Source organism: Eleutherodactylus coqui, chromosome 3 (genome assembly GCF_035609145.1).
Source record: "Eleutherodactylus coqui strain aEleCoq1 chromosome 3, aEleCoq1.hap1, whole genome shotgun sequence".
Taxonomy (NCBI): domain Eukaryota; kingdom Metazoa; phylum Chordata; class Amphibia; order Anura; family Eleutherodactylidae; genus Eleutherodactylus; species Eleutherodactylus coqui.
Window position 1 is genome coordinate 312,427,684 of NC_089839.1, and position 576,716 is coordinate 313,004,399.

At 47.6% G+C, this 576,716-nt stretch overlaps 1 protein-coding gene and 2 long non-coding RNA genes across 3 annotated transcripts; 1 reads left to right on the forward strand and 2 right to left on the reverse strand.

The window, feature by feature from the left end:
- Positions 1 to 6,049: 6,049 nt before the first annotated feature.
- LOC136620063 (uncharacterized) lies at positions 6,050 to 396,710 on the forward strand. The gene is made up of 4 exons (XR_010791127.1): positions 6,050 to 6,171; positions 160,783 to 160,895; positions 257,135 to 257,195; positions 396,641 to 396,710. It is a non-coding gene; the product is annotated as an uncharacterized lncRNA (long non-coding RNA).
- LOC136620062 (uncharacterized) lies at positions 351,114 to 352,998 on the reverse strand. The gene is made up of 3 exons (XR_010791126.1): positions 352,791 to 352,998; positions 351,439 to 351,532; positions 351,114 to 351,301 (listed from the first exon to the last, which is right to left on the reverse strand). It is a non-coding gene; the product is annotated as an uncharacterized lncRNA (long non-coding RNA).
- On the reverse strand, positions 369,055 to 372,672 carry LOC136621996 (uncharacterized). The gene is made up of 2 exons (XM_066597930.1): positions 370,386 to 372,672; positions 369,055 to 369,407 (listed from the first exon to the last, which is right to left on the reverse strand). The coding sequence occupies exons 1-2, from the start codon at positions 372,051 to 372,053 to the stop codon at positions 369,390 to 369,392; spliced, it is 1,686 nt and encodes a 561-aa protein (XP_066454027.1). The 5' UTR covers positions 372,054 to 372,672; the 3' UTR covers positions 369,055 to 369,389.
- Positions 396,711 to 576,716: the final 180,006 nt, after the last annotated feature.

Below are 576,716 nucleotides of genomic sequence, written 5' to 3' on the forward strand. Positions count from 1 at the left end.
GTAGAATAGCGCCAGATTACAGAAGGACAGTAGTGGCAGAATAGCACCAGGTCACAAAAGGATGGTAGTGGTAGAATAGCGCCAGGTCACTGAAGGACGGTAGTGGTAGAATAGCGCCAGGTCACAGAAGGATGGTAGTGGTAGAATAGCGCCAGGGTACAGAAGGATGGTAGTGGTAGAATAGCGCTAGGTCACAGAAGGATGGTAGTGGTAGAATAGCGCCAGATTAGAGAAGGACGGTAATGGTAGAATAGTGCCAGGTCACAGAAGGACAGTAGTGGTAGAATAGCGCCAGGTCACAGAAGGACAGTAGTGGTAGAATAGCGCCAGGTCACAGAAGGACAGTAGTGGTAGGATAGCGCCAGGTCACAGAAGGACAGTAGTGGTAGAATAGCGCCAGGTCACAGAAGGACAGTAGTGGTAGAATAGCGCCAGGTTACAGAAGGACAGTAGTGGTAGAATAGTGCCAGGTCACAGAAGGACAGTAGTGGTGGAATAGCGCCAGGTTACAGAAGGACCGTAGTGGTAGAATAGCGCCAGATTAGAGAAGGACAGTAGTGGCAGAATAGCACCAGGTCACAAAATGATGGTAGTGGTAAAATAGCGCCAGGTCACTGAAGGACGGTAGTGGTAGAATAGCGACAGGTCACAGAAGGACAGTAACGTAGAATAGCGCCAGGTCACAGAAGGACAGTAACGTAGAATAGCGCCAGGTCACAGAAGGACAGTAACGTAGAATAGCGCTAGGACACAGAAGGATGGTAGTGGTAGAATAGCGCCAGGTCACAGAAGGATGGTAGTGGTAGAATAGCGCCAGGGTACAGAAGGACAGTAACGTAGAATAGCGCTAGGACACAGAAGGATGGTAGTGGTAGAATAGCGCCAGGTCACAGAAGGACAGTAACGTAGAATAGCGCTAGGACACAGAAGGATGGTAGTGGTAGAATAGCGCCAGGGTACAGAAGGACAGTAACGTAGAATAGCGCTAGGTCACAGAAGGATGGTAGTGGTAGAAAAGCGCAAGGGCACAGAAGGACAGTAACGTAGAATAGCGCTAGGACACAGAAGGATGGTAGTGGTAGAATAACGCCAGGGTACAGAAGGACGGTAGTGGTAGAATAGCGCCAGATTACAGAAGGATGGTAGTGGTAGAATAGCGCTAGGTCACAGAAGGATGGTAGTGGTAGAATAACGCCAGGGTACAGAAGGATGGTAGTGGTAGAATAGCGCTAGGTCACAGAAGGATGGTAGTGGTAGAATAGCGCCAGATTAGAGAAGGACGGTAATGGTAGAATAGTGCCAGGTCACAGAAGGACAGTAGTGGTAGAATAGCGCCAGGTCACAGAAGGACAGTAGTGGTAGAATAGCGCCAGGTCACAGAAGGACAGTAGTGGTAGGATAGCGCCAGGTCACAGAAGGACAGTAGTGGTAGAATAGCGCCAGGTTACAGAAGGACCGTAATGGTAGAATAGCGCCAGGTCACAGAAGGACAGTAGTGGTAGAATAGCGCCAGGTCACAGAAGGACAGTAGTGGTAGAATAGCGCCAGGTTACAGAAGGACAGTAGTGGTAGAATAGTGCCAGGTCACAGAAGGACAGTAGTGGTAGAATAGCGCCAGGTTACAGAAGGACCGTAATGGTAGAATAGCGCCAGGTCACAGAAGGACAGTAGTGGTAGAATAGCGCCAGGTCACAGAAGGATGGTAGTGGTAGGATAGCGCCAGGTTACAGAAGGACAGTAGTGGTAGAATAGCGCCAGGTCACAGAAGGACAGTAGTGGTAGAATAGCGCCAGGTCACAGAAGGACAGTAGTGGTAGAATAGCGCCAGGTTACAGAAGGACAGTAGTGGTAGAATAGTGCCAGGTCACAGAAGGACAGTAACGTAGAATAGCGCTAGGTCACTGAAGGACAGTAGTGGTAGAATAGCGCCAGATTACAGAAGGACAGTAGTGGTAGAATAGCGCTAGGTCACAGAAGGACAGTAGTGGTAGAATAGCGCCAGGTTACAGAAGGACCGTAATGGTAGAATAGCGCCAGGTCACAGAAGGACAGTAGTGGTAGAATAGCGCCAGGTCACAGAAGGATGGTAGTGGTAGGATAGCGCCAGGTCACAGAAGGACAGTAGTGGTAGAATAGCGCCAGGTCACAGAAGGACCGTAATGGTAGAATAGCGCCAGGTCACAGAAGGACAGTAGTGGTAGAATAGCGCCAGGTCACAGAAGGATGGTAGTGGTAGAATAGCGCCAGGTTACAGAAGGACAGTAGTGGTAGGATAGCGCCAGGTCACAGAAGGACAGTAGTGGTAGAATAGCGCCAGGTCACAGAAGGACAGTAGTGGTAGAATAGCGCCAGGTCACAGAAGGATGGTAGTGGTAGGATAGCGCCAGGTCACAGAAGGACAGTAGTGGTAGAATAGCGCCAGGTTACAGAAGGACAGTAGTGGTAGGATAGCGCCAGGTCACAGAAGGACAGTAGTGGTAGAATAGCGCCAGGTCACAGAAGGACAGTAGTGGTAGGATAGCGCCAGGTCACAGAAGGACAGTAGTGGTAGAATAGCGCCAGGTTACAGAAGGACCGTAATGGTAGAATAGCGCCAGGTCACAGAAGGACAGTAGTGGTAGGATAGCGCCAGGTCACAGAAGGACAGTAGTGGTAGAATAGCGCCAGGTTACAGAAGGACAGTAGTGGTAGGATAGCGCCAGGTCACAGAAGGACAGTAGTGGTAGGATAGCGCCAGGTCACAGAAGGACAGTAGTGGTAGGATAGCGCCAGGTCACAGAAGGACAGTAGTGGTAGAATAGCGCCAGGTTACAGATGGACGGTAGTGGTAGAATAGCGCCAGGTTACAGATGGACGGTAGTGGTAGAATAGCGCCAGGTTACAGAAGGACCGTAATGGTAGAATAGCGCCAGGTCACAGAAGGACAGTAGTGGTAGAATAGCGCCAGGTTACAGATGGACGGTAGTGGTAGAATAGCGCCAGGTTACAGATGGACGGTAGTGGTAGAATCGTGCCAGGTTACAGATGGACGGTAGTGGTAGAATAGCGCCAGGTTACAGAAGGACCGTAATGGTAGGATAGCGCCAGGTCACAGAAGGACAGTAGTGGTAGAATAGCGCCAGGTTACAGATGGACGGTAGTGGTAGAATAGCGCCAGGTTACAGATGGACGGTAGTGGTAGAATCGTGCCAGGTTACAGATGGACGGTAGTGGTAGAATAGCGCCAAATCACAGATGGAGGGTAGTGGTAGAATAGCGCCAGGTTACAGAAGGACAGTAGTGGTAGAATAGTGCCAGGTCACAGAAGGACAGTAGTGGTAGAATAGCGCCAGGTTACAGAAGGACCGTAATGGTAGAATAGCGCCAGGTCACAGAAGGACAGTAGTGGTAGAATAGCGCCAGGTCACAGAAGGATGGTAGTGGTAGGATAGCGCCAGGTAACAGAAGGACAGTAGTGGTAGAATAGCGCCAGGTCACAGAAGGACAGTAGTGGTAGAATAGCGCCAGGTCACAGAAGGACAGTAGTGGTAGAATAGCGCCAGGTTACAGAAGGACAGTAGTGGTAGAATAGTGCCAGGTCACAGAAGGACAGTAACGTAGAATAGCGCTAGGTCACTGAAGGACAGTAGTGGTAGAATAGCGCCAGATTACAGAAGGACAGTAGTGGTAGAATAGCGCCAGGTCACAGAAGGACAGTAGTGGTAGAATAGCGCCAGGTCACAGAAGGACAGTAGTGGTAGAATAGCGCCAGGTCACAGAAGGACAGTAGTGGTAGAATAGCACCAGGTTACAGAAGGACAGTAGTGGTAGAATAGTGCCAGGTCACAGAAGGACAGTAACGTAGAATAGCGCTAGGTCACTGAAGGACAGTAGTGGTAGAATAGCGCCAGATTACAGAAGGACAGTAGTGGTAGAATAGCGCTAGGTCACAGAAGGACAGTAGTGGTAGAATAGCGCCAGGTTACAGAAGGACCGTAATGGTAGAATAGCGCCAGGTCACAGAAGGACAGTAGTGGTAGAATAGCGCCAGGTCACAGAAGGATGGTAGTGGTAGGATAGCGCCAGGTCACAGAAGGACAGTAGTGGTAGAATAGCGCCAGGTTACAGAAGGACCGTAATGGTAGAATAGCGCCAGGTCACAGAAGGACAGTAGTGGTAGAATAGCGCCAGGTCACAGAAGGATGGTAGTGGTAGAATAGCGCCAGGTTACAGAAGGACAGTAGTGGTAGGATAGCGCCAGGTCACAGAAGGACAGTAGTGGTAGAATAGCGCCAGGTCACAGAAGGACAGTAGTGGTAGAATAGCGCCAGGTCACAGAAGGATGGTAGTGGTAGGATAGCGCCAGGTCACAGAAGGACAGTAGTGGTAGAATAGCGCCAGGTTACAGAAGGACAGTAGTGGTAGGATAGCGCCAGGTCACAGAAGGACAGTAGTGGTAGAATAGCGCCAGGTCACAGAAGGACAGTAGTGGTAGAATAGCGCCAGGTTATAGAAGGATGGTAGTGGTAGAATAGCGCCAGGTCACAGAAGGACAGTAGTGGTAGGATAGCGCCAGGTCACAGAAGGACAGTAGTGGTAGGATAGCGCCAGGTCACAGAAGGACAGTAGTGGTAGGATAGCGCCAGGTCACAGAAGGACAGTAGTGGTAGGATAGCGCCAGATTACAGAAGGACAGTAGTGGTAGAATAGCGCCAGGTCACAGAAGGACAGTAGTGGTAGGATAGCGCCAGGTCACAGAAGGACAGTAGTGGTAGGATAGCGCCAGGTCACAGAAGGACAGTAGTGGTAGAATAGCGCCAGGTTACAGATGGACGGTAGTGGTAGAATAGCGCCAGGTTACAGATGGACGGTAGTGGTAGAATCGTGCCAGGTTACAGATGGACGGTAGTGGTAGAATAGCGCCAAATCACAGATGGAGGGTAGTGGTAGAATAGCGCCAGGTCACAGAAGGACAGTAGTGGTAGAATAGCGCCAGGTTAGAGAAGGACGGTAGTGGTAGAATAGCGCCAGGTTACAGAAGGATGGTAGTGGTAGAATAGTGCCAGATTACAGAAGGACAGTAGTGGTAGAATAGCGCCAGGTTACAGAAGGATAGTAGTGGTAGAATAGCGCCAGGTCACAGAAGGACGGTAGTGGTAGAATAGCGCCAGGTTACAGAAGGATGGTAGTGGTAGAATAGCGCCAGGTCATAGAAGGACGGTAGTGGTAGAATAGCGCCAGATCACAGATGGAGGGTAGTAGTAGAATAGCGCCAGTTTACCAAAGTACAGTCATGTAGAATAGCGCCAGGTGACAGGAGGATGGTAGTGGTAGAATAGCGCCAGGTTAGAGAAGGACGGTAGTGGTAGAATAGCGCCAGGTAATAGAAGGATGGTAGTGGTAGAATACCGCCAGTTCACAGAAGGACATTAGTGGTAGAATAGCACCAGGTGACAGAATTACAGTAGTTATAGAATAGCGCCAGGTTATAGAAGGACCGTAGTGGTAGGATAGCGCCAGGTCACAGGAGGGAAGTGGTCGTATAGCGCTGGGTTACATAATAGGATCCTTCGGTAAAGTATATTTTGCATGAATTGCGCGCTCACGGTCGGCTCCCTCCATGTTTTTTGCCCTCGTATTTCCGCGTTCGCTCCAGACGTATCGCAGGTTTCTTCTCCTCTTTTACTACTTCGAACTTGGAGCAAACGCAATAAACAATGGCGCTGCTGTCCACAGACGGCACATCCCTGCGCAAAGGATGCAACCTACAGATGACAACTTGCTGCCTTCTTCTGGCACTGCAGAAAGCCCCTGAGCCGTCGGCTGTCGGAGAGCCCTCCGTTATATAATCGCCTTCCTCGCAGCCCTGGAGGACTGGTGGCCATTGAAGGCTGCTACGGAATAGCCCTAAACTGTGTGCGGCGCGCGGGTCACCCCGCGGCACGGAAGGGGTTACAGCCGGCCGCTGCCATCAGACGGGCGAGCAGCTTCTCTCGTGAACGAGCCGGCGCCGGGACGCGCGTGCAGCTCGGGGGCGCGCTGCGCGGTCCCGCCTCTCGGAGTGAGAGTGTGAAGGGAGCGGAACGGAGCGGCAGCCGGAGCTGTGGAAGGAGCTAATATATATATATATCACACGGGGAGCCCCCCAGAAGATTGTAGCAGCACCCCGAGACCGGCGGTACCCACCTAAGGGTAAGTGCACCCCTCTGGAAGAATCACCCCGCGATGTAGAAGCATTCCGGCTGGAGGAGCCCCTCACATCACCCACCTATATGGGGTGCTGCCACACAAGTGCCACCCACTTATTACCAACACAGTGCCACCCAGTACTTACCCCACAGTGTTCCCCAATATTGCCCAGTACCTTCCAAACTAGCCAGTGCCTCCTAATACTACCCAGTGCACCCCAATAATAATCCTATGAGCCAGTGTACCCCAATAGTATGCAATGCACAAGTACTACTCAGTGCACCCCAATAATATATAGTGTACTATTACCTGGTGCACCCCAGAAATATGCAGTGCACCATTACTCAGTGCTCCCCATTAATATACAGCGCCCTAATATTACTAAGTGCACCCCATTAATATGCAGTGCATAATTGTGACCTAGAGCATCACAATATTATGCAGTCCTGAAATACCTAGTGCACCCCAATAATGTGCAGTGCATTGATACTGCCCACTGCCCCCAGTACAAGGCAGCGCACCCATTCCTAAGCCATTCTCTCCTAATATCACCCAGTCTACCAGTGCTATCAACTGCTCCCTAATACTCCCCAATCCCCTCCTCCCCCTAATTTTAACCTGCTTATACCATTTCGATCCCCCATGCCAGCCTGGTGCCCCCCTGCTCTTTTGCATCTTCTCTCTAACCAGCTAATTAGTTTTCATCCAGATTTACAGCCAGCTCATCCACACTACATTTAGCTGCTGGCTGAATAATTACCAACCTGGTGCCCAGTTACTTCCATCGCCCTCCTGCTTCCCAACACATGCTTGGAATTAATCCCTACAGAATGCCAGTCAGCTGGGCAGTAGCCCACTGTCAAGGGCTGGTGGCCAGCATGTCTCCTGCCGCTGTGCAAGGAATGCCTCCCTTCCCTATAGAGCATACCAGTCCACATGCCCATTTAATTCTGTGCCCGTAAGATCTGTAGAGCTGTGTTGGATGCACAGTTATCATGCTATGCCTTCTACATATGGATGATGCCCCCCAGATGTTATTACAGAAAGTCGCTGCAACCTTTACTTTGTCATGTATATCTGCAGCTCATTGCCTGTAATGGTTTAATACAGCGGCTATTTAGATGGGCGGCATGTCATGGGTTAACGGCTTGCACATAGGTATAGTCCTATATTGTACATCGCATATCAATGGGGACTTTATTTTTGCAATCTCTCATTTAACCCTTCAGCGTTCACTTTCATCATGGAAGTCTCTCCTCAGGCTGCGATTGTTAAAGATCCCACCATGCAGATGTGTATTTGGATTTTAGGGTTGTCTGTAGGCAGAGGATCGACCCTCTAAATGCACAGCGTCCTCTATGGAGAAAGGTTGCAACCCGTATTAGCTGTGCACATCCATCCTCTAGGTAGTCATTATACCTGGCAGTGTGTCATTTTAGATGTTCGGGATTATTGGTGTGTTCACCCCTCGCCCCCTCCCCCTCCCATCCTCCCCATTGATTGCTCTGGTCGATACATCCTCATTAATTGCAATGATTCTGATGTAAGTTATTAAGATCCTACTATAGGAGTGTTAGAGGAGCCCATTGTGGGAGCATTCGTCTTGTCAGTGGAAGTTGGACATGCTTCTTCTCTCTGCCTGTTGGGATACATTGTGACCAGCGGCTCCTTACGCCGACACACAGTTGCGGTGAGGCTGGATGGAGATCATTGCTGCCCAGGAAATAATTGTTTGTAATCAAAACATTGATGCATCAACAAACATTGAGTCTTTTCATGTTGTTTGCTTCTTTTGCTTGCTGCCTTTAATGTAAAGTTGCTTGTGGCAGCTGCATGGTGATGCAGACGATGCCTTGTGATGTGCCCACAGTAGCCACACTTGGTGACAGCTAAGTGACCGGGAATCACTGGGGTTTGCAAAATGTGCTGCTCAATGGTGGCTTAACAGTTGTAATCAACAGGTAGGTCATCCTGTTCATTCAACAGGGTCACTCGGTTGTGAAGCTGCCACCTGTGCAAGAGGGAGCGTGAAGTCGCCGCACGCTGGAGCGCAATTCAGCGCATTTTGTCTTTTCCCTTCAGTTTGTGATTATAGCGTGGAGTTGCAGCAATGACTACAAGATCCCATGACATCATCCTGGTGTGCAGCCCACCTCCGCTCAGTAGTATCCTGGCAGTCAACAGGCAGGTCATCCTGTTCACTCAGCAGGGCCACGTGGTCCATGAAGCTGCCACCTCTGCAGCAGTATCACTGCAAAAGGCAAAGGCACCCAAACCTCCCTGCCAGCGGCCGTATGTACCTGTGTACTAACATAAAGCTACATGTGGGCAGGTACAGACTCCACGTCCCAGCAGATTGCTATATGGAGGAGCGTTGCACAAGTGCAAGATACTGATGAACGACCAATCGCACCCCAACCCCATATTGGGGGGCAATAAATACTGCTGATTACAAGGTATTAGTTAATATTTTGGCCAAAATACGTAAACTTGCAAGCTCACGACAAGAGTCTTTGTAAGTCTTATCTATGTGCAAGTCTAATACTAAGCAGCCCCCAATATGTGGTTGGTGTGCGAGTGGTCATTCATCAGTAACTTGTACGACGCTCCTTCGTATAGCAGTCTGCTGGGACCTGGAGTCTGGACCTGCCCGCGTGTCGCTTCCTACTGCTCACCTCCCAACTTTTGAACCACAAAAAGAGGGACAACTGTAGCCTTCTGCGTAGTGGCACGTTTTTATGACAGGCCACACCCCTTTTATGGAAGGCCATGCCCTCTTTTTCCATAAGTGTCCCTCAGCGACCCCCTTCGCAGTAATAGTGACCCCTGTAATGACTCAGTACTAATAGTTCCCTTATTAGTTGCCCCAGTAGTAACGGTGACCCCATGTGTGTGGCCCCCATAGTAATAGTGTCCCCCATAGTGGACCTCCAACCATACAACAAGGGTTTAACGCGCATGTAGTCCCAGTCCAGTGGTGCTGTAATCAGTGTGACCTCTGACCTCTCTGCCAGCTCCTGGGTCGTACTGATTGCAGCAGCATCTGCTGCCGCCAGACCTGGACTACAAGTGAGTTAAATGCTTGTTGGGGTGGCGGGACGTGCCTCCTGCTGCCCAGAACTGCAGGACAGCGTTCTAAATCCGGGACAGTCCAGCAGAATCCGAGATGGTCGGGAGGCATGGCATTGGTATATGGGGGACTATGGCCGCTGGCAATGATATTTGAGTCACCTGGGCAACATGTTGAGTCGCCGAGCTCTGTAGCCAAGTTCAGCGCTCTTTTCCAGTCTTGTGTCGTGAGATGATGGCGTGGAGTTGCAGCAATGACTGGAAGATCTCCTGGCCCCCCTCTGTCGCACTGCTGGCCCAATTTTCAATTCAGAAGCCTTTTTAACAAATTGTGCCGAGAATTCTAAACGTTTCCTATTAGTGAAGGCGGAATAATCTGTTAGTCTATAATGTAAAGTCCTAGAGGTCGGCTCGCTACTTGCTTTTGCCGGAGGTGCTGAAGGGTTAAAACAAGTGGCTCAAAACTGAGACCTTCATGTACGGAAATATAAAATGACCCGTCCGTGTGAGGACGCTCGGGTGTGAATGGAGATGTAGGACGCTACTCCTAACCGGATCGTTCCTCCCGCAGCACAGAAGAGATGAGGATGCAAACCGCCATCACTAAGGATGAGGTCTTCAGTGGAGGTCACTTCTCTGGAGTTGGAGGCAGATCAGACTGTTCTGCAATATACAGATGTGAGGGGGGGGGGGTCTTAAAGTGCAGTGTTAACCCTTTGTACTATTGATCCTGTTCTCTTCTCTTGCAAGGATGTTAAGCATGGCACTAATGGAGATCCCTCATCTACAATTCTGTATACGGTCAGCGCTGATAACTGGCAGTCCGTCATTTTATTCCAAACAAAGGTTGAGCCCGCAGCCGGTGCGCAGCGCAGACCCCAATCGCGTTCAATTCGCCAGATGCAAATGATATTTCTCTGCCTCCTGCTCTGGAGCATTTTGCAATATTTCTGCCTTTGTCAAGAATCTGCTGTGGCGGCCTGGAGCTTGTTAGTGGAGCGTCTTCTGCACAAGCAGTCGCCAAACTGTTTAATGTGTTAAGACTGTATTATCGGCGCACATCTCATTATAATGAGCCGGTAATGCACATCTGTATTCCAACAGCAAGAAATATTGCGTCCCGTGCTTAAAATGCAGCAATGGAAAGAATGGCGGCTCCTCAGCATCAGCCTGTTGATTTGACATTGAGCCCATCGGAATCTGCACTGCAATGTCTGGTCAGGAGGGTCACCTGAAGCCGCGTTTGATGCCTCCAAGAATTATCAATAGATCCGTCCTTGATTGATTTCTTCCCTTGAAGAGGTTACTGAGCGGCGTTCTCTGCGCTCGGGTTATGTTGTGTTGGTCGGGTTGGAGATTTTGCGCAGCATTTTCTCCCCTAAAATAATAAAATCCGAGACAAAATGCGCCGCAGAATCCGCAGGTAAGGCTTGTTCAGGTGTGCGCTGAAGGTGATTGTTGTTGTCAAATCAACAGACACCTGGACGGACCCCATGATAAGTCCGTGCAATCCATAGGAATACTAGCTAATGACCTTCCAAAAATACCCATTGCCTGTACAACCATTACCATTTGTACCACCACCCCAATATGCTCCGCCATAAACCATTCAAGGGGTTGTCCCGTTGTAAACTATTATTGGGACAGGCCTTCAATAGTAGATCAGCAGGATTATACCACTTGGAAACTGGTCAACTGCACTTGTGCACTCAGCTGATTTCTGCAGGAAGCAGACAGCTCCGTTCCTACTGCAGTGGCCAGGTTTGGTATTACACGCAAAGTGAAGTGAATGGCCTGTAATACCAAACTTGCCCACTGCAGTGCGAACGGGGCTGTATGCACAGTGGCCCAGAAAATGGCTGATGAGCAGGGTTCTCTGGCAATGAATTCCTAACTATCTACTATTGATAGTCTACCTTAAATAAAGACCATCAGTAGTTTACAACTGGACAACCCCTTTAAGTAAACTCTGTCACCATCTTTTTGCAGCCCTCCCTGAACTCTCCATAAGGTAGTGCCTGTCACACTGACTGCAGTGATATGTCTGCTGTGTGGCTCTGTGCAGAAGTTTTGGAGAAATTTGCATATTTATTAGTAGCAGCCAGACACAGAAATAGTCCTGCAGGCTAGCCACACCCACCCCGCCCTCCAGCCAATGATTGGCACTATGCACAGTAATAAGCAGCAATCATTGGCTGGAGGGCAGGGTGGGTGGAGCTAGGCTGCACTTATGAATATCCAGGACTACTTCCTGCATTCTTCTATGTAGGTGCTGCTACTGATAGAAGGCAGGTTTCTTCCAAACTCCTGTACAAATCTCCACAGCAGACATATCGCTATGACTGTCACTACCTTGTACCATCCCAAGAGGGGTGAAAAAAGATGGCGATGGCGTCCCTTTAAGTAAACCTACTACAACAGAGGTCGGGTGAAGTGGGGTCGGCTGCAGCTTTAATGAACATAATATACATAACGCTTCTCCCATAACGCACTTCTGTGCCAAAAATCATCTTCTTTCTTCTATCTAAATTAACCATCTGTCCAAGCAAACCGCTAGTGTGCAGCGAGCTCGCAGACCAACGGAAGGCTTCTCACGCCTGGCGCCGACCGCCGGTTACAATGTCTGCGAGAAAGCAAAGCGGAACCAACAACCCCTACAACTGGCGCAACTGCCTGGAAGAAGGTGCGCCAAACCCACACCCCGCGTTATCTCCTCTGGCTCCTCCCAACGACCTCTTATGGTTCCCCCAGACTTTGCCCTTCAGATGCAGATTTTGACACGTTTTCGGACGCGGAGATGCTGTGGATTTTGACGCTAAATGTTCCTCTGCAGCATTTCTGCCAAGTCTGAATGTACGCTTACCCATCCATACTAATGCCCAGTATACATCGGGTACCCGAGAAGCGGTGCAGCCATCCCGGGTGGTCCAAGGCCAGGCGGTCGCTTTAACATTCACAGATTAACCAGCATTGATATTGATAATGCAGCTGATTGCAAAACCAACCTGCGGCGCTGCACTCCGGTCAGCGCCATCTGCTTCCTGCTCTGTCCCTAGTGACAGCGGCGCCACGAACCAGCTGACGAGCGGGGATCCCAAGCGGCAGCCCCCTGATGGTCCTCTATTGATTTTGCCCTATTAACTAATTGTGATTGATTAAACCTTAGGCTTCAGGTTTGTAGCGATTCCATCAGCCGTACTATCTTACTTCACCTGCCGGTTGCTGTATGGAGGTTCTTCCCTCCAGCGGGGGCAGTGCTGCTCGCTCTAAGCTGAAGGTAGTCGAATGTATGAGACTAGAAGGAAAGGCTGCCTGCAGGAGGAGCGGCACATCGCTACAATCATGGAATAATGTTACCATCTTTATTAGAGCCGATACATAAAACACACAAATACCCACAAAGGAGGATGTGAAAACAATGAAAAAGCCCCAAAATGAGAAACAAACAAGGCGCTGAAAGAAACAAGCAGCGCTACAAAGCAACGGAAAACAATAAGAAGCTGCAGCCGTGTAAACACAACATGAGACAATAGAGCGAAACATCCGGATGGAAACATGCGGCAGGAGAATAGCAGCAAGTGAAGTAAAAGGCCTACAAGCTTCTCTGTGATTTGCTGCTATTCTCCTGCCGCATGTTTCCATCCGGATGTTTCGCTCTATTGTCTCATGTTGTGTTTACACGACTGCAGCTTCTTACTGTTTTCCGTTGCTTTGTAGCGCTGCTTGTTCCTTTCAGCGCCTTCTTTGTGTACAGTGTCTTATTTTTGCGACCTCTTTATTGTTTTTGAATCTTCTTTTTTTGGCTGTTTTTATGTATTTTTTCTAATAAAGACTCTAACTTTAGTCCATGGTTGCGTATTGATTTTTGAGCCCCTCGTCATACTTTCCAGCAGGAGATATCGGGAGATGTGGAGTTGTGGCACCATTTATCAGTGCGGCCATATTGTTTGTGCACATTGTCTCATTTTTGGGACCTCTTTATTTTTAAAGCTGACCTGAGTTTTCTGCAAGTTTACTAAAATCCCCCGGATTCCTTTTTACCCTCATTTGCTGTTTGCATCCTGTTTCATGCAGTTGTAAGTTCTAATTTTCAGGTGGTCTTTCCCATGTTTCTGCTGTTTCCAATCCACTTTCAGGAAGGGGTGTGTAACAAACCTACTAATCTGCAGTAGTTCCCTGTCCTGATGTCCTTGCCCTTCCCATGCTGCACTGCATGCTCTCTGATCCAGGAAGGGATTATCTGAACGTCACTTCCCTTCTGCTTTCTCAGGTATTTAGAGACATTCTGACCAAATGGTTAGTAAACGCACACCATGTAACAGCAGGAGAAGCAGAGACTGTGGGGATCCTTATCACAGTGTCTGCTGATCTGTCAGCCTGCAGCCTATGAGTGCAGGGAAGCTGCTTGTGAAGATAGCTCCTCCCCCTGTTGCTATGGAAACATCATTGATACTATGGAAGATTTGCACCTAACAGAGTGAATTGCAGAGAAGCTGGAAGGGAGACCCCTAGTGGCAGCCACTTCAAGTGTGATTTACAGGGGGTAAAGTAACAACATTTTTAGTGCAAGTATGTTACAGAAATGATGAGAGTAACACAAGCTGTCAGATGAGCAGACGTCTGAAATATTAGCGCATCCTTAAATATTGTTTTGTGTAGTAAAGACTGTAACGTTTCCTCCATGACTGCGTGTAGATGTGCCGCTGCACTGTGCAGTCTCTTCCTCGTCTGCTCTTAATTCTGCTCTGCATATGGATTCCTGTCTGTCTGGCCCTGCGGAGCTTCTATATATGCTGTTAACGTTTACTGCATTGGGGCACTTTGGGTGATTCTGTGCTCTTCTTGAACCCCTCCCCCCCTGCAGTATATTATATATGGTGTTCTTTTGCTATAGGCTGCTCAGCATCTTTATCCACAACGCATTGTTACATTTCATAGAATTGTTTCCAGTTTTTTGGGGCCAGACAAAAAAAACAACACAAGTAGTATGTCTATAGGGTATAACTTGCTGATTGATGGGGGGTCTCAAGATCAGGGGTCCGGTGTCCCCCATTCTCCTCACTGCAGAGTTAGTGCAACCCCCACAGTAAGGAGGACACAATAGTGATGCATTCGTTGGGACTGTGAAGCTGCCGGGCGACACCTGTTCAGGTACTTCCGTCAGCCCCATTGAAGCGATGGGAGCGCTGACTGCACGTGCTCCACCAGCGCCCCCTTCATGCTGATGTTGCTGCAGGGAAAGAAGCAATCCAGTAGATTGGGGCACACGAGTCCCATTCTGCAGACCAGGGAGACCCGCGCCAATCAACAAGCTATCCCCTATGCTGTGGACGTAGAATAATTAGTAATGTTTTTACAACCCCTTTTAAATCCTACCAATATAGTGTGCAGCAGGGAGCCCGGAAAGGTCTGCAGCCGTTTTGCCAGACTGAAGAAGGACTCTGAGAACTGGCAGACCTGAAAGGAAGTGCCAGGTAATATTACCCCACCACCCCCTCCGGGGCACATTATGTTTGGGTCCAGAGGATTGCTTTAAGGGATTTGGCAGCCGAATAATACAATCTATTAGGAAATAATAGCCATAGATGGCAGAGAGGTGAGCCGTCCGGGAGTTCGAGACCCCTCTGCATCCCCCACAGTTCATTACAGCAGATCATACGGTATAGACTGGGGTGGCGAAGATTGGGGTGCTGTAAACGTTCTGATGTAGAGGAAATATCCGCCGCAGGCAAAGCCGCTGTTATGTGCCGATTTTTGATGCAGATTTGCCATAGATCCTCTGCAACGTCTGTCTGTCCGTCTATCATGCAGATTTTGAGAATTGCTGTGGATTTGCAAAGGGCAAAATTTGCACCAATTTGCAACAAAATTGGCCTGTAAGACACATGGATTTCATCCTGCAGGATTTTGCTTGTGTAAGAGGCTCCGTGCCCCTCAAAAGTCTGACGAAGAACCCCAAGTAGGTTGGAAGGCTCGCTGGAGCGGCATCTCCTTCCTGTCCTTTAAAAGGTCTCATATCTGTTTCTCTCACTGAGAACAATCACACTTTGTTCTGCAGACGGCCGCCCCCGCGGACGGCCGCCCCCGCGGACGGCCGCCCCCGCGGACGGCCGCCCCCGCGGACGGCCGCCCCCGCGGACGGCCGCCCCCGCGGACGGCCGCCCCCGCGGACGGCCGCCCCCGCGGACGGCCGCCCCCGCGGACGGCCGCCCCCGCGGACGGCCGCCCCCGCGGACGGCCGCCCCCGCGGACGGCCGCCCCCGCGGACGGCCGCCCCGCTATGATTTCTGTGCATATACAGTAGCGATAGCCCTTAAGTGAATGGAGGTGGAATGACCGGGGATCGTACCGGCCGCCCGTCTGCATGCACAGGCAGTCGCTCAGACATTGATCTGCTCCTGTTTACACACCTGAATGTCGCTGGGTTTCTAGTTCTTCTGACAGGTGAGTGATTTCTCGCTGGGCGCCCTGTCGGCGGGACGGTTATCACCCGAATTCTGTTTCCAGCTATAATTATGGCGGTAATTGCACCTTGTAAAGTACCTTTAGGCCGGCTGCACACGACCGGGTCGGACCCGGCATGCCGGAGCCCAGCGGCGCATACCTGTCGTCTTCTTCTTTTCTGTACTGCGGATGGTCCGGCCGGCGAGCCGTCATATGCATAGTACAGATTTGTATTTTTTTTTAACCCCTGCTTTTCCCACGTCATTGTTAGGAAATTGTCCTCAATAAGTGAAAAGTCGCAATTTTGGTTCCACAATGCAGATCTGCCCGTGTGCAGCCGGACTTAGACGGTACCAACGTTTTTCTCTGTGCGCCCTGCTGGCGCGAGGCCTTCTAAGCCCCCCCACACAAGTACAGCAAAATGTTCCCGAAATCGTCAGGTTAAACCCGTTTTCGTAGGAAAGTATTTTGCGACTCGCGGAATTGCCGTCACTTTCCCTCTTTCATTTTAATTACATATTCGCTGTCACATCAGCGAGCAGCTTCCAATTCCAGAGAAATATTGATGTTGAATTGTTTATTTGTGGCACTTCCTAAGTGCGGCTGCCAGCGCGACTCTTCAAGAGAAATGACTTACACAAAGTCATTGGCGTCTGATTGGGTGACGACGCTCTCCGGATCGGCACAACAATCCTCATGGGGACAAATCTCCAGACGGATGGCTGAAGGTTTGGCGCTAAGGATACTGCAGCGCTTCCCAACCTCCAATCCTCATGGCCCTCCTGGACAGGGCTGGAGATGGGGAAGCTCTGGGCTACGGCTTTCATCTGCGGCCGCCGTTGCCCCATTTGAAGTGCTGCTCTACGTGGAAGAAATACACTAAAGATAAAGGTCGGCGGCCCTGGGCAGTAGGATCGCCGGTGTATGAAGACGTCTTGAGTCTCTTCAGGCAGATGTTGGGGAAAAGAAGGATGTCTGGAGATAAGCCGCTGCCAGAGGTGCCTGAGAGCTGCTTATCCTCCTCCATGAAGAACACATTCACGCTCACCATGTATTTGGGGGAGTCAGGAAGCGCACGAGTCCTGCTATCACACTATGGTGGCCTCTGGATTGGGACACTTGTATATAGCGCTCCCTTCAGTTCTGGAGGGCTTTAGTTGGTGCAGTTGCCCTTCCGTGTTTACCTTTATTAGTGCATTCAGCCTTGTGTAAATCTAATCTATTGGAGCGGCGATGGCCGCAGGTTAGATGGCGCCATGTGAACCGCTCCTCCCACCGTCGTAAGAAAGAAACCATTTTATACTGCGCTGATGGGCAATAGTTCACCTGTGTTCTGCAGAAAGCAGCATACCCGCACTAGAACAACTCAGTGGATTAATGCGGCGCCGGAGCCGGGCTCCTGGCGTAGATGTGGCACCGGAGCCAGGCTCCTGGCGTAGATGTGGCACCGGAGCCGGGCTCCTGACGTAGGTGTGGCACCGGAGCCGGGCTCCTGGCATAGATGTGGCACCGGAGCCAGGCTCCTGGCGTAGATGTGGCACCGGAGCCGGGCTCCTGACGTAGGTGTGGCGCCGGAGCCGGGCTCCTGACGTAGGTGTGGCGCCGGAGCCGGGCTCCTGACGTAGGTGTGGCGCCGGAGCCGGGCTCCTGACGTAGGTGTGGCGCCGGAGCCGGGCTCCTGACGTAGGTGTGGCGCCGGAGCCGGGCTCCTGACGTAGGTGTGGCGCCGGAGCCGGGCTCCTGACGTAGGTGTGGCGCCGGAGCCGGGCTCCTGGCGTAGGTGTGGCGCCGGAGCCGGGCTCCTGACGTAGGTGTGGCGCCGGAGCCGGGCTCCTGACGTAGGTGCGGCACTGGAGCCGGGCTCCTGACGTAGGTGCGGCGCCGGAGCCAGGCTCCTGACTGTACTGGCTTCCCTCTGGTTCCCTCTATTCTTTCTGGCATTTATCGAGTGAGCTGATGGAAATATGAAGAGCCTGAGGATGCATTTATACGGGCGCTACGAGGCATGGAAAGCTTTGTACAGAAGTGCAGCCCGTTATTTTCAATGATTCCATCTGCATAAGCTTTCTTTTCCCCCTCTTGCAGCGATGCAGAATATCCGATCTTTACCCAACTCTGTTCATTCTTCCCTATGGGAATACGAAAAAAAAAAAATTGCACATGTAAGCTACATGCGAGCCTGATTTTCCGCCGCTGTGTGCCGTGAGCCGGGCCCCGCCGCTGTATGCCGTGAGCCGGGCCCCGCCGCTGTATGCCGTGAGCCGGGCCCCGCCGCTGTATGTCGTGAGCCGGGTTCTGGTACAGTATTTATTCAGGGTGCGGGGATGCTTGCACAATGCATCACAATTGCATAAAAATTGCAGGTTTGCAAATGAAATATTGGTCCGAGAGGAGAGCGGAGGGACGTGAAGTGTCCGGCGTCTTCCACTGTCATGTCTTCTGCATTATTCGGGCCCTGCACCTTGGATTGGTTGATCGCTCCTCGCTTCCCCAAATATTTAGTCTCTTGACGCGGTTACTGTATTTGCATGTTTCCAGTTGGCAGTAATCCGTCTGCGGCGCGCGGCACGCTGCAGGTCATGTGGGAGCCGCACCTGATCGGCTCGCTGTAATTGCTTTGCGCACTTAAAAATCCCTTGAAGCAAAGCATCGTAAAGCGTTTGGTGCCTTGTTCGCACCCGCCATGCCGGCTGTTGGTGCACCTTGTCCTATTGATTTTAGTGCTATTTCTGACTCTGCGCTGATGACGGCCCCGGGATGTTATTCCATGTGATCAGCCAGCGGAGGGTAATGAAAGCGAAACGCAATAATGTGCTTCCTGCTGCTTCCCAAAATTCATCTCATTTACTAAACTGAACGCAAGGAGGGGAAACGGCAGCAGGGCGGTGGGCCAGGAGCCCCTACTAACATGTTATAGGCCGCAAGGAGGGGAAACGGCAGGGCGGTCGGCTAGGAGCCCCTACTAACATGTTATAGGCTGCAAGGAGGGGAAACGGCAGGGCGGTCGGCCAGGAGCCCCTACTAACATGTTATAGGCTGCAAGGAGGGGAAACGGCAGGGCGGTCGGCTAGGAGCCCCTACTAACATGTTATAGGCTGCAAGGAGGGGAAACGGCAGGGCGGTCGGCTAGGAGCCCCTACTAACATGTTATAGGCTGCAAGGAGGGGAAACGGCAGGGCGGTCGGCCAGGAGCCCCTACTAACATGTTATAGGCTGCAAGGAGGGGAAACGGCAGCAGGGCGGTCGGCTAGGAGCCCCTACTAACATGTTATAGGCTGCAAGGAGGGGAAACGGCAGGGCGGTCGGCTAGGAGCCCCTACTAACATGTTATAGGCTGCAAGGAGGGGAAACGGCAGCAGGGCGGTCGGCTAGGAGCCCCTACTAACATGTTATAGGCTGCAAGGAGGGGAAACGGCAGGGCGGTCGGCCAGGAGCCCCTACTAACATGTTATAGGCTGCAAGGAGGGGAAACGGCAGGGCGGTCGGCTAGGAGCCCCTACTAACATGTTATAGGCTGCAAGGAGGGGAAACGGCAGGGCGGTCGGCCAGGAGCCCCTACTAACATGTTATAGGCTGCAAGGAGGGGAAACGGCAGGGCGGTCGGCTAGGAGCCCCTACTAACATGTTATAGGCTGCAAGGAGGGGAAACGGCAGGGCGGTCAGCTAGGAGCCCCTACTAACATGTTATAGGCTGCAAGGAGGGGAAACGGCAGGGCGGTCGGCCAGGAGCCCCTACTAACATGTAATAGGCTGCAAGGAGGGGAAACGGCAGGGCAGTCGGCTAGGAGCCCCTACTAACATGTTATAGGCTGCAAGGAGAGGAAACGGCAGGGCGGTCGGCCAGGAGCCCCTACTAACATGTTATAGGCTGCAAGGAGGGGAAACGGCAGCAGGGCGGTCGGCTAGGAGCCCCTACTAACATGTTATAGGCTGCAAGGAGGGGAAACGGCAGGGCGGTCAGCTAGGAGCCCCTACTAACATGTTATAGGCTGCAAGGAGGGGAAACGGCAGGGCGGTCGGCTAGGAGCCCCTACTAACATGTTATAGGCTGCAAGGAGGGGAAACGGCAGGGCGGTCGGCTAGGAGCCCCTACTAACATGTTATAGGCTGCAAGGACTGAGAGCGGCAGGGCGGTCGGCTAGGAGCCCCTACTAACATGTAATAGGCTGCAAGGAGGGGAAACGGCAGGGCGGTCGGCTAGGAGCCCCTACTAACATGTTATAGGCTGCAAGGAGGGGAAACGGCAGGGCGGTCGGCTAGGAGCCCCTACTAACATGTTATAGGCTGCAAGGAGAGGAAACGGCAGCAGGGCGGTCGGCCAGGAGCCCCTACTAACATGTTATAGGCTGCAAGGAGGGGAAACGGCAGGGCAGTCGGCCAGGAGCCCCTACTAACATGTTATAGGCTGCAAGGAGGGGAAACGGCAGGGCGGTCGGCTAGGAGCCCCTACTAACATGTTATAGGCTGCAAGGAGGGGAAACGGCAGGGCGGTCGGCCAGGAGCCCCTACTAACATGTTATAGGCTGCAAGGAGGGGAAACGGCAGGGCGGTCGGCCAGGAGCCCCTACTAACATGTTATAGGCTGCAAGGAGGGGAAACGGCAGGGCGGTCGGCTAGGAGCCCCTACTAACATGTTATAGGCTGCAAGGAGGGGAAACGGCAGGGCGGTCGGCTAGGAGCCCCTACTAACATGTTATAGGCTGCAAGGAGGGGAAACGGCAGGGCGGTCGGCTAGGAGCCCCTACTAACATGTTATAGGCTGCAAGGAGGGGAAACGGCAGCAGGGCGGTCGGCTAGGAGCCCCTACTAACATTTTATAGGCTGCAAGGAGGGGAAACGGCAGGGCGGTCGGCTAGGAGCCCCTACTAACATGTTATAGGCTGCAAGGAGGGGAAACGGCAGGGCGGTCGGCCAGGAGCCCCTACTAACATGTTATAGGCTGCAAGGAGGGGAAACGGCAGCAGGGCGGTCGGCTAGGAGCCCCTACTAACATGTTATAGGCTGCAAGGAGGGGAAACGGCAGCAGGACGGTCGGCCAGGAGCCCCTACTAACATGTTATAGGCTGCAAGGAGGGGAAACGGCAGGGCGGTCAGCTAGGAGCCCCTACTAACATGTTATAGGCTGCAAGGAGGGGAAACGGCAGGGCGGTCGGCTAGGAGCCCCTACTAACATGTTATAGGCTGCAAGGAGGGGAAACGGCAGGGCGGTCGGCTAGGAGCCCCTACTAACATGTTATAGGCTGCAAGGAGGGGAAACGGCAGGGCAGTCGGCCAGGAGCCCCTACTAACATGTTATAGGCTGCAAGGACTGAGAGCGGCAGGGCGGTCGGCTAGGAGCCCCTACTAACATGTTATAGGCTGCAAGGAGGGGAAACGGCAGGGCGGTCGGCCAGGAGCCCCTACTAACATGTAATAGGCTGCAAGGAGGGGAAACGGCAGGGCAGTCGGCTAGGAGCCCCTACTAACATGTTATAGGCTGCAAGGAGAGGAAACGGCAGGGCGGTCGGCCAGGAGCCCCTACTAACATGTTATAGGCTGCAAGGAGGGGAAACGGCAGCAGGGCGGTCGGCTAGGAGCCCCTACTAACATGTTATAGGCTGCAAGGAGGGGAAACGGCAGGGCGGTCAGCTAGGAGCCCCTACTAACATGTTATAGGCTGCAAGGAGGGGAAACGGCAGGGCGGTCGGCCAGGAGCCCCTACTAACATGTTATAGGCTGCAAGGAGGGGAAACGGCAGCAGGGCGGTCGGCTAGGAGCCCCTACTAACATGTTATAGGCTGCAAGGAGGGGAAACGGCAGGGCGGTCAGCTAGGAGCCCCTACTAACATGTTATAGGCTGCAAGGAGGGGAAACGGCAGGGCGGTCGGCTAGGAGCCCCTACTAACATGTTATAGGCTGCAAGGAGGGGAAACGGCAGGGCGGTCGGCTAGGAGCCCCTACTAACATGTTATAGGCTGCAAGGACTGAGAGCGGCAGGGCGGTCGGCTAGGAGCCCCTACTAACATGTAATAGGCTGCAAGGAGGGGAAACGGCAGGGCGGTCGGCTAGGAGCCCCTACTAACATGTTATAGGCTGCAAGGAGGGGAAACGGCAGGGCGGTCGGCTAGGAGCCCCTACTAACATGTTATAGGCTGCAAGGAGAGGAAACGGCAGCAGGGCGGTCGGCCAGGAGCCCCTACTAACATGTTATAGGCTGCAAGGAGGGGAAACGGCAGGGCAGTCGGCCAGGAGCCCCTACTAACATGTTATAGGCTGCAAGGAGGGGAAACGGCAGGGCGGTCGGCTAGGAGCCCCTACTAACATGTTATAGGCTGCAAGGAGGGGAAACGGCAGGGCGGTCGGCCAGGAGCCCCTACTAACATGTTATAGGCTGCAAGGAGGGGAAACGGCAGGGCGGTCGGCCAGGAGCCCCTACTAACATGTTATAGGCTGCAAGGAGGGGAAACGGCAGGGCGGTCGGCTAGGAGCCCCTACTAACATGTTATAGGCTGCAAGGAGGGGAAACGGCAGGGCGGTCGGCTAGGAGCCCCTACTAACATGTTATAGGCTGCAAGGAGGGGAAACGGCAGGGCGGTCGGCCAGGAGCCCCTACTAACATGTTATAGGCTGCAAGGAGGGGAAACGGCAGGGCGGTCGGCCAGGAGCCCCTACTAACATGTTATAGGCTGCAAGGAGGGGAAACGGCAGCAGGGCGGTCGGCTAGGAGCCCCTACTAACATGTTATAGGCTGCAAGGAGGGGAAACGGCAGGGCGGTCGGCTAGGAGCCCCTACTAACATGTTATAGGCTGCAAGGAGGGGAAACGGCAGCAGGGCGGTCGGCTAGGAGCCCCTACTAACATGTTATAGGCTGCAAGGAGGGGAAACGGCAGGGCGGTCGGCTAGGAGCCCCTACTAACATGTTATAGGCTGCAAGGAGGGGAAACGGCAGGGCGGTCGGCCAGGAGCCCCTACTAACATGTTATAGGCTGCAAGGAGGGGAAACGGCAGCAGGGCGGTCGGCTAGGAGCCCCTACTAACATGTTATAGGCTGCAAGGAGGGGAAACGGCAGGGCGGTCAGCTAGGAGCCCCTACTAACATGTTATAGGCTGCAAGGAGGGGAAACGGCAGGGCGGTCGGCTAGGAGCCCCTACTAACATGTTATAGGCTGCAAGGAGGGGAAACGGCAGGGCGGTCGGCTAGGAGCCCCTACTAACATGTTATAGGCTGCAAGGAGGGGAAACGGCAGGGCAGTCGGCCAGGAGCCCCTACTAACATGTTATAGGCTGCAAGGACTGAGAGCGGCAGGGCGGTCGGCTAGGAGCCCCTACTAACATGTAATAGGCTGCAAGGAGGGGAAACGGCAGGGCGGTCGGCTAGGAGCCCCTACTAACATGTTATAGGCTGCAAGGAGGGGAAACGGCAGGGCGGTCGGCTAGGAGCCCCTACTAACATGTTATAGGCTGCAAGGAGAGGAAATGGCAGGGCGGTCGGCTAGGAGCCCCTACTAACATGTTATAGGCTGCAAGGAGGGGAAACGGCAGGGCAGTCGGCCAGGAGCCCCTACTAACATGTTATAGGCTGCAAGGAGGGGAAACGGCAGGGCGGTCGGCTAGGAGCCCCTACTAACATGTTATAGGCTGCAAGGAGGGGAAACGGCAGGGCGGTCGGCCAGGAGCCCCTACTAACATGTTATAGGCTGCAAGGACTGAGAGCGGCAGGGCGGTCGGCTAGGAGCCCCTACTAACATGTTATAGGCTGCAAGGAGGGGAAACGGCAGGGCGGTCGGCCAGGAGCCCCTACTAACATGTAATAGGCTGCAAGGAGGGGAAACGGCAGGGCAGTCGGCCAGGAGCCCCTACTAACATGTTATAGGCTGCAAGGAGGGGAAACGGCAGCAGGGCGGTCGGCTAGGAGCCCCTACTAACATGTTATAGGCTGCAAGGAGGGGAAACGGCAGGGCGGTCAGCTAGGAGCCCCTACTAACATGTTATAGGCTGCAAGGAGGGGAAACGGCAGGGCGGTCGGCCAGGAGCCCCTACTAACATGTTATAGGCTGCAAGGAGGGGAAACGGCAGCAGGGCGGTCGGCTAGGAGCCCCTACTAACATGTTATAGGCTGCAAGGAGGGGAAACGGCAGGGCGGTCAGCTAGGAGCCCCTACTAACATGTTATAGGCTGCAAGGAGGGGAAACGGCAGGGCGGTCGGCTAGGAGCCCCTACTAACATGTTATAGGCTGCAAGGAGGGGAAACGGCAGGGCGGTCGGCTAGGAGCCCCTACTAACATGTTATAGGCTGCAAGGACTGAGAGCGGCAGGGCGGTCAGCTAGGAGCCCCTACTAACATGTTATAGGCTGCAAGGAGGGGAAACGGCAGGGCAGTCGGCCAGGAGCCCCTACTAACATGTTATAGGCTGCAAGGACTGAGAGCGGCAGGGCGGTCGGCTAGGAGCCCCTACTAACATGTTATAGGCTGCAAGGAGGGGAAACGGCAGGGCAGTCGGCCAGGAGCCCCTACTAACATGTTATAGGCTGCAAGGAGGGGAAACGGCAGGGCGGTCGGCCAGGAGCCCCTACTAACATGTAATAGGCTGCAAGGAGGGGAAACGGCAGGGCAGTCGGCTAGGAGCCCCTACTAACATGTTATAGGCTGCAAGGAGAGGAAACGGCAGGGCGGTCGGCCAGGAGCCCCTACTAACATGTTATAGGCTGCAAGGAGAGGAAACGGCAGGGCGGTCGGCTAGGAGCCCCTACTAACATGTTGTAGGCTGCAAAGAGGGGAAACGGCAGCAGGGCGGTCGGCTAGGAGCACCTACTAACATGTTATAGGCTGCAAGGAGGGGAAACGGCAGGGCGGTCGGCTAGGAGCCCCTACTAACATGTTGTAGGCTGCAAAGAGGGGAAACGGCAGCAGGGCGGTCGGCTAGGAGCCCCTACTAACATGTAGGCTGCAAGGAGGGGAAACGGCAGGGCGGTCGGCTAGGAGCCCCTACTAACATGTTGTAGGCTGCAAGGAGGGGAAACGGCAGGGCGGTCGGCTAGGAGCCCCTACTAACATGTTATAGGCTGCAAGGAGGGGAAACGGCAGGGCAGTCGGCCAGGAGCCCCTACTAACATGTTATAGGCTGCAAGGAGGGGAAACGGCAGGGCGGTCGGCTAGGAGCCCCTACTAACATGTTATAGGCTGCAAGGAGGGGAAACGGCAGCAGGGCGGTCGGCTAGGAGCCCCTACTAACATGTTGTAGGCTGCAAAGAGGGGAAACGGCAGCAGGGCGGTCGGCCAGGAGCCCCTACTAACATGTAGGCTGCAAGGACTGAGAGCGGCAGGGCGGTCGGCTAGGAGCCCCTACTAACATGTTATAGGCTGCAAGGAGGGGAAACGGCAGGGCGGTCGGCTAGGAGCCCCTACTAACATGTTATAGGCTGCAAGGAGGGGAAACGGCAGGGCGGTCGGCCAGGAGCCCCTACTAACATGTTATAGGCTGCAAGGACTGAGAGCGGCAGGGCGGTCGGCTAGGAGCCCCTACTAACATGTTGTAGGCTGCAAAGAGGGGAAACGGCAGCAGGGCGGTCGGCTAGGAGCCCCTACTAACATGTTATAGGCTGCAAGGAGGGGAAACGGCAGGGCGGTCGGCCAGGAGCCCCTAGTAACATGTTATAGGCTGCAAGGACTGAGAGCGGCAGGGCGGTCGGCCAGGAGCCCCTACTAACATGTTATAGGCTGCAAGGAGGGGAAACGGCAGCAGGGCGGTCGGCCAGGAGCCCCTACTAACATGTTATAGGCTGCAAGAAGGGGAAACGGCAGGGCGGTCGGCCAGGAGCCCCTACTAACATGTTATAGGCTGCAAGGAGGGGAAACGGCAGGGCGGTCGGCCAGGAGCCCCTACTAACATGTTATAGGCTGCAAGGAGGGGAAACGGCAGGGCGGTCGGCCAGGAGCCCCTACTAACATGTTATAGGCTGCAAGGAGAGGAAACGGCAGGGCGGTCGGCCAGGAGCCCCTACTAACATGTTATAGGCTGCAAGGAGGGGAAACGGCAGGGCGGTCGGCTAGGAGCCCCTACTAACATGTTATAGGCTGCAAGGAGGGGAAACGGCAGGGCGGTCGGCTAGGAGCCTCTACTAACATGTTATAGGCTGCAAGGAGAGGAAACGGCAGGGCGGTCGGCCAGGAGCCCCTACTAACATGTTATAGGCTGCAAGGAGGGGAAACGGCAGGGCGGTCGGCTAGGAGCCCCTACTAACATGTTATAGGCTGCAAGGAGGGGAAACGGCAGCAGGGCGGTCGGCTAGGAGCCCCTACTAACATGTTATAGGCTGCAAGGAGGGGAAACGGCAGGGCGGTCGGCTAGGAGCCCCTACTAACATGTTATAGGCTGCAAGGAGGGGAAACGGCAGGGCGGTCGGCTAGGAGCCCCTACTAACATGTTATAGGCTGCAAGGAGGGGAAACGGCAGGGCGGGTGGGCTAGGAGCCCCTACTAACATGTGGTAGGCTGCAAGGAGGGGAAACGGCAGGGCGGTCCGCTAGGAGCCCCTACTAACATGTTATAGGCTGCAAGGAGGGGAAACGGCAGGGCGGTCGGCTAGGAGCCCCTACTAACATGTTATAGGCTGCAAGGAGGGGAAACGGCAGGGCGGTCAGCTAGGAGCCCCTACTAACATGTAGGCTGCAAGGACTGAGAGCGGCAGGGCGGTCGGCTAGGAGCCCCTACTAACATGTTATAGGCTGCAAGGAGGGGAAACGGCAGGGCGGTCGGCTAGGAGCCCCTACTAACATGTTATAGGCTGCAAGGAGGGGAAACGGCAGGGCGGTCGGCTAGGAGCCCCTACTAACATGTTATAGGCTGCAAGGAGGGGAAACGGCAGGGCGGTCAGCTAGGAGCCCCTACTAACATGTTATAGGCTGCAAGGAGGGGAAACGGCAGGGCGGTCGGCTAGGAGCCCCTACTAACATGTGGTAGGCTGCAAGGAGGGGAAACGGCAGGGCGGTCCGCTAGGAGCCCCTACTAACATGTTATAGGCTGCAAGGAGGGGAAACGGCAGGGCGGTCCGCTAGGAGCCCCTACTAACATGTTATAGGCTGCAAGGAGGGGAAACGGCAGGGCGGTCGGCTAGGAGCCCCTACTAACATGTTGTAGGCTACAAGAAGGGGAAGCGGCAGCAGGGCGGTCGGCTAGGAGCCCCTACTAACATGTTGTAGGCTACAAGAAGGGGAAGCGGCAGCAGGGCGGTCGGCTAGGAGCCCCTACTAACATGTTGTAGGCTGCAAGGAGGGGAAGCGGCAGCAGGGCGGTCGGCTAGGAGCCTCTACTAACATGTTGTAGGCTGCAAGGAGGGGAAGCGGCAGCAGGGCGGTCAGCTAGGAGCCTCTGCTAACATGTTGTAGGCTGCAAGGAGGGGAAGCGGCAGCAGGGCGGTCAGCTAGGAGCCTCTGCTAACATGTTATAGGCTGCAAGGAGGGGAAACGGCAGGGCGGTCCGCTAGGAGCCCCTACTAACATGTTGTAGGCAGCAGGGAAGGGGTGCGGCAGCAGGGCGGTCAGCTAGGAGCCTCTGCTAACATGTTATAGGCTGCAAGGAGGGGAAACGGCAGGGCGGTCCGCTAGGAGCCCCTACTAACATGTTGTAGGCAGCAGGGAAGGGGTGCGGCAGCAGGGCGGTCAGCTAGGAGCCCCTACTAACATGTAGGCTGCAAGGAGGGAGAGCAGCAGCAGGGCGGTCGGCTAGGAGCCCCTACTAACATATTGTAGGCTACAAGAAGGGGAAGCGGCAGCAGGGCGGTCGGCTAGGAGCCCCTACTAACATGTTGTAGGCTGCAAGGACTGGGAGCGGCAGGGCGGTCGGCTAGGAGCCTCTACTAACATGTTGTAGGCTGCAAGGAGGGGAAGCGGCAGCAGGGCGGTCAGCTAGGAGCCTCTGCTAACATGTTGTAGGCTGCAAGGAGGCGAAGCGGCAGCAGGGCGGTCGGCTAGGAGCCTCTACTAACATGTTGTAGGCTGCAAGGAGGGGAAGCGGCAGCAGGGCGGTCGGCTAGGAGCCTCTACTAACATGTTGTAGGCTGCAAGGAGGGGAAGCGGCAGCAGGGCGGTCGGCTAGGAGCCTCTACTAACATGTTGTAGGCTGCAAGGAGGGGAAGCGGCAGCAGGGCGGTCAGCTAGGAGCCTCTGCTAACATGTTGTAGGCTGCAAGGAGGGGAAGCGGCAGCAGGGCGGTCGGCTAGGAGCCTCTACTAGCATAGTAGGCTGCAAGGACGGAGCCCCTAATAACGTGTTGTAGGCTGCAGGGAGGGGGAGCGGCAGCAGGGCAGTTGGCTAGGAACCCCTACTAACGTGTGGTAGGCTGCAAGGACGGGGAGCGGTGAGGAGCAGCAAGGTGGTCGGCTAGGAGGCCTTAGGCCGCCTGCAGACAGCCAGGTCGGATCCCGCTGTGAGAATTCTTGCAGCGGGATGTGAACCCATGCCCCTGCACAGACCTGCAGCTCACTCGCTCCCGGCGTCTTCCCTCTGCGTAGAGCGGAGCTGGCCCGTCACTACTAACGTTTCTGTGCGGGCCTCTGCGAGACCCGCACAGAAATAGAACGTGTCGCAATTTCGTTTTCAGCGCATGTTTTTCACGTGGACACATTGTGGCTGTGTGCAAAGGATTGCATCATCTAATGCAATCTTATGGCAGCGGGCACGGGCGGAAATTCAGCAAGAAATCATGCCCCATGTGCAGGGGCCTTTAACTAATATGTGGTAGGCTGCAAGGACTGGGAGGAGCGGCAGGGCGGTCAGCTAGGAGCCCCTACTAACGTGTCGTAGGCTGCAAGGATTGGGGGTGGCAGGGCGGTCAGCTAGGAGCCCCTACTAACATATGGTAGGCTGTAAGGACTGGGAGCGTCGAGGAGCAGCAGGGCGGTCAGCTAGGAGCCCCTACTAACATATGGTAGGCTGTAAGGACTGGGAGCGTCGAGGAGCAGCAGGGCGGTCAGCTAGGAGCCCCTACTAACATATGGTAGGCTGTAAGGACTGGGAGCGTCGAGGAGCAGCAGGGCGGTCAGCTAGGAGCCCCTACTAACATATGGTAGGCAGCTAGTGAACAGTCAGCTCTTCAGGTTGGTGTGTGAGGAGCAGGGAAAATGAGCAAGTAGTAAGTGACGAGGGCCGACCTGTGATGGCTAGCATTGGTCACATATAACACTTTGATCACATCTACTGGAGGCTCCAGGACACGTCTGCCACAATCTCTGACTGAATGGTGCAGCATGCTGTGCTATGTTGCCCATAAAGATGCCAGGCAAAATTCCAGAAGCCCGGTAGACCCCCATTATCGTCAGTAGGTCCGTCGGGCACTGTTTCTTTAATGGGATGCCCCCAGCTGACATTCTGCTTTTCAGTTCCCTAGACTCAATAGAAAAACGGAATGTGCAAATATGTGAACGCGGCCTAATCCGCTCCTCGCTGGGACTCCGGTACCTGAGCAGCGTTCTGCTCCGCAGTGTTTCTGAGAATGCGCAGTGATGCTGTAGACGCACTGCTGAGCAAGTGTGGACGATTTCTTATTTAGATTTGTCCCTCGCCTGAATATCGGATTTTGGGTACATCAGGTTTTGGCTGCATTTAAAGGGGTTGTTCGATTAGCGGACGGCCCCACTTCAGTGGGTCTGCCTGCATTCACCCTCATTATCTGCCACAAACAGCCGCGATCTGCTACCTAAGTTCAAAAAATAGTGACGTTTCCAACCACACAGGCTGGCGGCAAGTAAGAAGCTGCTAGCCGGCCCGGACTTTACTATTATTTCAAGCAGATGAAATAAAGTTTTTGTCTTATTTTCACTGGAAAGCCTGGATTTCACCCACAGAATTACTGCTAAATGCCGAATGTGAGCCAAGAATCACAGAAACGCACAGTACCATGTAAGTGAATGGAGACATAGAGGGGTTTGGTTATAAAGAAAAAAAAAAAATCAAAACCCAATACTTGCCTATTCCTCCTCCAGGCAGCCTTCTTACCGCATCTTCTCCTCTCCGATCTTCTCCAGTCCCCCGAGTCCTCACCTCCAGCCGGACGGATCCTCTTCTTATGATGCATCCATTCTCTGCATTCTTCTTCCGGCAGGTCCGTGTATCTGGTCACTTGTGACGTAACGTTTACTGCCTAGGAAGGAATGCCGATCTATTGCCAAGACTGCGCATGCGCACTGTCTCACCGCGAGAGTTCATATGCTATTGCAGAGAGACAGCATGCACACAGTCTCTGCAATAACTCAGCACTCCCTGCTAGACGGTGAACGCTACGTCACTAGTGACCCGGTACACCGACCTGCATGAAGGAGAATGCCGGCAATGGACGCTTTGTCACCAGAAGACGAAGAATTGGATGGCTGGAGGTGAGGTGAACCGGGGGACTGCAGAAGACAGGAGAAGATGTGGTAAGAACAGGGGCATAGCTATAGGGGATGCGGTTGCCCATAAGGCCTCTCTTCTCCTTATAGGCAGCCCAGTACTATGAATAAAGCATTATATTTGGGGGCCCCGTTACAGGTTTTGCTTTGGGGCCCAGAAGCTTTAAGTTGTGTCTCTGGGTAGGAAGGCTGCTGCATTCCAGACCCTCCATAACGGCGGCTCAGGACCTCTGCTCTAGTGATTGGTGGTCCCAGCAATAGACCCCTGCCCTGCGCATCATACATTATCACCTATTCTGTGGATATGTGGCAAATGTTATTTATAGGATAATCCCTTTAGGGTAGTTTAATAAACAGGTTTTTGTGGCAGTTCCTTGTGTAGTTTTTTTGAGGCAACGCAAAAAAAGGATTCAACAGATGGGCAGTAAAATAGAAGTCCCTCCCTGCCGGCCCCGCTGCTGGGCCCCTGCGTGTCCCTCCCTGCCGGCCCCGCTGCTGGGCCCCTGCGTGTCCCTCCCTGCCGGCCCCGCTGCTGGGCCCCTGCGTGTCCCTCCCTGCCGGCCCCGCTGCTGGGCCCCTGCGTGTCCCTCCCTGCCGGCCCCGCTGCTGGGCCCCTGCGTGTCCCTCCCTGCCGGCCCCGCTGCTGGGCCCCTGCGTGTCCCTCCCTGCCGGCCCCGCTGCTGGGCCCCTGCGTGTCCCTCCCTGCCGGCCCCGCTGCTGGGCCCCTGCGTGTCCCTCCCTGCCGGCCCCGCTGCTGGGCCCCTGCGTGTCCCTCCCTGCCGGCCCCGCTGCTGGGCCCCTGCGTGTCCCTCCCCGCCGAATCCATTTCCATTTAAAAAACCGCCTCCTAAGCGGCCGCAGAAGCCGGTGTGTGGAAACCCCCTTAATACCGGTTTCCCTGTTACAGAACAATATAAAAATATGTTTAAGCTACTTGGGTATAAAAAGGGGACTGAATTCTCCGTAACACAAGTCATCGCGTGTTGTGCCTTATCTTGCATGAATTGACCCCACTGCACCCACATCATCGCACCAATCACCGAGCGGCACGTTTATGCCCAGCTGTTTGCTATAGACTTATTAATGGCTACACATCCTGTTTTGCATTATTATGAAAGATGCCTTTTTTGGTCAAATTGACCCTTAAAACCGGTAACCGCCGGATAGGTAAGTGGAGTCGGCTCTTTTTTTTTCTAGCCTGTTGATGAACAGGATCCTAACCAATCCTGATGTTTGTGCAGTGGCGCTCGTGCCTGCGCCCGCACCCCGTCCCCATCCGGCTGGACCTCAGTTTAAATGTACCTTTTCTTTGCACTCTTGAAAACGCATCCGCTACTTCCAATAGGAGGCAAAAGTCTAATACAGCCTGGCTCTTCGAAGGCTTTAGGCAGGAGCGCCCCTCCCATGAGGCAACCGGATACTGCTGCCTCAGGCGGTGATCTGCAGGACCTCAGAGGGGCCGAGGATTGGCACCCAGCGGGTTAATATTTTTTACCAGCCAGTAAGAAATAATTGCCAGCTACCACGAGCAGGGCAGCAACCCGACCAGTATTTCACACACCCAGAGTGCAGCTCTGGTCTGCCGGCAGCCACTGCTGCTGTGACCCCAGACCTCTTCCCTTGGTGTCTGTGTGCAGACGCTGGGGGAGAGGTCAGGGGTCACAGCAGTGGCAGCTGCCAGCTGGGTGAGTGACATGCTTGTCGGCTTGCTGCCTGGCTGGAGGCCAATAGGGGAACATTATAACTACTAGGGCCACTAATGGGGTTCACTATTACTACTGGGGCTGCTAATGGGGTTCACTATTACTACTGGGGCTGCTGCGGGATGTCACTATTACTACTGGGGCTGATAGTGGGGTTCACTATTACTACTGGGGCTGCTAGTGGGGTTCACTGGTACTATTGGGGCCGCTAGTGGGGTTCACTGGTACTATTGGGGCCGCTAATGGGGTTCACTGGTACTATTGGGGCCGCTAGTGGGGTTCACTGGTACTATTGGGGCCGCTAGTGGGGTTCACTGGTACTACTCTGGCCGCTAATGGGGTTCACTGGTACTACTAGGGGACCACTTTAGGGGTCACTATTACTGGGACCACTAACTAGGGGAGCTACTACTTGGGTCACTATGGGGGACACTACTACTACTGGGGCCATTTAGGGGGCTTACTGTTACTATCGGAGCCATTTACGGGATTTACTAGTGTGGTTACTAAGGCGGATACTTACTATTGGGGTGAGATATGTGTTGGGTATGTTGTGTATTGGCACTTTCAATACCTGTAAAATGTTTTTTTTTTTTTGCTTTTATGGGGGGCGCCATTTCACACTTTCCCTCAGGGAGCCCAAACGCTGTGGGAATATACAGTATATGGGGCTGGCGATGACAGTATGGCACATGTATGCCCATGCGTTAGATGCTGCTCCTGCACCGCCGGGCTTTGTGCCGCGGCTGCAGAGATAACTTTGTGCATCACTGAATCCTTTTAGACTGCTAAATGAAAATAGCTGAGATAGAAGCCTAATTCATGTGTAATGGGGGAGCGAGTTCACAGCGCCGACGATTATATATGAAAGCCGAAATGGTGACAGTGGAAGAACATGGAAATGTATGGATGAGACGCTTCATGTATGAATTCAGTGGTAACAGGAGCCGACGTTCGGCTTGATGACTGCTAAAATTGCTCAGGCACAAAAGTCTCGGGTGCGACGGCTGCTGTGTCTCCAATCAGATGCAGAGAATAAACGGCGAGAAAGAGGAGAGAAAGAAAGCTGCTCTTTAAGGGACGTCTAATGCAGAATCCTCCAAACTGGAACACTGTGACCAATAATTACAGCGAAAATGAAATGTAAAGTAGCAAATAGCATTGTGGATTAATATGCACAATACGGGGTGTAGAGAACATTGGAGAGGATAGGGTTCACGTAAGTTATGTAAAGCTGGTTGCTGCAAAGGCCATGATAACCAGTCACTCACCTGCTGCAGAGGCTGTTACCAAACTCACATTGATGACATCATCCAGTCACCTGCTGCAGAGGCTGTTACAACACTGACATTGATGACATCATCACCCAGTCATCTGCTGCAGAGGCTGTTACTGCACTCACATTGATGACATCATCACCCAGTCACCTGCTGCAGAGGCTGTTACAACACTGACATTGATGACATCATCACCCAGTCACCTGCTGAAGACTGTTACCACACTGACATTGATGACCTCATCATCCAGTCACCTGCTGCAGAGGCTGTTACCACACTGACATTGATGACCTCATCATCCAGTCACCTGCTGCAGAGGCTGTTACCACACTGACATTGATGACCTCATCATCCAGTCACCTGCTGCAGAGGCTGTTACCACACTGACATTGATGACCTCATCACCCAGTCACCTGCTGCAGAGGCTGTTACCACACTGACATTGATGACCTCATCACCCAGTCACCTGTTGCAGAGGCTGTTACCACACTGACATTGATGACATCACCACCAGTCACCTGCTGCAGAGGCTGTTACCACACTGACATTGATGACCTCATCATCCAGTCACCGGCTGTAACCACACTGCACTTACTGTGAGACATCCTCATCCAATCACAGACTAAGCTTCAAAATAAACACACTGTGCCCTCACTTCTCCCACTGTGACATCATCCAATTACAGGCAGAACCTTCCGCATGGACTGTGACACCTCACTGCGTTTACTGTGACATCCTTGTCCAATTGGTGGTCTCCTGCATAGATTGTGTGACCTCACTTCACTCACTTTGTGACATCACTATCCAGTCGCAGACTAACCTGCAATATGGACTGTGATATCGCAGTGACATCACCACCACGGCCGCACCGAGATAAGAATGTTCACTTCTTGATAATGTTGGTCTAAGTGTCTATTTCTTGGGATACGATCTCCCAGCCTTCCAGCCGTGTAACAATCAGAGCCCATTCAGCATAAGTGACAGGTATGTAACACGTTACCGCCGGCACATCTGGACTGGATTGTTACATTGAGGGGCCTGCTGCAGAGATCCCCATCCCGCCATTTACTGAAGGTGCGGCTTTCTGTGTTACATTTTAATCATACATTGTTGCTGGCGCCTTCTTACAATAAGGTTCTGTGTTGCCAAGATGTACTCGGGGCGTCTCCGTAAATAAGCGGCACTATTTCTGCTAAATGATAGATTTGCCTCCTGTTAGATAATATCCGTTTGATAGATGTACCCTAAGTGTCACTTTGCAGGAGGAAATTGCATTGTAATTACTAGCTTAATTCATTTACATAGCATTTCTTGCTTTCTCGTCTCTTCGCCTTTTGTCTTTTGGGATTGCGCCTTCTTGTATCCGACCGTAATTTGAGAAAAGTACCTTGGAAAAAAATGAAAAACTAGAGACTGTGATGGTTGGATAAGTGTCATGCTGAGCCTGCGCGGCGAACCCTGGAAAATGGGAGCGCTGAATGTCATGGGAGCCCCGCCATGTAACGGGCGACATAAATGCTGGATCGGGCTCATGTCTGGGGGCCCTGCGGCCGCACCAGTCATAGAATACTCCTCCAAACTGGACCTACTGGCACGGAGCATTATCCTGCTGAAGTATCCCATCCTTCTGTGGGGACATGAAGTCCATTAAGAGCTGCAAATGGTCACCATAGCAGGCGCTGGTCAAGAACGTGTTTAGGCGGATCAATAGATCCAACCCATGCCACGAGAACACCCCACACCAGTATGGAGCCACCAGCCTGCACAGTGCCTTATTGACCACTGAGGTCCACGGCTTCTTGAAATTTACACCACACATGAACCTACCGTCAGCCTGAAGCGACTGGTATCGTGACCTATCGGACCGCACCGCATGTTACTAGTCCTCTAGGGTTCAGGTGAGGCGCTGTGTCCGGTGTCATGGTGATAATGGGGGCGCTCTGGTGTAAATTTTCTGCTGCTATATTCCATTTAAGCTATAGAATGCTGCACTAGCCTGCGGGGTCTACATGTGGGGCCCCCTGTACTGACTTGCGGGGTCTACATGTGGGGCCCCCTGCAGTAACCTGCGGGGTCTACATGTGGGGCCCCCTGCACTGAATAATTTTTGCCAGAGTCGTCCCTATGTTCACATGGACCGTTCCAGGCAGACTTTCTTGGTTGCGATCATTAACGACCCGTGGAAACTGTGGGTAATGCCTTGTATGACCGATTCCTGGTAAACGTAACACTGCGGATCTGGGAATGTTAAATGCCCGCACAACTTCAGAAATGGAACGTCCCGTCCGTCTGGCGCCCACTATCATGCTTCATTCTGATAATTCGCCTCGCCATGAGCTCGCTGCTTTGTATTCAACCTCACTCAGAAGAGAACACCGCACAACTTGAAATATAAGCTCTACCCTGAAAATAAGCCCTAGCTACACTACATTACATAGCAGATGCGGTCCGGGTCCCTTATGACTCTCTGGGGGTCCGCGCTATTCCTGCAGTCCTCAGAGCCCTATATGATCACTTCCTGGTGGCAGGATTCCCATGCAGCTAGCCAATTCATAAATCCCACCTCCACAACCCGATGGCTGTGATTGGTTCATTGAGTACTGAACAGCGCTCAATGAACCAATCACAGCCATTGCTTCCTGGAGGTGGGATTTATGAATCCCTTTAACCAGGAAGTGGGGATGAGCAACTAGGACTGAAGAAGAGTGCGGACCGCCGGAGAGCGGCGTGATGGATGTGGACCGAACACCTCTTTTGGGGCAAAAATTAATAGTCGGGGTCGTATTTTCAGGGAAACGCAGTAGTTTTATAACTTGTCATCTTGTTAAAATTCCTGTCCCGCCGTTTTGTACCTCCGAGGCCGAATGAGGAGTTGTCCCGTCCGTCTGACCTCACGCGTCCGCTGATTGCGCTCTTAGATTATTGCGCAGCCTTATCCAGTAAAGCGGCCGTCTGGCCGGCCATAATGAAGGCTGTAGCAATGATCAGTATTAGTCGGTGACTAATATTTCTGTGTGATGTAGCTGCATAAATGATCATAATAGGTAAATGCCTGAAACCGAGTCTGAAAATAGCGATTTATATAATATTGAAGGAAAGGCCTTAATCTGTAGTGACAGATGCATCTCCACTTACCTCGGGCGGCAGTGGTGAAGCTGGATGAGTAGAGCGCGCCGATGTCATTATTGTACTTTATCTATTTAGATCCCATTTGTACACTAGAAAATATTACTGTATAGCGATAGAGGCCGGCCGTAGGGGGCCGCGCGTGTGTACCGCCGGCCGTAGGGGGCCGCGCGTGTGTACCGCCGGCCGTAGGGGGCCGCGCGTGTGTACCGCCGGCCGTAGGGGGCCGCGCGTGTGTACCGCCGGCCGTAGGGGGCCGCGCGTGTGTACCGCCGGCCGTAGTTTTCTCCCAGGGTCCTGGGGTCTTGTATTCAGGGGACCTCAGTAGCGCATCCCCTCATAAGCCTTAGGGCCCTTTACACGGGCAACAGGATATCGCATTGTTGGTCTGTGCGATATTGTTGCGGTTTCTCGCGGTGATACTGCGATTTTGTAGCACCACATGCAAGGACTTTTGGGGGGAGGGGGAAGCTTGAAATATAAACTCTACCCTGAAAATAAGCCCGAGTTGTAGAAATGTATTTTTAAAAGTGTACATTACCTTAGAACAGGGGCGTAACTATAGGGAATGTAGGGGATGCGGTTGCACCCGGGCCCAGGAGCCTTAGGGGGCCCATAAGGCCTCTCTTCTCCATATAGGGAACCCAGTACTATAAGTAAAGCATTATAGTTGGGGGCCCTGTTACAGGTTTTGCATCGGGGCCCAGAAGCTTCAAGTTACGCCTCTGCCTTAGAAGCTCTGTCCAGCCCCACTACATCGTCTCCCTGCTCCCCTGCACCATTCTTCTTCATCTCTTTTGGCCGGGGCTTAAAAAATCCCTGCCTCCTGGAAGCGCTGCCTCTGATTAGTGGTCGCTTAGCCAATCACAGCCAGTGCTCGATGAATAGCTGTGATTGGTTCATCAAGTACTGGCGTAATTGGTTAAGCAGCAGCCAATCGGAGACAGCGCTTCCAGGAGATGGGAATTTTTCAATTCCCTAGCCAGAAGAGATGAAGGATAATAGTTCCGGGCACCCTGGGAGGAGATGCGGCCAGACTGACTGTGCTTCTAAGGTGATGTATACTCTTTCGTCTGCAGCTAGGGCTTAGATTATAGCTTTGATAGTTGTATTTCCTGCTGTCAAAGTTGCATCGCATGAAAATTGCGTTTTCGTGCAATCCGATTCAGGAAGGCTCCATAGGAAAGCATGGGCTACAAAACCTCACGTTGCGGGCACATCGCCGGACCTGTGAGGTCTTTGTGTTGCGTTGTTGCATGCTACAAAAACATCGCATGTGTGAATTAACCAATAGGAAAGCATGGGCTTACCATACATGCAATCTGTAACATTGTAGCAACATTACTTTGCCGCCCGTGTGAACAAGGCCTTAAGCTTGGCACTTCAAGGACACTCGCTGCCCACTTCCTGACCCAAATCATAGACTTCTCATCCAGCCAAGCCAGCAGCCTACTACACACTGATGAGGAGCAAACACCCCGAAACGGCTGCCTGTGAATGGTTGTCCTTTTGTCTGTTCCTTCTGGAGAAGACTCACGCTTTGGCTCCTATTCCCGATCATTGTTGCAAGGCCTGACATTGACTTGCAGGAATGCTGCCTTCCAATAGGTGGCGCTGTAGAGACATTGTTCCATCTTTCCATTTGCATATTTCCCAGAGGAGCATGGGTGGCCTTATAAGTCTGACTAGGTGCTCTCCCTAAGGAGAATGCATACCTGACCTTATTCATACCAGAACTGGTAACATGAGGAGTTAGTATTTGGTAGTCTGTATAGAAGGTAGGCACAGATGTGCAGTAAGGCGAGGGCTTGTCTTCTGACTGTTTTGTCTTTCAAGGAAAGCTCCACCTGACAACCACTCCTTTCTTACAAGCCTACATTAGGTTGGTTAGCACTAGCGCACATTAGTCAGCGCTCGTTTCATTCTCCTTCCTGGCTTATAGGAGACAGATTGTAAGTGCAGTTAGCCTCGTGCAGGTTATGTGAGGGGCAATCGGCCAGGTAAAATACTTGAAGGGGTTAATTGGGATTAATGACCACTGCAGCATCACTGTTCTGAACTGCTGGCATCATGGTGCTGATGCCAGAAGAACAGGCAGTGACGCTGCAGCCTCTGATTGGCTGAAGCGGTCACCTGACTTCCACTGTGAGTTCAGACCGGGAGCGCCTTGGGACCCATTGCCACGCTTCCCAGGAAGAGAAGAGGGGTAAGTATTGCTTGTTTTGTTGTTTTAAGACTGGACAGCAGTTTTTGTTTTCCAAAGTCTGACAACCCCTTTAACATGTTGGCGCATGGAGCCAGTAGAGCGGCACACCGACTCCTTACTGGCTTGTAGTCTTGGCATTGTGTAGCATGCCACAGTATTTTTTTCAAAGATTTAATAAACCTTTTTGCCAGGTGTAGGCGCCAGCTCCAAAAGAGCCGATGACACACTGTAAGGCCGGGTCCAGGAGAGGCGGTGTCTTGTAGACTGAGTGACCGGGACCGGCTGCAGCGGCACCATATCTGTAACCGGACGGCAATGATAACTCTGGTTAGGGAATTGGTAGAAGGAGCTGCTGATGAAGTGATCAACAAGGAGACGGCGTTACTGCAGAGAAGCAACACTGATCAGCTGTGTCCATCTTAGAACATTACTGAGGTGGAGCCAACACAGGCTCATCAATTCAAAGAGCAGGTGGCGCTATTCTAACCTCAGTCCTGGAATATCTGGGGGTATAAATAGCAGGTGGCGCTATTCTAACCTCAGTCCTGGAATATCTGGGGGTATAAATAGCAGGTGGCACTATTCTAACCTCAGTCCTGGAATATCTGGGGGTATAAATAGCAGGTGACGCTATTCTAACCTCAGTCCTGGAATATCTGGGGGTATAAATAGCAGGTGGCGCTATTCTAACCTCAGTCCTGGAATATCTGGGGGTATAAATAGCAGGTGGCGCTATTCTAACCTCAGTCCTGGAATATCTGGGGGTATAAATAGCAGGTGGCGCTATTCTAACCTCAGTCCTGGAATATCTGGGGGTATAAATAGCAGGTGGCGCTAGTCTAACCTCAGTCCTGGAATATCTTGGGGTATAAATAACAGGTGGCGCTATTCTAACCTCAGTCCTGGAATATCTTGAGGTAGAAACATCTTTTTAATAAGTGTAAGTACAAAAATTGTTTATAATTCTGGGCTGGATTTATCAATGATGAATATACGGCATTCGATGTATTTCGTATACACAAGAGAACATCTGTAATCCATAATACTCTGTAGTCCGTCTGATTGCGGCCGTCGTTACACGCAGGAAGCGACAGATAACACTGACAGGATGGCGGTCCCGGCGCCCGCGTGCCGCTTACATCTTCTTCCAGCTTTATGTATTTTGCATATCCTTTAGATCACTGTCAGTTTTGCCAAGTATTAAAGAGTCGAAGCGGACGTATGGGCGCCGGAGATGGCGGGCTCGTTACCGGGACATCTTCATCAATCAGCACAGATCTTTGTCTAAGCAGTCCTCATTACCGCCTCTGTATGCGGGCCTGGCGTCGTATCGGCCCAACACCTTCCAGCGTTTATTACCTGCAGACTTCTGCATTCAGAGAAGACTCCCGTTAATTCTTGACCCGACGGACGGTCGGCTTCTTATTTGTAACTTCTCTGTTTTAGCTTTGCAGCGTTTTGATGGCTTTGACGTTTGGCGGATGCGCCAAAGGTGATTTATGAGTCGTTGGGATACATCTGTGTTCGATGCGATGCGATGAGGACGGCAGCATATTTACATGCAGGGGGGCAAGCAAGACGGGCAGCTTGTCGGTATCTAGACCTTACTGCCATGATGGGACAATAGATATAGTGTAGCATTCATAATAGTATTCCTGGTTGTTGGTCTGCTGTGGGGAACCGCTAGTTAAAGGGGATGTACCTAATCAGCTTTTATCACCTAGTTATTATAGGTCTGATGGTCGGGGGTCTCTCCCTATCAATACTGAGAACAGAAGGGCCATGTCCCCCTCTTCTCGCTGCACACTCCTGCAGGGAGGAGGAGACTGAACGGAGCGGCGGTCACATGTGCAGTTCCGCTCCATTTATTTCAATGGGGCTAATGGGAATATAGATGTACAAGCGCTCGGCTATCTTTAGAAGTCCCATTGAAGATGAGTGGAATGGCGCAGCACGTGCACAACCGCTTCTCCATTCAGTTTCCTCCTCACCTCGGAGTTTGCAGTGAGTGGGATACACGGGACCCCCATTCTTGGGGTGAGTGGGCGTCTCCACAGTCCCAGCAAACAGACTTATCACTTATCCTATGAATAGGTGATACAAGCTGATTTCGGTGTAAGCCCTCTAATGGGCAGTGTACTTTAATGCCCAGCCCCTATTTGCATAGCTCTTTCCCAGGGAGCTTTGCACATGCTTTATAAGACTCCCTGCGCCAACTTGGTTCTCGCCACAAGGAGAACGGTTGTTCCCCCAAACCCTAAATTATAGTATGATGCCCTCACAGTGCCGAGGGGCTTCACAGGCCAACGGTTTACAAACCGAAGGGTAGATTTACACTGAAGATTGTTCCCTCCGATTATTTGATGGCAGTAAAGCTTAGTTTTTGTAAATGGTTTAATTCCCACTGTGAGCAGTCCGAGCGAGGAGAGAAAACCGCAGCCGGTCCTATTTTATTGTTTTGGCCAGACATCAGGCGTTCAAGTGTAGCGGTCCAATCTAAAGGAACGGCTCGCACTTGTGTAACGCGATCGGGATCCATTCTTATTGCCTTAAACCAATGACAACCAGAAGTGCAGAAACCTCAGTCACAGGATTTGACCCATCGTGGTTTTTTTTTTTATTTTTTATTTTTTTTTGCATGGATGAAAATCATGTTAAAAAAAATAAAAATCATAGAAAACCAAAAAAAAAACTGTGAAAATGGCACAAAAAATTGGTCAGATTTTTCAGGGCTGAAAAAAACACGCCAACGTGGATATCGCCTTAAAGTGAAAGTTACCTCGTGCCTCGATGTCGGACGTAAAGCGCAGTATAACTCCGCCTGGCCTCCGTATTCGGCTGCGTGTCGGTTTTTTATCCTTATTCCCGTATGACATCTGTTTTTCTCATCTGTGATGAAGAGCCGGAGCGTGTAATCTGCGTGTGCGCAAAATGGATGAACGACAAAACGATGCGGCGGCAGAACAACGATGAGTTTACGGTCTGCATGAATGAGCCAATCGGCTTCTCTCATCATGCCTTCACACCGCACCATTATCGTCCAAACCGCTCGCTATAACCAGCGCTTCACAGGGTAATTGTGCAGCAGGAGAAGTCGCTGTAGGGCAAATCCAGACTGGAATTTCAGCTGAAAATATGACAGATTTATTCCGAGGCGCATTCTTTTTAACCCCTCATGCACCAGACCCTTTTTTTCCCCCCCCATATTTTACCCTAGTGGTGGTTTTACTGCCCTATGGTTTTTTCTTTAAGCTACCATATTTTTTTTTCCCCACGCCATATAGGTTTATTTTTTTACATCTTTTTTTTCAGTTTTTTTTTAATTTAAATTTGTGTGTGTGTATATATATATATATATATATATATATATATATATATATATATATATATATATATATATATATAGAATAGTCTAAAATAAAGTATATATATTCTGGGCCCCGGTTACAGGGGAAAACTTCCCCCTAGTGTGACATCAGTCACTAAGAGAGCTGACCATTGAGGGCTATGTACCTGAGAAGGCAGAAGGTAGGAACCATTAAACTGCTCTTCCCTTCTCCTCTGGGTCCTCAGTTGTGTCTGACAGCCGAGGACCCGACCTGCTCCTGTTTGATTGCAGGATCAGAGGCTTTAACCCTGCGCCGTATTTCTACTATGGGAAGTGATTACAGCCAGTCTCTGTAAATGTACCGCGCTTGGTCCTGAGGGGTTAATACACTTGGCGCGCTGTTCTCCCGCACACCATATAGTTTCTTTAATTGTGTAAATGTGTCGTCTCGTTCCTGAGCCGGTTGTAAGTCGTCCCAGAAGACCCCCATGACTTCTATTATAACACATTCCGTTGTGAGGGAGCGTTCGCAGTTCGCGTTGCCGTCTCCCGGGGGTTTGTGGTTGTCACTCAGCAGGAAGAGTTCTAGAAATTGCACTTCTCTGTGTGTCGCCTCGACAGATGGGGCTTCAACACCAGCAGAACGATCTGAAAACCCGACTGTACTTATCCCAGTTATTTATACTAAAGATCAGGCCGACCTGTAGAGTTTCTAATATCCCTTAACGCTTCTACATTATTACTAACCTTTTACTAAAAGTGCGGGTTTACTGACTGGGAGGGGATGGCGGTTGTATTCTATCCCCGTAACTATAGTGGATGCAGGGGATGCGGTTGCACCCGGGCCCAGGAGCCTTAGGAGGACCATAAGGCTCTCTTCTCCATGTAGTGAATCCAGTACTATGGATAAAGCATTATAGTTGGGGGCCCTGTTACAGACTTTGCATTGGGGACGCCTCTGTCCCCGACTACTACCCAAACCCATTAGAATGAGATGACGTTGTAACGCCACCTCACACCTCCGTCAGGACTTTTACCTCTGATTTCATCTTGGTTCTGCCGTCCTACAGAAGAATAACTGAATTGAAGCAATCTGAGGGGTTTCCGTTTTTTGCTTTTTTTTTTTTTTTTTTTTAAAACTCCTGTGAAATCTATATGGAAAAAACCCCTGATGTTTATTTCAGTTTTAATTCCCCCTTTTTTTTTTTTTTTTTCTCCAAAAACTGAACAAGGAGACTGAATTAAAACCCTGGTGTGAACGCTCCCTAAATCCAGTTAGATTAATGGCCTATCCTTAGGAATGGTCTTCAATAGTGGGTTGGTGATTATCCTGAGCACAGAGCCCCCACCAATCAGCTATTTGCCAGACCAGTGCCCTTTAGCTGATTTCTGCAGGAAGCAGACCGCTCTAAATGTAGTGGCCAGACTTGGTATTACACCCATTCATTTCAGTTTGCACTTGGCCTGCAATACCAGGCCTGGCCACTACATTAAGAACGGAGTTTGCTTCCTGCAGAAACTAGCTCAGTGCATGAGTTTACTGGCTTTGGCTAACTGCTGATTAACAGGGATCCTTGGCAACCGAACCCACCCCTCTACTATTGATGTCCTATCCTAGGGATAGTCCATCAATAGTTCATAACTAGACAACCAATTTCACCTGATTAGGACCAAGTGCTCAATCAGTGCCATGTAGCGAATGGAGAAAGCAAAAGGGCCACACTGTTTGACTGTGTGATCATGTGACCACCGGGTGCCCCTTGCCTCGGCAGAGCTGCAGGATCCAGATCAGCTCTGTTAGTGTCTATTGTCACTACGTGGGGGGGGGGGGGGGGGGAGGGGGAGGGGATGTTTTCCCCTGTAACTGGGGCTCCTATGGATGCTATGAATGACCCCCCCCCCCAGAGATCTATATGACGTCAAGGGGGGGACATAGATGTTAGAAGAAAAAAATTGTTCCAAAGAGAAGTTTAAAAAAATTGCAGAATGACATGAAAAAAAAAATCAAATGACCCGACGCCAACCGAGACCGTCGCCGCGAGCACCCTGTAATCCGAGACCAGACACATTTATATAGAAGGTCCGAAAATTAGGAGCCAATGAGGTACTTTATTTTAGCGTAAATATACTAAGGTTTTAACAATAAATACCTTTATGTTTAAACAAAAACTTTTTGGACTTTTTACCCCTAATAATAAAAACTAAAAAAAAAAAAATTAATAATAATAATTAGCCCTTCATGTCAATGAAGAAAAAAAACGCAACAAATTCATTTTGGTGGCTGAAGAAAAAATAGGGCAGTAAAATCTCCACAGGGGTAAAATCCTTAAAGTGCCTGATCCTTAAAGGGTTAAGGGGAACCTGTCACCAGCATTTAACCCTATAAATCCTGGAGCCCCAGAGCCAGTATTGGCCAGGGGCCACACGGGTGAACGCTTAGCCAATCACTGTCCTCTGTGACCGTCGCCATGAATCACCAGTGGAAACAAGTGAAACGGACAGCGTCTTGGAGGAAAAAACAAGAAGGCCTCGCCTGGTAGACGGCTGCGCCCTGTCACACCTGTAGTACCTGGAAGCCAACACATATGCCAAGAAGGCATCATCCCCAAACCGGGAGAGCGTCAAGGAGGGTCCAGAGGTCTCAATGGAGTTTCAGAAAACAAGGTATACTGTGAAAGAAAATCCGGCGCTAATAGGGATACAGAATAATAATGGCGAATAAAATGTCAGAAGCCCCTGCTGAAGAAGGGGGGGTCTGATTAATCAATGCCCCCCCCCCCCCCCCCCCCCCTCTATTAATGGGTCCAGGGGATAGGTGAACCGAGCAGCTGATTAAAACCCAACTGCAGATGATCAGGAGAAGCTTCATAAACCCGATGGACACAGACCAGGTGATGCACCGCGGTTCGGTCTTGTAGAGTCGGTCAGTATGTTTGATTTAGGGGTTCGTGCCCTGAAACGCGTTGCATCACTTTTGCTTATATTGTTTTTATGTTTCTGCCGTCACGGTCGTGTAAGGCTTGTTTTCAGCGGGATGAGTTGTATCCTTAAACTCCCTGAGGATGCGGCGATTTGGGGGGAATTTCATCTTCACTTAACGTACCTTTTTTCATTCTTCGGCGGCCACGAGGGCCGTTTATTTGTATCGGACATCTAATGTATAACTTTATTATTTATATTTTTTGGAGGGCAGAGAGAAAAAACAAATTCTGCCACGATTCTTTCTTAACAGCATTAATCCCGCAGCATAAATGATAGTTTTGCTCTGTAGGTAAAAATATGACACCAGAATTGCAATTTTCTTCAGTTTTTACACGAAAGCCCTTTTTTGGGATTTTTTTTTTTTTTTTTGCAATCCTTTCATTTAAAGTTGCATAACCCTTTTTAAAATTCTTTTCCCACTGACTGAGGACTTGTTTTCATTCTAACATTTTATCGTTGCCCTTTTGGGCTGCACACAGCTTCTCTGATCACTTCTAGGCCAGGACAATGGTGTGAGATTTGTACGTTTTCTGTCTCCTTACATCGGACGCCTGTCCTATTTTGGGACGCACCGTAATGCCTGTTGTTTTCAGTGGTCTGGCGGAGCGTCACACGGCATGCGAGGTTTACCCATAGAGAGCAATGTCACCCATCTTTGACCACCAACATCCACCTGCGACGTCTACAGTCGGAGATACCAGCAATTGCAGCTATTAGCGCTTCAAATTAGTGTCTCGATACGAACTCTGATGTCCCAAACGGCCCCCTGTGATGAGAATGTGGGGCTCTGAGTGTCATGGTAGACTCCATGCCTATTAAGTGGCACATTTGAATCAGATGCCAGTAGAAATACTGTATTGTACAGTATTATGGTATTACTCTGTATGAGTAATCAGATGATCGCAGGTTCGAGGCCCCTGCGGGAACTTAAGAAAAAACTAAGATTTTTTAAATTAAAAAAAATATAAGTTAAGAAAACACCTTTTCCCAGTTGTTGTCGCATCAAAAATACAAACTATAAAAATTGGTATAACTGCATCAATGAAAGTCCAGATGATTAAAATATTAACTGTATGCGATTAATAATGTTATACTGTCAGAAAAAAACTAAATCTGCAACGGCACAATTGTGCTTTTTGTGGTCACCCCATCGCCAAGAAAAAAAGGAATAAAAAGCGATGAAAATGTTGTACATAACTCAAAATAGTAGCGATAAAAACTGCCGGTCACCTCCCAAATAAATGAGCCCGTACCCATCGCCATCAATGGAGAAATATCATTATATGACCGGAGGCGGCGCCAGAAAGCAATACGCTAAGAGGTACAACATAACACAACTATCTGCTATTGTGGTCATTGTACCGACTCCCAGAATAAAGGCAGCCTGGCATTGTTACTGCACCGTTAATGTAAATCAACCCTCACCCCCCCCCCTCCCCCCCCAGCCCCTGCCCTCCCTCAAAAAAAAAGATATGATTGCATTTTTGTTCCACTTCACTGCAAAATGTTTTAACAGATCTCCAATACTTTATATGGTACCGCTGACCAATACAAGTCATCCCTCAATACAAAAGCCCTCCTGCAGCGGCGTCACCGGAGAAATTAAAAAAGTTATGATTTTTTGAAATTGGGGAGTTAAGATGAAAGTGAAGGGGAAAAAAAAGCGACGGCAGGAAGGGGTTAAAAGGAAGCCTGCTCTTCTGACCTCACTTCTCAGGGTTTTCCTTTATGATGTTTGTGGGTCGGTACGATTACAATGTTACATTGTTTAGTATATCTTACTACTCTTGCAGCCGTATATAACTCTGATGCTGGCGGTTACTGCTGGAGCCCCGCGGACAGCTGACTGCCGCGCTACCTGCCACGGGACGCACTGGTTAGCGGCCTCTATATGCAGCGTGCGGCCGGCGCTCACGGTTACACGGGGATTAGGGTTCTCAGTGTAAAATGATGTAATTTCATTAATAGAGTTTTGTGAAATGATCCTTTCTTCTCCGCGTCCGTCTCCATCGTTTTATGTCAGCGATGGCGGCGGTAAGTGATGCAGATTAAGCGTAATAGACTTTCCCCCGTTGTTTGCGCTCCTCATGCACAATTATCATTCTTAATGGCCCAATAAAGGTTATTACAGCTCTGCAATCCCGGCTGATCCAGGATTCCTGCGGATGCTCATAGGCCCGTCCCGGGAACCAGTAACGGTATGGAGTGCGGCGGGACTAGAAAAGTCCTAATTCTATCTCCGTCCATCATGTAGATGAGGAAATTGCTGGCTAGGCTTCCTGCGGAGATGGCAGCGGCTTCAGAGTCTGTGGAGAAGAAAGCAGAGCGGATTGTTCAGGCATTTGGATGCGGCGTGTAATATACAAGACTTATTATACCCCGCGCAGGACTTCCCTACATACTAGTAGCAAGCCATTCACTATGGGCCAATCCTCTGGTTATAAACCTCCTACCACCCGGAAGAGCGAGAGAAAGATATAAATATATGGGGAGAGAGGAGGGCAAGAAATGGAGAGCGACAGTGAAGAGAGAGAACGCTAAACCTGAAACAGAGGGAGAAGAGAGAAATAAAGAGGGGTGAGGATGAAATGGAGAGCGAAGGGAGGAAAAAGGAAAAGTGAGAACTCCGTCTAGAAGAGAGAAATGGATAGAGAAGTGACAGCAAAAATAGAGGAGAGATATAATTATGAGTGATAAAGTAGATCAAAACAGATAGCGATAGAAGAGAAAACAGTTTACTTGGAGGAAAGCGAGAAATGGAGAGAGAAAACTCTCCACCTGGAATAGAGGGAAAGGAAAGAGCAATAGAGCGCCCTCCACCTGGAATAGAGGGGAAAGAGAGCAATAGAGCGCTCTCCACCTGGAATAGAGGGGAAAGAGAGCAATAGAGCGCTCTCCACCTGGAATAGAGGGGAAAGAGAGCAATAGAGCGCTCTCCACCTGGAATAGAGGGGAAAGAGAGCAATAGAGAGCTCTCCACCTGGAATAGAGGGGAAAGAAAAAAGAGAGCAATAGAGCGTTCTCCACCTGGAATAGAGGGGAAAGAGCAATAGAGAGCTCTCCACCTGGAATAGTGGGGAAAGAAAGAGAGCAATAGAGCGCTCTCCACCTGGAATAGAGGGGAAAGAGAGCAATAGAGAGCTCTCCACCTGGAATAGAGGGGAAAGAAAAAGAGCAATAGAGCGCTCTCCACCTGGAATAGAGGGGAAAGAGAGCAATAGAGCGCTCTCCACCTGGAATAGAGGGGAAAGAGAGCAATAGAGCGCTCTCCACCTGGAATAGAGGGGAAAGAGAGCAATAGAGCGCTCTCCACCTGGAATAGAGGGGAAAGAGAGCAATAGAGCGCTCTCCACCTGGAATAGAGGGGAAAGAGAGCAATAGAGCGCTCTCCACCTGGAATAGAGGGGAAAGAGAGCAATAGAGCGCTCTCCACCTGGAATAGAGGGGAAAGAGAGCAATAGAGCGCTCTCCACCTGGAATAGAGGGGAAAGAGAGCAATAGAGCTCTCCACCTGGAATAGTGGGGAAAGAAAGGGCAATAGAGCGCTCTCCACCTGGAATAGAGGGGAAAGAGAGAAATAGAGAGCTCTCCACCTGGAATAGAGAGGAAAGAAAAAAGAGAGCAATACAGCGCTCTCCACCTGGAATAGAGGGGAAAGAAAGAGAGCAATAGAGCGCTCTCCACCTGGAATAGAGGGGAAAGAGCAATAGAGCGCTCTCCACCTGGAATAGAGGGGAAAGAGCAATAGAGAGCTCTCCACCTGGAATAGAGGGGAAAGAAAAAGAGCAATAGAGCGCTCTCCACCTGGAATAGAGGGGAAAGAGAGCAATAGAGCGCTCTCCACCTGGAATAGAGGGGAAAGAGAGCAATAGAGCGCTCTCCACCTGGAATAGAGGGGAAAGAGAGCAATAGAGCGCTCTCCACCTGGAATAGAGGGGAAAGAGAGCAATAGAGCGCTTTCCACCTGGAATAGAGGGGAAAGAGCAATAGAGAGCTCTCCACCTGGAATAGTGGGGAAAGAAAGAGCAATAGAGCGCTCTTCACCTGGAATAGAGGGGAAAGAGAGCAATAGAGAGCTCTCCACCTGGAATAGAGGGGAAAGAAAAAGAGCAATAGAGCGCTCTCCACCTGGAATAGAGGGGAAAGAGCAATAGAGAGCTCTCCACCTGGAATAGTGGGGAAAGAAACAGCAATAGAGCGCTCTCCACCTGGAATAGAGGGGAAAGAGCAATAGAGCGCTCTCCACCTGGAATAGAGGGGAAAGAGCAATAGAGCGCTCTCCACCTGGAATAGAGGGGAAAGAGCAATAGAGCGCTCTCCACCTGGAATAGAGGGGAAAGAGCAATAGAGAGCTCTCCACCTGGAATAGAGGGGAAAGAAAAAGAGCAATAGAGCGCTCTCCACCTGGAATAGAGGGGAAAGAGAGAAATAGAGAGCTCTCCACCTGGAATAGAGAGGAAAGAAAAAAGAGAGCAATAGAGCGCTCTCCACCTGGAATAGAGGGGAAAGAGAGCAATAGAGCGCTCTCCACCTGGAATAGAGGGGAAAGAGAGCAATAGAGCGCTCTCCACCTGGAATAGAGGGGAAAGAGAGCAATAGAGCGCTTTCCACCTGGAATAGAGGGGAAAGAGCAATAGAGAGCTCTCCACCTGGAATAGTGGGGAAAGAAAGAGCAATAGAGCGCTCTTCACCTGGAATAGAGGGGAAAGAGAGCAATAGAGAGCTCTCCACCTGGAATAGAGGGGAAAGAAAAAGAGCAATAGAGCGCTCTCCACCTGGAATAGAGGGGAAAGAGCAATAGAGAGCTCTCCACCTGGAATAGTGGGGAAAGAAAGACCAATAGAGCGCTCTCCACCTGGAATAGAGGAGAAAGAAAGAGAGCAATAGAGCGCTCTCCACATGGGTTAGAGGGGAAAGAACAATAGAGCGCTCTCCACCTGGAATAGGGGGGAAAGGGGGAGCAATGAGATTGCTCTCCACCTGAAAGATATCTTTCTGCCTCAGGAAACTGATGCAGGGAGACATACTTAGTAACGTGTAGTAATTCTGCGCTCAGATATCTTCTACTACTAATCGCCTCTTCCTGCTGTTTATAATGGCCGGCTTCTGAAGATTCTTTTGTTGAATTGATAACAAATTTTTCGGAGTCCTCAGCGCCCCGCAGAAACCGTTTATAGGTTCTGGCTTATAACGACCGCTCCTTTGTAAATGGAACCCCGAAGTCAGCTGACCGGCGGGGGTGCGGCGTACCGACCCGGGACATCAAGGATATGTTCACATGGCAGATTCTCCCGTGGAAGTTTCAGCACGGAATCTGCTTGTAAAACCGCGGCACAAATTCCCGGCTGTACTCCTTTGGTTTTCGCTATGGATCCGCACAGGGATTTAGTCTTGTCATTGGGCTTAATCGGAGTGTGGATCTGCGCAAAAACGGCAGCAGAATAGCCGTGAATTTCTGTTTTGTGGTGAAAATCCCGCTGTGGATTCCGCCCGTGAGCGTACTTACAGGAGCGTCGGCCCTGCTACTACTTGGACAGACAATAGGAGGGCTCCTGTCTGGGAAGTCTTCCTGCTGCGGCTCAGACTGATCCCCGTCCGCCTACATCCCAGTAAACGATAAAGGAAGGTCGTCTTCACGTCGGCGCTGTTGTTGTCGGTTTGGCATTTCCACTGCAAAGTGGAAAAAATGGTTCCTTTTTTTACATTCTGTTTTTTGGTGGGATTTTCTGAGTTTCTGTTCGGCTCAGTTTGGTTTCCTTTCGTTTTCTTTCCATTTTTTAAAATGGGAATAATAACTTCTGCGCTTTTTGCTTCTACCTTTTTAGATTGGAAACCATGCAGAATAATCCGTGTCGGGTTCCCCTTCGTCAGCTCCCCCTCGGGGCGCGTTCGCATAGAGCCGATCTGCTGCAGACTTCATACCTTCAACTTGAATTCAATTGATAGAATGAAATCCGCTGCTGATCTGCAACCAAATCCGTACACAAACTCCACAGCGGTCAGCGACCCGTGAAGGCGCTTTAGGCGATGTCCAGACGGTGACAGGTCGGTCACCCGGGGATTTTATGCAGATTGTCAGCTTGGAAAATCTGCAGCATTTCCGTGCAAACATTCAGCTTTCCGACTCCAGCGCCGGTGTCGGATTTGCTGCTTGTTTACCGGCGTTTTCTTTCTTGCAGTGGAAGTGTTTAGGATTACTGCAGACTTCTCCATTCAAGTTTACGCATTGAAATCCGCAGCGCATCCGCTATAATGCCCGGGTGATGTTCACGCAGGGGCAGATTTGCTCCCTGCAAAATCTGTGGTGTTTAGGCTCATTTCACATAGGTGAGTGCGATATCAAGACATGAAACCCGGCCCGATTATCGCTCTTGGGAATGTGGCTATAATATCTTGTGTTGGCGCCGCTGGGGTCATCTATAGGTGGTTACATAATATCTTGTATCGGCACCACTGGGGGTCATCTATAGGTGGTTACATAATATCATCTTGTATCGGGGCTGCTGGGGGTCATTTGTAGGTGGTTACATAATATCATCTTGTATCGGCGCCGCTGGGGTCATCTATAGGTGGTTACATAATATCATCTTGTATCGGTGCCGCTGGGGGTCATCTATAGGTGGTTACATAATATTATCTTGTATCGGCGCCGCTGGGGTCATCTATAGGTGGTTACATAATATTATCTTGTATCGGCGCCGCTGGGGTCATCTATAGGTGGTTACATAATATTATCTTGTATCGGCGCCGCTGGGGTCATCTATAGGTGGTTACATAATATCATCTTGTATCGGCGCCGCTGAGGGTCATCTATAGGTGGTTACATAATATCATCTTGGTTCGGCGCTGCTGGGGGTCATCTATATGTGGTTACATAATATCATCTTCTATCGGCACCGCTGGGGGTCATCTGTAGGTGGTTACATAATATCTTGTATCGGCGCCGCTGGGGGTCATCTGTAGGTGGTTACACAATATCATCTTGTATCGGCGCCGCTGGGGGTCATCTGTAGGTGGTTACATAATATCATCTTGTATCGGTGCCGCTGGGGGTCATCTATAGGTGGTTACATAATATCATCTTGTATCGGCGCCGCTGGGGGTCATCTGTAGGTGGTTACATAATATCATCTTGCATCGGCACCACTGGGGTCATCTATAGGTGGTTACATAATATCATCTTGCATCAGCGCTGCTGGGGGTCATTTACAGGAGGTTACATAATAATCTTGTATCGGCGCAGCTGGGGGTCATCTATAGGTGGTTACATAATATCATCTTGTATCTGCGCTGCTGGGGGTCATCTATAGGTGGTTACACAATATCATCTTGTATCGACGCCGCTGGGCTCATCTATAGGTGGTTACACAATATCATCTTGTATCAGCGCTGCTGGGGTCATCTATAGGTGGTTACACAATATCATCTTGCATCGGCGCCGCTGGGGTCATCTATAGGTGGTTACATAATATCATCTTGCATCGGCGCCGCTGGGGTCATCTATAGGTGGTTACATAATATCATCTTGCATCGGCGCTGCTTGGGGTCATTTACAGGAGGTTACATAATATCTTGTATCGGCGCCGCTGGGGGTCATTTACAGGGGGTTACAGAATATCATCTTGTGTCCGCACCACTCGGGGTCATCTATAGGTGGTTACATAATATTATCTTGTATCGGCGCCGCTGCGGGTCATTTACAGGTGGCTACATAATATCATCTTGTTGCCGCGCCGCTGGGGGTCATCTATAGGTGGTTACATAATATCATCTTGTATCGGCACCGCTGGGGGGTCCTCTATAGGTGGTTACATAATATCATCTTGTATCGGCGCCGCTGGGGTCATCTATAGGTGGTTACATAATATCATCTTGTATTGGCGCCGCTGGGGGTCATCTATAGGTGGTTACATAATATCATTTTGTATCGGCACCGCTGGGGTCATCTATAGGTGGCTATATAATATCATCTTGTATCGGCACCGCTGGGGGTCATTTACAGGTGGTTACATAATATCTTGTATCGGCACCGCTCGTGGTCATCTATAGGTGGTTACATAATATCATCTTGTATCGGCCCCTCTGTGGATCATCTATAGGTGTTTACATAATATCTTGTATCGGTGCCGCTGGGGGTCATCTATAGGTGGTTACATAATATCATCTTGTATCGGCGCTGCTGGGGGTCATCTATAGGTGGTTACATAATATCATCTTGTATCAGCGCTGCTGGGGGTCATTTATAGGTGGTTACATAATATTATCTTGTATCGGCCCCGCTGGGGGTCATCTATAGGTGGTTACATAATATTATCTTGTATCGGCGCCGCTGGGGTCACCTATAGGTGGTTACATAATATCATCTTGTATCGGTGCCGCTGGGGGTCATCTATAGGTGGTTACATAATATCATCTTGTATCGGCCCCACTGCGGGTCATCTATAGGTGGTTACATAATAATCTTGTTTCAGCGCCGCTGGGGGTCATCTATAGGTATCTTGTATTGGCCCCGCTGGGGTCATCTATAGGTGGTTACCTAATATCATCTTGTATCGGCCCCGCTGGGGGTCATCTATAGGGGGTTACATAATATCATCTTGTATCGGCCCCGCTGGGGGTCATCTATAGGTGGTTACATAATATTATCTTGTATCGGCGCCGCTGGGGTCATCTATAGGTGGTTACATAATATTATCTTGTATCGGCGCCGCTGGGGTCATCTATAGGTGGTTACATAATATTATCTTGTATCGGCGCCGCTGGGGGGTCATCTATAGGTGGTTACATAATATCATCTTGTATCGGCCCCGCTGGGGGTCATCTATAGGTGGTTACATAATATCATCTTGTATCGGCCCCGCTGGGGGTCATCTATAGGTGGTTACATAATATCATCTTGTATCGGCCCCGCTGGGGGTCATCTATAGGTGGTTACATAATATCATCTTGTATCGGCCCCGCTGGGGTCATCTATAGGTGGTTACATAATATCCTCTTGTATCGGCGCCGCTGGGGGTCATTTATAGGTGGTTACATAATATTATCTTGTATCGGCGCCGCTGGGGTCATCTATAGGTGGTTACATAATATCTTGTATCAGCGCCGCTGGGGTCATCTATAGGTGGTTACATAATATCATCTTGTATCGGTGCAGCTTACTTTTTAGAGTTCTTATTGCCTAGATGGAAGTCGCTTCTCCCTGGACGCAGTTCCGTGCCGGCGGGTCGCTTGTTTGCGCCCGGAGCCCACGCACTCCGTAGTGCCGAGTATTTGGGCTGCCGTCCAAGGTTTCCTGGGCAGAGCGCCACATGAGACTGACCTTTGCTTAGCTTAAACCAATGTTTAAACCTTTTAGCCTTTTATCCGGTACTTGGATGCGCCGTCTTTTCCTGGACAGAAGTACCTGTGTAATCGAGCTCTAATCGCTTCGCCTCCCGGACTCCGTTATTACGGGGATCGCGGTCAGCTGCGCTTATATCTCAGATCAGATGGCTGCCTACGAGGCTGCAGTAACGCAGCGAGGAAATCGGGAGTTTAGTGCGTTGCTAGATGCACGGAAATACAAGCCGTTACCGGCAGCGGGTATATGTACAGGGCTGATATTTCTGTTGAAGCGAAGCCGCGAGCCGGAAAATTGCGGCATTTTCTACTTTCGTGCTTTTTCTATATTCGTCTGACATGAGAATAGGACGGGGTAAAGCTTTCCCGCTGCGCGGTGTGCGTACACTTGTCCCCCATAGGAGAGAAGCAAAAACAATTACTGACGACACCCGAGACTTTGGGATCCGCTAGATCTCCTCAATATCTGGGATCACTCTACAAAGACTCGCCAGGAAGGTATTGGGGAGATTTTCTTGGGGACTTCATTCCACAGATGTAGTAATATACGTGGAGATGCGAGATGTGAGCTGCTGAGCCTCCGACGCTAAAGGATAGGACCCCGTATATCGTGAGCATGGCGGTGCTCGCTGATTGGCGTGTACTCGCCCAAAGAAGATGGCCGCCGTCTTTAGGCCGCATCAACCGGCGTTCGGAGAAAGGTGGCTGCCATTTCACGATAAGTGGCAGTGGACCAAACGAAGATGGCCGCTGCCAGTGATCTAGCAGGAGCCCAGGTAGCAGTCAGAGGTCAGAAGGATAAGGCGCCTCTTGCTGTGCATGTCACAACGGACAGGATGCAAGTGAAGTCGGGGGAACACAATAGAGTTTTACCTTTGCCTCCTGCTTGGCATGTGAACGCAGGCGCGCGGATACACCGGCGTATAGAAAACCCCATTGGCCAATTAAAACTGTACAGTCTGTCAGCCGGGGGAAGGGAAAACTAAAATGGGCCCAAATAAAATGTTAGAATTGACTAAGATAGAAAGTGGCCAGAGGTAGGAGAGAATACATGTGAGACGGCACAATGGTGAGGATGCGGAGAACATGGGAGGCGGCACAATGGTGAGGATGCGGAGAACATGGGAGGCGGCACAATGGTGAGGATGCGGAGAACATGGGAGGCGGCACAATGGTGAGGATGCGGAGAACATGGGAGGCGGCACAATGGTGAGGATGCGGAGAACATGCGAGGCGGCACAATGGTGAGGATGCGGAGAACATGGGAGGCGGCACAATGGTGAGGATGCGGAGAACATGGGAGGCGGCACAATGGGGAGGATGCGGAGAACATGGGAGGCGGCACAATGGTGAGGATGCGGAGAACATGGGAGGCGGCACAATGGTGAGGATGCGGAGAACATGCGAGGCGGCACAATGGTGAGGATGCGGAGAACATGGGAGGCGGCACAATGGTGAGGATGCGGAGAACATGGGAGGCGGCACAATGGTGAGGATGCGGAGAACATGGGAGGTGGCACAATGGGGAGGATGCGGAGAACATGCGAGGCGGCACAATGGTGAGGATGCGGAGAACATGCGAGGCGGCACAATGGGGAGGATGCGGAGAACATGGGAGGCGGCACAATGGGGAGGATGCGGAGAACATGCGAGGCGGCACAATGGTGAGGATGCGGAGAACATGCGAGGCGGCACAATGGGGAGGATGCGGAGAACATGCGAGGCGGCACAATGGGGAGGATGCGGAGAACATGGGAGGCGGCACAATGGGGAGGATGCGGAGAACATGGGAGGCGGCACAATGGGGAGGATGCGGAGAACATGGGAGGCGGCACAATGGGGAGGATGCGGAGAACATGGGAGGCGGCACAATGGTGAGGATGCGGAGAACACATCTACCCATCCCGATATTAATGAACACAAAGCAAGATGTATCCACTGACAGTCATCGTCTGCTGGAACATCACAACAATCCAAACATGGGATTTCCTGCTGAATTTCTTGTGACTCCGTTTCTTTCAGAGTCATCGGCCCAAGTCTCCCATGTCTAGCGATGGCCCTGTCCTTACATGAGGACTTCTTGTCTTGCCTGACTCACACACAGGGTCACAAAAAATAAGGGCTGTAAAGCTCCCTCACACTGTCTGGAGACTGTAACGGTCACCCACAGCAGTTCCTGGACCACTTGTACAGCAGGAACGGTACTGCAGCTTCCGGCCACCAGGGGGAGCTCATCACAGCAGACTCACACAGCAGGGACAGCTAGGTCTTACTTTCAGGGGAGGGAATTTTTTTCTATCGGGGTCAAGCGCATAAAGAATGCATCTCTAGTGATGAGTGTAGAATGATGAGAAACCCTGCGACAATGTTGGAGGCCGCTCATAGTATATGAACCATGTTTGTTAACCTTAATTCGTAGTGCATGAATTCTGTGAAGCCCCCCAGTTTATCTCCCGGGGTGGCCATGTGTCCTCATCCACAATTAGGAAGGTCTTCTATCACGTAGTTCTTGTTCTCCTCCAAATTTTCTGCTGTGACAAATATTAGAGCCGCATTTGCAGCTTTTCTCACATTTGAAACCCCACGGATGCGTTGGCCCCATCCATCCCGCGATTCCTGGAGTCTCCTGGCCCTGAGGGGGCTAATGTATTACTGAGAGTTTTGTTGCCCCTGAAAGCCAACCGTGGCAACAACTTGCCTTGTATGTCGCCCCAGTGTTTGGATAAAGTATTTGTTTAGAGGAGTATGTTGTGTATTGAGTCGGGTTACAGTTACAGGGCGTTTGCCACGGTCTTTGGTGGCATGGGGGTTTGGGTTCAGTTGGTAACTTTCCAAGTTGTGTTGAAGTCACCAAAGTTTCGGGTCCCTTTTTTCTTTAAAATACCAGATTGCTCAATGAAATCTGAGTCTCTGGGATAATTTCTCCTAAGCATGTAAAATTATCCATTGGGGACGTTCACTTTACATGTTTTCGCATCTTCTGACATCCAAATAACTATTAGCATCAACTGATTCACAATGGGTGTTGGTATGGATTGGCTTTAAGGTAAAAAGCGCTAAATTTAAAGAGGCCATCTGGTTATTGCTATGTAGAACATAACGACTATTTGGGGGTAATTGATAAAGGATTCCTCGAATGCTCCTATATGCAGGTTGGCATTAGTGGGGCGGGTTCTGTCCCCATGGCGGTGCCCTAAATTTACAAATAAAAGCTTATTGTAAGTAAAATAAGAGTTTAAAATAAATTTGATTACATCAAGAATAAAACTTGTGGGGCTTTTTGGGCATTAAGTGATCCTGGTCAAGAAAACGCCGGACAGCCGGGATCCCCTTATGAGGTGAGGAATATTTGTGTACAGGAATTTTACAACTGGGGATGCCCAGAGATGTGACTCATCCCCTGCACAGGACCGGGTCGGATTCCGCATGCCCATGTGAACTGATACCAAGGATGCCAGCCCTAGATAAGTGCACCACACCATACAGGAATACAACCTCTACTGGAAAAGCAGTAGAATGCCCTGTATCGCCACAGGGGGCCACACTTGCAGGGCATCCTGGGCTCCCCACCATCTATAGCACACTGCATGCAAAAAAACGCTGATAAATTCGGGTGTTAGTTTGCATTCTGTCTAAAACACGTAAGCTGACGGGCCGCAGCATCAGAACCTGCGCTATCTCACTAATGGCTAAATAAACTCACAAAGGTGAGAGAAAAAATGTGCAAAGACATAACTGACAGAAAAGGAAGCCGAATATGCATCACCTGATACTGCAGGGCGGCTCAATCCCCATATTGCATAGTGGCATGCAGAAAGCCAGGGTGCAATATGAGGGAGCTAAATGTTCATTGCCGACGAATGTGCAGCCGCTCACCTCAACCCAAAATTAGGGGAGGGCTGACTGCAGTCAACATAGTCCACACATGTGAACTGATGCAGAAAAGGCAATCGTTATCTGCTCGTGTGAGGGGACATGCGAATGTTCTAGTTTTCTCAGTGGGTGTCGAATACCGTGGATCGTGCGCGCGGATTACGCAATTGAAATCCAGTCGTGTGTAGCCGGCCTCAGGCTGGTAAATACAACACAAGGTGGTGGTCAACATATTCTGATAGATTGCTAGTGATCGATTGCTTTTTCCTGCGCTGTTGCTAGGCGATGATGCGGAACCTGCGACCTGTCCGCACAAAAATAGAGCATGCTGCAGTTTTTCGTCCTCGAGCAGAAACCGCAATTGATTTCCCTTAGCATGCTATGGGATGGTATTTGCTGCGGATCCGTGGTGCGGATGCCTGCCGCGGATTCCGCAGCAAAAATGCGCTTGTGTGCAGCCGGCCTTTGTGCAATGTTTTAGCTTCAGTCATACCAATCATTACCCATTATGATAACTTCACCCATCCGGCATTTTAGTTTTTTTCTCCCATAACTTGTTGAGGTCGGTGTTTCTCCCTCGTTGGGCGCCGCTGTAAAAGGTATCACGATATCGCGCTCGCCTGTGTGAATCCAGTTTTACTCTTTATGCTTTGTTCGATTTCCCCTTGCGGAACTCTTTACTGTAAAAGCGTTATTTTTGAACATAATGCCTTTTCCGCTTGTGTTCTAGTAAGATTTGAGAACCTTTAATTGTTTAACTAATACATGACAACCTCGTTAGTTTTACCTCACCTCTGATCTCCTGTTAGGCTGACGATTCTATGTATTCCATGCATCCTTTAGGAAGAAATTGCAACTAAGCCAGTAAAGCATCTGACACATTTGTGGTGTATCCCTGTTTTGCGCCCCTCATTTTTGAGGAAAAGGCCCCATAAAGTTCAGTGGATACACTTCTCTATAGTCACAACCAGCCAACTGTTGAAAAGTTTGCTTTTGCCAGTTCACCGAAATGTTTGCAAAAAGTCCAGTCCAAATGAGTTCACCAAAGCCCTTAACCCGGCAACTGTTACGTAAAACTTGGACCCCCTCCTGAAAATGTCCGTTTATTGTAGATTTTAAATTTGTTTCACATCTATTTGGCGCAGAATTCGCTTTCAGAAACGCACATCGGGGGTCTAGTCCCACGCACTATGGCGGACCCCTGGGGAGCATGGCAGGGGTCTAGTCCCCCGCTTTATGGTGGGTCTCTGGGGAGTGCAAGCAGGGGTCTAGTCCCCACACTACAGCGGACCCCTGGGGAGCGCGGCAGGGGTCTAGTCCCCCGCACTATGGCGGACTTCTGGGGAGGGCGGCAGGGGTCTAGTCCCCACACTGCGGCGGACCTCTGGGGAGCGCGGCCGGGGTCTAGTCCCCACACTATGGTGGACATTTGGGGAGCGCGGCAGGGGTTTAGTCCCCCGCACTATGGCAGACTTCTGGGGAGGGCGGCAGGGGTCTAGTCCCCACACTATGGTGGACATTTGGGGAGCGCGGCAGGGGTCTAGTCCCCACACTATGGTGGACATTTGGGGAGGGCGGCAGGGGTCTAGTCCCCCGCACTATGGCGGACCTTTGGGGAGCGCGGCAGGGGTCTAGTCCCCCGCACTGCGGCGGACCTCTGGGGAGCGTGTCGGGGGTCTAGTCCCCCCACACTATGGCCGATCTCTGGGGAGCGTGGCAGGGGTCTAGTCCCCCTCACTACGGCGGACCTCTGGGGAGCGCGGCAGTGGTCTAGTCCCCCACACTATGGCCGATCTCTGGGGAGCGTGGCAGGGGTCTTGTCCCCCGTACTATGATGGACCTCTGGGGAGCGCGGCAGTGGTCTAGTCCCCCGCACTACGGCGGACCTCTGGGGAGCGCGGCAGTGGTCTAGTCCCCCACACTATGGCCGATCTCTGGGGAGTGTGGCAGGGGTCTTGTCCCCCATACTATGGCGGACCTCTGGAGAGCGCGGCAGGGGTCTAGTCCCCGCACTCTGGCGGACCTCTGGGGAGTGCGGCAGTGGTGTAGTCCCCCACACTATGGCCGATCTCTGGGGAGCGTGGCAGGGGTCTAGTCCCCGCACTCTGGCGGACCTCTGGGGAGTCTCATACCATTAATAGGTATTTAAAATGTTTAGTATTACCGGTGACGTGCGCTGTGCTCTTCCCTCCTGGATGGGGGTTATACTGGAGATGCATTGCTGTTGCCCTGATATATCTAGTATATACATCTTTAGGAATCCGTATCCGGCTGATTTAATGTGTTTTCATACTTTCTATGACCTTTCTATATTTAATAAATACATTATTATAAGCCTCTGCGTGGGTCGGGCGGCAGGTCATCGCTGTGGAGCCTCCGGGGCCCGGCCCTATCGATGCATCATTGCACCGCACACGACAGCGTATCTCACACATGCGGTCCTGCACAACCCACCTGGTATGGTTTTGTGTAAATCTTTCCTGCGACGTTGCCTCGCAGCTACGCATCTACACGCCGCCCTATGCAGGATCATTGTGTATGAGCAGCGTTGATAACCATGGGCTCTCTTGCGTGCAATATGTGGCTAAATAGAACCTGTTGCTTCCTTTTTTGCGCTCCCATATTACGCAATTCCTACTCTCGGATTTGAGTGGAACTGCGCCATGTATTTGATTGCCTGCGGATTACCGTGTACCACATACATATACAACGCACGCTACAAACAAATATTTACGTCGTCCATGAAATGAGTCCTGTGTGGAAAGCTTATGCCAAGGGGCAGATCATGTATGTAAATCCGTCTCGCAGCTGTATGCAGTATGGTTTAGGTATGGGTACCGGTACAGGTGTCAGAGGGCGAGCTGAACTCTTGCACCTGGGCCCCTGAGCCTCTAGTTACGCCCCCTCTGTGCTCCATGTGCAAGAGGAAGGTGAGTGAGAGATCAGCCTTCGGCCATCGCACCCCGGGGAGCACCTGAACGTGACCAACCAGAACACAGCTGAGCACAATAACATTAGCCTCCAAGAGGTTGTTCCTTTGTAGTTCTCCTCCCCATCTGCTTGTGAAGAACGACTGGAATGGATGGAATTGCTACACAGACATTACAAGCAGATCGACCAGCATTAAAACACAAGAATAAGGGTAATTTGGAGAAAATGGTGTTTGGAGGGGTTGAAAACCTGTAGACTCCATCAGCCGCTCCCACGCAGCCATTGGAAGTTTGTAATGCAGGTTATGAAAAAGCAGATTTTATGCAAAACCTGTGACATTCCTCCAGGATTAGCGGGAACTAAATGAACAATTGCTATTCTGCTTGTCAGAGCCGCTTTGTGTTCTCATACTGGGTTACATAGCGGCGCATTAACGCCTGCAAATTCACTCTATTCAATCCCGAGTTCAATTTTGACACAAGATTGGAAAATGCAGCCGCTGAATAACAAAATGTGAATGTAGATGAGGGGGGGGGGGGACATGATAAAACATCAGCGCAACTTTTTCTGCTGCTTCTAAGATCTGCAAATCTTGTTACAAAAAAAAAAAAAAGTTTAAAAAATCGCTCCGCGGCGGCGGCGTTGGTGGCTGCGGTGATTTAACTAAAGCTTGTCACAAACTTAAAACGGCAGATGTGTTATTTTCAGATAAAACGACTGGATGATCGGATTGATATCTCAATTGAAAAGACAGCTTTCGCTTTGTAGATTGATGCTTCCAACCAGCCAGCCCTTTATTGGATTTTTTTTTTCTTAGCTTTTTTTCGGTAAAACGTTAACTTGTCTTTTTCAAGGAGACTTTAAGCATCGAGGAGGAAAATGTAATTATGTAACCGGAGAATAAATGGCGGATGCGTCGTCTCGCTGCGGCACGTTATGAGACGCCGAGATGGGAATTAGCCGGAGTATGTGTCTGCGAAGTGTGATGTCATCGCGTGCTTGTTTACTGATCCCGCTCGGGACGCCGTCAGACGGGTTTTTGTTCCGGGTCCGGACCGCGGAGCTGATGGGGATCTGTAGGGCGGCTCACATAGATTTCTATTAGAACGGTTTTTGCGTATTTGGGTTCTTCACTATTGGGCAGATACTGATGGTTGTTGGCAGAGACCTCCGTATGTCATCAGTTGTCACGCAGGCTGTAATACGGATCCGTGTACCCAAATGATTTTAGATGCGCCTTTGGAACCAGCCTAATAATACAGAAGTAGACCGGATAGATGTAACGTTGATCAGCCGCTCTGCTGGGTAATCTGTCACATGTCAGTGCGCTCTGGCTTTATACCACCTATCCACTTGCTAAGTTTTCTCCATCTTTTGGTGTATGGTGTCGCATTTAGGCCACGCCCCTTTCCAACCAAGTATGCAATATTGTCTAAAAGTACCTTTAACATGGGCGGTTATCACACAAATAATCTCTGGAAACTGTGAATTTGGGTGATAATCGCCCGGTGTGCATGCAGCCGCCTACCGGAGTTTCTTGGGTTTTTGGTAGAACTTGAAACCAAGTGACTGTCGGCCGTGTAAATGGGAGTCGTCCGATGTTTAAGTGACTGTCTGTTTGCAGTCAGTGCAGGCGGATGGCCGCAGCGAGCTTCACCTTCAACCACAGAACGACGATCACACCTGGATGAAGGCACAGGAGCGTCGGTCACTCGGCCGCATGGAGGGAGCGTAAGTGTGGTGCCAGAAATCGGTTACACCTTCAATAGTAAATGAGCGCCAATCACATTGATGGGCCTCCATAGTAATAACTTAAATTTGCCCCCCCAATCTGGTGTCTGGTTTTGCACCCTGGGGGGGGGGGGCTGATGTGTATTTTTTTCTGTTCCATGTTCTTTAAGAAGAGTCTTTGGTCAGTTCTTCATATTTTTGTTTTCTCTTTGGAGGAAAGGCCTATATAGTCTCACTTCAAAAGGGCTGGGGCCACCCGAGCTGCGGCCCCTCTCTCTGAGGGCCCCATGCTCTGTCTCTATGGCGCTACACCTTCCCCCTTGTTGTATCTTGACAATCCAAGCCCTAATTTAATGACTTCTCTCCACTTCTTTATAGGATGCTCCAAACATCTGGGTGTTTCCAATACTCCTTATCATATACAGTATTTTTACATGGGAGGCCGAACACTCTTGAGTTCATCTATCTGAGCCTATCATGTGATATGAAATCTTAAAGTGGTTTTTCAGGGACTTTGGGGATATTTACTATGGATGACCTATCATCAGCTGATCGGCGGGGGGTTCCTATACTCGGCATCCCCACCGATGAGCTAATTTCCAGCACCGCTGTCCATTCGGTCAGCATTGGAAGCAGATAGCGCTGTCTGCATTGCAGCGGCCTAGGGTTAGTATTGCATTGAACTCAATGGGAGCCGTGCCTGCAGTACCAACGCAGGCCACTGTACTATGGACACTGATCTGCTCCCTGTGCTGGCTGTACTGGCAGCGGGCCTGGAGATCAGCTGGTTGGCGAGGATCCTGAACGGTGAACCCCCAACTGATCAACTATTGATAACATACAGCATCCTAAGGATAGGTCATCAATCGCCAAAGTCATGTAAGCCGCTTAAAGGGTATTCTGAGATTTTTTGATTGACCTAACCCCTGACTGCACTCAAGACCCCCATCCTTCAGCTGATCATCCAGCCCGCTGTCAGTGCAGCGAGCTAGGCGTCGCCATCGGGGGTCAGAAGGGGAAGTTGGCCTCGACCTCCTGACCATGAACCCGAGGAAGTGTAAAACTGGAGTTCCCTAAGGACTTCAATGGGAAGTAAAACCAGCACTCTGACTGCCTCCTCCGACCACTGATGATATCTGGTCTGTTCCAATGAGAGCGGGTCGGACCATCAGCTGATGGATGGGGGTCCCGAGTGGTAAAGTAGTGTCCATTTACTGATTATCTAGGGAATAGGTCATAATTTAGAAAAGCCCCTTTAATACCTGCTGTTTTAGTTTATATAAACTTGTGATTCCTAAGGCCACATTCATGAATTGAATGTGGTTGCAAGAGGATCTGGATAGGTTTGGGGCAGAAAAGTGGTAGCTGAGGGGTAACACTGATAAATGTGCAGTTCTGCACATGGGCAGGAAATGCATGTCACCATTACACACTACATGGGGAACCACTGGGGAACACTGAGATGGAGAAGGACTTGGGGGTTTTAGTTAGCTGGAGCAACCAGTATCGGGCAGCTGCTGCCAAGGCAGATAGGATCATGGGGGCATCAGAAGACGTCTAGCAGCAACCAATCACAGCTGGCGCTCGATTAGCCAATCACAGCGCTCACTTTGCTGGAGGCGGGGTATTTAAAGCCCCGTCCCAGCAAAGCTGAGATGACAGACAGGGAGGACTCTGCAGTTTGCCGCATCGCCGCTGGAGACCATCGGGACGCCGCGGACCAGGTGAGTATTGATTTTTTTTGGGGGGGGGAAGGGGGGGGGGAGGCTTATATTTCAAGCCTCCCCAGAAAACCCGGTAGGTCTTACTATTGGGGTAGGACCTACTTTCAGGGAAGCATGGTATAATCTGGTTAGTACAGAGATCTCTCCCATCATCTATTATCCCCAGGACTTTGTAACAAAAGGGCGCCCTCTGTGTCTGGAGGAAAGAAGGTTTCTATACAACATAGAAGGGGGTTCTTTACTGTAAGAGCAGTGAGACTGTGGAACTCTCTGCCTGAGGACATGGTGAATTTAGTGAGAGAACAAAAGGGGCCTGGATGATAATAATGCCATACATAGTTCAGGTATTTTTGCATCCAGCAATGCTAATTCAGCTTTTTTTGTACAAGTTTTTTCGGGGAAAAAGGTTTTTTTATTCATATTTTTTAATATTTTTAAATTTTAAAATATTTGACTTAATATAACATCTTTTTTATTCTGCTTGACCTTGCAAACACTTAATCACTTCCACGGTATATTGCAGTATATTGTATTTTACATCTTCACATATATCTATCACAAGCAGGATTTGATAGGTTAACTACATGGCAGTACCAAGAGCCCCCACTAGCCCAAGGACTGCTGTAGCAACCATCAGCATCAACCCTGCCATTACATCATTTGGGGGCCGATAGAGTCTGGAGGGAACACCCCCTCCAGCTGATGCTGTTTCTATGCTGTGCTTAGGATTGACTGCACATGTAAGAAACATGACAGGTATGTAGGGGGCTTGGCTCACGAGCCCACTTCATATCCGCCCCACAACTCTGTGATGTAGGTATACACCACAGAGGGAGAAGTGGTTAAAGTCTGCTCATTCTGTGCTTCGAGGTCCAGTGGGTGGTCCTATCCGCTATCTGTGCATATATGCACGGCCAAATGTCTGACCATTGTCTATGTGTATAACATCGCTCACTCCACCCCGCCATACCATACACATCTCCAGCCCGCCATACCCTGCACATCTCCACCTCGCTGTACCCTGCACATCTCCACCTCGCCATACCGTGCACATCTCCACCTCGCCATACCGTGCACATCTCCACCTCGCCATACCGTGCACATCTCCACCTCGCCATACCGTGCACATCTCCACCTCGCCATACAGTGCACATCTCCAGCCCTTTACCTTCTGTATCCCCCCATTACCTGTAGTATGTAAGCTCGTTGGAGCAGGACCCTCACCCCTACTGTTTCCATCAGCTGATTACTATGTAACCGTGGTTCTGTAATGTTTGTACTTTTGTGTTTCTGTATCCCCCCATTACCTGTAGTATGTAAGCTCGTTGGAGCAGGACCCTCACCCCTACTGTTTCCATCAGCTGATTACTATGTAACCGTGGTTCTGTAATGTTTGTACTTTTGTGTTTCTGTATCCCCCCATTACTTGTAGTATGTAAGCTCGTTGGAGCAGGACCTGCACCCCTACTGTTTCCATCAGCTGATTACTATGTAACCGTGGTTCTGTAATGTTTGTACTTTTGTGTTTCTGTATCCCCCCATTACCTGTAGTATGTAAGCTCGTTGGAGCAGGACCCGCACCCCTACTGTTTCCATCAGCTGATTACTATGTAACTGTGGTTCTGTAATGTTTGTACTTTTGTGTTTCTGTATCCCCTGTCTATGTATGCGCTGCGGAATATGTTGGCGCTATACAAATAAAGATTATTATTATTATTATTATTATATATAGAAATCGCTGGCAATCACTGATGGGACCACCCACTGGACCTCTAAGCTCAAAGACATGTAAGGCTTACAGATATCAAAAAGTGTTTGCTTTGTAGGACTGCTACTGATGAGGAGGACCGTTGACCCATATCTCCCAGTGCTGCTCTGAATATGAGGTGACCCTGCGGTGTATTACTTTGTGTCGATGTGTAGCCTCTCTCCTCTCATTACTTGTGTCGATGTGTAGCCTCTCTCTCCTCTCGTTACTTGTGTCGATGTGTAGCCTCTCTCTCCTCTCGTTACTTGTGTCGATGTGTAGCCTCTCTCTCCTCTCGTTACTTTGTGTCGATGTGTAGCCTCTCTCCTCTCATTACTTTGTGTCGGTGTGTAGCCTCTCTCCTCTCATTACTTTGTGTCGGTGTGTAGCCTCTCTCCTCTCATTACTTGTGTCGATGTGTAGCCTCTCTCTCCTCTCGTTACTTGTGTCGATGTGTAGCCTCTCTCCTCTCGTTACTTTGTGTCGGTGTGTAGCCTCTCTCCTCTCGTTACTTTGTGTCGGTGTGTAGCCTCTCTCCTCTCGTTACTTGTGTCGGTGTGTAGCCTCTCTCCTCTCGTTACTTGTGTCGGTGTGTAGCCTCTCTCCTCTCGTTACTTGTGTCGGTGTGTAGCCTCTCTCCTCTCGTTACTTGTGTCGGTGTGTAGCCTCTCTCCTCTCGTTACTTGTGTCGGTGTGTAGCCTCTCTCCTCTCGTTACTCGTGTCGGTGTGTAGCCTCTCTCCTCTCGTTACTCGTGTCGGTGTGTAGCCTCTCTCCTCTCGTTACTCGTGTCGGTGTGTAGCCTCTCTCCTCTCGTTACTCGTGTCGGTGTGTAGCCTCTCTCCTCTCGTTACTCGTGTCGGTGTGTAGCCTCTCTCCTCTCGTTACTCGTGTCGGTGTGTAGCCTCTCTCCTCTCGTTACTCGTGTCGGTGTGTAGCCTCTCTCCTCTCGTTACTTTGTGTCGGTGTGTAGCCTCTCTCTCCTCTCGTTACTTTGTGTCGGTGTGTAGCCTCTCTCTCCTCTCGTTACTTTGTGTCGGTGTGTAGCCTCTCTCTCCTCTCGTTACTTTGTGTCGGTGTGTAGCCTCTCTCTCCTCTCGTTACTTTGTGTCGGTGTGTAGCCTCTCTCTCCTCTCGTTACTTTGTGTCGGTGTAGCCTCTCTCTCCTCTCGTTACTTTGTGTCGGTGTGTAGCCTCTCTCTCCTCTCGTTACTTTGTGTCGATGTGTAGCCTCTCTCTCCTCTCGTTACTTTGTGTCGATGTGTAGCCTCTCTCTCCTCTCGTTACTTTGTGTCGGTGTGTAGCCTCTCTCTCCTCTCGTTACTTTGTGTCGATGTGTAGCCTCTCTCTCCTCTCGTTACTTTGTGTCGATGTGTAGCCTCTCTCTCCTCTCGTTACTTTGTGTCGGTGTGTAGCCTCTCTCTCCTCTCGTTACTTTGTGTCGATGTGTAGCCTCTCTCTCCTCTCGTTACTTTGTGTCGATGTGTAGCCTCTCTCTCCTCTCGTTACTTTGTGTCGATGTGTAGCCTCTCTCTCCTCTCGTTACTTTGTGTCGGTGTAGCCTCTCTCTCCTCTCGTTACTTTGCGTCGATGTGTAGCCTCTCTCTCCTCTCGTTACTTTGCGTCGATGTGTAGCCTCTCTCTCCTCTCGTTACTTTGCGTCGATGTGTAGCCTCCCTCTCCTCTCGTTACTTTGCGTCGATGTGTAGCCTCCCTCTCCTCTCGTTACTTTGCGCCGCTGTGTAGCCTCCCTCTCCTCTCGTTACTTTGCGCCGCTGTGTAGCCTCTCTCTCCTCTCGTTACTTTGCGTCGATGTGTAGCCTCTCTCTCCTCTCGTTACTTTGCGCCGCTGTGTAGCCTCTCTCTCCTCTCGTTACTTTGCGCCGCTGTGTAGCCTCTCTCTCCTCTCGTTACTTTGCGCCGCTTTGTAGCCTCTCTCTCCTCTCGTTACTTTGCGCCGCTGTGTAGCCTCTCTCTCCTCTCGTTACTTTGCGCCGCTGTGTAGCCTCTCTCTCCTCTCGTTACTTTGCGCCGCTGTGTAGCCTCTCTCTCCTCTCGTTACTTTGCGCCGCTGTGTAGCCTCTCTCTCCTCTCGTTACTTTGCGCCGCTGTGTAGCCTCTCTCTCCTCTCGTTACTTTGCGCCGCTGTGTAGCCTCTCTCTCCTCTCGTTACTTTGCGCCGCTGTGTAGCCTCTCTCTCCTCTCGTTACTTTGCGCCGCTGTGTAGCCTCTCTCTCCTCTCGTTACTTTGTGTCGATGTGTAGCCTCTCTCTCCTCTCGTTACTTTGTGTCGATGTGTAGCCTCTCTCTCCTCTCGTTACTTTGCGCCGGTGTGTAGCCTCTCTCTCCTCTCGTTACTTTGCGCCGGTGTGTAGCCTCTCTCTCCTCTCGTTACTTTGTGTCGATGTGTCATCCCTTGTGGTGTCACTGCCTGTATCGTTGGATCACTTCTCATCATGTCATTATGGCGGGTAAATTTGCTGTGCGGCAGGGAGATGTAAAGCTGTATAGCAATGACTACCTACCAGGGACAGGAACCCGTTCCAGGTATTCCTCAGTGACTACACTATATCACAAAGGACAATGGGAGATCTACATTTGTCACCCGATGCGTGAAGAGATTGTTGCTATGCAGCGGCCGAGGCAAATTACTGTAGATGGCTTATTATGCAGAAAGGCAGAGGAAGGAGTTCTGGCATCAGACATGATATCAGGTAATAACATATGGGGGCCTCTTAGGTTTTCACAGATTTTTCTCATTAACAAAACAGGTGTATCTACTTTTTGTTTTTTAAGCCCTTGGTGCCCCATGACATACTGAACATTTACATCATGGGAAGGGGTAGTTAAAGGGGTATTCCAGGACCTAAAAAGGAAAACTAGCTTAAAATGAAGAAAAATGGAATACTCTTCTACCCCAGCAGCTCCCCATCCTGTGCTGCAGCCCCGATGCCCGCCGCATGGAGCCTGGAAGAAGCGGTGGGCAGTCATATGCCGAATATTGTCCATGTGATACCTCAGCCATGAAAGACTGAGCGCTGAAGCCTGTGAGTGGCTGAGTGGCCATGTGCACAATGCTGTACATTACGCTTGTGATCGCCCACCTCTTCTTCCGGGCTCCATGCGGTGGGCACCGGGGCTGCAGTGCGGTAGGTGAGTATTCAATTTTATTTAATTTTAAACCCTTTTACATTTTTTTTCTATGTATTGAAAAGCTCCTGACCCTGGTATGCTAGACTCACCTCAGGCTTACCACCTTCCCATGTCAACGTCAATTAATAGACTAAGGCTCAAACTTTTGTTGGATATTTTGGCCACCGCAGCCATTGTATTTATTTACCAAAACAACATTACATATTTACCATAAGGAGAGGAGACCCTTGGGGAGACAACCAAAAAATTAAGGGTCTGGTGCTTTGCTCATAAAACCGAACCTTGCCTCCAACCGTACACCCAGCTAGAGGCTAGAATATCAAAAATTGATCAAGGCCACACGGGATCACTTCCCTGGCCTTTCCCCACACACCAGACCCAACAGGGTGGGAAGTGTCACAGGTGAGGATGTACCCACCAAAACTTACTTCCACCCAATAGAACATACCCTCCACAAAGGACCCCCCCCACCCCACCCCACCGGCCACAGCCAGCATGACTTACCATTTAAGTCTGCACAGCCCCCTATAACTGCAGCGCCCTTTCTATCCCTTCTTGTATTGGCAGTGTCCACATGTCGGTCCCCACTGCGTTCAAATAAACCCCATCCCTCATCCAAAAGCCCTCATAACCCTCTTCCAAACTAGTATGAAAAACTTTTACCCCCCCGCCCCTTTTCGCGCCACGAATCCTGAAATATGCCAGCTAATCTTGATTTGAGCTTTGTTAATTTTTTAACAGACCTAGCCATTCTTCATGACTTTCTGGGAAGTATTTCTGGCCGTACAATGATCATTTCGGGAAACAGTCTGCGCAGTCTTAGGAAATCATGCTGTATATCCCTGTGCCCCTCTCTCGCAGGTCGTCCACCCAAATCGTTGCCCCCAGTAAGCAGCACTAAGATGTCCGGAGCTCTATCCAACGCTGCATATGATGTCACTTCAGGCTACACTCTGCCCCACATCGTTCCCCTGATACCCATCCAACGAACTATTGCCTTCTAGAAAAACCCAACTGATGGCCCTCCGGTCTGATATTTGCAAGCTCCACCGTCCGGAAGATGAATGAATGTTCAAGGATCTATATTAATGCCGGGCCTTGACCTGTTAAAACAAAACCAAAACACTAATGTTTTCTAACCCTAATAACCCCACCCACTCCATATTGTCACAATCCCCTTAATAAAACTTGACTCCAGTTGATTGAACCCCCCCCCCCCCTCCCGGCCTCACATAAATCTGATATCTATTTGATTTCCAACAACCAATTTTTTGAACCACCGCAGAGTTCAAACCCCATTCAGTAGCGGCCGTTGCCGCCCAAATACTAAAGGAATGGAAAGAATACCCAGCATATTCCAAACCCAAAACAACCAAAGTTTTCTTCAAAACAGTCCGAAATTGAAATTTGGATGAAAAAGACCCATCACCATGTTTCAACAATGTTCCTCCCCCCCCCCCCCCCCCCATCAATGAAAAACACGCTTTCAACCTACTCATACATTTTACCGGACACATCGTTGCCCCTGGCACTGCTCCCAAAATAATCGTCTCTCCACTCCCCAATTGATCTGTCCTAGGCCGCTTCAACCAAATTTCTAATTTATTACCCAATACCGTTACATCTGCTTCCATGCACCCACCCCCCACTTTCATACTTGGGGACACCATTTCACTAACGCGAAAAGCCGCCAAAAATGATAATGAAAAAGCCAATTAAAATGGACCGGTTCATCACCCAAGGAGCCAGCCGTTTCTTGTGCCTGCCTCCTGTCATCAGGCTCAGCTAGCCCCGCCCCCGAGGAGAGCGAGACTTGCAGGTAGCCGTTGGACCCAACCATTGCACAGGATTCCTCCCGAATGGCCTGTCCCCGCTCCTCTAGCTCTGGGAAGAGGGCGACCGTCCGGAGGGTCCACAGAGAGCTCCTCATCCTACGTCGGGTTCGTGGCTCCGCCTCATTAGCTATCAATCTGGCTGGAGGACGGACCCTGTGCGCACCCCGCGCTCTCCTTCCCGCTCCTGTCACAGCCGCCGACACCGCGATCAACATGCTGGCTACCTTCTGCTGCAACCACCCTGGAGGGTGACAATCCGCTGCTGCCCGTAACTGCTCCAGGACTTTCTCCATAGACGCCATAAGGTAAATCTCACCCCGCTGCTGTACAGCCCTCTCTCTCTCACTTCCGCTGCTTATCACCGCTGCACCGCTTGTGACTATTATCTCTAACTCGTAGCTTACCTAAACCCCGCTTCAGCACTCACCGACTGTCACTCTGTACTCTAATCTTTTTGACAATGGCGCTCCCGTCTAAATCCACTTTTTAAACCTCCCTAAACTCCACCCCCTCTTTCTATCCCCACCAATCAGCTCCTACCTCCCCCACTACCACACGCTCCCCCTTTTTCCTACTGCTCTCACACCAGCAACCATTTAACCCTCTCCTTGCCTTACTCTGGTTCCCTAGCAACCCTGTTATGCAGGGCCTCCTCTTATGGGCCCCGATGGGGCCCCGTGCTCTAAGGTTACGTGTCATTTATTAACAGCATGTAGATGGCTCCGGCTTAGAAACCGATTCAGCTGTCACTGATAACTGGGGTCCAGCTGCAATGGCAGGCATCGGTGAGAACACCGATCCACACTATTACCCCCTTACCTACCATGATTAATGTTGATTGCGGCATATAAGAGGTTAAAAGGAGAGTGCTTCCTCTGACATTGTTGGCCCTTCGCCATAAAATTGTAGATGGCCAATGGGTTGTCATGGCAACTGGATCCCAGTCAATTACGCTGGGTATGCTATGGCTTTCCTCTAGACCGTTAGAGTAATAATACACTGCAGTAAAGAAGTCCTGCATTGTATTCTCTAAATGATCATGAGATCGCAGGTTCACGTCCCCTACAAGAACATAGAGTTTAAAAAAGAATAGAAGTAGTCACAAAAAGACAGGAAAAAGGAAAATTCTGCACATTTTTCCCTTATTTTTAAAAAAAAAACTAAATTAAAGAAAGCCATGTTTGATATTGTTGCATTTGTAACAATCCGTACAATGTATCAGCCACTCTTTATCCAGAACAGCAAACACTATAAAAAAGTCAACCTCAACACTGATGGCGACATATAAGATGGTAATAGTGGAAATGGGTGTTGTCACTAATCCCTGCCATTGCAGTGACAGATCCGGGCCTCTGCCTTGGCATTGTGGATGGCTGATGGGTTGCTGTGGCTTGTCTAAGTCAGTTATAGTGATACAGAAATACTGCGTTGTATAATCTGAACGATCAGGAGGTCGCAGGTTCAAGTCCCTACAGGGACATAAAGTGTAACAAAAACCCTTTTCTGTACATTTTTTCCTGTTTTGTTTAAAAAAAAAAATAGCAAAAAAAAAGCATGTGAAGTTGTAACAACCTGTGCGATAAACGTAAACACACTCTTTACCTTGCATGGCGGACTCTATTAAAAAAAACTGTATATGATTTGGGCATCATCCTAATCCTACCGACCTGCAGAAAAAGTTTGCCGCTTATACCGCATAATGAATGGTGTAAAAAAAGGCAAAATAAATGGGGGGTTTTTTCACCCCTCCCAAATGACTAAAAGTCCTATGTACCTAAACGGCTCGCCTCCAAACGGACAACCCTCATACAGCCATGTCAATGGCTGATGATACATCTCCGAAAACAGTCGTGCCCTGTGGGGCTTAGTCATAGGGATGTATGCATGTGTCCGTCTGTGGAGCTTACTGCACGTGTTTGTGTATTGTGGGTCTTCTTAAACCCTGGAGGGTCCATTTAATATCCCTATTTTTTAAACCACGGTCTCCACAATGAATAGGCGCATTTTTACGTAATCCAATAGAATTTAATGGGTGATTTCAGTCGGGTCAAATATGGACCAACGTGCGGCATGCTGTGTGTGTTTTGTGTAAACCTCATGCCTCCAGTGGTGGCCCAATAGTAATAGTGACCCCAGTAATAAGTGTTCCCAATAGTAATAGTGACCCCAGTAATAAGTGTTCCCAATAGTAATAGTGCACCTAGAAGCTGCTCCAATGGTAATAGTGACCCCAGTAATAAGTGTTCCCAATAGTAATAGTGACCCCAGTAATAAGTATCCCCAATAGTAATAGTGCACCTAGAAGCCGCTCCAATGGTAATAGTGACCCCAGTAATAAGTGTTCCCAATAGTAATAGTGACCCCAGTAATAAGTGTTCCCAATGGTAATAGTGCACCTAGAAGCTGCTCCAATGGTAATAGTGACCCCAGTAATAAGTGTTCCCAATAGTAATAGTGACCCCAGTAATAAGTGTTCCCAATGGTAATAGTGACCCCAGTAATAAGTGTTCCCAATAGTAATAGTGACCCCAGTAATAAGTATCCCCAATGGTAATAGTGCCTCCAGTAGTGGCCCCAATAGTAATAGGGCCCTGTCCTCATTCCCTACCCACTCAGAATCTACAGACGGGCAGCAGCACTGCACCATCCAGTATGTCGCTGTCTAGTTCCGATCCAGCCACTGCTGTTGTAATCGGAGGCTGTGACCCCTGACCTCTGCTCCCATTGTCTGCACTGCGTACAAGACGTAGATGCTGGGAGGAGAGGTCAGGGGTCACAGCGCCTGTTTTACAATAGCGGTGGCAGTGTATAATCTAGACCCAGTGAGTGACCTACCTGACTGCCCGGGGTAGCTGCGCGGCCGCAGGCGCCCTAAGCTGACACTTAGTTCTATCTGCCTCTTAACACGGCAGGTTAAAAATAAATAGCGGCACCGTCCTTTGGACTTGATTACCGTCCGGGAAGTCACTAGGTGTGTGGCAGCCATAGGTGAGCCCCCCACGGATCAGCAAGTTACCCCCATACTGTGGAGGCCCCGTGAATAGGCATTGGCTTACAATTCTGGTAGAGCCCCCTTACAGAGTGCTGGCCGTCTGCTGCGGCAGTGCTGCGGGTGTGCAGCCGGTCTATACGCCCCTCTGTCACTGCCGCCTCGTTTATCAGAAGCTATGGCTCCTCTTTAAATGATTTGCAAGCGAATGTCTCTGGATTAAAAGCCTGTTTTTCGGCGGTTCCTCCGGCTCGCCCGTTACCTGAACAGCTGGACTCGATTTCCCTGTAAGCCTTATAATGAGTGTTTCTTCTCCTCCGCCGGTAACATAACGAGTTCCTGCGCGGTTTCTTCTTTGCATGCTCCACGTTGGGAGGCAGGTGGGCTCTTCAATCAATAATTCTCTCATAACTGCTGTTCCTATTTACATAATTATATGGGCACTTGTATTGAGCCAATCTCCCCGAGGAATTCGCAGACCGAACCGCCACCGGAGAAGGAGCCGCACTCAGAAAACGCTGCGAGAGACTGAAAACCAGAGCGTGCCGAGAGAGAAGCACTTGGAGGGAATTAGATATCATTATCCCCAAGATGTAACTATTAGCCGTGTTACTGAAGGACAGCGTTGGCAAACACCGGCCACTTCACACCGCGGGCAGAGCCGGGCACAAAGCGGCAGCAGGAGGGGCGGACTTGTTTGAACAAACTTTTCTGGATTTATGTAACTGTATGCGAATAAAAGCAATAAGGCAGCGTGAACAAGATGCCCAAACTGCAAACACCATGCTGCAGAGCGGGAGGAGCTGAGCAGAGGGATATATATATTTATGGGGGAAGATTCAGTGTAACCTGCTATTTATTCATTTAAACCTCTGTACATTTCGAGCTAAGGAGTCCAGTGGGCGGAGCTATCAATGACTGTAAATGACTCTACACAGGAGCACAGTCCTTCTCAGCAAACTCTAATGTCGCCGTCAGTCTGATCTGGATAACAGTGTTATCCAGTAAGCCATGCTGCCCAATAACAGTAGTTACATAGGAGGCAGTATTATAGTAGTTATACTCTTATACATAGGGGGCAGTATTATAGTAGTGATATTCTTGTACATAGGGGCAGTATTATAGTAGTTATATTCTTGTACATAGGGGGCAGTATTATAGTAGTTATATTCTTGTACATAGGGGGCAGTATTATAGTAGTTATATTCTTGTACATAGGAGGTTGTATTATAGTAGTTATATTCTTGTACATAGGGGGCAGTATTATAGTAGTTATATTCTTGTACATAGAGGGCAGTATTATAGTAGTTATATTCTTGTACATAGAGGGCAGTTTTATAGTAGTTTTATTCTTGTACATAGGGGGCAGTATTATAGTAGTTATATTCTTGTACATAGGAGGCAGTATTATAGTAGTTATATTCTTGTACATAGGAGGCAGTATTATAGTAGTTATATTCTTGTACATAGGAGCAGTATTATAGTAGTTATATTCTTGTACATAGGGGGCAGTATTATAGTAGTTATATTCTTGTACATAGGAGGCAGTATTATAGTAGTTATATTCTTGTACATAGGAGCAGTATTATAGTAGTTATATTCTTGTACATGGGGGGCAGTATTATAGTGGTTATATTCTTGTACATAGGAGGCAGTATTATAGTAGTTATATTCTAGTACATAGGGGGCAGTATTATAGTAGTTATATTCTTGTACATAGGAGGCAGTATTATAGTAGTTATATTCCTGTACATAGGAGCAGTATTATAGTAGTTATATTCTTGTACATGGGGGGCAGTATTATAGTAGTTATATTCTAGTACATAGGGGACAGTATTATAGTAGTTATATTCTTGTACATAGGGGGCAGTATTATAGTAGTTATATTCTAGTACATAGGGGACAGTATTATAGTAGTTATATTCTTGTACATAGGGGGCAGTATTATAGTAGTTATATTCTTGTACATTGGGGGCAGTATTATAGTAGTTATATTCTTGTACATACGGGGCAGTATTATAGTAGTTATATTCCTGTACATAGGAGCAGTATTATAGTAGTTATATTCTTGTACATGGGGGGCAGTATTATAGTAGTTATATAACTGTACATAGGAGCAGTATTATAGTAGTTATATTCTTGTACATAGGGGCAGTATTATAGTAGTTATATTCTTGTACATAGGAGGCAGTATTATAGTAGTTATATTCTTCTACATAGGGGGCAGTAATATAGTAGTTATATTCTTGTACATCGGGGGCAGTATTATAGTAGTTCTATTCTTGTTCATAGGGGGCAGTATTATAGTAGTTATATTCTTGTACATAGGGGGCAGTATTATAGTAGTTATATTCTTGTACATAGGGGGCAGTATAATAGTAGTTATATTCTTGCACATAGGGGGCAGTATTATAGTAGTTATATTCTTGTACATAAGAGCAGTATTATAGTAGTTATATTCTAGTACATAGGGGGCAGTATTATAGTAGTTATATTCTTGCACATAGGGGGGTAGTATTATAGTAGTTATATTCTTGTACATAGGGGCAGTATTATAGTAGCTATATTCTTGTACATAGGAGGCAGTATTATAGTAGTTATATTCTTGTACATAGGGGGCAGTATTATAGTAGTTATATTCTTGTACATAGGGGGCAGTATTATAGTAGTTATATTCTTGTACATAGGGGGCAGTATTATAGTAGTTATATTCTTGTACATAGGGGGCAGTATTATAGTAGTTATATTCTTGCACATAGGGGGCAGTATTATAGTAGTTATATTCTTGTACATAGGAGGCAGTATTATAGTAGTTATATTCCTGTACATAAGGGGCAGTATTATAGTAGTTATATTCTTCTACATAGGGGGCAGTAATATAGTAGTTATATTCTTGTACATCGGGGGCAGTATTATAGTAGTTCTATTCTTGTTCATAGGGGGCAGTATTATAGTAGTTATATTCTTGTTCATAGGGAGCAGTATTATAGTAGTTATAGTCTTGTACATAGGGGCAGTATTATAGTAGTTATATTCTTGTACATAGGGAGCAGTATTATAGTAGTTATGTTCTTGTACATAGGGGGCAGTATTATAATAGTTATCTTCTTGAACATAGGGGTCAGTATTATAATAGTTATCTTCTTGTACATAGGGGGCAGTATTATAGTAGTTATATTCTTGTACATAGGGGCAGTATTATAGTAGTTATATTCTTGTACATAGGGAGCAGTATTATAGTAGTTATGTTCTTTTACATAGGGAGCAGTATTATAGTAGTTATAGTCTTGTACATAGGGGGCAGTATTATAGTAGTTATATTCTTGTACATAGGGAGCAGTATTATAGTAGTTATAGTCTTGTACATAGGGGGCAGTATTATAGTAGTTATATTCTTGTACATAGGGAGCAGTATTATAGTAGTTATGTTCTTGTACATAGGGGGCAGTATTATAATAGTTATCTTCTTGTACATAGGGAGCAGTATTATAATAGTTATCTTCTTGTACATAGGGGGCATTATTATAGTAGTTATATTCTTGTACATAGAGGGCAGTATTATAGTAGTTATATTCTTGTACATAGAGGGCAGTATTATAGTAGTTATATTCTTGTACATAGGGGCAGTATTATAGTAGTTATATTCTTGTACATAGGGGCAGTATTATAGTAGTTATATTCTTGTACATAGGGGGCAGTATTATAGTAGTAATATTCTTGTACATAGGGAGCAGTATTATAATAGTTATCTTCTTGTACATAGGGGGCACTATTATAGTAGTTATATTCTTGTACATAGAGGGCAGTATTATAGTAGTTATATTCTTGTACAGAGGGGGCAGTATTATAGTAGTTATATTCTTGTACATAGGGGCAGTATTATAGTAGTTATATTCTTGTACATAGGGGCAGTATTATAGTAGTTATATTCTTGTACATAGGGGGCAGTATTATAGTAGTTATATTCTTGTACATAGAGGGCAGTATTATAGTAGTTATATTCTTGTACATAGGGGGCATTATTATAGTAGTTATATTCTTGTACATAGGGGGCAGTATTATAGTAGTTATATTCTTGTACATAGAGGGCAGTATTATAGTAGTTATATTCTTGTACATAGGGGGCAGTATTATAGTAGTTATATTCTTGTACATAGGGAGCAGTATTATAGTAGTTATATTCCTGTACATAGGGGGCAGTATTATAGTAGTTATATTCTTGTACATAGGACGCAGTATTATAGTAGTTATATTCTTGTACATAGAGGGCAGTATTATAGTAGTTATATTCTTGTACATAGGGGACAATATTCTAGTAGTTATATTATTGTACATAGGGGGGCAGTATTAGAGTAGTTATATTCTTGTACATAGGGGGGCCGTATTATAGTGGGTATATTCTTGTACATAGAGGTAGTATTCTAGTAGTTATATTCTTGTACATAGGGGGGCAGTATTATAGTAGTCATATTCTTGCACATAGGAGGCAGTATTATAGTAGTTATATTCTTGTACATAGGGGCAGTATTATAGTAGTTATATTCTTGTACATAGGGGCAGTATTATAGTAGTTATATTCTTGTACATAGGGGGCAGTATTATAGTAGTTATATTCTTGTACATAGGGGGCAGTATTATATTAGTTATATTCTTGTACATAGGGGGCAGTAGTATAGTAGTTATATTCTTGTACATAGGAGGCAGTATTATAGTAGTTATATTCTTGTACATAGGGGGGCAGTATTATAGTAGTTATATTCTTGTACAGAGGGGGCAGTATTATAGTAGTTATATTCTTGTACATAGGGGCAGTATTATAGTAGTTATATTCTTGTACATAGGGGCAGTATTATAGTAGTTATATTCTTGTACATAGGGGGCAGTATTATAGTAGTTATATTCTTGTACATAGAGGGCAGTATTATAGTAGTTATATTCTTGTACATAGGGGGCATTATTATAGTAGTTATATTCTTGTACATAGGGGGCAGTATTATAGTAGTTATATTCTTGTACATAGAGGGCAGTATTATAGTAGTTATATTCTTGTACATAGGGGGCAGTATTATAGTAGTTATATTCTTGTACATAGGGAGCAGTATTATAGTAGTTATATTCCTGTACATAGGGGGCAGTATTATAGTAGTTATATTCTTGTACATAGGACGCAGTATTATAGTAGTTATATTCTTGTACATAGAGGGCAGTATTATAGTAGTTATATTCTTGTACATAGGGGACAATATTCTAGTAGTTATATTATTGTACATAGGGGGGCAGTATTAGAGTAGTTATATTCTTGTACATAGGGGGGCCGTATTATAGTGGGTATATTCTTGTACATAGAGGTAGTATTCTAGTAGTTATATTCTTGTACATAGGGGGGCAGTATTATAGTAGTCATATTCTTGCACATAGGAGGCAGTATTATAGTAGTTATATTCTTGTACATAGGGGCAGTATTATAGTAGTTATATTCTTGTACATAGGGGCAGTATTATAGTAGTTATATTCTTGTACATAGGGGGCAGTATTATAGTAGTTATATTCTTGTACATAGGGGGCAGTATTATATTAGTTATATTCTTGTACATAGGGGGCAGTAGTATAGTAGTTATATTCTTGTACATAGGAGGCAGTATTATAGTAGTTATATTCTTGTACATAGGGGGGCAGTATTATAGTAGTCATATTCTTGCACATAGGAGGCAGTATTATAGTAGTTATATTCTTGTACATAGGGGCAGTATTATAGTAGTTATATTCTTGTACATAGGGAGCAGTATTATAGTAGTTATATTCTTGTACATAGGGGGGCCGTATTATAGTAGTTGTGTTACCAACGCTATGTACAAGAATAAGTTAGTTATATTTTTGTCCAAAAGGGGGCAGTATTATGGCAGTTAGTTCTGTATTGTTGAGCTATTCAGTTTAGTCTTCCATGCCAACAGCTGAGCGTCTTGACAAGTGAAAACCACCTGTGAAGAAGGAATATGTTCAGTAGTTGTCACTGTCACTTGCCTTGGCAGCTCATAAAAGATGTATTATGGGGGGGGGGGGGGCAGTGAATGTCGGGGCGCCTTCAGTGTAAGAAAATAAATTTTAAAATAAAGAAAAATTATGGAAATTTGGTCTGATGTGTGATTATCTTGATATCCGTTTTGGGTGCAGGCAATGTTGATGCATAAAGGATAAGTTCTGCGTCTTCCTGAGAGGACCCTGCAGGCTTCGGTGTGCGGCTTCACGCTGACCTGTATAGCGGGTTTGTTTCCAGGCACAATTACTGGATCTCTGAGCTTAAATGTGTAAATCCCAGCGCGCCCCTGAACACGAGACCGCGGTGCCAGGTGCAGAGAATTGTGTTTGTTCAAAATTGTGATTAAACTAATGACATTATTAGAACATCGGTGTCATGACAAAAATGAATCCCGTTATTTGTGTTGACAGCCGTGTCACAACATGAGAAACGTCAGCAGCGGCGTGCTCCAGCGATCGTGGCAGCGCCTCTGCCGTCTGCATCCGTGTAGAGACGAGCGGAAAGAGCAAAAGCAGACCGTCCGGATGAAGAGCCTTCCTACCAATCCTATTGGTTGCTGTGGACGGAGCGACGGGATCGCTGCTGCGGAGGGCGCTGAGTAGGAAGCTCACAGTGTCTTCAGGTCTTTCCTTCAGCTTTAGTACGCAGATACATTGTATCACATTGTAGCCACCCTGCCCAAGGGCGTAACTATAGGGAATGCAGGGGATGCGGTTGCACCCAGGCCCAGGAACCTTAGGGGACCCATAAGGCCTCTCTTCTCCATATAGGGAGCCCAGTACTATGAATAAACCATTAGATTAAGGGGCCCTGTTACAGGTTTTGCATGGGGGCCCGGGAGCTTCAAGTTACGCCCCTGACCCTGCCTCTCTACTAACAGTAATTGGTCCTTTGGCTATAGAGAAAAGCTTGGTCTGCTCCGCTCTAAAACAGGAACTCGCACTGATGGCTCACCTATATACGTTAAACGGGCTATGGGGGTTTAAAATATGCAGTAAATACCCGTTCTTTGTGAATTTAACTGTGTACTGCTTTTTTACACTTAATACACAGCCCACATACAGCCCTAAAAAACATGTTAAAGGGGTTTTCTGCACAAAATTATTGAAGACCTATCCTCAGGTTAGGCCATCAATAGTTAATGGCCGAGGACCCACTATGTGGCAATCGCCCGTCTTGCTTTCAGTGCAGTAGTAGTATCCTGGCTGGATTCACTGAATCCAATTCGCTGAAATCAGTGATGGCTCAAGCCGCTATTACTCTTCTGGCACTTCAACCTCGGACACCGGGGATGGCACTAGAAGTGTAATAGCTGGCTCAAGCCTCGTCACTGGTGCAGTGATGCCAGCCAGGCCTCTTCCTTCCCCGTTTGCTATGATGCACATCCTGCCATGTGATCGGCGGGTCCCAGTCATTAACTATTGTTGACCTATCCTGAGGATTGGTCAAAAATGTTTTTTTCCCATAAAAATCCTTTAAGAAAGGGACATTTTTCTTTTTTAAGGATGAGTAGGTAGGCAAAAATCTGTTGGTATGATGCAACCTTCCAGAAGATAAAGTAGAAGCAATAAGCCTGTGAATTGCCGACTGACGTCTCCTTTAGTAAGTTTAAGACTAACATGCATTTCAAGGCGCAAAACTTCTTCATCGGTAAAGCTGGGGTTAAAGACAGCGCAACGGGAGCTGGGCTGTGAAGGGTGGAGGGATGCCACGCTGAAGCCACGGACAGTCTGGATGCGATTTGGCAGGATGGGTTGGCACAGTCTTTAACCCCAGCTTTACTGATTAAGAGGCTTTATGCCACAAAACAATATGTGGATGGTCACCGATTACAAACTTAGTGCTTCTAGTTTATCTTGTGGAAGGGGGCGCCATTCCACCAGTTTTTTGCCTATCCACTCAGTTATACCACGCCTCTTTTTAGCATCTGGCGTTATCTGGTCAGGCATCACCTCTGCACCTTCCCACCAATAGATGTACATTTATGTCCTGTGAATAGTGCGGGCTCAAAAGTCGAGCCCACTGCAGTCGGAGCTAGCGATGACTAACAGTCAGCCTCCCAGGGGAACAGCGAGAACACCGATCCCTGAGGTTAACTGTAGAATAAAGCTTTCTGACAGTTAGGGGTTCAATGAGTGGCCAGGTTGCCATGGGAGGTGGTGAGCGCCCCCCCCCTCCCTCCCCCATGCTCAATGGAAGTCTTCAGAGGCCGGACAGACATCTGTCTGGGATGATTTAGTAATTCTGCATTGAGCAGAGGGTTGGGCCTGATGACCCCGGAGGACCCGATGACCCTGGAGGACCCTTACAACTCTACCATTCTAGGATTCTAACCCCTTGCATGCCCCATTCAATGTTGCACACGACATGTAAAAGATTCAGAGGAAGGGTGCTCCCTCTGTGACGTCAACAGTCCTCCAGTCATGGAGCACTAATGGGTTACCATGGCAATGGGCGCTAGTCGCTGGTGTCCGGGACTGCCATGGCCTGTGCTCACTAATATAAGCAATATTTCATTGCAATACAGAGTTGTATTATCAGAGCCCTCATAGCAGTGCAGGTTGGAGACTCCTACAGGGACGTAAAGTGTACTGAGAAAACACGTCAAACATTTTGCATACCTCCTCCTTGCTTAAAAAAAATTAAAACCTAAAAAACCCCACGTTTGGTATCCTCGCGTCCGTAATGAGGCGTACAATATATTAGCCAATGCTATAAAAAAAAAAAAAACTGAGCGAAAATACCCCCCCGCCCAAAAAATAAACATTAAGTGATCAAAAAAGACCTATGTACCCCAAAATGGTGCCAATAAGAATGACAGCTTGTCACTCAAAAAGCAAGACCTCCGTGAGCTCCGTCCAGGGAGAAGTAAAGAAGTGAAGGAACTTTGAAACGTGGAGATGAAAATCTCAAAAAATCATTTCATAATTAGGATCAAAATAAGTTGCGTCACAAAGGGGTCTAAAACCTACTAAAAAGGTACATTTGCTGGACTTGAGTTGGAAAAGGACCTAAAAGACGGCCCCCATGGACGTACGTTAAATGTACAGAGAGCGACCTGTGCTGCGCCTGGCGGCCAACAAGCATCTCGCTTCTATGAAGAACCGGACGGCAACAGCGTCTGTCTGCACCCCCTCCGACCTGCCAGGAGCGCCACTCCCCGACGATGGAAGAATTAGGGCTTTCATCTCTCTATCTATAGGTACTTAAATGGTTTCTGTCTTATGGAATCGGATCGATGGGACCCATAAATTTACCCGAGAACAAAGCCCTTTTATTGGGGAGCTGGTGGAAAATTACACTGCGCTGCCGCTGATGGGAAGATGAGAATGACTGTATGGAATGAGCGAGGACGAGGGTTGGCAGCCGCACAGACAGGAGAGATTGAGGGCCGGCATTAGCTTCACGCTCATAGGGAAGCGGAGAAATGCCTTCTATTTCAGGTACATTGTGGAGCAAGGAGTGGACAGATTTACGGCCGGAATAAAGCAAACACTCATGTACGGCGCCCAAACTGTGCCGCTGATGAATGCAATACTGAAGACTTATTGACCAGTTATACCCAAGAAGATTGGACTTGATTTGGATGGCACTATGAGGAGCGCCGACATTGACTTACTGGTTCTCAGATTGCCTGGCTGCGAGTCCTTGTGTGATGGATCGCTTGTGAGATGTGTATATAGTAGAACCACAGAGGGAACACAAAGCATTAAAGGGGTATTCTAGCGCCGGGGCCTTTTCTTCAGTTCTCCCCCATCCACTGTATAGATAGATATTATTAAGCAACATTAAGTATCTGAACCCTCCTATGGATCAACTTGTAAATCTATGCTGCCTCCGCCTGTCTGTCATCACATGACCTGCCGCTCAGGTACATCCCACCGACTCCTGTCTGTCATCACATGACCTGCCGCTCAGGTACATGCCACCGACTGTTACAGATATACAGGCAGTTTTTATGTAGAAAAAAAAAAATTAAATCCCTCCCCTAGAAGTTGTCGTTTTGCTGTACAACTCTGCAAGTGGTTCTATCTTGGGTAGATCTGTAAATGGTGAGAGTTGTGGTGATTAGATGGACGGTCACCGGAGGCCCTAAAAGTGGTTCCCCCCTTGGCCTATAAGAGGCTCTTGGAGGCTCCTTGTGTGTAGTGACCTCTTCTTCCGCTTGTGTAGCGCTTGTTGACCACTAGACGCCTCTACGACGCAGAGAAGAGATTTCACTCTGTTACCAGAGGGGGGCGCATTAGTGGGATGTGAGAAGCTGGATAGTCGTATCAATGAATTGTCCCCCACCAGCTGTTCTGACCAGACTGTTAGATATTGGGATCAGTGGATGGGGGCACACAAGCTAACTGGGCTCAGGATGCCCCCTACAGACTACCAGTAGAGAGGAGCGTCTGACCAGACTGTTAGGAGGTGTTGGGACCAGTGGATGGGGGCACACAAGGTGACCGGGCTCAGGACGCCCCCTACAGACCACTAGTAGAGAGGAGCATCTGACCAGACTGTTAGGAGGTGTTGGGACCAGTGGATGGGGGCACACAAGGTGACCGGGCTCAGGACGCCCCCTACAGACCACCAGTAGAGAGGAGCATCTGACCAGACTGTTAGGAGGTGTTGGGACCAGTGGATGAGGGCACACAAGGTGACCGGGCTCAGGATGCCCCCTACAGACCACCAGTAGAGAGGGCATCTGACCAGACTGTTAGGGGGTGTTGGGACCAGTGGATGAGGGCACACAAGGTGACCGGGCTCAGGATGCCCCCTACAGACCACCAGCAGAGAGGAGCATCTGACCAGACTGTTAGGGGGTGTTGGGACCAGTGGATGAGGGCACACAAGGTGACCGGGCTCAGGACGCCCCCTACAGACCACCAGTAGAGAGGACCATCTGACCATACTGTTAGGAGGTGTTGGGACCAGTGGATGAGGGCACACAAGGTGACCGGGCTCAGGACCCCCTACAGACCACCAGCAGAGAGGAGCATCTGATTGTCTGACAAGCACCAGCAGCCCCAACTGTTTCATTGTCTGCCATCTAGAAACGGGCCCACAATTGTTACACCCCTGTGTCTGCTAGAACCTTTTCCAGGCCCTTGGCAGAAGGACATTTGGTCTCAGTCCTCATTACATGTACGGCCTCTGACCCCCACCGTTGCCTCCGTTTGCAGTGTTGTCGTGAACGATGAAGCTGGATGCTACGGAGTGGAACCGGGTTGTCTTCAGTTATGAATCCAGGTTTACTTGAGGTGCTGACTGCAGCCGTGTTCCTGTCTAGAGACCTCTGGGTGATCTCCTCAGTCGAGCCTGAGCTGCTAGTGTGATGGTCTGGGGGGGGGGCCATCGCATATGACAGTCCCTCCCCCCCCCCCCCCCCCCCCCCTAGTAAGTGGTACGAGGGCCAATGACAGCTCAGCGATACGTTCAGTGTAAAAAACACAATGAAGATGGAAATCGCACGCGTATTCACTGCTGGTTTTGTGCAAGTTGCTAAAAAATTGACATTGTCGAATTTTTTTTTTTTTTCCCCACACATGAAAATGCAGTGAATACGGATGTAAAACCGTACATATGCACCAATTATGCATAGATTTGCAGACGCCCGTGTGGGAGGGGCTTAAGGCTTCTTTCATGTATTTTGGTGGCATTTTTTTCTAGTTTTCTTTTCTCTGGCGTTTATCTCTTTTTTTCCTGTTAAGAAATCTATTGGGAAAAACCTGAAAAGAACCTCGTGGAGGCGAAAAACTGCTTGTAGTGCATTTCAAGACTCCCTATTGACCTACAGATAACAGCTGCCACATAGGCTTCTCTATAGGTAACAGAGGCAAAGAAAGAACAGAAGCTCAAATGCCGGCATCATCAGAAAGTGGCGCCAACAGGTCAGACAATAACTGCGAGAGAGAAGATTCGTCAAGACAACCTGAGGCTTCATTCACATGAGGTTTTTCAGGTCCAGCGCTAGTTCAGGCCTGGATTCCATCCTTCATGCAGAAAACTAAATAAAGGGGGGAAAAAACCAGGATGGAATCTGGACGGCAACGTAGGGGAGAATACATTATGCTGACAGAGGTTTGGGCACACATATTTTATTCACATATTTCCATCTGGTGTTGGGCCGCCTTTGGCCTCAGTGACAGCAGTCCCCCTCCGCGGTCGCTTTCTACCAAATTCCCATAGATGTGTGGAGGGATTTGCTTCCATTCCTCTAGGAGCTTCAGATAGTGATGTGGGGAAGGATGGGTGTGTTGGGCGTGCACGGATATGGCATTCTAGTTCAACCTGATCGATGGGATTTGGATCTGGACTATAGGCGGGCCAATGAAGTCTACAGATGTTCTGCTCCTCCACACTGCATGCCATATGACATGGCGCTCGGTCATGTTGGTGGAGACATGAAGCTGTACCAGAGTATTAGCACAGGGGAGGTGATGCAACATTTTCTGGGATGTCTCTGAACCCATTGGCGTTAAGGGTCAAGTTTATTATAGCCAATGCTCCTGGTCCTTCCCACCAGAACATGCCCTCCCTCCCACTATGACAGAACCTCCTCCAAACTTCACACAGCAGGTGGATTCAATCTCCCAATAACATGGCCAACAGTGGACTCTGGAAGGTCCAGAAGCTGCGAGGTCTCGTACTGATTGGTTGGTGACATCCCCCCACCAGATCACGTTGTCAGCTCTACACTTGGTGACATCCCCCCGACAGACCCCGTTGTCAGCTCTACACCTGGTGACATCCCCCCCCCCTGACAGACCCCATTGTCAGCTCTACTCCTGGTGACATCCCACCACCAGACCCCGTTGTCAGCCCTACACCTGGTGACATCCCCCCACCAGACCCCGTTGTCAGCTCTACATCTGGTGACATCCCACCACCAGAACCCATTGTCAGCTCTACATCTGGTGACATCCCCCCCCCCCCGACAGACCCCGTTGTCAGCTCTACACCTGGTGACATCCCACCACCAGACCCCGTTATCAGCTCTACATCTGGTGACATCCCCCCACCAGACCCCGTTGTCAGCTCTACATCTGGTGACATCCCCCCCCCCCCGACAGACCCCGTTGTCAGCTCTACACCTGGTGACATCCCACCACCAGACCCCGTTATCAGCTCTACACCTGGTGACATCCCACCACCAGACCCCGTTATCAGCTCTACACCTGGTGACATCCCACCACCAGACCCCGTTGTCAGCTCTACACCTGGTGACATCCCACCACCAGAGCCCGTTGTCAGCCCTACACCTGGTGACATCCCCCCACCAGACCCCGTTATCAGCTCTACACCTGGGGGCATCTGATGGTTTCTGTACTGGGATCTCCTGTGTGATCCTGTCCTTTATATCTAATGCTCACACATCACCTGACCGCATCGGACTGCTGGGGGGCACATACTTCTGTCAACATAGTGTATGTAAGATGAAGACTTCTTTGGTCTTGGTATCCTATAGTTTGCAGCCATCTCATTCTTCTACGCTGGATATAAGCTCAGAGGACGGGGCCAGCGCTGGATTTACGTAAGGTAATCTAAGACCAGCCGTAGCGGTTGGTGTTTTTCCCCGTGTAGCGGGGGGTTCCTCTACCCCAGTGTTTGCTGTTATTAGTTGCTATTCATTGAAGCCAGCTGCAATTTACATATTTCTGACTACTAATATTTAGCTCAGAGCCTCTAGTTTTCATTAAGTCGGAAGAATGATTTCCACGCCTAATGAGTTTGGAAGCGAGCACCGTTTGGGAAATTTTTATTTAAATTTTATTAGATACTTAACAGTCCAGTGGCAAAGAGATAAGGGGGGGGGGGGGGGGCTCAGGACTCAACAACAATGCGCCTAATTCACATGGAAAACTGCAAAATATGCAAGCGCAGTCACTTTGCTAATATGATTTGTGTGAATGAAAAACGGGGATCTGCTTATTTTTTAATAGGATTGTAAAAAGTAGAGATCCATCAAGGATGTGATGGCTCAGCTGAATGAAGCCGTACAGCTGGAGATTTCCCATTAGTGATTTTGGAAATGGCCGGCTCCACCGTATAAGATATTAGTCTGTTCTTCTTAATGTCGCTTAGCTCCACATTTAAAGCTCCATTTACATCCCCAACGTACCTGGAGTGTAACCTTATTAGGCGTTTTCTGTACTTATTTCACATAAGTGTTGATTTACAGCAATCATTCTCACGGCTTTTGTTGGAATTTCATGCTCTAAGGCCGCCTTCACAGTATTTCCATCAGTATTTGTAAACTAGAACCAGAAATGGAACCTACAAAGTATCATGGAAAGATTTCTACTTCTGTGTTTTGGACCCAGTCCTGGCTTTAGCTTACAAATACTGATACAAAATACTCTGAAAGTAACCTAAAACTCACACTTCTTCGCTGCCTCGTGTGGCCTCAGCCTTTTCCGAGCGTGCTCAGCCAGGATCCAAGAAGTAAAAAATACTTAAGGTTTGTCCTATCATTAAAGGGGTTTTGTCACTTTAAAAAAAATCTATACTTACCTATTCCTTCCCTGTCCGTTTCCTTAGCACATCTTCTCTTAGCTGAGCTTTTGCAGTGTCCCGGGGTCACCTCACTGCAGGCTGGGCCCAGCTTGTTATGAAGGCTGCATTCCTCAAATTCCTTCCGGCCCGGGTCAGTGAAGGTCAGGTCCCTGTGCTGTAGCTTCACTGCCTAGGAAGGAATTGTAATCTATTTCAGAGACAGCTCGCGTGAGCAATCTCTGAAGAAGATATGCAGTCCTCCAGCTGGCCTGTGCGCTGTGACATAACGTACATTGGTTGGCAGGCTGAAGACTGCCAACCAATGTACATAACCTCATAGGAAGGAGAAGAATCAGGCAGATGAAGGTGAAGTGACCCTCTTGGACTGCAGGAGACAGGAGAAGATAAGGGAAGTGAAGATCTGGTATGTAGACTGACGGGGGAAGGATAGAGAAGTATAGAATTTTTCTTTTTTAGTGACAGAACCCCTTTAGGTCAGGAATGGTCTGGTTTTTCCTTAGGGAGAACAGCTACAAGGGAGACTTATAGGGCCATGCATGCTCCTGTGCGGAATTTATGCAAATGCTATGATGGACAATACCTCTATAGCGCCTTCCTGAGACAACTGTCTGTACATGGTTATCTTTTCATTCTGAAGAAGTCTCTGGCTTTGTCTTATATTCCCAGTCATGGTTACAAGGCTTAAGGTCCCTTTACCCAGCATGCCCGGTGCCTGACTAGTTCTCCTGTGCTTAAACAGGAGTGATAGTCGAGCAAGTGAATGGATGTGGACAGGATCGTTGTGGCCCACCCGCCTCCAGTCACGGTACGCAGGAGTCACCCCAACATTGAGCAGCTCCTGTTTTCACGGTCTGATAGTCATTGGCTTTTAGTTTTGCTACATATCAGGCTGCTTTGTACCCCTTTATCCCTCTGTTTCCCTGGTAGTATCGCTGGTATCATGGCATTCATTGTGCCCGGTCAAAACAAATCTAAACACCTTCTCTCTACATCTTGCAGTCCAAACAGGTTTATTGCACGCTCGCACAGGCTGGAGCTAGTCAGTTATTGGCAGGCGGCCCAGTTGTGACAGCAGGGAGCGTAGCTGGATATACTTTTCTCGATACTCCCGGCAACACCGCACCAGAATTTACAATGAACCAGGCTTGTAGCCCTCGGTGAACATTTTTTTTCTCTGTTGCACCCTCTATACATCTGGAGAAAGACCTGCTATAATAGCGTCCTGCCCTATCTGCCACCAAGATGGCGCCACGACTATTTCCACCTCCCAATCTCATGGGGCCTTCCACTGCAAAACAGAGAAGTAGTAACACATTAACTCTAAAACATTTGAACCTGCCAACAGGAGCTTCCCTCATACAGTCTGCACCACAGCCATTGACTACCATATGGCAGTCTACTACTATCAGACTCTGGAATGAATGCGGGTGGATGGCGGGGAGCTGGAAACGATGGTTCTACAAGGAGCCCCAATACAAGGGCCCCTGGTGCACTCCGGACCCATAAAGGCTTCATGTTCCCCCCTGCTGGCGCCATGCTTGCTGTAATTCCGTCCCCTTGGACCCTTATATTGGCGTCTTCTGGCTATTTACAGTGGCATCGTGTTTATTTAGTGATGTTGTTCAGGTGTGAACGTTACTATTTGCTACTAATTGCTGCGTAATGCGTCTTACTGCATGATTTGTGCGCTGGTCGCCGGTTTCCATAGTGAGACTAAGAAAATAAAACAAAGATATTTCTTGTGAACAGCTTGAGTTCAGCCTTGCAGAGCGCATTGTGGAACTGTAAATGGAGCCACTTTACCAGGAAATTGTATATTTAGGGATGGAAGCCGCACACATTCCTAGAGAGGAAATAACAGGCAACATGTATATATTTATATACGTTTGTATTCTGCTCAATGGGCAATTAAACACCCTGGAAACCACAAGCTGGGAGTAGTATATCAATGCAGCGGCACCGATCCTCCGGAGAGAAGGCGGAAGGAACTTTCCGTCCTGAGGAGTTCGGCTTGTTGGGTAATATGGATTATATATTCGGCTTTGCTTCTTCTGCAAATAAAACGTGAAATAGTTCAGCATTTTCATTAATATCCAAAGTAGAAAAAAGTTATAACTACCCAATAAAAACCAATTCCCACATGGGGATGACATTGTGACGCAGAAATATCCGCGTAGACTAATTACGTCCCATGTGATAAGTCCCTAAAGGGGTTTAGAATCACTTCTGTCTTGTCTTTTCTAGTCAATGAGCACCGTGTATTGAATATAGGAAATAACAGTGTTGTTTCCCGTGTTGGATCCGGCGATCACATGATCAGCGGAGACCCCCGGTACCCCCAGTGGCTAAAAAAAAAAAACAACTTGCATGCTGCAATGAACCAGGCACTGAGTAAGGGGGCTAGACCAGATGACCCTGGAGGACCCTTCCGACTCTACCATTCTAGGCTTTCACAGACGCTGACCTGGATGCAACTGCAGGGGTTCACTTACTTCTAGTCACTCAATTCTGCCCTTGTTGGAATATGGAGCATAAATCACTCTTTTGTGACCCTGCGCACCACATAAAAAAACTTTGCTCCCACCACTGACCACATAACTGTAATGGTGGTCAGCCTACCCAAACTTTGGTAACATACCGGGGTGAAGCACTTGCTGCACTACAGAAGTTCGTTCCATTCTTCTCATGGCCTAGTAACAAGGACTGAACTCAATAAAGCTTAGGACTGTAAAAGATTGATATGGATGGAAGCCATGTGAGAAGGAGACCAAAGAGGTCTTCGCCTCTGTATATTTATCCCTATGGTGCCATCCAGGCTTTGTCCTGGTTTTAGTCCCTATCATGAACCAGGCCTTCACCCTACTGGATGAGGAAGTGACCACATGTAGCCACCACTTACCAAAGCTTAGGTGTCTGACTGGTAACACATCGGGGGAAGGGCGCTCCCCGCATTCCAGCAGTAACATTGCACCTTGATTGGGGTCTATAGTTTTTTTGGGTTTTTTTAATAGAGTGACAAGGACTGAACTTAAAAGTTTATTACGCAATGCAGCATGCTTATAAAAGTACAGAAGAGGCAAGCTGATTGGATGGAAACTGCAGGCTGAATATACAATTCAATGTGTTAGCCATATCACCCCACGAGGCTCCCCTAGGAGGAAGCTATGACAGCCCCATGCCATAACATGATGTTCTCTATCTACAGACCCCAAGCATGGTGTTGGAGAGTTTATGGAGACTGGAGGTACATCACCTAACCGTCTCGCTCCCTTATGTAATTATGACAAGGACTAATACTTCTGGGGGGTAAACGTGGGGCAGCCCACAGCTTTATTAACAAACTTTTTAAAACATTTTAAAACTTTTAAAACTATTAACCCTTCCTATGCTAAGATACATCCCAATTTCTTGAAACCGTAAAAACACCACGGGCGTTTGTAAGCCCCGATCTCCTCAAGCTTGCCAACCCTCCTCATCCTAGACCGCAGCTCGCATGGAAAGTTCTTCGCTTCTAACCCGGCTGTGACCATCCATATGTCCGCGTAACAACTGTCAGTTACCCTCTCTCTGTCTTCCAAATCCTTCTCCTCCGTCTTCACGCTGTGCTCCTTTCACTGCTGTCCTCTTCTCCTCCTCCTCCTTCTTGCCTGACTCTCCTCCCACTTCCTTTTCTAGCTCCACCCGTTCCCCACTACATTTCCTCTCACTTAACCCTTCTGTTACCTTGCTCTCCAGTCCCTGGCAGCTGCATTAGGCATTCTGCTGCCTGCAACTCAGTTGGTATCCATTCCGGTCTGATCCTGAGGCAGCACAAAGATGGAAGTAGATGTGTTTGAGGTGGACAGGATGTGTGAATGCAAGAATATCCTACTCCATCACATGACAACACCGTCATAAAGCCAAAATGTGACAAGTCAGAAAATTCTTTAGTTAGACAACCCCATTTTGGATTCTGCGTGTGTGCATAGTTCTGGATGCCGTCGTGAGATGACCTTAGCGGAACGTCCCACGTCTCTAATATCTGCACATTGCCCCTGTAATTGAAGAAGATGCGTTCTCACTTATCAGCACTTTTCCACGCCTGCTGGCCTCCTTTATATTAGAGGTGGCTTTATCCGTCCGCTACATGGGAAATTTTGTTCACAAATTGAAACTTCATTTCAATTGTCCAGAACAGACACTTCTTTTGTTCAGCCGCTGCTTTTTCTGATTGCATTCAGCCCAAACCTTTTGTCTTGCACGACCGCACTCTGTTGCTCTTGCGTTAGAAAATGATTTTTTTCTGTGCTGATGTCCCAAACTCCTCTTGTACCTTCTTTTATTTGCAATTATGGCGTTGTAGTGTGCAAACAATAACGGCGAGTCACCAGAGATATTTATTTGTGTTTCTCTTAGGCTCCATCGATTTGAGTTTTTTGTCTATCATGAATATATCCTTCGCTGGTAGAACAAGCTGAACTTGTTTTTGCTTTGGGTTTGCAGCAGTAGACGGGCCCAGTGTGGATTACTGCTGCTCCAATATACAGGCATGGTCAAAAACAATCCCCTACAAGGAGTATATATATATACACGGCCGGTAACATCCCTCCCCTGGAAGTTGTCGGATGGAATGAAACTTTCTCTGTGATTGCAACATTAAGTGATTACAATATCAGAGCAAAAGGAAAATTTATTTTGCAGAACCGACACCTTTTAGGGGGGCTCTAGTACCCTGTTGTACCGCCTGTAGCTTGGATACATGATGTGATACGGGTGGGCATGGAGGCTCTAGTACCCTGTTGTACCGCCTGTAGCTTGGATACATGATGTGATATGGGTGGTCATGGAGGTTCTAGTACCCTGTTGTACTGCCACTAGCTTGGATACAAGATGTGATACGGGTGGGCATGGAGGCTCTAGTACCCTGTTGTACCGCCTGTAGCTTGGATACATGATGTGATATGGGTGGTCATGGAGGTTCTAGTACCCTGTTGTACCGCCTCTAGCTTGGATACAAGATGTGATACGGGCAGGCATGGAGGCTCTAGTACCCTGTTGTACCGCCTGTAGCTTGGATACAAGATGTGATACGGGTGGTCATGGAGGCTCTAGTACCCTGTTGTACCGCCTGTAGCTTGGATACATGATGTGATACGGGTGGTCATGGAGGCTCTAGTACCCTGTTGTACCACCTCTAGCTTGGATACAAGATGTGTCCCAGATGGTCCCATACATGTTCTATTGGCTATATATCTGATGGCTGGGCAGCCACGGACTCATCTGGCTTGGTTTTTCTGGGTCCATGAGTAGTTGAAGAAAGAAAAGAGGAACGGTGAAGCAAAGCCAAAATGTGCCAAAGGCCTGGTTTCAAGGTGTGAACCCCGGGTCAAGGACTTAAGGAAGTTACTCAGGTCAAATAGTGGAGGTGCTGCTAACCACGTAGACCCACGAAAGGGTGAGCGGACTAAATCGATGATCTGAAAGTATTGGTATGTTGGTGCAACAGAAACGAGATTAAATATCCTGCTTCTCCCTTATTTAGTCAATTAAAACTTGTTGGATACTGTATCACATTGCCGCATGGCTTTGTGCTGGAGAGTTGCACTGACATACCAGTACTTTCAGCTCATCTCTAGGTGAATGGAGCTGGCGCTCTCTCTTGGCAGCACCACAGTATGTGGAAACTGCATTCATGGCTGTGAAGGACGTGGCGCCGACCTTCGGTAATACGGAGTACCAAGATATTTAACCTGCATGTTGCGTGATACGGAGACGGAGAAATCAGTTAATTATGCAACATTTAATATATCAGCCCCCCCCCCCCTCCATGGAGGGACGCATCATTCCAGTTTGTGTACTAAAGTTTGTTTCTTTATAAAATGTAGCGCCTTCGTCTGTCATCGCCAAACACAACGCCACCATCTGCTACATATGTGTTCTCCCTGGAAGACTGGGGTATTGCTTAGTATGTGATCTTTATGGAATGATGCCACAATCGTTCGCTTATGTGTTTCATATAAAACCAGAGACTCCTGAAGGTGCTGGTAAAACTGTGCAGAAGGGATTCCCAAGTGGGCGGACGTAAAAAAAAAGTAAAGTTGACTTAGGTTGGTTTCACATTCCGTCTTTATGCATCTTATGCTGGTTCCATCCGGGATTCTGTCCTCCATGCACAACTGAACTTCCTGGGAAAAGAAACCATGACGAAACCTAGAAGGCACCATAAGGGCGCCCACCCACTGGCGTTCTTTTTTCCCTGCGAAATTCGCAGCATTTTTTTTTCTGCAGGGGTCTATGGGACTTGTAATGTTAAAATCGCGATCGCGCAAAATCGCAATTTACCGCGAAATCGCGATTTTAACATTACAAGTCCCATAGACCCCTGCAGAAAAAAAAATACTGCGAATTTCGCAGGGAAAAAAAAAACGCCAGTGGGTGGGCGCCCTAAGGGTGAATATGTGAGACCGAGAACTCTTTGGTCTCCATCTTAGCTTCTGTCCCTATCAGTTCTTGGCGCTTTTTTATCCAGAAACTGTGAGATGGAGACCAAAGAGCTCTCTGACATCTCTACACCTAGAGTTCCATCTGGTGTAAGGAGAGCTCGGTCTAGTTTGTTTAATGTTGTCTGAAGTATTGAGGTAGACATTGTTGATGATGCCGCAGTGCTTCTGTGACTTTATACAGGAGCAGGTCTTACCTGGATGCAACAGGCTCCCGTCTCGTGACCTCTGACCTATGGACAGTCTCGTGACCTTTGACTGAAGGAAGGTCTCGTGACCTCTGACCGAAGGACGGCAGTCAGAGCTTAGGTGGTGAGCTGGACAGTAAGCTGAGGAGAAGCTCCTGAATAAGGTGAGTCCGATTCTAAGCCCTACGGACATATTGAGTGTTGGACTGAGCCAGTGGCCCCACGGATTATTGTCCGTGAATCCTACCCCCATATCGCCCTCGCCATTCATGTGAACACCACCTCGCATCACTTTGGGCAAGTAGCGATCCCCCGCCGTGGCTGAGAGGCTCGCGGAGTTTCAACCATTGTTTTCAACGGCAGATCTTGCATCGCATTGGGTGCACCGAGCATGTGGGGCGCTGCTGCCATCGGCCATGTTGAAAACAACGGGCGCTGCGATGAGAGAGTACGCAAATACAATGTGGCAGGACTTGATTCCCGCATCACGGTGCCATGAAGGAAAGCCTCGCTCGTGTGTATGACCCCATGGAAAAGAGTGGAGTTCGTATTTGTGTGTCTTGCGATGCACAAAGCTGGCGCGATTTTCTCGCCCGTGTGAAGCCGCCCTCAGGGAGAGGGACCGCATCATCATCACCATCACCACGCCTCTCCCCACGCCTTCAGTTGTTGAAGTCGACCTTCGTAGTAACTAAGGAGAAGTTCTGTTTAAACGTGATGGAGCGAAGTAAGCCGTCAGACGAGGCGTTACCGCTGCCATGGCAACCGCCCGGCGCTGGAGACCTCTCCTCCATGAGCGCTCCGCAGGAGAAGCTTCCGCTGTCATGCAGTTGCTTTAGCAACGCTGCTGCCAAATCTGCCAGCCGCCTCTCTGTCCGCTACCTGTGGTCGGAGGAGTATTTATATCCTCGGTGCCGGATTATAGAATTAACCACTTAATGACGCCGCCATTTAAAAAAAAAAAATGTTTATTTTCATAACTCTCTTATTTATCCAGCGTCGCCGTCGGAGGGCTGCATCGTCTTGTTGTCGGCAGGACAAGTTGTATTTTTCAATAGTTTTATTTAAAGTACCATAAAATGTACTGAAAAACTTTTTAAAAAACTTCTAAGTGGAAGTGTTGTGTAATTTAGTTTTCTGCTGGCGCTCACCGTGCCGGATAAACAATGTGTTACTGTGATGGATCGGACTTTTACAGCTGCAGCGATACAAAATAGTTGGGGGGGGGGGGGGCGGTTAGTTTTTATTATAAGACTTTTTTTTGTTTTCAATTCATTTTAAATTTTTTTTTTTTTTTTGCTTACAATGGTTTGATTGCTCATAGAGTATAATGTAATACCGTAGTATTGCATTATACCGCTTCCTGATAGGCAGGCTATCAAGACATTCCACAGGCAGTCGGTTGTGGCAGCCCTAGCGAAGTTCAGAAAGCCCCGTGACAATTGAACGACTCCTCGCAATCTCATCATGAGGCGGCCGTTCCGGACTCTGGAATGCCAAGTGGGGCATTGAAGGGGTCAACAGCGATGGTCAGCTGCTGTGGGCAGGCGTCATCTCTCAAAGACAGCCATGTATGGAGCGGGATGAACCCCCCTCCCCACCACCACTATGTACAAACTCCAATGACCTATATGTCCTTGGAAGGGAAGGGGTTAAATCCGTGACGTCAGTGCGATTCCTCCTGCATAGACCCTCCGTGTGTTTATTAAAGCCAGCACCGGTTTGTGAGGCGTAAGGTCGTACCTGACCTCAGAAGTTAATGAGTGTGTCGCCCTCTGCGCTCCGCACCGGCCTGACAACCTGCTGATCCTAATTACATAATTATCATTAGCGCTCTCATGTTAATCATGGATACGTTTCGCCTTGGGCTGACATCCAGAATTAGAGTCTTTTAGTTTTTTATTCATACAAGGGTTATATATTTTTCATTCTACAATCCATTATCAAAGTCTTCGCCGCGTCGAGTCGCTCTGGTTAACATTTAATCAGACCACTTCTGAAGGAGTCATCCAGCGCCGCAGTCATCAGAGCTCCTCTGTAGAGGCGCTTTACACCGAGCGAGCTAATGAATGATTTGTATACAATCTTCTGCTACTTCTAATCGAGGGCCTGGAAAGTTCTCTGCTTGAGCAAGAGGCAGAAAACCTTAATGCTAGTCAACACTATCGGGCAAAAGTAACTGAACCCCTGAGCAAGAAGCACAAGCAATTATGTCCATGTGTTAATACTCCTTCTTTGGCCCTAATTACATTGGATACTCTCCATGGTATACTTTCTACTAACGTCTGATACACTTCAGCTGGTATTTCCCTCCATTCATCCTGCAAATGCCTGGCAAGTTCTGTCAAAGAAGATGAACACTGGTCTTATTTTGTGACCTGACGTTTCAGTTCATCAGTAGGTTCAGGTGCAGCCAGTCCAATTGTGGAACATCCATATCCGCAAATCACCGTAACACAGCGTTAGATTTCTGACAAGATGCGTAGTCTGGTTGGAAGTATGGCCGACCATTTCCAGAGTATTACCACACTACTGGCAGCACATTGTCTAGAATGTCAGGGTCACCTCAGTGTTCATGGTTCTTGTCACAAAAACCAACGGACTAAGACCATGCCACGTAACACCCCCCGACCATAACAGAACCTCCACCGTACATAACTGTGGGCACAACACACTCGGGCAGAAGGCGTCCCCAGGATCCTCACCAACAGGAAGAGCAGCGTGATTCGTAACTTTATAGAAGGCACTCTTTGCGCTATTGTAAATGGGCCGATGCATCTTCTTTGAGAGAACTCACCAGATGTTTGCAGGATGAATGGAGGGAAATTCCAGCTTAAGTGTATCAGATGTTAGTAGAAGGTATGCCATGTCATTAGGCCTCACTAACTATTAACATATGGAAGTAAATACTACTTTTGATTTTTGCTCAGCTGTCCAATTACTTTCGGTAGGACAGTATACTCACCCTGAAGTTCAGCCCGCTTGATGTTCAAACACTGCTATGTCGCTGCTGTCTGTGAATCATCCACAAATTTGCGTCCCTTCAAGATGTTTTACTTTTTCCTAAAGGTTTGGAAATAGGTGATAGTGTGACTGAGCGCGACCTAGTGAGTAGGTTGGCCGGTCTATACGTTATATCTACAGATCCGTTGTCCCGGCAGTCATGTGTGCCGCAGCGTCCTGAAGAAGGAGCACACGTTGTTGCAGCTTTCTTTTTACTGTAAGTTTTGCCTTTAACCCCTTAAGGTCACGCTACCCCCCCCCCCCCTCCCCCCTTTTTTTTTTCATTTTCATTTCTCCCTCAACTCTTAAAAAAAAAAAAAGAGTAGTGGTTATATCCTCCTCATCATCATTGGTACCAGTTTATATAATTAACCCCTTAGTGACAAGGCCCTTTTCTTTCAGTTTTGTGCTTTACTCCCCACTTTCAAAAGAAATCGCACTCTTTTCTTTATCCATCAAGGTCGTTGTCGGGGGGAAGGGGGGGGTTGCGGGACGAGTTGTATTTTCAATGTAATGTACTGAAAACCTTTAAAAAATTCCAATTAGAGTGAAATGGGAAAAAAATGCCACCTTTGTGAGGGATGCCTTGTTTCTACGGCGCACACATTGTGGCAGACATGCCGCCGTTCTTCCGTGGGTCGGTACAAATACTGTGATGCCATTTATATACATTTATATCGTTTGGTTTTTTTTGCTCTACTACTTTTAAAATCTTAAATATCTTTGGAGAAAAATTAATTTTTTTCCCATCGGATTTTATAGCAACACATGGATGATGCTTACGACGCCATCCACATCGGAGGAGGCTCGCGAAGCGCGGCGTTCAGTTTACATGCAGCTAGTGGCGGTCCAGTTCGGCCACCGGGACGCCCTCCTTGATTTACAGGACTAATTCAAAGCTCAAATCCTCAGGTTGAAGTTTATGTTGCCGACCCTGACCTGGACTGCCTACTGAACCTGACCCTGTTCTGTCAGCCCTGACCTGTTGCCATTCTCCCGGACTGAAGTTTATGCTGCCGGCCCAGACCTGGACTACCTACTGAACCCGACCCTGTTCTGTCAGCCCTGACCTGTTGCCGGTCTCCCGGACTGAAGTTTATGCTGCCGGCCCTAACCCCGGCTAGTATCACGGCTATGTCTCTGTCCACACCCGCGCCTCGGTCTATGGTAGCACCAGCCACCACTTCACTGCATGTAATGGCTTGGGGTCCCTGCAGAAAAGACCAGATCCCACGTGGAGGGGTAAAGGGGGAACCCTGGGATACCCCAGCTGCTGCCTCCACATCTAGCGCTAAGGCAGACCCACATCCAGTTTCTTATATCCCCATGTACTAAAGCGTTATGTAATGTTTGTTGAAAATTCTGTGATGATTTAATAAAAATGGCGTTTCTGATACTTTTCCACTCTTTCATAAAACAGCTGATGATGCGAGTGGATTCGTCTTGCTGGCGCTGATACTACAGGCATCCGCATTGCATATCTCTGCTGCTATAACGCTGGCACAGCTGCCCGTCAATTATTCAGGCCGGGTACCAGCTTATAAACAACTGTAAACAGAGAACAATTAACGCGAGAGTCGTGCCATCCCATGCATTGCCACTCTGCAGAGCGCTCGCGGATTCCATGCACTCAGCGGCGGCGGCGAACGTCCCCCTCCGTCTGCGCATATTGTTGTCAGTGAATTACTGTAATAATTATAATTATTGCTGTTGAGTTACAATGGCCGCATTGAGGGATTTAATTCCTGCAGATGACTCTTGAGAAAATGATTTCTTCCATTGAGATAACTTTATGAACCCAGTAATGCCCTGATATCAGTGATGTGCCCGCGTGCTGCCGTGACCCGTGCCACACCGGATACACGCTGCGCAAAAGTGGAGCGGATTTCTTCAGACTGTCTATAAACTGACGAGCAGCAGCCTGAATGACCTGAGAAGCCAGAAGAACTCTGACCCTTATAGATGTTGGCGCCGACACGGCGGCGGTCGGGTCCGTAGTCTCTGGTGTGAAGACGCGGTTCTCTCTCAGTCGGCGTTTTGTGAATATTTAGTTGGAGAATCTTTTTACTAAGATTCCAGCGTCATTCAGAAATAAGCGATATATTAATATACTGTTTGACAGAAGTATGGACACACGTAGGAGGGGATGAAATTGGATTTTATTCCCATGTTCCCATCCGATGTTGGGCCGCCCATGTCCCCCATGACTGCAGTCACCCTCCAGCCGCTTCCCACTAGATTCCCACAGATGTGCGCAGGGATTTGTCTCCATTCCTTGAGGAGCTTCAGACAGTTGTGTGGAGGGTGACGGGCGTGTTGGGCGTACGGATGTAGCATTCTACTTCATCCCAAAGATGCTTGATGGAATTGAGATCCAGACTTTGGGCGACAAATGAAGTCTGCAGATGTTCTGCTCCTCCACACTGAGTGCCATATGACATGGTGGTCGGTCATGTTGGTGGAGACACGGAGCTGTATCAGAGTATTACCGCAGGGTAGGTGATGCCACATAGTCCGGGATGTCTGTACCTATTGGTGGTGAGGGGGAACTTGACTATAACCAATGGGCCCAGTCCTTCCCAGCAGAACCATACTGGCCCCACACCACAGCAGAACCTCCTCCAAACCTCACTGTTGGGATGATGCAGTCATGTAAAAACCGCTCTCCAGACAACCGCCAAACCCAAGTGCCACCATCCGATCAGAAGATGGTGTCTTGTGATTCATCCACAACACTTGCTTCCACTCACTTACAGTCCGTCGCTACAAGCCCCATTGTAGGTGCTGCTGTGCATTCACTGCTGTGATGTTGTGTGCAGCTGCTTCTCCATGGTAATCCATCGCATGCGGTTCCCTACGGAGGGCTCTGGTGCTAATGGATATCCAATGACTGGTGAGACCTCCTGAGCGAGGGCAGACGATGTGTGTGATGTCTTCACAGCTCCTACAAGGCTTCGTTGTCCATGTTCTGTCTGTTTACGAGGTCTCCCTGAACGTGGCGGCACCGCACAGAATGGATGGACTCACTCTCTCAATAACATGGCCAACAGTGGACTCTGGAGGGTCCAGAAGCTGCAATGTACCGTACTGATTGGCTGATGACATCCCACCACCAGACTCCGTTGTCAGCTCTACACCTGGTGACATCCCTCCCGCCAGACCCCGTTGTCAGCTCTACACCTGGTGACATCCCACCACCAGACCCCGTTGTCAGCTCTACACCTGGTGACATGCCTCCCACCAGACCCCGTTGTCAGCTTAACACCCGATGACACTCCCCCCCCCCCCCCCCTCCAGACCCCATTGTCAGCTCTACACCTGGTGACATCCCACCACCAGACCCCGTTGTCAGCTCTACACCTGGTGACCTTCCCCCACCAGACCCCGTTGTCGGCTCTATACCTGGTGACATCCTCCCACCAGACCCCATTGTCAGCTCTACACCTGGTGACATCCTCCCACCAGACCCCGTTGTCGGCTCTATACCTGGTGACATCCCCCCACCAGACCCCGTTGTCAGCTCTACACCTGGTGACATCCCGCCACCAGACCCAGTTGTCAGCTCTACACCTGGTGACATCCCACCACCAGACCCCGTTGTCAGCTCTACACCTGGTGACATCCCCCCACAAGACCCCGTTGTCAGCTCTACACCTGGTGACATCCCGCCACCAGACCCAGTTGTCAGCTCTACACCTGGTGACATCCCACCACCAGACCCCGTTGTCAGCTGTACCCCTGGTGACATCCCACCGCCAGACCCCATTGTCAGCTCTACACCTGGTGACATTCCCCCACCAGACCCCATTGTCAGCTCTACACCTGGTGACATCCCCCCACCAGACCCCGTTGTCAGCTCTACACCTGGTGACATCCCTCCCGCCAGACCCCGTTGTCAGCTCTACACCTGGTGACATCCCACCACCAGACCCCGTTGTCAGCTCTACACCTGGTGACATGCCTCCCACCAGACCCCGTTGTCAGCTTAACACCCGATGACACTCCCCCCCCCCCCCCCCTCCAGACCCCATTGTCAGCTCTACACCTGGTGACATCCCACCACCAGACCCCGTTGTCAGCTCTACACCTGGTGACCTTCCCCCACCAGACCCCGTTGTCGGCTCTATACCTGGTGACATCCTCCCACCAGACCCCATTGTCAGCTCTACACCTGGTGACATCCTCCCACCAGACCCCGTTGTCGGCTCTATACCTGGTGACATCCCCCCACCAGACCCCGTTGTCAGCTCTACACCTGGTGACATCCCGCCACCAGACCCAGTTGTCAGCTCTACACCTGGTGACATCCCACCACCAGACCCCGTTGTCAGCTCTACACCTGGTGACATCCCCCCACAAGACCCCGTTGTCAGCTCTACACCTGGTGACATCCCGCCACCAGACCCAGTTGTCAGCTCTACACCTGGTGACATCCCACCACCAGACCCCGTTGTCAGCTGTACCCCTGGTGACATCCCACCGCCAGACCCCATTGTCAGCTCTACACCTGGTGACATTCCCCCACCAGACCCCATTGTCAGCTCTACACCTGGTGACATCCCCCCACCAGACCCCGTTGTCGGCTCTACACCTGGTGACATCTGATGGTTTCTGTACTGGGGTCTCCTGTGTGATCCTCTCCTTTATACCTGACGCTCACACATCACCTGACCGCGTCGGACTGCTGGGGGGCACATACTTTTGTCATCATAGTGTATATTATAGTGCTGTCTATGTTGCCGGCCCGGCCTGTCACACGCGCCGTCAGTCCGCGATCTTCTACGTGGTTTTTCTCATTAATTCGGCTATGTAGTAATCTTTAAGCTCCCGGTTTCCGTCTTTCGCCTCCTTACTGGTGATGATTACGACGCAGTAAAGTGTGAGCTTCATAATTCAATTACGGCGGCTGCGCGCGGGTGTTCTGTCATTACGGGGATGGTAATAAACGTCTCTTCATTGTGCTACACAAAGTTGATTTAATGCCTGGCAGAACTTTGTCGCGCAGCAAGAACTGAAACCCGCGAACGGTTCGCCGCTTGTTGGGTTAGCGGTTCAGCTGTGAGTGATGAGATGTCCAGCGCTCACGTTTGATGGATGTCGGCGCGGCGCTCCTGGCGAGGGGAGGATAAATCCGGATATAGATACTACGACTGAGTACGACGGGGTCTCTAGAACTTGGCGATTCTGCCTAAAATTAACATTTACGCTTTTTATTAAATCCTAAGTCATGTGATTTGTGTGCGACTCTCATGCGAGTGCGATGCGTTTTTAATGCAGGTTACTATGGAAAGGGGATGAAAAAACGAGGAAGAGTGTGATTCATGGCTCGATGTCGCCCTCGCTCGTGTGAAGTTAGTCTAAGGGTGCGAACACATGTTTTTCGTGTGCATATAATTTGCGCCAATAATGCACAGCGTGTTCTGTTGTCATGCGTGTTGCACACGGACAGGCGCGCATATTGAACTAATTTAACTTAACTGCCCATTGAAATCAGTGCGAGCACAAAAAATACAGTAAAACACGCACAGGCGCGCACATAATTGCAAAGCCCATCGTGCGAATGCGCAGGTAGTTGCACTCTCCCCGCGTGAAGTCGGTCTGACACATCAGAGAATCGCGCAATTCATTACTTTATACTGATTAACAGAATTAAATTCGGGTCCGGGGGCGTCCGTACCACAGAGGCAGACGACTCCGACAGGGTCCTTGGAGAGAGCAGTCGTGGATCGCGCCATCCGTTTTTCTTCTGGATTGTGAGAACGTGCAGGAACTTCCTCCAAGGAGGTGAAGAATTTCTTTAGGGGTCATTTTAAGGGGCACGATAAGGGGAAACAAACATCAAAGTCATGGGTGATAGAACTGGATGCCATAATGGGGAGCATTTAAGTTTTTGCCTTTTGCCCTATTAGGTCAGTGATTACTCCCCCCCCCCCCCCCCCAGTCATCACTGACCCAATATACTACCCCCCAGCCATTACTGCCTTCATATACTAATCCCTCACTCATTATCGCCACCATAATACTGCCCCCTAGTCATCACAGCCCTCCTATACAGCCCCCCCCAGTGATCACAGCTTCAATATACTGCCCCACCAGCCATGACAGCCCCCCATTATTGCCCCCCTAGTCATCACTGACCCAATATACTGCCCACAGCCATTATTGCCTTTATATACTAATCCCCCACTCATCACCGCCACCATAATACTGCCCCCCAGTCATCCCAGCCCTCATATACAGCCCCACCCAGTGATCACAATCCCAATATACTGCCCCGCCAGCAATGACAGCACCTATTACTGCCCCCCTAGTCATCACCGCTCCAATATACAGTTCCCCCAGTCAACACAGCTCCAATATACTGCCCTCCAGTCATCACCACCAAAATATACTACCCCCCAGCTATCACAGCCCCAATATACTGCCCCCCCAGCCATCACAGCCCCCATATACTGCCCCCCAGTCATCACAGCCCCAATATAATGCCCTCCAGTCAATACCACCCCAATATTCCCCCCCCGTCATCACCACCTTAATATTTACTGCTCCACAGTCATCACCGCCCCAATATAATGCCCTCCAGTGATTACCGCCCCAATATACTGCACACCCCCAAGCATCACAGCCCCCCTGCACATTCCTTCCCCCCCCCCCCCCAATCATCGCAGCCCTCGTGTACCTTCTTCCACAGTCCTCGGCCACCAGCGTTCTCCTCTATGGTGCTCTTCTGTACGGGGCGCTGATGAGGCAGAAGACATTGCAGGACTCGAGCACAGCGCTGCCTTGCCGAGGGTCCACCATTTATACTTGTTTCCTGCATTGTCTCCCAGGACACTGATAAACCACCTGGCGTCCTGCACGCCCCGCCTCCTCTGGATGCCCCGCCCTGATTTCCGGGAGTAATTCCATATAGCGCTAAACATTCCAATAGAACAGAGCCGTATACCCGCACCTACTAAGGGAATGTTCACACGGAGTGGAAGCGCTGCCGGATGTCCGCTGCTGAGCATGCCATAGCGTATTCATATAAGATCCGCGACACCATCCGTACGTACGGCGACCAGGAATCAACCGCACATCCGCAGCTGATGTTAGTACCCTCACCTCGGAATACATGGAGCTGTCAGTGCACCCCGGCAACCTCTAGTGAACGCCGAGCTGCTGGTCAAGTCCTGCGCAAATACGCGGCGTGGAGCCGGCCTGAGAACGGCATGTATATTTGAAGACACGAGTAGTCTGTGATAGACTTACCTACTGGCCATTTCCAGGGGCGTCAATATAATGGATGCCGAAGGTGTGGTTGCACCCGGGCTCTGGAGGTTAGGGGGCCCATGAGGTCTCTCTTCCCCCTAGAGGCCAGGACTATGAATGGCGCGTTACGTTATCTCATTCCTCAGCTTTATATCTGCTGTCGTCGTGTTCTTTAGTGCTTCGCTTAATCCATGCCAGTCGGATGTAACTTTATCCCAAGTGTCACTTGTCTCCCAAACCAAAAGCAGGTCCATTTGGATTACAGCTAGCGCGTGTTTGACCCGCTTTCATTGGTTTCTTCCATCCCCTCCTACAGGTAATGGCAGGAAGTTCATTAAAGGGATTCCGTCACACGATTCACGAAGTTTAACTTGGAGCTGAGTTCCGAGTCATGGAGGTGGGCCGCATCGGGTTCTGCCCGCCCACATCATGCATGGTGACAGCTCTGTACACAAAAGGGGAGAAAGCTGTCAGTCGGCATGATGCGGGCGGGGAGAGAAGCCGGCACGGCCCATCTTTGTGACTCAGAGCTCAGCTCCAAGTTAAACTTCATGATTCGGGTGATGAAATCCCTTTAAATGGAATTGCAAGTTCAGCAGTTCTGTGATATTGCCTGCAAAATATCACTTCACTTAATAACCTTCTATGTATAGCACATAGATAGGATTGCTCATAAGTCTGATCGGTGGGGGTCTTACTGCTGAGACCCCCACCCTTCCTGAGAATGGGGTCCCGTGTTCCCTTCTCATATTACCTGCACACCAGTCAGTACGGAGGAGACTGAATAAAGTGAATGTCACACATGTGCGGTGCCACTCCATTCATTTTTACTGGGCCTGCCAGAGATAGCCAAACACTTGTACTCCGCTATTTCCATCTGCCCCATTGAAATGAATGGAGTGCCGCTCCGCATGTGTGACCTCTGCTTCATTCAATCTCCTCGTCATTGTGGTTGGATGCAGCGAGCCCACCAGATAAGAAGAGGGCGACACAAGACCCTGTCTCAGAGGTGGACCCCACCGATCAAACGATTATCACCTATTCTATGAATGGATGATGGTAGCGCAAATCACGCTCTTAGATATACTATGGGTGCCATATTGGGTGCAGTTGGTACCAGCTTGAAGAAGCCAATGAATAACACGCAGTATAGTGTGTAAAACCAAAGGGCATCTGATTTATTAACGGCGTCAAAAAAGTTTATATTGTAACTCAGACAAGAGAAGGTGTGACATTCAGATACATTACAACATAGGTGTGCTGATAGGTCATTCTTCTGGGGAGTGTTCATGAGGTAATCAAAAGGGAAAGAAACTAGCAGACATGCTCAGTAGGGTCTTGTTACATGACAGAGTCAAAAAAACGCTACATCATTCATTTGGTTCAAAACTGGTTTTCCTTTGAAGTGTAAAGAATGATCACGTTCTGTTGACTCGTCTCTCTGCTAATTTCCTGTTCTTAATAAGAATCCATTTTTTTCCTGTTTATGTAGAAACGTCTCTAGATAAGAAACAATAGAAGTCTAACTCTGTGTATTGGGAATTCTTGCTGACATAAGCAGATTCAGACTGAAACACAAAACCAATGCTAGATGAATGAGTGTGAGAGAAATGATATTCTTCTAAGGCCCTTCATAGCGGAATATATGAAAATATACCTACAAAATAAAGAACTTTTCTGTCATCTCCCACAATGTCAATTGGGGTACAACCCCTTTAATACTGATACATCATACATGTTACACGCCCGGGCCTTCTCCAGTGAAGAGTGCTTCACATTCATCAGCTACGCACATATGAGTATTCTTGGCGTGACTCCGAAGCCCTGGTCCGCTACAGCTCCGCCTACTGGTGACTTTGTTCCTAACTCTTCTTTTCATGAATGGCAAGTGCATCATCTAAAGTGGCCATTGTCTAAATTGCATGTTATTTGGTGCAGAGCGCCCTCCAGAGGCCTCTGCTGAAGTTTAATGTCTCTAATACTGTATTTATATGAGAACATGGCTATAAATGTATTGAAGGATCTGCCCCTAAACCCTGAAGCCCAACACTAGAGGCTCTTTGACCGCCGCACTGTTACATCTGCCATGCTGTGGGAGTTCTGGACTTTTCAGACCATAATTGGCGGCTGCAGGAAGGTTGACTCTCTCATTAGGTGGAGTGTTCCTGTATTACAGTTAATCAGAGTTCAGCGCTCTGCATTTGATTAGCACTAAGTCTCCAAAATTCTAATTTTACACCAAACTTCCCGCATTAAGTTCTGGACTAATATTACTTCTCGTCATAAATTATACAAAGAGAATTATAAGTGTTTAGCATTTCCAATGCGCGGCTCTGAGTGTAATCCTGGACCTCATCCATATTCTGAGCAGGATCCTCCTGCCGGATCCCACAATTCACATTGTAATAAAACGCTTCTATATTTGTAAGTGACGGCTGCTCAGCGGGAATCTAGCAGCTCTGCCGCAGCACTCGGGGTTTACTACCGCTGCCGGAACGCTCCAATCACCCCTCTACTGTTTTTCTTTTGCAGGGTGACATCTTAGAAAGATTCTCTTTACTGCAGATTCTATGTCATAGTTAATCTCAAGCACATGGCTGGCATTACCAGTGTGCCACCGAGGGCGCCGGCCACCATCTTGGAGGAGGAGGGACAGACAGATGTAAGCTGGTAGTGATAGCCCCCCCCCCCCTTAGGTCTGCCCAGCGAGATGACCATCTTTCTCTGTGTGACAGCATCTTGTGAAGCTACATGAATCCTCCTCCTCCTTGGCAGCCCACAAGACAGTTGCTTAGTTCTGCTGCTGTACTTATGTATTCAGCTTGGTTTTGGGGGCTGAATCTATGTACTGAGTTTGGTTCTGGTGCTGTATTTATGTTATGAGCTTGGTTCTGGAGCTGTATCTATGTACAGAGCATGGTTCTGAGGCTGTATTTATGTATTAAGCTTGGTTCATGTGCTGTATGTATGTACTGAGCTTGATTCTAATGCTGTATTTATATATTGAGCTTGGATCTGATGCTGCATTCATGTACTGAGGTTGATTCTGGTGCTATATTTATGTACTAAGCTTGGTTTTGGTGATTTGTTTGTTATGAGCTTGGTTCTGCCGCTGTATTTATTTTATGACCTTGGTTCTGGGGCTGTATTTATCTACTGAGCTTGGTTCTTGTGCTGTATGTATGTATTAAACTTGGTTGTAATGCTGTATTTATGTACTAAGGTTGATTTTGGTGATTTGTTTGCCATGAGCTTGGTTCTGGGGCTGTATTTGTTATTGGCTTGGTACTGGTACCACAATTCTTTACTGAGCTGTTCTAGTGTTTCTGCAGTCAGGCTGCCTATCAGTGTAATATACCGTGTCATTTAAAAAAAAAATGTTGGTGTAGGGGTTACAAAAACCCCATTCCTCACAGGGTGCCATTATCACCCCGAAGCCCAGGCTGAAGTGGCAGTTCTCATGCACGATGTAGGCGGACAGCGGCAGCTACAGGCTATTCCATTTGCCGCTAGTAAGCCTGCACTTTGCTGTCTAGAGTTAGAATCTCCTACTTGCTTCCATTTCCCCTCCTTGCACCCCGTGTTTGTGATGTTGGCAATCTAATAGCTGCAGGCTGAGAAAATCCCGATAGCATCCAACGCACGACTCCCTAATCTCTGTAATTGCTCAGCCAGCGGGGTGAAGTCGCCGACCCCTTCAGGAGTTGGACGGTTTGTGCAACTTGCTGTTAGACAAATCTTGCCTAAATGCAGCTTGCTGCTCTAACTGGGTTACACTCGTGACTTCGCGTCCCCCTCAATACATGCAGAATGCTAAACAAATGCGCTGAGTTGTTGTTGACGAGGACCAATATGTTCCATGAATGTGGCAACTGGGAGTAGGGATCACGGAAATTGGCTGGAGCCCAGGTCACTTGTGCCCTCATGGTGGCCGTTCGCAGTGTCCCTCCAATATCCAGTCAGTCACACAACAATATATATAAGTGGGATGATGGCAGGGCTGGCACTAGGGGAGCAGACTGGGTAATTGCCCAGACCCCCACATCATCCTTGGCTGTAGCTACTAATAATACTGCACCAATCAGAGAGCGCCAGAAGGTACAGGCAGCAGCGCGGTGGCGGATGGCGGCAGGCGCAGACAGGGAACTGAATCTGCAGAGGACGGGGTGAGGAGAGCGACGTCATGCACATGCATGCAGTGACTCACTGGCTCCCCCCGCAGGCTGCATCTGTGTGTATGTTGCGGGGGGGGGGGGGGGGGGGGCCGGGTCTCCCTTGTCCTCCTTCCAGGAAGGCTCCAATAAGTAAGAAGAATCAAATCCAGCTCACCTCCTCCTCCGCGCTGCATGGACAAGGCACGGATACACTTGGAGAAACGCCGTGTAGAGGCACGCAGAGAAAGACCCAGCCCCACCGACAGCTGGAAAAAGTTATAGAAAAACTAAAACTTTTATTTGTAGATCCTTAGCTTTTTTTCTATGAGACCACAACATGCAGTGCTGACCATATTCCCGCTGACGCGTCTCCAGCGCCGCCCGGCAGTCGTGGCAAATGACTTTTAAAAAAAATACAGAGTTTTTAAGAGCACAAAAAAAGCTGATGCTGCTAATTGGCGCTCAAAAGATCAAACAAGAAGCGCATGATGAACGTGACAACTAAATGTGCGCAAATATTTAGGACGACGCTTCATTGCACCACATAATAACGCTGCAACAGTGTGGGGATCACAAGAAACGCGCCGCAACGGAACACGAGAGGTTAAAACGTGAGATTAAATGTATCACCACAACTAAAGGACATACAGGAGCGCATCGGTGTGTGTCCGCACAACATCCCCCTATAAACACCCCAAGACCGCGGCTGCAGCCGCAAGATATCATGAGACGTGGCAAACCAAAATAGTCACCCGGAGAATCTATTATGGATGCAAGAAGCGACGTTGCTTACGGCAGTCGAACCGCATGATGACGACTAGATCTGGGTATCTATCGCACGCAGAAGGGCTCGGCCGTCAGCTCAGCGCTATCATAGCTAGAAGGCAGCGTGTGCGTCCAGATCAGGAGGACAGCGCTGTGGAAGAAAGTGGGTGCATGCGCAGATAAGGGAGGTCTGAGCTGCATTGTGCGTCTACGACTGAACGGAGGCGCAAGCAGACGCCAGCAATCCCTACAAGTCATACAGATATCACAATCTATGGATGAGCTACACGGACAGCGGTGGGAAATAAGGAGCATGAGGACGCAACAATTTTTGGGGGTGATTTTCAGCCCGCTGTTCGGAAGCGGTAACCTGTTTATTATTCAACTATTGTTTTTTTAGGTTTTACCAGGTTTACACTATAAAAGCCTCTTTTTTGTAGGATATATATTTTTACATTGTTGCATTCAAAGTCCCACAGCTTTATTTATTTTTTCCAAATCGGAAACAAATAGGCGTTTTGTCGTCATTTTTTGGGTTTTTTTTCACAATTTTGCCGTGCAGGATAAATAGAGTATTTCATTTCTTATACAGATCGTTATGCATATGATGATACCAAATACCTGGTACTTTTTAAATGTTTATTTTTTTATAACGGGAAAGTGCGCAATTTTTTTTTCTTCTCCTTTTTTTACATTTTTATGTCCCTTGGGGTCTTGAACCATCGCAGGACTAAAATGCTTTATTGCTTACAATATCGATCCCAGGCCATGGCCGGCCGAGACACTAGTATCTGGTGACCGGTTGCCATGGTTACCTATTGGCCCTCTGCCATAACATTGCGAAGGGCCGATGATGTGCTGCAATGTACATCGATCACGGCATGCAGGGGCTTAACAGCAGGGATCACTTTTTTATCGCTGTTGCGGCTGGAGGCCGACTCCTGTGGTGGGATTGTGCAAGGACCCTTCTAAGCTTACATTGTGTTAAGTATCTCGCCCGAGGTGCCTCCCGCCAGGTCCCTGCGCATGCAGAAATGTCAGCCTTCACAAGGTGATTCTAGAACAACGGGTCACAGCAAAATGGGAGGGGTCCTTCCAAGAGATGAGGCTAAATATATGCAGACCCCCTATGTTAATCAGACCCCTAAATGAATTTCAGACCCCCCATATGCATTCAGACTCCCTAAATATATTCAAACCACTTATATTAAAATCATACCCCAAAACAGACCCTTTAAATGTCTTCAGCACCCCTACATTTATATCAGACCCCCAAATAAATTACAATCCCATAAATGCAATCTCAGACCTGAGACCAGACCCTACCTGTATCCAGCCCCAGAAGGTAGAATGACCCTCCTCACTGCCAGCTCTTGTTCACCCCTCTGCAGCGGGTCCTGATGGCACCCAGAATCAGGATGTTCTTTGGACCTCCTCTCGCTGAGTCTTCATACTGCATGATGCCCGCGTATCAGTGACGGTGGCGGAACTAGAACGGAGGGTGAGGAGGGTCAATATACAGAACGGGACAAGAGTCCGGGGCAATGTACGGAGCGCTGGTGATTAATATACTGGATAGCGTCTGAGTCTGTTTCTTGAGGCATTTGCACTCTGTTTTTGGCCCCTCTACCCAGCAGGGGGGTGAAAACTATGTATCACTGGGAGACTGAATGATGGAGGTTGGAAATAGGGGGACTCCCGAAAAACTCGGTGGTTGACATTCTTGAAGTTATCTGTACAAGTTTCTTTTCCTTCTCTCTAGCTCCTCCCCTTTGTCTCGTTCTGATTGACTAAGTACATGTGGGAACACAAAATGGCTGATTTGGGCTCATACAGCTGTAAGCGGAATTCACACACAGATCAAACGCTCGTGGAATCCGCAATTCACATCCGGTGCTGTGAGAGCGACCCAACTCCTCTTGTGCCATTTACCAAGGATCGGCCGCCACCTGTACATACAACACGCAGTCAGCACACGCATGAGACATTGTAACACTGCTCTAACGGAGACGCATTGTTGGGGCGTCGGACACCTTTTTCGGACACCATAAAACCAAGTGTTGCATTTTTGAAAACTGGAGGACTAATAAAGCCGCAGTGACACTTGGCAGCCTGTATATCTCTTTAAATCTGGGTATATATTGCCTGCTGTGATTGGTGCATCAAGCGCTGTCTCTGATTGGCTAAGCACTGCACTCGAGAGCCAATGAGAGCAATCTCTTGCTGGAGGCGGGGTTTTTAATCCTCTTACCTGCAAGAGATGTTTCCTTTGGCATTGACAACTGCAAGCAAGCCTGCCCGGGCTCCGAAGAGCAGCAGGAGGGACTCAGACGGCGCCTGCTAGGTAAGTATAAGACACCCCTGAAAATAGGACCCTGTGCCTCTTTTGCCTGGGGCAAAAATTAATATAAGACAGGGTGGAAACACGGTTGATTAGGATATCAAAATCAAGCTTAGATGCAGTACCAGACCTAAGCTTACTATATCAGTATGGTCCTAGAACTGAGCTCACAGCAGAGATACGGTACCAGAACTGAGCTTGATGCATAGATACTTTCCAAGTGTCTGAAGAAAGGTTGTGTAATTTGGAATTTGCTGTCCTCATATAAAAGATGGTGAGCGGAGTGCAGCAATAGCCGAGCTACCGCCACATTCATCAAACATTGCGTGTTCCACTGCTGGCTACTGTGAATGCTACATTAGTTCCAGAGTCGGGTCCCTTCTGTGACACATTTTTATGTAAGCTTTTGAAAACATATATTTTCACCTTAGCGGAGTATTCCGAAGTCCCCGTTATGTTCCCGTATAACAGAAGGCGACATAAAAGGAGGAGATTTTCACTTTCATTGTAAAAAAATTAAAAAAGGTTAAATAAAAGAGGTGAAAACTGCAGCAAAAACCGCCAACAGATGAGTCTGAGCAGAACGTGCCGCACGTGGCCGGGCCTCTACTTGGGGTTTACAAAGGACACATCCGTACACTTGTACCGCTTACACCTGGAACAGGGAGATCGCACACAATGGCGGGCTGTAAATAACCGCACAGCTGAACGCTTTACAGACATAAACCCGACATCACCCTTCACATATACACCCACAGCGGTACACGTAGCGGTACACTTATAGCTGTAGGCACACGTAGCGGTACACTTACAGCTGTAGGCACACGTAGCGGTACACTTATAGCTGTATGCACACGTAGCGGTACACTTCTAACTGTAGGCACACGTAGCGGTACACTTATAGCTGTAGGCACACGTAGCGGTACACTTCTAACTGTAGGCACACGTAGCGGTACACTTATAGCTGTAGGCACACGTAGCGGTACACTTCTAACTGTAGGCACACGTAGCGGTACACTTCTAACTGTAGGCACACGTAGCGGTACACTTGTAACTGTAGGCACACGTAGCGGTACACTTGTAACTGTAGGCACACGTAGCGGTACACTTGTAACTGTAGGCACACGTAGCGGTACACTTATAGCTGCAGGCACACGTAGCGGTACACTTATAGCTGTAGGCACACGTAGCGGTACACTTATAGCTGTAGGCACGCGTAGCGGTACACTTATAGCTGTAGGCACGCGTAGCGGTACGCTTATAGCTGTAGGCACGCGTAGCGGTACGCTTATAGCTGTAGGCACGCGTAGCGGTACGCTTACAGCTGTAGGCACGCGTAGCGGTACGCTTACAGCTGTAGGCACGCGTAGCGGTACGCTTACAGCTGTAGGCACGCGTAGCGGTACGCTTACAGCTGTAGGCACGCGTAGCGGTACGCTTACAGCTGTAGGCACGCGTAGCGGTACGCTTACAGCTGTAGGCACGCGTAGCGGTACGCTTACAGCTGTAGGCACGCGTAGCGGTACGCTTACAGCTGTAGGCACGCGTAGCGGTACGCTTACAGCTGTAGGCACGCGTAGCGGTACGCTTATAGCTGCAGGCACACGTAGCGGTACACTTATAACTGAGATGAAGAGGTAGAATACATTTTAGTGTGTTGAGCTAAAACGACTATTTCGGTTTCCTCAACACTAATCCCTACATTGTATGTGGTTCCTCTGTCAGATGTATCGGTCCGGTCTGCAGCAGCATTAAGCTGGCGGTCTTTTGCCTTGTGATATAGTCTCCCAAGACCATTGATGAGATGTAGCGATGGGGTCTCCAGCGGCCCCCGGTCATGTGCAGTAGGAACAGCGCTCTGAGCCGTGCAAACAGCCGCTGCCCCCCATCACTGATTGTAGCAGGTGCAGAATATGAGGCCATGATGGAGAGGCTCCACACCAGGACAACGCAACAAGAAATGCTTTCCTTTAGAGTAATATGGCCATAACATTCAGCGGTATTATGTGGGCACAATGCAGGCACTAATGTGCGCTTACCACTAGGACCCCTCCGTACCTCACCAGCAGGATGTCCTTAAAACTGTGCATGCAATCTAGAATTATCAGTCAATGAATGGAGTATTCTGGCCGGGATAAAAGGCTCCACAGATGCTGGTTGAAAGTCGGAGTCTCTTCTGAAGTAACTTACCCCGAGTGACAGACTATTAGTACAGGACGTCTGGGGAGGCCGTATAGTGAAGTCAAAGCAGAGCCTGCAAGACGGTCCTCAAGTTCTGCAATGTCTAATCCTGAATATCCGGGTACTGGTTGATGGTTTCTGCTCTCGCTGGTGGCTTGGCACTTCTGGTTGGTTACTGCAACTAATATTTCCTTAGGATAATCGGCCGATCTCCCTCTGGTACTTGCTTTGCAGCAGCCAGGTAGTACCACTGCAGTAATCTGAGTTATGTTTTTCTCTCTTTGACACAGGAAAGCCCAGGGCTTAAGTAGCATCGGGGCAGCTCACTCCTCACAAGGCTCTGTGCAAAAATACTGTTTCACCATGGCTGCAGAATCTCACAAGTCCAGGTGCATGGCAGCTCTGTTGCAGCTCTCACTAGCAGAGTCTCTCTTCTCTGCACTCTCTGAGACTGCTTAGTCACACCAGAACCTGCCCTTTATAACTAGTCCATTAGCCAATCAGCAGGCAGCTCAGGTCCTGTTAATATACAGCAGCAAAGAGTACAAAAACAATCATGTGACCTCTCTCAAGGTCCTGCTAGGAACGACAATAATGCCCGTTGCTCCTCTCACTACAGTTGCTGCTTCAGTGTACCGACCTCTAGCATTTCCCTGACTACACTACCCACCCGTATCAGTTACAACTGGGGACTCAGAACCCGGACCACTCATACTGTTTCACTGAACCACTACTGCAAGTGGAAGTTACCTACACATATGTGACGCTGCAGAGGCATTTTTTCAACTTCCATTTGCATACCATATTTCTCTGAGGAGCATTACATGACCCGTAACCTCCTCACACCAAGTGAATACGGGCACACCGCAGAGACAATCCACTCCCTTACCTCCAGTAATAATTGGGAAGAGGCTCAAAACATGTCTGATGGTTACAGAAATAAAAAAGCAGTCAGGTTTAGCCATTGTTTCTTTGAGGATGTTATCTCTGGCTACTTGGGCCGTGCACCGCCTTTTCTGTTCTACTCCATTTACATCATGCCTACTATCTGCAGATTGGCGTTGTCCAGTCGGCAGCAGCTTCCATTATTTCTACATCCTATCCCCTGGGATGCTGGTATCCTGAAACCCTTTGGCCTACCACCATGAAAAATGTATAGGATTCCTCCACCTATTTTATCCAAGTTGGCGGTCTCCATGAGAAATCATACTTCCTCACACTGAACTGTTGCATATCCCCCTGTCTCTCTTTACCCATGTACTCTACACCCATCTCATGTACTCTACACCCATCTCATGTACTCTGCACCCATCTCATGTACTCTGCACCCAACTGATGGACTCTACACCCATCTCGTGGACCCTGCACCCATCTCGTGGACCCTGCACCCATCTCGTGGACCCTGCACCCATCTCGTGGACCCTGCACCCATCTCGTGGACCCTGCACCCATCTCGTGGACTCTACACTCATCTCATGGACCCTGCACCCATCTCGTGGACCCTGCACCCATCTCGTGGACTCTACACTCATCTCGTGGACCCTGCACCCATCTCGTGGACCCTGCACCCATCTCGTGGACTCTACACTCATCTCATGTACTCTGCACCCAACTGATGGACTCTACACCCATCTCGTGGACTCTACACCCATCTCGTGGACTCTGCACCCATCTCGTGGACCCTGCACCCATCTCGTGGACCCTGCACCCATCTCGTGGACCCTGCAGTCATCTCGTGGACTCTGCACCCAACCGATGGACTGTACACCAATCTCATGTACTCAAAGTCTCACGTGTTCCCATGCACTACATACCGCCCTAACAACATCCTTGTTTATGTAGCATTTCCTCAGTAAGTTCCTCTGATATGGAATGTGACAGCTGCCAGACAAAGACCGCTTAGGTCGAAATGGCGCATGTCTAACAGTTTTATGGAGCCAGAATAAAAGCCTTTTTTGCTATTTTCTACCTAACCTGGATTCTGCTATGTGTTCCCACATAAGGAGTTGTTGGAGCTGCCAGTCATCTGTCATTAAGCCGGCTAATAGATTTTGGAGGGATACATTAAGGTTATATTTTTCCTGGTATTTATATAACTAAAGACTTTATGCAGTTGTGACCCTATTTAGGGGGGATGGACGCTGACCCTCCCACAGCAGACCTTGACCCTAACCTGTATGGGACAAGGAGACCTAGAGCCTTCCCTGAATGGGAGGATGTGTGATGGAGTTGTATCTCCAGGATAAAACCTCCGTAATTAAGGGAGGGTCTCCTGCTGAGAAATAACTATGAATTACAACAAACCGATAGACCAAGACCCTCCGGTCAGATTACACGGCGCCCGAAAGGGTTCGAAAATACCAAGTCAGGTTATAGCAATTACTTCATAGGAATAGAAATGGCAACTGAACATACATGTAACATACTGGAAGTAACATCAGTAAGTGTACGAGTCACAGGAAGCTATACCCGGGTATATGTGTGTATATATAATATATAGATATGACGCCGGGGCCCCTGTGGACGACCGTAGATACAGGATTCCTCCAGGAGACGACCAGATCTGGAGATGATGACGGGGAATTCCTCCAACTCGCACTCAGCAGGCGGGAATACCTGATCCCTAAAAACCAACTAATGTAGCCTTCTAACTCCCTATTGGCCATTGGATGCCTCACCCATTTCTATTCTACACACTGGTCCCTAACTAAAGCTACTAATACTATCACACCGAATACGCTATATACCATCAGTAGGGAGCTGCAAAAGGGGATTTATCATGACTATAAAGACTTTTGCAGCAACTGGGCCCATTATAAACTAAAAAAATAGATAACTCTCCTCGCACCCCCGATAACAGCTTAAAGGGGTTGTCCCGCGCCAAAACGTTTTTTGTTGTTTTTTTTTTGCATAGGCCCCCCGTTCAGCGCAGGACAAACCCAAGGGATGTGTTGAAATAAAAAAAAAAATTTTACTTACCCGAATCCCCTCTCTGCATCTTCTTCTTTCTTTTCCTCCAAGATGGCCGCCGGGATCTTCACCCACAATGCACCGTGGGTCTTCTCCCATGGTGCACCGTGGGCTCTGTGCGGTCCATTGCCGATTCCAGCCTCCTGATTGGCTGGATTCGGCACACGTGATGGGGCGGAGCTACGCGGTGACGCGTAGAAGGGGGCGGGGCCAGAATGCAGCTCGTGCCCGGACCGCCCAGAAGGGAGAAGACCCTTCTGCGCAAGTGCGTCTAATCGGGCGATTAGACGCTGAAATTAGACGGCACCATGGCGACGGGGACGCCAGCGCAGGGAAGGTAAGTGAATAACTTCTATATGGCTCATATTTAATGCACGATGTATATTACAAAGTGCATTAATATGGCCATACAGAAGTGCTTAACCCCACTTGCTTTCGCGGGACAACCCCTTTAAGTTGCTCCCGCGCCGGCTCCCAGGTAGATACCCAGGTAGAAGCATGTGACTGCTGCGACCAATCAGACACCGCAGCTTCACGTCCACAAACGCCCGGCCTCATGGCACCCAAGATGTGAGCGCTGATTCGAAGAACGCCAATGGTGACAGTTCAGCTACTGATTGGCTGCAGTGGTCATGTACCTCCGCTCAGCTGTCTACCCGTAAACCGGCGCAATGTGAGCCGCTCAGCTCCACTTCGGGGGTCCGAGGAGAGGTATCCGTTATCTTCTTTATTCTGTAACGGGCCCAGCTGCTGGAAAAGTTTTTAGAGTTATGATAAAACTCCGTTAAAGTTAGAAGTTTAGTAACGGGTCGTGTCTGCGTCGTATACAGGAGGTATCACAAGGCGTGTGCATAACAAAGTGGGATCTACCAGCTCTGTGTAGAAAAGCCGAGGAGAGATGAGCAGTGATACCTCCGCTACACCGATAGGCCTCATGTCCAGGAAGCGATGGCTCTGATTGGTTCTTGAGCGCTGCACTGATTGGCTGAGCAGTGGTCAAAGAACCAATCACAGCCATCTTGTTGTGGAAGCAGTATTTATGAATTGTCTGAGTCGCAGCATTGATTCGCCAAATCATAAATCCCATCTCCGCAACACGATGGCTGCGATTGGTTCTTCGACCGCTGCTCAGCCAATCAATGCAGCAGTTGAAGAACCAATCACAGCCGGCGCGTTGGTTAAGTGAGTGCTGCATTGATTGGTTCTCGAGCGCTGCTCAGCCAATCAGAGCCAATGCTTCCTGGAGGCGGGATTAATGAATCCCATAACCAGGAAGTGTTCTTCTGTCAGCAGCCAAAGACTGCAAGAAGTGCATCAGAACTCCGGAGAGCAGCGGGAGAACCTGGAGCGAGGCTGCTTAGTAAGTAAGATAAAACCTGGCGCCTCTTTTGGGGCAAAAATTAGTGACAGGGTACTATTTCTGGGGAAACACGGTAGCAGCTCCCTACGCAGTTTTGCTGTGTTCATTGAGTATAGAGTAGCAGTAATTGTTGCCCGGCCTTTACTTCGGTGCTGAGGTCTGGACCCTTCCCAATTCTACTAGTGCAAAGACATAAAATAGATGGAGACACCCCAGCATGGAGCCGGATACTTTTATTGTGGTTAAACTAGCAAATATTCAGCTTTTGAAGCAAAGGCGGTGTCCCAGACTAAACTTTAGGCTGTTTCAGGCCGCGTGCATAAAGTCAGGTTAGTCTCCAATCAAGGCCTTTCCAGCTGTATCCACGTGGCCCCTAGGGGCCAGGCCGTAGCGCCCTCACTAGCCGACCGCTCAACTGACCGGAGAGCTCAGGTGGGAATAGCGCCCACTGACAGCCGCCCCCCCTACACCCACTGGTGTTCCTGAAGTCCTATCCTACATAGATTACCTGCTTATCCCCCCCCCCCCCCCATCACATCCAGCCGGTGGTTAACCTGCTCCTTCTCAGTTATAATCCATCTTTCTGGAAACCTCGTGCTGGAAGTCCCATTTAGCGGACTCTTCTGCATGCCATCCATTCCTCCTCTGCGTGTCTTAAAAGCTTTAAACTTTCTGCACAGATCAAAGGCAGAAGGAATTGTGTTTGGAAGTAAAAATCCTTCAAAGAACTTATTTATCTTCGTCTTATTGCTTCATTTTTGTTAATTAGTCTACGCTAGATAAAACATTCCTTCAGGTTCTGCGCAGAGACGCTGCAAACCTCTCCACCATCTCGCAGATCTGCATCTCCTTTATGTGCGCTGAAGTGACTGCCATATATATTTAATTAAAGGTAGAAGAACGGCCTTGTTACGTGTCTGGCGCTGCGCACCGCCCGCCTTCCGTACACCGCCGCGTCAAGTGCGACAACTCGTCTCAAAGAAACCTTAAAGGGAAACTAATCGCTTCCATGTGACTGCCAAAATGTTCGGTTTGTTTAGGTCTCATAGACGCAGCGAGGGCCGTACGCTGTATGCAGAGTCGCGTTTTACTCCGTGCCGTATATACTGCGCCATTTTTTCCAAAAGGCGGTGCGTGCAACCCTATGGACGCCCTGTTACAGCTCTGTGCAAAATGGACCCATTGTACGACCATGTGCTCAGGGCCAAAGGTTGTACCAAAGGTGTGTTATATGGCTGAAGGGACCGGTCGCCTCCCAACGGGTGACTGCAATACACAGAGATGGGACCGGCAAACAGGTGAGGGGGCGGGGCGGAAAAATATATTTTAACGAGAGCCGCCCTTTTAAAGATCAAAAATTGCTTCGTATTCCGAGACCCAGAACTTTTTAATTTTTTTCATTGATTGTACTTGTGGGCTGATTTTTTGCAAGGCGAGCTATAGTTTTTATTAGTACCATATTTGGAAGCAAATATCAGTTTTTTGGGCGCCCGAGTAACAAAAATGCATTTTTGTCCTTCTGGGCTTTTTTACGAGGTTAGAAAAGTTTTTATTTAACTTTTAGTATAATATTTTTTTCTATGTAAATGCTTTTATTTGACCCTTTTCTGCATTTTTTCTTGGTCCCCTCGGGGGACTTAAACTTGTGGTCATGTGATCGCTTGTTCTACCTACTGCAATGCTTCAGTATATTGTGATTTTTAATGTTGCCTATTCCACCCCCCTTTGGCCATTTAGGTGTGCGGTCACCCTTGACCAGAGCATCTAAACAGTTAACTGCCGCAATCGGAGCTTGCACCAGTCACGGTCATTGCTGACTGCTATCGGCTATCAAAAACAGTCCTAGTCAACGGTTATGGAGTGGACTTGGCACCCGAGCCTATTCATACGTGTTTCATGATGTATATTGTCTTGAAGGGGTTAAAGTTGCTGGCATTGTATTCGGTAGGTTAACCCACGACCTGGTGAGGAGCAGGAAAGACTACAGAATAGATGGTCTGTCTGAAGGCGGAGGAAGAAAGATAAATAATGGTTGCTGTGTAGTTGGTCTCTGGCAAACCTTGCGCTGAATGTAAATGACTCCACCGGCCCGCCCGCCCCGCCGCGGCGTTAATATTATGTAAGAACATGCCACGCTTTCCCTCAGCGACTTGTTGGGAAAAGGTCAGTCTGTATCGAAAGAAAGCTTCGGCTTCAATGTAATTTATTTAGGATGAAAGGTTACGGCAGGGATGTGTTCCACTGATTAGATCATCGGAGAGTTGCAGCCTTTCGGCGGCGGTCCTTTGTGTAACCTTGGGACGGTATTGTGTCTCCAGGCGGAGCAAAAATAACAACATTCAGACTGTTTACTGGGAGAACGCGAACCCATCTGTGAAACAACATGGAAGAAGCCCATTCTGCACCTTGTAAGGGAGATGGTTCCACCCATAGTAGGACGAATATTAAGACAACCCGTCTCTTGGGTGGTGGGATGAGGAATTCACTTTTGATCAACAAGGCAGCCCAATAGTTTATTGGCTACCAGCATGATGAGACGGCTAGCTAGCCATGAACAGTGACTAGATCATTTCTGTTGCCTTAGGGCTACCATACACATTAGTGTTTAGTCTGCAGAACCCGCTAATAATGACCGGGTCGGAGACTCTCTACTGTATGTGGGGCCGCTCAACTCCCCAAAGAAGGATCGGGATGTTGCATTTTAATGTTTGGTGCTTTAGTTCCCCCAAGAGATAAGCTGGTGTCAGTCTTCAGCCATTGGACCCCAGTTGACGCAAAGAATGCCGCATTATCAATGTCGAAATGTTGTCTAATCTTCCCGCTAATATACGGCATGGGCATTTGGGCCATTGTGGTATGTAGTTACTGAGATACCAGGTGTGCCTCCTGACGCTCGCCTCTTGGATCAACACCACATGGCCTTCTGTTGGATGTATCCCTATCGTTCAACCCGTCTTGGAATACTCTTGATACTGCGGTTCAGTTGCAGCCAACAAGTGAGACTGTTTCAGAAATACTGGCATCACACCTCCGGGCACCAACAATCGGGCTGCAGTCAGTCACTCAAGTCACCATGTTTACCCATGACTGCCAAATGTTGTCTTCTCCTGCACAGAGAGGTCGGCACATTGCCTGAGAGCAGATCGTGGTGCGGCCATCGCGTGGCACAATGTTACTGATGACGAAGTCACATACCAGCTGTTCCAAATGTAGAGATTGTTCAGTGTATATATAATAATAATCTTTATATGGCGCCAACATATTCCGCAGCGCTTACAAAACAGGGGAGAACAGATACAAAAAACAAAGATACAAAAACCCCGGTTGCATGTAGTAATCAACTGATGGAGACTGTAGGGGTGCTGGGCTCCAACGAGCTTACATGATACAGATAATGGGGGGATACAGAAGGTAAAGGGGCTGGAGAGTGTGGGGTGCTATACACGTAGACAAGGGTCAGACTGTATAGTGGTTGCATCGGTATGCCTGCAGGGGCGGTTGATGGCAGCTGGCAGGGATTGCAGACGGTAGGACAGGGAGCATGTTATCAGGGGGTACAGAGGGGTTTGGTTTAGGGGATATGGTATGTCTCCCTGAAGAGGTGCACTTTTAGAGCACGCCTGAAGTTTTGAGTGTCGGAGATTGCACGTATAGTTTTGGGTAGCGCGATCCAGAGGACCGGTGCTGCTCTAGGGAAGTCTTGGAGGCGGGAATGAGAGGTTCAAATTAAAGGGGCATTTAATCTGATTTCATTAGCAGAGGGGAGAGCCCGGGCTGGGTGATGGACTGAGATGAGGGAGGCGATATAGGGGGGCGCTGCGCTGTGGACGAGGGATACAATATAGGGGGGCGCTGCGCTGTGGAGGGCTTTGTGGATGAAGGTAATGAGTTTGAATTGTATTCTGTATTTGACGGGCAGCCAGTGCAGTGACTGGCACAGGGCAGAGGCGTCCGAGTAGTGGCCGGACAGGAAGATGAGCCTGGCTGCCACATTCAGGATGGATTGGAGGGGGTAGAGTCTGGTGCAGGGGAGGCCGATCAGCAACGAGTTGCAATAATCGAGCCGGGAGTGGATGAGGGCAACAGTGAGCATTTTTAGCGAGTCCACAGTGAGAAAAGAGCGGATTCTTGCGATGTTCTTGAGGTGCGGCTGACATGTTTGGGACAGAGATTGGATGTAGGGGGTAAAAGAGAGATTGGGGGCGAATATAACCCCAAGGCAGCGGGCATGCTGGGAGTTATGGTGCCACACACTGAGCTGGAGATGTCAGGATATAGTGGTATAATTCTGGTGGGAGTCTCTGCTGACCTGGCGATTTTAAGGCTGGCTTCACATAAATGTCTTACAGGTGAAGTTAATCATCCATAAGTACGATGTCCCGGCTTTACTGTGTCTGTTCTGACCTGAACTTAGAATTCGGATCAGTTCCTTCAAGCCAAAGTCAGACTATTTATACAAGCCTTGTTATAATAATGGTGTGACTGCAGGGGGGCAGTTGATGGTAGACCCGCAGAAGGCCAGGAAACCCATCCGTATTACACATCAATACACTGATGAGCATCCGGCCTCGCGCTCATCAGGGTGCGGATTTCCCACTGAAATGCTGTGGATTCTACTCATCGTAAAGAGCGGAGGCCGCGGCCGTGCCATGACGAATCGGCACAAGAGCCTACCTGAATACCCACACGGAGGACTGCAGATTGTGCGGTGGATTTCTTAGTGCTTTGTTTGCCTTCTGTGGAACTCTTGTTATTTTAAGGGTAGATTGATTTTACATTTGTAGCCATTTCCTTTTCATCGTGAACCATAAAACCGCCTCTCTGCTAAGTAGTTCTGCGCACGGTTACAGCCGGGTCGTCGGGTCATTCCTGACACGCTCAGGCTCATTTGTTGCGAATGGTTGTTGTGTTTGATTACCGGTCGCTTGTTTGTTTCTGCTGGCCTAAAGCTGAATGTTTTAATAATTGAAGGCCTCTTGATTGAAATGACACATTAGCGCGGTAACGTATTATTGCGGTCATATCCAGACCTCAGTGGAGGTTTTTACTGCCTCGGAATCGGCATCATGAAGAGCGGTGACAAGGTAGAGGCGGGTCTGATCGCTCGCAGTTGTCTCTTTTGTCATTACTATTAGCACTTCTTACGAACCCCTGAAGAATATATTCCTGGCTGCTGCTATATCGCCATCATTAGTTTTTGCTTGTTTTTATAGTTTTTTATCCTTTCCATTAAAAATTTAATATTTTTTTTCCCCTCTCACTTTTTGTGTAGATTCACAGGTGCATAAATGAAAGGCGCATCTAATTGCTTACATTTGCATTAATGAAGAGGTTCTGCTGAAATGGAGAGCTTTGGGTAACATGGATAGCAGAGAATAACTGTCAATTCTGGCGCTTACGCATTCTGCGCAGATGGAGATGGAGGCAGCCGCTGAGGAAAAGGAATCCCAGAGCAAGAATCCTTATGTAGACCTCCTCTTGGTGCTTATTTATTCCACCAAAACCCTCTTTTCGGAGGTCAAGGACCATAGAAGAAAGATTTAAAGGGAAGCTGTCATCACTTTTGCATCCATATGTAAGGGGAGTGAGCGGCACCCCACATTCCTACTATAGATGCAGCGGCTTACAGCCGCTCTGACATGAGGTACCATATGTGAGATACTGCAGTGAGCATGGCTGCACTAAGCTGTTGGAGAGAGATAGTGAGAGCAGGGACAGGACTGGTTGAGGGCGCTGCACTAAGCTGTTGGAGAGAGATAGTGAGAGCAGAGACAGGACTGTGTGACGGCGCTGCACTAAGCTGTTGGAGAGAGATAGTGAGAGCAGAGACAGGACTGTGTGACGGCGCTGCACTAAGCTGTTGGAGAGAGATAGTGAGAGCAGAGACAGGACTGGTTGAGGGCGCTGCACTAAGCTGTTGGAGAGACATAGTGAGAGCAGAGACAGGACTGTGTGACGGCGCTGCACTAAGCTGTTGGAGAGAGATAATGAGAGCAGAGACAGGACTGTGTGACGGCGCTGCACTAAGCTGTTGGAGAGAGATAGTGAGAGCAGAGACAGGACTGGTTGAGGGCGTTGCACTAAGCTGTTGGAGAGAGATAGTGAGAGCAGAGACAGGACTGGTTGAGGGCGCTGCACTAAGCTGTTGGAGAGAGATAGTGAGAGCAGAGACAGGACTGTGTGACGGCGCTGCACTAAGCTGTTGGAGAGAGATAGTGAGAGCAGAGACAGGACTGTGTGACGGCGCTGCACTAAGCTGTTGGAGAGAGATAGTGAGAGCAGAGACAGGACTGGTTGAGGGCGCTGCACTAAGCTGTTGGAGAGACATAGTGAGAGCAGAGACAGGACTGTGTGACGGCGCTGCACTAAGCTGTTGGAGAGAGATAATGAGAGCAGAGACAGGACTGTGTGACGGCGCTGCACTAAGCTGTTGGAGAGAGATAGTGAGAGCAGAGACAGGACTGGTTGAGGGCGTTGCACTAAGCTGTTGGAGAGAGATAGTGAGAGCAGAGACAGGACTGGTTGAGGGCGCTGCACTAAGCTGTTGGAGAGAGATAGTGAGAGCAGAGACAGGACTGTGTGACGGCGCTGCACTAAACTGCTGGAGAGAGATAGTGAGAGCAGAGACAGGACTGTGTGACAGCGCTGCACTAAGCTGTTGGAGAGAGATAGTGAGAGCAGAGACAGGACTGGTTGAGGGTGCTGCACTAAGCTGTTAGAGAGAGATAGTGAGAGCAGAGACAGGGCTAAGTAAGTGCGCTGCACTAAGCTGTTGGAGAGAGATAGCGAGAGCAGAATCAGGACTAAGTGAGTGCGCTGCACTAAGCTGTTAGAGAGAAATAGTGAGAGCAGAGACAGGACTGAGGGAGGGCGCTGCACTAAGCTGTTAGAGAGAGATAGCGAGAGCAGAGACAGGACTAAGTGAGTGCGCTGCACTAAGCTGTTAGAGAGAGATAGCAAGAGCAGAGACAGGACTGAGGGAGGGCGCTACACTAAGCTGCTGTAGTGGAAGTGGGGGATTTGAGGCGCATGCACAATTTAGTCTAGTAAATTTACCCACAGAAGGACCAGATGAACCTCAAATGTGCTTTTTCAGGATCTCCCAGGGCGTGTGCAGTCTCCTACTTGATCCATGGTACAACGCCGGAGACGGGCAGCATGAAGGTGAACCAGGTGATCAAGGGATCGGTACCTCTCTGATGGCCTAGACATCATGCACCTCTGGGTAGATGGGTCATCAGTGGAATAGAACATCACAGGTCACTAGTGAAGGCAGTCTGGTATCTGCTGGGATATTTGGGACCTCACTTTCTTGAAAGCACCACACAATCACATCTTGATACGGAGTCAAACTTTTACTGGCAACGGTCAACTTGACCTTGTAATACAGGCTGAAGATGAACTGATCTGAGTGATGTGGGACATCTCATTTCTCTAGAGGTCTTGCTTCCAGGACTAGCTCAGGCAATGCTCCCACTTTGGATATGGGGCCTTTCCTTATGGCGTTTGCACAGACCCTCAGTAGTGGTACTTGTTAAGCTTCTTAACCCCGACTTTACTTCATTATACAAGACGTTGCTTCATAGATTCCACGAACGACTATTCATGCATGCAAACTTTTGACTCTTAATAACTGGGGGGTGGACTAGAATACAAACCGCATTCCACCCCCACCCCGTACCTTCATGACTCGGGGCTTTTCATGTTCTGTATGCAGTGTTGTGTGGTTTAAAGAAATACACCATCACTAGCTCGTTACCTGCGACTTCGTCCACGTGCGATTTGTATTTTTTTAATCTAATCTGTGTTTTGCTGTATATTGAAATGTAAAAAGCTGAACTAGTGAAAGGAAGGAATGAAACGGTGATCTGCTGTCCGCAGTTCTTCACGTTGTTGATCTTGTCATCTCTTGCTGGGATATAAAGGTTTTGTGGGCTGTATACACGGGAGCCGCCACAGGCAGTTGGCCATGACAAAAACATGTTTTTTTCTAAATGTACACCTGCTACCTTCAGTGTTTGCCCTTTTAAAATCCCAATCCATGTTAATGTGTCTTTCGTTCAAGTTTTAATCCTGGGCAACAGCAGATATCCCTGGTAGCTTAACATACGTGTGGCAACGACGTCTGCCCTCATGTGTCTGCCTGTTTGGGGAGGCATAGCTTACGATGTGCACCTCCTTCCCCTCCGCCTCACCATGCGGCGGTGGAGCAGAGGTTTGCCTGCGCATCACCAAATAAATCCGTCTTGTGGCGCTCCCTACAGAACTCGGGATAAATGAAGCCGATGTCCTTCCTCCAGATACAAGCTATCTCCCTGCCAAATTTCATCAAAATTGCCTCAGTGGTTTAGCCATGAAAAGGTAACAAACAGACAGAGTTACTTTGACATTTATAACATTAGTACGGGTTTACACAAGTGACAACTGTCTCCATAAAATATATATAGTACAAAGGTAACAAGGCAATCAGGGTTACTTCACCCCTCGTCCGGCCATAAGATGGTCTGGCCCGCCCACTGGACCACTCGCAGGGAATTAACACGCAAAGTTTATACCTTCTTTTTAACCCTTTCCAATACACTGTCTGACCTCTGAAGACATTATGATTTAAGGCTGTACAGCTCCGATGTTGGAAGACATCCGTCGGGGTTCTCTTACTGTATATTGCCAGCCTCTCTGCTGTCGGAGCCTATCCAATGTGTCACCTCATGCAGTACTGGCTTTAGCCAGCAGATAGCGCCGTTGAATAAAGTAAGCCCCCTAGGAAAACCAGGATACAAATTGGATTCGAAAGGGTTAAAGGTATGAATTGATTGAAAAGTCTAACGATGCATCGCTACATTGTGTTACTGGTGGAGGCTGTTACATGGATACAAAGTGATCACAGGGTCCCTTTAGGTGAAGGGGGCCAGCGTGAGCTGAGGCTTCTGTCTCCATGACCCCAAGCACCCCATTTAGTGTCCCAGAGCAGCATTGGCATATTTTCATTCGGCTTGGTATCTGTCTGTTCTTGGGTTAACTCTTTCATGCCCAACGTCCCCTGATGCTGCTGTGTCCACTTCTGGTATTCCCACTTTCAAACAAAGGAATAACTTTTGTATTCTTCCGTCGACCTATCAATACAAGGGCTTGTTTTTGGCATTTTTCCGATGGCAAGAAAAACTTTTTACTGTGCAAGATTAATAATGTGATATTTTAACAAATTGCCTTTACAGACGCAACGAGACCAATTTTTACTTTTGTTTTTGTTTTTTTGATGCGACAACAAAATTACAAAAGATGTCATTTTTTTAGTTTTAATATTTTTTATCTCGCTATAGGACATCAAGAATGGGATGTAACGCTGGATCCGGATTTTTGACTACACCCTGCATAGCTGTATGACTGACAGGAAGGAGTTAACCCCTTCCCATCACAGCATGTAAGTTTACGTCCTGGCAGGGAAGGGGCTCCTACAAATGGACGTACACTTACATCCTATCTATGGAGAGGGCTCAGAAGCTGAGCTGGCTGTGACTGACATCTAGCCTATGGCCGCAACACTGGGGATTGGTGAGACACTGATCCCCACTGTTAACTCCTTACATGCTGCAGTTGATGTTGACCGCAGCATGTAAAGAGCTCAAAGAGGAAATGGGATCCTCTGTAACGTTATCAGCTGCTGCGATGTAGTCGTAGAGGGTTGAAGAGACACCAGACAATAGTGTCTAGGTCTGCCATGGCCTATGAACACAATAATACATTGCAATACAGAAGTACTGCAATGTATTATCATAGTGACCATAGAATCGCAGGTTCAAGTGCCCTAGAGGGACTTAGGAAAAAATAATTAAAAATGGTTAAAAAGCATGAAAAATACAATTTTGCGTACTTTCCTGTATTTGTTAATATAAAAAAAGGAAAGACCCGTCCATAATGACCCGTCCAATACGTTTGACGCATTTTCTATACTGCATGGCAAAGGCTATAAAAAAAATTAAAACTGAGCGCAAATCCTATTTTTTGTTCATTTTGCCTTCCAAAAAAAAAAAACACAAGAGAAGTAATCAAAAACCCAAATGTAACCCAAAATGATAGCAATAAAAATTACAGCTCGTCGTGCCAAAAAAACAACGTCTCACGAACTGCTGTCCAAGGAAAAGGAAAAATACTTTAAAAAAAAAGATTTTTTTATAGTGGAAATAACAAAAAACCCCAAACATTTTGCTATTGTTGGAATCGTACCAATCCCCGCTTGGTTCAGGTAGCCGGCCGGCTCAAGGTTGACTCGGCCTTCTGATCCCCCGAAGTCGGTAAGATGAGCACCCAGCTGCTGGGCGATAAAAGCTGACTGGGGAAGGCAAAAACAATCTGCCAAGAAAACGTCCCCCTCGGAGTCCGTCATGACTCGGTGCTCGCACCACGGGGACTTTACCTTCACCTACCCTTCAAAAAAAAAGGTGCCACTAAAAAAAGTTAAGCTCGCCACACAAAAAAAAACAAGCCTCATACCCCACTGAGAGGGTAAAGGAAAAAAATCGACCTATAAAGTGGACGGTTTTGGAAACCTTTGGCAGCCATCTTTGTACATCAGACCCCTTACCATTGCAGTCTACCTAATGATTCCCGCAGTCGTTTCTTCTCTCCTGTTTTGGCGCAGTAGGCGGGTACAGACACTTCTGGCCCTAACATGCATTTACTGTTGGCTTGCAGGATTGTCTTTTATCCGCGTCCTGGCTCTCTACAAACGAGCATCGAAGCCTCCGCGTACGGATAGTTTGCGCACGTGTTAATGCACCGTTCCAGCATTCAGGCGCCAATTCACTTGCACCATATATGAAGGCACGGCGCCGCGCTAAGTGCATGCAAGACGCGTGTCCTGTGTCCCGTAGAGCCACACAGGGCGTTGGGTCCCGGAAGCTTTCACTTGCCGTACAGCGCTCCGCTGTCGACAGGAATCTATTGGCGGTGACGGCGACTCTCGGAGCATCAATCTAGTTGAAAGGTCCGGAGATTTGTTAGAGCTGTCTTCAGGGGGAAGCAAATGAAACGGTCCGCTTTGTAGTGTGCAAGCAAGCGTAAGGACACACGTGGCTGGCCGCTCGTACTTAATGCCACCATGAACCGCTACGATGAACAGAGATGGATTCGGCTTACTGTAAATTATCCATCTATATCGCCTGCTGTACTCCCTCCATCCAAGTCACTTACTCTACGAGCCGCATATTAGTCATTGACAGGAAGGCAGGGAGAATGTCATACGCTAAATCATATCCTTGGCTGTTTAACATCCTGGAATATCCCCCTTTGATCCGGCTGTCAGCGCTTATTAGAAGGTTAATCATTCCGGGGATTTATCATTTAGAATATGCGCACGCGGACAGGTACGAGGCGGTTGGCGCTACCTATATTTATTCTAAATGATAGTCCCGTCGCTCATCAGCATGCAGCGCAGATGCCGTACCCTCCATATCCTGGGACCACCTCTCCATTGTTTTCAGTAATACCCGTTTAAGGAGCTTTTATGAAGGTTGCGCTAAAGAAACTGACAACTGCTTTTTTCACGTTTCTGGTTTAAAAAAGAAAACCTGGTTGTCAGACATCATTGTGGAACGTCTGTCGGTGTTATCAAGCTAAGATGAATTCCGCACCGGACGCGGTCTGTATCTTTTTGCACCCCAATCTAAGGGCAGCACAAGGGAATGACAGTCACATTGATTACAGCCATACGTCTGCTGCATGGGTCTGCGGCAGCGGAGGAACTGGCAGCACATACATAAAGTGGTCCTGGATATTCATCAGCTGCAGTCTGTCAACACCCACCTTACCCTTCAGCCAATGATTGTCTACGCATAGTAATACGCAGATAGCAGAGAGCCGATCATTGGCTGGAGGGCAGGGAAGATGTGGCTAGGCTTGCACGACTAATTGTGTTTCTGGCTGCTACTAATAAAATACAATTTGCTCCAAAACTACTGCACAAATCCACATAGCAGACAAATCACTGCAATCAGTGTGACACACATTAACTTATGGAGCGGTTTGTGAGGACTGGAAAGACACGGCGACAGATGCCCTTTAATATATCCAACAATCCAACAACTACTATAATACTGCCCCCTATGTACAAGAATATAACTACTATAATACTGCCCCCTAGGTACAAGAATATAACTACTATAATACTGCCCCCTATGTACAAGAATATAACTACTATAATACTGCCCACTATGTACAAGAATATAACTACTATAATACTGCCCCCTAGGTACAAGAATATAACTACTATAATACTGCCCCCTATGTACAAGAATATAACTACTATAATACTGCCCCCTATGTACAAGAATATAACTACTATAATACTGCCCCCTATGTACAAGAATATAACTACTATAATACTGTCCCCTATGTACAAGAATATAACTACTATTATACTGCTCCATATGTACAAGAATATAACTACTATAATACTGCCTCCTATGTACAAGAATATAACTACTATAATACTGCCCCCTATGTACAATAATATAACTACTATAATACTGCCCCCTATGTACAAGAATATAACTACTATAATACTGCCCCCTATGTACAAGAATATAACTACTATAATACTGCCTCCTATGTACAAGAATATAACTACTATAATACTGCCCCCTATGTACAAGAATATAACTACTATAATACTGCTCCCTATGTACAAGAATATAACTGCTATAATACTGGCCCCTATGTACAAGAATATAACTACTATAATACTGCCTCCCATGTACAATAATATAACTACTATAATACTGCCTCCTATGTAGAAGAATATAACTACTATAATACTGCCCCCTATGTACAATAATATAACTACTATAATAGTGCCCTCTATGTACAAGAATATAACTACTATAATACTGCCCCCTATGTACAATAATATAACTACTATAATAATGCCCCCAATGTACAAGAATATAACTACTATAATACTGCCCCCTTATGTACAAGAATATAACTACTATAATACTGTCTCCTATGTACAAGAATATAACTACTATAATACTGCCCCCCTATGTACAAGAATATAACTACTCTAATACTGCCTCCTATGTACAAGAATATAACTACTACAATACTGCCCCCCTACGTACAAGAATATAACTACTATAATACTGCCCCTATGTACAAGAATATAGCTACTATAATACTGCTCCCTATGTACAAGAATATAACTACTATAATACTGCCCCCTATGTACAAGAATACAACTACTATAATACTGCCCCTATGTACCGGAATATAGCTACTACAATACTGCCCCCTATGTACAAGAATATAACTACTATAATACTGCCCCTATGTACAAGAATATAACTACTATAATACTGCTCCCAATGTACAAGAATATAACTACTATAATACTGCCCCCTATGTACAAGAATATAGCTATTATAACACTGCCCCCTATGTACAAGAATATAACTACTATAATACTGCTCCTATGTACAAGAATATAACTACTATAATACTGCCCCCTATGTACAAGAATATAGCTATTATAACACTGCCCCCTATGTACAAGAATATAACTACTATAATACTGCTCCTATGTACAAGAATATAACTACTATAATACTGCCCCCTACGTACAAGAATATAACTACTATAATATTGCCCCTATGTACAAGAATATAGCTACTATAATACTGCCCCCTATGTACAAGAATATAACTACTATAATACTGCTCCTATGTACAAGAATATAACTACTATAATACTGCCTCCTTTGTACAAGAATATAACTACTATAATACTGCCCCCTACGTACAAGAATATAACTAATATAATATTGCCTCCTTTGTACAAGAATATAACTACTATAATACTGCCCCCTATGTACAAGAATATAACTACTATAACACTGTCTCCTATGTACAAGAATATAACTACTATAATACTGCCCCCCTATGTACACGAATATAACTACTATAATACTGCCCCTATGTACAAGAATATAGCTACTATAATACTGCTCCCTATGTACAAGAATATAACTACTATAATACTGCCCCCTATGTACAAGAATATAACTACTATAATACTGCCTCCTATGTACAAGAATATAGCTATTATAATACTGCCCCCCTATGTACAAGAATATACTATAATACTGCCCCCTATGTACAAGAATATAACTACTATAATACTGCTCTCTATGTACAAGAATATAACTACTGTAATACTGCCCCCTATGTACAAGAATATAACAACTATAATACTGCCTCCTATGTACAAGAATATAACTACTATAATACTGCCCCCTATGTACTAGAATATAACTACTATAATACTGGCCCTATGTACAAGAATATAACTACTATAATACTGCCTCCTATGTACAAGAATGTAACTACTGTAATACTGCCCCCTATGTACAAGAATATAACTACTATAATACTGCTCCTATGTACAAGAATATAACTACTATAATACTGCTCCTATGTACAAGAATATAACTACTATAATACTGCTCCTATGTACAAGAATATAACTATTATAATACTGCCTCCTATGTACAAGAATATAACTACTGTAATACTGCCCCCTATGTACAAGAATATAACTACTATAATACTGCTCCTATGTACAAGAATATAACTACTATAATACTGCTCCTATGTACAAGAATATAACTACTATAATACTGCTCCTATGTACAAGAATATAACTACTATAATACTGCCCCCTACGTACAAGAATATAACTACTATAATATTGCCCCTATGTACAAGAATATAGCTACTATAATACTGCCCCCTATGTACAAGAATATAACTACTATAATACTGCTCCTATGTACAAGAATATAACTACTATAATACTGCCCCCTATGTACAAGAATATAACTACTATAGTACTGCCTCCTATGTACAAGAATATAACTACTATAATACTGCCCCCTACGTACAAGAATATAACTACTATAATATTGCCTCCTTTGTACAAGAATATAACTACTATAATACTGCCCCCTATGTACAAGAATATAACTACTATAATACTGCCCCCTATGTACAAGAATATAACTAATATAATACTGCCCCCTATGTGCAAGAATATAACTACTCTAATACTGCCCCCTATGTACAAGAATATAACTACTATAACACTGTCTCCTATGTACAAGAATATAACTACTATAATACTGCCCCCCTATGTACACGAATATAACTACTATAATACTGCCCCTATGTACAAGAATATAGCTACTATAATACTGCTCCCTATGTACAAGAATATAACTACTATAATACTGCCCCCTATGTACAAGAATATAACTACTATAATACTGCCTCCTATGTACAAGAATATAGCTATTATAATACTGCCCCCCTATGTACAAGAATATACTATAATACTACCCCCTATGTACAAGAATATAACTACTATAATACTGCTCTCTATGTACAAGAATATAACTACTGTAATACTGCCCCCTATGTACAAGAATATAACAACTATAATACTGCCTCCTATGTACAAGAATATAACTACTATAATACTGCCCCCTATGTACTAGAATATAACTACTATAATACTGGCCCTATGTACAAGAATATAACTACTATAATACTGCCTCCTATGTACAAGAATATAACTACTGTAATACTGCCCCCTATGTACAAGAATATAACTACTATAATACTGCTCCTATGTACAAGAATATAACTACTATAATACTGCTCCTATGTACAAGAATATAACTACTATAATACTGCTCCTATGTACAAGAATATAACTATTATAATACTGCCTCCTATGTACAAGAATATAACTACTGTAATACTGCCCCCTATGTACAAGAATATAACTACTATAATACTGCTCCTATGTACAAGAATATAACTACTATAATACTGCTCCTATGTACAAGAATATAACTACCGTACTATAATACTGCTCCCTATGTACAAGAATATAAGTACTATAATACTCCCCTCTATGTACAAGAATAGAAGTCCCATTATACTGCCCTGTATGTACAAGGCTGGAGATACCCATGAAGTTTCTGGTGCAGGTCTTTTGTTTTTTGTTTCTTTTACATAAGTCGTTGCATGGTTCTTAGTCTTTGACTATCTTATAGCACTGCATGTGGTGCTGCTTGTCTTGTCAAAACGATGAGCACTTAAGTGGATCCCAACAAACCCCATTATCGGTCAGTGGTGTGGTATCTGGTGCGTGATGGGTCGGCACAGCATTGTTGCTTCCTTGGTAGTAGGCCAATGTTAGCAGAGCCTTACACATCTCTCTTTAGTATCCACTGCCGTGTTCATCTCAAAAACATAACTAAAAACTGTATCTAAAGCTGCACGGTCCAACTTCACTAGACTGGTGAGATTTATGTCTGCTGCTTGTTAAGCCACATGGCCGCTGTGTGGAGTCATTGTGGTCATGGCTGGGGAAAGCAAAGTCTTCCGACTCTAACTCCAACTCCACTTTTCTTTCACTCTATGACTTCATGCTCGATTTCGTAAATGGCTGACGTAGTGTATAATGCCCCGACATTTAGGTCTTGGGATAGTATATACATTGATGATGAAGCGGTGTTACCTCAGGGGACGGATTAGGAGCGCCCCCACCTGTATAAGGTGTGCGGTGATTATCTTGTGAGTGAAGATGAATACTGGCAGTGTGCAGAATCAATTCCAAGTTGACCTTGCCGGGCTAGAGGGGTCCTACAGGATATTAGTTTCTGTCACATGAGTTTTGGCACGTCCGTGCAATTAGTAATAACGAATGTACTGTAGTATGATGGCAGCGTCAGGCTTCATAGATTATATAGCATTAGGTAATATTTTTTTTTTAAGCCAGAATTGTAGTCTGGGCATTTCCACAGACTGACTCCGGCTGCACCAGAAATCGACTCTAACTCCCTCGCTCTGGCTCCAGTGTACTGAGTTTGGGGCGCCTTAGAGAGTTGTACATAGTAATTCATACTGTAGCTGCTCATTTCACTACTTCTTGGCTTTTTAGCATTTCGGTGAAGTTCTTCACACTCCTTCCCATTCAGCATTCATCAGGCATCTTCTCTTAAATCTCAGCTAAAATTGCACTTCTCCATCGAAAAAGTCAGCTTTTAGACTCATGGACTCGACTCCAAGAGTCTGCAATTATTTATCAATGTGTACGGAGTTCAGTGTAATACTTGATGCTGCTCACTTCACAATTACACAATGAATGAGGATTGATTGTTAAACCGTGCGCCAGGATCGGCGGCTGTGAACCCGCTGTGCACTAGTTTGACTTTCGGCCAAGTCCAGAAGTGACACCTGAGGAACCCGGTCTTCACACTTTCATCCCACCAGTTGGGATCTTGGGTTTGCTGCGGGGCCAACAGGCCTTTAAAGTGGAAGAGGCACCAATAATGTGGCAGCTGAGGCTACAGTTGACCAAGGCGCAGTACCTGAGGGTGTGAACAGAGGGGTAGTCAGAGGCGGCCACGATCAGGCAGGTGGCGTAACTTCAATACTTGGGACAAGGTCAGGGCACACCGAGCTGGTTCAGTATTTAATGGAAATACAGTGCTGACAACATTATCCTCCAGTACCGGTTAATGGTCTGTCTTGTTGGATTGTTACATGACCTTGGCATGTAGATTAATCCAAGGACCAGTTTCACACAAGTCTAAAGTGGGTCCTTTATTAAGGTTGACCATTCACTGACCCAAACTGACAATAATATGGAGCCCTATGATACTGTCAGTTCGAAGCATTGGAGCCGCAGTTTGGTCGAGAGTTGCGGCCAAAAGATGGCCAAATTGTTGTCATGTGAATCTGGCCTAATGGTTTATAGTCACGCCACAGTCATGTGAAGAACCTACGACAGTGATACATGCAGTCACCATGCATCCATAATACGGACCTGTAAGCCCTCTGCGTACAGCTCTGTCATTCACCAGGTTGAAACGGGGGTATTACGGCAGAGCTCTCTGCCCCTGGATCGGGATCGGCTGTTGTAGTCTCTGAGAGGCCTACCTGGCCGGCATGCAGAGTCCCCAACGAGGAGCCTGGTATCCATGTGATCCGTTCAGTTTACAAACTTTCTCAGCCACCGTCTTGTTTCTCGCTCCTCATCACTGCGAGAAGCAACCGAGCCAACATTGTCAACTTTAATGAACTTTATTGCGGATTCTGCCATACGTTGTTTCCCTCTGGGCGTTGGGGGGGGGCTCATGTAGTGGAGACCGGTTAATAATCCCCGCCTCGCTTACCGCTAGGCCGTAGTGCGAGTCTACAGAGTGTGCCAAGCCTATCTCGGGACTGGCTCAATCTCTTACCGCCAGGGGGCAGGCACCAGTCTACCATTTATGCCACACCCTAGTTACCAGGATAACGGGGACTTTTTGGCATGTTGCACCAGAAAAGGTGTTCCGCCAGTGCCCCCCAGTTGTATAGCACCAACATATTCCGCAGAGGGAATACAGAAAGACAAAATACAAAAATTACAGAACCGCAGTTACATATAGTAATCAGTTGATTGATAGAATAGGGGTGAGGGTCCGGCTCCAACGAGCTTACATACTACGAATAGTGGGGTGATACAGAAGATAAAGGCACTGGAGATGTACACGGTATGGCGGGCTGGAGATGTGCACAGTATGGCGAAGTGGAAGAGTGAGCCATGTTATACACATAGACAATGGTCAGACATTTAGCTGTGTGATGGCAGAATACTTATGACTGCAGGAGCGGTTTATGATGGCTAGCAGGGATTGCAGTCAGTAGGTCAGGGAGCATGTTATCAGGCGGAGTACAGAGAGGTTTGTTTAGGGAATGCAGTATGCCTCCCTGAAGAGGTATGATTTTAGAGCACGCCTGAAGTTCTGCGAGTCCTGGATTGCCCGGATAGCCTTTGGTAGTGCGTTCCAGAGGACCGGTGCTGCTCTGGAGAAGTCTTGGAGGCGGGAATGAGAAGTTCGAATTAAAGGGGCACTAAGTCTGGTTTCATTAGCAGAGCGGAGTGCCCGGGCTGGGTGATGGATTGAGATGAGGGAAGCAATATAGGGGGCGCTGCGCTGTGGAGGGCTTTGTGGATGAAGGTAGCGAGTTTAAATTGATACAATACAAGCATTGTGGTGTGTGGCACCCTCTTACAAGATGACCCTGTGGCATGCAACGGAGCACACAATGGTTATTTTCCTTGCAGAGTACATATGAACGAACTCTGTGTAATCTGTACAATATGGGCCTGTAGCAGCTTATGGGTATCGACTTTTGGATTCTACAGCAAGGATCCATAATACAGCCATGTGCATTAGGCCTACAGACATTTGGGCTTCAGCAGCTGCTGATTGACATTGTGATTTATCAATACTTTTACTTCCTCCCCCCAAAAAACTTTTTTCAATTAGGGCTTCAGTGAAAAGTTCCGTAAGTAGCGCTCTGTTCCTGACATCCTCAATCAGTAACGTAACAATCGCTGGAGTTTCGCCTCATTTGGTGGACAAATCCCTTATTTTATTTGAAGCTGAAGGGTGAAAATCCCGTTCCTCTGTAATAATTATTCTTCATCATTTTTCTTCTTCAGTAAAGCGTGAGATAGCGTCAGAGCGTTCGCCGCGCCATCGTCAAGGTCATTAATAAACAAATTAAACAATTACTGTTTCAAAGCAACTCGGAATCATTCAGCGATTCAGGAGACGAATCTCAATTATGTTTACGCATAAAAGGGAAGCTTTAAAAATATCTCATTGTTGGAAGCGGATCGGCGTGTTGTTCATTTCATAGAGACCACCCAGAAAGGCTGAACGTCCAGGAGAGTCTTCTGTATCTGCAGCGCAAAGTATCAGCAGCGGAGATATCACTGCGAGAGAGGAGGCAACTTCTAGGGTAAGAGTGAGGAGCGCAGCAGCTTGGATAACAGTACTGGTATTAGTGTATCTTGACTCCACCAGGAGTCTGATTGGCTGCAGAGTTGTCTGCAAAAGTATACTCGGCCCTCTGCGCATGACGTAATGCCGCCTGGCATGCATGCGCAGATGCTGGCTTAAGGTCCTGGAGGACAACGCGGAGGATGGGGGTGAGTATCCTCAGCTCTCCTTATAGATCCGATCCGTAAGGGAAGCTGAAGTCAATATAAAGTTAAAAAAAGTTAGTTTCAGCTCCCCTTACAGATCAGATCCGTAAGAGGAGCTGAGGATACTCAAGTCATTGGGGGGAGGTGGCTTTCCATGACCCCCAATGACAGGTTCAGGATGGAGCTGTCGCATTGACAGCCTGCAAGGCTTTAATACCAGAGTGAGCGTGTTTTTACGGCCTTGGGGATTAAAGCCCAGTAAAGCAGGACGTAAAAAGTCTATGGTGTGGTCACTAAGGGGTTAATGTGCATAAGTATTCACCTGCTAAAATTCAATACTTCTTGGAGCCACCTTTTGCTGCAATCACAGATGCATGTCTCTCCGGGTCTGGGTCTATGCGGGTGCGTTCACGCGGGCGAGAAAATTGGGCAAGTTTTGTGCATTGCCAAACACCTCCTAACAGTCTGGTCAGATTCTCCTCTCTACTGGTGGTCTGTAGGGGGTCCTGAGCCCGGTCACCTTGTGTGCCCCCATCCACTGGTCCCAACACCTCCTAACAGTCTGGTCAGACGCTCCTCTTTACTGGTGGTCTGTAGGGGGCATCCTGAGCCCAGTCGCCTTGTGTGCCCCCATCCACTGGTCCCAACACCTCCTAACAGTCTGGTCAGATGCTCCTCTCTACTGGTGGCCTGTCGGAGCGTCCTGAGCCCGGTCACCTTGTGTGCTCCCATCCACTGGTTCCAACACCTCCTAATAGTCTGGTCAGATGCTCCTCTCTACTGATGGTCTGTCGGAGGGTCCTGAGCCCGGTCACCTTGTGTGCCCCCATCCACTGGTCCAACACCTTCTAACAGTCTGGTCAGACGCTCCTCTCCACTAGTAGTCTGTAGGGTGTTCTGAGCCCAGTTACCTTGTGTGCCCTCACACATCCACTGGTCCCAACACCTCCTAACAGTCTGGTCAGATGCTCCTCTCTACTGGTGGTCTGTAGGGGGTCCTGAGCCCCCCATCCACTGGTCCCAACACCTCCTAACAGTCTGGGCAGACTGTCCTCTCTACTGGTGGTCTGTCGGGGGTTCTGAGCCCGGTCACCTTGTGTGCCCTCACACATCCACTGGTCCCAACACCTCCTAACAGTCAGGTCAGAACGGCCCGGTTGGGGACAATTCATCGATACGACCATCTAGCTTCTCACACCCCAATAATGCGCCCCTCTTAGACTCTGGTAATGAGATGAAATCTCTTCTCGGCGTTGTAGAGGCGTCTAGTGGCCAACAAGCTCTACAAGCGGAAGAAGAGGTCACTACACAAAAGGAGTCTCCGAGATCCTCTTATAGGCCAAGGAGGGAAACCACTTTTAGGGCCTCCGGTGACAAGACCGTCCATCTACAAAGTAAACGAATGTAGTGGCAGCATAAGCAGAGAGTCATTTCTTTTTTATATAAGAAAATTGCAAAAAAGCTTTATTAATTCATGGTCTCAGGGTACACACATCGCACACACACAACTCTGCTACATCCATCCTGATCCCCACACATCGCACACACACAGCTCTGCTACATCCATCCTGTCGCACATCCCTACAAGCTGTGTCGGGATCAGGAAGGATGTAGCAGAGCTGTGTGTGTGATGTGTGGGGATCAGGATGGATGTAGCAGAGCTGTGTGTGTGCGATGTGTGGGGATCAGGATGGATGTAGCAGAGCTGTGTGTGCAATGTGTGGGGATCAGGATGGATGTAGCAGAACTGTGTGTGTGCGATGTGTGGGGATCAGGATGGATGTAGCAGAGCTGTGTGTGCGATGTGTGGGGATCAGGATGGATGTAGCAGAGCTGTGTGTGCAATGTGTGGGGATCAGGATGGATGTAGCAGAACTGTGTGTGTGTGCGATGTGTGGGGATCAGGATGGATGTAGCAGAGCTGTGTGTGTGCGATGTGTGGGGATCAGGATGGATGTAGCAGAGCTGTGTGTGTGCGATGTGTGGGGATCAGGATTGATGTAGCAGAACTGTGTGTGTGAGATGTGTGGGGATCAGGATGGATGTAGCAGAACTGTGTGTGTGTGAGATGTGTGGGGATCAGGATGGATGTAGCAGAGCTGTGTGTGTGCGATGTGTGGGGATTAGGATGTATGTAGCACAGCTGTGTGTGTGCGATGTGTGGGGATCAGGATGGATGTAGCAGAGCTGTGTGTGTGCGATGTGTGGGGATCAGGATGGATGTAGCAGAGCTGTGTGTGTGCAATGTGTGGGGATCAGGATGGATGTAGCAGAACTGTGTGTGTGCGATGTGTGGGGATCAGGATGGATGTAGCAGAGCTGTGTGTGTGCAATGTGTGGGGATCAGGATGGATGTAGCAGAACTGTGTGTGTGCGATGTGTGGGGATCAGGATGGATGTAGCAGAGCTGTGTGTGTCCGATGTGTGGGGATCAGGATGGATGTAGCAGAGCTGTGTGTGTGCGATGTGTGGGGATCAGGATGGATGTAGCAGAACTGTGTGTGTGAGATGTGTGGGGATCAGGATGGATGTAGCAGAACTGTGTGTGTGTGAGATGTGTGGGGATCAGGATGGATGTAGCAGAGCTGTGTGTGTGCGATGTGTGGGGATTAGGATGTATGTAGCAGAGCTGTGTGTGCGATGTGTGGGGATCAGGATGGATGTAGCAGAGCTGTGTGTGTGCGATGTGTGGGGATTAGGATGTATGTAGCAGAGCTGTGTGTGCGATGTGTGGGGATCAGGATGGATGTAGCAGAGCTGTGTGTGTGCGGATCAGGATGGATGTAGCAGAGCTATGTGTGTGCAATGTGTGGGGATCAGGATGAATGTAGCGGAGCTGTGTGGGTGATGTGTGCGGAGGTCAGTATGAATGTAGTAGAGCTGTGTGTGATGTCTGAGGGGCAGGATGGATGTAGTAGACCCACATTGTAATAGGGCTGATAAAAAAAAAATACCGGCACCGGCCTGACAGAAAAAATACCGGCCAGGCTGTCGGATTACCGGCCGAGTGGCAACCCTATCCCTGGTAGATTACATGGTGGGAGATGAAAGGTTTCAGCAATGTAGGGCTACACTGACGATAGGTTGTTATACACATATATCCTCTTCCGACAACGTGCAGGAGGCTGACAAGGAATAGCTGAAGCGAGTTCAGGAGTTTGAGTGAAGTAGATATTCCATCGCTGTAGAACAGGGAAATTACTGTTAAAGAAAAGTGGTGGAAACAACTCCATCATGTTATGAGCTTGATTCTGTGCCTGTATTTATGTTATGAGCTTGGTTCCGGTGCTGTATTTATGTACTGAGGTTGGTTCTTGTACTGTATTTATGTTATGAGCTCGGTTCTGTGCCTGTATTTATATTATGAGCTTGGTTCTGCACAAAAGATTCACAGTTAGTTGCAGCACACCAGAAAAAATAGGAGATATACTCACTAGAGCCAAAATAGAGATTTGTTGATGCAGCGCTGAAATTGGACGCAGACCCTTCGTCCAAATGGTATCCAAATCACCATTCAATGTGTCAGCAGCATCGGGGTTTTTTTTTCAAGTCGATAGATCAGATGATGCATTGGCTTGACAAAGGCTGTCAGGAGTACAGCCGAAACGTTGCTGTTATTTTATGCGAACCAAAATAAAGGTGAAGTTTTAAAGCTTATCATCTGATCTATCGACTTGAAAAAAAACCCCGATGCTGCTGACACACTGACTGGTGATGAGCTTGGTTCTGTGCCTGTATTTATATTATGAGCTTGGTTCTGGTGCTGTATTTATGTACTGAGATTGGTTGTTGTACAGTATTTGTTATGAGGCTGGTTATGTGCCGGTGTTTATATAGCTTGGTTTATGTAATGTTTTTATGTTATGAGCCTGGCTCTGGTACTGCATTTATTCACTGAGCTGTTCTGGTGTGGGCATGCTGCTATCGTGCTGCTATGGCACAAGGAAAATACAGGCAGGCTGTCTAACAGTGCAATATGCATTTTTTTCCCCTATAGCGAATGGGTGCCAAAAGAATTCCACAAGGGGCGCCATCTAATCTGCGGCCAGCACTGCATGTGACATGGAAAGAATGGGTTTTTTAAAAAATATTTTTTTCTGTGTCATTTTTTTTTTATTTTCTAGAAGCCGCTATATACGTAAACCGTGTTGGCCAAGCGAGCCTCATGACAAGAGATGGATACTAGGCATCAAGCTTTCTCCTATACTTGCATGATATATGTATACCGTATATGAAGCCGTCGGGCGGCCATGCGATATCCGCAGACCGCCAGCTATCAGAGGATGCGCCGGCGCACTCAGCACAGTAATTGCTGCCGCGATCTAGAAGTAATGCTTTTCTTGCACTGTAGACTCCACCAAGATCCCATCTGTCGAGGCGAACGCTCGCTGCTCATAATGAACTTTTGACCAAGGAATTTCCATCCGACTTTGCGGAAATCAATTCAGCATCATTAAATAAACCTTTCAACAAATTAGTAACTACATAATTTACATGACATTAATTTTTACTGGCTTTTAGGCCTAAATTGGACAAACAAAGGCAATGGGGCGTATTTAGAGAGGGGCTGCCTGCTAATGACGTTCCTACTGCATCTGGAGAGAACCGCGGTGTCGGCGCAGGGGAACCGGCGACTCCGCACGAACCTAAAGGAGTCGAGCAGCTGAAGTCCTCTCCCCCTGCAGTGCAGGAGCGGCATTACGCCATGGAAGTCATTAGCACTTTTTACGATGCCCTTTGTATTTCCTGTATAATAAAGTTCACACCTCAGTAGTTCTGAGACTCCCAGCTACCCCGTAAAAATGACAGATGACGCCGCGCTTTATGAGACTTTTCAGCAGCGAGGAGAAGAACTCCTTTGGCGCTGGTTCAGCTTCTAAGTCCTCCGGTCAGTGATGCAAGTAAATTCCGGCTTTGGTCCATGTGAGCGTATCGTCACAAGTCCGTGATATAGATGCACCATACAGACCTGAGCAATGACCTTGCGTCCGCGTGGCGGTGGGATCCGCGGTTGGTCTGTATTCGCTGTCATTGGTTTTATATTCTACCGGCTGTTTACCCAACAGATAGAATACAACCAACAGATGCAAACAGAGCGACAGAAAGTGCACAGAAGTAGCACCTGCTGCATACATGGATGTGAGAAACAATGGAGATTGTGGCATGTAAAGGGTTCACAGAGGGAGGGGGTGTTAGTGTATCTTGACACCACCAGGAATTCCTGGTGGAGCCAAGATTGGCAGGAGGTGATGCCTCCTGATGCTGATTGGCTGCACAGTGTCTTGGCCTGTAGGTCCTGCAAGGCCACAAAAGAGGGATACAAAAGGCATAGAGCAGCCGGCACACCCCCCGGACCGAGTGCCTTACCCGGCGGCCAATGACGCGGAACACCGTATGGAAGTCACAGTGGTTTCCCCGCGAGCGCCCGTCATCGACTATGCGGCCGGCGGAACCTAGATGACAGGCGCCGGCCGTGACAGAGGCGTGAAGCGGCGGCTGGGATGGAGAGGTCAGTGGGCGCTAGGCAGGCATGCCACAAATGCCGTCCGGGATGGAGAGGTGAGCCGACCCGCCCGCATAAGCAAGCATGGCACTAATGGCGGGCAGGATGGAGCACACAGGCTGCAGCGTCTGCATAGATTTGTCCCAGCGTTGCAGCCTCAGCCTGAGGGTTACTATACATAATGACCTGCTGGAATGTTACTGCGCAGCATTTACAGCTTTTCATGGAAGCCTGAGAAGTACAAGCTTGACAAAGGTCTAATTTGGCCAAAACTTATTATTCGGACCGCGGATTAATAAAGCTTTTTGCAATTTTTTTTTATCAATCGATTTTCTGCTCATGCTGCCACTACAGTGCCCACGTTCTGGGTGCCATGATGCCAGGAGTTCCAACTGGTGACGCTGCGGCTTCAGCGGGGCTCGATCGCTGCGGACGGGTGAGTACTGCGGGATTTGGTAATTAGGGTTTCTGCACCTGACATTTAAATTCAAGACCTAACCGGACCGTCTTTAGGGGCTTTGTATAGTTTTTGTCATTTGTTTCGCATCTCCTTTTTTAGAGCATGTTTCCCTTAAAGTGACCCCCCTGTACCGGGTCAGGAAGGGGTGTATTACCTGCAGGTCTTCTTTGCTGTCTCTCTGACCTGCCGGTTATCGGTCACGCTTTCGACAACCCAAGATGGCCGCCACAATTTCCTGATGGGGTCCAGATGTCTTCTCTTCCCTGTGGAATTACTCAGTCTTCTAACGTATTGGGCACCTATTTGCGCCCCCATTAAACTCTATAAGTTCTTTTGGTGCGCAAATGCGCAGGAAAATAAAGCATGCTGCGTTTTTTTGGGGGTTTTTTGCGCAACTGAAATGCGCAGGTAAAATATGCGCATGTGAACAAATCCGTTTAAATCACTGGGTTACATTCAATGCGTGTTGCGTGTGCCAATACCCCCGTGTGGCGCCGGCCTTAAACAGCAGACTTGATTGGAAGTCTTGCAAGGTTTACACAATGGAGGGCGGACTCCACAGCGCTTCCCCTCCCGAGACTCGCCGTCTCCTACCTGTCACCCTCCGCTCGCTCCACTCTCCGCTCGCTCCACTCTCCGCTGGTTGTGTTTGAGCTCACGTTTTAGGCAGGTGTGGAAAAAATGCTGCAAAGTAAGAATTATTTCATAATAGAAGGCGTCCGATTGGCTCCACGTTTCTGCAGCGGACAACAACCCCCAACATCCAGCTAGGGTCACTAAGAAGTATCTTCAGTGTAAAGAAGAACAAGGAGTCATGGAAGTGCTGATTTGGCCCCACAGAGTCTGGATCTCACATCATCCAGTCTGTCTGGGATTACATAAAGAGACAGAAGGATCGGAGCGAGCCGGCATCCACAGAAGATCTGCGCTTAGTCCTCCAAGATGTCTGGAACAACCTCAGTGCCGAGTTCCTTCAAAAACTGTGTGCAAGTGTGCCTAGAAGAATTGATGAAGGTGAAGGGCGTCGCACCGGATATTGATGGGATTAGATTTCTCTTTTGTTCAATCAGTTTGCATTTTGTTAATTGGCAAAAATAAAACTATTAACCCTTCTATTTCTGGAAGTATTCTTTCTCTGCAGCATTTTCCCATATCTGCCTAAAACTTTTGCGCAGTTCTGTATCAGCGATGTTTTCTTGGGCTGTATAATCTTTTTCGGATCTTTTGACAGAAGCTGCTGGTTCCAAAAAGTCTGGTGTAAAATCCGACCTGACATGTGAAAAAACATGACTGATTATTCACTGGGCCGGTCGCTGATTGTTGCCTAGCAGCCGAGATATATACAATGTATCCAATATATCTCATTTGTATCAGCTGGGAAAGTGCCAGTGTGACAGGAGCAGAAAGTATCTCTGGTGAGACTGTGGTACGTGGCAGCTGGCACAGGAATCCGGGTACAATGCAGACACCAGTAGGGGGCGTGCAGTAGTAGGGGCAGGCGGCACAGGAATTCGGGTACAATGCAGACACCAGTAGGGGCAGGGGGCACAGGAATCCGGGTACAACGCAGACACCAGTAGGGGGCGTGCAGCAGTAGGGGCAGGCAGCACAGGAATCCGGGTACAATGCAGACACCAGTAGAGGGCGTGCAGCCGTAGGGGCAGGCGGCACAGGAATAGGGGCGTGCAGCAATAGGGGCAGGCGGCACAGGAATCTGGGTACAATGCAGACACCAGTAGGGGGCGTGCAGCAGTAGGGGCAGGCGGCACAGGAATCCGGGTACAACGCAGACACCAGTAGGGGGCGTGCAGCAATAGGGGCAGGCGGCACAGGAATCCGGGTACAATGCAGACACCAGTAGGGGGCGTGCAGTAGTAGGGGCAGGGGGCACAGGAATTCGGGTACAATGCAGGCACCAGTAGGGGGCGTGCAGTAGTAGGGGCAGGCGGCACAGGAATCTGGGTACAATGCAGACACCAGTAGGGGCGTGCAGTAGTAGGGGCAGGGGGCACAGGAATTCGGGTACAATGCAGACACCAGTAGGGGGCGTGCAGCAGTAGGGGCAGGCGGCACAGGAATCCGGGTACAATGCAGACAGCAGTAGGGGGCGTGCAGCAGTAGGGGCAGGCGGCACAGGAATCCGGGTACAATGCAGACACCAGTAGGGGGCGTGCAGTAGTAGGGGCAGGGGGCACAGGAATTCGGGTACAATGCAGGCACCAGTAGGGGGCGTGCAGTAGTAGGGGCAGGCGGCACAGGAATCTGGGTACAATGCAGACACCAGTAGGGGGTGTGCAGTAGTAGGGGCAGGGGGCACAGGAATTCGGGTACAATGCAGACACCAGTAGGGGGCGTGCAGCAGTAGGGGCAGGCGGCACAGGAATCCGGGTACAATGCAGACACCAGTAGGGGGCATGCAGCAGTAGGGGCAGGCGGCACAGCAATCCGGGTACAATGCAGACACCAGTAGGGGGCATGCAGCAGTAGGGGCAGGCGGCACAGGCATCCGGGTACAATGCAGACACCAGTAGGGGGCATGCAGCAGTAGGGGCAGGGGGCACAGGAATTCGGGTACAATGCGGACACCATTGGGGGGGGGTGTAGCGTAGGGGCAGGCGGCACAAAAATGGGGGTACAGCGCGGACACCGGGCTTGCAAAAATATGTTTGTTTTTATTTTAGCACAATCTTGGAGATGAAGCTGCCATAGAAGCTTCTGGTAATAGATAATATGTGATTATTCAGCAATGTTAGACAACCTGACTGACTGTAACTAAGGGTCCGCCGAACCCTAACATGGGGGGTGGTAACAATCTGTTATGCATCACAGGGATACTTCACTTGTAGAACTCGGGGTAGCACCACCCAACTTTCAACCCAGCAAAGGCGATCGCCCTCAAGCAGTCCGAAATTAACGCCAGTGTTGTCGGATAACTTGTCCGCAACGTATAAATGTGTTCTTCTGTAGTTGACTCGAGCTTAATATTTTAACCGGCAGTCCTGCGTTAAAGTCACTACCCGTGTGCACACGAGGGGCCTTTTCCCGAGGCCCTACCTCACTTACATAGCTCCAGCATGTTCAGTACCGTAATGTGGGTGATGCATCCTTGGACAGCTGTTAAAGGTACCCCAAATCATGGAGCTGCAGGGGGATGTGAATCCTTTGTAGCAGCCTCTCTAGCTGTACTCCCTGCTGCTTGTTCTCTCAGCGACGTCGGTCCTGGTGCGTTATGGAGCTGCACTTCTAAAGCACCAACTGCCTCCTTACTTGTGCCACAGCCCCTCTCTAACAGGCACAGATTCTCCAGGACACGTCCTTCTCAGCTCCGCAAGCCGTCTCCTCACTCCTTTTGCCAGCTCTCCCTCCCTGCAGTGCAGTCTCTCTTAAGGTTCAGGACCACTGCACTCCATCTTGCAGCTCTCTATGATATCAAGCTCTCCAAATCTCCCACCTGACCTCTGCAGCCAATGAGAAGTTGCATACCCCACTCCATAGAGAAATACACAAAGGGCAGTAATGTATGATGGCCAGTAGAGGTCACCCTCATACTATCTAAATTATATAGCTACAGGAACCATAACCGAGCACAAACTGGAACCTGGACTCCCTCCTTATAGGCGCCATGCGGACAACACAGGAGTTTGTCACCACTCATCCATAATGCTGATGTCCAACAATAATAAGAATTACAAACCTTTTAATACAAACTGCAACAAAAATGGATAAAAACACATTGCAAAAAACAGCTGTTCCCAAAGAAATGTACTTCCTGATTTATGGAAAATACCACCAAGTTCAACGCTACCTGGAAGAAAACCAAATGCATTGTGTAATGCGAGGTCAGACCATCCTGTCACACAACACATTTTTGGGGGGGGATGTTCTACATCGGGACGCTGACTTTCTGCAGTGGAGTAAATGATCCGGGCGCTTCTGGGATCTGTAGTTTCACAGTTAGAAACAGTAACATAGTATGCTAGACTGAAAGGGTTTATTGTCAAACACCAATCCCCTCCCCCAGGAAGGAGCAAATTGACAGCTTCTAGGTGCGCAATTGTTTTTTTCCCCAAAGCGTGTGTATATCATATGTCTGGTATTTCTAGAATCTTCCGTCTTCTTCTCGCTGTTATAGTTACCATTTCTCTGATTGTCTCCATGATGCATCTTCTTGTTGTCATCTTCTTCTTCCTCTTCTTCACTTCACTCTTTCAAGAATAATTGTCTTTTCGTGAAAAGCGCGGGATACGTTAAAGCTCCAGCCCGCCGCTCGTGGTCGCAGTATAACGCTCAGATGATTTGTCAACGATCCGGTTGTTTGTTTTTTGTCGCTATATTCCTAAAAAATCGTTGCCAACTGCCAAGTTGTAAGGCGCCGATCCCTTCGCACTTCCAAGCCTCGGGGAGAATGTTTCCTGCATGCGCTGTGTTGATCCGTCCTCCATTGTGATGTTCAGTAGAGCCTGACTGCTCCGGGCCGCAGATATAACCTGCTTATGTGGCCGAACGCCGCGACGGAAAATGTATAAAATGTGTAAAATGAGGAGTAAGAATGGCGTGACCGCCTCCCGCAGCGTCCAGGAGCAGGAGCTGAATTTCCTCTTCCTTTATGTTTGCACATAACAGCCTTTAAGTGGAATATTATTAAAATTTGCGCAGCACCACGTCAGCGGTAATTGCTTACTGGTTCCCAATAGCCATGCTGATACATTGTTGCGTTTCCTTAAAGTTAACAGCGTCGCTTCCCGCCGTCCTGTAATTGAAACTTGCGCCGTGCATTGGAGGGAGCGTTTGTAAGTAACGTATATCGGCGGCGGCGCCGATCCGGTATGTATTACATAATTAGCGGCTCTGTTTGCATTAATGTCTAATTGCAGCCGTGACCTCGGGCCCCTCGTGTGGGCCGGCCTTATCTGCCTCTCCGTTAGTTTTCTCGTTTCATACGGTTTTTAAACGTTTCTGAGTAAGCAGTTCGGCATTCTTCATTTCTCTTTTTTTCTTCGCTTTCCTTATTTTCGAGCGAATGCTAATGTCAGCTTTGATGCCCTATGAAAGGGAGCTGTCATGGACTGCCAGCTTTTAAGCAGGAGATCGTGCTAGGCGAGGTATTCCGAAGGCTGTTACTTGGAAAACAGAGATTCCTCCTTCTGTTGTTTTTGCTTTCAACTCTTTAAAGCTGTAAATTCATTAAGGAAACGTGATTCTGTAGAACGCCGCCGCGCTCGCTGCTTCTACCGCCGCTCATAACTGCTGCTGCCCAATATTGAGCAGAGCTGAAATTTTAAAGGGGCTCTCCAGGGATTTTGAAAAAACTCCCCGAAACTCGTTGAGTTGGAACAGCCACTGCCAGCCGAGTCCCAAGGACCCATTGTAGAGGGGGGGGGGGGGGGGGGGGTACCTTTTGCGCAGTTACCCTCAATGTGTTTTGTAATGTTTGCCACTGTTATTGTAAATGGTGTTACTGCCCCCTTAAGGCATCGGGCACGGAGACGAGGCAGCAGGGTCTGACGTGAGAGGAGAACTCCCCCGGCTTTCTGTAGCCACGAAGGAGTAGCCTAAATCCTAGAGAAGTGCTGTAGAGAGAAAAGACGTTGAGACTGGCGCTCTATAAGCAGGTGGTGGATGGCAAAGTACGGCGCGGCGGTAACAGACGGAGGCGGCACATATAAAAACTGAACTTTACTGAAAGATGCCAGTTAGTTCTGCCGCTCTGTAGGAGGGTGATGATTACTGAACGTTACACTGAGGATCTAACAGTATGTGACGGAGCGTTTAACCCTTGGCAGCAGCGAGTCACCTTCACTGTACATGCCGGCCATTGGCCGATGCCGTCTCATCTAAATACCCATAGCCCGACCCAAACTGCCCCCTAGGGGCTGCGTCCTCACACTAGGAGCGCTGGACGTGATCAATGCCATAATTTACCTTAAGGTCCTTTCTGCTATGACACTTCTTAAACTACACGGGTCAGGTGCCCTGCTGCGCCATGACATCCCACCCGTATACCCACAGACTCATTAGCACCTAAACTCTATATGCAACATGTTACACGAACGAACCCAGAACCCCGCGAACTACTGCAGACCTACAAACCCTTCAAACACAGTCTTTACTGGTGTGTTCACCGATTCATGGAGGCCACACTTACTACTCGATGGCGGTAGATTCACCAATTGGTATCTCTTGGCCCTCGGTATCTCTTGGCCCTCGGTATCTCTTGGCCCTCGGTATCTCTTGGCCCTCGGTATCTCTTGGCCCTCGGTATCTCTTGGCCCTCGGTATCTCTTGGCCCTCGGTATCTCTTGGCCCTCGGTATCTCTTGGCCCTCCGTATCTCTTGGCCCTCCGTATCTCTTGGCCCTCCGTATCTCTTGGCCCTCCGTATCTCTTGGCCCTCCGTATCTCTTGGCCCTCCGTATCTCTTGGCCCTCCGTATCTCTTGGCCCTCCGTATCTCTTGGCCCTCCGTATCTCTTGGCCCTCCGTATCTCTTGGCCCTCAGTATCTCTTGGCCCTCAGTATCACAGCTCCTTACATCATGCTTCCCTTCCACTGAAACCCTCACTCGAGGGACAAATCACTCCCGTAAGCTGTAATTTCATGGGTCGTTGACAGTATACTCCTTGCTCCAACTGGGGAGTGCTGGTACAAAGCTCCTCCGGCTGCAGTCTCTCATAGTTCTGAGGTATCCCTGTTATCTCTAAATGCTGCATCTTCCGCAGCCATAGACATTTCCGGTGCTGCTCTCTGGCTTCACCTTAGAGCCCCATATCAGAGCTCAGCTTAGGGACTACAGCTGGCAACCGCCTCCATCATTTCCCATGTTGTACTTAGCTTGTCCCCTTCTCGGTCAGAAGTGGCTTCTCCGACTCAACAGTTGCGAATGAGTTTTTTAAATCCCTAGACAGACCCTTTAATCTATTGAGGCAAATGAGCGTATTGTATGGCCGGGGCCCGGAGCCCGCACCATATACAGCAGCCAAGATCAGAGGTATTGACCATCTAACTATAATTTAGGATCTCCCTTTATCTCCCAAATGACTGCTCTGTATGACATTGTGGGGTGACATTCAGGTGTCTTGGTAGCTTGGGACCTTGTTAAGGGCCCCCAGAGCTGACATGTGTTTCTGCCTATTAAGCCTTGCCTTTGGTCTCAATGTCTGCAAAAGTACTATATTAGGACCTCCGGTGATGAGACCGTTCATCTAATCACATCACAACTCTAATCATTTGTATATCCGCCTGAGATGAACTTGCATGCCGCGTTTTGCAGCAAAACGACCACTTCTTCTAGCGTCTTGATTTACTGCTGTCTGTTATAGAGCAGACAGCCACGGAGCGTCGCTGAGGATTAGAGGAGGGGGCTGAGTGTCCTCTAGTGGGATACATGCAGAGCCGAGATGTAGGGTTACAGGACGCTGCGGATTAGCATTGTTGGAGGGTACAGAGCTTAATTATGAAAGATATCAGTGCTGGGAGGACTTGGCGCGCTTCCACTGTTTGTGGATGTATAAAGCCGCAGTTTGTATTCAGGATTAGTTTGTAAATAAACATTCAGTAATAATGAGCGGGAATACGGCGGACGCGGCGCACGCGGAACTCAGTGTGTTCACAGACAGTGAATAACGCCAAGCACTGTCTATAGAGTCTGTGGAGGGGCTCTTCACATCTCGGTATGGGCCATGGCCACCACTTTAATATCGCAAAAACAGCCCCGGGATGGAACCTGCAGCTGACTGTGAACTGCAGACTCGGAGGCCTCAGTATCTGCAGGTTCCTGTTAATTTCCAGCATTGTGCGCCAGAAAGAACAGCGTGCCCAACCGCTTCCGGGTTCCCATAATGCATCATATTTGTCTTATGTTCCACATGTACTTATTAGGCCTCACTCACATCTGCGGTGGCGACTGCTTGGAGCCTCCATTGAAGAGTCTCTTAAAAAAAGAAGTTTAGCATGCTGTACTGTTATTAACGGACACCAAAACCGTTTAACTCAGCAGACTTCAATATAGTCAGTGGAGCCTGCCCAGCGCCGTCGGCGTCCATCATTAGTTATGAGCGAACTTAAAAAAGTTCAGTTTTGTCAGTTCACCCAATTTGGGCTAAAAAGTTTGTATTGGTCTGAATAAGTTTGAATCAAACCAACTTCACCAAATTGGTGTATAAGAGTGTGTAAGAGCCATGAAAGTCCTATAGAAGAGTCTGAGGTCACCTAGGAGGGTATCTAAGGACAGCGGAGCTGTTTGTAAGTCAATGAAGAAAGAAGGAAAAATAGGGAGTAAAATGTTTTTCCCTTTCCTTCTTCATAGAATTCTAGAATGGTAGAGTTGGAAGGGACCTCCATGGTAATCGGGTCCTCTGGGGTCATCGGGTCCTCTGGGGTCATCAGGTCCAACCCCCTGCTCCGTGCAGGATCACTAAATCATCCCAGACAGATGTCTGTCCAGCCTTTGTTTGAACACTTCTATTGAAGGAGAACTCACCACCTCCCATGGTAACCTGTTCCACTCATTGATCCCCTCACTGTCTAATATCTAATCTGTGTCTCCTCCCTTTCAGTTTCATCCCATTGCTTCTAGTCTTTCCTTGTACAGATGAGAATAGGGCTGATCCCTCTGCACTGTGACAGCCCTTCAGATATTTGTAGACCACTATTAAGTCTCCTCTCAGCCTTCTCTTCTGCTAATCATTCCCAGATTGCAGTATTCCAGATGAGGTCTGTCTAAGGAAGAGTAGAAGGGGATAATGGCCTCACGTGATCTAGACTCTATGCTTCTCTTAATACATCCCAGGATTGTGTTTGCCTTTTTGGCTGCTGCATCACATTGTTGACTCATGTTCAGTCTATGATCTATTAGTATACACAAGTCTTTTTCACATGTGCTGCTGCTTAGCCTAATTCCTCCCATTCTGTATGCGCTTTCTTCATTTTTCTTGCCCAGATGTAGGACTTTGCATTTCTCCTTGTTTAATACCATTCTGTTAGTCGCTGCCCACTGCTCAAGCTTTTTACTAGATCTTTTTGAATCCTCTCTCTCTTCCCTAGTGTTAGCTATCCCTCCTAGCCTTGTGTCATCAGCAAATTTAATCGGTTTCCCGTCATTTCCCTCCTCCAGATCATTTATAACAATGTTGAACAGCTCCGGGCCTAGGACAGGGCCTTGTGTTCCCCACTTGGCACATTCTTCCACTTGGATGTGCAGCCACTTATGACCACTCTTTGAGTACGATCACTCAGCCAGTTGTGAATCCACCTAACAGTTGCCTTGCCAATCCCAGATTTGGTCATTTTTTCAATAAGGATGGCATGAGATACTTTGTCAAATGCTTTACTAAAGTCAAGATATACTATATCTACCGCATTTCCTTGATCAGCCCAGTCGGTGATTCTGTCATAGAAGGAAATTAGATTAGTCTGGCATGACTTGTTTGTTACAAACCCATGCTGGCTCTGGTTAATTACTCCATTCTCATCCAAGTACTTGCATACATGCCGTTTAATAATTATTTCAAAGATCGTTCCTGGTATAGAAGTCAGGCTCACAGGCCTGTAGTTTCCTGGACCCACCTTCTTCCCTTTCTTGAAGATAGACATTTCCCCTTTTCCAATGTTCTGGGACTTCTCCAGGAGTTTTCACAGATTATGGCGAGTGGTTCAGCAATTACCTCTGCTGCTTCCTTTAGTATCCTAGGATGCAATTCATCTGGACCTTGACACTTGAATTCATGTAAGTTAGCTAAGTGTTCCCTCACCATCTCTCTGCTTACAGATAGCCTGCATTCTTTTATTCCTCCATAGCACAGGGAAGATGATGTTCCATCTACTTTCTGAGAGAAAACAGAAAACAGATCTTCTTCTTTGGCCAAGCCAAATGGCCAGAGGTTCCTGTTCGCAGAGTTTGACCTGAACACTGGTTCTATTTCAAATTCTAGTTTCCATCTTCAATGCAGAAGGCCACCCAAGGATCTCGACACAGCTATAGTGTTTAATGTGTGAGAAGAGACCTCTGTGGTCTTCAGTTCTGCCCCGTGAGTCTTTCTTTGCACTGGATAGAAGCGTTTCGTCCTCCACGCTTTCCTGTCCTGCTGACTTCACACATTAAGGTGATCCTCTGATTTAAGGGAAAAGTTGTGTCTGGGGACCCGAGGCGGAGGGGTTATATTACCTGCAGTTGTTCCCCCCCTGCCATCCCAACTGTCCGCTGGTTCCACGACCCGTTTTTGGCCATCCAAGATGTCCCATACCATCTTCAGATTACCTAATCCCCACAGTACATTGATAGCATTAGACTACTGATCCGCTATACCTGCTCTCTGATTGGTCAGTACTACCTATGTGATCAACACTGGCTAATCAGTGCGTATTAAGGCAGCTTTCACATGGCTGAGAAAATCATGCAAGATTTGTGTGTTGCGAGATGCTGAAACCTCGCACGTGTTTAAACCCCATTCTTCTTAATGGGGTTATACACATGACATATTGTTTTGTGCGGTAAAAACTTGCAGCATGTCCTATCTTTTGGCGTTCCCTCGGAATGCATCGCCCATTGTTTTCAATGGGGCCGGCAAAGCATTGCACGGTGTGCGATGCGAGTTTCACAGTCCAATATCACACTCGCCCATGTAAAATTAGCCTAAGGCCAGGCTTACATGAATGGGTCAGATTCTGCATGCTCGAGGCTCCATTAACTGTACTGTGGATGACTGCGGAGGCTCGCAGGCGGTCATACGCAGTACAGTTTTATGTTTTCTTTGTTTGCATTCTTTGCGCCGTAGCTTAGCGATTACGTTGGTATCTGCAGCCCATACGCAATGTTAATTGTGCATGGGCTGCGGGTCGGACGCCTCCATTGACTTCTATGTGGATTCCGCCGCAAAATGGAGCAGGCTGGGATTTTTCTTCCACTCGTGGAATACACAATTCGTATCTGCAAATGCGAAGGAGTAATCAAAAGTTCATGCCATTCAATGCCCGCGTTTTACCCCGACTCGTCTGTGCAGACGGCGATCACGGAATCTGCAATACAAATCTGGTCATGTGAGATCGGCCTAACAGTAGATGAGATTTTCAAAATCCACGTTCAAATCCAGATTTCACACGCTGTGGAGGGTTACATGCGGTGCAGAATGTACATCCGCAGCATGCAGATATTGTACCGGATCCCAGCGGGCTGGACAGTGCGGACACTCTGGAGCAAGTTCCACCTCGTCTAAAAAAAAATCCCAAACCTGATCTAGTAATCACTCAAAGTTACTGGGGTTTGTTCACACAGCGGACTTGGCTTGGGTTTGCCGCATGGAGAATCGGTAGTATTTGTGGCGGGTCTAACAAATCTCCGACTGCGGCCGCAGATTATCTGCAGATTATCCTCGTGAAAATCTGCTACACAAATCCGCATCAAATCCGCCCAACATCCGGCGCTGTCATTGGCATTCAGCAGATCCCGAATCCGGGCTGCAGGGCCATTGCCAAAAGTGTTTGGAACGGATTTGTTCTACAGTGTTTCGCTTATATTTGTAAAATCTCATTCCCTTTGCTTCTGCTTTAAGGCCGGATTTGAATTGTGGGTTCTCCGATCGCTGCCTGCGCAGACCATCCGCGGTAATACGCGGCATTGGAAGGCATGTATTGTCAAAGTTTCCTTCACACTTGTGAGTACGAATTGCGTATTCCGTGATTGGAAAAACAAATCGCAACATTCTCTATTTTCACGCGGATTCCACACAGATGGGCTCCATTGATGTCTATGGATGCATACGACCCACAGCGCATGCGCAATAAACATTGCTTATGGGTGCCGGAAACGCACGCAACTTGCTAGAAGACCATGTCGGCTGAGAGCGAGAGAATATTTTTGCCTGGTTGGTTGACTGTGTGACGTTCTCATGTCGTTCCCTGCTTGCGAGTTTTCTTTGGCGCAGACGATACGCTGTTCATACGTGTTCATCTGCACGCATACATCCGCATGCATTGCGGAAGGGTCGCGGATTCTGCATCATTGATGGTGCAGCACTTTCTGTACTGGCGTTCCGTCCGGCACATCCGCAATACAGAAGAGACGACTGCGGACAGGTACACAGGGGTCACCGGCCGGGCACAGGGTTGGGTTCCGCTGCAAGATCTGACCCTGCCGTGTGCATTCGGCCTTACCGGCCCCCCCCCCCCCCCCCCCCCCCCCCCCCCCGGGCTCTGTCTGCAGCATCTGCAGCATCGCTCAGCTTGTTCCAGGCTGCAGTGCTACAATGTAACAACTTCCCATCCCGCCACAAGGTTACATTTTCCTGTGTTTGTAAATGACGCTTATTGCTTCTTGTAAATCTCCAGTATTTTCTTAGCATGGTGACCTTTTAACTACATCTCCTTCTTTAACAATTTCCTAAAGATGCTAATTGCTGCTCTCGCAGACTCCCCTTCAGCACCTCAAGACATTTCTAACGTTATTTGCAATTCAGCAGGCCGGGAATAAATCCAGTAATAAGGACACCTCGCACTCGGCGTTCTCTTTACACGACTTTATTACATTCTCTTATTAATAACATGTTCAGCGAGGACGATAAAATGTAACGCTGATACAGAAGAGCCGCCAGAGCTTCATTATGGAGCCGAAGAGCCTGGATTGCTCCCTGGTAGAGGGAGAGCTTGTGGGGATCGCGGCGTGCGCCGCTCACGGACAGACGGATGGTGTTAGAGGACAGACAGATTGCTTTGTTTGTTCTTGCTCTCCGTCCTTCGGCTGATGACTTGTAGAAATACAGCGGTCCCATGAACCCCATTAAACTGCGCGTTCTAAAGCTCTGATATTCCAAGAAAGCCCTGACTGTGCGCACTGCAAATAAAAGCAAAGAAAGGTTCATAAAAGGCACGCAGCAAGCGGAGACGCTTCCCGCCACCTTCCCCAGTGTGTAATGCCACCGTTACTGCACTACATCTTCGCTTTACCATCTGCAACAGCGTGGAATCGGGGTCAGACCATTTAACTTCATTTACGGTCCCCTGGGCAGGCAGTCTGGGTAATGACGCAACTAGTCTCCCCATACAGAACTAGTTAGTGTTACCAGTGTAGTAGGCACCCTGACTTGTTGGTTTTTGCACCCCATTCCCCCTACCCAGTAGGAGAGGACAGCTTAGCTGAATGATGGACTTAAAGAGGTTTTCTGGGACTTAAAAGCAAGTTAGAAGGGCTTAAAATTAAAAAAGATTGTATACTCCTATATCCTACTGTCTCCCCGTCCAGCGCTGCAGTCCTCATGCCCGCCGCACGGAACGCAGAAGAAGCGGCGGGCGATCATATGCCGTTCATGGGGCATGTGACCGCTCGGCCACTCACAGGCTTCAGCGGTGATTTTTCTATGGCCAGTGAAGCCTGTGATTGGCTGAGTGGTTACATGCTTGATGTACGGGACGTGACTCCCCGCTGGTTCTTCCGGGTTTCATATGGTGGGCATCGGGGCTGCAGTGATTTGCCAGGATAGTTGAGTATTACATTTTTTATTCATTTTAAGCCCTTTTAAATTATATTTTTTTAAGTCCCACGTCAGCGTTGAAAATTCCATTCAGAACCCCCATTGCTAATTTCTGCTGAAAAGAACAGGATGAAATTGCGCAGCATGCTCTGCTAGCATAGATGGATGTCTGGAAAGCGCATGGACCACATTATAGTCAATGGGTCAGTTTGGCGCCATTCAGTTCCATCGTAAAGCGGAGTAGTAGTTTTCTTCTCCAGCCCCCGTGTAGTGGCCGCTGCTTTTAATGGTGAGCAGGGGTCTCACTGATTCCAATGACGGCTGTGCCTGCAGTTACAAGCGCCGGCCACTACACATAGGTCAGAGCAACGGCTTCCGTTCTGACCCCCGTGTATCTCTGCGCTGACTGCAGGCTTCCCGAGCGGCAGACCCCGGCCGATCAACTGCTGATGGCCTATCATGAGGATACGTCATTAATAGTATTTCTATGGAAAACCCCTTAATAGTGACATTTCTGGTCTTCGTGGGACCAATACCAGAACCCGATATTACTTGGAGCTTCTAGCGGCAGGACCCGTGTTTTTGCGGATCGGTCACTGAGGTAGAACAGGTTAACTTTGACTTGCAGCGTTTCGCTGCGGCTGGTGAAGTTGGGAGAAGCTGATCGGGGCTGCAGAGTTACGGGAAATTTTAATTACTTTCAAGTGACAGTTCACATTCATTTCACCAGATTTTCTTCTCTTTATGTTCTTCTACAAATTAATTTCCCAAACCCCTCCTCACGCTCGCAGCGGCTCGCTGGTATTCACCGTATTTCAGAGCAGTCCCTGTAAAAAATCTTAATTAAATTGTGTCTCTGAAACTTTTTGTGCGGAAACAAACGTGCCCCGGCCTCCGCACACCGCGCCGGAGCGAGGAAGACGCATCCATTCTGAAGGCCCCCTGGTGTGTGATTGATTCATAGCGGGATGACATCCTGATCGGCTGCATTGTCTGACCGCTGTCACGCCAAACTACTTAAAGGGGTATCACGGTCTTTTTTAACTGATGACCTAGTTTGAGGCTCCAGGGGGCGGCCCATGGCCACCCATATTACCCCCATTGATAATCTGCCGGTCCTGGGGCCGGTGGAGGGGAGAACATTTTTGGTCTGCGAAAAAAAGTTATACCCACCTGTGCTGCTCCTCCGACTCTTGGCCTCTGCAGTCCATGCTGCCCGCACTAGTTGCCCGCTGAGTTCCTGGTAGAGCAATCATATGACATGCACATGTGAACACTGCTGCCGGGAACCGACCTAAGCAATCACTTGATTGCCCTACCCGGACTGGGCTGTTCGGACAGCTTGGATTGCAGAGACCGGGAGGAGGAGGAGGAGGAGGAGGAGGAGCAGCACATGAATATAACTTTTTTTTCTACTATACACAAATAGCAACCCGGCTGAGTGGGAATGGGGGGGCCGAGGCCTATGAGCCGCACCGCCACTGAGCTCGGACTGGGACCTATGAGGGACATTATCACTGAGAGATGGGGTGGGGGGGGGACTGGGGCCTATATGGGGCATTATCATTGAGGGGTGGGGAGGGACTGGGGCCTATATGGGGCATTATCATTGAGGGGTGGGGAGGGGCTGGGGCCTATATGGGGCATTATCATTGAGGGGTGGGGAGGGACTGGTGCCTATATGGGGCATTATCATTGAGGGGTGGGGAGGGACTGGTGCCTATATGGGGCATTATCATTGAGGGGTGGGGAGGGACTGGTGCCTATATGGGGCATTATCACTGAGTGGGGGCCTGTGAGGGAGATTATTTCTTAGTGGCTGTCTATGTAGAGCATAACTACTGCGTGGGGGACTATTTGGGGCATTATTACTGAGTGGGGACACTTTTAACGTCTGCAGGATTTGAAAAGTGGCACTTACTATGTGGGGCCTACAGGGAGCACAAGAAGCAGGGTACTATTACTGTGTGGGTCACCTCCAGTAGCATTACTACTATTCGGGCACTATGGATGGGGAGATTATGCGGAGTTTGTAAAATGCAGCCAGGTCCTTGGAAATTGAGGAGTTAAAGATGTCTGTGTATCAAATTCTGCAGAGACAAGTTATGACCAGGAGAAGTCATCATGATGGTCTGGGTCGGATGAAGAAAAAGGGAAAGTGAATAACTACAGTCAGAGGAGATGTCACCTGTGATCACTGGATTTAACGGTACTGTAATCACTTATACGGTCTGTAAAGTGTCTGCGTAGATCTAGTATATATTGCTATAAGGTCACTGATTGAAGGGGGGGGGTATTTGGTCTTTGTACAGTGTTGTTTTCTGTAACACAATGATGACATCATGTGGTCACACTCTGGGGGTGTTACGTGTCCCTCATATAGTAGTGATCTTTGTAGTGGTAATATGTGATCATGGTGTGGCGGGATTATTTGGCCTTTGGTATTATGGTGATGTTGGTATATTGGGTTTTGTTGCGTGACTGTTTGGTGGTAATGCTCCGGGCCATGATGGTTACAGCGATACTGTGCGGTTTACCGTTAGCCCGTTACCAGGGTTATGTGCGTGTTCATGCAGAGTAGCCACGGATTTATGCTGCCTTTCTTCAGGCAGATTTAGCGCAGAAAATTTGCTTTAGGATCCACCATGTGGACATTTCCCTGGGGTACGTTCACACAAAGCTGATTTTGGGGTGATTCCGCACCAAAAACTGTCAATCTGCATTATTAGTACAGATTTTGACACTAACCTCATGGGAGTGAATCCAGAGCTCCCACTTTCTCCCCTGCCGGCGGATGACAACATCCGTCCCGCTGTACTGAAGAGGGGGCCAGACGGTGAGCTGATGGACGGGGGTCCCGAGCGGCGGACTCCAATCCATCAACTACTGATAACCATATAAGGACTCGCAGCTCACAATGCATATCAGAGCCAAAACCAAGCTTTATCGTTGCTACCTATTCCACTTCCTTATGGTGACACCGCTGCACCACTGATTTGCTATTTTCTTTATTTTTGGCGCACAAGAAGCTTCGTGTCACGTTTCTGAGTGCGGTTCCGGTTCCGTGTGGGGGCAGGGTTTACCAGAGCCGTCTTGAAAACTGTGGCAAATTGCTTTAAAACTTTATGCTTTTCCAGATGTGGTTTTATGGTGGATTTTGCCCAGTTTTGCAGCGAGATACAATGTATCGGGTTTCCATAGAAATCATTGTGTTCTGTTTCTTGCTCTGCAGCCGGGACGCAGCGTCTCGTAAACAAAGTTAATAAAATCTAGCGAGGGGTCAGGTACAATTTTCAGGCTGCCGTTGTCTCCTTTTGTACCTCCATGTTCTACAAGTCTGTGAAACCGAACGGCTGAAATGTAATTCTGAAAGGTAAGGACGGATTTCCCAGGCAGATTGTAAGCGCTCATCTTGGCTTCTCTCGCCTGTATTTCATTGTGACCGTTCATATAACTTTCAGGACTTATCAAAAGTCATGTGACAGTAACCAATATCATGCAGGACCCCCTCTAGTGCAGATACTTGAGGTGGCATCAGTTCCACAAGTGAACAGAAGACGTCTGGATGCCCCCTCAGCTCTGCGGTATCTGTAGGTCTAGGATCTTGGAGGTGAATGGATATCTCCACCACATCCCATAAATGCTCAGGGGAACGTGTAGGCCGCGCCATTCAGGTCAACCTGAATATCCCATCATTGTGGGTGGAACATGAAGGTCATGAGGGGCTGCAGATGATCACCAAGCAGTAAAATGTAGCAATCATTGGTCAATGACATATTTAGGCACACCAGTAGACCTGATCCATGCCATGAGAACACCCCACACCAGTAGGGAGCCACCAGCCGTCACAGTGCCTTGTTGACAACTTGGGGTCCATGGCTTCATTGGATCTTCGCCACACATGAACGTACCACCAGCCTGTTGCCAGTTCTATGGGGTCCAGTTAGCAACCTAATGAGGTCAAATGAGGCGTTGTCAGTTGTGATGGTAACAGAGGCGATCTGGTGGTTCCTCTGCCCCCATATCCCATGGAATGTAAAGAATGCTGCACTGACCTCTGGGGTCTACATGTGTGGCCCTCTGCACTGACCTGTGGGGTCTACATGTGGGGCCCTCTGCACTGACCTGCGGCGTCTACATGTTGGGCCCTCTGCACTGACCTGCGGGGTCTACATGTGGGGCCTCCTGCACTGACCTGCGGGGTCTACATGTGGGGCCTCCTGCACTGACTTGCGGGGTCTGCATGTGGGGCCTCCTGCACTGACCTGCGGGGTCTGCATGTGGGGCCTCCTGCACTGACCGGCGGGGTCTGCATGTGGGGCCTCCTGCACTGACCTGCGGGGTCTACATGTGGGGCCCCCTGCACTGAGCTGCGGGGTCTACATATGGGGCCTCCTGCACTGACCTGCGGGGTCTACATATGGGGCCTCCTGCACTGACCTGCGGGGTCTACATATGGGGCCTCCTGCACTGACCTGCGGGGTCTACATATGGGGCCTGCTGCACTGACCTGCGGGGTCTACATATGGGGCCTCCTGCACTGACCTGTGGGGTCTACATATGGGGCCTCCTGCACTGACCTGTGGGGTCTACATATGGGGCCTCCGGCACTGACCTGTGGGGTCTACATGTCGGGCCTCCTGCACTGACCTGCGGGGTCTACATGTGGGGCCTCCGGCACTGACCTGTGGGGTCTACATGTAGGGCCTCCTGCACTGACCTGCGGGGTCTACATGTGGGGCCTCCGGCACTGACCTGTGGGGTCTACATGTAGGGCCTCCTGCACTGACCTGCGGGGTCTACATGTGGGGCCTCCGGCACTGACCTGTGGGGTCTACATGTAGGGCCTCCTGCACTGACCTGCGGGGTCTACATATGGGGCCTCCGGCACTGAATGTGGATGTGATTTCTGCCGGAGTTGCTTGTCTTTTTGCACGGCCAATTCTGGTCAGACGCCGCCGGTCCTGATGATGATGATGATGATGATGATGATGGTAACGCCTTCTATTCCCCATATACACGTAACACTGTGGATCAAGGAATTCTAAAAGCCCGCACACCTTCTAATATGGCAGTTCCCATCCGTCCGGCACCGACTATCACGCCTCATTCCAATAATTCACGTTGCCTCGCCATGAGCGCGTTGTGTTCAGCCTCACCGCTTATACAGGAGGGGGCGCTCCTTAGCCGACCCTGGGGTAACGCCACTTCATCACCCTTTTACATACCGCTATCCCAGGACTTGCGGCACGGCAGTGGATGTAGCCTGAATAGCAGGAATCGAACATTAGGGCAGATTTTTTAAGGCTTGAAGCCTTTTTGTCGAACATTTTATTTGGGTTCTTTTTTTTATGGGAGCAAAAGCTGAAGTATTAAAGAGAAAGGCGAGAAGAGAGAAGAGATGGCGGCGCGGCGGGATGCGTCCCTGGCCTCTCCCAGCTCGGATACACAGTGATTAACCTCCTGCTCAGGGATTCAAGCTGAAAAACAAAGATAAACTGCATTCAGGTGAGCCATGATGTGCGGCGGTGGCAGGCCAGCAATCTTCGCTGACAAGATTTATGAGTCGGTGCGGCCGCTATTGCGCTGGGATGATCGTCCGCTGCAAGCAAAAAATACATTTAGCATGGATTCCGTGCGGATTTGTGCACCTGAGCCAGCAGGGTCGGAAACAGGGCAGCTACATAGGAACAGAACGACGGGCTGCGACACGAGCAGAATGAGAATAAGACGAGACCCAGTAACGCTTCCAGCTGCCAGCGACGGACACCATCTAATTACATGCAAATCTGCGAGCGAATGAAGAAAACAAAACTCATCCCGGAGTTACAATCAGACTAATAGCAGCGTTACGTCCTGCCCGCCGGCGGGCGACACGGAGTCAGCGGGGACCAGAGTCAGCGGGGACCGGAGTCAGCGGGGACCGGAGTCAGCGGGGACCGGAGTCAGGGGAGACCGGAGTCAGCGGGCGACACGGAGTCAGGGGAGAGCGGAGTCAGGGGAGACCGGAGTCAGCGGGCGACACGGAGACAGCGGAGACCGGAGTCAGCGGGGACCTCGCCTGTCCTGGTTTATGTACCTTTAACAGATATTGGGACATACAAATACCAAAGCCTCCTCGTGCCGACGGTGAAGGGTTAATGGAGCTTTAAAGGAACTTTTATTGGGGGGAGCTTGCCATGGCTTTTGCCCCCATAAAACCTCCGACACGAGCGGAACAACGAAACGGCTGAAATAGGATTTTGTTAAACTTTTTGATTCATTTATATCTTTAAGTAGAAGGTATAAACTTTTCCTGCACCGCCTGGTACTTCCTGGTGAGCCGTCCGGTGGGGACGCCTCTCCTTGGCCGGACCACATGCCCGACACCCCTCTCTGGTGACACTGCACCACGGATGACCTAGTGGACCTTCACATGCGCCGGGAAGTCCCAGACTAGTGCATGTGAGTCCATCTGGTCATAGTGTGGACTGAAAACACACTGCTGACCCAACAGCAGATTTAGGGGATGTCCAGCCGGGAGAGACGGTCCGGACAGCCCACCAGTCACACCGGACAGCCCACCAGTCACACCAGACAGCCCACCAGTCACACCGGACAGCCCACCAGTCACACCGGACAGCCCACCAGTCACACCGGACAGCCCACCAGTCACACCGGACAGCCCACCAGCCACACCGGACAGCCCACCAGCCACACCGGACAGCCCACCAGCCACACCGGACAGCCCACCAGCCACACCGGACAGCCCACCAGCCACACCGGACAGCCCACCAGTCACACCGGACAGCCCACCAGTCACACCGGACAGCCCACCAGTCACACCGGACAGCCCACCAGCCACACCGGACCGCTCAGCAAAAATTACCACGCGCCGCTGGGAAACGTTCCTATCTTTTTTTCAAAAGGTATGAAATGATCAAAAAGTTTAGCAAATTACATTTTGAATTCTATGGTAGTGATGGGCAGTCTGCCAGCAGGATAGCAGCATACCCACACTAGTAGAGCTCAATGAGTAATTACGGTGCCACAACCAACATCATTACATAAATACAGCACCAGAACCAAGCTTAGTGCAGAAATAAAGCTCCAGACCCAAGCTCATAACATAAATGTAGCACAGACCAGCCTCCGTACATAGATACGGCACCAGAACCAAACTTCTAACTTACATACAGCACCAGCAAGATAATAACATAAATACAACCCCAGAACCAAGCTCAGTACATAAATACAGCAGCAGACCTGAGTGGTTGTCTTGTAGGGATGCTGATGGGCTGACATCAGTGGTGAGGAGACCGAGCCGGGAGGAGGCTGATTCATGTAGCTCCACGAGATCATCCCCAATCCACATCCACCCGTTGCCCTCCCTACAAGCACTAAGGCCGACCATGCGAGTTACCAGATGCTGTCACTTATTAGATGGATATGGAAAAGTGGAAAAAACTAAATTGAGGGAGTAAAGCTTCCCGAAAATCAGCCTACAATGTAATTCTTTGCCCAAATGTATCCCTGCCGGTTTATTTCCCCCAGAAGTCTCATCATTGTTTGCCTCCGCTTCGTCTTTTTTGTAAGGCCCCAGATCCTGTTGCCATTCCCACCGGTGGACCATCAGGACTTTGTGACTCTTAGCTCAGGGATTGTACATATAAACCTGTGCCACAGATTTAGGGAGTCATCTGATGGCGGCGGCCCCTCTCCTCGGCCGTAGTTAAGGTAAGGAAATGTACTTAGCACCGGGGAGGCTGACTTTCATCTCTCCGCTGAGCCCTGCAGTTGCTATGGTGACCCGAGGCTATAGGCTTGAGATCTGTCAACTATCCAAACGGTGTCAGTGAATGACGTCTCCGCCGCTCAGACCTGCGAACTGTGAAAGCTTTAGATCTTTTTTCGAGACTTTTCATTATTTGTCTTCCCACGCTATTTTTGTGCTTGGCACCTCGGATGGGTGATGATACATGCTACTCCAAAAATGAGCAACTGCTGTCAACACGTAAATATTGCACGTGCGCCCGCGTCCTTGTAGGGTGATTGGCGGTCATTGAAAAGGCGGATTGTGTTTTTATATTAAAAACTTGACTTGTAGATTGCGCCGTATTGGCGGCGGGGTGTCAGCGGCTCTTCATCTCCATCTGTATCACCTTCTAAGGAGCGGGAGGCAGGAGCGTCGGGTTCCAGTCGCGGTCCTTTATTTCACTTTGTACCAAACGTTCTTTAAAAGGTTACGCTATGCTGGGGCTTACGGTACAGTATGGTCGGCGTAACACTTCCAGTGGTCTCACCAAACATAATGCCCAAACCCGGTCTGAACCTGCCATCACCTGTCTGCACACCGTTAAAAATGTACTATTAGAAATGCCGCGGTAGAGGGTCGGGACGCAGGTATGGGCATGTACTATCAGAAGTGCCGCGGTAGAGGGTCGGGCCGCAGGTATGGGCATGTACTATTAGAAGTGTCGTGGTAAAGGGTCAGCATCACAGGTATTGGCATGTACTATTAGAAGTGTCGCGGTAGAGGATCGGGCGGCAGGTATGGGCATGTACTATTAGAAGTGTTGCGGTAGAGAGTCAGCGCCATGGTAGGGGGTCAGCGCCGCAGGTATCGGCATGTACTATTAGAAGTGTCGCATAGACGGTCAGCGCCGCAGTAGAGGGTTAGCGCCGCAGTAAAGGGTCAGCGCCGAAGGTATCGGCATGTACTATTAGAAGTGTTGCGCTAGAGGGTCAGCGCCGCGGTAGAGGGTCAGCGCCGCAGTAGAGGGTCAGCGCCGCAGTAGAGGGTCAGCGCCGCAGGTATCGGCATGTACTATTAGAAGTGTCGCATAGACGGTCAGCGCCGCAGTAGAGGGTTAGCGCCGCAGTAAAGGGTCAGCGCCGAAGGTATCGGCATGTACTATTAGAAGTGTTGCGGTAGAGGGTCAGCATCGCGGTAGAGGGTCAGCGCCGCAGGTATCGGCATGTACTATTAGAAGTGTTGCGGTAGAGGGTCAGCGCCGCGGTAGAGGGTCAGCGCCACAGTAGAGGGCCAGCGCCGCGGTAGAGGGCCAGCGCCGCGGTAGAGGGCCCGCGCCGCGGTAGAGGGCCCGCGCCGCGGTAGAGGGTCCGCGCCGCGGTAGAGGGTCCGCGCCGCGGTAGAGGGTCCGCGCCGCAGTAGAGGGTCCGCGCCGCAGTAGAGGGTCAGCACCGCAGTAGAGGGTCAGCGCCGCTGGTATCGGCATGCTACTTGCTCACCAGGGTGACAAAAAAGATGGACTTTTATCACAACAAATAATTGCAGACGTATAAGGGTTATTCCGGTTGTGGCATCTTGGATGCTGAAAATGGGACCCAGAAATTCGGATGGACATTGGCACAGAAAACCAAAAGGTAATAACCGCCTCCTTTTGTGCCAGGACAAGATTTTGTCCAAAAACAGTTGCTTTAAAATGATGTTTAAGGGCTTATGTCCATGACTGTGTTTGCACAGCGTATTGCGCATGCGTTGCACGGCCACGTGATACAAGGTGAATGGAGTCAATGGACTTTCATTGCTCCATGCACAGATTCTCTGCTCTGGTGACACCAAGTTGGAACTTCTTGGCCTCTAAGCGTTCTGTCTGAAGTAAACCAGGCTCCGCTCATCACCTGCCCAATACCATCCCTACAGTGAAGCCTGGTGGTGCCACATCATGCTGGGCGAGGGGAGACCGGTCAGAGGGGACGGAAACCAGGCACCGCTCATCACCTGCCCAATACCATCCCTACAGTGAAGCCCGGTGGTGGAGCATCATGCTGGGCGAGGGGAGACCGGTCAGAGGGGACGGAAACCAGGCACCGCTCATCACCTGCCCAATACCATCCCTATGGTGAAGCCTGGTGGTGCCACATCATGCTGGGCGAGGGGAGACCGGTCAGAGGGGACGGAAACCAGGCACCGCTCATCACCTGCCCAATACCATCCCTACAGTGAAGCCTGGTGGTGCCACATCATGCTGGGCGAGGGGAGACCGGTCAGAGGGGACGGAAACCAGGCACCGCTCATCACCTGCCCAATACCATCCCTACAGTGAAGCCTGGTGGTGGAGCATCATGATAGGGGAAGGGGAGACCAGTCAGGGGGGATGGAAAGCTGAATGGAGCGAAGTACAGAGATCATAACAACCTGATCCAGAGCACAAGGGACCTCAGACCGGGTCACCTTCCAACAAAACAATGACCGTAAGACCCCAGCCAAGACCACCCAGGAGGGGAGACAACTCTGTGAATGTCGTTGAGGGACCCTGAACACAATGGGACATCTCTGGAGAGACCCAACAATGGCTGTCCGCAGACGGCCCCCATCAAATCCAATTTGAAAAAATGTACAAAGATTTCTTCCGCTTTGTCATTCTGGGGTTCTGAGTGCAGAATGATGGGGGCCACAAGGCCACAACATGTAAGAGCAGAGTGGAAGGGTCTGAGGAGTTTCCGACCGCAGTGTATGTTCTATCACAGTTATGTCTTCTATATACTTCTATTTCCATCCTTGTCATTTCTTCCATAATCATTAGGGGGCAGCGCTCCCGCCACTGAAGTGTGAGTCATTTGGCGTCCTCCAGTGTTCCCATTCCCTGTGATATCTTATGTAATGCGTCCTGATGACACAGCGTGCCGCACAGCGCAGCCTTCTCCGGAGTTCTTCGCATAGAGGGTCAGGCTCTTCTAAATGGATTTCCTGAATTCTTGGCTGGATTCATTAGATGCAGGATGTCATAACAAAACCAGGTCAAGAATAACTAATTCCATCTTAATGTCCTACTTCTTCTAGACTCCTTCTACTTCTGAAGGAAAATATCACAGAATGATTTCCCTCCGGATCCAGAATGATGCCGCTCTGCTGGTACGGTGGGGTTCAGCCATGGCCGGCCTTAGCTATGTCCGACTCATGGGGTCCCGACAGCTTCTGGGGGCACCAGGCTGATGCAGGCTGGAGGCGATTGTCCACCCAGCAGATGACCTTCCTCTGTACAGCAGTGTCTTGTTGAGCTGCTTGACTCTGCCTCCTCTCTTCTGATGTTCCCGAGGGGCTGCTGTCTGCCCAGCGTCACCCCTGCAACACAACCACTTAGTTATGCCACTGTGTTTATGTTAGGAACTGTATTCTCATGCTGTATTTATGCTATGAGCTTGGTTCTAGTATTGTATCTATGTATTGTTGTTGGTTTGTACTCTGCTAATGTTAGGAGCTTGGTTTTGGTGCTGTATTTGTGTTTTGAGCTTGGTTCTGGTGTTATGTTTATGTTCTGGTACAGTATTTATGTACTGAGAATGGCTTGTGCTGTGTTTCTGAGCTTGGTTCTGGTACTGTATTTATATAAGATTGGTTCTGGGGTTGTATTTATGTACTGAGCATGCATCTGCTGCTGTATTTGTGTTCTGAGCTGGGTTCTGAAGTTATATATAGCTGCTGAGAGTGGTTCTGGAGCTGTATGTTATAAGCTTGATTCTGGTACTGTATTTACTGAACTTGGTTCTGAGGTTGTATTTATGTATTGAGCTTGGCTCCGGTGCTGTACTTATGTCATGAGCTTGGTTCTGGTACAGTAATTCTTCACTGAGCTGTTCTGGTGTGGGTATGTTGCTTTCCTGCTGCTTTCTGCAGAAGCAAAATAAAAGCAGACCGCCTATCAGTGCAATATATATATATATATATATATATATATATATATATATATATATATATATATATATATATATATACACTAGCTGATATACCCGACTTCGCCCGAGTTAATTAGGTACTGGTGTTTATCTTGTGTTCACACGGAAAATCTTCTGAAGTCGTGGTTACTTTAGAGATACTGAGGAAAAACATATGTTCACCATTTTGCATAGTTCTCTGCGTTACCCAAGAAACACCACGTGGAGGCAACCATGCGACGTATCCTTTATATAAAATGACATCAGGAAGTGAGAGAATTAGATTTCATACGTAAAATTTGGACGCTAATTCTTTTGCGCTTAGAATTGAATAATCGAGTTGGGACCCATTAGCTTTTCCTATTTATGACATAATCTATGCTCCTGCCAAATTTCACGTTTCTATGACACCGGAAAGTGAGAAAATTAGATTCCGTACGTAAAATTTCGACGCCAATTCTTTTGCGCATAGAATTGAATAATCGAGTTGGGACCCATTAGCTTTTCTTATTTATAACATAATCAATGCTCGTGCCAAATTTCACATTTCTATGACACCGGAAAGTGAGAAAAATGCATTCCGTACGTAAAATTTGGACGCTAATTCTTTTGCGCTAGAATTGAATAATAGAGTTGGGACCCATTCGCTTTTCCTATTTATGACATAATCTATGCTTGTGCCAAATTTCACGTTTCTATGACACCGGAAAGTGAGAAAATTAGATTCCGTACGTAAAATTTGGACGCTAATTCTTTTGCGCATAGAATTGAATAATGGAGTTGGGACCCATTCGCTTTTCCTATTTATGACATAATCAATGCTCGTGCCAAATTTCACGTTTCTATGACACCGGAAAGTGAAAAAATTACATTCCGCATATAAAATTTCGACACCAATTCTTTTGCGCTAGTATTGAATAATCGAGTTAGGACCCATTAACTTTTCCTATTTGTGACATAATCAATGCCCGTGCCAAATTTTAAGTTTCTATGACATTGGAAAGTGACAGATTTAGATTACGTACGTAAAATTTCGATGCCAATTCTTTTGCGCTAGAATTGAATAATCGAGTTGGGACCCAATTACTTTTCCTATTTTGGAGATAATCTATGTTTGTGCCAAAATTCATGTTTCTACGACATCGGGAAGTTGGAGAACTTTTGGCAAGTCAGTCAGTGAGTCAGTGAGTCAGTGAGGGCTTTCGTCTTTATATATATAGTCTTTGTCTCATGATCACATTCTATATAATTTCTGTCCCAACCTAGAGAAAGTAATGAAAGCACAGGAACACTGAATGTAACTACAACAGAGTTTCAACACCGCCCCCACCCCCCCCCCCCCCATTGTAGTTCTCACTTGACCCTCAGATTAGGAGCCTCCCACCCCACCCCCACCCCGGTGCCATTGTTTCCTGTGCTTTCTCTCCCATGAATTCCAGCTGACTTCTAATGACCCTTCTTAAGGAAACGGTGCGCCTGGATTCTGAAACTCTTGTATGTTATCAGGATAGATAGCTCCACCCCTGCTTGATAAATCCCCGCCTCTGCTTAAGGCTTGGATTTCCGTATCATGCCTGCTGACACACTGTATCTTAACCTGTGATACGTGATCATGCCTGCTGACATACTGTATCACAGGATTAGATACAGTGTGTCAGCAGGCATGATTACGTATCACAGGATTTGATACAGTGTGTCAGCACACCCTTTGTTTGATTTTATGGACTGCTGCCGTACACCGGTCTTTATTTACAGACTTGGACTTGTAATAACATCCCAGTATCCGGACATTTTACACTTCTGCTGCGGCCGAGTCGGCCTGTTATGCTTCCCTCACAGAGGCATTTGCAGAAACGCGTTTTTTAACGCTGCGTTTACTGCGGTTTCAGCAGCGCTGGCGTGCATTTTGCCAGCATTTTGGCTGCTTTTTTAGCGCAAGAAGCTGAAAACAAAAAAAAAAACAATACTCGCCAAGCTGGCACCGTCCGGGTCCCTGCCGCTGCTCTCCGGAGCTCCGGGCAGGCTTCTGGGCACTTGTCAGTGCCGACGGAGCATCTTTTCCTAGTGATGGGGTTTGAAGACCCTGCCTCCAGCAAGAGATTGTTCTGATTGGCTTGGCATGCGATAGATGGCTACGATTGGTTCATTAAGCGCTGGCATTGATTGGCTCAGCCAGCACTCGAGGAACCAATCAGATCAATCTTTTTCTGGAGGCAAGGTCTTCAAACCCTATCACTAGCAAAAGATGCTCCATCCGTGATAACAGGCTGCCCGGAGCTCCGGAGAGCAGCGGCAGGGACCTGGACGGCGCCTGCTAGTTGAGTATTGATTTTTTTTTTCGGTAGTGCAGCTAGCGCTTGCGTTTAGTGCTGCCAGAGATGTGGTACCAAGTTGTGCCACACTTTTAGCAAAGCTGAAACCGCTGCCCATTCATTTCAGTGGGCGATGCAGGGCTGAAAACAGCCAAAGATAGAATATGCATTGCTGTCAAAGCGCAGCGTTTTGATGCTTGTGTGAACAGCCCTATTGAAATGAATGGAGCTGTTCACACAAGCGCAGCGCTGAAAAGCAGAGCTAAACGCTGTACAAAACGTCTGTGTGATGGAGGCCTTACTCCTAACGTTACCTGCTTATGGAAGCTTTCTAAAACCAAACTGTCTTAGTTTCCCATAGCAGCCAATCACAGAGCAGCTTTCATTTTGTATTCTCGTCTGGTAAAATGAAAGCTGAGCTCCGATTGGTTGCTGGGGCGACAAAGACAGTTGTCAGAATGTAATAAAACTTTCTATGTGTGATGATAATGCTGAATCATAAAATCCTAGAAAGATAGAGTTGGAAGGGACCTCCAGGGTCATCAGGTCCGACCCCCTGCTCAGTGCAGGATTCACTAAATCATCCCAGACTGATGTCTGTCCGGCCTCTAAAGACTTTCATTGAAAGAGAACTCCCCACCTCCTGTGGCAACCTGTTCCACTCATTGATCCCCTCACTGTCTAATATCTAATCTGTGTCTCCTCCCTTTCAGTTTCCTCCCATTGCTTCTAGTCTTTCCTTGTGCAGATGAGAATAGGGCTGATCCCTCTGCACTGTGACAGCCCTTCAGATATTTGTAGGCAGCTATTAAGTCTCCTCTCAGCCTTCTCTTCTGCTAAACATACCCAGATCCTTTACCTGTTCCTAATAGGACATGATTTGCAGACTGTTCACCATCTTGGTAACTCTTCTCTGAACTTGCTCCAGTTTGTCTATGTCTTTTTTTAAAGTGGGGTGCCCAGAACTGGACCCAGTATTCCAGGTGAGGTCTGACTAAGGAATAGTAGAGGGGGATAATGACTTCATGTGATCTAGACTCTGTGCTTCTCTTAATATATCCCAGAATTGTGTTTGCCTTTTTGGCTGCTGCATCACATTGTTGACTCATGTTCAGTCTATGATCTATTAGTATACCCAAGTCTTTTTCACATGTGCTGCTGCTTAGCCCAATTCCTCCCATTCTGTATGTGCTTTTTTCATTTTTCTTGCCCAGATGTAGCACTGTGCAAGCTTTTCTAGATCTTTTTGAATACTCTCTCTCTCCCATAGTGTTATCTATCCCTCCAAGCTTTGTGTCGTCGGCAAATTTGATCAGTTTCCCATCAATTCCCTCCTCCAGATCATTTATAACAATGTTGACCAACACTGGGCCCAGGACAAAACCTTGTGGTTCCACTTGATACCTTCTTCCACTTGGATGTGCAGCCATTTATGACCACTCTTTGAGTACGATCACTCAGCCAGTTGTGAATCCACCTAACAGTTGTCTTGTCAATCCCAGATTTGGTCGTTTTTTCAATAAGTATGGTATGAGATACTTTATCAAATGCTTTACTAAGGTCAAGATATACTATATCTACTGATTAACCCAGTCGATGATTCTGTTATAGAAGGAAATTAGATTCGTCTGGCATGACTTGCTTGTTACAAACCCATACTGGCTCTAGTTAATTACTCCATTGCATTCCGAGTACTTGCATGCATGCTGTTTAATAATGTGTTCACAGATCTTCCCCTGTATAGAGGTCAGGCTCACTGGCCTGTAGTTGCTTGGATCCACCCTCTTCCATTTATTGAAGATAGGGACAACATTTGCCCTTTTCCAATCTTCTGGGACTTCTGTTCTCCAGGAATTTTTAAAGATTTCTGCTAGTGGTTTCAGCAATTACCTCCGCTGTTTCCTTTAGTATCCTAGGATGTAATTCATCTGGACCTTGAGACTTGAATTCATGCAAGTTAGCTAAGTGTTTCCTCACCATCTCTCTGATGTAAGTAAGTGATTACAATATCAGACCTAAAAGATAATTTTTTGTGGAAAGCTGACCCTTGTAGTGAGGCTCTAGTATCCTGTTGTACCACCTCTAGCTTGGATACAAGATGTGATACAGGAGGCATGGAGGCTCTAGTACCCTGTTGTACCATCTCTATCTTGGATACAAGATGTGAAACAGGCAGGCATGGGGGCTCTAGTACCCTGTTGTACCGCCTTCAGCTTGGATTCAAGATGTGATATGGGCAGGCATGGAGGCTCTAGTACCCTGTTGGACCGCCTCCAGTTTGAATACGAGATGTGATACGGGGGGCATGGAGGCTCTAGTACCTGGTTGTACTGCCTCTAGCTTGGATACAAGATGTGATACGGGGGGCATGGATGCTCTAGTACCCGGTTGTACTGCCTCTAGCTCGGATACAAGATGTGATACGGGGGGCATGGATGCTCTAGTACCCGGTTGTACTGCCTCTAGCTCGGATACAAGATGTGATACGGGTGGGCATGGAGGCTCTAGTACCCTGTTGTACCATCTCTAGCTTGGATACAAGATGTTATACCAGTGGGCGTGGAGGCACTGGTACCCTGTTTGGCCACCCCTAGCTTGGATGCAAGATGTGTGCTGCTTCACAGCAAAGGCCGGATAGAGGCGCTCACCCCTAGTTCTCCAAACACAAATATGTCTGTTGTCGGTGCCCTATTTAAGCATGAATTTGTCCCTGAAGTCACCCAGTTCCACTTTGTAGCAGTCCAATATCATCATTCATGACACGACTGCAAACGGAGGCAACGGTGGATGTCAGAGACAGTGCATATAATGGACACCGTGAGACCAAATGTCTTTCAGCCAAGCGCCTGGAAACTAGTCTGACAGACCCCGGGTGTAACGATGGCGCCGCTGCTAGTACTTGTTGGACGATTAGAGGATCCTGGTCAACAAGCTCTACAAGCGGAAGAAGAGGTCACTACACACAAGGAGCCTCCGAGAGCCTCTTATAGGTCAAGGGGGAACCACTTTTAGGGCCTCCGGTGATGAGACCGTCCATCTAATCACCACAACTCTCATCATTTACAGATCTGCCTGGGATGGAGCGCAGGACGGGTTTTGCAGGAGAACAACAACTTCTTGTGGGGCCATGATTGTTTTTGACCGTCTGTTGCAGTACACAGACCCCCACCTGTTCGCCCCAGGGAGAGTTCCCAAGGGCGCTCCATTAAAGTGTCAGCCATGATAGGCTTAGATTCCCTGGTTGAGCAGACAGTGTCACATATGATTGGATTAGATACAGTATCACATGTTATAGGCTCAGATACACAAATGATAGGCTTAGATACACTGGCTGAGCAAACCATATCCCACCTTATAAGATTGGATACATCACCCCTGGAAGTTACTTTTGTATCGTTACTTTGCAGGACGGTGATGATGAATGGCGCGCGTCTTGCCTTGGCCTTGCTTTATCACTTATTATGTATGTACTATATTCAGGTGCAGCATATCTGATGCGGAGGACATTTTTTACTGCACCCCTACAACCCGGCTCACAAGGCGAGAGCGCCGCCCGCGACGCCGCTGTCAACTCCACATTACAGTATTTAATGCTCCTTTTATTTTGAAGGATCATCTCCTGTGCGGCTCTAATAAGACTATTTCCTGCAGTCCATTACAAGCGCTGTTTATGCAGGAGAGGGGAATAAAATTAGTTAATAGCGCGGATGACATGCTGTATTTTGGGGAATGAGGTTCAGGCATCACCAGCCGAGACCAAATACGCTTTGAATGAGCGCGAGCGTCACGAGCGGCGGAGAGATTTATAATGAAAGGGCATCCAGGAGAAGGAAGTGATCCTAACCGCTGCTGGCCGTCACACATGTGCTGACCGCTTACCTTCATATATACATATGAGGGGGTGTCCGGGATCTTCTACTGGTGGGTGTTACTAGTACTGTTTTCTCTTCTAGGTGAATGTCTGTGACCCCTTCTGAGGCGGGTCGCCAGCTGATGCTGTTGCGGAAGTTGCGTTCGACTCCATTGATTTTTTTTTTCTCTTCAAGCAGTTATTCAGTTTTCACCATTTTGTGATGGCGGATTCATATGAAGAACATGCGGCTGTGAAACGTTGTTTCCCTTTTATACTGCTTAAACTCTGTACCCCTCTCCCTAGCACACTGCAGGACATCCTCACTCCTCTCCCTGGCGCACCGCAGGACATCCTCACTCCTCTCCCTAGCGCACTGCAGGACATCCTCACTCCTCTCCCTGGTGCACTGCAGGACATCCTCACTCCTCTCCCTGGCGCACCGCAGGACATCCTCACTCCTCTCCCTGGCGCACCGCAGGACATCCTCACTCCTCTCCCTGGCGCACCGCAGGACATCCTCACTCCTCTCCCTAGCGCACTGCAGGACATCCTCACTCCTCTCCCTGGTGCACTGCAGGACATCCTCACTCCTCTCCCTGGCGCACTGCAGGACATGCTCACTCCTCTCCCTGGCGCACCGTAGGACATGCTCACTCCTCTCCCTGGCGCACCGCAGGACATCCTCACTCCTCTCCCTGGCGCACCACAGGACATCCTCACTCCTCTCCCTGGCGCACCGGAGGACATCCTTACTCCTCTCCCTCCCCGATGCACCACAGGACCTCCTCACATCTGAGGCGGTCACCCCAATTGTAATGCACTATTAGATTCAAAATAGGCAAAAAAACTAAACAGCTTGTTAAAAAAAAAATCACTGGAGCCGAACACAACCTTCCCCAGCAGAGTTGCCTCAGAAGGGGTCCGCAGACATTCACCTAGCAACAGAAGCAGCAGCCTCTCTCCATCACACATACCTACTGCCTCTAACCCCCATCACACATACCTGCAGCCTCTCGCCCCATCACACATATCTACAGCCTCTCTCCATCACACATACCTACAGCCTCTCTCCATTACACATACCTACAGTCTCTCTCCATCACACATACCTACTGCTTCTCACCCCATCACACATACTTGCAGCCTCTCAACCCCATCACACATACCTACAGCCTCTCTCCCCATCACACATATCTACAAACTCTCTCCATCACACATACCTACAGCCTCTAACCCCCATCACACATACCTACAGCCTCTCACCTCCATCACACATATCTACAGCCTCTCTCCATCACACATATCTACAGCCTCTCTCCATCACACATATCTACAGCCTCTCTCCATCACACATATCTACAGCCTCTCTCCATCACACATATCTACAGCCTCTCTCCATCACACATACCTACACCCTCTCCCCATCACACATACCTACAGCCTCTCACATAACTGCAGCCTCTCTTCATCACGCTTACCTACAGCCTCTCTCCATCACACATATCTACAGCCTCTCTCCATCACACATATCTACAGCCTCTCACCTCCATCATACATATCCACAGCCTCTCTCCATTACACATACCTACAGCCTCTCTCCATTACACATAATTACAGCCTCTCTCCATCACACATACCTACAGCCTCTCTCCATCACACATACCTACAGCCTCTCTCCATCACACATACCTACAGCCTCTCTCCATCACACATACCTACAGCCTCTCTCCATCACACATACCTACAGTCTCTCTCCATCACACATACCTACTGCTTCTCACCCCATCACACATACTTGCAGCCTCTCAACCCCATCACACATACCTACAGCCTCTCTCCCCATCACACATATCTACAACCTCTCTCCATCACACATACCTACAGCCTCTAACCCCCATCACACATACCTACAGCCTCTCACCTCCATCACACATATCCACAGCCTCTCTCCATCACACATATCCACAGCCTCTCTCCATCACACATATCCACAGCCTCTCTCCATCACACATATCTACAGCCTCTCTCCATCACACTTACCTACAACCTCTCTCCATCACACATAACTACAACCTCTCCCCATCACACATACATACAACCTCTCCCCATCACACATACCTACAGCCTTTCACATAACTGCAGCCTCTCTTCATCACGCATACCTACAGCCTCTCTCCATCACACATACCTACAGCCTCTCTCCATTACACATAATTACAGCCTCTCTCCATCACACATACCTACATCCTCTCTCCATCACACATATCTACAGCCTCTCTCCATCACACATATCTACAGCCTCTCACCTCCATCACACATATCCACAGCCTCTCTCCATCACACATACCTACAGCCTCTCTCCATTACACATACCTACAGCCTCTCTCCATTACACATAATTACAGCCTCTCTCCATCACACATACCTACATCCTCTCTGCATCACACATACCTACAGCCTCTCTCCATCACACATACCTACAGCCTCTCTCCATCACACATACCTACTGCTTCTCACCCCATCACACATACTTGCAGCCTCTCAACCCCATCACACATACCTACAGCCTCTCTCCCCATCACACATATCTACAACCTCTCTCCATCACACATACCTACAGCCTCTAACCCCCATCACACATACCTACAGCCTCTCACCTCCATCACACATACCTACAGCCTCTCACCTCCATCACACATATCCACAGCCTCTCTCCATCACACATATCCACAGCCTCTCTCCATCACACATATCCACAGCCTCTCTCCATCATACATATCTACAGCCTCTCTCCATCACACATACCTACAACCTCTCCCCATCACACATACATACAACCTCTCCCCATCACACATACCTACAGCCTCTCACATAACTGCAGCCTCTCTTCATCACGCATACCTACAGCCTCTCTCCATCACACATACCTACAGCCTCTCTCCATTACACATAATTACAGCCTCTCTCCATCACACATACCTACATCCTCTCTTCATCACACATATCTACAGCCTCTCTCCATCACACATATCTACAGCCTCTCTCCATCACACATACCTACATCCTCTCTCCATCACACATACCTACAGCCTCTCTCCATCACACATACCTACAGCCTCTCTCCATCACACATACCTACAGCCTCTCTCCATCACACATACCTACAGTCTCTCTCCATCACACATACCTACTGCTTCTCACCCCATCACACATACTTGCAGCCTCTCAACCCCATCACACATACCTACAGCCTCTCTCCCCATCACACATATCTACAACCTCTCTCCATCACACATACCTACAGCCTCTAACCCCCATCACACATACCTACAGCCTCTCACCTCCATCACACATATCCACAGCCTCTCTCCATCACACATACCTACAGCCTCTCTCCATCACACATACCTACAGCCTCTCTCCATTACACATACCTACAGTCTCTCTCCATCACACATACCTACTGCTTCTCACCCCATCACACATACCTACAGCCTCTAACCCCCATCACACATACCTACAGCCTCTCACCTCCATCACACATATCCACAGCCTCTCTCCATCACACATATCCACAGCCTCTCTCCATCACACATATCCACAGCCTCTCTCCATCACACATATCCACAGCCTCTCTCCATCACACATATCTACAGCCTCTCTCCATCACACTTACTTACAACCTCTCTCCATCACACATACCTACAGCCTCTCACCTCCATCACACATATCCACAGCCTCTCTCCATCACACATATCTACAGCCTCTCTCCATCACACATATCTACAGCCTCTCTCCATCACACATACCTACAGCCTCTCACCTCCATCACACATATCCACAGCCTCTCTCCATCACACATACCTACAGCTTCTCTCTATCACACATACCTACAGCCTCTCTCCATTACACATACCTACAGCCTCTCCCCATTACACATAATTACCTCCTCTCCCCATCACACATACCTACAGCCTCTCTCCATCACACATACCTACAGCCTCTCTCCATCACACATATCTACAGCCTCTCTCCATCACACATATCTACAGCCTCTCTCCATCACACATATCTACAGCCTCTCTCCATCACACATATCTACAGCCTCTCTCCATCACACATATCTACAGCCTCTCTCCATCACACTTACCTACAGCTTCTCTCCATCACACATACCTACAACCTCTCTCCATCACACATACCTACAGCCTCTCCCCATCACACATACCTGTAGCCTCTCTTTATCACGCATACCTACAGCCTCTCTCCATCACGCATACCTACAGCCTCTCTCCATCACACATATCTACAGCCTCTCCCCATCACACATACCTACAGCCTCTCACCTCCATCACACATACCTACAGCCTCTCACCCCCATCACACATACCTACAGCCTCTCACCCCCATCACACATACCTACAGCCTCTCTCCATCACACATATCTACAGCCTCTCCCCATCACACATACCTACAGCCTCTCACCTCCATCACACATACCTACAGCCTCTCACCCCCATCACACATACCTACAGCCTCTCACCTCCATCACACATACCTACAGCCTCTCCCCATCACACATATCTACAGCCTCTCCCCATCACACATATCTACAGCCTCTCCCCATCATCACACATACCTACAGCCTCTCACCCCCATCACACATACCTACAGCCTCTCACCCCCATCACACATACCTACAGCCTCTCACACCCATCACACATACCTACAGCCTCTCACCCCCATCACACATACCTACAGCCTCTCACCCCCATCACACTTACCTATATCCGTCATCCTGCAGCCTTCTTGGATTGCAGTTTAGTTGCTTGTCTTGATTTGTGTAAGCTTTATAGCCGGCTGCCGGAGGTTACTGCGCCTTCCTAGGAAAAAAAGCCATTTTATTGGATTTCAGATACATTTCATGTTGCACTTTCCGTCTTACTGACCAAATGTTGTGAGATCTGCAGCCCCCTGACATTTTCAGAACTGTAAAATGTTGGCTGGCAGCGGCGGTGACGTAAAGTGCCGAGCGGCTCCTCATACCCATAAATGAGCCCAGTGCTGGGAGCCGCAGATAGCAGGATAACTTGCTGAATCTCTGCTGATATCAGGAACTACAACTCCCATTATCTGTAGGGCTCTGATGGGTAACGGCATCATTCCTGGATCCGAGAACTTCAAAGCCTTCAAATATAATGAGCTTATAGAGAAGAAAAGGCATTAGAAAGATTTCAATTAGAGGTCACAGAATGAGGAGGATGTATTGGCTATAACCTGAATGTGAAGTGTTTAGCCTATAGAAGTAGGCACCGGCCGCGGTGGAGCACTCAGGGGGCTGTACAAGTCATTTTATCTGCTAAGGACTTTGCTAGGAGTTTTCGCCCCTGTCAGACCCAATACTTTTTTCCTGTGTATTAACTGCAGTTTACCTTCATCTGTAACCTTCCGAGTCTGACTCTTCCAGGCTGTTATACATAATCTTTATATCCTTCTATGTTATATATGGAAAAACCAAGAGAATTCTGCAAGGTGGGCTAGAGCAGGACCAGTTGATTTGGCACCCTCGGTAGATTAGGCAAATTGTGCTCCCCCACCACAACCCACAGAACCAATTAAAACCTCCTTACTCTGTAATGAAAGAGATTTAAAGACATTTTAAAAGAAACAGATCCTGGCAGAATATATATTTACTCTGCTGCCTCACATTACTTTTCTTCTCCATCTGGCCCAGACCATCCTGACAATTCCTCACGAAGACTGCAGATTTTGCTGCCAAAACATCTGTGGTCCGGGGCATAGCTATAGTGGGTGCAGAAGGAGCATCCTACCTGGGCTATGGAGCCTGATGGGGCCCAAAGGCCCCTCTGTCATAAAAGAAGACACAGGTGTTATAAATGACACATGGTCGTTGAGCGGCCCCATTGCAGATTTTGCACTGACCCCCACATCAGACTCCATAATAGATGCAGATTCCCAGATCAAACCAGATAATTTTTATAAATGATCTGGAGGAGGGAATTGGTGGGAAACTGATCAAATTTGCCGACGACACAAAGCTAGGAGGGTTAGCTAACACTAGGGAAGAGAGAGTATTCAAAAAGATCTAGAAAAGCTTACAGTGGTCGGCGACTAACAGAATGGTATTTAACAAGGAGAAATGCAAAGTCCTACATCTGGGCAAGAAGAATGAAAAAAACACATACAGAATGGGAGGAATTGGGCTAAGCAGCAGCACATGTGAAAAAGACTTGGGTATACTAATAGATCATAGACTGAACATGAGTCAACAATGTGATGCAGCAGCCAAAAAGGCAAACACAATTCTGGGATGTATTAAGAGAAGCATAGAGTCTAGATCACGTGAGGTCATTATCCCTTCTACTCTTCCTTAGTCAGACCTCATCTGGAATACTGTGTCCAGCTCTGGGCCCCCCACTTTATAAAAGACATCGACAAACTGGAGCAAGTTCAGAGAAGAGTTACCAAGATGGTGAGCGGTCTGCAAATCATGTCCTATTAGGAACTGTTAAAGGATCTGGGAATGTTTAGCAGAAGAGAAGGCTGAGAGGAGACTTAATAGCTGCCTACAAATATCTGAAGGGCTGTCACAGTGCAGAGGGATCAGCCCTATTCTCATCTGTACAAGGAAAGACGAGAAACAATGGGATGAAACTGAAAGGGAGGAGACACAGATTAGATTAGACAGTGAGGGGGATCAATGAGTGGAACAGGTTACCACAGGAGCTGGAGAGTTCTCCTTCAATGGAAGTGTTCAAACAAAGGCCGGGCAGACATCTGTCTGGGATGATTTAGTAAATCCTGCACTGAGCAGGGGGTTGGACCTGATGACCCCGGAGGACCCGATGACCGTGCTCCCCTCTCCCAGGACTGATAGAAGTGTTCCTTTCACTGCGCACCAAATACTAACTTTCTGGTCGGTCAGTGGTGTTTTGTGTGTCAGGTGGGCCAGTAGACCAGTACTTCACACTTGTGCTACACGGACAACGGCGCATGCGCGTTTTATCAGTCCGGCGTAAGAAGGCGTCACAGCGTATGTGCCCGTTGCAAGCACAATGCAAGTGGATTGAATGATGTCTCCACCGGGCAGAACTGTAGGCACCACTCAGCAAGAGAGGGACAGTTTACTTCAAGAGTCAGGGAGAGAGCCCGGAACGCTGGCAGATGTAGACTGCCCATTGGACGGTTCAGCGCTAATTAGGATATGGCACACAGATTATCTTCAGATGGGAATAAGTTAGGGTTGCCACCTGGCTGGTACTCCGTCCTGAAAGCCAGTGCCGCTATGTATTATTACTGGCCCCATTACAGGTCAGTAAAAAATAATGACCTGCATTCAGCAGCTCTGACCGGGCAGAAACCGGCGTATTTGCCTAATCTTCCGGCATTACCTGCTGGCGTATATCTATATTACACTCAAGTTCGGCACTATGGAGCAATTCCAGCAACCTCATTGGTTGTTTGGAGTCAATCTGATTGGTTGTTAGTGCCGAACTTGAGTGTAATATAGATATATGCCACCTGCTGTACTCACAAAGCACCTTGGACTTCGCCTCCTGGCGTTTGTGTTCTGGATGCATAGTAGCCTCTTACTCCCGCCTTCTACACGAGCCAACCTAAACAACCAATCACCGTGAACCAGGCAACCCAAAAAATCAATCACCGGGAATGAGTAAATCCAAACAACCAATCAGGTTGCAAATGGTGTGCATTTGGGGAGTAATATAGATATATGCGTTCTGGATGCCGCCCGTTCAGACAGGGTCCTGGACTCCATGCCCCGAACGTGGGCATCGGAGGAAAAGCTCTATGAGTTTACAGTGGGTGGCATCCGCAACTGAACTTCACATAAGTGAATGCACGCGCTGGTCTGACTACTTCCGGACTGGGCCTTAGACTATGGAGGGTGACTATTACTCCTGGGGCCACTGTGGGGGTTATTATTACTCCTGGGCCACTCTAGGGGTTATTATTACTCCTGGGGTCACTGTGGGGGTTATTATTACTCCTGGGGCCACTGTGGGGGTTATTATTACTCCTGGGGCCACTGTGGGGGTTATTATTACTCCTGGGGCCACTGTAGGGGTTATTATTACTCCTGGGGCCACTGTAGGGGTTATTATTACTCCTGGGGTCACTGTGGGGGTTATTATTACTCCTGGGGTCACTGTATGGGTTATTATTACTCCTGGCCCACTGTGGGGGTTATTATTACTCCTGGGGCCACTGTAGGGGTTACTATTACTCCTGGGGTCACTGTGGGGGTTATTATTACTCCTGGGGCCACTGTGGGGGTTATTATTACTCCTGGGGTCACTGTAGGGGTTATTATTACTCCTGGGCCACTGTGGGGGTTATTATTACTCCTGGGGCCACTGTGGGGGTTATTATTACTCCTGGGTCACTGTGGGGGTTATTATTACTCCTGGGGTCACTGTGGGGGTTATTATTACTCCTGGGCCACTCTAGGGGTTATTTTTACTCCTGGGGTCACTGTGGGGGTTATTATTACTCCTGGGGCCACTGTGGGTGTTTTTATTACTCCTGGGGCCACTGTGGGTGTTTTTATTACTCCTGGGGCCACTGTGGGGGTTATTATTACTCCTGGGGCCACTGTAGGGGTTATTACTCCTGGGGCCACTGTAGGGGTTATTATTACTCCTGGGGTCACTGTGGGGGTTATTATTACTCCTGGGGTCACTGTAGGGGTTATTATTACTCCTGGGCCACTGTGGGGGTTATTATTACTCCTGGGGCCACTGTAGGGGTTACTATTACTCCTGGGGTCACTGTGGGGGTTATTATTACTCCTGGGGCCACTGTGGGGGTTATTATTACTCCTGGGGTCACTGTAGGGGTTATTATTACTCCTGGGCCACTGTGGGGGTTATTATTACTCCTGGGGCCACTGTGGGTGTTTTTATTACTCCTGGGTCACTGTGGGGGTTATTATTACTCCTGGGGTCACTGTGGGGGTTATTATTGCTCCTGGGGTCACTGTAGGGGTTATTATTACTCCTGGGGTCACTGTGGGGGTTACTATTACTCCTGGGGTAACTGTGGGGGTTATTATTATTCCTGGGGCCACTGGGGGGGGTTACTATTATGCCTGGGGTCACTGTGGGGTTATTATTACTCCTGGGGTCACTGTGGGGTTATTATTACTCCTGGGGTCTCTGTGGGGGTTATTATTACTCCTGGGGTCTCTGTGGGGGTTATTATTACTCCTGGGGTCTCTGTGGGGGTTATTATTACTCCTGGGGTCTCTGTGGGGGTTATCATTACTCCTGGGGTCTCTGTGGGGGTTATTATTACTCCCGGGGTCTCTGTGGGGGTTATTATTACTCCCGGGGTCACTGTGGGGGTTATCATTACTCATGGGGTCATTGTGGGGGTTATTATTACTCCTGGGGTCACTGTGGGGGTTATTATTACTCCTGGGGTCACTGTGGGGGTTATTATTACTCCTGGGGCCACTGTGGGGGTTATTATTACTATTGGGGCCATTGAGTGGGACACAATAACTAGTTGCGGCCACTAGAATAAGTGTTTCTGACTCCCCCTTACTGTTGCCGGTATGGTTTTTGTGACCAAGGTGGCGACCCTACAGCAAGTTTGGAAGAACCTAAAGGCACAGCTGGAGTCCTCGGGGTGTTGCACATATAAAAGTACTTTACTAGTCAGCAGTGAAGGTGGCAGATTCCGTGCACACTGCGGGTATGAGACGAAGAAGAGCGTGTTGTCAGGCGGCGCTGGCCGAGCGGCATGCAGACCGCTCATGAATGGATTATCTTTGGCTCTCCAGCTGACACGACGGAGCGGCTTATTAGCGCGGTACAGACGAGTGATTTAGACGCGATGATTATGGATTTACGGATCTTGTGATATTTTTATAGGACACGCATCATTTTGTAGGATTCTTGCTCCCCTGCCAGCTGTCAGATGGCGCTGACAAACACCAGCCTGCGCGCCATGCTATGTGACTAAATCGAATTGTATCAGCATATGGTTTGGTCAATCAAATTATGCTAAATAAGACAATATTTCTGTTTGAAGAACAATCTGCCGGCGCGGTTCTGCCGCTCTGAAGTGCGCGAACACCAGAGAGGCATCCATCTTGGGTTTGACATGTAATGAATGTAAAAGAATTATCTCTGGTGACGTGAGGGAAGACGCCAACAACGGCGCTGAATCAGAAGTAACCGGACTGACTACAAGAATGCTCGCGGCGGTATAATGTGCCGGTTAGTAAGCGGTTATGGGGCGGTTATTAACAAGTTTGCATGAAATCGATTCGCCATTCCTACACAAAACCACATAGTCGTCGACTAAAAAAAATCAGATTTTATGAAAACTACTCTACCAACAAAAATAAGTGACCCCGCGATGGAATTGGGTCTCTGTCGCTAATATCTGCAGCCCTCAGACACCAGCCGACAGATTCCGTGGTGGAAACTCTTCTCCGTATGTGCTGCGGTTCCTTCCGGCACTCGCCAATGATGCCACTCACTTCTTAGGCTGGATTTGAATTATGGATTCTGAGATCGGCGCACGATCCGCAGTAAAACGCGGGCATTCATTTTCGAATTTTCCTTCACACTCGCGGATACGAATTGCGGATTCCGCGAGTGGAAGAAAAATCACGGCATGCTCTATTTTACCCCAGAATCTGCATAGACGGCTTCCATTGATGTCAATGGAGGCGTCCGACCCGCAGCCCATGCACAATTAACATTGCATATGGGTTGCATTTACCCGGATCATCGCTAAGTGACGGCACAGGAAGGGAAAAACAAACTGTACTGTGCATGACCGCCCGCGGGCCTCCACGGTCATCCGCAGTGCAGGTGGTGGACGTACGCAGGGGCACCGGCCAGGTACATAGCTGGAATGCGCTGTGGGCCTCCCGACCCGCTGGTGTGAGCCCGGCCTCACTCCTCTAACTCTCAGCTCATGTCTACATCAGAGCATCCGGCACAGAGCAGCGGTAAAATGTTGCATCTGGGATAAATGATAGGATGAGGATGTTGCTGGATCGGAGCGGCGATGGTCAACGGGTCGGTCAGGTGACATTCGTATTTGTCATAGAATGGACTCAGCGGTCCAGTTCCCTGCTTACATGATGAATGCAAACCAAATATAAGTGTGAACCATGGCCAGCATTAGCTATGTGTGACCCATGCAGTCACAGAGGGTTCAGGTCACCAGCTTGTAGAGCGGACACCAGGCCAATGTAGCCCCTTTAGATCTACCTGGTCTACCTTCCTCAGTTCAGCAGCATCTTCTGCAGCTACATGAATCATCCTGCCTCCTCCCCTCAGATGTCCTAAGGCACTTGTATCAGCACTTGACACAGGTTCTGGTGCTGTATCTATGTTATAAGCTTGGCTCTGGTGCTGTATCTTTGTTATAAGCTTGGTTCTGGTGCTGTATCTTTGTTATAAGCTTGGTTCTGGTGCTGTATCTATGTATGGAGTTACATTTTGGGGCTGTATTTATGCACTGAACTTGGTTGTCGTGCTGTATTCATGGACTGAGAGTAGCTTTGGTACTGTCCTTGTTATAAGCTTGGTTCTTGATCTGTATCTATTTCCTGAGCTGTTCTGGTGTGGGTACGCTGCTATCTTGCTGCTTTTTGCACAAGCAGAATACAGACAGGCTGCCTATCAGTGCAATATATACTGAATATAATTTTTCTTATTATTTTTTTGTGCAACGTGTGACAATCAAGAAGAGGCCTGCACACTCAGCGGTTTCTAAGGGGTAGCTGAGAAGCTGTGTCATGATGGCGAGTACTGCATTGTCCTCTATATAATCTTGTGCACAGATGAAGGTAGACAACAGGATATGGATGACTAATGGAATTAGGTGAACGTGACGCTAGTGCCTGACTTAAAAGATCATGATAGAGAAATAAGACTAACACACGTATTTGAGTAAATGCAGCCACACCATTTACTATTAAAGGTGGCAGTCTGCAAGAATATTAAACAGTAGAACCTGCATATGCATAGTTTAAACCCTGATACATAAACAAACAAGCCCTGGGGAGGCAGCACCTGAGATAAGGGAAAGCTATAGAGAGACTGAGGAGGACTGAAAACCCCTATCAACCAAACTAACAGTAAATTGCCAACCTGAAACATGAGATACGATTCTCCAGTACTATCTCTGTGTGTTGGCTGTTTGGTGGCAGCAGGAATGGAAGGCATGGCTTGGAAGGATTTCAGATCTTGAAGACAAGCCCAGGCTTCTCTCAGCGTAGTGGGTGATTGATCAGCTGCCCACAGGGTTTCTGGAGAGTTGGAAGTAGGCTTCTCTAGTTACAGGACAGGGGAAGAGAAGCCAGTAACAGGGCTTCACCTGGCTGCCAACATTCTCCCCCCCCCCCCCCTACTTCTCCCTCTCTATCTCCACACTGACCTGTTCCCCGTCTCTCAACACTTTTATAATTACCTAGTGTGACACAGATCTGGGGAAAGGGAAAAACTCCACTTTCCTGAAACTCAGGGCTCTTTTTTCAGCTTGGTTATGGTTGGCTCCCTCAGGGAACTTCTTCCTTCTGCTGCATCACATGATCTATGACAATAGAAAGTCTTTCAGCAATTGCAGTAAAGTAAAAATGACTAGGCTAAATTAACTATTTAGTTAATGTGATAATAAGGCTCCCTGGGGAGGAATAGGGAAGTGTACATTCTTTTATGTTTTTTTTATGACAGAACCCCTTCAAAGCCTCAATTTATCTATCTATCTATCTATCTATCTATCTATCTATCTATCTCCTATCTATCTATCTCCTATCTATCTATCTCCTATCTATCTCATATCTATCTATCTCATATCTATCTATCTATCTATCTCATATCTATCTCTCTATCTATCTTTCTTCTATCTATCTCCTATCTATCTCTCTATCTATCTTTCTTCTATCTCCTATCTATCTCTCTATCTATCTTTCTTCTATCTATCTCCTATCTATCTATTAGAGATGAGCGAGCATACTTGCTAAGGGCAATTACTCGATCGAGCATTACTCGAACTGCCCTCTCGGGAGCAAAGATTCGGCTGCCGGCGGAGGGCGGGAAGCGGTGGGGGAGAGCGGGGAGGAACGGAGGGGAGATCTCTCTCTCCAGCCCACTCCCCCGTGCTCATAGCTGTAGATCATCTGTCACCCGCGCCGGCAGCCGAACCTTTTCTTCCGAGCGGGGAAATACTCGCTAAGGACAATGCTCTATTGAGCAATTATCCTTAGCGAGTATGCTCGCTCAGCTCTACTATATATCTATTTATCTATCTATATATTTCATATCTATCTATCTAGCTATCTATCCATCTCATATCTATCTCATATCTATCTATCTCCTATCTATCTAATTATCTATCTCATATCTATCTATCTATATATTTCATATCTATCTATCTATCTCCTATCTATCTCATACCTATCTATCTCATATTTATCTATTTATCTCATATCTATCTATCTTCTATCCATCTATCTCCTATCTATCTATCTATTTATCTATCTCATATCCATCTATCAAGTATCTATCTATCTATCCATCTCTTATCTATCTCTATCTCCTATCTATCTCTATCTCATATCTATCTCTATCTCATATCGATCTCTCTATCTCATATCCATCTATCGATCTATCTATCTAACTATTTCATATCTATCTATCTTCTATCCATCTATCTCACATCTATCGATCTATCTAATATCTATCTATCTCCTATCTATCTCATATCTATCTATCTATCTTCTATCCTTCTATCTCCTATCTATCTATCTATTTATCTATCTCATATCCATCTATCAAATATCTATCTATCTATCCATCTCTTATCTATCTCTATCTCCTATCTATCTCTATCTCATATCTATCTCTATCTCATATCGATCTCTCTCTATCTCATATCTATCCTATCTATCTCATATCCATCTATCGATCTATCTATCTAACTATTTCATATCTATTTATCTGTCTCCTATCTATTTATCTGTTTCTATCACAGATAGAAGATAGATAGATATATCTCCTATCTATCTATCTCTATCTCTTATCTATCTATCTCTATCTCCTATCTATCTCTATCTCATATCTATCTCTCTCTGTCTCATATCTATCCTATCTATCTATCTCATATCTATCTATCTCATATCAATCTCTCTCTATCTATCTCATATCAATCTCTCTCTATCTCATATCTATCTCTCTATCTCATATCTATCTCATATCTATCTATCTCATATCAATCTCTCTCTATCTATCTCATATCAATCTCTCTCTATCTCATATCTATCTATCTATCTCCAATCTATCTATCTCATCTCATATCTATCTTCTATCTATCTCCTATCTATCTCCTATCTATCTATCTTCTATCTATCTCCTATCTATCTCATATCCATCTCCTATCTATTTACCTCATATCTCTCTATTTATCTATCTGCTATCTATCTATCTTTCTATCTCATATCTATCTCTCTCTATCTCATATCTCTCTCTCTCTCTCTATCTCATAACTATCTCTCTCTATCTCATATCTATCCTATCTATGTATCTTCTATCTATCTCCAATCTATCTCATATCTCTATCTTCTATCTATCTCATATCATATCAATCTCTCTCTATATCCTATCTATCTCATATCTATCTGTCTATCTATCTCATATCTATCTATCTATCTATCTCCTATCTATCTATCTCCTATCTATTTATCTCATATCTATCTATTTATCTATCTCCTATCTATCTCATATCTATCTATCTATCTCATATATATCTATCTAATTCATATCTATCTATCTTCTATCAATCTTCTATCTATCTCTATCTCTCTCTCATATCTATCTCTCTCTATTTAATATCTATCTACCTCATATCTACCAATCTCATATCTATCTATATATTTCATATCTATCTCATATCTATCTATCTTCTATCAATCTATCAATCTCATATCTATCTATCTATCTCTATCTCATATCTATCTATCTCTATCTCATATCTATCTATCTCTATCTCATATCTATCTATCTCTATCTCATATCTATCTATCTCTATCTCATATCTGTCTCTCTTTATCTCATATCTATCTCTCTCTATCTCATATCTATCTATGTATCTATCTGCAATCTATCTATCTCCTATCTATCTATCTCATATCTATCTATCTATCTATCTCATATCTATCTATATATCTATTTTTTATATCTATCTCTATCTAATATCTCTCTATCTATTTCATATCTATCTATCTCATATCTATCTATCTATCTCATATCTATCTATATATCTATTTTTTATATCTATCTCTATCTAATATCTCTCTATCTATTTCATATCTATCTATCTCATATCTATCTATCTATCTCATATCTATCTATCTTCTATCAATCTCCTATCTATCTATCTATCTATCTCATATCTATCTATCTCCTATCTATCTCATATCTATCTATCTCCTATCTATCTCATATCTATCTATCTCATATCTATCTATCTATCTATCAATCTATCTATCTCATATCTATCTCTCTATCTATCTTTCTTCTATCTATCTCCTATCTATTAGAGATGAGCGAGCATACTTGCTAAGGGCAATTACTCGATCGAGCATTACTCGAACTGCCCTCTCGGGAGCAAAGATTCGGCTGCCGGCGGAGGGCGGGAAGCGGTGGGGGAGAGCGGGGAGGAACGGAGGGGAGATCTCTCTCTCCAGCCCACTCCCCCCTGCTCATAGCTGTAGATCATCTGTCACCCGCGCCGGCAGCCGAACCTTTTCTTCCGAGCGGGGAAATACTCGCTAAGGACAATGCTCTATTGAGCAATTGTCCTTAGCGAGTATGCTCGCTCAGCTCTACTATATATCTATTTATCTATCTATATATTTCATATCTATCTATCTAGCTATCTATCCATCTCCTATCTATCTAATTATCTATCTCATATCTATCTATCTATATATTTCATATCTATCTATCTATCTCCTATCTATCTCCTATCTATCTCATACCTATCTATCTCATATTTATCTATTTATCTCATATCTATCTATCTTCTATCCATCTATCTCACGTCTCTATCGATCTATCTATCTAATATCTATCTATCTCCTATCTATTTATCTATCTCATATCCATCTATCAAGTATCTATCTCCTATCTCCTATCTATCTCTATCTCATATCTATCTCTATCTCATATCTATCTCTATCTCATATCTCTCTCTATCTCATATCGATCTCTCTATCTCATATCTATCCTATCTATCTAACTATTTCATATCTATCTATCTTCTATCCATCTATCTCACATCTATCGATCTATCTATCTAATATCTATCTATCTCCTATCTATCTCATATCTATCTATTTATCTATCTCATATCCATCTATCAAGTATCTATCTATCCATCTCTTATCTATCTCTATCTCTATCTCATATCGATCTCTCTCTATCTCATATTTATCCTATCTATCTCATATCCATCTATCGATCTATCTATCTAACTATTTCATATCTATTTATCTGTCTCCTATCTATTTATCTGTCTCTATCACAGATAGAAGATAGATAGATATATCTCCTATCTATCTATCTATCTATCTATCTATCTATCTCTATCTCCTATCTATCTCTATCTCATATCAATCTCTCTCTGTCTCATATCTATCCTATCTATCTATCTCATATCTATCTATCTCATATCAATCTCTCTCTATCTCATATCTATCTCTCTATCTCATATATATCTATCTATCTCCAATCTATCTATCTCATCTCATATCTATCTTCTATCTATCTCCTATCTATCTATCTTCTATCTATCTCCTATCTATCTCATATCCATCTCCTATCTATTTACCTCATATCTCTCTATTTATCTATCTGCTATCTATCTATCTTTCTATCTCATATCTATCTATCTTTCTATCTCATATCTATCTATCTCTATCTCATATCTCTCTCTCTCTCTATCTCATAACTATCTCTCTCTATCTCATATCTATCCTATCTATGTATCTTCTATCTATCTCCAATCTATCTCATATCTCTATCTTCTATCTATCTCATATCATATCAATCTCTCTCTATATCCTATCTATCTCCTATCTATCTATCTATCTATCTATCTATCTATCTATCTATCTATCTATCTATCTATCTATCTCATATCTATCTCCTATCTATTTATCTCATATCTATCTATTTATCTATCTCATATCTATCTATCTATCTATCTATCTCATATATATATATCTAATTCATATCTATCTATCTTCTATCAATCTTCTATCTATCTATCTCTATCTCTCTCTCATATCTATCTCTCTCTATTTAATATCTATCTACCTCATATCTACCAATCTCATATCTATCTATATATTTCATATCTATCTATCTCATATCTATCTATCTTCTATCAATCTATCTATCAATCTCATATCTATCTATCTCTATCTCATATCTATCTATCTCTATCTCATATCTATCTATCTCTATCTCATATCTATCTATCTCTATCTCATATCTGTCTCTCTTTATCTCATATCTATCTCTCTCTATCTCATATCTATCTCATATCTATCTATGTATCTATCTGCAATCTATCTATCTCCTATCTATCTATCTCCTATCTATCTATCTCATATCTATCTATCTATCTCATATCTATCTATCTATCTCATATCTATCTATCTATCTCATATCTATCTATATATCTATTTCATATCTATCTCTATCTAATATCTCTCTATCTATTTCATATCTATCTATCTCATATCTATCTATCTCATATCTATCTATCTATCTATCTATCTATCTATCTATCTATCTATCTATCTATCTCTATCTCTCTATCTCATATCTATCTATCTCATATCTACCAATCTCATATCTATCTATATATCTATCAATCTCATATCTGTCTCTCTTTATCTCATATCTATCACTCTCTATCTCATATCTATCTTCTATCTATCTCTCTCTATCTCATACCCATCTATCTTCTATCTATCTCCTATCTATCTATCTCCTATCTATCTGTCTATCTCATATCTATCTATCTCCTATCTATCTATCTATCTATCTCATATCTATCTATCTCCTATCTATCTCATATCTATCTATCTCCTATCTATCTCATATCTATCTATCTCCTATCTATCTCATATCTATCTATCTCCTATCTGTCTCATATCTATCTATCTATCTCATATCTATCTATCTAATATCTATTTATCTATCTATCTTCTATCTATCTCCTATCTATCTATTAGAGATGAGCGAGCATACTTGCTAAGGGCAATTACTCGATCGAGCATTACTCGAACTGCCCTCTCGGGAGCAAAGATTCGGCGGAGGGCGGGAAGCGGTGGGGGAGAGCGGGGAGGAACGGAGGGGAGATCTCTCTCTCCAGCCCACTCCCCCCTGCTCATAGCTGTAGATCATCTGTCACCCGCGCCGGCAGCCGAACCTTTTCTTCCGAGCGGGGAAATACTCGCTAAGGACAATGCTCTATTGAGCAATTGTCCTTAGCGAGTATGTTCGCTCAGCTCTACTATATATCTATTTATCTATCTATATATTTCATATCCATCTATCTAGCTATCTATCCATCTCATATCTATCTATATATCTATCTCATATCTATCTATCTCCTATCTATCTAATATCTATCTATCTATATATTTCATATCTATCTATCTATCTCCTATCTATCTCCTATCTATCTCCTATCTATCTCATACCTATCTATCTCATATTTATCTATTTATCTCATATCTATCTATCTTCTATCCATCTATCTCACGTCTCTATCGATCTATCTATCTAATATCTATCTATCTCCTATCTATCTATCTATTTATCTATCTCATATCCATCTATCAAGTATCTATCTCCTATCTCCTATCTATCTCTATCTCATATCTATCTCTATCTCATATCTATCTCTATCTCATATCTCTCTCTATCTCATATCGATCTCTCTATCTCATATCTATCCTATCTATCTAACTATTTCATATCTATCTATCTTCTATCCATCTATCTCACATCTATCGATCTATCTATCTAATATCTATCTATCTCCTATCTATCTCATATCTATCTATTTATCTATCTCATATCCATCTATCAAGTATCTATCTATCCATCTCTTATCTATCTCTACCTCTATCTCATATCGATCTCTCTCTATCTCATATTTATCCTATCTATCTCATATCCATCTATCGATCTATCTATCTAACTATTTCATATCTATTTATCTGTCTCCTATCTATTTATCTGTCTCTATCACAGATAGAAGATAGATAGATATATCTCCTATCTATCTATCTATCTATCTATCTATCTCATATCTATCTCTATCTCATATCAATCTCTCTCTGTCTCATATCTATCCTATCTATCTATCTCATATCTATCTATCTCATATCAATCTCTCTCTATCTATCTCATATCAATCTCTCTCTATCTCATATCTATCTCTCTATCTCATATATATCTATCTATCTCCAATCTATCTATCTCATCTCATATCTATCTTCTATCTATCTCCTATCTATCTCCTATCTATCTATCTTCTATCTATCTCCTATCTATCTCATATCCATCTCCTATCTATTTACCTCATATCTCTCTATTTATCTATCTGCTATCTATCTATCTTTCTATCTCATATCTATCTATCTTTCTATCTCATATCTATCTATCTCTATCTCATATCTCTCTCTCTCTATCTCATAACTATCTCTCTCTATCTCATATCTATCCTATCTATGTATCTTCTATCTATCTCCAATCTATCTCATATCTCTATCTTCTATCTATCTCATATCATATCAATCTCTCTCTATCCTATCTATCTCATATCTATCTATCTCCTATCTATCTATCTCCTATCTATCTATCTATCTCATATCTATCTCATATCTATTTATCTCATATCTATCTATTTATCTATCTCATATCTATCTATCTATCTATCTATCTATCTCATATATATATATCTAATTCATATCTATCTATCTTCTATCAATCTTCTATCTATCTATCTCTATCTCTCTCTCATATCTATCTCTCTCTATTTAATATCTATCTACCTCATATCTACCAATCTCATATCTATCTATATATTTCATATCTATCTATCTCATATCTATCTATCTTCTATCAATCTATCTATCAATCTCATATCTATCTATCTCTATCTCATATCTATCTATCTCTATCTCATATCTATCTATCTCTATCTCATATCTGTCTCTCTTTATCTCATATCTATCTCTCTCTATCTCATATCTATCTCATATCTATCTATGTATCTATCTGCAATCTATCTATCTCCTATCTATCTATCTCATATCTATCTATCTATCTCATATCTATCTATCTATCTATTTCATATCTATCTCTATCTCATATCTCTCTATCTATTTCATATCTATCTATCTCATATCTATCTATCTCATATCTATCTATCTATCTCATATCTATCTCATATCTATCTATCTTCTATCAATCAATCTATCTATCTATCTATCTATCTCTATCTCTCTATCTCATATCTATCTATCTCATATCTACCAATCTCATATCTATCTATATATCTATCAATCTCATATCTGTCTCTCTTTATCTCATATCTATCACTCTCTATCTCATATCTATCTTCTATCTATCTCTCTCTATCTCATACCCATCTATCTTCTATCTATCTCCTATCTATCTCCTATCTATCTGTCTATCTCATATCTATCTATCTCCTATCTATCTATCTCATATCTATCTATCTCCTATCTATCTCATATCTATCTATCTCATATCTATCTATCTCCTATCTATCTCATATCTATCTATCTCCTATCTGTCTCATATCTATCTATCTATCTCATATCTATCTATCTAATATCTATTTATCTATCTATCTCATATCTATCTCTCTATCTATCTTCTATCTATCTCCTATCTATCTATTAGAGATGAGCGAGCATACTTGCTAAGGGCAATTACTCGATCGAGCATTACTCGAACTGCCCTCTCGGGAGCAAAGATTCGGCGGAGGGCGGGAAGCGGTGGGGGAGAGCGGGGAGGAACGGAGGGGAGATCTCTCTCTCCAGCCCACTCCCCCCTGCTCATAGCTGTAGATCATCTGTCACCCGCGCCGGCAGCCGAACCTTTTCTTCCGAGCGGGGAAATACTCGCTAAGGACAATGCTCTATTGAGCAATTGTCCTTAGCGAGTATGTTCGCTCAGCTCTACTATATATCTATTTATCTATCTATATATTTTTCATATCCATCTATCTAGCTATCTATCCATCTCATATCTATCTATATATCTATCTCATATCTATCTATCTCCTATCTATCTAATATCTATCTATATATTTCATATCTATCTATCTATCTCCTATCTATCTCCTATCTATCTTCTATCTATCTCATACCTATCTATCTCATATTTATCTATTTATCTCATATCTATCTATCTTCTATCCATCTATCTCACATCTATCGATCTATCTATCTAATATCTATCTATCTCCTATCTATCTATTTATCTATCTCATATCCATCTATCAAGTATCTATCTATCTATCCATCTCTTATCTATCTCTATCTCCTATCTATCTCCTATCTATCTCTATCTCATATCTATCTCTATCTCCTATCTATCTCTATCTCATATCTATCTCTATCTCATATCGATCTCTCTCTATCTCATATCTATCCTATCTATCTCATATCCATCTATCTCCTATCTATCTATCTATCTATCTCATATCTATCTATCTATATATTTCATATCTATCTATCTATCTATCTCCTATCTATCTCCTATCTATCTTCTATCTATCTCATACCTATCTATCTCATATTTATCTATTTATCTCATATCTATCTATCTTCTATCCATCTATCTCACATCTATCGATCTATCTATCTAATATCTATCTATCTCCTATCTATCTCATATCTATCTATTTATCTATCTCATATCCATCTATCAAGTATCTATCTATCTATCCATCTCTTATCTATCTCTATCTCCTATCTATCTCTATCTCATATCTATCTCTATCTCATATCGATCTCTCTCTATCTCATATCTATCCTATCTATCTCATATCAATCTATCGATCTATCTATCTAACTATTTCATATCTATTTATCTGTCTCCTATCTATTTATCTGTCTCTATCACAGATAGAAGATAGATAGATATATATCCTATCTATCTATCTCTATCTCTTATCTATCTATCTATCTCTATCTCCTATCTATCTCTATCTCATATCAATCTCTCTCTGTCTCATATCTATCCTATCTATCTATCTCATATCTATCTATCTCATATCAATCTCTCTCTATCTATCTCATATCAATCTCTCTCTATCTCATATCTATCTCTCTATCTCATATATATCTATCTATCTCCAATCTATCTATCTCATCTCCTATCTATCTCCTATCTATCTTCTATCTATCTCCTATCTATCTCATATCCATCTCCTATCTATTTACCTCATATCTCTCTATTTATCTATCTGCTATCTATCTATCTTTCTATCTCATATCTATCTATCTCTATCTCATATCTATCTCTCTCTATCTCATAACTATCTCTCTCTATCTCATATCTATCCTATCTATGTATCTTCTATCTATCTCCAATCTATCTCATATCTCTATCTTCTATCTATCTCATATCATATCAATCTCTCTCTATATCCTATCTATCTCATATCTATCTATCTATCTATCTATCTATCTCCTATCTATCTATCTATCTATCTATCTATCTATCTATCTATCTATCTCATATCTATCTCCTATCTATTTATCTCATATCTATCTATTTATCTATCTCCTATCTATCTCATATCTATCTATCTATATATCTATCTAATTCATATCTATCAATCTTCTATCTATCTATCTCTATCTCTCTCTCATATCTATCTCTCTCTATTTAATATCTATCTACCTCATATCTCCCAATCTCATATCTATCTATATATTTCATATCTATCTCATATCTATCTATCTTCTATCAATCTATCTATCTTCTATCAATCTATCTATCAATCTATCTATCTATCTATCTCTATCTCATATCTATCTCTCTCTATCTCATATCCATCTATCTTCTATCTATCTATCTCCTATCTATCTGTCTCATATCTCTCTCTATCTCCTATCTATCTCATATTTATCTATCTATTTATCTCATATCTATCTATCCATCTATCTCCTATCTATCTATCTATCTATCTATCTATCTATCTATCTATCTATCTATCTCCTATCTATCCATCTACCTCATATCTATCTATCTATCTTTCTCATATCTATCTATCTATCTATCTCCTATCTATCTATCTATCTATCTATCTATCTATCTATCTATCTATCTATCTATCTATCTATCTCCTATGTATCTATCTGTCTATCTATCTCCTATCTATCTATCCCATATATCTATCTATCTCATATTTATCTATCTATTTCATATCTATCTATCTAGCTATCTAGCTATCCATCTATCTCATGTCTATCTATCTATCTCCTATCTATCTATCTCATATTTATCTATCTATCTATTTCATATCTATCTATCTATCTCCTATCTATCTATCTATCTATCCCATATCTATCTATCTATCCATCTATCTCCTATCTATCTATCTCCTATCTATCCATCTATCTCATATCTATCTATCTCCTATCTATCTATCTATCTCCTATCTATCTATCTATTTCATATCTATCTATCTATCTATCTCCTATCTATCCATCAATCTCCTATCTATCTCCTATCTATCTCTTATCTATCTATCTATCTATCTATCTATCTATCTATCTATCTATCTCCTATCTATCTCCTATCTATCTATCTCCTATCTATCTATCTTATATCTATCTATATATCTATCTATCTCATATCTATCTATCATCTATCTCTCTCTATCTCATATCCATCTATCTTATATCTATCTCTCTCTATCTCATATCCATCTATCTTATATCTATCTCTCTCTATCTCATATCCATCTATCTTCTATCTATCTATCTCCAATCTATCTATCTCATATCTCTCTCTATCTCCTATCTATCTATCTATCTATTTCATATCTATCTATCTCCTATCTATCTATCTCATATCTATCTATGTATCTTCTATCTATCTATCTATTTCATATCTATCTATCTATGTATCTCATATCTATCTATCTATCCCCTATCTATCTATCTATCTATCTATCTATCTATCTATCCATCTATCTCCTATCTATTTCCTATCTACCTCCTAGCTACCTCCTAGCTACCTCCTATCAATCTCCTATCAATCTCCTATCTATCTCCTATCTATCTCTTATCTATCTCTTATCTATCTCCTTTCTATCTCCTATCTATCTCCTATCAATCTCCTATCATTCTCCTATATCTATCTATCCCATATCTATCTATCCTATATCTATCTATCTATCGATCACATATCTATCTATCTCATATCTATCTATCTGCGATCTATCTCCTATCTATCTATCCCATATCTATCTATCTATCTATCTATCTATCTATCTATCTATCCCATATCTATCTATCTATCTATCTATCCCATATCTATCTATCTATCTATCCCATATCTATCTATCCCATATCTATCTATCCCATATCTATCTATCTATCTATCTATCGATCACATATCTATCTATCTATCTATCTATCCCATATCTATCTATCCCATATCTATCTATCCCATATCTATCTATCTATCTATCGATCACATATCTATCTATCTATCTATCCCATATCTATCTATCTATCTATCTATCCCATATCTATCTATCTATCTATCTATCGATCACATATCTATCTATCTATCGATCACATATCTATCTATCTATCTATCGATCACATATCTATCTATCTATCTATCTATATCATATCTATCTATCTATCTATCTATCTATCTATATCATATCTATCTCCTATCTATCTATCTATCTATCTATCTATATCATATCTATCTCCTATCTATCTATCGATCACATATCTATCTATCTATCTATCGATCACATATCTATCTATCTATCGATCACATATCTATCTATCTATCGATCACATATCTATCTATCTATCTATCGATCACATATCTATCTATCTATCTATCTATCGATCACATATCTATCTATCTATCTATCTATCTATATCATATCTATCTCCTATCTATCTATCTATCTATCTATATCATATCTATCTCCTATCTATCTATCGATCACATATCTATCTATCTATCGATCACATATCTATCTATCTATCTATCGATCACATATCTATCTATCTATCGATCACATATCTATCTATCTATCGATCACATATCTATCTATCTATCGATCACATATCTATCTATCTATCGATCACATATCTATCTATCTATCACATATCTATCTATCTCCTATCTATCTATCGATCACATATCTATCTATCTATCTATCTATCTCCTATCTATCTATCGATCACATATCTATCTATCTATCTCCTATCTATCTATCGATCACATATCTATCTATCTATCGATCACATATCTATCTATCTATCGATCACATATCTATCTATCTATCGATCACATATCTATCTATCTATCGATCACATATCTATCTATCTATCTATCTATCGATCACATATCTATCTATCTATCACATATCTATCTATCTCCTATCTATCTATCGATCACATATCTATCTATCTATCTATCTCCTATCTATCTATCGATCACATATCTATCTATCTATCGATAACATATCTATCTATCTATCTATCTATCTATCTATCAATCACATATCTATCTATCTATCTATCTATCTCCTATCTATCTATCGATCACATATCTATCTATCTATCTATCTATCTATCTATCGATCACATATCTATCTATCTATCTATCTATCTATCGATCACATATCTATCTATCTATCTATCTATCTATCTATCGATCACATATCTATCTATCTATCTATCTATCTATCTATCGATCACATATCTATCTATCTATCGATCACATATCTATCTATCTATCTATCGATCACATATCTATCTATCTATCTATCTATCGATCACATATCTATCTATCTATCTATCTATCGATCACATATCTATCTATCTATCTATCGATCACATATCTATCTATCTATCTATCTATCTATCTATCTATCTATCTCCTGTCTCCTGTCTTTCTTGCTCTTTTAATTATTCCTGGCTACCCATATAATTAGTATATTGTCTAATCCTCGAGCTGCAGCAGATCCATAAATCAATTAATTTGCTGCAGTTTCGGGCTCGGACCATCTGGGCGAGCTACATGAACGGGTTTAGCGGGGTCAGTGAGTAGATGTGGAAGTGACTTCCCGGCGGTGTTGCAGAGACATTTATACCACAGATCGACTCCAGCGCACAAGCATTCTCAGCCGGAGTTCAGCTCTGCAGGTGAATCATGCCCTCTCCGGCTTTATTACAGCAGGACGTGCTTTGTGCATCTTCCTCGGTCCATTACAGAAGGCTCTTTATTTGCTGGCCTGCTGGGTCAATGTAAATGTGTTCTCTGTGCGCCTCTATCATCAGACGTGGAGCATGCTTGTAGACATGCCGTATGTCTGCCAAGGTGCAAATAGTGCTCAGATGTATCAACGGGCGGAGATGCAACACCCCGGGCATTATCCTCACTCACCTGTCTGGCAGTGCATTATGGGGGAGCGCCTGCTGCTGCGGCCGTCCTCCTAAATGCGACTGATTGTCCGCGATGCAGATGTCTTGGCACAGAGGAGCCTTCCTCGCCCTCCAGCTGCTCTCCCTGCTCGCAGCATCTCAGTAGGGCTACGTTCACACCTTGGGGGCCCCGGACCCCCGCCCCGCATGTGAGTGAAATCTGCTGTGAAAATCTGCCCCATAAATCGCCACGCTGCAGATGACAAATGTGCGATCCAAGATCCGCTGCAGATTTTCTCTGCAACATGTAGATGCGATTTCTTAAAATCCCGCCAACGACGCTCATGCCATAAACGCTGCAGATAGTCTAATGCCACCGCTGAGACCCCACAGCCCTCCCGCCCCCTGAGCGCACTCTGAGGTGCGATGCTCTGCACACTTGGGGTAGATCCGCAATAATCCGATCATTTTGGTGCAAATCTGCAGCAGATTTAATCTTTTAAATGCAGCTGTGAAGTCGGTTGTGGATCCGCATCAAAATCCGAAGTAATGCAGATTTTCTGCTGCGTGTGAATGCACCCTAAACACAGAATACCCTCCGACCTCTACAAACACCCGCAGCTACGGGCGGCTTCACACGGGCAGATTTGTACACGTAAAAATTGTGTGTGCAATACGCAGAGAATGGAACCCGTTCAAATCAGTGGGTTCACTTACATCTCCTTTTTTGCACGCACATTCCTCATGGGCACAAGAAAGCAGTACCCGCTCTGTTTTGGGCACATTTACGCACCAACAGTCCTCATGGAAGTCTATGGGGAATGTGTAAATGCGGAACTGGATGCAAGAAGCACTGTGCAATTCTGCTGTGAAACGTGCACACATGGGGCTGATTAGGCTGCATCGCCATTAACATCAGGCCGGGGGGGGGGGAGGGGTTCCCGCATCCATGTGAACATGTCCTGTGTGCGCAAAAAAGTACAGCAAATGTGCAAACACCTGCATAAAGCGCCTCATTCACGGTGCAAACGTGCTGCACTGAGGTGCATGCAAAAACGCATGAATTCTCATGTGAAGCCGCTGTAAGCCGTGTATTTCTGCCACATACTTTGTTGCCCCTCTCTGGATGCAGAATTTCCAGCCCGGATTTGTGTTAAAAAGTGACTTATCCTCAAGTCCGAGGCAGAAAAATCCATATTGTGAACACGGCGACGTTCACCCCCATTCAAATGATTGGGGTGTAGAACTTGCATGGATTTTGGTGTGGAATCTGTGCCAAACTCCTCCATGTGAACAGTCAAGATGCTCAGAAAGCCCCGCAGCTCCCAAAATGTCTTCTGTGTAATACAGTAAGTAGCGGATGAGGAGGGGGATGCAGCTGCAGATTTTCCCTTCTTGTTGGTGGATGAAGGAGGAGCAGCAGGTAGGAGACACCTGGTTGGTGCAGGAAGCAAAGCATAGCTAGGACCTCACACTGGGTACAGCATCCCGCAGGGAGAAGGGAGGAGCCCCCCAATCTGCAGGCTGCGCCCACCTTTCTGGCCGCTCTCCATCTAGGATTCTCTCCCAGGAAGGGCTGCGGTGCTGTTTTGCAGTGATTAGTCCTTTACAAATGGACACAAGTCTTCTTTGAAATGTATCAGAGCCGCATATTCTCCGGATTTACCTCCTAGATTGTATTCTTTAATTAACGTCCTTTTTAATAAGGCGACGCATCGCCGTTCAGCTTCTTTCACCTCGGATCCAGCAGGAACGCTGATAGGGCAGCTTTACAGGGTAATGAATACCGAGATATGAAGGGAGAGCAACTAATTGTCTAATTATCCGTACGATGCAGGAATCCTCCAGACACTGTTTGTTGGAAGTGCAGAAGAAGTGAGCTGTCGCCCCTGGGCTGAGACAATTCTCCAAAAAATCACAGAGGTGAGGAAAAAGAAAAAAACAAACACATTCACTGAAAAAGCCAAAAATACCTGAAGGTCTGCAAAGCAGACACGGTCGCCATAGGCACGATCGCCATAAGGCAGGCACAATCGCCACCGGCACAATCGCCGTAGGGCAGGCGCAATGGCCTTAAGCCCTGAGGATATGTAGTCAGCCAGACAATAATGTGTGGAGGAGCAACTTGTTCCTGGCAAGCTAATATGCAGTCACCCACTCAACCCAGCCCAAAATGGGGAGGAGTGACTGCATATACTAAAAGCCTGCACATGTGAACGATACCAAAGATGTCAGCCATAGATAGGTGGTGACCCACCATACAGGATATCAACCCTGGCTGATATGACAGCGGGTTGCCCTGTATCTCTAAGGTGGGCCACACTGGCTGACATCTTGGGCTCCCCCACCAACTAGCAAACTACATACAAAAGTACTAATGCATACTGATAAAATGCGGGTGTTAGTACTGCATTTTGGCCAAAACGCATAGGCTGACGGACCGCGTCGAGGTCACACCGCTTCCGTCAGTACCTACGCTAACTCACGATAAATTACATAAAATCACAGAGGTGAGGAAAAAGAAAAAAACAAACACATTCACTGAAAAAGCCAAAAATACCTGAAGGTCTGCAAAGCAGACACGGTCGCCATAGGCACGATCGCCATAAGGCAGGCACAATCGCCACCGGCACAATCGCCGTAGGGCAGGCGCAATGGCCTTAAGCCCTGAGGATATGTAGTCAGCCAGACAATAATGTGTGGAGGAGCAACTTGTTCCTGGCAAGCTAATATGCAGTCACCCACTCAACCCAGCCCAAAATGGGGAGGAGTGACTGCATATACTAAAAGCCTGCACATGTGAACGATACCAAAGATGTCAGCCATAGATAGGTGGTGACCCACCATACAGGATATCAACCCTGGCTGATATGACAGCGGGTTGCCCTGTATCTCTAAGGTGGGCCACACTGGCTGACATCTTGGGCTCCCCCACCAACTAGCAAACTACATACAAAAGTACTAATGCATACTGATAAAATGCGGGTGTTAGTACTGCATTTTGGCCAAAACGCATAGGCTGACGGACCGCGTCGAGGTCACACCGCTTCCGTCAGTACCTACGCTAACTCACGATAAATTACATAAAATCACAGAGGTGAGGAAAAAGAAAAAAACAAACACATTCACTGAAAAAGCCAAAAATACCTGAAGGTCTGCAAAGCAGACACGGTCGCCATAGGCACGATCGCCATAAGGCAGGCACAATCGCCACCGGCACAATCGCCGTAGGGCAGGCGCAATGGCCTTAAGCCCTGAGGATATGTAGTCAGCCAGACAATAATGTGTGGAGGAGCAACTTGTTCCTGGCAAGCTAATATGCAGTCACCCACTCAACCCAGCCCAAAATGGGGAGGAGTGACTGCATATACTAAAAGCCTGCACATGTGAACGATACCAAAGATGTCAGCCATAGATAGGTGGTGACCCACCATACAGGATATCAACCCTGGCTGATATGACAGCGGGTTGCCCTGTATCTCTAAGGTGGGCCACACTGGCTGACATCTTGGGCTCCCCCACCAACTAGCAAACTACATACAAAAGTACTAATGCATACTGATAAAATGCGGGTGTTAGTACTGCATTTTGGCCAAAACGCATAGGCTGACGGACCGCGTCGAGGTCACACCGCTTCCGTCAGTACCTACGCTAACTCACGATAAATTACATAAAATCACAGAGGTGAGGAAAAAGAAAAAAACAAACACATTCACTGAAAAAGCCAAAAATACCTGAAGGTCTGCAAAGCAGACACGGTCGCCATAGGCACGATCGCCATAAGGCAGGCACAATCGCCACCGGCACAATCGCCGTAGGGCAGGCGCAATGGCCTTAAGCCCTGAGGATATGTAGTCAGCCAGACAATAATGTGTGGAGGAGCAACTTGTTCCTGGCAAGCTAATATGCAGTCACCCACTCAACCCAGCCCAAAATGGGGAGGAGTGACTGCATATACTAAAAGCCTGCACATGTGAACGATACCAAAGATGTCAGCCATAGATAGGTGGTGACCCACCATACAGGATATCAACCCTGGCTGATATGACAGCGGGTTGCCCTGTATCTCTAAGGTGGGCCACACTGGCTGACATCTTGGGCTCCCCCACCAACTAGCAAACTACATACAAAAGTACTAATGCATACTGATAAAATGCGGGTGTTAGTACTGCATTTTGGCCAAAACGCATAGGCTGACGGACCGCGTCGAGGTCACACCGCTTCCGTCAGTACCTACGCTAACTCACGATAAATTACATAAAATCACAGAGGTGAGGAAAAAGAAAAAAACAAACACATTCACTGAAAAAGCCAAAAATACCTGAAGGTCTGCAAAGCAGACACGGTCGCCATAGGCACGATCGCCATAAGGCAGGCACAATCGCCACCGGCACAATCGCCGTAGGGCAGGCGCAATGGCCTTAAGCCCTGAGGATATGTAGTCAGCCAGACAATAATGTGTGGAGGAGCAACTTGTTCCTGGCAGGCTAATATGCAGTCACCCACTCAACCCAGCCCAAAATGGGGAGGAGTGACTGCATATACTAAAAGCCTGCACATGTGAACGATACCAAAGATGTCAGCCATAGATAGGTGGTGACCCACCATACAGGATATCAACCCTGGCTGATATGACAGCGGGTTGCCCTGTATCTCTAAGGTGGGCCACACTGGCTGACATCTTGGGCTCCCCCACCAACTAGCAAACTACATACAAAAGTACTAATGCATACTGATAAAATGCGGGTGTTAGTACTGCATTTTGGCCAAAACGCATAGGCTGACGGACCGCGTCGAGGTCACACCGCTTCCGTCAGTACCTACGCTAACTCACGATAAATTACATAAAATCACAGAGGTGAGGAAAAAGAAAAAAACAAACACATTCACTGAAAAAGCCAAAAATACCTGAAGGTCTGCAAAGCAGACACGGTCGCCATAGGCACGATCGCCATAAGGCAGGCACAATCGCCACCGGCACAATCGCCGTAGGGCAGGCGCAATGGCCTTAAGCCCTGAGGATATGTAGTCAGCCAGACAATAATGTGTGGAGGAGCAACTTGTTCCTGGCAAGCTAATATGCAGTCACCCACTCAACCCAGCCCAAAATGGGGAGGAGTGACTGCATATACTAAAAGCCTGCACATGTGAACGATACCAAAGATGTCAGCCATAGATAGGTGGTGACCCACCATACAGGATATCAACCCTGGCTGATATGACAGCGGGTTGCCCTGTATCTCTAAGGTGGGCCACACTGGCTGACATCTTGGGCTCCCCCACCAACTAGCAAACTACATACAAAAGTACTAATGCATACTGATAAAATGCGGGTGTTAGTACTGCATTTTGGCCAAAACGCATAGGCTGACGGACCGCGTCGAGGTCACACCGCTTCCGTCAGTACCTACGCTAACTCACGATAAATTACATAAAATCACAGAGGTGAGGAAAAAGAAAAAAACAAACACATTCACTGAAAAAGCCAAAAATACCTGAAGGTCTGCAAAGCAGACACGGTCGCCATAGGCACGATCGCCATAAGGCAGGCACAATCGCCACCGGCACAATCGCCGTAGGGCAGGCGCAATGGCCTTAAGCCCTGAGGATATGTAGTCAGCCAGACAATAATGTGTGGAGGAGCAACTTGTTCCTGGCAAGCTAATATGCAGTCACCCACTCAACCCAGCCCAAAATGGGGAGGAGTGACTGCATATACTAAAAGCCTGCACATGTGAACGATACCAAAGATGTCAGCCATAGATAGGTGGTGACCCACCATACAGGATATCAACCCTGGCTGATATGACAGCGGGTTGCCCTGTATCTCTAAGGTGGGCCACACTGGCTGACATCTTGGGCTCCCCCACCAACTAGCAAACTACATACAAAAGTACTAATGCATACTGATAAAATGCGGGTGTTAGTACTGCATTTTGGCCAAAACGCATAGGCTGACGGACCGCGTCGAGGTCACACCGCTTCCGTCAGTACCTACGCTAACTCACGATAAATTACATAAAATCACAGAGGTGAGGAAAAAGAAAAAAACAAACACATTCACTGAAAAAGCCAAAAATACCTGAAGGTCTGCAAAGCAGACACGGTCGCCATAGGCACGATCGCCATAAGGCAGGCACAATCGCCACCGGCACAATCGCCGTAGGGCAGGCGCAATGGCCTTAAGCCCTGAGGATATGTAGTCAGCCAGACAATAATGTGTGGAGGAGCAACTTGTTCCTGGCAAGCTAATATGCAGTCACCCACTCAACCCAGCCCAAAATGGGGAGGAGTGACTGCATATACTAAAAGCCTGCACATGTGAACGATACCAAATTCTCCAAGACCGTCCACGTTTAACCCTGTGAAGGTGGAGGTGGAGGAAGACATGATTGCTGGAGGTTACGGCCAACCTTAGGAATAGACCTCGTTTGACCGGGGAGAGCCGCGTACTCTGAGCCAGACTCGGCTTGCAGATAATGAGCTCTTCGGTACAAAGAGGTTCCGTCTAGTTACCTGCCCTCGGCGCTTTCTACAATCCGTTCTATATTCGGCATACCCCACGGGACAGACAGGCGCACTATTCTGTAGGATGAAATTATCAGATATGAGAGTTAAGAGTAGTGCAATGTGTGCTGTGGGGTTATATAGCAGTTCCCCTGATGGAGCGCGCGGAGTTCTGTATTCCAACACCTTCAACTCATTTGTTATTGATTTTCTAATCACATCGGCTTGTTCCAAGCTTCAACGACCCTTTAGAAAAAAATATTTGCTGCCATTGCTCCTTATTTTTCCCCCAACTAATCTCAGATTTGCCCCTTTGTTCTATTGTTTAGCTCCCTAATAACATTTCCCTCCTGAACCTTATTTATGCTGCACCTATTTAAACCTTTCAATCATACCCCCCCCCACCCCTTCTGTTCTATAGACTTTACAAATTAAGTTATTTAGGTCTTCCCTGAAAAGGCCTAGGCTCAGTACAGAGATACAGCGCCAGATCCAGGCTGTGTACATAAATACAGCAGTAAATGCAGAATCAAGCTTACAGGTCCTGGACAAACCAACCTCAGTACATAAATATAGCATCAGAACCAAGCTCATAACATAATAAAGCATCAGAACCAAGCTCATAACATAATAAAGCCCAAGAACCAAGCTCATAACATAATAAAGCCCAAGAACCAAGCTCATAACATAATAAAGCCCAAGAACCAAGCTCATAACATAATACAGCCTCAAAATGAAGCTTATAAAATAATGCACCACTAAAACCAAGCACATACAACAATGGAGCCCCAGAACCAAGTCTATACTATAATACAGCCCCAGAACCAAGCTCATAACATAATACACCAGAATCAAGCTTTTAACATAAATGCCGCACTAGAGCCAAGCTCATAACATAATGCAGCACCAGAGCCAAGCCTTGTACATAAATACATTGTTAAATACAGAACCAAGCTTATAGGCACTGGACAAATCAACCTCAGTACATAAATATAGCATCAGAATCAAGCTCATAACATTAATACTGCATCAGAACCAAGCTTATAAATACAGCACCCAAACCAAGCTCATAACCTAATACAGCACCCGATCCAAGCTCATAACATAATAAAGCCCAAGAACCAAGCTCATAACATAATACACCAGAATCAAGCATTTAACATAAATACAGCACTAGAGCCAAGCTCATAACAAAATGCAGCACCAGAACCAAGCCTTGTACATAAATACATCGTTAAATACAGAACCAAGCTTATAGGCACTGGAGAAACCAACTTCAGTACATAAATATAGTATCAGAATGAAGCTCATAACATAAATAAGAGTAGCAGAACTAAGCTCATAATATAATAAAGCCCAAGAACTATGCTCCTAACATAAATACTGCATCAGAACCAAGCTATAAATATAGGCCCAAAACCAAGCTTACTATAATGCAGCCCCAGAACCAAGCATATACTATTATACAGTCCCAGAACCAAGCTCATAACATAATACACCAGAATCAAGCTTTTAACATAAATACAGCACCAGAACCAAGCTCAGAACATAAATACAGTAGCAGAACCAGGCTCATACCATAATAAGGCCCCGTAACCAAGCACATAACATTACACCACACTAGAGCCACGCTCATACCATAATACAGCCCTAGAACTGAGCTTATAGCATGAGTACATCACCAGAACCAATCTCAGAACATAACACAACCCTAGTACTAAAACCAAGCTCATAATGTAAATACTGCCCCAGAACCAAGCTCAGTACATAAATACAGTAGCAGAACCAAGCTCGTAATACAAATACAGCACAAACCAACCATGGTACATAGTTAAACCAGAGCATAAATACAGTAGCAAAAATAAGTGACTGTGCTGTGGGGGCGCCATTGGGCTGACAGCGGCGCCTCAGAACATAAGAGGGGAGGAGACAAAACCAGAAGGAGGATTCATGTAGCTCCACAAGATGCTGCCGCATTGAGGAAAAATATCATTCATCTGACTGGGCAGATTTAAGGAGGCTGATGCCCTTCCCCGGCCTACATCCGCCTGATGCCCCCTACAGGCTGGTGACCGGCACGCTTTGCTACCCCATGGGTCGCACGTAGTTAGGTCTGGCCATGCATCTCATACATTGTCATTGGTGCAGTATATATAGTCTGTTAGACAGCTGCGCTGCATCCAGTGTTGTTCGTCTGCCACTTTCCTTACTTTTCCACTAGGCCGATGCACTTCAGCCTGTCAGCCGGGTAGCTCTGAGCTGTCAGCTATTCCGAGGGGCTCTCCCTGGGGCGATGTGGTACAACATGCATTCTAAGATGCGGCAGGTCTCTCTCTTCTGCGCTGCGTGGCATATAGCGGCACTGTAATTTGCTGGGAAACATTCGCGCCTGTCATGCTTGCTGGAATATTTGACACGTTTGCATGTTACTGCTGCCCTTTATTGCAGCCCACCGCGCCGTATACCTCAGTGCAAGACGTGGGGGTATACAGAGATGCATTATGCATACACTGCAGTGCAACCATACAGACATACACGGCTCACAAAATAAGGGGAACCTGTCACCACAATCTAGTTCTGATGCTGGCAGGGCAGGTTGCCAAGAGTCTCGGGGGGGGATTTTTGTAGTTGCCTACTCCTCGTTCCCACTGAGTCACCCATGGAAGTTGGTGTGCGGACCGCGCGGCTCTGTGGGCCGTCTGCCTGCATACAACCTGCAGGGATGAGGCGCTGCACCATATTATGGAGCAGAAATTAAAGTTCCCCGTGATTGGTTGTTACAGGCAAGAGAAGCACTCCGTTACCCTGTGCAGGGTCTCTTGGCCCCGCTCGTGGCCCGCCTGACGCCTCTCTCGTCATCCCATGAGTCTAGACAGTGGATGCTTGCAGCGGCCGGTTATAAAGGGGTTAACTGCAACTGTGTTTGTAAAGTGAATCCCTGACTGCACATGTTGTCAGTCCTCGTCTGTCGCTGCGTCCCATGACACACAAGAACAGCTTTGGAAATAACGATGGAGTCTCCATAAAATCAGAGTGGCACGGTACGAGCTGTTAGAGGAAATGGTCCTGCTCCTACATCTGCTGCGCCGTGCATGGCTGGCCTTACGAGGAGACGTAAATTACTGTATACACGAGGTACCTGCACAAAGCTCTGAGCATTCTGGATCACAGATCGCTGGAGACGGAAGGCTTAGATGCTGCGGCGCAAGACGGGGCGCTTGTGGGTACCGGATGGCATGTGGCGTGGTTCGCTCCGGTTTACATGTCAGAAAGTATCCAACTTGCTACATAAGATGTTTGGGGATATTTCCACCACATCGGTGTAGAATATGGAAAGGAGTCCTACTGTAACAAAGTGGCATCCTATGTTTATGGCTACATGTTGTTTATTATTGACATATTTGGTTACATCAGCTGCTACATCTACAACACTCTGCAGTCACACCGGACCAACAGAGCAGAAATGCTGGGAGACCCTTTTTCATTGAATTGTACCCAATGGAAGGCGGATGGAACTTGAAGGCAATCTGTGTGATGGTGGCTCAGTGGTTAGCACTGGGATCTTAGGTTCAAATCTCATTAAGGGCAACATCAACTTTGAAAAACTCCATGCAGCTCTCATTCTTGGGCAGACTTGAACCCACAACTCCCACACTGCAAGGCAGCTGCTCTAACCACTGAGCCACCACACATGTTCTTTCATGACCAGAAAATAGAACAGCAAGAAGAATAAACATAAAAGCCAGCACAGGCCTGACCCTTGACGCTACAACTGCAGCACTGCAAGGTAACGGCGCTAACAACTGAGCCACACTTGTTCTTCCATTGCCAGAGAAGGACAATAACAAGTTATTCTTCTTGCTCCTCTCTTCCAATGAGAGAGTAAGTGTGGTGGCTCAGCTGTTAGAGCTGCTGCATTGCAGTACTAGAGTTATAAGTTCAAATTTGGCCCAGGGTAATGTCTGTGTGGAGTTTTTCAAAGTTGAGGTTGCCCTTAATGAGATTTGAAACTAAAACATCAACACTGCAATGCAGCAGTGCTAACCACTGAGCCACCGCCACTGAGGGGAACCACCAGGCAGAAAGAAATCGGCATCAAATCTGCTTGGTGTGAATGTACCCTCGATGTCTATTCTCAGGTCATATGCTGGGCACGGTAGTCCGACTCCACTGGCGCTGTAATTTAGAGCTCGCCTCCTGTGCACCTTCATACTTCCACTCTGCCGGCGCAATACATTTTTTGCACTGTAGCTGCAACTTCGATGCTTTCTTCAGACCGACTCAAGGCAGATCTGTAACTGCGACGTGCGAGGCGTTCCTCAATGGCGTTTCTCATCTTAATGTTGGCCTTTCACCCGCACTCCATGCAATAATCCCTGGAGCTAAGATCCATCACCCTCGTGTTTAAATAAAGCGTATCGCCTACTTATAGCGCCGGCCACGTGTGGTAATAATAATCCTACGGACAGGATGGATAACAATGCGATGATGTTCCTTCGAGGCGTCCTTTGATTTAACAGGCAATAATCAGCAGCTTAATGCAACATTAAATGCTCGCTAATGCAAACTCGTGCCGCCGCCGCTCCTTATGATACAGAAGGAATGGCATCAGTAGATGGAGACGTCCTCGTGGTGATGGCGGAGGGCTGCGTACCTGCGCGAGGAGCGGAGAGCATCCTGAGGCGTTTGGTGACTACATGTACTCTGAAGGTCGGCAGGCCGCAGTCGTCACCCCGCTGGTCAGACATCATTATTTGCTTGGGTTTCTCCATTATTTACGGTATGCCACAGGCATCTAACACCCTCCCCCGTCTACCGCTGCTCTGGGCCGTCCATAGTGTTCTTTCATACTCCTTTGCAGATTCTTTATAGGGGGATTACTCTTCTCCTTGAGGAGAGCGCCGAGTCTAAGGGAGTAATATATATAGGCCATGCAATGCACCCTGGGAAAAAATATGTGTCATTGGATGGAAAAGTATCTCCATAGTGCCCCCCAGTGGAAGGTGACTGCCCTTTAGTCCCTTTTATTTGACCTTTTCAAGAGGCCTTACAACATGTCTAAGGAAATAACCCAAACCAGAGTCTCCTCCAGTAGGAACAGAGACCCGCGTGCAGACGGAGGATTCGGGATTATATCCTTAAAGGGGTTTTATGGGACATAAAAAAAATCATACTGGCTTTAAATGAAATCAAATTAAATATTCACCTAACGCAGGGGCTCATTGTCCAGCGCTGTGCCCCCGGCGCCCAGGTTCTGTACGGGGGGGTATTGGGCATGTGACCATTCAGCCAGTGATGCTTGGATGGCAGCTGAAGCCTGTGACTGTCTAAGCGGTCACATTCACAATGAATGGGACATGACCGCCTGCTGGTTCTTCCATGTTCCACGATTCCTGACATCCTCCTCCGACCCCTTTTAGTTACGAGTTGTTTCCGTCCGCAGGATCCCCCTTTGCTGGATGTTTTCCTCGATCGCGCCATTCTCTGTATACTCTGCACACCGTTACATGAAAAAAAAATATCCGTGGCTGGCAGTGAGCCCCGGGCTAGTCCAGCACCGATGACCGGCCTCGTTGGAAGTCGCTCCAATCGCTGCATTTTCCCATCTAATGTGGATTCACACTGAAACTGATCCGCTTAAAACTTGTCATGTGATTTTATGCCGCACTCCGGGGGTAATTTACATCCAGGGAAGCGCCAATCATAAGAAAGGGGCGGTCAGTGTACATTATATCTCATAGAGAAGAGAAGCAGAAGAAGCGTTCTTGCCATAAGAGTGGTGACACTTTGTCCGGGATCATTGAGCCTGACGGAGGATACTTGTCGGTACGTTGGAGCCCCCGCTGCGGCTCCTCCGGGGGTCGGGTCATTATTTTGCAGCTCGTTGTCATCGCTCAGTAATCCCTACAGACCTGATCTTTTCCTGCATGTTGATTATTACAGAAGGGGTTCAGTGAGACCTGGAATCAGACTGACCTTCACTATCAGGTGCATCTTGTAACTTTGTAGCAATCTGTTCAGCCCTAAGCTTACACACAATGATATTGGCATTTCTCAGGACCGCAGCCTGACTATAACGTGCTGCGGTCCTGGAGTGTGCATGCAGGGGGTCGGGGTCGGCTCCATTCTTGGTGACTATCAGCAGTTTCTGCCATGGTTAGAGTTAGCTCTGATGGGAGCAGTTAACTGCCTGGGTGCTGTGGTCAAAGCTGACTGCACATCTAAGCAGTCAGCCGGAGGGGGACCCCTGCCGCACCCAATCGGAGGGTGCCGATGGGCTGGCATGACAGTCTGGAGCCTAGTGAAAAGTGCAGGGCTGCCATGCCTAGATTGCCTTTTCCGAGGCAGCAGGACTTGAAAGGCAACATAAAGAAATCACTATATACTGCTATACTGTAGTATTGCAGTATATAGTACAAGCAATCAGATGATCGCAAGGTGAAGCCCTGTGGGAACTAAATAAGACCTGTAACAGTTTAAAAAAAATTATAAAAAATAGTGTTGAAAAAAAACACTTTCCCAATTTTTATTATAAACAAACTAAACAATTAATGATCTGGATTATGATTTCTCCAGCAGGCTTTGGGGTATTTTGCCGCTTCCGAATTATGTCGTGTGCACACATCGTCGACCAGAATCAGACACAAATGCTGGTCTAAAACCGGGAGAGTCTCTACAATGTGTAGAGGCTCAAGCCTTTTATTATAACACATGACAACCGCCCTTCAATGGGCGTGCAACAGATTACATCAGTAACATATAAGATTCTCATTTGTCGGATCATATAGAATCCCCCACCTCTCTGCCCACCTCTCTGCCCACCCTCTCTCACGTCCGCCATAGTATGGACTTTGTCTTCTTTAGCATGCAGACAACCTTAAGCAGTTTCTGTGTATGTGGCAACCCATTGTTTAACTAGCTTGGGTGAGGAGAGGAAGGGGGCCTAGGTAAACACTCAGTATTGAACACAGGATATACACATAACACTATAGCCCTTAACTCTTAGAGGTCTCTTGTGCAATCCCTATGTACTTAGAGCAAATACTATGATTAGATTGTGTGTGTGTCCTTTAAACTCCTCAGAGCTTAGAGTCATTACAACAGCAAAATACATTTGGGTTATATTAATCGATAGACATTTTATAAATAATCATCATGTCTATCACAATCCCCCCTTAAAATGTCTATCCTCTAATTCTCTATCTAATTTTCACAGTTTTCTGCGCATGAGCCTATAACTGGAGCGCGTTGAAGGTTCGTTTTAGGGTCTTCAAGGGGGTGTAGGACTTGTCCACTCCTTCTGGGGATGCATCCAGCAAACTCATGGTGGGAGCGGCTTTTCCAGCATCAGTTTCACAGGTCTCTCTGACACAGGGGATAACACAGCAGACTAGAACAGAAAAGGTAACCATCAGTTCACATACAACAGCGACGCCCGTCTGTGCCAGGATCCTTTACCACCCGCTCATCCATGGCGAGTGCTGGTCCCAAAAGTTAGCTCTTTTTAGTTATTGCGGTCAGCTTCTTTAATGGCAACTGCGTTTTTACCCGCGGGTCACGTGTCGTCCAGGATGTAGGTACAACAAGTCTCCCCTATCATCTTACAGACACTCCCCTTTTTAGCTAAAGTCATATCTAAGGTCACTCTATTTTTAAAAAAAAGTCATAGTCGAGGTAGGTCCTATTGGTCGACTAGTCCCTATAAGGCGTCTCTAGTATAATTTATAAACCACTGCTAATTATAATAAACATAATTAATCCAGTCAACGTTTATTTACCATAATGATCAGGAAAATGGACTCGAATCTAGTTTTAACTTGGTCTCTAATTTTTAAAACTCGTCAGGTACCCCCCTTGGCTATCCTATGACGTCAATGTACACGTGTAGATCAAAACTACCACCAGGGGTCTCTCTTCTCGCTCTAGTATAATGTTACAATACTAGTAGCGTGCACAGGTACGCACGGCGTGGGATTCCCTAATCTTCACCCACACCAATGTCCCTCCTGGAGATAGTCCTAATGGTGAACACGTCCAAGTCGCCTCACCCTTGCGTCAGGGTTTTCCCACTGCCCGTAAGTCCCTACTCCTAGGAGGGGGGGATCCCTACCTCACCTCAGAGGGAGGCCATGGATTCCCTGGGCTCATTTCCGGGCATCCATACCCTCTATCTGTACAAGTTAACACCCCACAGGGTGTGCCCTCGCCGGAACCTAAGGTCTTCTGCACTATCCCTTGGCAAATGGGAATTCCACTGACAATCCATCTTAGGAGATCGGGGCAGGCACAGTACTAGTACATTTCTCCTTTTCTTTGGTAGCGTATGTGGTTGGCATTATCGGAACTGGCTCTTCATCTTTTTTAAACAAGGGAAATATTGGTGAGTTCCCCAAAAATCTCCCTCTACCCTGCCTAATTGCCTGGCAGGTGTAGTTTCCAGGGTAGTCAGTAATACTCTCTCCGGTGCAAAACACTTAAGTAGTTATAGAGTATTCCTTCTTCCATTTCTCACGGACAGTGTAATTAGCGGAAATGTTCGTGAAGAGACTAATAAACCACTCTTCAGCATCTACAGGGATTTAGGGGGACCATCCCCGAGTGTGGTCGGGCACTACCGCACACGCAACAGTTAGACTTGTTGCTCCTGTTAGCATTGTACCTCATCAACTCCAACCAGAGATTCTGGTCAGAGTAGCCAGTCGCCACTGTCAAGGTGTCCTCAAAGGTAGGGTCGGCTATGATCATCATGTTCGTCAAGGTCTTTATCTTACGGCGGAGGGGGTTAATTATGGGCACGGGACTAAGTGAAGGCTTCCATTCGGCTGCATCTACCATATCCCTTGTTTTAAACTTCCCTAAGGGATCTGTCCTCCCGTACCGGTATGTCCCCAGACTATAAGTCTCCCCGTCCCCCGGGCTTGGATCTCCCATGGTTAGTGTAACAACCGCATTAAAACCAAGCAGCATACTAAGTTCAGCCTTCCAATACCTGCTGTCATTATTCTCAAGGAGGGTTATACGACTAATTAGGGATTTCCCGCTCTTATCTTTCTTATTTAAGGCACTTCGCGGTTTATAGGACCAGTCTATTCCTGTGTTACATCCCACTAATCCCCAATAACGGCAGTCTTCTCCCCAGACGTTATCAGTGGCGCAAACATATTGTATTCCCCGGGTATATGAGTCATATAACCAGCTGGACTGAGCTAAATCTGGCCTGCGGTGGGATCTTGCGCCTAGACACGGGACCACAGTACAATAGTCGAAGGAATATGCGGCTACTTGAGCATTGAACGAGTTATACCAGAAGGTAACCATACCCTCATATTCTTCCGACTAAGGATTCCAGTTGCCACCCTCCTCTCTCACTAGCCCTAACCAGAGTAATGTCCTTGGCACAACTAAGACTGGTCTCCCGGATCTGAAGCTTTCTTACAGTATGAAGCATGGATCCATGTAAGTCTTTCGGCTAGTTTCACAGCTGTGGCAGTAGTCAGAAGCACCTGGTAGGGGCCATCAAATCGGGGCTCAGGAGGGTGCTTCCTGGGGAACTTCTTGATGCGCACCCAATCCCCAGGCTGCAAGATATGTGTCCCAGTGTCTGTCTCTGAGTCTGGAAGAGAACACCTGTGCATAGGCTTTGGTTAGTGCTTTAACAACGGAAATCACATACTCAGTCAACACATCAGATTGTAATTGTAACTACTGAGGATAGTAACGACCTAGCCTTGGGGCTAGCCCAAACAATCTCGTAGGGAGATAATGTATAATCCCCCCTGGGTTCATATCTAACACTGTATAAGGCTATTGGATGACAGCCTTTCCAAAGTGGCGTCATTTTTAAGTATCTTACTTTTTAGCGTGCCACTACGTCTCTCCACCTTGCCACTACTCTAAAGATGGTAGAGTATGTAAAAGGCCTGGGATACACCCAGAGCAGACATGACATGTTACATTCACCTGCGAAGTTTATACCTCTGTCTGACTCTGAATCACCTCTGGTACCCCATATTCACAGTTTACCTCGTTCATGAGCTTCTTTGCGGTTACCTGCTTGTTTGCCTTGGTAACAGGGTCAGCCTCCAACCTGCAAAGACATCAACAACAACAAGCACGTATTCATACTTCCCAACAAGTGGGAGCTGAACGTAGTCAATTTGCAATCCCTGAAATGGGTAGAGTGGTCCCGGCAAGTGTGATGTGGCAAATTTACTTCTGCCCTGACTCACCTATGGCATAGATCATGCTAAACTGGACAAATGATGCAGCAGCTACAGAGAACCCAGAAGTCGCCCAACCTCTTTCAAGCGTCGTCGTCAGTGCTGCTTTACTAGGTGGGTCTTTGCGTCCATCAGCTGGGCCATCATGGGATACAGGAACTGTGGTGGGCAAGTGCTGTTGACCGTTCACCACACGCTGTCCTGTTTCTGCTGCTCCCATATTAGTCCATTTATTCTTTTCTTCCTTGCTGGCTTGTAACTGTAAAAGTCTTTAGCATATCAAAGTCCAAATTTTTGTCAATGTCCAAAGTTTTTACCACTGACTCATGCCGTCAGTATCTTTCTTCTTTCTTCCACGGCTTGAGGGCCGCTGCCTTTGCTATGCTGTCAGTGAGGGTGTCGTCTCTCGCCTCTCCAGTGTAGGAATCGGTGCGAACTCTCAACTTTGTCAGGTAGAAGCAGGGCCTCCATGCGACTCTGTACCGCTGCACCATTCTCAATTGGTTGTCCTGCTAAGGTAAAAACTGTCTGGCCTTCCATATTGGGCCGTAATCATGAGCTGTGCCAAATGCATACCAGGAGTCAGTGTAAAGGGTTGCCGGTCTTACCTCTCGCCACTCTACTCGCCTCAGTGAGGGCCTTCAATTCCGCTTCTTGTACTGAGACATGCGGAGGCAGAACTCCTGCTTCTAGGACATCTTGTTGTGTGACCACTGCATATCCGATGTGGAGTCGTCAATCCTCACCCTGATACCATCTGCAAAAAGCTCAACATATGCATTATCAACAGGGGTTCTGGTAACTGTTTGCATACCTGCAGTTTCTTACCGAATTAGTACTAAATAATCGTGCTGATGTTCTATTTCACATGGCTCGGAATCTTGTAGCACAAAATCATTTTTTTTTTTTTTTTCAAACCCAATAGCTGATCTACAACACCTAGATCATCTATGACCCAGATCACCTATGCCTCCCCCCTTTTGAACCGGAATACTCAATGGAAAAAGAGTCATTGCGTTCAAACTAGTAAACCAAGAGGCACAAAAACAAGCACTTTGTAGGTCAAGGTGACATTGTATGCAGCGAAGTCTGAGCGAAAATCTCCTTTAGATTTTTATTTTTTTTTCCAGGTTGCAGTTAGCATTTTTTAACACAAGGGGGCGCCACACAATTCAAATTTTACGTCACCCAGTGTAATAGTATTTCAGGGTATGGCCAGCGTTTAGCTTTTACTCTCCTGTCGGAATATAATTATAGCTTCAGTGTAAATTGACACTAGAATATACCAAAGACTTAAAGAAAAACTAAAGAATACGGATGAATTAACATCCTACTCTGGGCAATTCAGTCCCTCTTTCTTCACATAAAAAGTAAAATTACTTCACCAAATTGCATGAAAAAGTTTGCTGGGTGACTATAGGGAAATTATTCCATCTGTAGGAGCCTTCCATAACATCATCGGTCTGAATATCCATTGGAGAAGCGGGCAGTGGAAAACAGAGCCCCTGGGAACATGAGAGAGCGTCCCCTGTCATGTATTCCTGGTCTCTGCCCCCCATGCATCAACTCCAATCTTCCATACACTATAAACCAGCTTAGTCATCTACTATGTCCCAAGCTGCATCTCCACAAAGGTTTGTTGCCCTGAACTTATCACACATCCAAAGTGGCCACATCTTGGAGCGTAACAAAGTCTGGTCAAACAAAACCTTACTTCAGACAATCATGATGTTAGCACTGGATACAGTGGCATTGGGGAATATAGGCCTCCCAAGTGCAGCAAAATGGCTGCCAGAGGCAGAAAGGGGCGGGGCTACAAATCTCCCAGGTGAGGCAAAATGGCTGCCGGAGGAATGGGCGGGGCCAGGGGCAGCAGCACTCCCAGGTGAGGCAAAATGGCCGCTGGAGGACCGGGCGGGGCCAGGTCCTGTCCCGGATGGGGAGGGACCGGAAGTAACATCACACACCCTGAAAGTGAGCACATGGGGGGGGAAGTAACTTCAGGGTGGGGGCAAGCCTCACTACATTTACTGCAGAGTCACACTATGTTGGATTGTAAACATTGCAAGCACGGCCGCCATTACAGGGAGGGGCTGTAGTCAACACAAAGGCATTACATTGTTCATAAGCAATACACATACCCCCCTACATGCTTTCTCCTCTTCAATCTCTTAACTACATTATACCTCCTCCTAGCAATCTAAAAACACCTTTCTTTCTGCTAGGCTTCCTGCTCATCTTCTGTAAACTTTCTACAGTCTATCTTATCTGTCTATGACCTGACATTTCTTTCTGCAACTTTTCCTGGTCCTTTCCCATCAGCAACCAAATCACAAGCTCTATGACCTTTGTCCTTGCTCACTTTGCTCAACTCTATGCTACCTGCTTATTCTAGCCTATTCGAAGTTTCTGGACACAATAGTGTTCCTCTTGTAAAATCTGCTTTCTCCAAATCCTTCCAATATAACCTCTCTTTCCCACTCAGATTACAATGCACATTAATTCTACAAAACACAGGGAACGACAAAGTAAACAGAAAGGGTTAATTGGAAAAAGCTTTCAGTTCACTCTTATCAGCAGCCCTCCCCCCAACAATAAACACTGCACATTCTTTCTATAGTACCAAACAGACGGGATTACTGGAGAATACCCACAACGGCTCAAGGTATATATATATATCTCATCTACCTTTTTTAACAACCCACCGTATACTAGTAATCCCCAAGAGCACTCCTTGTACACGATCTAGACAGGACATTTAGCTATACACAGAGACTGACGATTATTTTCAATGACCAAAACCTCAACAATATTCTGGAGAAATCAGCCGTCACAAAGCACGGCTATATTCACACGTATATACCTTTCCACATATGAGAACATAACACGCTCAATCATAAAGGTAAGTATACGTATCATAAATCTTCCTAATCTCACACTAGTTTTACCTAGGAGCACGTGTCACTGGCGTGTTCCCTCAGACTTAAACAGCCGAGTCCGCCCTCCCGACACATTAACCCTCACAGAATTTGTCTCTTGGTCTTGCATACACAATTTTTAACCGTCTCAGACATAGCAGACACAGCGTACAAAATACCCCTAGACAGGTAACATGGTGATTTTTCCGAGTGGACAGAACTAGAGTTATTACCTGTCTTTCAGTGAAGGTCCAGTCTGGATCAGGAACAGGCAGAAAAGCAGTCAGAACCCAGCTCACATCGGTAGATTTACATAAAGCAATCTTACCGTGTTCTGTAGATTTTCGGGCCCCTGAGTTCTGCGTGCCATCTGCCGATCTCTGTACGTTCCAGGCTGTGACCTCACAGATCCACTCGCTCACCCAGGGACTCCACTGATCTGGATTATGATTTCTCCAGCAGGCTTTGGGGTATTTTGCCGCTTCCGAATTATGTCGTGTGCACACATCGTCGACCAGAATCAGACACAAATGCTGGTCTAAAACCGGGAGAGTCTCTACAATGTGTAGAGGCTCAAGCCTTTTATTATAACACATGACAACCGCCCTTCAATGGGCGTGCAACAGATTACATCAGTAACATATAAGATTCTCATTTGTCGGATCATATAGAATCCCCCACCTCTCTGCCCACCTCTCTGCCCACCCTCTCTCACGTCCGCCATAGTATGGACTTTGTCTTCTTTAGCATGCAGACAACCTTAAGCAGTTTCTGTGTATGTGGCAACCCATTGTTTAACTAGCTTGGGTGAGGAGAGGAAGGGGGCTTAGGTAAACACTCAGTATTGAACACAGGATATACACATAACACTATAGCCCTTAACTCTTAGAGGTCTCTTGTGCAATCCCTATGTACTTAGAGCAAATACTATGATTAGATTGTGTGTGTGTCCTTTAAACTCCTCAGAGCTTAGAGTCATTACAACAGCAAAATACATTTGGGTTATATTAATCGATAGACATTTTATAAATAATCATCATGTCTATCACATTAACCCCCCCTCCCCCCCCCCCCACATATTTGGTATCACCGTATTCGTAAAAGTTAGAACTATTAAAGTATCGCATTATTTATCCGCACGGTGAAAGCGGTATAAAAAACTGAATGCCAGAAACAGCTATAAGCTTGGAATCATACCGACCCACAGAACAAAACGCAGACGCCTGGCGTGCGCCATACATGCACGGTGCATGTTGGTAAGGGGTTAAATCCTGCAAATGGTAGAACTGTGTTGTAGCTCTTGCTGCCGCAGTGTTCATTGGTTCCATACTAGTAAGTCTGGCTTTATGGGGCATTTTATGTACTGATTGCATTTCATGGCTGCTGAAACCACTTCTTGCCCTTTACTGCCGAGTATAGGAACATTCTATACAAGCCAGATGAAGTGAGCGCTGCGGATGACTTCCAGCACTTCAGTCTATGCTGCTAGAGGTCACTGTCCTGGGGGTGCTGCATTCATTTGTCAGGCAGCACATAGAGGCTCTCCACTTACTAGTTACCATTCTTATCCATTCATCGATTCATTGCTGAAGAAGAACCAGATTCTGTAACATCTCACCGCCCACGTAGCCTGCACGTTCCATTCTGACTATGGCTGTCCGCGGCGGTCTACCTGCCCCCCTCCTTCTTCCCGCCGGTATCACTATGAGGCTCTATTCAATTTCAGCTTGAAGAATCTCCACCTGGAAGCTCCATGAAAGAGCATGCAGATTCCCATTGTGAGCGGCGCTAATAACTTACCTGACTCATCTCACCCCTAATAATAATCACATGCAGAAGAACCTCGACAAGGAATAGTCACTTGTGATTAGAGAACAAGATCCCCATGAAGGTGGCGGCAGAGTCAGACGCTGGTTCTTCTGTAATTCATTGTTCAAAGAGGATTAGTCAAAATGAGACAAGAAAAAAGTGTAAAGTCTTTGTGTTCACCGGATGTTATATTACGTGTTATACAGCCTTTGTCAAAAGAAATCCCCCCCCCCCCATCCTCCTAGAAGAAGTTGTCGTTCTCCTGTAGTACCCGGCCTGCAGTTCCTCAGACAGATCTGTAAATGCTGAGAGTTCTGGTGATTAGATGGACAGTCTTGTCACCGGAGGCCCTAAAAGTGGTTCCCCCCTTGGCCTATAAGAGGCTCTCGGAGGCTCCTTGTGTGCAGTGACCTCTTCTTCCGCTTGTAGAGCTTGTTGACCACTAGATGCCTCTACAACGCAGAGAAGAGATTTCACCCCGTTACCAGAGGGGGGCGCATTATTGGGATGGGAGAAGCTGGAGGGTCGTATCGATGAATTATCCCCCACCGTCCAGACTGTTAAGGGGTGTTGGGACCAGCGGATGGGGGCACACAAGGTGACGGGGCTCAGAACCCCCTACAGATCACCAGTAGAGAGGTGCATCTGACCAGACTGTTAGGAGGAGTTGGGACCAGTGGATGGGGGCACACAAGGTGACTGGGCTCAGGACGCCCCCTACAGACCACCAGTAGAGAGGAGCGTCTGACCAGACTGTTAGGAGGTGTTAGGACCATTGGATGTGTGAGGGCACACAAGGTGACCGGGCTCAGAACCCCCTACAGACCACCAGTAGAGAGGAGCGTCTGACCAGACTGTTAGGGGGAGTTGGGACCAGTGGATGGGGGCACACACAGTGACTGGACTCAGCACGCCCCCTACAGACCACCAGTAGAGAGGAGCGTCTGACCAGACTGTTAGGAGGAGTTGGGACCAGTGGATGGGGGCACACACAGTGACTGGACTCAGCACGCCCCCTACAGACCACCAGTAGAGAGGAGCGTCTGACCAGACTGTTAGGAGGAGTTGGGTCCAGTGGATGGGGGCACACACAGTGACTGGACTCAGGACGCCCCCTACAGACCACCAGTAGAGAGGATCATTGAACAAGCATGAACATCTCCAACTGATTTGTTGTCTGCCATCCAGACAGGTTGCATGATCATTACACCCCTTTGTCTGTCGGAACCATTTCCAAGTGCTTGGCTGAAGGACATTTGGTCTCGCACCCCCATTACATGTACGGCCTATGACCCCCACCATCGCCTATGTTTGCACTGGTGTCATGAACGATGAAACTGGACGCTATGAAGGGGAACCAGTTGAATCCAGGTTTAGTTTGGGCGCTGACGACGACCGTGTTCATGTCTGGAGACCTCGGTGTGAGCGCCTCAATGCTGCCCCCACTGCTGGTGTGATGGTCTGGGGGGCATCGAATAGAACAGTTGGTCCCCCCTAGCAGTGGCACGAGGGACAATGACTGCTCAGCGATATGTTCAGGACATCCTGCAGCCACATGTGTTCCTCTCACACAAGGGGGTCTCAGGAATCCCCCACAACATACCCAATAGTAACGGTGGTGCCCTCAGTAGTAGCCCCAATATTAATAATAACCCCAATAGTAATAATGACCCCAATAGTAGTGGTTATCAAGTTATCAAGTATTTCACTACCTCCAACCCCCCACCAACCTCCTACACGTATCAGTGTGACTGACCCCCTATACAAGCCTTATCTATATGCGAGTATAATATTAAGCAGCCCCCCCCCCCCCCATGTTTGGTCGGTGAGTGAGTGGCTGTTAATCAGTATTTTTACACTTCTTTCCCATATAGCATTTTGCGTGTTCCATATACTGCTAGATCCCATGTCCAGCACACCCGCTGGCGTTACATGTGTGCCCCGGCTCGTGCGCCCGTCCTGACTGTCTGCTTGGCCACTTCTCCCTCTCGGGGTGCACTTACACAGACGAGTGCAACCTTGTTCCCAGAGACTTGGCCTGATACTGCGCTGGGAAACCCGAGCAAAGAAAATGGCATCACACACATGAAACTCCATGCAAGCGCGATGCAAATGAGCTTTTTGCCCCATACGGAAGGATGGGTGGATGTTGGACAGAATCACCCAAAATAGGATGTGCTGCAATCTGTTTCTCTCATCCTGTAAAACAACCTACGGGGTCGTTGCAGGAAGCAGTGCGGTGGATCCAGGAGCGGCTTACTGGCTGATAGAGTTAAAGTGGCGAGATCCGAGCCGAGCGCTTGGCAATCCTCGCTTGTTTAGCATCTGTGTATATGGAGATGAGTAGGAGACGCAAGCAATAAACAGTTGTGAAAACTGGCAGAACTGCGTACGAACGGACTCCCACTTGGTACTGACGAGATTGCTGAAAAGACTACAAGTACAAACATGGTAGCGCGAGCGGTACCCAGATGGCGCGGGGTCAACCTCTCCGTATGTTTCCATGTTTCGCCTCAGAAACTGAATATCTGCTGATTCATTAATATTGTTGGAAGAGGAGGGAATCGAGGTTCTGAGCGCTCTTGTGCCATCCACATGGGTGCCGTGGTAAAACAATAGCTGGGTCAGCAGGGATCAGCCCACCAGATGCCCGAGGGACACGCTTTTGGCATTGTTTCATTTGGTGGGGCTCTATGGATATGCAACAGACCAATCGGTAGTCTTGGACGACTCCCAGTTCTATGAACAGTCTTGGAATTCCTCGATGCTTACCGGAACCATTGGCTTCGCCGTGAAGGCCCTTCGATTACAAATGCCGATGGCTGCAGCATCCAACCGGCATGTAAGAAGACCGGAGCCACAGTTCCTTTTTCTGAGGTCAAACAAGTTGCAGCAGCGTCCGGATGATGTCCCCTCACTGGTAGGTTGTCGGCAGGGTAGTGGAGGTCAGGGTGGAGCCGTTTCTCAGGATTCGATCACCAGGCTCCTGGTGTCAAAAATCATGGGCAGGGGTGCTACGTGGCCCTCGTACCCGTACTCAGGCTGCTTTCTCTTTCAGTGCACTGCCCTTCTTCTGTAAATGTGCCCATGTGTCCTTGCACCCTTTCTCGGCCATCAGACTGCTCTGCTGGGATATGTCTGTCTCCCTCTGATACAGCAAAAATAACCATCTTAACCCCTTCACACCCCGTGGCGTTAATGTACATCATGGGAGAGACGTGGGGATTTAAGACAAAATGCCATATGCTTATGGCAGGTAGATGGTGAGAGCTCAGAAGCTGAGCCTGCGCCGTCTGCAGCAGCAACCCACGGTCACTGACAGCCGACATTCTGTTGCAATGTTCATTGTGGCATAAATGAGGTTAACAGAAGGAGAGCACTACTCTCTGTCACAACATCAGCCTGCCGCCATGAAAGTGCACAGAAGTACTGCAGTGTACTATTTGAGCAGTCATGAGATGACAGGTTCAGGTTTCCTACAAGGACATAAAAAATGTTTTAAAAAAGTATATAAAAAGTCTCTTTTTATTAAAAGAAAAAAAAAGTTTTTTGTTGTCTCCTCCTACCTATCTGATCGCTCGTTCAGTGTATCCTTCACAGGCTCTACCTCCTCTCCACTTACGCTTGCTGTTGGGGCCCCCCAGGGCTTGGTCCTCGGCCCCCTCATCTGCTCACTGTGGGGGTCCCCCAGGGTTTTATCCTTAGCCCTCTCCTCTTCCCCTCACTGTTGGGGCCCCCCAGGGCTTGGTCCCCTCCCCTCCTCTGTCCCTTGCTGTTAGGGTCCCCCAGGACTCGGTCCTCAGCCCCCTCCTTTCCTCTTCCCCATGCTGTTGGGGTGCCCAGGGCTTGGTCCTCAGCCCCCTCATCTCCTCACTGTTGGGGTCCCCCAGGGCTCGGTCCCCTCCCCTCCTCTGTCCCTTGCTGTTAGGGTCCCCCAGGACTCGGTCCTCAGCCCCCTCCTTTCCTCTTCCCCATGCTATTGGGGTGCCCCAGGGCTCGGTCCCTTCCCCTCCTCTTCCCCTTGCTGTTGGTGTCCTCCAGGGCTCTGTCCTCAGCCCCCCCTCTCCCCCTTACTGTTGGGGTCCCCCAGGGTTTGGTTCTCGGGCCCCCTCCCCTCCTCTTTCCCTTGTTGTTGGGGTCCCCTAGGGCTCGGTCCTTGGCCCCCTTTTCTCCTCTTCCCCTTGCTGTTGGGGTCCCCCAGGGCTCGGTCCTTGGCCCCTCTCCTCCTTGTTGTTGGGGTCCTCCATGGCTTGGTCCTTGGCCCCTCTCCTCTCCTCCTTGCTGTTGGGGTCCCCCATGGCTCGGTCCTCGACTCCCTTCCCCCCCTCTTCCCCTTGTTGTTAGGGTTTCCCAGGGCTTGGTCCTTGGCCCACTCCTCTCCTCTTCCCCTTGCTGTTGGGGTCCCCAGGGCTCGGTCCTTGGCCCCCTCCTCTCCTCCTTACTGTTGGGGTCCCCATGGCTCGGTCCTTGGCCCCCTTCCCCCCTCTTTTCCTTGTTGTTAGGGTCCCCCAGGGCTCAGTCCTCGGCCCCCTCCTCTTCTCCATCTACACAGCCCCCATTGGACAAACCATCATAACATTTGGCTTTCAGTACCATCTCTACACTGATGACACCCAGCTATCCACACCACTTCCCGTGACACCACAGCGTCAGTCCACCGGAACGCCACCGACTGTCTGTCCGCTGTCTCTAACACTATGTCCTCTCTCTACCTAAAATTGAACCTCTCAAAAACAGACCTGCTGGTGTTTCCACCCTCCACTAACCGCCCTCATCCTGACATCTCCATCTCACTGTGTGGCACCATAACTCCCAGCATAACTTTACCCCCTACATCCAATCTCTGGCCCGAACATGTCAGCTGCACCTCAGGAACTGGTACCAAGAAAAGCTACAGCTCGCCTCGCAATGAACAAGCCCTCACATGACCATGGACGGTTAGCCCGCCCTTCACAGGTCTTGGTTACCCCACCTCTTACAGGTCTTGGTTACCCCGCCCCTCACAGGTCTCGGTTACCCTGCCTTTCACAGGTTAAGGTGATTTCCGCCCCTGTAGGTGGAAGCGATAAACAACAAATGTAGAGAGGACGGCTAATCACGCTGGCATTCCGGCCATTTTCACCTCTGCAGGTAAGAATATAGCCACCCTGGATCTCGATCTATTCCAGGCAAACTGAAGAAGGGGTCTTATGCCCCCGAAACGCATTTTTACTGCTTGTTCTTGTAATAAAGAAGAATTTGGATTTCCCTCCCTCTTGTCCCCTTTGGAGGGTTGCCCTGTTTGTCACATCCGTTTCTGCTTACGCCGACTTAAGTGGCGCATTTATCTGGTTGGCAGCCCCTCCGTAACTTTCCACCGCCTTTACCCTCTATGTCTCGCCCTCTGGGTGCAGCGGGTTCGCTTCCCCTTCTTCCTCTGTCCCTGGAGCTGGCGGACTGCAATCACAGTATGAAAATCATCCAGCTTGAATGTCTATTAAGAAACATTTCCTCTATAGATACCAGGCAATTGGAATTTTCGTAAGAAAGGCATCTTCCATCTTTTCCTGCATTCATTGCGCTCAGCCCGGCCGCCGCACGCCATTACATTTGCATTTTCTTCTTTAAAATTGACTTTTGTCTACAGTGTCCACTTTAGTGAAGCGAGATGTAAAGTACTCAGCAGGCAGGCGAGGAAAGCAGAACGGCTACATTGTCCAAGTTGTGTACTAAAATTGATTTTACGTGCCAGCCGATCAACAGCATATTCATGCATTGTGCCGAGTGATGAATTCCGGAGCCGACCCCTGTTCAATAGATCACCCAACGCCCTTTGTTCTGGGTGCAGAGCGAGGGAAATAACAGAAGCGTTTGTGTCTGTAGCCATGGGCATCGCGTCAATATTCCTGGCCCACTTTACAACCATAACAAGTCAAATCCCTTAATGTATCTCACAATGGTGAATTTGGGCACATTGTGTTGCCCTTGTTCGCGGTCGTCTCAGTTTGCGCCCGGTCTTTTCTCTGACAGACGACTAGAGCTTTATGGCTGTGAGCATTTTCTGCTCTACTAACTGCGCCATACAATTGGATCCGGTCTTTAGTAGACTCTGCGGATCACCTCTAGATCAGCTCTGAATACACAACACTTATGGATATGCTGAATAGACGGGAAAAGTCTTTTTGTATACACTGGTGTATAAAGTAAGAAATACTGACCTGGAAATACTGACCCCGGAGTCGCCCTTCGGGCTGGACTCTTCTGATTTACTATCAAGCCCTCTTTGAGATTTCTTCTCAAAATGTACCAAATGTTGGGAAGCGTGCTGCCGATAATGTGGCAATACTCTAAGAATGGTCAGCCATACTTCCAACGCTGGTTTGAGGACATGGATGTTCCACGATTGGACCGGCCTGCACAGAGTCCCGACCTGAACCCTACTGAGCAGCTCTGGGACAAACTGGAGTGTCTGGGGAAACATGAACAGCGTCAGTCTTCTCTGAAAGAACTTGCCAGACGTTTGCAGGATGAATTGAGGGAAATACCAGCTGAAGCGTATGAGACGTTAGTAGGAAGTATACCAAGGAGAGAATCCGATGCCATGAGGGCCAAAGGAGCTCCAGTAAGTATTAACATATGGAAATAAATGCTACTTGGTCTTCTTGCTCAGGAGTCCAACTACTTTTGGTAGGACAGTATAATTCTGACCCCTATAGTCATGACATTTTTTTTTAGATCTCACTAAAATTGGCAAATCTAGTGCCTGAAAGGCTTTGGACTTACTGAAAGTGGAGGTACATGTTCCTATGAATTAGATGAAGGCGACGCTCTGGTAAATGACAACTCGGCAGCAGATAAGCAGCATATGTCAGCGTGAGATATGGGAGCCGCAGCACTCCATTGACTTCGGAAGGTGAAGGTCACCAGCAATTTGAACAATATCATTTAATCATCTTTTGCAAAGTAATCTGCCAGTTATGAATCGGAGGCCTCCAGTTATCCTCGGCTTATTACCACTCAGCTTTGCATACGATATATTACTCCACGCTCTCTTGAAGGGGTGAATTGTCTACTAGAACAATGACCTTGTGTGTTTGTGGAGTGGATATGCAGGCAGCACAGATAGATGACGGCATAATACCTCTTCTATTATACCGCATATTGACTTGATCTGCTATAAGGTTGGGGGACATACTTTTGCTCATTCAGCACTCTCTTACAAACTGCAAATGGAATTTCATTTTTTCGTTACATTTTGCAACATATAAGGTTACATGAGCATCACAGGCCATGCAGGCCGATACCTTTGCTCCAGCATTGTTAACCGCTTGTGGTTCTTCCAGAACAGCGTGATAACCATCCATAGTCTATGGCGTCCAGTCTGTTCTTTACCGTGTAGTCCTGGGTCAATTGGGATATATGTAGAGCGCTGCCATTGGGTTGCAAGTTACTAGTAGAGGTGGAATGGCTATGAGCAGGGAATCCCAGTAGGCTTGTCAGGTCTTGAGCTGGTCTTGCCAGGCAGGGCTGACGTTGGCACCTGGGCAGATGCCTCGACCCGCTGCACCCTAGTGGACTCATTGCAGTAGAATTAGGGTTGATGCAAGAGAGAGCACTTGCTAGAGACCCTACTCTCCCGATAACTCTGGGGTCTTAGGAGCACCTGCAGGCGGGCTGCAAGTGATCCAGTGCCTACAGACCATATTCCACGCTACCGCCTGGCGAGAGGCCACGAATCGTGAGCTGCGGCCGCGCTGCATCATCTCCGCCTTTTTCTCCTCCTCTTTTTTTTATTCAAAAATTGTAAATGATTTAGAAAATGGCAAACTAGAAAAAATACTTCCTCCAAATAATCATTCTTAACTTTCACCCATTTTCAAAGCGGTTCTTCTATATTCAAGACTATCCAAAAAGTTTTCTGCATCTCTCCGCCTGTCAAGTCTGATGACTTATTAAAATATCGCACATCCTTTCTCGCGCTGGATGTAACTCTGTCATCATTTCCAGTTCTTCCCTGAATATCCCCGGACGCCATCAAAATTAGTTGGAGTTGATTGAAGTTAGTTGGTGGATGCGGATGAGTTCTTCTCCGTCCCCCTCTTAAAGGGAACCTGTCATCCACTTTTCTGTAGTGAACGTTACTCGCCCCACAGATTGTAACTCGCCTCTTAGAGATTTTTTCATCCAAGGTCCGCACTGCAATCTTTTAAAATAATCTCCCCACAATTATGTAAATCAGCTCCTGAAATGAATACCAGCCCCGCCCATTCAGCATAGGGCACACCCACTTCATTATAACAAAGGCCGAACTCTCTGTGAAATCACGCGCCTGAGTGCTGCACTGCTTGTAAAGCGCAGGCGCCATAGTCTAATCAAGCTGCCGCATGTACAAAATAGCAATAACACGCATGTCTAAACCGCAGTGGCAGCGGCGCAGGCTTGCAGTTCTGCAGGCAAAGCCGCCATCACTGAAGTTGTGGGAGGCGTGCGAGCGCGGGCGGTCAGGACGCCATAACTCATCACACAGATATGGCTGTGCTCTCCCCATTTACGTACAAAGTGGGGAAAAATAAAAAGACTAACTTTTATTTGGAGTATTCATGGCTGAAGAGGGGCACTTGTACCGCCTTCATAAAGCCCTCTCACACTTTTAATTGAATATCCTAAATGCTGATGGCAGGGGCCCTTTAAATATTTTTACTGTCATGTCTGCAATTGTCTTCCAAAAATTCTTCACCACTGAACTGTCCACTACATGTGATACACGGTCCCTGTTTCCACTACATGTGATACACGGTCCCTGTTTCCACTACATGTGATACAAGGTCTGTGTTTCCACCACATGTGATACAAGGTCCGTGTTTCCACTACATGTGATACAAGGTCCGTGTTTCCACTACATGTGATACAAGGTCCGTGTTTCCACTACATGTGATACAAGGTCCGTGTTTCCACTACATGTGATACACGGTCCACGTTTCCACTACATGTGATACACGGTCCACGTTTCCACTACATGTGATACACGGTCCACGTTTCCACTACATGTGATACACGGTCCGTGTTTCCACTACATGTGATACACGGTCCCTGTTTCCACTACATGTGATACAAGGTCCCTGTTTCCACTACATGTGATACACGGTCCCTGTTTCCACTACATGTGATACAAGGTCCCTGTTTCCACTACATGTGATACACGGTCCCTGTTTCCACTACATGTGATACAAGGTCTGTGTTTCCACCACATGTGATACAAGGTCTGTGTTTCCACCACATGTGATACAAGGTCCGTGTTTCCACTACACGTGATACAAGGTCCCTGTTTCCACCACATGTGATACAAGGTCCCTGTTTCCACTAAATGCGATACAAGGTCCGTGTTTCCACTACATGTGATACAAGGTCCGTGTTTCCACCACATGTGATACAAGGTCCGTGTTTCCACTACATGTGATACAAGGTCCCTGTTTTCACTACACGTGATACAAGGTCCCTGTTTCCACCACATGTGATACAAGGTCCGTGTTTCCACTACACGTGATACAAGGTCCCTGTTTCCACTACATGTGATACACGGTCCCTGTTTCCACTACATGTGATACAAGGTCCCTGTTTCCACTACATGTGATACAAGGTCCGTGTTTCCAATACATGTGATACAAGGTCCGTGTTTCCACTACATGTGATACAAGGTCCGTGTTTCCACTACATGTGATACACAGTCCCTGTTTTCACTACATGTGATACAAGGTCCGTGTTTCCACTACATGTGATACAAGGTCCGTGTTTCCACTACACGTGATACAAGGTCCCTGTTTCCACTACATGTGATACACGGTCCCTGTTTCCACTACATGTGATACAAGGTCCCTGTTTCCACTACATGTGATACAAGGTCCGTGTTTCCAATACATGTGATACAAGGTCCGTGTTTCCACTACATGTGATACAAGGTCCGTGTTTCCACTACATGTGATACACAGTCCCTGTTTTCACTACATGTGATACAAGGTCCGTGTTTCCACTACATGTGATACAAGGTCCGTGTTTCCACTACATGTGATACAAGGTCCCTGTTTCCACTACATGTGATACAAGGTCCGTGTTTCCACTACATGTGATACAAGGTCCCTGTTTCCACTACATGTGATACAAGGTCCCTGTTTCCACTACATGTGATACAAGGTCCGTGTTTCCACTACATGTGATACAAGGTCCGTGTTTCCACTACATGTGATACAAGGTCCGTGTTTCCACTACATGTGATACACGGTCCCTGTTTCCACTACATGTGATACACGGTCCCTTCTTCTCATCATCAGTGAGGATCTTCCTCAGTTCTTGATGAGTCACATCGGCTCCATGCTGTATCTTAATGATGAGACTGTCTCCTCTCCTCTCATGCCAGCTAGCTGTCTCTCCCGCGGTCGTCCTCCCACTTCTTCTTCATGAACTTCATTTTCTCTTTTCTAACTTTATTTAACAAACCAACAGACTAAGATTTCAGCTTTTTTCCGTAAAGGATCATCACAAGACGTCCCGGCCCCACACCCCGGCCCTCCGGACAACAGTAAGAAATACCTTGTTTAGGAAAGTATAAAAAGTGTTGTTTGAAGGAGTTTCACATAAATACACGTTAGCTTCCTTCTCACTGAGTCCTCAGCTCCCCGTTGGGTTTCATCCACCCACCATTCGCTTCTCTCCTTCCCAGCAGACCTCGGACTCTTTATGGACTCACAGTTGTCTTGAGGGCTTGTTTTTGGCGGGACCATGAAATGTATTGGAAAACTTTGAAACATTTCTTCTAAGTGGAGTGAAGTGTAAATAAAAATGCAACGGCGCCATTTTCTTTTTGTGCGTGCGGTGGGGGGGGAGGGGTCCATCGATATAGCTGTGTGTGGACTTGTGAGTTTTTGATATCTTTTGTTACATTTTTCTTGGGTGACCAAAAAAAAGCAATTCTTGCGTTTTGTATGTTTTTTCTGATGCTATTCCCTACGCAGCATTAATAATGTGTCGTTATAATACATCAGACATTTGTGGATGTGGCAGAACCAAATACCCTGTATAATTATAAATATGACAGGAGGGTTTATAAGGCCAGCTGTCCATGGGCGTAGCGATATCCCGCCGCAGGGGAGCATTATGTCACCGCCATTTTCCGCAATAAATCTATCATCATGACAGATTCATCGCAGCATGCCGCAATCTTCCACTCATGTACGCGCTTAGTTATCCTATGGAAAGCGTTCATTGCGTTACCCGCGTGCGGATTATCAGCGTGGGCAATGCAGTGGAATATATCGCCCGTGGGCAGGAGGCTTTCTAATCTTTACTATTTTTTGCTATGATTAAATAAACTCTCTTTCACTTATTTAGCCGCCCTCATATGATAATCGTATCTGTGATCACTTATAGGATACATAGTAACATAGTGTGTGAGGCTGAAGGGAGACGATGTCCATCTAGTTCAGCTTGTTTCAACCCTCCGCCTTGTTGATCCAGAGAAAGGCAAACCCCCCCCCCCCCCCCCCAATGACACAGAAGCAAATGTAGTTGATTTGGAGGAAAAAAATTCCTTCCCGACTCCATAATGCCAGTCAGACTAATCCCTGGATCAACGTCTGATAGTTCCTGCCTGTCTGTGAGACCCGGATCAACAACCCACTGGTCCCCTAATGTCTACATCCTGTAATATCATAGAAAGACATCAAGTCCCCTTCTTTTAAACTCCTCTATTGATTTTGCCATCACCACTTCCTCAGGCAGAGAGTTCCACAGTCTCACTGCTCTTACAGTAAAGAACCCTTTTCTGTGTTGGTGATGAAACCTGCTTTCTTCTAGACGTAGGGGATGTCCTCTTGTTACCGTCGCAGTCCTGGGTATAAACAGATCCTGGCAGAGATCCTTGTATCGTCCCCTCATGGATTTATAGTTATTTGGTCGCCCCTTAGCCGTCTTTTTTCCGGGGTGAATAATCCCAGTTTTGATGCCTCTCTGGGTATTCCAGTCCCCTCATTCCATGTATTAGTTTAGTCGCTCTTCTTTGAACCCCTCCAGCACTGTAACATCTTTCCTGAGCCCCGGTGACCAGAACTGTACGCAGTATTCCATGTGAGGCCTGACAAGTGCCTTATATAGTGGGAGGATAATGTTCTCGTCCCTCGCCCCTATACCTCTTTTAATGCACCCCAAGACTTTATTTGCTTTTGCAGCAGCTGATTGGCATTGGTTGCTTCAGTTAAGTCTACAGTCCACTAGTACCCCCAGGTATACTTCAATACTGCATTATATTCTATTTCTGCAGGCATTCTATTAAGCCCTGCCACAGACACATCTTAATAGGCAGAAATGCATGACAGCCCTCATAAGATCCCAGGCTGCCATGAAACCTGAACAGCACCCTGAGATCTCATTCTGCCTCCTCACAAGTATGAAGGCCCCACTGTGTCTCAGCCATGAAATCACATAATAAACTCGCCTCCATCACGTTCCCACGATGTCCTCCATCCTCTGCCCAGACCTCTTCAGCCCTGGACAGTGCAGAAGAAGACGGGGAGCGCGAGGACCTCATTGTGCTACTGCTTGGCAGTGATGGCACCAGGGGGAGGACCAGGAAGTGCTCGGCTTCCTGCAGTACTCCTGTTATAGTCAATTGTATTGGTGCCTTAATGATGTGGATACAATTGATTACAAAGAACAAGAACTTGATCGATTCCACCCCCAAGTGGGCTCCTGAAGGCTCAGTGGGCCGCGGCATATGCCCAGGTTCATAGGGGGCTAATGCCGGCCCAGCTCCACCTAATATAATTATAAAAATGCCAGCTGGATTCCAGGTGGCAGAACTAGACTTCACCTAAAAAGGAGCTTCTCCCCAACAAGGCTGGGCTGTAGCAATGTGGTCATCTGCCCCCCTCTAATGGATCCGCTGTGGGATGGTTGCATAGCTAGAAGACCAGAGATGACAATACAGCGGGGAGATTCATGTTGTAAAATTAATGCAGAGAGAAATGTATTCCTCGTATCTGGGAAGTTTCACGACTCGAGGGAAGTTGTGTGACGACCCCTACAGGGGCTATAATGGCGGCCATCACAGTTGTTCCCCAGCTTTATCAAATTTTGGGTGGAAATCCTGGTTAGTTCTGCACATGGCCCCCCTCCGCAGAGAGCAGAGACAGGGTTTTATTTGCGCTCGGTGTTGGTAGCTCCTAAACTGTCTGTCTGCCAGTAGAGTCCATTATATGCATATAAACAGCTTGTTACATGACGGTATTCTGCACAGATTACTTAATATATCACATTAGAGCGCATCCATTCCTCCTAGCACAATACTGCGCCCATAAGGAACCAGAGTTTATTAACTATCAAACAAAAGCCTATTATCTATCAAGCAAAACTGCCGGTGGAGAGTCAAGCAGATGTTCCGATCTACAAGGCTTGTTTTTCTTGTACGGCAATAAACTGGAACAATCAAAATGCTGATATTACAAGCCTCTGGAAATGAGGACGGGACGGAGGTAGATGAACGGCCTTCACCGGGCCCTCTGATTCCCGGACTGCAGATTATCGCAATCTATTATTTACCAGCTCTCCACATTGTCTGAGACGGTGGTGGATGTTGTTCTGTACATAAAGCCCTTCATGCTCTAGCATCGCACCTCATCAACAGCCCTCTAGAAATTCGGCATTGTTCATGGCCACCAACTTTGTAAGAGTCAATGAAAGAGATTGTTTGGCCAAACTCCGAGGAGTGTGAGAGGGCACAGGGTTCAGGCTCGGGGTCTTCCCCATCCTCCAGAGGCTCCTCTATGGTAGTCTTGAGAATACTGGCTCTTGGACTGGTAGGGCCAAGCCTAGCTCCTTTATAATTACCATGGTACCCTTGTCCACATATTCAGGCAGGGGCGCCAGTAGGGACTCATGTCCCAAACCAATTCAGGAGAGGGCCATGTCCATGAAATAGTCTTGGCTGGCAGCGACAGCCCAGAGGCTCCATGGGAAACTTACATAAGATTCGGGTGCCGTCTCTGCTGAGAACATATAACTTTAATATACTGTAAATACAAATGAAGCGTTCCGTTCCCGTCTCCAGGTTTCTATTTTCCTCCTCCGTTACAAGTCTTAATCCCATACAATGGGTTTCCTTTTCAAATTCCCATGTAGCGCACTCAACCAAGTCCTTACCCGGTAACCGGGGTTCACAGTTCTGTAGTGGGTCCAGACGAGATGTCTTAGTCAGAAGGAGGGGAGCGAAGTAACTCTAGTCTTTGGAGATTCTTGTGTCCGGTATTTTGCCGGGGGGCTCCACACCCGTAGGGCAAAGTTTACTGCAACCGTTCAGTAAAACAGGAGAGACTCCAACAATGTCCGTCCTCTTCCCAGCAGCGGAGCTGAACCCAACCCAACAGGAGATTGCACTTGTATGATGACTCTGCACGCTTCGCTTCTGTTCGCTTCGGCATTTGGGGCTCCATCGGCCATTCAGATATTATTCACAGCAAGAAGAGCACAATTTGCAGCCTTATTCTTGGGGTAAACAATAATAACCCGACAGACATCGGGGGGTCCGGGGGGACTCAACGGTATCCATTCATAATTGGATGTAGCATAGCCGCTCCATTACCGTATGCTTTTTGGGAGTCTATATACATTATGTTGATTAGAGCAACCTTCTGATTTCTGGATACAATTCCACCCCCAGACCAGAGGGGGGGAGGGATCTTTTACTTGTTCTTCTTTACCATCCCTCCAATCCACCAGTTCTGGTACCAGTTTTTGATCGTCCAAGATGGCTGCTGCAATTTTCTATCAACAGTAGCTAATGCACATTGTTCACTGCTCTCTGATTGGCCAGGGCTGGTCATGTGAGCAGAATTTGACGAGCAGAGAGCAGGTACAGTGAATTGGTAGTTTAAGACTACGAACACAATGTGTCGGGCATCTTGGACGGTCAAAAATGGAAACTCAAACTGGCCGATCGGACGGATGGCAGAAAAAACAATTGCAGGTGATATGAGCTGCCCGCTCCGGTCCAGGACAGAAGGCTTTAAGGGAAGACACAAAAACCTCTCCCCCGGGGTGTAATTTATCATCTTTCTATGCTAACAGGGTGTAAAAATCCACACGCCCAAAACTACAATACAACTGCGTTATTTTCGCAGGACAATATGGTGCCCTGGTGTAACAGGTGGTAATGCCCAGTGTAACAGGTGGTAATGCCCAGTGTAACAGGTGGTAATGCCCAGTGTAACAGGTGGTAATGCCCAGTGTTGCAGGTTACCTGATGGCATGGCGATGGCCGACAGAGGCGGCACATTTTTATCAAAAGACATTGTACTGAACAGGGATAGTATTTACATTATTACGCCCCACATGAGGGTTCAGATACTTAAGCATTGCATGATAACTTGATATCAAATCTCTTAAAGCGACAGTACTCTAAATATCAACTTTGACCCCACATGTCTGTAATTACAGAGGTCATCCCACAATACGCGAACCCATACAACCGCTCTTGCTCATCTGATTTACTGCACATCCTTCGTCATAAACATTTCACATGACTTCTTACACCGAACATTAGAGCCACATCACATAATGACTGTTTGGCGAGACTTTGCGTTTACCCCACTATGGCGCTATTGTTAAACTGCACCTGTATTACACAATCTATGGGATCCGTGACCCCCACCCTGGCCAGGGATTTAAAAAAGGCAGCTCGGGGGGATATAGTGCACTGACACAGGCGCTGCTCTGGATCCTGGATACTGTCATCCACTTCAGCCCCCAGGTCATCGGGGCTCGCTGATCGGGCAACAGAGCCTAGCCCCCTGCTCTGTCACCTGCTCCCTGGCAGTGATGTAATCCATCGATGGAGCCCAAGGTCCTGCTCACTGGATCAGAGCCCAAGGTCCTCAAAAACACAACCATGCAAAGTCAGCCATCACCAGACTGAACGGGGGCGGGGGTATATCACTTGCAGTTGTTGTTCAGTTGTCCTTCCGACCTGCCAGTTCCAGGCCCTTTTTTCCACCATCCAGGATTGGCGGATCAGAGCGGCAGCAGAGAACAAGTGCAGCTCATAGACCCCCGCCCCGAAACCGGTCATTTATATGACTAAACTATGGCAGACTGATGTAAACCGCTTGTGTTAACACCGTCATTCTTGCAGATACACGTTCAGCTCCTGCGAATTCAAGGCCTCTGAGAGGAGCGGTAGTCACGGTCGCTGGGGGAATAGAGAGAACAAGAGAAGCAGAAAGGAAATCAAGAGATACAAAGACGGAAGTGCAAATGCAAATCATACACAAGCAACCGACCAATCACCTGGCTGCCATCATGCTGGTGGCGCCGGCTGTTGTGTGCATGAAATACCCGACTCACTGCCCGCCACCATGCGTACCAACATCCAGTGAATGACCATAAGAGCAGCGTAGTTCCTACCGGACATGCTGGCACGTGCCATGGGCTCTGCCCGCTCTCTTTATCCCAGCCTTTTTATGCTTGTCGTGGCTTGCTGGCCATGTTGGGTCGGCCCCAGCCCATGTGATCCACACGGCGGTGCACGCTCAGTGTCAGGCTGGAGTTGGACACCAACAGATTGTTGCTAGTGTGTGCATTGGATTGGTCAGCTGGCTTATGTGTGACGCCGCCGGCCAATCAGCACCTGTGTGTACATATTTATTCTGGCCCCTCCTCTTAGAGGACGCCAGTTATACTTCTAGTCTGAAGGTGTTGCTGGTGAAGTCGGCGGCTCCTTCCTGTTCTTCTGTCAGATTAGTCTGTTTGGTATAAAGGGTATTTGGGTGCGTTCACACAGCGCAGATCTTCGCACGGTTCCGCATGTGAAATTTGACTTGTTGGGCAGAATTCCAACGCAGAGCGTCTCCTGTCTGCGCATTTCTGCCTCAAGAAGTAACGTCGCTTTTGTATCGTTTCTGCGTCATTTCCGCTTGTGGATCTGCGTGACAATCCATGAAAAGAGGCGCAGATTTTAGAGGCTCATGTGGGGTTTTTCTCCGGTGAGCCCCGCTGTGTGAGCGTTCCCTGCGGCGACCTTCACACAGGATGTCTGAGCTGCGCGAATTCTGCCGCATCACTTTTGTTGCGAGGTTAACGAGCTTTGCAGAATTAGCGGCGTTTTATGTTGCGGGTTTTGTTCGTCGCTGCGTTTTTATGTGCGGATTACCCCCTGCGGGATGAGTTGCGGTTTCTTGCTATCGCAGCGGTGGTTCCTGCGTTGCGGTCGCACTGACAAACTTTACTTTTAAACATTAGCAGACGCAGATTTCTAAGCAATTGAGTGCGTTTCTGCAACAAAAAACAGCAATAAACACAAAATTACCTAATCTGCAGGTTTTTGGTGCGAATTTTATGTTACCGATTGATCTCAGGTATGCGCAGCTACTGCAACATGAATGGACTGCTGCAGATTCCGTGGAAATACTACTGATGACCCGTCCTCGGGATACTCACTTGTCCTCAGGGTAGGTCATCAATAGGTGATTGGCCAAGGTCTGTCACTTGGGACCTTGACTAATCAGCTGAGCGGGTGCAGGCTGTCAGCACCACAAATGCACAGAGGTCGGAGCAGAAGCAGCGGAAGTCTCTGCACCGACCTCCTTGTAGTGGCCGGCGCTTGTAACTGCAGGCTGGGGTCTCATTGAAATCATCGTGAGCCGTGCCTGCAGTTACAAGCGCCGGCCACTACATGGAGGGCGGCGTGGAGACTTCCGCTGCTTCTGCTCCGACCTCTGTGTATTGCGGTGCTGACAGCCTGCACCCGCTCAGCTGATCGGTCGGGGTCCTGAGCGAAAGACCCCAGCTGATCACCTATTGATGACCTAGCCTGAGGACCAGTGAGTATCCCGAGGAGAGGTCATCAGTAGTATATTCCACGGAAAACCCCTTTATTTCACTTGCCTCGTACTGTAAACGCTGCAGGATCTCTGCAGCCTTCCCGCTGTGGAGGCGCCGCGGGGCGCAGGTTTCGCAGGTTTTGTTCATGTTTTTTATGCAGTTTTTTAAGCCAGAAGTGCGTTTAAATAGAGAATTCGTATCCGTCCTTTAGTTTTTCCTCTCCTTTTATGATCCACGCCTGATTTTCGCTTGAAACGCCGCATAAAGCCCCTGATCAAACCCCGAGGCGCCGCGCAGGTTTTGTTCAGGTTTTTTTTAATGCAGTTTTTGAAGCCAAAATCAGGAGCGGATCATGAAAGGAGAGAAACTATAAAGAACGGACACGACTTCTGCGCTCTTTAAATCTACTCCTGGTTGGGCTTCAAAAACGGCGTCGGAAAACCTGAAGACGACGGCGCCCTCAGTCAGAGCGATAACACCGCGCTGCAAAAAATCTGTTTTTTCATCCCTCTTGAAGTTCTGCCTTTAAGTCTGTAGATGTGAGGGCGCCGGATCTGGAGGTGAAATGGTCCTATCGCCCCAATATCATACGTCTGCGAGGGGAAAAAGTATGTGAACCTTTAGGATAAGCAGAGAATTTGAAGGTGAAATTAGAATCTGGTGTTTTCAGTCAGCGGGAGGACAATCCGGTGCGGTCAGACCTTTCAGAGGGACGGGATTACCCGCAGGACGCAGTGGGTTTTGTTGCACTTTTAACTGCAGAATGCATTCCGTGGAGCATCTTGCAAAATGTCTCGAAACTAATAATAACAAAAAACAAAATGTGCGGAAAGGCAAATCTCGCCCTATTATAGTAATATGAGGACAGTGTACCTAAAAGCAGGGCAATCGCCTAGATCAGGACGGCCCCACGTAGAGAACCTACAGACAACCCAGACTCTCCCTAGCTGATGACCAGGGGGGTGATAATTGACACAGCAGTACTAGGAAGCAAATGTTACTAAACTTATTAAATAAGTAAAGATTCCAAGGACTTATCTGAGTGTGATGACACCAGGAGGACGCGGACAAACCAGAACACTACCATGCAGATGAGCAACCGGTGACATCTGAAAGGAGGGGCCAGAATAAATAATGGTTGATTGGCCGGATGGGCGAATCACCTACTTGTCAAAAAATCTAACCCCACGCCAGCAGATGAAGTGTTCATGTCGGTACTTGGTGCCAAATGATAATGCATGTGCCGACGCCGCAGTCACGTGGGCCGGGGGTGATGTCATGGTGACTTCCTGGTTGCAACGGTGCACTGCAACCAGATTTCTGAGGATCTCAAACGAACAGTTTTTGATGCTCATCAGGCTGGAAAAGGCTACAAAACTATCTCCAAGGAGTTTGGACAGATTGTCTAGAAATGGAGGTAATTCAAGACCATCCTTACCCAGGAGTGGTTGACCCACAACCATCACGCCAAGAGTAAGGCATGTAGTAGTCCACGGGTCACAAAGGGACCTCGGGTAACTAACTACAGGCCTTTCTCACATTACCTAATGTTAATGTTCTTGAGTCTACCATCAGGACTGCACTAAACAACAATGGCTTCTTCTTCATCGTCTTTATAGCGGGGTTCGACAAGATAGACCGCCCATTGTTCAGGTTCATGCTGAACCCAACTTTTAGCAAAGTTAGCCCCACGCAGGGTTTTATTGATTCGGCTCACTCAGCACTGTGTTTTGCATTGTGAATTGTGTTGTTTAGAGTATTTGAGCGCCTCTGTAATAAAAAATACTATTTTTAGAGATGCATCCGTGTACCCAGAGATCAGGCTGCTTTGTGTCGTCTGCTTTATGCCTTTTATTTTCAAATCTTGCTGTTTCTGACACGTCGGCTTGTGGAGCTTCAACTTCAGAACTCAGTGGGCGTTCTCTGTGAAGCAGCTCTTTCTCCTTCTGTGCTATAACCTGTGTCTGTGAATCCTCGTCATTCCCTCTCTCATACTGACATTCTTGTGCAAGCTATTGTTTCTGGGAGAAGATACAGCTCAGAAGTCTTCCAGGTGTATAGTATATAGCCAGCGGGGTTTGAATAATACTCGGGTCCTTTTACACGGCTTGATCTGAGCCATGTGTGACAGAGTGCTCATTGGTCTGGTCTTCACACGTTCCAGTTCAGGATCTAGAAGGGGCAAATAATTATTCGTATGATTGTTCATCCACCACAGTGTGTGATCGCTGTTGGCGGCACGTCCTCAGTGACCCGGGGAGATGTTCTGCCCACCATGATGATTTGTGCTGCTACATTAAAGATGCAATTACCCAGTTAATGAACATTTGCTTGAGTGCTTGGAGCACCTTCACATGACCTGATGATCGGGAAAACAAACAGTCTTACAAAGGTTCTTGCCTGAACATGTGACTGTATAAAAGGTCCTTTAACCTGCTGTGACTGCAGATCCTTCTACAGGGATCAGGAGCAGATCAGCAGAAGGTAGGGGAATAACATGTGACTGAGGCTCTGGCGCAAGCTGTTACCGCTCTTGGCTGCCAATGTCTGTCCGCTGGCACCAATGGTCAAGAGGTTCATGCATATTGGACCCTGAGGAATTTGTATTCTCATATCCATTTGTCTGATGAAGAGGTCTGTGTACCCTGAAACGTGTCGAAAACAAAGCATTGCTTTAGTGTAATCAATTCCCTTGTCTCTGCTCTCCCTTGAGTTGCCATCCACCAGCAGGTCGTGCCGGAGCCTCAGTCCCTTTCAGGCCATCTTACCGCTGACTGCAATCCAAATATGACCATTCATTTCAATGGGGATTTGCGCTGTAATCTCCACCGTGTAGATGTTTTTCTGCACATGGACTCCAATTCTTCACGTAGCCGAAGCAGAGATCTGCAGATTTTAGAGGCGGAATCCACAATGGAAAAATCTGCATCGGCTGCTGCTGTGTGAACGAACTCTGAGGCCGCCATCACACACGGAAAACCAACGGCAAATACGCCACAAACCCACAGCGGCAAAATCTACACCTAAACGGTGCGAATTTGTCGCAGTTCATTTGGTGGATCTACCACGTTTTAACCCTTATATTCCAATGGCTGAACAATTGATTTCCGCTCGTGGATCGGGAAAAACGACTTTCTCTAGCATGTCTATGGGCAGTATTGGCTGCAGACACCCGCTAAGGACTCCGCAATGTGAATCCGCCCGTGTGCCGCTGGGCCTTGAACAGGAGGTGCTCTGTACTTGGAGAGCTTGCTAGAACCCGTGTATAATGCTGCCACTCGAGAACCTCCTGCCGCTCCCTGGACCATCCGGCCCGCGTCATTCCTGAAGGCTGGGACCCTCGCCGTCCTCCTGTAACCGCGAGGCGCGGACTGAAGATTCAGCTGTTTGTTCTTAAATCATCTATTGATTTAACACTCAACATTCTCGCCGTTCGCACGTCTGCAATTTTAACCTTCACTTTTTTTTGGCAGCCGTCAAGACACAAATAAATTGATTATCTCTTCTCCGGCCGGCGTTCTCTTTATCGCGTGACCCTCGATAAATCAGATTCCATTGACGGCGCGGTTATGGCTTCTTGTGTGTATTAAGTAGACGACGGACGGAACCGCTGTCCATTTTCCAGTCAATCAGACGGCTGTAGCAGCAGAGATACAGCGGCCGGCTGCGAGATCCGCTGCGACGTTCAATTACCGCACACCCCGGCCGCGAGAGGGGGGCTCAGCCGTATAATTGGGCGCTGCTTTTCACGGCCGACCGTCTCGCCGCTACTAGATTTGTCAGCTGATGTGGAATCTTAAGATTGGAAGCGGACTTAAAGAATACTGAATAGTGTGGAGAACAAAGCGGAGATGTGCGCGGCGCCGGCCCCGCGGGGTTTGATGTTGTGGCTTAGCATAGTGCAAGGATTCAATGACGGCTCACGGTGGAGAAGTAAGTTGCCATTTTCTGCGGCGTCGGAAGACGTTAATTGGTGAGAATATGTAAACTGCGATGCCCTCGTAGAGAAGGACTTCGGGAGGGAAACAATAGTGGCAAGTGTTGCGCTGATTTGGAGGGTTTGCCGACGTCTTCTCTTAATGAGCGCGCCCCTCCTCCGCGAAGGAAGAAACGTCCGTCACTGAGCGACACTGCGGAACACCAGCAGATCAGACCAGGGGGGGGCGCTGTGATGAGGAGCAGCAGCGTCAATGGGAGCTGCCAGGAAAATAGTGACAGGAACTCACTGAGCGGAGGAGAGATGCGCGCCTCTTAACCCCTTCAGGGACGCACCTTTTTTCCATTTTCAGTTTTTCCTCCTCACTTTCACAAAATTGTAAGGCGGCGGCGGCACACGGACAGGTCTGGTTGCAGAGGCGGGAGCTCGCAGCCGAACCGGATCCTGTGCCCGGCCGGCCACCGCGCGGTCCTGTGATTATCTGTATTGCGCATGGTCCGGATGGCTCACCGTCGGACATGAACAGTACAGATTCTTTTTCCCGTGCTGCCACTAGGTGGTGATGCGGAATCCGCAATCTTCTCGCCATGTCACTTGAGGAAGGGCCGCGGGTCGGACGGCTTCCATTGACTTCAAAGATAGAGCATGCTGCGGTTTTTGTCCTCCACTCGCGGACATCGCAATTTGATTCCGTAAGTGTGCAGGAAACGGCGCTTTTCTATAGCGTGTAACGAACGGCATTTGCTGCGGATCCGTTCGTGTGCAGCCGGCCTAACGGTTATTTATCCCACAATGTCGCGGTCGGAGGGCTGCGCGTTCTCTGCGGGATACGATGTATGTCTCAGCGGTTCCATGTAAAGTTCCGTATAATGTAGTGAAAAACTTTAAAACATTTCTAAGTGGAGTGAAATGGAAAAAAAAACAATTCCGCCATCTTTGAAAGTGACGCGATGACTTTATTCCGCGGGCCGCTGCGATGACAACAACACGTTTATAAAGTCTTTAACAGAAAAAAATAAAAATGTTCTGCCGCCATAACTTTTTTAATCTTCTGTCGACATAGTTGTGTGAGGGATCCGTTTTAGCGATAACGGGACTTAAATGCCTCTGTCGGGATTGACAGCAGCATTTAAAGGGTTAACACCCATGATCGGCGTTCACACTGATTGCAGCCATTGCCAACGGGTGTCAGCTGTAAGAAACAGCCGGCACTCACATTGTATGGAGCGCGATCAGCGGCCAATCCCCCTCCATACAAACATCCTGTGTCATGAAGGGGTTAATGGGGTTGTCAGGGACTTTAAGTGCTTTTTCTAATTAAGGTGGGGGTTCTTTGCTTGGGATCCCCATTGATTAGCTGCTGTCTTTGTGGTTAGCCCAGGTAGATAGTGCAGGCCCAGTGTAATACCCACGCTGGCCACTGCACAATGGACAGCGCTGTCTGACAACGGTAGAGCTGTGCATGCCGTACATTCAGACGTGACTTCACCTTCTATCATCCGGCGCAGGACGAGCGGAGAACGCCAGCCGCCTCCTGTCACGGCGACACCATCGCATCACAAATCAAAAACGCTCATTAAAACAGAGGTGGGGGGGGCAATTTCCCAATTTTGCGCATTATTTGTTTATGTTATTGGGTTGAAGGATGAAGAACAACATCCTGGAAGATTCCCCCGTAAACCTGCAATCAGGATGGCGAAACGCAGATGAAAGTCCTCGGCGTAACGCGGGATCTGCCGGCGCTCGTTAGCCATGCGGAGGCTTCAAATGCTGTTTAATATCATTAGAATTTGTGATTTAGGGCGGCTGTTCTCCCAGGAGGCCGTCTGTCGGCGCGGCGCTTAACGAACGGCTCTGATAGACAAACCTGTTGCTCATTTGTGTTTTCCGTCTTTCTCTGCTCCATTTGTGCATTTTAAATGCCAATTATGGGCGGCGGTCGGCGTGATTTCCATCTGCCATCTTGAGGAGTTAATCAGCAGTGCGACAGGACGGCTTCCAGGCCGCTCTCCTCCAATCTGCTGTGGGCCCGGCCGTGCGGACGGCGCTGCGAGCTGCACAGATAAGGCGTGCGCTGAGCGGCGGCGCGGAGTTTAGCTTGTTTGGCTTTGCTTGTAAACCTCTTAGATGTGATACGCCGAATCCTCTTAGACGTAAATTCCTTGTAGCATCTGACAGCGTCTCTGCGGCGGACAAATAACGCTGTCAGACGGGAATCTGCGCTCTAAGCCAGGAGATTGGGAATCGTCATGGGCGCATTACAGCCGGCTTGTCACAGCCGCGCCGGGCGCCGCCTCCGCTCCGTGTTCGCACCAGGATTTGACCTGGGTGAATGTCGTGGCGTCTTATGAATTCTTGGGAAGAACCGGCTTACGGAATGATTGCGCTGCCGGACGCCGCGGCTTCCCGGAGACGTACGGTGTTAACCCTTTATACAGTAGTGGGGAAACCGTAAACCACCTCAATCTGTGCGAAACCGCTATAAGGGCGAAAGAAGCCTCCGATGGGGTCCGCTCAACGGAGGTGTTGGCTTAAAATGACCTTGATGACAATTATCAATGACCTTGATGACAATAGTCTGACATAGCTTACCTCCTCCCCTCCCGACACACTGACCACTAAGGGTCACACTGGCGATAAAATCGCGCCATTTCATGCGATGCGAGGGTGATTGAAAACGCAGAATTATGAAACCAATGATTTTCAATGGTTTCCTTCACATTTGCGATGTTTTTATCCTGCAATGTTGCGAGAAAAGAATAGCGCGGCGCGCCATGTTTCTGCGCTGTTTGTGGTTTCTCGTCTCCCATGTTTCCCCATGCAGCCTCCTTTTTATCGCATCGCAAAGTATAAACCTGCGATTTTTGTGCGACGCGCTGTTAGCATTAGAAGGTCCTATTCACTTTCTCGCAAAGAAAACAGGAGAAAATCACAAGCGACAGCGATGTTACTGCGAGAAAAAGCAGCGCTGGCGCTAAAAAACAGGAAAGACATCAGGATTTCACCATGATTTTCTCGCGGCCGCCTCTCATACTTACATACTGACGACATGGCTGCCCCCATAGTCATGTACAGACAGGGTGGCCGCCCCCATAGTCATGTACAGATAAGATGGCCGCCCCCATAGTCATGTACAGACAGAATGGCCGCCCCCATAGTCATGTACAGACAGGATGGCCGCCCCCATAGTCATGTACAGACAGGATGGCCGCCACCATAGTCATGTACAGACAGGATGGCCGCCCCCATAGTCATGTACAGACAGGATGGCCGCCCCCATAGTCATGTACAGACAGGATGGCCGCCACCATAGTCATGTACAGGCAGGATGGCCGCCCCCCATAGTCATGTACAGACAGGATGGCCTCCCCCATAGTCATGTACAGACAGGATGGCCGCCCCCATAGTCATGTACAGACAGGATGACCGTCCCCATAGTCATGTACAGACAGGATGGCCGCCCCCATAGTCATGTACAGACAGGATGGCCGCCCCCATAGTCATGTACAGACAAGATGGCCGCCCCCGTAGTCATGTACAGACAAGATGGCCGCTCCAATAGTCATGTACAGACAGGATGGCCGCCCCCGTAGTCATGTACAGACAGGATGGCCGCCCCCTGTAGTCATGTACAGACAGGATGGCCGCCCCCATAGTCATGTACAGCCAGGATGGCCGCCCCCATAGTCATGTACAGACAGGATGGCCTCCCCATAGTCAAGTACTGACAGGATGGCCACCCCTGTAGTCATGTACAGACAGGATGGCCACCCCCATAGTCATGTACAGGCAGGATGGCCGCCCCCCATAGTCATGTACTGACGAGATGGCCGCCCCCATAGTCATGTACAGACGAGATGGCCGCCCCCATAGTCATGTACTGACAGGATGGCCGCCCCCATAGTCATGTACTGACAAGATGGCCACCCCTGTAGTCATGTTCAGACAAGATGGCCGCCCCTGTAGTCATGTACAGACAGGATGGCCTCCCCCATAGTCATGTACAGACAGGATGGCCGCCCCTATAGTCATGTCCAGACAGGATGGCCGCCCCCGTAGTCGTGTACTGACAAGATGGCCACCCCTGTAGTCATGTACAGACAAGATGGCCGCCCCCGTAGTCATGTACAGGCAGGATGGCCTCCCCCATAGTCATGTACTGACAAGATGGCCGCCCCCATAGTCATGTACAGACAGGATGGCCGCCCCCATAGTCATGTACAGGCAGGATGGCCTCCCCCATAGTCATGTACTGACAAGATGGCCGCCCCCATAGTCATGTACAGACAGGATGGCCACCCCCATAGTCATGTACAGACAGGATAGCCTCCCCCATAGTCATGTACAGACAGGATGGCCGCACCCATAGTCATGTACAGACAGGATGGCCTCCCCCATAGTCATGTACAGACAGGATGGCTGCCCCCATAGTCATGTACAGACAGGATGGTCGCCCCCATAGTCACGTACAGACAGGATGGCCTCCCCCATAGTCACGTACAGACAGGATGGCCGCCCCCGTAGTCATGTACAGACAGGATGGCCGCCCCCGTAGTCATGTACAGATAAGATGGCCGCCCCCCATAGTCATGTACAGACAGGATGGCCGCCCCCATAGTCATGTACAGACAGGATGGCCTCCCCCATAGTCACGTACAGACAGGATGGCCGCCCCCGTAGTCATGTACAGACAGGATGGCCGCCCCCGTAGTCATGTACAGACAGGATGGCCTCCCCCATAGTCATGTACAGACAGGATGGCCTCCCCCATAGTCATGTACAGACAGGATGGCCTCCCCCATAGTCATGTACAGACAGGATGGCCGCCCCCATAGTCATGTACTGACAAGATGGCCGCCCCTATAGTCATGTACAGACAGGATGGCCGCCCCATAGTCATGTACAGACAGGATGGCCTCCCCCATAGTCATGTACAGACAGGATGGCCGCCCCCATAGTCATGTACAGACAGGATGACCGTCCCCATAGTCATGTACAGACAGGATGGCCGCCCCCATAGTCATGTACAGGCAGGATGGCCGCCCCCCATAGTCATGTACAGACAGGATGGCCTCCCCCATAGTCATGTACAGACAGGATGGCCGCCCCCATAGTCATGTACAGACAGGATGACCGTCCCCATAGTCATGTACAGACAGGATGGCCGCCCCCATAGTCATGTACAGACAGGATGGCCGCCCCCATAGTCATGTACAGACAAGATGGCCGCCCCCGTAGTCATGTACAGACAAGATGGCCGCTCCAATAGTCATGTACAGACAGGATGGCCGCCCCCGTAGTCATGTACAGACAGGATGGCCGCCCCCTGTAGTCATGTACAGACAGGATGGCCGCCCCCATAGTCATGTACAGCCAGGATGGCCGCCCCCATAGTCATGTACAGACAGGATGGCCTCCCCCATAGTCAAGTACTGACAGGATGGCCACCCCTGTAGTCATGTACAGACAGGATGGCCACCCCCATAGTCATGTACAGACAGGATGGCCTCCCCCATAGTCACGTACAGACAGGATGGCCGCCCCCGTAGTCATGTACAGACAGGATGGCCGCCCCCGTAGTCATGTACAGACAGGATGGCCTCCCCCATAGTCATGTACAGACAGGATGGCCTCCCCCATAGTCATGTACAGACAGGATGGCCTCCCCCATAGTCATGTACAGACAGGATGGCCGCCCCCATAGTCATGTACTGACAAGATGGCCGCCCCTATAGTCATGTACAGACAGGATGGCCGCCCCATAGTCATGTACAGACAGGATGGCCTCCCCCATAGTCATGTACAGACAGGATGGCCGCCCCCATAGTCATGTACAGACAGGATGACCGTCCCCATAGTCATGTACAGACAGGATGGCCGCCCCCATAGTCATGTACAGGCAGGATGGCCGCCCCCCATAGTCATGTACAGACAGGATGGCCTCCCCCATAGTCATGTACAGACAGGATGGCCGCCCCCATAGTCATGTACAGACAGGATGGCCGCCCCCATAGTCATGTACAGACAGGATGGCCGCCCCCATAGTCATGTACAGACAGGATGGCCGCCCCCATAGTCATGTACAGACAAGATGGCCGCCCCCGTAGTCATGTACAGACAAGATGGCCGCTCCAATAGTCATGTACAGACAGGATGGCCGCCCCCGTAGTCATGTACAGACAGGATGGCCGCCCCCTGTAGTCATGTACAGACAGGATGGCCGCCCCTATAGTCATGTACAGCCAGGATGGCCGCCCCCATAGTCATGTACAGACAGGATGGCCTCCCCCATAGTCAAGTACTGACAGGATGGCCACCCCTGTAGTCATGTACAGACAGGATGGCCACCCCCATAGTCATGTACAGGCAGGATGGTCGCCCCCCATAGTCATGTACTGACGAGATGGCCGCCCCCATAGTCATGTACAGACGAGATGGCCGCCCCCATAGTCATGTACTGACAGGATGGCCGCCCCCATAGTCATGTACTGACAAGATGGCCACCCCTGTAGTCATGTTCAGACAAGATGGCCGCCCCTGTAGTCATGTACAGACAGGATGGCCTCCCCCATAGTCATGTACAGACAGGATGGCCGCCCCTATAGTCATGTCCAGACAGGATGGCCGCCCCCGTAGTCGTGTACTGACAAGATGGCCACCCCTGTAGTCATGTACAGACAAGATGGCCTCCCCCATAGTCATGTACAGACAGGATGGCCTCCCCCATAGTCATGTACAGACAGGATGGCCTCCCCCATAGTCATGTACAGACAGGATGGCCTCCCCCATAGTCATGTACTGACAAGATGGCCGCCCCAATAGTCATGTACAGACAGGATGGCCGCCCCATAGTCATGTACAGACAGGATGGCCTCCCCATAGTCATGTACAGACAGGATGGCCGCCCCCCATAGTCATGTACAGACAGGATGACCGTCCCCATAGTCATGTACAGACAGGACGGCCGCCCCCATAGTCATGTACAGACAGGATGGCCGCCCCCATAGTCATGTACAGACAAGATGGCCGCCCCCGTAGTCATGTACAGACAAGATGGCCGCTCCAATAGTCATGTACAGACAGGATGGCCGCCCCCGTAGTCATGTACAGACAGGATGGCCGCCCCCTGTAGTCATGTACAGACAGGATGGCCGCCCCCATAGTCATGTACAGCCAGGATGGCCGCCCACATAGTCATATACAGACAGGATGGCCTCCCCCATAGTCAAGTACTGACAGGATGGCCACCCCTGTAGTCATGTACAGACAGGATGGCCACCCCCATAGTCATGTACAGGCAGGATGGCCTCCCCCATAGTCATGTACTGACAAGATGGCCGCCCCCATAGTCATGTACAGACAGGATGGCCACCCCCATAGTCATGTACAGACAGGATAGCCTCCCCCATAGTCATGTACAGACAGGATGGCCGCCCCCATAGTCATGTACAGACAGGATGGCCTCCCCCATAGTCATGTACAGACAGGATGGCTGCCCCCATAGTCATGTACAGACAGGATGGTCGCCCCCATAGTCACGTACAGACAGGATGGCCTCCCCCATAGTCACGTACAGACAGGATGGCCTCCCCCGTAGTCACGTACAGACAGGATGGCCGCCCCCGTAGTCATGTACAGACAGGATGGCCGCCCCCGTAGTCATGTACAGATAAGATGGCCGCCCCCCATAGTCATGTACAGACAGGATGGCCGCCCCCATAGTCATGTACAGACAGGATGGCCTCCCCCATAGTCACGTACAGACAGGATGGCCGCCCCCGTAGTCATGTACAGACAGGATGGCCGCCCCCGTAGTCATGTACAGACAGGATGGCCTCCCCCATAGTCATGTACAGACAGGATGGCCTCCCCCATAGTCATGTACAGACAGGATGGCCTCCCCCATAGTCATGTACAGACAGGATGGCCTCCCCCATAGTCATGTACAGACAGGATGGCCGCCCCCATAGTCATGTACTGACAAGATGGCCGCCCCTATAGTCATGTACAGACAGGATGGCCGCCCCATAGTCATGTACAGACAGGATGGCCGCCCCCGTAGTCATGTACTGACAAGATGGCCACCCCCGTAGTCATGTACTGACATGATGGCCGCCCCCATAGTCATGTACAGACAGGATGGCCTCCCCCATAGTCATGTACAGACAGGATGGCCTCCCCCGTAGTCATGTACTGAGAAGATGGCCGCCCCTATAGTCATGTACAGACAGGATGGCCGCCCCCATAGTCATGTACAGACAGGATGGCCGCCCCCATAGTCATGTACAGACAGGATGGCCGCCCCCGTAGTCATGTACTGACATGATGGCCGCCCCCATAGTCATGTACAGACAAAATGAAAAATGGATACAATTAAAAAATGTTTTGGTTTGGAATCTGCCACAGATCTGCGGATTTTGAACGTGGCGTAAAAGTATAGTAAGGCCGGCGTCACACGAGCGTATGCACATTTGCACGGGCCTGAATGCTGCGTATCCACGGAATGAACGCTTTTTCAGAGGGCCTCATTTATCAAAACTTTTGTGCCCCCAGCGAACAATCACGGATCAGCTTCTATGTCTGAAACTGCTGTGGTAAGATGAAAGCCGCGATCTGATTGGTTGCTGAGGGGCAGTTTTCATGAGGCCCATTAATGTGTCTAAAATGAAATGCTTAAAGGGGCGGTAACTTTTCCGTCACCTGCGGCTCCTCTGCCGGCTCGTGTCGGTCCCATCAGTTCTTCAATATACTTATATTAAAAATGTTGTTGCTTTACTGCTGTAAATCACGTTTGTAGAAGCTGCCACCAGGGGGCTCCCTTCCAGCTGCTCTCCAATCTACTCTTACTGTCTTTGTTACTAAGGAAGGCGTTAGTTTCCTTAGTAACAAAGACATTTCCATAGGAACAGGGAAAGAGAGTATCTTCACAGGCTTCTGCACTTACAGGCTGACAGATCTGCAGACACTGTCAGTCCAATCTTCACAATCTCTGCCTCTCCTGCTGTTACAGCGTGTGGGTGCGTGTCTGCGTGTACGAGCTCATACTATAGTGGGCTTACTAACCATTGAGCCGGAATGTCTCTGAATGCCTAAATCACCCTAGGAGAGCAGAGGGGCGGGCCTTCAGATACTGCCTACTTGCTGATTGTACCAGAGAGTGCAGTGTAGCATGGGAAGTAAGGGCAAGAAAGTCAGGACAGGGAACTACTGGCAGAATGCTAGGGTTGCTACACACCCCTCCTTGACAGTGGATTGCAAAAAGCTGAGCAGCAGGAAAATTCCACAGCCTCTCAATTTATGTTGTGGATTGTCACAAGGCATTTCAACCCTGACAAAGCATGCTGTGAAATCAGCAGTAAAGCCACGACGAGTCTGCATGTAAACCATGAATTGTTGTGAACATATTCTCAGGGGGTTCACACACAGATTTTTGGGGGAGGAAAAACACTGCAGTATGTGTACTAGTTTTTCATACTTTTTGGGTCAGAGTCAGAAGTGGATTGAAAAGGAATGGGTATTATAAAGGAATGACTTCTACTTCTCCCTCCCGCTGGATCCACTCCTGGACTTCTACTTCTCACTGAATTCATTTCTGGACTTCTCCCTCCTGCCAGATCTACTTTCAGATTTCTACTTCTCCTTCCTGCTGGATCCACTTCTAGCTTTACATTAAAAAAACTGCATCTAAAACTTCCAAAATTCCTTTGTGTGAATCTGCTCTGATAGGGTTTGTGCCAGGATAGAAATGTATCCCTAGCCACATGATAAGGACTGACCTCCCAATTGGCCCCCACCATTCCTTAAGGCCCTCACATGAATAGAGTGGTGGTCGCGCATGCATGCTGCACCACTCATCTCAAAGACTGCCACATTCAAGCGCTTGGCAATCTCCAGCGCTACCATAGAAATCCATGAAGCTGCAGCGCATATGTATGACAGCCACTCCATTCATGCAGGGACCTTCGGTGTGATCCCCGTAGTTGGACCTTCGGTGTGATCCCAGTAGTTGGACCTTTGGTGGGATCCTAGTGGTTGGACCTTCGGTGTGATCCCAATAGTTGGACCTTCGGTGGGATCCGAGTGGTTGGACCTTCGGTGTGATCCCACTCGTTGGAACTTTGTCAGGATCCTTTTAGTTGAACCTTCGGTGGGATCCTAGTAGTTGGACCTTTGGTGTGATCCCAGTAGTTGGACCTTCGTCAGGATCCCAGTAGTTGAACCTTTGGTGTGATCCTTGTGGTTGGACTTTCGGTGTGATCTCAGTAGTTGGACCTTTGGTGTGATCCCCATGGTTGGGCTTTTGGTGTGATCCCAGTGATTAGTCCTTCGGTGTAATCCCAGAAGTTCGAGCTTCGGTGTGATCCCCATGGTTGGTCCTTCAGTGTGATCCCAGTAGTTGGACCTTAGGTGGGATCCTAGTAGTTGGACCTTTGGTGTGATCCCCGTGGTTGGACCTTCGGTGTGATCCATGTGGTTGGACCTTCGGTGTGATCCCCATGGTTGGACCTTTGGTGTGATCCCAGTAGTTGTCTTGTAGATAGTCGATAACCCTCTACCTTGGTAACGCCTCTTTAAGGACCATTTTTTGCATGTGTAACTGACGTGAACGCCCTCATTAACCCTCTGTGTTTTTCTCCCATACAGGATTAACTCTTCAGAATATCTCATCATTCAGTGAAGCCGATCAGCCTTGTCTGTGTGTGAGGTAGGTCAGCGGATTTTATTCTGCACTATTATTACGCCATTGTCGTAACACAGAATTGTAACTGCTCTCCACGAAAAGTCCAACATGTATCTTCATAGGTTGTTAGTTGCCTATCTGGGTTGTAATATTTATAGGGGTTGTTGTTTTCCCAAATGTCGTGGAAATGGCGCCATCATCCTCTTACTGATATAGTTATTACAGCTTCGGCACCGCTGTCCTCTGCTGAGAAGCATCGCCCCCTGTAGTGCAGTCTCCTGCCCTGTCGTAATGATGCTCTGGTCCCCAACACGACCCCGGATGGAGGGGCAGGTGACTAGACCAGTCCATCAGTGGCCTCCCTGAACAACACTATATGCACAGCACTGTTTCCCATGACCCAGTGGTATTCAATGGAGGCCACAGATTTACAGGTGTGATCTCCTTCCCCTCCATCAGCAGCTATGCTGAAGGTTGGAGTTTCATACAGACAAGAGAGAAGACTTTACTGGAAACAAAGGTGGAAGACATGGGTGCTAAATATGTAATTGTCATGCCAGCGGATGTAAATCGGCCATATCTCTAAACCAATTGGACATTGGGCAGATCTGAGGGCAGCACCCGGGGATTCCAGGTCTAACCCTTTAACCCCTCCAACTGGGATCTGGTCTTCGCTGCAGGGAAACCCAGATGGTTATCCCAGAAATAGTTTTAGTTAAGAGGCAGCTGACGCAATTTAGTTAGGAAGACCGTAATGTGATACCAAAGGGTGTTGACAAAGATGACGTGGATAAACAGAGCTGATGTCAGGTCTGGTGGAACACGTATAACCCGCAGTACCAGAGGGTGTAGACAAAGTAGATGAACACTTATAACCCGCGGTACCAGAAGGTGTAGACAAAGTAGATGAACACCTATAACCCGCGGTACCAGAGGGTGTAGACAAAGTAGATGAACACTTATAACCCGCGGTACCAGAGGGTGTAGACAAAGTAGATGAACACTTATAACCCGCGGTACCAGAGGGTGTAGACAAAGTAGATGAACACCTATAACCCGCGGTACCAGAGGGTGTAGACAAAGTAGATGAACACCTATAACCCGCGGTACCAGAGGGTGTAGACAAAGTAGATGAACACTTATACCCGCGGTACCAGAGGGTGTAAACAAAGTAGATGAACACTTATAACCCGCGGTACCAGAGGGTGTAGACAAAGTAGATGAACACTTATAACCCGTGGTACTAGAAGGTGTAGACAAAGTAGATGAACACTTATAACCCGCGGTACCAGAGGATGTAGACAAAGTGGATGAACACTTATAACCTGCGGTACCGGAGGGTGTAGACAAAGTAGATGAACACTTATAACCTGTTGTAAGGGAGGGTGTAGACAAAAGGGATGAACACTTATAACCCGCGGTACCAGAGGGTGTAGACACAGTAGATGAACACTTATAACCTGCGGTACCGGAAGGTGTAGACAAAGTAGATGAACACTTATAACCCACAGTACCAGAGGGTGTAAACAAAGTAGATGAACACCTATAACCCGCGGTACCAGAAGGTGTAGACAAAGTAGATGAACACTTATAACCCGCAGTACCAGAGGGTGTAGACAAAGTAGATGAACACTTATAACCCGCGGTACCAGAGGGTGTAGACAAAGTAGATGAACACTTATAACCCGCGGTACCAGAGGGTGTAGACAAAGTAGATGAACACTTATAACCCGCGGTACCGGAGGGTATAGACAAAGTAGATGAACACTTATAACCCGCGGTACCGGAGGGTGTAGACAAAGTAGATGAACACTTATAACCTGTGGTACCAGAGGGTGTAGACAAAGTACATGAACACTTATAACCCACAGTACCAGAGGGTGTAAACAAAGTAGATGAACACCTATAACCCGCGGTACCAGAAGGTGTAGACAAAGTAGATGAACACTTATAACCCGCGGTACCGGAGGGTGTAGACAAAGTAGATGAACACTTATAACCTGCGGTACCAGAGGGTGTAGACAAAAGGGATGAACACTTATAACCCGCAGTACCAGAGGATGTAGACAAAGTAGATGAACACTTATAACCTGCAGTACCAGAGGGTGTAGACAAAGTAGATGAACACTTATAACCCGCGGTACCGGAGGGTGTAGACAAAGTAGATGAACACTTATAACCTGCAGTACCAGAGGGTGTAGACAAAGTAGATGAACACTTATAACCCGCGGTACCAGAGGGTGTATACAGCACCAGAACCAAGCTCATTGCATAAATACTGTTCCAGGACCAAGCTTAAAACATAAATTTAGTAGCACAACTAAGCAATTGTGTTGAGGGGACTCCGATGGACTGACAGCGGTGCCTGGAAATAGAAACAGAAGCAGGAGGACTCATGTAGCTCCACAACAGGCTGACGCATGGAGGCAGCAGATCATCTGGCCAGGTGGACCTAAGGGGGCAACCAGCCACTACCTATATCCACCTGGTGCCCCTCCTACCAGCCTTGTGCCGGCCATATATGTGAATGGGCCCCCAGTAGTTTCTGCGGGGGGCGTCGCACTCTTTCATTTGTACTTATTTTCTGTTGATACAAATCCCTTTTTCCAGCTTTCTTCCCCCATAAGTTGAGGCGGATTGTCAGGGATCTCATTAGTTTGTTTGTGCCTGGCCCTCCGCACTGCATGATGATCACCCCAACTAGGCGGACTCCAGTCTTCTGCGACCCTTGTCACCGTGTTCGCGCGCGCCGATCGGCGGCTTTTAATTACTTGTTTTCCGCCTGTGTTTCAGGCCCTTTAATAACATCAAAGGTAAATGTCTGCAGCTAATAGGCGGACGCTGTCGCCGGCCCCTCGCCGCGCCGCCGCCGCGCTGGTGCCGGATTATTTGCTATTCAAGTGCAGTTTCTGATGATTCTCGGAGAATGAGAAAGGAAATGGAGAAAGAGACAAGGTGGCGTTGGCGGCGGGCGCGGACGCGGCATTAAGGTGTGATTTAATGTTACTGACAGGACTATTTCAATTTAGCTCATGCAGTTTGACAAGTAACATGCTGATGGGTCGGAGGGAGGGGAGCGGGAAATGCTTAAAGATTCCGGAGCGGGCGCGGGTATGGATGGGTGGACAGGGATTAATAAAAGACGGAATGTATGGTGACGGGCGCGGGAGCCGGTGCCAGGGCGAAAATGGAGCTCATTGTAACGGTGCCTAAATGTCTTAACTGTTGACGAGACAGCTGCTTGCAGAGAGGTGGAGGCGTCTGATGGATTCCTCTGTCTGGTGCCTTAGTGTAGGGGACGGTTCTTAAAGGGGCAGTACACTCATCAGTTACTGAGATACATGTAGCGGTCCGGTGCAATGGCCGCCAAGGTCCACAGACCTCACACCTTTGGACTTTTATCTTTGGGGCTTTTTAAAGTGCCTTATGTATCTGGAAACTTTATGCAGTATGGAAAGGGCGAATCCCACAGCGCTGCGAGGAAATATAGCCTGCGGATCTGCAGCGTGTTCACGAAGACGGCATCAAACGTGCAGAATGGTGGACGCATCATGTGAAGCACTTTGTGAAACTCTATCCTCACTTACCTCCTAAACAAGTAAAGATGGGGCTGAAACCTCCAGCGTGTTCTGAGTAACGTCTAGCCAAGACTGATATCACATGACAATCCTGAGCGGAATTCAAAATGGCTGCCAAAAATGTCTCCTCCCTCCCAACTAATAGGGACTGAAAGGGGTCGGAGGAGGATGTCAGGAATCGTTCTCACCAACAGACTGCACAGTCAGCTGAATACAACGCTGGGGCTCCAACTTATATGTCTGCATGTTTGCCGTTCCTCCGCATGGATGGTATAACAGCGGACGGCCAGCTCCAGCGCCATTGTGTCTAAGAGGAACAGAAAGACTCCAGCAGGCAAAAGAGCGCAAAACTTGTATCACTGAGCAGCGGGAAAACATCCCCTGGTCAGATGGAGCCAGATTTATGTTGCTGATGGTAGGTCAGAATTTGGCACAAGCAGCATGAATCGCTGACCCCTTCCTGTCAGCCGGTCAGAACATGTCAGCACCGCCATCTAATCTGCAGAGACTACAAGAAGCTTCCTGTCCGCAGGGGCCGGTATTCCAGCAGAACCGTTTCATCACCGAGTAGAATCTACCCTAATAGAGGGGTGGGCGGTGTATGTGCGCTACTAGATGGGGGTAATAAAGGGGCGGTCGGTGTATGTGCGCTACTAGATGGGGGTAATAGAGGGGCGGTCGGTGTATGTGCGCTACTAGATGGGGGTAATAAAGGGGCGGTCAGTGTATGTGCACTACTAGATGGGGGTAATAAAGGGGCGGGCGGTGTATGTGCGCTACTAGATGGGGGTAATAAAGGGGCGGTCAGTGTATGTGCACTACTAGATGGGGGTAATAAAGGGGCGGTCGGTGTATGTGCTCTACTAGATGGGGGTAATAGAGGGGCGGTCGGTGTATGTGTGCTACTAGATGGGGGTAATAAAGGGGCGGTCAGTGTATGTGCGCTACTAGATGGGGTAATAAAGGGGCGGTCGGTGTATGTGCTCTACTAGATGGGGGTAATAGAGGGGCGGTCGGTGTATGTGTGCTACTAGATGGGGGTAATAAAGGGGCGGTCAGTGTATGTGCACTACTAGATGGGGGTAATAAAGGGGCGGTCGGTGTATGTGCGCTACTAGATGGGGTAATAAAGGGGTGGTCGGTGTATGTGTGCTACTAGATGGGGTAATAAAGGGGCGGTCGGTGTATGTGCGCTACTAGATGGGGGTAATAAAGGGGCGGTCGGTGTATGTGCGCTACTAGATGGGGGTAATAAAGGGGCGGTCGGTGTATGTGCGCTACTAGATGGGGGTAATAGAGGGGCGGTCGGTGTATATGCACTACTAGATGGGGGTAATAGAGGGGCGGTCGGTGTATGTGCGCTACTAGATGGGGGTAATAAAGGGGCGGTCGGTGTATGTGTGCTACTAGATGGAGCTAATAGAGGGGCGGTCGGTGTATGTGTGCTACTAGATGGGGGTAATAGAGGGGCGGTCGGTGTATGTGCGCTACTAGATGGGGGTAATAAAGGGGCGGTCGGTGTATGTGCGCTACTAGATGGGGGTAATAAAGGGGAGGTCAGTGTATGTGCGCTACTAGATGGGGGTAATAAAGGGGCCGTTGGTGTATGTGCACTACTAGATGGGGGTAATAGAGGGGCGGTCGGTGTATGTGCACTACTAGATGGGGGTAATAGAGGGGCGGTCAGTGTATGTGCGCTACTAGATGGGGGTAATAAAGGGGCCGTTGGTGTATGTGCACTACTAGATGGGGGTAATAGAGGGGCGGTCGGTGTATGTGCACTACTAGATGGGGGTAATAGAGGGGCGGTCGGTGTATGTGCACTACTAGATGGGGGTAATGAAGGGGCGGTCGGTGTATGTGCACTACTAGATGGGGGTAATGAAGGGGCGGTCGGTGTATGTGCGCTACTAGATGGGGGTAATAAAGGGGCGGTTGATGTATGTGCGCTACTAGATGGGGGTAATAGAGGGGCGGTCAGTGTATGTGTGCTACTAGATGGGGGTAATAAAGGGGCGGTCGGTGTATGTGCGCTACTAGATGGGGGTAATAAAGGGGCGGTCGGTGTATGTGCGCTACTAGATGGGGGTAATAAAGGGGCCGTTGGTGTATGTGCACTACTAGATGGGGGTAATAGAGGGGCGGTCGGTGTATGTGCACTACTAGATGGGGGTAATAGAGGGGCGGTCGGTGTATGTGCACTACTAGATGGGGGTGATAGAGGGCCGGTCGGTGTATGTGTGCTACTAGATGGGGGTAATAAAGGGGCGGTCGGTGTATGTGTGCTACTAGATGGGGGTAATAAAGGGGCGGTCGGTGTATGTGTGCTACCAGATGGGGGGGGGGGAGTAATAAAGGGGCGGTTGGTGTATGTGCGCTACTAGATGGGGGTAATAAAGGGGCGGTCGGTGTATGTGCCCTACTAGATGGGGGTAATAAAGGGGCCGTTGGTGTATGTGCACTACTAGATGGGGGTAATAGAGGGGCGGTCGGTGTATGTGCACTACTAGATGGGGGTAATAGAGGGGCGGTCGGTGTATGTGCACTACTAGATGGGGGTGATAGAGGGCCGGTCGGTGTATGTGTGCTACTAGATGGGGGTAATAAAGGGGCGGTCGGTGTATGTGCGCTACTAGATGGGGTAATAGAGGGGCGGTCGGTGTATGTGCGCTACTAGATGGGGGTAATAAAGGGGCGGTCGGTGTATGTGTGCTACTAGATGGGGGTAATAAAGGGGCGGTCGGTGTATGTGTGCTACCAGATGGGGGGGGGGAGTAATAAAGGGGCGGTTGGTGTATGTGCGCTACTAGATGGGGGTAATAAAGGGGCGGTCGGTGTATGTGCCCTACTAGATGGGGGTAATAAAGGGGCGGTCGGTGTATGTGCCCTACTAGATAGGGTAATAGAGGGGCGGTCGGTGTATGTGTGCTACTAGATAGGGGTAATAGAGGGGCGGTCGGTGTATGTGCGCTACTAGATGGGGGTAATAGAGGGGCGGTCGGTGTATGTGCGCTACTAGATGGGGGTAATAGAGGGGCGGTCGGTGTATGTGCGCTACTAGATGGAGCTAATAGAGGAGCGGTCGGTGTATGTGTGCTACTAGATGGGGGTAATAGAGGGGCGGTCGGTGTATGTGTGCTACTAGATGGGGGTAATAGAGGGGCGGTCGGTGTATGTGCGCTACTAGATGGGGGTAATAAAGGGGCGGTCGGTGTATGTGTGCTACTAGATGGAGGTAATAGAGGGGCGGTCGGTGTATGTGTGCTACTAGATGGAGGTAATAAAGGGGCGGTCGGTGTATGTGCCCTACTAGATAGGGTAATAGAGGGGCGGTCGGTGTATGTGCACTACTAGATGGAGGTAATAGAGGGGCGGTCGGTGTATGTGCGCTACTAGATGGAGGTAATAGAGGGGCGGTCGGTGTATGTGCGCTACTAGATGGGGGTAATAGAGGGGCGGTCGGTGTATGTGCGCTACTAGATGGAGGTAATAGAGGGGCGGTCGGTGTATGTGTGCTACTAGATGGAGGTAATAGAGGGGCGGTCGGTGTATGTGCGCTACTAGATGGAGGTAATAGAGGGGCGGTCGGTGTATGTGCGCTACTAGATGGGGGTTATAGAGGGGTGGTCGGTGTATGTGTGCTACTAGATGGGGTAATAGAGGGGCGGTCGGTGTATGTGTGCTACTAGATGGGGGTAATAGAGGGGCGGTCAGTGTATGTGCGCTACTAGATGGGGGTAATAGAGGGGCGGTCGGTGTATGTGTGCTACTAGATGGAGGTAATAGAGGGGCGGTCGGTGTATGTGCACTACTAGATGGAGGTAATAGAGGGGCGGTCGGTGTATGTGCGCTACTAGATGGGGGTTATAGAGGGGCGGTCGGTGTATGTGCGCTACTAGATGGAGGTAATAAAGGGGCGGTCGGTGTATGTGCGCTACTAGATGGGGTAATAAAGGGGCGGTCGGTGTATGTGTGCTACTAGATGGGGGTAATAGAGGGGCGGTCAGTGTATGTGCGCTACTAGATGGGGGTAATAGAGGGGCGGTCGGTGTATGTGCGCTACTAGATGGAGGTAATAGAGGGGCGGTCGGTGTATGTGCACTACTAGATGGAGGTAATAGAGGGGCGGTCGGTGTATGTGCGCTACTAGATGGGGGTTATAGAGGGGCGGTCGGTGTATGTGCGCTACTAGATGGAGGTAATAAAGGGGCGGTCGGTGTATGTGCGCTACTAGATGGAGGTAATAGAGGGGCGGTCGGTGTATGTGTGCTACTAGATGGAGGTAATAGAGGGGCGGTCGGTGTATGTGCACTACTAGATGGAGGTAATAGAGGGGCGGTCGGTGTATGTGCGCTACTAGATGGGGGTTATAGAGGGGTGGTCGGTGTATGTGCGCTACTAGATGGGGTAATAAAGGGGCGGTCGGTGTATGTGTGCTACTAGATGGGGGTAATAGAGGGGCGGTCAGTGTATGTGCGCTACTAGATGGGGGTAATAGAGGGGCGGTCGGTGTATGTGCGCTACTAGATGGGGGTAATAGAGGGGCGGTCGGTGTATGTGCGCTACTAGATGGGGGCAATAGAGGGACGGTCGGTGTATGTGCGCTACTAGATGGGGTAATAGAGGGGCGGTCGGTGTATGTGCGTTACTAGATGGGGTAATAGAGGGGCGGTCGGTGTATGTGTGCTACTAGATGGGGTAATAAAGGGGCGATCGGTGTATGTGCGCTACTAGATGGGGTAATAAAGGGGCGATCGGTGTATGTGCGCTACTAGATGGGGGTAATAGAGGGGCGGTCGGTGTATGTGCGCTACTAGATGGGGGTAATAAAGGGGCGGTCGGTGTATGTGCGCTACTAGATGGGGGTAATAAAGGGGCGGTCGGTGTATGTGCGCTACTAGATGGGGGTAATAGAGGGGCGGTCGGTGTATGTGCGCTACTAGATGGGGGTAATAGAGGGGCGGTCGGTGTATGTGCACTACTAGATGGGGGTAATAAAGGGGCGGTCGGTGTATGTGCGCTACTAGATGGGGGTAATAAAGGGGCAGTCGGTGTATGTGTGCTACTAGATGGGGGTAATAGAGGGGCGGTCGGTGTATGTGCGCTACTAGATGGGGGTAATAGAGGGGCGGTCGGTGTATGTGTGCTACTAGATGGAGCTAATAGAGGGGCAGTCAGTGTATGTGCGCTACTAGATGGGGGTAATAGAGGGGCGGTCGGTGTATGTGTGCTACTAGATGGGGGTAATAAAGGGGCGGTCGGTGTATGTGCACTACTAGATGGGGGTAATAAAGGGGCGGTCGGTGTATGTGCGCTACTAGATGGGGGTAATAAAGGGGCAGTCGGTGTATGTGTGCTACTAGATGGGGGTAATAGAGGGGCGGTCGGTGTATGTGCGCTACTAGATGGGGGTAATAGAGGGGCGGTCGGTGTATGTGTGCTACTAGATGGAGCTAATAGAGGGGCAGTCAGTGTATGTGCGCTACTAGATGGGGGTAATAGAGGGGCGGTCGGTGTATGTGTGCTACTAGATGGGGGTAATAAAGGGGCGGTCGGTGTATGTGTGCTACTAGATGGGGGTAATAAAGGGGCGGTCGGTGTATGTGTGCTACTAGATGGGGGTAATAAAGGGGCAGTTGGTGTATGTGCACTACTAGATGGGGGTAATAGAGGGGCGGTCGGTGTATGTGCGCTACTAGATGGGGGTAATAGAGGGGCGGTCGGTGTATGTGCACTACTAGATGGGGGTGATAGAGGGCCGGTCGCTGTATGTGTGCTACTAGATGGGGGGGGGGGGGTAATAGAGGGGCGGTCGGTGTATGTGCGCTACTAGATGGGGTAATAAAGGGGCGGTCGGTGTATGTGCGCTACTAGATGGGGGTAATAAAGGGGCGGTCGGTGTATGTGCGCTACTAGATGGGGGTAATAGAGGGGCGGTCGGTGTATGTGCGCATAATAGATGGGGGTAATAAAGGGGCGGTCAGTGTATGTGCGCTACTAGATGGGGTAATAAAGGGGCGGTCGGTGTATGTGTACTAGATGGGGGTAATAGAGGGGCGGTCAGTGTATGTGTGCTACTAGATGGGGGTAATAGAGGGGCGGTCGGTGTGTGTGTGCTACTAGATGGGGGTAATAAAGGGGCGGTCAGTGTATGTGCGCTACTAGATGGGGGGGTAATAGAGGGGTGGTCGGTGTATGTGCACTACTAGATGGGGGTAATAGAGGGGCGGTCAGTGTATGTGCGCTACTAGATGGGGGTAATAAAGGGGTGGTCGGTGTATGTGCACTACTAGATGGGGGTAATAGAGGGGCGGTCGGTGTATGTGTGCTACTAGATGGGGGTAATAGAGGGGCGGTCAGTGTATGTGCACTACTAGATGGGGGTAATAAAGGGGCGGTCGGTGTATGTGCGCTACTAGATGGGAGTAATAAAGGGGCGGTCGGTGTATGTGTGCTACTAGATGGGGGTAATAGAGGGGCGGTCGGTGTATGTGCGCTACTAGATGGGGGTAATAAAGGGGCGGTCGGTGTATGTGTGCTACTAGATGGTGGTAATAGAGGGGCGGTCGGTGTATGTGTGCTACTAGATGGGGTAATAGAGGGGCGGTCAGTGTATGTGCGCTACTAGATGGGGGTAATAAAGGGGCGGTCGGTGTATGTGTGCTACTAGATGGTGGTAATAGAGGGGCGGTCGGTGTATGTGTGCTACTAGATGGTGGTAATAGAGGGGCGGTCGGTGTATGTGTGCTACTAGATGGGGTAATAGAGGGGCGGTCGGTGTATGTGTGCTACTAGATGGGGTAATAGAGGGGCGGTCGGTGTATGTGCACTACTAGATGGGGGTAATAGAGGGGCGGTCGGTGTATGTGTGCTACTAGATGGTGGTAATAGAGGGGCGGTCGGTGTATGTGTGCTACTAGATGGGGTAATAGAGGGGCGGTCGGTGTATGTGCGCTACTAGATGGGGGTAATAAAGGGGCGGTCGGTGTATGTGCGCTACTAGATGGGGGTAATAAAGGGGCGGTCGGTGTATGTGCGCTACTAGATGGGGGTAATAAAGGGGCGGTCGATGTATGTGCACTACTAGATAGGGGGTATTAAAGGGGCGGTCGGTGTATGTGCGCTACTAGATGGGAGTAATAAAGGGGCGGTCGGTGTATGTGTGCTACTAGATGGGGGTAATAGAGGGGCGGTCGGTGTATGTGTGCTACTAGATGGGGGTAATAAAGGGGCGGTCGGTGTATGTGTGCTACTAGATGGTGGTAATAGAGGGGCGGTCGGTGTATGTGCACTACTAGATGGGGGTAATAAAGGGGCGGTCGGTGTATGTGCGCTACTAGATAGGGGGTAATAAAGGGGCGGTCGGTGTATGTGCGCTACTAGATGGGGGTAATAGAGGGGCGGTCGGTGTATGTGCGCTACTAGATAGGGGGTAATAAAGGGGCGGTCGGTGTATGTGCGCTACTAGATGGGGGTAATAAAGGGGCGGTCGGTGTATGTGCGCTACTAGATGGGGGTAATAAAGGGGCGGTCGGTGTATGTGCGCTACTAGATGGGGGTAATAAAGGGGCGGTCGATGTATGTGCACTACTAGATAGGGGGTAATAAAGGGGCGGTCGGTGTATGTGCGCTACTAGATGGGGGTAATAAAGGGGCGGTCGGTGTATGTGCGCTACTAGATGGGGGTAATAAAGGGGCGGTCGGTGTATGTGCGCTACTAGATGGGGTAATAAAGGGGCGGTCGATGTATGTGCACTACTAGATAGGGGGTAATAAAGGGGCGGTCGGTGTATGTGCGCTACTAGATGGGGTAATAAAGGGGCGGTCGATGTATGTGCACTACTAGATAGGGGGTAATAAAGGGGCGGTCGGTGTATGTGCGCTACTAGATGGGGGTAATAAAGGGGCGTACAATGTACAGAATATAGTTCAGCTAAAGCACAGTATCGGTGGATGTTCCTTGGATTCAGTGATTTCTTTGTCCTGTATCCACACTACTATTATAGCACATTATTATCACCTCTTTGTATCCTTCATATTACAAACCAATTTGAGTTTCTATGTAAATGTATCATTTCTGATGGGATCCTGCGTGTCCCGTGTTCTGTTGCCTCTTCCAGGTCTGAAGTGTTGTAACCTGCATTGCCACTTTGTGCTCTACATGCAGTGACATTATAAATACACATAACCCTGTAAAGGCCTTGTTGATATCAGCCGGTTATAGCTGTTTGAACATAAGGACCTCCAATACCCACAATTACCCTAAATGGGTTTGTCCAACTTCTAGCGGTTTTGCTGCAGGAAGTAGACAGTGCTGTACACTGTGCAGTGGTCCAGTTTGGTACTGCAGGTTGAGTTGTTTTGAAATGAATAGAACTGATCCTGCAGTACCAAGCCATGCCACTGTGCAATGTATGGAGCTGTCTGCTTTCTGCAGCAAAACAGCTAGAAGTTGGACAAACCCTTTAGATTTGTGGTACCTGTAGCCTACAAGGAGGCTGACAACTCGTGTAATGTATGTCAAAGAAAGAAACCTACCGTACGCTAATAGGAAATCCAGATTCCATAACAGGAACAGTCTCCTAGGCGTTCAGAGGGCGCACCAAGGTCACTAATTAGTGCAGGTATATATATAAAGTGTGTGGTAAATGTAAACTGGACTCACCCGGTGCGGCGGCCTGTCCATTAACGGGCTGACCACACCGCTAGTCCTGGTTCAACCTTGAAATAAAGTTGCAGTGATCCACAGTAACACCTGATCCCAAAAGGCATCCATAAGGAGGAGGATGGAGAAGAGGGAACCAAGGGCACACCGGCGCCTCGGGCACAAGCACAAGAACTAGAAATACGAAGGACAAAACATCCCAGTAAAAGTGGCTCGATGGCGGAAAAAATAAGCGGGCACTTACTTGGGTTGGGCGTCACGATCCAAAGGTGAACTCCTTCAGGCATCCATGTTGGCTTTGAAAATGTACCAAAGTATTTGGCAAACAGGGCTCAGAAAGTGTGGACAGCGGTAAAGAAGGCATCACAGGGTGGGGCGACACGTTTCGGGGGACATGCGGATTGAATGGCACCACCATAGATCCAGATCCCATAGCAGCAGCGGTATCTTGTTCGTGACGCCACCGTCTCCCTCCGGAGGGCACAATGATGTTACAGCACCTCCATGTCACATCAACAATGTTTCAAAGACATTTCCGCCCCAACGACGCAGTTTACTGAGTGATTTCACACGATTGTAATTCAATAAATAGCGCTAAGTGGGGTTCGGGGTTGTAAAGCGCCGCGTCGCTTCTGAAAGTGAATTTGAATGAAAAGCATTGCATTTCTGCGGCTCCAACCCGCTCATTACGCCGGCAAATTGCAGCGAGCTTTTTCTCGGAGGAAAGATGTGAGCCGGTTATTGCAGTCAATTATACGCGGGATCAGTGGTGCTGCGGAGTAACGAGTCCGCGTGAGCCCGCTGCTTCTAGAGCCTACAAGAAAGCCTAATCCAGGTCCTCAGGGGGGCGGAAGGAGCGGGACGGTGACAACACATGTTTTCATCTGCTAGTAAATATCCACTCGCTGCCTCTTGTTTAGATCCAATTATATCAGCTGCAGTAGCGACACTTTATTAATGGCTCTCCAGCAAAAGTGAGGAGCCGACTTCAAACCGAGTGCTCACAATTACATCTGTACCGGCGCTCCCCAATTATGCCTTTCCCTCTGTATTTCCATCTACAAGCAAAGTACAAATATGATTTGCTGCACTTACAAGAGGAAAAAACTCAATAAGGTGGCGGATTTTACCGCTCATAATGGAATACTGACTGTGTCTTTAATCTTTGGGGAAAATGCTAAAATATTTGATTTTTCAAACAATTGGAAAAGCTTCTCCTGGCGAGACGAACGCGATCACTTTATTTATGTACAGCGGATCTCGGAAATTAGGACCCCAGAAAGTGAAGAGTGCAGCACTTCCCGTAATTTACTTGAGGGTTACACTGAATGGCAACTTTATTTACCCCCCCTCCCACTCCCCCTTCTTGTTCTGCAGGAATACTGGCCCCCACGGACAGGAAGCTTCTTGTACTTACCGCAGATTAGATGGCGGTGCTGACATGTTCTGACCGGCTGACAGGAAGGGGTCAGCGATTCATGCTCCATCTGACTAGGAGAGGTTTCTCCGCTGCTCAGTGATACAAGTTTTGCGCTCTTTTGCCCGCTGGAGTCTTTCGGTTTCTCTTAGACACAATGGCGCTGGAACTGGTCGCCTGCTGTTATACCATCCGTGCGGAGGAACGGCGAGTTGTGCGTTCGGACACATTAGTTGGAGCTCCAGCGTTGTATTCAGCTGACTGTACAGCCTGTTGGTCAGAGCGATTCCTGACATCCTCCTCCAACCCCTATAAGTGACCGCTTTCTACAGGATCCCCTTTCACTGGATGTTTTTCCCAGATCGCGCAATTCTCAGTATACTCTCCACATGGTTATATGAGAAAACTCTATTAAATACGTCAGAAATTTTCCACATCAATGATATCACAGGTTAACAGGAAGTTAGCTGGGACACAAAGAGGGGGAAGCTACACAATGGGTGATATTTTTACTATCTGAGCCACTATAGACATGAAAAACAAAAGGCAGCTGGCTGGAAAGTTAAGGAGCTAAAGATGTTAGTGCATCAAATTCTGCAGAGACACATTGTGAACAGGAGGAGTCATCTTGGTGGTCTGGGCCGGATGAAGGAGAAAAAGAAAAGTGATTGACTCCATTCAGAGAGAATATCACCTGTGATCACTGGAGGTTACGATACCGTAGTTACTTATACAGTCTGCGGATCACCTTGTAGAGCTGGTATACCCCTCTATATGGTCATGGGGGTCATATTGGTCAGTACCAGTATGGAGGTCATGTGAATGCTGACAATCTTTGCATCCAGTGTGTGATATAATGTAGTGTCTGCGGTTCCATCCATGCTTAGCTGTTTGTTACATTATTCCTGTAAGGCTGAGGGCACATGTAGCGCTTAACTTTTTTATTAAGCAGGAAAGGGCTCCCACTCCAAAGGCCAAACCCCACCTCCATGGGGCCAAATCCCACCTCCATGGGGCCAAACCCGTCTCCGTGGGGCCCAACCTTGTCTAGTTACATATATATAGTGTTGAGTGAACTGTTTCAGGTCTAACTTTGCTAAATGTTCGGTGCAACACGAACCCAAACCTCGGGTGGTATGTCCCGACTGAACCCCTTCTCCTTTTCCTTCTTCATGACTAACATGGCCTCACCAGCAGCCCAGCCGTCCTTAGATACCTCCTTGGTGCCCTAACAGTGTTATGGGGGGTCTTTCTGGTTTTTAGAGAGTCTTATTCACCAGTTTTAGGGGCGTTAGTGAAGTTTCACTTCAAACTAGTTTGGACCCAAACACACTTTTTGCCAAATGTTGGCAGACTGGTCGAATCGCCCTTTTCTGAAGTTCGCCCTTTGCTTCATGTACATAATTGGGGGAGTGGGCACATTATCTACACAGGGGTCCTCGGCACTCTGTATTCCCCCGTGGCTCACACTGAGGTCTGCCCCGCTAGTGTCGCCATCAGAAGTGTCAGAACCTCATTATAAATGATTGGGATCCATTCGGTCTCGTTTAACCCTTTAATGCTCTGTAACAATTACGTCAAGGTGGTTCAGGGTTTGTATAGAGCAGGATCGGGGGTTGACCTGCAACAGTTCCTCACGCTGATTGCGACTGTTAACCCTTTAAATGCCGCCACCAATTCTGATAGCAACATTTAAATGTCCCAGAGTTGGCATTGCAGAAGCCGTGCCTGTGATGTAGCTTGATAGATTGCCTGTCGGATCACTGTATAATGTAATACTACGGTATTACATTATACTACAAGAGCGATCAGAGCATCACAAGTTCATGTCTCCTGTGGGGACTAAAAAATGTAAAAATTTGTCAAAATAAAAAAAAAATTATTAATTATTAAAAATAAAAACTTCTCCATAAATATAATAAAAAAAAAAAAACTAAAAAAAAGTTGATATTGCTGCACGTGTAAAAGTCCGATCCATCAAAGTAATGCACTATTTATCCTGCACAGTGAACGTCGTCAGAATTGCGCTTTTTTGATCACTCCAAATAAAAATGTAATAAAAAGCAATCAAAAAGTCCTATGTACAAAAAGTCATTTCCGCTGCAGTGTGTGTCGTAGAAACAAGATCCCCCCCCCCCCCCTCCACCCCGAAATATAAGATGATGGGATTCTTTTTTCTTCCATTTGACTCCATTTAGAATTTTTTAAAAGTTTTTTAGTCCATTAAATAGTGAAACTGAAAAATACATCTCATCCCACAAAAGAAACAACGAGCCTCAGTTAGGAGGGAAGAAAAAAAGGATGGGGGGGGGGGGGTGGTCATTAAGGGGTTAAAGCTGGGTCTGTCATGCCACTCATACCGGCATCTGTGGGGCCCCCTGGAGGAGCTCTCGGGGTCTCCACAATGACTGCACTAAGTGTGAGGCCGTCTGATCGCTCTCCTCTGCTACAATGTAACGCTGTAGACATCTTCTTCGTCCGCCGCCGCTGCAGGAGAGCAGAAGGCGATGGGAGGGATGACATCATTGTAGTGTAAGACAGACGCACATCAAGGAGGCCTAATAACCGCCGCCGCGTCTCAAGCACTAATGCCATTAGCCGGGAACGTACTTCTGAGATGCTTCGCCGGCCGAATACCTTGAGATCTCGTCTCTGCCATGTTGTCCTGAGGCAACCAAGTAAACGGCGCTGGGATAAATATACATGGCACCTCCTGGGCATTCTCCTTATTTATCCTGCAGTCATTCCGTTCGCACCTCACAGATATCAGGCTGCTTCCTAATGACATGTTTTAGCAGGAAGATTTCGCATTATATTCTGCGCAAATCTTCTTTTGCTGAATTTTCTAAATGGCTTCAAAATGTCAACGCGTTCCAATATCTTCGCGGATCTCCAGGGGGCTTCACAAATCAGACGACGGCGGCGGCACATCTTCTGCTTCCCGTTGTATTACTGGTAGTATCACGCAGGCGGGAGCGGATATATTCCCGGGCCGGACCGCTGTGCACCGGAGGTTAACAACCGCTCAAGATCTGCATTTTAGCAGAATTAATCAGCGGCTGCGATGGGTTGGAAGACAAAATCCAAATATTTGATCCACAAGAAAAAAGACGGTCCCGATCTCCCTGATGACTTCCATCGAGTTTCTGCTTGTGTGGATTGTAATAAAGTCAGGCAAGTATTCTATGGAACTTGGCACTGAGACGGTGAGCAGCGTGTATTGTGGGAGAGTAGACCGGAAGAATGGCTCTGCGCTAGACTTCTCCTCTATAACTCTGTAGTCTGGAAGTCCCGGTCATCCATGATAAACAGAAGTAGTCCTCGGAGTTTACCTGATTATATGGGTTGATACAGTGTGTTTGTGGCTCAAACTGAAGGCCTGGTGAAAAAGTTGGCGCTAGAATTAAAGTGTTTGTGCTAAACTAGAAAAATATGTCTGTTCTCCACTTCTTTCCATGGGTTTTCTTCTCCATTCTATCCAGACTGCTACAACAACTTCTCCCAATCACAACTTGACAACACACATCTTTGGCTCCTCATTTTTTTTCATCCACCCGCCTTTGATTTCCACACCACTACAAAATCTCCCCATCTATAGCTCCATTGAAGTGAATGGAGCTGAGCTGCAGTACGACACATCACCTGCAGACTGCTGGGACACTGTGTAATGAAGAAAAAGGCCATTTGTGTAATTAATGGCAACCAAATATACCTAAACTCCCATTAATTCTTTGACCACACATGATGTAAGTATGCGTCAACTGGCGCTGGAGCCGAGCCGCTCCATACCTGGAAAGTGTCAGGTGTGTAAAACGTGGAGCAGCTGACAACCATCTTCTGATTGTTGCAGTTTAACCTTTTAGATTCCGCGTTGTTTCCGCAGGGGTCGGGGCTCCTTTGGCTTATTGGCTCCCTCACGACTAAAATCACAGGGTGCAGATAGGTTTTCATGGCAGTCTGGGGCCTAGTGAAGCCTCCCGGGCCTGTCATGTATTGGTGCCTATACAGCTCTACCTGTGGCAGGGTTTAATAGGATAACATTGGAAAGTACAATCTACTGCAGTATAGAAGTACTGCAGTGCATTATAATAGCAATACATGTTCGAGTCCTCTAGTGGGACTAAAATTTAAAAATTTAGTTTTTTATAAATCTAAAATAAAATTAAAAGTTAAAAAAAATTACTTTTTCATTTTTCACACCTAAAAAAAATATGGGTTTGTCTAATGAAAAAAAAGCGACAGTCTGCTCTTTGGGTGATTAAATGAGTTTTCCAGTCCTAAAATGCTTTTAAACATGCTTAGTGTGCTGTAGAAAACCTAAAATAAGTAATACTGACTACTACTTCACTTCCGCGGGTGCCTGGTCTCCCACTGCTCATTACCTAAAGAAGTGACAAAGTCACCAACATCAGGGACAGGCGACTGCTACTGGCCAATACTGGATCATTATTTAATCACTGCTCCTAGAAGTAGAGAGCCATGGGGGGCGGTCACTGCTGGAACGGGAGCAGCTGGGGATTGGGTGAGGTCAGTAGTTTTTAGGATCAGTAAATCATCCCAGACAGATGTCTGTCCAGTCTTTGTTTGAACACTTCCACTGAAGGAGAACTCCCCCTCTCCCGTGGTAACCTGTTCCACTCATCGATCCCCCTCACTGTCTAATATCTAATGTGTGTCTCCTCCCTTTCAGTTTCATCCCATTGCTTCTAGTCTTTCCTTGTGCAGATGAGAATAGGGCTGATCCCTCTGCACTGTGACAGCCCTTCAGATATTTGTAGACAGCTATTAAGTCTCCTCTCAGCCTTCTCTTCAGCAAGCTGGGTTGCCCGGAACTGGACCCAGTATTCCAGATGAGGTCTGACTAAGGAAGAGTAGAGGGGAATAATGACCTCACGTGATCTAGACTCTATGCTTCTCTTAATACATCCCAGACTTGTGTTTGCCTTTTTGGCTGCTGCATCACACTGTTGACTCATGTTCAGTCTATGATCTATTAGTATACCCAAGTCTCTTTCACATGTGCTGCTGCTTAGCCCAATTCCTCCCATTCTGTATGTGCTTTCTTCATTTTTCTTCCCTAGATCTAGAACTTTGCATTTCTTCTTGTTAAATACCATTCTGTTAGTCGTTGACCACTGTGCAAGCTTTATAGATCCTTTTGAATCATCTTTCTCTCTTCTCCAGTTTTAGCTATCCCTCCTAGCTTTGTGTTGTCGGTAGATTTGATCAGTTTCCCATCAATTCCCTCCTCCAGATCATTTATAACAATGTTGACCAACACTGGGCCCAGGACAGAGCCTTGTGGTCCCCCCTTGATACATTCTTCCACTTGGATGTGCAGCCATTTATGACCACTCTTTGAGTACGATCACTCAGCCAGTTGTGAATCCACCTAACAGTTGTCTTGTCAATCCCAGATTTGGTCATTTTTTCAATATGTATAGTATAAGATACTTTGTCAAATGCTTTACCAAAGTCAAGATATACTATATGCACCGCATTTCCCTGATCAACCCAGTCAGTGATTCTGTCATAGAAGGAAATTAGATTAGTCTGGCATGACTTGTTTGTTACAAACCCATGCTGGCTCTGGTTAATTACTCCATTCTCATCCGAGTACTTGCATATATGCTGTTTAATCATTTGTACAGGGTACGAGGTCCTTCCCGGTATAGAAGTCAGGCTCACAGGCCTGTAGTTTCCTGGATCCACTTTCTTCCTATTTTGAAGATCGGGACAACATTTGCCCTTTTCCTATCTTCTGGGACTTCTCCTGTTCTCCAGGAATTTTCATAGATTACTGCAAGTGGTTCAGCAATTACCTCCGCTGCCTACTTCAGTATCCTAGGATGTAATTCATCTGGACCTTGAGACTTGGGTTCATGTAAGTTAGCTAAGTGTTCCCTCACCATCTCTCTGCTTACAGATAGCCTGCATTCTTTTATTCCCCCAATAGCACAGAGAAGATCAGCTGATGTTACATCTACTTTCTGAGAGAAAACAGATACAAAATAGGAATTTAAAAGTTCGGCCTTCTTAACATCATTCTTAACCAATTCGCTATTTTCATCCTGTAAACATCCTAGACCAGTGATGGCGAACCTTATAGAGACCGAGTGGCCAAACTGCAACCAAAAACCCACTTATTTATCGCAAAGTGCCAACACGTCAGGGGGCGGGGCTTATCACCACGTATGATTTTATCCCCATCATTCTAAAAAGGACAGGGTTGTTTCAAAATAGGCAGCGTGCAGATTTTGACTGCTTTTTAGATGCAGAAATACTGCAGCACGTCCTCATTGGAAAATTCAGTGACAAATTCTGCAGCATTTCCGCATGCAAAAAGCAGTCAAAATCTGCACGCTGCCTATTGTGATACAGCCCGGCCCATTTTGAAACAGCCCTGCCCAGAGGTAATAGTGACCCCCCACACAGTGGCCCCAGTGGTAATAGTGACCCCCCCACCCCCCCCCCCACTGCGTCCCCAGCGGTAATAGTGACATCCTGCAACGGCCCCAGCGGTAATAATGACATCCCACAATGGCCGCAGTAGTAATAGTGACATCCCACAGCGGCCCCAGTAGTAATAGTGACACCCCACAGCGGCTCCAGTAGTTGTAGTGACACCCCACAGCGGGCCCAGTAGTAATAATGACACCCCACAGCGGGCCCAGTAGTAATAGTGACATCCCATAGCGGCCCCAGCAGTAATAGTGACACCCCACAGTGGCCACAGTAGTTGTAGTGACAACCCACAGCGGCCCCTGTAGTAATAGTGCCCCCCTGAGACCCATATACTTACCCCCTCCTCCTCGTGGAAGCACCGCTGCTCCTCTGCTTGGCGCTGCTAGCAGCACTGATCCCAGGTGCATGCTGTGACGTCAGTGTGCTGCTCGAACGCCTCCTCCCCCTGCTCTTGCAGAACCAAGTAGGAGACGTCAGGGGAGGGAGGAAGAGGATCCCGGCTGCACACTGACGTCACAGTGTGCGCCGGGGTCAGCGCTACTAGCAGCGCCACTGATGTGAATACTGGCAGGAGAGCCGCAGTCCTTGCCGGTATTCACTAACGTGGTGAGTGGCTAATGGTGCGTGCCAGCAGGGAGGGCTCTACGTGCCACCTCTGGCACGCATGCCATAGGTTTACCACCACTGTCCTATAGCATCTTTGACTTTTCTTTTGCTTTTTTTGTCCCTACATGTAGTAGTAGGAATGTCTGTAGGACTGAAGAGTCATGACGGCCTATCAGACACATCTGTGATTTTTTCGATTTAATGTTTTTCTAACATCCTGAACAGGCGTCAAAAAAATTTGGGGAAGAAATGGTGCAGAAAAAAACAGTAGGTGGCGCTCTCCTTGAAATTAGGTGCGCAGGGCCGTAATGACTGATAGAAGAGTGGTTGTGAAGATGTCTGCGGAAGTGCTGCCAATCCAGAAATCTGCCACAGACATGGGAGGTGAGCGTGATACTGATAGGAGGTGGTGAAACATCTCTGGTTACAGCAGGACTTGGTGAGCAGATCTGTAAATGGGACTTTATTAGATATTGACCAGCAATAAAACAGGCATTTTGTGGTGAAGAACCCCTTCCTCAGTTGTGCTGGGAGGGCGCACCGCTCTCACCTGATTGGATCATTTGGCTGTGTCCATCCAGTCAAATTAGAGTGGTCCCAGCACAACTGAGGAAGGGGTTCCTTTACCCCGAAACGCGTCAATATGTAATTAGAGAGAAGTTGGATCTATATATTCTGCGCTTTTAGTCTTGCTTCAACCGTAAAGTTACGCCGTCACCAGAGGTTGGGGGGGGGGGGGTGGGGGGGGTGGATAACCCCTTTAAGGCCTAAGACTGTGCGCACACACCCTATGACCTTAAAGGGGATTCCGAGGCCCAAACCTGCCCTGTAGGTCCAGATCTGTCCAGTGGCTCTCTTCATTGTCCCCCAGGCTCTTGCCTTCTCTCGATGCCCCGCCGCACGCCATCTTTGTTGACAGGTGTTGCTTCCACTTCCATCACCTCGGCTCTTGCTATCCCTGCTCTCCTACAAGCACCATCATCCGCAGCGCTGGAATCACAACCGCCGCTGGTTCCACCCACGCCAGAGTGTTTTGTCCGCACAGTACGATAATTTAACCCCTTAGTGACACAATCTATTTTGGCCATAAGGATGCAACAATTTTTGGAGATTTTCATCTTCACTTTTCAAAATCCATAACTTTTTATCCTCCTACAGCCGCGGCCGGATGAGCACTGCGTGCTGCGCGGCGGCTGCAGTTTTTATTGGTGCCATCAATTCTGACGCTGTTTTTTTTTACATCGTTAATCTTTTCTTTTCCACTTTCGCACAATAAAAACCCTTTTTTGGAAAATTATTTGTTTTGCATCGCTGCATTCAAAGTCCCAGAACTTTTTATTTTTCCGTGGGCGGACCTCTGTGCGGGCGTGTTCTTTGCGTGATGAGCTGTAATTTTTATTAATTTTGGGGTACAAGTGGCTTTTTTGATCACTATTCGGCCCTTTTCACTCGAGTGTATGCACATTTGTGTGCGCCTGAGTGCTGCATATTTGCGGAATGGGCGATGCCTTTTTGCACGTGCATCAGCATATTTTGCAGTACTTCTGGCACTCGCAAGGCTCATTTGCGCTGTAAACAAATACGCACCAAGTGAAATGACTAATTAGTTGGAGTTCAAGATTTGTTCATTTTCCTGCGCAATTACGCAGTGTTTTGCACATCCCCTAGCGTATTGCAAAAGCATTTGCGCCTCCCCATAGACTTCTATGGGGAGTTTGGGTGTGCACATGTGCAGGAAAAACGACCGTGCTGCTTTTTATTGTTTTGCACAACCAAAAAAGCACAAAAAAAATACCATCATGTGAACGAGCCCACAGGCTGGTGGACCCTCCACCCATTGGGTAAATGAGGGTCTCCTGACCCTTCTTCCACCAGGTGAGGCTGACGCACCCGCTGGAGACTGGAAGGTGGTGCACACACCCAGAGCTCCCTCCCTTCTAGTCTATGGGGTTACGGCGGAGCGAGCCTATACCCATCAGACCCTCATGGCGTATCCTGTGGACGTGCCGCATATTTGGGGAAACCCCTTAATATGTATTTGATACGTTTTTACATCTACGGAGAAAATAAAAGGCGTCACAAGAAAACATTGGAAACGCACTAAATACGGTAGATTTCAATTAGCGCCGGGTCTCCGGTGTCCGATGCTTATCACACGGCCGAATGCTGGTTAGTAGAGGCTTGGGCGGAAGTTTTGCGCGACCTTGAAGGCACAAGAGCATTCTGTGGTCAACAAGCTAATTCCAGGCAATTAGGGAATTATTTGTTGCGTAAGACCTTCATCAAGCAACATAAATAAGTGTCGAGGCGCTCCCAACAGCAAAGACTAATTCTGCAGCGTGGAAAGTGGATTGGAGTATTAGAAGCAGGTTAATGAGAATATTCCAGTGTAAACGGTTTTCTTGATCTGGGCGATGGGCTAAGGCTGCGTTCCCTAATTAGTGCAGATAAGAGTTTGATCTCTGCACGGAGGAGAATGATACGGTTTAATTTCAAGGTTCGCAATGCCAGCTCCGGAATAAGCTCGCTCTCTGCCTTCTACTTCAAGGGCAGCGGCGCGGAAGCCAAGAAAATCTCCTCCATCTCCCACCTCGAAGAAATAATGGAGAACGCCTCGTAATTGAAAATGCGCACTCATTCTCTGTTCAGCGGGATGTATTTCCATGGGTTGTTCTGTAGGGAAACCCACTAATGCTGTACATTATACTGCCGCTGTATCAGACTCCAGAGCTGCTGCTCTTATTGGAAACAGTCAGCAAGCTTGTGAACAGACGCGCCCCTAGATCTAAGAGATGAGGCTGGCTATCACAAGCCACCACTAGGGGGAGCTAATTAGCTGCAGATCCGGCTGCCAGTGCATTACTACTGTGCTAATTGTGTACTGCTCCTCCCAGTGGTGACTGCAGGCAACCAACATGTTAGTTTCCTCTTAAAGACCCCTTTATGCGGGACGATCAAACATTGCATGGAAATATACGCTTGTGTAAAGAAACTCATCGACATTCATGGGTTCTATTCAATGGGTATTACAGACGCAAAAATAATATGCGGCACGAATACGCCAATGTGAATGAGCCCCCTCAAGGTCAATTTAAAGGTCTGACATTGACTTATATCCACATATTCTTTACACACATGAGGTTGGTTTCACACGGCCAAGAAATTTGCACGAGATTTGTACATTGCAAGACGCAGAAATCTCGCACAAATAGGAATTCCATCCTTGTGAAGGGAGTCATTCATGAGTGATCGCAAAACGCACCGCCCATTGTTATCGGTAGGACAGTGAAACACATTGCGCGGAGCGCGAGTTGCACACAAGAGGTGCGATGCGGGGCTTCCCATTGAAAACAATGGGAAACACCTGCCGCTCCTCCAACGTGGCCGAAAGCCGCGCCGGTGATCGCTCTTTAATGAGGTGATGGGAGGCATTTTTGCCATAAAAGCGCCTCGTATGGCTGTGAGAACGCACATGGGTGAGCGCGGGATCGCCACGTCCGTTTGTAGGTAGGCTGATTCGGAGAGCTAAAACCCCATTGATTTACAGATGTGAAAAAGCTGGCAGCGCGTCCGGTGGACTGAATTACGGATAAAGTAGCCCATAAAGACAATGGGGTTGAATGAGCGCGGTGAGTGCGCACAATATCTGTACGTTACTGCGCATTTACACGTGAAGTCAGTGGCGCCTTCCTGCTTCTTTTTGCGTGTATGAAAAATGCTGTGAATACCCAACAAGTGGATGAATCCGGCCGTGTGGACGAGTCCTGAGACGCCACAGGCTGCGCTGAGCGACCGGCGCCTCCCACATGGACAACACCAGCCAATCACAGCAGCCTGAAGTGTCTTCACTATCAACGCATACTAACGTGCGGTGCGCACCAGGGGGTCCGAGAAGCCGAGCCGCCATCTTTCATCCGGGAACGGAGGGATGCTTTAAGAATCTATGGCATATCCTCAGGAACTGCTACAGTTCAGTTTAGTGTCAGCTAGGTGATTGGAGCCATTTCCAGGCCCTCGGCTGAAGGACATTTCGTCTCACAGTCCCCATTACATGTACGACCTCTGACCCCCCACCGTCACCCCCATTACATGTATGGCCTATCACCCCCACTGTCGCCCCCACCACATGTATGACCTCTGACCCCCACCGTCACCCCCATTACATGTATGGCCTATCACCCCCACCGTCGTCCCCACTACATGTACGACCTTTGACCCCCACTGTCGCTCCCATTACATGTATGGCCTATCACCCCCACCGTCGCCCCCATCACATGTACTGCCTCTGACACCCACCGTCGCCCCCATTACATATATGGCCTCTGACCCCCACCATCACCCCCATTACGTGTATGGCCTATAACTCCCACCGTCGCCCCCACTACATGTACGACCTCTCACCCCCAACGTCACCCCCACTACATGTACACCATTTGAGCCCTGACCGTCGCCCCCACTACATGTACGGCTTCTGACCCCTACCATTGCCCCCACTGCATGTACGGACTCTGACCCCTACCGTCGCCCCCACTACATGTACGGCCCATGACCCCTACCGTTGCCCCCACTACATGTGTGGTCTCTGACCCCTACCGTTGCAACGACTACGTGTGCGGCCTCTGACCCCTACCGTTGCCCTCACGACATGTGCAGCCTCTGACCCCCACTGTCGCCCCCAATGCATGCATTACTTCTGACCTCCACCGTCGCCCCCACTACATGTACGACCTCTGCCCCCAACGTTGCCCCCACTACATGTGCAGCCTCTGACCCACACCGTCGCCCCCACTACATATACGGCCTCTGACCCCTACCGTCGCCCCCACTACATGTACAGCCCCTGCCCCCTACCGTCGCCCCCACTACATGTACGGCCTCTGACCCCTACCATTGCCGCCACTACTTGTACGACCCTGACCCCTACCGTCGCCCCCACTACATGTACGCCCCCTGACCCCTACCGTCGCCCCCACATGTGTGGTTTCTGACCCCTACCGTTGCCCCTACTACATGTGCAGCCTCTAACCCCCACTGTCGCACCCACTGCATGCATGGCTTCTGACCCCCACCGTCGCCCCCACAACATGTACGGCCTCTGACCCCTACCGCCGCCCCCACTACATGTACGGCCCCTGACCCCTACCGCCGCCCCCACTACATGTACGGCCCCTGACCCCTACCGTTGCCCCCACATGTGCAGCCTCTGACCCCCACTGCATGCATGGCCTCTGACCCCCACCGTCGCCCCATTACATGTACGGCCTCTGACTCCCGCCGTCACCTCCGTTCGCAGTGATGTGGTGAACGATGAAACTGGACACTGCAGAGGGGAACCGGGTTGTCTGCAGCAACGAATACAGATTTAGTTTGGGCGCTGACGACCTCGGGGAGAGCGCCTCAATCCTGCCTCTTGCTGTTATGACATCTGAGGGGCCATCCTATATGACAGTCGGTCCCCCCTAGTGGTGGTATGAGGGACAATGCCCGCTCAGCGATATGTTCAGGACATCCTGCAGACACATGTATTACTCTCATGGTGGCTTCCAGCAGGATGATGCTCGGCCGCAAACACAAGGGGGTCTCGGGTCACAGTAAATCGACCACATTAGATCATACCCCAAAAATTTGTCGGTTTGTTGGGGTTCTGCGACGTCTTAAAGAGTTGTCCCATGAAATGTTGATGCTTGCAGAGCAGGATGAGCGGCGCTCCACCCAGCGGTTCTGTAAGCTGCTTGGGCGCTACGTGAGGACGCTCTGAGGCTCCTTCTCCCCTCGCTCCTCGGTTATCCCCGCCTTTACCCTCCTGTATTGTGTGCGTTGCGCTGTGAGCAGCAGACGGGCTCCCGCTGATACAATACCTTCATGTTGGATACATTGTAATCTCTCTGTCTTCAAAGATGTTCAATGCTCCTTTTTTCAGGAGCCAAACTCTGTTGTGGAGCCCCGGATGCCGATCCGCTCTCACTGACTGTTGGTTTAGAGTTACTTCTATTTGTTTGTTTGCATTTATGTGAAGTTCCTTCTTGCTTGTTCTCTTCCCAGATACGATGGGGTGGCCGGGTTCACCGACGTCCATTACATCTTCTACAAATTTTGGATATTTTTATGCACAGAAATCTTGTATTTCAAAGCCTCCTGGTTTACTATTACGGCACAACATGCGCTCGTCCGCATTTCATCTAAGTTTTATCCTAAACTTCACTTAAAATACCTCCCAACCCCCACAACCAAACCCCACCTTACTCTCTGGTGAAAGAAATGTAAACATTGTTTAAAAACAAAGAGATACAGAGTAAATATTGAACTTTACTTTTCTTCTCTATTCATCCCAGACCGCCCTGACAATTTCTTCCAAAGACTACAGCGTTTACTATTGAAATATGTTTGCCATGGGGCATAGCTATAGTGCAGCAGTCCCACCCAAACCCTGGACCCTTATAGGGCACAACAGAAGACAGCAGTATTCTAAATGTCATTGCACCATACAAATAACAGACCCCTCTACAGAAGTGGACCGGAGTACAGTGATTCGTTCACACGACGGAATTCACCATGGATAAATTCCCCGCGATTTCTACCTCGGAGGCCTCATTCACACGAGCGGTTTTACACGGCTAATTAAGTCGCAATAAAAACTTGAATAGAATTGCCAAAAAATAGGAGGTACCCCTTCACATTATCACTGTGAGAGAGAAATGATTCATGTACACTATGCTGACAGAAGTATGGACACGCACAGAAGGGGATGAACTTGGGTTTTATTCCCATTTTCCCATCCGCTGTTGGGCCACCTTTGACCTCAATGACTGCAGTCTCCCTCCACAGCCGCTTCCCACCAGATCCCCATAGATGTACGGAGGAATTTACTCCATTCCTCCAAGAGATCTTCAGATGAGTGATGAGTGTGTTGAGCGTTCATGGATACGGCTTTCTAGTTTGTCCCACTCAATGGGATCCAGACTTTGGGCCAATGAAGTCTGCAGACGTTGTGCTCCTCCACACTGCGTGCCGTATGACATGGTGGTCGGTTAGGTTGGTGGAGACACGGAGCTGTACCAGAGTATTACCACAGGGTAGGTGATGCCACATTGCCTGGGATGTCTCTGTACCCATTGGTGGTGAGGGTCAACTTCACTATAACCAATGGCCCCATTCATTCCCAGCAGATACCTCAGCGTGCAACCCAACATGTGCCAGACACCCAGGCAGATCAAGGATGCACCGCGCATGAGAGCAGTCTGCTATACACGGTCACCAAGGCAGCCATCAAGTGCATAATTAAATGGATCTATAGTCCGTGGAGGGTCCTGATAGTCATCCACATTGACTGTAGCGTTATCAACCTCTAGGGCCTGGGAAACCGCATGAGGTGGATCAGCTCATCAGACATCACAAGGGCACAGCTGTACATAATCTGTCCCTACTGGTATCAGACATGCTGTTATTCCCCAGACCGTCTAATGGGCAGATGGTCCCGACCAGGGCGATGTGAACCAAGCCCAACGTCAGCAGGTTGTCCTAAGACATTATCAGTCAATTGGCTATACAAAATAACACTAGTCAGAAATATCACCAATCACAGAGCCGCCGTCTGTTCACGATAATCCTTATTAAAGCGCGCATCTAGCAGATAAATGGAGCCGCAGGAACAGGGAAGATACGCCATGAGCATATGGGAGCGGCAAGCCGGCACCGTACGGAAGGAGGCATCCAGGCAGGATAGGCAGAAGATGCAAGATCCACATCCAGACGTCTGCTAGCAGCCAGCGAATAACAAACCGACAAGAAATACATATCAGACATGTGGATGTAAAGTGCAAAAAAATGCAGGTGTGACAGTAATGCGATATCTGAGTTCACTCACAGAACGCCCCGACTGGGTACCTCTATGTTGTCTGTTCTGATCCTACTTTTATGCTTGGATATACGATTCTGTACCTCAGTGGTCGTTTCACCTATATGAAGAAGCCCACAGGAGCAAGAGATCATATAGATGACCTACGATGATCAACATGCAACCTCTGCATTATTATACCGTGATTCATCCACAACACTTGCTTCCACTTACAGTCCGTCGCTCTAAGCCCCATCGTAGGCGCCGCTGTGCATTCACTGCTGGGATGTTGTGTGCCGCCGCTCGACCATGGTAACCCTAAACATGTCCCTACGGAGGGTTTTGGTACTAATGGATATTCCAATGGCCTGTGAGACCCCCTGAGCGAGGGCAGATGATGTGTGTGATGTCTTCACAGCTGGTACAAGGCTTCATTGTCCATGTTATGTCAGTTTATGGGGTCTCCCTGACCATGGCTGCACCACACACACCGGATGGCTTCCATCTCCCAATAACATGGCCAACAGTGGACTCTGGAAGGTCCAGACGCTGTGATGGCCATACTGATTGGTTGGTGACATCCCCCCCACCAGACCCTGTTCTCAGCTCTACACCTTAGACATCCCTCCACCAGACCCCGTGGTCAGCCCTACACCTGGTGACATCCCACCACCAGACCCCATTGTCAGCTCTACACTTGGTGACATCCCACTGCCAGACCCCGTTGTCAGCTCTACACCTGGTGACATCCCACCACCAGACCCTGTTGTCAGCTCTACACCTGGTGACATCCCACCACCAGACCCCGTTGTCAGCTCTACACCTGGTCACATCTCACCACCAGACCCCGTTATCAGCTCTACACCTGTTGACATCCGCCCACCAGACCCCGTTGTCAGCTCTACACCTGGTGACATCCCACCACCAGACCCCGTTGTCAGCTCTACACCTAGTGACATCCCACCACCAGACCTCGCTGTCAGCGCTACACCTGGTGACATCCCTCCACCAGACCTCGTTGTCAGCTCTACACCTGGTGACATCCCCCCACCAGACCCCGTTGTCAGCTCTACACCTGGTGACATCCCTCCACCAGACCTCATTGTCAGCTCTACACCTGGTGACATCCCACCACCAGACCCCGTTGTCAGCTCTACACATGGTGACATCCCACCACCAGACCCCGTTGTCAGCTCTACACATGGTGACATCCCCCACCAGACCCCGTTGTCAGCTCTACACCTGGTGACATCTGATGGTTCCTGTACTGGGGTCTCCTGTGTGATCCTCTCCTTTATATCTAATGCTCACACATCACCTGACCTCGCCGGACTGCTGGGGGTCACATACTTTGTCACCATAGTATATATTACCCCATAATAGTAATGGGTTCTTTCCCCGTGTGATTTCTGAGTATCTCACAACGCACAGAAATGTTGCATGAAATCCCCGTGTAAATCCCCCCTAACTGGCAGATAACGCGATCGCGGTTGTAGAACAGCCTCTCTTCTATGTGCTTATTTACCTTCACACGCGGGGGTCTGATAATCCGTCACCTGGGGGTCTCGCAGACGCCACAATGGAGGGATCTCACTGCTGCACTGATGGCACTCTGCAGACTCTTCTCTCCGCCGCTGGAGGTGATGGACTCTCGATGCGAAGCCTCCGCGTTCCACTAATTTTCCTGTTCTCCTTTCGGAGATAAGCCGTATCCTCCAGCCACGGAATTATTAGTAACGGAGTCGTGTCCCGCGTTCCATTTATTTCTTTGTGTGTTTGTCAGATAAGTAAACAAGGAGGCGGATTTGGGGACGTTCTGCTCACTGCAGTCTACACATTATGAGAGGCGAGCAGCCGCCGAGCGAGCGCGCTCCACAGATCATTATCTCAGATAAGGACGCGCTTATTACCGCCGGTCTGTGACTTATTACCGGAGCGCCGCGCTCGACGATTATACAACTAATATCCGACCAGTTGCTGCCACAAATGGGAAACCGCAGACGTCTCTTATGTAGCATCAGAGCGTCACCATATGAAACCGACTTCCAGAATCCGCCATCGGCGAACGCCACAATAAGCGCAAGGAAAATCTGTCATGTTGTCGGTAGCAGCAGTTCAGCCGCAGTGTTACCGGTGAAAAATGGCGAGATTGCCGCAAATATATATTGCAGAAAAGATTGCTTAAATCTCACCTTGATGTCTATAAAGGGGCATCTAGTTGTAAACTACTGGGGACCTATCCGTAGAGCTGCAGGGATTCACTGCCTGGGATCCCCTCCTGTCAGCTCTTCTCTGGGCCGCTGCTTGGGCACTGACCTGATCTGTGCAGGAAACAGACAGCTCCGTTCTTACTGCAGTGGCCAGGCTCGGTATTACAGGCATAGTTCAAAACAATCACAGAAAATGGCCATCACTTACTGACTGAGGAGTGCATATAGATGCATCCTCTCACCATGCAGGTAGCTGACTACCAAATGAGGGAGCGAATTACACCTGTGCAGGACACCGATGAGACAACCACTCACAGGCAAAGTTCCCATTAAAGTGAACGGGAGAGAACTACAGTACCAAGTCAGGCCACTGCAGTGGGAATGGAGCTGTCTGCATTGTGCAGAAATCAGCTCAGTACACAAACAAACGGGCCCAAACAACACCTGTAGCGGGGGTCCTGGGCAGCGGATTCCTGCCAATCTACTCTTGATGGCCTATCTTAAGGATAGACCGTCAATAGTTTACAACCCGACAACTCCATCTCCTTTTATTCAAGGTCTGTCACATGGAGATATACACCGACCGCCCCTTTATCACCCCCCCCCCCCCATCTAGTAGCGCACATACACTGACCGCCCCTTTATTACCCCCCATCTAGTAGCGTTGGACTCCTTTGGCCTTTAGAACCGCAGTAATTCATTGTGACCTAGATTCCACTAGATGACGAAATGGTTCTGCAGGAATATCGGCCCCCGCGGACAGGAAGCTTCTTGTAGTTGCTGCAGATTAGATGGCGGTGCTGACATGTTCTGATCAGCTCACAGGAAGGGGTCAGCGATTCATGCTGCTTGTGCCAAATTCTGACCTTTCATCAGCACGGTCCAACATCTTGGACGGCGGAAAATGAGAACCAAAACCAGTAGATTGGGTAGATGGCGGCACCCCCCCCCCCCCCCCCCTTGTCTCACGACAGAATTTTGCCCCAAAACCGGAAGGTCACCTTGAAAGGGCCTCTCGGACTGAAATCCTGAAGCTCTTTTCTCAGGATGGTAGATTGGTGAAGGTCTGCCACATTGTGGCCCCTGCAATCAGCTGATCAACCTGCAGAGTGCTTTGCTAATGGTAGCTTGCAAATGCATGTGATCTGCTCTCTGATTGGCCAGTGCAGCTCATGTGATCAGCACTGGCCAACCAGAGAACACTGTACAGTATGTATTAGCTAGACAGTTGCATCAACCATCATGGATGGCCCAACCGTACCGCCCCCCCCCCCCCCCCCCCCCCGTGGCCCCGGGACACAATTTTGTCCTGAAACTGGAGGGTCGCCTTAAGTCACCGATCTGTATAACGAAAATCTCATCCACTGATACTGTAAACACGGAAATCTGTGAGCATTCCACCCCGTGTGAGCATTTGTGAGCCCCATAAACCACGTTATGGGGTCTAAAGATGCAGGGAGGGGGCCAGAGAGCTGCTTATTACACTTGATGGGCCTCCTGTTCCAGCAACACATGTGCAACACGTGACTCTTTCCAGAAGGCCTCGTCCACACGCCTGTCCTGGATCTCCATGGGGGCGCCTGCACAGAGCCTTCTGGGAAGAGTCACACTGTGTATACCTGCCAGCTTGTGTGCAGCGAAAACAGGGACAAATGTAGTAGTGCACCACATTGTATGGCAGGCTCCACCCCTTCAACATTAAGCCACGCCCCCTGTGTATCCCATAATACTGCCCTTCAGTGACCCCTTCACAATAATAGTGGCCGAATCTGGAACTGTCCTGCCAAATCTGGGATGGTTGGGACGCATGTATTAAGTATTGCAGTGTAGTATAGTAGCAATTACTCCTGAGCGCAGCACTGGAATGGGGGGACTGGTTCCCTCAACTTTGAACCCAATTATGTGGTTTATGGGGCTCCAAGGTGCTGACAGGTTTCCTTTAAAGGCTGAGACGTTGGGGCATTGCCATCAGAACCTCAGACTCACATGTTATACAGCTGAACCATGCAGTAAGGTTTCCTGAAGGAGCCCCCCCCCCCCCCACCTCTCCCCCCAATGATCCAGAAAGTTGAGGTTTTGGAAGTTGTTTTCTGCAGACAGTTGTTACTCATAGACGTGACATGCGGGACTGAAAACAAATGATCACTAATTTCTACACAGGTACAACAATAATAATCATAAAATGCACATCTAATTAATGTTATTGAGAACGAATGGGTTGTTAACCCCTTGTTGCCCACGTTTTATTGTAATCCGCAGGTGATTTTGTGCTCTATGCAGGTTAGGGAAATTGTGCTCCCCCCACCGCAACCCACAGAATCAACTAAAAGCTTCCATACTCTGTAATAAAAGAAATGTAAACATATTTTAAAAGAAACAGATCCTGGAAGAATACATTTTTACTCTGCTGCCTCACTTTACTTTTCTACTCCATCTGGCCCAGACCATCCTGACCATTTCTCCTGAAGACTGCAGGGTTTTCTGTTAAAACATCTGTGGCCCGGGCCATAGCTATAGTGGGTGCAGAAGGAGCATCCTACCTGGGCTCTGGAGCCTGATGGGGCCCAAGGGCCTCTCTGTCATAAAAGATGACACCGGTGTTATAAAAGACACATGGTCGTTAAGGGGCCGCATTGCAGATTTTGCACTGACCCCCCACATCAGACTCCATAATAGATGCAGATTCCCAGATCAAACCAGATAATTAATACAGACCCCACATCCTTTCCCATCATGTAAATAAACTCCACCTCAGACCCCATAATTAAGAGATCCCCGTATAATTAAAGCACTATACCCCGGAGCAGAGGAGGACCGGCTGGTTACAAGGAGCAATACAAACCGTGCTCCCCGCTCCCAGGACTCTTGGACCAATGACTGATAGAATGTCAATGCCCTCTGCCCTGTGGTGAGGGGGCGCCCTAGGCAGTTGCCTACTCTGCCTATTCTTGTCCCAGCCCTGCTCTGGGTTCTGTGAGGACCGTTAGTACCCAGGAGCTTGTTGCAGTGTTTGCAGCATTTACTCGCTATCCGTGTGTTCTGCATTGTGTCGGGGTGTATTTCAGCCGGTCAGTCGTTGGTCGGTGAGGATGGCATCGCGGCTTGCAGTTTGCAGAATGTGAGCAGAGACTCCAGGCTCGATATATTCGGTGTCAGTTCCTCCTTGCACCATAATCAGAGATTTGAGAACGCTGCAGGCACTGGGGAGAAATTCTGCTTCATCCGGCACCAGGCTGAGCCGTCACAGGAAATTAAGTTTTGGCCGACCAAGTTCTCTGGAAGGAGATTGAATAAAATGTGATTAACCCGCACGGGCTCATTGAGGAGAAGGATCGGCCCTTGGCCACATGCGATGAGCTGCAAAGTCATAGTGATGGTCTTGTCCGCAGGAGCCGGGACATTTACTGGACAGGTGATGTGAGCGGTGACACACGGTGGGACGGATGGACGTTTGCATCTGCCCTTCCACCTCTGTGTAGTATACAAGACTTCTGGTGGAGTAAGGGTTAACGTAGAGCGGACCTGTCACCGGATTGTCAGTATGTTTTGTACTTTTTACTAAGGGCGCTTTCACACCAGTGTTTCTGCAGTACAGCTTGATCTGCCGCTGCAAACCCCACAGATCTACCTGCAGCATGTGATGCAGAATGGGATGCAGAATTAGACAATTGTCAACTTTGCATCAAATTTGGGGTGGAATTTTCTGCATCCTGCAGAGTGATTTGTGTAAGTCCTGCGCGGCGCAGCGGCAGCCGGACATCCCCCAAATAAGTCTTTTTGTTTATGATTGCCGTAACAAGCCGCACATCTTCGTGTAAAGTCCGGCCTCCTGCAGGGACCTCTGGGTTCTGCCTTCCTGCAGTGGGAACTCTCTGTATGATACCCCTGATGGAACCCAACAGGGTAGAAACGCGCGGGGACTATCCATAACAGCTTTGTTTGTTGTATCTCCCTCCACCGACCACTGGTCCATCTCATGGGGGTCTCAAACATAAGGACCAAGACCCTTTCTCACCACAGTTTTTACTGGGGCCATATAGATGGAACGTCTTTGTGTTCCTTTTATTGTTGTATGTCCATATATATATATATATACACTCACTGGGCTTGTGTGCGCTATTTATAAATGTTCCTACCTTTTTCCTCAGAGAATATTTCTATCTATCGGTGATGTTTCGCAGCCCGGCCCAGCAGCAAACTATATGGTTGCAACATGAGATTTTGCTGTGAAGCCACCTTCTCACACAGTGTTCCCCATAGTGGCCCCAGTAGATGGTAATAGCGTCCCCCATAGTATTCCCGTAGTAATAGTGGCCCCTGTAGTAATAGTATCCCCCGTAGTGGCTCCTGTAGTAAAAGTGCCCCCCATAGTATTCCCAGTAGTAATAATGTCCCCCATAGTGGCCCCAGTAATAAGTCTCCTCATAGCGGCCCGAGTAATAATAGTGTCTCCCATAGTGGCCCCAGTAGTGATAGTGGCCCCCATAGTATTCCCAGTAGTAATAGTGGCCCCCATAGTGGCCCCAGTAATAAATGTCCCCCATAGTGGCCCCAGTAGTAATAGTGGCCCCAGTAATAAATGTTCCCCATAGTGGCCACAGTAGTAATAGTGGCCCCAATAATAATGGCCCCCTATAGTGGCCACAGTAGTAATAGTGGCCCCAGTAATAAATGTTCCCCATAGTGGCCCCAATAATAATGGCCCCCTATAGTGGCCACAGTAGTAATAGCGGTACCCATAGTATTCCTAGTAGTAATAGCGACCTCCCCTTTGGCCTCGGGCCGAGCAGCATCCCTACGGGCTTTCCAATTATCTAGGTTGCAGGTTCGGTCCGGTGGCGGCAGTGCAGGCTGTGGCTGCTGAACACTTCTCTCGGCATCTGTTCTGCGCACAGGTCGGTGCACACAGATGCCAGTGGGAGACCTTGGCGGTCACAGACTGCCCTGCCGCCGCCGGACCAAACCTGCAGGCTGGCGGATTCGGCCGGCAGGCCTTGTATCAATGGGAGAGGAGTGGCCTGAGGTGTTCCCCTTCGCGGAATCACGTGCGCGCAACCACAGAACTGGAAGTCCCCAGCTGGCAGAGGTGTTTGCGCGAGCCTGAAGCGTACGCAACTGCGTTCCAAATACCGGAACCCGTAGGGTCACATCCAAAAGTATGAGAAGTTGCATTCCAATTAAAAGGGGTGTGCGCCAGCGACCGGAGGTCAGAGCGGCGTATTGGGGACCTGCGGCTCGCTACAATCGGGGGGATTTGATGGCATAAATCAATTTGTCTGAAAGAAAACAATAAAACCCCAATAAATGTGATGTTACTTCTGAAAGGCGCGGTGATGTGACGTGCGGGCGCGGGTGCGAACACGGAGAAGCGTCATCCATGGTGGAAGCATACAAAGTGTGTTCATAGAATCAGTTCATAATTAGCATATAATAATGGGGACGTTATTAAGCCTTTCATTCCCAGTAACTGAATGGCTCCCGGATTCCCTGCGTGCGCGTTGTGTTCCCGCCGCTCCTCTTGTGCGCAGCCGCTACGCCCCGTTATGTTTGTTTAATTCTTTTATTTTATTTCCGCATTATTTTATTCTAATTATTAATTGATTTTATTCGCCTATTCAGCGAAGGCGGGGACATCATGACTCCGCCCCCACCGACATCCATGTTGCTCTGAGGTAACCCTGTAGTATATATACTCTCCTCCTCTAGGAGGCTTCCTGTTGCCCGAAGCGCGTCGCACCGATGTCCGTATCCTGAATCAATCGGCTTTACGGACTTGGACTCTAAGGCGCGATTGTGAGATCCTACTTTTCAGGGGTCTCTCTCATTGGGAGCCCCCCTACTAAGTCTCTTCTGTACACATTGTAAAGCTGGCTTCCACTCTGACCCCTTTGTTATTTAACCCCCGGAGCGCTGTTAAGGTCAGTGCGCATCTTCACCTGTCATTCGTTTTCACGGATCATTGGTCAATACAAACAGAGTCGCAGCACGCCGTCTTCCGGTGCGATTCTTCGACCAGGGCGTCCCATTTAAGTCATCGGTGTGTTAAACACAATGGAGTACGCTCGTGTGGCGCCATCTAAAATCTGCCGCATAGTAAAAGGAACACCTGCCGAAATCAGAATTTGGTTTTAGCGCCTTCCCCATCCATACGATCACCCTTTAATCCAATTGTGAGGAGGGTTCTGGCTCCCTCCATTACTATCTCGGCGGCTCCTGGGGAGCGCGGCTTCCGTAAGCCTCTTCAGATGGAGTAGACAGCAGATAACAATATAGCGATATTTGCCTGAGGATTAACAGAATTATTTCACTTGTTAATCAAGCATTTAGCGCCGGCGTGTACGAGACGCGTTTATCATTCAGATGGAAATGAGGAAAACAAACAGAAGCCGAACATTAAAGCCGCTGTTGTTCTTCTCAGATTCTTTATTAAATCTCTCTGAAAAGCCTCTTCTTCTTTATTCGGAAATTATCTGCGTGTTCGGAGGAAATCCCGGTGACTGGCTGTTTCATCTCATCTGTCGGGGGGCGCTACTATCTGACCGCCAATCCGTTCTTCATCTCTACAAGAGGAGACGATATGGAGATACTGGAGCGAACAGAAGAGCGTGCGTCTACTGCGGCGTTATATACCATAATATACCAGGATGGGGAGCGGTCTGCAGACCATGTGCTATGAGGAGCGGGTAAAGGATCGGGGAATGTTTAGCAGAAGAGAAGGCTGAGAGGAGACTTAATAGCGGTCTACAAATATCTGAAGGGCTGTCACAGTGCAGAGGGATCAGCCCTATTCTCATCTGCACAAGGAAAGACTAGAAGCAATGGGATGAAACTGAAAGGGAGGAGATACAGATTAGATATTAGACAGTGAGGGGGATCAATGAGGGGAACAGGTTGCCATGGGAGGTGGGGAGTTCTCCTTCAATGGAAGTCTTCAGAGGCCGGACAGACATCTGTCTGGGGTGATCTAGTGATACTGCACTGAGCAGGGGGTTGAACCAGGTGACCCCGGAGGACCCGATGACCCCGGAGGACCTGATGACCCCAGAGGTCCCTTCCAACTCTACCATTCTAGGATTCTATATGGTTATGTATCTATATATATTAAAGCAAAAGCCATCACTCAATGGCTCACTGACTGATTCGCCACAAACTCTCTAACTTCCCGATGTCGTACAAACGTGAAATTTGCCATGAACAATCTTTAGGTCCTTAATAGGAAAAGTAAAAGCGTCGCAACTTGATTATTCAATTCAAAACGCGAAAGTCCACAAAAAACGTGATAGATAGGAGTTATTTTCTCAGAAATCATAAAGCCTTCGGGAAATGATGTTATGCACACAATACCTGCAGGTGGTGGAGGCGAAGTAAGGAGGCCCCAGAAATTTGTTGACCAACCCTGATAATTTGCAATCAAATCTTGGAAATTCGGTATGTAATTAGAGAATGTAAAGAGGTTGCAAGTTGATTGTCTACCTCACCTCTATGTGTATATACTGAGGAGAATCTACCTCACCTCCATGTGTATATACTGTGGAGAATCTACCCCACCTCTATGTGTATATACTGAGGAGAATCTACCTCCCCTCTATGTGTATATACTGAGGAGAATCTACCTCACCTCCATGTGTATATACTGTGGAGAATCTACCCCACCTCTATGTGTATATACTGAGGAGAATCTACCTCCCCTCTATGTGTATATACTGAGGAGAATCTACCTCACCTCTATGTGTATATACTGAGGAGAATCTACCTCACCTCTGTGTGTATATACTGAGGAGAATCTACCTCACCTCTATATGTATATACTGAGGAGAATCTACCTCACCTCTATGTGTATATACTGAGGAGAATATACCTCACCTCTATGTGTATATACTGAGGAGAATCTACCTCACCTCTATGTGTATATACTGAGGAGAATATACCTCACCTCTATGTGTATATACTGAGGAGAATCTACCTCACCTCTATGTGTATATACTGAGGAGAATCTACCTCACCTCTGTGTGTATATACTGAGGAGAATCTACCTCACCTCTATGTGTATATACTGAGGAGAATCTACCTCACCTCTTTGTGTATATACTGAGGAGAATCTACCTCATCTCTGTGTGTATATACTGAGGAGAATCCACCTCACCTCTATCTGTATATACTGAGGAGAATCTACCTCACCTCTGTGTGTATATACTGAGGAGAATCTACCTCATCTCTGTGTGTATATACTGAGGAGAATCCACCTCACCTCTATGTGTATATACTGAGGAGAATCTACCTCACCTCTGTGTGTATATACTGAGGGGAATCTACCTCACCTCTATGTGTATATACTGAGGAGAATCTACCTCACCTCTGTGTGTATATACTGAGGAGAATCTACCTCACCTCTATGTGTATATACTGAGGAGAATCTACCTCACCTCTATGTGTATATACTGAGGAGAATCTACCTCACCTCTATGTGTATATACTGAGGAGAATCTACCTCACCTCTATGTGTGTATACTGATGAGAATCTACCTCACCTCTTTGTGTATATACTGAGGAGAATCCACCTCACCTCTATGTGTATATACTGAGGAGAATCTACCTCACCTCTTTGTGTATATACTGAGGAGAATCTACCTCACCTCTATATGTATATACTGAGGAGAATCTACCTCACCTCTATGTGTGTATACTGAGGAGAATCTACTTCATCTCTGTGTGTATATACTGAGGAGAATCCACCTCACCTCTATGTGTATATACTGAGGAGAATCTACCTCATCTCTGTGTGTATATACTGAGGAGAATCCACCTCACCTCTGTGTGTGTATATACTGAGGAGAATCTACCTCACCTCTCTGTGTAGATACTGAGGAGAATTTACCTCACCTCTATGTGTATATACTGAGGAGAATCTACCTCACCTCTATGTGTATATACTGAGGAGAATCCACCTCACCTCTATGTGTATATACTGAGGAGAATCTACCTCATCTCTGTGTGTATATACTGAGGAGAATCCACCTCACCTCTATGTGTATATACTGAGGAGAATCTACCTCATCTCTGTGTGTATATACTGAGGAGAATCCACCTCACCTCTGTGTGTGTATATACTGAGGAGAATCTACCTCACCTCTCTGTGTAGATACTGAGGAGAATTTACCTCACCTCTATGTGTATATACTGAGGAGAATCTACCTCTCCTCTGTGTGTATATACTGAGGGGAATCTACCTCACCTCTATGTGTATATACTGAGGAGAATCTACCTCACCTCTATGTGTATATACTGAGGGGAATCTACCTCACCTCTATGTGTATATACTGAGGAGAATCTACCTCACCTCTATGTGTATATACTGAGGGGAATCTACCTCATCTCTGTGTGTATATACTGAGGAGAATCTACCTCACCTCTATGTGTATATATTGAGGAGAATCTACCTCATCTCTGTGTGTATATACTGGGGAGAATCTACCTCACCTCTATATGTGTATATACTGAGGAGAATCTCCCTCACCTCTATGTGTATATACTGAGGAGAATCTACCTCACCCCTATGTGTATATACTGAGGAGACTCTACCTCCCCTCTATGTGTATATACTGAGGAGAATCTACCTCACCTCTATGTGTATATACTGAGGAGAATCTACCTCATCTCTGTGTGTATATACTGAGGAGACTCTACCTCACCTCTATGTGTATATACTGAGGAGAATCTACCTCATCTCTGTGTGTATATACTGAGGAGACTCTACCTCACCTCTATATCTGTATATACTGAGGAGACTCTACCTCACCTCTATATCTGTATATACTGAGGAGAATCTACCTCACCTCTATGTGTATATACTGAGGAGAATCTACCTCACCTCTATCTGTATATACTGAGGAGAATCTACCTCACCTCTATATCTGTATATACTGAGGAGAATCTACCTCACCTCTATATGTGTATATACTGAGGAGAATCTACCTCATCTCTGTGTGTATATACTGGGGAGAATCCACCTCACCTCTAGGTGTATATACTGAGGAGAATATACCTCACCTCTATCTGTATATACTGAGGAGAATCTACCTCACCTCTATGTGTATATACTGAGGACAATCTACCTCACCTCTATATCTGTATATACTGAGGAGACTCTACCTCACCTCTATGTGTATATACTGAGGAGAATCTACCTCACCTCTATCTGTATATACTGAGGAGAATCTACCTCACCTCTGTGTGTATATACTGAGGAGAATATACCTCACCTCTAGGTGTATATACTGAGGAGAATATACCTCACCTCTATCTGTATATACTGAGGAGAATCTACCTCACCTTCCCCCGCCCCCTCTGAGGTCACACAGAGCAAGGAGGGTTGGATTCGTAGGAACTCCGAAAAATCATAATTTCCTACTTCCAGTCATATCTTCACCTGTTGCTAACTGATCGGACATATAGGCCCGGCGTATCTTTAGTCACGACTTTACCTGCGCGCTGAGTCCACACATGGGCAGCTTCCGGTGTATCCCCGGTCCGAGATACGCGGTCCTCAGTTCCTGAGCATCGTGCCAATATGGGAGTCCCTGTATCTCGTATCAGCTAGTTGTTATATACGGCTTTTACAGTCATGCACGGTTATGTATTGATATATACAGTTATATGTGATTATGTACGGGCCTCATTCACAGAGGCTCATCTGTTCTTTATACTAGAGGTTATTAACCCTTGGTTTTCATGCTGCGGTAGTTCCTGACTTGTAGGAGCTAGGATACCGGGGCCTGTCTGTGATAGGATTTAGCCGGCCGGAGATGTTATGGGACCATTTATGAAAATGTCTAAAAAGTGTCTTTTTTGCTGCTAGCAACCAATCACAGCGCAGCTTTCAGTTATCAAAGGCAGTATGAGGAATGAAAGCGGCTCTGTGGTTGGTTGCCGTGGGAAATGAAAACAGTTTTGCTTTAGGCCTTTTGCAGCTGTGTTCAGCGCAATATCGCTGCTTTTGCTCATGGCGATATTGCGATTGTGTGGCTACAAAGGCACTTGTTTGTAGTCTTCAGCCAGCGCCTCCTGGTCAGGGGGTTCAAAAATCCCATCTCCAGGAAGCGCTGGCTCTGATTGGTTCTCGAGCGCTGCAGTGATTGGATGAGCCGCGGCACTCGAGAACCAATCAGAGCCAGCGCTTCTTGGAGGCGGGATTTATGAACTCATGAACTTATGCAGTGGAGCGGTCAGCGCCTCTTAGGTGATGTATTGTTTTTTTTATGTAGCTAGGGTTTATTTTGGGGGCAAACAGTAGGATTTTCTGCTGTAAAAATTGCATTGCATCACATGAAACACGTGATTTCGTCCAATGTAACACAAAGAAAGGCTCCATAGGGAAACATGAGCTCCACAACATCACAAATGGCGGTAATTTTCAGCTATGTATTTTTCTCGCAGTGCAGCAGCCTACAAGACATGGCTAATGTGAAGGGACCCGTTGGAAGGCAGGGGCCGCACACACATGCGAGTTGGCTGCCATTACACAAACTTGTTCCGTACAATACGGCGTCTGAGCGCAGCCCGGAAAGCGGCGTTATTACGTGGCAGCGTCTACATTAAAAGAATCCCCCCAAAACATACTTGAAAAATCGCATGTTACATGTTTTTTGGAAGATGCACATTTACATCCCTGACAATGGCGAACGGCGATGAACTGCGGGTACGTTTTTCCAGAACGTATTCGTTTTCGCAAGTGCATTTTTAGCCGGTGATAATTGGTCTGTAATTTGCTATCGAGGCGGATTGATTCACCGACGTACTTCATTGTACCGTCAAACTGGGTGAATCAATTTGTTCACCTCCAGGGGCGATGTGGGACGCTCCACGGGTAGGGACAGGAGAATGGATCGGCAGCGGTTGCAGCTTTCGCTGTGGCGTAGGCTCCGTACATACATCTTCGGGCATTATGTCCATGACACTATTGAGGACTGGCATTATGACTGTCAGCTCTTGTACTGAGAAGCAAAGCGAAAGCAGAGGCGCCCCGATGGACAGACGGAAGAAAGTCGGAGAGCGCTAACTGTTTGCAACAAAGTGTCTTTTCCTGAGCCGCTGAAAGGCCATTGAAGGGGCAGAAACTGCAGCACAGAACTGGATGAACCTGTCTACATCTGTACTAAGGGCAATTGTGGGAAGCATGCCCTGTAGACTCAAATGGCTCCTTTATTAAACCCCCAGCCCTTTTACTAAAGCCCCTTGCCCTTAATAAGAGCTCCTGGCACCTTTATTACAGCCCTGCCCTCTTATAATTGGCGCCCCCTGTATGGTAATTCTCCCCGTGACCCCGGAGTGCTCATAAGATCACATAACAAGTTTTTTGCGGATCATTTTAAGTGTGAATCCACATTAGATGGGAAAATCCAGCGATCGGAGCGACTTCTAACGAGGTCATCGGTGCTGGACTAGCCGGGGGCTCACTGCCAATCGCGCGGGGGGTTCTCGTGTAACGGTGTGGAGAGTATACCAAGAATGGCGGAATCGAGGAAAACATCCAGTGAAAGGGGATCCTGTGGACAGAAACAACTCATCACTGAAAGGGGTCGGAGGAGGATGTCAGGAATCGTTCTGACCAACAGGCTGCACCGTCAGTGGAATACAACGCTGGAGCCCCAACTAACGTGTCCGAACGCACAACTCGCCGTTCCTTCGCACGGAGGGTATAACAGCGGACGACCGGTTCCAGCGCCATTGTGTCTAAGAGAAACAGAAAGACGAGACTCCAGCGGGCAAAAGAGCGCAAAACTTGTATCACTGAGCAGCGGAGAAACATCTCCTGTCAGATGGAGCCAGATTTCTGTTGCTGATCGGAGGTCAGAATTTGGGGCAAGCACAACTAGCATTAACTAGCTTGTGTGAGGAGTGGAAGGGGGCTAGGTAAACACTCAGTATTAAACACAGGATATACACGTAACACTATGGCCCTTAACTCTTAGAGGCTTCTTGTGTAACTTCTATGTACTTAACTAACATTAACATTATACATCCATTGTCTAGCAAATACCATGATTAGATTGTGTGTGTGTCCTTTAAACTCCTCAGAGCTAAGAGTCATTACAACAGCAAAATACATTTACGTTATACAAATCGATAGACATGATGATTATTTTGTATAAAATGTCTATCACACTAGATGGGGGGTAATAGAGGGGCGGTCGGTGTATGTGTGCTACTCGATGGGGTAATAGAGGGGCGGTCGGTGTATGTGTGCTACTAGATGGGAGTAATAAAGGGGCGGTCGGTGTATGTGTGCTACTAGATGGGGGTAATAAAGGGGCGGTCGGTGTATGTGCGCTACTAGGTGGGGGTAATAAAGGGGCGGTCGGTGTATGTGTGCTACTAGATGGGGGTAATAAAGGGGCGGTCGGTGTATGTGTGCTACTAGATGGGGGTAATAAAGGGGCGGTCGGTGTATGTGCGCTACTAGGTGGGGGTAATAAAGGGGCGGTCGGTGTATGTGTGCTACTAGATGGGGGTAATAAAGGGGCGGTCGGTGTATGTGCGCTACTAGGTGGGGGTAATAAAGGGGCGGTCGGTGTATGTGCGCTACTAGGTGGGGGTAATAAAGGGGCGGTCGGTGTATGTGTGCTACTAGATGGGGATAATAAAGGGGCGGTCGGTGTATGTGCGCTACTAGATGGGGGTAATAAAGGGGCGGTCGGTGTATGTGTGCTACTAGATGGGGGTAATAGAGGGGCGGTCGGTGTATGTGCGCTACTAGATGGGGGTAATTGAGGGGCGGTCGGTGTATGTGCGCTACTAGATGGGGGTAATAGAGGGGCGGTCGGTGTCTGTGCGCTACTAGATGGGGGTAATAGAGGGGCGGTCGGTGTATGTGCCCTACTAGTTGGAGGTAATAGAGGGGTGGTCGGTGTATGTGCGCTACTAGATGGGGGTAATAAAGGGGCGGTCGATGTATGTGTGCTACTAGATGGGGGTAATAGAGGGGCGGTCGGTGTATGTGCGCTACTAGATGGGGGTAATTGAGGGGCGGTCGGTGTATGTGCGCTACTAGATGGGGGTAATAGAGGGGCGGTCGGTGTATGTGCGCTACTAGATGGGGGTAATAGAGGGGCGGTCGGTGTATGTGCCCTACTAGATGGAGGTAATAGAGGGGCGGTCAGTGTATGTGCGCTACTAGATGGGGGTAATAAAGGGGCGGTCGGTGTATGTGCGCTACTAGATGGGGGTAATAGAGGGGCGGTCGGTGTATGTGCACTTCTAGATGGGGGTAATAAAGGGGCGGTCGGTGTATGTGTGCTACAAGATGGGGGGTAATAAAGGGGCGGTCGGTGTATGTGCGCTACTAGATGGAGGTAATAAAGGGGCGGTCGGTGTATGTGCGCTACTAGATGGAGGTAATAAAGGGGCGGTCCGTGTATGTGCGCTACTAGATGGGGGTAATAAAGGGGCGGTCGGTGTATGTGCGCTAGTAGATGGGGGGTAATAAAGGGGCGGTCGATGTATGTGCGCTATTAGATGGGGGTAATAAAGGGGCGGTCGGTGTATGTGCGCTACTAGATGGGGGGTAATAAAGGGGTGGTCGGTGTATGTGCGCTACTAGATGGGGGTAATAAAGGGGCGGTCGGTGTATGTGCGCTACTAGATGGGGGTAATAGAGGGGCGGGCGGTGTATGTGCGCTAATAGATGGGGGTAATAAATGGGCGGTCGGTGTATGTGCGCTACTAGATGGGGGTAATTGAGGGCCGGTCGGTGTATGTGCCCTACTAGATGGGGGTAATTGAGGGGCGGTCGGTGAATGTGTGCTACTAGATGGGTGTAATTGAGGGGCGGTCGGTGTATGTGCGCTACTAGATGGGGGTAATAGAGGGGCGGTCGGTGTATGTGCGCTACTAGATGGGGGTAATAGAGGGGCGGTCGGAGTATGTGCACTACTAGATGGGGGTAATTGAGGGGCGGTCGGTGTATGTGTGCTATTAGATGGGGGTAATTGAGGGGCGGTCAGTGTATGTGCCCTACTAGATGGGGGTAATAGAGGGGCGGTAGGTGTATGTGCGCTACTAGATGGGGGCAATAAAGGGGCGGTCGGTGTATGTGCGCTACTAGATGGGGTAATAGAGGGGCGGTCGGTGTATGTGCGCTACTAGATGGGGGTAATAGAGGGGCGGTCAGTGTATGTGCGCTACTAGATGGGGGTAATAGAGGGGCGGTCAGTGTATGTGCTCTACTAGATGGGGTAATAGAGGGGCGGTCGGTGTATGTGCGCTACTAGATGGGGGTAATAGAGGGGTGGTCGGTGTATGTGCGCTACTAGATGGGGGTAATAGAGGGGCGGTCGGTGTATGTGCGCTACTAGATGGGGGTAATAGAGGGGCGGTCAGTGTATGTGCTCTACTAGATGGGGTAATAGAGGGGCGGTCGGTGTATGTGCGCTACTAGATGGAGGTAATAGAGGGGCGGTCGGTGTATGTGCGCTACTAGATGGGGGTAATAAAGGGGCGGTCGGTGTATGTGCGCTACTAGATGGGGGTAATAGAGGGGCGGTCGGTGTATGTGCACTTCTAGATGGGGGTAATAAAGGGGCGGTCGGTGTATGTGTGCTACAAGATGGGGGGTAATAAAGGGGCGGTCGGTGTATGTGCGCTACTAGATGGAGGTAATAAAGGGGCAGTCGGTGTATGTGCGCTAGTAGATGGGGGGTAATAAAGGGGCGGTCCGTGTATGTGCGCTACTAGATGGAGGTAATAAAGGGGCGGTCGGTGTATGTGCGCTAGTAGATGGGGGGTAATAAAGGGGCGGTCCGTGTATGTGCGCTACTAGATGGGGGTAATAAAGGGGCGGTCGGTGTATGTGCGCTAGTAGATGGGGGGTAATAAAGGGGCGGTCGATGTATGTGCGCTATTAGATGGGGGTAATAAAGGGGCGGTCGGTGTATGTGCGCTACTAGATGGGGGGTAATAAAGGGGTGGTCGGTGTATGTGCGCTACTAGATGGGGGTAATAAAGGGGCGGTCGGTGTATGTGCGCTACTAGATGGGGGTAATAAAGGGGCGGTCGGTGTATGTGCGCTACTAGATGGGGGTAATAAAGGGGTGGTCGGTGTATGTGCGCTACTAGATGGGGGTAATAGAGGGGCAGGCGGTGTATGTGCGCTACTAGATGGGGGTAATAAATGGGCGGTCGGTGTATGTGCGCTACTAGATGGGGGTAATTGAGGGCCGGTCGGTGTATGTGCCCTACTAGATGGGGGTAATTGAGGGGCGGTCGGTGTATGTGTGCTACTAGATGGGTGTAATTGAGGGGCGGTCAGTGTATGTGCTCTACTAGATGGGGGTAATAGAGGGGCGGTCGGTGTATGTGCGCTACTAGATGGGGGTAATAGAGGGGCGGTCAGTGTATGTGCTCTACTAGATGGGGGTAATAAAGGGGCGGTCAGTGTATGTGCACTACTAGATGGGGGTAATAAAGGGGCGGTCGGTGTATGTGCTACTAGATGGGGGTAATAGAGGGGCGGTCGGTGTATGTGCGCTACTAGATGGGGTAATAGAGGGGCGGTCGGTGTATGTGCGCTACTAGATGGGGGTAATAGAGGGGTGGTCGGTGTATGTGCGCTACTAGATGGGGGTAATAGAGGGGCGGTCGGTGTATGTGCACTACTAGATGGGGGTAATAGAGGGGCGGTCAGTGTATGTGCTCTACTAGATGGGGTAATAGAGGGGCGGTCGGTGTATGTGCGCTACTAGATGGGGGTAATAGAGGGGTGGTCGGTGTATGTGCTCTACTAGATGGGGGTAATAAAGGGGCGGTCGTTGTATATGCGCTACTAGATGGGGGTAATAGAGGGGCGGTCAGTGTATGTGCTCTACTAGATGGGGGTAATAAAGGGGCGGTCGTTGTATATGCGCTACTAGATGGGGGTAATAGAGGGGCGGTCGGTGTATGTGCACTACTAGATGGGGGTAATAAAGGGGCGGTCGGTGTATGTGCGCTACTAGATGGGGGTAATAGAGGGGCGGTCGGTGTATGTGCGCTACTAGATGGGGGTAATAGAGGGGCGGTCGGTGTATGTGTGCTACTAGATGGGGGTAATAGAGGGGCGGTCGGTGTATGTGCGCTACTAGATGGGGGTAATAAAGGGGCGGTCGGTGTATGTGCGCTACTAGATGGGGGTAATAGAGGGGCGGTCGGTGTATGTGCGCTACTAGATGGGGGTAATAGAGGGGCGGTCGGTGTATGTGTGCTACTAGATGGGGGTAATAGAGGGGCGGTCGGTGTATGTGCGCTACTAGATGGGGGTAATAAAGGGGCGGTCGGTGTATGTGCGCTACTAGATGGGGGTAATAGAGGGGCGGTCGGTGTATGTGCGCTACTAGATGGGGGTAATAAAGGGGCGGTCGGTGTATGTGTGCTACTAGATGGGGGTAATAAATGGGCGGTCGGTATATGTGTGCTACTAGATGTGGTAATAGAGGGGCGGGCGGTGTATGTGCGCTACTAGATGGGGGTAATAAAGGGGCGGTCGGTGTATGTGCACTACTAGATGGGGGTAATAAAGGGGCGGTCGGTGTATGTGTGCTACTAGATGGGGGTAATAAAGGGGCGGTCGGTGTATGTGCACTACTAGATGGGGTAATAAAGGAGAGGTCGGTGTATGTGCGCTACTAGATGGGGGGTAATAGAGGGGCGGTCGGTGTATGTGCGCTACTAGATGGGGGTAATAGAGGGGCGGTCGGTGTATGTGCGCTACTAGATGGGTGTAATTGAGGGGCGGGCGGTGTATGTGTGCTACTAGATGGGGGTAATAGAGGGGCGGTCGGTGTATGTGCGCTACTAGATGGGGGTAATAATGGGGCGGTCGGTGTATGTGCGCTACTAGATGGGGGTAATAAAGGGGCGGTCGGTGTATGTGCGCTACTATATGGGGGTAATAAAGGGGCGTTCGGTGTATGTGCGCTACTAGATGGGGTAATTGAGGGGCGGTCGTTGTATGTGCGCTACTAGATGGGGGTAATTGAGGGGCGGTCAGTGTATGTGCGCTGCTAGATGGGGGTAATTGAGGGGCGGTCGGTGTATGTGCGCTACTAGATGGGGGTAATTGAGGGGCGGTCGGTGTATGTGCGCTACTAGATGGGGGTAATTGAGGGGCGGTCGGTGTATGTGCGCTACTAGATGGGGGTAATTGAGGGGCGGTCGGTGTATGTGCTCTACTAGATGGGGGGTAATAAAGGGGCGGTCGGTGTATGTGCGCTACTAGATGGGGGTAATAAAGGGGCGGTCGGTGTATGTGCGCTACTAGATGGGGGTAATAAAGGGGCGGTCGGTGTATGTGCGCTACTAGATGGGGGTAATAAATGGGCGGTCGGTGTATGTGCGCTACTAGATGGGGGTAATAGAGGGGCGGTCGGTGTATGTGCACTACTAGATGTGGTAATAGAGGGGCGGTCGGTGTATGTGCGCTACTAGATGGGGGTAATTGAGGGACGGTCGGTGTATGTGCGCTACTAGATGGGGGTAATTGAGGGGCGGTCGGTGTATGTGCACTACTAGATGGGGGTAATAAAGGGGCGGTCGGTGTATGTGCGCTACTAGATGGGGGTAATAAAGGGGCGGTCGGTGTATGTGTGCTACTAGATGGGGGTAATAGAGGGGCGGTCGGTGTATGTGTGCTACTAGATGGGGGTAATAAATGGGCGGTCGGTGTATGTGCGCTACTAGATGTGGTAATAGAGGGGCGGGCGGTGTATGTGCACTACTAGATGGGGGTAATAAAGGGGCGGTCGGTGTATGTGCGCTACTAGATGGGGGTAATAAAGGGGCGGTTGGTGTATGTGTGCTACTAGATGGGGGTAATAAAGGGGCGGTCGGTGTATGTGTGCTACTAGATGGGGGTAATAAATGGGCGGTCGGTGTATGTGTGCTACTAGATGGGGGTAATAGAGGGGCGGTCGGTGTATGTGCGCTACTAGATGTGGTAATAGAGGGGCGGGCGGTGTATGTGCGCTACTAGATGGGGGTAATAGAGGGGCGGTCGGTGTATGTGCGCTACTAGATGGGGGTAATAAAGGGGAGGTCGCTGTATGTGCGCTACTAGATGGGGGTAATAGAGGGTCGGGCGGTGTATGTGTGCTACTAGATGGGGGTAATAGAGGGACGGTCGGTGTATGTGTGCTACTAGATGGGGGTAATAAAGGGGCGGTCGGTGTATGTGCGCTACTAGATGGGGGTAATAAAGGGGCGGTCGGTGTATGTGTGCTACTAGATGGGGGTAATAAAGGGGCGGTCGGTGTATGTGCGCTACTAGATGGGGGTAATAGAGGGGCGGTAGGTGTATGTGCACTACTAGATGGGGGTAATAGAGGGGCGGTCGGTGTATGTGCACTACTAGATGGGGGTAATAAAGGGGCGGTCGGTGTATGTGCGCTACTAGATGGGGGTAATAAAGGGGCAGTCGGTGTATGTGTGCTACTAGATGGGGGTAATAAAGGGGCGGTCGGTGTATGTGTGCTACTAGATGGGGGTAATAAATGGGCGGTCGGTGTATGTGCGCTACTAGATGTGGTAATAGAGGGGCGGGCGGTGTATGTGCGCTACTAGATGGGGGTAATAGAGGGGCGGTCGGTGTATGTGCGCTACTAGATGGGGGTAATAAAGGGGAGGTCGCTGTATGTGCGCTACTAGATGGGGGTAATAGAGGGTCGGGCGGTGTATGTGCGCTACTAGATGGGGGGTAATAGAGGGGCAGTCGGTGTATGTGCGCTACTAGATGGGGGTAATAATGGGGCGGTCGGTGTATGTGCGCTACTAGATGGGGGTAATTGAGGGGCGGTCGGTGTATGTGCGCTACTAGATGGGGGTAATAAAGGGGCGGTCGGTGTATGTGCGCTACTAGATGGGGGTAATAAAGGGGCGTTCGGTGTATGTGCGCTACTAGATGGGGGTAATTGAGGGGCGGTCGGTGTATGTGCGCTACTAGATGGGGGTAATTGAGGGGCGGTCAGTGTATGTGCGCTGCTAGATGGGGGTAATTGAGGGGCGGTCGGTGTATGTGCGCTACTAGATGGGGGTAATTGAGGGGCGGTCGGTGTATGTGCGCTACTAGATGGGGGTAATAAAGGGGGCGGTCGGTGTATGTGCGCTACTAGATGGGGGTAATTGAGGGGCGGTCGGTGTATGTGCGCTACTAGATGGGGGTAATTGAGGGGCGGTCAGTGTATGTGCACTACTAGATGGGGGTAATTGAGGGGCAGTCGGTGTATGTGCGCTACTAGATGGGGGTAATTGAGGGGCAGTCGGTGTATGTGCGCTACTAGATGGGGGTAATTGAGGAGCGGTCGGTGTATGTGCCATAATAGCGCCTAGTCCATCAATGCTTTTTCCCAGTGAATCATTTGAAGCTCTTGGAGGACACAGAGGATCTTACAGATTCTGGGCGGACCGCCTGCCTCCTTCCTTCCCCGTCAGCGGACACTTCGGATCCCCCGCTTTATCCGTGCCCTGACGTATGTTGTAGACCACCAGATGAGCTGCGCCCCGCGGACTCCCTTCTCTCCCGGCATGTGTGGAGTATAATCTGCCTCTGAAGTTCTCGGATGTTGCGGCCCCCGCTGAGCTCGTCTTCGGCTCTCCCTTTGTTATGCACCCTAATTACAGCGATTCTGCGACATCGGCGAGGCCATTAGGCGCTGAATGATATATTGACCGCGGTCAGCGTGTGGCCTAATGGTTCTCCCCGCAGTGTCCCATGCAAATCAATACACCATCACTCCATAACCCAAACAATACAGCCTGTTGTGTCGATACCCGGACCCCTACACTTATACCGCCAGAAGGAAGGGGCCACCGAGCCTTGTGTAAGCAGGAAGTTTATTTCCCTGTTAGGAATTAACGGTAGAATTGTGACAAATGACGGCGCAGATAAGTCATGGATCCCGGTGTCACCGAGGCGTCTCCTGGTGACACTTTGTGTTTCTGCTAAGCACCAGCTCGGTGCATTGTGTGCGATCATCAATTCTGCAAATGTCTACACAAACCATAAGGTTACGGCTCGGAGACATCCCGGCGCATCGGCAACCGGCCCTCATTACTGCCCAAATACTTGTGTCTTATGCTAAACTCCAAAGTATCCAGAACTAACAATGAAATAATCATTGGAACATGTAGTGCCGGCCCTAGGTCACCTGCCACCCCGAAGGACTTACGGGCCAACCCATGATAGATACTAGATAGATAGATACTAGATAGATAGATATGAGATAGATAGAAGATAGATAGATAGATAGATAGATAGATAGATAGATAGACAGATAGATAGGAGATAGATAGATAGGAGATAGATAGATAGATAGGAGATAGATAGATAGGAGATAGATAGATAGATAGATAGATAGGAGATAGATAGATAGGAGATAGATAGATAGATAGATAGATAGATAGATAGATAGGAGATAGATAGATAGATAGGAGATAGATAGATAGGAGATAGATAGATAGGAGATAGATAGATAGATAGGAGATAGATAGATAGATAGGAGATAGATAGATAGATAGGAGATAGATAGATAGATAGATAGATAGATAGGAGATAGATAGATAGGAGATAGATAGATAGATAGATATGAGATAGATAGATAGATAGATAGGAGATAGATAGATAGATAGATAGGAGATAGATAGATAGATAGATAGATAGATAGATAGATAGATAGATAGATAGATAGGAGATAGATAGATATGAGATAGATAGGAGATAGATAGATAGATATGAGATAGATAGATATGAGATAGATAGATAGATAGGAGATAGATAGATAGATAGATAGGAGATAGACAGATAGATAGATATGAGATAGATATGAGATAGATAGATAGATAGATAGGAGATAGATAGATATGAGATAGATAGATAGATATGAGATAGATTGATAGGAGATAGATATGAGATAGATAGATAGATAGATAGATAGATAGGAGATAGATAGATAGATATGAGATAGATAGATAGATAGATATGAGATAGATAGGTATGGGATAGATAGATAGATATGGGATAGATAGATAGATATGGGATAGATAGATATGAGATAGATAGATATGAGATAGATAGATAGATGGATATGAGATAGATACATAGATATGGGATAGATAGATAGATATGGGATAGATAGAGAGATAGATAGATAGATAGATAGATATGAAATAGATAGATAGATATTAGATAGATAGATAGATATGGGATAGATAGATAGATATGGGATAGATAGATAGATATGGGATAGATATGGGATAGATAGATAGATAGATAGATAGATATGGGATAGATAGATAGATATGGGATAGATAGATAGATATGAGATAGATAGATATGAGATAGATAGATAGATAGATGGATGATAGATAGATAGATAGATAGATATGAGATAGATAGATATGAGATTGATAGATAGATAGGAGATAGATATGAGAGATAGATAGATATGGGATAGATAGATAGATAGATAGATAGATAGATAGATAGATATGAGAGAGATATGAGATAGATAGATAGGAGATAGATATGAGAGATAGATAGATAGATAGATATGAGATAGATAGATAGATAGATAGGAGATAGATAGATATGAGATAGATAGATAGGAGATAGATAGATAGATAGATAGATAGATAGGAGATAGACAGATAGATATGAGATAGATAGATAGGAGATAGATAGATAGATAGATAGATAGGAGATAGATAGATAGATATGAGATAGATAGATAGGAGATAGATAGATAGATAGATAGGAGATAGATAGATAGATATGAGATAGATAGATAGGAGATAGATAGATAGATAGATTGATAGGAGATAGATAGATAGATAGGAGATAGATAGATAGATAGATAGATAGATAGATAGATAGATAGGAGATAGATATGAGAGATAGATAGATAGATAGATATGAGATAGATAGGAGATAGATAGATATGAGATAGATAGATAGATAGATAGATAGATAGATAGGAGATAGACAGATAGATAGGAGATAGACAGATAGATATGAGATAGGTACATAGATAGAGATGAGATGGATAGATAGATATGAGATAGATAGGTAGGAGATAGATAGATAGGAGATAGGCGAAGAGATAGGGCACGCCGTGTATATCAGTCCGCTCAAAAGAAATGGGCTCATATTTGTGTGAGATTTTTGCACGTCGCCACACACCAATCTTGCACGAGTTTCTCGGCCGTGCGAATACACCCTGCGGGCTCCGACACACTTGTGTTTTTTTAGCGCTGTGATATCGCTGCGTTTTTTTTTCACCCGATGGTCAGTGGGACTTTCTAATGCTAAAACGCATCGCAAGTTTGTGTTTTGCAATTTTTGCGCAATGCGTTTTTAACATTAGAAAGTCCCATTGACAATCACGTGAAAAAAACGCAGCGTTCAAAAAACAGTAGTGTGCGAGCCCGAAGACAGAGAGGAGGGGAAGCAGGAAGCCCCGGAGGAGTCACCGCTCCACACATGCTGAATGTTTCTGCCGCTAGAGCTGCAGCTTTCCGCTCCATAATCCGTGTCTCGCGCTCTCGTTGGTTCGGGCTGAGCGTGAATCGTTAGGTAAAAGTTTTAATGAACTTTCCGCCATGAGCGATTGGTGTTTCTGACGAGACGTTTGTGTCCTGAGTGACTTCTAGTGGTCAGATGGAATCTCACCTGTCTGCTCATTAGTCCTGGATGCTATCAGGCACCTGAATCTTCGCACGCGGGACGAGCGCCAGACGCATCGATCACTTACCTACAGCGAGATCATTAAACGGAGGCTCCGACACTTTGTAACACATTGTGGCATTTAATCGATGGCGGAGTTGTGGACAGTCTGATTCTTTTTCTGTAAGGGTCCATATTTACTGCCCTCGTTTATCCTCCGCGATTATCACATGCCTGCAGCAAAGCCACAAGAACCCCGACCCTTATAATACAGGAGCCCGTAGACAGAGGTCCGACTCCATGCCGGAGCGCTGCTTCTGCCCGCCGGTCACATCCGATACGCAAAAAAACAAAAATACAAACAGAATTAAACGTCTGCGTTTTGTTCACCATTGATTTGGGGTGCAGTAAAAGAGGTATAGGGGCGAGGGGCGAGAACATTAACCTCCCACTATATAAGGCACTTGTCAGGCCTCACATGGAATACTGCGTACAGTTCTGGTCACCGGGGCTCAGGAAAGATGTTACAGTACTGGAGGGGATCAAAGAAGGACGACTAAACTAATACACGGAATGACGGGACTGGAATACCCAGAGAGGCACCAAAACTGGGATTATTCACCCCGAAAAAAAGACGGCTAAGGGGCGACCAAATAACTATGTATAAGTACATGAGGGGACGATACAAGGATCTCTGCCAGGATCTGTTTATACCCAGGACTGCGACGGTAACAAGAGGACATCCGCTACGTCTAGAGGAAAGCTGGTTTCATCACCAACATAGAAGGGGGTTCTTTACTGTAAGAGCAGTGAGACTGTGGAACTCTCTGCCTGAGGAGGTGGTGATGGCAAAATCCATAGAGGAGTTTAAGGGGGACTAGATGTCTTTCTATGATATTACAGGATATAGACAGTAGGGGACCAGCGGGGTTGTGGATCCGGGTCTTGGAGTATGGTAGCAACTGAAATTTTGATCCAGGGATTATTCTGACTGCCATTATGGAAGGGATTTTATTCCCGAAATGGGCTAAATGGCTTCTGCCTCATTGGTTTTTTTTTGCCTTCCTCTGGATCAACAAGGAGGGTGGAAACAGGCTGAACTGGATGGACATTGCCTCCTTCAGCCTGGCATACTATGTTAATATGATTTCAGTAGTTCTGAGTAACTTCCAGCCAGGACTGATGTATCACATGACCCCCTTCCAATTCAAAAACTCTGAGCTGAATTTAATATGGCAGAGTTCGAAATAACCGCCCAAAACATCTCTATCAACATGAATGGCAGCCTCCCTCCAAAATAATACTTTCACACATTAAAAGTCAATTTTCTCATTATTACACCAGTTAAATGGGTGTGTTCAGACTTTTGCCTCACCCTGTATATAAGGGACATGTCTGTATTTAGGCATCTCCTCACCCCCCCTACTGAGTCAAGGTAGAGTTGCTGACATATACTTCAGATAGCTGTTGGCCAAATGCTCGTTAGTCCGACAGCCATTGCTCCCAATTCCCTCATATACATGCAAGTTTCCACAAGCTTATTGTATAGTTACGGTACCAGCACCATGCTTACTACATTGATATATTTCACATACAGTACATTCATACAGAAGCACATATGGCCACCCCCTATGCCCCCTATGCCCCTCCCCTATGGGCGGTAGCAGCGCCAGCACCATTGAAAGCAATGGGATAGCATCTCGCTCCCCTGACACAGCTGTGGCCGAGGTCTGCGATGGTATTCCATTGCTTTCAATAGGGCCAGCTCTGCTACCGCGCCATTGAGAGCAAGGCAACCCCCGCAGCAATGAATTTCGGGTAAGGGCTTGCAATATATACTCCCTATGCTATCCTGCCCACGAGCCGAAATTAACTGCAGTTTTCCTCTCGCTGGGGAGAATCACACGGACGGCTTCTATTGCAGTTAATGGAAGCCGTCCGTCCCGTGATCCTCCGCGCTGTGAGCACAGCGGAAGTAACACGGGAAATCGAGTCACCGCCAGAGCGCGTCATGCCCTGCATTGCGCTCCGGCAGAGACTATCACCGCGGATTCGGAGAGGTGAGTATGGGGTCTCTGGGGGCGCCGGGTGTGATTCCGCTGTGAGATTCCGCAGGTGGAATCTGACCCGGTCGTGGGCATGAGGCTTTAGGCTGGCTGCACACGGGCGGATATGCATTGTGGAATCTGGAGCGGGCATCTGCCCCCTGATTCCGCAGCCAATACTGCCCATAACCTTCTTCTACACCAGCAGACATTAATTGTGGTTTCCACCCGCAGAGGAGAAATCGCAGCATGTTCTATTTTTGCGCGGATTCCGTGCGGACGGCTTACATTGAGGTCAGTGGAAGCCGTCCGCTCCACAGCCCGTCCGCCATCATGTTGTCGAAAGGCCGTGGATTCCGTGTCATCGCCATCCGCAGTGCAGAGAAGATACAGAAAAGTCGGATACGTGCGGATTCCGCTGAGGGACTCTGCATGTGGATGCCGCCCGCCCGTGCACAGATCCCGCCAGTTTAACCCCGTATATGCCACGAACAATAGCAACTGCAGCATTTAATCAGATGACAGCGGCACACCGACAAAGGCCCCCATGACTACCCTGTAAGTCCCGTCTTCCTTCTGTCATAGACATAGTAGAATGCACTACAGAAGTATTGCGGTGTACGATCCTGGTGATCTGACAATCTTCAAGTCCTAAAGTTTAATTTAAAAAAAAAAAAAAAAAGGTTGAAAATATGTATTTTTACCCACAAAATCCCTTTATAAATGGGTAAAATACTAAAAAAATCTTTAACCAATCAGCACATAACGGGTGTTACTGCATAGCGACCCAGATAATGACAATATTGTGTTATTTACCGCAAGTGGCGAATACCGGAAGAGTCATTTTAGAAGGTAACGCCAGAAGTGGTTTTTTTCTTTTTTGCCTCCTAAATATTGTAATAAAGCCCCTCTAACCGCCGCGCGGACCCCGGACCCACCAATAAACACCACAGCCCTTCCCGGCGCTCCGCGGACGGAGTATACCGATGTCCCTGTTTCCTAATCTGTTTTTATTGTTACAAAGTAGTAAACGATGATAAATCTCCAAAAACCTCGTGTCGCACGAACCGCGCCGATCAGAGGAGAACGCTATCAGGCTGCCACAAAAACAAAACCCCCAAATAATGGGGGAACTTCTGGTCAATTTTCCCGTCTTCCCCATAAAATGGAGTAGAAGTTCTAGAAGACATTATATGGACCCCATAAATATACAGCGAATCCCCCCAAACACAGGCGGCCGTCGGGAGTCACGGCGATGAAAACCATCCGGTCCTTAAGGAAAGAATAGGCCGGTCACTGAGGGGTTAAGGCCGATAGCGGACTCCTCGATTTCCCGTAGAGTCTGGGCATTAGCGCATCATCCCCTTTCCGTAGGCGCATCAAATCCCCCCTTCACCTCTTGATGGAAGTGCCGCCTGTGCGGCGCGTTGGGGGGCGTTAGACGGCGCATTCCATTGGGCGAGTCTGACAGCGAGAACCAATATTTGTAATGTGTGTTTATAGCCTCGCAGTGACGCCGTGCGATGGAGGGATCGCGGCAGGCACGATTTTTAGGGCATATCGCCTACTATTTTATATCAGCTGCAAAAATGTCTTCGCAGTCGCGGCTTTTGTGAACGCATCATGACGTTTACCATTTTCTCTGTACTGGAGCAGCATGGGATTTCTTCACGATTGTGAAAATGGCGCATGTACCGCGATGTGATGACATTCTCCCGTAACACACAGTGCGCTCGCAGGAAAATTGGATGTTTGCAATTGCTATGTCTGTTTGAGTTCCTCGGACCAACATGGCGCTCGCCCGTGTAAGCGCAGCCGTAGGAAGTGGGGGGGGCGCAGACTCACAGGGGGTCTCCATCCACATTTTGTACTATAAATCGTACAGCAGTAGCTCCCTTCCATATAAATGTGCGCACGCCCACGGCACGTTATATACTCGGACGCGTCCTATTCACGTGAGATCCTGCGCATCGGGCGGCACGGAGATGGGATGTCATGTTCTGTCTGATCCGAGTTGCGCCCAAGAATCTCAGATGCCACTTTTTAGCCATCCGTGCGTTCGTGCTCACTATATTCTGCATTTCCGGCAGGATCCGCAGTATAAAGGGACCGGCGCGAGCAGATGGCAAATTTGGGGGTACAGAAACAACTCCCCAACGTGCGGGTTTAACCCTTTCAATATTAGCAGGACTGTAAAGCAGCAAAGGGCCCAAGTTGATGCATCAGATGAGGGTCGAGGAACCTGCGATTATCAAGGCGTCGGGCCATTTTGGGGATTTGCCTTCGGTTTCCAGTCTGCGATCTGATCTTCTTTCACGGCCGGAGTAACGGTAATAAAATGGCTGCTGAGATCGGATCTCGCCATCGCGAATGTGATTATAGGGAACCTCGGACCCCGTAAGCTGAAGTAATGAGCGGAGGCCATAAAGGACGATGATATCAGATATCGACTTCTTATCTTTACACTCCCCGCAGCGGTGCGGACCACGGAGCGCATAATGAGGGCCAGTCCCCTTTCACATCAGCATGCAGCGAATGGCGGGTTTGTGAGCGCGCAGCGGGCAACCGGAGGGTAAAGAGAAGATGTGCAGACGTGAAATCACTTTATTGTATTAACTCATTATGTTAGGCTACGGGGGTCCGAGGTAACAGCGTTCCCGTAAGGGGGTGTATTTACACGGGCGACCGCCGTATGGTGCGAGCTGCTCGCACTCGTAAACCTGCGCATGTGATCGCCACGTTCCAATAGTGAAAGGAAATAATGAGCGATTCTTGAACAGAATCACCCAAAAACAGGACAGGATGCGGTTTTTCGTTCTCTCAGTGCAGGCGAAAAATCACCTCTGTAAATTAACCAATGGCTTCTCTTCCTGCGTGATTTCTGTGCATTTCGTAACAGTCGCCCATGTAAACATACGCTGCGGGCGCGTTCACACGGGCAGAACTGTGCCGTGCCAGAAGAGTGTTGTTGGCACACAAACAGCCTTATTTCAAGTGTAAGAGCCTTTTATAGGCCAAGGAGGGGGGGGGGGCGGGGGGCACTTTTAGGGCCTCCGGTGACCGTTCATCTAATCACCACAACTGATCATTAACAGATCTGCCTGAGATGGAACCGCATGCCGGGTATTGCATCAAACATTCTGGGGGTGGGATGGTTTACATTGGGGGTATGAGGACACTTGGTGGGGCTCTTGGCCGCTCGTGTGCAGGTATGTCCTCTGATGGTGCTGGGGGATCTCTTCTCATTAAAGGAGTGCTCCAACCTGAAGCATTTGTTGCCTATCCAGTGGTGACAACTCCTAGATGGTGGGCTGTGACTGCTGGGACCACCTCAACCGCTCGATTGTCTTCGCTAGTTACATAGACTTTGGTCATGAATGTAGAATAGACAGATGGTGGAGCGCCCCTAAAAGGTTTTCTGGGGCGATCTGCGTGAAATTGTACTCTTCCGACCATAGAGAAATGGCGTCAGTGGACCCAGTTGGTGGATGTGCTCTGCGCCCAGGGAGACCACCTCACCGCAGTAATGGTGGGCATGAAGCCATGCTTTTGGAACAGTATGTAAAAGCATCGGGCAACGGCGCAACCTGTCTGTGTGGCGATAGTTACGGGGACAAAGAACGACAATTCGGCTTCTCCTTTATTGAAACCAACAGAGACGACGCGTTTCGAGGCATAAAATGTCATTTTTCCGATTGGGGTATGGCAGTCTACAGACCGGGAGAGGAAGTGTGGGCGGGCTTACAATGTTGTAGATCATTAAGCCATCATAATTAACGATCTCCAGCCACCCGTCATTCCGTATTTTATTCCACCACAAAAGGATATTTTGTAATCGGCGATGAAGTTGTGGAAATAATTCATGCAACAATCTGTAATGTTATTAGTCGGGTCTGAAGGTAAAGCTAATTATTGTCGAGTTACTCCCACTGATTTATTGTTTGGAGAAATAACGGCTTCTGTCGGCACTTAAGAGCATCACAAATAATATTTTACCACCTAATGTGCCAGAGGCGGAGGGCTAGCAGCAAGGGCTGTGCCCCGCCATCCGGGCAGACAGCCCAGCAGATTTATGCCTTCCTCATGGACTGTTTATTATAAGATGTAACTAATGGGCTTTAAGGGAAACAACATCATCTCAAATCACATCATGTCTCCAGTCACATCCAGAGCTGCATCCAACACTGTGTTGACAGATACAGCGCTAGTAGCTCCGCTTACATCCTGTAATACACCCCACTGATGTAATATCTGATATGTAAGGCCCCATGCACTTATGCGTCAGAGGATCTGTTCATGCGGATCCAAAAATACTAGAAAAAGGAGTGCAGCATAATCTTGTCTGTTAAAATGGTCAGAATGCCAGAAGTCGGACAATCTCATTATAGGTAATGGGGTCCGTTTGGCGTTGTTTGGCTCCGTTATGTGCCGGGTCATGGGCCGTTCCAGTATTTTACTATAAAGATATATGTGTTAGTGCTGAGTGAACCAAAACAGTAGAACCCTGTTATAGGTTGAACTTCGCTAAACCCATACCCCGATCAGCTAAACCCATTATTATAATTTCTTCTTTCTATTTTTATTCTTTTTCCTCTTCCCCTTTTTCTTCTTCCTTTCCCTTTCCCCTTCATCTTCTTCATCCTCTTCCTCTTCTTCTTCCTCCCCCCTTTTTTCTTCTCCCCCCTCTTATTCTTCTTCTAACCTCTTCTTCTTCTTCCTCCTCTTCTTCTTCCCCTTCTTCTTCCTCTTCTTTTCCGTCTTCTTCTTCCTCTTCTTTCTCTTCCTCTTCTTCCCCTTCCCCTTCTTCTTCTTCCTCTTTTTCCCCTTCCCCTTCTTCTTCTTCCCCGTCTTCCCCTCCCCCTTCTTCTTCTTCCCCGTCTTCCCCTCCCCCTTCTTCTTCTTCCTCGTCTTCCCCTTCTTCTTCTTCTTCTTCTTCTTCCTCGTCTTCCCCTTCTTCTTCCTCGTCTTCCCCTTCTTCTTCTTCCTCGTCTTCCCCTTCCCCTTCTTCTTCCTCGTCTTCCCCTTCCCCTTCTTCTTCTTTCCCCTTCCCCTTCTTCTTCTTCTTCTTCCCCCTTCCCCTTCTTCTTCTCCCCCTTCCCCTTCTTCTTCTTCCCCCTCTTCTTCTCACCCTTCCCCTTCTTCTTCCCCTTCTTCTTCTTCCTCTTCTTCCCCTTCCCCTTCTTCTTCCTCTTCTTCCCCTTCCCCTTCTTCTTCTTCCCTTCCCCTTCTTCTTCTTCCCTTCCCCTTCTTCTTCTCCCCCTTCCCCTTCTTCTTCTTCCCCCTCTTCTTCTCACCCTTCCCCTTCTTCTTCTTCCTCTTCTTCCCCTTCCCCTTCTTCTTCTTCCTCTTCTTCCCCTTCCCCTTCTTCTTCTTCCCTTCCCCTTCTTCTTCTTCCCTTCCCCTTCTTCTTCTCACCCTTCCCCTTCTTCTTCTTCCTCTTCCCCTTCTTCTTCCTCTTCTTCCCCTTCCCCTTCTTCTTCCTCCCTTTCCCCTTCTTCATCTTCTTCCTCCCTTTCCCCTTCTTCTTCCTCTTCCTCCCTTTCCCCTTCTTCTTCCTCTTCTTCCCTTTCCCCTTCTTCTTCCTCTTCTTCCCTTTCCCCTTCTTCTTCCTCTTCCTCTTCCCCTTCATTTTCTTATTGTTATTTTCCTCTTTTTCTTCCTCTTCATCTTCCTCGTCTTCTTCTGTCTTCTTCTCTGGAGGAGAAAAAGAAAAATATTTTTATGTCTCTTTTATGCACCAGTTTTAGAGGTGTTCGTGAACTTCCAGTTTGGTTTGCACTAATTCGTACCAAACCCAACTTTTTGCTGAAATTTGGCAAACTAACCAAATCAAAGTTTTTAAAAGCTCACTGAACATTTCTGAATATTATGGAACATGTAAAAGGAAAGTAAGGAGTGCGGATAAGATTAATGGGGCTTCTGTGTTGGTAGATTTAGTGCAAACAGTATAGTGCAGTAATATAGCCTGAGCAGTAGGGCGACATTCAATGGATACAGAGTGGGACATAGACATGGCTTCCTACAGAATGAGGCATTATAGTGAAGCACACACCAGGATAATGGACCGCGCACATTTAGGGGTTGCAGAGATCTCGTCTCTCGATGATCTGATGCCAGTTTTGCCCATGACCCCCGGATGCACAATGCTGCCTTTTGCTGAGCAATACACGGGGACGTTTTGTTGCTTTACATGGGAATTAGTCATATTGTGATTTTATATCTTTTATTTTCCTCCCATTAAAATAATACTTTAATGTGTCGGAGCGCCAAATATGTCAGCTGAAATGAATCTGATACCGCGAGCCAAGGAAGAAGAAAAAAGTCGCCTTTATGGCGTGAATAACACAATTAATTTCAGCTTCTCAAAATTAATGGAGTTTTTATTGCTAAGAAATGTTGAAGGTTAACATCATTGGGAGCTGAAATCCTTTCGCTTAATCCTCAGAAACAATGGCGTTCATCCCGGCTCTCGTCACCTTCTCTTGGCAGCGTGCCCTGGCCTTGCTTTAAGAACTGCTGGCCCATTCAATCCTCTGTGTAATGGCTTCTCATTACCTGATCCGTGTTATGCAACTTTGTTAGCGTTTTATTAGGGGACCGTATCGATCCATCTCTGCATACAGATAAGTTACAGTGTAACTATTAAACCGGAGGATCAGAAAATTGGAAAGTAATGAGAAAAAGTCAAAGTTACGGATTTCAAAATTAAAGGAAAATTCTAGCTAAAATGCCAGAAATCCTTCTTTACATTTTGCGGCTTCCCTGAAGTTCCTCATCTTTGCGCTTCCTGTATTTGCGGTGTAATTTTTATATTATCGCACTTTGTGAATATCCCCATGACACACATGTCCTGACTCCTCCCCTTACATGGCTTTAGGCGCCAATCATGTGACCACTACAATGAAGAATCCTGGGGATAACTGTCATATGAAATAAGGCAGAAGTACATTTCCATTACACAGCTGACTGTGGGGGTGAATATCTTACCTGAGCCGCTGTTAACAGCACATTGGTTCATCGAGCGCTGCATTGATTGGCTGAGCAGCGCTTCAGAGCCAATCATAGACATCACTATCTGGAGGCGGGATTTATAAATCTCGTAACCAGGAAGCAATCTTCTGTGGGCAGCCGAGGACTGCAGAAAGCATGTTGGAGCTCTGGAGAGCAGCAGGAGGACCTGGACTGAGCCTCCTAGGTAATGTATTGCCTTTTTTTATGTAATGCAGCTAGGGCTTATTTTCAGGGTAGGGTTTATATTTTCAAGCCTTCTTGAAAAAATCTGGGTAGGGCTTATTTTCAGGGGGGACAGGTTAAAAGACAACATAGAAACTAGTCTACACCCAACAGCTCAGTGATAGAAAAGATATCTAGCTCTGTTATGTGTATGGATACATCATGGCAGCAATCTACACCCACCAGCTCAGAGCGATAAAGAATTGATCCTGCTCCCTTATATGTACAATGTATGGGAGATGATATAGTAGAAGTCTACACCCACCAGTTACAAATAGAGAAGAGATCGTGCTCCCCTATGTGTGCAGTTTATTTTGGTGCATCTATTAACTGTTTCGTCACAAAAAATCATTGTGAGAAGCTGGATGGTCGTATCGATAACCTGTCTACCACTTAGGCCATTCTGACCAGACTGTTAGGAGGTGTTGGGACCAGTGGATGGGGCACAAAAGGTGACAGGGCTCAGGACGCCCCCTACAGATCACCAGTTGAGAGGAGCGTCTGACCAGACTGTTAGGGGGTGTTGGGACCAGTGGATGGGGGCACACAAGGAGACCGGGCTCAGGACGCCCCCTACAGACCACCAGTAGAGAGGAGCATCTGACCAGACTGTTAGGTGGTGTTGGGACCAGTGGATGTGTGAGGGCACACAAGGTGACTGGGCTCAGGAAGCCCCCTACAGACCACCAGTAGAGAGGAGCATCTGACCAGACTGTTAGGAGGTGTTGGAACCAGTGGATGAGGGCACACAATGTGACGGGGCTCAGGACCCCCTACAGACCACCAATAGAGAGGAGCATCTGACCAGACTGTTAGGGGGTGTTGGGACCAGTGGATGGGGGCACACAAGGTGATCGCGCTTAGGACCCCCGACAGACCACCAGTAGAGTGGAGAGTCTGACCAGACTGTTAGGAGGTGTTGGGATCAGTGGATGGGGGGCACACAAGGTGACAAGGCTCAGGACCCCCTACAGACCACCAGTAGAGAGGACCATCTGACCAGACTGTTAGGAGGTGTTGGGATCAGTGGATGGGGACACACAAGGTGACCAGGCTCAGGACGCCCCCTACAGACCACCAGTAGAGAGGAGCATTTGATCATCCGGCAAGCAGCAGCAGCTCCAACTGTTAAATTGTCCACCATCTAGAGGCAGGTGGCATCATCGTTACACCCCTGTGAATGTTGGAACCATTTCCAGGCTATTTCTGAAGTACATTTGGTCCCACAACACCCATTACATGACACCCACCGTTGCCTCCGCTTGCACTTGTGTCGTGAATGACAAAACTAGATTTTGATGTGGAACCAGGTTGTCTTCAGCGACGAATGCAGATTTAGTTTGGGCACTTATGATGGTTCATATCCGGAGACCTGGGAACGAGTACCTCAGTCCTTACCCCACTGCTAATGTGATGTTCTGGGGCGCCCTAACATACAACATTTGGTCAGCCCTAGTAGTGGCAGAGCCTCCATTCCTGCCCGCATCACAACTTGCATCCAAGCTAGAGGTAGTTACAACAGGGTACTAGAGCCTCCATGCCCACCTGTATGTCATCTTGTATCCAAGCTAGAGGCAGCACAACAGGGTAATAAAGCCTCCATGTCCACCCATATCACACTTGTATCCAAGCTAAAGCTGGCCCAATAGGGTACTAGAGCCTTCATGCCCCCTGTATCACATCTTGTATACAAGCTAGAGGCGGTATAACAGAGTTGTAGAGCATCCATGCCTGCCCATATCACATCCTGCCTCCAAGCTGGAGGTGGCCCAACAGGTTACTAGAGCCTTAATGCCCACCTGTATCACATCTTGCATCCAAGCTAGAGGCGTTACAACAGGGCACTAGAGCCTCCATGCCCACCTGTATCACATCTTGTATCCAAGCTATAGGTGGTACAACAGGATGCTAGAGCCTCCATGCCCGCCCGTATTACATCTTGTATCCAAGCTAGAGGCGGTACAAGAGGGTACTGGAGCCTCCATACCCACCCGTAACATATCTTGTATCCAAGCTAGAGGCAATACAACAGGGCACTAGAGCCTCCATACCCACCCGTAACATCTTGTATCCAAGCTAGAGGTGGTACATCAGGGTAGTAGAACTTCCATGCCCATCCATATCACATCTTGTATCCAAGCTAGAGGTGGTACATCAGGGTAGTAGAACTTCCATGCCCATCCATATTATATCTTGTATCCAAGCTAGAGGCAGTACAACAGGATAGTAGAGCCTCTATGTCCCCCGTATCACATCTTGTATCCAAGCTAGAGGCGGTACAACAGGGTACTAGAGCCTCCTACAAGGGGTCAGTTCTGCATATTAATGACCCTTTTGCTCTGATATGTAACCACCTATAACAACGTTCCAATCACAGAGAAAGTTTCCTTCCATCCGACAACTTCCAGGGGAGGGATTTTCTTTGGCAATGAGTGTAAATGTGGCGCAGATTATACCTGTCGGACCTGTATGAACCGGCACAAACTATGCCTGTATTGATAAATAAGCCGCTCGGTGGCCTATTCAGAAAAGTCACTTGGAAAGTTGTGTGCTCTTTAATTATAGTATTTCATGCCTTCGGTGTGCGGTCGGCCGCTCGTGCCCCGTAGATTGTATATCACACCCTGACATTATAGGAAGGTATTTTACTCTCCGCACAGAAGCTCGGAATATCTGGAGAAAATTGAGTTATTACCATGACTACAAACAACGGATGTAAGAAAGAGGCCTTTATATGCAGAATGGAAATTCTTTGCTTCCTTTGATGGTAAGCATTTATATGGCGCTTCATGCCTTGACTGTTGACCCGATGAAGCTTGAATTGAATCTAAATATGTGGGTAGCAAAAAGGTACTATTGAAAGTGACGACTCGGGCTCTCCCTCTTAGTAAGTAGACGGAAATTCTTAGGATCACATGTATCCGTCACTACTTGTCACAATGATTCTATTGTTACCATCCGTCCTTGCATTGACTTCCTGTGGAGCGTGTGGTGGGCTTGTGCTTATACACAGCAGCCAATCAGAGCACAAGGAGCTGCAGTTCGCATTTCCTTTCTCCTACTTTTCTTAGCTGCTCATGCAAATGAGTGATGGGATACTTCTCCACAGCGCTAGTATTGGAAGATGGCTACCCTTCGAGTCAATATTCACCCTGCACCATGACTAGTGATGTAAACCAAACCAGAATATCTGGTTATCTCCACAAGAAGAAACATTGTACAAACATTATTGGCAGAGCATAAAAGGCACACTCCTCCATTGAGAGTATACAAGCAGCAGATAGTAGAATGCCTCTGCAGCGCCACCTATTGGATGAATGAAATGCCTCTGACAGGGGTCTACAGAAGTACTCTATCGTCATCCAGAAGGCCCCAGGGGGCAGCACTACAATACACTGATGGGTGGGGGGGGGGGGGGGACCCTGAAACGGCTGTCTGTACATGGCTATGTTTGCCTTTTGGAAAAGATTGTGGTCTGGCTTATATCCTTAGTCAGGGATGTAGCTAAAGACGTATGGGCTCTGGTGCAAAAGGTTCAGTGCGGGCTTCTGGCCCCCTTTCCCTACACAATTATTCTTGACGGCTTCTAGCTGCTGTCCGTCCGGAACGTTTCACTGGGTCTCTTTAAGTGGCCCATTGATGCAGCTCCAGTAGTCACGGGTGTTGCTGGAGTCATACAAGACCAGGGGGCTCAAGCTCCAAGACTAGATCTGTTCTGCTCCAACCCCCTTCCCCTTCTAAACATAATATGTACTGCATATCTATAAGACACCTTAAATAACACACAGATATAGTAGCTCAGCTGTAGTATAGCTCTATATAATGCAGTCACCATATAGCAGAGGCAAGCTCTACGCAGTGATAGTGATCACAGTGCAGTTACCCCCAGTGATTGCAGGGTGTGTCCTCTCTGATTGGAGTTGTTCACTTTCCCATTTCTTCCTCATCAGGGCCCAGACTACTATCAAGATTCTTCCAGCCACGACTCGTCTCTACACACTCTCTCCATACAGCTGCTATCTCCTTTGCCCAGTGCCCCCTATAGGGCCGGTGCTCCATTTTGTGCCCCACGAAATAACAGTGTCCAAAACAGTAATTCTTCCACAGTGCCTACAAGAAATAAAGCCTCCTTTGTGCCCCACAGTAATAGTGCTCTCCCTTTCAATCCCCACATCCTAATAGATCAGCTTTCTGTGTCCCCCACATCCTAATAGGCCAGCTTTCTGTGTCCCCACACTCTTATAAGACCCCCTCTATAGCCCAGACCCAAGCTTTGATCATTGGATAAGCTTTATGTCCGTGTTACTCGTGCTGGCGCTGCTGTTGGACGGGTCATGCAGTGTGTATAACCATACACACGCCTTCTGCTAACGTTGTGCTACGCATGCTGTGCGACTTGTCAGATGGCAGCAGTGTGAGTAGGAAGGAAGTGAAGCTTATGCAGTGATTGGACGTCCATAGTCGGGGGTGTCCAGGAACATCAGCCCTACTTGCCATTGTGGTTGCCAACTGTGACGCCTATAGATACAACACTGTTCTTAGTCATGTTTCAAGGCCTGTTAGAACGTTGTACATTGACTTCAGTGAAATCTGCCTTCCATTAGGTGGCGCTGCTTAGGCATTCTACTATCTCTAATTAGCATACCAAATTTCCCAGGGAGCATTGCATGGCCTGTAAGTCTCTTCATGCTAACTTGGTGCTCTCCACAAGGGAAAACAGTACCTCAATACAGGGCAAAATAAGGCAAAGAAGGTTCTACTTTATAAAAAACCCTTCTTTAGTCATCCTCCATTGCAACAAAAGGGATTTCCAAGATCCTTGGAGGACGGTCGCCGCTGTCTGCTGACCTATCTTGAAATGATTTCTATGGCAAGTGTCTCTCTAATCAATGACTTAGATGGCTTTCTGATTTCTGTATCCCTGGTGACAACATGCAGTTCTTGTGCCGATGATATCTAATATCTGCTACCTGCCTTGGATTCTGCATTTATTCCACGGCTGTCCATTCCCTGGTTAGTAGGAATCGAGTTAATCTCTGCCACCGAAGGCTTAAAGTGAAGAATCACCTCGTTTTAAGCCGTTTTCACCTGTAATTTCGTATTATATTTAGATCTAGAAAAAAAAAATCAAAGCTTAAATTGATTTCGCTGCTCAATTGAGCTGCAAACGGAGGAAAGAAGGAAAACTCCAGTGTGTGGCGGCTTCTCTTGTTGCTGTCAGAGTTATTAGTGCCCGATTGCTGACAGCAGGCTCGAGGGAGGGTTGGGTAAATCTAGAAAGGGCACGGAGCTTCTTGGCAGGGTCCTGGTAGAGTGGCGTGCGGATCTTGAATATCCATTGATCTGATGTCTCAATAGTAGCGAGCCGGCTTCTAATATCATTAGGCCACCGAAAAGGCAAAGCCGGGAGTTCTGCAGCGCCGTCTCCAAGGACACTTGTCAGTCACTGTCATATTCTTGTGGCCATAATGAACACATCTCTATGGTACCTGACTCTCCCCTCGTCTCAGCATCCGCGCTCCTTCCTGCGTGCGCATTACACGGCATCACAGCTCGCTGAACACATTGACAGATTGCAGCGACTCAGAAATACTGGACTGAAATATTACCGTGCTTATAAAGCCACATTTAATCAAGATGTATCGGTACACATAAATGAGTGTTTTATAGGGCAAGTAAACCCACGATTGGACATTAATGTGTATTATGGCTGATGTAACCTCAGCCACAGTCAGAACTCTACATAATATAACATATTTATTCACCGCTGGAGTCGAAGATTTAAAATGTGTATATATATTTATCAGCAAGAGTGCTTATTCTTTAGTAAATGTAGCCATGACACGCTGTACTGCACTGCCGCAGAAAGTCATGGTACTTCACTATTCACCAAAGACAAAAAATAACTACTATAATACTGCCCCCTATGTATAAGAATATAACTATTATAATACTGCCCCCATGTACAAGAATATAACTACTATAATACTGCCCCCTATGTACAAGAATATAACTACTATAATACTGCCTCCCTATGTACAAGAATATAACTACTATAATACTGCCTCCTATGTACAAGAATATAACTACTATAATACTGCCCCCTATGTACAAGAATATAACTACTATAATACTGCTCCTATGTACAAGAATATAACTACTATAATACTGCCCCCTATGTACAAGAATATAACTACTGTAATACTGTCCCCTATGTACAAGAATATAACTACTATAATACTGCCCCCCTATGTACAATAATATAACTACTATAATACTGTCCCCTATGTACAAGAATATAACTACTATAATACTGCCTCCTATGTACAAGAATATAACTACCATAATACTGCCCCCTATGTACAAGAATATAACTACTATAATACTGCCTCCTATGTACAAGAATATAATTACTATAATGCTGCCCTCTATGTACAAGAATATAACTACTATAATACTGCTCCTATATACAAGAATATAACTACTATAATACTGCTCCTATGTACAAGAATATAACTACTATAATACTGCCCCCCTATGTACAAGAATATAACTACTATAATACTGCCCCCTATGTACAATAATATAACTACTATAATACTGCTCCTATGTACAATAATATAACTACTATAATACTGCCCCTTATGTACAAGAATATACCTACTATAATACTGCCCCCCTATGTACAAGAATATAACAACTATAATACGGCCCCCTATGTACAAGAATATAACTACTATAATACTGCCCCCTATGTACAAGAATATAACTACTATAATACTGCCCCCTATATACAAGAATATAACTACTATAATACTGCCCCCTATGTACCAGAATATAACTACTATTATACTGCCCCCTATGTACAAGAATATAACTACTATAATACTGCCCCCTATGTACAAGAATATAACTACTATAATACTGCTCCCTATGTACAAGAATATAACTACTATAATACTGATCCTATGTACAAGAATATAACTACTATAATACTGATCCTATGTACAAGAATATAACTACTATAATACTGCCCCTATGTACAAGAATATAACTACTATAATACTGCCCCTATGTACAAGAATATAACTACTATAATACTGCCTCCTATGTACAAGAATATAACTACTATAATACTGCCCCCCTATGTACAAGAATATAACTACTATAATACTGCCCCTATGTACAAGAATATAACTACTATAATACTGCCTCCTATGTACAAGAATATAACTACTATAATACTGCCCCTATGTACAAGAATATATCTACTATAATACTGCCCCCTATGTACAAGAATATAACTGCTATAATACTGCCTCCTATGTACAAGAATATAACTACTATGAATACTGCCCCCCTATGTACAAGAATATAACTACTATAATACTGCCCCCTATGTACCAGAATATAACTACTATTATACTGCCCCCTATGTACAAGAATATAACTACTATAATACTGCCCCCTATGTACAAGAATATAACTACTATAATACTGCTCCCTATGTACAAGAATATAACTACTATAATACTGATCCTATGTACAAGAATATAACTACTATAATACTGCCCCCTATGTACAAGAATATAACTACTATAATACTGCCCCCTATGTACAAAAATATATAACTACTATAATACTGCCCCTATGTGCAAGAATATAACTACTATAATACTGCCCCCTATGTACAAAAATATATAACTACTATAATACTGCCCCTATGTGCAAGAATATAACTACTATAATACTGCCCCCTATGTACAAGAATATAACTACTATAATACTGCTCCTATGTACAAGAATATAACTACTATAATAATGCTCCTATGTACAAGAATATAACTAATATAATACTGCCCCCTATGTACAAGAATATAACTACTATAATACTGCCCCCTATATACAAGAATATAACTACTATAATACTGCCCCCTATGTACAAGAATATAACTACTATAATACTGCCCCCTATGTACAAAAATATATAACTGCTATAATACTGGCCCTATGTACAAGAATATAACTACTATAATACTGCCCCCTATGTACAAGAATATAACTACTATAATACTGCCCCCTATGTACAAGAATATAACTACTATAATACTGCCCCCTATGTACAAGAATATAACTACTATAATACTGCCCCCTATGTACAAGAATGTAACTACTCTAATACTGCCTCCTATGTACAAGAATATAACTACTATAATACTGCCCCTATGTACAAGAATATAACTGCTATAATACTGGCCCTATGTGCAAGAATATAAGAGCTGCTATGCTGCACACTAGTCCATATACGGTTATAGTGCAGTTGCACGTAGCGGTTGATGCACGGATTCAATGCCGCCGTAATGCGGGTGACACCCCTGCTGGTGATGTAGGTCCCTGCAGCTTGTTACGGTGTTATGTGTCACCCAGATGTAAGTTGTTCCTGACCGAATGATTTTAGACAAACCGCATGACCGTTAACAGCTTACAGATAGTGACGACTACATTAGCGTGCCGCGCCAATTTGCAGCATCTGTGAGCTTCTCCGCTGCCGCGATTCACCTACGTGGGACCGCACCCCTTGATGATGGGAGAGCTTTAAGATTTAGGAAGTCTAATGAGGTTTCCAGAGTCTCACAACTTGCGGTAATGAGTCGCACAGTCATCGCGGTCTTCATCACCGAACAGCTTGGAACGTTCTGGATGGTTATTTTTCACATACAGATCTTGGATGATAAACCCCTCCGTGCCGCCATAACGTGGCGCTCTCCACCCCGGTGATCGTTCCATCCTCTGTCGGCAGCTAATGAGCGCAAGAAAGTAAACTCATTAAGGGTTCATCCACACCAGCGGTTTACAGTTTTAAATTTTGCGCACGCAGGGATTAGCGCCCGGCGATGTGGATGAGTCCGTGCACAACAGCGTATGTTTTCACTCGATATGCGATCATGTGACAACATACCCTGCACGACCGATGGTGATGCGCATTTGTGCACTGCAGGAGCTCATTGACACATACACTTAAAACTTGCAGATTCGTAGCACATATCCCCCACAATCCACTGCAGTCTCAGTTGCTATGGATACAGCAGTACTCAGTCTGCTAGTTTGTACCTGCTTGTCAGACCTCTGCACACCTCCAATAAATAACATCTCACAAATTTAAACCTACCGGCTCTTAGCTCCACCCCCGGATCACATGACAGTGACGTCACCAAAGGGCCTTTACACATACATAGCTGGCGGTGCATGCTGACCAACAACATTAGAGCATCGTCCTTCACTGTTATCTCCACATCTCCTGAACCTGATATCATGTCATCTCCAGTGCTAACACCGCCATCACCAGTCCAGCCTTCATCTCATCGTCCAGTGTTGGAACAAACTGCCGCTGTCAGGCAAACATGTCACCACAGATGATTGAAGCCCGCCGTATAGCTAATGCAGCTTACATGACACAGCGACAAGCCACAATGTCACCTCAGCCACCAGCTGAAGTTTGTAAATCGCATGCAGTTCATATGCAGTAATAACGTAGCAGAGCTGTGTGTGTGAGACGTGCATGTAGCAGAGCTGTGTGTGTGTGTGACGTGCATGTAGCAGAGCTGTGTGTGTGTGACGTGCATGTAGCAGAGCTGTGTGTGTGTGACGTGCATGTAGCAGAGCTGTGTGTGTGTGACGTGCATGTTGCAGTGCTGTGTGTGTGTGTGACGTGCATGTAGCAGAGCTGTGTGTGTGACGTGCATGTAGCAGAGCTGTGTGTGTGACGTGCATGTAGCAGAGCTGTGTGTGTGTGTGATGTGCATGTAGTAGAGCAGTGTGTGTGTGACGTGCATGTAGCAGAGCTGTGTGTGTGTGATGTGCATGTAGTAGAGCAGTGTGTGTGTGACGTGCATGTAGCAGCGCTTTGTATTGCGCAGGTAAACACCACTGATTTACATTATAAGGCAAGACGTATCCGTCACGTAGAGGACCATAAACAAGCATATCTGGTGGGCACAAGTCTGGGCGGGTGCTAAACGGTTCCTTTTTGCGATATGCACAAAAAAATGACAAAAAGAACATTAGAAAATGTGGTGAATGTATATGTTTTCCCATACAATGGCGCACATTTGCTTACACCTATTTTTAACCCCTTCACACCCCAGGATATACAATATGTTCTGGGTGTACAGGGTTTGTATGGAGTGGGATCCATACCTGGCAGGTGTCAGCCATCTTTGACAGCTGACACCCACCGGCAACAGCCATGGACAGCATTCACACTGGTCGCTGCCTTTAACCCTGTAGATAACACTGCCAGTACTGCCATTCGCATTTAAATGCCCCAATTGGTGTTCGGGGCCCTGAACGGCCCCCTGCCATGAGATTGTGAGGTGCTATTCGGTTGCCATGTCAGCTCGAGGCCTTCTGAAGGCCCGCAAGGCTGCCGTCAATGACTGCCTATTAAGGAGTGCCTTTTGTGTGGTTTGGTAGACTGCCTGTGAAATAATGAGTCGCAAGTTCAAGTCCTCTAAGAAACCACAAAAAAAGCTTTATTATTAAAAAAATGAAAAGATAATAAAAGTTAAAAAACAAAGTACATTTGGTATCGCTGCATCCGCACGCCTCCGATCCACCAGAGTAACGCATCACGTGAACATCCCCAGAAAAAGAAGTACACAACACCAGAACTGCACTTTGTTGTACTCCGATATGATACTTATAGAAACGACAGGACGTCCCGCAAAAACGAGGCCGCGCCGCGACGTCACTGAAGGCGGATGAAGTTCTGGCGGCCAGAAGACGATTGTGTGGTTTTTCCAAAGACATTTTATTTTTTAAAAGTAGTGCAGGAAAAATCTATAAATTCCGTCTCACCGTAATCCCAGCGACCGCGGGAGTAAAGCGATCATGTTATTCTGCGCGCCATAAAAACACAGATGGCGGCATTAGTTGTTTCAGTTTCACTTCCCTCAGACGTTTCTTTACATTACATAGAACCACTGAAAAATACAACTCGTCCCGCGAAAACCAGCAGCACGCCGTCCGACCGTTACGGCGGATGAATAGGAGAGTTGTGATACTTAAGTTGTCCCAGAAGGCTCTTCTAATCCCTTCTGTTGGGGTGAGCCCTCAGTTTAGGTGATACTCCGGGGGTACCGCAGCCTCATCACCCAGGTAGGCCAGTGGTACGGCGCGGCGGAGAAGAGCACGGAGCCGTTACATCTTATCCCGGAGCCCTTCTGGAGGGAAGCAGCTGATACTCCAAAGTGTAATATCAAAAGTAGAATAATCCGTCATACGAGGCGCAGCTATATAATAGCCAACCGCTAGGCGACAAACGTGCCGTCCAATCATATCGCTGAGGAGTAAGGAACGCAGATACAATGACTAGATATGGTCTCCAGGAAAGTCCCCACTAGCGAGCCAATCAGTCCATTATATGCCGCTTCACGAGCTTCAGTCTAAGTTGTATTAACCCCTTAATAACCAGGGTACCATAGGTCATCTCGTTACTTTCACAAGTCCCTGAGGCACAACATGGCGGCACATTCAGTGCGCATGCGTCAGCGTTAGTGTGGTTTGTGCGCTGCTGCGTACCTCTGTGTACATCACATCTGCCGCTAGATGCATTTCATGTTTTATTTAGTTGTTACTACATTAAATGGGGTTTTCTGGGCACAAAATGGAAATTCTGAAAGTGCTAAAATCTCGGAGGTACCGATAAGAAGCAGCAACCTGCAACTTTTATCTGCCGCTCTGGACCGCCCTCTTCATCAATGCAACTACTGTGTATATGTATAACTTCTGCAGTAAACGGACTGTTACCTACAACCCTCAGCATGCATAGAGCTTGTTTATAGGCCAGTACTGTAGCTCCGCCCATGGCTCTCGGGTCCTACAACTTACCAACACTGTAGCTCCACCCCCAGCTCGCGGGTCCTACAACTTACCAGCACTGTAGCTCCACCCACAGCTCGCGGGTCCTACAACTTACCAGCACTGTAGCTCCACCCCCAGCTCACGGGTCCTACAATTTACCAGCACTGTAGCTCCACCCCCGGCTCGCGGGTCCTACAACTTACCTGCACCAACCTTCCTCTCACTGAGAGCCAGACAAAGTTGAAGCCGACAGACAGGAACTGCCAGCACTGAAATGCCCATAAGAGATACAGCGCTGCCCCTCCTGTCCTCCCATCATGCTCTGCTCACAGGAGGTGGAGCTATGGCCGGGGAAGGCAGTAGCAAATGTAGAAAAGATGTCAGAAGGAGGAGATATTTTTCAGGCGAAGGGTCACGTTACACAGAAAGTGAAGAAAGTAGCTACATCGGGTTCAGCGAGCCGCATACAGAACGACTTACTGTGATGTTGGACATTAGATTTTGAAATATTAGTCTGCGCCCGGAACGCCCCTTTAAACTGAAACCAAAAATTAGTTCTTTATGAATGATTGAAGGAGCGTCCACGGACCGGCATGTTCTTCAGCTCATATCAGCTACAGCAACAAATCCTTATTCTTATCTTGCCGTTGGTCTCCTTCTGCCCCATGAATTAAAGGGGGCGTCCAGCTGTAAACTATCGATTGCCTATATGCAGGTTAGTATGTTGATAGTAGATTGGCGGTGGTCTGTCACCCACAGATCAGCTGCTCACCAGGTCAATGCACTCATTCACTAAGTTGTTTTCCAAAGGAAACAGATAGCTCCGTTCCTACTGTAGTGGCCAAGCTTGGTACTACAAGTATTGAAGTGAATAGAAACTTTGCCTGTAATACCAATCCCGGCCACTGCAGTGTGAACGTAGCTGTCTGCTTCCTGCAAATATATCAGCTCAGTGCACGAGCACGCTGGCCTGGTGGACTGCTGAAGGGGTCTCATGCAGCAGATCCCTGGTGATCTACTACTGATGGCGTATCTGAAGGTCCGTAGTTTACAGCTGTTTAGCCCCTTTAACATTTGTAGTAAGAGGAGCAGTGGAGGAGCCGTTATCAGAATCTGGAAGGTATTGGCTCCCATGTAAGGTGCGGCCAGGATGAGTGATCTGACACAACTCCGCACCGGCTCACCCTCCATTCTAGTGGTCCTGGGGGGGGGGGGGGCTGTCGTTGGCGCTCCTGCGCTGAGCTTGCTTTACTCCTGATCCCCCGCTGACACCTGTGAGGTTACTGAGATGTCTTAGACACTGGCCTCGCTGTATTACCGCTCCCAGCGCTCCTTACTTTTCGCATGGGTTGCTGTACGCACCGATGTCGGCATGTCAGATGCAGTTTACGCTGTTTGAGCGAACATTCGCCCTCCGGCGGACAACGCAGATTTTTTCTCTTTTTTGCATTTTTAGTTTAAATTAATGAATACAAGTTTATCACCACAGAGCGGCGCTCCGCACATGATCCGGCCGGTGATCTCCAGGGGCATCTAGCCGGTACCGGGGTGCTGCCCCTTACAGGACAATTAGTGGCGTCTATGATGTGACATTACCCTAAATGAAGCCCTCCCAGCGCGCCGCCTGCCAGCCGAGCCCTAATCCCGTGCCTGTGCCGCTTCTATCTCCATGCAGACAAGCGGAATCATTCTCATCCACCCACCTCTCTTATTCCCAGGATTCGGAAAATATCATAATACCTTGTATGCAAGAAAGTAGACGGGAAACCGTGAGTATGCGTCGGAGGGGACCGCGCTGCATCTTGGGCACGCAAAGGGCGCCATGATGAGGAGGTTAACAATAAGGGGTTTATATACATGTATACACAAGTGCACTGAATGACCGCGCTCTGCCCGTTTCATCTACATAGAGTAAAAATAACATGCTGATTGCCTGCATCCACCAGTAGGGGGCACTCACTGCATACCAGTTATTCACTGACTGGTGAATAATTATTACACCCCCTGCCCCTTTATTAGTGCCCCTCTCACGATTGGCGCCCTCTGTATGGTAATTCTCCCCGTGACCCGGGAGTGCGGCATAAAGTCACGTGACAAGTTTTCCGTGGATCAGTTTCAGTGTGAATCCACATCAGACGGGAAGATCCAGCGATCGGAGCGACTTCCAACGAGGCCGGTCATCAGTGCTAGACTAGCCGGGGTCTCACCTCCAACCGTGGGGGGTTTCTCATGTAACGGAGTGGAGAGTATACAGAGAATGGCGCGATCGAGGAAACACATCCAGCGGAAGGGGATCCTGCGGACAGAAACAACTCATCACTGAAAGGGGTCGGAGGAGGATGTCAGGAATCATTCTGACCAACAGGCTGCACAGGCAGCTGAATACAACGCTGGAGCTCCAACTAACGTGTCCGAACGCACAACTCGCCGTTCCTCCGCACGGACGGTATAACAGCAGGCGACCAGTTCCAGCGCCATTGTGTCTAAGAGAAACCGAAAGACTCCAACGGGCAAAAGAGCGCAAAACTTGTATCACTGAGCAGCGGAAAAACATCTCCTGGTCAGATGGAGCCAGATTTCTTTTGCTGATGGGAGGTCAGAATTTGGTGCAAGCAGCATGAATCGCTGAACCCTTCCTGTCAGCCGGTCAGAACATGTCAGCACCGCCATCTAATCTGCGGCAACTACAAGAAGCTTCCTGTCCGCAGGGGCCGATGTTCCTGCAGAACCGTTTCATCACCAAATGGAATCTACACCACAATGAATTACTGTGGCTCTGAAGGCCAGAGGAGCCCAACACTACTAGATGGGGGCAATAAAGGGGCCGTCCAGGATGCATTGTCTGCGAGGCTCTGTGTACACCATGTTTTGCCGCTGGGTGCTGCAGCGGCTCCGATCTAATAGCAGCGCTCCATGTAGTTTACAAGACAATTTCTTTTATGGAAGAAAACGTGTCATGCAGCAACCAGTGGAGCTCGGGGTGATAACGCTCCATGTGCAAGGGTGCAAAAACCCCTCCATAAACAGCGCCCCACGGAGGTAGCAGCCCTCCACAGCATGACATAACCCACATAGGAGGCTGGGGGAGCAAGATGAAAAAAAAGCCTCACCTGGAGCCTATAATATAATATATCCGGTGGTGGGGGGTCTTACAGGGGATGTTCTTCCACCGGTTCCTGTGGCCCCCTGTAGCCTGTAGTAGCGTTGGCGAGACCAACCAAGGGATGTAAAGAGAAGGTGCCGGCTGTTGCTGCAATGGTCTGCCACGGGCAAGCTGCGGAATGGGAGGTCCTCCAACCCGGGGCACCTGCCAGTTAGCATCAGTTAAGGGTCCACTGCTGGCCAGTAAACGTTACTCTACAAGACGCCCGGTGGCGCAGTCTTTACGGCCCCGGCTAACCCGGGGTAATTGTCCTTCTAACATTAAAATACTTTCAACTCCGTTTATTAAGTCTTTTTCTAGGAACTGGTGTGATCCGTCTGGTGCAAATAAAGCCGTCGGCCCGGGGAGAAGCAGCTGCTGCCGATGCCAGGACGCGCGCCAAAGTCACTCCAACCAGGTTGTGGGTGATGGCGCTCAGCTTGCTTGTCAGCATAAGTGGATACCGGCGGGCGTTAGCATGTTTAGTAGAACTGGTCCCTCATAGAGCAGCCGGACCTTCCGTGGGAAGACCACCTGGACATCTGAAGCTGTCACAATCACCACTCACTCTGAATTCCAAGATGGCGTGTCCACACATCCAGCCGGCGCCCACATAGCGTATCACACACGTGGGTTCTGTGCCCGTAATACCCTGTACTAATATCCTATAGGTGGCAATGTTGCCGCTTACATAAATTGCACAAAATATGAACACAAAAAAAATTGCGGCATGTTCTATCTATAGGCGCCAAGATAATACATGGCGAAGGGCAGCGCGCAGCCAGTACACCATGTTATTGCATGCTGCATGCGTATCTCCTTCAGCCTGCATGCCCCGCGATACCTTCGTGTCATCCCGGCCTGAACCACAATAATACAGCAGAAACAAGCAAATAATCAGAAAATCAGAGCAAGAAATGTGAAACCGCAGACCGCCAGCCGTACGCAGACTGACAACCTACGCAGACTGCCAACCTACGCAGACCGCCAGCCGTACGCAGACTGACAACCTACGCAGACCGCCAGCCGTACGCAGACCGCCAGCCGTACGCAGACCGCCAGCCGTACGCAGACCGCCAACCGTACGCAGACCACCCGCCGTATGCAGACCGCCAGCCGTACGCAGACCGCCAACCGTACGCAGACCGCCAACCTACGCAGACCGCCAGCCGTACGCAGACCGCCAGCCGTACGCAGACCGCCAACCTACGCAGACCGCCAGCCGTACGCAGACCGCCAACCATACGCAGACTGCCAACCTACGCAGACCGCCAGCCGTACGCAGACCGCCAACTGTACGCAGACCGCCAACCTACGCAGACCGCCAGCCGTACACAGACCGCCAGCCGTACGCAGACCGCCAACCTACGCAGACCGCCAACCTACACAGACCGCCAGCCGTACGCATGGAGCGAGCCGATGAAAATGCATCAAACCTGGAGGTCTGAACTGCGAGTAAGACACCACAAATAGCGCAGCGTTTTGCGAATGCCAACACTCTCCCTCGCGTCGCTCCGTGTTTTTCGTCCCTTCACCCTAATATAAAAGGTGACACAAACCATGTGAACACCACTGCGCGGTCTGTTCTCCCCACTGAGGCTCCGCTATTTGGAAAAGGGCAGAATCATTAACGGATCGAGCCGGGGCTTATATTTTTTTGAATTAAGGTAATTGGACAATGGATCGTAGAACGCAAAGCCCATTAGTATTTCAATCCTTTTTACAACTCATTCCCCATTGACTTTAATGGAAAAAGGGAATGGAGTGGAAAGACATTTCAGAGGCGTTGGTGACGGAGGAAGGGCGCGCACTTGGGCCAATCGGTTTGGATCTATTTCAGAAGAAACGTTTCCCTGAAAGGCGGACGGCCAATCTTCATATAAAGCCGTGCGGAGGGCTCCATCACCCTGGGTGGCCTTGAACTCGCTCCCCGTGACCGTCTCCCCTGATTTGTCTTATCGTCTTTGTGTCATCAATAAATAAATATGTTCATTTTCTTTAAGCCAAACCTTGGATTCCGCTCTCCCTGCTACAAAAACAATGAATATTTTGTAGCGCTTAAATTCCCAGCGGAAAATGTTATGACAGGCACGTCTGATGCTAATTGGAGGTCTGCTACATGAGCAGCTTCTGCGCGATTCCAGCTAGAACAGTTTCTATTTCTCATGCTAAATTATAGCAAACCTGAAAAAGAACCTTGTAGTTACTATACAGTCACACCGGAAGAAGGAGCGTCTGCAGAAAATAGCTGCTATATACTGCCTCCTATGGAAGGGATAGGTAGTCGTGACCGACTCTCCTAGGGGACATCTGGGGACTTTACCTTTACCTTACATATCATAGTCACAGCGTAACGTCTTCTTGGCAGACTATTTTTGCGGGGTGGTTTGCCATTGCCTTCCCCAGTGATCTTTACCCCCCAGCAAGCTGGGTGCTTATTTTACCGAACTCGAAAGTATGGAAAGCTGTGTCAGCCTTGAGACGGCTACCTGAACCCACAACCTTCAGGTTGTAAGCGAGAGTTTAGGACTGCTTTCTGCTGCCTGTTGCTGCACAACACTACTATAATACTGCCCGCTATGTACAAGAATATAACTACTATAATACTGCCCCCTATGTACAAGAATATAACTACTATAATACTGCTCCCTATGTACAAGAATATAACTACTATAATACTACTCCCCTATGTACAAGAATATAACTACTATAATACTGTCCCCTATGTACAAGAATATTACTACTATAATACTACCTCCTATGTACAAGAATATAACTACTATAATACTGCCCCCTATGTACAAGAATATAACTACTGTAATACTGTCCCCTATGTACAAGAATATAACTACTATAATACTGCTCCTATGTACAAGAATATAACTACTATAATACTGCCCCCTATGTACAAGAATATAACTACTGTAATACTGTCCCCTATGTACAAGAATATAACTACTATAATACTGCCCCCTATGTACAAGAATATAACTACTGTAATACTGTCCCCTATGTACAAGAATATAACTACTATAATACTACCTCCTATGTACAAGAATATAACTACTATAATACTGCCCCCTATGTACAAGAATATAACTACTATAATACTGCCCCCTATGTACAAGAATATAACTACTATAATACTGCTCCTATGTACAAGAATATAACTACTATAATACTGTCCCCTATGTACAAGAATATAACTACTATAATACTGCTCCTATGTACAAGAATATAACTACTATAATACTGCCCCCTATGTACAAGAATATAACTACTATAATACTACTCCCCTATGTACAAGAATATAACTACTATAATACTGTCCCCTATGTACAAGAATATTACTACTATAATACTACCTCCTATGTACAAGAATATAACTACTATAATACTGTCCCCTATGTACAAGAATATAACTACTATAATACTGCCTCCTATATACAAGAATATAACTACTATAATACTGCCCCCTATGTACAAGAATATAACTACTATAATACTGCCCCCTATGTACAAGAATATAACTACTATAATACTGCCCCCTATGTACAAGAATATAACTACTATAATACTGCCCCCTATGTACAAGAATATAACTACTATAATACTGCCCCCTATGTACAAGAATATAACTACTATAATACTGCTCCCTATGTACAAGAATATAACTACTATAATACTACTCCCCTATGTACAAGAATATAACTACTATAATACTGTCCCCTATGTACAAGAATATTACTACTATAATACTACCTCCTATGTACAAGAATATAACTACTGTAATACTGTCCCCTATGTACAAGAATATAACTACTATAATACTGCTCCTATGTACAAGAATATAACTACTATAATACTGCCCCCTATGTACAAGAATATAACTACTGTAATACTGTCCCCTATGTACAAGAATATAACTACTATAATACTGCCCCCTATGTACAAGAATATAACTACTGTAATACTGTCCCCTATGTACAAGAATATAACTACTATAATACTACCTCCTATGTACAAGAATATAACTACTATAATACTGCCCCCTATGTACAAGAATATAACTACTATAATACTGCTCCTATGTACAAGAATATAACTACTATAATACTGTCCCCTATGTACAAGAATATAACTACTATAATACTGCTCCTATGTACAAGAATATAACTACTATAATACTGCCCCCTATGTACAAGAATATAACTACTATAATACTGCCCCCTATGTACAAGAATATAACTACTATAATACTGCCCCCTATGTAAAAGAATATAATTACTATAATACTGCCTCCTATGTACAAGAATATAACTACTATAGTACTGTTCCCTATGTACAAGAATATAACTACTATAATACTGCCCCCTATGTACAAGAATATAACTACTATAATACTGCCCCTTATGTACAAGAATATAACTACTATAATACTGCCCCTATGTACAAGAATATAACTACTATAATACTGCCCCTATGTACAAGAATATAACTACTATAATACTGCCACCTATGTACAAGAATATAACTACTATAATACTGCCCCCTATGTACAAGAATATAACTACTATAATACTGCCTCCTATGTACAAGAATATAACTACTATAATACTGCCCCCTATGGACAAGAATATAACTACTATAATACTGCCTCCTATGTACAAGAATATAACTACTATAATACTGCCCCCTATGGACAAGAATATAACTACTATAATACTGCCCCCTATGGACAAGAATATAACTACTATAATACTGCTCCTATGTACAAGAATATAACCATTATAATACTGCCTCCTATGTACAAGAATATAACTACTATATTACTGCCCCCTATGTACAAGAATATAACTACTATAATACTGCTCCTATGTACAAGAATATAGCTAATATAATACTGCCCCCTATGTACAAGAATATAACTACTATAATACTGCTCCTATGTACAAGAATATAACTACTATAATACTGCCTCCTATGTACAAGAATATACTATAATACTGCCCCCTATGTACAAGAATATAACTACTATAATACTGCCTCCTATGTACAAGAATATACTATAATACTGCTCCTATGTACAAGAATATAATTACTATAATACTGCCTCCTATGTACAAGAATATAACTACTATAATACTGCCCCCTATGAACAAGAATATAACTACTATAATACTGCTCCTATGTACAAGAATATAATTACTATAATACTGCCCTCTATGTACAAGAATATAACTACTATAATACTGCCCCCCTATGTACAAGAATATAACTACTATAATACTGCTCCTATGTACAAGAATATAATTACTATAATACTGCCCTCTATGTACAAGAATATAACTACTATAATACTGCCCCCCTATGTACAAGAATATAACTACTATAATACTGCCCCCTATGTACAAGAATATAACTATTATAATACTGCCCCCTATGTACAAGAATATAACTACTATAATACTACCCCCTATGTACAAGAATATAACTATTATAATACTGCCCCCTATGTACAAGAATATAACTACTATAATACTGGCTCCTATGTACAAGAATATAACTACTATAATACTGCCCCCTATGTACAAGAATATAACTACTATAATACTGCCTCCTATGTACAAGAATATACCTACTATAATACTGCCCCCTATGTACAAAAATATAACTACTATAATACTGCCCCCTATGTACAAGAATATAACTACTATAATACTGCCCCCTGTGTACAAGAATATAACTACTATAATACTGCCCCCTGTGTACAAGAATATAACTACTATAATACTGCCCCCTATGTACAAGAATATAACTACTATAATACTGCCCCCTATGTACAAGAATATATCCACTATAATACTGCTCCCTATGTACAAGAATATAACTACTATAATACTGCCCCCTATGTACAAGAATAATACTGCCCCCTATGTACAAGAATATATCCACTATAATACTGCCCCCTATGTACAAGAATATAACTACTATAATACTGCCCCCTATGTACAAGAATATAACTACTATAATACTGCCCCCTGTGTACAAGAATATAACTACTATAATACTGCCCCCTATGTACAAGAATATAACTACTATAATACTGCCCCCTATGTACAAGAATATAACTACTATAATACTGCTCCTATATACAAGAATATAACTACTATAATACTGCCCCCTATGTACAAGAATATATCCACTATAATACTGCCTCCTATGTACAAGAATATAACTACTATAATACTGCCCCCTATGTACAAGAATATAACTACTATAATACTGCCCCCTATGTACAAGAATATATCCACTATAATACTGCCTCCTATGTACAAGAATATAACTACTATAATACTGCTCCCTATGTACAAGAATATATCCACTATAATACTGCCTCCTATGTACAAGAATATAACTACTATAATACTGCCCTCTATGTACAAGAATATAACTACTATAATACTGCTCCTATGTACAAGAATATAACTACTATAATACTGCTCCTATATACAAGAATATAACTACTATAATACTGCCCCCTATGTACAAGAATATATCCACTATAATACTGCCTCCTATGTACAAGAATATAACTACTATAATACTGCCCCCTATGTACAAGAATATATCCACTATAATACTGCCTCCTATGTACAAGAATATAACTACTATAATACTGCCCTCTATGAACAAGAATATAACTACTATAATACTGCCCCTATGTACAAGAATATAACTACTATAATACTGCCTCCTATGTACAAGAATATAACTACTATAATACTGCCCCCTATGTACAAGAATATAACTACTATAATACTGCCTCCTATGTACAAGAATATAACTACTATAATACTGCCTCCTATGTACAAGAATATAACTACTATAATACTGCCCCCTATGTACAAGAATATAACTACTATAATACTGCCCCCTATGTACAAGAATATAACTACTATAATACTGCCTCCTATGTACAAGAATATAACTACTATAATACTGCCCCCTATGTACAAGAATATAACTACTATAATACTGCCCTCTATGAACAAGAATATAACTACTATAATACTGCCTCCTATGTACAAGAATATAACTACTATAATACTGCCCCCTATGTACAAGAATATAACTACTATAATACTGCCCCCTATATACAAGAATATAACTACTATAATACTGCCCCCTATGTACAAGAATATAACTACTATAATACTGCCCCCTATATACAAGAATATAACTACTATAATACTGCTCCTTCTGTAAATTGTGGACTGCCTGATGCATATATGCTTAGATTAGTACACCCCCTTTATGGATGTATGATGTGTATCTCTTACCAATTAGTACTGTGATCACATGCTTTTTTGGATATGTAGGAAGGTGTTTGTTGCGCCCTCTATGTTTTCTCATTTGGTTGCTTTATATTGATGATATGCTGTTTTTTCCACCATGCAATATGTGAGTAGAGGAGTCTCATACGGCCTTTTCACATCCCCATTGCCGTCTTTTCTCTTGATTAAACCAGTGTGTATGGATAGTTGGGCGTTATGCTCGGGCACCTTCTGTGATCTAATCTGAATAGATAGACTTTTTGTGTGACGTACAACTATTTTGTATCTATGTGACTAAAGGCACATTCCTACGCAGCGATTATCACTTACAATTCGCTTAACAGCCATCTTTTGAGCGATAATCGTTGCGTATAAATGTGCCCATCTTTCACTTTGCTGCCGAATGATGGAGCTCAGTTCAGCATGAAATCAATCGTTTAGCAGAACAGCTGATAGGACGGACCACACGCTGTGTTCTGCCCGAGGAGCGCTGATAACAGCTTATTACATTGTCTCAGCTGTCATCCCCACCGGCAGAACAAAGGGAATGCATGCAGTGAACAGCGTGTGGTCTGTTCCCTGACTACAGCTCCCGGCGGCTCACACACTACTAATTGGTACTAATAGGCATTAGTACCAAGTAGTAGTTTATGCAAAAATGATCGCTCAAAAGCCATCTTTTGAGCGATCATCTTTGTGTCTAAATGCACCTTAAGAGACTTTCCTTCTGCATCGTGATTATGGGCTGTGATAGGAGATTCCTGTTGGGATCGCCCTTATCAGAGGGGTTATCCCAGTTTTTGATAGGAAGGGTCATGTGATAGGGTCTGGACAGGGTAGGTCTGACCGCTTCCCTCCTCACCTTGTTCCAATGTATTTTTGTCATGGGATGTTGCAATATGTTACATTAAAGGTTACATTGTAAATGGTTGTTTTTCTTCCAGTTTCTGTGAGTCCCATATATTCCATTGAGTCACCCTGTGAATATAGGTAAGGATAAGTAAACCGTGCTGGAACGTTCCGTGAATCCTGCGCTTTGTCCGTTAGTTTGTGTTATTGTTACATGAGGTAATCCCACCTTAAAGGTGCTGTAATATACTGTTGTTACGTATCCATCTACGATCGGCTAATATTCTCTCTCTGGAGACTCCTCATTAGCTGGAGCTGAATGCCGCTGCGGGTCGCATCGCTCGGAGCCGCCAGACTAAATACTTCGGCCATAATTAATAGAGACTTTTTGTAAAGCTCTGAACGCAGCGCTGTGTATTGGTTGTGCTATTGGGAATATGGACATGAACTGTGGAGCTCAGCATCTGCAATTAACACACTAAGACGGAGCTCCTGACTCCTCAGGGGTATTTGCTGTCTGGAACACATAAAGCTATGCAGCCGGAGGGGAGCCGCCCAGCAGACACTTCTTCACATGGCAACTTCTCTTTTATGAACCATGCTTTCAGTTCATTGTAATGAGGCAGCCTGCTTGTATTTCATGAATTTGCAGACAAGTTCCCTTTAAGTAAACTGCAAACACCTGATTTGATCCTAAAGTGTACCTGGCCTTTCAGAATAAGCTGCAATGTGTGTAATGAGAAACATCATGGCCACACCTGTATCCTGTCATTTTCCCCACTTCCTCTCTCTAGAGTGCATATCTGATTCTCTGTCTTCTTACGACTCTTGAGAGAATCCTGCTGTGCTGTGTTCTATACACTGTGCACAGAGAACTTCAGATCCTGCTCCCTAACTGTGTGTAATACACAAAGAAACATAACACCATCTTTAGGGCGGTGTACAGCACTACAGGGCAGTGGAGATGTGAATAAACAGCAGCAGATGACTCACACAGTCAAGTGCAATATTGGTCCAAGTTTCTCGCTCTTACGTATGGGATTTCTTAGAGTGCAATGTGCTTTGGCAAGAAAATCACAGCACATCACAGTCCATGCAAATTTCCACGCGCAAGAAAATTGCCTGTTATTTCAGAATTGAAAAAATAAAAATAAGCTCTGAGCTCCAGCACCCAGGTCTGTGTGTGTATCCCCCTCCTTTCTGATGTCATAGAGTTCAATGAGCACTCAACTCCTTCTCTACTTCCTGTTCTGCTGTTCTCCTGTCTCCATTGAGCCACTTGACAGTAGGCATTGACAGAAAGCTGGGAGAAAGTAAGACCCCCTAGTCAGGTACACTTTATTAAACAGGATGTATGTAAGGTAGTTGGATGAGAAGGGAGTAAAGAGCCAGCATGGGTTTGTAACAAACAAGTCATGCCAGACTAATCTAATTTCCTTCTATGACAGAATCACTGATTGGTTGATCAGGGACATGTGGTGGATATAGTATATCTTGGCTTTAGTAAAGCATTTGACAAAGTATCTCATCCCATACTTACTGAAAAAATGACCAAATCTGGGATTGGCAAGGCAACTGTTAGGTGGATTCACAACTGGCTGAGTGATCGTACTCAAAGAGTGGTCATAAATGGCTGCACATCCAAGTGGAAGAATGTATCAAGTGGGGACCGCAAGGCTCTGTCCTAGGCCCAGTGTTGGTCAACATTGTTATAAATGATCTGGAGGACGGAATTGATGGGAAACTGATCAAATCTGCCAACAACACAAAGCTAGGAGGGATAGCGAACACTAGGGAAGAGAGAGAGAGGATTCAAAAAGATCTAGAAAAGCTTGCACAGTGGGCGGCGACTAACAGAATGGTATTTAACAAGGAGAAATGCAAAATCCTACATCTGGGCAAGAAAAATGAAGAAAGCACATACAGAATTGGAGGAATTAAGCTAAGCAGCAGCTCATGTGAAAAAGACTTGGGTATACTAATAGATCATAGACTGAACATGAGTCAACAATGTGATGCAGCAGCCAAAAAGGCAAACACAATTCTGGGATGTATTAAGAGAAGCATAGAGTTTAGATCACGTGAGGTCATTATCCCACTCTACTCTTCCTTAGTCAGACCTCATCTGGAATACTGTGTCCACTTCTGGGCACCCCAATTCGACAAACTGGAGCAAGTTCAGAGAAGAGTTACCAAGATGGTGAGCGGCCTGCAAATCATGTCCTATGAGGAATGGTTAAAGGATCTGGGAATGTTTAGCAGAAGAGAAGGCTGAGAGGAGACTTAATAGCGGTCTACAAATATCTGAAGGACTGTCACAGTGCAGAGGGATCAGCCCTATTCTCATCTGCACAAGGAAAGACTAGAAGCAATGAGATGACACTGAGAGGGAGGAGATACAGATTAGATATTAGACAGTGAGGGGATCAAAGAGTGGAACAGGTTGCCACGGAAGGTGGGGAGTTCTCCTTCAGTGGAAGTCTTCAGAGGCCGGACAGACATCTGTCTGGGATGATTTAGTGATCCTGCAGTGAGCAGGGGGTTGGACCTGATGACCCTGGAGGACCCAATGACCCCAGGGGACCCTTCCAACTCTACCATTCTAGGACTCTATAATTTTCTTCACAAAAAGTTCATTTTAGTAAACAAAGTAAATAGCACTTTTGCAGGTTATCACACCAACTATAATACAGGGTGGAGCGCGGTAATTTGCTAATTTGGGAGTGAAATAAAAAAATAATGAACTTGTAAAAACTTTATTTTCTATTTTATTTACATTGAACAGTAGTGGAATTTACAAATTATTTGGTTTTAAATATTGTATCTGGCAAATGTTGACCTTCGCTATCCACACACTGCTGCATACGTTTTCGGAAGTTCTCATGCACTCTTTCAAGCATGTCGACTGGTATTCTGGCACTCTCAGCGTCAATATTGTTCCTTAGGTCTTCCAGGGTGTTGCTTTTTTGAGTTGCAGGTTGTGGCAGCGCTGTTGGTCGAAGAGAGGGGAGAGTGGGCGTTGCTTATAGTGGCTGACGGGAAGTTTGTCTGCAGCTGCTTTTCAGTTGCCATCATGCAGTGGACACGTAAGGAACGTTCATTTTGTGTTGAAGCGTATTTTTCAAATAACCACTCGATCATTGCAATGCAACGTATGCAGCAGTGTGTGGAGAGCGAAGGTCAACATTTGCCAGATACAATATTTAAAACCAAATAATTTGTAAATTCCACTACTGTTCAATGTAAATAAAATAGAAAATAAAGTTTTTACAAGTTCATTATTTTTTTATTTCACTCTCAAATTAGCAAATTACCGCGCTCCACCCTGTATAAGCACAAGCTTTTGAGAGGTTAGCGACAGATTTTCAACATGTATGCCCTCACTGATCGCTAGACTTAAAGGGATTTCCCAGACTAAACTATTGATGAACTGTCCTTAGGATAGGTCATCAATAGTTGATCAGCGGACCATCCAGATTCCTGACGATAAGCTGATTGAAGTTTGATTGCGGTGCTCAGGTGAGCACTGCTGTTAGTTCAGCGCAGTACATTGTATAGTGGCTGTACCTGGTATTGCAGTTCAATTCCATTCAGTTGACTGGGCCTGAGCTGCTCTCAGGCCATGTAACATGATGAATGTAATGTTAGTGACCAGAGAAGAAGCAACAGTTCTCACCCGAGCGCGGCAGCCTTTTCAATCAGTTGACTGACGAGAATCCCAAGTGGCAGACCCTTGCTTATCAACTATGAGAACAGGTTATCAATTTAGTCCTGGAAAGTCCCTTTAAGTGGCTTTGTTTGCCTTATTTGTAGTATGCATTTCATTGACTATAATTGGCCACCCATGCTGTGTAGCAGAGGAGACAGCAATAGACATAGTGATTTTCTAGCACCCTTGCTACTTCACGGATGTCAGAAACCACCCACTGATTACATATTGATGTAATGATGTGGGGTGTGTCTGTGCAGGTGGCCAGACGTGTGTGAACAGCGTTGTGTTCATTGGGTCTGTGCGGGTGCCAGACAAGGTGTATGAACAGTCCTGTTCTATCCTGCATGCAAGTCCCTGGGATGTTGGTGTGAACAGTGACTTGTTCAGTGTCTTTGTAGGTTTCCAGACACCGGGTGTGAACAGTCCTGTTCTGTGAGTTGGTGTGAGCTGCATTCTGTCCTGCTGTGGATTGTTTGCCATACAGGGATAGGTAGGTCCCTAGGCTCCAGTGCAGTGTCGTCCTTATCGGGATGATTGCCCTGCTTGCATGCAGGTTTTCATGTGGGGGTTGTCCCATTAGAGTGGAGATATGTTATGTTTGCCCATGAGTCCAGAGTGCAGTTCAATTTTGCATACGCCCATGTCGAAGTTTGGTGCCCTGGTGTGCCCGGTGGACATAACAAAATGACCAGTCTTACCATTTGTATCAGACCCCTGTGGTATGTACCTGTGTTTTATTCCCTCTCCTACTTGACATGTATGCGTCCTGCACTAGGTCCGTATTGTATAATTCCTATGCGGTGTTGTGTCAGTAGGGATGGTTGCCATCTTTTCCCCTCTGGGCTTGTGTACAGGTGTTTGCAGGCTACTGTGACTAAGGGCCATTTATGTAAGGCTCAGTGGTTCTGTTTAGAGGTGCACAATAGGTAACCCCCTCCTGTATGTCATTCATGCGTTGGAGTCAGGCCATAGGATAAGTCCTGTATTATGTGTGTCTGTTGGTTGAGGGGCTAATTTTTTTTATGTCCAATGGGTCCAGAGGCCCCTTTTTTAAAGGGATGTATTGTTAGGTTGTGTGGCTGGGACCTGTGGTTCTACAGGTTTTCTTGAGCCCACCTTCACAGGTAAGAGTTAATTGAGCTGGCTGGGTGTGGTATTCTCCAGCCAATCCCCCTGGTCTGCTGCACATAAAAACCAGCTTCTCTTGCCAGAGAATGCTGGTCATTTTATCCTGTTTATGCATTCTGTGTTACTCCCACTCTGAGTTTGGTGTTATGCATGTCTAGTCTGTAGTGTTTTTCACCTTCCCTGAGAACGGTCTGGACACCTGTAGTCCCCATCTGCATCTTATGCAGACCCCCTCTCTCCTTTCCTCTTACATGTGTGGACTCCAGACGTCTGATGTCTTATGAGTGTGTCAGGTGGGTGATACAATACTGGCATACAGGGAACAGTGTCAGGCATCTGTCTCTTTCCCCTTGGTGTGAGAACACTTGCGCTAGCAATGATTTTTCTGTATGCATGTTAGGTCTGCGTGGGGTTTCTGTATTGGATTTCTCTGTCACCCTAGGGTTTTGTTTTTATGCATGATGTGTGGTGTGTGTCTGTGCAGGTGGCTGGAAATGTGTGTGAACAGTGTTGTGTTCATTGGGTCTGTGCGGGTGCCAGACAAGGTGTATAACAGTCCTGTTCTATCTTGCGTGCAAGTCCCTGGGGTGCTGGTGTAAACAGCGACTTGTTCAGTATCTTTGTAGGTTTCCAGACACCAGGTGTAAACAGTCCTGTTCTGTGAGTTGGTGTGAGCTGCGTCCTGTCCTGCTGTGGATCGTTTGCCATACAGGAATAGGTTGGTCCCAAGGTTCCAGTGTGGTGCCGTCCTTATCAGGACAATTGCCCTGTTGCAGGCAGGTTTAATGTGGTTGTTGTCTCCTTAGAGTAGGGTTATGTTGTCTGCCTGTGAGACCAGTTTCCAGTCCTACTTTGGTGTTTAGTATGCATTTTGTGTGTGCTTACGGTGTCTTTTTGTGAACGCGCCTTACGTCCGTGCTGAGGTGTGGTGCCCTGGTGTGCCCGGCGGACATAACAAATTCACATTGAAACTGATAGATAGAAAACTTATTATGTAATTTTATGCTGCACTCTGCGGACAACGGTCTAATGTTCATACAGGAAAGTACGAATTGTGAAAGGGCTAAAGTAAATGTTCCCCACAGTGCCCCCTGAACGTAATTGTGTCTCCAGAGAACCCCCACAACGTAAATATGCTTCTTAATACATTTGTCACTTCTAGCCAGTGTGCCCCAGTGTGCTGTAAAGGGCCGGGAAGCAGTGGAACGAGTCGGACTATGTTACGCTCAGCGTTCTCATCCCCATCATCCAGTCATGCAGCAAGCTGAGTGATACAGAAGTTCATTGGCGACTGCTGGAGGACGCCGATGAAGAATGCTATCCTTACTACTGGGGCCATGGGGGTCTGTGGTCTAGTTTAGGGACCCAAGGCTTTCAGTAGTGTGAAAAATCTGGTGAAAAAACAAACATAACTAATAAAAAATGGCTGAATGTAGTTTCATAAAAGTTAGATACATGAAGAACGGAGGATTTTTGAATTTTAGATGAAATGTTCCCAACCCCCACCCTGTGACAGCCTTGGAGGGTCTCTGACTCTCCTCATGAGTCGACCCATTTATTATATAAGTTCTATTCTAGTAGCTGTAAGGATCCCTCTAATAATCACCGGTGACTCTCAGAAGATTTTTAAAGCTTTATTTAAAATGTTTGCAGATTACAAAATATTCTGGTAATACACGATCTGCACATTAGTATGTTTGTGGAGTGTGGGGGAAAACCGCAGTACCCGGAGGAAACCCAGGCAAACACGGGGAGAACGTCCAAACTCCATGCACATGTTGGCTTTGGCCCGGCTTGGATCCAGGACCCCCGCGCTGCCCATAATGTTGATGGTAATAATACTTCTTCCTCGGGAAGAAGTATGATATCTGGGTTCCCAGAGGCGCGGGGAGAGATGATGTGCCCTCCTCTTCTGGCTGCTAGCGATGCCCTGGACCACGCTGGGGTCTTCTACGACTGATGTTGGAGTCTTGCTGTGGGAATATTAGGATGGGATCTTCTGCCAATGGATATTCTTGGCATTGATGTTTGAATATTCGCTGACTTGTTCCGAGGAGAGAAGCACACCATTCCATTAGATGTCGGTCATTCAGGTTGTATTACAGGATAAGAAGATACATTCAGCGGACATGACCTATCAGCAACAATGGCCACTCCAATATCAGGGAGTGCTGTCCTCACCGGGTGTACTGCGGGGCAGATGATCATTAGATACAGATATCATCTATATACAGATGGCTGACATCAGAGCTATTCATTAACGTTCAAGCTCTGATGGAAGGTGGTCCGATATTTGGTTGTGGGAGAAGACATCTTTCAGGAAACTGTGACTGATGGGACATACCTGTTTCTTGGTCACAAGACCTAACAGATGATAAACATTAATAATGGGGGTATTCTAAGAATATGCACAACATGCAAAACACATGAGAATATTTGACCATACAAAGAACACCGCCACCTAGTGGCCAGATAACATGAATTATATAGGAATACGCTACCTCGCTGTCCTCTCCTGCAGGACACTAGATTTAGATTTTCCTAATGCCCGCTAAGTAGACAGTGCAGGCAAAGTCTCCAGCAGCCAAGGGGATGCTGGAATGAGAAGGATATGGAAGTAAGACATATGGTAATATTAAAGGTAAGCATCCAGGAGTATAATCCGCTGCCTTAAAGGGGTTGTCCCACGGCAGCAAGTGGGTCTATACACTTCTGTATGGCCATATTAATGCACTTTGTAATGTACATTGTGCATTAATTATGAGCCATACAGAAGTTATCAAAAGTTTTTCACTTACCTGCTCCGTTGCTGGCGTCCTCGTCTCCATGGTTGCCGTCTAATTTTCGCCGTCTAATGGCCAAATTAGACGCGCTTGCGCAGTCCGGGTCTTCTTCTCTTCTCAATGGGGCTCCGTGTAGCTCCGTGTAGCTCCGCCCCGTCACGTGCCGATTCCAGCCAATCAGGAGGCTGGAATCGGCAATGGACTGCACAGAAGAGCTGCGGTCCACGGAGGTAGAAGATCCCGGCGGCCATCTTCACCGGGTAAGTAAGAAGTCACCGGAGCGCGGGGATTCAGGTAAGCGCTGTGCGGTGTTCTTTTTTAACCCCTGCATCGGGGTTGTCTCGCGCCGAACGGGGGAGGGGGGGGTTGAAAAAAAAAAAAAAAAAACGGTTCGGCGCGGGACAACCCCTTTAAAGTCGGAGCTTTGCTTATAACTAGAGATGAGCGAGTATACTCGCTCAGGCAATTGCTCGAGCGAGTAGTGCCTTAGCCGAGTATCTCCCCGCTCGTCTCTAAGGATTCGGGGGGCGGGGAGTGGCGGGGAAGATCTCTCTCTCCCTCTCCTCCCCGCCGCAACTCACCTGTCACCGGCACCGGCCCCCGAATCTTTAGATACGAGCGGGGAGATACTCGGCTAAGGCACTACTCACTCGAGGAGTTAGCCTTAGCGAGTATACTCGCTCATCTCTAGTTATAACGCCCCAGCAGTTATGGCAGGTTGTGAAAGGATCCGACCACTTAGGCCTCCTGTCCACGGGCGATCTATCATCGCGTTATCCGTGGCGATAATCCGCATGCAGGTAACGCAATGAACGCTTTCTATAGGATAACTAAGGAAAGCGCAGCCCAATGTACATGAGCGGAAAATTGCCGAGATTTTCCGCTCGTGGAAAAACAATTGCGACATGCTGGGATTTTCCACGGTGAACCAATCTTTAATGATAGGTTCATCACGGAAAATCGCGGGGACTTTAGCATTCTCCTGTGGCAGATCTCATGGCAGAAAACCGCTGCGGGAAAACGCTACGCCCGTGGACAGGCGGCCTAACATGCAACAAAACCATACTTACCCGTCTGTGCCAGGCCTGAGCCAGACTTCAGAAACGCCACATACAGGTCGATGGTCTGATGTTTTTATAGGGACTCGCACATCCCCATCATGTTGGGTTTGCAGAGCAGCCTGTCCCGTAGAGATCATGGAATAACACTCCTCAGTAACTGTCATTAGAAGAATATCACATCCGCATAGTAGATTACCAGAAGGGATTCTCTGCTTTATGGGAGTGTCGTGGTTGTCCGTGTCAATATTATAGGTGGGAAGGAATTCAATGACGCGTTCCTTCAACCCTCTAAATATGGACCCCTGAGTAGAAGGAAACAAAATGATCAGAAGTAGCAACAATGTATAAAACTGAGCGATGGATGACTGCAAGGCCAGAAGAATGTGGGGAACATAATAACCATCATGTCAGTGATGTACATGCGATACTAGAGGAGGGATCGAGCTCTGCCACTAAATGTACCATCGTCTTCATTTAGGCCTCATGTCCACGGCCAGGTGAAATCTCGCAGCGGAATCAGACCCAGCGCCCCCCAGAGACCCTATACTCACCTGTCCGGATCCGCCACTAGTTCCACGACCGGCGCATATGCGCAGTGCAGGGCATGACGCACCGGCGCTGGGCTATAACTCGGATACCTGCGATACTTCTGCAGTGCTCACATCTGAAGTATCACGGGACAGAAGGCTTCCATGGACTGCAAAATAGCACATGTTGCGATTCTCCGCCGCGAGCGGAAAATCGCTGTTGATTTCTGCTCATGGGCAGGGGAGAATCATCTAACACAGCATGTCTATGGATGGTCATTGTTGCGGAATTCGCAGCACGTGTATGACCACGAATTCAGCAGCGATAATCTGTCCGTGGGCATTCGGCCTTACGGAGTCGCGCTTTACTAGGCTGGACAAGTCTTCTTTAAGATGGAAATTAAGATCCCCAAATCAAAAGACGCGATCAAATCGTCTCGTGACGTCAACTGTGGAGACATGTAAGCAGGACACATAATTAGTCTACATGAAGGCATCAGACCTGCAGCGAAGGAAAGAAATAGGAGGATGAAGGAAGCGCAGGGTGCGGGCCGATAAGTCACTCGCAGGCAATGGAGTCGGTTCTGGACGCCGTTCTTTGAGTTGGTTGAAGGCCTTCGGTAATAAGTTTACAGTCCTGAATCTTTTTGTGGACTCATCCAACTGCAAAAGTAAATGTGGCCTCCTGGGATTTAGGAGAATTCTCCACCAAAACATTTGTAGCACAGATCTTTGTATCATCTAATATACTTAAGGGGGTGTTACCTTTTGGTAAACTAACCCCTATCCATAGAATAGGGGGTGACTTCCCGATCGGTGGTGGTCTGGCTGATGGGACCCCCACCGGTCTAAAGAATTAGTCGCCAGCAGGTCTTGAAATTTTGATAGCAGGAGACCACATAGGCACACCGCCACACCATTCACTTCAATGGGACGACCTGAGATAGCTGAGATCAAGCACTTGGTGACCTCCAGCAGTCCTGTTGTAGTGACTAGGACCACCATAGATTGACGAGCGCTTAAACTCGGCTATCTCTAGCAGTTGCTACTGAAAATGGGTATACCCCTAAAAGTTCATCAATAAACGGTAGTGCTTTACATAGTAATGTATTAGTACCAAACACTTCCACCTCTAAGATGGGTGGTGATAAAAAGGAACGATGTTCCAAAGATGGTGAATGTGACACCCAAGGTCCTGATGTAATGGAATCTTCTTGTTGTCATGTGGGTATGTTCGACTTCTGTATTAAGCAATTAAACATAAGAAGAAGGGTCAGTGGGGGTACAAGGCTCTACAAGGGGTGTATGAGATGGTCCAACTAATGACTCCGCTAAAGTTAACTCAACACTTTGACACATAATTATGTAAATGAGAGAAAGAGGTAAATACCTGAACAACAGCAGATCAATCCCCTTGGCATAAAGATGGTAGGGTACAGGGCTCCGTGCCCGGGTGAAGGGTACATCATGTAATGAGGGCCGTGGGGCTCCTGTACTTTCTGCGCCCATTCATGTCTGCAAAAAAACCCCCACAAATTTAAAGAGATATTAATAAGGATGACATCAAATTAAGACCCTCAACTCATCGGTGGAACGCTCCTCAGTATAACCACTGAGGTACCTTAAGAAAATGCAGAAGTGACCCTACAGCAATGATTGGGGAAATATATTGAGTTGTCGTCCAGCACCCTTGGGCCGTATTCACTCAGCTGAGTGCGAGGTTTCTTGGATGCTGCTCGCATTGGACAACCCATCCACACTCCTTCCGTGTGCCGGCTGATGTGCTGGACATTGGGCAGTCACATGTACTATTATCATCCATGAGTTGGACAAGTATAGGACATGCAGCAATCGTTCAAACTTGGTCTTTTGGTCCAAGTGAAAAGTTGCTTGTTTGAATAAACCCATTAAAATGAATGTGTTTTTTTGTTTTTTTTCTTCATGCAAGTTTTGTCCCCCCCCCCCCCCCTCTCGGGAACGAGGGGCTTGTGTCTCGCCTATTCTGTCACTGTGAGGGTGCATGCACGGTCGGCGCTCCACTTATTGCAATGCGGCTGATGAAATAACCAACCGGGTGCTGCTCGGCTATCTTCACATCCCCATTGAAAGTGAATGATGTACTAAGTATGGTGTAGTTCTTCTTACCCTGCCTTCCATAATCCAGATGGCAATGTAGAGTTTTAGTCAGCTATCAGGAAATGTTTCTCAAGTTCTTCCGAGTTGATGATGGCGCTGCTGCTGAGGCTCCGATGAAGACAGATCCGGGAATAATGTTATCCCACAGTTCCGGATCCGCTGATATCATATATGATAAGTATTCTCATGGGCCTTGTGTGGCACAGAGTGTTAAGGCAGTAGTAGGCAGTCCTAAGCTCTCACTCACAACCTACACCTGGTGACATCCCACCACCAGACCCCGTTGTCAGCTGTACACCTGGTGACATCCCCCCTGCCAGACCCCGTTGTCAGCTCTACACCTGGTGACATCCCACCACCAGACCCCGCTGTCAGCTCTACACCTGGTGTCATCCTCCCACCAGACCCCGTTGTCAGCTCTACACCTGGTGACATCCCCCCAGACCCTGTTGTCAGCTTTACATCTGGTGACATCCCACCACCAGACCTTGTTGTCGACTCTACACCTGGTGACATCCCCCACCAGACCCCGTTGTCAGCTCTACACCTGGTGACATCCTCCCACCAGACCCCGTTGTCAGCTCTACACCTGGTGACATCCTCCCACCAGACCCCGTTGTCAGCGCTACACCTGGTGACATCCCCCCACCAGATCCCGTTGTCAGCGCTACACCTGGTGACATCCCCCCACCAGATCCCGTTGTCAGCTCTACACCTGGTGACATCCCCCCTCCGGATCCCGTTGTCAGTTCTACACCTGGTGACATCCCCCCTCCGGATCCCGTTGTCAGCTGTACACCTGCTGACATCCCCCCTCCGGACCCCGTTGTCAGCTCTACACCTGCTGACATCCCCCCACCAGATCCCGTTGTCAGCTCTACACCTGGTGACATCCCCCCACCAGACCCCGTTGTCAGCTCTACATCTGGTAACATCCCCCCACCAGACCCCATTGTCAGCTCTACACCTGGTGACATCCCCCCAGACCCTGTTGTCAGCTCTACACCTGGTGACATCCCACCACCAGACCCCGTTGTCAGCTCTACACCTGGTGACATCCCCCCAGACCCTGTTGTCAGCTCTACACCTGGTGACATCCAACCACCAGACCCCGTTGTCAGCTCTACACCTGGTGACATCCTCCCACCAGACCCCGTTGTCAGCTCTACACCTGGTGACATCCCCCCACCAGATCCCATTGTCAGCTCTACACCTGGTGACATCCCCCCTCCGGATCCCGTTGTCAGTTCTACACCTGGTGACATCCCCCCTCCGGATCCCGTTGTCAGTTCTACACCTGCTGACATCCGCCCTCCGGACCCCATTGTCAGCTCTACACCTGGTGACATCCCTCCACCAGACCCCGTTGTCAGCTCTACATCTGGTGACATCCCCCCACCAGACCCCATTGTCAGCTCTACATCTGGTGACATCCCCCCACCAGACCCCATTGTTGGCTCTACACCTGGTGGCATCTGATGGTTCCTGTACTGGGGTCTCCTGTGTGATGGTCTCCTTTATACCGAATGCTCACACATCACCTGACCGCGCTGGTCTACTGGGGCGCCAATACTTTCGTCAACATAGTGTATATTTGGATGGCACCAATCCCAGGTTACACATAGCTACAAATCTGCTCCCGCTAAGCTTTTTGGATTGTTTTATTTTGCAGTCTATACGAGTTTTTCTTTTTTGGCTACCAAATATAGTCTGACGGGGCCCTGAAGTGGCCTAATTGGCTCCCAGAGTCTCAAGTGCTGTAATCTGTACGCGCCCCAAGATCTCACTTCCAGGTCCTTGCAGTTGTCAGACACCCATCAGCCTGGCTTATATCCCCTTTTCCCCCCCGTAGTTTGCTTTCCTTCTTAGGAGTCAGCATGGTTATCAGTGATCCGGTGAAAGCCGACCAAAATTACAAGTTTGTGATTTTTCTCGAAAAGCGCTTTCATTCGCAGGCAGCGGCGGTCGTGTGCGATCTGCGTCCCTGGGTGCTGTGACTTTCACAGATGTACACGTTAATGCAAAAATTGTGTTAACATGACTCGGTGACAGTAATAGACGCCGTAATGAAAACATTCCTCGTACCGAGAGGAAATGCGGCGTCCGTTCACTTAGGCACATCATTCATTGGTAGATAATGATAGCCGGTTCGATAATGGAAGGTGCAGACAGCCGAGGACAGGCACAGCAACACTTACCAGAGAGACTTCTCCACTAAGCAGTGCTCTGCGTATCGTAAATGAACGCCGATCCTCTGACTTCTAATGGGATTTTATGGACTGTAATGATGTGTCTATGAAAACGGCGATCAGTTCTGTCCGGCCTGGAATGGTCGCTTATGTCATTTTTATGGATGTGAAAGCTGGAGGACAAATAAGGTGAAGACGGCAAAATACCGAAACCTTAAAACTTTGTGGCGATGCTTTAGGGGGGGCAGATGTTGCAGTAGCATCCAAGTCAGGGTTAACTCCGGTTTTGGGTCGCAGTAGCCCCCTGACTTATTTATAGACCCCACTGTGCCAACTAAGTCATTTATAGGCCCTGCTGTGCTATTGGAGTCATTTATAAGCCCCACTGTGCATCTGAGTCATTTATAAGCCCCACTGGACCATCTGCGTCATTTATAGGCCCCACTGTGTCATCTGCGTCATTTATAGGCCCCACTGTGTCATCTGAGTCATTTATAAGCCCCACTGTACCATCTGCGTCATTTATAGGCCCCACTGTGCCAACTAAGTCATTTATAGGCCCTGCTGTGCTATTGGAGTCATTTATAGGCCCCACTGTGTCATCTGAGTCATTTATAAGCCCCACTGTGCCATCTGAGTCATTTATAGGCCCCGCTGTGCCATCTGAGTCATTTATAGGCCCCGCTGTACCATCTGCGTCATTTATAGGCCCCACTGTACCATCTGCGTCATTTATAGGCCCCACTTGTCATCTGAGTCATTTATAGCAGGGGTCCCCAACTCCAGTCCTCAGGGACCACCAACAGGTCATGTTTTCAGGATATCCTATGGTAAGAACACCTATGGCAAGGTCTGAGGCACTGACAATATTTAGATCACCTGTATAACACTAAGGAAATCCAGAAAACATGACCTGTTGGTGGTCCCTGAGGACTGGAGTTGGGGAACACTGATCTATAGGCCCGCTGTGCTATCTGAGTCATTTATAAGCTCCGCTGTGCCATTTGAGTCATTTATAGGCCTGCTGTGCCTCCTGGGTCATTTATAGGAACCACCGTGCCACCGGAGTCAGTATTAGACGCTGCTGTACCCGACTCATTTATAGAACTTACTGTGCTCCCTGAGTTATTTATAGGTCCCATTGTGTCCCCTGAGTCATTCATAGGCTCTTGCTGAGTTGTAAACTATTGATGGTGTATCCTTAGGATAATCCATGAATAGTAGATTGTCCGGGCTCTGCTACCCAGGATCCCCACCAATCAGCAGTTTGCACTGAGCTGATTTTTGTAAGAAGCAGACAGCTCCATTCCCGCTGCAGTGGCCAGGCTTGGCATTACAGGCAAAATTCCAATTGCAGTATTAGGCCGGGTTCAGACTGAGTTACAGGTCTCTGTTGTGCTTTCCAGCAGGTGGTTCCAACAGTATTCAGAAGAACTCACAGCAGAATGGAGTCCAAAGTGTAACGTTTGGATCCTGTTTGCACTGGTTACCTTTCCTCTCTGTCTTTTTTGGGGATTATATTAGCACCGTTGACCTCTCTGGCCTTCAGTTATTTAGTCATAAGCCCTTACATTTCCCGCTGTTACTCTTTATACTTCAAATCGATGACACTGCTCAACACATATTTACAAAAGTCATGTTACTGAAATATAATTAGTCCTTTCTTCTCAGTCTTTATCTGCTGAACGAATGTGACAAAATGCAAAACTGTAACCTGCAATAATTGTTTACATCACGAAGTGCGCGCCGATAGCAATAGGCCGATGGTAATACCTGTAACAAGTCAGACTACGTCTTAGAGCTCTTTGCCTGTGTCTTGTCCGGCTCTTCGGGAGCATCTCTGTGGAGTGTCCAGCAGTAGTCGGCCAGCATGGTAGTGTCCAGCAGTAGTCGGCCAGCATGGTAGTGTCCAGCAGTAGTCAGCCAGCATGGTAGTGTCCAGCAGTAGTCAGCCAGCATGGTAGTGTCCAGCAGTAGTCGGCCAGCATGGTAGTGTCCAGCAGTAGTCGGCCAGCATGGTAGTGTCCAGCAGTAGTCGGCCAGCATGGTAGTATCCAGCAGTAGTCGGCGAGCATGGTAGTGTCCAGCAGTAGTCGGCCAGCATGGTAGTGTCCAGCAGTAGTCGGCCAGCATGGGAGTGTCCAGCAGTAGTCGGCCAGCATGGTAGTGTCTAGCAGTAGTCGGCCAGCGTGGAAGTGTCCAGCAGTAGTCGGCCAGCGTGGTAGTGTCCAGCAGTAGTCGACCAGCATGGTATTGTTCAGCAGTAGTCGGCCAGAATGGTAGTGCCCGGCAGTAGTCAGCCAGCATGGTACTGTCCAGCAGTAGTCGGCCAGCATGGCAGTGTCCAGCAGTAGTCGGCCAGCATGGCTGTGTCCAGCAGTAGTCGGCCAGCATGGCAGTGTCCAGCAGTAGTATGCCAGCATGGTAGTGTTCCGCAGTAGTCGGCCAGCATGGTAGTGTCCAGCAGTAGTCGGCCAGCATGGTAGTGTCCAGAAGTAGTCGGCCAGCGTGGAAGTGTCCAGCAGTAGTCGGCCAGCGTGGTAGTGTCCAGCAGTAGTCGACCAGCATGGTATTGTTCAGCAGTAGTCGGCCAGAATGGTAGTGCCCGGCAGTAGTCAGCCAGCATGGTACTGTCCAGCAGTAGTCGGCCAGCATGGCAGTGTCCAGCAGTAGTCGGCCAGCATGGCAGTGTCCAGCAGTAGTCGGCCAGCATGGTAGTGTCCAGCAGTAGTCGGCCAGCATGGTAGTGTCCAGCAGTAGTCGGCCAGCGTGGTAGTGTTCCGCAGTAGTCGGCCAGCATGGTAGTGTCCAGCAGTAGTCGGCCAGCATGGTAGTGTCCAGAAGTAGTCGGCCAGCGTGGAAGTGTCCAGCAGTAGTCGGCCAGCGTGGTAGTGTCCAGCAGTAGTCGACCAGCATGGTATTGTTCAGCAGTAGTCGGCCAGAATGGTAGTGCCCGGCAGTAGTCAGCCAGCATGGTACTGTCCAGCAGTAGTCGGCCAGCATGGCAGTGTCCAGCAGTAGTCGGCCAGCATGGCAGTGTCCAGCAGTAGTCGGCCAGCATGGTAGTGTCCAGCAGTAGTCGGCCAGCATGGTAGTGTCCAGCAGTAGTCGGCCAGCGTGGTAGTGTCCAGCAGTAGTCGGCCAGCATGGTAGTGTCCAGCAGTAGTCGGCCAGCATGGTAGTGTCCAGCAGTAGTCGGCCAGCATGGTAGTATCCAGCAGTAGTCGGGCAGCTGGTAGTGTCCAGCAGTAGTCGGCCACCATGGTAGTGTCCAGCAGTAGTCGGCCAGCATGGTAGTGTCTAGCCATAGTCGGCCAGAATGGTAGTGTCCAGCAGTAGTTGGCCAGCATGGTAGTGTCCAGCTGTAGTCGGCCAGCATGGTAGTGTCTAGCCGTAGTCGGCCAGCATAGTAGTGTCCAGTACAAGTGGGCAGCATGGTAGTATCCAGCAGTAGCCGGCCAGCATGGTAGTGTCCAGCAGTAGTTGGCCAGCGTGGTAGTGTCCAGCAGTAGTCAGCCAGCATGGTAGTGTCCGGCAGTAGTCGGCCAGCATGGTAGTGTCCAGCAGTAGTCGGCCACCATGGTAGTGTCCAGCAGTAGTTGGCCAGCGTGGTAGTGTCCAGCAGTAGTCAGCCAGCATGGTAGTGTCCAGCAGTAGTCAGCCAGCATGTTAGTGTCCAGCAGTAGTCGGCCAGCTGGCAATGGACCATGTTCCCTGGTTTCCTAGTTCCATTGTTGCGATATCTTGATGACAACATTCGCCATGCTCATCACTAACCGTACCACAGTTGTCTGGAAAGACATCCAGATGGGATTGAAGGAATGAGACATATTGCAGCCAGGTTTCTGATACTGCATCCACATGTCTTGTTCTTTGTAGGTTTCTGCCCTAACATTCCTGGGAAAGTTTGTAGACACGAGGCAAAAAGCATTCCATGCTTGTTTCACATCACCCTGCAGCAAGTTGTTGAACTGGTCATCTTTGAAGAACTCCCGAGTCTGAGGACCCACAAAAACTCCCTCTTTAAGCTTTGCCTTGCTGAGTCAAGGGAATTTTTCATGAAGGTATCGGGAAGCTGGTGAAGTCCAGTCCATGGCTTTTACAAAGTTCTTCATCAAACCTAGTGTGATGTGAAGGGGTGGTAGCAGGATTTTTTGAGCCTCGACCACAGCTGGGTGCTGGATATTCTTCTCTCCAACTGCTACATTCTGTCTGTGAGTCATGGTGTTCTGATTATGTTGGGGTTAGGTGTGAGGTAATGAGCTCAGAGGCAGTGACTGATCACATGACGGTGACATCACAGGTCCTGTAAGCACACGGCTGCTGTCTGGCTCTAACTGTAAGGATGTCATTACAGTCCTACGGGATAAATTTACACGGTGAAACACAGAGAATGAACTGTATGAAATATCTTCAAAAGTAGAGCCAATGAAAAATTTTCATGGTCATATTCGTGTTCAGCGCACCGAGATACTACAGATTAGGACTAGAGATGAGCGAACGCGTTCGTCCGAGCTTGATATTCGTGCGAATATTAGGGTGTTCGGGATGTTTGTTATTCGTAACGAACACCATGCGGTGTTCTGGTAAATTAAACTTTCTTCCCTGAGACGTTAGCGCTTTTTTTTGGCCAATATAAAGACAGGGAAGGCATTACAACTTCCCCCTGCAACGTTTAAGCCCTATACCACCCCCCTGCTGTGAGTGGCTGGGGAGATAAGGTGTCACCCGAGTATTGAAATCTGCCCCTCCCGCGGCTCGCTATGGATGCATTCTGACATGAGTTTAGGGAAAGCGCTATCGTGTTGGAGCTGCTATAGGGAGAGTGTTAGGAGTATTTTAGGTGTCAAGAACCCCAACGGTCCTTCTTAGGGCCATAAATCTTCTCTATATGCGCTCAATGGGGCCGGCGGCAGCAGCGCTGACCCCATTGAGAACATATAGAAGACAAATCCTTCTTCTCTGGCACAGCTGTAACAGCTGTAGCAGAGAAGAACGATGTTTGCCCATTGAATTCAATGGAGCCAGCAATACAGCATGTTCCACTGAAAGCAATGGGCTGCCGGCGATCGCAGGATGAATTGTCGGGAAGGGGTTAAATATATAAGCCCTTCCCTGCAATTCATCCAGAAATGTGATACACTAAAAATATATACCGGCGTATAAGGCGACCGGGCGTATAAGACGACCCCCCAACTGTCACCTTATACGCCGGTAATACAGTGGAGCAAAGAATAAAAAGCATTACTCACTTTTTCAGACGATCTGCGGCGCTCCTGCAGGCTGTCGCTCCTTCCTGGTTCCCGGCAGACTATTCCTTTCTCCACGAAAGGCTTTAAATCCACGCCTCCAGAAACACAGGTGCCTTCAGCCAATCACAGCCAATGACAATGATGTCATTGAATGGCTGTGATTGGCTGTGTTTCTGGAGGCGGGGATTTCAAGCCAATCACAGCCATTCAATGACATCATTGTCATTGGCTGTGATTGGCTGTGTTTCTGGAGGCGGGGATTTCAAGCCTTTCGTGCAGAAAGGAATACTCTGCCGTGGATTAGGAGGGAGCGACAGCCTGCAGGAGCGCCGCAGATCATCTGAAAACGTAAGTAATGCTTTTTATTCTTTGCTCCACTGTATTGCCGGCGTATAAGGTGACAGTTGGGGGGTCGTCTTATACGCCCCGTCGCCTTATACGCCGGTATATATTTTTAGTGTAACACATTTCTGGATGAATTGCAGGAAAGGGGTTATATATTTAAGCCCTTTCCGACCATTCATCCTGCGATCGCGGGCAGCCCATTGCATTCAGTGGAACCTGCTGTATTGCCGCTCCATTGAATTCAATGGGCAAACATCGTTCTTCTCTGCCACAGCTGTTACAGCTATGGCAGAGGAGAACGATCTTTACGCTGACAGTGGGGGGGGGCACTCTTGCCGCTATTGTGGCTTAATAGTGGGACCTGTGAACTTGAGATGCAGCCCAACACGTAGCCCCTCGCCTGCCCTATCCGTCACTGTGTCATTCCCATCACTTTCCTGAATTGCCCAGATTTTCACACATGAAAACCTTAGCGAGCATCAGCGAAATACAAAAATGCTCTGGTCGCCCATTGACTTCAATGGGGTTCGTTGTTCGAAACGAACCCTCGAGCATCACGGGAAGTTCGTTCCGAATAACGAACACCCGAACATTTTGGTGTTCGCTCATCTCTAATTAGGACCTTTTTAAGTCCGTAACAATTTCAGTATTGACCAGTGTAATTTCCAGTTTCTCTGATTTAAATTGTATCTCTGAAAACTATTTTACAATCCAGAGCTGCAATCATAATTCTGCTGATTGTTATTAAAAACCAGCTTTAAGCTTGACAGAAAGGTGCAAGATAATTAAAAAATGCAAATCAAGCTTCATACAGATGTAAACAAGCAAGGAATGCTGGGAGATCTCAGCTCTGAATCCTACAGTTTTATAAATTCAACTCTGGAGTATAATACAGGATATATGTAACTCAGGGTCAGTGCAGGATAAGTAATGTATGTACACAGTGACTCCACCAGCAGAATAGTGAGTGCAGCTCTGGAGTATAATACAGGATGTAACTCAGGAGCAGTACAGGATAAGTAATGTATGTACACAGTGACTCCACCAGCAGAATAGTGAGTGCAGCTCTGGAGTATAATACATGATGTAACTCAGGATCAGTACAGGATAAGTAATGTATGTACACAGTGACTCCGCCAGCAGAATAGGGAGTGCAGCTCTGGAGAATAATACATGATGTAACTCAGGATCAGTACAGGATAAGTAATGTATGTACACAGTGACTCCACCAGCAGAATAGTGAGTGCGGCTCTGGAGTATAATACAGGATGTAACACAGGATCAGTACAGGATAAGTAATGTATGTACACAGTGACTCCACCAGCAGAATAGTGAGTGCAGCTCTGGAGTATAATACAGGATGTAACACAGGATCAGTACAGGATAAGTAATGTATGTACACAGTGACTCCACCAGCAGAATAGTGAGTGCAGCTCTGGAGTATAATACAGGATGTAACACAGGATCAGTACAGGATAAGTAATGTATGTACACAGTGACTCCACCAGCAGAATAGTGAGTGCAGCTCTGGAGTATAATACAGGATGTAACACAGGATCAGTACAGGATAAGTAATGTATGTACACAGTGACTCCACCAGCAGAATAGTGAGTGCAGCTCTGGAGTATAATACAGGATGTAACACAGGATCAGTACAGGATAAGTAATGTATGTACACAGTGACTCCACCAGCAGAATAGTGAGTGCAGCTCCGCACTATAATACAGGATGTAACTCAGGAGCAGTACAGGATAAGTAATGTATGTACACAGTGACTTCACCAGCAGAATAGTGAGTGCAGCTCTGGAGGATAATACAGGATGTAACTCAGGATCAGTTTAAATAATGCAATCTATTTACTGTGTTATATGATTTGTGGATTTACTCCTTATGCAGAATGCAGGTGAGCTGCGGGTTTATCTTCACGCAGAGACATTTCATTGCACCATTATTTATGGGCTGATTTTGTCTAGGAAGTGTTTCTTAGTATCTTTCCATATTTTCTTCTAAGAAGATTATTTCTCCTGGCTTCCTATGGGGATGGATATGGGTCTGCATATTGAATCCTGTGGCTGGCCTCGGACTTTGTGCCTCCTCCTAAGTGCTTATACATTGATATGCTTGTGAGAGCTTTGCAAGAAGCCCATTGAAGTCCCCAACTATGCGCAGTGAGAACTGCTTTGAAACTTAGAAGTAGCTGATGGATGAAAGGAAATTTGGGTCATTTAGGAGCAGGCAGTTTGGTCATTCTGTATCATTATGAGCTGTGGAGTCAAAAAGGGTTTTTTTTCTTAAAAGAGTGTTTTTCCCCTGATGCAGTGGGAATACCTTTTAACAGGCAATCAACACATGGCCTTAAGAGATGAACAGTGCTACCTGCTCCTTATTGCAGAGAATGTCTGGATTCTGATATCTAAACACGGAGAGACCTTTCCTTTTAAAGGTAAGAGTCTTTGTTTAAAGGGAACCTGTAATGAGGTTCTTACAATGCAATCCACGATAAACCCTTAACTGCGCTGCTAATGAGATTTCCTTATCGCTAATTAGTTTTACAATCCGTGTCCCCGTGCCTTTACAATGTGCTTTTCAATTTTCCCGCACTGTATCAAAATGAGTTGCAGAGAGTCAGTCGTGGCCCTCAGCGCCGCGCCGGGCGCCCCTGTCCTTGATCGGCGTGCATACTGATCTCTCTTCTTCTCTGTAATCCCGCGCAGGCGCCGTATAGGATCTTGTCCGTTTCCGCGCACCTCAGCTCTGCCTTACTTGCTGATCCTTCTGTGGCGTACTGCACATGCTCCTTGAGGATCGTTACTCCCACAGTCATGTGACTTCCGACTCAGGAGTAAGAATCCTCAAGGTGCATGCGCAATAAATCTGACTCTTTTCAGCTCATTAGAATAGAGTGTGGGAAAGCATCAGAAGCAGATTGTAACGGTGCCGATACAGACCTAAATAGCGATGAAGAGATCTCCCGAGGAGCGCTGCTAAAGGTTTATGGGGGATTGCAGTATAAGAACCTGATGGCAGGTTCCCTTTAAATCAAGCTGGATACATTGTATCCAGTGAAGTTGGCCACTTTATATCTGCAGTCCTTCCCTTGCGAACCCCTCATTAGAAGCTTCCCCTGAACATTATCTTGGGGACTTTTCTCACTGGTGTTTTGCTGATCCATTTCCATTTTAAAGCCCATAGAAATGTATTGAAGTGGTTGGTCTTCGGTCTCAACCTGTTTCTGTATTTTCCATGCCTATATAACTTATAGTCTGTTGTTAGGGACAGATATTCTACAGAGGATATATTGCTGCTGTGAAAGCTTGTATACCAGCAGAGAACTTAAGGCCCATTTACACACAAAGATAATCTTTCAAAAGACTGAAAGATTGAAAGATTTAGCGATTTATTTGCATAAAGTGTTAATGACCACTAGTGGCTATTAACACTTTATCATGTTCATTTACACGTAAAAGGGTCTCCAGGAGCTGTTTGCAGAGCCCAGCATGTGATTAGTCACACATCCAGCTGTGCACGCAGCTGCATCCTTCTCTTTGCGGTTGTTGGCAGATTACACTGTTATCTGCTGTCTTCCATGGAGATAACAGTATGCGGTCTATTGAGAGATACTTAATCTCTCACTAGCTGAACGATGAATTTTAAATTCGCCTTAAAATCATTGTTAAAGTGAAAACTGCACGATGCCTGCGTTTACATGCAATGATTATCGCTCATTTTCGGATTAAACGAATTTTGAGCAATAATTGTTACGTGTAAATTAGGTTCTATTGGAGGAAGCAGAGAAAGAAGCTGCATCAGGTTTATATCCCTATATGAAGCGTGGTCTGTACATTGGGAGGGGGAATATTTCTGCTTCTGCCAATGTATATAGCAGCAAAGCTACATTTGACCCCTATACCGCTATTTTTACCAGTTTGTGGGAGAAGCACCGTGATCTCCATGTATAGCTGTATTTCCATGCAATTTGGGTGCCTTTAGCTGCATTCTGGAGGTCGAAGTGGTGAAACTCATGACCCGGGTATAACGGAGTCGTATGCTGCTATGACCTTACCCCTTTAAATCCCCCTCCCCACCTACCATTACCCGAACAGACCACCGACACCATCTGTTGGATAAAATTTGGCCACAGCAGCCAATTTATTAAAACAAACAACATTAACATAAAATTTTTAAACGCATTTCCTTTCAAATATATCATACACCATTATAACCTCCTAACCATTATAAACATTCCCTAATGGAAAACCTGCGAAGAGGACCTTGGAGCCCCTCCTACTTCTAAAAATATCCTGTCGCCTCAAACCAACAGAGGAAATAGCTGTCCCGGTCACCAGCCGCAACTTGGCTGGCTCAGGCGACGCTATTTCCAAAACCTTCTTCCTCCCGCCGCCGGTGGCAGACTCGGGAGCCCAAGCAAACTCCCCATTAACCTCCGGCCGCCGTTTCTTCCCGACCCCGAGGCCGGCTAGCCACCCCTGGCTAGCCTCTCCCACCGACTATCAGGGCTCCGCCCTGTAACCCAGGAGGCGACAGGCCACGATTGACCAAATACAAAAAAGGGGGGAAGGGGCTATGTAGCCCCTGCCTTCCCCCACTAACCTTCTACACGGGCTCCAAGGGCCCCTCCCCCTCCCCTGCTGCTATGACGAAAGCCCTTTCCCGTGATCCCACCCCTCTCCCCCCCTGGGTTTCTTCTAGGGCGGGCGGGCGGGACTCTTCTAACTTCAGCTTCTTTCTTCCTCTTCTTCTGGACGCTGTAATGGCCTTTCCCTGCGCTACCCCTCTATTTAACCCCCTCTTCCTAAGCTCCGCCCCCTCCCGGCATCCTCTACTCTAATTAACCCCCCTCCTCCCCGTTAACCCTATCATGCTGCCTTCCTCCTACCGCCCTGCGGGCTTCCGGCTCCGGCAGACCTTGACCCGGGTATAACGGAGTCGTATGCTGCTATGACCTTACCCCTTTAAATCCCCCTCCCCACCTACCATTACCCGAACAGACCACCGACACCATCTGTTGGATAAAATTTGGCCACAGCAGCCAATTTATTAAAACAAACAACATTAACATAAAATTTTTAAACGCATTTCCTTTCAAATATATCATACACCATTATAACCTCCTAACCATTATAAACATTCCCTAATGGAAAACCTGCGAAGAGGACCTTGGAGCCCCTCCTACTTCTAAAAATATCCTGTCGCCTCAAACCAACAGAGGAAATAGCTGTCCCGGTCACCAGCCGCAACTTGGCTGGCTCAGGCGACGCTATTTCCAAAACCTTCTTCCTCCCGCCGCCGGTGGCAGACTCGGGAGCCCAAGCAAACTCCCCATTAACCTCCGGCCGCCGTTTCTTCCCGACCCCGAGGCCGGCTAGCCACCCCTGGCTAGCCTCTCCCACCGACTATCAGGGCTCCGCCCTGTAACCCAGGAGGCGACAGGCCACGATTGACCAAATACAAAAAAGGGGGGAAGGGGCTATGTAGCCCCTGCCTTCCCCCACTAACCTTCTACACGGGCTCCAAGGGCCCCTCCCCCTCCCCTGCCACAGCAAGTGAGGCTCGACCACCTTGAGCCTGCGCCGCCCCCCACACCAATAGCGCCCGCTCAATTCCCTCCTGCAATCCTTCCGTCCATAGGTCAATGCCGATGTCATTTAAGTGGACGCCGTCTGACCTCCAGTAATTGCCGACCCCTTTCTCCAGGTCTATATGTCGCGCTGCTACCCCCCCTTTGCTGCCCAGGAACCGCGACACTTCCCTGTTGAGCTTCACTCTTGCTCTGTTCAGGCCCTTCTCCGACTGCGCCCCCCCTCCAAACTTTCCTAGGCACGATTTCGGACCACACTACGACCGTCCCCGGGTATGACGCTTGCAGTCTAAGACAGTCATACCTTATGTCCCTTGATAGGTCCCTAAACCTCCTTTTTCCCAAATCGTTTCCTCCCACGTGTATGACCAAAACCTCCGGCGCCCTATCCCACCTAACCCGCCTTTCAACTTCCTCCAATACGCTGCCCCAAGTCATCCCTCTAATCCCCATCCATCTCACTATCGCCTCACTCTTCTGAAACCGTAGCTGCCTCCCATTCGGCCGTACCCCCGCTCTCTCTGCTCCCCAAAAAACATAGGAGTCTCCCAAGATCCAAACTAATGCTGGACGACCATCTGTAAAATAAACAGCAACAATACTATATTAGCAAACCGCCATTATGACCCCCCCCACCCTCCAGACGACCCCGCCTTGAATTTAAAGCAGGTGGGGTCGCACGTATGATTTAAAACGCCCTGACTCCCACCGACCTATCCTCTTCACTGCCTCCTCCCCCATACCTCTTACTGACGCTTCCGTCGCCGCCCCCACCCGAAATGAGTGAGACCCGAACTGTGTATTATTAAAACCCGCCACCTCTAAGGCCTTCTTGAACACCGCTATAAACTGAAAACGCGACAAAAATTCCCCGGTCTCGTGCCGCAAAAATGGGCCCGTGCAAAAATTTAACCCTTTGCTATACTGCTCCCAGGCACTCAGAGGGCACATACTGGCCCCCGGCACCTCACCCAACCGGATCACCTGCCCCCGTCCTTGCTGATCCGTCTTGGACCGACGGATAAGCAAGTCCAACCTCCCGTCTACCAACCGCACATCCTCCGCCTGCAGGCCGCCCCCCACGGTCTTGCTAGGTGACACCAATTCGCTTACCCGTAGGGCCCCGAAAAATGCAAATGAAAAAGCCGCCCTAAACAACCGCCGCTCGAACTCTTTTCCGCAAACAACATCAACCGCCTCCCCTAATTTCTCCAAAACATCAAATGATACCGGTCGCCTAGTGTCCTGTCTCCCTTTCCCTCTCCTCAGACCCTTCAGCGCCTGTTTTACCAAAAAATTTTTTGTCGCGTCCTCCACCCCCCGTATTTTAAACCCAAAAGCCACCCCCGCTATAAACTGGTTCACTTTTGCCACTGACCGACCCAAATCTGCACTCTCTCCCAACCAACTCAACAGCAAGCCCACTCTATCCTCCTCTGAACGCTCCCCCCCACGCTGCCTCAACCATTCTTCCCACTCGCTCCACGCTGCGCAATATGCTGCCCTAGTCCGCCGAGCCAGTGACCGTTCTATCAGGCCCCCCACTGCTCGCTTACCACGTTCCAGATTCGAGACGGGCACTTCCTCCCCTCCTTCTCCGCACCCGGCGCCAGTGTCCGGAACCGCTCCCACTGAAAGCGAGAGAGAGCATCCGCAATTGAGTTCTCGACACCTGGAACGTGTACCGCTACTACCCACATGTTTAATGACAAGGCCTCTAGCACCAACTGACGCAGCAGGTTAACCACCGGGGGGGATGACGCAGAGAGGTTGTTAATCACCTGCACCACCCCCATGTTGTCGCAGTGGAATCTTACTTTTCTATCACGGAAGTGGTTACCCCACAGTGTGATAGCCACTACTATTGGAAATAATTCCAATAGTACTAAGTTCCGAACTAAGCCTTCTTGCTTCCACTGCTCCGGCCATTCCCCCGCACACCATCTACCTTGAAAATAGGCCCCAAAGCCTGCGCTCCCTGCTGCATCTGTATAGAGCTCCCAGTCCACGTTGCTACTGACCTCCCCCATAATTACCGACCTGCCATTGTACTTCTCTAAAAAGGCGGACCAAACTGCCAGGTCCGCCTTGTGACTAACTCCCAAACGGATAAAGTGATGAGGGGCCCGAATCCCTGCTGTTGCCGCCGCCAACCGTCTACTGAAAACCCGGCCCATGGGCATGATCCTGCAGGCAAAATTCAGCTTGCCCAGCAGTGACTGCAGCCCTTTGAGCGTGATTTTCTTCGCCACCCGCGCCGCACCTAATTCCTCCTGCAAGTTTCTTAATTTTTCTTCTGGTAATCGGCACTCCATTGCCTCAGAGTCAATGGTGATGCCCAAAAAACTTAAACAAGTTGTGGGCCCCTCCGTCTTTTCCGGTGCCAGAGGCACCCCGAACCGTTTGGCCACCCATTGCAAGGTTCCCAGTAAGTTCGCACAAACTGGCGAACCCCCGGGCCCTACGCACAGAAAATCATCCAGGTAATGAATGACCGACTGCACTGCCGCCGTGTCCTTCACCACCCACTCTAAAAACGAACTAAACGCTTCGAAGTATGCACATGAGATTGAGCATCCCATGGGCAAACAACGATCCGCAAAATAACTCCCTGCCCAAAAACACCCCAACAACCTCACACTTTCTTGTGTTACTGGCAGCAAGCGAAAGGCTGACTCTATGTCAGCCTTTGCCATCAATGCCCCCCTTCCATAGTTCCGAACCCAATGAAGCGCCGCATCAAACGATGTATACACCACCGAGCATAGCTCGGGGTCTATTCCGTCGTTTACAGACGCCCCCCTTGGGTACGATAAGTGGTGAATAAGCCGAAATTTATTCGGCTCCTTCTTCGGTACCACTCCCAAAGGTGACACCACAAAGTCTTGCACGGGTGGCTCTTCAAACGGCCCCGCCATGCGCCCTAACCTAACCTCTTTCATTAGCTTCTCCGTCACCACTTCCGGATATTCTAACGCCGAACGTAAATTTTTTAACGAAAAGGGGACCCCATGAACCGGAGGCGGGATGTGAAAACCATCCCTAAAACCCTTAAACAATAACTCCGCCTTCTCTCTATCCGGGTACCTACTTAGGTACGGTACCATCTCTTCCAGAATCACTGGGGTCATCCCTTTTCGCAAAACCCCCTGGACCTTTTCCCTTTCCTTTCTTGAAACATCTGCCAGCCCCGTGAGACCCCGCGCCGCAGTGAGAGCAGGCATGACGGAACTTGCATGTTGCTCCGAACTTGCACTGACCCTCGTTGTACTGCCAGCAGTACCCGGTCCTACTCCCCCCTGCTGAACCACCCTGCCCCCCGGCTGAACTAGAGGCCGAGCCGAAGGACCCGGCACTGCCCTGAAAGGGCTGACCGAACCGCGCGGGGGCCATTACTCTCAACCATAGACCTATATCTTTGTGATCCCATCTGATCGATGGGCGCACTGCCTTACGCTGCCTGAACTGCTCATCATAGCGCAGCCAGGTCTGTCCCCCATACACTCGATAGGCCTCACCAATGGAGTCCATGTAACAGAAAAGGCCGGAGCAATTGTCCGGCGCTTTTTCTCCGATTACGCTCGCTAGAATGGCAAACGCCTGCAGCCAGTTCGCGAACGTCTGGGGTATAAGGCGCCACCTACGCTTCTCCTCCTCCTCTTTTTTAAACTCAGTCCGCTTTCCCTTGTCTAAATTAAATTTTTCCAAGGGTAGGAGGGAGAATATCTCGACATATTCGTCCCTCCAAATCTTTTCCCTCACCTCTTTTTTTAGGTGGGCCCCCAACGGGCCCTCAAAGCAGACGTAGACCTCGCCTTTTGCCTTATCGTCTAGCCGCACCCCCTCCCCGTCCTTTTCTGTCTGGACCGCTACTGCCACCCCGGCCGATCCCCCTGACTCCAACGTACCTGCTGCACCCCCCACTTGAGAGGTTTCCCCAGTGGATTGTGCCCCCGTCTGTAACCCGCTCGTGGACATCTGTCCTACCAGCGGGGCAGATTGTAACACCCCAACCGCCTGTCCTACCCCAGTCCCACCAGCAAACGGTCCTCCCGGTCCGTCCCTAATGCTGGACGACGCACTGCATGGTGAGTTCCATGCTGTGACAGGCGACGGAGCGTAACCTACCCCCTGCCTCCTCAGCAATTCTAATACCACCCCCAGCAATGCACCTGCTTCGCCGCCTACCCCTAGCGCGTTAGTTAATGCAGCGCTACCCCCCGCAAATACCCCACTACTAGACCCCGCATGCGCCACGCGGCTAACATTGCTGGACACACCAGACATAGAGCATGACTCACCTGGCTGCGTAGGGGCTGTGGACCCACCAGCCGCCGACCAGTCTTGCCGCTGTTCCTCCTGGACTCTGCTAACGCCGGGCTGTGACCGCTCTGCTGGGACCGCAACCGCCTCCGATCTTCTTGGTGCCGAAGAAACATAGGCCACCTCTGTCGCCGTCGCACGCCTTCCGGATGACTCCGCCGCCGGGCCCCGAGAAACCGCGGGCCGCCCGTCACTTGAACTGTTGCAGGGCTGCTCCCCCTCCGATGCACCTCCGGGTGAGCAGCCCCCGACCCCTTCCAGGCTCTTTGCTTTCTGTGCAGCGCTTGGCCCCGCCCCCCTCTCAGCACGGGGCCTCGCGCTGCCCGCCGCACCTCGTCTTTTGGCGGGAGTCCTCCCCGCCCTGCTCCCCCTGCCTGTTGGTGTTGCCGGGGGGAGCCTACTACGGGGGGGGGCCGGAGAGGCACTCCGCAGCCTCTGCCTGCGTGAGGGAGCGTGCTCGGGGCTCAGTCTCTCTGGTGCACGCGCCCTCCGCGGCCGCTCTTTTGCCAGCCCCGCTGGTGCTGCCGCCGCCGGCCCCGCACCTGTCCTCCGACTCCGGACCTCTGCAGCCGCCTCTGCACCTCCCGCCGCCTCCGCTCGAGCTCCCGCTGCTCCTGCTTCTGCCGCCGCTGCCGTGGATACCGCCGCTGCTCCCAGGGCTTCACCGGAGAGCTGGACAAGCCAGTCCAGCCCCCTTTCTTCTGCCTCCGCCCGGATCTTCTCGAGGATCGCCTCCATCTTCTCCCGGTAAGTGGCTGGTCTTCGGGCTCTTCTTTTTCTTTTCTTCTTCTTTGGGACTGCCTCCGCTGCTTCTTTTTCGGCACCTCGGGTCTCCGGTCTTCAGTCTCCCTGCCTCGCTGCCGTCTGCCGCGCTCTTCAGCTCCGCCGGGCACCTCAGGTCTGCTGGGCTCTTTGGGACTGCTGGGCTCTTCGGTCCGCTGGGGTCTTCGGTCCGCTGGGGTCTTCGGTCCGCTGGGGTCTTCGGTCCGCTGGGGTCTTCGGTCCGCTGGGGTCTTCGGTCCGCTGGGGTCTTCTAACTTCAGCTTCTTTCTTCCTCTTCTTCTGGACGCTGTAATGGCCTTTCCCTGCGCTACCCCTCTATTTAACCCCCTCTTCCTAAGCTCCGCCCCCTCCCGGCATCCTCTACTCTAATTAACCCCCCTCCTCCCCGTTAACCCTATCATGCTGCCTTCCTCCTACCGCCCTGCGGGCTTCCGGCTCCGGCAGACCTTTTTTACTCCCATTGACTTAAATGGGAGTCGGAAACGGGTGTCCCCATTAGCGATTTTTGTGAAATGGGCCCGATACCGATTATTCCACTGAACACTCATCTTCAGTTACTGCTGGAGTTGTAGGCTCAGACCTGACCAAGAGTGATGGTTGTATGGAGCTTTTCAAAGTTGATGTTGTCTTTGAAGACATTTGAACCCAGGAGCGCAGCATTACAAGTCAGCAGTGCTAACCACTGAGCCACATCCATTGAAGAGCACCTGTAAATAATAAGACAAGTGCTCAGTATGTAAAGGCATCATCATAGGGAGTTTGGACCAGTGCACATTAAAGGGAAGCTGCCATTGCGTCTGAGGTGAGTAAACTGCCTTCGCCCATACAGCATTGAGGTAGTTGCCATTCTGAAAATTATTATGCTATAATTACTGATTACATCATATCTGGAAAAATACATTTTATGCATTTCCCACACCGTACGCTACTACTGACCAAGCAGTCCGGTAGGTAAGTCAGGCGGTCTCGGCCCACAGTACATTGCATGATGCCTGTCAGATCTTTGCAGCACTGGGGTTTTGGGTTCAAATCTGACCAAAAGCAACATCTTTGATGTTGTCCCAGCCAAAAGGCAAGGGTGCGAGTGGCATTCATTGAAGAGGAGGTACCACTAGCCACTGAGCCACGTTCATTGAAGAGGAGGTAGCAGTAGCCACTGAGCCACATTCATTGAAGAGGAGGTACCACTAGCCACTGAGCCACATTCATTGAAGTGGAGGTACCACTAGCCACTGAGCCACGTTCATTGAAGAGGAGGTACCACTAGCCACTGAGCCACGTTCATTGAAGAGGAGGTACCACTAGCCACTGAGCCACGTTCATTGAAGAAGAGGTACCACTAGCCACTGAGCCACGTTCATTGAAGAGGAGGTACCACTAGCCACTGAGCCACGCTCATTGAATAGGAGGCACCAGTAGCCACTGAGCCAAGTTCATTGAAGAGGAGGTACCACTAGCCACTGAGCCACGTTCATTGAAGCGGAGGTACCCCTAGCCACTGAGCCACGTTCATTGAAGCGGAGGTACCCCTAGCCACTGAGCCACGTTCATTGAAGTGGAGGTACCACCACAACACATTATGGGAAAGACAATATTACAGCGATCTGATTTTGCGAGAGTCAGCCCAGTTTTATCACCCGGGCAATTATGATGAGCGGCACTAAAAATAACCCTCTAAATGTCAAGTTACCATTTAGCACATTTGCACCTTTCAGTCAATATTAGAATGCGGCGCATACTTAGCCACTTCTCCCTTTAGGTGTTACAAGAAGTCAATAGAAATTGCCCGTCATTCCCCTGTAAGTACAGCATGTCAGCACAATGCGAACCTCCACTTATAGCACCCTGCACTCTGCAGGGAGTCTGCGGAAATCAGAGCACTGAATCCTGGGATATTCCTTTTTATCGGCCCCTTTTCTATCTATTTATTTATCTTGCAGGAAGCTTAGTATGCTGCTGGAATAGCATTCACCTCCCTGGCAGCCTTCTGCAATCTACATTATCTCCCTGCTAGTTCCTAAATATCATAGGAAAATCCCCAACACAGAATTCCTAGGACTCTTCTTAAAGGGGTGGTCTCGCAGCAGCAAGCGGGGTTCAGCACTTCTGTATGGCCATATTAATGCACTTTGTAATGTACATCGTGCATTAATTATGAGCCATACAGAAGTTATTCACTTACCTGCTCCGTTGCTGGCATCCCCGTCGCCATGGATCCGTCTAAATTCGCTGTCTTCTGGCGTTTTTAGACGCACTTGCGCAGTCCGGTCTTCTCCCTGGTGAATGGGGCCGCTCGTGCCGGAGAGCTGGTCCTCGTAGCTCCGCCCCATCACGTGTGCCGATTCCAGCCAATTAGGAGGCTGGAATCGGCAATGGACCGCACAGAGCCCACGGTGCAACATGGGAGAAGACCCGCGGTGCATCATGGGTGAAGATCCCGGTGGCCATCTTGGTAAAGGAGGAAAGAAGTCGCCGCAGCGCGGGGATTCGGGTAAGTAATAAACTTTTTTTTTTTTTTAACCCATCCCTTGGGTTTGTCTCGCGCAGAACGGGGGGCCTATTGAATTAAAAAAAAACCCGTTTCGGCGTGAGACAACCCCTTTAAGATTGACATTTCCAGTACTGAAGAATGGGCTTATTAGACTTTTACTCTGCTGCATTCTGCATACAGTCCCATCGTACACATATACACAGCGCCATGTACACATACAGCTAGGAATGTACAGTTATCGCTAGTGATAAGCTCATTTTTGAAAAGCCCATTCAGCCAGTTTGCTGAATATTGGCAAAAAGTTTGGTTCAAACCGACCTGGAACTTCACTAATACCTCTAAAACTGGTGCATAGTAGAAAAGGAGGAAGAAGGAAATGAAGAAGAGGAAGAAGGAATACCGTTTTGGCTGAGATGAACCGCCCTAAGGTTCAGGTTAACTCCAAATAGCTCTTTTTCCCGGTTCAGGGTTCAGCTGTTTCAGTTAGCTCATCACTAGTCATTGTGATCCGTGGCCGCGCACAGATGTAACAAGGGATGTACAGTAAGTGATGAGCCAACTTTTGAAAAGCTTGGCTCAGATGGTTTGCTGAATTTTGGCAAAAAGTTTTGTCTAGTCTGTATTAGTTTGAACTGAAGTGGGCCTTCATCAATTCCCCTAAAACTGGTATGTAGCAGAAGAAGAAGAAACACCATTTTAGTGACTTTTGCAGAGATTAAATCTTTTTTTGTAAAGTTTGAACCACAACAGGGTTAGTGTTTCGGTTCGCTCAACACTTGTCATTGTAATACATTGCCATGCACAGACATAGGAATGTACAGAATGAGGATATGTATAGAAGTGTCTATAATGTGTAGTATGGGGATAGATGTAGAAGTGTCTAAATGTATAGTATGAGGGTAGATGTAGAAATGTATTTAACCCCTTAGTGACCAGCCCATTGCCTTTTTACATCCTAGCTTGCTGGGCCTTAATCCCTGAGGACGTAAAAACATGTTTCCTGCAGAGATTAAGGCCCTGCAAGCTGAGGGCGTGACAGCTCCATGCTGCCAGCTCCCAGAGGTAGCCGGCAACCTGGAGCTGCCATTACGGGCCGTGGGACCCCTCCCCTGGTCACATGATTGCCGGCATTTGGTAAATCATATAAAAGTCAAGAAAAAGTTCAAGATTCAGCTGCCCTGATGGATCGGATCCATCACGGCAGCTGAAATTACTCATCCGCCTTCTCTGCGATGTCCCGCGGTGTCCTGGCCTCCCGGCTCCCGACGGCGCCTTCTGCGCATGAGCGCCAGACGTCATACGTCGGGCACGCACACAGAAGGGCGCACAGCCCGAGAAATTTAAAATCTCTCTGGCTCTTGGCTCCCATATGTAGCCGAGAGCAGAGAGATGTCACCAGGAGAAACTGTATGCAGTTCCCGGTCACATGATCACTGTTATCCAATGGATTAAAATGTTTTTAAAAAGTTGAATAAAAAGTTTAAGTTTCATCTCCTCTCACGGATTTCATCCGTGAGGGGAGATAAAATAACATCCCTAAGACCCCAGATTTATCCATGGACCTCACCACGGCTTCTGCGCATGGCTGATGTCAGAATCATTTGGATATGCAAAACCTTTACGCAGTTATTCTATGTTAAAGTGACACGTCAGATTTCCAAAATTTGGTCTGGTCATTAAGGCGCAAACAGGCTTGGTCACTAAGGGGTTAATGTATAGCATCAGGATAGATTTAAAAGTATCTTTAATGTGTTAGCGCAACTGCGCTGTAGGATATAATGTTGCTTCATAATTGGGTTTCGTTTGGTACAAGCTCAGAAAATCAACACACATGACGTGTTCTCAAGATGATTACACACTTTTTTGTCCCTCCTCTTTGTTGAATTCTGTGAAAGCAATGAAACTGTATTCAGGACTACACATCTTCTAATTGTGATATGGGAGAAGCAGGGGGTCAAAAAAGGGTTGCAGAAGGCTGGAGACTTGGGATATCCATGTTCTGCAATATCCCACCATTCTCAGGAAAGTGTGTAGTTCCTGAGGATTTCTGAGGAGTGGGATCACTCAAAGTGGATTGCCTTGTGTCTGGCTCACAGTATCTCTAGTATCGATGAAAGAACGTGTTACATGTAAGGAGATACATTTTCTTGAGAGTGTGTAACAACAAGCACAGCACCTTAATACCATTTGGGGTACTCTTGATTTCTGCTTGTATCACTGTAGGCATGTCTGTCCCTAATAAGTTGACTGGGCAGGTCTCTGACACGAAAAATCTACCCACATTGAAAATGTAGTACACTTTTAGTAAGCCCTTGATATTAATTTGACTGTTTGCAATGTACTTATCAGGCTTGCCAAGTACATAATTATCTCATTTTAGCATCATAATTCAATAGTATACAAATCAGTAGAACCCAATACTCTGAATATACCATGTACTTGGGTTGTGCATGCATCAAGAATATAACAGAATTGTATACATATATATACACACACATTCCACACAAATAGAGATACACTGCTCAGCTAGGCTGGTCGGTGTGAGGAGGGGCAAAATTATTACATACTCTTTTTCCCGCCATCCCATTACATCACCTAGCTCCACCCTTTGTGGTCTGGCTAACTGTTGGAGTGTATTTCTAACATTCTATGTTGAGCAATTGAATGGTATACATACGATATATCTCACAACATAAATTATACACCGGTGGGCACTTAACACTCACAAAATTCACAAAAATAACAGATCCACACTATTTAAGATCAGAACCGATAAGTATTACATCCTAATTCTCTTGTTCAGCAATATCACAAATTCTCAATTCCCATATCTTGCACAGATAATGCAGGCACTCTACAGCACAGTACCCCACCCTATGGAATTTACCTTTTCTCCTATAGAACAAATAAAACTTAACTCTCTCTAGACAAGTAATAGAACAGCATAACAGATTTCACTATCAGCTTTCAGTATAACCTTCGTCTCCTGCTATGGGCAGATAGTCAGGACAAGCCAGGTCTATTGGATGTGTGGGTGCATGTTGTGTGCATCTTAAGACCCAATCCAATAGGCTGTTAATTGTGTGTGCCAATGGTACTATGTGAAGATTGAAAGTGTAATATACCTGCACCCCACATATATTCGTACAAGTCTGTCGAAGGGCTACTGAGTATGCCTGGAACCTACTTAACAAAAATTCCCCTCTTACAAACTGCAAATCCACACTACGAAAACAGCGGGGGCATCTATTCATTCATACTCAGACTGATAAGCTGATGTTGGGATAGATGTAGAAGTGTCTATAGTGTGTAGTATGTGGATAGATGTATAAGTGTCTATAATGTGTGGTATGGGGATAGATGTATAAGTGTCTATAATGTGTGGTATGGGGATAGATGTAGAAGTGTCTATAATGTATAGTATGAGGATAGATGTATAAGTGTCTATGATGTATAGTATGTGGATAGATGTAGAAGTGTCTATAATGTGTAGTATGGGGATAGATGTAGAAGTGTCTATAATGTGTAGTATGAGGATAGATGTACAAGAGTCTATAATGTGTAGTATGGGGATAGATGTAGAAGTGTCTATAATGTGTAGTATGTGGATAGATGTATAAGTGTCTATAGTGTGTAGTATGTGGATAGATGTATAAGTGTCTATAATGTGTAGTATGGGGATAGATGTACAAGTGTCTATAGTGTGTAGTATGAGGATAGATGTACCAGTGTCTATAGTGTGTAGTATGGGGATAGATGTACAAGTGTCTATAATGTGTAGTATGTGGATAGATGTACAAGTATCCATAATGTGTAGTATGTGGATAGATGTACAAGTGTCTATAATGTATAGTATGGGGATATATGTATAGATGTTTATAATGTGTAGTATGTGGATAGATGTACAAGTGTCTATAATGTGTAGTATGAGGATAGATGTACAAGTGTCTATAATGTGTAGTATGAGGATAGATGTACCAGTGTCTATACTGTGTAGTATGAGGATAGATGTACCAGTGTCTATACTGTGTAGTATGAGGATAGATGTATAAGTGTCTATAATGTGTAGTATGTGGATAGATGTATAAGTGTCTATAATGTGTAGTATGTGGATAGATGTACAAATCTCTATAATGTGTAGTATGGGGATAGATGTATAAGTGTCTATAGTGTGTAGTATGGGGATAGATGTACAAGTGTCTATAATGTGTAGTATGGGGATAGATGTACCAGTGTCTATACTGTGTAGTATGAGGATAGATGTACAAGTGTCTATAATGTGTAGTATGAGGATAGTTGTACCAGTGTCTATACTGTGTAGTATGAGGATAGATGTACAAGTGTCTATAATGTGTAGTATGAGGATAGTTGTACCAGTGTCTATACTGTGTAGTTTGAGGATAGATGTACAAGTGTCTATAATGTGTAGTATGAGGATAGATGTACAAGTGTCTATACTGTGTAGTATGTGGATAGATGTATAAGTGTCTATAATGTGTAGTATGGGGATAGATGTACAAGTGTCTATACTGTGTAGTATGAGGATAGATGTACCAGTGTCTATACTGTGTAGTATGAGGATAGATGTACCAGTGTCTATACTGTGTAGTATGAGGATAGATGTACAAGTGTCTATAATGTGTAGTATGAGGATAGATGTACCAGTGTCTATACTGTATAGTATGTGGATAGATGTATAAGTGTCTATAATGTGTAGTATGTGGATAGATGTATAAGTGTCTATACTCAGTTTGACAGACAGTATATTACCTTTCCCGTTATCTCTGCCTCCGCTGCAGTGCTGCTGTGCATGGGGAGTTCTACATAAATCTCAGCAGCATTAAGAAGGTGGGATTGGTAATGCTATTATATTTTACAACAGCCTCTTGTGCGGGTCAATTGGCATGAATTATAACTTGTAATAAAGCCCATTTCCCGTAATACTCTATAATTCAGCGCCGCGTTCCCTCATTGTGTTCCGTCTGATTTCTGCTTCTTAAGAGAAAACCTCGCGGATAAGTGTAACCCAGTGTGATATTGTGGAGCACGTCATTAGAGCGCAGGCTCGTGTATAAGCCTGGTGGCGGTGTGTGCAGCACTGCGCCATTATCCCACCCGCGGGGTATTCTGCCACACGATAGCCTTCATCACCCAACTGACTTTTAGCTTTCCCTTTGAAGTAAAACTAAGAGACAGCCGGACAGAACATTACAGACGACCAGAAGACCGCGACTCCGGAACCGAAAAATTCTGCAACCCTCGGTAAATGGGATCCCCCTCTATTAGCCCGACTGAACCCCCTACCAGTGACATACCATGTGCCTCCTTATGGTATCTACTGTACATAGTGCAATGTATACCTGTATAACGCAGCAGCCAATAGCAGAGCTCTCCCTGCCTCTTCAGTGTCTGCACTTAGCATACAGACTCTGATTGAGTGCACTATGGAAGAGGCAGTTCTTATAAGAATTACTCTTTAATGCTCTAATACACATTGAACGACCCCTTTATTACCCCAGGAGATGTTTTCCCGCTGCTCAGTGATACAAGTTTTGCGCTCTTTCGCCCGCTGGAGTCTTTCTGTGTCTCTTAGACACAATGGCGCTGGAACTGGTCATCTGCTGTTATATCCCATCCTTGCGGAGGAACGGCGAGTTGTGCGTTCGGACACGTTAGTTGGAGCTCCAGCGTTGTATTCCGCTGACTGTGCAGCCTGTTGGTCAGAACGATTCCTGACATCCTCCTCCGACCCCTTTCACTGATGAGTTGTTTCCGTCTGCAGGATCCCCTTTCGTTGGATGTTTTCTTCGATCGCGCCATTCTCGGTATACTCTCCAAATTGCAACATGAGAAACCCCCCAGCGGTTGGCGTTGAGCCCCCGGCTAGTCTAGCACCGACGACCGGGCTCATTGGAAGTTGCTCAGATCACTGAATTCTCTCATCTAATGTGGATTCACACTGAAACTGATCCGCGGAAAACTCGTCATGTGATTTTATGCCGCATTCTGGGGTAACGGGGATAAATTGCATACAGAGAAGTTCTAATTGTGAAAGGGACGGGGGCTGTAATAAAAGAAACGGGGGCTTCGATAAAAGTTCAGCGGGTTCTAATAAAGGGCCCTTTCGTATAGAAAGACTAGAGCACAGTATGCAGTCCAGCTACAATACTCCCTTCTGCGTAGCCTGAACCGTCACACAAGTAGCAGGAGCTGCAGACGTTCTGGATCTCCCCCTCCTGATGCTCTGACCGTCTTTCTGGGTACAGGCCCGGCGTTAGATATCATCGGTGTCATTTCAGATCTGGACGAGTCAAGAGAAGCCAAGTATTACAAGTTCTTCCATCAGGTAGTGGAAGTGCAGGAGTGATGGTTGGCGCTCGGCTTCCGGCTCCGTGATACAATGTAACGTATTGAGGGTGTTCAGTGCGAACATATGGCCAATGTCATTGTATTCCCCAGCAGCCATTTCTGTAACTAATGTATTGAGACTATTTAGCAAGGAGAAAATCTGATGGATTAAATGCGGCCGGCTTCAGACACTTGAAGTACGCGGCACTTTACAAACCAAATGAGTTTACTTGTAATTATCCTGCAGATCTAACCGATAGAGATCGTTATTAAGGCTTTAGCTGGATGCGCTGATTGCACAGCGGTTTATAATTTACATACAGAAAATATCATTATAGAGCTACAAAGTCAATACGGTGATGAGCACTAATGACCTCCAGTGATGGAAACGGGGAGAAATGATAGAAAACCTCAGACTCACTGATGAGGTGGAAGAATGGAGAATAATCTAACCTCCCGGATTACATCGGGGTCCGGCCTGTTATCGGACGAGGGGGGGGAACGGGCGCTTTGTTGGTTAATGAATACATCATTCTGACCTGCGCTGTCAATATGCATTAATGCACGGCAGTAAATCCAATCTGTATAACAGATAGACAAGTCTGCGGTTATCGAGTGATACTTTGTGTAATCTTCCCATCATTACCGTATCCTGTAATATGGACTCATAGCGCCATTTACCAACAATAGTGATAACATAGAACAGCTGTGTGCAGGATGGGCTGCTTTATTATATATACCCACTGCCAAAACCAATCCCTCCCCTAGAAAGAATATATATATATATATACACGCACATATATATACTCATCATCTGTAATATCCCTCCCCTAGAAAGAATGAATATATATATATATATATATATATATATATATATATACACGCACACATCAGGATGGATGTAGTATAGCTGTGTGTGGGGGGATCAGGATGGATGTAGTACAGCTATGTGTGTGTGGGAGGATCAGGATGGATGTAGTAGAGCTGTGTGTGTGATGTATGTGGAATCAGGATGGATGTAGTAGAGCTGTGTATGGGGGGATCAGGATGGATGTAGTAGAGCTGTGTGTGTGGGGATCAGGATAGATGTAGGAGAGCTATGTGTGTGATGCGTGGGGGTCAGGATGGATGGAGTAGAGCTGTGTATGTGATGAATGTGGAATCAGGATGGATGTAGTAAAGCTGTGTGTGTGGGGATCAGAATGGATGTAGTAGAGCTGTGTTTGTGGGGATGAGGATGGATGTAGTGAAGCTGTGTGTGTGGGGATCAGAATGGATGTAGTAGAACTGTGTGTGGGGGGATCAGGATGGATGTAGTAGAGCTGTGTGTGAGATTTGGGGGTCAGAATGGATGTAGTAGAACTATGTGTGTGTGGGGATCAGGATTGATGTAGTAGAGCTGTGGGGGGGGGGGGTCAGGATTGATGTAGTAGAGCTGTGGGGGGAGGGATCAGGATTGATGTAGTAGAGCTGTGTGTGATGTGTGGGGATCAGGATGGATGTATTAGAGCTGTGTGTGATGTATATGGAATCAGGATGGATGTAGTAGAGCTGTGTGTGCAATGCTATTGATGATGTATCTTCAAGATAGGTTATCAGTAGTTGATTGGCTGGAAGCTGCTTCTTCGGCGCCTGTGTAGTGCCCGGCGGTGTTAAAGGAGATGTCTCGAGGAAGCAGTGAATTTTTTTTTTGCCCAGTCCCCCTAATTAAGCATACATTACTAAGCCCCCCTGTAAATGACTTTTCTAGCTGGTTCGTACTTACCGTTCCAGCGTTTCAGCAACTTATAAAAGTTTCCCCAAGATGGCCGCCGGCTCTTTTCCCGTCGCTTGCTGCAGCCCGACGTGCGCGCTCCCGAGACGCTACCAGCTGTGTCTCCATGGCAACCAGACGCCCCGCAGCCGCCGACCAGTCACCCACTGCCAGGCAGCAGGTAACCGGCGCTAGCCCCCGGCTCCCCAGCGCTACGCTCCCGGCTCCCCAGCGCTACGCTCCCGGCTCCCCAGCGCTACGCTCCCGGCTCCCCAGCGCTAGACCCTGACAACAGACGAAGGCCCCGGAGCCCAGCGCTAGGTTCCGGAGCCCAGGTGAAGGCCCCGGAGCCCAGCGCTAGGCCCCGGAGCCCAGCGCTAGGTTCCGGAGCCTAGCGCTAGGTTCCGGAGCCCAGCGCTAGGTTCCGGAGCCCAGGTGAAGGCCCCGGAGCCCAGCGCTAGGTTCCGGGGCCTTCACCTGGGCTCCGGAACCTAGCGCTGGGCTCCAGAACCTAGTGCTGTGGCCCGGGACCTTCACCTGTTAGAGAAGATCACCCCCCGACCCATCACTTACCTGGGCGGCTTCTCGGGGCTGCTGGGCTGGGCTGGGCTTCTCCGCTGGGCAGCTCCAGTTTCTGCACCTTCCTCTAACAGAGGATGGTACAGAATGGCCGCTCCAGCGCGCTCCCGAGCAGTGACAGCTCATCTGCGCATGCGCAGAAGAGCTGTAGCGGGGAGCACACTGAAGCGGCTCGTGCTGAAAGGAGAAGACCGGACTGTGCAAGTGCGTCTAAAAAAGCAAGCTGCCAGCGAATTTAGACGGAACCATGGAGACGAGGACGCTAGCAACGGAGCAGGTAAGTGGAATAACTTCTGTATGGCTCATATTTAATGCACGATGTATATTACAAAGTGCATTAATATGGCCATACGGAAGTGTATAACCCCACTTGGTTTCGCGAGACAACCCCTTTAAGTCCAGGCTGGGCTCTCTTTAACATCATAGATAGCTGCCTTTACAGTTACAAGCGCCGGCCACCACACAGGGTCGGAGCTGCAGCTTTCACTTTGTACCTGTGTGTTGCTGTGTTGACAGCAGGTGCCTGATCACCTGGGGTACTAAGCAGTGAACCCCAGCCGATCAACTATCCCGAGAATGTGTCAGCAATAGTATTTTCCTGAAAAACCCCTTTAAGTGTTCCCTTACATTTTGTTAAGCATTGTATATACAGAATAGGAGCAGATCCTGAGAATTCTGGCTAGCGCACTAAACTAGTGGTTAGCGAGGTCCAGCTATGCAGGAAGTTGCAGAAGAGAAATCCTCTGCACTAATCTGCTTATCACAGTATACCGCCATAGCGTGATGCGGTCAGCGGTGTGTAACGTATCCGTCTGCAGCCTGAATCAGTGCACAGATATAATTGGGGGTCATGTGATGCGATTCCCGTCTGCTCGGCTCTGAAAAAAAACACTTTGTTATTTAAGCCAGGATGATACAATGTATATTTACCGAGCGGACATATGTCAGGCTTCGGCTCGCGATGAATCGCCGCGTCCGATCTCTGCGTTTCCCTTATTAAAAAAAGCAAGTGAAGCGCAGTTAAAAGTGAAGCTAACATAGCATTTGTGAGGCGCAGAATGAATTGTTGTCTCATCCGCCAGGCTGTCACCCCACAAAGGTGAATCCGTTTTTTCTGTTGTTTTCAAGAGAATTGCAACTTTGAAGATGTGTAATAAGTATGGAAACCGTCCAAAGTTGGAAGCCGGCGAACGGCTCATTTATAATTGAGTATTGCGAGATTCCCTTTGATTCTGAGCATTTATAATTGGCGTCTGTATCTCTTCACTTCCAGTTAGCTGAATTGTCTGTTTCCTCAGGAAAGCGTTACTGTTTGTACCTGATCCCGCGCTCTGGAGCCGCGCCGCACAAACCGTCTCGGTGCCAGGGCCGCATTGCCTGATTTTTCTACTCTATGGGGCCATAATAAAATTTAAAGGGGTTGTTCCGGGATCACAAATGCTCCCCCTTCCACCGGATAGGTGATAACCTGCTGATCAGTTGGGGTCTCACCTCTGAGACCCCCGCCAATCTCAAGAACTGGACCCCTGCACAGTCGGCGCTCCATTCATTTCAATGGGGTTGATGGAAATACCCCATCGGGCGCTCCTCAGTATCTCGGTAGTCCCATTGAAAGTGAATAGGGCGCTGGGCCCCTGTTCTTGAGATCAACGGGAGTCTCAGCGGTGAGGTAGGATAGGGAATAACATGAAATTCTGATACAACCCCACTAATGAGCTTAACCCCTTCCTGCTGCGACCCTGTTTTGTTTTTTCATTTTCATGCTTTCTTCCCAAATTTCTAAAAATCATAGGTTTCTAAGGGAGGAAGGGGGGGGGGGGGGGTAAATGGAAAAAACAAACACAATTGCGCTATTTGGGGATGGGGGTTTGTTTTAACAGAATTCGTGATGGAGTAAAAGTGACGAGTGCATCTTTATTCTGCGGGTCAGTGCGATCACAGCGGGACCACATTTATATCGGTTTTTTTTAATTAGTACTGCTTAGCGATATATACCGTTTTAAAGTGATGTGCTTTCCGTTATTTTTGCCCCCTACATTCCTGTTGATGCAGCTGTGTGAGGGCTCACTGTTTGTGAGGTGACCTCTAGTTTTATCGATACCCTTTTTAGGGTGCATGTGACTTTTTGATTGCTCTCTATTTAACGTTTTGCTTTTCTGGAATGGTGCAGATTTTTTTCTGATGGCCTTCACCATGCAGGTATAGGAATGCAATAGTTAATAATTTGGATTTTTAAGGATGCAGCGATATCACTTTTGATTACTGTTTTTTTTGTACTTATTAATGTGGCAACTAGCAAAGGTTTTTTTTTCCTTAACTATTAGCAGTTTTTATAATAGTTAGAAAAACAACAACTTTATTTACTTGGGGTTTTTGTTTCCTCCCCGTAGGGGACTTGAACTTGCATTTGTTTGACCAGTTTTGCAGTATGCCATCCTCCAGTACTGCATTATGCTGTAGTCTGATCAGTAATCTATCAAGACGAGCCACCCCTTACAGGCTCACTCACACGGGCGTATGGGGGCTGCGTGCTATGCGGTCCTTAAAGTCCATTGAGTTACATTGGAACGTTCAAATCTGCCTTTTTTTCATGCATGTATTATGTGTGAGAAAAAAACCCCACATTATGCCCTATTTTGGTGCATAATACGCCTATTATAGGCTGCGGGCGTTTAAAATACAATCGTGAAAAATCTGTATGTAATCGGCATCCCCCATATGCCCGTGTGAGTGAGCCCTAACAGACCATCATTCATAGCAGTAGCACTAAGGACCTTCCAAAGGCCGGATATCTCCTAGGATCCTATCATGAATTGAGCGATCTCACTCCCATATGTAGAATAGAAGGAGGAGGAAATAAAGTTCCCAAAACATTGGTTTATAGACTCTGAAGCTCTCCAGTACTCACCCCGCCGCGCTCCTCTCCACTCTGCCCCGCTTCCACCACTCTGCCCCGCTTCCACCACTCTGCCCCGCTTCCTCCACTCTGCCCCGCTTCCTCCACTCTGCCCCGCTCCCTCCACTCTGCCCCGCTCCCTCCACTCTGCCCCGCTCCCTCCACTCTGTCCCACTTCTTCCCTCTCATCTTTCATTAGTGATCTTACCATGAGGCAGTCCTTTGGGACCCCTGAATGCCGATTAGGGCATTTAAATGCTGCTGTTGGAATTGGCAGAAGCATTTAAAGGGTTAACAGTCACAGTGTCACATCAGGAAGGGGTTAAAGCGCTGATAGTGCAGTAATAGTATTATATTACTTCATTGCACCACTTTGGGATTTGTTTATTTATCTGTTTAACTTTTCCAATTTTGGGGCGAGAGAGTAATGCAAAAGTTTATGAACAAAAGCCTTATATACTGTAATAGAGGGGGCGCCCCCAGACGAAGTGTGAAATGGCGCCCCCCCCCCAACACCGATGCACAAAAAAACTACCCATTTTCCAAGCATTGACTGCACCAAAACACAAAATACCCAACACATATTAAACCCATTTACATTTCTCAGAAGTGAGAGAGTAATAGTGGCCCCAGTAATGTCCCCCTTAGTGGCCCTAGTAGTAATAGTAACCCTGTTAGTGACCCAAGTAGTACTGGCCCCAGTAGTGGCCCCCTATAACAGTAGTGATCTCCTAATGGTCCCTGTAGTAATAGTGACCCCATTAGTGGCCCCAGTAGAAACAAACCTCATAGTGGCCCAGTATTAATAGTGCCATTAGTGATCCCAGTATCAGTAATGTCTTCCAGAGTGGTCCAACTGATAACAGTGACCCCCTCAGTTGCCCCAATTATAATAATGGCCCCAGTAGTAATAGTGACCCCCACAGTGGCCCCAGTAGTAATAGTGATACCATTAGTGGCCACATTTGCAACAGTGTCCCCCGTAGAGAACCTCAGGCTGGACAACAACTAGACAAACATATCACTCACTGTGTCCACTGCTCTGGTCCATCATTGTGACCCCCAATCTCTCCCTCGACATCTCTGTTACTGTATGCAGACGCTGGGCAGAGAGGTCAATGGCCACACTGACTGCAGCAGCGGCAGCCGCCGGTGGACAGAATGGGGGCGATCTCTGTTGGGTTGCTGACCGGGTGGCTTGCAGATGGCAATTATTTTTTACTGCGCCCTCACTGATCATAGCACAATAACATATTCAGCGGCGCCTCCTTGGCATCTTTACCCTTCATCACTTCCCACAACAGCATCATCTCCACCTACATCAGCATCCGGGATATCAACTTCCCCCACAGACCGCCGATCCTGCACTTCACAATCCTAGCCCACAGAACTGAAGCAGAGACTCGGTTGGCTCGCTCAGACACCTCCTGGTGGTGTGGGGAGGTAGTGACCACACTGAGGGCCAGATTTTAGAGTAGGCCAGATTCGTGGCCATGGCCCGCAGGCTATGGGGGATAGCTCACATAAACAATGGGGGTCACCTTTGCTAAATGGACAACAGATTAACCATAAAACAAGATATTATAAACTTGTGACCGGGTAATCTGGGGAATCTCTGTTTTTTAGAGCAGTTCAAGGCTTTGTATAAACAGGTTATTATCTCTGAAGGTGGGCGGCATTTAACATTCCTGGATCCACAGTGTCACAAGTGGACCACGAGTCCATCATAGAAGGCATTACCACCCACAGTGGACATCGCAGGGGCCGCCCGCGAGTGGTTAATGATCGCGGCGACTGGCTAGAATTGTTCATGTGAAGAGATAAGCAGAAATCAGATCCACATTCTGTGCAGGGGGCCCCAAATGCAGATCCCGCCGGTCAGTGCAGGAGGCCCCAAATGCAGATCCCGCCGGTCAGTGCAGGAGGTCCCACATGCAGATCCCGCCGATCAGTACAGGAGGCCCCACATGTAGATCCCGCCGATCAGTACAGGAGGCCGCACATGTAGATCCCGCCGATCAGTACAGGAGGCCCCAAATGCAGACCCCGCAGGTCAGTACAGGAGGCCCCACATGTAGATCCCGCCGATCAGTACAGGAGGCCCCACATGTAGATCCCGCCGATCAGTACAGGAGGCCCCAAATGCAGACCCCGCAGGTCAGTGCAGGAGGCCCCACATGTAGATCCCGCCAATCAGTACAGGAGGCCCCACATGCGGACTCCGCCGGTCGGTGCAGGAGGCCCCACGTGCACATCCCGTCGGTCGGTGCAGGAGGCCAAACATGTAGACCCCGCCGGTTGCTGCAGGAGGCCCCACATGCAGATCCCACCAGTCCGTGCAGCTTTCTTTAGCTCCATAGAATATGGCAGCAGAAGACCCACCAGAGCGCCCATGTCATCACCATGACATCGGACACAGCGCCTGAGCTGGAGGCTAGAGGACTGGCAACATGTGGCATAGTCCAATGAGTCACAGCACCAATTATTTTGGGTTGGTGGTAGTTAACTGGGGTCCATGAAGCCATGCACCCCAGTTATCAACAAGGCACTGTGTAGGCTGTTGGCGGTTCCATACTGGTATATAGCGTGTGTTCTCATGACTTGGATTGGGGGTTCACCTAAACATGGCATTGACTGCTGCCCACTACGTTTCCTTTGCTTGGTGACCATTTGCAGCCCTCCATAGGATAGCTTGAGGAAGGCACAACAGTGCCGAAACGTCGCATTCATTTGTAATGGGGTAATAAAACGATTTTATACCTTCATACATCCATTTATGCTGCCAGTTCATCATTCATATGGACATTTTGCAGCCCTCCATAGACTTCATGTCCCCCCACTTACCCCCATAGTAGGATAATGCACCGTACCATTGGGCTGAAGTTGTCCAGAACTAGTTGGAAGAAGATTCTGGAGAGTTCCTACGAATGGTGCGGCTGCACATTCCCCCAACATGAGCCCAATCAGGCATTTATGGGATGTCCATCCAGCCCCGATATTGTGCACCTACAAATACCCCCGAGCTGCGGGGGCATCAGATGGCTCAACATCCTTCCAGATGTCTTCTATTCGCTTGTGGAATTGATGCCACGTGGAGGTGCTGCTCTTCCCCAGACTGGGGGGGGGGGGGGGGGTCCTACATGATATCAATTCTTATCACATGACTTGTGGCCCATCAATGTATAAACAAGATCTCATGTATACAGCGATGTCATCACTCCAGAAAACCCCTAAAGTATATGGCGCCATTCTGCAGCATCCGGAGACTGCTATGGGGTACCACTGTGCCCTCCATCACTGGACGGGCTCGCTTTCTGCCATCGGCCAATCTTCTACATTTCTAATTCCATCCTGAATCCGGCAGGATTGTGTTGTGCTCCGTGTAATGCCGTATTACTGCTCTCTGCTAGGGAGGATAATTATGTGATCCGGCGCTACACAGAACACTTTATGTGGCTGCGGGGACTCTGTAAGCCTCGTACGGCCTCTTGTGAATATCTATGCTGCGTGCCAAGGTGGTTTCAGTAAGAGGTAGACTTCTGGTTATGGAGACTATTGGCTGCACTATGATGCTGTAATTCCGCTCTTCCTGCAGGTAATTGTTCGGGGACTGGAGGTCACGGCTCTGACCATTGCGCAGCACTCCTATTTCCATACATCATGGCTCTTGAATGCTATTACTTGTGTGGGTACAATAGAGGGTTAGTCTTGCGGCCCTGTTGGGTGCCCTTGACTTGACATCCCGTTCTTAGTGTTGAGTGATTCTTGCAGAATGCACTTTGCACGTCCAGTAATTAGACGTAATGGCATTTCTTCTCCGGCGCAGATGCTGGATGTAACATTTGCCTGTTTTATTCCGTGTGTTCAGTTCATGTTGGAGGTTTTTGCTGCTTTAAGGAGCGGCCATCACAGAGTTATGTTGGCAGGAGTTGTTGCAGGGATTATCACATCATCCTGCTGAAACATCGCTGGTATTAAAGGGAACCTGTCACCACCTACGGGCACCAGAAACTAAGGTATGGTGCTCTTCGGACAGTCCCAAGGAGTCCGGTGATGCCCTCTGTATACTTATCCGCTTACCCCGTGCAGTCACCCATGGAAGTTGGCATGTGGACAGTGCAGGCCTCTGCAGGCTGTGTATGCACTCCCATAGAGAACAGTGTGGGCTGCACAGCCTGCAGAGAGGAGTCCACTGTACTATCTGTGCGCCAACTTCCACGGGTGACAGTGCAGGAACGGGGAGCCTGAGTAAGCATGCAGACTCCCCAGGACCTATCCATGAGCACCATAACTCAGATAAAGGGGATGGCAGGTTCCCTTTAAGGGAGTAAAGTGATTGCAGGCACTATAGATATGTGACACAGTCGGGGCTCATTCACACTTGTGCTGGTTACTCCATTGCTTGGCGCCATGCAAGAAGCTGAACAGCAGCAAAACTGAAAGTGCTGGACCCAGTCATCAGCGGGCAGAATCTATTGATTACAATGGGTTGCGTCCAGCTGCCACCACGCACACCGCCGGTCTACTGCATGGGATGGCGCTGTTGTATCCTGGATGTTCATGGAAATCTGCAATGGAGGCTCTGATAGGAGCAGGGCCTTATACATCCATCGTAGGGCGGCTGTCACCCCATAGTGTTTATAAGACCCAACTAGCAGTGGATCCAGGAGTCGGCGGGGGGAAACACAACTAGCAGTGGATCCAGGAGTCGGTGGGGGGAGACACAACTAGCAGTGGATCCAGGAGTCGGCGGGGGGAGAAGGGTCTCCATCGTGTTTCTCCTCAGTTTTTATTGCATTGTTTGTATTTTAGTAAATAATACATATTTTCACCGTTCGTTTTCGTTAAGAATGTGTCGCTGTTTTGTCTTCTGCGTCTTCATGTCTTACAATGTAACACAAGCTGCTCGGCTCCGTTCAGTCGGTCTGTCGGTCCGCTTTCTCCCGCGCTGCTTAACGATAATTTATGCCGCTGTCTGGCAGTTTCACACTCAGGTTAAAAGGCAGCGGTTATAATGCAGTTTCAGAAGATATCCGTGCTAAATGCTTGATTTCAATGGGGCTTCGAAGACTAGCGGGATTTTCAAACATTGTCTGCCATTTTTAGCGCAACTTATCATCCATTCTAATGATGAGTGTGGTAACAACGCTGTTGAGCGCTTCTGAAAGCACTGTAAAGCGCCACATTGTACGTAGGCCTATGTGAGAGCCACCTTATTCTTCTGGGCTCTGCCTTCAGAAGAAAAAAGTGTTGTTTATTTACGAAGTGATTTATACTACTCCCAAAATAAGTAGTATAAACCAGCCGAGCCGAGAGAGCGGCATCCCGTCCTGAAGGCTCTCAGAACATCTCACCACGTTGGCACAAGAGAATGGCGCCTGAGCCACAGAAGGGTTTTCAGGGGGTTGGGCAACTTTTTGATTCCATTTCCTGTTTGCGATCTTTTTTCCATGTGGACATAAAGCCCTCCATAAGTGGACATCCGCACGGAAGGCCGCACACATACTTGACCATTCGCCGCACACATACTTGACCATTCGCCGCACACATACTTGACCATTCGCCGCACACATACTTGACCATTCACAGTTTGTTTCTGCGATCCTTCGCAGGTCTTCCACCGCAGTTATCCAGACGCAGAATGCGACCCGCTGGTGTGAGCCGGCCGTAGTGACAACCACTTGTGAGCATGGCATTTAGTACAATCCCTACAATTAATGCCTGCATAGCTGCCCGCAGCCGCGATCCCTCCTGGACGCCCCTTTAATAAGAAGCGTTACTGGATGGACCCTGCGACCTTCTTTTCCATATCGTCTCCTGTGTTTCTGCACTTGTAATTATACAGATTAGCGGGTTTATCCCATCCTCCGCGATCCGGGGTCTCATTAGAATTGTGGCTGTTACTCTCTAACTGATACAATTGTGTTAACACGTCGTTCAGCTGTTCGCAGATCGCACGGATGAACTTGTGCTGACGATGAGGAGAGCAGCGGGGATCTGCATGAACATAAAGCAGGTTGCACACACGGCGGCTTCAGCCGCAGGTGCTAGTGCCGCAGGCAGAGCTCTTCGCCCGGACGTGTATGCGGACGGCGCTGCGGATGTCTGTCACATGACGGCTCTACAACAACGTTGTGGCTACTGCTAAATGGAATCACACCAGCGATGAGAAGAGAACCTTCTAGGGATCATAGCGTGTTCTCCTGTGCGCTAGTTACCTGTTACCTGCTTCCATCATCACAATCCTGCCGTCTACAAATATCTGAAGGGCTGTCACAGTGCAGAGGGATCAGCCCTATTCTCACCTGCACAAGGAAAGACTAGAAGCAATGGGATGAAACTGAAAGAGAGGAGACACAGATTAGATATTAGACAGTGAGGGGATCAATGAGTGGAACAGGCTGCCACGGGAGGTGGGGAGTTCTCCTTCAATGGAAGTGTTCAGAGGCCGGACAGACATCTGTCTGGGATGATTTCGTGATCTTGCACTGAGCAGGGGGTTGGACCTGATGACCCCGGAGGAGCCGATGACCCCGGAGGACCTGATGACCCCAGAGGTCCTTTCCAACTCCACCATTCTATTCTTTGCCTTAAGAACTAAATGCTTTTCATTGTTGCTTTGCAAGAGCTATAACTCTCCGACAGCCGTATGCGATCTTGTGGTTTGTGGGATGAGTTGTATATTTTACTGGCCCCATTCTGGGGTCCATACAATGTGTTGTAAATTGAGATGAGCAAGTATACTCGCTAAGGGCAATTACTCGAGCCCTCAGCGAGTACCTGCCCGCTCGAGAGAAAAGGTTTTGGTGCCGGCGCGGGGGAGCGGTGAGTTGCGGCAGTCAGCAGGGGGGAGTGAGGGAGAGAGAGATCTGCCCTCAGTTCCTCCCCGCCCTCCGCCGGCAGCCGAACCTTTTCTTTCGAGTGGGCAGGTACTCGCTAAGGGCAATGCTTGCTCGAGTAATTGTCCTTAGCGAGTATGCTTGCTCATCACTAGTTGTAAAACATATTACGTTTTTGGGTGAGAAGATGGAAAAAACACCCAGAAGTTCCTCCATTGTTTTTGGGTTTTGCTCTAACAACATTGGCCACTTGGTAAACATCAGCTGATAACCTTCTTACTGATCGGCGCGGTCATCGTGTCACCGAGTTTATAGATATATATATATATTTACTACTTTTGCACAATTAAAAACAATCTTTTAAAGAAAAACAAATGACCGCCTCGCCGCGTTGTAAGATGCAGGCCTTGTTATTCCCCCGGCGGCGGAGCTCTGCAGGCACACGTTATTTGCGGGAAGAGTTGCAGTTTTTATTGCCACCATTTTGATGATATCGGATTCAGATGACCGTATATCGGCTCAGTTTTCACGCCGAGCTGCTATACGGTGTCCTTGTCTGCAGGGGGGGGGGATGGAAGAGCCAGGAGCAGGAGCTGAGCTCCCGGCCCCTCTCCGCCCCTTGCCATGCAATTTGAGGGGGCGAGACGGGGGCGGAGCTAAGTCTCGGCGCTTAGCTCCCCCCCCCCCCCCATTGCAAATAGTGGCGAGGGGCGGGGAAGACAAGGACACCGTATATGGGCTCAGCGTGAAAAAGGAGCCGATAAACGGTTGTCTGAATTCCCCCTTAGGTTGTAATCTCATTTTCCCGCTGTTCGGTCACAATACACGCTCATTGTCCGGGTGTTACACATGTGACGCCTCTTATCTGCCGATTTTTTAACATTTGTTTGGTATTTTATCCATTAAAAAAAAGGGGTTTGTGATAAAAAAAAATGAGTAGTTTGTTCACTCGATTTTTTTCTCTTTTAAATTAAGCTTTATTGCACTTTTTTCCCCAATTTTTTTTAGTCCCTGAAGACGATCTCTAGGATAGTATAAGAAAGAGATCCGGCAGCACTTCAGGATGCAATGAGAAATCCAGTGCTTGTTTATTTACCCATCACCCACAGACAGCGACGTTTCGGCTCTCTAGGATAGTACACTGCATTACACATGTACTGCATTCTACTAAGTCTATGACAGGAACCTGTTAGACTCTGCCGGAGGCGGGGCCTAGTAGGCTGAGTTACGGACATGGAGGCCTTTGTCAGGCTTCTAGTTGCTATGGGAACCCGTTGATACCTTGCGATCTCACTGCGGGGTGCCGATGGGGCCCCTTCTCCCTGTCATCTGCTTTACATACTGTAGATGCTATTGATGGTGGCATGTAAGGGGTTACACAGCCGGATCTGAGGTTTCTCCATTCCTGGCTGTTAGAGCAGGAGCCGCGCTGTCAGTAGTCAGCCAAGCCACCGCCTTAAATAGATGTATGCGCAGGTTTAAGGCCTCTTCCACACGGGTGGCTTCTACAAAATGGCCGCGATGTGGCAGCGTTGTACACGCGATTGTGATGCTTTTCTCTTGTCGCATCGCGCCGCCGCTACCCACAGTTTTCTTGCGCGATAAAATCCCAGAAACTCCTGCAACAAATCTGCTCTGTGTGAATTCACCCCAAGAGGCTGACTGTATGGCAGGTGGTTGCAGTCTATTGCTTCCTGTTATCAGCCATTTATCACAATGTCTGAAGTGTGAACTCTGCGTTAATCTAGCTGCTCGCTATTAACACTGCGGTTGGATTTATTGTACTTTTTGTGTTTTAGGTGCCCAAAATCTTGTAAAACATCGAGGAGATTTAGGAGAAGCATCTGCGGATAAAGGTCGGGTCTCCATGGCAGCGGAGCCCTTTAACATTGAGGTAAGATGGCCCTGTAGATATATAGGGCTGAACGAGACGTGGTGGAAATAAGAGGCGCGGCAGAACCGACCTGCGGACGCCGGTACAAACGCTGCGCTGACGGAGCGCACTGCTAATAACCACTTACTAGACTTTACTGCAAATCTATATAGAATATTGAGCGACTTCAGTCCGCGGGTCTCTTGTATTGATTTGGAGTTACATTGTGTCTTCTTCTGAAGTCACACCCGGAGCTGCATTCACAGTTCTGCATGTTTCATGTTACCAGAGCTGCTGGAGTTACAGCTCTCAGCTTCCAAGGAATTCCGAAAGCAGAAGGAGGAGGACAGGGAGAATGTGAAGATCTGTACAAACACAATAAAGCAAAGTATGCAGCTAGTCGGCGGGCCTGTCACACGTGTTACATTGGGGCCCGGGCGGTTCACGTTGGAGGGAACCTGTCATCGCCTATAGTCGCCATAACCGAAGTTATGGCGCTCGTAGGACGGGTCCCAGGGAGTCCGGCGATGTACTTTGCATGTTTGCCTGGCTCCCCTTTCCTGAATTGTTACCCATCAGAATTGGTGCTCATCTGACTTATCTCTACCCATAGAGAACAATTTGCAGAGATGAGTCTGCTGCACTGTTAATGCGCTGACCGCCTCTGGTGACAAAGCATGAATGCAGAGCCGGGTAAGTGTGCTAGATACATCCTCGGACTCCTCAGGACGTGTGCTATGAGCCCATAACATAGTTTATGAAGCTTCAAAAAGGGCTTGTCCCACGTCTAGCTGTTTTGTTGCAGGTAGCAGACAGCTCTGTACATTGCAGAGTGGCCTGGGTTGGTACTGCAGGCTGAGGCCTACTGAAGTGAAGGAGGCTCAGCTTGCAGTACCAATTCAGGCCACTGCACAATGTATGGAGCTGTCTCATTTAAGCCTCTAGGAGGATGAGATGCTTCTGTTCTCAGTAAACCTGTGACATACACAGTTCATATATGTAAGACTGAGTTCACATCAGCCTTTCATTTTAATATTTTCCATTTTTCTGTTCTATCCTAAGAGCAGAACAAAATGGATCCAGTAAAATCCCTATTAATTTCAGGGATTTATTTAGTTTCAATTTGCTTCAGTTTGTTTTCGTTCCATCTGATTTTTATAACAAGAAACACAAAACATGATGATAACAGAGGATGAGATGTTGGAATACAAATGCCAACATTTACACTGGATAATGACATGGAGAAATAGGCAAAAAGCCCTCCATGTATTACTAAGTTTATTAGTTAATATTTTGGTCAATATATGGAAGCTCGCGAGCCCACGACAAGGGTCCTCTTTATCTTGCGAGCCCACGACAAGGGTCCTCTTTATCTTGCGAGCCCACGACAAGGGTCCTCGTTATCTTGTGAGCCAACAACAAGGGTCCTCATTATCTTGCAAGCCAACAACAAGGGTCCTCGTTATCTTGCGAGCCAACAACAAGGGTCCTCGTTATCTTGCGAGCCAACAACAAGGGTCCTCATTATCTTGCGAGCCAACAACAAGGGTCCTCATTATCTTGCGAGCCAACAACAAGGGTCCTCGTTATCTTGCGAGCCAACAACAAGGGTCCTCATTATCTTGCGAGCCAACAACAAGGGTCCTCGTTATCTTGCGAGCCAACAACAAGGGTCCTCATTATCTTGCGAGCCAACAACAAGGGTCCTCGTTATCTTGCGAGCCCACGACAAGGGTCCTCGTTATCTTGCGAGCCCACGACAAGGGTCCTTTTTATCTTGCGAGCTCCTACACTAGATTTACAAACATAACATGTCAATCAGTTTGAAGAATCACTACTAGTGGCCATATATACCAAAATATTAACTAATACCTTGTAATTATCAGTATTTATCAGTGTTTTTGCAGTAAGCAGTTTCACTTTAGATGTCGGGGAGCCCGGGGTGTCAGTCCAGTGTGGCGAATGTTGAGGTACAGGGCTGAATTACATGTGTCGTCATTAATGGGTTGTAATCCTGCACGGTGCACTACATGTATCAGTGGGTCTTGGCCCCCTTTGTAAGCCTCATCTATGTGCTCGTATGATACGAAGCAGCCCCCAATATATGGTAGCTGTGTGAGTGGGGGTTCATCAGTATCTTGCACTTGTACGACGCTCCTCCGTATAGCAGTCTGCTGGGATGTGGAGCCTGTATCTGCCCGCGTGTAGCGTTATATTAGTATACGGGTATATACGGCGGCTGGCAGGGATGTTTGGCCGACTTCTCCTCTTGCGGTGATATGATCGTTCCAGTCACTAATGTGACAAGCGTTGCGTGTATGAGATGAGGTGTTATAAACTGCTACAATGTCCGTTGTGTCACACCCGCCTTGATGGCTTATTAATAAGAAGCACATTGGATCGCTTTCATTCCTGTTCTGTCTTTTGCTTCGTGAATCACAGCGCTCCTTGATCTTTAATGAGCGTGACACGGATTCTGGTCAGCGCTGCGAGTTGTTCTCCCCATTGGAAGCGATGGGTGATTTCAGCCATGTCTCTTCCTCCTGTCTCTTCCTTGAACCATCACGGCGGTGAGCTCTTTCGCCCTCAGGTGACACATGGAAGTCGTGTCTGCAGTAGACGTGGGCATGACTCGGTGCCGGAGCAGACTTGGCCGGGATAGTGCCGTAATGAGCTGCACAAAGTTTAACCGCAGATTTGTCATCTGTCACATTTATTGTTCGCTCTGGAAAAATGGCAGGAACAATTTATTGGATCTGACTGGCAAATGGAGCGCAGGGAGCAGCCATGAACGGCGATGCCACCGAGCGGCCCGGCCGCCTGACTCGCCTCTGCCCATGTTACAATATGTCATCGGGTGCAGCCACCAGAGGAGTTGTGCCGGCCGTCACGAAACACGTAGCATGCCTCTGTGGGATATGGCGGTTGTACGGAGGGGCAGAACAAGCAACGCTTTACTCCGGATTTGGTAAAAAGGTATAAATACGATTTATGAAACAATGTAAAGAGTTCTCAGACATCTCTGTGACATTGTAGCTTCAGCTCTGCGGGGTGGTGATGGCTGCGGGTAGTCATGAGTATGCGCTGCAGAAGCCTTGCTGCACAGATGCTCCTTGGCTCCGCTGTACGGACGGGTCGCCGTCCCTCGCTGACTGTGTGCACCCGCAGGTGAAGTCCTTGGTCCTGGATCTCAATCTGTGCTGCCAACACGCCGGCGCCAGTCTCTCTCGAAGAGTTCTCAGGTGATGTGAGGCCACCAGCATGCTGCAAACTACGTCCTAGCCTCGCCATTAACCCGCCGCCAGGTATTAGCGCCATAAACGAAGTCATGGTGCTTGTAGGGCCGGTCCAGCAGAGTACGGCGCTGTCATTTGTATACTTATCAGACTCCGCATTCCCTCGCTGTCATCCCAGGAAGTTGGCGCCTGGTCTATCAGCGTGACTCATTCAGTTCATCTGTGTTCATCCCACTGCTCTCTATTGGAGTACACACAGTCTGAATGAACAGAGTCATATATATATATATATTGTACCATGTACTAATGATATTGCACAAAGCTTTTATACTATGAGGGCACCATATGGCGGCACCTGTAGGCGGTCCGTGTACCACCATGCGGCATCCATGTGCGCGGCATTACTGTATGGCAGAGTCCTTATAGAATGGATACAAGAGGAAAGCAGAATAATGTAGCACTACATAGTGGTGCAGATTTCTGTGTTGGAGCTGCGTTCACGTGTCAAATTTAAAGCGACTCTCCGGGTTCGGGACACAATTCTGCCCCAGGAGGGGAGGGGTCAGGCGGGTACATTACCGGTGGTTTTTCTCTGCTATCTAACCATTCCGCCTCTTCTGGTCCCGGTTTTCAATCTATCTAATGCCAACTGTGTACTACTCTCTGATTGGCTAGTGCTGATCACATGACCAGCACTGGCCAATCAGGGAGCTGGTATAGTGCATTGATAGTCTAACATTACCGATGCACAATGAGGATTGGGTAGTCTGAAGATTGTGTCGACCATCCTGCATGGGTGAAAAAGGGACCTGCAGCTGGCAGACTGGACGGCTGGCAGAGAAGAACAAGTGCAGGTAACATACCTGTCCCCAGCCAGTGCCGGGATAGAAGGTTGTTCTGAAATAGGAGGGTTCCTTACAAAAACATTAACTGGGTTATTGGTGCCACCAAACAACCAGCGGCAAATCAGAGAGCAGGCCGAGTGCCGTGGGAACATGAGCATTGCTGATGTGTGAACATACCCGAGCGGCGAAGATTAAAGGGTATCAATATCAGATCAGCTGGTAATGCCATCCACAGCAACACAGGGATTGCATGTCAGTCTGAGCGGTGGGCACATCAGTAACGCAGCGTAATGCCCGGGACTTGCTGGCATTGATCTGCCCATCAGCATTGGTTAGCTTGTAAAGCTTTAGTTATAGGACCCAGGAGCTCTACAGTTGTATCTCTGTCAGCTGGCTGCTGATGGGGTGCCTGGGGCCGTCCGGTACATCCACTGCAACGCTCCCCAGAAAGTAATAACCAGTCAATATTAGTTGGCTGCGTATTTTGGATACAGCGAATGCCAGCCACAGGTTAGATGGCACCCTGTTTTTTTAAGACCCCCATCGTAAGAGAAAAAAATGTATATATTGCACTGATAGTTGTCATACCCACACCAGAACAGCGCAGGGAAGAAATACAGTAACAGAATCAACCTCAGTATATTAATACAGCATCAGAATCAAGCTCATATCATAAATACAGCACCACAACCAAGCTCATATCATAAATACAGCCCCAGAACCAAGCTCATATCATAAATACAGCACCACAACCAAGCTCATGTCATAAATACAGCCCCAGAACCAAGCTCATATCATAAATACAGCACCACAACCAAGCTCATATCATAAATACAGCCCCAGAACCAAGCTCATGTCATAAATACATCATCTGAATTAAACGTATAACATAAATGCCGTAGCATAACTAAGCAATTGTGCTGTGGGTGCTGATGACAGCGACGCCTCTTAACATCAGAAAAAGACAGAGCCAGGGGAATGATGATTCATGTGGCTCCACAAGATGCTGCCGCTCAGAAGGAGATCAGCTAGCTTGGCAGACCTAACGGGTTGATCGCGCCCACAGCCTATATTCGCCTAGTGCCCATCCTACAAGCTGGTGGCCAGCATGGGTCGCCCATAGCTAAGGCCAGCCATGGGTACGGCAGCTGGATCATGCCTTCTTCACACTGATCCTCCTTGTCATGTCCTTCTCCGGTGGAGTGGCTGGTGGTGCCGCAGAGCAGCTTTAGAGACACCTAGATGCTTTGTTGGCTAATTATGTGGACGAGATGTAAATTTTTGCTTTGGCGGCGATCATTATCAGCCCAGTACTGCAAAAAGTACAAAGAGGATTGCAGGGGGCGTCTGCGCAGCCGGCACGAAGCGCACAACACATTGTCTGTATTCCTTCAAGCTGCTTGTGGGAAGAGATGAGACTCTCGTCAAGTTGTGCGATTTCCAAAAAAGCGGCAGAAATTGATTCTGTTTAATGAGGCAATTGAATGTCTTTTGCCAAGAGAGGCGCCTCGCTCTCCAGTTAAATTGTCAGTTTGGAGGTAGGGTAATAATTGATCTTTACTTTAAAGCACGTGTAATGGTCTCTGTAAGATTGCTTCGCACTTTTAAGGCTCCTGTAATCCCCTTGTTTAAATTTTGAGCCAAATTTGGCTTTTACATTTCGTTGATTAGGAAGAAAATATTACGGTACAGACGGGCAGCGCCGTCATCGGCATCCACGCCGTGCCTCGTAGTGCCTTCCAACACAGCGTATGAACTAGAGGAAGAGTCTCATCCCAACTAGGTGCCCTCTGTGATCTTCGGCATGTCGCTCCACCAGTCATATTTTTGTTTAAAGGGGACCTGCCATGTTGTCGAGTCAGTAGGGCCGGCTGCATAGCTTTGGGGACCTGCCATGTTGTTGAGTCAGTAGGGCCGGCTGCATAGCTTTGCGGCCGCAGCCTGGCTGACTCTATCGTGGGTTTTCTCTTCTTTCTAGACCCCCTATTCGCTCATATCCAGTTTGGTTACAGTCAGCTCCCATTGCTTTGAGTCTGCCAGTTGGGTGGTCTCCAACACTCACAGTCAATCAAATTTGATGCCACCCATTGACAATGAACAGTGGAGACCACCTACTTGAAGGATTTAAAGCGCCAGGAGCCAAATCTAATGGAAGTCATCACAGGGGGACTGGAAGAATGGAAAAACTAAGAGTCAGCAGGCTGCGGCCACAAAGCTATGCAGCCGCCCCGTAGACCCTCAGAACATGACCGGCCTTCTTTAAGCTACTTTATAAATTGATGATTTTTTTTTTCATCAGTGTTGTACAATAAATGCAGCTCCAATTACTTGTTGGGACATTTGCAATATTGGAGAAATGCCGTTTTCTTTTATTCTCCATTGACTTTGATTATCGGGGTAAGTATTTTAGTTGCTGCCCGTGGCACCAGAGTGTGACCCATGACATTGTTGGGTCTTCTAGCCTGGTGACGTCCCATATGCAGGTCGCATAGGCTTCTGATGTGAAAGCCCTGTCTTGTGTATGGGCACTAATCATGTCGGGGCTTTCTATTGGCTGCTGCAGTCATGTGAGTAACAACCAGACCACTGCAGACACAGTAAACAAAACCCACAGCGGTAACATGGAGAAGCGCTTCAGCCGGGAGGCATTATTATTTTTTTATTTACATAACATTTCAAATCCCTCCCCCCCCCCCCCCTCCCGCCCCAACCTACTGCCATCAATGTATTTCTGCATGGGAAAACCCCTTTAAAGCGACCCTCTGGTCCCAAGAACAAAATTTGTGCCAGGATCGATCACCTGTTGTTCTCCTTGTACGGCGTTCTAACCTGGGTCCACAAGTTCCTGGACCCCCAGACTGCAGCACTGCTCCCGCTCCTCTCATTACTGAATACATATGGTGGGTAAGTAGTCTGAGACACTCCACACTTGTCATGTGAGCAGAACTGGCCAATCAGTGCCGTGTGTAGTGCCTCAGACTGACGATGCTCCGCCAGTGGGTATCTGCACTAGGTAGTCAGAGAGCCGATGCTACCATCTTGGAAGTGCAGCTGGTAATATTACTACCCCTCTGATCTTGGGACAAGCTTTCTTCTGGAACTGGAGAGTTACTTTAATGAAACCATCTGTGGCAGTTGTGCCACTTGAAGTCTCCAGTAATTTCTCTGTCTCCGTTACAGCATGCGATCTACTGTGCTTAAGACAAGGCCAAGTTCTACTTGCAGTTCTTACTGTTCATCTCCAAACCTAAGGATGCAAATTTCATTTGAAAGAGCCCATAGCAACATCAGAGGCAGACTGTTGGTTTATGACCTCATGTAGTCATGAAAGCCCTCGGGCACGCATTGGCATTGCCTCACTGCAGGGCAGACTTGGGCCATGGGAACAGTCTTTACCCGGGACATCACTGAGATGGTAAACGGTAGGCATAGGCCAAATCACACGGCTTACCGGCATCGATGTGGTTGATGGGATCTCTCATTTCATGGTCCACATAGTAACATACATGGATAGTCGTACAGACTCTTATTCTAATAAGATGGCAATAATCAACCAGTTAGCGTTACCAGTAAACATTGAGGCGGAGGGCAGCAGATGGAGAAGGCAACGTCCGTGTTGACTAGTATCAAAGAGGAATCCACTGAAACCAGGCTTCTCAAGATGTGTCTGCTGGCCTAACGTGCTGCTCTAACCAACTCAATGGGACGATGGACCTTTATGATGCAGTCCCGTATGCCAATCATCTTACATGGTGATGTCGGTGTAAGAGGGTATTAGAGGGTCAGTGTAAGAGGGTATTAGAGGGTCGGTGTAAGAGGGTAGGGGGTGTATTAGAGGGTCGGTGTAAGAGGGTATTAGAAGAGGGTATTAGAGGGTCAGTGTAAGAGGGTATTAGAAGAGGGTATTAGAGGGTCGGTGTAAGAGGGCAGGGGGTGTATTAGAGGGTCGGTGTAAGAGGGTAGGGGGTGTATTAGAGGGTCGGTGTAAGAGGGTAGGGGGTGTATTAGAGGGTCGGTGTAAGAGTGTAGGGGGTGTATTAGAGGGTCGGTGTAAGAGGGTAGGGGGTGTATTAGAGGGTCGGTGTAAGAGGGTAGGGGGTGTATTAGAAGAGTCACCATATTGCTGCCAGTAGTGTTGAGCAAACTGAAACAGTTGAACCCTGTTTCAGGTTGAACTTTGCCACAAGTTCGGTTTGGTGTTAACCTAAACCTTGGGCAGGTCTGCTCGGCCACACCCGCTAAAATCCTACTTCTTTTTCCTTCTTCTTGACAAAAAATGAAGACAAAGATTGCGAAGAAGATGATGGAAGAGGAAGAAAAAGAGAATAAGGAGGGAGACAATGAAGCAATGTATTTCCTTCTGCCTCCTCTTTATTTCTCCTTTTTCCTTGTCCTCCTTAGAAAAAGAAAGTGCAAGAAGGAAACAGAAGAAGAGAACAGCATCTTCTTCCTTCTGCTTCATTGACTTTGTCTTAAAAACCGTCCTAAAGTGTGTATATTCCCCCCTAGGTGCCCTGAGGGTCTTGTTCAGGGCTTCTATGACTTGGTGTTATCTCCAGTGTAAGGCGTATTGGTGAAGTTCCAGTTGGGTTCAAACTAATTCGAAACTTTTTGGTGAAATCTGGGGAAGCAACCAAGCGGCTCGTTTCTAAGGTTCGCTGCCACTACCACTGCTTGCAGCATACAGATGGCGGTGAGACTTGTGCCCAACCCGCTGTGTAGGGGACGGTGTTGCCTCGTACCTCCAGCAGAGCGCTAACCTTGAGGATACTCCTTGGCTATACATGGCTGACGTTTGGCTCGCACCGCCCTCCCGCTATTATATACGCTGTAAAGTTTTTAGTTTGCCGTAGATTAGGTTTATCTTGATTTAGTCAGGAATTACGGTCTGTCTGCACAACATTACCAGACGGTATTATATTTATCAGCTCCATCATTGATAGAAATTGTCTTAAATAACTTGGCAGAGTTTAAAGAATTCCAATCCATCGCATTACGCTCTAATATCGCTAAGGAACGCTGAGCAACCCGCAGCTAATTCAATTTATCTCTCTCCAGCTCCAACAGTGAATCTTCTAGACTGTGGAATGATACAAATCCTGGACTGATACACAAAGGCCTAATGTGCTGTGCATGTGGCCAGGAGATCAGCTGTGTAGGGACAGTAGCCATCAGTAGGGATCACACGGGATGCGGAGGCACATCGTTAGACCGCACCGTTGTGGAGGGGGCCGCAGGCTGCGTGCCTCATGTTCTGGTTATCTGAGTTGGTACCAGCCCAGGTGATAGTCGGGAAAAGACATAACTCGAATAGGGAGTTCGAAGTCCCCTTTTCCACCTGGGTTAGCAACTGCATCATTAAAGGGGTTGTCCAGTTGTAAATCAGGGGGAATCTGCTGCCGGAAATCCCTGCTGATCAGCTGTTTTCTGTTTTGTGTTCTCTTCCACTGAGCTGATTTCTGCAGGAAGCAGACAGCGCCATTTCCACTGTAGTGGTCAAGCGTGGTATTACAGGCGAGGTCCCAATTACTTCAATGCCTGTAGTGAACAGAAAAAAAAAGGCACAATTGTGTTTTTTTTTCATCAATTTCACCACATTTAGAATATTTTTTTAAGTTTTGCCATATATTAAATGTTCACCTGTATAGAAGTAAATGTGTTTAAGGCACAATCTTCCCCTCCACAATCATCTCTGTGCGCCATGTGAGCGGTCATCTCATCCTCTGCGCACGACTAATCAGGTCAGTGACCAGTCATTACTTCTAATGAAAGCACTGTAGCCATAAACACGCATTGTGCATCCTCAGTGTACCATCCAGGACCCAAAGAGAAGAGCTGAGAGTGCAGGGTCATCCTGGTCACTAATCAATGACCATACAGTCTCCAATTCCTGGCCCTTCCAACCGGACTGCGAGAGTTAGCAGGCGAGCGCTATACATGGAAACCGAGATATGTCACAGCTTATTCTTATAGAGCAACTATAGTCAGCCATGAACATTCACCTAACGCTCTAGAGACACCTTCTTGCACATAGGGGGCAGTATTATAGTAGTTATATTCCTGTACATAGGAGGCAGTATTATAGTAGCTATATTCTTGTACATAGCGGGCAGTATTATAGTAGTTATATTCTTGTACATAGGAGCAGTATTATAGTAGTTATATTCTTGTACATAGGAGCAGTATTATAGTAGTTATATTCTTGTACATAGGGGCAGTATTATAGTAGTTATATTCTTGTACATAGGAGGCAGTATTATAGTAGTTATATTCTTGTAGATAGGGGGCAGTATTATAGTAGTTATATTCTTGTACATAGGAGCACCACTATAGTAGTTATATTCTTGTACATAGGAGGCAGTATTATAGTAGTTATATTCTTGTAGATAGGGGGCAGTATTATAGTAGTTATATTCTTGTACATACGGGGCAGTATTATAGTAGTTATATTCTTGTACATAGGGAGCAGTATTATAGTAGTTATATTCTTGTACATAGGAGGCAGTATTATAGTAGTTATATTCTTGTACATAGCGGGCAGTATTATAGTAGTTATATTCTTGTACATAGGGGCAGTATTATAGTAGCTATGTTCTTGTACATAGGGAGCAGTATTATAGTAGTTATATTCTTGTACATAAGAGGCAGTATTATAGTAGTTATATTCTTGTACATAGGATGCAGTATTATAGTAGTTATATTCTTGTACATAGGAGGCAGTATTATAGTAGTTATATACTTGTACATAGGGGGCAGTATTATAGAAGTTATATTCTTGTACATAGGGGGCAGTATTATAGTAGTTATATTCTTGTACATAGGGAGCAGTATTATAGTAGTTATATTCTTGTACATAGGAGGCAGTATTATAGTAGTTATATTCTTGTACATAGGGGCAGTATTATAGTAGTTATATTCTTGTACATAGCGGGCAGTATTATAGTAGTTATATTCTTGTACATAGGGGCAGTATTATAGTAGCTATATTCTTGTACATAGGGGGCAGTATTATAGCAGTTATATTCTTGTACATAGGGGGCAGTATTATAGTAGTTATATTCTTGTACATAGGGAGCAGTATTATAGTAGTTATATTCTTGAACATAGGAGGCAGTATTATAGTAGTTATATTCTTGTACATAGGGAGCAGTATTATAGTAGTTATATTCTTGAACATAGAAGGCAGTATTATAGTAGTTATATTCTTGTACATAGGGAGCAGTATTATAGTAGTTATATTCTTGTACATAGGAGGCAGTATTATAGTAGTTATATTCTTGTACATAGGGGGCAGTATTATAGTAGTTATATTCTTGTACATAGGGAGCAGTATTATAGTAGTTATATTCTTGTACATAGGGGGCAGTATTATAGTAGTTATATTCTAGTGCATAGGGAGCAGTATTATAGTAGTTATATTCTTGTACATAGAAGGCAGTATTATAGTAGTTATATTCTTGTACATAGGAGGCAGTATTATAGTAGCTATATTCTTGTACATAGGGGCAGTATTATAGTAGCTATATTCTTGTACATAGGGGGCAGTATTATAGTAGTTATATTCTTGTACATAGGGGGCAGTATTATAGTAGTTATATTCTTGTACATAGGGAGCAGTATTATAGTAGTTATATTCTTGAACATAGGAGGCAGTATTATAGTAGTTATATTCTTGTACATAGAAGACACTATTATAGTAGTTATATTCTTGTACATAGGGAGCAGTATTATAGTAGTTATATTCTTGTACATAGGAGGCAGTATTATAGTAGTTATATTCTTGTACATAGGGGGCAGTATTATAGTAGTTATATTCTTGTACATAGGAGACACTATTATAGTAGTTATATTCTTGTACATAGGAGGCAGTATTATAGTAGTTATATTCTTGTACATAGGGGGCAGTATTATAGTAGTTATATTCTTGTACATAGGGGGCAGTATTATAGTAGTTATATTCTTGTACATAGGGGGCAGTATTATAGTAGTTATATTCTTGTACACAGGGGGCAGTATTATAGTAGTTATATTCTTGTACATAGGGGGCAGTATTATAGTAGTTATATTCTTGTACATAGGGGGCAGTATTATAGTAGTCATATTCTTGTACATAGGGGGCAGTATTATAGTAGTTATATTCTTGTACATAGGGGGCAGTATTATAGTAGTCATATTCTTGTACATAGGAGGCAGTATTATAGTAGTTATATTCTTGTACATAGGAGGCAGTATTATAGTAGTTATATTCTTGTACATAGGGGGCAGTATTATAGTAGTTATATTCTTGTACATAGGGGGCAGTATTATAGTAGTCATATTCTTGTACATAGGGGGCAGTATTATAGTAGTTATATTCTTGTACATAGGGGGCAGTATTATAGTAGTTATATTCTTGTACATAGGGGGCAGTATTATAGTAGTCATATTCTTGTACATAGGAGGCAGTATTAGAGTAGTTATATTCTTGTACATAGGGGGCAGTATTATAGTAGTTATATTCTTCTACACAGGGGGCAGTATTATAGTAGTTATATTCTTGTACATAGGGGAGCAGTATTATAGTAGTTATATTCCTGTACATAGGAGGCAGTACTATAGTAGTTATATTCTTGTACATAGGAGCAGTATTATAGTAGTTATATTCTTGTATATAGGAGGCAGTATTATAGTAGTTATATTCTTGTACATAGGGGGGAGTATTATAGTAGTTATATTCCTGTACATAGGAGGCAGTACTATAGTAGTTATATTCTTGTACATAGGAGCAGTATTATAGTAGTTATATTCTTGTACATAGGGGGCAGTATTATAGTAGTTATATTCTTGTACATAGGTGCAGTATTATAGTAGTTATATTCTTGTACATAGGAGGCAGTATTATAGTAGTTATATTCTTGTACATAGGGGGCATTATTATAGTAGTTATATTCTTGTACATAGGGGGCAGTATTATAGTAGTTATATTCTTGTACATAGGGGGCAGTATTATAGTAGTTATACTCTTGTACATAGGGGGCAGTATTATAGTAGTTATATTCTTGTACATAGGGGGCAGTATTATAGTAGTTATACTCTTGTACATAGGGGGCAGTATTATAGTAGTTATATTCTTGTACATAGGGGCAGTATTATAGTAGTTATACTCTTGTACATAGGGGGCAGTATTATAGTAGTTATATTCCTGTACATAGGGGGCAGTATTATAGTAGTTATATTCTTGTACATAGGAGGCAGTATTATAGTAGTTATATTCTTGTACATAGGAGGCAGTATTATAGTAGTTATATTCTTGTACATAGGCGCAGTATTATAGTAGTTATATTCTTGTACATAGGAGCAGTATTATAGTAGTTATATTCTTGTACATAGGGGGCAGTATTATACTAGTTATATTCTTGTACATAGGGGGCAGTATTATAGTAGTTATATTCTTGTACATAGGGGGCAGTATTATAGTAGTTATATTCTTGTACATAGGAGCAGTATTATAGTAGTTATATTCTTGTACATAGGGGGCAGTATTATAGTAGTTATATTCTTGGACATAGAGGGCAGTATTATAGTAGTTATTTTCTTGTACATGGGGGCAGTATTATAGTAGTTATATTCTTGTACATAGGGGACAGTATTATAGTAGTTATATTCTTGTACAGAGGGGGCAGTATTATAGTAGTTATATTCTTATACATAGGGGGCAGTATTATAGTAGTTATATTCTTGTACATAGGGGGGCAGTATTATAGTAGTTATATTCTTGTACATAGGGGGGCAGTATTATAGTATCTATATTCTTGTACATAGGGAGCAGTGTTATAGTAGTTATATTCTTGTACAATGGGGGCAGGATTATAGTAGTTAGTTATTATATTGATTATTTAACACTAGAGATGAGCGAGCACCAAAATGCTCGGGTGCTCGTTACTCGGGACGAAATTATCGCGATGCTCGAGAGTTCGTTTCGAGTAACGAACCCCATTGAAGTCAATGGGCGACCCGGGCATTTTTGTATATCGCCGATGCTCGCTAAGGTTTCCATTTGTGAAAATCTGGGCAATTCAAGAAAGTGATAGGAACGACACAGCAACGGATAGGGCAGGCGAGGGGCTACATGTTGGGCTGCATCTCAAGTTCCCAGGTCCCACTATTAAGCCACAATAGCGGCAAGAGTGCCCCCCCCCTCCCAACAATTTTTACTTCTGAAAAGCCCTCATTAGCATGGCATACCTTAGCTAAGCACCACACTACCTCCAACAAAGCACAATCACTGCCTGCATGACACTCCGCTGCCACTTCTCCTGGGTCACATGCTGCCCAACCCCCCCACCCCGCACGACCCAGTGTCCACAGCGCACACCAAAGTGTCCCTGCCCAGCCTTCAGCTGCCCTCATGCCACGCCTCACTCATATCTATTTATAAGTGCGTCTGCCATGAGGAGGAACTGCAGGCACACACTGCAGAGGGTTGGCACGGCTAGGCAGCGACCCTCTTTTAAAGGGGCGGGGCAATAGCCCACAATGCTGTACAGAAGCAATGAGAAATATAATCCTGTGCCACCGCCATCAGGAGCTGCACACGTGGGCATAGCAATGGGGAACCTATGTGCCACACACTATTCATTCTGTCAAGGTGTCTGCATGCCCCAGTCAGACCGCGGTTTTTTATAAATAGTCACAGGCAGGTACAACTCCGCAATGGGTATTCTGTGTGCACCCACAGCATGGGTGGCTCCCTGGAACCCACCGGCTGTACATAAATAAGTCCCATTGCAGTGCCCTGGACAGCAGAGCTAACGTCAGATTAAATGCAGGTGGGCTTCGGCCCACACTGCATGCCCCAACCTGACCGGGGTTTTTAATTCATAGACACAGGCAGGTACAACTCCCTATTGTGAAGTCCATGTGGACCGACAGCATGGGAGAGTCCCAGGAAGCCACAGGCTGTACATAAATAAACCCCATTGCATTGCCCAGCACAGCTGAGGTAATGTCATGTTTAATGCAGGTGGGCTTCGGCCCACACTGCATGCCCCAGTCAGACTGGGGTTCTTTAGAAGTGGACACATGCAGTTACAACTCCGTGTGGACCGACAGCATGGGTGGGTCCCAAGAACCCACCGGCGGTACATAAATATATCCCATTGCAGTGCCCATCACAGCTGAGGTAACGTCCGATTAAATGCAGGTGGGCTTCGGCCCACACTGCATGCCCCAGTCAGACTGGGGTTCTTTAGAAGTAGACACATGCAGTTACAACTCCCTGTGGACCCACAGCATGGGTGGCTTCCTGGAACCCACCGGCGGTACATAAATATATCCCATTGCAGTGCCCAACACAGCTGATGTAACGTCAGCTTTAATGCAGGTGGGCAAAAAATGTATTGGATTACACTGTAGGCGAGGGCCCCAAAAAATTGGTGTACCAACAGTACTAATGTACGTCAGAAAAATTGCCCATGCCCAACCAAGAGGGCAGGTGAAACCCATTAATCGCTTTGGTTAATGTGGCTTAATTTGTAACTAGGCCTGGAGGCAGCCCAGTTAAAATAAAAATTGGTTCAGGTGAAAGTTTCAACGCTTTAATGAGCATGGAAACGTATAAACATTGTTTACAAAAATTATATGAGTGAGCCTTGTGGGCCTAAGAAAAATTGCCCGTTCGGCGTGATTACGTGAGGTTTCAGGAGGAGGAGCAGGAGGAGGAGGAGGAATATTAGACACAGATTGATGAAGCTAAAAGGTCCCCGTTTTTGATGGTGAGAGAGAACGATGCTTCCATCCGCGGGTGCAGCCTACGTATTGCTTAGGTATCGCTGCTGTCCGCTGGTGGAGAAGAGAAGTCTGGGGAAATCCAGCCTTTGTTCATCTTGATGAGTGTTAGCCTGTCGGCACTGTCGGTTGACAGGTGGGTACGCTTATCTGTGATGATTCCCCCAGCCGCACTAAACACCCTCTCTGACAAGACGCTAGCCGCAGGACAAGCAAGCACCTCCAGGGCATACAGCGCGAGTTCAGGCCACATGTCCAGCTTCGACACCCAGTAGTTGTAGGGGGCAGAGGCGTCACGGAGGACGGTCGTGCGATCGGCTACGTACTCCCTCACCATCCTTTTACAGTGCTCCCGCCGACTCAGCCTTGACTGGGGAGCGGTGACACAGTCTTGCTGGGGAGCCAGAAAGCTGTCAAAGACCTTAGAGAGTGTTCCCCTGCCTGTGCTGTACATGCTGCCTGATCTCCGCGCCTCCCCTGCTACCTGGCCCTCGGAACTGCGCCTTCGGCCACTAGCGCTGTCGGATGGGAATTTTACCATCAGTTTGTCCACCAGGGTCCTGTGGTATAGCATCACTCTCGAACCCCTTTCCTCTTCGGGTATGAGAGTGGAAAGGTTCTCCTTATACCGTGGGTCGAGCAGTGTGTACACCCAGTAATCCGTAGTGGCCAGAATGTAACGCGAGGGTCACAAGAAAGGCATCCTAACATGAAGTCAGCCATGTGTGCCAGGGTACCTGTGCGCAACACATGGCTGTCCTCACTAGGAAGATCACTTTCAGGATCCTCCTCCTCCTCCTCCGGCCATACACACTGAAAGGATGACAGGCAAGCAGCATGGGTACCCTCAGCAGTGGGCCAAGCTGTCTCTTCCCCCTCCTCCTCATCCTCCTCATGCTCCTCCTCCTCCACGCGCTGAGATATAGACAGGAGGGTGCTCTGACTATCCAGCGACATACTGTCTTCCCCCGCCTCTGTTTCCGAGCGCAAAGCGTCTGCCTTTATGCTTTGCAGGGAACTTCTCAAGAGGCATAGCAGAGGAATGGTGACGCTAATGATTGCAGCATTGCCGCTCACCATCTGGGTAGACTCCTCAAAGTTTCCAAGGACCTAGCAGATGTCTGCCAACCAGGCCCACTCTTCTGAAAAGAATTGAGGAGGCTGACTCCCACTGCGCCGCCCATGTTGGAGTTGGTATTCCACTATAGCTCTACGCTGCTCATAGAGCCTGGCCAACATGTGGAGCGTAGAGTTCCACCGTGTGGGCACATCGCACAGCAGTCGGTGCACTGGCAGATTAAACCGATGTTGCAGGGTGCGCAGGGTGGCAGCGTCTGTGTGGGACTTGCGGAAATGTGCGCAGAGCCGGCGCACCTTTCCGAGCAGTTCTGACAAGCGTGGGTAGCTTTTCAGAAAGCGCTGAACCACCAAATTAAAGACGTGGGCCAGGCATGGCACGTGCGTGAGGCTGCCGAGCTGCAGAGCCGCCACCAGGTTACGGCCGTTGTCACACACGACCATGCCCGGTTGGAGGCTCAGCGGCGCAAGCCAGCGGTTGGTCTGCTCTGTCAGACCCTGCAGCAGTTCGCGGGCCGTGTGCCTCTTCTCTCCTACGCTGAGTAGTTTCAGCACGGCCTGCTGACGCTTGCCCACCGCTGTGCTGCCGTGCCGCGCCACACCAACTGCTGGCGACGTGCTGCTGCTGACACATCTTGATTGCGAGACAGAGGTTGCGGAGGAGGAGAAGGAGGGTGGTTTAGTGGAGGAAGCTTACACCGCCGCAGATACCACCACCGAGCTGGGGCCCGCAATTCTAGGGGTGGGTAGGACGTGAGCGGTCCCAGGCTCTGACTCTGTCCCAGCCTCCACTAAATTCACCCAATGTGCCGTCAGGGAGATATAGTGGCCCTGCCCGCCTGTGCTTGTCCACGTGTCCGTTGTTAAGTGGACCTTGCCAGTAACCGTGTTGGTGAGGGCGCGTACAATGTTGCGGGAGATGTGGTTGTGCAGGGCTGGGACGGCACATCGGGAAAAGTAGTGGCGATTGGGAACTGAGTAGCGCGGGGCCGCTGCCATCATACCTTTGAAAGCCTCCGTTTCCACAACCCTATACGGCAGCATCTCCAGGCTGATAAATTTGGCAATGTGCACGTTTAACGCTTGAGCGTGCGGGTGCGTGGCGGCGTACTTGCGCTTGCACTCCAACACTTGTGCTAGCGACGGCTGGACGGTGCGCTGAGAGACATTGCTGGATGGGGCCGAGCACAGCGGAGGTGAGGGTGTGGGTGCAGGCCAGGAGACGGTAGTGCCTGTGTCCTCAGAGGGGGGTTGGATCTCAGTGGCAGGTTGGGGCACAGGGGGAGAGGCAGCGGTGCAAACCGGAGGCAGTGAACGGCCTTCGTCCCACCTTTTTGGGTGTTTGGCCGTCATATGTCTGCGCATGCCGGTGGTGGTGAGGCTGGTGGTGGTGGCTCCCCGGCTGATCTTGGCGCGACAAAGGTTGCACACCACTGTTCGTCGGTCGTCTGCACTCTCAGTGAAAAACTGCCAGACCTTTGAGCACCTCGGCCTCTGCACGGTGGCATGGCGCGAGGGGGCGCTTTGGGAAACAGTTGGTGGATTATTCGGTCTGGCCCTGCCTCTACCCCTGGACACCGCACTGCCTCTTCCATCCTGCCCTGCTGCTGCACTTGCCTCCCCCTCTGAAGACCTGTCCTCAGTAGGCGTAGCAAACCAGGTGGGGTCAGTCACCTCATCGTCCAGCGGCTCTTCCTCCGAATCCTCTGTGCGCTCCTCCCTCGGATTTACTCCAATTACTACTACCTGAGTGATAGACAACTGTGTCTCATCGTCATCGTCCTCCTCACCCACTGAAAGGTCTTGAGACAGTTGCCGGAAGTCCCCAGCCTCATCCCCCGAACCCCGGGAACTTTCCAAAGGTTGGGCATCGGTCACGACAAACTCCTCCAGTGGGAGAGGATTCAGAACCATTGCTGCCCATTTTGGGCAGGGGCCCGAGAACAGTTCCTAGGAGTGTTCCCGCTCCTGAGCATGTGTCATTGTAGTGGAGTGAGGAGGCTGGGAGGAAGGAGGAGCAGCAGACAGAGGATTCAGAGTTGCAGCAGTGGACGGCGCAGAACTCTGGGTGTTCGATAGATTGCTGGATGCACTTTCTGCCATCCACGACAGGACCTGCTCACACTGCTCATTTTCTAATAAAGGTCTACCGCGTGGACCCATTAATTGTGAGATGAATGTGGGGACGCCAGAAACGTGCCTCTCTCCTAATCCCGCAGCAGTCGGCTGCGATACACCTGGATCAGGAGCTCGGCCTGTGCCCACACCCTGACTTGGGCCTCCGCGTCCTCGCCCGCGTCCACGTCCTCTAGGCCTACCCCTACCCCTCAGCATGGTGTATTACGAGTAGAGCAGAAACAGAACTCTGTAATTAAATGTGCCGCTTATTGGCCTGTGGTTGGAGGCTGACTTCGCTTACGGAACGCACAGCAGAGGCAGGAAAGAATTTTGCGCAAGCCTGCTGTAACACTTAGCTGGCTGCGTATTAATTAGGACTACAACCCCCAGCAGAGACCCAGTACACAGAGGACGGTCACAGGCAGCCCAAATAGATTTTTTTTCCCAAATTTTTTTGGAAAAGCCCACTGCCTATATAGACTGGATATGTCTTTCACTGTCCCTGCCTCACCACCACTACTGGCCCTGGACTATGTAAAATTACTGCAGGACGCAATGCTCTGCACGGCCGATATACAAAAAAAAAAAAAGATGTGCAACACTGGAAAAAGCAGCCTCAACAGTACTGCACACAGTCAGATGTGGCCCTAAGAAGAACCGTTGGGGTTCTTGAAGCCTAAAATCACTCCTAACACTCTCCCTATAGCAGCTCCGGCATCAGCAGCACTTTCCCTGATCTATGTCACCATGCATCTGTGGCGAGCCGCGGGAGGGGCAGATTTATATACTCGGGTGACACCTGATCTCGCCAGCCACTCACTGCAGGGGGGTGGTATAGGGCTTGAACGTCACAGGGGGAAGTTGTAATGCCTTCCCTGTCTTTCTATTGGCCAGAAAAGCGACTCAGAGATGAAAGTGAAAGTAACCCGAACATCGCGTGGTACTCGTTATGAGTAACGAGCATCTCGAACACGCTAATACTCGAACGAGCATCAAGCTCGGACGAGTACGTTCGCTCATCTCTATTTAACACTAAACACAATGAAATCTTTTCCCTTGAAGGTTTTTCTATATCTCAGTGTATAACGTTGGCCAGTATACGCCTGGATCTGGACGTCTTTTCTATAATGCCCCCGCTGTTTGTTGACTACTTACACAAGGTCCTGTGTCTATCATTGTCATGATAACTGATTAAATATAGGCCGGCAGCTTGCAAGAGTCAAGTAATGAACAGCTGGCTTTGCAGTTTATGTCATTCTTGCTGCAGAGAGTGATCTATGTGTTTACTGTAAGGACGCAGCTCGTCCAGGCAATCACAGTAACCTTTATGGAGCCGGTTTTCCTCGGGGCCTTTGTGTATTTGTCTGTATGAAAGGTTTAAACAATCGTTGTTTGCCTCTGTTGTCTGTCTTCCCCCTCCGCCCCAAAAGGTGGGATGGAAGAAAATGTAGTGTTCTTGTCAGATGTTGGGCCTTTTTAAGAATTTACCTCCCCTTCTGAAGATTAGCATCGAGGTGAAGATGGTGAAGACTTAGAATGTGGAGGAATAATAATTCGGCTTTATTTCTTTTAGATTCGAGTCACATCCAGAGCTGCATTCAGAATTCTGCTCTTTTTCTGTTACTTCTCAAACTGTATCACCTTATATCTTGCTCCTGCTGCCCCCTGCTGGTTCATTGTATGTAGCAAAAACATAACTTCAGTCCTGCAATTAACAGCAGCAGAATTGTATCTCTTGTTCTGGATGCAACTTGAAGTCCTGATGAAATCTTTTGCGCCGTCGGGCTGCGGCCGCACCGCCTGCATTGCAGAAGCACCACTTTTTGTGTTTGCATGAAGTGGTGTTTTATCTTTCACTCCCGACCTGCAGCGAACATCTGACAGGAACGCCCGACGGACTTTGTTTCTGTTCTGGTGGATTTTTTTTCTTAGTTTTTTTTATAGGAATACTATACTAAAGAAAAAAACGCATTTGTGACCAAAAGACCCCAATGAAGAGACGCAGCCATTCAGAGAAAGCCAGGGGTCTCCGCTCTCCAAAGAAAGAGTGTGGGGGAGATTTAGTAAACATCTAACACAAAAAAATGGCTAAAAAAGGTCAAGCCAAATTTTGCTCCAAAATGTATAACTTTTCTGACTTTGAAAAGTGTCATGGAAAGGGGCGGAGCTGAGCGTGAGGCAGCGGACCCTCGCGGTGACCATGAGATATATTAGGGAAAGGGGCGGAGCTGAGCGTGAGGCAGCGGACCCTCGCGGTGACCATGAGATATATTAGGGAAAGGGGCGGAGCTGAGCAGGAGGCAGCGGACCCTCGTGGTGACCATGAGATATATATTAGGGAGGGGGGCGGAGCTGAGCGTTAGGCAGCGGACTCTCGCAGTGACCATGAGATATATTAGGGAAAGGGGCGGACCTGAGCGCGAGTCAGTGGACCCTCACGGTGACCATGAGATATATTAGGGAAAGGGGCGGAGCTGAGCAGGAGGCAGCGGACTCTCGCGGTGACCATGAGATATATTAGGGAAAGGGGCGAAGCTGAGCAGGAGGCAGCGGACCCTCGCGGTGACCATGAGATATATTAGGGAAAGGGGCGAAGCTGAGCAGGAGGCAGCGGACCCTCACGGTGACCATGAGATATATTGTAATTTGCAGATATCATCATGGGTATGTTCACAAGGCAGACTCTGTCGTGGTTTTCTCAATGCGGCTTCCACCTCTAAGGCCTCATGTCCACTAGAAAAATACAATGTGTGAAGACGTCTTGATCAACCAGTGCTGCACTGTGAGGAAAGTCCAGGCCACAATCCAGGACACCAAAATGCCACAAACCAAAGACAGTTCATTTTTAAACTTCGGAGCATGCTCAGAGCCCATGCTCGGGCTGTTCATCATTACTGGAGCATGCTCAGAGTGCAGAGCGCATGCTCGGGCTGCTCATCATTACTGGAGCATGCTTAGAGCACATAGCGCATGCTCGGGCTGTTCATCATTACTGGAGCATGCTCAGATTGTGCGGCCTATGCTCCATCCAAAAGCAGGGATGAAAGCAGAGCATGAAGATGGTGGCGCCTAGTGAGGCTGCTCTCTGGCCGGGTACCGACCAGCGTCCGCACACAGCGATCCTCTCTGCTCCTCAGGTCCTCCAAACTCTGTTTCTCTTAAAGGGGTACGCACTTATGTAAAACCACCATGTCCCAAGCGGACCGTCTGACGCCATCTTCATTGCCCATTGCAACCAACGAGCGTTTAACTTGTATTTCTGAAACTGTCCTGAAAGCTGCGCTGTGATTGGTGGAGCTTTCCGTTAGACCGTTGTGATGGGCGGAGCTCATCGTGCGCCGCGCTCTAGATATGACGCTGTGACATCCGCCGCACAAAATTGCAAAATAAAAACATCACAAACAAGATGTGGCGTTTTTCCGGATAACGGGATGGCGACCCACGCTATCGGTGACTGTCACAGCGCTGCCAGCAGGCGGCGCTCCGGTTCGCTGCCATTTTCTTAAACTCCTAAACTTTTTAGGTCGTAAACAAGCTTTTTCCAGCAATGATGGCGTCTGTAAACCTGCGAGAGATGAGACGGAGATATTTTAGGAATGAAGTAACCTGGTTTGTTAGCGGTAAAAATAAAGCGCTTTTATCGGTAAGTGTCTGGGCGCGCTGTGACACTTCTGGCACCCCTACCAGGAGGACGACACGGCTCACTCGCCCACATGAGCTCTGAAGACACTCATCACTGCAGCAATCAATGTCTTGCGCTCTCACGCCCGGCCAGCCGCTCTCACGCTTTGTGTGTTCTTCATTATTATTTCCCACTTTCCATCTGATCTTTTTTTACTTCCCGTGGCGATAAATGATCTGCCCAGTGCAGACCCCCAGGGTGGGCACTTCTACATGTGAGAGGTAGGGGGCGCTGTGTCCCCTCAGGTTAGATCAATGAGGTATAGGTGCGCGGCGTCTACAGAAGTAATTACAATGTGGTTTTACATTTGTGATGCAGGACGTGTGGGTTAACATCCCAGCTTACCTGGGCAGGTGCCAGGGGCCACTGAGGCTGGGGTGGACTCAGGGTTGGCAGCAGTCCGGTTCTCATTCTGTGAAAACAATTGTATCCGTGTCTTTAAGGCACAGATATAATCGAAAATGATATCAGCGTCGCAAGAAGCGGAGTGCTTCCTGCTCTGCTGCCCTGCACCCTGTTTGTCACGCAGGTGGTGCAATGATGCCATTGTGCCACCTGCATCTTCCCACATGATTCTGACCAAAGGAGGCTAACACAGAGAATGCCATGGAGGTAGAAGAGTGCATTATTTTATTTCCGGGGCACAGTGGGGCCTTATAAATTACTAAGGTGGCACAGAAATATAAGATATAAATGACTTGTGGCACAGTGGGGCCTTATAAATTACTAAGGTGGCACAGTAATATCTTAGAAATATAGGATATAAATGACTTGTGGCACAGTGGGGATAAGGGGATACAGTGGGGTCTACAAATTACTAAGGGGGCACAGTGGGGCTTTATTAAGTCTGGGGGCACTGCAGGGCTTATTTATGGGTCAAGAAGCACATCATGGTCAATAAAGGAATCAGTTGGCACAGTGGGGCCTTATAGGTTACTAAGGGCACACAGTGGTGACTAGAAATGACTAATGTGGCTGAGCAGGATGTATACTAGGGGGATCCACTGTGGCCATCGCCCAAGGGCCCATGTAAGCCTGGAGCCCGCCCTGCAGGATGCCACTGTATATTAGCATAGTGTTGGATCTATCTGTTTCTGGAGATGCAGGATAGTTGCTGATATATCTGTTATTACAGCTTTCCCAGGCTCCTGAGCGGCAAACCCTGTATTAGAGTCTTGTGTTACTGCTTCTCCTTGTGGAGAGCGACAGGTAGGCGTGAGGAGACTTAGAAGCCATGCAATGCACCTCTGGGAAATGTAGTATGCAAATTAGAGATGGTAGAATGCCTCTGCAGCGCCTCCTATTGGAAGGTAGCTACCCTTTCAGTCAGTGTGTGATCTTTTCATAGGCCTTATGACATGTATGAGGGTATTGACCTCGTCATGAAGGCTTCTACTGCATCTCCTTAAAAGATCATTGACTTCCAGTAGGCGGCGCCGCAGAGCTGTTCTCCCATTTGCATAGTCTTGTATTACCGCCTACTAGACACTTCTACCAGTTCACATGTTGTTGTCCCCAATAACTAGCGGGAAGTTTCTGACTATTTTTTGTTTCTTCCGATGATGCGGCTCACCAGTCGTGTGACCGCCGTTACGTGTGTCTACAATTAACTGTTATCAAACATTGCGACTGCAGAACCTGTTTATGTGACCCGCGGGGGGCGCAGAGTATTATCGGAGCCGCTTGTTAGCACATTGCTGATAATTACACAACATATTCTGGTGGCGAGAAGAGGGAAAAAAAAGCCTCATTTATAATGAAGTGCCGCCATAGCATTTATTAGGAGGCTGTGAATAGCACAACAGTGCGGTGCTTCATGCCAGCAGGCGGCTCAGATACCTCTACTGACGTACATGCAGATTTAGGGACTATGTGCTGCACTAGTGGCAGGTGACTTGCTAGCATGTAGGTAGATCAGGGCCAGAACCGCAGGACGGATGTTGTGTCTCCACCCCAAAAAATGCATGGAAGATGGAATACCTATAAAACTACTTTTACACCGCTGCATCAGTACACCGGCCCTAGATATTAGTCACCTCTACTCACAGATACATCAGCCCTGCCCTGTTATAAGCACTAATATATTATACGAGTCATGCCATTGCCACATAATACCACTATACAAGGGCCAAGTAAGACCTTCATTCCATGACCCTACAAAAAACTACCCATCCAGTAATACCGCCATACACTGGTCACATACTAGTTCTACACAGATACTCTGCACACTACAGTACAATCATGCTCCGAATACAGTGTAACTCGCAGGTGACAGCTCCCATTGGAATTGTTCACTTTCCTGTTTCTCCTCTATCCTTCCCAGGCCACCATGACAACTTCTGGTTATGACTCATCTCTGCAGAGCCTAGCACACCAAATACTAATCATGCCCCCCTTAGTGCGGGATGAACTAAAGGGGCACTACAAAAGCAATAGTTTCTCTCTGATTGCCCCATACAATAATAATGGCTACTTAGTATCTCCTTTGTGTCCCACACATCAAATGTGCTTCCTGCATGCCGCTACACAGTAATTGTGCCCCCTTTGTTATACACACACAGTGATAATGCCCCCCCACACGGTATAAGTACCCTCCAGTATACATGCCAATTTAATGTGCAGTGTTGGCAGGACTGGGGCAGAACAGGAGGCAGCAGTGGCAGAACTGCAGACACTGGCCATGCAGCCTCTCCCCAGCTTGGTGGTCTGGCATGTGTTGCAGAGAAATCGGGTACTTCTTTAACCCTCTAATTTTCATCCATTTTTCAGGTTTTCACTTGCCTTTCAAGAGTTCTCTTATTTTTCCATTGACATAATTAGTTTTTTGTGGTCCGAGTTGTGTTTTTTAATGGCACCGTATAATGTCAGGTTGTAGATCAGGCTGACCCCTAAGTGTACCCCACAAAGTACTGACACCACATGTACCCCAATCCCAAAGTCAGACTGCCCCATGCACAGATGATAAATATCAAGTATTTGTTGCTGTTTGGGCCAACATATGTAAGCTCACAACCCGCGTCAAGGGTCCTCATTGTCCTGCATGACCCCACACTACAACATCTGCACCTCTTCATGTATTAGGCTCATTGTGCGCAGGTGGGAATTACTTGACCAGCCTATGGAATGGCAGTAAGTACCCGACTGCCCAGATAAACACCCTGAGTGACCCCAACCCAACCCTGCACAGATCCAGCTATGATGTAGCTACCGTATGAAGGGCGGCAGTAATGCAGCACAATAAGAGGTTTGTCATCTACAGGAGGTTAGGAGCGACTCCCGCAGAATAAATCCGTCACGATCTGTGATTTCTCGCGCTCTCCAAGATGAATGAGGAAGGTTTCTCCCGTAAACATTTCTTAAAGCGACTGTTCTGTCCCTTTCTGCTCCGTTACATCCTTCTTGTGCCGACGTTCCCTCCGTGCCGCTCTGAGCCGTTTATTAAAGAGTTTTTACAGGACTCTTGGTGCCAATCCTCCAGCGCTGGTCGCACCGAGAGACACGAGAGCGGCGGGATCTTTAAGAGAATACATTATTGGCATCCGAGACGGATTTGATTAACGACGCAGCCGGCGATGGTGATCATGGAGAATTATCAGGCTTGCTGATAGATCCATAACTCAAATGTGATTTTATCAGCCAACTGGATCGCTGTCAATACCAGGATGATAGATGTGATACAAAGTAACAAGGCGGGGCGCAGAGCGCCATCTTCTGGAGGTCGTGTGCATCTTTTATAACTGTAAGGGAATGTTCACACAGCGTATCCCGTGCCAAAATACACATCAGAATGCGCTTACAACACACGTCCCATTGACTTATATTGTCCTTGTCTTGACGATGCTTTTTTTCCCGGCGTCTTCTTAAAGTACGTGTCACTTTTTTGCTTGTTTTTTGCATCAGATTTTGGCTTTGCAGTGATATGGGGCCTCAAAATATGCGTCGCTACATTTGTATTTTCATCCTTCTCTACGCCTGATATCCGAGGCTTCGCAGGGCGTATTTTTATGCAAATATATTCTACCCCATCAATGTGAACCTATGCTAAGGCCTCCGTCGCGCAGGTGTATACCGCTGTGGTAACAGAGCCCGAAGCCCAGCAAGAGTTACCATGCCACGGTGCACCATAGCAAAGCCTTGTAGGGTCACACAGAGTCCCAGCCGAGACCCCAGCAGTGGGCACAGAAGGTCTAATGACACGGCATGACCTCCACAGAGCTGCAGAAGGATAGTGCCAGAATAGTAAGCTGTGGGCAACGCTGTGCCTAAGTCAGACCAATACAGCAATCACATCAAGGACGTCACCGGGCGCATCGTGGCAGCCACTCAAACCCACACTCCAATTCCAGCATAAATGTGACCTTCCTGACACTTTGTAACTTTTAGTCTGCTTTCATAAAAAAGTTAATTTTAGTACGTAAACTGTAGTTGTTACATCACGTCCGACTACCCCCACAGACACCACAGGCCTAAACCATCACTTTGGCTCTATCATTATATAAGCAAAGCTCTATCATTCCTCCCATCTTCTTCAGAACCTTGGACACCTCCACATGAAGTTTTTAGCAAGAACTAAAGATCTGAATTGTTCCATCTTCCCATTTCATATAATCCTAGAATGATAGTTAGAAGGGACCTCCAGGGTCATCGGGTCCTACAGGGTCATTGGGTCCCTCTGGGGTCATCGGGTCCTCCAGGGTCATTGGGTCCTCCATGGTCATCGGGTCCAACCCCCTGCTCAATGCAGGGTCACTAAATCATCCCAGACAGATGTCTGTCCAGCCTTTGTTTGAACACTTCCATTGAAGGAGAACTCCCCACCTCCTGTGGTAACCTGTTCCACTTATTGATCCCCCTCACTATCTAATATCTAATCTGTGTCTCCTCCCTTTCAGTTTCATCCCATTGCTTCTAGTCTTTCCTTGTGCAGATGAGAGTAGGGCTGATTCCTCTGCACTGTGACAGCCCTTCAGATATTTGTAGACCGCTATTAAGTCTCCTCTCAGCCTTCTCTTCTGCTAAACATTCCCAGATCCTTTAACCATTCCTCATAGGACATGATTTGCAGACCAATCACCATCTTGGTAACTCTTCTCTGAACTTGCTCCAGTTTGTCTATGTCTTTTATAAAGTGGGGTTCCCAGAACTGGACCCAGTATTCCAGATGAGGTCTGACTAAGGAAGAGTAGAGGGGTATAATGACCTCACGTGATCTAGACTCTATGCTTCTCTTAATACATCCCAGAATTGTGTTTACCTTTTTGGCTGCTGCATCACATTGTTGACTCATGTTCAGTCTATGATCTATTAGTATACCCAAGTCTTTTTCACATGTGCTGCTGCTTAGCCCAATTCCTCCCATTCTGTACGCGCTTTCTTCATTTCTCTTGCCCAGATGTAGGACTTTGCATTTCTCCTTGTTAAATACCATTCTGTTATTCGCCGCCCACTGTTCAAGCTCTTCTAGATCTTTTTGAATCCTCTCTCTCTTCCCTAGTGTTAGCTATCCCTCCTAGCTTTGTGTCATTTGATCAGTTTCCCATAATTCTCTCCTCCAGATCATTTATAACAATGTTGACCACCACTGGGCCTAGGACAGACCCTTGTGGTTCCCCACTTGATACATTCTTCCACTTGGATGTGCAGCCATTTATGACCACTCTTTGAGTACGATCACTCAGCCCGTTCTGAATCCACCTAACAGTTGCCTTGTCAATCCCAGATTTGGTCATTTTCTCAGTAAGTATGGTATGAGATACTTTGTCAAATGCTTTACTAAAGCCAAGATATACTATATCCACCGCATTTCCTTGATCAACCCAGTCGGTGATTCTGTCATAGAAGGAAATTAGATCAGTCTGGCATGACTTGTTTGTTACAAACCCATGCTGGCTCTAGTTAATTACTCTATTCTAGGAGGTGTGAGGAGACTTAGAAGGCCATCCATCCATATTTCCCAGAGTAGCACGTCTATAGACCTCTCATTAGCTGAGGCAGAAACCTGCTGCACATTGATGAGGGGTAATCTCCCCGAAACAGTCTGTCTGTGCATGGTTGCATCCTCCTTATTGAGAAGATTCTGGGTTTGGCTTATATTCCCAGTTATTGTTAGAAGGTTTGTAAAGTCTGACATTGACTTGCAGAAATGCTGCCTTCCAATAGGTGGCGCTGTAGAGGTATTGTTCCGTCTTACCATTTGCATATTTCCCAGAGGAGCATGGGTGGCCTTATAAGTCTCCTCACACCCTCTAGGTGCTCTCCTTAAGGAGAAACGTTACCCTTCCTGATAAAGATCTGAAGTGACGTTTATGGCGTAAAGTTAACATTTAAAAGCTCTGAAGTCTCCTCGGGAAGGTAAGGAGATGGTCCTGCACGGTATATAATTTACCGATCCAATTACAGCCCTCCATCCTTTATTCTCTTCTAGAAGTTACGCGGTATTTTAATTGACTTTCCTATCTGTCTGCTATTTCTCTCTGGGAGCCGACGGCCCCTCTTTATACCGCTGACATTTCTAGCAAATTATAAGGAGTAAAACACCTTCAGCCGACATTTACCGCTGTAAGAGCAGATTAACCCCTTGTCTCCTGGGCTCGTAGGATGTAGCACTAAAGCTCATTAGTACATTATTAATCACACAAGCGATCCCTGCGGAGGCCGTGTCCTCGGGGTTTATGATTCGGTGACACTTGGGTCAAGTGACCATTCAGATCCAGTATTGGGTGTTTCTGCAATGCAAATCCGCCCGTGTGCCGGCGGCCTACCTGTCTTGTCCACATGTGCTGCTGCTTAGCCCAATTCCTCCCATTCTGTATGGGCTTTCTTCATTTTTCTTGCCCAGATGTAGGACTTTGCATTTCTCCTTGTTAAACACCATTCTGTTAGTCGCTGCCCACTGTTCAAGCTTTTCTAGATCTTTTTGAATCCCCTCTCTCTTCCCTAGTGTTCGCTATCCCTCCTAGCTTTGTGTGGTCGGCAGATTTGATTAGTGTCCCCTTAATTCCCTCCTCCAGATCATTTATAAAGATGTTGACCAACACTGGTGCTTGTAGCTTCAAACAGTGCGCCGTAGCTCAGCGCTCCGAGGGCGTCTGTCCCCTAAATGTGGCCTCTGCGCCCAACATGCTGTTATGTCACAAGGACCCGGCGTTACCTTTATCTTTTGTTAAAGTGTCTCTTATGCAAGGATATCAGCCAATAAGTTTCTCCTGCGCCATTTACTAATGGGCCCGGAGCGTCCGATGAGCGGTCCGCCTGCGCCAGCGGTTCGGCCCTCTTCCAACCTTTTCTGCTAAAAAACGCCCCCATTCTCGTTGAGTGACGCCTCCGATTCTTCCCAATGGACAGTTACTCTGTACTTTGCAGGTAACACCGGGTCACTGTGCTAGTTTGTTCTCTGCTTTTGTCGTGATACCAGATCTACTCTACGCACCCATATGTGACATCTGATGGGGGCGCCATTGGGCACGTGTTAGCGCTACACTCCTTGGGTTATGGCAGCGGCTTCTGCTTGTCCATTCATGCTCAGGCAGCACATCTCTGGTCAGAGGGGGCAGAACGACGGTTGGGCATAGACTGACGGGCGCGAGAGAGGAGGGTCCAACTACTAGCTTGTAAGCCAGCAGACCAGGACCGCCGCTGCACGATGTCCGCTTCCTTACACACTTGCTGGTCTTAAATGAACCAACATTAAAAGAAAGCTTCCGGCCGCTCCGGCACGCTTCCATGTCTGTCTGGAGACGCACTATATAGAGGTGTCCCTAACCATGGATATCAGGGAATGCCCGGCAGCTGCCAGTCCTGGGCGTGGGAACCGCACCTACGGGGAGAACGGCTGCCACAACCAGGGGGAGAAGGGGTACAGAGGTGGGTGCACACGGGACCCCCTGTCTCCACGGTGGGTCTATCAGATGCTTATGGCGCATCCTCTGCGGATGTCTATATGGATGTATAGCACCATTCTGCTATCAGTGAGCGCCCGCTACGCCTCTCTGCTTCCTCCTTCAGCACCCGCATGCCTCGTATGGATTCCCCATTCTGCTGCCCCCAGGCTTCCATCCTGTTAGGTTTCTGTGTATGTGAGCGGACAGGTAGCGCAGTCGCAGCGGTATTTCTCCATACAAAAAAAAACAAACCTGACGGAATGGAAGCAAACCGGAGCCTCGCCGTTCTTACAACCCCTATTGAAATCAATAGGGGGGGAATTGTTTTATTTCAGTCTCTCTCCTCCAAAAACAGAGCCGAGCCAAAAACCACGAACTGTCCGAACGCTGATGTGAGAGCGGCCCGATCCACGGGGTGTGCAGGATAATGTAACACTTGTAGCATTCTTATGGAACAAGCTGTAACACTAGCAGTGATGGAGCCTGAGATACGAGCCTCGCCCCATCTGGAGATGGCGGTAGAGATGCGGGCGGCTTGTGGCCGACCCGCCGGGCGTCTCCTGTGTTTATTATGATGGCTGCAGACTGTCTGCTCGGATGCCTATTTGCTCGCCATCATCCGCGCCTTCCTCCGCCGGCTGCCTGATTTCTCCGCACATCTGATTGAAGCATTAAGACTCTTTGTAACCTTCTATCTCCGGACCGCACGGCGCTCCGAGCCGCGACATCTTTAAACAGATTATAGTGGTTTCACAGATCTCTTCAAATGTCAGTAATTCACTCCACCAATTTTTCCCCATTGGGCCGCAGAGCGGCAGCGGAGCCTTTATTAATATGATCCAGGCAGAAATGATATGTCTCCCATCAGGGGGCTGCATAGCTTACCAGTCAATCACCGCAAAGTGTAACGATGGAGAGATTAGGGCAGCGCCAGTCGGCGCATATGTTATCCTGCGGAACGTTACTCACCCGCGCTTCGTACACTTGGTGCTAAGGGAGGCGTGTAGCATGCGGCTCACAGATCCTGGCCATCCAATGGGGAGTGTCTGCAAGGCCGGGTATCTGGCTCATTGTATGATGTGTATGTTCATAGATTGGGGAGACGGCATGTGAACAGGGATGGATGGATGGATGGATGGATGGACGGACAGTGTTTTATTTCATCAAGTCTATCCATAATGAAATACTGCAATCGTCACATGTGCTGCCATCTAGTGGCCAAACACTCTACACTGCAGACTACCCTAAAAATGCATCTCGTTTTACAGTCTGCAGTGAAATTGAATGTCCATCTTCATCCTCCCTAGTTTGGAGCAAACTTTTGAAACATTCGCTTCGACTGCTACAGCGGACTTCAACAAAAAGTTCAAACTGAACGAGTACTTCACCAGTACCCCTAGGGCGGTCTCACACAGGCATTTGTAAAAACGCCTCACTTTTAAATTAGCGTTTTGGAACGTTTTCAAGTGCTTTCGGGCAGCATTTTTCACGCACTCCATCTTTGCAATGGGTGATGTGGTGCATCAAAAAGTGCTGCAACGCACTAAAATAGAACAAGCAGCGTTCGTTTAGTGTAGTGGTAGAAACGCCGCGCTAAAACGCTCGTCTGAGAAGCCCCATTGAAATCAGTGGAGACTCAGGACAGCATTTTTAGTGTGTGTTCTCTTTCTTCTTCTCTTAGTGGTTAGCACTGTTGTCCAGCAGTGTTGGGGTCCTGGGTTCAAATCTGACCAAGGACAATATCTGCATGTTCTCCTTGTGTTTGTGTGGGCTTCCTCCCACACTCTAAAACCATACTAAAAGATGAATGTAGATTGTGAGTCCCCACAGGGACAGAAGATATCACATGTGAAAAAGACTTGGGTATACTAATAGATCATAAACTGAACATGAGTCAACAGTGTGATGCAGCAGCCAAAAAGGCAAACACAATTCTGGGGTGTATTAAGAGAAGCATAGAGTCTGGATCACGTGAGGTCATTATCCCCCTCTACTCTTCCTTAGTCAGACCTCATCTGGAATACTGGGTCCAGTTCTGGGCACCACAATTCGACAAACTGGAGCAAGTTCAGAGAAGAGTTACCAAGACGGTGAGCGGTCTGCAAATCATGTCCTATGAGGAATGGTTAAAGGATCTGGGAATGTTTAGCAGAAGAGAAGGCTGAAAGGGGGCTTAATAGCTGTCTACAAATATCTGAAGGGCTGTCACAGTGCAGAGGGATCAGCCCTATTCTCATCTGTACAAGGAAAGACTAGAAGCAATGGGATGAGACTGAAAGGGAGGAGACACAGATTAGATATTAGACAGTGAGGGGGATCAACGAGTGGAACAGGTTGCCACGGGAGGTGGGGAGTTCTCCTTCAATGGAAGTGTTCAAACAGAGGCTGGACAGACATCTGTCTGGGATGATTTAGTGAATCCTGCACTGAGCAGGGGGTTGGACCTGATGACCCCGGAGGACCTGATGACCCCGGAAGACCTGATGGCCCCGGACAACTTTCTTGCAGCTCTACCAGTCTGTGTAATATGTAAGAGCTGTGGAAATAAAGGTGATTATTATGAAACACAAGGAGAACATACAAACTCCCTACAGATGTTGCCCTTGGTCAGATTTGAACCCAGAAACCCGAACACTGCAGGACAACAGTGCTAATCGCTGTCACACACTAATATGAGGGCAATTAGTAAAGGTTCGGTTCAAACTAATTCGAACTAATCCAAACTTTTTGCCAAAAGCTGTCGAAGTAACTGAATGATCGAAACATTTGCTCCTCTCTAATCTTGGTGCTTGTGTCCAATTACATCGGGCGACTCACAACAGCTTAAGAGCCGTGTCACAGGTCAGTAGAACTACACCTCCCAGCATCCTCTGACAACCCATGCCTGTTGGTTATGCTGGGGGTTGTAGTTTTGCAGCAGCTGGTGAATCCCGGGCCGGATTGATGGACAATCCTATTACAGTCCATGAGACAGCCATACTGCAGTTAGGAAGCCTCCCTTTATAAAGCGCCATTCACTGCGTTGCGAGCGCCGTCTCTGTAAAGCCGGGGTTGTTCCGGGTGACTTCAGATGAAATGACACCGCTGCTAAATTCAGAAGTCACACTTTAATCATTGCTTCTCCAAACGGAGATAAGTGGCGGCCGGGTCGGGCGACTCTTATTACCGCACATAACGCCGCCTTTGTTTTCTGTGTTCTTAAAGATTAAATGACTTTCATTTTTGTTTTCATTGAAATCATAGAACGTTATTAAATGTGTCTGCCAGTGATATTCATAATGAGTCGGCGGATCCATCATGAAAGCGAGGAGCAGCCGCAGACGAGCGCACAGCGCAGCGCGCCAAACTTCACATCTTACATTCTTGTTAGTTCCTGGATTAGTTCTGCATCGGCTGCGGCGAGCGCCGCCTCTGACTGCGGTCTCAGGAAACGTATCGCCTGCTTCGTGTTCATATCTGCACTTACAAGGTAGATACAACGGCAACATGTTCCTTTACACGGAGCGCTACTGATCAGATAGTCGTCCGCGTTCACACAGAGCGATGATTGCTGTTCGCCGAGTTACCGTTCACAGAGGGACTCCATGCAAATGTGTTCGCAATTCCAGATCTGTGTCGGCGGTGCCTCAGTAGGTCCAGATTATGAACATCAGGTCGATGGCATCACCATGTCACAGTTCCGTAGAGGGGCAGTGTTGGGGGGCACAGTCCAGCCAGGAGAGGTGATCTGGCCCACCCAGTGGACGCCTCATTGGAATTTACCATGCCGTGTGGGAAACGTTCATACCTTGTTTTCTAAAAAGTACACTATTTCATAGTTTCACCAGTGCAGGCCGGTTTAGGGAGGCAATAGTGATGGAAGGTTCCCTTTAAAGCCCCTACATACCTTTAGTGGTAGTCGAACAACAACCCTTTCCCCCGCTCCCCCATACACATGATGGTTCCACTCAGCCAAGCGTTCATGGATTTAAGCACTTTGGCCGTGTCAGACAGCTCGGGTGCTTATCTCCTGGGAGAACAGAAGGGTGGGGTGTTGGGATTCAGCATCGCTGGGCCTTCTTTTCTCTGACATCGTCTGTGAGGGACAGTTGAGGCATTTCCATATACATCAGATAGTCATCTAGTCCTCATTGATGGGTCTGGACAACTGATGTGTGTGGGAACCTTTAGATTACATTACAGTGATACAAGACTTATCACCTTACCAGTTGACCACCATGCCTGATCTGGCGGTTCTCGGAGTCCCCCACTGTTCTCTACATATTTCCCGGCCTCTGTTGACATGGACAATGAAGGACCACAGTAGTGACCTGCTACAGCCACTAACCGGTGGCAGCGGTCTGGTGTCCATGTCAACAAGGACGAGGAAGCATGGATGCCAACAGGCCACCCTGGAAAGTGTCAGAACAAGAGTGGCGAGGTTGGCACATTGTACTGCATGATCCAACATCTCGGCTACACCCATGGTATGACTTTGTGGTACTTGGGAGTATCTGGCAGAAAACATACAATGGAGAGAACATGCAGACTTTATGTAGGTGTTGTTTTGGCCCGACCTGAACCCATGGCTGCAGGATTTCTAGGCTAACGTTTAGGCAAAGTTGTTCTGCGCCTTTACTGTAAATGTCTTTATATCATATGCCCGACTTGCTCTCCGTTGTGAATCTGCTGCCCTGTTTGGTAATATTTGTGGCCTGGTAGAGAACAACAGTCTTGGTCACAGTGTATTCTCTGAGCGCTGCTCTTGAGGACCCTGGGCAGCCGTATTACTATAACCTGTCCGTGCATTTATATAACATATGTAATACTATGTATGTAAAGTATATGACGGTATCACTGAACCCGCCTGCAGCATCCAATGTGGGGTAACGGTCCATATTCAAGCACATTTCCCGTTCCTTACTGCGTCGGAGCCGGCTGCATGTTCTCGGGGTGAGAAGGTTGTGTTGAGTCATTGTTGTGTAAGTAAATCATCCATGTAGCTGCGATCCCTGGACAGAGAAGGGAAGTTTCGGGGGAGTGGGGAGAAGAATGCAGGACAATACCAGGAATATTCATTACAGGCTCTCTGAGGAATGTGTAAGCTACTGAGGAGCTGCAAACAATTACTGAGCTGTCAGGAGATGGAAGTTACACAATGAGAGCAGAAGGATCAGGGCTTAGGATTCATCTGGAGAAGGAGGCGGCGGGCAGATCTGCCCCCTGGAAGGCAAAACTCCATAAAACCCGCTATCTCAGCGGACGTTCTACGGAATTCCAAATGTCTGTCCTGATTCACCGGTTCCCCTGCGTGACATTACCTCCCTGGCAATTAATATATCAATGGCGGCTATTGAGATTGTAGATCTCTTATATACATTGATGGTGGCTCTTGACATTATAGATCTCTTATATACATTGATGGCGGCTCTTGACATTGTGGATCTCTTATATACACTGATGGCGGCTCTTGACATTGTGGATCTCTTATATACATTGATGGCGGCTCTTGACATTGTAGATCTCTTATATACATTGATGGCGGCTATTGACATTGTAGATCTCTTATATACATTGATGGCGGCTCTTGACATTGTGGATCTCTTATATACATTGATGGCGGCTCTTGACGTTGTGGATCTCTTATATACACTGATGGCGGCTCTTGATATTGTAGATCTCTTATATACATTGATGGCGGCTCTTGATATTGTAGATCTCTTATATACATTGATGGTGGTTCTTGATGTAGATCTCTTATATACATTGATGGCGGCTCTTGATATTGTAGATCTCTTATATACATTGATGGTGGTTCTTGACATTGTAGATCTCTTATATACATTGATGGCGGCTCAGGATATTGTAGATCTCTTATATACACTGATGGTGGCTCTTGACGTTGTAGATCTCTTATGTACATTTATGGCGGCTCTTGACATTGTAGATCTCTTATATACATTGATGGCGGCTCTTGACATTGTAGATCTCTTATATACATTGATGGTGGTTCTTGACATTGTAGATCTCTTATATACATTGATGGCGGCTCTTGATGTAGATCTCTTATATACATTGATGGCGGCTCTTGACATTGTAGATCTCTTATATACATTGATGGCGGCTCTTGACATTGTAGATCTCTTATATACATTGATGGCGGCTCTTGACGTTGTAGATCTCTTATATACATTGATGGTGGTTCTTGACATTGTAGATCTCTTATATACATTGATGGTGGTTCTTGACGTTGTAGATCTCTTATATACATTGATGGCGGCTCTTGACATTGTAGATCTCTTATATACACTGATGGTGGCTCTTGACATTGTAGATCTCTTATATACATTGATGGCGGCTCTTGACATTGTAGATCTCTTATATACATTGATGGCGGCTCTTGACATTGTAGATCTCTTATATACATTGATGGTGGTTCTTGACGTTGTAGATCTCTTATATACATTGATGGTGGTTCTTGACGCTGTAGATCTCTTATATACATTGATCGTGGTTCTTGACATTGTAGATCTCTTATATACATTGATGGTGGTTCTTGACATTGTAGATCTCTTATATACATTGATGACGGTTCTTGATGTTGTAGATCTCTTATAGACATTGATGGCGGCTCTTGACATTGTAGATCTCTTATATACATTGATGGCGGCTCTTGATGTTGTAGATCTGTTATATACATTGATGGCGGCTCTTGAGATTGTAGATCTCTTATATACATTGATGGCGGCTCAGGACATTGTAGATCTCTTATATACATTGATGGTGGTTCTTGACATTGTAGATCTCTTATATACATTGATGACGGTTCTTGATGTTGTAGATCTCTTATAGACATTGATGGCGGTTCTTGACATTGTAGATCTCTTATATACATTGATGGCGGCTCTTGACATTGTAGATCTCTTATATACATTGATGGCGGCTCTTGATGTTGTAGATCTGTTATATACATTGATGGCGGCTCTTGACATTGTAGATCTCTTATATACATTGATGGCGGCTCAGGACATTGTAGATCTCTTATATACATTGATGCCGGTTCTTGACATTGTAGATCTCTTATATACATTGATGGCGGCTCTTGACATTGTAGATCTCTTATATACATTGATCGCGGCTCAGGACATTGTAGATCTCTTATATACATTGATGCCGGTTCTTGACATTGTAGATCTCTTATATACATTGATGGCGGCTCTTGACGTTGCAGATCTGTTATATACATTGATGCCGGTTCTTGACATTGTAGATCTCTTATATACATTGATGCCGGTTCTTGACATTGTAGATCTCTTATATACATTGATGGTGGCTCTTGACATTGTAGATCTCTTATATACATTGATGGCGGCTCTTGACATTGTAGATCTCTTATATACATTGATGGCGGCTCTTGACATTGTAGATCTCTTATATACATTGATGGCGGCTCTTGACGTTGTAGATCTCTTATATACATTGATGGCGGCTCTTGACGTTGTAGATCTCTTATATACATTGATGGCGGCTCTTGACATTGTAGATCTCTTATATACATTGATGGCGGCTCTTGACGTTGTAGATCTCTTATATACATTGATGGCGGCTCTTGACGTTGCAGATCTCTTATATACATTGATGGCGGCTCTTGACATTGTAGATCTCTTATATACATTGATGGCGGCTCTTGACGTTGTAGATCTCTTATATACATTGATGGCGGCTCTTGACATTGTAGATCTCTTATATACATTGATGCTGGTTCTTGACATTGTAGATCTCTTATATACATTGATGGCGGCTCTTGACGTTGCAGATCTCTTATATACATTGATGGTGGCTCTTGACATTGTAGATCTCTTATATACATTGATGGCGGCTCTTGACATTGTAGATCTCTTATATACATTGATGGCGGCTCTTGACGTTGTAGATCTCTTATATACATTGATGGCGGCTCTTGACATTGTAGATCTCTTATATACATTGATGCCGGTTCTTGACATTGTAGATCTCTTATATACATTGATGCCGGTTCTTGACATTGTAGATCTCTTATATACATTGATGGCGGCTCTTGATGTTGCAGATCTCTTATATACATTGATGGCGGCTCTTGACGTTGCAGATCTCTTATATACATTGATGGCGGCTCAGGACATTGTAGATCTCTTATGTACATTGATGGTGCCTCTTGACATTGTAGATCTCTTATATACATTGATGGCGGCTCAGGACATTGTAGATCTCTTATATACATTGATGGCTGCTCTTGACGTTGTAGATCTCTTATATACATTGATGGCGGCTCTTGACATTGTAGATCTCTTATATACATTGATGGCGGCTCTTGGTGTTGTAGATCTCTTATATACATTGATGGCGGCTCTTGACATTGTAGATCTCTTATATACATTGATGGCGGCTCAGGACATTGTAGATCTCTTATATACATTGATGCCGGTTCTTGACATTGTAGATCTCTTATATACATTGATGGCGGCTCTTGACATTGTAGATCTCTTATATACATTGATCGCGGCTCAGGACATTGTAGATCTCTTATATACATTGATGCCGGTTCTTGACATTGTAGATCTCTTATATACATTGATGGCGGCTCTTGACGTTGCAGATCTGTTATATACATTGATGGCGGCTCTTGACATTGTAGATCTCTTATATACATTGATGGTGGCTCAGGACATTGTAGATCTCTTATATACATTGATGCCGGTTCTTGACATTGTAGATCTCTTATATACATTGATGCCGGTTCTTGACATTGTAGATCTCTTATATACATTGATGGCGGCTCAGTACATTGTAGATCTCTTATATACATTGATGGCGGCTCTTGACATTGTAGATCTCTTATATACATTGATGGCGGCTCTTGACGTTGTAGATCTCTTATATACATTGATGGCGGCTCTTGACATTGTAGATCTCTTATATACATTGATGGTGGCTCTTGACATTGTAGATCTCTTATATACATTGATGGCGGCTCTTGATGTTGTAGATCTCTTATATACATTGATGGTGGCTCTTGACGTTGCAGATCTCTTATATACATTGATGGCGGCTCTTGACATTGTAGATCTCTTATATACATTGATGGCGGCTCTTGACGTTGTAGATCTCTTATATACATTGATGGCGGCTCTTGACATTGTAGATCTCTTATATACATTGATGCTGGTTCTTGACATTGTAGATCTCTTATATACATTGATGCCGGTTCTTGACATTGTAGATCTCTTATATACATTGATGGCGGCTCTTGACGTTGCAGATCTCTTATATACATTGATGGTGGCTCTTGACATTGTAGATCTCTTATATACATTGATGGCGGCTCTTGACATTGTAGATCTCTTATATACATTGATGGCGGCTCTTGACGTTGTAGATCTCTTATATACATTGATGGCGGCTCTTGACATTGTAGATCTCTTATATACATTGATGCCGGTTCTTGACATTGTAGATCTCTTATATACATTGATGCCGGTTCTTGACATTGTAGATCTCTTATATACATTGATGGCGGCTCTTGACGTTGTAGATCTCTTATATACATTGATGGTGGCTCTTGACATTGTAGATCTCTTATATACATTGATGGTGTTTCTTGATATTGTAGATCTCTTATATACATTGATGGCGGTTCTTGACATTGTAGATCTCTTATATACATTAATGGCGGCTCTTGACATTGTAGATCTCTTATATACATTGATGGTGGCTCTTGACATTGTAGATCCCTTATATACATTGATGGTGGCTCTTGACGTTGTAGATCTCTTATATACATTGATGGCGGTTCTTGACATTGTAGATCTCTTATATACATTGATGGCGGCTCTTGACGTTGCAGATCTCTTATATACATTGATGGCGGCTCTTGACGTTGCAGATCTCTTATATACATTGATGGCGGCTCAGGACATTGTAGATCTCTTATATACATTGATGGTGGCTCTTGACATCGTAGATCTCTTATATACATTGATGGTGGTTCTTGACATTGTAGATCTCTTATATACATTGATGCCGGTTCTTGACATTGTAGATCTCTTATATACATTGATGGCGGCTCTTGACATTGTAGATCTCTTATATACATTGATGGCGGCTCAGGACATTGTAGATCTCTTATATACATTGATGGTGGCTCTTGACGTTGTAGATCTCTTATATACATTGATGGTGGCTCTTGACATTGTAGATCTCTTATATACATTGATGCCGGTTCTTGACATTGTAGATCTCTTATATACATTGATGGCGGCTCTTGACATTGTAGATCTCTTATATACATTGATGGCGGCTCAGGACATTGTAGATCTCTTATATACATTGATGGTGGTTCTTGACATTGTAGATCTCTTATATACATTGATGGCGGCTCTTGACGTTGTAGATCTCTTATATACATTGATGGTGGTTCTTGACATTGTAGATCTCTTATATACACTGATGGCGGCTCTTGACATTGTAGATCTCTTATATACATTGATGGCGGTTCTTGACATTGTAGATCTCTTATATACATTGATGACGGCTCTTGACATTGTAGATCCCTTATATACATTGATGGTGGCTCTTGACATTGTAGATCTCTTATATACATTGATGGCGGCTCTTGACATTGTAGATCTCTTATATACATTGATGGCGGTTCTTGACATTGTAGATCTCTTATATACATTAATGGTGGCTCTTGACGTTGTAGATCTCTTATATACATTGATGGCGGCTCTTGACATTGTAGATCTCTTATATACATTGATGGCGGCTCAGGACATTGCAGATCTCTTATATACATTGATGGCGGCTCAGGACATTGTAGATCTCTTATATACATTGATGGCGGCACTTGATGTTGTAGATCTCTTATATACATTGATGGAGGCTCTTGACGTTGTAGATCTCTTATATACATTGATGGTGGTTCTTGACATTGTAGATCTCTTATATACACTGATGGCGGCCCTTGACATTGTAGATCTCTTATATACATTGATGGTGGCTCTTGACATTGTAGATCTCTTATATACATTGATGGCGACTCTTAACGTTGCAGATCTCTTATATACATTGATGGCGGCTCTTGACATTGTAGATCTCTTATATAGATTGATGGCGGCTCTTGACATTGTAGATCTCTTATATACATTGATGGCGACTCTTAACGTTGCAGATCTCTTATATACATTGATGGCGGCTCTTGACATTGTAGATCTCTTATATAGATTGATGGCGGCTCTTGACATTGTAGATCTCTTATATACATTGATGGTGGTTCTTGACATTGTAGATCTCTTATATACATTGATGGCGGCTCTTGATGTTGTAGATCTCTTATATACACTGATGGCGGCTCTTGACATTGTAGATCTCTTATATACATTGATGGTGGGTCTTGACATTGTAGATCTCTTATATACATTGATGGCGGCTCTTCACATTGTAGATCTCTTATATACACTGATGGTGGCTCTTGACGTTGTAGATCTCTTATATACATTGATGGTGGCTCTTGACATTGTAGATCTCTTATATACATTGATGGCGGCTCTTGACATTGTAGATCTCTTATATACATTGATGGCGGCTCTTGACATTGTAGATCTCTTATATACATGGATGGCGGCTCTTGATGTTGTAGATCTCTTATATACATTGATGGCGGTTCTTGACGTTGTAGGTCTCTTATATACATTGATGGCGGCTCTTGACATTGTAGATCTCTTATGTACATTGATGGTGCCTCTTGACATTGTAGATCTCTTATATACATTGATGGCGGCTCAGGACATTGTAGATCTCTTATATACATTGATGGCTGCTCTTGACGTTGTAGATCTCTTATATACATTGATGGTGGCTCTTGACATTGTAGATCTCTTATATACATTGATGGCGGCTCTTGACATTGTAGATCTCTTATATACATTGATGGCGGCTCTTGACATTGTAGATCTCTTATATACATGGATGGCGGCTCTTGATGTTGTAGATCTCTTATATACATTGATGGCGGTTCTTGACGTTGTAGGTCTCTTATATACATTGATGGCGGCTCTTGACATTGTAGATCTCTTATGTACATTGATGGTGCCTCTTGACATTGTAGATCTCTTATATACATTGATGGCGGCTCAGGACATTGTAGATCTCTTATATACATTGATGGCGGTTCTTGACATTGTAGATCTCTTATGTACATTGATGGTGCCTCTTGACATTGTAGATCTCTTATATACATTGATGGCAGCTCAGGACATTGTAGATCTCTTATATACATTGATGGTGGCTCTTGATGTTGTAGATCTCTTATATACATTGATGGCGGCTCTTGACATTGTAGATCTCTTATATACATTGATGACGGTTCTTGACATTGTAGATCTCTTATATACATTGATGGCGGCTCTTGACATTGTAGATCTCTTATATATATTGATGGCGGCTCTTGACATTGTAGATCTCTTATATACATTGATGGCAGCTCAGGACATTGTAGATCTCTTATTTACATTCATGGCGGTTCTTGACGTTGTAGATCTCTTATATACATTGATGGCGGCTCAGGACATTGTAGATCTCTTATATACACTGATGGCGGTTCTTGACATTGTCGATCTCTTATATACACTGATGGTGGTTCTTGACATTGTAGATCTCTTATATACACTGATGGCGGTTCTTGACATTGTAGATCTCTTATATACACTGATGGCGGTTCTTGACATTGCAGATCTCTTATATACATTGATGGTGCCTCTTGACATTGTCGATCTCTTATATACATTGATGGCGGCTCTTGACATTGTAGATCTCTTATATATATTGATGGCGGCTCTTGACATTGTAGATCTCTTATATACATTGATGGCGGCTCAGGACATTGTAGATCTCTTATATACACTGATGGCGGTTCTTGACATTGTAGATCTCTTATATACATTGATGGTGCCTCTTGACATTGTAGATCTCTTATATCTATTGATGGCGGCTCCTGCTGTTGTGGATCTTTCATATATGTTGAAGGTGGCTCTTGATATTGTGGATCTCTCATATACATTGTCTGGCCGGCTCCAGATTTACATGGGCCTTATGGTGTCATAATCACAATAAGCCCCTTTAATACTTTGTATGTTCTTCTGTGCCCCCTTAGTACTTTAGAGGCTCTGTTTTTCCCCTTTAGTAATTTATAGGCCTCCATGTGGCCACTTTAGTCAATTATAGGCCCCACTGTGCCTCCTGATTAATTTTATAGGGCCTACTGTGTCCTCTTATTTATTAATTAGGCCGTAGTGGCTCCCCTGAGTCATTTATAGGCCTCACTGTTCCCCATAAGTCATTTATAGGCCCTGCTGTGCACACTTAGTCATTTATAGGTCATGTTGTGCCTCCTGAGTCATTTATGGACCATATCAGGGAGAGAGAGGGGGGGACCCAATCGATCCCGCCTCTGTCCCCGATTTTTCACAGATTGACTTCTCCGAGCGCTTTTGCCAGTATGACCACGTGTCACGGCAGAGCCTCGATCAATCACTTTAGCTGAGTTGCAAGTGCAGAGTTGTTAGAATGCAGGTGGATTTGTAACCAGATTTCCCAGGCTTCTGCAAGCAAAGCTCAAATCTCCTCCTGGAACCAGTCTAACGCCTCCAGCACCCTGCAATACCCACACACACTCTCTGCCACCACCAGATTTGGTAAGCTGAAACCCAGACTATGAATTATGAACACAATTTTCAGAGTTTTGGTTCGTTTTAAAACGGACAAGGTTCAACTAATAAATTGCAGATTTATTCTAAAAAAAAGACTAGCAGTGCTAAATATTCATAAGTATACAAACATATACAGAAGAGGATGTTACAATGGGGATAAGGTTTACACAAAAGACAGTACTTAAAATAAACAAGAAAGAAAATAACAGAAATATGCCAGATTTGAGATGTTTGGCCCAAGATTCTGATTTGTGCGGAGTCACGGGAAGAAATGACACAGTCCATACGTTGTGACACACCTAAGAAGTTCTGACAATTGGATCTATCTGACCCCCCCATTTTTAAGGTTTCCCCAGAACACACAGATGTGAGGGAGGGGGGGAATAAGTGTCGGGTAGAGGGGGGATTTCAACTGAACTTTCCCCTTATCCTGAGCGGCAGCTGATGGACAGTTGGTTGATACTTTATCAATACCATTGTACCACAGACTGGTGTTGTGTGTGTGCGACCACCCACTGCCATAACATCAGGACTGAGATGTGGCTGGGGTGGCTGCATGTCAGATAAAACCTATCATGAGACAATGCCTTTAAAGCTACTAAAATCAGATCTACACTTTATAAAGTGTCTGAGATCGTTGGTGAAGGAGAAGCTATGGGGTCGGTTCTTTTGAGTCAGGGTCAATATCTCCATAAGCTACTGTTATTACTTCAAAAACCCCAAGTAAAGGTGGTTTCACATCTGGTTGGAGGTTTCGTTGTAGATCCGACTGAGATTACCGGAAGAGAAAGCGCTGCATGCAGCTGGGTGGAATGCGGGTGAACCCCACTTGGCGCTGTTCAGTTCCGTCCAGAGACGGAGCGGTTTGGCTGCTGGAATTCCCCTTTCCTGCTCTCTGAACGGAGCAGAACCTGGAGTGCAGGTGTGAAGGCACTCTTACCTCTGAACTCCTTATCGTGCGGCTGTAGCCAAGCCCTTCAATGTGGCCATGAGAAGAAGTCTTGTAACCGTCTTCCATTGCTGACCGCTCTGGTGAGGGTCTTAGGCCAGGACATAACTGTAAGGGTGTAATGGGGTCCAAACCTCCGGACTCTACGACGCATTATTACATATGTGAGATCTGCTGCGTGCTACATAATTCAGCGTCTGATGAACACGCTACATATTCTGCACATGCTTATCGGAGATCATCGCGATCCAGGCGCAGTGAGATTTGGCAACTGAACCGCACATTCCAATTGTAAGTGATAATTTCGTTTTTGATCACCGTCCAGTGAGCCGAGAAGAGAAGGGGATGTGCTCTACTCCGCCAGCCGATACCCCCATCATTGTGGAGACCGTCAGTCTATTTGATGTGTTCAGAAGAACCAAGAACCCTCGTCCTCCTCCCGTCCCGTCATCAGATCTTCTCTTATTAGTCTTCCTTGTGAGTCGTCCTCAGATTACTTACAAATTGTAAGACTGCAGATGAGAGGAAACTACAGCTGGAGGCGCATTACAGGCGAAGGGGCAGCTTAGTAATAATGGGGCAATGTGGATCTCTCATAGCTAGCCCTGTGGAGCCTACATTAATGGTCCCTTTATTAGAGCCCCCAACCAGTTTATAAGAGCCCTTTGTGCCTTTATTAAAGCCTCTGCCCCGCTTTAAAATCATCGGACCCTTTATTACAGCCCTGGTGCTCTCAGGATTGGCGCTCCCCTGTATGCAGATTCTCCGTGACTCCAGAATCCGGCATAAAATCACGTGACAAGTTTCCCGCATGATTCCACATTAGACGGGAAAATCCAGCGATCGGATCGACTTCCAACGAGGCCGGTCATCGGTAATAGACTAGCCGGGGGCTCACTGACAACCAAGGCGGGTTTTCTCATGTAACGGTGTGGAGAGTATACAGAGAATGGTGCGATCGAGGAAAACATCCAGCGAATCCTGTGGACAGAAACAACTCATCACTGAAAGGGGTTGGAGGAGGATGTCAGGAATCGTTCTGACCAACAGGCTGCACAGTCAGCTGAATACAACACTGGAGCTCCAACTAACGTGTCCGAACGCACAACTCGCCGTTCCTCCGCACGGATGGTATAACAGCGGGCGACCAGTTCCAGCGCCATTGTGTCTAAGAGAAACAGAAAGACTCCAGCGGGCAAAAGAGCGCAAAACTTGTATCACTGAGCAGCGGAGAAACATCTCCTGGTCAGATGGAGCCAGATATCTGTTGCTGATGGGAGGTGAGAATTTGGCACAAGCAGCATGAATCGCTGACCCCTTCCTGTCAGCCGGTCAGGCGGGCGGTGTATGTGTGCTACTAGATGGGGGTAATAAAGGGGTGGTCGGTGTATGTGTGCTACTAGATGGGGTAATAAAGGGGTGGTCGGTGTATGTGCGCTACTAGATGGGGGTAACAGAGGGGCGGTCGGTGTATGTGTGCTACTAGATGGGGGTAATAAAGGGGCGGTCAGTGTATGTGCACTACTAGATGGGGGTAATAGAGGGGCGGTCGGTGTATGTGTGCTACTAGATGGGGGTAATAGAGGGGCGGTCAGTGTATGTGCGCTACTAGATGGGGATAATAAAGGGGTGGTCGGTGTATGTGCGCTACTAGATGGGGGTAATAAAGGGGCGGTCGGTGTATGTGCGCTACTAGATTGGGGTAATAAAGAGGCGGTCGGTGTATGTGCGCTACTAGATGGGGGTAATAAAGGGGCGGTCGGTGTATGTGCGCTACTAGATGGGGGTAATAAAGGGGCGGTCGGTGTATGTGCGCTACTAGATGAGGTAATAGAGGGGCGGTCGGTGTATGTGCACTACTAGATGGGGGTAATAGAGGGGCGGTCGGTGTATGTGCGCTACTAGATGGGGGTAATAAAGGGGCGGTCGGTGTATGTGTGCTACTAGATGTGGTAATAAAGGGGCGGTCGGTGTGTGTGCGCTACTAGATGGGGGTAATAAAGGGGCGGTCGGTGTATGTGCGCTACTAGATGGGGTAATAAAGGGGCGGTCGGTGTATGTGCGCTACTAGATGGGGGTAATAGAGGGGTGGTCGGTGTATGTGTGCTACTAGATGGGGGTAATAGAGGGGCGGTCGGTGTATGTGCGCTACTAGATGGGGTAATAAAGGGGCGGTCGGTGTATGTGCGCTACTAGATGGGGGTAATAGAGGGGTGGTCGGTGTATGTGCGCTACTAGATGGGGGTAATAAAGGGGCGGTCGGTGTGTAAAGTTTACGTGGATGACATTGTGTCCATGCATGTCTTTGTGATCTCCGATGGCTGCGGTGGATAGAATCCCCCTAATAATGGCTAGTAGCGCTCGGCTTGCATTACACTAATATTCATTACAGAAGAGCCCAGCTGACATGTAGTCAGATGGATTAATATATTGTAATCGCCCCTTTAAGTGTCTCCCAGATGGCGCCATTTCTAATAAAAGCTTTCTAAAAAAAAACTGATAGAAAAACCCTTTAAGTGCCACTAACTCTTAGAGCCAGTTGTGATATTCGGTCCCGGACGCCCCCTTCATGGGAGTAATTAAAATTCTGCAGTTCATAATGTGTTGGGCCGCGAGCTGAAGGACGCTTAATGAGAATGTGCGTTAGGTGCGAGACGCCGCTGACAGGCCGTTACATTACAGGTTAATCCCTGATTCTGTTTGGACGGATCTAATCCTTTTTTCCTCCCTGGCCCGCAGGAAAGGAATGCGCGGTCCCCCCCCCCCCCCCCCCCCCCGCTCCGCATTTCCATGCTGCCAACTTTAAATAAGTGCTGCAAAAATGTAATTTGTTGCTTCTTAAAACCCGTGTAAGCCCGCAGCTCTGATAATTGCTTCAGGGATAAGATGCACCAACTTTAATTTAATTTTCAGAACTTAGGTGGATGTCCAGCTATGAAGATAGAAGAAGCTCCAGCTGCCTGCAGGAGGCGCTCTGAAGGGGCCGATGGGCTCAGCCTTTATAGGGCAGCCGTGTGATTGTAACTTCTGACTCTGCAGATTCTTTTAACCTCATGTCTTCTGGGATGGGACAGGCGGCTTCTCCTTGGATACCTGCTCTGCCATATGCAGGTCTGCCACGTGCAGCATGTATGATGAATGCAGCACGTATGACGAGTGCGGCACATGTGGTGATGGGCTGCGGACAACAGTTACATTATCAGTCTTCAAACTATGAGGAGAAATAACCAGCTGCTGAGCAGAGGCAGCAAGAGGTCCGAAACACAAAGTATGGCGGCTGTCGGCGCTGTCATCAATGCCCACGGAGAACCATGGAAGGATGAGGCTGGAGCTCTGGAGCAACCAGATAGGTGGAGAACCAAGAGCTGAGGATGCCAGCGGTATGGAAGCCATATGAGCTTATTATTGAAAACAAGCACGTTACGCATTTCCAGGCTGAGTGCTTCAAATCCAAATCCTGTGTCACTTGTAAGCCCCGCGGTGCCCCTTGAGTTGTAGATCCCACTTTACCTCTGAGTTATTTATAGACCCCACTGTACCCCTTGAGTTATTTATAGCTGTGCTGTGCCCCCCTGGGACATTTCTTGGTCCTGCTGAGACCCTGACATATTCATAGACCACTCTTTGCCCCTTGAGTTATAGATCCCACTTTACCTCTGAGTTATTTATAGGCTCTGATGTGCTCCTTGGGTTGTTTCTTGGCACTGCTGTGCCCCCTGACATATTCATTGACCCCACTATACCCCCTGAGTTATTTATAGGCCCCACTGTGCCACTTGAGTTATTTATAGGCTCTGCTGTGCCCCCCTGGGCTATTCCTTGGCCCTGTTGTGCCCCCTGACATATTCATTGGCCCCTCCGTCCCCCCTGAGTTATTTATAGGCCCCACTGTGCCCCTTGAGTTATTTATAGGCCCCAGGTTTGCAGGTTGTCCACTTCTGCTTTAACTCTGCAGCTTCCCATGAAACCAAGTTTCCTAAAGATCTAATTGCTGCAGTATTTCCACAGCAAACAAAAGTGTAGAAGAAACACACAACATGACAAAGTGCGAACGAGCCCAAAGGGTTTACATTACATAATAACCTCCTCAGAGGAGTCTGATAGTTCGCAGGTTCAGTCGCTGACATGGAGAAGAACTGAAATAGCTTCCTAATTCTCCCAGCCAAACTTCCATCGTTCTGCGCTATCAGTAACCGCACACATTTCACTGTTACTATTCAAGAATGATTTGATGTATAAACATCCGGAGTCTACGGTGAGATGTTCGCCTTCTCTTTGTCACATTACTCTGTAAGGGGGGAACGTAAGGGGTTAAATCCATTTTGTTATGCCTGCCTATATGTGGCTAGAAGGACCTTCAGAGACAGAGGTCACATGATTGTTACATCACGAAGATCCTCAAAGTCACTAGGACTAGTTCTGTGTGCTGGGACTGAGCATGAGGACTAAACCCCGCCCCCACATGATGTCATGACAGCCATCTTGGCCCACAGATTTGAGTGGTGTGTGGCAGCAGGAGCTGCTTCACAGAGGCAGAGACAGACCCCTGACCAGTGTGGGCAGCAGCAATGTGAGAGCTGCAGGGCTGCGAAGGACGTGGCGGAGGCCGTTACCAGAGACCCAACAGAGATGTCATTGAGAGGACCCAATGACTCAGGGACCAAAGGAATACAGACAGAGTCTCTCTTGCCGCAGCGAAGATGAAAGTTCCATGTGCTGATGTTCGCCCCTACGGTGCCTGTGAGCCTGCCGTGACACGGAGCTCCTAAATTCAGTGACCTGCTCCTGCATTTACGGTGCAGCAGGCCACGAGGTTGACACGCCGCGGACCTACAGTGATACAGAGCACAGGGATGAGCATGAAGTTCCATGAGGACCCCCCCCCCCCCCCCATGGAGTGACGCAGAGTTCCAGTTTGTTTAGTAAAGTTTGTTTTTTATAAACAAAATGCTGCCTCGGTCTGTCACCGCCGCGCCAAACATAACACCGGGACTGTGTGGAGAGGTAACCCTTCCAGATCATCGTCTTTTGGTTGCCGTGGAGGAACATGAGTGATGGCCTATATGGACTACATGACGCTGTATATGTGCAGGGGCCACAATCAACTGTATGAATAAAGCCGTATGATAATTACCTTCCCGCTCCGCCACTCGCTTGTTACAGAGGAGCGCAGGCGAGGAAAAGGCAGCGGTGACAAATTGCCAGGATATCGGAAATTGTATCTGTCAGGAAGGGTCACGGGGGGGGGGGGGCTATGAGTGATTGTGTTATTTTTCCCAGAATACCTCAGGGCTTACAGATATCAGAAGGCCGATAAGCCGGACGGGGCATCCTGTAATATCCTGCGGGCGCCCATAGATCTGCGGATAACGTGGCTCAGCCATCAGGAACGAACATTTCAATAATGATACCTCATTAGACTTGAGATAGGGAGCGTCCTGGATGGATTAGTGACCCGGTCGCCGTTACAACGTGACGATTGATTTGATACAATTTGATTCATCTCAGTTTTCCAGCACATAATTGGCTAACTGGTGAATCGCACGGACGCGTGCATTAGGCAGGTCTGTTCCCCCGCCCCATGTTTGTGGCCAGCGTTACCCTTCTGATTCCACACCGGTTGGTTCTCTATAGCATCAGATCTGACCGCCCAGATCCGGTATCTTGCTTAGCAAAACCGCAAAGGATACAAATGATTAATATTGATACAAATGCTGTTAATGCAGCTCGTTCTCATCTCAGGATCTGATGGAAGCCGGAATGGAGCATTGTCTGATTAGTAATTATTGCTTTACCGCTCTCCAGGTAATTGCCGAAGAGGACTGGAGGGGTTTAATTGCTATTACATAATTGATCACACAAAAGCAGAATCCTGTAACCGCACTAGCGACAAAGCTAATGGAGCCGGCCATGGAGGCCTCGGATGTACAGCGTGTGCAGGGGTGGATATACATAGTAATGCACGGCGGTATCCATCGCTGCTGCAGGAAGTAGGAGGGAACGCTAGGAGGCCGTTCACACTGCGGAGGAAAGCATCACCTTCTAGTGTTCAGATGGAGACCAACAAGCTCTCCATTTGGGTAGTTTTCCATTCGCTTCTCCCATTTGTGGGGGATTTGTACGCGGGTCCACACAGCCTCATGTTCTTATGGGGGGACATGAAGCACTCCATCCCGCTCTTTATTATTTGCGTCCTTTTACTTTTGTGTGTAACTTTTCATTTCAGTATCACTTCGCCCCGAGGTTGTTGGAAAGCGGAGGTGGGAGTTGCAGAGTTTGTTCTCGTAGGGGAGGTCAGACTGCTGCATTGTGTAGCCGTACGGAGTAAGTGGAGGACGTGCGTTTCTCCGAGTGACCCTGTGCAGAAGTAGCTGAGCCACGACCAAGACAGAAGGCCAAAGGAGTTCTGAGCGGCTCCTGTGGATTCCAGTAGCGTTGTCTATCACTGGTGGCCAAGGAGCTGATGTCTGGTTAACAAAACCTTCCGAAGCTTGCTTTGGACTGCGCACATCATACCTCCGCTGAGCGAGACTGACAGACCCCACAACTCAGCTAACCATGCGCAAGAGGTTACAAGCCTATCTGAGTTCCATTGAAAAATACTTCCATTGGGCTTTACTCGGGTGTACCGCTGAGCTGTATACTGAGAGTCATGTGACCAGGAATACTTCATGGGAAGAGGATAAAGCCCTGCGGCCTATATGAGATGTGGTGACCATGAGCCAAGCAGTGACTGCTACACAGTCGATCCCTCTGTGCCTATACCTGTGCCTTATTGCCCCATTCCTGGCACTCTAGGGGGTTCAAAAGAGGAAGAGGGTAGACTGCATTATTTTAGGTCCCCAATAGCGAGCTTGTGGGGGTGTTTCTGTTGACTCATATGTGCAACTGAATACAGCAGGAGACGCTCCAGTCTGTAGCTGACTGTCCTCCATTCCTACTGGCCTGCCTCGGCACGGGGATAAGGCAGACTGCTAATGAATGCCGTCGGACTGTTATTCGTAGTCAGCATGAGTCAACAGCCTCCATATCAGTCATGTCTCTGCATGCTTCGGTGTAGTCCCTGGGGCCACTATTCTTGTCCCGGAGCTTCAGTGGGGCCTAATTTGGGAGTTGACCCGTATGGAGCTCCACAGATACAACAAGGGGAGACGCTAACACCCCCAGTCCAGTGAGCCTGAGGGGGGCAACCGCCAGACTCTGCCACCTCTACACTAGCCTGGGTCAGGAGCATATCCTGGGGGGGCTGGTGGTGCATTTGCTGTGAGTGGCCAACATACCACCCTACGTTGGTGTGGTATTTAGATACAGGGCTGGGCAGCTGATTAAGACTAACGAGAATTCTGGCCTGATTGTTTGGCTGCTCAGCCCGGCCTTGGCTGATACGGCGCTCCGAGGACGCGAGACAGAATGCTGACTCAGGCCGATGGTTTTGCCATCAGTCCAAGGTGCAGCGTTGAAGCCAATCTACAAAGGTGTTAATAGCAGATTTCCACTTCCATTAATATGAAGGAAGTCTTAAGGATATTATCATAACATTTTGCCCGGCACGCCAGAATCGTTAATCTTCCATTGCACTGCAACAAAATAAACTCATTTACCGCTGCACACAAGTGATTACACCGACTGCTTGGCTGCTATAAATGTGATTTATTTCCACAGTAATTATACCGGTAGATTCGGTGAAAGTTGAATGGATGGCGCCCCGCTCCCCCTCCCCCTGCTTCGTCTTTACATCAGAGCCTCACCAACGCAGCGTTCTGTACAGATGCGGCCGTATCGTCCTACTGCAAGGCTTTGAACTCCTACAGGAGGCATGACAAAAGAGTTTAATTAAAATAACAGGAGGATTAGGCAACAAATACATTAGAGTACATTAACATCTGTATCATTGTGTTCGGCACAAGTTTAGAACGGCAACCCGTGCGGCAAGCGATAAGCTTCAAGTAGGTTTGCCCCTGAGCCAAAGCAGATGGGGGGTGTTTGTGATCACATGGAGACGTGTGCCAAGGTGAAAGCGGGAGGAGGAGGGGTTTATTTAAGGTAAATGCCATCTTCTGCCAAGCAAGAACTTTCTGAATGTGTCTATTACATGGTGCAGTCATTTAAAGGGGTATTCCAGGACTGCACTACTGACGACGTACCCTCAGGACAGGTCAGCAGAAAGTGATTGACGGGGATCTGCTGCCCAGGATCACTGCCGATCACCTGATTAAAGAGACCACTGAGACCCCCACCAATCCTGAGAATAGGGGTCCTGTGTTCACCTCTTCTCCTCACTATGAACTCACTGCAAAAGGAGAAGATTAAATGGAACGGTGGACGCACATGCGCTATTCATCATCAATGGGACTAGTGGTGATCGCTGAGTGCTTGTACTCCGCTACTTCCGTCAACCTCATTGAAATGAATGCAGCGGCATTGCGCATGTGTTGTAACTGCCGCTCCATTCAATCTCCACATCATTGTGGGTGGGTGCAGCAAGCCCACGGGGATAAGGAGAGGGACACAGGACCCTCGGGATCGGTGAGGGTCTCGGCGGTGACCCCCTACTGATCAGACATTCATTACCTATTGCATCCTGTAAATTGGTGATAGAAGCCAATCCTGGCACAACCCCATTGTTATACTTATCGCTTTATTGATGAGAGCCTGGTCTGGTCCGGTCCCCAACAGCATGCCGAGCCGAGTCCTACCACAAAGCGGAAGTCACTGACTCCTCTTTTCTATGAGACCAGCATTGTGTCTCTCATAGGAATGAACAGAGGGAAAGATTCCCAATTCATACAATGGATTCAGCTTTTTGCAACGGGCGTCACATGGGGCAACGAGGCACTGTGGTGGAGGGGGTCTCATCAGTAGAGAGGCTGGTAAGCATATAAAAGGGAGCCTGGCACCATAAACTAAGTTGTGATGCTCATAGGGCAGTTTCCCAGGAGCCCGGAGAAGTATTTTTTAGACTTCCCCACCTCCTGATACCCCACGCTGTCACTCCTGAAAGGCAGACTAGGCAACAGGATCAAAGCTGCTAGCTGGGCTTGTGCACATAGAGATCAATGGGAGTGTGCCAACACAGCCTGAAGCTTTGGGTCCACTGCATAGTCTGTGTGCCGACGTTTGGGAATGTCGGTGCGGGCAGAGGGAGGCGGGTAAATATAGAAACTACCCCCAGGGTTCCTGGGAAACTGCCCTATGGGCACCATAACTTTATTTATGGTACTCATTACCGGTGACAGGTTCCCTTCAACTCTCCCGTAGGCACATTGCAGTCTGGGGAAGTAATAAAAAGTTTCCCCACAGTGGGTGTTCCTGCCATATAGCTATTATATGTCGTCACCTCCTGATTGGTGCAAATAAGGAACAATGCCTCTGCAGTGCCACCTGCTGTTCAACTGCACACTAGTGAGGAACAAACACCCCGAAACAGCTGCCTGTGTATGGATTCTGGTGTGGTTTTCAATTCCCAATCATTGCTCTACAGACCTGTATAAAGGATCGGACATTGATTCGCAAGAATGCTGTCATCCAATAGGTGGCGCTGCAGAGGTATTGTTCCATCTTTTTCATTTGCATATATCTCCCAGAGGAGCATGAATGGCCTTATAAGTTTCCTCACTCACCTTCTAGGTGCTCTCCTCGATGATACCCCTCCCCACTCACCTGATTGGTGTCCTGCTCAACTGCCAGGACCCTCGCAAATCAGAATAAAGGGGCTGCGGTGCGGGTTCAGCTCCGCATCTTCTGCAGTTTTACGCTGTTCTATTTCACCCAGTGAGAAAAGAATTAACACCAGTGAAAGCTGAAAAATGTCAGTACAAAAAGTGATAGAACGATGCATTTAATATGGATTAGGTAATTAGCGTCATGAATATGCATCAGGGTGACATTTCAGATCTAGTTTTGACACAATCCTCCGTAGCCTCCATATCTCATCTGGATGTGCTTGCAGGAGGCAACAGAGGAAATGAGCAACAAAGTTACATGATGTGATGTTTGCATCCTCTTTGGCCGCAAGCACTTCGCTGAACATATGGACCATGCAGTAGATAGAAGTCTACACACCCCTGGTAAAAGCCGGGAGAAGAAGTCTACACACCCCTGGTAAAAGCTGGGAGAAGAAGTCTACACACCCCTGGAAAAAGCCAGGAGAAGAAGTCTACACACCCCTGGTAGAAGTCGGGAGAAGAAGTCTAGACATCCCCGGTAAAAGCTGGGAGAAGAAGTCTAGACATCCCCAGTAAAAGCTGGGAGAAGAAGTCTAGACATCCCCAGTAAAAGCTGGGAGAAGAAGTCTAGACATCCCCAGTAAAAGCTGGGAGAAGAAGTCTAGACATCCCCGTGACAGCTGGGAGAAGAAGTCTAGACATCCCCGGCAAAAGCTGGGAGAAGAAGTCTACACACCCCTGGTAAAAGCCGGGAGAAGTCTACACACCCCTGGTAAAAGCCGGGAGAAGAAGTCTAGACATCCCCGGTAAAAGTCGGGAGAAGAAGTCTACACACCCCTGGTAAAAGCCGGGAGAAGAAGTCTAGACATCCCCGGTAAAAGCTGGAAGAAGAATTCTACACACCCCTAGTAAAAGCCGGGAGAAGAATTCTACACACCCCTGGTAAGAGCCGGGAGAAGAAGTCTACACACCCCTGGTAAGAGCCGGGAGAAATCTACACACCCCTAGTAAAAGCCGGGAGAAGAAGTCTACACACCCCTGGTAAGAGCCGGGAGAAGAAGTCTAGACATCCCCGATAAAAGCCGGGGGGAGGAGTCTACACACCCCTGGTAAAAGCCGGGATAAGTCTACACACCCCTGGTAAAAGCCGGGAGAAGTCTACACACCCCTGGTAAAGTTGCGAGCATTTCCACCAGTCATACGCAATGTTAATTGCGTATTGGCGACAGAACTCTTGCATCCATTGACTTCAATGGGGGCCATCCGCACGGAATCCGTGCTACAATAGAGCATGCTGCGCTTTTGCTTTCGTCTGCAGAATACGCAATTCATATCCCTGAGTGGGAACAAAAAGCGAAAATGCCTGCAGATTACGCCATTTAAATCCGCCGGTGTGAGCCGGCTTATGGGGGCGTTCGCATTTGTCTGAAGAGTTACAAAAGAAGCTGAGCAACCAAGTTGCAGGTTGTGTTTTGCTGCGTCAGCTCGGTCCCCACAAGTCATGCGTTAATCCTCTCCATATACTGCGAAGGAATCTTTTATGGGCCCTGAGAGCCGCGAGATAAAATCATCTTCAGCCATAAGATAAGACGGTGCGATCCGAGGAGCGAGTCTGTGGCGGAGGAAAGTGTTTACAAATCATATTCTTAGCAGCAGAATGGAGATTTCCTTTAACGTCGGCTCTTTGCAGCACTGAACTGCCTGGCGTCGGTTATAGAGGCAATCCCTCATGTTTATTGGTCAGATACACAAAACGGGCCGAGGCATTGGCGCTCCCAGCGCTGCGGCATCGCTCAGCCGCTCTACAACAGTGTTATTTGGAGCAAAAAGTTGCTTATAGTTGATGCATAAATGATTATAGGATGTGTCAAATGTTCGTTCTGGAGCCGTCAGTCATCAGACAGTTTAAACACACCATACAATTTGGTTCACAGCGAGCGGCAGCGAGCAGGAAGGGAAAGCTCTTACACCGCAGCACACGGTCCCTCCCTGCGCGTTTCACGTCTGCTCTCCGGTTTTTTGACATTGCCGCTGTCAGACACATGTAACACCTGATTCAGAAGATCCCGTAGGAATGAGCTCCATGTAACATTCATGTGTCAACCCAGGGAAGCTCATGTAATCAAGAGTGTACAAAGTATCAATAGTTCTAGCGTACAAGAAAACCAAACTCAACCAAAGCATCACAGGCGACGCCGAGGAGAATTAGCCCCCATCTAGTAGCGCACATACACTAACCGCCCCTTTATTACCCCCGTCTAGTAGCGTTGGGGTCCTTTGGCCTTCAGAACTGCGGGAAAACCGGCCCCTGCGGACAGGAAGCTTCCTGTAGTTGCTGCAGATTAGATGGCGGTGCTGACATGTTCTGACAGGAAGGGGTCAGCGATTCATGCTGCTTGTACCAAATTCTAACCTCCCATCAGTAACAGAAATCTGGACCCATCTGACCAGGAGATGTTTTCCCGCTGCTCAGTGATACAAGTTTTACACTCTTTTACCCGCTGGAGTCTTTCTGTTTCTCTTAGACACAATGGCGCTGGAACTGGTTGCCTGCTGTTATACCATCCGTGCGGAGGAACGGCGAGTTGACACGTTAGTTGGAGCTCCAGCGTTGTATTCAGCTGACTGTGCAGCCTGTTGGTCAGAACGGTTCCTGACATCCTCCTCCGACCCCTTTCAGTGATGAGTTGTTTTCATCCACAGTGTCCCGTGTCATTGAATGTTTTTCCTCGGTCGCGCCATTCTCTGTATAATCTCTACACCATTACATGAGAAAACACCACATGGTTGGTAGTGAAATCCTGTCTCTGGCTAGTACCAGAGACCAGGATAGGGAATAGCTTTATGATTGTTGGGACCGCTGGGGCCCCTACTGGAGCCAACTGAAGGTTCCTGGATGAATGGAGCTGCCGATGCCACCACTTCATTCATATTAAATTGCTCCACAATCTCCATCACTCCCATTTAAATAAATGGTGCAGAAACGCCATTCATGCGGGGGCCTTTGGGACCTCCATTTTTGGGCTCGGTGGGGATCCCAACTGTCAGGCCCCAACCAATCATAATGCTATCTCTTAGTCTATGGATAAGGGGATAGGTTTATGACTTGGCACATCTCTTTACGGTTTCCAGGCTGCTTGCAGGAATTTGGGTTTGGAGCGTATTGTAGAGCATGTGGAATGATGCAGCACTGATTGGGTTAAACGCTCCCGCCGTGTTAATGAGACAAGTTGCAGTTTATAAATCCCATGTGTTATCTCGTAGCATTCGCGGTGCAGGAGAAGCGCGAGCCACGAGGCTCCAATCACACTGATTCTCTTTGTCGTGAGTGAATTTCACAGGTGTTAGCGATCCACTTCTCTCCCCAATATTAATGGCCGCTGACCTTATCACAGCGAGACGGGAAATTATAAGAAAGTGACAACGGCACGAGGCAAACACTCTTATTTTTAATCAGCGCTGGAAATTGTTCTGTTTTGCTGACGTCTTTCTCCCCGGCTCCTCGGAGCATCGCAGTCTCCAGACGCTCGCCGCCGTACGCGCTTATCAACACAAAGTCCGTACAGAGGATTACATGAAATCCCGATGATGCCGGATGATGTCTAATGTCCATAATAATAAATGTATGTAAGGAGAGGACGTTATTCTATAAGCCTGTATGACCGCGAGTGATATTATTAAAAGGGCGCCCCTCTAGAACAAACACTTTGTACAAAAACTAAAAACCCTCCTGCACCCCCAGAAGAAGTTGTCATTCTGATGCAGAACCCGTCCTGCGGCTCCATCTCAGGCAGATCTGTAAATGATGAGAGTTATGGTGATTAGATGGACGGTCTTGTCACCGGAGGTCCTAAAAGTGGTTCCCCCCTTGGTTTATAAGAGGCTCTCGGAGGCTCGGTGACCTCTTCTTCCGCTTGTAGAGCTTGTTGGCCACTGGACGCCTCTATGACACGGAGAAGAGATTTCACCCCGTTACCAGAGGGGGCGCATTATTGGGTGTGAGAAGCTGGATGGTCGTATCGATGAATTGTCCCCCACCGGCCATTTTGACCGGACTATTAGGAGGTGTTGGGACAAGTGAAAGTGTGAGGGCACACAAGGTGACCAGGCTCAGGACGCCCCCTACAGACCACCAGTAGAGAGGACCATCTGACCAGACTGTTAGGAGGTGTTGGGACCAGTGGATGTGTGAGGGCACACAAGGTGACCGGGCTCAGGACGCCCCCTACAGACCACCAGTAGAGAGGACCATCTGACCAGACTGTTAGGAGGTGTTGGGACCAGTGGATGTGTGAGGGCACACAAGGTGACCGGGCTCAGGACGCCCCCTACAGACCACCAGTAGAGAGGACCATCTGACCAGACTGTTAGGAGGTGTTTGGACCAGTGGATGGGGGCACACAAGGTGACTGGGCTCGGGACCCCCTACAGACCACCAGTAGAGAGGAGTGTCTGACCAGACTGTTAAGGGGTGTTGGGACCAGTGGATGTGTGAGGGCACACAAGGTGACCGGGCTCAGGACGCCCCCTACAGACCACCAGTAGGGAGGAGCATCTGACCAGACTGTTAGGAGGTGTTGGGACCAGTGGATGGGGGCACACAAGGTGACCAGGCTCAGGACGCCCCCTACAGTCCACTAGTAGAGAGAAGCGTCTGACCATACTGTTAGGAGGTGTGGGGACCAGTGGATGAGAGCACAGATGGTGACTGGGCTCAGGACGCCCTACAGACCACCAGTAGAGAGGAGCATCTGACCAGACTGTTAGGGGGTGTTGGGACCAGTGGATGTGTGAGGGCACATAAGGTGACCGGGCCAGGACGCCCCCTACAGACCACCAGTATAGAGGAGCGTCTGACCAGACTGTTAGGGGGTGTTGGGACCAGTGGATAGACGCACACAAGGTGACTGGGCTCAGGACGCCCCCTACAGACCACCAGTAGAGAGGAGCATCTGACCAGCCTGTTATGGGGTGTTGGCAACAGTAGATGTGTGAGGGCACACAAGGTGACCGGGCTCAGGACCCCTGACAGACCACCAGTAGAAAGGATCATCTAAACGTCCAACAAGCACCAGCAGCTCCAACAGTTTTGTTATCCACCATCCATAGACAGGGGGCGCCATCATTACAGGTCTATGTCTGTCAGAACCATGTCCAGGGGCTTGGCTGAAGGACATTTGGTCTCACGGCCCACATTATGTGTACAGCTTTTCTTACACACCACCACTTCCGTTTGCAGTGATGTGAATGAGGAAAAACGTTTTTCTTCAGTGACTCATTCAAGCTGTGTTCGTGTCTGGAGACCTCAGGGTGAGCGCCCCAATCCTGCCCCCACTGCTGGTGGGATGGTCTGGGGGGCATCGCATACGACAGTTGGTCGCCCCTAGTAGTGGTACGAAGGACAATGACAGCTCAGCGATATGTTCAGGATATCCTGTAGCCACATGTGTTTCTCTCATGGTGGATTCCAAGAGACAGCAGGATAATGCTCAGCCGTCCGTATCACATCCTGCATCCAAGCTAGAGGTGGTACAACAGGGTACTAGAGCATCCATGCCCGTCTGCATCTCATCATGCATCCAAGCTACAGGTGGTACAACAGGGTACTAGAGCCTCCATGGCCGCCCATATCACATCTTGTATCCAAGCTAGAGGCGGTACATGACAATACTGGAGCCTCCATTCCCAACCATATCATATCTTGTATCCAAGCTAGAGGCGGTACAACAGGGTACCAGAGCCTCCATGCCCGCCTGTATCACATCTTGTATCCAAGCGAGAGGTGGTACAACAGGGTACTAGAGCCTCCATGCCCGCCAGTATCACATCTTGTATCCAAGCTAGAGGTGGTACAACAGGGTACTAGAGCCTCCATTCCCAACCATATCATATCTTGTATCCAAGCTAGAGGCGGTACAACAGGGTACCAGAGCCTCCATGCCCGCCTGTATCACATCTTGTATCCAAGCTAGAGGTGGTACAACAGGGTACCAGAGCCTCCATGCCCGCCTGTATCACATCTTGTATCCAAGCTAGAGGTGGTACAACAGGGTACTAGAGCCTCCATGCCCGCCTGTATCACATCTTGTATCCAAGCGAGAGGTGGTACAACAGGGTACTAGAGCCTCCATGCCCGCCAGTATCACATCTTGTATCCAAGCTAGAGGCGGTACAACAGGGTACTAGAGCCTCCATGCCCGCCTGTATCACATCTTGTATCCAAGCGAGAGGTGGTACAACAGGGTACTAGAGAAAAAAATAAATATATATATAATTCTGATATCAATAAATTGAACTCACTAATTATCCTGGATGGAAAAAAAACACACACAAAAAAAATGGAGCCAAGATGCTGCTGCCAATCACTGGCTATAGAAGGTCAATATGAGGGAAGTGATTGGGTGCAGCGGTCACATGTCCTGATCAACAGCAATTAGCAGGTGCAGAGTAGCTGTGAGGCAATTTTAAGTAATAGGAAACCGATTTAAGGGGTTATAAAGTGATCCATTGAGGAGTTAGGGCATTTACATATCTAGAACAGCGCCCCCTGGTGTTAACAGTTTATAGCAGCATGGACGTCCATCTTCTGGGCTGAGTGCTGGTGGACACACATGCTCAGTTGCTCTCTGCGTTGCTGGATACTTGTTCCTACTTTCCGTGTAGCGATCATCTACTCACTGACCAGCATCCTGTGTACGCTGCTGCTGCGCTGCCTGTCAGCGATGGACCTGAGCCGGTGCAGTACTGCGGTGTACAGTGAGCCTGACTTGTAAGACGCGTTATTTATTTTCCTTACTCCAGATTCCCCATTATTATTATCTCCATAAAGGCAGGGCTCCCATAAACCAGTTGTGTCCAGACGGTGTTTCCATGCCGGAGCCGGAGTGCCGGAGAGAACTGAAGACAATTTTGTGCTCTGCATTCAACATTTTTCTGTCCGGCGCAGGGAGGCAGCCAGCATTAGAACCGATGTGCCGGGTGCCATGAGTTGTCTCATACAAAATTATGGGAGCAGTTCTGGCATCAATTTCCTTCCAGTGGGCATGTGGGAACTCCACCTATCTGTCTGCCAGGAGGTTGAACTTACAGCTGCCAGAGGGGGAAGAAGACTGATTCAGGACCAGGCACGCACCTGCTCATGACTATATTTACAGTTAGGAGAGGCGATAGGGGGCTGATTGATGCAAGAGGGAGTAAAAAGCATACAGGGTGGATGCAAATGAGTTTAGGGACTGGTAGGCAGAAAATGGGCGATGGGCGGTTCATTATTAGACAGTCCTGAGCTTCCTGCATTAGGCGACCCTCAGCCCCTTCAATGGGAACCATGCCTGCCGCAGTATGGACAGCGCTATCTGCTGCCAGTTCCAGCGCCGTTCACTATGACAACAGACCTAGTGATTAGCTTATCGGGGGATCTTGAGCAGCGGACCCTGCTGACCGGCTAGTGATGACCTTTCCTGGGGTCGCCAATAGTCACCGTCCCGGACCGCCCTCTAACGCCACTCTGAAGGACGGCGGGTATTTTGCAGTCATCGCCCGCCGCTCCTGCTCACTATGTTCCAGGGTGCTGTTCGCCCGGCTGGCTGTTGTAAGTGCCGTGTTGCAGCGATGTCTCCCGCCAGGGATTCTGATGTGTTTTCAGCACGCCGGAATTAGATTCACCATTTACCGTGAAATCGTTTAATAATAACTATTCATGTGACGGTGCGGGAAGCAGAGCGCCGTCCGCTCCAGCGCGGCCCTTAAAATGCTGGATGTTCCAACAAGTGAAATCCATTGAATCAGTCAATTCGCAGCCTTAAAGCTTTCAGCATTTTATGAATCTGCATCGGTCACAATTGAATTTGCTTCACCTCCGTTGTTATTAGCGCTATTTACATGCCCATTATCAGCGGGCATTGGCACATTTCTCAGCAGTGGACATGTCTCGGCTCTCGCAGATTGGAAGGTGTAACGTGATTTAAACGTTCTCTTCAGTCCATGGCATCCATTGTTGTCGGAGTAGTCCATCACCGGAGAGATGCAGATTCCGCCGTCATGCCTTTTATTACTGGCTGCCCTCCGGGCTTCCTTCATTCTGCAGATTTGAGGCTTTTTTTTTTCTTTAGGCAAAAGCGGAATTGGATTAGAAAAAAGGAAGCAAGAAAAGTGGTGTCGGTGCGGCCCTCGTGGACGAGGCCTCGAGGAGGTATCCCGGGAACATGGCGTAGGCTCGCCCTCAACCATCGCTCGTAGATCTCTGTGTAATCAGATGTTATTACAGATTTCCCCTCCGTCACTGCGACCCCCTCTTGTTTCCATGCGGTTTCCCTTGGATACGTCCTATAGGCCAATGTCAGGAAAGGCTTAGTCTGGGCTCTTTCCAACTGATGACCTATCTGTGTCACAGGAGCCGAATCTGTCAGCTGATCATCCGGCCAACGGTCCAGTGCAGCGAGCCGGACATCAGCGGATGGGGGAGGAAACGGGAGCGCCGCGCTGTTATTCCACTTCCTATTCCTATTACTAACATCCTGTCTTGGGCAGGAAGTGTGGCGCTCCCATTGATTCCAATGGGGAAGAAACTGGCCTTCCTGCTTCCATCCCGCTGATGACCAGGCCCGACCCGCTGTACACTATCCTGACCAGCAGACCCCGGTCCATCATCTACTGATGTCCTATCCAGAGGGTAGGTCATCCTTTGAAAAGAGCCCAGACTGCCCCTTTAAGAGATCGAGCAGCAGCAGCTGTGCCACCACATTGATTTCAGAAAACTCTATGGGGGGCATTTACTAAATATGTTACGCCAAAATATATCGGCGTTCAAAAGTTGCAAATTTTGTGCGAGCCTCATATATTGTGTGCAGGAGCACAAAGCAGCCGGGTGCGCTCATTACACAGACTGCTGGTCCCGGGTGCGCTCAATATACAGACCGCTGGTCCTAGTAAATGACCCCCTACCTGACCAGCATTAGTCGTTGCTTATCGTTCCCAATACATGACATCACGGGGCGCCGGATGACAACCCCTGTACGAGGTCTAATGGGGGCCATTTCGGTTGTCACCCAAAGTTCCCTGGAAAGGGTTAATAAAGAAGCAGCTAAACAGCATTTTGCCCATCTGACGGCAGTCGGTAGCTCAGCGAGTCCATGACTTGTATTTATGGGCGATGGTTAAGGATAAAGCAGTGTGTAAAGTAAAGTAAGAGCTATACGAGGGCGGCACGAAGCCTGCGTACCTGAGGGGAGCCGTGCGCCACAAACCCTAGATCAGCCTCGACACTAATGGATGATATTTGATGAGTTGTTGCCTTCTCAGGGTTCGCTTTGGCAAGTGCATCTAATCCCTTGCAATAAGCCGGAGCGGCGGCGGCTCCCAAACTTTCCTGCGCTCCATTAATCTTTCTTCAGGAGACTGGCACCGGCTGGATGTAAAATTAATTCCGTTCTGGAATCCCGATGATACATGATTTGCCGATTAGATTTACATGTATCATTTAAAGCATGTAATCTGAAGCTTATCACCGGCTTGGCAGGATTTAGACACTGGACCCTGCTTGTGAAATCTCCAGCCGTGGAAAATGAGCTGCCTGGCAGCGGGCGGCCGGAAGGCCTTCATGTGCCCCTCTTATGCCATGAAATATGGAACTGCCCGCACCGACGTCTCCAGGAGAGAGCGGTACTTCATCCTCAAGGGTTACTTCATCAAACCCTTCAGACAGGTTCCTTCATGTCAGCCGAAAGGAATGTGCATTGCTGACCCCATCATACACCTGCCGGGCGATGGTATCGCCTCTTCTGGCATCAGTGCGCCATGATGGATGGGGGGGGGGCATCCAGAGTGACATCTGCAGAAAGAAAATAGCATTACTAATAGACAGAATTCTTGACCAATCACATTCGTCGTGAGTCCTCGGCCCGGGAGACGCAGCGGGCTGCCAAGTGTTTACACAGAGTTTGCAATTGTTTGCTTAAGAGGCAATTCAGAGTTTTGCAGAAAGTATGTTGTGGCGCGTGTGTTGCGCCCTTCACACCAGTTTACTGTTGTGTTTCCCGAAAATAAGCCCTACCCTGGTTTTTCAGTGAGACTTTAAATATAAGCCCTTCCTTGCAAATAAGTCAAAGCTGCGTTACTTTAAAAAAAAGCTATTCAGCAAGCTCAGTCCGCGTCCCTCCCGCTGCTCCCCGGAGCTCGAGCAGGCTTCCTGCAGTACGCAGCCGCCCAGAGATCGCTTCCTGGTTACAGGATTCATAAATCCTGCCTCCAGGAAACGATGGCTATGATTGGTTCTCAAGCACTCAAGAACCAATCTATGCAGCGCTCAATGAACCAGCGCTACATTGATTGGCTGAGCAGCACTCCAGAACCAATCACAGCCATCGTGTTGTGGAGGCGGGATTTGTGATTGGCCATTCATTATGGCTTAGCCAATTCATAAATGGCACCTCCACTACACGATGACTGTGATTGGTTCTTGGGTGCTGTGCAGCCAATCAGTGCAGCACTGTATGAACCAATCACGGCCATCGCATTGGTTCATCGAGCGTTGCATTGATTGCCTGAGCAGCACTTGAGAACCAATCAGAGCTATCACTTCCTGGAGGCGGGATTTACGAATCCCGTAACCAGGAAGTGATTTTCTGTGGGCAGCCAAGGGCTGGAAGAAGCCCACCAGAGCTCCGGAGGACCTGGACTGAGCCTACTAGGTAAGTAAAATAAGACGTCCCTTGAACATAAGACTTAGGGCCTCTTTTTGGGCAAAAATTTATATAGGATATGGTCTTATTTTCGGGGAAATACGGTAGCATACAGAACTTCACAGATTTGGTGCCCGCAGCAAAATTGTGACTTTTAGTGGTTTTAAACCGGCCTAAATACTTTTTCAAAGGGTGGGCAGGGACTAGCGTTGGGGGCAGGTGGCACATGGCCGGGCACACTTACTGCAATGTGCATCAGAGACTGGTTGGTACACTATAGCAGCACCCCATGCCACTTCAGAGCTGGTGTAGGTTTCCATCAGGTACACAAAGGTGCCACCAGATGGGACAGATGTATTAACCCTTTCCAATCCAATTTTGGATTCAGGGTTTCCTAAAAGGCTTTGTCTTTTTGCTGTTAGACAACAGTGCCATCTGTTGGCTACAGCCAGTGTGTGTGCCAGAGGGGCTCCGACAGCGGAGTGGCTGGCAATAGACGGTAAGAACACCCTGTCGGACGTCTTCTGACATTGGTGCTGTACAGGCTTCAATCAGAATGTAGGAAGACGTTAGACAGTGGATTGGTAAGGGTTAAGAGGCTTGTGCCTCTATCCTTTTCACAATGAGCCCGGCCCATAGTTTATATTGTTACCTTGGACCAGAGTATGGAATGCTAGTATAGGTAAACATGCCCCAAAGTATTTTAAAAGGTTTTTTTTGGACTAAGACATTGTTGAGGTTTCCTCAGGATAGGTCATCACTATCAGATTGGTGGGGGTCCACTGCTCGGGACCCCCGCTAATCAGCTTATTGAGGAGGGAGCGGTGGTTGGGTGAGTGCCACAACCTCTTCTGAGGCCTGTAAAGTCACATCCATCAGTCACATGGCCGGAGAGCGAATGTGCTAGAGCTGCTGTACCTTGCACAGCCACTATGAAATGTATGGCGCTGTACCTGGAATGCAGTGAAGAAGAGTAAACAAGTGAACCGCAGACTTTGGATTAGGATGCAAATAAAAATTGCTTTACTTTATATGTGAACCCCCGTTGCCAAATTAAGAAAATGCAGCGACGTTTTGGACTGGTGCGTTCTTTATCAAGCAGCTACAGATAAGACATTGTATGGAAGGAATCATCACTGTATGGCAGGAAACCACAGCCATGAAGCGTCGTCCGGTGGATTACGGGGGGTTCATCTACTGCCCCCCGGAGCTTACTTGGCATCAATAATGATTCTTCCATACCATGTCCTTATCTGCAGTGACTTGATAAAGGCCGCTCTCCTCCGGAACTTTGATACATTTTCTTAATCTGTGGAACCCGTTGCCACATAACATAGAGCAACATGTATTAGCATCCTAATCCGAAGTCGGCGGTGCGCCTGTTTTCTCTTCTGAACTAATCGGCATGATGAGACGCTGAGGCAGTGATGGGCTACATACGCAGGCGGCAGCTGATCCGTACATCACAAGGCACGGCTGCGACCATGGACCAACCATAACCCGAGCGCCATGGTCACTGTGGACAGCTGATTGGTGGGGGTCCTGATCGCTGGACCCCACTGATTTGGCATTGATCGCCTATTCTCAGGAAAGGTCACCAATATCTTGGAAAACCTCTTTAAATAAAAAAGGATTTTTTCTTCTTGTGTTGCTTTAAGGGGAAAGTTGCAGGTAATTGAGTGCAGCGGGCCCGGCTAAATGCATTAAGGGGATCTATCTGCACATTCATTTTTTATGCCTTTTTATTATGGTCTTTTAGTTTCATGTTCATTCAGCAGGAATCTTGGATCTATTTATGTACTTTTATTAATTCTTTACTCTCTGGATGCTGATTGTTAAGGGGCCATACACAGATACACTGGCCCCATACACAGATACACTGGCCCCATACGCAGATACACTGGCCCCATACGCAGATACACTGGCCCCATACACAGATACACTGGCCCCATACACAGATACACTGGCCCCATACACAGATACACTGGCCCCATACACAGATACACTGGCCCCATACACAGATACACTGGCCCCATACACAGATACACTGGCCCCATACACAGATACACTGGCCCCATACACAGATACACTCGCCCCATACACAGATACACTGGCCCCATACACAGATACACTGGCCCCATACACAGATACACTGGCCCCATACACAGATACACTGGCCCCATACACAGATACACTGGCCCCATACACAGATACACTGGCCCCATACACAGATACACTGGCCCCATACACAGATACACTGGCCCCATACACAGATACACTGGCCCCATACACAGATACACTGGCCCCTTACACAGATACACTGGCCCCATACACAGATACACTGGCCCCATACACAGATACACTGGCCCCATACACAGATACACTGGCCCCATACACAGATACACTGGCCCCATACACAGATACACTGGCCCTATACACAGATACACTCGCCCCATACACAGATACACTCGCCCCATACACAGATACACTGGCCCCATACACAGATACACTGGCCCCATACACAGATACACTAGCCCCATACACAGATACACTGGCCCCATACACAGATACACTGGCCTACCAAAAGTCACAACAAGAACCAAAAGTAGTATGATTGGCCCTAATTACATCGGATACTCTCCATGGTATACTTCCTACTAACGTCTGATACAACTCAGCTGGTATTTCCCTCCATTCATCCTGCAAACATCTGGTGAGTTCTGTCAAATAAGTTGGAGTCTGTTCATATTTCCTGACCCAATATTCCAGTTTTGCCCTACAGATGTTCAGGAGGGTTCAGGTTGGGACTCTGTGCAGTCAGGTCAATAATGGATCATCCATATCCTCAAACCAATCTAAAACAACACCTGATTTAAGATAAGGCACGTTGTCTTGTCGGAAGTATGGCCGACCATTCCCAGAGTACACATTGTCAGCAGCACATTATTGTCTGACCATGTAACACACCCCCAGACCATAACAGAACCTCCACCATACTTACCCCCTGACACTTCCATCTACCTGACCACAGCCCTCATCCAACATCAGAGATTAAAGAATGGATAGTTTTCCTTCCCTGCTGTTTTATTGTCCATCTTTTCCTACCAGAGGGAATGTAACCTCTCATAATCTGGACTCTGTGGTCTCTGCTCTTACAGGGGCGACCGGGGTGAAGTTGTGTTTCTGGAACTATTTGCAGAATTGCACATAGAAAAGGCACTTATGTTTTATAGTATTGCTGTTGTTTGGGGGGGGCTACACGTTGACCAGGTAGATTTGAAATAACCGAAGTTTTAGCATTAGAGATGAGCGAGCGTACTCGGTAAGAAAAGATACTCGAGCGAGTATCGTCCTTACCGAGTACCTGCCTGCTCGCCCGCAAAGATTCGGGTGCCGGCGGGGGTGAGCACTGTGTTGTGGGAGTGAGCAGGAGGGAGGGGGGGGGAGGGGGAGAGAGAGATCTCCCGCCCATTCCCCCCCCCCCCCCCCCGGCACCCAAATCTTTGCGGGCGAGCAGGCAGGTACTCAGTAAGGTTGATACTCACTTGAGTATCTGTCCTTACCAAGTATGTTCGCTCATCTCTAGTTAGCATTTAAAGGGACCTTCCAGGCTGCCCCTTACTGCAACTCATTAGCCTCAGTATACTGTAAGTGAGGCAATTACCTGATAATCTATTTATCAGTGATGGTTTACAATCTGTACATTATCATCATTCTGCGCTTGCTGCAGTGGAAATCGCTCCTCTCTGCATTGACTTCCTGCTGAGATGGTGATAGACTTGTGCTTATACACAGCAGCCAATCAGAGGAGGCAGAGCAGTAACTTGAACCAATGAGGAAACAGGAGGTGTATTCTTGAACCAATGATTAGGCAGGAGGTGTGTCTCAGACTACCTCAGACCTCTGTAGTCACTGTAGGTAATCTGTAGTCACAGATCACTGCTCTGCTTTAATGGCGCTGAGCGAAAAAGGAGCCAAATAGCAGAATCTGAGAATAGGTAGTAGTCAGTCATCCATTCTGACTGCTGATTTACATATCATCGCTGAGCTCCTCACTGGACCGTCACTGTAAGCGGAAGGAAAATCCTATATCTCATATATCTCCATTCACTGAAGGGCTAGAACGCTGCAGATATTGAAAGGTCTGCCTCATGAGTCCACGACCGCTGCTGGGGGAGCGTACAGTACTATTAAATACTTGCCATTCAGATGAATGCCTGACCTTGTATTACACGAACGGGATGAATCTGCCCCAGCGGGAGCGGTTATGAGCGAGTCACAGCTCTGACCTATAGAGGGGGTCCCTATATTACAACCAAATGCTAAAATTGACACAGTGGGGGTTGATGGAGTCATTTGTATCTTTCGCCCTGATACTTTGTGCCAAATCAGAAATTAATTCCATCTGTAGAACCTTCTGGGCCTCAACTGACATTTATGGTCGCAACTGTAAGCATGTAAAATAGCCCAAATGCTCTTCTGGGTGACTGTGTGCTGCGGCTCCACCGATCCAGCGAGTCTGGAGGAGCGTACCTTGTATAGTAAAATGGCAATACTGGAGGTAAATATCCAGAGGGCAGAGGAGTCGATATCTAAGTGCGGAGCATTTTGGAAATAAACATCTTATGGGTGAGTGCATCATTTTGTGATTTCAAACTCAGGATTATACAAAATAGGATTCCTGAGATGGGAATACCCCTTTAAGCCATCCAAAAGCTAATGCTCTCTTATCCTAATACAATACCCATTGTAAAGCAATAGGAAGTTTAAACAAACTGCGGCACATAAAGTCATGTTAAACCTTGCTGCATCTGTACTTCAGATTTCCAGGCAGCTCCAGACTTGCAAAAACCAACAGATGCATGCGCTGTACGCAATTACACATTCGTTTGCCATCTGCCATGATTGGGTGTGATTTATGCAGTGATAGGCTGCTTATGATGTAGGGCCAGCTAGAATATTGTCTCAATTAGTACAAAACCAAGGTTATGACTCAATCAAAGCACCTTATCAGTGACATGTGACCCAGGCCACACAAAACTAGCATTACATTCCCAGGAACACAAGAACTTTGTTGTTACTTAGTGTTATTGTTTGTCAGACCAATCTTTGTGCATTTGAAGTGACCCCTCCCCTCCCCCGCACGGCTTCCGCGGATGTTATCATTTCTGGTTGGGATCTAAGGGGTTAGTAAATATTGTCATTAATTAGCAGCAATATTCCGCAGCACCATTAATGCAGATACACACACAAACATTTCCCGCTGACTTGGTGCGAACGCTCTGCTCCTCGCCATACCTCTCTAATCCGACCTCCTGCTGATTCGAGGTGTGGAAGCTGGAAAGTCAGCCAGAGTTCAGCCTGCAGGAGTCGCGGGCGCTGCAGACAGGGAGTGCGGCTCATAGCTGCGTCGCTCCAGCTTCACTTAACCTCGCTTGGCCTCTAAACGTGCGAAAACCGCCTCGTCAGGATGCATCACATCACGTCGTCCTGGAGGATGCTGTCGATATGGATGATTAGCGCAGACCGTCACAATTGTCTTGTTCTGTGCATTATTGGGGGTTACAGAGTGACATCGTATTAATGGAAGCGATGGGGATCTAGAGGCCTGAAGGCTCACGGGCCCCGGATGCAGATGTTCAGCATGGGGGCCCTTCCACAACTTCCTCTACATTGTTGGGTCTCTTAAGAAGCCCATCGATGCAACACCAGCAGGCGGGGGCAGTGCTAGATCCTGAAAGATTAACATAGTAGCATAGTATGTTGGGCTGAATGAAGACAATGTCCATCTAGTTCAGCCTGTTTCACTCCTTCCTTGTCGGTCCAGAGCGAGGTAACCTTCCTGACTCCACAATGGCAGGGTTACGATCATGTGGGCAAACTAAGCACGGGGCCCACACAATCGTACCCAAATGGGAACCGGAAGGAATGCACTCACGCAGGTTGCACACGGGTTTCGAGCAACTGACCCTGTGCTACAAGGGAGAATGACAGTGGCTCTACCTAAGCGGGGACATCGCCCCACTAAGAGGGCGGCCCAGCGTTCTCCGGAACTGGGCCCTAGGAGCCACAGAACAGGAGTCATACACATGCCACATAACAGGGACAGAACAACAGAATACACAGAGCAGAGAACACAGCACACAGCAGCCAAAATACAACCACTAGTGACAGATGATACGCTGAATATAAATACCAGGTATTAGTTGACATTTTGTACCAAACGTGGAAGCTAGCGGGCCACTTCACGGCTCCTGGTTATACTGCTAGTCCCTATACTAACCAGGAGTCCAGCAGAACCGGACAGAGTTTACACAGAACACTGAAACAGGACAGGACACAGATCCCAGGTCATACAGCAAGCTTGCAACAGGACAGACAACCAGGGCACGGACTATACTGGCACGGACTCACAGCACACTACAACATACAGTGGAAACTACACGGACTCCACCCAAAACTCACATGCGCACAGATGAAACTCACAGCAAGTCAATATGTCCTCATACAGGGGGGATAGACAGTCAGCCACGGAGCTAACATAGGGAGCAGTGTCAGGGATCCACCATCTGACACACAGAGAGAGACACAACCAGACCTACTTGCAACAGACAAGGATTAATGACTGCTCATTCTAGAACCCAGACAGAGACTGACAGAAGCAGGGATTATATGTGAGCACAGACCCAGGAGATTGGATAGCAGGAAGTACCAGACCCAGCCAGCTCAATCAATTAACCCTGCGAGAACTGTGCTGCTAGAAGCACAGTAGAACAACAGATTCCAGCAGCACATCCTAACAGGCAGCCAGAGCAATCCCTGGATCAACATTTGAGATCATCAACCCCGCAGGTCACCTAATGTCTATATTCTGTAATATCATAGTGCTCTAGAAAGACATCTAGTCCCTCTAAAACTCCCCCATGGATCCTGCCATCGCCACATCCTCAGGCAGATAGTTCCACAGTCTCACTGCTCTTACAGTAAAGAACCCCCTTCTGAGACTGTGCAGCCTATGAGGTGGTCTACAGTGCAGCGGATAGATGAAGATGAGACTGTGCAGCCTATGAGGTGGTCTACGGTACAGCAGATAGATGAAGATCAGACTGTGCAGCCTACGAGGTGGTCTACGGTATAGCGGATAGATGAAGATCAGACTGTGCAGACTTAGAAGCGGTCTACGGTACAGCGGATAGGACCTGTGCAATACATGTAGAGGAACTATAGTATAATAGGATGACTGTGAGAAGAGACGTCTCCATAGATTGTGCTGCGGACTGGTGATACTATCTGTTAGCGCAGTCTGGGGCCGGAGCTTCCCTTACAGTACTAAAAGCTGCCGAGATGCCTCCATCGCTCTCCTCTCGGTGGGAGAGATAATGTTACTGGCTGGAGGCGCTAATCAAATATTTATAGGAAGAATTGGGAAGTTTTAGCCCTCCGTCTTATGGTTACAGTGGAGGAAAGCACTCACCTTCTCTGCTGCTTTTAATGTTCTTTACATAATTTATGTCTGAGTCTATCGATTCTTTTGGGCTGAAAGCCACTCTGAAAATACCAGGAAATCTTTCTGCTGCCGCGTTACTTACTGCGCCAACCCACCTGTGCCAAGGTAACCTGTATACATGCAGACCCCCGAAGACATGGGCTGGCATGGAAGTCAAGCACTCCTCTTCATACTGCAAGGCTCATGGATCATGGCCACCAGCTGATACACCGAGAGGGTAACATGTCCATGGCCGCACACTTACCGCCTCAGTGATCAGTGACCTACCTGTCAGCCCGGCGTAGAGGAGTTCAGATCCTCCTAATGATCCATCATGATGTGATTGCTATAGATACAGATATGACTGGTGTCCATGTATCATTGCTGGGTCAGTGGGGGAGCAGTCATGCTGTATGACCGGAGAACAGGCTTTGTACTCTCTTTTAAGTTTATTTGTATGTTTTAAAATAGAGTTCAGCAAAAAAGTAGAACCCTATTTTAGGTCAAATTTACTAAAAGTTGTTAGTCGAGATCCTGAACCTCGGGCCAAATCCACTGCGAGGAGAAGAAGGAAAAGAAGGAAAACTCTTCTTTTTCCTTCTTCTTTTTCATTTGCTTACTTCGTTTTCCTTCTTGCTTTCTTTTTTCCCTTCTTCTCCTTTTTCCTTCTTCTTCTTTTCCTCCACTTCCTTATTTCTTCATTACCTTTGCCTTATAAACAGCTCCGCAGTACTTGGATACCCTCCTGTGTGGCCTAACAGTGTTATATGGGGCAGTCACGGCTCTTACCCAGTGTTACACACCAGGTTTAGGGGGGTTGGTGAAGTTTCATTTCAGGTTAAACCAATTCAGACTGAACTGAACGTTTTGCCAAAATTCAGCAAACCAATTTTTTTTAGAAGTTCCCCCATCACTATTTGAACTGTTTGCTTGAAATGTATTTGTGCCTCCAGATGCTGGATATGGGGGCATGAGAGCAAGGAGTGGGGGGGGGGGGGGGGCTGTAGGGAGCATCAGGCAGCAGGAGATGCTACTGCATGGTATAAGGAGGAAGCTGGGAGGGATGGTTCAGAGCAGAGGGGGACGCTGAGAGAATGCCATAAGATAGCTGATACGACCAGAGTTTGACTTCTTGGGGCTATTAGAGGAAGGGCGTTTTAGAAGGAGCATCGATGCCCCCGGAGGAGTAACTGCAAAGTCTGTGTCAACGCAGTGTTTTAGTGACAGAGACTTTGTTGCATTTTAGGCCTGGTTGAGAGCATCTGGAAGAATAAGTATTCTCCAAGAGGCAGTGTTTATAGATACACTATCTGCCAATAGGTGGCGCTGCAGAGCTTTTATTCTGTCTATTTCCCAGAGGGGCATTGCATGGCCCATAAGTATTCTCTCATCAACATGCTGCTCTCCACAAGGAGAATCAGATCCACCCCAGACCCACATCAGAGTCGTCTCACCAGCAAACCAGGACCCTACTGTGCACTGATGAGAGGCAAAAAAAACGAAACAGCGGCCTGTAATGGGAGTATTTCCCTTATGGAGAAGACTGATTTGGCTTATGTCTTTACTGATGTTGGAAGGCCCGTCAAAAAGGCTGATAATTTACTTGTAAGGATGCTACCTTCCAATAGGTGGCGCTGTAGAGGTATACACCATCTCCTATTTAGATAGACTTCTTTAAGCACTGAGACCTTTATGACGATTCGGGGGGGGGGGGGGGGGTCTATGAGATGACATCCCCCATGAATTACCAGAGGTAAAGGGCTGCAGCACTATAGTGATCTGCGGTCTTCAGCTTCTGTTGACTTCATTCAGCCCTTTTTGGGGGGTTTATGGGGTCTTACATTAAAGCGACCCTTGTGTCCCGGGCAGGAGGGGTATATTACCTGCAGTTGTTCTTCTCTGCTACCCGTCCTATACACCAGTTCCAGGTCCTGTTTTTGGTCAACCAAGATGGCTGCAGCACTTTTCTATCTAATGCACGCTGTGCACTGCTCTGATTGGCCAGTGTTGATCATATGAGCAGCTCTGGCTAATCAGAAAGAAAGTAGAGTAGATCAGTAGTCTAACACTACCAGTGCATTGTGGGGATTAAAGGGGTTGTCCCGCAGCAGCAAGTGGGTCTATACACTTCTGTATGGCCATAATAATGCACTTTGTAATGTACATTGTGCATTAATTATGAGCCATACGAAAGTTATAAAAAGTTTTTTACTTACCTGCTCCGTTGCTAGCGTCCTCGTTCCCATGGAGCCGACTAATTTTCGCCCTCCGATGGCCAAATTAGCCGCGCTTGCGCAGTCCGGGTCTTCTGCTCTCTTCAATGGAGCCGCTCGTGCAGAATGCCGGCTCCGTGTAGCTCCGCCCCATCACGTGCCGATTCCAGCCAATCAGGAGGCTGGAATCGGCAATGGACCGCACAGAAGAGCTGCGGTCCACGGAGGGAGCAGACCCCGGCGGCCATCTTCAGCACGTAAGTATGAAGACGCCGGACCGCCGGGATTCAGGTAAGCACTCTCCGTTTGTTTTTTTTAACCCCTGCATCGGGGTTGTCTCGCGCCGAACGGGGGGGGGGTTAAAAAAAAAACAAAACCCGTTTCGGCGCGGGACAACCCCTTTAAGTAGTCTGAAGATTGCATAGACCATCCTGGATGACCAAAACAGGACCCAGAACTGGTGGATATGAGGGATGGCAGAACAACTGCAGATAATATACCCGGCCCCCTGGTCCTGGGACTAAAGGCATAGACCGGGGTGAAGGCGGGTGCTCTCCCACCCCCTGCAGGTGCCCACTAGAGTTGTCTAAGAAAACTCTCATTGCCGGACATTGTGCTGCTTGTGTAACTTTGCTAACAAGATAACGATGTGAACAAACGAGGCCGATTCACCCAGTAAATGACTTTCAAGCTCCTGTTTATCGGGATTCTCGAAGAATATGTCTTACGGTCCCCATTATCGAGTGTTATCAAGTAAACAGGTAGAGTCTGAAACGTGTAAAACAAAGTCCTTCCCGGTTACAGAATGCAGTTCGGTCCGTTGGGGGACGTTAAATCTGTGGATACTCTGTTTGGTTATTCGTTAGTCTCTTTGTCGCTCCCAGTTTCTCGGTTTGGTATCACTGCGGTTTCCTCTGCTGAGGTAAATACCTGATAGGCTTGATGGAGAGAGAACAGGAAAACAGGTCTCTGCACTGCTGCTCCTTCCCTGAGCCTCCTGCTGGGGTCTCTGATGGAGTAGCTTTATTTTAAATGAGATCTATGCTCATAGGGCTGCAGCCTTCCATACAGGACTGCTCCGGGGAGTGTCCTCTGCTCCTAGGATGGTCCTCTGCTCTGGGGAGGGTCCTCTGCTCCGGGGAGGGTCCTCTGCTCCGGGGAGGGTCCTCTGCTCCGGGGAGGGTCCTCTGCTCCGGGGAGGGTCCTCTGCTCCGGGGAGGGTCCTCTGCTCCAGGGAGGGTCCTCTGCTCCAGGGAGGGTCCTCTGCTCCTGGGAGGGTCTTCTGCTCCGGGGAGGGTCCTCTGCTCTGGGGCGTATTCCCTGCTCTGGGAATGTCCTCTGCTCTGGAGTGTATTTTCTGCTCTGGGGAGTATCCCCTGCTCTGGACCTGCAGCGTTGCTGTCCTTCCTCCTCGGTGTTCACACTCTGCTTCACTTCTTTTCCTGCTCAGAGGCCAGCTGACTGCGCTCCCTTTCGTAGGGCTCATTCACAGGAGTGTAAATATGCAGTATATTTATGCAGTGAATAGAGCGCATTGATTTCAATCAGTTCGTTCACAGATGCGTATTTTTCATATGACTTTCGGTCCTATGATTAGTGCATATTAGGCACCGTAATACGCCTTAAAATCAGTGGACGAGCGGAAATCCATGGGATAGACATGCTGCATCAGCAGTAACATCCTCCGACGCCTCAGTGACGTGTCAGAACATGTAATCTCTACAACCCTCATCATCTTTACCCCTCCAGGCTGAGAGTTGTAGTTCTCCAATCAGCTGCACAGACTTTTACAGCACACGGCTTTATCTCCCTTCTGAATCTGCAGGTCTCCCGCCAGCGCCGTCCATCCGCCGCCTCCCGCACACATCGCTGCCATATGTACAGTTAAATTGAAAGTGTGATCGTGTTTTCCTCTCGGAGTGATCGCCTATCAGAGCGCGTTTTCCACGGTGCAGTATTTGTGTTTGTGATTTCACGAGCTGTCGCCTGCGCTGCGCTCTGCGGTCCGCGGAGTGATGTTCGCAGGCTCCTGTACACGGCTTGTTTCTCCTGGCGACGGCTGCCAGCCTGTTTACTCCGATGCTGGTATTGAAGCTGTCAGGTGTGTTTGCTCCTCCGTAGAGCGCAGACCTGCCACAACCTGCGCGCTCTATTGTCCCGGTCACACCTGCCGGCGGCTCGCGTCACGTCATCCGGTGGCTTTGGGGAGTTTCCAGCTGGGATAGTTGGGTGCCGCGTTGAGATGCTGATGTCATGTCTGTAGTAATGCGGTCCCGGCTTCCAAGCGTCTGCTGGTAATTACAGGTGTTGGATTACCCGTGTAGGAGAATGAGGTAGCGCTCTTCTCATTAAGTGGCAGAGCGTGCCAACGGCTAATTCCTCTCTTGTGAAAATTAAGCGCCTTATTCTGGAACGTATTCCTACAAGCAGCCAATGAAGAGCAAAGAGAGAAATCTCCAAGGCTCAGATTAGAAAGGTTCAGAATACTTACTGCAAAAACTTTTCCATATAAGTCAGTCATCCGTCTGTAAATATTTGGAACCGGTTGCGATGCGACACATAAAGTGCAGCATAGTCCACACTATCCAGTGTTCATCAACTACATGTTGGACCCTCTAAGCCTTCAGGACCGCAGTAATTGCTCATGGCATCAGATATCAGAACACCCCAGGTTCACCAAGGAAACCTTCCCCTCACCATTACTGCACTTGGGCTCTAATACAGGGCCACTCATTGTATAGTTACACTAGAAGGGGATGGCATTGGATTTTATTCCTATTTTTCCATCTGGTGTTGGGCCACCTTTGACTCAATAACCCTCCACAGCCGCTTTCTACCAAATTCCCATAGATGTGGGAGGCATTGCCTCCATTTCTCAAGGAGCTTCGGATAGTGATGTGGGGTGTGTTGGGCACGGATACAACATTCTAGTTCGTCCTCTAAGAGCCTTGATGGGATTGAGATCTGGACTTTGGGCCAGTGGCGCTCGGTCATGTTGGTGGAGACACTGAGCTATACCGGAGTATTATCACAGGGGAGGTGATGCCACATTGTACGGGATGTCAGCACAGATGGCAAGTGGCAACCAGTAAGTAACAGATACTGTATTAGGGCACATGGAAGTCACAGATGGGATTACCCTGCTTGGGATTCCTGCTATGAGCTAGAAGGGAATGCATCCCTACAGTACGATAAGCATCCCAATGGTCCTAGACCTCCCCACCACCACCATTACAGAACTTCCTCCAAACTTCACTGTTAAACAAAAACTTTTCTCGCTCACACGGATAGCAGGACAGGAGCAGAGGGGCTGGCAGTTTCTCTTTCCAGGTAACCTGGTATTCATCCCCTTCTCTCACTCCCTCGGTGACCGCTGATCCGTAGGATTTCTTGCACGCTCACCCTGCTCTTCGTTGCTCCCATGAGTTACGCAGCTTCTGGCCCACCTCTGCTTCTTCTCCTGCACCCAAACGCCCACTCCCTACTTTGTTCCCATCTCTGCTTAAAGAGACAGAACATAATGGTGACAACTTGGGATAATTTGCTGACATCACAGGTAGACACTAACAGGTTAACATCCAATTTCTCATTTATTTTGCACCTTCTCGGCAATACCAGCTTGCTTCAGCACAGGTCTTAGCAATTAACTCAGATGTCTTTTTACTTCAGGCTTAAAAAATAACAGTACAACTGTGGTCCTCACCCATTTTCCACTGCAACTTCACGCAGCTTTCCTCAGGACACGTCCTACACCGCTTTCCTCAGGAACACTTCACCCAGCTTTCCTGAGGCATACGATTATGCCCAGGTCTCTCTATGGTTTCCAGCCCACATCTCCCCTGAATGTAGCAGGAACCAAACCCTTCATCCTACTTCCTGCCAGGAACCAAACCCTTTATCCTACTTCTTGTCTATAGCCCCCTACAGGCCGTTCTATGTACTACATCTCTACAAACTATACAAGAGAATATAAAACAGTCCCCCCCTACCACCACCCTGTTACACAACAGTTGAATTCAAGAGCTGCACAAGGTCCCGTCGACCAAGAGGGGCACTCGATGCTAACAGACGTGGGACTAATAGGGGACATCTTTTACTACCTCTAAATACCCAAATAGACAGAAAATTGCTTTTCGACACCCCATCCTGGGTTAGAGCCGATACAACGAGTAAGTAGGCCGTTCTCTTCTGTGCACCTTGTCTCTTTCCACACTGGATTCCCGCGAATGGCCTCCAATGCAACCGGACAGGCAGAAAAGTGTAATTAGCAGCTCAGACTCTGATTTGCAGTAAAGTGAGAATGAGTCTCGATCTCACCCACTTTTACTTATGCAGCTTCTCTCGTCATTTTTTTCCAAGCTGCGGAGAGAAATAGGTTTTGTGACCTAGATAGGAAGGAGTGCGGTGAGCGATGTGCGCCTGATCCCAACTGCTACTCGCAATATGTGTGATGGAGGAAAATGAATGGGTCTCAGTGTGTGTCAGACAACAAGAAAATTAGGCTTGTGAATCATGGTCCGGGGAACGTTATATACTTCTCTGATCATTAATTTAATGCTGCTGCATGCATGATGAAGGGAGAGGCGCAGTCACATTTGTCCTCATCGCTGTTTCGCCGAGGTTCGCTTGTAATGTGGGATTTCATTTGCAGTGAGTAATGGGCTTTATTACTTTTATTAGATGAATATTGGATAGTTCTTTTTTTCAAATAGTTTTCATTCAGAATTAAAGTGCAGAACATTTTACAGTTTAGGCCTATATAGTGAATAAGGCTCAGCGTTTCTTGTTCTCCTCCAGTCACATCCAGAGCTGCATTCAGACATTGTGCACCAGGCTCTGTACAGCGGCTTTATCGTCCGCATTATAGGGCTTCAACAGAGATGGGTCTGACTGGCAGCACAGATGGCAAGTGGCAGCCAGTAAGTAACAGATACTGTATTATGGGCACATATGGAAGTCACAGACTGGGCTACCCCGCTGGGGACTCCTCAGCTAGATGGGAATGCCTCCCTACAGTACGATAAGTGGCATTTCTTCTGGTGTTTCGTCATCCCCTCTCTACTAGTTTGTTGGGGCGGTTGCTATAGAACTTTCTCACATCTGGTCCATTAGAGTGGGTCAGTTGACCACACTACTGCAGCTCAGCCTTGTTAGGAGAGGGTCCCTGATTGGTTACTCTCTCTTTAAAAGGGGTTTTCCGGCATTATTGATGACCGGCTGTTATTTCTAGTCTAGTCCTTACTTTTTAGTCTTGTAGTTCTGTTTTCTTTCCCCCTTTGCAGTTGTCTTGTCTTCTTTCTAATTCAGCTCTGCTTAGTTTGGTTTTCTTGTCTTTGGGTCTTGGCGCACTCTCATTGGTTATCAGGGTCAGTGGTGTCCGGTGTTAGGGTCAATGTTAAGGGTAAATTAGGGAAAGACTTAGGGAGAACTGGAGGTTGGGTCAGTTACTGTCAACTTGTTATTATTTGTTCGCAATTGCCCATCTGCTCCATTACGTGGCTACCATCACCATCATCCATCTGCTCCATTACGTGGCTACCATCACCATTATCCGTCTGCTCCATTACGTGGCTACTATCACCATCATCCATCTGCTCCATTACGTGGCTACCATCACCATTATCCGTCTGCTCCATTACGTGGCTACCATCATCCATCTGCTCCATTACGTGGCTACCATCACCATTATCCGTCTGCTCCATTACGTGGCTACCATCATCCATCTGCTCCACTACGTGGCTACCATCACCATTATCCGTCTGCTCCATTACGTAGCTACCATCACCATCATCCATCTGCTCCATTACGTGGCTACCATCATCCATCTGCTCCATTACGTGGCTACCATCATCCATCTGCTCCATTACGTGGCTACCATCACCATTATCCGTCTGCTCCATTACGTGGCTACCATCATCCATCTGCTCCATTACGTGGCTACCATCATCCATCTGCTCCATTACGTGGCTACCATCATCCATCTGCTCCATTACATGGCTACCATCACCATCATCCATCTGCTCCATTGCGTGGCTACCATCACCATCATCCATCTGCTCCATTACGTGGCTACCATCACCATTATCCGTCTGCTCCATTACGTGGCTACCATCACCATCATCCATCTGCTCCATTACGTGGCTACCATCATCCATCATCCATCTGCTCCATTACGTGGCTACCATCATCCATCATCCATCTGCTCCATTACGTGGCTACCATCACCATTATCCGTCTGCTCCATTACGTGGCTACCATCACCATCATCCATCTGCTCCATTACGTGGCTACCATCACCATCATCCATCTGCTCCATTACGTGGCTACCATCATCCATCTGCTCCATTACGTGGCTACCATCACCATCATCCATCTGCTCCATTACGTGGCTACCATCACCATCATCCATCTGCTCCATTAGTATCCCTGGCATCTGACTACCACCACCATTCTGTCATGTGTTGGTGCGTTCCTGGCATCCTTGTCAGTGTTGATACGCTGATTGTCCGGTTGTTACACTGTTGGTTGTGTGAGTCCTGGAGACATTGTTAGTAGCCGGTAGAGGCGACTGCTGCAGGTGACGTCCGTTCTGTCATCTTATGTGCTGCCATGTAAGTGTGACTCCGGGGCCGCAGCCTCCTCACTCCCTTTATGTTGTCGGTCCTTCATTTGGCAGGTAATGCTACATGTCCTCTGAGAAAGGTACATCCCAACGCCGCCAGCGTTTAGGGGAGACGGAACAGCAGCCCCCCGCTCCTCCAGAGAGTACAGTAATGTTCAGATGTGAGGTCGGGCTTTAATACATTCACCTTAATCCACAGTGAAGTGAGTCTGGCACAGCCCGATGATGGAGCGACTCGCCGATATATTTCAGGTCTATGGCCTATATAACTTTTATCAGGCCAGTTAATATCTATCTGGGTCCTGGCGCTCGTGGGGGCCCAGGATCTGAGTACATGTTGTTATTTACACTGACCCCCCCCAGACACTCATCAGTATATAACATGGCATTTAAAGAAAATGAAAAACAATGAACAGTAAAGCCAGACCTGCTGTGACCCCAAAATGGATGTTTGCCCCCCTCCCATAACACGAGGGGGGGGCAGAGTGGATTGTCTTTCCAGAAGTCCATCTCGATATATTTGTATCAGAAATTGATAAGATTGATAAGTGAGAATTTGTTCTGGAAGTCTGGTGGTAGATGTGGGATCCCCCCGGCCCCAGCCGAGCATTCAGAGCTCCCTAAAGGAGGGGTTCCCCCAACCCCGGCTTTTCCTGGAAGCAACCTGTATAATAGAAGCAGTCTTTAAGCCTGTTCCCAATTCTCTGTGCAGCATCTGGATAAAGCCCCCCGGGTCATAAAGAAGGACCGGACCATTCTGCCTTTAGAGGGATGTTTCAGCCCAGTCCATTTATAATAGAAAGGCCGATTTATCCGAGAATAGTTTGATAGGGGGCGCTGCTGCTGCAACCATGTCTGTATGACGGCCTTCAGACCCGCGGCCGCTATGAAGGGTAGCAGTTTGTGCCCCCTCCCCCCCGAGCAACACTATTTGTTGGGGTCTAAGTGACCAAATATTGCCCACAGTGGGCAAAAATGTGCCAGGTGTGTTGTGGTAGAGGTATGGATCCGTGACCAGAGGGCCTGTATTGGGGACAGGACCAGAAGCAATGTTACAAGCCTGCATTTGGCACTTTACATGTAAAGCAGTTTGGGGTGGTATATATGGCCATGGGGTGTCCCTTCACAGGAGTTAGGTAGGGTCTATAGGTGACTTGTCTCATTTCTAAGAATCTGGCCGAGGGTAAATACTTATGGCCCCTTTAAAGTCCTCAACCCTTTATTACAACTCCCGTCCCTCTCAAGATTGGCGCTTCCCTATATTTAAAGTATCCCGGAGTGCGGCATAAAGTCATGTGACAAGTTTTCCGTGGATCAGTTTCAGTGTGAATCCACATTAGATGGAAAATCCAGCGATCGGAGCGACTTCTAACGAGGCCGGTCATCGGTGCTGGACTAGCTGGGGTCTCGCCGTTAACCGCGGGGGTTTCACATGCTACAGTATGGAGCGTATACCAAGAATGGTGTGATCAGGAAAAACATCCAGTGAAAGGGGTCAGGATTGTTGCCGAAAGGGGTCAGAGGAGGATGTCAGGAATCGCTCTGACCAACAGGCTGCACAGTCAGCTGAATACAACGCTGGAGCTCCAACTAAAGTGTCCGAACGCACAACTCGCCGTTCCTCCACACGGATGGTATAGCAACAGACGACCAGTTCCAGCGCCATTGTGTCTAAGAGAATCATAGTAACATAGTATGTAAGGCTGAATGAAGACAATGTCCATCTAGTCCAGCCTGTCTATCCTCCTGTGTTGTTGATCCAGAGGAAGGCAAAAACCCCAAGAGCAGAAGCCAATTAGCCCTTTTGGGGAAAAAATTCCTTCCCGACTCTCTAATGGCAATCAGACTGTTCCCTGGATCAACCCCTAATAGTTCCTACCTGCCTGTATACCCGGATTAACAAATAATCTTAGATTTATAGCCTATAATATCCTTCTGCTCCAGAAGGACATCAAGTCCCCCTTTAACTCCTCTATGGATCCTGCCATCACCACTTCCTCAGGCATAGAGTTCCACAGTCTAACTGCTCTTACAGTAAAGAACCCCCTTCTACTTTGGTAATGAAACCTGCTTTCCTCTAAACGTATCAGAAAGACTCCAGCGGGCAAAAGAGCGCAAAACTTGTATCACTGAGCAGCGGGAAAACGTCTCCTGGTCAGATGGATGCAGATTTCTGTTGCTGATGGGAGGTCAGAATTCGGCACAAGCAGCATGAATCGCTGACCACTTCCTGTCTGGGTGGTGGAGGAGAAGTAATGGTGAGAGGAAGGGGCGCAGCCTGTGTCATGTGACGCCTGTGGATGGTTGCCGCAATGAATTGGAAGTATCTAATAAAGTGTAATATAGGATGTGCCGTGCAGAGAGCACTTTGTATACCTGCCCCCATGGTAGGCCTAGTTCAGTGGTTCAGTAGTATAGATAGCTCGCCCCATAACTGACATTTCATTTATTCCGTTCAGCTAAATATAAAAGCTGGCGCACGTTTTTCCGGTTTACAGATTGTGTTTACTGCTGCTTCCCATTTTGCACCCTTCCATAGGTGGCGGCTCTCGGCGGGTACGAGTCCTCACATACCTGGGAGTGTTTCTCACCTGCCGTTCTGTTTGATAGGACGGAGCTCAGAGTCCAGATGAACAAAACAGAATTGTTGGAAAACAGTAAAAAGTTAGAAACTGTGAGAAGAAATGTCAGCGGTCTGTTATCAGCGGGGTCAGGACAGCGGGGGCGTCCGCGGCACAAAATGTTTCCAACAATGAGGAAAATGTATCAAACCGTAAAGCTATACATTGTATCGTTCCGTGTAGAAGGCGGCTGCAGAGCGGAGGATTCCCAGGACGGCCGGACAGCTACACGGAACCGCACCAAACAAATGAGATTAGCAGGGTTTTACAGAAAAAGGCGCCCTGATCTCCGGATTTCCTGTAATTTCCGCCTTACAGATCGTCTTCTGCTAAATGTAATTATAGGAGATAATGCTGGGAAGCTCGGCTCCTCGCGTTACCTGCAGCTACCTGGAGCTCCGTCTAACCACATGACCGGACCGTAAAGATCATCGCTTTAGATGTCTACAGTAGATAGAGCAATTCTAATCTGCGGGAAATGGCATCTACAGAGCCAGCAAACCTTAACTTGGCGTTAAAGCGTTACAATAACTCACTGTATGGCATTGTCGTACGCTGTATCGGTCATGGTAAGGATTGTTACCTTTGTATGCATCACGTCTGCTGCAAACAGTAACTTTCTCCCGTTCTCCTGGCATCAGCACTCATATTCTGGGCGCCATGACACCAGAGGTTCGGGAAGGAACATTGCAGCCTCCCATTGGCCATGTGACTTGTGGGAGATTCACCGGAGCCGATCCGCTGCCTCCAGGGGAGGAAGGCAGGTAAGAAATTATTTTATAGCATGCCCAGCCATTAAAAAGAATTGCATACACGGACGACCCCCTTTAACTTGGACCCCCCAATACTTGGTAGGACCCCAACCCTTTGCTGTCAGAGCAGCTTGTGTTCCTCGTGTGGTGGATTGGGGGCAGGCATAATTCCATCTATAAGACCATAATAATTCTTCGAGGAAGTCGTCATTTTTCTGTAAAACTCACCCTGCGGTTACATCTCAAGCAGATATGGGAAGGATTAGGGTTGTGGAGTGATTAGATGGTCGGTCTTGTGGCCTCATGCCCACGGCCGGGTCGGATACCGAGTGCGAAATCTCGCAGCAGAGTCAGACCCGGTGCTCCGGCAGTGACCCCCAGAGACCCATGCCCACCTGTCCAGATCTGCCATAAGTATCTGAGCTGGCGAGCCGGCGCGCATGCGCAATGCAGGGCTTGATGCATCAGCGATGGCATGGATTGGCGGTGACTTGCTGCAGGACGGGCAGCTTTATTGACTGCAATGGAAGCCGTCCGTGCAATTTTCCGCACAAAATTCTTCTCCGCAAGCAGAAAATCGCAGTTGGTTTCTGCTCGTAGGCGTGGAAGAATCTTTTACCATGGCATGTCTATGGACGGGCATTGCTGCGGAGGTCGTGGCAGGTGTCTGGCTGCAAATTCCTCAGCAATAATCCATCCGTGGGCATTGTGCCTAAAAGTGGTTTCCCCCTTGGCCTATAAGAGGCTCTCGGAGGCTCCTTGTGTGTAGTGACCTCTTCTTCCGCTTGTAGAGCTTGTTGGCCACTAGACGCCTCCACGACGCAGAGAAGATATTTCACCCCGTTACCAGAGGGGGCGCATTATTGGGGTGTGAGAAGCTGGATGGACGTATCAACAAATATATATATAGGGGAGGATGTTACTGAGTGTATATATTACGATAGGCCATGAACACTTGTCAGTGATGCTGGTGATGGCATGCACGGCCGCCTTCCCGATCGCACGGACTGAATTGCTGCTGGTCCATCTGGTCCTTTGATGAAGGGAATTCTGATTATCCTAGAAGATATCAGGTCCGTCCTTCACCAATGTGACCCCCCGGGTGACTCCTCCTGTCAGTGACACATCTCGGCACATGTGGAACATGCTTCATGTTTAATGTGCCGGCATTTACTGTTCCCAATCAGGATCCTCGTTCCTCTCCGACCCCCAAAAACATTTAATGGCAATATATTCCAGAAGGGATTAGTACAAGGTCACGAGAATGACTCAGCCGGGGGAGAGCGCCGCCTGCACAGTGGCAGAACCGAGCTGTACTAACGGGTCACATCTCATGACCGCGTACCCGGAGGAGGCGCAGAGACTGGCATGCTGCACCAACAGCTCCCCTCTGCCACCTCTGCATCTTCTGCTGAGTGACATGAGTAGGGATTGGCTAATTGTTACCCATTGACTAAACACCTCCGCCCACGACTCATCCCAGACAGACGGGCATAAACCGAAGGAAAGGTTTTGTTTCTGCTAGTTTTATAATGCGCCACCGGATGCGACGGTTACAAGATAAGACCGGCTGGGTGATTCACCCGGGAGTTCCATCCGATGGTGATCTGGATGGACCTCATGCACTAAAAGGACCCGTTATTTTCAATTAATTCATTCATATGAGTTATTTTTGAAGCAAGATAAAGGTCACATGACCCTTTGTCATAAGACGTACCCAGGCTGGCCACCAGGGGACAGGTGTGGTGGGGCAGGTGGGTATTACTAATTGTTTGTGATTAGAGAGAGAGTTGACCAGTATGGTGCACAATCACCAAGGTTTCAGCCAATCATGCCACTCACTTGCAATTTTAGCTGCAAACTGTGGTCAGCCATCACCCGTCACCACGATCATTTATGTTGCATTTTCAAATGATTGTCTCCCATAATGGTCAAAATCAGCATGCGACCCTTCCCTCGTGTATGGCCGCGTTCATATTAGTAGCATCTGCCGTTAATCTTCAATAGATATCAGATTGTCAGCAGATCTCACCAAACGGAGCCGGATCTGCCAACGGTCTGCTGCCAGTATGATGCCTGAGCCCACAGCTATATGCACGCCCGTTACGCCACCGCCAGTGATCTCACGCGTTCTGTTGATGCTGTACGACGCATAATCTACATACCACACAGAATATATAGATTTGTAGAGCGATCGCCCGTCTACCCAGATGACCTGGTAATTGCTGTGCCAGTCCAGGTGGGTGGCGCCGCGCACCGTGGGGCTCACATGTATCTACAACCTCTTTGGACCTTCATGCTAGAATCGGGATAATGATGCCTTAAGTCTGTTCCATAAAAGCAGCGTGACGCGGTCTTCGCAATCCGCAATGTAAATCCAGCACGGAGCGTCTGCTGATTATCCCATTAATGGATGCCAGCTTGGTAACGCTCGCTGCACAGGATGGCAGCAGACTTAGTCGTGACCGCGGTCACCGCAATATCATTTGTTTCCATTTTTACCAAATTGGTGAGTGTGCGGAGAATTATGTGGGTCATCCCCGAGGATAGATCTAGTTTTTCAGCCCTTTTATTACATTAGGAGCCGCAGCATCAGGCGTCTTCCAGGGCAGATTTATCTTTCACTCTCAGTAATGGATGCGAGGGAAGCGCTCGGCTCCTTCAGAGTGCCCCACCGCGCCAATGCCATTTAAAGTGTGAATCAGGATTTAAGCCCTTTGTGAGTGATAGATTGCTGCTTCCGGAGCCCCCGGTGATTTCAGCTTTTACACGTCCTCCAGATGAATGCGCCGCGCTGCTCTCTGCCGTCTCTGGATGCCGGTTGTTCTACGGCCGGGCTGTAGAGAAGAAGAGCGTCTATCTGCTGGATCCAGCACAGAACCTGCATAAATGTGTCGCCTTCCAGGCGGTCGTAGATGCCGAGACGGAACCGCCGACTTCATACCAAGAACCCGAATGGCAGAAGTGATAGATCGGCTGCAAGGTCCTGTGGCAGCCTGCGACCGGCACGTCCTGCCGCAAAGCTTTGCGTCTTGAACTTTTCCTTAGGCCGTATTCACACGGACAATCCCGAGAGTTCTGCGCGTCGCGAGATGCAGAAAACGTGTACAAACGTCGAACGCATCGTTTCCAATGCGTGATTTTCCTCTTGCAGAGGTTTTCATGCGAGCGCGGTGACAATCCCGTGTTCGGTGATGCAGCGCCATTCTCTCGCAAATTGCATCACACTCACAGTGAAAAGCGCATCTTTACAAGCACAATATCAGTCTGAGTTTCTCGGACCGATCGCGCTCGCTCAGGTAAATAGAGCTTCAGGCTGCATTGACAAGTGGAGAGGGAGGCGGAGCAACCGAGGTGCGTGCCGACATCAGGAGGTGGAGGTAGGAGTGAATCAAAGGTGCTGCCAACCAGGTGAGCGCCTCACCTGAAGGGGGCAGTCGGTCAGCAGCATCCGGCCCCTGAGGTTCCACAATATTACCAGCAAGATGCTCTCCCTAGGAGCCGGGCGGATGAGGCGGATGAGGCCCGCCCTAGACCACTCCGCTTCAAATGGACAATGTGTAAACCTACCCGAAGGCCGAATTCACATGAAGTGTTTTATGCAGTTTTTTCAGTCAAAGACAGAAGTTGATTCAGCAAAAAAAGAGAAGTCCAGAAATCGATCTAGCAGGAGGGAGAAGTAGAAGTCCAGAAAAGAATCCAGCGGGCGGGAGAAGTAGAAGTCCAGAAGTGGATCCAGCAGGAGGGAGAAGTAGAAATCCAGAAGTGAATCTAGCGGGAGGGAGGACTAGAAGTCCAGAAGTGGATCCAGCAGGAGGGAGGACTAGAAGTCCAGAAGTGGATCTAGCGGGAGGGGGAACTAGAAGTCCAGAAGTGGATCCAGCAGGAGGGAGAACTAGAAGTCCAGAAGTGGATCCAGCAGGAGGGAGGACTAGAAGTCCAGAAGTGGATCTAGCGGGAGGGAGAACTAGAAGTCCAGAAGTGGATCCAGCAGGAGGGAGGACTAGAAGTCCAGAAGTGGATCTAGCGGGAGGGAGAACTAGAAGTCCAGAAGTGGATCCAGCAGGAGGGAGAACTAGAAGTCCAGAAGTGGATCCAGCAGGAGGGAGAAGTAGAAGTGGATCTAGCGGGAGGGAGAAGTAGAAGTCCAGAAGTGGATCCAGTGGGAGGGAGAAGTAGAAGTGGATCCAGCGGGAGGGTGAAGTAGAAGTGTAGAAGTGGATCCAGCGGGAGGGAGAAGTAGAGGTCCAGAAGTGGATCCAGGGGGAGGGAGAACTAGAAATCCAGAAGTGGATCTAGCGGGAGGGAGAAGTAGAAGTCCAGAAGTGGATCCAGCAGGAGGGAGAAGTAGAAGTTCAGAAATGCATCTAGTGGGAGAGAGAAGTAGAAGTCCAGAAAAGAATCCAGCAGGCGAGAGAAGTAGAAGTGTAGAAGTGGATCCAGCGGGATGGAGAAGTAGCAGTAGAGAGGTGGATCCAGCGGGATGGAGAAGTCCAGAAGTGGATCCAGCAGGAAGGAGAAGTAGAAGTGCAGAAGTGGATCCAGCAGGAGGGAGAAGTAGAAGTGCAGAAGTGGATCAATCTCTCACACAAGTGCTGTGTCCCTTTGTCTTTACTGCCTATCATCTCCTCACGGTAGCTGAAGATGGACATACAGACTTTATAGACATGCATGTGCTCGTCATTACTTGGTTGCGAGCTGTGGCCCCTTCATCTCAGGGATCAGCGAGGGTCTCGGCACCCGAATTCTCCACTGATCAAAAGTTTTGACATGTGAATTTGACGTATCAAAAGTTTTTCTAAGTGCAGTAACTTTTTAAGGTTACAGTCGAATATTGGAAACCAAACTTTGTGCTCTGAATTCTCCCCGTCTCTCGGGGTAACATGGCGGCCGTGAGAGCCGCGGTCTTCGGTCGCTGAGTACAAATGCAGCAAGAATTCAGACATTTTACATTCCTGCCAGATCCGTTGGGGAAACAAGAGCCGGTGTCGGTGCGATTCAGCAGGTAACAAGCGGGATTAAACAGTCCCTCATCGCTTGCCAAGGCTGCCTTGAGCCAGTCCTTACAATAGTGATCACGGCGCATTAACCATTTGCTTCCTGGCACCTGAACGCCTCATTTAGAGAGGAAACAACAGCCTTGGTCTCCAGAGCGCCGGCAGAGAGGTGCAGCCATGCATCGCCGCTCTCCTCTGCACAGAATACAAAGGAGATAATGTCCACAGGAACAATTATCTTTAATGTACATGTCCTGACAGCGCTCCCCGTACACAACGCCGCCGCCGCGCAGCCTTTGTCATCTGGCTTCATGCTTAATAATTGCTCTAAAAAAAAGAAGCTCTCCGCGCCTCTTCATCCTGTTCATCTGAATATTAAAATCGTGGCCGTGCGCTCGGTGCGGGGAGAGCGGCGCCCGTCCGGGCCTTCGGAGCTCAGATTGTGCTCTTTGTAATTTTAGCACTTTTATATTATTATTTTCTCTTCATCGGATATATTAGAGAAGTGCAGAAACAGCGGTTTTCAATAGGTTCCATCTGTTCAGATTCTCTACTGCTTCCCTGTTAGGAGCCGCACTGCTTACAGAGGACCATGGGATACAGTCAGCAGGGATGACTCCGTAGCCCCGGCCCTGCTGACTCTATCCCACTTTCTGTTCTGTAGAGGAAACTTCTCAGCCGTCATCTCATTATCATCACAGGCAGGATTACACTGAGAGGTGACACCTATATGTAGATAACATAGGATCCACCATTCACAATAGTCACAGGTCGCCTCCTCCCCCTCCCTGCATACTGATCACTAAGCTTAATAACAGTCTAACACTTCATGTTCTGTGGAGGAAACTTCTCAGCTGTCATCTCATTATCATCACAGGCAGGATTACACTGAGAGGTGACACCTATATGTAGATAACATAGGATTCACAATAATCACAGGTTGCCTCCTCCCCCTCCCTGCACACTGATCACTAAGCTTAATAACAGTCTAACACTCCATGTTCTGTAGAGGAAACTTCTCAGCCGTCATCTCATTATCATCACAGGCAGGATTACACTGAGAGGTCACACCTATATGTAGATAACATAGGATCCACTATTTACAATAGTCAAAGCTCACCTCCTCCCCCTCCCTGCACACTGAACACTAAGCCTAATAATAGCCCTACACAGCTCACCTCCTCTCCTTCCCTGCACACCGACCACTAGGCCTTATAATAGTCTGACACTTCCTTTTCTGTAGGGGAAACTTCTCAGCCGTCATCTGATTATCATCCCAGACAGGATTACACTGAGAGGTTCCGCCATTCACAATAGGTGATGTCACAACTCACCTCTTCCCACTCCCTGCATATACTACAGAACATGCCCACAACACTCTTCCCTAGCAGTCAATATGTGATGGTCACAGTTCACCTCCTCCCCTCACTGCACAGGCCACAGAGCTAATCCACAGCACTTCCATAAAATTGTATAGTTGCAGTTCACCTCCTATCCTCTATGTAAAGAACACAGAATATGCCCAACACTTTCTTATAGAATTCTATGGGCGATGGCCACAGTCATTCCCTGCACAGGGCAAAGAGGGTGTCAACACCACTTCCCAGTGAAGTTCTATAGGTGATGGTCACAGCTCTCCTCCTCCACTTCCCTGCACAGGGCACAGAGGGTGCCCATACCACTTTCTAGTGAAGTTCTATAGGTGATAGTCACAGCTCGTCTCCTCCCCTTCTCGTGCAGGGCACAGAATAGGCCCACAGCACTTTTGCATAGGATTCAATAGATGATTGTCACACAGGTCACCTCCTCCTCTCCCTGCGTATACTACATATTATGCCCGGAACATTCTGCCGTAGAAGTTAATGGGTCACTCATCCATTGTGTCTATGGCCCATGAGTTCTGCTGTACAGCACATCCAAAAATGCTGTTAAGTGCAGCTCAGGCAAGATGGCCGCCCCCGTAGTCATGTACAGACAGCAGAATTATAAATCTACTGTCAGAAAATAGAAACAAATTAGAAAAATGAAAAAAAATGTGCATTCCTTTTGTCCAGTTGCAAACTAGTGATGGGCCGATCTGCAGTAGAATCCATCAAAAATAGATCAGCAGAGGTCTGCTGCCCGGGATCCCTGCTGATCAGCTCTTTTCTGGACCTGTGTGCTTGTGCAGGAAGCAGTCAGCTCCGTTCCTACTGCAGTGGCTAGATTTGGTACTACAGATCATGTTGCCATTAAAGTGAATGGCCTGTAATATCGAGCCTGGCCACTGCAGTGGGAACGGAGCTGTCTGCTTCCTGCAGAAATCCACTCAGTGCATAAGCATGCTTGTCCAGATAACAGTTTATTTTCGATGGTCTCCCCCCGATCTACTGTTGATGGCATATCCTGCATATGGGCGCTTTAGTTGTTAGCAACTGGACAACCCCTTTAAGGCAGCAGATCTAATAATAACATCTTCGGGAGAACTATTACTGACAATGATCCCCCTTTTTGGAATAAGACGGTTGCACCGACTGCGGTTACTTGTAAGTGGAGCCTGATCAAGAACAATGGGGCGCTTGTCCCTCATGTATATGAATAGGGCCGTTGTATCAGGATCAGCGCGCACGTTTGTGTACACAGGAGTCGGTGACACATAAAGGTGACATCACGCCCTATAAATAGACGCATTATGTTCTCTTCGTCAATCCCTTTAATTGTCAGATAAACATATTACAATGGCCTTTAGAGAATAACTGTAAATGTTGCGGGGTTCAGGTTTCGGCAGAGCAAGCCCTTCTGAAGCTTTGTCGCTGAGCAGCGCTGCCCGGCCGCTGTGCCCGCTCGCTGGCACCTGTGATTACAGTCAGCGGGAGGTTCCTCGGGTTCACATTTACAGGACTGAAGTCTATGATAGCATTATTGCTTTTTGAGGAAGGAGTGACTCAAGCTGCTGATTTTAATACTTACGTCTTTTGTGTGCGGAGGTCGGCGCTGTGGAATAAAAGTCTTTGGCGCAGCACGCAACACCCTGCTGAACATTAGTATGAAGAATGGGCCGCGCTGCCTCCTCCGGATGGCGAAGTAACCCTAAGAGCCTGAAACAAACGAGTTTAATTATGACAATTTATAGGGGATGTTCTCTGCTGTGAGAGCCGGATCCGGCTAATAACGCCTGAGTTACGGCGTGCGAGTAAAGAGCGCTCTGCGGAGGCTACAGGAACGCAATGGTGTCGCTTCTGAGTGCTCCGGTGCTGCTGGGAATCAGCTGCGCAGATCGGCCGTCGCGATGGCGTTTTAGGAGATCGGAAGGGCTGGTATCAGTCCAGCCTATCACCGTAATTGGTCCCTGGGGCCGGAGCGCCTTGGGGTGTCCGCTTAGTGTCAGGCAGGCTGTGTTTACATGGAGAATAGCGGTTCGAGAAACTCGCGCTTGTGAAACTGCGACATTCACTGTGATGCGGTTTGCGTGAAAATCACGTGCTTTTTTTTCAGTATGGAAATGTAAAAACTGCATTGCACTCGCCTGAAGCTCACATGTGTATGCCGGCGCAGGGTGGGGTTTTTTTTGGTTTTTTTAACTCCCCCGTAGCAAAAAAAATGCGCACGTTTTCTGCAATCTCGCACAAAAATTGGTCATGATGCATTTTTTTCCGTCTCGCAACATCACTGAAATCATTGAAAACAATAAGTTACACTTTCTTTGCGAGTTTTATGTATATCGCAACGCACAAAATTCGCAAAGGAAAATCACCCGTGTAAACGCACCCTAAGGCGAGACTCACACCAATATTGTGTTCGCAATTCTTCACCGTGAAAGCGATGCCATTTGAAAAAAAATCGCATCACAGCGCCGAACGAGCAGGAAAGTCACGTTTTTCAATAGGAAAATTAAAAATTTGCATTGTGCTCGCATGAAGCCCATTGTACACGAGAGTGCGACGAGGTCTTTAACAAGAGGGGGCGGAGTTTTCGGCCATGTGGGCTTCTTTCCCTCCGCATCACCGCATCGCTGCAAGGGGACAATCGCCCGTGTAAATGAACGCATTGGAAACAAGGGGTTAATACTTTGCACAAGTTGTGTGCATCGCGCCAAAGCAGAGAACTCGTGCGATTGTCTGACTCATGTACATAAGCACTAAGAGACGCGCCCGTCGTCACCCCGCTGCTAGCTGCCGCTTGGGACGCCGTGCGGATCGCGCCAGCCTCCACGGACGAGGTGCAATACCCTCCTGTAGGAGAGAACTCGCTGATGACTTCAGCCTGGTAAGGGGGATCCAGATGGAGAGCTGTTTGCCCCAGGTAGGAATGTCCTAACAAACCGCCATATGTCGCACTGACAATACTGTTTGCACTGGTTTCCTGGGATATTTGCTGAGCCTCCGTGTATCCATGTGATCACCTCGGGGGACGAAAGGGGGGCACTAATCAAACTGTGAAAAAGTGGGTCAAACTGTGAAAACTAGTCAGTGTAAATGTGAAATAGATGGCGCCCTGCGCAGTACATTCTGTTGGTGTCCGCCATACAATATACCGCCATACAATATACTGCCATACAATATACCGCCATACAGTATACCGCCATACAATATACCGCCATACAGTGCTTAATTATCAGAGCTGCAGAGGATGATGCCTAAATAGCAGGTCCAAACGTGCAAAGTAACACCTCCCTACTACTGCCTGACTAATAATACACGTACCGCCAGCGTATACCGCAAGAACAATACGATGGAACGTGGATGAATAGACGTCCTCCACGTCCCTGCAGCGCTCAAATAACGGACATACGTAGTCTAATAAGAGGGCTAGGCGATGTCTAAATAATATCGCTATACCATTAACCCTTTCCAATCCACTGTCTGACGTCTAAAGACATTATGATTTAAGGCTGTACATCTCCAGTGTTGGAAGACGTCCGTCGGGGTTTTCTTACTGCATATTGCCAGCCTCTCTGCTGTTGGGTCTGTATGACGTCATTCAGGAGCATGGGGTCCCTCCATCCTGTAGTGTGGCCCCCGCTGTCTGCTTTTTGCCTGATACTAAAGGGGTTGTCAAGTTGGAAACAACTGATGGCTTGTCCTTAGGATAGGTCAGTAAAAGTAGATTGGCAGGGGTCCACCACCTGGCGCCCTGCCAATCATCTTTGTGCTCGTACACTGAGTTGATTCCTGCAGGAAGCAGACAGCTCCATTCTCACTGCAGTGGCCAGGCTTGGTATTACATGCATGGAAGTGAATGGGAGCGAATCCCACAATGCTAATCCTCACCAGTGGAGCTGTCTGCCGCTATGGAGTGTCTTCAAGAGACTACCGATGGATGAATAAACAGCTTGTGTGCTGGACCCCTCTGGCCTCTGACATGCTTGTATTTTTTTGTCCGTGTGTTGTCTGTTAATAAGCCATGTTATTCTATGGTGCAACGGGATACCAAAACTGTTCACACGAACATGAAAAAACTAATCGCATGCGCTATTATCATCCACTTTACGGACGAGACCCTCCCATTCAAACCAATGCGGATATAAAAACTGACCGCACACGGGGAGGGGGGTCTGCTGAGGCTTTAACTCGCCCATAGCAAAAAAAGGGTGAGTTTTCTGCGATATCACAAAACATAGTACGTGACGCCATTTTCCAAGAGGTAAAACGCCCATACAGATCAAGCCATGGGAAACAATGGGTTAATAAGTGGCACACATTCTGCACGTTATGTGAACACACAGGATTGTGCGCTTCTCCTGCCCGTGTGCATGCGCTCCGCTGCGAGTCTCCTCCAGCACATTTGCAGTCGGGGCCGTGCGTCTCCCGTTTGATGACTTTCCTCCTGTGAAACTTGCCAAGCTTAAATTTTTCTTACAGAAGTTGTGATTTAATCCCCGGCTGGCCGCGACTGTTATCGTTTTCTTGCACTCGTGTCCAAGATGTGAAATTCTTTTCCTTTTATCAAAATTTAAGATGACTCGGAGAGAGGAAGAGACTTGGAAGGCTCAAGAGCTAAAGGGCCATGATTTCTCACGGGAGGAAATATAAAATACTCCAGGGATAAAGCTGTATCATCCGGCTGCATACACTGCACGGCCGAAAGTATGTGAACACATGAGCCTCGCCGTAAATCTGCCGCCTCCAGATGTAGTTTTAAACCACGGACTACGAGATGGGACTGGTTTCCCCATATCTGCTTTTAACAGTCCCCGCACCGGTTTCTGTTCCGCCCACCAAGCTTCTACTAAAAGGCCTGACGAAGGACGAAATGTGCAAAACTTTGCTAAAGCTAAAATTTATAGGAAGCCCCTATGACTAAAATAACCTTTACTCCTTAAAATGTATCCTCGGAATACACTGCTTTATGTGTACATAACATAAAACCCTATTTCTGGCATTATATGACTTGTATACCACATGTGTACAAGTTTTTCCCTCTTTAGGCCACATTTCTAATTTTCAGTCTTCTCTGAGCTGTCAGATATAGACTGCTGCTATGATGTCTCCATACACTGTACACATAGGAGAGCAGGATCTTTTCTATCACTGAGCTGGTGGGTGTAGACTGCTGCTATGATGTCTCCGTATGCTGTACACATAGGAGAGCAGGATCTCTTCTCTATCTCTGAGCTGGTGGGTGTAGACTGCTACTATGATGTCTCCATACACTGCACACACAGGAGAGCAGGATCTGTTCTCTATCCCTGAGCTGGTGGGTGTAGACTGCTGCTATGATGTCTCCATACACTGTACACATAGGAGAGCAGGATCTCTCCTCTATCTCTGAGCTGGTGGGTGTAGACTGCTGCTATGATGTCCCATACACTGTACACATAGGAGAGCAGGATCTCTTCTCTATCTCTGAGCTGGTGGGTGTAGACTGCTGCTATGATGTCTCTATACACTGCACACATAGGAAAGCAGGATCTCTTCTCTATCTCTGAGCTCGTGGGTGTAGACTGCTGCTATGATGTCTCCGTATGCTGTACACATAGGAGAGCAGGATCTCTTCTCTATCCCTGGGTTGGTGGGTGTAGACTGTTTCTGTGATGTATCCATACACTGTACACATAGGAGAGCAGGATCTCTTCTCGATCTCTGAGCTGGTGGGTGTAGACTGCTGCTATGATGTCTCCATACACTGTACACATAGGAGAGCAGGATCTCTTCTCGATCTCTGAGCTGGTGGGTGTAGACTGCTGCTATGATGTCTCCATACACTGCACACATAGGAGAGCAGGATCTCCTCTCTATCTCTGAGCTGGTGGGTGTAGACTGCTACTATGATGTCTCCATACACTACACACACAGGAGAGCAGGATATCTCCCCTGTCTGAGCTGGTGGGTGTAGACTGCGGCTATGATGTCTCCATACACTGTACACACAGGAGAGCAGGATCTCTTCTCTATCCCTGAGCTGGTGGGTGTAGACTGCTGCTATGATGTCTCCATACACTATACACGTAGTGGAGCAGGATCTTTTCTATCACTGAGCTGGTGGGTGTAGACTGCTGCTATGATGACTCCATACACAGCACACACATAGGAGAGCAGGATTTCTTCTCTGTCTCTGAGCTGGTGGGTGTAGACTGCTGCTATGATGTCTCCATAGACTTGTCACATAAGAGAGCAGGATCTCTTCTCTCTCTGAGCTGGTGGGTGTAGATTGCTGCTATGATGACTCCATACATTGTACACATAGGAGAGCAGGATTTCTCCTCTGTCTGAGCTGGTGGGTGTAGACTGCTGCTATGATGTCTCCATACACTGCACACATAGGAGAGCACGATCTCTTCTCCATCTCTGACCTGGTGGGTGTAGACTGCTGCTATGATGTCTACATACACTGTACACACATAGGAGAGCAGGATCACTTCTCTATCACTGAGCTGGTGGGTGTAGACTGCTACTATGATGTCTCCATACACTGTACACATAGGAGAGCAGGATCTCTTCTCTATCTCTGAGCTGGTGGGTGTAGACTGCTGCTATGATGTCTCCATACACTGTACACATAGGGGAGCAGGATCTCTTCTCCATCTCTGAGCTGGTGGGTGTAGACTGCTGCTATGATGTCTACATACACTGTACACACATAGGAGAGCAGGATCACTTCTCTATCTCTGACCTGGTGGGTGTAGACTGCTGCTATGATGTCTCTATACACTGTACACACATAGGAGAGCAGGATCTCTTCTCTCTCTGAGCTGGTGGGTGTAGACTGCTGCTATGATGTCTCCATACATTGTATACATAGGGGAGCAGGATCTCTTCTCTCTCTGAGGTGGTGGGTGTAGACTGCTGCTATGATATCTCTATACACTGCACACATAGGAGAGCAGGATCTCTTCTCTATCTCTGAGCTGGTGGGTGTAGACTGCTGCTATGATGTCTTCATACACTGGACACATAGGAGAGCAGGATCTCTCCTCTATCTCTGAGCTGGTGGGTGTAGACTGCTGCTATGATGTCTCCATACATTGTACACATAGGAGAGCAGGATCCCTTCTCCATCTCTGACCTGGTGGGTGTAGACTGCTGCTATGATGTCTCTATACACTGCACACATAGGAGAGCAGGATCTCTTGTCTATCTCTGATCTGATGGGTGTAGACTGCTGCTATGATGTCTCCATACACTGCACACATAGGAGAGCAGGATCTCTTCTCCATCTCTGAGCTGGTGGGTGTAGACTGCTGCTATGATGTCTACATACACTACACACATAGGAGAGCAGGATCTCTCCTCTGTCTGAGCTGGTGGGTGTAGACTGCTGCTATGATGTCTACATACACTGTACACACATAGGAGAGCAGGATCTCTCCTCTGTCTGAGCTGGTGGGTGTAGACTGCTGCTATGATGATTGTGTAGTATCACAGATGGTTCCTATCTTTATAATTACTCTCTGTGGCCGGTTTCACACAAACATATCACAGCTGTATTTATGCATCCATAATATGGAGAAGTATCCCTGCCCAACTGTAAGTCTCCTGACTTGACTTCACAACACCTTGGTATCTATGATGTTCTGAGTTTGGGTCAGTATACCGGTGGCCGAGGACTCTGCTGTTCTCAGTTTGGATTACGGTTGCATAAATGCAGCTGAAATACCCTAAGGTGAAACTGACTTCAGTCTGTATTCTCATCTGATTTGGTGCCTTCGTAGTAGATTAAAAGACAAACTGGCTTCGTCTCCTTTCTCTGATGGCCTAAGACGCCTCTGTCAGCCCATTGGCATCCCCACCATACAGTCCATTAGTTCTACTACTGTATTTATGTTCTGAGCTTGGTTCTGGTTCTGTATTTATGTACTGAGCTTTGATTCTGGTGCTGTATTTATGTTTTGAGCTTGATTCGGGTTCTATATTTATGTACTGAGCTTGGTTTTGGTTTTATGTACTGAGCTTGGTTCTGGTTCTACATTTATGTACTGAGCTTGGTTCTGGTTCTGTTTTTATGTACTGAGCTTGGTTCGGGTTCTGTATTTATGTACTGAGCTTGGTTCAGTTTCTATATTTATGTACTGAGCTTGGTTCTGGTTCTGCTTTTATGTACTGAGCTTGGTTCGGGTTCTGTATTTATGTACTGAGCTTGGTTCAGGTTCTGTATTTATGTACTGAGCTTGGTTCGGTTTCTATATTTATGTACTGAGCTTGGTTCTGGTTCTGTTTTTATGTACTGAGCTTGGTTCGGGTTCTATATTTATGTACTGAGCTTTGATTCTGGTGCTGTATTTATGTTCTGAGCTTGATTTGGGTTCTATATTTATGTACTGAGCTTGGTTCTGGTTTTATGTACTGAGCTTGGTTCTGGTTCTACATTTATGTACTGAGCTTGGTTCTTGTTCTGTTTTTATGTACTGAGCTTCGTTCGGGTTCTATATTTATGTACTGAGCTTGCTTCTGGTTCTATATTTATGTACTGAGCTTGGTTCTGAATTTATGTTCTGAGCTTGGTTCTGTATTTATGTTCTGAGCTTGGTTCTGTATTTATATACTGAGCTTTGATTCTTGCGCTGTATTTATGTTCTGAGCTTGGTTTGGGTGCTATATTTATGTACTGATTTTGGTTCTGTATTTATGTACTGAGCTTTGATTCTGGTTCTGTATTTATGTACTGAGCTTGGTTCTAGTTCTGTATTTATATACTGAGCTTGGTTCTGTATTTATGTACTGAGCTTTGATTCTTGCGCTGTATTTATGTTCTGAGCTTGGTTCGGGTGGTATATTGATGTAGTGAGCTTGGTTCTGTATTTATGTACTGAGCTTTGATTCTTGCCCTGTATTTATGTAGTGAGCTTGGTTCTGGTTCTGTATTTATGTTCTGAGCTTGGTTCTAGTGCTGTATTTATGTCCACGAGGGAAGCCAGCATTCATTACCTTTTCATTCAGTGCCCCTGCACTGCTCTCTATGCGTGTGCACTCACTGACGGGGAGACGAGTCTGATGCTTGTGTACGGGGTGTCCTCGTGCCTCCTGTAATGTTTTTATATCTAAACTCTGATTATATAGTGTCATGCTGCCGCTGTTTCTTTAGCAGGGGGTTGCACGTTGGGGCTGGGGGCGGTCTTGTTCTGTAAGCGTGTCCCAGAAGGGGTTCGTCCTATAGCCAGAAGACCAGGACAACACGCTAGAGACGGAAGCTGCTGCAAGTTCGCTGCGGAGCGATGCTCCTCCCCGGCGGTTCTAAGTTCTGCTTCGGAACTTTGTTTCCCTGGGATTCGGTCCTCCCCCGGACCCTCTACGAGGGAGTCACCCTCACAGACCAAAACAAGTGAGTCAACGTGTCACCGGGATCCGCTCACAGGGCAAGACGTTATTTGCCTCCCTGTTTCTGGTTACCGCTCTCCCACCGGTAAGAGGAACTGTTAACTCTTTCCACATTTGTTATTAAGGAAGGTTTGAAGCAAGCAGTTCACACCGTTTTATGCCCCATACCTGGAGGACAGTTGGTGGTGACCTACACTGCAGCTATTCGCTTGCCCCATCAGTCGCTGCCCCCATTTCCATGCCCTTCCGCCCGGCCCACTCCCCACTACACATGCACCAAGGGTTGGCTTCATAGGCAGACAGCGAGGGAACGGGGAGGCAGGTGAGCATGACAATCACACCGCCGGATTCAGCGGCCCGCTTTGAGCCCTTGACCCCAGTTGATTGCGTTCATAGACCCTGAAGGTCTCCATAGTCAACAGGGATCTGCTGCATGCCAACCTCACTGACACCAATGGCTGTCAGGCAACGTGTCCTCAGCAAGTAGCCTGTCCAACAGGACTCAAAAGTGGATTGGCACCATACTGACAGGCAAGAAAGGAGAGTGCCGCGTGGCAGCAGTCGTGCCGCCCCCGTCTCAAGCTGTGTTATTAATGAGATTTCTCTAAAAAATACATTTTGGAGGAGAATCTCTCCGGGTGTCGGAGGAGGACGCTCCGTGATTGAGGCTGCTGACGGTAATATATGCTTCCTGCTAGGAGTCATAGACAGCAGAGCAGAATGAGCAGCAGCATATGTGTCTTCAGCACGGAGCGGCGTATTTGCACGGCGGAACTTAAGATTTTTCCGGAACATTCTTTTTGCAGCTCATAAATGACCCCCGGTGTGTTTTATCTGAATGGTCTTCGGGTTGTGTTACATCCTGAACATCGGCTCGCCCTGTTTGTTTCCTTCTTCTGTAAAGTAAGCCTGTTGCCCCCGCCCCGCGCTCGGCTTCCATCACATTGTTCCCTCATTTGATCATCATATTTGACAGGCTTCTCTAAGGTTTTGTTCAGCGCCGTCTAAGGAGGGAGCGCAGCGGGACACTGTGATCCAAGACTTCAGGAGCTCCGGCAAGTGTCTGTCACTCCGCACTCCGCAAATTACTGACTTCATGGCAAAGAAATATCTGCCCTCTCCGACTCTACCCAGCAGGATTGTGGGGGCATTCATTAAACTTAAAGGGGTTGTACCGCAATTTCAAGCCCCCCCGCCCCCGGCCACAGGATAGGGAATAACTTGCTGATCATTGGGGGTATCACAGCTGAGACCACCGATGATCTCCAGAATGGGGGTCATGTGTCCCAGGTTCTCCTGCACTGATGAGAAGACTGAATGAAGCGCCTGTCGCACAAGTGCGCAATTCGATTTCAATGGGCTATGGAGATACCTGAGCTGCACCTATTGGAATGAATGGACCGCTGGATAGTCTGCCCTTCATAATGACGTCACTATGGGGGTAGAAATGACAGGAGATTTGGACAGGGGAGTCCTGTTTTCGAGATCAGTGGAGGTCTCCATATTGACTGTACTCAGATGATGGCATTAACGGATAATGACAATGGTATCAGATGATAGAGTAGACAAATCATGATGGTCGTCAGATAATGGAGCAGATGGGTGAAGGTGAACAGGTGATAACTGACCCGAAGTCTTGCTGACCCTAACAAACAATGAGAGGGCTCTAAGACCCAGAGACAAGAAAACCAAACTAAACAGACAACTGCAAACAGGGAAATGAAAACAGAACTACAAGGCTAAAAAGCAAGGACTGCACTAGAAATAACAAAAGGAATGAGACTACACTGACAAGGAAGAAAGCTAGGCTAGGAACAAGATTCTAGAAGCACACAAGGAATACTGGATATAAGTGCATACAGCTTACAGTATAACCAGCAACACTTTGTAGAAGCCAAGATACTTAAAGAGAAGCTAACCAATCAGGAACTCCTCTCCAAATGAGCCTGAGCTGAAGCAGTGTGGTCAGATGATCCACTGTAATGGATGAGCTGTCAGGTAGTTTTGCAGGCATTAGGAAAATATACATAGGGGTATGGCTGTTATGCCACCACTTCCACCATACTTTTACTGTAGCCTAAAGGTAACTAAACTTTACAAAAACTTTTGTCATGTTATAATGACAAAGTTTGAGTAGGGAGGTCCGGGTGCTGAGACCCTCACCAGTCGCTAAAACAAATGGGCAGAAGCTCTCATCTGAGTACTGTGCCCATTCATCTGTCTCCGTCAGCATTTGGAGTGATGTGCGGGCGCTATCCATCAGCTATACGAGCTAAGCACTTCTGACCATCATTTTAGCGATCAGTTAGGATCTCAGCACTAGAACCCCCACCGACCAAAATGTATGTGCATGTCAAATGTTTAGTTACACTCTAATCTGATTCTGCTTTAGATGTTTCCTGGTTGATCCCAGCACTTCAGTAGATCCCTCTAGGACCCCCGAACACCGATTGGGGCTCCTCGTCCCACTTCACACAAACCCTGCATGCCCAGAACATAAAGGTATGTTCCGGGGCACAAAGGGGGTTAATAATTAATGTTTCATAGGAAATAATAATCATCATCTGTATTTATGTAGCGCCAACTTATTTTGCAGCGCTTACAAGACGGGGGGAACAGAAACAAAACCACGGTTCCATGTAGTAATCAGCTGATGAAGACAGTAGGGGTGCGGCACTGCAACGAGCTTACATACTACAGATAATGGGGTGATGCAGAAGGTAGAGGGGCTGAAGATGTGCACAGTATGGCGAGGGGGAGAGTGAGGGATGTTATACACATAGACAATGGTCAGTATAGTGGCTGAATCGGTATGACTGCAGGGGGGCGGTTGGTGGCGGCTGGCAGGGATTGCAGTCAGTAGGTCAGGGAGCATGTTATCAGGGGGCTACAGAGGGGTTTGGTTTACTCCCCTCTATCACACCAGTGTGATAGAGGGGAGTAAACAAGGATGAGTATCCCTGGCATTCGGGGGGTCCTTCAGTGGGCAGAAGAGTGGTATGGTCCAGGCTCTTGGAACATTTTATTTTTGTCTTAGGGGCGCCTTGCAAAAATTCACATGTCAGTAATGTAGAATCAAAGCAATCTACATCACCCTCTCCCCGAGCCTCGTAGCACCCACATGGCCAGCCTGGAAGAAGGAGGGAAGACGTCTTGCAAGGTTTGCCCTGGCTGACCATTGAAGCCCTTGGTCTTGGTGCTCTGAAGCAGCCGTACCCACCACTATGATGCCCTCATAGCCTATGGGTTCCAATCTCCTATATTTGCCTGTAGTTCAGCCCTGACACCAGAGCTTGTAAACGGGTTAAGAAGATTAATGTTATCAGCACCAAAAATAAAGTGCTTTTTCCTCGCGCTCAGATATCTTCTTTGGATGAAGAGGGAGGAGGTGAGGAGATCTCCCTGTCATGTCAGGATGTGTTCCCTGAATAAAAAGAGAAGCGGCCCCTCCAGATAAACGCTAACCTAGATTAGTAGCACTCAGACCAATTTGTATGAAGAATAAAGTCTCTCCAAGGCCCTCTCTCGTGTGGAACAGACGGCCCGGCGCTCTGATGCTGATATTATTTTAGACAGCAAATTGTTCTGCAGCTTTTAAAGGCATTTTGTCCGTATTTACCACATATTCAGGGGTTTTCACGGCAAATTGATATAATTGGGGCCTGGAATTGATGGTAACTCAATGGTCTTGTCTTTAGCCCTAATGGTTTTTTATGTTTCCAAATAAGCACAAGTAAAGCTAGTCAACAATGGATAATAAGGGAGAGAAATGAGGGCGAGGAGAGGGAGAGAAGGTTAGAGGTGGCCAACTGTGTAAATGGTGGAACGGAAGGGAAGTGGAAGACAAGGTTAAAGGCGGCCAACTATGCACATGGTGGAACCTTAGGGAAGAGAAGATAGAGAAGGGGAAGATAAAGTTATAGGTGGGCAGGTATATAAATGGTGGAACCATAGGGAAGAGAAGAAAGAGAAGGGGAAGATAAAGTTATAGATAGCCAGGTATATAAACCTTGGAACCATAGGGAAGAGAAGATAGAGAAGGGGAAGATAAAGTTATAGGTGGTCAGGTATACAAATGGTGGAACCATAGGGAAGAGAAGAAAGAGAAGGGGAAGATAAAGTTATAGGTGGCCAGGTATATAAATGGTGGAACCTTAGGGAAGAGAAGAAAGAGAAGGGGAAGATAAAGTTATAGGTGGTCAGGTATACAAATGGTGGAACCATAGGGAAGAGAAGAAAGAGAAGGGGAAGATAAAGTTATAGGTGGCCAGGTATATAAATGGTGGAACCTTAGGGAAGAGAAGATAGAGAAGGGGAAGATAAAGTTATACGTGGCCAAGTATATAAATGGTGGAACCATAGGGAAGAGAAGAAAGAGAAGGGGAAGATAAAGTTATAGGTGGCCAGGTATATAAATGGTGGAACCTTAGGGAAGAGAAGATAGAGAAGGGGAAGATAAAGTTATAGGTGGCCAGGTATATAAATGGTGGAACCATGGGGAAGAGAAGATAGAGAAGGGGAAGATAAAGTTATAGGTGGCCAAGTATATAAATGGTGGAACCATATGGAAGAGAAGATAGAGAAGGGGAAGATAACGTTATAGGTGGCCAAGTATATAAATGGTGGAACCTTAGGGAAGAGAAGATAGAGAAGGAAAAGATAAAGTTATACGTGGCCAAGTATATAAATGGTGGAACCATATGGAAGAGAAGAAAGAGAAGGGGAAGATAACGTTATAGGTGGCCAAGTATATAAATGGTGGAACCATATGGAAGAGAAGAAAGAGAAGGGGAAGATAAAGTTATAGATAGCCAGGTATATAAACCTTGGAACCATAGGGAAGAGAAGATAGAGAAGGGGAAGATAAAGTTATAGGTGGTCAGGTATACAAATGGTGGAACCATAGGGAAGAGAAGAAAGAGAAGGGGAAGATAAAGTTATAGGTGGCCAGGTATATAAATGGTGGAACCTTAGGGAAGAGAAGAAAGAGAAGGGGAAGATAAAGTTATAGGTGGTCAGGTATACAAATGGTGGAACCATAGGGAAGAGAAGAAAGAGAAGGGGAAGATAAAGTTATAGGTGGCCAGGTATATAAATGGTGGAACCTTAGGGAAGAGAAGAAAGAGAAGGGGAAGATAAAGTTATAGGTGGTCAGGTATACAAATGGTGGAACCATAGGGAAGAGAAGAAAGAGAAGGGGAAGATAAAGTTATAGGTGGCCAGGTATATAAATGGTGGAACCTTAGGGAAGAGAAGATAGAGAAGGGGAAGATAAAGTTATAGGTGGCCAGGTATATAAATGGTGGAACCATGGGGAAGAGAAGATAGAGAAGGGGAAGATAAAGTTATAGGTGGCCAAGTATATAAATGGTGGAACCATATGGAAGAGAAGATAGAGAAGGGGAAGATAACGTTATAGGTGGCCAAGTATATAAATGGTGGAACCATATGGAAGAGAAGAAAGAGCAGGGGAAGATAACGTTATAGGTGGCCAAGTATATAAATGGTGGAACCATATGGAAGAGAAGATAGAGAAGGGGAAGATAACGTTATAGGTGGCCAAGTATATAAATGGTGGAACCATATGGAAGAGAAGAAAGAGCAGGGGAAGATAACGTTATAGGTGGCCAAGTATATAAATGGTGGAACCATATGGAAGAGAAGATAGAGAAGGGGAAGATAACGTTATAGGTGGCCAAGTATTTAAATGGTGGAACCATAGGGAAGAGAAGAAAGAGAAGGGGAAGATAAAGTTATAGATGGTCAGGTATACAAATGGTGGAACCATATGGAAGAGAAGAAAGAGAAGGGGAAGATAAAGTTATAGAGGGTCAGGTATACAAATGGGGGAACCATAGGGAAGAGAAGAGAAAGATATGGGAATGGTAAGATTATACACGCCATAGGTGGGCAAGTATATAAATGGTGGAATGACATGAAAGACAACAGGAAGATACGATTGTAGGCCGCCAAGTGTCTACATGGGGAATGATAGGAAAAAGAAGAAAGATAAGGGGAAGTCGGACATTAGAAAAATGAGAAAACAGTGTGTGAGCGAAGGAGTCCTTTGTGGCAACTAAAACTTAAAAGAAATGGGTCACCAAAATCTGTGCAGTTTTTCTCATCCCAACCTTAGGGTAGCGCTAAGAAGTGGAAAGTACGAAGGTTGGATCCAGCGCCAATGGGTTTTTTATTTAAAAAAATCACTTCTTTATTGGGTACATATTTAAAAAATTCCCATGCGCACGGGGATTAAAAGACAAGCTGAGGCGTTTGAGCTGTTATACAGGCTCAGGGCCTATTCAGACGACCGTATATCGGCCACATATTCACGCCGGCCTATATACGGTGTCCCTCTCTGCAGGGGGAGGAGGCTGGAAGAGTCGGGAGCAGTGCACTGAGCTCCCGCCCCCTCTCTGCCTCCTTTCCACCTCCTCTAATTCACGGAACTTAGCCCCACCCCCGCCCCACCTCCTCTCATTGCAAATAGTGCAGAGGGGCAGAGAGGAGGCAGAGAGGGGGCGAGAGCTCAGAGCACTGCTCCCGGCTCTTCCAGCCTCCTCCCCCTGCAGAGAGAGAGACGCCGTATATCGGCCGGTGTGAATACCCGGCCAATATACGGTCGTCTGCATAAGCCCTTAATCATAGCATGGCATCACAGTAGAAATCAAGATCTTAAATAGTATAGAAGGATATGACATGTTATAACAGTCCAACCCTCCCCCGGGACTAACAATCATGGGTGCTGACTAGAGATGAGCGAGCATACTCGCTAAGGACAATTACTCCATCAAGCATTGTCCTTAGAGAGTACCTGCCCACTTGGAAGAAAAGGTTCGGCTGCCGGCGCGGGTGAGAGGTGAGTTGCGGCAGTGAGCAGGAGGGAGCGGGGGGGGGGGGGGAGAGGGAGAGAGAGATCTCCCCTCAGTTCCTCCCCGCTCTCCCCCACCGCTCCCCGCCCGCTCATCTCTAGTGCTGACATTAGCCTCCAGACTAAACCACTGAATAAGTATCAGCTGGTGACCACATATCACAGATGTCACGGTGCTCACCCCCTAGTATAGAGCACATACTGATACGGACAGTTATATCAATCATGGCGGACACTTATATCGATCATGCAGCGTGACAATGACGATACGTCCAGCAATGCAAATAATGTATATTTTTGAATGTTCGTTAAAAAAATAATTATGGTCATGTGTCTCACAATCTGAACAACCAAAATAGTGAGCGGAAAAAAATGTATACATAGACCTATGCATACAGACATGTACAATTGTTGCCATGTGTCCAGCAGTGACAGCGGTCAGATTGGAAAAAAAAAATTTGTATGGTAGTGGTATATAAGTATATGAAGTACATGAATATATATACATTCTCTTTCCATTATCCCTCTTCCCCCTTCTCTTCTATTTTTTAGTAGACATATAACAGATCAGTCCTGTAATTGAGACCCTCGGGATATCGGGGACCTAATTTGAGGATCCAAAAGGCCCCCCTGACATACAATTTTCTAGCGCTAAGAAGAGCAGTGCAGCATACCTCTATAGCTTCACTGCCGCCATGCCACAGAAATCAACATTAGTATGCTGTTTGCTAATAAGCTACAATCTGTCTGATGAGCAGTTGGCCCACTTGGACTGCTTTTGACTTTCTGCTGTCATTCCTCCCAAATCCCACCCTTGTCTATTCATCAGGAAATAAGCAAAGGATGGGATTTGGTAGGAAAAAGAGAACAAAGCGAGGGCCAGTCCGAGGGGGCCAAACGTTCATCAAACGGAATGTAGCTTATCAGCATGAAGACCACCAACGTCTACAGCATGAAGTGACAGAGAGGTAGGTTTCTACTGCTCTTCTTGGCACCAACCTAGGGTTAGGACCGGTGAATCTGCATAGACTGTGATGAGAGACATCCTTTAAGGAGAGCCCCTCGGCTCCCCACATGTCTGTTGCAGTATATCGCTGTATTCCTACCAGCAGAGTGCGGAGGAGCGCCATCCAGGTGAAAGTAGTAACTCACAGATGGGAATACAGCGTCCTGGAGCATCTGGAGGGACGTCACACCGTTAACGAGGTACTAGTTATTAGTATTATGTATAGTACCAGCGTTTCTAGTAAAAGGGATCGGAGTTGGTTAAAATATTTCCGTGCAAATAGTAAGCTCTTGGCGTTATTTACAATTTTGCTGAATGTTGCAAACAGCTATGAAAAAGAAAATTTCAGTAAATGTACAAAATAACAACCCCGATAACCCTGATACTGTAAGATTTACACCTGCGAAGCTTCTGAAGAGATTGGTAAAAAGTGAAATTGATGGATTGGTGTATTGATGTAGCATTTAAGGGACCAAGGAGTTGCAAACACCATACTGACGCATTCACACAGTTTTTTGTGTTTCACTGAGGAGACATGTTGGCTCGTAGCTTTCACATATCTGCTGCAGGAGATTTACAAACTTCAGCTGCTGGCTGAGGTGACATTGTGTCTTGTCGCTGTGTCATATGAGCTGCATTAGCTTCACTGCAGCGTTGAACCCTCTGTGGTGACATGTTTGCACAATAGCGACGGTTTGTTTCACCATTGGACAACGGTTGACGGTTAGATGAAGGCTGGACTGGTGTTGGGGGCATTAGCACTGGAGATGACATGATATCAGGTTCAGGAGATGTGAAGATAGTAGTGAAGGACAATGCTTCAATGTTGTTGGTCAGTATGCATCGCCAACTATGTATGTGGACATTTGTGAGGTGTCATTTATTGAGTCTCCACACAGGTGTGCAGCTGTCTCATAACCAGCTACAAACTGCCAGACTGAGTACTGTTGTATCCATGGCAACTGAGACCACAAGGTTTGTGAGGACCTGGGATGACGTCATGGGGTGGAACTCAGAGACCATGTGACTGATGACATGCAGTGACATCATCACAGGTCCTGTGAGCACAGGGCTGCTGGCATGATGTGTGTTTTATATTTATGCTTTAGAAGGAGCTGCAGTGATGTCATGGGGTGGAGCTAAGACACCATGTGACTGATCACATGACAGTGACAACATCACAGGTCCTGTATACCAAAGGTGGTCAGCAACAAATACAATAATATAACCACTAGGGTGAGAAGGCTAGTATTCAAGGACTGTGCTCGCTACAAACAATTGGGTTTGGACCAAAACCCATATGTGATACTCCAAAATAAATGAGGATATGGCAGCACATGAGATGCAAAAATAAGTAAATACCCTTTATTCCTCCATAAAAAGTATATATACTTTAGAAGGACCTGCGATGATGTCACAGGCAGGAGCTCAGAGACCATGTGACTGTGTGATGACAACACTGTCATGTAATCAGGGGGTGGAGCTAAGTGTTGGTGGCTGATCATGTGACGGTTACATCATCAAATGTCCTGTGAGCACATGGCTGCTGCCATGCGCTGCCTGTTTCATGCTGTAGGACCTGTGATGACATCACCAGCATGTGATCAGGGGCAGAGCATGAGAAGCACCCACATACTAACGGACAAGTGGTCTTTAGTAGTTTGATAAGTTCTCTTTGTCTAACTGCTAGTAATAAAATGTAACTTTCTCCACAACTACTGCATAGATTCACACAGGAGACATATCACTGTAATCCGTGTGACTGACACTACCTTATGGGGTCCCAGTGAGGGCTGCAGAATCATGACTGACATGTCGGACTGGTGTGCACTGATATGGTTGCTAAGCAGCAGGCGCACGCGCCCTTTGAATAGTAAGCTGATCGTGACAAGTAACGCGATACTGGTGAGTTCCCGTGCATGCGCACTGGGGTTCCTGGGACGCTACGCTGTGAGGACGTGGCGGAGGTGGCAACACATGTAGTTGTGGACTCCATTGATTGTTTTATATCTGGTATTTGTATGGGGGTTTATTTTTGCTATTTTAGTGCTGCGGAAATATGATGACAGATTCCCTCTAAGTAGCACAACATAAAACTATATCAATTTGGTATTACGGTAATTGTACTAGTCCACAGAAGAAAGAGGACATGTGCTTTGTTTTTTCCTGCATAGTGAACGTCATAAAAGCAATTAGTAATTATTAGGAAATTATACTACCAGTGTTTCTGGTGGTGCCACACAGCTCTGCTACATGCACGACACACACACACACACAGCTCTGCTACATGCACGTCACACACACAGCACTGCTATGTACATTGTTCATCCCATACAACAGGGATCAAAAGCGGCTCAGCAGTGGGAAATAAATTGCCTGTGATGACGTCACCATCATGCTCCGCCTCTAATCACATGACTGTGAGGTCATCAAAGGTCCAGCATCCTTGTATAGATTATGGGCGGACTACAAACCTTCTGCAGCCTCAGTTGCTATAGAATACTAACAAACACCTAGCCGGACAGCAGCATGTGCGTACAAGACCTGTGATGATGTCACCATCATGTGATAAGGGGCGGAGCATGTAACTCCCTCACTGGGGATGAAGGGCCTTTGATGATATCACTGTCATGTGATCAGGGGTGGAGCATGTAACTCCCTCACTGGAGATGAAGGACCTTTGATGATGTCACTGTCATGTGATCAGGGGTGGAGCATGTAAGTCATTCACAAACCCACTCACGCACAGACAGATAGGTCGTGGTTAGTAGTTTGATTGCGGCAATGAGACTTTGTTTTCAGTTTTCATCCATCCACTGGATGGGTGAAAACTGATAGATCAGTGGGGGTCCAACCACTGAGACCCCCACTGATACTGAAAATGGGGGACCCAGGTTCTCCCTATTTCACAAGATACCTTGTTCCATTTCTGTAGTGTAGAGGGGAATGAAGCTGCTGGTCGCACATTCACATCAGTGGCTCTGTTCCTCTCAGTGACGCAGGCAGATAGTTGAGCGCTTGGCTTGGCTAACTGCTCCATTGGAATCAATGGAGCGATGCTGCTGTATTTATTTCAGTTGGGCCGAAAGAGTTAAGGCCCATTTACACGGGCCAATGATCGCTCAAAGGACAGTTTGAGCGACAGCTTTGAGGGATCATTTTGCTTAAGCTGCTCAGCTACTTAAGAGCAATTAGGTGTGCAAATGAAGCCTTAGCTGAAAGCAGTTAATAACCTGCGGGCTCTTATCTGCATTCAGATCCTTTCTTCTCCAGTGAGAAACAATGCTATCAGCACTCCCCACGAAGAACTGCTGATAACGCTGAAGGACGATTTTTAGGTTGGCCTGAATTTAGCGATTGTCTAGCAGTGCACGAAAAGTGCATGATGGACGCGCGCCTTTAGCGATTTTTGAGCGATCATTGCTCCGTGTAAATGGGCCTTTAGTTGAGCTCAGCATTTATTTGTCTGCCTCATTGAAATGAATGAAGAAGACAGAGATAGTCGGGCACTCGCAAAACTGAAAAAACCTGTTGCATCACTAAAATTACCCAATAAGTGATCGTTAGTGAAAAAAAACTCTGCATGTCAGACACAATTTACCAATTTTATCATTATTACATCAGTTAAACAGGTGTGTCCACACTTTTGCTTCACCCTGTATTTGCTAAAACAGACAAGTCAGGAGAAGTGAAGGGTCATCTAGGATTATAGATGGGAATAGACATGGAGACATTTCTCTGAGAAGGACTCGCTGCGCCGGGATATAAGCCGATATACCTTGAAGTACAGGAAGGCTTCCGCGGGTCTGTTGTCAAGGAAATTAAAAACGGAGACAGGAGCAGGCCATATACCTTGGATAACAACCGAGGGAACCTTGAACAAGCCGACAGATCTCCGGGGACATTCAGCCTGAACAACGGGTGTTGGTACATAAAGATGCATTTACTATGGCGATGAAAGCGAGATTAATGTGCGATCCGAGCGCCGCGGCGATTCCGAACTCCTTCCCAGCATTTGGTTTAGTGTCTGTTTGATCTTGAGCTGCAGAAGAGAGTAATCTCAAGACTACAGTACTTGCTGCAGACGCGCTGCTTGACAACCCCATTAAAAGCAAATTTAAGAACACCTTGACAAGAACATCTTGAAGATCTAATTAAGTGGCGTCCATTGACTCTAGTCCGCTTTGGCTTTCTCGTTGGATTTGCTTGGTGCCAAAATACGTTCTCCGCCTTCGGGAACTCGCTGAATCAGGATGGCATCCAAGTGATAATGGACAACGGTAGACGTACCCATGTGTCGTCTTCTGCCCGGCTGATGCCGCATTGACTGAGCTGTTGGAGATGTGTCAATTCTCATCCCGGGCCAGATCGTCTGACACAAGGTGGCTCAGTTTATGTCCTGGCGGCGCCATATACCTCCATCTGGCCGTCAGTATGCTGGTTCTGATCATCATGTCTGGATGATCATTAGGGTTACTCATACTGTTGGACTCCCTCAGCTATTAGCATCCAGTTTCATCCTTTAAATTGCTGTTAGAACAATCACATGTAGACTTGGGCAGGTGAAAAGTCCAAGCGACACAAGAATGTATAAGTACCAGACGTGCCACCCGAGAACTAGGACAGGGGTGCTCAACTAGGTTTTGTAAAGGTCCACTTACCTGGGTCTGCTCACAGGTAAAGGTCCGGCAAACCCAAGTAACGCGGGTTAAAACAAGGCACCTAATCCTTATTCTGTCTAAATCACGGTAGAGTTATGGCAAATATATATATATAGGCTTTCTTTCTTAATACATTTGCACTATAGAGCACTGAAGTCGCCATATTCTGCGGCCATCATTTTTTATTTTCCCATCAGCGGCGCGAGGGCGTGTTTTTTTTGTAGAATGCGTTGACGTTATCATTTATACCATCTTCGGGTACACATGACTTTTTGACCGCCTATGATCCAGTATACCAGCTGTTCACAGTGATTAGTGATTACGGGTGACGTCTTCTCTGATTGGAGACAACCGTTTTTGTTTTACTTCTCCATCTGGGCCCGGACCGCCATCACCAGCTACAACTCATCTCTGTACAGTCACCCCATCATGATGCTGTCCTCAATAACTGCCCTGTAGTAAATAGTGCCCCTCTGTGGCTCTTCTTAGTTATACCACCTCCTCTGTGGCTCCTCTTATTTTTTTTCTGCCCCCCTCTGTGGCCTCTTTTAATTATACCACTCCCTCTGTGGCCCTTCTTAGATATATTGATCCTCTGTGGCCCTTTTTGGTTATAGTTACCCTTTGTGGCCTTTTTGGTTATAGTTACCCTCTGTGGCCTTTTTGGTTATAGTTACCCTCTGTGGCCTTTTGGTTATAGTTACCCTCTGTGGCCTTTTTGGTTATAGTGCCACCTTCTCCATTAGCTACTTAATCATCCAGTCTCATGTAAAAAGCACACTCTCCCTTGCTTCGACCCAAATATACGGTCCCATGTAAACACCAAGCTCTCTTTCCCACATAAAAACCAACACTCCCCTTCCTCCAGCCTCTCGCGCTCTGCGGATGCGGCCCGGTACATATGTTCACCCATGTGCCCCTAGTCTAACCGCCCTCTGAATGCTCCATATAATATGGGCGCCCAGATTCGGAGCGGTACATGGATTGCATCTCCCCTCGGAGTGTCGCGTCTGTTCGGTCCTTACCTGACGGCGCTCACTAGTTTGACATTGTAGTTGGAGGACGACCTTGCAGCGCTCCCTCTCCTCTGCCTGCAGTTAATGACTTTCTGAACCCTTCATTAACTCCTGTGTGTCTATGGCGTCGTCTCCCTATGTGCAATAGCCTTTAAATGAGAGGCAATCTCAGTCATGGTATGGAGACAATGTATCTATTTAGTCCTTTGCCATGTATCAGATTGCATACGGGATAAACACTTGCATCAAGGTCATTCCAGGGGTGACACCTCCTAATTGGCAATTTAACTTTCTGCAACTGTGTAGTCGGCGATCACCGCCCCCTGTGAGACCGGCGAGAAGAGGTCGCTGTGCGGCGTGAGCGATATACGTCTGTTACAGAATAATGATCTGTTTATTCTTACACAAAGTCGCTATTTATGAGGGCGAATATATAGGTGACACCTTATGGCGCTACGTAACGGTAAATCTTCCCGCTCCTCCAGACACCGCCGGGGTCTTTAGTCATCTGATTTATTACAGGTAGTGGAAGTGTCAGCGGAGTCTAGACAATAGAACATGCCGAGGGATGGATGCGCGAGAACGCCTGATCACCGACTATGCATAACGTGACGGCTGAAGGATACATCGGATCACTTGTATTGATATCGGCGATGTCTATTTTAATGAAGCTGTTAATTGGTGCCTAATTTATGTAAATGTCATGGCGCTGACGATGCCCTCCAGCAAATTGCAGGCTTCCTCTGCGGAGTGCTGTGTCTAGCTGTGTGACAAGTCTAGCGCATGCTATGGGATTCCTGTTCTTCTGATTGGTGGAGCAGAAGACTGACTGCTGCTCCACCAATTAATGATGTGCTCCTATTGGACACCAGAGGGGAAGTGAAAGTCTAGTAGCCTGTTCTGGACACCCCCCTCCCTGGCAGCTGCGCATGGCGCGGACTCATCCCCTACAGCAAGAGACAGGGACCACTTTACCAGGTGCGCTTGAAAAAAAAAAGAACTATCTGCCCCTGGGGCACCCCCTTACACCTGGACGCCTTAGGCACTGGACCTCTAATGCCTAGAGGCAGATTCGGCCCTGGCTGTGTTATATACCAGGGTGGGCAGCGGTCACAATGCTCCAGTACTGTACAGATATGGGTAGAGCACATATACAACTCCAGGTATAGAAGGAGCATCACGTCGCTCATGTTATTATCACAAGCAAATATAGGAAAGCCTATAGAGACAGAACTAGCGCAGACTTGGGAATACCTTTCGACCATCTCATAACGGCAACCTTTAAACTTGTCAACACCAAAGGCTCTCGTCACCGACACTGATATGTACATATCCCCTCCGCCCGGCTCAGAGCAGCTCTCCAGCATGAGTCTGCTGATGGTTTGTCAGCCCCATCCTGCATCACAGTTTGGTAGTAGGATGTAAGACAGCAGCCATGATTGGTTTGTAGTTCAGCTTTTTTTCCAATGATAACTTTGGCACCCACAATATTGCATCATGCCCGCTTTAGTTCCGATGTCAGTCAACAGCCATGTGCAGAACTTCATGTGCTTCTCAGCGTAAAGTGAAGGTCCACCTTTTCACAGCATGCGGTTTTCAAATCCAGGAATCTTATTATACCTTTGTTTTCTGATACTGAGCTCCAAATCCCTTGCATATACAGAGTTACAATACTGCAGCCACCACTAGAGGGAGCTCAGGAGCTAACTGTATACTGCCTTATTATAGATGTCTGTATATAACCAGTATACAGTGAGCTTACAAGGTTCCCCTTTATTCTTTGCTTTGGGAAACCAGAAGTCCTAAGGAGAGGATCATACCTCGAAGCCAGATCCCTCCAGCCCAAACCAGCAGAAGAATAATTTGTCGCACAGCTGATGATGATAAAGTACCCTGACCACCACTTTTGGCGTATAATACAATAAAACTTTACTTGTCAGGCTTTAGTGGTATTCTGGTTCCAACAAGTTATCCCCTATCCAAGGGGTAAGGAATAACGAGCTGATTGGTTGGGGTCCAAACTCTGGGACTGCGACTTATCACAAGAATTGGGACCCAGTAGGTCCCAGAATGAAGGAAGCGCAGGTCAGGCAGGCACACCGGGCTCTACTCATTTCAATGAGAGCACTGGAGAATATCCGTGTAAAGAACTTCATGTCTATCTGTATAGCTAACATTGACTGCAATGAGGCGATGTACTGACCCTGTGCAGTTAGTGGCAAGTACAAGCCGCACACAGAGGTGAAAATCACCGTGTGAATAAGCTTGACTTCTACTCCACCTACTTAGGCCTAATGCACACAGATGTGTAAAAACTCACCAGTGTCTGCAACAAACTAATGTTTTTTTCATCCAAGTGCAGTTCCGTATGCGGTCCTTGTGTCCAGCTCTTTCTGTATTTCTCAGCAACAGATCTATGAAATAATACAGACAGCACACGGACGGCGTCCACATGCTGCCGATTTTTTTTTCTGTCCCCATTGACTTAAGTCAGTGAGTGTCATCTGCAGTTTGTATCAGAATAGCACATGTTGCATTTTTTTCTCCCCCCTAAACTGTTTTTCAACTTTCCAAATAGTAAAAAAACTGAATACCCAAAATGTAGGCCCTTTAATAAATAATGTAGGGAAAATAGTTGATGGCGATGAAGAGAAAGCAAATCTAAATCGTTTTTTCTCCGGTGTATTCACAGAGCAAAATGAAATGTCAGATGAGATACAGAGTGATGAAGTAAACTCTCCACTAAATGTTACCAGCCTAACCCAGAAAGAAGTGCAGAGCCGCCTTAAAGAGATTAAAGTAGACAAATCGCCGGGTCCCGATGGCATACACCCCCGTGTACTAAGGGAATTAAATAATGTGATCGACAGACCCTTGTTTCTTATATTTAAGGACTCTATAGTGATGGGGTCTGTTCCACTGGATTGGCATGTTGCAAATATGGTGCTGATATTTTTCAAAAGGGGATCAAAACGTTAACCTGGAAATTACAGGCCGGTAAGTCTTACTTCTATTGTGGCTGATATGTTTGAAGTCATGGATGTTCTACACGATGGTATGGAGCACGGGCTCCTGAGGGCCCCGGAACATGGATTTCAGTTTTGTAAAAGAGAGAGAGAAAATAAAACCCAGTTGAAGAGCAGCATGTGAGAAGCCGAAATCCACTGTCCGTGTCCCTGTAAGTCCCGTTGGACCGCTGCTATGACTGACGTAAGGAGAATGATAGTGAATGGCGTAGCGCCAATTCAGATGTAATGCAAATTACTAGTAAGAGCGCGACCCAATCAGAAGACAATGCAGATTTCAGCTTGTACATGTGGGTTGGAATTTGGCGCAGTCGCCTCATTAGACCCGTGTTTGTTCCAGAGACTCTCAACGCAGATCGATACCCGAATCTCCTGTGGACGACGGTGGATGACTTCCTGGATGATCGGCCCCTATTGCGCAGTAGAGTTTACTCGCTGTCTCTTACAGGGACCTCCACACAAAATTGAAATCCATGTTCTGGGGCCCTGAGGAGTCCGTGCGCCGTACCATCATGTAGAGCATCCATGTCTTCTATTGTTATTTCACTATAGGGCCCCGGTATGAGACACGGCGCCGCATTGGACAGGCATTATAAGTAACATGGCATACACCCCACAATCCACAACCTGCAATCCTCTTCGTTTGTCTCAGGAGTTTATGCACAGAAAACATTAGTTTACGGTTTTTGAAGCTGTTCTTCAGCTCTTCGCTGCCTCGGATGTCCGCCCAGGTCACCATGAACCTTTCTGTGACACTTTTTGGGTAGTCCGCCCCCACTGCATATTCAAGTGCCCTTGTTAAAATTGCTTTAGTGAACATGACGGCTGACATTTTGCTGTTGAATTAAAAAAGCGAGAGCCTTCCCCGTAATCCTCCTGCGAATACCTGTTGGAAATCACACTCTGATCCGTCTCTGTGAAGATGGAAGGACCCGGCACTCTGCTAAAGCCCACTTAATGCTCCGTAATTGGAAGAGGTGTCATTAAATACAACCTCTTATGATCTGATACCGGCAATGATTAATACCTGCTGTATATAGGGCAACATAAACCTCCAGCCGGCGTGAGTGCGGGAGCAAAGCAAAAAGCTGATAAAAGTGGATTGTCCCTTATCTGCTGCCTGTCAGCTTACTGCGGAGGTGACAATGAGTATTACCGGCGTCAGCCGCTGAGTTAGGCTGCATGAAAGCTCAGGAGATTTCCATAGGACTATCAACGCTCTAATTATTTTGGGTCGAATTTGGATTCCTTAGATCATAAAGGGCTATAAAATATTGATTCAAATATAGTTCTCAAGAAAGACTAGAACAGAAGAAAAAAGGTCTGTGAATGCAGCCTTCAGTGTAAAGAATGGGGGTCTTTATTCTGGGCATCAAGGCTACATCTAAAGATATGAAAAAAAAAGAATCTTTATTTTAATGTCTCATTTTATTGGTATTCTACGAGAGAACAAACACCCGGCCGTCGCCTCCTGGACCTCGCACAAGTCAGATATGGGTACAAGGTCTGTTCACACTGGCCGCCATTTTTACACTAGCCATGGCACGTATGAGGGATCTGTACAACATCTCTCTGGCTTATGACCATGACAACCAGAATGAAAGCCCCCATCCTTTACACTGCAGGTTGCATTCAAAGAATGAGAAAGAAGGTTTATTTTACAGTCTGCTGCCTGTCCACGGGCGTTGCGGATCTCCGCCGCGGGACACCGCCGCCCAGGAGCCGGCAGATGGAATTTGCTGACAGATAGGCTGACCGCGGAGAATCACGGTAAATTCGCAGCATGCTGCGTTCTGCTGCCCACCAGCGGAGAATCACAATGATTCTCCGCTCGTGGACAGGGGGAAGCACTCTGCATAGCAACACTATGGAGAGCTTTCACTGCATTCCCCGCGCCGGATATATCGCCGCAGGGAACACAATTCAAACTCACCCGTGGACAAGCAGCCTTAGTGTCTGTTCACAGTGGAAAAATCCCACATGAATTCTGCCTCTAAAATCCACGTCTTTTTGATACTTTTTTTTACGTGGATCCACCTGTGGAACTTTGAAGCGGAAACTAAAAAGAAGTTGCATGTCACTTATAGATGCAGAAACACATGGAAATTAGATTTTTCACATCAATTTTTTGTGAACGGATTTTGCCCATTGACACAGAAAGCCACATCAACAAGAGGTCCTCCCGGGTCATCGGGACCAACCCCCTGCTCAATGCAGGATTCACTAAGTCATCCCAGATAGATGTCTGTCCGGCCTCTGAAGACCTCCATTGAAGGAGAACTCCCCACCTCCCGTGGCAACCTGTTCCACTCATTGATCCCCATCACTGTCTAATATCTAATCTGTGTCTCCTCCCTTCCAGTTTCATCCCATTGCTTCTAGTCTTTCCTTGTGCTGATGAGAATAGGGCTGATCCCTCTGCACTGTGACAGCCCTTCAGATATTTGTAGACCACTATTAAGTCTCCTCTCAGACTTCTCTTCTGCAAGTTAACCATTCCCAGATCCTTTAACTGTTCCTCATAGGACATGATTTGCAGACCGCTCACCATCTTGGTAACTCTTCTTTGAACTTGCTCCAGTTCGTCGAATTGTGGTGCCTAGAACTGGACCCAGTATTCCAGATGAGGTCTGACTAAGGAAGAGTAGAGGGGATAATGACCCCACGTGATCTAGACTCTGTGCTTCTCTTAATACATCCCAGAATTGTGTTTGCCTTTTTGGCTGCTGCATCACATTGTTGACTCATGTTCAGTCTATGATCTATTAATATACCAAAGTCTTTTTCACATGTGCTGCTGCTTAGCCCAATTCCTCCCATTCTGTATGTGCTTTTTTCATTTTTCTTCCCCAGATGTAGGACTTTGCATTTCTCCTTGTTAAATACCATTCTGTTAGCCGCCGCCCACTGTGCAAGCTTTTCTACATCTTTTTGAATACTCCCTCTCTCTTCCCTGGTGTTAGCTATCCCTCCTAGCTTTGTGTCGTCGGCAGATTTGATCAGTTTCCCATCAATTCCCTCCTCCAGATCATTTATAACAATGTTGACCAACACTGGGCCTAGGACAGAGCCTTGTGGTCCCCACTTGATAAATCCTTCCACTTGGATATGCAGCCATTTATGACCACTCTTTGAGTACGATCACTCAGCCAGTTGTGAATCCACCTAACAGTTGCCTTGTCAATCCCAGATTTGGTCATTTTTTCAATAAGTATGGGATGAGATACTTTATCAAATGCTTTACTAAAGTCAAGATAAACTATATCCACCGCATTTCCCTGATCAACCCAGTCGATGATTCTGTCATAGAAGGAAATTAGATTAGTCTGGCATGACTTGTTTGTTACAAACCCATGCTGGCTCTAGTTAATTACTCCATTCTCATCCAAGTACTTGCATACGTGCTGTTTAATAATTTGTACAGAGGTCTTCCCCAGTATAGAAGTCAGGCTCACAGGCCTGTAGTTTCCTGGGTCCACCCTCTTACTTTTTGAAGATCGGGACAACATTTGCCCTTTTCCAATCTTCTGGGATTTCTCCTGTTCTCCTGAAATTTTCAAAGATTATGGCGAGTGGTTCAGCAATTACCTCCGCTGCTTCCTTTAGTATCCTAGGATGTAATTCATCTGGACCTTGAGACTTGGATTCATGTAAGTTAGCTAAGTGTTCCCTCACCATCTTTCTGCTTATAGATAGCCTGCATTCTTGTATTCCCCCAATAGCACAGGGAAGATGATGTTACATTTACTTTCTGAGAGAAAACAGATACAAGTTAGGAATTTAAAGTTCGGCCTTCTAAACATCATTCTTAACCAATTCACTATTTCCATCCTGAAAATATCCTATAGCATCTTTGACTTTTATTTTGCTTTTGACCCCTAAATCCTTTTGTTCTTTGTATATAATTTTGCTTTAACCTTTTGTAAGCAATTCAAGTTTTTTATTAAAGCTTAAAACATCAATAAGCTCTATTCTTGTATGTTCTATAGAACCCATCGCCTTTGATAGAGTGTAACCCTGTGACTGCTGGAGCACAGTGAATAACTGTATGCATCAGTACAGTACCAAAACGCAGAAGGAATCAGGGCTGTCAAATAATCAGCCCCTGGTGGCAGGGTGTGTTTTAGGGCAATTAGGACTGTGTTAGTGTGTGATTTATGCTCCATATTGTAACAAATGCAAGATTGAAGAAGTGGAAATAGACGAACCCCTTGCAGCCTCACAGCGTCACTTGTTGGGACAAGGCATACAGTATTTGATTGCACAACTTTCTTTACGGAGATGTTAACGATCCTTTTAAACCCATCATTTGTGTGGATACCGATTGATACTTGAAACTGTGACCCACAACAGCTGCTGCAGATCCTCTTGGTTGTACATGGTCACTCCTGATTGTAATGAAGTGATGTTTATCTGGTGGAAAATGTGTAAGAGGGTCTTATACTGTTCAGCGGATCAGTTGTACGGTAACATGAAGTACCAAATAATTGTTTATACAAGTTTGATATGTTGAAAGAATGCTGCTTATTAAAGTAACTTGCTTTAAGAGAAGTGCGTTGTATGGCGGGTGCGGATGGCACAAGAAAGGTTGCTAAGCAACTCCTAGATGATGGTAAGGGCTCCGCAGGGTGGCGGAAGTGTGACGCAGCAGAGTTGCAGTCAAGTGCAGAAGGGAGCATGCTGTATCTCCCGAAGTTGCTGGGCAGTATGACTGGTGTGAGGACCGAGATGCAGATCGCGAAGCCGAGCCGTAGCCTTCTACACTACAAGACGTAGAGTCGAGTCCCGGAGACATCCAAGGGATAATGTGAGTAAGAAGTGCCCACTGCTGTAGGAGGTCAGCCGGTGGAAACCAGTAGTTTAATGTTCTGCAGTTTTTGTTCATTTTTGATTATGTGTGCTTGGGCTGAGGTGGCAGGATGGTGCTGTGAGCGGGAGGGCAATGCCTTGCCAAGTAGCGCTATCTGGATATATAGATGAAGACAAGTTGCAGGTTCTGCTCATGGACATGCTTGCATTGCAACAAGGTCAAAAACTGGTAGAAAGTGCACATTATTCCCATTCTGCCAGGAGAAGGATGTTGGCACCAACCACCAGCAGCACCATTTGATCACCCAGCACTGCTCCAGAGAGAAGATCCCGGCATCTTAGTTTAATAAGGGTTCTTTGTTGGCTGCAATGGACCTACAACAGCAGGGCAAGGACTCGGTATGCCGGTATTAGTGTATCTTGACGCCACCGGAAGCTAGGGGTTTGACAGGAGCAACAGCCTTGTCACACCCCTAGCTCCCGATAGGGCGAAGTGTGTAAGGTCCTAGCAGCACACTGTGGATTGAATTTAATCCACAGTGTGTTGTTGCCCGTGTGTGCTGCGGACCGCCCGTCATTTCTGCCATGCATACCACCCCTGGACGGCGGATCACGGTCCCCTCGCCTCCATCCCCTGAGTCCTCCCTATGGGCTGGCAACTGCGTGCTCCCTGGCGGTGGGCCACTTGACTGCTCTGTGGCGGCGGCCGCCTCTCTGCTGTTGGTTGATGTGCACTCCCTCGCTTACTGCTCCGAATATGGCGGCCGCCTCTTTGGTGTGTGACGGCAGCCGGTTCTGTTAGCCCTGACGCCCGCTACACTGATTTCTCAAAAGACTGGGGACGCCTCTGTGATGGCTGATGACGGCCGTGTCTGTCATCCGTGACGGCCGCTCCCCCACTGACTGCAGCAATACGTCTATGCCTTCTGTACATTACTTTAGTGCCCTTGTAGGACCTCACCAATAAAAATCACTTGAGCCAATCACATTGAAGGGGCGTCAACCCCCCTGTCAATTTTGAAACCAGGAAATTTCTGGTGGCGTCAAGATACACTGATACCCAGTATGCCCTGTGGACGCAGTTTTGCCCTCCGCTTCCCAGTCACAGTGGAGCTGAGGCCTGAAGCCTCTTAGGAGACTACCATTCCCTCGGGCCTGGTAAGTGAGACCGGTGAGGCGCTAGCCCCCTGGTCTTGATAAGCCGAGCCCCAGGTCTGTTAATAGATCCACCTGCTGGTCCTCTTCATAAATGTCAGCTGGTCCTCTTCATAAATGTCATACAGGTTCTGTCTCATGTTGATGCACTGTGCAAACCTGTCTTGTCATTTTCTGTATGTGTGTTGCACAGCTGCAGTGTCTGAAGGGTTAACATTCATAAAATCACTGCCTGTCAGCTCTGCTGCTGAATGTACGGTATCTATTCTTTTGTGTCATTTGGTACAAGTGAGGTTATAAATGGGAGTGTCTGAGAGCAGGAAAGGAGTTGCATCTTCAGCCTGAGAGTCCATCTTCAGGAGTAGAGAATGCTAACACAGAGCTGCATGAAAGCACCTTTAGCTTCCATGTAAGTGAAGATGGAGGAAGAGGAGTGACTTCCAGTAGTGTTATGAGTGAGTCCCAGCAGCTGAGAGAGAGAGTGACCCCAGTTTTTGTAAACCAGATACCCATTCACACCACAATAAAGGTGTTTTCCTGTGCGGCCGTCCGTCATTCAAGATCACCGCACAGAGGTACTTTATTGGCTAGGCCCTTTTCTGAATAAGTGTTTCTTTCCAGAGGTCTCCTTTCCTCAGGGGCCTCTCCAAATGCATGGGTGCGAAACACGCAATAAATAATGGACGTGTCTGTGGAGACGTTAGCGCTTTTACATCATGTGGTCCGCCAATGTGTGAATGCAGCTGCAACTGAGCAAATTGTAGGGATATGGATCCCTATGCAGGAGCGCCGGGGCTGTCAGCGCGGGATTTGAAGAAAACTGATGCCAGATCAATAGCACCAAAAACGATGTGCCCGCTGCTCCATCAATCTGCTTCATTGGAAACCGGCGTCCAATGCCCAGGAGGTTCAGCGCAGCCATCATGTATTGCTCTATCACTTCCCCGTTAGCAGGAGATCAGCGCATCTGACAGTTCACCACCATAGGTATTAGCCCAACTGGCAGATAAAGCAGGACGCGCTCTGTGCGGTTTTTGTGGGGGAGGGGCGTTCATTGTCTTACAGGGTAAAAAACAGCAAAGCAAAATCTTTTTTTATGCTACAACCTTCTTTTAAAGGGGTTTCCAGGCGACTATCAGTACCGGGATTTACCAGGGTTGGAGCGGACGCCACTGCTCCGAACCTTGCGTAGGGTCTGGCGCTCTCATCGAAATTAAGCCCGGTGTGTCCCGGCACTGACAGTGGGTGCTGCCTGGAAAACCCCTTTAAAGATGGAAATCACTTGATATGTCCAAATGTTGCAGAATCCTCCCAGACAATGAGTGCCCCCCCCCCCCCTGGACCCTCCCTGCCGCACCTTCTTGTCCCCCCCCCCCTTCCTCGAACACACACACAGTTTCTTAGCGCGACGAGTTGTATTTTTCAACGGAACTATTTAAAGTGCCATATATGTATTTGAAGGGTTAAACATCTCTAAATGGGGTGAAATGGAAAAACAACTAAATTGGGCCTTTTTTTAGGGGGGTGGATGTTTTTATAGCATCAGAGTGCAGTGAAGAGGACCTTGATACCAAATGTACGACGTTTGTTATGTGATGCTACTTCAGAAAATAAAATACCTTTTTTTCAGAATAACTACTTTCTGCCACCATCTTTTGACCACCATAACCTTCCATTGGCGCAGCTTTTTTTACAGAGTGAGTTGCCGTTTTTATTGGTACCATTTCGGGGTCCGCATGATATTTGGATTCCTTTTTATTCCGTTTTTTTTATTGCAGTCAGGAATGAGCAAAAAAGCGCAAATCTGGCATTTCCTATTTTTTCTCTGTTCATGGCGAGATTAATATTGTGATAATTTAATAACATGAGCTTGTATGGACTCAAGCAGGACCCAGGTTACATTTTTTTTTCTGTGACGACTTAAAACTTTTAATATTTTTTCTAATAATTGAACATTTTTTAAATTATTTTTGCGATATATATTTTTTCCCGCTAATACAGTATAATGGAATCCCATATTATCACATTATATCATGCTTCTGCCGGCGTCCTACTAAACATGCCACAGTCACATCTTAATAGGTAACTAGTCATGACCCCTTGGCAGCACACTGTGGGCTGATTGGTGGGGTGCGTTCAGGACATCACAGGGCCGATCGCAACATTTAAATTCCGTGGTCAGAACTGTGTAACATTTCAAGGCTTAACAACTGTGATCAGAGAAATCTCCCATCGCGACTGTTGCAAGCGGGTGGCGGGTGTCAAAGACTCTGCTCTCCAGAACAATACCCGATGGGCACCGTACATATATGATGCGTGTCAGGAAGGAGTTAAACGCCGCAGACCAGAGTTCTGGAACATTCCAGATCCCATAAGGAAATATCATTCTGTAGGTTGAAGCGAGATTCTTCTTTACACCCCGGAATATTCTGGCGCTACAATAAAGGCATCGGGTTACATGGCGTAAAACTATATGATCCCCCCTAAAGTCAGGCGAGGGCTTTGCGAACACTCGCCCTCTCTATGTAATAGCCCGGTCACGTGACGGCGGCGTGCGGACCGTGGTAACTCTGCTGCCGATGCAGAAATTAAATCTGGAAGAGTTTTATGAGCAAGAGGCTGAGTCTGCAGAAAAGCCGTCCAGCTCCGCGTTAGAGGAAAGCACATCCTGCCCGTCCGAGCTGCAGTCACGGGCGGCGCTGGAAGGGGGACGAATGCAGATGTACGAACACCTAGGGGTGCGATCACATGGCAGAATCTGCATGGAAAACCGCGCAGGATCCACGGCCGTTCTGCTGTCGATGGGCAACATCTGCGCGGATTTCCCAACTTGTATCTGTGGAAAGAAGCTGCCTGTCACCTTGCATGCAGAAACCGCAGCAGAATAGCCGCAGATTTCTGATGGGGTTTTACAGGCGGATTCCATGCAGACAATTCCATGGCGCAATCCGCTGCGTGAACCCGTAGGGACATTCACAAAGGCAGCGGGCCCAGAGCTCTGGCATAATTCATACTGGTGCAAATGTGCGCAATTTTTTTTGTCATTTTCCGCTGCCCTTGCTAGTTTGGTGAAAGTATAGAGGCCTGGTGGTAGGGGGCGGGACTGCCCGTGTCTGTCACTGTCGTCATAAGTCACGCCAGAAGCTGGCATAGACTTTAATGGAAGTAGCGGGTGTACATTCCAGGTGCTGCGCGGCAGTTCTATAAGATTGGCTTATGAATCGTCATATTAGTCTTCTGACACCTGAACACAGGTAGGAGAATAACGTTTTGGGGCGGAGTCTGACACATGTCTACTAGCGTGGGAACATATGTCATGGGAATGAGAGGCACGAGCTGCTACACTGTAGAAACCATACTGTTATGGACCCAATACACTGCCAGACGATCGGTCAAGGGACGATTATTGGGCCATGTGAAGCTGCACACAATCAGCTGCCAAAGGGAAAACGCTTGCTCATTGGCCGATGTCATCTTTTATGCAGACAAAAGAACCATTGCGATTGGCAGTTAGGGTTGTCAGCTTTGTTACAATGTTTGATTTAACCAGTAATAATAGTGCCTCCTCTTAGTGACCCCAATTGCAATTGTGCCCCTTTAGTGGTCCCTGTAGTGATAATGACCTCCTTACTGGCTTTGGTAGCAACAGTGCTCCTTTTTGTGGCTCTGGTAGTAATACTGACCTTCTTTACATCCCCAGTAGTAATAGTGCCCCCTTTAGTAACCCTGGTAGTAATAGTGCCCCCTCAACCCCCCAGTACTAATAGTGCCCCCTTTAGTGACCCTGGTAGTAATAGTGCCCCCTCAACCCCCCAGTAGTAATAGTGCCCCCTTTAGTGACCCTAGTAGTAATAGTGCCCCCTCAATCCCCAATAGTAATAGTGCCCCTCTTAGTGGCCCTGGTAGTAATAGTACCCCCTTTAATACCCCCAGTAATAATAGTTTCTACTTTAGTGGGCCTGATGGTAAGAGGGCCCCTGGTAGTAATAGTGACCTCAGTGTTCCTAATAACAAGTAGTATAAGTGGCCCTAGTAACAATAGTGCCCCCTCTCAGTGACCGCAATAATAATTGTTCTCCCTCAATGGCCCCTGTAGTGATAGTGTCCACCTTAGTGGCCCCAGTAATAATAGTGAACCCCTTAGTGGCCCCGATAATAATAGTTCTCCCTCTTTGTGCCCTCCACACCCCTCTACTTCCGGCTAGGCAGAAACCACAACATCTAGTCGACGCTGATGTAATCAGAGACCCTGACCCCTCGCCCCGGCGTGCATGCAGCACAGGATAAGCGTGGCCGCGGTCAGGGGTCAGCAGCGCCTGGATTGGAGCTAGAGAGTCACAGTACTTCATGATGGGGCTACTTACCGGCTGCTCTCACAGCTAACAATTACTAATATGGCCGTTAATAAATAAATGCCGGCACTGGCCTTTGGATTTAATTACCGGCTGGGCTTGTGACTTACCAGCCGGGGGGCGACCTGTATGAATGGTGGATGTGCTGCTGACAACAGTGAGATTGTATGGGGGATGAACAATCATATGTGCCTTTTGTCTATCCGGTATGAAGCCCAAGTGGATGAGCGCCGATCCCGTCATTGGGGAGACGTCTGCGGGTGTAATAAGACATCCGTTGTGTATAAGAGCAGAATCTATAGGAATACTTGGAATGTCAGTTCGCTCCTGAGCTACATGGTAATTACAGCGAGCCGATCGGACGCCACATCGGGGACGGGGCTCGGGGTTGGTGACTTGAGTTTTTCTCTTAGTGCAGAAACCCTTCATTATCCATTAGTAGCTTCCTGGCCGACTAGTGATCGCCGTACGCTGGGAGTCGCCGCGTGCTATTATAGCCATCCGGGCCATTCGCGGTTAAGTGGTTGTCTTTTAGTGATGTGCGCATGGGCTCCTCTTCATCTCAGCCTTAACGGCCATACGGCATATGGGGCGTCCATATGGTCCTCTCTGAGCCGGCTCCAGTGATGGATCGCAGGGGATGAGTGTTTCGCTGGTGGCTGTTAAGGTTGTTTGAGTATTTCCAGGCCTCGGGGAGACGCAGCCAACTGGAGGGGAGCGAAACTACAAGCCGACCATCATTATCTGTCCTCTTACTGCCAGGACATTACCGCCGCTTACACTGATTAAATAATGGAAATCTGGACCTCGGAGGGGATTTGGGCTCCGGCAGCTAATACAAAATAAGTCTTTTTATAGGTGGTTGTTAAGCAACTGCAAAGCTTATAAAAAAAGTGCTCGAGCTGCAACTCTGTGGTGCCTTAGAATGGGTTTGCAGTCTGGCAGTACGGCTCTGTGCACCCCTCCTGCTGTAAGGGGGGTGACATGCTCCCCATAGATGTCTGCGGGGCACTGCGGTACAGGACCTCCATCTGCTGCGGACTTTATACCAAAGCTTGCTCCGTTGGCGTCTATGATGAACGGTCGGTTGTTCCATCCACTGCATACCGTCCTACGGAGAAGGTTACGCTCGCATGTAGCAGACGCCTCCGCTGCGGATCAGCATCACAATCCCTACATGTTACATGGAGATAATGGCGCGGAGTTCAAGGAGGATTCCGCCCCTTCATTGGAAGAGATTAAGTTCCGCTCTGCGTAGGGCTCCTTCACACTGGCGAGAAAATTGGGTGATTTTCTCGTGATGCGACAAGATGATGAAACCAATGATTTTCAATGGTTTCATTCTCATTCGCGATGTTTTCACTCCTGCGATGCCGCGTGAAAAAAAAAATCACAGCATCGCCTTTCTTTTTACATGGATTCCTCCAGCCCCGCAGGGATGTGAGGCCTTGCATCCAGGGGTTTTCAGAAGGCTTGTGAGGGTGATATCGGGCCGTGAATCCCGCCCTCGCCAGTGTGCCGGAGCCCTTACACATCGCTTGTACTGTAACATGCTGAAGCAGATGCAGGTGTCGTCTTTGGCCCCCGGTCACCGGGCCCTTTCGTCATGCATTTTGGCCTTAGCTTTCCATATTTTTGCACGGCTCCCCAGCATTGGGGACAACGCTGCTCTCACCGCCTTCCTAACTGTGGCCGCCGTCTTGTGTCTTGAAGGCCTCTCTGGACCACACTGCTGCAGTGCTGCTCACCCTAGGTCCATCACTGCTGCTCTTTATGACGCAACTCCCGGGGCCCTTATAAGACGCTAGAAGCACCAAGAAACTTCTGCCCAGTTTGGGGAGGTGGGCGGGGCTTTGCCCGGACAGTTCTTTTGGGTGATCATAAGTCTCTACTGTGTGCCCTGGGTCCTTTATAGGCCCCACTATTTTGCCTTAGTCATTAATAAGCCCCTACTGTGCCCCCTGAGTCATTTGCAAGCTCCATTGAGCATCCTTAGTAACTTGTAGGCCCGCTGAGCCTGTGAGCAATTATTAAGGCTCCACTGTACCCGGTAATAAAGTAATAAACTCCCCGGCATCCATCACTTTCCCACGGCGCCCTCTATCCTCTGCCTTGACCCCTTCTAGCCAGGATTGTGCAGAATGATGTGGGTGGCATGATGACATCAGTGTGCCACCCATGTGGCGCCGGACGGTGGCGCAGGAAGCGCCCGCTTGCCTGCAGTGCTGCTGCCATAGTCCTTAAGATGCTCTTGAGTCGGCCCCGTTAGACCCAATGGGCCTCGGTCGCCTACCCAGGTTTGCCGGGTGCTGGCGCCGGCCCAGAGCAGCATGTACCTCCACTGTATGGCCCGGCATGCCGCGGGTAGCATATACCTCTGAGCGGTGTTTACTTCCATCGTCATCTTGGTTCTTCCGTTTCTGCCCCTTTAATCCGGATCGCACGCAGATGGCTGTTTGCAGGGACTTTGCTCCTGTTGACTTGCAGCACAAATATCATCATAAGCTTTTTATGGCCTTGGCCATTTACACTGGGATCATATAACCGATTATGGTCACTGCTGGTCAATAGCACGTGCGCAGCGAACGCAGAAAGCAAAGCCTTGGCGATGCAAGGGTTAATTGCTAGTTTTTGTTAGAACTGTACATGGCAGAAATCCTGCGGCTCCAGCGGCGGCGAGTGCCAAAGTGTTACCGGGAGCTTAAATACAGGGAAATGTGCGATCCTCTCAGGGGAAAATTAAAATAGAACTAGGATGCACGGCGGAAGGCGAGAATTATGGGAAATGTCTGTTAAAGGGGCGACCGCATCCGCGCATCAACCAGACGAATAATAATAATTCCGCCTTTATAGCGGGATACATTTGGGATTTTCTGGTCCTGTCTAAATTGTCATGTGGACGCTGGAGGCGAGAGCCGCGTCCCCGGAGCGCCGGGTCCTCTGCAGCCGCCGGATTCCCCAGAGCAAAGTGTTGGGGTCCAATGTCACCTTTATTGGCGCTCATTACCACCGTCCTTGTGGAGCGCGGCGCAATGTGTCATTGGAGGCGATGCAAATAATTGAGCTGCTTTTGGTTGTAACTAAAGCAAAAGAGTCAATCTGGTTAGTAAACGCTGCGCCGGAGAGCGATGTGTCGGTGGGAACCAAGTATATACATGTATACCCCAAACATACCCGGCCGTATACCTCTACACACCATATATGACTGTACGGCTGCATTGAATCTGCTATTGACTCTCAAGGGAAAAAAAGTACATTATGTAGTAGATACAGTATATATATATATATATCCTCATGCAGTTAAATAAATAAAATGAAACTAGTTGACATAAATCAGGACCAACACATACCATAAGGACACTCCTGATCCTTTATTACACCCCCCAGCCCTCTCACGATTGGCGCCCCCTGTATGGTAATTCCCCCGGTGACCTCGGAGTGCAGCATGAAATCACATGACAAGTTTTCCGTGGATCAGTTTCAGTGTGAATCCACATTAGATGGGCAGATCCAGCGATCTGATCGACTTCCAACGAGGCCGGTCATCGGTGCTGGACTAGCCGGGGTCTCACTGCCAACCGCGGGGATGGGGGGTTTCATGTAACAGTGTGGAGAGTATACTGAAAATCGTGCAATTGAAGAAAACATCAAGCGAAAGGGGATCCTGCGGACGGAAGCAACTCATCACTGAAAGGGGTCAGAGGAGGATGTCAGGAATCGTTCTTACCAACAGGCTGCACCGTCAGCTGAATACAACCCTGGAGCTCAAACTAACGTGTCCGAACGCACAACTCGCCGTTCCTCCTCACAGATGGGATATAAAAGAAGACATCCAGTTTCAATGCTGAAGCAGAAAGATGAGACTCCAGCACACAAAAGAGTGCAAAACTTGTATCACTGAGCAGCGGAAAAACATCTCTGTATCAGCTGGATGCAGATTTCTGTTGCTGATGGGAGGTCAGAATTTGTCGCAAACAGCATGAATCGCTGACCCCTTCCTGTCAGCCGGTCAGAACATGTCAGCACCGCCATCTAATCTGCAGCAACTACAAGAAGCTTCCTGTCCGCAGGGGCCAGTATTCCTGCAGAACCGTTTCTTCACCGAGTGGAATCTACACCGCAACCAAAGGAGTCCAACGCTGCTACATGGGGGGTAATAACGGGGCCATTCAGTTGGTATATAGACGTCTATGGGCACATAAGATATATTTTTCCGGAACGCAGTGCCTTCGATTCTCGCTGACCTTAATGGGGTCTGTTAGGATTTGCTGGTATCAGCCATAACTCAAATAGAAGAATTTGTGTGAACAGAGACGAAATCTCAGCATAATAACTTTACACTAATGTTCCGAATGTAAATTGCAGTTGACTTTTATCATAATGAAGCGTCCATGTGACCGGCGCTTGGGTACTGGCGTCACGGTCCCATTCTCTGCAGCTTCTATGTGTGCCGGCTGCATTGTGACACACTGTTTCGAATCCCAGTTTGGTGACTAGACAGAACTTCTGCTCCCTCACATTGTTAACAGACCCTTTAGAAAATGGATAAAGTCTCAATAAATTACATCTTCTCCATTCACAATGAATAGAGCTGCTGGAGGAGGGTATTTTCTTTTAAATGGACAGATTTTACTTATTTAGTTGGAAAAAAAATCTATTATTTACCAGCAACCAAAGGCGCTCAGTGTGGCTCCTCCGGGACCCTGGCGGCTTCTCTTTATGGAAATCATTGGGGTAATAAAATAGATTTGTGGTGACAATTCTCTCCTCGTCTTCTCTACTCCTCGGTGGTCACTAAAGATGTAGGTTTTTTTCTCTGTTTCCTGAAATTGACCTAGATAACGAGTAACCTGTAGCTGCGGGGGCGCGCAGGATGCTTTCGGCTACTTCCAGCCACTAGTCGGCCATAATCCTTTCTTCACTTTACAATGGAGACCTCTTAGGGGTAAAGAGGGCGTCTGCTTAGACTCTTCTATGAAATCTCCCCATTGCTGAGGTCATTTGTCTTGCTGTTAATGGAGCAGTCTGGAGGCCGAGAGTATTGTCCTTCTGCCTGTCATCCACAAAAGAGTGAAAGCAATCACTTCTCCGAAAGAAAGATTGATTGTGAGCAACCCATTCATCCCAAACCGTAGAAGACTTTGCTGTATTCCATTATGTCATGCCGTTTGATTTTTTTAAAAGCCTAATCTAATTGAACATATTATTACTGTATGTAACAAGAGTCTCCTGACTGCAAGTAATCTACTTATCAGGTTTACACTGATATTGTCCAAAGGATGCAAAGCTACAAGCAGGAGTTTAACTGCTATAATACTGCCCCCTATGTACAAGAATATAACTACTATAATACTGCCCCCTATGTACAAGAATACAACTACTATAATACTGTCCCCTATATACAAGAATATAACTACTATAATACTGCCCCCTATGTACAAGAATATAGCTACTATAATACTGCCCCCTATGTACAAGAATAAAACTACTATAATAATGCCTTCTATGTACAAGAATAGAACTACTATAATACTGCCTCCTATGTACAAGAATAAAACTACTATAATACTGCCTCCTATGTACAAGAATAAAACTACTATAATACTGCCTCCTATGTACAAGAATAGAACTACTTTAATACTGCCCCCTATGTACAAGAATATAACTACTATAATACTGCCCCCCTATGTACAAGAATATAACTACTATAATACTGCCCCCTATGTACAAGAATAGAACTGCTATAATAATGCTCCGAAGTACAGAATATAACTACTATAATACTGCCCTCTATGTACAAGAGAATAACTACTATAATACTGCTCCTATGTACAAGAATAGAACTACTATAATACTGCCCCCTATGTACAAGAATATAACTACTATAATACTGCCCCCTATGTACAAAAATATAACTACTATAATACTGCCCCCTATGTACAAGAATATAACTACTATAATACTGCTCCTATGTACAAGAATAGAACTACTATAATACTGCCTCCTATGTACAAGAATAGAACTACTATAATACTGCCCCCTATGTACAAGAATATAACTACTATAATACTGCTCCTATATACAAGAATAGAACTACTATAATACTGCCTCCTATGTACAAGAATAGAACTACTATAATACTGCCCCCTATGTACAAGAATAGAACTACTATAATACTGCCCTCTATGTACAAGAATATAACTACTATAATACTGCCCCCTATGTACAAGAATAGAACTACTATAATACTGCCTCCTATGTACAAGAATAGAACTACTATAATACTGCCCCCTATGTACAAGAATAGAACTACTATAATACTGCCCTCTATGTACAAGAATATAACTACTATAATACTGCCCCCTATGTACAAGAATATAACTACTATAATACTGCCCCCTATGTACAAGAATATAACTACTATAATACTGCCTTCTATGTATAAGAATATAACTACTATAATACTGCCCCCTATGTACAAGAATATAACTACTATAATACTGCTCCTATGTACAAGAATAGAACTACTATAATACTGCCTCCTATGTACAAGAATAGAACTACTATAATACTGCCCCCTATGTACAAGAATATAACTACTATAATACTGCCCCCTATGTACAAGAATATAACTACTATAATACTGCTCCTATATACAAGAATAGAACTACTATAATACTGCCTCCTATGTACAAGAATAGAACTACTATAATACTGCCCCCTATGTACAAGAATATAACTACTATAATACTGCCCTCTATGTACAAGAATATAACTACTATAATACTGATCCCTATGTACAAGAATATAACTACTATAATACTGCCCCCTATGTACAAGAATATAACTACTATAATACTGCCCCCTATGTATAAGAATATAACTACTATAATACTGCCCCTATGTACAAGAATAGAACTACTATAATACTGCCTCCTATGTACAAGAATAGAACTACTATAATACTGCCCCCTATGTACAAGAATAGAACTGCTATAATAATGCTCCGAAGTACAGAATATAACTACTATAATACTGCCCTCGATGTACAAGAGAATAACTACTATAATACTGCTCCTATGTACAAGAATAGAACTACTATAATACTGCCCCCTATGTACAAGAATATAACTACTATAATACTGCCCCCTATGTACAAGAATATAACTACTATAATACTGCTCCTATGTACAAGAATATAACCACTATAATACTGCCCCCCTATATACAAGAATATAACTACTATAATACTGCCTCCTATGTACAAGAATACAACTACTATAATACTGCCCCCTATGTACAAGAATATAACTACTATAATACTGCTCCTATGTACAAGAATATAACCACTATAATACTGCCCCCTATGTACAAGAATATAACCACTATAATACTGCCCCCCTATGTACAAGAATATAACTACTATAATACTGCCTCCTATGTACAAGAATATAACCACTATAATACTGCCCCCTATATACAAGAATATAACTACTATAATACTGCCCCCTATGTACAAGAATATAGCTACTATAATACTGCCCCCTATGTACAAGAATATAACTACTATAATACTGCCCTCTATATACAAGAATATAACTACTATAATACTGCCCCTATGTACAAGAATATAACCACTATGAGGCCTTAGTCACACGGGCGTTTTTTCACGCGATTTGCGCATCGCATGACGGATGCGCATGCGCAAATCGCGTGACCGGCGCCGAAAAATCGGCCCAAAAATCGCCCGAAAATCTGCTCCTAGCCGCGTTTCATTAGAAACGGGCCGGAGCTGTCCAGCGCATTGCATTCAATGGAGCCGGCAATACAGCGGCTCCATTGAATGCAAGCGCTGCGGGCGTGCGCGGGGTTAATTGTCGGGAAGGGGTTAAATATATAACCCCTTACCTGCAATGCATCCTTAAATGTGAAAAAATAAAAAAAAAGGATGTACTCACCTGCTCCCGGCAGCTGGAGATCCCGGCGGTCGGCCTACAGTGGGTGTGAAGGAGGTGTGACTCAGGCTTGCCACTGATTGGCTCAGCGCTGAGCCAATCAGAAGCAAGTCTCAGTCACACCCATTCATGAATTCATGAATGGGTGTGACTGAGCTCAGCCTCTGATTGGCTCAGGCTGAGCCAATCAGGGGCAAGCCTGAGTCACACCTCCTTCACACCCACTGCAGGCCGACCGCCGGGATCTCCAGCTGCCGGGAGCAGGTGAGAACATCCTTTTTTTTTATTTTTTCACATTTAAGGATGCATTGCAGGTAAGGGGTTATATATTTAACCCCTTCCCGACAATTAACCCCGCGCACGCCGGCAGCCCATTGCTTTCAATGGAGCGGCTGTATTGCCGCTCCATTGAATTCAATGGGCAAACATCGTTCTTCTCTGCCACAGCTGTTCCAGCTGTGGCAGAGAAGAATGATTTGTCTTCTATATGTTCTCAATGGGGTCGGCGCTGCTGCCGCCGGCCCCGTTGAGCGCATATAGAGAAGAGAACAGGAATCGCAGATCGCAGATAGGTGCGATCTGCGATTTCTGTTCTCTAATTTATCGGACGAGCGCATAAAAAGCGCTCATGTGTCCGATACCATTGCAAAGCAATGGTTTTAAAAAGTCGCCGGACGCATGCGCATGCGCAAATCGCGGCAATAAACGCCCGTGTGACTAAGCCCTAATACTGCCCCCTATATACAAGAATATAACTACTATTATACTGCTCCCTATGTACAAGAATATAACTACTATAATACTGCTCCTATGTACAAGAATATAACTACTATAATACTGTCCCCTATGTACAAGAATATAACTACTATAATACTGCCTCCTATGTACTAGAATATACCTACTATAATACTGCCCCTATGTACAATAATATAACTACTATAATACTGCTCCCTATGTACAAGAATATAACTACTATTATACTGCCCCCATGTACAAGAATATAACTACTATAATACTGCCTCCAATGTACAAGAATATAACTACTATAATACTGCCCCTATGTACAAGAATATAACTGCTATAATACTGCCTCCAATGTACAAGAATATAACTACTATAATACTGCCCTCTATATACAAGAATATAACTACTATAATACTGCCCTTATGTACAAGAATATAACCACTATAATACTGCCCCCTATATACAAGAATATAACTACTATTATACTGCTCCCTATGTACAAGAATATAACTACTATAATACTGCTCCTATGTACAAGACTATAACTACTATAATACTGTCCCCTATGTACAAGAATATAACTACTATAATACTGCCTCCTATGTACTAGAATATACCTACTATAATACTGCCCCTATGTACAATAATATAACTACTATAATACTGCCCCCATGTACAAGAATATAACTACTATAATACTGCCTCCAATGTACAAGAATATAACTACTATAATACTGCCCCTATGTACAAGAATATAACTGCTATAATACTGCCTCCAATGTACAAGAATATAACTACTATAATACTGTACCCTATGTACAAGAATATAACTGCTATAATACTGCCCCTTATGTACAAGAATATAACTACTATAATACTGCCTCCAATGTACAAGAATATAACTACTATAATACTGCCCCCTATGTACAAGAATATAACTACTATAATACTGCCCCCTATGTACAAGAATATAACTACTATTATACTGCCCCCATGTACAAGAATATAACTACTATAATACTGCCTCCAATGTACAAGAATATAACTACTATAATACTGTCCCCTATGTACAAGAATATAACTGCTATAATACTGCCCCCTATGTACAAGAATATAACTACTATAATACTGCCTCCAATGTACAAGAATATAACTACTATAATACTGCCCTCTATATACAAGAATATAACTACTATAATACTGCCCCCTATGTACAAGAATATAACTACTATAATACTGCCCCCTATGTACAAGAATATAACTACTATTATACTGCCCCCATGTACAAGAATATAACTACTATAATACTGCCTCCAATGTACAAGATTATAACTACTATAATACTGTCCCCTATGTACAAGAATATAACTACTATAATACTGCCCCCTATGTACAAGAATATAGCTACTATAATACTGCCCCCTATGTACAAGAATATAACTACTATAATACTGCCCTCTATATACAAGAATATAACTACTATAATACTGCCCCCTATATACAAGAATATAACTACTATTATACTGCTCCAATGTACAAGAATATAACTACTATAATACTGCCCTTATGTACAAGAATATAACCACTATAATACTGCCCCCTATGTACAAGAATATAACTACTATTATACTGCTCCCTATGTACAAGAATATAACTACTATAATACTGCTCCAATGTACAGGAATATAACTACTACAATACTGCCCCCTATGTACAAGAATATAACTACTATAATACTGCCCCCTATGTACAAGAATATAACTACCATAATACTGCCCCCTGTGTACAAGACTATAACTACTGTAATACTGCCTCCTATGTACAAGAATATAACTACTATAATACTGCCCCCTATGTACAAGAATATAACTACTATAATACTGCCTCCTATGTACTAGAATATACCTACTATAATACTGCCCCTATGTACAATAATATAACTACTATAATACTGCTCCCTATGTACAAGAATATAACTACTATTATACTGCCCCCTATGTACAAGAATATAACTACTATATAACTGCCCCCTATGTACAAGAATATAACTACTATAATACTGCCCCCTATGTACAAGAATATAACTACTATAATACTGTCCCCTATGTACAAGAATATAACTGCTATAATACTGCCCCCTATGTACAAGAATATAACTGCTATAATACTGCCCCCTATGTACAAGAATATAACTACTATAATACTGCCCCCTATGTACAAGAATATAACTGCTATAATACTGCCCCCTATGTACAAGAATATAACTACTATAATACTGCCCCCTATGTACAAGAATATAACTGCTATAATACTGCCCCCTATGTACAAGAATATAACTACTATTATACTGCCCCTATGTACAAGAATATAACTACTACAATACTGCCTCCTATGTACAAGAATATAACTACTATAATACTGTCCCCTATGTACAAGAATATAACTACTATAATACTGCCTCCTATGTACTAGAATATAACTACTATAATACTACCTCCTATGTACAAGAATATAACTACTATAATACTGCCCCCTATGTACAAGAATATAACTACTATAATACTGCCTCCTATGTACAAGAATATAACTACTATAATACTGCCCTCTATGTACAAGAATATAACTACTATAATACTGCCTCCTATGTACAAGAATATAACTACTATAATACTGTCCCCTATGTACAAGAATATAACTGCTATAATACTGCCCCCTATGTACAAGAATATAACTACTATAATACTGCCTCATATGTACAAGAATATAATTTCTATAATACTGCTCTATTAATGTAGCCAATCAGCAATGAAGGTGGAGAATGGCATGTCTGTAGGGGGCGCCTCATAGTTTGAAAAAGCCTTCCATTAGTATTCACGTTGGTGTTCTTCTGGGTGCAGACGGTAATGTTTTGCGCACTGCTCTCTTCCTCTTTGTTCATTAGCTGATTTCCCCTTTTCCTGCCCCGTAATCACATAATGATTTGTGACACTTGGTGTGATTGCTTATACAATCAGCGACCCACCAGTCACACTGCACACCGGCCCCGTGTTCGGCAGGACCCCGCACTCAGTTCCTGCCCGGTATGTGCCACAGTAGATCACTCATTCAGTCTATTATCAATTAAATATTGAAGGGGTTTGGAGCTAAAGATCGAGCCGTAATCTGTGCTCCACTGCGCGGCGCGGCCTGATAACCTCCGCATTAATCCATTCCCACGGAGCCTCCGTATCGATGGGCAGATCAGGCGCTGCATTACCATCATCCACAAGATCAGTTTAAGAACATTTAGTTTTCCGCAGAGCTGCTGTCCTCGTATGACTAGATACCCAGGCAGCCGTCTGTAACCGGTCGGTACGCGGTGATTGCGACAGTTTGTGCCGAGCAGATGGTACGTGAAGAAAAGGCCAGAGTCATCGCAACAACGGTTTATTTTAAACTGCGTGATGCAAGAAATAATCTAAGAAAAACAGAATGTAAGCGGAGCTTTTGGAGAGCGACGGTGGGCCGCCTTCCCGGAGACCGCCGCGGACGCTGACAGCGCTCTGTTTTCCCACAGTAAATGTGATGATGGGAAACAGCAGAGAAATAAACTCAGCTGTAGAATGTCTGGCAGGAAGATTAACATTGTAACACCCACCATGTTTAAAGAATAGAGTGTGGCCCCCTCCCACCCCAAGGCGTATGGGCGGACGTGTACGTCTTATGGATGGCACAGGCTCAAAAGCTGACCCAACGCAGTGCGCAGCGGGAGCCAGCGGTGACTGCCATACCAACCTCCCGCTGCAACAGCGGGCATCAGTGAGAACATTAATCCCCGCTGTTAACCCCCCACATGTTGCAATCAATGTTGATTACAGCATGTAAAAGGTTCACAGAGGGAGGGCGCTCCCTCTGTGACATCATTGGCCCTCTGCCATGTAATGGCAGAGGGCTGACAGTTTGCCATTCCTTGTGATTAGTGATAATAGATTGCATTACAGAAGTACTGCAGTATATTATCTGAGCAATCATAGCATCACAGGTTCAATTCCCTACAAAGACATAAAAAATGTAATTAATTTAAATGCTAAAAAAAACATTTTTTACGTACTTTCCCCCCTTTGTTAGAAAAAAAAAGTAAAAACCCAGATGTTTGTTACCGCCTCACCTATAACAACGGGTACAATAAATGGGACGCACTTTTTATCCTGTATGGCAAATGCTAATAAATAAAATCATGGAGCCAAAGTGGGTTTTTTTGTTCATTTCGCCTCCCGAAAAAACCCACAAAAAAGGAGTCAAAAAAGCTGTTTATACCCCAAAATGCAACCAATAAAAACAATAATTCGTCACGCAAAAAACAATCCCCGACAGAGCGTCGTCCATGGAAACATAAGAGTTGTGAGACTTAGAATGCAGCCATACAAAAACAGGAATATGTTCCACCAAGGGGTCTTTATTGTGCAGAAGTAGAAACCGTAAAACATAAATGCATCATTCCGGTTCCCTGGAATCCTCCCGACCCGCAGAGATAATTATCCCGCCATTTCTGCCGCAGGATTAACGCTGTAATAAAAAAAAAGGGGCAGAATTGCTGTTTTTTTCTTTCTGCCCTCCCAAAAATGACTAAAAGTTGTACAATGTATTATGTGTACCCAAAAAATTGACCAAATAAAAGCTGCAGCTCGCCGCGCAAAAAACAACCCTCGTACACCCGCGGTAATGGAGTCATAAAAAAGGGTATGGTTTTTGAAAGGTAGAGATGAAAATCCCCCAAATATCGCCACGTCCTTAGGAGCAAAACTGGCCGCGTCACTAAGGGGTTAAGGTACTAGCGTTTGGCAACGTGGCACTCAGTCCAGAAAGCCTGCGCCCTCCTAGAATAATCACTGGCGAGGGTTTCATAAAACTTGCAAATGAGGCATGTAATGAGATGTGCGGATCAGCGGCGGCACGAGGTTCAGGCCGCCGTCCCCGGAGCCGAGGACAGATACATTAGACCTAAAGGACAAGATCGCCATCAGCACAGAAGTGTAGAAAACAAAGATGGACGACCATCCTGCGCCGGAGCCGCAACTAATTGAAATGTGATATTTATACGACACTTCTTGTATCCTCCGAGCTCCGCCGCCCCGGCACGCACACAATGCTAAGAGCCGGCCGGTCTCATCAGCCGAGGGCAGCAGATTCTGTCATTAGGGTCATTAGGGCCAGGCCTGCGCCGCTGCCGCCATGTTGTTTTGTGCCGTTACATTGTATCATTGTGTTATTTTATGATGTTTATCAGTCCGTGAAAACAATTGCAGATGTGAACGCCCTCGCTGGCTTTACTGAGTCCGGGATCTGCCGGGATCGAACTTGGACTTTAGAATCGTCCGTGTGAATACTCCCATTTACACGGACAAGTGCGATATCGGTTTGAGAAACTAGCGCTAATATTGCACTCTTAAACATGCGATTTTGCGTGTGCCTGCAGTTCCTTTTGCGAGGAGACATGCATCACATCGCAGTCCTGGTAATCTCCATTGCACCTTTTTCACGTGCATGAAAATCGCTTGTTGTTCGAATAGGGATATTTACAAATCGCGCTCACGTGAAATGCGCCTGTACCTGCGAGCGCGGTCCCACTTTATAGGAAATAACCCGTGAGCTTTCTATGGAATTGCAGAACAATAGGACATGCTGCGATCGTTCTTTCTTTCCAGTTTGGCGTCGCCATCATAGATGAGTGCACTGCTGTACCCACCATGGAGGCAGAGCCCATGGGGTCGGGGCCTGGCTGTGTCCTGATTAGTGGAATAAGCTGCGCACACATTCTGTTCTGCACCTGTTACTTCCAGAAAGGAGCTTCTCTTTTGCTGGACTGTAGCACTGATTGGTAGGGAGCCTGTCAGCTGGTATCTGCTCCACCAATCATCAAAGCCCTGACTGACCCCGCCCAGGAGGAACCTCTGGCTGCAGAAGAGCTGGAGGCATCCTGGTGACATCCACTGCTTCTTGCAATAGAAGGAAAAAGCAGGACTTACAGGGAACTTTCAAGAGCTGGAGCGCCCCCTGCAACTCTATGGATGGTGGGTGGCTTCATGTGGTAGAGGGGAGACATTGCTACAAAAGATCTGTGCAGAAGGGGAGATAATCAGAGTTTGTGTGATGCTGAGGGGGGGGGGGGTTCGTGTTGGGTATTATGGGAAGTGGGAGTTGTATATTGGGGAGATATATGGGCTCCTAGTACTGTGGGAGGGGGATTATAGACCTCCGCTTATGGTGGAGGTGGGGACTCAGTATAAGCCCTTTGTGTTATGCAGGAATTATGGCTCACCTCGGCCCCTTTGAACCCTCCCAGAGATGTGCATTTTGCGCTATATTTCACAACCCCTTTACCGCTCATTCTGCAGGGTAATTGCAGTTGAAGTCGGACGCCGCGCGGCGGTAACACTTGGCGGCTTTTTCTGCACTTTTAAACCGCAGCAAAAAACTGCATGCAATTTTCAAAAACCGCGTGTGGTTTCTAACAACGGCTGGGGCTTTACCGAAACGCCTCATTACCACCAAGCGTTAACGCAGCCCGAGCCCCTCTACATCGCTCCGTTTGCACTGAGATTGACAATATCGGCGCTGATTTAAATGGCCGTCACACGGGTCGGTGCGGACTCTGCGGGGACTGATGATTGTTAGACCATCTCTCATGTTTTTGCTGCTGTATGAAAGATGTGATCAGCTAATTAACGAGATTTTGCTCATTTGTCGGGTGATCACCTGTGTGCGGTATAAGGCCCTGGAGAAGCAATACTAGCTGTTCCCGTCCTCCCGGTATTCCCATCATCACCATGTTTGCTGCCCTGTAAGACCATCTACCCGAATCCCCCGAGGGGTGGAGAGCGTCAGCGTCACATATTGTGGAGCTTGCCTACTGGCATCCCGGCCTCTACAGCGCGAAGCGCAACCGCATAACACGACTGCGCACAAGTTGGAGGTTGTGCAGAGCTGGAATATAGCAACACAGACATGGCAATCACCACAGTAATGGAGATGGCAAAAAGGGAATGTCAACGGCCACACCGTGCAAATCCCTTGGGGATCGGCGCGAGCCTACGCTATTAGCGCTACTGAGTTCTTAAGGCGACAGTACACCTCTAACGGCTGCGGTCAAATGATTAAGCGGCTGTGTCCGCTGGCTCTTACATACCCATGAATGGTCGCACAGTCAGGTGTCTAGGGAGGTAAGCAGCTCTGGTGGCAGTTTATGTCCTGGGGAGAGATAAGACTGGGTGTTGGAATTCGCGGTCCTCTTGCCCGATCCTCCTTTCATCTTTCGGGGTAAGCTTAAAGGGATTGTACCAGAATTAGCGCTTATTGCCTATTCATAGGATTGGTCTTATAAGTGTGATTGGTCAGGGTCTCACTGCTGATCCCCGCTGCTCCCGAGAATGGGAGTCCCGTGACGCCCTCTTGTCATTGGGGGCTTGTTGTACACTCCTGCAGTGAGGAGGAGGAGATTAAATGGCGGTTGTGCATGCGCGGCGATGCTTCATTCCTTTCAATGGGGCTGACGGAAATAGCCAAAAATAAGCATTCCGCGACATCCAGCATTCCCACTGAAAATGAATGGAGGCGATACTAGTAATGCCTGTATTATATAGTCTGACGTGGTAATGTATCCGGTCTGTGGGTATATACACACACACATATTATACATATATATATACACGCCTGCTCTTCTCCTCACGCCGTATTTCCAGGTTCCGCATTGTGGTCTTACAGTCGGTCATTGGACTGTCTCTCGTTATGAAGACGGTTTGGAGGGTCCCAGTTGCCGGCGTGCGCCACAGAGCTGACAATCACCAGTCTTCACTTGAATTCTGGTTGTCGCCTCTCTCTCCTGTCCGCCTCTGCGTTCCCGCCGCTCGCACGCTCCCCTTTAATGACACGTTGTATGCTGATATCGATTGTTTGTGTACCCGTATTGAATGCTGTCAGAGCGACGTGGCGTCACATAATGTGCGCTCTCCGTGCCGTATAATCAACAAATAATAGTAATGAAAAATCTGAAAATCCTGATCATTAAGTGGTGAGCGCGGAGAAAAACCACGAAAACCAGACAAAGCCCGTCACAATGCCGCAGGGCGAGAGGCAAATTAAGTGCTTGGGTTAAATGATGACAAGTTAAGCGCCAGCGCTGTTTGTGTTGTTTTTGGGGTTTCGGCAGCGGAGGTGAGCGCTTGTGATTCGCACCGGACCGCAGACCCCGGCGCTCTTCTAGGCACTATTTTAGAGGTTCAGCTACTTTTACGATACGTTTTGTGAATCTTGCGCAGGTTCTGTCCTCCAGGCCGAAAACGGGATGGAACCGGGATGGCACCACAGACCTCTATGGCCTCACACCGGGCCTCATCTATCAGACCTGTCCAGCGGCAGGATGTCCTTGTTGTCCACAGCGACCAATCGCAGCGCAGCTTTAATTGTACCAAAGCAGGTTTAGAAATGAAAGCTGAGCTCTGATTGGCTGCACCAGAATCTGCCCTGATAACGCGTGGAATTCCAGGACGGTGTAATATGCAACGTTGTTGCGGAATATTCTGCCCCGTGTGAAAAGGACAACAGGAAGCTTTCAATACACTTTGACTTGTGAATCCTCTTTTCTAAAACCAAATCACAAGACGCGGCGCGTAAAACACGTGCGGTTTTCTGAGTTTTGAATGCAATTAGGATGCACCTCAAAAGCAGCATAGGAACACAGTGAAACCGCGCTACAGTCGCCATGTGGAAACACGGCTTTAGCGCTCACCTGCCATCACTATGAGTGACTGATCACACGGGATGACATCATCACTCATGTCCTACATGTTGTCATACTTCACCTTCTACGCACTTCAAGCAGTATGCCCGTCGTGGCAAGTTATTCCATATCCACAGGGGACAATAGGAGAGCAGATAACTTGCCTATCAGTTGGGGTCTGACCGCCGGGTCCCCACCAATCCAGAGACATTACCCCTTTGTAAGCCCCAAAATTGCAACAGCATTAGCAAACATGCGCACCACCGCGCCATTCACTACAATGGGACTGCCAGTGAGATCCGAGCTCAAGCATCGGCAATCACCGGCAGTCCAACTGAAGGGAAGGAGACTGAGGGCCGAGTGCTTCACCTTGGCTATCCCCAGCACTTTCCATGGGAGTGAATGGCGCGGTGGTGTATAGGCGTGGCCACTGATATCAAACTTCAGAGACTCACCGGGGTGTTATACTCATTGACATCACAGCTAATTGATTACATTATGACATCATGTCTCACCGATGGACAATGGCATTCCGCATGATGACATCATACCTTTCTTTGAGTATATGCAATGACATCATATATCTCTAGTTATACAATGTATGATGACATCATAACTTTTTCTGATTGCACATAATGACATCAAAGCACATGTATATATTATGACATATGTCGTCGCTATACACAATATATACATGATAATGTCCTACCTCTCACTGATTATGCGTGATGACATCATGAGTCATGTAGGTTATCTCTGGAGAAGAATATATATATATACACATTTGGTATATAGCAGCATGAGTTGTAAGTTACATGACACAGTTGATACTTTGTGGCTCAGCGGTTTCCTTCGGATACAATGTGACATTATGACACGCTGGTGCACAGTGTGGGTGTTTGTACACCGGCACCCAATGGCAGTAATACACTGGATGTGGATGTGACCGTCAGCTTGTCCTGACATTAGCACCTGAGCGCAGGTTGTTGTCTCTTTCAATCTCTGTCTCCCAGGTTGTCTGCGGCGATCCGTTGTTTCAGTGTCCTGTTGTGTTGTTTGCAGCCGCGGTGCTCGCTGCGCTGATATGTCCCTTTGTGCCCTTGTCCCCGGGCTGATGATGTCCAGAACAGCTAATCCGGCTTTTTTTAATGCTGCTTCTTTCCTTCGCTCCTTGTCCGAATCTAACAATGTAACAATGTAACAAGCTTTCATTTGTGTGGAACCAAACTGTCATTTAAAGCAAAAGCAAAAACTCCCTGAGTTATACGATCCCTACTGAAGGGATGATGCGGACGGGGGCTACGTATATACTGTATACGGAGGGAGCCCCCAAAGCTGAAGAGGCGATGGAAGACAGTAAGACAGAACTGAGATACACAGAATGTGACTGTAGTGTGTAACCATGCAGATACATGCGTCCGCACAGGTGCTGTATACACAAAACAGGCGTGTTTATCAACACTATTTATTAAGATGATTCCATATTAGTTTAAATCCAATGAAGGAAAAAAAATACTCAATACGTTATATAATTTATACTGCTTCTACATGGCAGGCGGCATTATAGTATGTATATTATTGTACATAGGGGGCAGTATTATAGTAGTTATATTCTTGTATATAGGGGCAGTATTATAGTAGTTATATTCTTGTACATAGGGGGCAGTATTATAGTAGTTATATTCTTGTACATAGGAGGCAGTATTATAGTAGTTATATTCTTGTACATAGGAGGCAGTATTATAGTAGTTATATTCTTGTACAAAGGAGGCAATATTATAGTAGTTATATTCTTGTACATAGGAGGCAGTATTATAGTAGTTATATTCTTGTACAAAGGAGGCAGTATTATAGCAGTTATATTCTTGTACATAGGGAGCAGTATTATAGTAGTTATATTCTTGTACAGAGGGGGCAGTATTATAGTAGATATATTCTTGTACATAGGGGCAGTATTATAGTAGTTATATTCTTGTACATAGGGAGCAGTATTATAGTAGTTATATTCTTGTACAAAGGAGGCAGTATTATAGTAGTTATATTCTTGTACATAGGGGGCAGTATTATAGTAGTTATATTCTTGTACAAAGGAGGCAGTATTATAGTAGTTATATTCTTGTACATAGGGGGCAGTATTATAGTAGTTATATTCTTGTACAAAGGAGGCAGTATTATAGTAGTTATATTCTTGTACATAGGGAGCAGTATTATAGTAGTTATATTCTTCTACATAGGGAGCAGTATTATAGTAGTTATATTCTTGTACATAGGGGGCAGTATTATAGTAGTTATATTCTTCTACATAGGGGGCAGTATTATAGTAGTTATATTCTTGTACAGAGGGGGCAGTATTATAGTAGATATATTCTTGTACATAGGGGCAGTATTATAGTAGTTATATTCTTGTACATAGGGAGCAGTATTATAGTAGTTATATTCTTGTACAAAGGAGGCAGTATTATAGTAGTTATATTCTTGTACATAGGGGGCAGTATTATAGTAGTTATATTCTTGTACAGAGGGGGCAGTATTATAGTAGATATATTCTTGTACATAGGGGCAGTATTATAGTAGTTATATTCTTGTACATAGGGAGCAGTATTATAGTAGTTATATTCTTGTACAAAGGAGGCAGTATTATAGTAGTTATATTCTTGTACATAGGGGGCAGTATTATAGTAGTTATATTCTTGTACAAAGGAGGCAGTATTATAGTAGTTATATTCTTGTACATAGGGGGCAGTATTATAGTAGTTATATTCTTGTACAAAGGAGGCAGTATTATAGTAGTTATATTCTTGTACATAGGGAGCAGTATTATAGTAGTTATATTCTTCTACATAGGGAGCAGTATTATAGTAGTTATATTCTTGTACATAGGGGGCAGTATTATAGTAGTTATATTCTTCTACATAGGGGGCAGTATTATAGTAGTTATATTCTTGTACAGAGGGGGCAGTATTATAGTAGATATATTCTTGTACATAGGGGCAGTATTATAGTAGTTATATTCTTGTACATAGGGAGCAGTATTATAGTAGTTATATTCTTGTACAAAGGAGGCAGTATTATAGTAGTTATATTCTTGTACATAGGGGGCAGTATTATAGTAGTTATATTCTTGTACAAAGGAGGCAGTATTATAGTAGTTATATTCTTGTACATAGGGGGCAGTATTATAGTAGTTATATTCTTGTACAAAGGAGGCAGTATTATAGTAGTTATATTCTTGTACATAGGGAGCAGTATTATAGTAGTTATATTCTTGTACATAGTGGGCAGTATTATAGTAGTTATATTCTTGTACAGAGGGGGCAGTATTATAGTAGATATATTCTTGTACATAGGGGCAGTATTATAGTAGTTATATTCTTGTACATAGGGAGCAGTATTATAGTAGTTATATTCTTGTACAAAGGAGGCAGTATTATAGTAGTTATATTCTTGTACATAGGGGGCAGTATTATAGTAGTTATATTCTTGTACAAAGGAGGCAGTATTATAGTAGTTATATTCTTGTACATAGGGGGCAGTATTATAGTAGTTATATTCTTGTACAAAGGAGGCAGTATTATAGTAGTTATATTCTTGTACATAGGGAGCAGTATTATAGTAGTTATATTCTTCTACATAGGGAGCAGTATTATAGTAGTTATATTCTTGTACATAGGGGGCAGTATTATAGTAGTTATATTCTTCTACATAGGGGGCAGTATTATAGTAGTTATATTCTTGTACATAGGAGCAGTATTATAGTAGTTATATTCTTGTACATAGGGGGCAGTATTATAGTAGTTATATTCTTGTACATAGGGAGCAGTATTATAGTAGTTATATTCTTGTATATAGGGGCAGTATTATAGTAGTTATATTCTTGTACATAGGGGGCAGTATTATAGTAGCTATATTCTTGTACATAGGGGGCAGTATTATAGTAGTTATATTCTTGAACATATGGATCAGTATTATAGTAGTTATATTCTTGTACATAGGGAGCAGTATTATAGGAGTTATATTCTTGTACATAGGAGGCAGTATTATAGTAGTTATATTCTTGTACATAGGGAGCAGTATCATAGGAGTTATATTCTTGTACATAGGGGGCAGTATTATAGTGGTTATATTCTTGTACATAGTGACAGTATTATAGTAGTTATATTCTTGTACATAGGAGGCAGTATTATAGTAGTTATATTCTTGTACATAGAGGGCAGTATTATAGTAGTTATATTCTTGTACATAGGGGGCAGTATTATAGTAGTTATATTCTTGTACATAGGAGGCAGTATTATAGTAGTTATATTCTTGAACATATGGATCAGTATTATAGTAGTTATATTCCTGTACATACGGAGCAGTATTATAGGAGTTATATTCTTGTACATAGGAGGCAGTATTATAGTAGTTATATTGTTGTACATAGGAGGCAGTATTATAGTAGGTATATTCTTGTACATAGGGGGCAGTATTATAGTAGTTATATTCTTGTACATAGGGAGCAGTATCATAGGAGTTATATTCTTGTACATAGGGGGCAGTATTATAGTGGTTATATTCTTGTACATAGTGACAGTATTATAGTAGTTATATTCTTGTACATAGGAGGCAGTATTATAGTAGTTATATTCTTGTACATAGAGGGCAGTATTATAGTAGTTATATTCTTGTACATAGGGGGCAGTATTATAGTAGTTATATTCTTGTACATAGGAGGCAGTATTATAGTAGTTATATTCTTGAACATATGGATCAGTATTATAGTAGTTATATTCTTGTACATAGGAGGCAGTATTATAGTAGCTATATTCTTGTACATAGGGGGCAGTATAATAGTACCGGTAGTTATATTCTGGTACATGGGAGGCAGTATTATAGTAGTTATATTCTTGAACATATGGATCAGTATTATAGTAGTTATATTCTTGTACATAGGAGGCAGTATTATAGTAGCTATATTCTTGTACATAGGGGGCAGTATTATAGTAGTTATATTCTTGTACATAGGGGGCAGTATTATAGTAGTTATATTCCTGTACATAGGGGGCAGTATTATAGCAGTTATATTCTTGTACATAGAGGGCAGTATAATAGTAGTTATATTCTTGTACATAGGGGGCAGTATTATAGTAGCTATATTCTTGTACACAGGGGGCGGTATTATAGTAGTTATATTCTTGTACATAGGGAGCAGTATTATAGTAGTTATATTCTTGTACATAGGGAGCAGTATTATAGGAGTTATATTCTTGTACATAGGGGGCAGTATTATAGTGGTTATATTCTTGTACATAGTGACAGTATTATAGTAGTTATATTCTTGTACATAGGAGGCAGTATTATACTAGTTATATTCTTGTACATAGGAGGCAGTATTATAGCAGTTATATTCTTGTACATAGGAGGCAGTATTATACTAGTTATATTCTTGTACATAGGAGGCAGTATTATAGTAGTTATATTCTTGTACATAGGGGGCAGTATTATAGTAGTTATATTCTTGTACATAGGGAGCAGTATTATAGTAGTTATATTCTTGTACATAGGGACAGTATTATAGTAGTTATATTCTTGTACATAGGAGGCAGTATTATAGTAGTTATATTCTTGTACATAGGAGGCAGTATTATAGTAGTTATATTCTTGTACATAAGGGGCAGTATTATAGTAGTTATATTCTTGTACATAGGGGGCAGTATTATAGTAGATATATTCTTGTACATAGGGGGCAGTATTATAGTAGTTATATTCTTGTACATAGGGGGCAGTATTATAGTAGTTATATTCTTGTACATAGGGAGCAGTATTATAGTAGTTATATTCTTGTACATAGGGACAGTATTATAGTAGTTATATTCTTGTACATAGGAGGCAGTATTATAGTAGTTATATTCTTGTACAGAGGGGGCAGTATTATATTAGTTATATTCCTGTACATAGGAGCAGTATTATAGTAGTTATATTCTTGTACACCGGGAGCAGTATTATAGTAGTTATATTCTTGTACATAGGAGACAGTATTATAGTAGTTATATTCTTGTACATAGGAGGCAGTATTATATTAGTTATATTCTTGTACATAGGGGGCAGTGTTATAGTAGTTATATTCTTGTACATAGGAGCAGTATTATAGTAGGTATATTCTTGTACATAGGGGACAGTATTATAGTAGTTATATTCTTGTACATAGGAGCAGTATTATAGTAGTTATATTCTAGTACATAGGGGGCAGTATTATAGTAGCTATATTCTTGTACATAGGAGCAGTATTATAGTAGTTATATTCTTGTACATGGGGGCAGTATTATAGTGGCTATATTCTTGTACATGGGGGCACTATTATAGTAGTTATATTCTTGTACATAGGGGGCAGTATTATAGTAGTTATATTCTTGTACATAAGGGGCAGTATTATAGTAGTTATATTCTTGTACATAAGGGGCAGTATTATAGTAGTTATATTCTTCTACATAGTGGGCAGTATTATAGTAGTTATATTTTTGAACATATGGATCAGTATTTTAGTAGTTATACTCTTGTATATAGGGGCAGTATTATAGTAGTTATATTCTTGTACATAGGAGGCAGTATTATAGTAGTTATACTCTTGTACATAGGGGGCAGTATTATAGTAGTTATATTCTTGTACATAGGAGGCAGTATTATAGTAGTTATATTCTTGGACATAGGAGCAGTATTATAGGAGTTATATTCTTGTACATAGGAGGCAGTATTATAGTAGTTATATTCTTGTACATAGGGAGCAGTATTATAGGAGTTATATTCTTGTACATAGAGGGCAGTATTATAGTAGTTATATTCTTGTACAGATGGGGCAGTATTATAGTAGTTATATTCTTGTACATAGGGGGCAGCATTATAGTAGTTTTATTCTTGTACATGGGGGCAGTATTATAGTAGTTATATTCTTGTACATAGGGGGCAGTATTATAGTAGTTATATTCTTGTACATAGGGGGCAGTATTATAGTAGTTATTTTCTTGTACATAGGGGCATTATTATAGTAGTTATATTCTTGTACATAGGGGGCAGTATTATAGTAGTTATATTCTTGTACATAGGGGGCAGTATTATACTAGTTATATTCCTGTACATTGGAGCAGTATTATAGTAGTTATATTCTTGTACATAGGGGGCAGTATTATAGTAGTTATATTCTTGTACATAGGGGGCAGTATTATACTAGTTATATTCCTGTACATTGGAGCAGTATTATAGTAGTTATATTCTTGCACATAGGGGGCAGTATTATAGTAGTTATATTCTTGTACATAGGGGGCAGTATTATAGTAGTTATATTCTTGTACATAGGGGGCAGTATTATACTAGTTATATTCCTGTACATTGGAGCAGTATTATAGTAGTTATATTCTTGCACATAGGGGGCAGTATTATAGTAGTTATATTCTTGTACATAGGAGCAGTATTATAGTACTTATATTCTTGTAGATAGCGACAGTATTATAGTCACAGAAGTTATGATATGATCTCATCATCATCCAGTCTGAATTGTTTTACAGGAAGAGACAGAAGGATTTGAGCGAGCCGACATCCACAGTAGTTCTGTACTTAGTCCTCCTGGATGTATGTTAAAACCTTTCTGCTGAATTCCTTGTAAAACTGTGTGCAACTGTGCCTTGAAGAAATTACAATGGTGAAGGTTGGTCGCACCAAATATTGATAGGATTACATTTCTCGATTGTTCAGTTAGTTTGCATTTTGTTGACAAATATCATCACAGCACAGTACTGTAGACGTACAGTATATATATACATATACACATACATACACACACACACAAGCTCTCGCCATCCACATAGGGGGGGGTCAGGAATAACCCCCCGGCTGTATATATCCTTGTCCCTCTGACTGACAGGGTCTTGGCGCTATAATATATGCTGCTGCGGTGCATTTTCCGGGGTCTTTCCGCTCTCGGTGATATAAGCTCTGCTGCTGAGACCTTCCTGTCCATGTTGTATTTTCTGATTGGAGACCATTCATATAGATGAGCCGTTTCATTATACAGTCCAGCGGCTCATCGGTGGGGAGGAGGCGGTGAGATCCTCGCTGAACATAAAGCACGGCTCTAATCGGTATTCAGGTGTAAACATCAATGAGATAGGATCACAAATGCTGACAGTATCTCCTAGCGCTGCAGAGTATACTTAACCTACGGGTGACCCGCCGCCCTCGCCAGCCGCCTTATCAAAAAATCCCATCTTGCTTCTGTCATTTGATTGCTTGCACAGGTAGAAAAAACTGCGGCGGCCTCTAACATTTAGTGATCACAAGACGGAGGCTGGATGTAGCGGCTGGAGAGCATCTACCTGCACAGAAGGCTATCTGCATACTCATCTGCATGGGGAGCGCCTCCTGGTTACTGCTGTGGTGGAACCGCCATTCTAAAGTTGTGACATTGTGTTCCCCGCAGCGTCTAATAATACCAGAGTCACCTATTCCTCTTCCCAAAGTTCCATCTTCTGAATGACAACCCTTTTCGGGGTGACTGGTAGAACTATTGTTATAGTTGAGGAATAGAATACAAGAGCAGCTACAAAAACTGACACACGCATAGAGGTGGTAAACAGGGGAGCTGCAGGAGTGCCGGGCCGCGTGAGAAACGGAATTCTGTCATTAATGAGTCCAACAGCTCAAACTTGTCATATTGGAACATTATCCTACAGATTAGGATCATTCTACATAACTTATCCTGTACTGATGCTCCAGAGCTGCACTCACTATTCTGCTGCTGGATTCACTGTGTACATTACTTATCCTGTACTGCTCCTGAGTTACATCTTGTATTATACTCCAGAGCTGCACTCACTATTCTGCTGGTGGAGTCACTGTGTACATACATTACTTATCCTGTACTGCTCCTGAGTTACATCCTGTATTATACCCCAGAGCTGCACTCACTATTCTGCTGGTGGAGTCACTGTGTACATACATTACTTATCCTGTTCTGACCCTGAGTTACATCCTATATTATACTCCAGAGCTGCACTCACTATTCTGCTGGTGGAGTCACTGTGTACATACATTACTTATCCTGTACTGCTCCTGAGTTACATCCTGTATTATACCCCAGAGCTGCACTCACTATTCTGCTGGTGGAGTCACTGTGTACATACATTACTTATCCTGTACTGCTCCTGAATTACATCCTGTATTATACTCCAGAGCTGCACTCACTATTCTGCTGGTGCAGTCACTATGTACATACATTACTTATCCGGTACTGATCCTGAGTTACATCCTGTATTATACTCCAGAGCTGCACTCACTATTCTGCTGGTGGAGTCTCTATGTACATACATTACTTATCCTGTACTGCCCCTGAGTTACATCCTGTCACTGTGGGAAAGGGACTTGTTATTTGTATAGCGCCAACTGCAGCGCTTTCAGGTAATTTACGTAGCACTCAACCTTGAGCCGGCTACCTGAACCAAGCGGGTATTGAACCTGCAACCTTCAGGTCATAAGTGAGAGCTTAGGACTGCGTACTGCTGCCTTAGCACTCTTCCCTTAAGTATTATACTCCAGAGCTGCACTCCATATTCTGCAGTTTTTAGAGTAGAGATCTCCCAGCACTCCCTTGTGTCTGACCGTGTGAAGAGCTTTCTCTTTTTCTGTTGATTTGCATTCTGGTAGTTGCAGGTAGTGGTGTCTGACGCTGATCGTTGGCACATATTGTAGGGATCGTTGATGTGTCTTTGGGGGGCAGGATACAGTAGGGTCCCGTAGACTTCTGTTGGTGCCGCACTAAGGATCTCTACAAGTTGCTTGGAGTCGTAATATGGCGATGCGTAAGACCTGTAGACCTGCGGACATGGGACCCGCCATCACAGTGATAGGACAGCCAATGACAATGCATTCGGCGCAGTTACGAGCTTTGTGCGCGGCGGGTTGGGGCTGTCCGGGGATCGCTGCTCGCTCCGCGCTGCTCTTCTAGGATTTCATGATCAGGCCGCTCTCGGGTCTTCTGAAGTGATTACCATTGACTGGTGCAGTAATTTGCGTCTCTCCTCAATTCATTGCTGCCCTAATGGATGATGTATCCGCCGTGAAGTGCAGCTCATACATGGCTACACAACTCAGAATACACCGGGATGGTTAACCCCTCGTGGCACAGGGATGCTGCGCAGGTCGCTTCCGTCCTCAGTAAGCGACGATAGGAGTCCCTACCAGTCTCTCCCTGTGCTGCCATGTTGTGCCCCCGTGAGGCGCCGTGTTACTGATCTGCGCAGCACACTTCTGGACATGTTAGTCTCTTGGCCAGCTGCACGTCTGGTTTTGTGGGCACGGGTAACGCCACGTGCACCCGGGCGGCCGAAAACAGCGTTTCTTGCAAGTTTTGCTGTTGACTTGGGGTCGTTCGGGAAGCAGCATTGTAAACCACACGCCGTGCGGCTGGCGGCACTCGCTCACACCCAGAGGCGCACAATCCATCTTCGGTCGCATTGTGTCTTTTCTTTACATTCATGGTTTATACTGAGAAAGGCTCCAACGTAAACCTGAACACGTCCATGGGGCTCATTAGTCAGAGGAGGACGGAGCAGCGAGGTGGAAAACCGTATTCCATCCATCGGAGACGCTAAAACACATACAGCCCGCGGAATCCGTGAGCGCAGCCGGGAAACGCATGGGCGCTGTTCATGAAGCTGGCTTCCGTCAGGCGGATGTCATCACCGGACGCCGCGGGGTCACATGTCTGTCTGATACGTTTCCCAGCATTTACGTTAAACAGAGGCCAAAAACACAAAGTGAATATAACCCTATTGTGTCCGTCCGGCAGAGCTGATCAGACAGACGCATTACAAGGTCCTCACACACCGCAGGGCCTCATTCACACTTCAGGACCGCCGCTCCGCGCTCAGTAGGTTATTGTTTGGTTTTTTTCATGTAATCACAGTTTTTGATGTTTTTTTCTTGAGCCAAAGCCAGAAGTGCCGTCAGAGAGAGATGGAAATACAACAGAGGGAATCTACTGCGGGATCCCCTGCTGGACTTTTACTTCTATTTCCTCTTGGAGCCACTTCTGGACTTCTACTTCCTCCGGGACTGTCTTGCTCCTGCTGGATCTTCTTCTGGACGACGTCTTCTCCTTCCTCCTGGACCCAGTTCTGGGCTTCTTCTTCTCCCTCTTGCTGGAGACACTTCTGGCTTTTGCTCAAAAAACTGCATGAAAAACTGGTGATATTGCACACAGTGTATAACACACAGTACCAGAACCAAGCTCATAACATAAATACAGCTCCAGAGCCAAGGTTTTTGCATGATTGCATCACCAGAAGCAAATGTATAACTTAAATACTGCCCAGACCAACCTCAGTACATAGATGCAATCATAAAATAGTGTGCTAGAACCAAGCTATTATCATAAATACAGCCCCAGGACCAACCTTAGGCCGACTGCACATAAACGTAATAATATTGTATACTTGCTGTGGCGTGCTGATTGCCATGTACCATCTTAGTGTGTTTGTGTGGGGAACGCACACCAATATAGAATGGGTTGTGTGTCCCACGCAATATGTGTGATCGGCAGCATGGGAGCCTATGCCAGATTGGCACAACACATTCCACGTGCACAGGTGTAACAAGATGGAGCCCATAGTCCATAAATACAGCAGCAGAACCAACCTCAGTCCATAAATACATCCACAGAACCAACCTCAGTAATAAGTACAGCACCAGAAGCAAGCTGGTAACATAAATACAGTAACAGAAGTAAGCGATTGTGTTGCAGGGGCGCCGGTGGGATGTCAGCCGTGCCTCAGCACACCACAAAATCCACAAGAAACTGCCACAATGAGAAAGCAGTCCATCGTGCCAGGCGGACCTAAGGGGGTGATGACCCCCAGCCTACATCTGCCTGGTACCCTCCTGCAAGCTGGTGGTGGCCCTGCTCACCGCATGGGTTACACTTTGCTATGGCCGTTCATCTCCGGCATGGTGTGTAACAGAATATCCCCATATAACCAGAGGTCCGTCAGATGTCTGAGAGCGCCCACCAGAGCCCACGGTGACCCAATCAGCCTAATTGTGCCTGCTGTTAGTTTAACCCTTGAACCCCAATCTAATTTGCATAATATGTGGCTGACCTTTTGGCAGGGCTCCCCAGTGCATCACACTGACTGGTCCCAGCGGATTACTGCAAGGGCAGGGATGTGATGCTTTTACAAGTATTGCGCCAGGTCCCTCACAGACGTCAGGAGGTTTCATGGAGCATCTAGGTGGTCACAAGTCATCGCGGAGGGGTGCAGGCGGGATGGGGAGTAATTGGAGGTTATATTTCCTTAGTGGCTTCTAGAGGGTCTTATTGTCTTTCCAGAACCCGCGGACCCTCCGTTAATGACTCCGTCTGGAGTGAAGTCACACAGTATCTGTCATGATGGAATTCCCTGGTGGTACAGGGGTGCGCAGGGTCAACAGGACAGAAGTGTCACTAATGCAGCTTTTGTCTGACAATTCACCCAGCTGAGGACACTAATCCGCAAATCACCGGTGATGAGAAAGTCCGAAGATACAAAACATATCGCTGTCCATGAGAATGACCCCGCGGAGCCAAGGAAGCCACAATACGGGCAGCCTTCAGATAAATCTCACTTGGGGTACGGGACAGTGATACATAGTAACTTGGGGGACAGGATAATGACACGCTGACACTTGGGGGACGGGATAATGACACGCTGACACTTGGGGGACGGGATAATGACACGCTGACACTTGGGGGACGGGATAATGACACACTGACACTTGGGGGGACGGGATAATGACTCGCTGACACTTGGGGGGACGGGATAATGACACGCTGACACTTGGGGGACGGGATAATGACTCGCTGACACTTGGGGGACGGGATAATGACACGCTGACACTTGGGGGACGGGATAATGACTCGCTGACACTTGGGGGATGGGATAATGACACGCTGACACTTGGGGGATGGGATAATGACACGCTGATACTTGGGGGGACGGGATAATGACACGCTGACACTTGGGGGAGGGGATGATGACACGCTGACACTTGGGGGACAGAATAATGACTCGCTGACACTTGGGGGACCGGATAATGACACGCTGACACTTGGGGGAGGGGATGATGACACGCTGACACTTGGGGGACAGAATAATGACTCGCTGACACTTGGGGGACAGGATAATGACAGGCTGACACTTGGGGGACAGGATAATGACACGCTGACACTTGGGGGACAGGATAATGACACGCTGATACTTGGGGACGGGATAATGACAGGCTGACACTTGGGGGACAGGATAATGACACGCTGACACTTGGGGGACAGGATAATGACACGCTGACACTTGGGGGACAGGATAATGACACGCTGATACTTGGGGGACGGGATAATGACACGCTGATACTTGGGGGACGGGATAATGACACGCTGATACTTGGGGGACGGGATAATGACAGGCTGACACTTGGGGGACGGGATAATGACACGCTGACACTTGGGGGACGGGATAATGACACGCTAACACTTGGGGGACGGGATAATGACAGGCTGACACTTGGGGGACGGGATAATGACACGCTGACACTTGGGGGACGGGATAATGACAGGCTGACACTTGGGCGACGGGCTAATGACACGCTGACACTTGGGGGACGGGATAATGACACGCTGACACTAGGGGGATGGGATAATGACAGGCTGATACTTGGGGGATGGGATAATGACACGCTGACACTTGGGGGACGGGATAATGACAGGCTGATACTTGGGGGACGGGATAATGACACGATGACACTTGGGGGACGGGATAATGACACGCTGACACTTGGGGGGAAGGGATGATGACACGCTGACACTTGGGGGACGGGATAATGACACGCTGACACTTGGGGGACGGGATAATGACACGCTGACACTTGGGGGATGGGATAATGACACGCTGACACTTGGGGGACGGGATAATGACACGCTGACACTTGGGGGATGGGATAATGACACGCTGACACTTGGGGGATGGGATAATGACACGCTGAAACTTGGGGAAGGGATAATGACACGCTGACACTTGGGGGACGGGATAATGACATGCTAACACTTGGGGGACGGGATAATGACACGCTGACTGGACATCCTCCCGTGTGACAAGGAGCTGACGCTTCAGGTGGAGGTTGCAGATTGCTGTTGCGGCGGCAGGTTGTGAGATGTGATGTTTGGCAGGCAGCGGTAATTAGCTGTAAGTGAAGCGCAGAACCTTTTACTATGAAGTGCCTCTCCGGTGATGGTGCGCAGCCCCACTTATTGCATTTAAATACACTATAAGCTCTTGGCAGCGATGCGATCCGTTAATAAATACTGCAGAGTTCCAGGAAATGTACTGAGACGTCTCTGAAGACTCACAGCGGACCCCTAAGTGTCGGTTCTTTTAGTTTTCATTGGCTGCATTATTTAGAAGCCTCTTTCTTTATAGACCTCACCTGGGTGCCGCCATCTTGGAGGGCCATCTGCTCTTTCCAATTATTTTAGTTCTCTTGTGAGGTTCTTTATGTAAAGTCTTTAGACCCCCATACACATAAGGTTAAAGGGGTTTTCCAAGTTTTGAGATCTCAGGACAATCCCTTCTCCATGCACTAACATGACAAATAGTGATGTACTGCCCGCTCCCTCTGTGACCCGCACCGGTTCTCTGTCCCCCGCTGTGGCCCGCACCGGTTCTCTGTCCCCCTCTGTGACCCGCATCGGTTCTCTGTCCCCCTCTGTGACCCGCACCGGTTCTCTGTCCCCCTCTGTGACCCGCATCGGTTCTCTGTCCCCCTCTGTGACCCGCGCCAATGCTGTGTCCCCTGCTGTGACCTGCGCTGGTGCTCCGCCCCCCACTGTGACCGCACCGCTGCTCCGTCCCCTGCGTCGGTCTATTTACAGCTGCAGCCCCTCTGGTTTACGGGATGTCAGAGGGGCTGCAGCCAATGACAGAGCTCCTCTGCCGATCGCAGAGGAGCTGTGTACACAGAATTGAGGTTTTGCAGAGGCATTCACAGTATTATTTGTTTGGGATACATTAAAGGGTGTTCCGGTCTTTTTTTAACTAATGACTTATTCCTTGGTAAGTTCATCAATAGTTAATGGGCGGGGGTTCACCACTCCAGATCTTCGTTCATCCGCTGATCATCCGGCCCGCGGTCAGTGCAGTGAGTCCGGCATTGTCATCCATGGTCAGAGGAAAAACCCTCAAAAGTTGTGAGCCAAATGCAACTATTCTTCCCAACTCCCCCATACGCATGCATGGGTGGGTGCAGTGAGCCCCCGGTCATGGGAAGAGAGTGATCACCGTTCTTGGGATTAGTGGAGGGCTCAGCGGTGAGATCTTACTGATCAGACTTCGTAGTGGCCCAGACTTAGTGGGGCCCCTCATAATGTTGACTGCTGATGTCATTTAAAGTTTAACTCACCTATCATATGAATGGGTGATAAAAGTTCAAAGGGGTACAAGCCCTTTAATAGACAATTAATCACACACTGCAATTAATACATCCCTTATTTGGAATTGCACTTTCTCCCATCTATCAAGGCTTGCATGGCTGCAGTATGTCCACATGAGAGAGGTAGGGGATGAGAAACTGTCGTCTCCAACTGCCGCAAAACTGAAACCTCCAGCATACCCCAACAGTGTGTTACCGTATGCTGAGAGTTGTAGTTTTACAACAGCTAGGGGGCAGCAGATTGGATACCACTTGGCTTGAGCATTTATAGAGTGGGAGAGGAGAGAAGCTTCCCAGAAAATGCCCACTGAGCCCTGAACTTGCAGCTTCACAAGCAGGCATGTCTTTAAATCAGGCAATAACTGAGAACAAGATGAACGTCTCCAGGTACACAGATACATAGCTGAGCGCTGGGCCGTACATGTGCTTTCTATTGCTGATCCCAATGCTTTGTGTTAGGAGTGCAAACACTGCAGTATTCTGGATCTATCTGACCCATTGGCACTGTGACCTCTAGTTGTGCGACGTGAGGATGCAGTGTTCTCCTGATGGTTGCTTTTATGAATAGAACTGCACCATTAAAATCAATGAACTATCAAAAGATGCCCATATTAGTGTTTAGTACGAGGACCCCTGTACCTCTGCCCCCTGCAGGGCGCACAGTAATACGCGGCTTCTCTGGCAGAATAATTCTTTGCTTTTATTGCAGAAAAGGAACAAACATTTAACTGTAGAGAGAAGCAGAGTGCAAGACAGCAGACATAAAACACAATGGTGCTGCCAGCAGCCGCTGAACACGGGTAAATGGAGGGGAGCAGAACGGCTCCGAGTCGGGCTCTGTGCTGACAGCCGGCACTACTGTATCCAGGCGGAATACAAAGAATCTGAGAATCAATTCAGGAGACGTGTGTGATGTGCTCCGGGGGCGCCGCGTGCCCACCTAATAATACCAGCACCTCTGTTTACTGAAGCGCAGAGATTTACTCCATTCGAGGATTTATCTTCTTTAGTCTGTTTCTACAACCGATATGGAACGTTTCTACCTTACGGATTTATCCAAAACTACAGAACGCTTAGCGAAGCAAAGTAGTCGGAGTTAATATTGGAGTAGAAAGTAACCCAGAACCAGTGACATCACTGAGAATGCTGCCTATCCAGTCACTAGACAGCAGCAGTGACATCACTGAGAATGCTGCCTATCCAATTACTAGAGAGCAGCAGTGACATCACTGAGAATGCAGCCTAACCAGTAACTAGAGAGCAGCAGTGACATCACTGAGAATGGAGCCTATCCATTACTAGAGAGCATAAGTGACATCACTGAGATTGTAGCCTATCCAGTCACTAGAGAGCTGTAGTGACATCACTGAGAATGCAGCCTATCCATTACTAGAGAGCATAAGTGACATCACTGAGATTGTAGCCTATCCAGTCACTAGAGAGCTGTAGTGACATCACTGAGAATGCAGCCTATCCAGTCACTAGAGAGCAGTAGTGACATCACTGAGAATGCAGCCTATCCATCACTAGAGAGCATCGGTGACATTACTGAGAATGCAACCTATCCATTCACTAGAAAGCAGCGGTGACATCACTGAGAATGCAGCCTATCCATCATAAGAGATCAGTGGTTAAATCACTGAGAATGCAGCCTATACACTAGAGAGCAGCAGTGACATCACTAAGATTATAGCCTATCCATCACTAAAGAGCAGCAGTGACATCACTGAGAATGCAGCCTATCCATCACTAGAGAGCAGCGGTGACATCACTGAGAATGCAGCCTATACATCACTAGAGAGCAGTGGTGACATTACTGAGAATGCAGCCTATCTATCACTAGAGAGCAGCGGTGACATCACTGAGAATGCAGCCTATCCAATTACTAGAGAGCAGCAGTGACATCACTGAGAATACAGCCTTTCCATCACTAGAGAGCAGCAGTGACATCACTGAGAATGCAGCCTATCACTAGAGAGCAGCAGTGACATCACTAAGATTGTAGCCTATCCAATCACTAGAGAGCAGCGGTGACATCTCTGAGAATGCAGCCTATCCATCACTAGAGAGCAGCGGTGACATCACTGAGAATGCAGCCTATCCATCACTAGAGAGCAGCGGTGACATCATTGAGAATGCAGCCTTTCCATCACTAGAGAACAGCGGTGACATTACTGAGAATGCAGCCTATCCATCACTAGAGAGCAGTGGTGACATTACTGCGAATGCAGCCTATCTATCACTAGAGAGCAGCAGTGACATAATTGAGAATGCAGCCTATTCAGTCACTAGAGAGCAGCGGTGACATCATTGAGAATGCAGCCTATTCAATCACTAAAGAGCAGCGGTGACATCACTGAGAATGCAGCCTATCCAATCTCTAGAGAGCAGCGGTGACATCACTGAGAATGCAGCCTATACATCACTAGAGAGCAGTGGTGACATTACTGAGAATGCAGCCTATACACTAGAGAGCAGCAGTGACATCACTAAGATTATAGCCTATCCATCACTAAAGAGCAGCGGTGACATCTCTGAGAATGCAGCCTATCACTAGAGAGCAGCGGTGACATCACTGAGAATGCAGCCTATCCATGACTAGAGAGCAGTGGTGACATCACTGAGAATGCAGCGTAACCATCAGTAGAGAGCAGCGGTGACATCACTGAGAATGCAGTCTATCCATCACTAGAGAGCAGCAGCGACATCACTGAGAATGCAGCCTATCCAATCACTAGAGAGCAGCGGTGACATCACTGAGAATGCAGCCTTTCCAGTCACTAGAGAGCAGCGGTGACATCACTGAGAATGCAGCCTTTCAGTCACTAGAGAGCAGCGGTGACATCACTGAGAATGCAGCCTTTCAGTCACTAGAGACATTTACCAGTGATCTTATATAAGAGCATCGCTTTGGATGGAGTTGATGTGCGGCAGATACAGCATCGTCTTGAATCCTATATTAAGGACTTTCTTTTTCCAGCCGCTTTCCTCTGAAGGGAGTGAAGCATTACATACATTAGATGCATGGGGAGCCGACTTCCCCTAATGCATTCAGCTCATTTCACGTATTGACCTGCTGTCTAATGGAGATATTGGTCTGTGTGATCACTGATAATCTTTCCTTTATGTAACCCATTTATAATACTCATTAGCATCTGCACTGAATGGCCTCTAATTAACTCCCTCACTCCCAGGCGTTGGACTCGGAGACCCACAGCTCTCAGGCCGCCATATTCATCTCCTTTCTGTCTTTCCAGAGAGATCTCAGTTTTGGCTAATCCAGAGTATTTCTGAGCTGAAAGCACTGAAGCCGGAGGACGACGGCGAATGATTCCTATTTACTTGACATTCCGTTGCTTTTATCTTCCGTTGGTTTTGTCTTTGAATCTCCATGGGTTTGTTCGGATTCTCTTAGTTCTCGGTCGTACTCCACACATCAGTCCTTAATTTATAGAGGTGAAGCTACGAGGGGAGAAGGTGGGGCAAACCTAGATGGAAAATAACCTGCGTACATCATATAACTGGGGCTGTAGGACCGAATTGGCTGAGGGATGAGCCCGGTGTTATGTGGAGGTGCCGCCTGATCAGAAGACCGCCCTGCGGAAATGCGGTGTGCAGCATAAAAAGACTGGTGGAGTGGCAGATAAACCACAATGAGGGGATAGATGACTAGAACTTTACTTTACAGGATGATATTAAAAACTAGCAGACAACATACTAAGGAAAAACCATCAATAGTCCACATCTGGACAACCCCTTTAAGTGTGTCCCCCAAAGCCAGGTCAGGTTTGAGCTGTATATAAAAGGACTGTGTCTTGATCCCGCAAGCTGTTATTGTGTTACCAAGTCTAAGCAGTGGTGTAACCTGAAACCGCTTGGCAAGTTGTAGAAACTGTGTGACAAGTTGTAGAGACTGCCTGCCAAGTTCTAGAAACTGCGTGACAAGTTGTGGAGACTGTGTGACAAGTTGTAGAGACTGTGTGACAAGTTGTAGAGACTGTGTGCCAAGTTCTAGAAACTGTGTGACAAGTTGTAGAGACTGTGTGCCAAGTTCTAGAAACTGTGTGACAAGTTGTGGAGACTGTGTGACAAGTTGTGGAGACTGTGTGACAAGTTGTAGAGACTATGTGACAAGTTGTAGAGACTGTGGGACAAGTTCTAGAAACTGTGTGACAAGTTGTAGAGACTGTGTGACAAGTTGTAGAGACTGTGTGACAAGTTGTAGAGACTGTGTGACAAGTTGTAGAGACTGCGTGCCAAGTTGTAGAGACTGTGTGACAAGTTGTAGAGACTGTGGGACAAGTTGTAGAGACTGCGTGCCAAGTTGTAGAGACTGTGTGACAAGTTGTAGAGACTGCATGCCAAGTTCTAGAAACTGTGTGACAAGTTGTAGAGACTGTGGGACAAGTTGTAGAGACTGTGGGACAAGTTGTAGAGACTGTGGGACAAGTTGTAGAGACTGCACGGCTGTTTCATCTGCCAAGTAAAGCACTGTCGTTGTTTCTCTTCTTCATCTGCCGTCTCTTAAAATCCACCCGCTTTGTGGGTTTGCCACAAATATGCCACACCTTTGAAGAACCACAACAAGGCGCTCCGTGTGACCCGCCTTGCTGCTGGTAAAGGCAGTGAATCTGTTTATCAGTCTCTCATTGAACAACCTCTTCAGCCCTCCTGTGGCTCGGGTTCCTCTCCTTCCGCTTCCGTATTCTCTCTCCTCACCTGCTTTGACATCACAGAACCTTTGCTGCTGTTTCATCTGCAGCCTTAGTAGAGGCCTTAGTGTATGCCCGCCTCTCCCTTCATCTCCCTCCCTCTTCTTTGTAGATCATTTCTAGGTTGGGCTCCTCACCTGTGCCCCCTCTATTTCCGGGCAGCTGCTGGAGATGGAAGCCCTCTCCGTGCCCCCATTGCCACCCTTCACTCTTGGCTCCTGATTATTGAGATAGGCGCCTCCAGAGTGCTAGTAATCTCGATGCTTGCTGCCGCCCTGCATTCCCTGGCACCGGGTACACTGCTGGAAATTTATGGTTGGACACCACAGTGCTGATTACAGACCAAGTAAAAAATGTCCTGGAGCGCTCTGCCAAGGCATGAAATTCACCCCTCGTGTGCCAGGCGGGTCTCTAACTCATAGCCCGAGCCGCCAGCGCTGACTCCCTCCACACTGCTGAGTGCGAGAGAAGAGCGGCATAGATCTTGTACTTCGCTGTCTATCTCAATGACTTCACTTGCAGAACTTGCTGACCGCAGGAGAAAGAGAGGAGACTGTGTTCTGACTGTTCTAGGAAGAGATCAGAGGTTACAGGAGGCTTCTGGGTCGGTGGCGCAGCTCTTGCCCTCTTTTATAGGGTGCCATCTTGGCACCTGAAACTTTCTACTGCTCCACAGGGGTCCAGGCTTAGCATTTTTATCTCCCCATTGTTGGGCCTGTATCTGGTTATTGGCACCACATGTCCACACCAGCGACATGACGTGAAGTAAAGCCCTTTAAATTAACGCACCTCTAAGGGCAAATATCATTAGACCACATGGCTTATCCTGAGCATAGGCCATCAATAGTTGATTTGCAGGGGCCCACTGCCTGGGATTCTCACTGATCAGTTTCTTGCTGGGCCTTTGTGCTCGTGCACTGAGCTGATTTCTGCAGGAAGCAGACAGCACCATTCTCACTGCAGTGGCCAGGCTTGGTATTGCAAGCTTAGTTCCCATTCACTTCAGTGTCTGTAATACCTAGCCTGGCTACTGCAGTCAGAACAGAACTGTCTGCTTCCTGCAGAAATCGGCTTGGTGCAGGAGGGCAGCGGCCCAGAGAGCAGCTGATCAGTGAGGATCTAAGGGGGCGGACGTCTACCGATCTACTATTGATGGCCTGTTCTAAGGATAGACCATCAATGGTTTACAACTGGACAACACATTTAAAGGTAGGTGGTCCTATGTGACTGTTGGAAACAGGGTTGGACTTGGTCCATCAGAGTACCTCGGAGTCCTCCTGTGGTCCTGGGCTGTGGACCAGCAGACGACAATCTCATGGGTTATGACTTGGCCAACAATCACTTGCCGGTCGGATCTGCAGTATTTCTGATGAGGTGATTCACGAATCGTTTACGTTATTTGATGTTATTTGGGCCAAACGAGGCCAGTTTGTATCTGTCCTGATGTCTTGTTGTTCGGCGGTGCGCACTGTTTGGGTGGGTTTGGGTGGGTTGGGAAGCACATATGTGCCCACTAGGTCAGCTGCAGCGGGTGATCCTACAAACCCCATATGTAAGGGATTTACTGCCATCCTATAATCATCGCTGTATACGATCATCTCTGAATAATAAACCGTGAGGTTGTTGTGCATCTGCTGCTGTACTCCGGCGGGGGCTGCGATGTATGTACGGAGTTGCCTCTCCCTTGTCGTATGACACAACCCCGCTAGAGGCTCCCGTCACCTCCTGTCTTCCTTCACGCAGCGGTTTGTGGCTAAATCCGATTTTAAAAAAAATCCTACTGTGGATCGCGGCTCGGTCAGCGCTAATATGCTTATTATTATCCTATCTAATGATTCAGTGCAGAATACGCCAGATAACTGCTCTGCATTCGTGTGACGGACGGGCCTTCATTTAAATTCTTTATTACAAAGTGTAGGAAACACAAAGGAGGAACCTCAAGCAAAGGATGCAAGAACCGCCATACCAAAAGTAAAGGCAGAAAGAATAATCAGCCAGTGAAAAGGTCAGAGAACAGCAGCAGATCCAACGGACGAGTCTTGTCCACATGTGCTTCTGCATCACACTGTTGACTCATGTTCAGTTTATGATCTATTAGTATACCCAAGTCTTTTTCACATGTGCTGCTGCTTAGCCCAATTCCTCCCATTCTGTATGTGCTTTCTTCATTTTTCTTGCCCAGATGTAGGACTTTGCATTTCTCCTTGTTAAATACCATTCTGTTAGTCGTCACCCACTGTTCAGGCTTTTCTAGATGTTTTTGAATCCTCTCTCTCTTCCCTGGTGTTAGCTATCCCTCCTCGCTTTGTGTCGTCGTCAGATTTGATCAGTTTCCCACAATTCCCTCCTCCAGATCATTTATAACAATGTTGACCAACACTGGGCCCAGGACAGAGCCTTGTGGTCCCCACTTGATACATTCTCCCACTTGAATGTGCAGCCATTTATGACCACTCTTTGAGTACGATCACTCAGCCAGTTGTGAATCCACCTAACAGTTGCCTCGTCAATCCCAGATTTGGTCATTTTTACAATAAGTCTGGTATGAGATACTTTGTCAAATGCATTACCAAGGCCAAGATATACTATATCCACCGCATTCCCCTGATCAACCCAGTCGGTGATTCTGTCATAGAAGGACATTAGATTGGTCTGGCATGACTTGTTTGTTACAAACCCATTCTGCTTTGGTTAATTACTCCATTCTCATCCAAGTACTTGCATACATGCTGTTTACTAATTTGTACAGAGGTCTTTCCTGCTATAGAAGTCAGGCTCACAGGCCTGTAGTTTCCTAGATCCAGCTTCTTCCCTTTTTTGAAGATAGGGACAACATTTGCCCTTTCCCAATCTTCTGGGACTTCTGTTTCCATCCACAGGATCTCTTTCCACTGGATGTTTTCCTTGATCACGCCATTCTCAGTATACTCTCCACACTGTTACACGACAAAACCCCCCATGGCTGGCAGTGAGACCCCGGCTAGTCTAGCACTGATGATCTTGTTGTAAGTCGCTTTTCTCATCTAATGTGGATTCACACTGAAACTGATCCACGGAAAACGTGTTACGTGATTTTATGTCACAACCCCGCTAGAGGCTCCCGTCACCTCCTGTCTTCCCCCCGTGTCCAAGTGGCCTCATGCTGCATTATTTTCTGCATACTCCAGGTGATTCCATGCTGCTGTACCTATGATTATGATTGCAATATTGTGGAAGCACCACATGCAGATTCGCGGCGTGGACTTTTTCTTCAGGATAGTAGGCTCCAGTCATGTGAGGAATAAATCTAATCTAATCCTACATGTTGTCAGCGTGTGACTCCACCGACCTCAGTGCTGCCTTGTAGGCCGATCTCATGGGCGCTGTGATGGGGGGACAATGGTCCGTTACTGGGCTCAGTGCACAGATGGATGGAGTTCTGTGTTCTCTGGACTGACTGTAAATGCTGCACCAATAAGAAGCAGTAAATTGGTGCTGCAAACAATTGTTTTCTTCCCGCCGGCCGCCGCGGGCATTTGGGCATGCATGTCCCTGGGGACGATGACTCTGAGCAGGATTATCTGCTGGGTAGACGGGGAGTTGTTGTCTACATCCACGTCCCCTAGATACCTGCAGGGTCTCATCTGGATGTTGAATCCTTTATCCCGGTGACACGAATCTAATGGGCGCGGAGCTGTCACCACCGAAATAAGTGACATTGAAGGACGTTTCTTCCCTCGGTAAATATACATCCTGGACTCATCCTCTCCTGCTGACAGCTAACGATTCTATCCCCACATCCAGTTGTAACACTTCGGGGGATTCTGGTTGATAACCAATATGGATGCCGCTTAAGTGCTCGTGTGCGCTGGACTGTTCAGGATCCTGGGACAGATGTGTGGGGGCTGGAAGAGCAATTAAAAGCGCTGCTGATTGATTAGTAGTTGCAAAACAGTAATATGTGCCTGTAATACGGACAAGTGACCCAAGCCAACCGCACGGTAAACCCCTATGATGCTCTGGGTTTGGGTTAGAAGACCCGCGGTCATGCCAGGAAGCTCACCCATAATACACGATGTGTCGGGGGTCTTAGGGGGCTGCACTCACAGGGTTTTTAGAAAAAGCCACAGTTTTTGTGGAAGTTTTATAAGCCAAAGCGGGAAGTGGTTCCAACAGAAATGGGAAATATAGAGGAGGGACGTCAACTTCTCTCTTGTTGGATCCACTGCTGGCTTCGATCAAAAAACTGCATGAAAAACTGCCACAAAAACCTGCCCTTAACCCTTTCCCATCCACTGTCTGACCTGAAGACATTATGATTTAAGGCTGTACAGCTCTGATGTTGGAAGACGTCCGTCGGGGTTCTCTTACTGTATATTGACAGCCTCCCTGCTGTCGGAGCCTATCCAACGTGTCACCTCATGCAGTACTGGCTTTAGCCAGCAGATAGCGCCGTTGTATAACAGCAGAAAAAGAGTAAGCCCCCTAGGAAAACCAGGATACAAATTGGATTGAAAAGGGTTAAATCAGTTTCACATAAGCAGGTTTGGGTGTTTATATTAGAAGAGGCGCTGCGCCTACCTGATGATGACACAGGCGCTTGCACCACCTCCGCGTGTGACTCTAGTTCCATCTGATTCAGTCTCCTCCTCTTCCTATACTTCATCCTCTGTGACATAAAGCCCCTCCATCTAGATCTCCTTCATCACTTCATGTCTAACCATCGCCATCTGCCGCCTGACAACACTGAACTCCCAGCGCCCCTCGTGATGACGGAGAACGGCCGACATTCAGCGCCTTGTCTTTAGAGTAGCACTCGGCTTCCATAGGTGATGCACCCGGGCGTCACGCCACTCGCCACCCTTGTTTACACAGCTCCACATTAGGACCTTTAAATACCACTGTCAGAATTGACTGCAGCATTCAAAGGGTTAACAGCCGCCATTGAAGTTATCTCAACGTTCAGCGGTCACAGTTGGCCAGCGCCGACATGTATGGAGCGGGCTGTGTCCCCGAGCCACCTCCATACAATGACATCCGTCAGGGGCCGTCAGTGTGATACATTGTATCACTGATCGACTGAGTTAGGCTTCCTACACACGGTTGGGCTGAGCAACTCGGCCCAAGATCGCGCTCGCCAGCGTGTTTCTGTCAAAAGCACCTCCCATCACTTCCGTAAAGTAGCGATCCTCCGGCGCGGCTTTCAGGACCGGCTAGTGTTTCCCATTGTTTCCAATGAATTTGCTTTACTGTCCCATTAAAAACAATGGCGCAGCGCTCCGAGGACGCGCATCACTCATTTAGGACTCCATTCCGAGGAATGGGGTTCATAGTCGCACAAATCTGGCGCAGGTTTCTCGGCCGCGTGAATCCGGTCTTACAGCCCGTTATACACAGTAATTACGGAGGTAGCCATGGGGGGATCTCGGCTCAGGAGGATCGGGGACTGATTCGCCGCTCCGCCCCTCTACAGAATTCCGTTTTGGATTCTTTTTTTTCCCCTTTTCTTTCATTCTTTTTGTTAAGAATAAACTTGTTTCTATGGCAACACGAGAACTTTTCTATGACTGTTTAAGCAGAATTGGAGTTGCGACCGCTCAGGAGGTCACGGCGCCCCAAGGTGCCGGCTAATAGCTGTGCGTTACAGAAGGGACTGGACAGGTCGGTCTAATATCCAGAATCAGGGTGACATATGGCAGCGGAGGCAGCAGATCCGCATGGCGGCCGCGCAGCCCTTACGTGTTACCGTCTTGCTGACCTCCCCATAGCAGAGAGACGTTCCGGCCGTCTGACGTGGGCGCGGCGGTAACGTCCTCCCGTCTGGTCACACCTGCTGCTTGTAGGAACTTACTGACCTCAATATGTTACTTCATGGAAATACTTACATTGAGAGCGAAGCACGAAATTTATGGTCCAGTTTAGGGTCCAAATATGTTACAAGTAGATACAATCGTGACAGTCGCGTATCAGCTGGCGGGGGATGGGGGGAGAGGGGGGGCACACACGCAGACATTGTAATTACAACATAGCACCTATGCCTGGGGAGACTGCGGATACATACAGGGGGAGGCAAAAGTCTGGACACACCTGTTTAACTAGTGTAATAATGATAACATTGACTTCCAATGTGTGAAAGTATAAGTAGGTGGGGGGGGGGGGGGGGGACAGGATTCGCCCTTTCAGTTGAACCATGTTATATATTTTTTCCGCATACACAAGGGACTTTAAATGACCCCAGAAATAAAAGTCTGTCACATAGGGACCTTTCACAGGGACTGAATACGCCATCCCAGAACGCCGCAGCAAATCTGCTCGTTAACAGTGTTGATGCTGGTGCTAAATATTCTGCAGGGGGACATATTCTACAAGACTGCTGCGGAATATTCCATCCCGTGTGAAAGTAAAGTCCCTTGTGTTTGCGGAAAAAATACGCAATGCGGATCACCTGAAACCGCGAATCCTGCAGCGCTGTGAAGAAGTATCACCTGCCACTCTTCAGCGCGTTCACGAAGATGGGACTAAATGTTTAACCACCTGCATCCGGCAGAACGGTGCACGCAGCGAACACGTCCTGTAAAGCACTTTCTGAAACGTTGCTCTCGCTTACCTCCTTAATAAGTAAAAAGAGCGCAAAACTGCCCCCCCAGCCACTAATGAGATGACCCCCCTTCCCGTGTGAATTTAATATGGCGGAGTTCAAAATTCGCACTGAAAGCGTCTCCATCACCGTAAGCCGCAGCCGCGCTCCCAGTAATACTTTCACACACTGGTAGTCAATTTTCTCAAATGACAGCAGTTAAACAGGCGTGTCCAGACATTTGCCGCGCCCTGTAGAAGAGCAGCACTAATCGTATACTGGATGAGGCACTGTATAATTATACCCTGATTACAGTGCGGCATGAAGTCATCGTACATGTGTGACGCCGCTGGAGGTTATACAGAGGATAGCTCTGGCATCTATAGAGAGTATCACAATGAGGCGCCGCTGCGGTGTGGAGTCGCGGTTCCTGCGAGTCGCCACCGACCGTCCTGCGAGTAACAATGGGAGACCACGTGGGACCGCAGACCGGGAGGGCCGCCTCACATACACACTGGGGTGTTCTTGGAGCCGTCTCCTTTGGCACTCGAGCCTCGCCCAGACCGGCCGTGCCCGCTGCTTGCACGCCCTCAGCGGCCGCCATACGGAAATAACACTCAAGTAACTGAACCGGAGAGCCTGATTACAGAGATCACATTCCAGTCCGCAGGACGCGGCGCTGGGGGCCTCGGGGCGCAGGCCAGGCTGCCGGGTCCAGGCTCTGCTAACAGCTCGTTACGTGGATACATCCGCACGCGCCACGGGGCAGCAGGCCCGATGCAGCCGACCGAGGCCGGTGATGTGGGAAATTGTAGCAGACTGCGGTTATACATTCCACCAACCCAAAAAACGTAGACCGTGCGGTGTCCTTTAGGGCGCCATCACACTTGCGAGAAAATCGCACGGTTTTGGAGTGATTGAGTGAAAACACAGAATTATGAAGCCAATGATTTTCAGCAGTGTCATTCCCGTTCGCGATGTTTTCACGCAAGCGATGTGGAGTGGAAAATAATCGCAGCATTTGTCATCCGCCATGTTTTCCTGTGGAGCCTCCTTTTCATCGCAGCGCGCCAACTTGTGATTTTCGTGCGACGCAATGTGTCTTTAACATTAAAAAAAAAACTATTGACTTTCGCGCTAAAAAATTGCTGCAAGATCGTGTGAAAAACCGTACAAGAAAATCGCGAGCGGCGGTGATGGTTTTGCTGGAAAAAGCAGCGTGACGCTCAAAAACTGCGGGAAAAAAGTTATTTTGCCCCGATTTTCTGGCGGTGATATGGCGATCGCCAGTGTGAAGGAGCCTTATTGGGTACATTGTGGTCAGTGATTAACCCCGTCACGACTGCAAGACCTCTTTTTACGGACCTCACTATTGGGCTTTAGGAGTTTTTCACACGGGTGACGCGATATCGCCGCAAGAAAATTGCTGCGACATTGCATCGGTGCTCTGAGCGATATCACGACTTTGTGTCACTCTTTTGCCGAAAATAAGCCTGAGCTGCATTAAAAAAAAAAAAAACTAAACTGCTGTCCTTATGCAATACATGCGTATGGGTGGCGGTACATATGGGGAACATGTGTATGGGTGGCAGTACACATGTGCGTATGGGTGGCGGTACATATATTGCATATGGGTGACGGTACATACATGCGTATGGGTGGCGGTACATACATGCGTATGGGTGGCGGTACATATGGGGAACATGTGTATGGGTGGCAGTACACATGTGCGTATGGGTGGCGGTACATATATTGCATATGGGTGACGGTACATACATGCGTATGGGTGGCGGTACATACATTGCGTATGGGTGACCATACATACATGCGTATGGGTGGCGGTACATACATGCGTATGGGTGACGGTACATACATGCGTATGGGTGGCGGTACATATGGGGAACATGTGTATGGGTGGCAGTACACATGTGCGTATTGGTGGCGGTACATACATGCGTATGGGTGGCGGTACATACATTGCTTATGGGTGGCGGTACATACATTGCGTATGGGTGACCATACATACATGCGTATGGGTGGCGGTACATACATGCGTATGGGTGACCATACATACATGCGTATGGGTGGCGGTACATACATGCGTATGGGTGGCGGTACATACATGCGTATGGGTGACCATACATACATGCGTATGGGTGGCGGTACATACATGCGTATGGGTGGCGGTACATACATGCGTATGGGTGGCGGTACATACATGCGTATGGGTGGCGGTACATACATGCGTATGGGTGACTGTACATACATGCGTATGGGTGGCGGTGCGCACACAACACCACTATAAAACAGAGCGGGGAGTTAAATGTATGTACTCTGAATGCCGCCGTTTTCTGTGCGGCGGCGAACATGGAAAATTTGCGGCAAACCCGCTGCCTGTCCCACTTTTCTAGATGCAGCTTGCAGAAATTCATATATTTGCCCCCAAACCAGCGCGCTCAGGTGGAAGCGATCATCAGTCACCGAACGACCTGCAGATTTACTTCGTTCCTATCGTAGAGATACGGCTTGGAGTATAAATGCCGCTCTTGTGCCGGCGACCCGCCTAACGACTGCTTGTGTGCAAATAACGCTCTTTGTAGTACAGCGCCCCCGGAGGCGTGTGCACATCTCACAAGTCCCCTAAGTCCACCCGTAAATGTTAGTCCTTGTGTTATAAGGCAAGTTCCCTGCTTCCTCGTACTGTGCTGGCAGCCGACTCCTCTGCGCTGTCGCCCCCCTCGCTGCGCTGTCACCCCCCGCTGCAGCTACATGTCCAGTCTGATCTTTGTAGCCCCCGCTCCTTCGTACAGATGGTTAATCGGGGTCGAGATATTTTCGGCTGTGTTTTCACCCTTGGAAACCAGGCAATTTGTGCATTTACATTCCCAGTCAATTAGGCGTCGTGCCGTCGTCTCCAACTAGATGAATCCTGAAGTTCTCAGAGCCTGAAACAGCTAACTTATAATTTAGCATCTTCTGACATCCGCTGCCCTCCTGAAGCTGCTTTGTGTCGGCAGCCGCAGAGCATCACCTGGTAGTCCAGGGATTGTGCTCTTGCTTAAGGACGCCTATTGGCATGCAGGCAGCAGCAGGGGGCAGCACTGGTTGGGGGGGGATACTGGACCTTGCACATTCAATAAGTGCCCAGCAGGAAGGCAATTGCTGCTCTTTGCATCATTAAAGGAGATGTCCCGCGCCGAAACGGGTTTTTTTTTTTTTAACCCCCCCCCCCGTTCGGCGCGAGACAACCCCGATGCAGGGGTTAAAAAAACCACCCGCACAGCGCTTACCTGAATCCCGGCGGTCCGGTGACTTCAATACTTACCGCTGAAGATGGCCGCCGGGATCTTCTACCTTCGTGGACCGCAGCTCTTCTGTGCGGTCCACTGCCGATTCCAGCCTCCTGATTGGCTGGAATCGGCACGTGACGGGGCGGAGCTACACGGAGCCCCTCTCTGGCACGAGCGGCTCCATAGAAGAAAGCTGAAGACCCGGACTGCGCAAGCGCGGCTAATTTGGCCATCGGAGGCCAAAAATTAGTCGGCTCCATGGAGACGAGGACGCCAGCAACGGAGCAGGTAAGTATAAAACTTTTTATAACTTCTGTATGGCTCATAATTAATGCACAATGTACATTACAAAGTGCATTATTATGGCCATACAGAAGTGTATAGACCCACTTGCTGCCTCGGGACAACCCCTTTAATGCTGCTCAAGTGCATATAAATGGGCTGCGCAGAGACCCAGCCTCTTGGAACCTGTAACAATGCAGTGGGGATTAAATCACAATCCTCAAATCCAGTCTTCATACGAAAGGTGCTCTGTGGGAGCTGCTGTACCCACGTATACTGCCGGCCACTGGTCAGCCGGGGGATGGGGGGGTGAGGGGGGTGTCTTCCAGGACTCCCTCCCTGTCCACCGGAAGAATACTGGCTGCACATCCAGTATATTCAAGGCAAGATAACTGTCAGACTGAAGAGTTATTTCCCTGACATATTAGTGCAGTCATGTAATACAGACAAAGGAACTCTGTGCAGCAGACTGTGCATAGGCCTCTGTGCATTGAGGTAATCCGTGGCGGCCTTACATGGCTCCATGTGTGGAAAACTAAACATATAGTTAAAATTATATCAAGTTCATATCATAAATACAGCACCAGAACCAAGCTTATAATATAAGTACAGCACCAAAACCAAGCTCATACCATAAATGTAGCACCAGAACCAAGCTCATAACATACAGTAGCATAACTAAATGATTGTGTTGTGGGGGAGCCAATAGGCTGACAGTGGTGCTGCAGTACATCAGAGCAGAGGAGCCAGAAGGATACTGATTCAGGTAGCTCCACCAGATGCTGACACACAGATAAAGATTATCTGGCTGGGTGGAGCTAAGGGGAGCAAACATCTCCAGCCTACATCTCCATGGTGCTCCCCCTTCTTTACAAACTAATGGCCAGCACCCTGTGCACGGATTGCATGCTGCTAAAGCCGGCCATGGACTTAGGGCTGTCTGTAACAATCCTGTCTGGACACTAGACGATAGTACCTGACATGACACCTATAGCAGTCGGTTACTACTGATGTCTCCCAGTACTCGGATGCCAACAACAAACTGACAATAACTCATCCTAACTGTAGCTTTACCTAAGTCTTCCTGTAGTCTCTGATGCTGACCCTAACACCAGACACCTCTGTCCCTGAGATTTCTTAAAGATTTCCTTAATGGAAACGTTGTCTGAAACATTGACTCCAGCAGCCAATAAGAAGTATACACAAACAAACCAAACTGAGCAGAGAAGACCTGTGAAACAAGACAAAGACAGATACAAACAGGGAAAGAGCAAATAAAGACAACAAGGTTACAAAGCAAGGACAGGACTAGAAATAACCACAGGAAAAGGACAACACTGACAAGAAACAAATCTAGAGTAGGGAGAAGATACTAGAAGCAAACAAAGAATACTGGATATAAAGGCACATAGCTTATGCTCTAACCAGCAACACACTCCAGAAGCCAGGGATATTAAAAGAGAGGCTGACCAATCAGGAACTCCTCCACAAACGAGCAGTGTGGTCAGCTGACCCAACAACAAACTTTGAAAGGTAATTACAAAACAGCAAGAGCGCGTGTCCTGGAGCTCTAGTGTCAGTGACCGATCCCTGCAAGACCGTAGGGACCTGGGCTTGTCACCTTTGGCCGGCGTCCTGTTTTGTAAAGTTGCAGCCTGGATATGTTGTCATCTGAAGCTCGGCCAAAAATAATTAACTGTTCTGAAAAAAATCCCTCCTGAATAATTGTGGCGGTGAACGCCCGACTGTTGTGGAGAATCCCTTTAAGATGGAGCATTGGCAGGATCTTGTGATCATGTGTGATAAACAGATCCCCTGCGGCAGGAAGCGTTGTGTGACATCAGCCCCCGCAGGCGACGTTAGACCCGGCACACAGCGACAGCGATGAATAATGTATGACGGTTTGGATAATGGGGGGGGGGGGGGGGGGGTATTTGGCGGGGTCCCAGGTCTTATTATGCGGCGCACCTGGCGATGACATCACACAGGAGTCAGACGAGTCCCAGACAACTGGGGAAGCAATCCTGTTGAGTAACATTTCTGTGTGCGGTAATTACAACCGTCAGTCCTCCCAGAGGAGGTGATGGCCGCTGCAGCTACACGGGGGCCGCCGACCGGCTTTACTCGCACATTCCTGCACAGATTACCCAGGCGAGTAAATACAGGTCTCGTCTTACTACACATCATACTTACTGCATGCCCGCCCGCAGCGCCGGACCCCGTCATACATGACTACATGCCCGCCCGCAGCACAGTACCCCATCATACATACTACATGCCTGTCTGCAGCGCCGGACGCCGTCATACATATTACATGCCCGCCCACAGCGCAGGACCCCGTCATACATGACTACATGCCCGCCCGCAGCGCAGGACCCCGTCATACATGACTACATGCCCGCCCGCAGAGCAGGACCCTGTCATACATATTACATGCCTGTCTGCAGCGCCGGACCCCGTCATACATATTACATGCCTGTCTGCAGCGCCGGACCCCGTCATACATATTACATGCCCGCCCGCAGCACAGGACCCCGTCATACATGACTACATGCCCACCCGCAGAGCAGGACCCTGTCATACATATTACATGCCTGTCTGCAGCGCCGGACCCCGTCATACATATTACATGCCTGTCTGCAGCGCCGGACCCCGTCATACATATTACATGCCCGCCCGCAGAGCAGGACCCTGTCATACATATTACATGCCCGCCCGCAGCACAGGACCCCGTCATACATACTACATGCCCGCCCGCAGCACAGGACCCCGTCATACATACTACATGCCCGCCCGCAGCACAGGACCCCATCATACATACTACATGTCCGCCCGCAGCGCAGGACCCCGTCATACATTACTACATGCCCGCCCGCAGAGCAGGACCCTGTCATATATATTACATGCCTGTCTGCAGCGCCGGACCCCGTCATACATATTACATGCCTGTCCGCAGCACAGGACCCCGTCATACATACTACATGCCCGCCCGCAGCACAGGACCCCATCATACATACTACATGTCCGCCCGCAGCGCAGGACCCCGTCATACATTACTACATGCCCGCCCGCAGCGCAGGACCCCATCATACATGACTACATGTCCGCCCGCAGCGCAGGACCCCGTCATACATACTACATGCCCGTCCGCAGCGCGGGACCACATCATACTTACTACATGCCCACAGCGGAGGACCCCGTCATAATTACTACAAGACTGTCCACAGTGCCGGACTCTGTCCAAGTTAAAAGTATTGCACTCACGTGTTTTTGCAGGTTCCATGTCGGTGTAAAGCGCTTTTTTCATTTTCCTATTGAAATGACGTGACATGTGGGGGTGATGTGACATGTGGGGTGATGTGACGTGTAACACGATGTGACATGTGGGGGTGATGTGACGTGTAACGCGATGTGACATGTGGGGGTGATGTGACATGTGGGGTGATGTGACGTGTAACACGATGTGACATGTGGGGGTGATGTGACGTGTAACACGATGTGACATGTGGGGGTGATGTGACATGTGGGGTGATGTGACGTGTAACACGATGTGACATGTGGGGGTGATGTGACGTGTAACGCGATGTGACATGTGGGGGTGATGTGACATGTGGGGTGATGTGACGTGTAACACGATGTGACATGTGGGGGTGATGTGACGTGTAACGCGATGTGACATGTGGGGGTGATGTGACATGTGGGGTGATGTGACGTGTAACACGATGTGACATGTGGGGTGATGTGACGTGTAACGCGATGTGACATGTGGGGGTGATGTGACATGTGGGGTGATGTGACGTGTAACACGATGTGACATGTGGGGTGATGTGACGTGTAACGCGATGTGACATGTGGGGGTGATGTGACATGTGGGGTGATGTGACGTGTAACACGATGTGACATGTGGGGGTGATGTGACGTGTAACGCGATGTGACATGTGGGGGTGATGTGACATGTGGGGTGATGTGACGTGTAACACGATGTGACATGTGGGGTGATGTGACGTGTAACACGATGTGACATGTGGGGGTGATGTGACGTGTAACGCGATGTGACATGTGGGGGTGATGTGACGTGTAACGCGATGTGACATGTGGGGGTGATGTGACGTGTAACGCGACGTGACATGTGGGGGTGATGTGACGTGTAACGCGACGTGACATGTGGGGGTGATGTGACGTGTAACGCGATGTGACATGTGGGGGTGATGTGACGTGTAACGCGATGTGACATGTGGGGGTGATGTGACGTGTAACGCGATGTGACATGTGGGGGTGATGTGACGT

Bases quoted from the DNA above. Each gene is read 5' to 3' on its own strand.
- LOC136621996 (XM_066597930.1), bottom strand. From the start codon at position 372,053: ATGCCTGCTCTCACTGCGGCGCGGGGTCTCACGGGGCTGGCAGATGTT.